The 554,285-nt window shown below is 48.8% G+C and overlaps 32 protein-coding genes and 3 long non-coding RNA genes across 116 annotated transcripts in view; 18 read left to right on the top strand and 17 right to left on the bottom strand.

Annotated features, from left to right (window-relative positions):
• Positions 1 to 6,338, bottom strand: part of LOC120955729 (high mobility group protein DSP1) — a 42,363-nt gene extending 36,025 nt beyond the window's left edge. The window contains exons 1-2 of one of the 5 annotated variants that reach the window (XM_049607626.1): positions 6,187 to 6,338; positions 2,203 to 2,427 (exon numbers count right to left, since the gene is read on the bottom strand). The gene's annotated coding sequence lies outside the window, so the exon portion shown is untranslated. Of the gene's footprint in view, positions 1 to 2,202; positions 2,428 to 2,836; positions 2,930 to 3,243; positions 3,348 to 6,060 lie in introns of those variants that run through there. The other 4 variants (XM_049607623.1, XM_049607616.1, XM_049607618.1 and 1 more) reach the window with 4 other exon arrangements.
• A 4,567-nt stretch (positions 6,339 to 10,905) lies between these two features.
• LOC120950631 (contactin) lies at positions 10,906 to 16,407 on the bottom strand. 2 transcript variants are annotated; one of them, XM_040368825.2, is made up of 4 exons: positions 12,749 to 16,407; positions 12,270 to 12,672; positions 12,098 to 12,181; positions 10,906 to 11,792 (listed from the first exon to the last, which is right to left on the bottom strand). In XM_040368825.2, exons 1-4 carry the CDS (start codon positions 16,166 to 16,168, stop codon positions 11,698 to 11,700), a joined length of 4,002 nt encoding a protein of 1,333 aa, XP_040224759.2. In that variant the 5' UTR covers positions 16,169 to 16,407; the 3' UTR covers positions 10,906 to 11,697. The 2 variants fall into 2 exon arrangements, with proteins under 2 accessions (XP_040224759.2, XP_040224767.2); XM_040368833.2 differs by lacking the exon at positions 10,906 to 11,792 and having other exon boundaries at positions 12,090 to 12,181.
• A 980-nt stretch (positions 16,408 to 17,387) lies between these two features.
• On the top strand, positions 17,388 to 21,844 carry LOC120947468 (dnaJ homolog subfamily A member 4-like). Its single transcript, XM_040362829.2, has 4 exons — positions 17,388 to 17,907; positions 18,388 to 18,783; positions 18,993 to 19,782; positions 21,129 to 21,844. The coding sequence occupies exons 2-4, from the start codon at positions 18,482 to 18,484 to the stop codon at positions 21,258 to 21,260; spliced, it is 1,224 nt and encodes a 407-aa protein (XP_040218763.1). The 5' UTR covers positions 17,388 to 17,907; positions 18,388 to 18,481; the 3' UTR covers positions 21,261 to 21,844.
• Positions 21,845 to 22,625: 781 nt separating this feature from the next.
• Positions 22,626 to 43,032, bottom strand: LOC120947447 (syntaxin-binding protein 5). 4 transcript variants are annotated; one of them, XM_040362794.2, is made up of 24 exons: positions 42,885 to 43,032; positions 39,552 to 42,401; positions 36,257 to 36,354; positions 36,010 to 36,198; positions 35,790 to 35,924; positions 35,624 to 35,687; positions 35,258 to 35,465; positions 35,089 to 35,164; positions 34,850 to 35,010; positions 34,315 to 34,780; positions 34,145 to 34,223; positions 33,872 to 33,988; positions 33,661 to 33,797; positions 33,405 to 33,591; positions 29,395 to 29,671; positions 28,302 to 28,418; positions 28,088 to 28,210; positions 27,820 to 27,945; positions 27,547 to 27,738; positions 27,366 to 27,474; positions 26,924 to 27,010; positions 26,250 to 26,345; positions 25,658 to 25,782; positions 22,626 to 25,569 (listed from the first exon to the last, which is right to left on the bottom strand). In XM_040362794.2, the coding sequence occupies exons 2-24, from the start codon at positions 39,696 to 39,698 to the stop codon at positions 25,307 to 25,309; spliced, it is 3,579 nt and encodes a 1,192-aa protein (XP_040218728.1). In that variant the 5' UTR covers positions 39,699 to 42,401; positions 42,885 to 43,032; the 3' UTR covers positions 22,626 to 25,306. The 4 variants fall into 4 exon arrangements, with proteins under 4 accessions (XP_040218728.1, XP_049464133.1, XP_049464135.1 ...); XM_049608176.1 differs by lacking the exon at positions 29,395 to 29,671 and adding an exon at positions 30,506 to 31,013; XM_049608178.1 differs by lacking the exon at positions 29,395 to 29,671 and adding an exon at positions 30,506 to 31,013 and having other exon boundaries at positions 42,738 to 43,032.
• A 3,912-nt stretch (positions 43,033 to 46,944) lies between these two features.
• On the bottom strand, positions 46,945 to 50,448 carry LOC120947476 (ethanolamine kinase). Its single transcript, XM_040362842.2, has 4 exons — positions 49,614 to 50,448; positions 48,157 to 48,587; positions 47,622 to 48,071; positions 46,945 to 47,558 (listed from the first exon to the last, which is right to left on the bottom strand). Exons 1-4 carry the CDS (start codon positions 49,767 to 49,769, stop codon positions 47,483 to 47,485), a joined length of 1,113 nt encoding a protein of 370 aa, XP_040218776.2. The 5' UTR covers positions 49,770 to 50,448; the 3' UTR covers positions 46,945 to 47,482.
• A 2,246-nt stretch (positions 50,449 to 52,694) lies between these two features.
• LOC120947461 (branched-chain-amino-acid aminotransferase, cytosolic) lies at positions 52,695 to 61,053 on the bottom strand. 2 transcript variants are annotated; one of them, XM_040362819.2, is made up of 8 exons: positions 60,781 to 61,053; positions 59,892 to 60,045; positions 56,445 to 56,669; positions 55,733 to 55,942; positions 55,412 to 55,642; positions 55,007 to 55,310; positions 54,662 to 54,816; positions 52,695 to 54,571 (listed from the first exon to the last, which is right to left on the bottom strand). In XM_040362819.2, exons 2-8 carry the CDS (start codon positions 59,907 to 59,909, stop codon positions 54,383 to 54,385), a joined length of 1,332 nt encoding a protein of 443 aa, XP_040218753.1. In that variant the 5' UTR covers positions 59,910 to 60,045; positions 60,781 to 61,053; the 3' UTR covers positions 52,695 to 54,382. The 2 variants fall into 2 exon arrangements, with proteins under 2 accessions (XP_040218753.1, XP_040218743.1); XM_040362809.2 differs by having other exon boundaries at positions 59,892 to 60,049.
• On the bottom strand, positions 52,695 to 329,730 carry LOC120953861 (histone acetyltransferase p300). Of its 7 annotated transcripts, none has more exons than XM_040374206.2 (18): positions 329,600 to 329,730; positions 324,466 to 326,263; positions 324,044 to 324,179; positions 322,460 to 322,767; positions 314,509 to 322,321; positions 314,144 to 314,433; positions 313,905 to 314,062; positions 313,011 to 313,115; positions 311,967 to 312,909; positions 311,641 to 311,871; positions 311,273 to 311,503; positions 310,782 to 311,179; positions 310,267 to 310,660; positions 309,817 to 310,173; positions 309,431 to 309,721; positions 309,019 to 309,321; positions 301,063 to 308,943; positions 52,695 to 53,840 (listed from the first exon to the last, which is right to left on the bottom strand). In XM_040374206.2, the coding sequence occupies exons 3-17, from the start codon at positions 324,102 to 324,104 to the stop codon at positions 308,059 to 308,061; spliced, it is 12,768 nt and encodes a 4,255-aa protein (XP_040230140.2). In that variant the 5' UTR covers positions 324,105 to 324,179; positions 324,466 to 326,263; positions 329,600 to 329,730; the 3' UTR covers positions 52,695 to 53,840; positions 301,063 to 308,058. The 7 variants fall into 7 exon arrangements, with proteins under 7 accessions (XP_040230140.2, XP_040230130.2, XP_040230173.2 ...); XM_040374196.2 differs by lacking the exon at positions 329,600 to 329,730 and adding an exon at positions 329,155 to 329,405 and having other exon boundaries at positions 324,044 to 324,176; XM_040374239.2 differs by lacking the exon at positions 329,600 to 329,730 and adding an exon at positions 329,155 to 329,405 and having other exon boundaries at positions 322,460 to 322,764.
• Positions 71,742 to 74,057, top strand: LOC120956833 (tyrosine--tRNA ligase, mitochondrial). The gene is made up of 2 exons (XM_040378600.2): positions 71,742 to 72,606; positions 72,685 to 74,057. The coding sequence occupies exons 1-2, from the start codon at positions 72,464 to 72,466 to the stop codon at positions 73,931 to 73,933; spliced, it is 1,392 nt and encodes a 463-aa protein (XP_040234534.1). The 5' UTR covers positions 71,742 to 72,463; the 3' UTR covers positions 73,934 to 74,057.
• Positions 75,345 to 95,468, top strand: LOC120947824 (blood vessel epicardial substance). Of its 9 annotated transcripts, XM_040363654.2 has the most exons (8): positions 75,345 to 75,538; positions 77,738 to 79,089; positions 87,169 to 87,326; positions 87,573 to 87,675; positions 87,902 to 88,051; positions 88,319 to 88,466; positions 90,871 to 90,903; positions 92,785 to 95,468. In XM_040363654.2, exons 2-8 carry the CDS (start codon positions 78,433 to 78,435, stop codon positions 92,850 to 92,852), a joined length of 1,317 nt encoding a protein of 438 aa, XP_040219588.2. In that variant the 5' UTR covers positions 75,345 to 75,538; positions 77,738 to 78,432; the 3' UTR covers positions 92,853 to 95,468. The 9 variants fall into 9 exon arrangements, with proteins under 9 accessions (XP_040219588.2, XP_040219617.2, XP_040219626.2 ...); XM_040363683.2 differs by lacking the exon at positions 90,871 to 90,903 and having other exon boundaries at positions 75,346 to 75,538; XM_040363692.2 differs by lacking the exon at positions 90,871 to 90,903 and having other exon boundaries at positions 75,346 to 75,538; positions 92,788 to 95,468.
• On the bottom strand, positions 80,039 to 82,474 carry LOC120947894 (transmembrane protein 205). The gene is made up of 3 exons (XM_040363711.2): positions 81,868 to 82,474; positions 81,543 to 81,781; positions 80,039 to 81,411 (listed from the first exon to the last, which is right to left on the bottom strand). The coding sequence occupies exons 1-3, from the start codon at positions 82,125 to 82,127 to the stop codon at positions 80,924 to 80,926; spliced, it is 987 nt and encodes a 328-aa protein (XP_040219645.2). The 5' UTR covers positions 82,128 to 82,474; the 3' UTR covers positions 80,039 to 80,923.
• LOC120952149 (protein sevenless) lies at positions 97,584 to 129,806 on the top strand. The gene is made up of 14 exons (XM_040371319.2): positions 97,584 to 98,710; positions 113,083 to 113,145; positions 119,183 to 119,242; positions 119,331 to 119,675; positions 119,750 to 119,992; positions 120,419 to 124,550; positions 124,884 to 125,103; positions 125,173 to 125,879; positions 125,962 to 126,155; positions 126,216 to 126,323; positions 126,393 to 127,018; positions 127,099 to 127,244; positions 127,397 to 127,456; positions 127,993 to 129,806. The coding sequence occupies exons 1-14, from the start codon at positions 98,426 to 98,428 to the stop codon at positions 128,469 to 128,471; spliced, it is 7,668 nt and encodes a 2,555-aa protein (XP_040227253.1). The 5' UTR covers positions 97,584 to 98,425; the 3' UTR covers positions 128,472 to 129,806.
• Positions 130,869 to 134,488, top strand: LOC120957951 (protein peste-like). Its single transcript, XM_040380432.2, has 3 exons — positions 130,869 to 131,399; positions 132,493 to 132,658; positions 132,752 to 134,488. The coding sequence occupies exons 1-3, from the start codon at positions 131,289 to 131,291 to the stop codon at positions 133,984 to 133,986; spliced, it is 1,512 nt and encodes a 503-aa protein (XP_040236366.2). The 5' UTR covers positions 130,869 to 131,288; the 3' UTR covers positions 133,987 to 134,488.
• Positions 136,910 to 165,131, top strand: LOC120953968 (neurobeachin). Of its 22 annotated transcripts, none has more exons than XM_040374508.2 (24): positions 136,910 to 137,231; positions 139,917 to 140,090; positions 141,290 to 141,521; positions 141,597 to 141,793; positions 141,870 to 141,991; positions 142,087 to 142,333; positions 142,411 to 142,557; positions 142,645 to 142,950; positions 144,001 to 144,141; positions 144,274 to 144,410; positions 144,474 to 144,543; positions 144,613 to 144,756; positions 145,922 to 146,508; positions 146,603 to 149,663; positions 149,813 to 149,984; positions 151,505 to 152,257; positions 153,056 to 153,165; positions 153,902 to 154,159; positions 155,891 to 158,831; positions 158,913 to 159,253; positions 159,462 to 159,558; positions 159,643 to 159,839; positions 159,923 to 160,074; positions 160,141 to 165,131. In XM_040374508.2, the coding sequence occupies exons 2-24, from the start codon at positions 139,932 to 139,934 to the stop codon at positions 160,229 to 160,231; spliced, it is 10,662 nt and encodes a 3,553-aa protein (XP_040230442.2). In that variant the 5' UTR covers positions 136,910 to 137,231; positions 139,917 to 139,931; the 3' UTR covers positions 160,232 to 165,131. The 22 variants fall into 22 exon arrangements, with proteins under 22 accessions (XP_040230442.2, XP_040230423.2, XP_040230416.2 ...); XM_040374489.2 differs by having other exon boundaries at positions 136,910 to 137,212; XM_040374482.2 differs by having other exon boundaries at positions 136,910 to 137,182.
• LOC120949499 (phosphatidylinositol 4,5-bisphosphate 3-kinase catalytic subunit beta isoform) lies at positions 167,476 to 183,855 on the top strand. 2 transcript variants are annotated; one of them, XM_040366845.2, is made up of 6 exons: positions 167,476 to 168,904; positions 168,975 to 169,030; positions 171,964 to 173,199; positions 175,502 to 178,360; positions 178,446 to 178,565; positions 178,628 to 183,855. In XM_040366845.2, exons 3-6 carry the CDS (start codon positions 172,894 to 172,896, stop codon positions 178,754 to 178,756), a joined length of 3,414 nt encoding a protein of 1,137 aa, XP_040222779.2. In that variant the 5' UTR covers positions 167,476 to 168,904; positions 168,975 to 169,030; positions 171,964 to 172,893; the 3' UTR covers positions 178,757 to 183,855. The 2 variants fall into 2 exon arrangements, with proteins under 2 accessions (XP_040222779.2, XP_040222787.2); XM_040366853.2 differs by lacking the exon at positions 168,975 to 169,030.
• Positions 184,517 to 216,369, top strand: LOC120954615 (chaoptin). The gene is made up of 10 exons (XM_040374699.2): positions 184,517 to 186,745; positions 211,070 to 211,303; positions 211,364 to 212,271; positions 212,342 to 213,143; positions 213,217 to 213,291; positions 213,363 to 214,022; positions 214,162 to 214,520; positions 214,596 to 214,710; positions 214,779 to 215,338; positions 215,410 to 216,369. Exons 1-10 carry the CDS (start codon positions 186,737 to 186,739, stop codon positions 215,705 to 215,707), a joined length of 4,020 nt encoding a protein of 1,339 aa, XP_040230633.2. The 5' UTR covers positions 184,517 to 186,736; the 3' UTR covers positions 215,708 to 216,369.
• On the top strand, positions 217,037 to 236,340 carry LOC120960956 (ectopic P granules protein 5 homolog). Its single transcript, XM_040384457.2, has 14 exons — positions 217,037 to 217,466; positions 217,571 to 218,358; positions 218,440 to 219,796; positions 220,322 to 220,662; positions 220,734 to 221,577; positions 221,661 to 222,205; positions 222,260 to 222,386; positions 223,056 to 224,051; positions 224,121 to 224,282; positions 224,368 to 224,806; positions 224,877 to 225,642; positions 225,731 to 226,060; positions 234,476 to 234,868; positions 234,941 to 236,340. Exons 1-14 carry the CDS (start codon positions 217,440 to 217,442, stop codon positions 235,533 to 235,535), a joined length of 7,710 nt encoding a protein of 2,569 aa, XP_040240391.2. The 5' UTR covers positions 217,037 to 217,439; the 3' UTR covers positions 235,536 to 236,340.
• Positions 238,124 to 242,443, bottom strand: LOC120960957 (uncharacterized). Its single transcript, XM_040384459.2, has 6 exons — positions 241,906 to 242,443; positions 241,143 to 241,366; positions 240,555 to 240,910; positions 239,040 to 240,008; positions 238,597 to 238,752; positions 238,124 to 238,518 (listed from the first exon to the last, which is right to left on the bottom strand). Exons 1-6 carry the CDS (start codon positions 242,051 to 242,053, stop codon positions 238,443 to 238,445), a joined length of 1,929 nt encoding a protein of 642 aa, XP_040240393.1. The 5' UTR covers positions 242,054 to 242,443; the 3' UTR covers positions 238,124 to 238,442.
• LOC120951373 (uncharacterized) lies at positions 243,578 to 244,838 on the top strand. Of its 2 annotated transcripts, XR_005751187.2 has the most exons (4): positions 243,578 to 243,868; positions 243,962 to 244,260; positions 244,332 to 244,520; positions 244,617 to 244,838. XR_005751187.2 is itself a non-coding variant. In XM_040370054.2 (3 exons), the coding sequence occupies exons 1-3, from the start codon at positions 243,808 to 243,810 to the stop codon at positions 244,416 to 244,418; spliced, it is 447 nt and encodes a 148-aa protein (XP_040225988.1). In that variant the 5' UTR covers positions 243,578 to 243,807; the 3' UTR covers positions 244,419 to 244,838. The 2 variants fall into 2 exon arrangements, 1 of the variants encoding a protein (XP_040225988.1); XM_040370054.2 differs by having other exon boundaries at positions 244,332 to 244,838.
• Positions 249,219 to 252,805, bottom strand: LOC120951364 (uncharacterized). Its single transcript, XM_040370041.2, has 7 exons — positions 252,093 to 252,805; positions 251,096 to 251,189; positions 250,900 to 251,003; positions 250,407 to 250,505; positions 250,095 to 250,329; positions 249,879 to 249,999; positions 249,219 to 249,787 (listed from the first exon to the last, which is right to left on the bottom strand). The coding sequence occupies exons 1-7, from the start codon at positions 252,177 to 252,179 to the stop codon at positions 249,376 to 249,378; spliced, it is 1,152 nt and encodes a 383-aa protein (XP_040225975.1). The 5' UTR covers positions 252,180 to 252,805; the 3' UTR covers positions 249,219 to 249,375.
• LOC120951853 (nuclear pore complex protein Nup153) lies at positions 257,508 to 266,177 on the bottom strand. Its single transcript, XM_040370829.2, has 6 exons — positions 265,106 to 266,177; positions 264,814 to 265,002; positions 261,119 to 264,697; positions 260,669 to 260,779; positions 260,174 to 260,229; positions 257,508 to 258,940 (listed from the first exon to the last, which is right to left on the bottom strand). Exons 1-6 carry the CDS (start codon positions 265,316 to 265,318, stop codon positions 258,862 to 258,864), a joined length of 4,227 nt encoding a protein of 1,408 aa, XP_040226763.2. The 5' UTR covers positions 265,319 to 266,177; the 3' UTR covers positions 257,508 to 258,861.
• On the top strand, positions 269,752 to 300,913 carry LOC120960639 (calcium/calmodulin-dependent protein kinase type II alpha chain). 11 transcript variants are annotated; one of them, XM_049608261.1, is made up of 2 exons: positions 269,752 to 270,265; positions 290,696 to 300,913. In XM_049608261.1, exon 2 carries the CDS (start codon positions 291,594 to 291,596, stop codon positions 293,064 to 293,066), a length of 1,473 nt encoding a protein of 490 aa, XP_049464218.1. In that variant the 5' UTR covers positions 269,752 to 270,265; positions 290,696 to 291,593; the 3' UTR covers positions 293,067 to 300,913. The 11 variants fall into 11 exon arrangements, with proteins under 11 accessions (XP_049464218.1, XP_049464230.1, XP_049464225.1 ...); XM_049608273.1 differs by having other exon boundaries at positions 290,699 to 300,913; XM_049608268.1 differs by lacking the exon at positions 269,752 to 270,265 and adding an exon at positions 278,141 to 278,369.
• Positions 272,566 to 274,239, bottom strand: LOC120960623 (tigger transposable element-derived protein 1-like). The gene has a single exon (XM_040384366.2). The coding sequence runs from the start codon at positions 274,237 to 274,239 to the stop codon at positions 272,566 to 272,568; it is 1,674 nt and encodes a 557-aa protein (XP_040240300.2).
• A 1,678-nt stretch (positions 329,731 to 331,408) lies between the features above and the next one.
• On the top strand, positions 331,409 to 333,525 carry LOC120955213 (uncharacterized). Its single transcript, XR_005751772.2, has 2 exons — positions 331,409 to 332,481; positions 332,555 to 333,525. It is a non-coding gene; the product is annotated as an uncharacterized LOC120955213 (long non-coding RNA).
• A 1,153-nt stretch (positions 333,526 to 334,678) lies between these two features.
• LOC120955118 (integrin alpha-PS2) lies at positions 334,679 to 356,487 on the top strand. 5 transcript variants are annotated; one of them, XM_049608167.1, is made up of 11 exons: positions 334,679 to 334,921; positions 338,008 to 338,372; positions 344,664 to 344,785; positions 346,104 to 346,201; positions 346,284 to 346,413; positions 346,546 to 346,607; positions 346,713 to 346,761; positions 348,065 to 348,139; positions 350,341 to 354,119; positions 354,207 to 354,270; positions 354,430 to 356,487. In XM_049608167.1, the coding sequence occupies exons 2-11, from the start codon at positions 338,152 to 338,154 to the stop codon at positions 354,432 to 354,434; spliced, it is 4,605 nt and encodes a 1,534-aa protein (XP_049464124.1). In that variant the 5' UTR covers positions 334,679 to 334,921; positions 338,008 to 338,151; the 3' UTR covers positions 354,435 to 356,487. The 5 variants fall into 5 exon arrangements, with proteins under 5 accessions (XP_049464124.1, XP_049464126.1, XP_040231591.2 ...); XM_040375657.2 differs by having other exon boundaries at positions 334,680 to 334,921; positions 354,207 to 356,487; XM_040375650.2 differs by lacking the exon at positions 334,679 to 334,921 and adding an exon at positions 334,943 to 335,110 and having other exon boundaries at positions 354,207 to 356,487.
• LOC120955221 (uncharacterized) lies at positions 356,105 to 357,262 on the bottom strand. Its single transcript, XR_005751774.2, has 2 exons — positions 356,932 to 357,262; positions 356,105 to 356,865 (listed from the first exon to the last, which is right to left on the bottom strand). It is a non-coding gene; the product is annotated as an uncharacterized LOC120955221 (long non-coding RNA).
• A 1,970-nt stretch (positions 357,263 to 359,232) lies between these two features.
• On the top strand, positions 359,233 to 373,727 carry LOC120955144 (protein retinal degeneration B). 10 transcript variants are annotated; one of them, XM_049608191.1, is made up of 8 exons: positions 359,233 to 359,841; positions 362,535 to 363,282; positions 364,573 to 365,347; positions 365,436 to 365,869; positions 366,377 to 366,452; positions 367,271 to 369,501; positions 369,614 to 371,005; positions 371,206 to 373,727. In XM_049608191.1, the coding sequence occupies exons 2-7, from the start codon at positions 363,205 to 363,207 to the stop codon at positions 369,800 to 369,802; spliced, it is 3,783 nt and encodes a 1,260-aa protein (XP_049464148.1). In that variant the 5' UTR covers positions 359,233 to 359,841; positions 362,535 to 363,204; the 3' UTR covers positions 369,803 to 371,005; positions 371,206 to 373,727. The 10 variants fall into 10 exon arrangements, with proteins under 10 accessions (XP_049464148.1, XP_040231768.2, XP_049464151.1 ...); XM_040375834.2 differs by having other exon boundaries at positions 362,539 to 363,282; XM_049608194.1 differs by having other exon boundaries at positions 363,037 to 363,282.
• A 1,508-nt stretch (positions 373,728 to 375,235) lies between these two features.
• Positions 375,236 to 384,070, bottom strand: LOC120948491 (protein lava lamp). 2 transcript variants are annotated; one of them, XM_040364881.2, is made up of 7 exons: positions 383,940 to 384,070; positions 383,579 to 383,736; positions 382,615 to 383,445; positions 382,413 to 382,536; positions 376,325 to 382,330; positions 375,982 to 376,251; positions 375,236 to 375,913 (listed from the first exon to the last, which is right to left on the bottom strand). In XM_040364881.2, the coding sequence occupies exons 2-7, from the start codon at positions 383,645 to 383,647 to the stop codon at positions 375,840 to 375,842; spliced, it is 7,374 nt and encodes a 2,457-aa protein (XP_040220815.2). In that variant the 5' UTR covers positions 383,648 to 383,736; positions 383,940 to 384,070; the 3' UTR covers positions 375,236 to 375,839. The 2 variants fall into 2 exon arrangements, with proteins under 2 accessions (XP_040220815.2, XP_049464091.1); XM_049608134.1 differs by having other exon boundaries at positions 383,579 to 383,652; positions 383,940 to 384,063.
• Positions 384,071 to 389,046: 4,976 nt separating this feature from the next.
• LOC120950101 (low-density lipoprotein receptor-related protein 4) lies at positions 389,047 to 407,644 on the top strand. Of its 2 annotated transcripts, none has more exons than XM_040367878.2 (11): positions 389,047 to 389,205; positions 390,645 to 391,959; positions 393,418 to 394,426; positions 395,402 to 395,852; positions 396,383 to 396,507; positions 396,598 to 398,737; positions 398,829 to 399,125; positions 399,231 to 399,884; positions 400,937 to 402,014; positions 402,711 to 402,883; positions 402,968 to 407,644. In XM_040367878.2, the coding sequence occupies exons 2-11, from the start codon at positions 391,821 to 391,823 to the stop codon at positions 403,085 to 403,087; spliced, it is 6,186 nt and encodes a 2,061-aa protein (XP_040223812.2). In that variant the 5' UTR covers positions 389,047 to 389,205; positions 390,645 to 391,820; the 3' UTR covers positions 403,088 to 407,644. The 2 variants fall into 2 exon arrangements, with proteins under 2 accessions (XP_040223812.2, XP_040223803.2); XM_040367869.2 differs by having other exon boundaries at positions 389,048 to 389,205; positions 396,595 to 398,737.
• Positions 407,645 to 411,265: 3,621 nt separating this feature from the next.
• On the bottom strand, positions 411,266 to 417,453 carry LOC120957099 (gamma-aminobutyric acid receptor subunit beta-like). Its single transcript, XM_040379105.2, has 11 exons — positions 415,906 to 417,453; positions 414,737 to 414,830; positions 414,555 to 414,635; positions 414,046 to 414,364; positions 413,818 to 413,921; positions 413,635 to 413,702; positions 413,193 to 413,559; positions 412,999 to 413,114; positions 412,534 to 412,921; positions 412,223 to 412,438; positions 411,266 to 412,148 (listed from the first exon to the last, which is right to left on the bottom strand). The coding sequence occupies exons 4-11, from the start codon at positions 414,105 to 414,107 to the stop codon at positions 411,976 to 411,978; spliced, it is 1,494 nt and encodes a 497-aa protein (XP_040235039.1). The 5' UTR covers positions 414,108 to 414,364; positions 414,555 to 414,635; positions 414,737 to 414,830; positions 415,906 to 417,453; the 3' UTR covers positions 411,266 to 411,975.
• Positions 417,454 to 419,342: 1,889 nt separating this feature from the next.
• LOC120958248 (gamma-aminobutyric acid receptor subunit alpha-6) lies at positions 419,343 to 427,121 on the top strand. Its single transcript, XM_040380914.2, has 8 exons — positions 419,343 to 421,387; positions 421,608 to 421,661; positions 423,884 to 424,033; positions 424,110 to 424,804; positions 424,893 to 424,960; positions 425,061 to 425,813; positions 425,887 to 426,223; positions 426,291 to 427,121. Exons 2-8 carry the CDS (start codon positions 421,609 to 421,611, stop codon positions 426,443 to 426,445), a joined length of 2,211 nt encoding a protein of 736 aa, XP_040236848.2. The 5' UTR covers positions 419,343 to 421,387; position 421,608; the 3' UTR covers positions 426,446 to 427,121.
• A 4,078-nt stretch (positions 427,122 to 431,199) lies between these two features.
• LOC120951458 (monocarboxylate transporter 12-B) lies at positions 431,200 to 440,535 on the top strand. Of its 3 annotated transcripts, none has more exons than XM_040370208.2 (7): positions 431,200 to 431,448; positions 434,769 to 435,141; positions 437,668 to 437,787; positions 438,455 to 438,892; positions 438,956 to 439,062; positions 439,161 to 439,989; positions 440,067 to 440,535. In XM_040370208.2, exons 2-7 carry the CDS (start codon positions 434,979 to 434,981, stop codon positions 440,228 to 440,230), a joined length of 1,821 nt encoding a protein of 606 aa, XP_040226142.2. In that variant the 5' UTR covers positions 431,200 to 431,448; positions 434,769 to 434,978; the 3' UTR covers positions 440,231 to 440,535. The 3 variants fall into 3 exon arrangements, with proteins under 3 accessions (XP_040226142.2, XP_049464187.1, XP_040226152.2); XM_049608230.1 differs by lacking the exon at positions 431,200 to 431,448 and adding an exon at positions 433,645 to 433,740; XM_040370218.2 differs by lacking the exon at positions 431,200 to 431,448 and adding an exon at positions 434,291 to 434,602.
• Positions 440,536 to 441,173: 638 nt separating this feature from the next.
• On the bottom strand, positions 441,174 to 449,559 carry LOC120955817 (SET domain-containing protein SmydA-8). Its single transcript, XM_040377002.2, has 3 exons — positions 446,739 to 449,559; positions 442,653 to 443,120; positions 441,174 to 442,544 (listed from the first exon to the last, which is right to left on the bottom strand). The coding sequence occupies exons 1-3, from the start codon at positions 447,720 to 447,722 to the stop codon at positions 442,428 to 442,430; spliced, it is 1,569 nt and encodes a 522-aa protein (XP_040232936.2). The 5' UTR covers positions 447,723 to 449,559; the 3' UTR covers positions 441,174 to 442,427.
• Positions 449,560 to 454,315: 4,756 nt separating this feature from the next.
• On the bottom strand, positions 454,316 to 472,914 carry LOC120956120 (histone-lysine N-methyltransferase Suv4-20). Of its 4 annotated transcripts, none has more exons than XM_049608140.1 (4): positions 472,420 to 472,914; positions 464,003 to 465,175; positions 458,597 to 463,921; positions 454,316 to 458,514 (listed from the first exon to the last, which is right to left on the bottom strand). In XM_049608140.1, the coding sequence occupies exons 2-4, from the start codon at positions 464,381 to 464,383 to the stop codon at positions 458,443 to 458,445; spliced, it is 5,778 nt and encodes a 1,925-aa protein (XP_049464097.1). In that variant the 5' UTR covers positions 464,384 to 465,175; positions 472,420 to 472,914; the 3' UTR covers positions 454,316 to 458,442. The 4 variants fall into 4 exon arrangements, with proteins under 4 accessions (XP_049464097.1, XP_049464103.1, XP_049464102.1 ...); XM_049608146.1 differs by lacking the exon at positions 472,420 to 472,914 and adding an exon at positions 470,912 to 472,220; XM_049608145.1 differs by lacking the exon at positions 472,420 to 472,914 and adding an exon at positions 469,108 to 470,863.
• A 4,171-nt stretch (positions 472,915 to 477,085) lies between these two features.
• On the top strand, positions 477,086 to 545,755 carry LOC120953931 (serine/threonine-protein kinase tousled-like 1). Of its 6 annotated transcripts, XM_049608152.1 has the most exons (12): positions 477,089 to 477,473; positions 480,469 to 480,539; positions 480,910 to 481,088; positions 481,985 to 482,049; positions 482,129 to 482,214; positions 540,401 to 543,270; positions 543,396 to 543,891; positions 543,985 to 544,163; positions 544,240 to 544,432; positions 544,526 to 544,731; positions 545,142 to 545,361; positions 545,447 to 545,755. In XM_049608152.1, exons 4-12 carry the CDS (start codon positions 482,019 to 482,021, stop codon positions 545,750 to 545,752), a joined length of 4,587 nt encoding a protein of 1,528 aa, XP_049464109.1. In that variant the 5' UTR covers positions 477,089 to 477,473; positions 480,469 to 480,539; positions 480,910 to 481,088; positions 481,985 to 482,018; the 3' UTR covers positions 545,753 to 545,755. The 6 variants fall into 6 exon arrangements, with proteins under 6 accessions (XP_040230328.2, XP_049464109.1, XP_040230337.2 ...); XM_040374394.2 differs by having other exon boundaries at positions 477,086 to 477,152; positions 480,469 to 481,088; XM_040374403.2 differs by lacking the exon at positions 480,469 to 480,539.
• LOC125907233 (uncharacterized) lies at positions 530,331 to 533,268 on the bottom strand. Its single transcript, XR_007452520.1, has 2 exons — positions 530,958 to 533,268; positions 530,331 to 530,821 (listed from the first exon to the last, which is right to left on the bottom strand). It is a non-coding gene; the product is annotated as an uncharacterized LOC125907233 (long non-coding RNA).
• Positions 545,756 to 554,285: the final 8,530 nt, after the last annotated feature.

A 554,285-nucleotide genomic window follows, 5' to 3' on the forward strand; every position in this document is an offset into this window, starting at 1 on the left:
TACATTCAAAAGTGACTTGGAAAACCCTGTAAGGAGATAAAATGAGCAGCGCTGGCAATAGCATCGTTTGATTTTGGGGTCGTCTTCAGGGAATTTCATCCAAACTCGACAGCACGGGAATGAGACAAAGAGCACAAAGGGGACGATAAAGCAAGCGGGAAAATTTCCTGCCTGCGCGTACTCCAACATCCTCCGCTGTGCTTTTCCTGTGCTTTTCATGTCGGTAGCAGTCATCGGAAATAAAGGTTTTGCCTTTGACGATGGGATGGGGACAAAAAGGAAAACAGAAGAAGGACTCCGTGGAAGGATGCACGCACCCTTGATTATAAATATGAAAGAGAATATTGAGCGCAAGAGAGATAGAAAAATAAAAAGAAGGAGAACAAGAGAAAGAGAAAATGGGATTGGAAAAAGGCTTCGTTATACTTTACAGTGGCGGAAAAACAAAGCGCACCAACCAAGCGCACACCATTAACCACAACGACATCCTTGTTTTCCACCCTCCATCATATTTGCACCACTCCTGGCCTACGAGATCTAGCAGAGGAAAGTTCTTACTTATCCCATTCTCCTCCCCATCCGTTCCTCACACCCCCCCCCCCCCCCCCCCCCACCCAAAAACCTCCAACAAATTGAGCGGCAAATTGCGAAAGGCAAAGTGAGACGGACGTAAGCAATAGCTCAGGAAACTGCCAAGCCTATGGCCCCTTCCTTGCCGCCAACCTCACACCCGTAGAACGACCAATCGCAACCTACACGACATTTCCCGGCGATCCATCAAAACGTCCTATCCGACCCTTCCGGGTGAAAACTCAAGATGAGCGGCGATGAAGGAAAAATCGGAAAACGCACACGCACTCACATTCACGAGACACTGACTGTGTGCGTATATACGCGTGTGTGCTTGCATGCGTACCTGCGCGCGCGCGCGTTTGTGTGTGTGTGTGTGAGAGAGAGAGTTTTCTCTAGTCCACCTTCATTTTCTTTCATCCTTATCATTTAATCTTTAAGTCAATGACTTTGAGTAAAACAGTGATAGGGAAATGTGGTGAAAACGGTGGCCATGGTAGTGTGGTAGCAAAGTGTACGAGCGGAGTTGACCATTTGGCCGACGAAACAGTCAGGAATGGGCACAGGAAGCATAACTTCCTTCGTACAGGCTTGTCCATAACGAATCTCCATCGGCACGGTCGTAAAGTTATCCTATAATTATCTCCCTCTTGCTCTTTTTCCGTATGTTTCTCTCGTCTCTCTCTCTTTTCTCTCTCTCTCTCTCTTTCTCCCTCTTTCTCTCTTTTTCTCTCTCTTTCTCCCCCTTTTCGCTATCGCTCCCTATTGATATCGTTTACTCCCACCATTTGTGAGGCCAAACACATTTCCCTCAAGTTTTCCACTCTCCGGCATGCATCCGACGGGCCGCTTCTTACTTAGATTTTACTTAGCTGTATGCAGGGAAAATGTCTGTGCGTGTAGGATTATGTACGATAGGCTGTGGGACATCGTATTCGAAAATTTCATGCACTTTAATACTTCCAGATGCGTGGCGAAAAATCAACAACAACACCGTCACCGGTCACTTCCTTTCTGTCCATTTTCTTCGTTGGTTTTACTTTCATTTGTCTTGAGTGGGGAGAAAGAAAACTGTAAGAGGAAAATTTGCATTCAATTTTTTTCACCTTGACTGTGAATGGAAATTGTGTAAGAGGGTCAGTCATTAAAAAAATCGGTGACGGGTTCACCGCAAAGCAACCTTTAACCCGAGTGGCCTATTGGCGCTTTGGTTCGTCCGTCCCGGAGCGATTACACGGCGAATTTTAGATTTTGACAGATTTATAATTTTGACAGTTACATTTGTACCGATTAGCAGGCATTTTTGGTACGGCCAAACAATTGAAAAGTTTTCAGCAAGGAAAGGAAAAGCCACTATCGGGCGACAAATCTGTGCGTCAAAGCGGATTTGAGTTGAGCGATTGGGCAAACACGAAACGATCAGGGAAGCGACACCAATACCTAGTATTATTAATTTCATTACACGAGGAAAAAAACAATAATATCATGAAGAAGGAGAATAATCAACCACATTACAAAGAGTAAACCAGAGGACAACATCAAACCCAAAAACGGAAAAGAAACAAACAAATAAAAAAAAAAAACAAGTAAAACAATACGTCGGACAAACACTGCCCTGTTCTTTGCACTTACCATCATCATTTTGAAGCCGGTTGGTGGGTGGTGGTGGTCTGTGATAGGGGTGACTGGTTGTTTTTAACTGCGTACCGCTTTAAACTCCTTCTTCGCGCTCAGCCGGACCCCTTCGCCTGCGTCTTCCTCGTCTCTCTTTGCACACACACACACACACACTTGACAGACGGCGGCGTAGCGCGCGCCTGCTGCACTGCTTTCTCACTTACTCTCTTTCACTTTTGCCTGTATTGAAGAATGGATAGGCCCGTCTCCTCTCGCGCACCCGCACACACAAGCACGCGGGTGGTAAAAGGAAACGGAAGAAAATGGGAGGGGGATGGTGAGTTGATTACACACGCTCGCACGAACGCACGCACGTACTCGACTGCGTCATGGTACGCGCCGAAACGGGGTACACGCACACGCGTATGTGTATGTGTGTGCGCTGGAGCTGGGTTATGTTGGTTGTGGGCAGTTGAATGGTGAGTTGCTGGGCCGTGTGTGTTGTGGCACTGATTGGTTCACGCGGGCAATGATGTCTTGTCAATTGTCACCTTATCACCGGGTTGGAGTTTCGCCGTGGAAAGTGTGGTGGGGGAAAGAGTTGGGGATTCACTGTATTACACTTTTTCTCACACGCACACACACACACCTTTGTGACTCAATATTTCCAACCAGTAGATCAAAACATGGAATGGGCGGGGTAGGGGGTGATCTCCTTACGATACAAGATTGCTAAATGGTGCTGCCGAGAAGGGTGAGGGGGAAAGCGGTTATTTGCACGCGACAATTGTGGAAATGTACACACACACGCACGATACTAACACAGTCAGAACAAAAAAAAAACACAAGCACACACACGTGCGCACCAAACCGGTAGAAAGGGTGGAGAGGTTTGTGATGGGAAAGGCGGGAAAATCACAGAACCGCTAAGGTCAGTAGTTTCGGCAGTTTCGGCTAACGTTTGACAAAAACACTTTTATCCTCGATTAGAATTCGATAGCAATGAAAATGGTGTGATGGTGAAGTTCACGAATACAAAACAATAAGGCACTTTACCCCCTGGTGCACCACACACATACACGCACACAGAGTCGGATGATGAGAATGTCTTTCGGTTTACACCGTACACGGGGACCCCAGCGGAAGAGCTAAAAAAACAACTACAAAAACTGAATCTCCGGAGCTAGCCCCTTCGGTGGTTTGCTCCCTCAATATCTCTCTCTCTCTCTCTCTGTGTGTATCTTTCTCTGTCTCTATCTATCTTACGCTCTCTCTCTCTCTTTCTTTCTTCCTCTCTCTCTCTCTCTCTTTCAATCATTTATCGCTTCACGGACGCTGTACATTCACTTTTGGGTACCGTGCGGTTGTCGGGGTTTCGGTTTCGGTTCGTTCGGTAAGTTCTTGCGATCGGCCATTTCGCTCACACTTGCTGTTGTCAACGTGCGCTTGCCTCGGCAGCACTGCAAACATGATACGCTCTCGTTTTTGCTTCTTTCGTTCGCTCTCTCTCTCTGTCATGCTTGTGCGACGCTCTATACGCTCTTGTTGATCGCTTCTGGTGCACGCAAATGTTTGTTTAAACATTGCGTGTGTATTGCTGGGCTCACAATGAGGTGTGTATGTGTATAATAATATATTATATATATATATATATATATATATATATATATATATATATATATATATATATATATATATATATATATATATATATATATATATATATATATATATACATATATATATATATATATATATATATATATATATATATATATATATATATATATATATATATATATATATATACGATTTTTATATATATATATATATATATATATATATATATATATATATACATATGTATACTTATGTATACATATACATATGTTACTTATATGTGTTGTATTATATGTGTTACTTTTTTCGCATCCCTTGTTTTGACACAAGCGTTCGCTAGTCACGCTCTTGCAACGCACTAACACCCACACACACATTCGTTGTGCTAACAGGTGTAGGTGCGGTGGAGGTGGTGGTGTTGGGAAAGAGTGGGTGGCAAAGCACAATACAGCATACGCATACATAAGAAAAAAAAATATATACAATAATTTCCCAGCTTTTTCGCTTTGCTCTTATCTCGTGCGAACAAGATGAGTCTCAACTACACAAACACACACACACACACACACACACACACACACACACACACACACACACACACACACACACACACACACACACACACACACACACACACACACACACACACTCTTGTTTGTTTGTTTGTTTTTCTTCATCCTCTTTCTTACAAGTCGGGAGTACAACAAATTAAAATTGAAGTAAAGGAAGATAGGGTAGGACGCACTAGTTCATCTGACAGTATCCTAGTAAATCCCTGTCGCCTGCATTTGGGGGTGAGCGCAAGTGGGAAAGGGAGGGAAGATGGAGGGAAAACTCACTTTCTCGCTATATTTCCCAGCCACGGAAGCAATGGGGAAAAGGAGAAAATGCGCGCAATGCAACATTAAAACATTTATGAGTAAAAGGGGTGAGGTAAGTGCGGATGAGTGTCGAGGAAAAGTAGAGCTGCAAACGCCGTGCGTGCGTGTTTCCAAGCAAGGAAGGACGTAACCCGGATGAGGGGAGGGGGCGTATTAGTCAAGATAGGATGAGAAAAATCGGTGAGCTGTTGTCATTTGATTTCCTGTCCTCTCTTTTCCCCCCTCATCCTCTCCCTTCTCTCTCTCTCTCTTCTCTCTCTCTCTCACACTATCTCACTCGCTCTCTTTTTCTCTTTCTCTCTCTGCCTCTAGCATGCGCGTGCTCCTTGTGTAATTGTACAGATCCTTTGTTAGACGACGCATATTAACTTGCACTTATCAAGGGAAGCTCATTTCCCTTCACTAACACCAAAGTAAGGAGAAGTAGGATAAAAAAGAAACTAAGGGCCGAGACTGGGAAATAAAATGCGGAAATGTTTCGATTCCGATTGGAAAGAAATTTGAACTAAAGCAGACCAACGACCAACTCGATCCCCATTGCCGCCATTTACAAGCACTGCTAGCGAGACCGCCAGCGTCTGAGATTTCTTCACGCAAGGTATCGCGAAAATGTTTCACTAGGTTTGATTGTTGGCAAAGTTTTGTTGCTTATGTTGTGTTGCTAGCAGACCCCCCCCCCCCCCTCGGACCCTCGATGGCGAAGGCAAGGGTAGCGATTGTTTACAAGTGGCGGTCGCAGGTTTGTGCGGTATTGCACAATTTCCCGTTTTTTCCCAAAGTAGTTGTATCACTGTTTGGTTCTTTATTTTTGTTTGTTTGTTTTTATTTTGCTTTTCTTCCCTTCTTCCGATTTCCACTGCCTACGATTTTACGTTTCAGCTTCTTCCCACCCCACCAAACTCTCTCTCACACACACACACACACACACACACACACACACACACACACACACACACACACACACACACACACACACACACACACACACACACACACACACACACACACACACACACACACACACCACTATCTAAAGCCCTGGCGAGTGAACTTGGGTCACTCCTCTCTCCCCTGCACACACACACACTTGGCGACTTGTGTTTGTTTGGCTTTTTTATTGTTGTTTTTGTTGTTGTTGTTGTTGTTGTTGTTTTATTGTTGTAACTATTTCCACCACTTTTCTATTACTATGTTCTCGTGTCTTTGTTTGCCCTGTGATTGTATGATGCACTTTTTTAACAGTCAGTTCCGCGCGGTTTTTTTTTGCCAAATAGTTGATAGTTTGGCAGGGTTCGTCTGCCGGCGTTCGCTCGCTCGTGTGACGTTTGCGGGTTGATATGTTTGTTTGTTTTATTTCGTTATGTGCTTGTACTTGTAGTTACTCAGCAAGCAATGTGCACGACACTACTCTGCGTCTGCTGCTGCTTGGATGCTGTTTGCTCGTACTGCTACTGGTATTGCCACTGCTGCTGCTGCTGCTGTTGCTGCTGCTTCTCACCTCAGACTCACGGGCTCGGAGATACACACACCGGACCGGACCCGGGGAGAAAAACCGACAGGACACACTAACTGTGACGGTATATATCGAGCCGTCTGCTCCGGTACTCTTCCTCTCCGGTCCATTGTCGTCGGCGTGCGACGGCTTCGTTCCGTTCCGTGCGGGGCCGACATTGGCGCGTCGTGTCGCGCACATACGGCGAGCGCGCGCGTGTCGAATCATCACATACGGGGGTGGTGGGAGATGGTGGTGCTCACCAAAACCACCAACCCTCCTTTTCCACAGCCTCAATCACCCTTGTCTTTTCTCCTTGCTCTTCCCTCCTCGCATTTCCTTTCCTTCTTTCAGACGCATTTCATGTGGCTGCGTTTGGGCTTGCGCTTGACAGCCGGGTGACGTGCGACGTGACACGGACCACCTCCTCTGCTCACCCCCTCGGCTAAACACCCGCTTACTCTACGTACTCTCTACGTACTATCTCTCTCTCTCTCTCTCTTTCTCTCTCTCTCTCTCTCTCTCTCTCCTATTAGGAAGCATTAGGGAGAAGATGAACAACAGCAACAGTGCGGTGATATAACCGGGCACTGTACGGAGTGCATAGCGATAGTGAGAGCGAGAACGAGAGCTCTCTCGCTCTCATTCGCTCTGTCGCATCGCTCTCGATTTCTTCTTCCCTCTACCTCTCTCTATCTCTCTTTTTCTCTTTCTCTCTCTCTCGTTCATGCTTGCGCTCTTTTGCGTTCGCTCATTTTAATATTTGTTGAAAGAGGAAGGAATAAAGGGCGAGGAAAATACACAAGCATTTCGGTTGGGTACGCGGTCACCGCGCTGAAAGGCTCGTTGCGTGATACACACTCACACACAAGCAATGTACGTTCCGGCGAAGGGTGGAAGTGTCGTGCGCGCTGTGTAGCGCATACCGTACCAGAGCAAAGGGAAGAAGGGAAAGCAATTTTACAATCACCCTGTCTCCCCCAGCACTCTTATACGAGCGGCAACGTTTCTACGCGCTAGAATCGGTATGGGTGTTGTTCCTTACGCGCGCGTGTGTGTAATGCGTTTTCTTCCGTTTTCTTCTCTTCCCTTTTGAGTTCGCTTTTCTCATCGATGATTCCGGCTCGAATCTTTATATTTTCGGTTGGTGTTGTTGGCTGTAGGCTGTTCTTCGCTTTCGGATTGATCCCGCGTACCGTCGAAAATCGCTTTGGTTTTGTGAATGATGATACTCATTCACGCTTTCTCGCTCTCTTTTTCTCGCACTCTGCCTTTACTTGAGGTGATCGTTTTGGTGTGTCTTTCGGTCTTATGGCTTATACGTTTTTTTGTCTCTCTCTCTCTCTCTCTCTCTCTCTCTCTCTCTCTCTCTCTCTCTCTCTCACACACACACTATCTCACTCTCTCTCACACACACACACACGCTTACACACACGCACACTCTCTTTGTCTACTCTTCTCTCGTACATCAGCATACGGGCTTGAATATATTTTGTCCGGCTGGTGAGTGTTGTAAATGGTAGACACCCTACATGTCACCCTGGTGAGCGGAGGATTCGCGCGGCAGCAGGAAGGCTAGGACGCATATACGGAAGGTCAGCAGGTGGGAGCGAAACAGCCTACAGATGCGTGCCCGCACGTCATGGTTCGTTCGTACATTGGCAGGGGTTGTCTCGCGGGTGTCCCCGCAGCAACACTGTTCGAGTATCACATATGATCATCACAGTAGAGCTTGAGGCGCTGACATTATTTTGTTTCAGCCGGAATTAGTCTTGTCTATGTCAGTGACATTTGGCAGAACGGATCACAGCAAAAAAAAGTCATGACATAGCCTTGGTCGCAAAAATGCCACGAAGCATCCATTGGTAATCAACTGTTCGAGCATCACCTTTGATTATCACAATTAAGTACGTGACGCTGATATGGATTTCGTTTTTATGACTTTGAGAATTTGTATGACTTTGACAGTGACATTTTGCAGCACTGGATTGACCACGTAGATTTGAAGGAAAATATAATTCCTATACGAGTAGATGATTACCGTAGGCTTCACTGGACTCCCGTTGCCATTCTGAGAAGATCAGTAAATCCTGTGGTTGTGCTCTGCAACCTATTGGGAATGCGATTTGATCGGACGTTTATGCTATTTCGAAAATTATTACGATCATTTGGATGAGGGTAAAGGTTTTAGGACAGGTTTTAGTAAAAAAAGGCCGGAGGCTATTTGTTGGTGAGATAGCCAACCCAGTGGAATTTTCCTCGCTTTGATAGCTTGCACGTTCTCTCTGTAATGTTGTATGGCTTGGCATTGAAATTATGCATTGCTAGAACTAGAACGGCGATACAATTGTTTAAATATAACGATGAGTAAAATGCCGCCATCTATTGAGCAAATGCAGTGAACCTTCGATGTTTTCGATTTTTTTGTATGTACATTAAATTTTCCAGTCGTTTAAGCTTAATATGTGGCGCTTGGGAAACGCTAGAGACCAATGATCGCCAAACTACTGCGGAAAAGGTTGGGGCAGCGGCTTCGAAGGTTTGGTAGAAACACGTTTATAGCGACACTAACCCCTGCATCTAACCGCTGTATCGTGTGTCGTCTATACTTTGTAGAACGCTCTCGGTGTGCGTTTGGCTTTTACTTTGCCGTTCTGATTGGAATGTATTTAAGAGCAGTGCGGCTCTGCTGGGCTGACGTTGGCACGAGAAATAAAGTAATCTACAAAATGGAAGCAAACGGTACACAAAAATATTACTCTGCTTTTGAAATAGATTTAAACACAACAAAATAGCACGAAGAAAATCGAGAGTTATGCGTGGATGGCTTTTTGGCAGAGCTCCCCTGCAGGCTGGGTAAGCGGTTGCTAAGGTGAGTTGTTCGGACGGCAGAGGGAGAGAGGGAAAGAGAGCCAGGTTTGAAGCCCCATAATCGTTTAATGGTGACTCTACACGCACACACAAACGCACACAAAGTCCTACATTGTATATACACCGGCGCAGTGCCGTCCACGGGCACATGTCGATTTTGGGGCAACATTTGGTTGTTCTGTGCTCACGCTTACGAGCTTCCTTTTCTTGCACGTGCCGGGCGTTTTGAGCTGCTCTGTTGACCGATGGTCGAGCTTGGGTCGAACGATGTGTGTGTGTGTGCGAAAGAGAGAAGAGAGAGAAAAAGCGAAGGAGAGAAATATAGAGAGAAAGACACAAGGGGTTAACACGAGCGGACAAATTCTCAAATTGAAAAGCAATAGCAAATACCCAACTGCAAAATCAACATGCTTTCTTGTTCTACCCAACAGACCAGTAAGTCTGAGAGAGCGAAGAAGCATATTGGTTGTGGTGCTTGGGTATTTTTGATGATAATCAAGCGTGAAGCTAACGATTATGCGCTATGAAACGCTCTACCCCTGTAGGGAAACCGCGTAGGGTTGGCGCGGAGGACTGATGGATCGGGTAGCATTTCGCTTTGCTGACCAAACACGCACACTAGCATCGTTGCCGTCCCCCAGGCACAGGTGAAATGGTCGTCTTTTTAATGGAGCTTTGTTGGCGGTACACAGCAGGGTGGAAAGAAAGGAAGAGACAGGGAGTATTGCCTATGCTCTTTTACGTATGTTTCACGCACGGAGAATTGGAGATGCATTTTACTGTGTTAACACATCAAAGAACAAACAGCCACGCACAATCTACCTTGCAAAATTACGTCGTCCGGGTGCATGAGTGTGTTTGTGTGTAAAAAGAGTTTTACTTCTCTTTTTTACAATTGACGCTATCCCGCCATGTATGAGATTCTATCGTCACGATTCGGGAAGGGCGCTTTATTGCAGCGGTTGAACGTGAAAAAACACGACAAACCGAAAGCGCTCTAACGATTTCCTAACCCACTCCGAGCCGCGTGGTGCTGCTGCCCGTATAAAAATACGAGGGTAAAATATAGCTCTCTGGGCTTTGTCGTAAACAGTAATCATCGCTTGTACGGAGACATTGCATTTCGACCCCCTCAGAAACAAGCCGGGATGAAAGGTGTTCTTCCTTTAACACATATTTACATACATGCACGCTCAATAACTGACCATCCCCTTTTTACATTGAGCGACAGAATTTAGTTTGGGTATATTGGGGACGCCAAGGGTTCAATGACCCGTACAAATTCACCGGATGCGCGTACACAAGGATTTGAAATTACGGCGACTCAATTACGCGTTATCAAGCAGTTCAAGTGAAACGGCAGATTCAAAATTCCATATGTCCGATTGCCTACATTTAGGCGCGTTTTGGGTTTTTAACTGTGTGGTGTATGCGGTACGCCACTGTGGATAGTTGTTTCGTGACGCAATGTTTTTTGTGTCGCTTTTCGCATTGTAAATTGTGATTTTAGTTACACCGTGACAGATTTTACAGGTTACATTATAATCACAGATGATTCGTTCAAACTATTCAGCTGTTGACTCCGTCAGGTTTGGCGTTGGAAGTAAAAATGTGGGCTTGTTTGGTCTTACATGGATTTATACTTTATTTTTGTAATCGATTTGTTTCGTTTTGTAAATTAGATGTAAACGTTGTCTCACTAGTACAGGTATTCCCCGATATAAGAGATTTCTCTATAAGCAACTTTCTAAATTTGACAGTCATTTGAGCTTATTGTTGTGTATTGCTGATGATAGACTCATCAATTGCCAAATGCCAAATAAATTCCGAGTTATTATATATATAAAAAACTATTTTAAAAGGAAAGATCAAAATTAAAATATTCAGTTGTAATCAGATCAATGAATTGATTAAATGGCTAAAATGTTTTAACCGCTTCATGCAAAATTTCACGAAAATTAACTATAATTGTCTGAAAACCTCGAAATTTGACTAACGCAAATATTCGAGATACGCTATGGCCTGCGGTCCGCATTTATAGCGTACATCGGGGAATACCTGTACATCTTTCGCCTCAGACTCGCATAGGACGGATCGTCTTGTAAATTCTTAGCTTACTGCTGGACGGATGTTGATATTCATATTTTTCTGTAAATATACCTATCATTCAAAATACCATTCTGTTTCCTTTACCTATAATTACCCCCCCCCCCCCCCCTTCCCATCTCTCCTTGCTCTGTCTCTCTGTCTCTCTGTCTCTCTGTCTCTCTCTCTCTCTCTCTCTCTCTCTCTCTCTCTCTCTCTTTCTCTTTCTCTCTTTCTCTTTTTCTCTCTCTTTCTCTTTCTCTTTCTCTTTCTCTTTCTCTCTCTCTCTCTCTCTATCTCTCTCTCGTTATCTATCTACCTTCCACTGTAATGAAATTTCCATTTGACAATCGAAACTAACCTACACGCTTATGTCTATAAGGCGCCCGATCAAAACGACACTCAGCGCGGGAAAATAAGAAAAGGCAAACAACAGAATCACGCTTCCGCATAAGGTCACTGAAGCGCATTATGCCGTATTTTGTGTGTATCTGTGTGGAATGGCATTTTCGAAGGCGACGAAGGTTGCGTGACTGTTTAACCGTTCGGCAAGCGTCACACTTACTCGAGGCACAGCAATGCGCATAGCAGCGTGACCAATGTAAAGAACGGAACCGACAGGCTGGTTGCGTCGTTCAGGGGCGATTGCGTGATGCCTGCGAAAAAGAGAGAAAACCGATAACAAATAAAACGTCACAGATAGCGATTGGAGGATGGAGGAGCATATAAATGAATGTGTGTTGTGTGAGTATATGGTTAGATACATTTTTAAACGTATATATTATATGTATTTCAGCATATTGTTGTTAAAGTGATGTCCTGAATATCGCACTACTAAGCTTTGTGCTCTTAGCCTTTTCTTTTGCTTTGTTCCGCTTGATGAATGAGTGATAAGAAGTGAGAAAAAATTAGGGGATGAGCCACCCGGGGCTGTTGATATTCCCGGGCCCCAATTATTTACCCATCTGGAACTGGATCGGTGGGCTGGACATGCGGCCGTCCCCTCCATTACTGAACGCGAGCACACGCAGATTGTACGATTTGCCTGGCGGAAGAGTGGAAAAGTCAATACGATAGTCAATTAGTTGTGTGATATTAACTGGACACGGGGAAACGGGAATGTTTTCACGTACCGGGCGTTAGATTGTCGATGTACTTTTCCAGCTTGCGGCCAACCAGCACCACCGTATCGTTCGCGCTCGACATGTCCTGGTCCTTCTCCCAGATGCGGATCTTGTAGCCCTGCACCGGTTCCTCGTCCTGGGACGGTGCGATGTAGCGCCATGTCACCTTGATCGTGGACGGGTTGATGCCGTAGATCTGCACCGAGGACGGCGGCTTCTGAGGCGCCTTGCGGTACGTCCGCTCGAGATAGCGCTCGCTTTCCGGGCCCTCGCCCGCGGCATTGTACGCCATCACCTTGACGAAGTAATACGTGTCCGGCTCGAGACCGACGATCAACGCCCAGGGCCGGGTGGTGCGCGACAGATAGTACACCGAGTCTTCCTCGTTGTGCTCCTTCTTCCAGTACTTGAGCTGCGGGAAAGAATTGAATAAGTTAGCAACCATTTTCAACACGCGCGTTGAGCGCGGGACGAAGCGGTTAGCTTACGCGATGGCCAATCAGCTTGCCGCGGATCGTTTCGCGCGTCTGCGATACGGGCACCCACGTCACGTTCAGTGCGGTCGAGTTGAAGCTGCGGGCAATCGTTTGCTGTGGCGCCACCTGGGGCATATCCTCGGCGGAGAAAATCTCCACAGGCTCGCTGATCGGCCCTACGCCGAGATCGTTCACCGCCTGCACCTTCACCTCGTACCGCGTGTAATACTTGTCTGTTGGCACGTGGATGACCGCCTTGCCGACGTTGCCCTGGCGCTGCAGCTCTTCGCTGGCCCACTCGCGCTGCCCGTGCAGCCGGTAGAACACGCGATAGTGCACGTCGATGCTGTTCTGCTCGTGCGGCGCCAGCGGGTCCCAGGTGATGGTCAGGTCGCCAATCTTGCCGCCGCCGCCGCCGACGTTGCGCGGAGCTATGTACGGCCGGTCCTTTAGCGTGCTGTACATCGGCGATGGGAGGCTGGGCGTACCGAGGCCGAGATCGTTCACGGCCACCACCGCAAATTCGTACCCGCACCACGGCGTCAGGTTGGTGACGGTCGCCTGCCGGCGTCCGTTGTATCGGTCTGCTTCCTGCGCGACCACGTGCGTCGACACGTTCACCCACGTCCGGTTCCAGTTGGTACGGCCGAGGATATTGTAGTACAAGATCGGGCGCCCATTGTCGTTACCGTTGGTCCACTCGAGCAGTGCCTCCGTCTTCTTGATGTCGATTACCTTCACCGCACCGGGTGCACCGGGCGGCCCCTGGATGAGGACAGTCGCGCGCGACACGATCCGGTTGACAGACGACTTCGCCACACACTCGTACTCGCCCCCGTCGACCAGCGTCAGGTTGTGCACCTCGAGCGTGTTGTAGTGGATGCGTATGCGGGCCCCGTCCGGGGCTGGTCCGATCGGCTGCTGTCGCAGTCGCTGCTCGTCTGCATCGTCGTGCCCAGTCAGCAGCTGGCCGTTATGCGTCCACACGAAAGCCACGTCCAGCAGTTGATCGTACGTGACGTCGCAGCGCAGAAACAGCATCTCGCCGATCTGCTTGATCTGCTTCGGCGGCAGCTGCTCGGTGAAGCGCAGCTCCTGCAGCACGATCAAGCGCGCCTTCGACTCCGCCATGCCCTGCGTGTTCGAGGCGATGCACGTGTACGTGCCCTCGTCGTCCCGTGAGGTCGGCGAGATGTGGAGCGTCCCGGTCGGGTAGATTTTCCGATGACCCCCGCTCCCGATGACATTGCCATCTTTCTTCCACACAATCTTTGGTGTCGGGGCTGCCTCCGGCTCGCACCGGATTGTGGTGTTGCCGTTCGCGATGCTGTAGATTTCCGACTCCAGTGGGCGCTTTTTGAACGAAGGCTTCATGCTGAGGACGCGCAGCTGCGCTGCCGAGTACACGCCCTTCAGCTGATTCGTCGCCTTGCACTGGTACATGCCGTTGTCCTCCTCCGGATCGAGATAGTTGATCTTGAGCAGGTTGTCCTGTATTGTGTACTTGTCGCGATTGAGCCGCCCGCCCCCGGTCGCACTGTCCTCCTCCATCAGCTCGCCGTTCTTGTACCAGGTGTAGTTGACGTCCGGCATTGCGTACGCCTCGCACAGGAACGAAACTGAGCTCTGGAAGTCCTTGGTACGGTCGCGCAGCGGTATCGTAAAGTTCGGTTCCATCTGCACGTTCAGGAAGATGCTCTGCGTGATCGATTTCTTCCCGTTGCGCGCGGTACACACGTACTCGCCGTTGTCGTTGACGGTCGCGTTCTGGATCAGCAGCACGCGATTGTAGTTCTCCAGCCGGGACAGCCGGGGCAGGTTACCGTTGCGCCGCGTCCAGTTATATGAAGCGACCGGGTACCCGTACGTCATGCACTCAAGCCGCACGTCCTTGCCGGCGAGCGGCACCTTTGGGAACGCTTTCGGGAATGTGTTGGCAAAAATCAGGTCCTGGTAGTGGGGCGACGGTGACACGGACAGCTCGAAGAACGGCCCATTCCGTCCAGTGTCGCTGACCGTACTCATCACCGTGCAGGAGTAGTTCGCCCGGTCCATCACCTCGAGCGAGCTGAAATATAGCGAACCGTCGTGGCTGACGAACACACGCTGATCCTCGTACACGAAGTTGGGAAAGTAGTTGCGCGACCAGTAGAACTTCACGTCTGGATAGTGCTGCGGCTCCTCGCATACCAGTGCCTTGCCCCAGTTCTCTTCGCCCTTTTCGGGCGCGCGCTGCAGATTAAACTCAAGAATGTAGCCAAAATTGAGCTGCACGCTCTCGGACAGGATCTTGCCGTACGCGTTCTGGGCCGTGCAGTGGTACGTGCCTTGGTCCAGGTTCTGGGACGGTCGGTGGATGATCAGATTGCCACCACTGACTGTGTGCCGCGCGTTCCGGAGCGGATCGATCTGGATCACCGTCAGATTGTCCTTCACATACTCCTCCTTGTACCAGGTGTAGCGGGGCGTCGGGTACCCGCCCGCCAGGCAGCTCAGCGTCACGTCGCGCGTAATACTCGCCTTTCCTGTGTCGTACGTCGTGTCGACTGGTTGCCGGATGAAGTATGGGCCGCGCGGTATCTTTTCCACGTCCGTCTGCTCCAGCCCGTAGTCGAACTGGCGCCGGTCCTCCAGCAGCGTGTTAAGGTTGTCCTGGCTGTACAACGTGCGCGACTCGCACACAAACAGGTACTGCTCCTCCCCGGTCACCGGATAGAACTGCCACTTTTCCTTGTGCATGTTGAAGCCGAGCACGAGGTAGTTACGGTTCCGGTACCGCTCCGACTGGTAGTACCGTCGCGGGTCGTTCTCCCCTTCGGCTTCGCCCTGCTCGACCGCGTTGCGCACGTTGGCGCCCTCGAAGTACGACTGGAACTCGTCAGCCGTGTCCGCGCTCAGCAGCTCGTAGTTGATCGCATCCTCGATCGCGATCAACTGGCTCTTGTCCGCGTTCACCCAGTTGCCGGGTGACACCTGGCGGGCGGACACGTAGTACCGGTTCAGTTTGCTCACGTCCCGGTCGAGCAGCCGCACCACGAACGAGTGTTTCTCGATCGTGTCCACGCTGATCAGCTCACCCTGGTACGCCTGGCAGATCTTCTGCGCCGCGTACCAGCTCTTCCGGGGCGACTTGTGCACCCGCAGGCAGGTGCCACGGAACGCGGCCCAGTGCTCCGGGCAGAAATAGTCTTCCGCGCTGCGTAGATCGCCCGCCCGCAGGAACAGATCGTCGACGTTGGCGGGCGTCCGCTGGCCCCCGCCCGCTCCGACCAGATAGTCGTCGTCGGGACTCATGTCGTAGAAGGGGTTGTTGTTGCTGCTGCGCAGCAGTCCGCCGACGCCACCCTGCTGCCCTGCCGCCTGGTGCACCAGCACGCTCGCTCCGATCAGCACGAGCTGCAGTAGTAGTGGGTTGAGGGACACTCGTAACATGATGGTTTCGGGTGCATCCAGCTAACCATTTGCAGTTGAATGCACTTTTCGGACGCGGTTATTGCTGAAACTCTGAACTGAGAACGCACTCAAAGATACACATACACACACACGCGCGGGGCACTCCCTAATCGTTGGCGGGTTCGAGGCTTTGCTTTGTGATGCTGCAACAGCTCACTGCGATGCTATTTGATGGGGTGTGGTTTCTAGCAGCGTTAATTGTTGTTTCTACCTATCGTTGTACGAGCGCAGGTTGGCTCGTGAGTGCCACTGTCATACGTCATGTTTGACTGTTTGTGCACTTGACGTAGCGTTCTGCTCCGCATGCAATCCAACGTTCTCTAAGCATGGTTTGTTCAAAAATAACCATACAAAAGCTCGTTTACAATTTATAAAAATATAACTAACTATCGTGTCATTGGGCTTAAAATGATAGGTTTTAGCCAAGGCGGAATATAGAAGAGGTGCCTTCTTAGCAATTTAGAAAACCGTGTATCTCGGAGACTATTTGTAGTTATGTATATTTAGAAAAATAAAATAAAAATAAAAAAAAATTTTGATCAAATTTTAGGTGCTAAACTTCTGCCATAAATAATCATGACAATTGTTTACTTAACCGAATACTGCCACGGTTACGTTGACGTGCGATGTATGGTTTAAAAGTCAACGGTGTTTATGAATTAAATATTTCAACACAGCACTCTATAAGCCACAATCTTTGCTTTTCAACGTATTTTCACACCTCTTTTTTATTTTCCGCAAAGAAATATAATTTATAACCATAATCGCATTAGCAAAACAGATTTTAAATTTTATACAATCCATTGTCGCTACAGGAACAAATTAGATCACATCTGATGGGCACTGTGCGCGCTGTAGGTGTGATGGGAATGTAGAATAACCGATACAAAAGCTGACAGCTGTCAGTGAGTCAATTCGAACGTGCCCACTACGGGTGGCGCAAGGATAATGTATTTAGAAGGTTGATTTTTATCGCTTTTGCTGGGCGACATTGTGGGGGACATCTGTCACTCTCTGCATACAAATTTCATTACCCCGCACCAGCCCTCCCCGATTTTTATACCGGAGCCCCCGGAAGACATATGTCAAGTCGAGAAATGTCATTCTGCTCTGAACAACTTCACCTTGTCATTTATAACACCTTGGGGTGGCGAGAATTTTTAAGAAATGTAGACCCTATTTATGTAGACCCCAGGACAGAGCGAGCCACATATCGCCTATCTGTCTCGTTTTCTCATAGCGCGAGCACAGTGTTTTAAAGCCTGCGGGCTTATTACTTTCCAAACGGCCGTATTCATAAATTTCCATCCAGATTGCAGTGTTTTTAAAGTACAAATTTTACCCGTCCACAAATTACTACACCGCTTTTGTTTGTGTAGAAAAAAAACTTATAAATAAAGTGACAGTTTGCATTCAGGTGCACTGTCCGCATAGGCTACCCACGGTGTAGGTATACAGAAAGAGCAAGTAGGCAGCGAAAAGAAGAAGCTTCCAGAACATTCGAATCGTGTTTTTACGGGTGTGCGTGCGTACGCGGCTACAGGCAAGGCAGAAAGGAAAATCGGTCCAGAACAGGCGATCAAGAGGCAGCACCTCGTTATGCCTAACCCGTGCGGTGTCCTCCTGTGAAATCGCACTAGTTTTACATCGGTTTGTACTGGCGCTACGTGGGCTGCAACGAACGGGACATCTTCGGTACGCGGAAACAGTAATACAAGGTAAGCCCCGGAACGCACGCTGGCAGTTGTGTGATCAGGACCAGGTGTTGAAGGATAACCCAAAGCGGCCTCACACACATACACAGGGAGGTATCACTCTTAGATGATAGGAAGTGTGTGGTGTCCACTGCTTCCATTGCTACAAAAAAAGAACATGGTCCCTGACGTTCCGGAACGATGCAAACGGTTTCGAAGGTTAGAATTACGTATGTGTCTGCGCATTTTCATGTCTGGCTGGTGAGAGAGGGGGGGGGGGGGGGGCGGTGTGAGGGGGCTACTGCGAGCGGAAATCCAGCAGCATTGGTAGCAACATGGTGAATAATTGGCCGACAAGAGCAGTGGATTGACGAGATAGAGCGTCAACAGGCGAACGTTCGCGAAATCGCGTGGTTCCGCCGTGCATATCTGCTCAACCGGCTGCCCTATTGTGGCAGCATAATTCATGCCGTTCTAAACCGCGTGTTTCTGCTTTCTTTCCAGCTATCGAACTGGTGGGACGAACTCACAAACATACGCGCGCCGCTAACCTTACTCAAACATTTTCTGCCGATCAACGCACGCACACAGCCACACGATGGTTTTTGAGACGAAGTTCTACGACATACTCGGCGTTGCGCCCAGTTGCACGCCGGACGAGCTGAAGAAGGCGTACCGGAAACTGGCACTGAAGTACCATCCGGACAAGAACCCGAACGAGGGAGAGAAGTTCAAGCAGATCTCGATGGCGTACGAGGTGCTATCCGATCCGGAGAAAAAGGCCATCTACGACGAGGGCGGCGAGGCCGCTATCAAGCAGGGTGCGGGCGGCGGCGGTGGTGGCTTCCACAGCCCGATGGACATATTCCACATGTTCTTTAACGGTGGCTTCTCGGGACGGTATGTCGATGTTACACATGTTGCTGCTAACAATTTAATACCAGCAATCTTTTTGCATGGTTAAATGGCTTGTCTCAAACGTCTCCGATGCGTAAGAGCCAGACCTGTACCTTTTTATCATCTCTCGCTTTTACTGTCCAACAAATACCTATTCATCATCTCTCCCGTTTCGACACCTCCTTTTTGCCTTTCTGTGATGCACTGTGTAGGAAAAACGAACGACAGACGTCCAATGTGATACACACGCTGTCCGTGACGCTGGAGGAGCTGTACACCGGTACGAAGCGTAAGCTGGCACTGCAGAAGAATGTGATCTGCGAGTCGTGCGAGGGCATCGGCGGCAAGCGGGGCGCATCGCAAAAGTGTGCCCCTTGCCGGGGGACGGGCGTCATCACGAAGGTGCAGAAGATCGCGCCCGGGCTGGTCCAGCAGTACGAGGAGCGGTGCCGGAACTGCCGTGGGCTGGGCGAAACGATTGACGACAAGGACCGGTGTAAGGAGTGCAACGGGCGCAAAACGGTACGCATGCGCAAGCTGCTTGAGGTCGAAGTGTACCCGGGCATGGTGGACGAGCAGCGGATCGTGTTGAAGGGCGAGGGTGACCAGGAGCCGGACTGCCGGCCCGGCGACATCGTACTGGTAGTAGAGGAGAAATCGCACCCCGTGTTTAAGCGCAACGGCCAGGACCTACTGGTGTTTCTGCACCTGCAGATCGCGGAGGCGCTGTGCGGCTTCCGCAAAGTGATCAAAACGCTGGACGCGCGTGACATCGTGATTCAGTCCTGTCCGGGCGAGGTGGTGAAACACCTGTCGACCAAGTGCGTGTACGGCGAGGGCATGCCGTTGATGAATGACCCAACAGAAAAGGGCCGGCTGATTATACAGTTTGTTGTGGGTTTCCCGGACTCGCTGCCCCCAGAGGTGGTACCGGAAATTCGAAAGTATCTTCCCACGCCGCAGCCCGATCCGATCCCGGAGGACCACGAGACGGTAGAAATGGTGAGTTTATGCTGATCAGGTGTATTTAGTAGTGTCTCGCAAGCATTTTTTTAGCAAAGCGTATAATCTGCACGATTGTAAAATCGATGTAAGTAGTATTTTTAATGTTTTTTTTTCTAGTTAATTTATTAAACTAGAGTGATAGTCTGCTAGGCATATTCTAACAATCAAGTGAAATCGTCGATTGAATTGATTTATAAAGGGCGGTACAACATCCGCTGTCCCTGTTTCTGACGCTGTCTCTAATCAGTCAATTGCTTCATTTAACTAACATGAGTAATCTTAACATGGTGCGCATTATTAAACCCGAAAAAGGTCTGGCTTGATTGCATGATTCTCTTTGTGCGATAATTAAGTTCAGTAAAACGTAAAAATGCGAAGAATATAATCGGCACGATTCTACAGTCTACTCAAGTCCTTATTTGAGTTGACTTTTTCACCCTTGCCACAAATGGTCATCTATGAAAGGATAAAGATCTGTGATCTGTAAACATAAGGGATCTGCGATTTTCCGTTTATTGCGCTCATCGTTTTCATACCCTTGGCGCATGTTTACATATTAAAAAGAAAAATAGGCTGGCATTGTTGGTTGCCAGTTTGATTGTAAAATGCGTAAAATATAAGCGGCATGATTCTACAGTGGACTCAAGTCCTTATTTGAGTTGACTTTTTCACCCTTGCCACAAATGGTCATCTATGAAAGGATAAAGATCTGTGATCTGTAAACATAAGGGATCTGCGATTTTCCGTTTATTGCGCTCATCGTTTTCATACCCTTGGCGCATGTTTACATATTAAAAAGAAAAATAGGCTGGCATTGTTGGTTGCCAGTTTGATTGTAAAATGCGTAAAATATAAGCGGCATGATTCTACAGTGGACTCAAGTCCTTATTTGAGTTGACTTTTTCACCCTTGCCACAAATGGTCATCTATGAAAGGATAAAGATCTGTGATCTGTAAACATAAGGGATCTGCGATTTTCCGTTTATTGCGCTCATCGTTTTCATACCCTTGGCGCATGTTTACATATTAAAAAGAAAAATAGGCTGGCATTGTTGGTTGCCAGTTTGATTGTAAAATGCGTAAAATATAAGCGGCATGATTCTACAGTGGACTCAAGTCCTTATTTGAGTTGACTTTTTCACCCTTGCTACAAATAATAATTGAACACGCTTAGTACACTGTAAAAGACACAGCAAAAACGGAGCGTTAGCTATCATATTCTATTGGAAAATTACATATAGTAACAAACATTGAATAATGTTCTTTTTCCTTTAACGCACTCACTGATTGTTAGCTCTATAAGTACTAACACTGAAACTTTTGCCGTTTTCCCCTTGTTACAGATGGATTTCTCTCTGGAAGAGTACCAAAAAGCGAGCGAAGAGGACGAAGGCAGTGACGAGAGCGGCTCCTACAGCCGGTTCAATCACGGAGGCGGCCAGCGGGTACACATGCAAACGTGCAATTCGAGTTAAGACGGTTCACACACCACCAAACGTTGCATGCAACAGCATTAGACCGGCGAGGGCGGAACGGCAGCAGATCTTCCTAGAACTAGGCAGGAGAAGGATGGGACGAGGACCATAACAGTACTTTACCGCCGACTGTTTATTTCGCCGTCAGCCCAGTCTAACAGATATGCCCAAATTTAATAGTTGTGTGTGCGTGTGTGTTTGCGCGTGTATTATGTTATGCCGGAGTGTGAAAGCACTGTTCATGTATAGATCGAGCCTGAGCGAAGAGCTAATATTGTCGGTATATGTATTTTCCTATCTTTTTTTGCAAACTCTTAACGATACCATAATAGTGATAACGAACAGACAAAGGGAAATAATAAGAAGACATAGAGAAGCGAGAAAAAGGGAGATGAACAATAATTAAGCGCTAATGGCTACAACAGAACAGAGTAAAACAGTAATGTGGTGGAGTCTCTCTAATGTGAACTTTCAACATTCATCTTAGGGAAACTAAGTCAACGTGTTGCTATTGTGTATCCAAGAACACCAAGTGGTAAAATATGACCTTCTTTGGCTGCAAAATAAAGTATTTCGAACTGCCATTCAATAAATCTTGTTAGGAGCATCTAGGAGAAGTTCGTTTCAGGCATTATTCTCGAAACCCGTCAAAATGTTTTGAAGACATCATCTATATCTTAGAGGGTTCACTGTGTTTGTAGCTGCACGCTGTGAATTTTCGTACGAAAACAAGAGAGGCGATAGCAGCGCAAAGGGAAAGGAGCGGAATGGGAGCTGAGAAGAAAAACGTCAGCACTTGCATCACGCTGCACACACACACGCACGCAGAAATAAACACGTACTCATTCACACGGAGAGAGAATGCACACAAATAAGAATTTTACGCAAATCTTATTTCCCGCCGCGCAACAATCAGAAGAAAAGACACTGCGGAAAAGCCTTTCTCTTTCATGAATGTTATCACATACATTCACATATGAGGGGTTTCTTTCCTGGTCTCCGACAGCTGTAAAATGTGTGTATGTGTGTGTGTGTGCACGGTGTGATGTTCTCGCTCGATTTTACTCTATTCTCTGGAATCCTCTCCAAACAACTAACTAACTCCAAACACGTCGTCTCTCCATCCCAAATATGTATATATATATATATGCACGCATATATATATATATATATATATATATATATATATATATATATATATATATATATATATATATATATATATATATATATATATATATATATTATATCCGCCATCTGTATATATATCTGTTGAATGGCTTTTCCAGAAGATGCTACGGTGTGGCGTGATCGTGTCATGTGCAACACTCATTTGAGCGCTTGAATTTTGCATTAGCTACTACCGGTCAATTTGTGACGCCCACACAGTCGTCGGTGGTGCCTTGTCCGGCTGTGCATTCCTTGGGGAAATGTGGGATAGGAGGAAAGGGTACATCTAAGAGGGGCTTAGAGATGGGAATACGGAAATATAGCTGCGTAAGGGGACGGTAGCGAGCACTGTCGCAAAAAAGTGTCGGAGAGATATACCAATGGAATATGGAACCGGATGAGCGAGGCTCCGTGTATCACGTTGAAACGGCTGTATCAGGAAGAAAGAGAGAGAGAGAGAGAGAGAGAGAGAGAGAGAGAGAGAGGGGGGGATGGTCTGTGCACTATTAGGACGCTTCGATTGTAGGATAGGATGTGTGTTGTGTAGCCGCGTTTATTCGAACGGCATTTCACAACATGCCCGTTGTGGATTCGGACCTCATGTGGATCGTCCCCCTACAGCATGGACTGACAATTCGGTTGCGAGATACTAAATAAGCCCCGAAAGTCTGTATATGCAGGTATCACCGCGTAGGTCGTTATGCAAATAAGAAGTAAAGGAAGAAAACATGGTTTTATGAAAGCACCGCAGCGCAGAAGGAAGGCAACGGGGACGTTTGAAGATATGTATTAAAGAGATGAAAAAATCACCGAGAATCTTATTTAAAAAAAATAAATACACCCACAATACGCATTGCAAGACAATAGAATTCTATCGTTGGTTTTAAGTATGCAGCCAATCCTTCGATTCGGCTTTTTTTGTTTCTTTTCTTTGTTTCGTTTCGTGTTTCTTTTTAATAGCACATATACTTCAATTTCTTGAATGTATGTTACCTTCATATTTTTGATGAGTCGAAAAGCTCTTCTATTTAGTTTTGCGTGCGTTCTTCTATCCCAAAAACGGACAAAAGTGTCTGAAATAAATATTTGTTCATGTAAGATGATTCCTGCGTGCTATAATGCCTCGATACTTGGCACCGAAACACGTGTTATTCATGCTGGCGTTAAGTTATTGGCTTCCGATAGCTCTTCACTTGGGCGGATGGGGTACACCTGGATAAGCAAACGTCATCACCATTTGAGCCATTTCTCAGGGTAGAATCTTCCGTTCTCCCGAGAAATCGAGAAATAATACACAAACTCTCATTTTTGTTTTTTTTTCAATAATAGCTATTTTTCTCAACATATGTACAGTACACGTCATATCAAAATGTTCTATGTACAAATGATACGCAACGCGCAGTAATTTCACCGTCGGTAACTCTTCGACCTCCCCACGTTTCTTTCTTTTTCCTTCCTCTCATTTTGCTTCTTCTCCGCTTCTCCGGGGCCCACGCGCTCGTACACCGCCACCAGAGCCGCCCCTCAAACCCCTGAGAAGGGGTGGGGTGTTGGAGGGGGGGGGGGGGTTGAGTGATCGGTTGCAGGCGCAAGTGCTTTGCAAATTGCCGGCGGAGACAAATGGCGGGGCGCAAGCACGCGTATGCACGCACGCACGCACACACGCGATTTCATTCGAACTTTTATTTATCTTTGTTTAGCACCCCTTATTGTTGCTCTTTTTGTGTCGTTTTTGCTTGCGATTTTTTTTGTTTCTGCTTTAATAATTCTTAGATGCTGGCAAAACCCCTTTTATGTTTAATTATTTGGCGCGCCACCACTTGTGATCCGAAAACTGCCTGGCAAACACTTTCACTTAAATACGTGTGTTTTTTGTTTCTTTGCTTCTTCTTCTGCTCTCTTATTAGCTTCTTTTTCTGCTCCCCTACCTGGTATTGTTCTTCGGTTTGTTGTTTTTTAGCTGCTGTTTTACTGAGTAATGACTTGGTTTCTTCTTGCTTTGCTTCTTCCACTTTTGCGTTGCTTTGCTTGCTTGTTGGCTTGTTTGTAATTAAGTTAAAAAAATAATTTAATATAACATGTTCCTCCTGTTCTTTGCTGTTGTTTGCTGCTGCTCGCTTGTTTGCTTATTAACCTTTCTCCAGCTCTGCTCCTTTTTGTTCTCCCTTTTTATCAATGCATATGCTCTAAAACTTTCAACAAGTAAACACAATGTTTTACGGTATGTAGTCACTTCCCACCCCTCCCTGTCTTTCTCCAACCGTTCACGCGCTCGCTTTCCTTTTTGCGCACTGGGAAGAGAGAATGTGACTTTTCCTCATCGCTGGCATCTCCCTTTCTCTCTCTCTCTATCTCTCTCTCTCTCTATCTCTTTCTCATTCTCTCTCTCTCTCTCTATCTCTCTATATATCTCTTTTTCTTTTTTCCTTTCTCTCCTAACCCACCATCCATTTCAATTGTTGCATTGTGTAACATGTGTGCTTGCTTGGTGAGACAGGGTTGTATTAGTTGAAGGAAAGAGTGATGGAGCAGGGAGAGGAGGGGTTGGGGAGCGTTGATTTTTTCGCTTCCCATTCAAACAAAATCTGCTCCCGACAAACCCCTACAACCCACCCCCACTGGCGTCGAACGCGCCCGGTTTAATTGTTCGACGGGAGGGGGGTTGAGTTTGGGATGCCTTCACCTTCCTTCCATGTCAACGCCGTTCTCCTTCCTCCCCGCCGTAGCCCTGTAAGCTACCAAATCTATCGAGTTTGTGGCGCATGGTTGTGAGCGCAACGCGTAACACCACGCGTTGCGTGTCGCAAGCATGCGTCCTCGCATCGCGGTCAGACTGACGACAGGTGTGCGGGGACGGTTGCGAGAGGATGTTGAGCTTACAGCTGGTACCACTTCTTGTCCTTATACTTGTTCATCAGCAGATGGGCGGAGCTGGAGAACTGCTGCGCCTCGTTCGCCATCCGCTCGGTGCGCTCCTCCAGCTGGCTCAGCTTGTCACCGCGCTCGAGCATAAGCTGGTGCGCCTTGCCGATCTCGGACGTTACGGACGTCGTCCGCGCGTTCAGCGCCTGGATGTCGGCGTTCGGGCCGGGAATGTGTTTCGCCACCGACCGGTTCGCCTTGCCGCTCGATTCGCCAACTGAAAAAGCATAGCGACACGAGGGAAACGGTGAAACGAATGTGAAGAAGAAAAAAACAAAGAAAAACGCAATATGCAGGCAACTTACAGAGCTCCTCTCGGTCGAGGTTGCGCATGCCTCCGCCGAACAGTCCTTTGAAGAAGCTCTCCTTCGGTGCTTCCGGCATTTCATGAGGTACGTAGAGATCGCCAAGCATATTGTTGTATTGGTGGCTGTGCGAAGGACGATAGTAAAGGAAGAGAATTAGTTGGCGTCCATGTTCAAAGCAAAGTGCTATCGGAAAGGTTTCGGGCATTAAGGATGAAGATGGCAACCCACGATTGCCATTAGATCAAAGCTCTTCAATTTTTTGATGATCAGGTCCTTCCAGTGAACCTTAGGTCTTTAAATATCTGAATATCTAGTTACATGAAGAACTGATCTACTTCTTTCCACAAGAAATTACATCTTACTTATATTATCCCTTAATTTTCAACATCTGCTCCTAACTATCCTTGGATGTCTTAACACCTTAAGACCAATAGACATGTTCTTATCCTTCCCTAAAATTCTGTTAAGAAGGGTCTGATGGAATTTCTAATGTACTAGGGATTGTAAGGTCCTGGAAATTTTGGGACCCAGTTCATACGAAATCTTTGTGCGATTTCCTTCCCATCCTCAGACTGTTACACACACTTACCTGAATTCTTGGCAAACAGTAAATTTTTGGATTTCGGTGGGTGTGGCTAGATACAATCCGTGGCCCTTGTTACTAAAGCTAAACGTCCGTGAAATCCTGCATTTTGGAATGTAGCGGTGGTGATGGTAGTGAATGGGGAGTACAGAAGCAGGTTTACGTGTCAAATTGGAGGCAGGAACAGACGGAGGGGAGTGGGAATAAAAAGAGGGAGAAAGAGAGAGAGAAAGACAGGAGGATAGAACAAAAAAACAACACATTTTATATAATTTTTGTAACAGACTGTTTCTTCTGAAAAAAACACACATTTTGGTTAAGTTTGTTAGTGAGTGAGTAAGTTGTGATATGATATAGATATATAAAAAAGAAAATATTGAGAAATAATATAGTTTGGCAATTTGTGTGGCGTGCTTTACGGTTGTTTTTGTTTTGTTTGTTTTGGATCCATTACGTCACACAATCGTCCAGTCCCTCGCCCCGACATGAAAACATCTTCCAACACTCTCGTGGCACTCATTCGAAGAAACGATATCGCATTCTCACTATAGCTCCCAGCCCGATCGTCCCCTCGCCCCCATCGAAAGCCAGCCATTAGTGTTTGTCGGCTTTGTCCGGGGGTCGTTCGGATCGACAAGATCGACCAACAACCCATCGCCGGGCTCTTTTGCAGCACTTACACATTCGAATCTTCATTGACTATAAGTTGTTGCCCCCAAATGGATAGCATTGGATCCACCACGCCCTGTTTACACTTGGTTTGGAAACTGTGTGTGAAGAGAACGAGTTATTTAGCTTTAACGGAGTGCGGCAGGAGTGGGAATGGTAAGGGTAAGATGGAGAGGTGGTAGAGGATAGCAGAGGGTGGCTGTGTGAAGGGTGAAAAGGGTTGTGTGGCTCCCGCTCCCCTTTGATAAGTCTTAGTAGCGTCCTAGACGAAATTGTTTTGCTGTAGCAGCGCTCTCGCTACCGTTGGGAGTACAATCGGAGTTGGGGTGATTGGTGGTGTTAGTGAGGTTACGTGGTAGAGAGGGGAAGAAACTGGTGGATAGCCAAGATATGGATGGTATATGGCCGGGTTGTATAACACCGACGCCTCCATTTTCGATTTTACCAACATACCTTAGATCAGCCAATGGAAGAAAATCAACTTCGAGCAAAGGTTTCAGGCTGGGCAGGGTAAACACCATCAGATGCCCGTTCGAAGCGTAGCATATCAGACAGACACTATCTGGAATGGTAGAAAAAGGCGGATGAGATTTCGCGTCTAGTTCGCATCGCCCGCCGTTTCGTGTGTCCTCACCCTTCATGCTAATGATTTCTGCCTTTACAATAAAATCGAAATCGACCAGCTTCTTCCGGTAGACGCAGTTCTGGCTCGGTAGCGCAAACACGCCCGCCTGCTTCTCGCTCGCAATCGCAATAAACTGCCGATCGCACAAACCGTCTGGATTGGTTGGGCTCATCTTTGTGGATGATGTCTTGGTTGGCGTCCCTAGAATGATCGAGATAGACAGGAAAGAAAGAAAGGGTTAAAACTATTCTCCCCTTTTCTACAGGTGTGCTTTCTACATACTTTCTCTCTTCTCTTTGCTGTCTTTCGAATCTTCGCGCCAGCTTTCGAACGAATACGGTATGAGTGCCCCGTTGCAGTCGAGCAGCGACATCGAAAGGATGGACCCCTTTAGCCGGAACATGGCTCCTGCAGAACGCACACGCACACACACACACACACACACACATACACAAGGGAGCGAAATAGTTTGGTTAAAATACTGTGATGATAGAACGCCTAAAGCTATACAATCGGGCGCACAAGACAGACAAAAAAGAAAGCCACCTACCGGTAGGTGCCGTCTGGACCACGTTCGCTTTCCTCAAATCGTTCTCCGGAATGGATAGAGAGATGGTTAGGATCGATCCTAAACTGGTTCCCAACCATGCAGTAGGCAACGCCATTGAGGGATCTAAGCCAAATAGAGCAACAAAAGAAGAATATAAATAAACATCAGTACACAGTGTCATATGGGCAAGGTTGAGGTTAAAGCACTGACTTACCGCTTTTTTTTACATAACTATCGGCAAAAGCCAAACAAGTCACAGCCTCCATTGCATTATTTTCTAAGCTTGACATAGAAGATGAACGAGATCTCGAGAATGAGTTATCCAATTTATCTGCAAAAGGGGATTGGAAAGAAAGAACCAAACCAAAAAGACGGACCACGCCAGGCACGTAGTTCACCATTAGTATTTTTTTCGTATCGGATGTTTTATTTCTTTATAGAACACACATAAAACAAAAGAAAAGGAAATGGAAATAGCAGGATAAGGCAAAACAAATATCTGTGCTGGAGATAGAGATACAGATATAGATTTAACTTGCAATCAGTGGATGAGGAGTAAGCTGATTTGATACGCGTTGCATACATTAATGCTGGATTCCAAAGCGTAGTAATACGCCGTAAGGTTTGCAATTCGCAACACAAAATGAACGCGTTAGCGTTTTATGGACCTTTTTTCAGCATAAATCTATCGATTTGCATCATGCTTGGAAAGATACTGAGCAACAAACAAATGGAACGGCAAAAAACAAAACAAAGAAAACAACCAATGGAAAGTGTAAAAACCCTAATAAACCCAGGAAAACACACAGGAGAACAAAAACGGATTTACATAAAGTATAGATACAGTGAAATGGAAACAAAACCGTGGTGGATTGTGGAAGAAGGGAAATGGGACAAAGAAACGAAAACTTCATCCTTCTCAGGAGGACAGGAGGAACGCGTGAAATGAAACTTAAATAAGGTGATGTGTGGGTGGTAGTGGTGGTGATTGAAATGTTGGTGACATAGGGTGTCGCGTTTAGTCCGATTTGACAAGTAAACAGGTACACACTGGGGGTGGATAAAACAAAAAAAAAACGGATCAGGGTGGTAATGGTGATGATTTTTAACCTCTAGAAAATGGGAAACAAAATTGCAAATAGTACGGAAAACAAAAACACACACGCAGACACACTGAACAGCATCAACCAAATTAGGGTGCAGTGTGCGAGTGTGCTGGCAGGTGGGTTGGGTGGATTGGGTGTGAAGACTAGAACTTTGTTTGCTTTTGTTGTTTGTTTTGTGGTTGTGCTTGTTGCATGGGGCACCTTGCGATCGTGATTTCCTGACCGAGTCTGTCAGACCCGTTATTGTCGTGGATCCGCTTCCAGCTCCAGTGCGCTTGCTCGGACTTCCGGCACTTGATATGCTCATGCCTCGCTCGTACATCGACAGCGGCATGTTCGAGTTGACCGCGTTCGGTGTCGTCGCGGAGCTGGATGTGGTGCCGCTTCCGATACCGCCACCGGCTCCGCTGCCGCCTCCGCCGCCACTGCCGCTGCCACCGCCTCCGCCGCCACTGCCACCGCCGACGAGCCCATTTATCTGTGTTGGGGTAATTTGGAGGGAATGGGGAAGGGATGGGGAAGGGATGGGGGTGGGGGAGAGGAGGGGCAGGTGGGATTATTTTGGGGGAGATTGTGAGAGTTGAAAGTAAAGTAAGGGGAGGAGGGAGGGTGGGCGGTGAAAGAGCAGAACATGATATTGAGGCCCAGTAACCGACAGGCGACTCTACAGTCCAGCTACTAATACTACCACTACTACTATTACACCCTCTCCATCACAGCTACAGCTGGTGTTTCCCAGCTAACACTTGAGAAGACGCCCAAGACGCAAAGGCCGTCCCCTGTACGAGCTCTCCAACTCTGGTGTGATTACAATACTTGTTGTGTTTTGGTGTGAGTATGGGTGTTAGTGACTGCATGTGTGAGTGTGTGTGTGTGTGTGTGTGTGGGAAAGTGTTGGTGTACGAATATCTCATCTTTGCGGCCCAACTAACAAAAGCAATAAGAAGAGGAAGACCTAGCCGTCCCCTGGGAAAGAGCACACCGACAATGGCGGGACAATGAGAAGAAGAAGACACAGCTTTCGACGGAGCAGGAGATGGGGGCGTAAGCGGGAGGTCGCATGGGGGGAAGAAGTTGTTAGAAGACGGAAGAAACCCACAGTACGGCAACAGGGGTGTGGAATACCGGGGAAAGGGGGCAGGGAATGAAACATAGTAGAAGAGCAGGGCCACATCACGCAAACGTGGGGTTCCCCCTTTCGGTACACCCTCGCGGGAATGCCATTTCCAGTCTTTGGTTGACGTACACACACGCACACACGCATACACACGGGACCCGCTGAACGGGGAGGGAGGGGGCGGAGGGTACTTACTTAGGCTCCGCAACCATTTGGGCAGCGGTAGGGATTCAATGAAAGATTTCTTTGCACGCCGTTGCGCTGGTGTTGCCGCTGCTGCTATTCCTGACGATGCCGCCGCCGCCACCGCCGCCGGCTCTTCCTCTTCCACCGTTGCAGGTGGTAGTGGCGGTAGTGGTAGTGCTGGTGGCGGTTGCCCCAAACCCTCTGGCGGCATTGCCAACACCCCAACGACCAACCCCAACGACGGCGGCGGTTCCTCCTGCGTCGGCTGGTTCCCTCCCGGCGCGATAATTACGTTGTTCGGCTTGCTTTCCTGCTCGAGGCCTTCCTCCTTCCGCTCGGTCGCCACAATACCGGCGGTACCACTAGGGCCGCCGCAGGTCGCGAAGGTAACGACGGGAGCGAGCGGGACCGCAGGGCTGTCGGTCGGGCAGGGTGGGACCGCCAACGATGGACTGGCCGCCTCATCCACCGGCCCGACGACCACCGTCGCCTGCGCCTCCGGCACAACGTGGCTAGGCTGGAGCAAATAGATAACTTGGTTCGGTAATCATCATCGTCATCATCATCATCCTACAATCTCGCCTACAGGGCCAAAAGCGCGCAGCTGATCCCACCATTACTATAATGTCCAGTTATGTTTTGCTTTAGCTAGAGACACATAGGGTTAGGCTACTATGATGATGCTTGTTGTATAGTGTACAGATAGAGAGACAGAGAGGGAGTCTTATCATCATCATCATCATCATCATCATTATCATCATCATCATCCTACAGTCTCGCCTACAGGACCAAAAGCGCGCGCCTGATCCCACGATTAGTCTAATGCCCAGTCATGTTTTGCGTTAGCTAGAGACACATAGAGTTAGAATACTACGATGATGTTTGCTATGTAATGTATAGTGTATGGAGAGATAGAGAGACAGAGAGACTGCTACGAGTACGAGAGTTCACATAGTACAGGCAGCATACATCACACAGCGGTAACCGATTTTTATTTGTTAAAAAAATGCTTTACAGCCATTTATTGGTGATTTTCTTTTGCTACGTTAATCCATCCACAAACACTACTGTGAAACACATGCTACACCCAAAGCAAAAAGTTAAAAAAATTAATATGTTGTAAAAAAAATCTAAAAGTTGTTGAAAAAATAACACCTGCATTAAACAAGATTGCCTGTGACCCTTTTAATCCATGAAGCACATGTACTGCTCTGTCCTGCGAAACAACTGCATTTGAGAAATCTGTTAATCTCCAGATGTTCTTCTTATGAGACATCTTTTCAAAATATATCTTTTCAAGAACAGAGCCAACGCCAGTTACCAGTCCCATTTTGTTCTGATTATTTTCCAATCAATAGAATCCAGCACTATCGCCACTACCTGTATACAAATTTCACATCGATGGAAGCCCTCGACAGCCTTACATTATAGCATTAAGCGCATAGAAGAGCATTCAGTACTGGTTCTCAGTTACTACTGTGTTACTGTACACACTGCAGAACGATGGAATTGTAACTAGGACTCGAAAACAAAGTATACATACGGATGCCTATAAGTTACAAGGTTACAGGTGCGCAAGTGCGCATACACACACACGCTTACATACACAACACTTTTGTTAGGATGGAGGTGAATAAACGAACCAAAAACAAACGAATACACACGTAACGGGGCTAGTACGGTGGGTGTTCGGTGTATACTAAATTGAGCGCTCTAGTAGCTCCACAAAACACGTGCCCCAAGAGAGGGTCCGCTACCACAGAACCACGCACTACACACGAATACAACGCGCAGCACGCGGGCTGTGTACAGTGGTTTGCCGAGTTGCTGCTGCGCTCTTGTACTCCCTTAGTCTGTACATCACACACTGCGCTACGGTTAGTGAAATGCTATCGATCGATCTGCTGACAGGGAGCAGTTAAAGAGTATCAAAGATGGGAAACGTCGCGAAAGATGTCTACCCATTGCTGAGATGAGGATGCGGTTTTTAGTACGTGTTAACACTGGTGGCAGAGATGAAGATGATGATGGGACGTGCGCTACTTACGCGAACAGAAACCCCCGCTCTAATCTAATCGTAGCCAACAGCACTGTACACCTGCTACCTCCTGACATTTCGGTGGAGCCCATAGAAGTTCCGACTCCACTCCGTCAAGGTTAAGCAAAAAAAAAAAAATCCCAAAACGCCCCTGAAATGGATGGGTCCGAAATGGGTTAGCCACACAGCATTACTAGAAGCAAACGCCGCGGAAAATGATTTGCGCGTTGTTACATGTACAATAAAGGCCATCCCGAACCACATCCCTCCACCCCTCGCGTACCCGGGCATATGTGCATGATGTGACATGGTTGTGCGATGGTCCCGCTATACCCCTAGTGGTAGGAGGTGGGTGAGAAAGAGTGAATTAGATAAATGCGCTAGAGAATACCTGCTCCGTCCGCCACGAGAAGGTACCCCCCTTTAGGCGAAACGCTTTCCCGACCGTCGGAATGACGTTCTGGTTGGATTTAGTGGTTTTAGTAAACGCCGCGAGGAATGAAGTGAGCAGAGAGTTCATCGTTCGACACTCTCGGGGAGTGAGGGGGGGGGGGGGGGGAGGGGTCTGCCCCTTACCTTTCGCGTGTGATAAAAAAAAGACACAAGTAATGCGCTGCAAACACACACACACACACACACACACACACACACACACACACACACACACACACCACGATCACGTGGGTACACGCACATGAATGACAATCGAACCTACGGTTCTTAAATGAAGCATAATGTATGGGCTGGGCTATATAGTACACGATACAATGTTAGAATGTGTGTGAGTGTTTGTGGATGTTTCGATTTGTGTGTTTCCGGTTGAGCCAGTGTTTAGTGTTTGACCCCACGACCGACATTCGACCATCGTACCTGATCTATACTAGGGGAACGCAATGAATCGTCCTTCGATTGACTGTTTTCCAAACGCTTCGGACTCCGGGGCGTCCGCGAGTACGGGTCCTGCGCGCCGTACATCTCCTGTGTGCACAGGTTCAGCACGCACGTCTTCTTCACGATGTCCACTATCGTCAAGCCGTACTCGTTACCGTACGCCATGCTAGAAATTTTAGACAACAGATCAATTTTCAACTCCATTCGCTAACGATCACGCTGCATGTTGCCTTACAGTCCGTAGTTGGAGTTGATGGTGAGCGCAGTGATCTGTACACTGCCGCACGCCCACGACGGAACGCATACCAGCTGAGCCTGAAACCCGGGCGGTTTTCGCTGTGGTCCAGTTTTTACCTTCAACAAACTGCAGTTCTACGAACAACACATAACAAAAACAACCGTATGGTGAGATGGTTCCCGATGCACTCCCCCTCCCGCTAGCCTACCTTCTTATCGCTCTCCGTAGAGTCAACGGTTTTTGGCAGTGATTTTGGTATGAACTCACATTCGGGACTGCCTTCAAATTCGGTAAAAGTTTCCATGGTGAACGGGATGTCCAAAACCTGCCGGGAAAAAGAAAGATTGAAAGTGAGAGTGTGTGTGTGTGTGTGTGAGAGAGAGAGAGAGAGAGAGAGAGAGAGAGAGAGAGAGAGAGAGACGGATCGTTTTGCGTTGAGCATGAGACGACTGATGGTGTCGGAAGGTGTGCGACTACCTACCACAATGTCCCCGGTGCTTTCGGCCCTCCGGAATTTGAACAGCACCACATAACCACAGTTGCAGGCAACACAAAGCTTTCTGTGACAACAAAAAATCACAAATGGAATAAAGACGTTTCAGTTTAGAACATCACTTTTAAACAGAAAACCAGATCCGAATCGCCCCTCACCTCGATTCCGCGCACAAGGACATCATCGAGATGGCCAACGGGTCCTCCTCGCCACTGTCCATCGATCTCACTCGGGGTTTCTCGAAGATCTTCGACGTCTTCAGCTTGTACAGCACCTGGAGCGTGCCGGCACTCGAGTCCCAGAACTTGATCGAACCGTCCTGGTGGCCGGTGAGGATGATCTCCGAGTAGCTGCAGCTGGTCGGCTGCCATTCGCCCCCGTTGATCGGCCACTCACGCTCGGAGTAGCCGGAACGCCGGTTGGTCGCCGCGCTCCGCCCGACCGAGTAGAACGCGGGCACCAGGTCGGACGGACAGTCGGCCAGGTAGGTACAGCAGGTGATCTGCGACTCGTGCAGGTCCATCGAATAAGGCGACTCGAACGTGGGATAGCCGGGCGTCAGCAGGTCGATCAGTACGAGATCGTTCTGTAGCAGCACCGCGACCGCGTACGGTTCTTGCAGGTCTGCGAACGATAAGAAGTTGTAATGTATAGTAGTTGTAATGCAAAAACAGTTGGGGATTGATTACGTACCGCTGCCCCACGGACTCTCGCACATAGTCACGAAGTCGACCACGCTGTGCTCCATCTCCAGGACGGTCGTCGATTTGCCCTGCACCATCACGGTAATGCAGTGCGACTTCGGACTGCACTTTTCCGTCGGCAGACCGCCCGAGAAAATGGTAAATTGATCGCTATCGGAAAAAATAAAAAAGAAATACAGTCAGATTCAGAGCCAGCTACGCGTACAGGTGGCATCATCTTCTACCTACCCTATTCTATTCGTTTTCACTTCCACTTTTTGAATAGAGTTACAGCTTTCCGTTTTTCCTTCTTTGTTCGTTTTAGCTGAAGAAAATAAAAAATGCAACAGAATGATAAAGCCGATTGACGAGGGTTTGGTGGAGTGTGCGTCACTCCGTGCCGAGAATCAACACTTACCGTGAGGAAAACTATGAGTTAAGGGTTTTGGTGAAAGTTTCAAAGGCCACGTACATAAAGAACCGTCGGTGTGTGATGTTATGAAGTGTTTCCCTTCGTGATGCCAGGAGCAGGAGCTGAGCGGCTCCTGCGACAGCCAGCGAAATTCCGCACATTTGCCTCTCATATCCCACAGCACTAATTGACCGGACTCGAATCCTATTAGCAGCTGTTGGATCGTGGCAGCGAGAACAAGAAAAAGGGAACATTAAAATAAAAGAAAAAACCGAGACAAGGTGAAGCAGGCCGGTCCGACACGTGCGCCAAATTAGCACCACCTGAGGCAACCATGTTTTGTAGGGCGGAGAGCTTCGTTTTAGCGTTTACCTTGTTTGCATCCAGCGGATTATCGGACAGGTGAACCACGGCGCCAGGGTGCGTCTTGCGAATGCTGAAACGAACGAAGCGAAAGGGAAAGAAGAAAAACGGCATGCATTTCGCAGTTTCTTATCCATTGGTTAAAGTCTTCATGGTCGCCATCGTCGTCACTTACGGATCGATAGCTTTGTTCCAATTGATAACGTAGCCGCTGAGGGTAAACGAATCGACGTGGACGATGTGCGTGTTACCCTTTTCCGTGCCAATGTACAGCCACTTGGTACCGATGGGCAGATGCAGACGAGATATTCTGCAACGGGGTGGAAGGTTTACACCAAAACCAAACAAAAAAAAAACATACATCCTATACTTTCAATTGGCTCAACTGCCCCTACCTTTCCCGCTGAAACTTCAGGCTCTGCACCACCTTCGGGATTTTGGTGTGGAAATTCCATAGATGAAGCGTGTCGTCGGCCGTAGCCGTCACCAGGCAGCCCTCGTTTACCAGGAACTCGATCAGATTGACGGCACAGGCCGACTCGCCCTCGTGCTTCACGTGCGCATCGACGCCGAACTTGCCCAGCCTGGAAGATGAAGCGGTTAGATATCGATCGGGAAACCACGAAACAGGAGAATACTTACAGTCGCATCGAGCCAAACTTGTCGCCGACGGCCAGAATTCGCTGGACTGGATCGAACGCAAGCGCCGTGGGCGAGTAGGGGAATCCATGGCGGAAAGTCTGTTCGTTCCCGCGGTAAAGCAAAGCATAGTAGAGAAATAAAAAATACAAAAAAAAAAACGAAAAGGTGAGATTGATTGGATTTTTGGCACGGGTAACGGTTTCAGTGCGTCAGGCGAGACACGAAGGCGTGCGACGCTTCCATATGGGTTCCATATTTAATTGCTGTGATACAATATTCAGTAGCAAGCCCAAAACCTTTGCCTCGCGCATATAGAATTCATTCAGCATTCCAACTACCGATTTCATTCTCCCCTTCCCCATGGATGGAAGGGCAAGTCCTTCGTTTTCTCTCTATCTCTCTCTACCCTCACGCCTCACCCCCCTCCCCAGGGGCATGAAGCATTTTCCCATAAAATTTTAAACCATTGAACGATGTATAAAACCGTTAAGTTGATTACGACCGGGGTCCAACATTTTCCGTCACGGGGTATTGGTTTTAAAATTTTGGAACGTCAAGATGGCAGCACCAGATGCACACATACACACACAGTGAGGGGGAGAAGCTACGGTACACAAACCCGCCAAACTTGAACCGTTTGTGCGCACACTCGTGACAATAATGGGGAGCATTTTGCGTCCCATACGGTATAGAGAGAGGGGGAGGGCAACCGGATGCAGTGTGTGGGGAGATAGCAATTGAGGGAGAGTTCACATCTGCACATCTGCGCAGTGCGAGGCTGCTGGAAAAAAAAACCGTGCGAAAACCACAGCACTAGCAGCACTACCAGGAGGTGCTGAATGGGGGTGGTGCAAATTCGAGAATGCGCAACTCCTGGAGCACGCAGAGCGGAAAAGGGTATGTGGAACGCAAGCACAAGTTGGACTTGGTAAGTATTGATTTGGAACTTGGTGCCGAGAGGGCAAAAAGCGCGATGGAAAATTGCACTGTCACGCGTTTTGACGCGAACACGCTCTGCCTCAAATTCGGGATGCTGGAAGAAGCTGGAGGTTCAGCAGGACAAGCTCACATGAACGTTGCCATCCTCCCCGCCGCTCGACCAGACCAACCCGCTCCTGCAGGAGATTCATGATGTTATCGATTTTCAAGCAGCGAACCCGAAACGGTTGCTCCAGGTTTCGGGTCGCATTTTGCCAAGGTCGAGGGAAGTTGTGGGGGAAGGGGTGACGTAGGCGGAACCAACGATCTCCGACCAGACCTCCTCACTTTTGGCGGATTTTGAAGAGAGGAAGGGGGCTGGGGATAAATGGGGGTTTTTCGTATTTCCTTTGCACCACAAGCCGACGGTAGCGTTCTTGGTGCCCGGTTTTCCTCGCAAAATTGCGTTTCCTTTCCATGCGTTGCTGAGATGCCTTGTGGTGTGAACGGCGCTTGCTGGTTCGGGTTGCGGAAAATAGCCGCGTGTGTCTTATGATATAGCTTGCAGCAGTAGTTACATACCAAATAAAACAAACGCTGGCTATCTTCCGTCAGCCATTTCTGACCGGCGTCCGTAGGGCGAAGGATTCGCCTACACACTATACACATACATACACACTTACAAACACTCTAACACTCTTGAGGGAGAAGAAGGAGAGGAGGGGGGAGGGGAGAGGATTCGGTGAATCTATGAATAATATAAAATTAAATCCTGTCCTACCCCTGCACTGCACTTCCTGCATTGCTCTTCGCGCAGTTGCCGGAGGTCGTGGTTTGCGCGAGGCGAAGGGCGAATGGGATGGAAGGAAGTGGGCAGCACGGAAAAAAGTTAATACTCGCCACGGAGAATTGGAAGGAAGTGAATGGGAAGAAGAAGAGGGGGCGGGCAGGGGTGGTCAATAGGAAAATTGCTCCACTCCACACCAGAAGAACCAGCGGGCATGCGCACTTCCACTGGCTGCAAAAAAAAAGAAGAAAAAAGGATGCCTGCGTACACCAGCGTTCTCCCCTAATTGCCTATGATGAAGCAGATTCAGTGCAAAAGATTTTTCCCTCCCTCCTCCCTCTTCCCTACCCCACACCGTCAGTGGGAGTGGAGCGTGGAAGGAACTAAGCGTTCGTCGGACTCTCACACGTCGCGGTGTCCTCTAGGTGCAGTGATTTTTGGACAATTTTGGGTCCCTGTGTCCATGCTGTCGATATGACGAGAACCAAATTCCCAAATTCACACCCACTCCTCCTAACCCTCTGCAACCGTGTGCGCGGAGGTTCCCAGAGAAGAAAAGCTATTAGCTCATCGTGCTCAGGTTGGCATCGGTTGGCGGTTTTACAGGGTGCAGAAGCATATAATTTCAAATTATAGTTAGATGGCGTCAGCGCTCTCCGGTCATGGAGGGTCGTCCATCAAAACCTTCAACACAGCAGAAGAGAGACAGAGCGAGATAGAGAGAGAGAGAGAGAGAGAGAGAGAGAGAGAGAGAGAGAAAGAGAGAGGAAAGGGAATAATTTTCAGATCCACACCGGGGAGTGAAAAATATCGATCCGCACGCAGTTGGTAGAGCGTTGCATTGCGTTGGACCAGGGAATAACAGGACGAGACACATCACGTTTTATTTATGACGTTGGTTGGTTGGTTGCTAAAGCGATGGCAGCCTTCTTTCTTGATCACTTCTGTGATTCTTGCACGTCCGTGAATTCGTGGAGTTCTTTTGAAAATTAAAGGAGATTAGGTTTTTTTTCTACTTTTGTAAATCAATAAGCCACCAGGGAATAGCCCCAGAAAACCCAACGGCCCAAGGAGGCGGCTAGAGCCTCCTGGTCGGGGGGTCTGGTATGGTGGTGATGGTAAGTCCCTCCTTCCTCTTCGCTTCGGTTTTGATAGATGTGCTGCACCGATGATGCCCCGCGGCCTTCGCTGGCGGTGGGCGGAGAGTACCGCAGGCTGGTTGGTTGGTGGGGACGGCGGCCACTGTCGACGCTCCTTTCATTTGATTGCGAAAATGTGGTCGGCGGTAGTTCGGATGGTTCAGAAGATGACATCATGCCATCGCCGCAAGGGGAAGGGAAGCGAAAAGGAAGGCGAAGCGCGGCCTGTACGAGTGTGAATGGCGCAGTTTTCAACAGAGCAAAGAGCAGGGGTGGAGGAAGCGAACGAGACATGCATTGGAATGTGTCGTCAACCGCAGTGTGTGATGGTGTGCATCGGAATCGGACCGTCGCTGAACCCCCATTTTTCCCTCAAACCCCCGTATACACACACACACACAAAGAAAAACTGTACAATGGAGTTTGGGGCGGCCCCGCGAGCCTCGGTTACCTTTTTGAGCTGAAAATGTTCCGATCGGAGCGTTTCCTGTATCTCCTGCTCGACGCAGATTTTGGCCGCTCCGCCGCCCGCCGCCGACTGCTGATTGACCGACGACCGAAACCCGTCCAGCACGCCCTTGAAGGTGAACTTCTTCATCTTGACGTGCACTTAACAGCAGCCACAGCCGCTGCCGCCGACGCTGCCACCGCTGTCTCCACTCCGCACGCACGCACGCAGCCACCACACGCCACGCGCGCGCGCACACACACACACAAGCGTGCGTGCGTGTGCGGGTGGGCAGAAGGGTTGTACGTGTGGGCCGATAAGGGGACCGCGGGGGATGGTGGATATGGAGAAGGGTGGTCGGTCAAGCAATGATGCTTTTCGAACAGGGCTGTGTTGTCTTTTTTTGCCTTGATCCCACACCCACACACACACACGCGCGCGCGCGCGCCGCCGTACACACGCACACTCGTTTTTGGGTTTCTCCGCGTACCGCGCGCGTTGGCTTTTGCAAAATCCAATTTCTGCCTCAAAACTTCCAAATCGATGAAGCCCAACTGGACCAGTAGGGGGAGGGGGGTAGGAGGGGGGGGGGAATCCGGGGGGAATGTACGTGTGCGTGTTTGGGAACAGGGGAGCCGGGCAAAGAAAGGGGAATACGGTAGTAGGACGGTTCTTTTTTTCCCTCTATACGTGGGGCGAATGGATGGTGCAACGGTATGGTGTTGGTGCGCTTGGTGTGTATGGGTGTGCTGTGAGTGCTATGTGTGCTTGTGTGTGTAAGGGTGAGGTGAGGTGCTGCTTCTAATCGAACTCGGCTGCCACCACCCACGGACACGATCAGCGCATCGAAAAAGGGCGAAACCAGCTGTTGTTCTTCTTCTTGTTCTTCAGCGTGCCAAAAACAACCGTTGGTCTCGCAGCAAAGCACATCGTTTCGTCTGTATCTATGTATGTGTGGATGTGTGTTTGTGTCTATATGTATTGTATGTGTGTGTGCGCGCGTATGTTGCTTTGTTTTGTTGTACCGTTTAGTAAGTAGACTGGGAGAGTGGGGACAAGATGAACAGATTGGCGATGATGATGATATGATTTGTGTGCGTGTGTGTGTGTGAGTAGGGAAGGGGGAAGGAAGAGAAGGGGATGATTGTGTGGGAGGGCTACTGTCGTGGCTGTGTTTGCTGATTGATATTTCTTCTTCTTCTTTCTCGCTCTTTGTCCGCTGCCACACTTCTCGTCTGACTACACCGATCGCGACCCAATTACTGACGGACCGCGCACCTTTTGGGGCGTTGTTATCGCTCTGTTTTGTTCGCTCGCTCTCTCTCTCTCTCTCTCTCTCTCTCTCCCTCTCTCTCTCTCTCTATCTCTCTAGCGCGCGTTTGTTCTCTCTCTCTCTCTCCTTTCCCTTTGTGATTGGGGCGACACAGGGCACACACCGTTCACGCACGCACGCACGCACGCACGCACACACCGGAAGCACTGATTAGGCACTCTGTACGTGTGGAGGATGTGTGTGTGTGTGTGTTTATTTGTTGGAATGTTTACATGTTCGGGGCACACATACACATTGGTTTGGGGTGGTCTCGTGTTCGTGATTTTGCGACTGGCAGGCGAGTGCTTCTTCTTCCTGCAGATGCCCTCACATCAGCACTGCACCACACACATCATCGGCGCGGAAACAAATAAAAACACGCAGACAGAAACGCGTCTGCACACCGCCGTATATCGAACAGGCCAGATGGGTCTATGGTGCAAATAGGTTTGTTGGTGGCCTGGTAGGGAGCGAGAATGGTGAGCCGTGAGATGGAACAAAAACGTTCAAAACCCGGTGCCGTGTCCGTCTGCCGTTTTCACGGACCCGCGTGTGCACTAATACTGGTCGAGTGTGGTGCTACCGCTTCTGCTTCTGCTTCTGCTGCTGCTGCTTCTACTACTGCTGCTGCTGCTTGCGCCATCTCACCGTTTGCTCAATTTTGTCTCCAAAAAGTGCTCAATGCGCTGGCGCTCTCTCTCTCTCTCTCTCTCTCGCACGCGCTTCTAACGATGCAATCGGGTGTGCGCGCGCAACGCAAATTCGCTCCGCGCTGTCGGTTGCGTGCGAGAGGCGCAGGCTGTCAGGCTTTCGTTTCTACTCGTTTTCACCTGTGCGCGGGCGCACACACACATGCACATACATGTGCGCTATTGTCAAGCGTCTCTTTTCCTCTTTTCCTTTGGTTCGCTTTCCTAGCTGCGCCCTACGGCTGCTTAGTGAGCTCGTGCAGCGAGCAACGTGTTATGCCGTTTCGCTTTCTCCATCATGACGCATGACATGGTCCGTATGTGTATGTGGTGTGGTGTAGGGCAGCTCCCTTGTCCTACCGGGCTGGAAGCTCGTCTTGCTGATAGTGCGTTGATTTTCCGCACATATACACCCACACACGTGCGAGTTGCACACTGCTGCCACTGCCCTCCTCCCCCCTCTATCTTACGTTTTAACTGTTTTTTTTTCAGCGAGAGAGACTGATAATCCTACCAGATGACAGCTTGTGTGTGTGTCGATAGAAAGAGAAAAAGAGAGACTGCTGGTGGGACAAACGGAAAGAGAGGGTGGCTTGTGGAGTGCGCGAGGAAAATAAAATGTGGAAAACTAGTTTTTCACGCACGCACGCACGAACGGTACCACACACACACACACAAACACCCGCGCGGGCACTAAGAGTCACACAGTCTGGACACGCACACACAAACACAAAAATGCACTTGTTTGTCTATCGGGAGAGTTTTTCTGTCTTTTCTTTTCGTTCGCTTGTGTATTCTGCCCACCCCTTTCTGCTTTGGGGTGTTATCAGCGCTTTTGCACCTTTTTGCACACTAACGGTCAGGGCGGGTATAGTTACAAGGCGAAGTGAAAGGAAAGAAAAAAGAAAGAAGAGAAAAAGAAATGTCTTGTGAAAAACAGACAACGGCCCATCGGTATTTCCTATCTTCGGTGAGTATGGGGGTGACACGTGGGAAAGGGAGGGGAGGGGGTACTAGCAAACAACCAGAATCAAAAAAATCAAGGAAATAACCCAAACAAACAGAGGTAGAAAGCAACACGACACTTTCTTTGTACCTTTGTTTGTTGGTTTTGCTTTGACTTTTTGTTTGTTTTGGCTGGTTTGAATTAATGTTATGCTTTATCTTCTCGCGGATCGTCTTTATTACTTTTTCCTCCTTTTCTCTTATTTTTTTCTTTTTTAAAAGTTGAGATGATGAAATAAAGTTCTCTTGCGCTTGTTTTTACTGTTTCGTTTCATCCAACTGTTTTGTTTCTGTTTCAAAGTTTAATTTTAAGTAATATCTCTATAGTACTTTGCTCAGCTTGTCTTTTCTTTTGCTTTTGCTGTCACTTCGATTTTTCTTCTTTTTTTCGGTGCACACACACACACTCTGGCACTAGTTGGACACCGGACACCGCTGTCGAACCGTACCGTCGGGAAGGCGAAATTGGTTTGGGCTTTCAGCCACAGAGCATCAGCCCTCGGAACCCGACGTACGTATCCTTTTTTGTATCATTTGTGCGTGTGTGTATATATGTATGTATGTGTGTGTTTGTGAGTGTGAATTCGCGCATGCGTTGCAACTGTGACTTTATCTACACCACCCCCCCCCCCCCTCCCCCCCTCAAACCTCCTCAAATAGCATCAAATCGATTAAAGCAATTGTAACCGTGCAACCAGACATATAGAGACAATTTCACACCGTGAAGCGTGTAAAATAGCCAAAATCAACATGGATGAAACATTTCACGCCTAAATGTATGTACCTAGCTGTCATCCTGTATGGTGTGATAACATTCGATGAAATGCCAAATTTTTCACGCACCCACGCCAATTTTTCACATGGTGTGAAAATATTTTGTATGATAGAAAAATGAAAACAGATTGGTTTTGTATGGATCTGTCATCGAATTTGGCTTCACGCTTCACGGCACAACACTATTTGGCGGGATGTCGGTTGCACGGTAACGCGAGACGGTCGATAGTGGTTAGCCAAAGTAATGGATGGGCGGGGGGCTATCTTACGCTAGGAAGCGGGAAGATAGCTTTATTAAAGTATGATTCTTTTTTATTTTTGCTTCAAATTGTCACTAATATAAAAAAAAATGCAATGCTTCCGCTATTACAGTCATCGACCGGGACGATTCTGAGTCATTAAAAGAAGAAAATACTGTAGAAAAAAAATGTGGAGGTGCAATTGATTTTGATTAGAGCTCTGGATATCTCTTTTTCTTTATTGTTTTTGTTTTCATTCCTATTTTGACACCGCAAACTTTTTTTCTTCAAATTATTCTATTACATTACAATAATGCAAATGACTGAGTGATTTCAGGATAGCACAATACTTTTGCAGCTTTGATGCACAGCCAAATGTATGAAAAAAGGGTCAAAATACCCCTACAACACGATTTGTTTTGTTTGTTATCTTGCGTCTGTTGATGCAAATGTTGTTAACGGCCTGCTCTAACTTCTCGCAACTGTTATTTTGAACCAGTGATGACTGCGTGCGCATAGACGGTACGGGTGTGATCCCAACCGAATAACGAAGCGTACGTATAAAATGTGACAAATTATTTTTTTGGATGTAATTTACTTTCGTTGCCACACACACACATCACACAACTGAAAGGGAAGAGCTATTCAAGGTAAATATATGTAATAAAGACTATCACTGTTACATAATGCGGAAATCATAAACAATCACCTAGTGACATCTATTAGAGGTTCCAAATCAAGTATGCAGCCTTTGCTGCTATTTCGGAAATGTGTCATCTGACTAAAATGTTCGTAGCACGTGGCTGTTGGGATGTAGAGAGAAATGCTGGAAAATCTTTCAGGTATTTGCTGTTTGCCTCTTACCTGCAGCTCCCAATCTAGCCTATCATTCGTTTGACGTTTGTCTGGAGCTCCTATAAAACCCTGCCAGACTGCCACATTATCGGACACAGTGCATCCTGTAAAAACCGATGGGAACAGTTTTTCCATCTTCACGATTCGCAGGACCTCCACCTCTGCTCTCCAGAGTACTTCTCTGCTTATCAAGGGTACACACCCAGAAGTAGTGGGGGAAGGAAGCGATGTACCATAGTTGATCGACCAAATCGTTTTCGGTCACATATTGGACTGAGAAACGAGTCAACGTTAAAAAGTCACTGAATCGTGCACTATAAAGGTCAAAAGCGGTATACAGCAATTATCCGTAGTACGCGATACTCGATATACGCGAATTTGCAGTACGCGATTGATCTAAATTTGACAGCTCCATGTGTTTTTTTGCCAATATTTTAATACTTTGAAATATTTTATGCTCTTTTTGAATTTCCTTAATGTTCTTTTTGCATTTTGCTTTAAATTTGTGCAAAAGATACCTGTTTTACAACAAACAACTTTAATGCAAAACTCTGTGGCGATATTTTTCAACCGACGAACTGGTCGTGTAAACTATTTTTCCATACAAATCCGCTATACGCGAAAACTCGAGATACGCTATTGCTCTCGGTCCCGTACGATAGCGTATATCGGATAATGACTGTACTATTAAAAAGTTGTGCTGAATAAATATTCGGTCATTGGAAAAAAGCAGTCAAAATGACTCATTAGCACAAACAGTGAAATCTCTGTAATATGTAGTCTCTTCAAGATGACTTGTTCCTTTAAGATGAACATTTTGATAGTCTCGTCATATTCCAAACAATTTATGTCTCTTCATGATGAATCTCTCCCTAAGGCGAATATTCTCTATGTTGCATATGCGATTTGACAATCTACAATCTCTACAATCGATTTGACGATTTGTCAATCCACAATCCACATTTTTTTTAAAGGTGTCCACACAAATATTGGTACAAGAATGCCAGATTTTTACCATGGTTTCTTGGATGATGTTGCTATGATGTCAACACCTTCATTAGTTTCTTCATTAGATTAATCCTTATAGGGACTTCCTAGTCACTTTCGGATGTAAACATTGTAATTCACCGGGTGCAAGATGTTAATCCACATCAATCTGATATTTAATTTCCATCATAATAATTTTTAATTTCTTCAGCATGATTTTCAACACATCTCAAGTTAGATTGAGTTTGGGAGATGTTTGTTATGTATTGAAAACCATGTGTTAAAACTGAAATATCATTTTGATACAAATAAACCATTTGCCAGTTTTTGAAAAACATGTTGGATGCGGTGAATAATTATGAGCACATCCAAAAGTGAGTTGGAAAACCCTGTATTGATATTTCACTGTACTTTTTGGATAGTATTCGTCATTCTCGATCCTATGCACGAGGTGGGACCATGATCATCATCATCTAAAGCAATATAAAAATGATAGCAATCTCCATAGTCAACAACATCAAATTGAGTTCACAGAACTACACCATACAGCCATTTTTAATTAACGTTATTTATTGCTTCTTATGCACTTAGTAAAACAAAACAAAAAACAAAACAGAACAGAACGAAAACGAATGTACCGCTAGAACTAACAAGCACACGTCTGTCCTCACAATGTGCATTGTAGGCTTGGGCAATTCGGTTCATTTCCATGAACGTGAACGTACTAGTTCTTTCATTCAGATGAACTGAACGTGAATCGCGATTCATTCGTTCATTTCAGTTGAATAAAATGTGGTAAATTGTTTTATTGTATTGCAAATTGTAAATTGTTTTGCATCTTGAAAATTATTAGGCAGACCAGGAAGATCCTTATTACGATTGGTAGGACGTTCTTTTCATGAACGTACTGGTATTACGGTTCACATTCATATTTGTATGGCGGGAATGAACGACCTAGTGTACTAGGACGTTCTTTATTTCGACGGATAGGTCGTTCTTTTCGTGAATGTCCTGGTCATACGGTTCACGTTCATATTTGTATGGGGAAAATGAACGACCTGGTGTACTAGGACGTTCTTCATTTCGACGTGTAGGACGTTCATTACATGGTCCTGGTATTACGGTTCACGTTCATATTTGTATGACGGGAATGAACGACCTAGCGTACTAGGACGTTCTTTATTTCGACGGATAGGTCGTTCTTTTCGTGAACGTCCTGGTCATACGGTTCACGTTCATATTTGTATGGGGAAAATGAACGACCTGGCGTACTATAACGTCCGTTATTTTGGCGGCGTTATTTAGGACGTTATTTTGGTGACCAACTCAGTGCATTATGATTTTTAAAGAATCGATGAACGTTGATTAGATGAACGTAGATCGTTCGTTCTTTAGGATGAATTGAATGAATCGTACAGTTCTGGTACTTGAGACACAACTCTAGTGCATTGATCTGTTAGCCGGTGTGTTTTACTAATTTTATTTTAAATCTCTCTCTCTCTCTCTCTCTCTCTCTCACTCTCTCTCTCTCTCTCTCTCTCTCTCTCACTCTCTCTCTCTCTCTCTCTCTCTCTCTCTCTCTCTCTCTCTCTCTAATTTGGTTGATCCGCTTCGATAACATACGACGTGACACATTCGTGGCTGGGTATTGAGTAGGGATCTAATGAGTCTTTCGTTTGCTTTGCTTTTACCCCGATCACAACCGCATCCAGCCAGAACGGACAACGTATGTGCTGCGCAAACGAATTGCGTTTTTTTGATTGTTTGTAAATCTATAAAACTACTCAACGAGAGTCTTGAGGAACGATCGCGTGACGTGCAAAACATGCTGTACTTTGCAGAGGCAATGACAGAGAAGAATTAGTGAGGATTTTAAAAAGAGTTTAAAAAGGGAATGATTGCTTGTGGACGAAGCAGATTAGGGGTGGATTCTTCAAACACGCAAACACACGGAAGGCGATTTACGGACAGCCTGCTGTCTGTGATGTAGGTTACACTGGTTTGTCCAGGGCAGTGAAGTTGGCTCGAAACCGGGAATACAATTCCAATTCCCCCGTTATTGCTTCATGTTCTTTAGTCGTCGTCGCAACGCAGTGCTAGAAAATTGTCCTTCCGCTGGCGATACTCGAGAAAGCGCGTGGCACCGAATCTGCAACGAGTAATCCGATAAGTGAAGGTGTGTGTGTATGGTGGCGCGAATGGCGTAACTTACTGCACAAAGTCAAAGTCGATGGTGGAGTGTTCTGCCTGTATGAGTGCCCATATCGACCAGAGAAAATGGGACGCAAGCGCGTACTGGTTCACCTGCACGTACAGCCTCTGGACGGCCACGTCCGTCACCGGCGTACCCTTGCCGTACTCCTGCAGGTAGACGCGCAGCCAGCGGCGTTGAAATTCGGGCGTTGGGTACCGGCCGTAGTCGATCTCGTCGATACCGGCAAACTCGGTAAAGTGATTGCCGATGTCGAATGCCTGATGGTTTGGACCGGCGTACTCGTAGTCGATGAAGGTGACGCGCGCATTCCGCTCGTCGTAGATCACGTTCCCGAGCAGCAGATCGTTGTGACAGAAGACCACCGGACTGTCGGTAGCCAGCAGTCGGCCATACAGCTCCTCAAACTCTTTCCGCAGCTGTGCCACGCTCGGGAACACCTTCCACACGCTGGGAGAGAGAGAGAGAGGGTAAGAGAGGAAAAACGGGTGAGAATTGCGGGTCCAGGGGTACGCACGTACGTGCTCTTTTATACCGTTCGTCCTTGTGCGGGTCGGTGAAGCGGTCGGGCACGAGCCGCAGAAATTGATCCAGCTTGGCCGGCAGGTCGGGCTTTGGGTTCGTCGGACCGTCCGGCTGCACCCGGTGCATCTGGGCCATCCGGCGGGCAACGAGCGGCCAGACGGCATCATTCTGGCAGGTGTCCGGTGTGAGCGTCACGCCCGGAACGTACTGATAGGCGAGTCCGTTCGCAAAGGTGGCGTACAGGGCGGGCGCGTACCCATGCCGGTGCAGCAGCTGTATATTTTCCGTCTCCTTGCGCCGGTCAATCAGCAGGTCTGTTTTGTTGCCGTACACCCGTATCAGCACGACGTCCTCCGGCTCGGGCGTCTCGGCCGTGTCCGTACCTTCGCTCGGTTGCTTGAAACAGCCGACCAGCTTGTTAGTGATGCCGTCGGTGAAGAGCTAAAACAAATTGAGTGAGATAAATCGAGCAATTAGATTAGGGCGTTACGGTCTATGGGAATGGGTCCATGGTAACACAAATAAAATTGTTTCTTTTTTTTCAGTTTTTTTTCAATTCAAATGCTAGTGCCCCAGCAGGTGCGATGCGGCCAAAGCTTATCAGGATGATTTTCCACTTGAGCATATTAAGATTCATCATCACCATTGTTGTCATTATCAGAATCAAGGGGGGGCAGTGTTAGGTCCTAATACCCCCCCCCCCCCCTTCCCCCTTTCTCTTTCTTCCTCTCTTTAGCAGCATCCTTGCGCAACGCGGGACCTACTTCTTGAGCAATTCAACCGACCGCCAACCGCTCTGGCAGATAAGCTCGGTCACCATGGGGGGGGGGGGGGGGGGGGGTGTCCACCGGCGAACAACAGCCACAGGGTAAATAGGAGGTAAACGTGTCGTGACGGCCGTAACAGATACGTCCGCGGCACAGTAACGACCGATAAGCTAATAACAATTTAATGACTCATTTCCAGTGCGCTCGACGTGCCGGATGAGGTAATACAGTCGGCAATGCGGTTCGCGGGTCTTGGCTTAATGCCGTAATGGCGCACAACGTGTACGTGCATTTCGAACTCGCACGGTTAGGTTGGGGTGCTAATGTTGGGGTGGGAAGCCCGCAACACCTAGCCTAAGGCTGCTCTCAAATCCTCTCAGACAATGTTTTTGTTGTCATGTTTGCAATGGAAATTGACACATCGAATTACAACCGCAGGGAAGGGCAAAGAATTCGCTATTGCTGCTGTTGAACATTTCGCAATCGCTCTGGAACGATCGGAAGTTTGGATGCCGATGCCCCAATCCGTTGCCCAACACGAGGAACACAGCCGCATGGGCCTTTCGTCAATCGAAGTTGATTTGACTTGACGTTCAAAATAACAAACTGTGGAACCTGTCCCAACTCCTTCGTCTCTCTCTCTCTCTCTCTCTCTCTTTCTCTCGCTCTCACTTTATCTCCTGGCGCTCTCAGTACTGACCTTAAATCGCACATTGTCCCGACACCAGTCAGGCCTGATAACCTTCAGTATCTCGGTGGCTCCTTCTACGACCGCCTGCTCGCTGACGACTAGCGACAGTTTTTGGACGGGTGGACCGCCACCGTTGGCGCTGCTTTCGCCGGTGATTCGTGACATTCGCTAAAACCTTTGCCGGAAGTCTCGTACCCGCGCTGGGCTCTCCTATTTCGCTCCTTCCTTTCCTCTCGGCAGGACTGTCTCCAGCACGGAGTTTGTTGTCCACAAATTCGCGCAGCTGCAACTCGCTCTTTGCTCAAAACCGCTCCCCAAGGGTTGGTTTTGGCACGCATCCAGCGTTTACACCCGGGTGAGTTGAGAACGGCAGTTGCTTGCAGAGAAAAATTGGAGCACCTTGCTCGGGCTGGTTGATTGAGTGGGTTGAGCAGCCGCGAACGTCCTTTAATTGCGAAAACATAAACACACACAGGTGCGCTCTTGCCCACACACACACACACGCACGCAAGCACACAATAAAAACACTCGTTTGACAGTCAAAACATCAAAACAAGCCCGGGAAATCAGGGTCTTAGTTTTTGCTCCTCCGCCTCTGATGTGCTGTTTGTGCGAAATTGATGTAATTTGTGCAATCTTTTTGGGGGGAGTTGTGCTGTCCCACAAAGAAACTCAGCCTTGGATTTTTTGTTACGGTTGATGTGTAAAAAGCGTGCAGTTCTTCGCCCCGGGTCGAGGAGTAGCAGCAGCAGCAGCAGCAGCAATCACAGTGTAGGGCGGCAGCACGTCGACTAAGCACGGCCGATCCGACCGCGAACAATATGCCAGTCGCACTCGAAGGCCTAACTCTCCCCCCCCCCCCCCCTCTTTCCCTCGCTTCCTGTCAGCTCCACCCTTCCTCTGCATACATACACACACACACACGCATGGTGTCACGGTGCGTGCGTGTGTGCGGCGTGTTGATTTGACTCCCTACTACTGCTGTTTCTATTGCTGCCGTTATACGTGTTTTTTTTTCAATCGCCTATCAAACACATCGGCTAACAGCACATCGCCCGGCCAGAACGAGATAGCAGATCGCACATGCACGGTACGTAGATGAAAAAGAAATATGTTGTGGGAACCGCTGGACCAACACTCTCACTCGCATTCTCTCTCTCTCTCTCTCTCTCTATCTCTCTCTATCTCTCTCTTTCTCTCTTGCTGTCTGGGCGAGATTCTGTGCATTTTACCTTGTTGGGGGTTTGTACGCTCCAGCCCAAGTACACCAATTGCTGCCACAGTGTTAGAATGGTATAAGAGTGTTTGGTGTGATTTTGTTACACAAATTATTATTCAACTCACATTGAGACATCTAGTGCGTTTCGTGGAACTGTCTTTCTTGGAACCCGTTGGAGCGTTTTTGGCACTTGCACAGTGGATGCGAAGCTATCCAACATGCTTTCTCGCTCTCATAGGTTTACTGGTCTGTTGGATAGAACGAGAAAGCATGTTGATTTTATGAGTTGAGTTGTGCCGCTTGTTCTTTGTGGTATCACTTTCCCTTTCGCACGGTGCGCCAACTCTTGGTTTGTGACCGGTAGCGAAAGAGAGAGAGAAAGAGAGAGAGAGAGAGAGAGAGAGAGAGAGAGAGAGAGAGAGAGAGAGCGTGCGATAGGGTTTACAATTGAGAAGAGATTAAGAAATGCGTACTGCCCTATCGCATTCTTCTGTCTCTCTTTGGCATGCGCTCTTTCTCTCAGCCAGATCATTAAGCTGGTGGTACACGGGCGCAAAGATGGACCCATGCGGTTATGTTGATAATGAAACATTTCCGGCAGTTTGCAGTGATTTACGAGAAAGACGGTGCAAAATGACATTCTCTTTATTCAATGTTCATACTTGATCGAAAATAATGACAAGCTAATAATGACAATAAAAAAAAACGAAATAAAAAATACAATAAAACAAGTTGAACATCTCAATTTATTTCCAGCTACAGTTTGGTTTTCGAAAATATATTGTTGTGCAGGATATAGGTATAGAGGTATAGAGAAATTTACAATTTTTTTAATTGAAATATCAACACCAATTAACGATACAACGATACGAGAACTATCATTTCTCTCTTCTGAAGCTGAATGGCATTGGTTTTATAAAAAAAGTATAAATTTGTGTTGCTACAGCAATCCATGGCTAAAACGGCATTGCTCTCTTTACCTAAAACGGTGCTAGAACTGGCGTCGATCAGAGTTCTAGAATCGCCGAGATGCTTCCTTCAAAAGAGCTCTAGCCTATGTTCCGTCTGTTCAAACAGCGATTACCACTGTATTAGTGAATATAATAAATTTATTGTCTTGTTGCTTAAATTATTGTCTTGTGTCTTCTAAAGCCATATATAGGCCCGATTGTCTTGGCAGGTGAGAAGTTCGCTCGTACGTTATCAGCACAACGAAGTACTCCTCTCCCGGCCCACGATACTAACAATTCAAAACACTGTCCGCGGGTAAGGCTGGGGCAAAGCCGTCCGCTTGGCTTGATAATGGAGGGCAAGAGCCCCAAAAGGAATGGTAATTTGGTTGCTGATGATCACAATCGTTTGATAGACAGGTTGCGAACAAACAGTGCACATTGTTGTGCTGTTGTCAGGGTCGTAATCTTACCTTATCTTGATGTTGCGATGCAAATGGGGATGATTTTTACATCATTTATCAGACGTCAAATACCCTTCAATTAGGGGGAAGGAAAATGATATGTAGCAGGATGCTGCCACGGGTTTTAAGTGTTTCCCGTGTAATTTGCTGTGGACAATGGCATGATGGATCACGACTACGGGAAGGGAGGAGGAGGACAAAGAGGACGTAACGCCATTCAGGATGAAGAAGAGGATGATTCAGGTTGATTTGAAAAAAAATCTCTTTTGCACACGAGTTGTCTGAACCGACCATCGATAGTCAACGTATTTCTCTTTGGCGCCATCTATTGGTACATCCAAGACACAAACCAACCGAACGGAGCTCTACGAGTACTAGGTCGCTGCAATGAGCTCATGTTTGGGATAATTGATCAAGCAGCGCTGTGTTCGGATATGGGACGGAGCATCTACCAGGATAAGGTATAACACATTCAATGATTTATTGTTTTCTGTTTTGCTTTGCTAACACAATTTCAGTAGCTTATGACACTTTCGATACTAAGGACACGCTAAACGCTAGAGTTCCTATGGAATAGGCTTATGCTTGCGATGGAGCCGCCAGTCGTCCATTCGTCCACACAATTGGTTTGAGGGTACGTATGGGTACTGGCCGTAGTAGGGAGAGAGCATTAACTTCTCTTCTCCTATAGGCGAGCCACTTACAGGACCGCGTACGTGGAAAGGTAGAACATAATACTCTCCTCCTTTCCAATCCGCAAGCTAGTGGCTACTTTTCGCTATATGTACAAAAGAGCCAATCTATTCAGGGGGAAATGCACTTTTTTCTTCCTTTGTACGACAAATTTCTTTTCTAAACAAGAAAAATAAAATATGTTTATTACTACGGCCTACACGCGTAGCCAAAACAGCTAAGCGAACAGAAAAAAAAACTTAAAATCTAAAGAAATACCTAAGAAAGGCCCTATCACAAGAGAAAACCAATATCCTGACAGACCCTAAGGAGCCGGGACACTTGGCGGTGGCTGAGTCTACTTAGAAACAGAAGCCGTACAGGGGATACTTCATTGGATGGACAGACAAAACGTTAACTTCCTCTCACTCTCTGTCGTTCTGCCATTCCAGAATGTGTTATTGCGAGTAGAGCAACCACACGACATTGTGGTGACGAATCAAACGCGCCGAGGAGAATCATCCGCGTGCCAGTATACGTTTGCTTTGTCATACATCATCTGATTCGAACGTGTCTAGCTCCTCGAGGCCGTCTAGCCGCTGTTTGCAGGAATGCTTTTTGTTTTTTTTTTTTCGTTTTATCGATGCATGCGCACGCACTACGATTTATAAATACACAAGAAATGGAGGCAAACCCTATCTTACAGTACTAGTAAATGCACGATTCCGGCAGGAAAGGTTAAAGGAGTGCAGGTGTGCTCCCGCGACCTTTTCCGCATCCGTTCGATGGCAACAATGGAAAGTGGGCGATCCGTTCATTCGCATACAAAAGGGCATACAACTGCTAAAAAACTTCGAACCTATAAACGGAATGGCCTGCTGGCACAACACGGCTCTCGGAAGAGAGTCGGTAGTACGCCTTGGGTGTACACCTTTGAGCGCTTACTTAACCGTCTAGCCTAGGCAACTATTGTGTACTCGTACCCTATCCTAGCGAAACAGGAATGAGCTCTCTCGTTCTCTCGCTTTCTCACAAACACGACTCTATCACAAGTAATTTTGGAGTTGGAAAGTCAGGGCATGTAACCGGGCCGGGAGATGCGGATGCGAAAGGATAGGGTGTCGGATGCAGAAGAAGAACACTTGAACCGGATGAAGATCATTAGACATTGGTGGTTACAACAGGGCAAAGGAAGGCGCTAATTTTTGTGTGTCCGCTAAACGTATCTGAGAGCGAGGTACCGAGAGAGACGCAATGACTTACTGTACTAAGAAACAATATATAGTATATACAGAGAGGATAGTAGGAGTGTAGCTGGCCGTAGCTGCAGGACTTCCAAAACCTGTAAGAGGGGAGGGGGGGAGGGGTAGTTTTGGAATTGGGAAGGACAGCGTAGGGTTGCTGCTGAACCTACTGGATGGTCCTGCTTGTCGCGGGGAGGATCATTAAACGTGACACCCACGCTAACTCACTTCAGTCTATGACGTAGGCCCACGGATGATCCAGCTTACCGTACTGAATGTCGGTAAGTGTGTTGTACAACCGCCGATACAGCGGGTTGTCGTGGCTTTCCGTTGGCACGTGGATCTCCTCACCCATGTACGAGATGTGCTCGATCGGGCTGATGACGGCTGCCGTACCTGCGCCGAACAGTTCCAGTAGCTGTTTGGAAAGAGAGAGAGAGAGAGACATGAAAGGATGTCAGAATGGCGATGGTCAGCAGATGCTGACTGGTTCCGAATGCACACTTACCCGTCCCTGCTTGGACAGCTTCTTGATCTCGGGCATGGTGAATTTTTGCTCGCGGACGGAAAATTCACCCCACTGGTGGCACAGGCGGATGATCGAGTCGCGCGTGATGCCGGGCAGGATGAGACCGTTCAGCGGAGGTGTTAGCAGCTCGCGCTCTGTAGGTGTGCAATAGAAAGAGCGAGAGAGAGCGAGAGAGAGAGAGAGAGAGAGAGAGAGAGAGAGAGAGAGAGAGAGAGAGAGAGAGAGAGAGAGAGAGAGAGAGAGAGAGAGAGATAAAGGTGTTATATTGATTAGGGACTCTTGAAAGAAAAGGGATTTTTGGGGTAAACAAGCCCGCCCGCGTACCTCCGTTCTCCTTCATGTACAGCATGAAGATATTCATGACGCCGACCTCTGTCAGCTGATGGTCATCGCCGTACAGCCACAGCACCTGGTGGCAACCGTGCCGCAGAGCCTCCTGCTGCACGTGGATCGTCGGTCCGTAGTTGGAGCCGACCTTCCGGTCACCGACACCACCCGGCCATGCCCGCGTGTACTTCGGTTCGGCGTACAGCTTCAACCCCTTAGCGCCCGGCTTGAAGTACGGTCCGACGGGCGACAGGATCGTGTAGAGCAGGGCAGAATCGGAAGAAGCAACACCTAGCGTTGGCTGTTGGGTGGTGGAAGGGATCACATAGAAGAAAGCCAATTAACAACAATTATCAGCATGAAACCTGCGTGGAAATGCAAACTGCCGCCCCACTGACTTACCTCAATGCCGATCAGGGTCGGGCGGATGTACAGACTGGCCGATTCGGTGTGCGGTACCCATTCGGAATCGATCATGACCAGCCGGGCCATCGCCTTGATCAGCTCCTCGCCCTCGAACGTGGGCAGACCGGACCGGTAGGCGGTAACGTTCATGCGCGCCATGTTCATCTCCGGTCGGAACAAGCGAATCTTGCCATCGTAGCCACGGTATGCTTTCATGCCTTCAAACAGCTGCAGGGGAAGGGGAGAGCGCAAACAAGACAAGAAGGTTAGTTTTTCTGGCAAAAGAGTTTACGATCTCTGTGCCGTCCTGGAGCTTACCTCGATCGCGTAGTGGAACACCTTTGCCGCTGGGTGCAGGTTAAGGTTTTCCATCGGCGTAATTTCCGGCTTCTGCCAGCCGCCGAGCCGGCGGTGGTACGGCACCTTCAGCATGTGGTCGGTAAAGTACTTGCCGAACGCTAGGTCGTCCACGTCCGGCTTCGGGTTGAGCTGGTGCGGTGCCGCCAAGCGAACGCTGAGATCGGAATACTGCCAAAAAGAAAAAAAAAAGAAAAACCCGGAATCAGTTGAAAATAAAAAAAAAAAAGTTGAGGTGACAAATTGAGAGACAACTGAGAATATCTTCGGTCTGCGCAACGGAGCATTTCGCAATCAAAATACAAAGGTAGCGCCAGGTATGCTAATCGTTAAACCTAGGCGCTTCCAGTTTCGCAATGTAGGCCCGCCCGATCGGGATGGATACCCCTTTTAATTCCATCCACCGCGCACAAGAGCTCCCCGAGGGTCAAGTTCACCGGCGTGTGTGTGAAGGGGGTTCGATCGAGCCAGCGCGCACGGCGGCGTGCGATCCGATTTGCATTCGCGCGACGCCACGGCCCGACTGGCACGGAATTTCATTGACCCCTCTACTCTCCGGGGATATTGGTCCGGTTTCTTTTTTTGTCCTGTTGCGTTGTTCTACGCCTCTACGACGCCATCAAACATGTACGGCCGCCAACCGGCCGCCGTCGCCATTCCGCTCTGGCCGTACCTTGAACTGTTCTCCCACGTCGGCCGCATGTTCGATCGTCATCGGGAACGGTGCCGCTAGCGGCGGCACCTCGGCAATCTTGGGGAAGTTATCGTCCTCCTCCACCCGCAGCTGGGCTTGTTGCTGCGTGCCGCCGTGCCCGCTGCATGCACGCACCGGTCCACCCTGCACCAGCAGCTGCTGGATCAGCTTGTGCTGATTCTGGAACACGTAGCGTACGAGGTTCTGTTTGCGGGGAAAGAAATTGAAAAGTAGCTGTTAGGAAAGGGCTGAAGAATAATTAAAACACAGACGAAAGAAAAAACGGGAAATGTGGCAAAAAGTTTGAAAAAGAAAAACAGTACATCACGTTTCCCCTCATTTCCCCCATAACCCGCCCCCCCCACCCCTTTCCCTCTTTTTTCACTCTCGTTCCTCCTCTTTTGCTATCGGCGCGTGTTTGTTGACGCGACTTCGACTGCGGCATCTTCGTCCTACCGTGTGTAAAGGTGACGCTATCACCATCACCTGATTGCATGGTTTTCCCATTTCACCACTCCCCATCCCTCCTGAATACCTTGATAAGGTTGGGCAGCTTTGAGAAAGCGCCTCCAACAGTCGCCCCAATAGCTCGTTTTGATAATAATAACAGCTACACAGTGCCTTCTGCTGTAAATGCTGCTAATCCCTGGATTGTTTCGTTCACGCCAGCCTTATCCAGCCAAAAATGTGTTTCTTTTTTATTCTTTTGTAGGTTTCGCGAGATTTATGACGAGGGCAAGAAGGTTCGGCGGCAAGTAAGCAAGTAAGCTCGTTCGCGTCTCCCCACCACACCTTTTGTGAGGCGTCCGCTCCCGCAGCAGCAGGAGCAGCACTTGCGCAAACAGAAGACGCGCACGCGGATGAAGCGTCGCTCTCCTTTTCTTTGTGCGGCCCCTGGGTGCGCCACATTTTCGGCACACTCGTGGGTTACTGCGTACATTCCTGCTCGCTTGATTAATTTTGCCGTGGGCACGTTAGAAAAGAAAAGAAAGAGCACCGCCGAGCGTTGAAGAACTTTACAAAAAAAAAAAAAAACAAAAATTTGTACTGCAAAACCGGAGGCCCTATCAGCAGAAGATAAGGTGAGGCATGGCGGCCTGTGGCATTATGCCTTATCAATCGAGCATTATTATTTTGCCACGATTGCACGAAACCGTGTTTACCTTGCCGCGATGCGCTATAATCATTTGTTGTACATACATTCCGCATGTTCGTAAGGGCGGGTTGGCGGGCGACCCACGGCCCCGACTGTGTTTTTCCTTGCCCTGCGGGGTTTGTTGTTAGCGCACCGCCGCACCAGCCAGAGCCTCAAGCGCAGATACGGATCTCGGGGGCACACGGTTGGTAGTTGGCACCCCGCCCCTCGGGCCAAACGGGCCAGGATCTTCGGCCGTCTTCCGCAGGAGGCGTGTGCGTGCGCGTCAACTGCAGCGATTCGTTCGCGCGCTCTCCGATCCGGTTGCCAAGGGGATCCCGGGGCGTGATAATGGAGCATGATGAAATCGCAAACGGACGTTTGATGGAATAAAGCAACAGAAAACAACAACAAAAATAACACGCATACACACACACACATACACTGGAAATATGTCGACGTCATTTAGGTGGAGCGATAAGGGAACGAGCGCACCATTACCATTTTGAGGAAGGGGGGGGGGGGGGGGGGGGTTGCAGGATCGCTACCCCGGATCGGCAGAGGAGAATGTGGAAGGGGGGCTGCTGTTGATGACTTGGTGACGTCACAGCAACCCGCACCGGAGTGGAAAGGGGCCCTGTGCGGGAAGATGCCAGCCATATCCTGTGCGGGAAGATGTCTTGCATCGCAGGGCTGAGCCATCGCGTCCATTCGCCCAAGGTCGGCGGCAGGTCGGCGAAAGATAAGAAAGGCGAAATCTGGCGAGCCCTCAACAAAGAGTCGGCCTTTCGAACGGCATTTGCATCGGCAGGCTGGCCTCAATAGGATGCCGCACGTTCTGGCCTGGTTTGTGCGCGAGGTTGATTGATGCGTAGCCCATGTGTGCGCACGCGCTTGCAGAGACAGGCCTCCAGGGGAGTTGCCGTTGATCTGCCGTTGGTTGATTGTTGACACGGTGGCGTCTTCGTGCCTACCATCCATCTCCAGTGCGAGCGTAATTTCACACACTTGTAGCCAAAAGCTCGGTGGAGCAAGCAGTAATAGCCCGTGGACATGGTACCTTGATCACGAAAGCACCCTATCCTTCCAATAGCGGTCACAACGCAGCGAATGGTCGTGAATTAAATTGCCGTCTACCACACCCAGCAGAGACCGTGGCGAAGCGAGGCCCTTCGTGTCGCACCAATGCTCGTGGGAGAGGAAGTTGACCATGCTACATGACTGGGCGCTCTGCATTCTGGGAGCAGCACGAGAGCCCAAGAACTCTCGCCAAATAGTAGTAGTAGTAGATAGTACGCCAGATAGTAGCCAATACAAGCTCGAGCATGTGCTCCGAAGCGGTTCCAACGCCCAGGCAATAGATCGTCATCGCCATCACTGTCGCCCTTGGCACAGGCCTGTCAATTATGCAAAAACCTACGTTGATCACGCGCCGTTCTAAGCAGCAGCACCCGCGGCAGCCCCCATTTCCCGTCCCCTGTGCGGCCTTCTCAACGTGCGATGAACTCTTCCTGGTATGTTTGCCGTAGCGGCGGCTGACGCAAGATCGCTCCTTTCCTGGTTCTCGGAGATGGGGCCGTGTCCTTCGGCAGGGAGGCATAACGTGTTCGAAGGACTACAGGGTGGTCGCAGCAGAAAGGGAGAAGCTGTTTTCCGCCTGCGAATGGGTGTGGAGAATAATCCGGTTTCCAGGGCAGCGGGATTCTATGAACCTACCCTTCCCCTTCCCGTACAAGACGTCGATCAAGAGCAACACCTCTTGCCGGGTGTTCTGCGCTTACCACCCCCCCCCATCCTTCGACACGGAAGCGACCTACACGCAAATAGTGAAAACCTGTCCGAACGGGAGGTCGAGCCCCCGCCAAACGGACAGCCACGGGAGCGGGGGATGTTGCAAGCAGAGCAGAGACCGCGACTCTACATCATGTGTGTGAGTGTGTGTGTGTGTGTGTGTGTGTGTGTGTGTGTGTGTGAGTGTGTGACGTTGTACACCCAAAAGCAAGGCGAAAGCAGCATTTTCGCCGCTACAACTTTTGGGACCCGCAGCATTGTCGTCTAGAAATTTCGACACTCGCTGTTACTTTATGGCTCTCTCGTTGCGCGCCACGCACACGATCGTTCTAGAATATCCACGCGGCAAACAACGCGTTGCGATTGTATAAACAGATGAGTTGGGTGAGCCACACGGTACCCCGCTTACCGCAATTACACTCTCGCCTGCACACACTTGTGGACACTTTACATGACACGGAGAAGCGGAACTAAAGTTATATTGCTACTAAACTGCTCACCTTGCTTCGCAGGACCATCTTGATGCGCTCTGTGTTTTGGGGTGTGAGGGTGGAGTTGTCTACCGTTTAGGATGGCACGCACCGCCTTCGATGTTTCCTTTCAGCGGGATATGAGGGTGCGATTGATGCTTCACTGTAGGCGTCGGGCTGTCACCTAGCTGGAACGGGTTGAGATGATGATGAGATGGTTCAAAATAGGACTCACTTAATAAACAAACACACACACACAACAGATACACATTTAAAAACACACATACACACTATCGCACATGCACAATATAAACGGAGGAGTAGCACAGAGAAAAAAGCAAGCACTTTGTTTCACCGAAGTCGAAAGTACCGATCGAGCACGTACTACTATTACTATTTACTGACAAATTTCGCTCTACTAAGGAGCGTCCTACTGGCTTTTAGCTGCGACAGTGACAGGAGGAGATAACTATTCACTGGACTGGAATGGTCTAGAAATACACTTTCCCTTTCCACTGTGCAATGATGGGTTATCCAGCATTACTGACAAACAGCCGGTTGATAGAAAGGGAGCGATCGCAATACTTGTGAAGATGTCGCATTTGACAGCTGTACTGTACACTAGCAAAACAAATGCAGGCCGGAATGCGTGTGAAAAAGGAAAGTGAGTGAAAAAAAAAAAACAATACAAAAAACACACACCACACTAAGCGAGCAGCTCAGCTGTAATATCACAGCTCCATGCTGAGTTTCGGTGTATCTGTACTAGTTCCTTACACTAAAGCTACTTAACGTATCGCTACTATGGATGTGCTACTGAGTAAACTAAAGCTTGACAAGGATGTGTATGTCAGTACTTTCAGAACGGGGTAAAAGGTACAAATCGGATAATGATGACGCCCAGCGTAATCCTGCGTACCTTTGCCTTTTTTGCTAGTAATATCGTTCTCTCTCTCTTGTTTTTTTTTTGTTTTGTTTTACACAACGATGAGTGATTGCTTGCAAAAACCAAAAAAAGTGAAATCTTTCTTTTCGCGTGTTAGGACACTCGTGCTCGCTGCAGTTCTGGCGCGTTCTGTTGTTTGTTGTTTGCTTCGTTTTGCTGATCTCGAGCGAGGAGAAGGCCAAGGCGGGCTTGAGCTTGTGTTCACTCCTGAAGAAGCTATTCGACACTGGCGGGCCTTCGTGCTTGCCGCGGGAATAAAAAGTGTCCGGCTTCGCGGGTTTGCCCACCCTCCCGTCCGCCGCTCGCCGTCCCGTCGGGTGATCTCCTCTCGCGTCTGGCCTGCGAGCCCTTCCCCACCGCCGGCCCTGTTCCATGTATGTGTGTGCGCGTACGTTAGTGGCGGCAACAGGCGAGCGGTAATCGCGTGGCGAGCTTCACGACGACCACGACCATCACCACCACCACTAGCATGCATAAGTGCGCTGTATAAAACTAATTTGGAGGCAGGGAGTGGGGTGGGGATGCGAGTGAGAGTGAGCTGAAGGGCCTACCCTTATAGATGCCGGCAGCAAGTGTGTTCTGCACCATGATCGAACGATCGATTGTCGCGGCTGATAGTGGTGGCGGCTGTCTCGGCTACTGCAGGTAAGGACCGAAGGGAGCAGGGGGTTGTAATTAATATTTCGTACGTCGATAAAGCGAAGTTCAACAACAAAAAGTGCACACTGTCAGCCAAGCACGGCAGCCAGATAAGGGCGGGTGGCGAATTTTGCTGGAGCTTGCAACTTTTTGGCAGCGCGCTGTGCGCCTCAGTGTGCGTGTTTCGTATGGCCACATTTTGTGGGTGCGTAAGCAGGATGGGTTGTTCTTGTGAGGGACGTATATTCGGAGTTAATTTTGCGACGCACCCGAACGCCGCCGAACGAGCGCGCGCGCCGAAGCCGAAACCGCGCGTCCCGCCCGCGGTGCGTCCACGTTGCGTAGAGGCGGTGAGAGCGCGCGCGCGCGTGTGCGTGAGCACGGTGAGGCGCGATTGGTGTTTTCGGCAAATCTTTTAGCAACAGCAGAGGCAGCAGCAGCAGCAAGAAGAAACGGCAAGCGATACCCTCCAAAAACCTACGATCTGCTGCCGCGCAAGCAAATACAACACACACAAACATGCGGTGGGGCAAATTTGGGGGTTTGGGATCGCCTGATAACACACCCCGCGCGTCCCTGGAAACGACCGCCCTAGCACATGGTAGGATTTGATGTGTATGTGTGTTTGCTTTTTTTCTTCTTCTAATTGGTGCTGTAAGATATTGTTCGTGTTGCTGTTGTTGTTGTTGTTGTTTGTTTGTTGCCAGTTTGGCGTTGCGGTGGAATCAAATTTTAAGGTGACGTACGTACATGCGTTCATGCCTGTGTGTGGCATTTCATTCTTTCAACATTGCTGACGCGCGTATAGGAACGGTCGGAAGATGATTGTGCAAAAAAAAAATTAATAAATAAAACACTCATAACTGTGGCAGATCTTAAGGCAACCTCCCGTTTGGCGCATTATAGATGATTACCGAACCCTAACCATTTTGTGAACAAAGACAATGTGAGGCGCACCGGAAACCGGATCTGGAGCGCAACCCATGGGACAGGAATATCTTGGCGCAAACCTCTAATCATCATCAGGGACCGCATGACGTGACGTTTGCCACGACGACACAAGACCACAGCGTTACATTTGGTAAAGGACGTCCGAGCATCGCGCCACACCACAACAACAACAACAACAACAACAACTACGAACCTGACCCCGTAAACAACCGGGTACACTACATTGTTGCGGCGACAAGTGGGATAAATTGAGTTGTTGATCGCGCTGGTTCAGATTCGCGTGGTCAAATGCCCCACACCCCACACCCGCCCATGCAAAGGGTGGTGGGAGGCGATCGCCAGCAAACGAGCAGGCCCTTTCTCTAATTAGACCCGTCACACTGCAGCAACGTACGTGGTGCCAACGTGGCTCACCGTTACTAAGCACCGTGTGTCTTTGCCGAGGGGGTTGGATTGAGCGGAGGTGTTTGTTTAGCGTTGCACGTTGCCTTCGCTGCAAATTTCCTGCAAATTCTGTTCAAGTTGTGCCCTAAATTAAGCCCATTTTTGTTTTGTTTTCGCGCTTTTAATGCGGTTTGTTTGGGGCTATTTTTATTGTACGCTACCGTTTCACGATTGATCGCTAACTGGACCGTTTGTCTGCGAATGTTTATTTTAACGCCTGAATGCCAGCGAGTTGGCAAATTTGTTTCGCCAACACGGGTGTTTCGCCGGCCCGCCAGCGAAAAACCTTTATGCTGATGTGACATTAAGTGACAGTTCCTAATTCGCTTCACAATCGGGTGCAAATTGGTACGAAAATTCGAGGGTGTGTCTATGCGGTCGTAACAGCGTGGGCAAACAGCTTGCATTTAGCATACCAACATCATGGTTTGTGAGGTAGGAAGAGGTCTCTTGTGGTGATTGGTAATACTTTGCAAATAACAATCAAAAACAATTCAGATTACACATTTGTGGTTTGTTTGGGAGGGGGTGGGGTTTTTGATATTGCCAAGAGTTTAGACATACCTTAGATACCTTAGCAAGATCTTAATGATCTTAACAAGCACCTCTAGCGACACACTATCCAGTGTCTCGGAACAGTCCGGGCGTGGGGCACAGCAATTGTACCCAATCGATTGCAAAAACACTGTTGACAGGTACACGCGCGAGCTCGCGCACCCCAGCGTAAACAATGGTTTGGGCTGCATCAAAACAGGCAGGCGAAAAATACCGCGCAGTAACGCTCCACAGGCGTTACGCAGCACATACCGCGTGGTAAACCCGTGATGACGCTGCACTGCAGACAACGCCACCGACCACGAGCGTCGCTGCATCGCCTCTTCAATAACTGACGCAATTAATCAAGCAATGTTAGCAGAGTTGTTTTTTTTTTGTTGCTTGGACTGCTTGCTACTTCCAACCTTTCAACTACTATAATGGGATGATCATCATGTTTGTGCCGGAACACTACACACACGTTCCTACTGCTAATCTCAATTCCTTGTTATGCCTCACTGAGGACTTTCGTGCGAGAATTGAGGTCCAGCTGCCGATTGATAGTGCGTGATAGACGCGTTGGTGCTCTGATGCAGCTCGATACTTTCAGCAATTCAGGGACAATTGCGTCCATTGGAGCGGTGCGCATTATTGCGTTACCTTGCATGCAATTTTGCAAACGTTTACCCTTTTTCTTCGGCAGAAGATGGGCAATTCTTGCCCAATTTCCTGGCTCACGCAAACGCATCTGGCATGCGCATTGGGTAGGTTGCACAATAAACCGCCTTAATGCAAATGGCATTGAACGCTAGTTCCCGCGTGGTCGTACTTTTCGCAACAACTAGCGAAACCAGCGCATAAACAAGGTGACGTTGACGGCATCCCTTCCGCGCCGAGATGACGCACGATGGGGTGCCCGCATGAGAGACGAAGAAGCTAAACAACCGGGCTGGAAAAGGCAGTAACAAACATAGACGCACACATACACAGTGGATTGATTTACAAACAAACAAATTCTACGCCAAGCGACATCAGCTGCTGCCGATTTCTGACAAATCCTGGATTTGCTTGCCCAGGACGAACCGAATCACGAAAGGTCGCATCGGAGAGCGTGACCTCCGTACACGCCTACAGACATGTAAGCCATCCTGGTTTCCTGGTTTCCTGAGTTTCTGTTTCTTACCACCTGCTCTAAGTTACTTTAGTTCGTTGTTGCCTTGAATACCGGTATAGCTGCAAAATGCACAAACAAACAAACCTGCTAGGGAGAATCGAATCGGTTCGGATCAGATTGCACCACACGTTTCGGTTCCGCGTGCATTCACTGATGCCTGCCACTTCTCTTTGCCGTCTGACGTCCGCAGGGAGACGGCTAGTCGTTACCGAGCAGATCGCGGAGCCGCGTTGCGGTTGACGGGAAAGGCCAACACCTCCGATCGCACATTAATATCAGCGGGCATCTCTCGTCCGTATCACTTCCTTCCTTATTGCCAAGTGGGGACGTCGACCACGGCAAGATGTGTGTTGCTAAAACAGAGCACCAGCAAGATGGTGCTGGACTGCAACATCTTGGACCGCACCACAAATTGGGTGTTTTGTCAAGGTCCCAGTGGTGCAAGTTGAGCCGAGGTATTGATGCAACGCTATTAGGTTGCTAATACCTTGCTTAAAGCAAATCTCGATTGGTAAAAATCCTGATGTTGGATGGGGGCGTTTTTGGACACATCTTTATTATCTCCAGATGGATGTCCAGTTTGACGACTACATTTTTTCAGATTTTCAGCCTGAAGGGCTGACATTTTTCAGGGGCTCAGAATTTCAGCCTGAAAAATGTGTAAATAAACGTCGATTGATGAGAGGCTTGTTCAGGTGAGCTAATGGAAGGATTGATTTGATAAGCTGAAGCATAAATATTGTGTCAAGAAAGGTAAAACATTGTTCGGATCGATATTTTAAAATTAATTATAAGTACTAAACCCCATTCTATACATCATCTTTGCTTGTACACAAATTGCTAAATCCAATATGGCGGAACGTAGTAGTCAAATGGATACAGCCGGGGTGATAAATATTGATCCAGTGATAGGTTGAAATTTCAGCTTGTTGGCTAGAAATAGAAGTAGTTAGTATTGCACCATTCCTACAATACTTTTCCTCCTGGTAGAATTCAATGTTTGTCCAACTTTGACCTTCATGAAAAGGTACCAGACAATATCATATTAGAGACGACGAGGATTTTAAATTGAGTTCTTGAAATGAAAGCAAGAAGAGCATTAGCCAAAGCCAACCGCCAAAACTATCAGGAAATAGAGCTTTATCACGATCAAACTATTCCTCTGTACCTTTCCGATAACATTACAATGTTTTAAAGTCCCAGCCATGCTTCAAGATTACCTCGTGTCCGAGAAGTTATTGTTTTAGAAATATCTTTAGATCATCCAGACAGTTGTCTAGCGCTATAATTGACCCTCCAGGCTATTCAAAAAAAGCTATGGTCATCGACACTGGAAACCTGGTCATCGTCCAGCGATTAATTGTAGTAAAACTCAACAATCCGCACATTAGCTAGTCCTCTCGATAGCGAACCCTGGCTGCTGCTGGGGATTGCTTTAGTGTTCCTTCCCGCACATACCCACTGCCCAAGAGCAGGATCCTGAAGAGCATGAGCTGCATTTCGATAAGGGTGGTGGGCTGGTCGCTGTTAAAAAACACCAAACATGGTAATCGCAGAAAAAACAAGAAGAGAAAACAAGTCAAAATTTAGCCCCGCCAAAATGTTCGTGAAGGGGCCCGTCTCTGTTTCCACACTGTCTCTGCGAGTGTGTATGTGTGTGTTGACGAACTTAATCGAGCAACCAGCACTGTTGCTGCTACTGCTACTATCTACTTGCGATCCGCCAAAAACCGGCTAACGGCAAACGAATTTGTATGTGTGTGTGACGGCGAGTGAAGGAGACGTCTGCAAAATTCGCCACTCACCAAAAACCCCGAATTTTATTCCTCCCTCTTCCTCAGGACTTCCTGCACCTTACCACTTCCATCTTGTCTAGCGCTCTTTTCCTGTCGTTCGCCTTCAAAGCTCCCCTCGAAATCTTCTCTCTGTCTCTCCGCTCCTCCGCAAGCTTATATAATTTCGGGTGTGCGTCGAAATTGCGTCTTACTTTTTATTGGACGGTTGCACGCACGGGACGAGATGTGAGGCAAGAGGGAACTGATGGATAAAGAGGAGGAGGACTACACGATTTCCAAAAAAAAGTATCTCCAAAAGACACCTCATCATCATGATAATAGGGAAGGGAAGGGGGATGCTTTGGAGCCGTTCTTCCTCGTTCTTCGAAGTTTGCGCTGACTTCTTCTTTTGCGTACGCGCGGTTGAGCTCGTTCGTTTGTTTCTTGCACGACCACGCGTAACTGGTTTCGGTTGAGACCGACAGAGGGCGTATATTTTGTGATGAATTGATTAATTCTTATGCTGTATTCTGTTGATAACTTCTACTTTTCTTCTACGTGCTTTACTTATATCAGAGAACTAACAAACTGCTCTCATAGTCAAAGCTCCCCATTTCGTTGGGTACTATTTCACCAACGCGCAAATTCGAGCCTCATGGCCTCATTGATGTTTGCGCTTCCATTAGCTTGCGTTCTTTGGCCATTTCATTGTTTGCCTTTAGCTCTCCTAAACAATATAGTTTGTCAATGTTCGGATCATTTCAAGGTAAGCGATTGAACATGCCCCAGCGTGTGCTATTTTTTCGACTTTTCCTCATACCTCATTCCTCCTTCACCTCTTCATTTAATTCCAACAGAACACAACGTGGCACAAAACGACAGTTAACGGTGATCACGTGGCTCACCGCGGCCCAATGGCACTGCCGATGGAGGCGCACGGTAGCCATGTGGCTGGATGCGTTTTTTTAAGTTTTTACATAAAAAATCAATCATCAATATAGCAGTACGATAAAATGTTTTATCGAGTCTCGAGCTGACGAGGCAGGCAGATGACATGGATAAATGATAACAGATATGGCGCAGACAGTTGTTCGTGTATGCGTGTGTGTGTGTGTGTTTGTGTCGGGTGGCGCGAACGGTTTTTTCCAAAGGGGGAGAGTTTGGCGAACGAGAGTTTGCGACTGGTGTGTGACGTAAAGTAAACGCAGCGCAAACGAGCCAACACGCAGACACGCGGCGACACCGATAGAGGAACCGGTTTCGGTCGAGCCCAAAACACGTCCACCAATCATGGTGCGCTGTTGTACACCCGCGGTTCTCCACGTCCTCACCAACCTCTTGCATGTAACCCCTTTTGGACCCGACCGGTTTGCCATTTCTTGCTGGAGATGCTGGAGAAGTCCTTCGAAATAACTCTTCCCTTCGCTGCCCCTGCTTCCATGCCTTCTTTGCTATAGTTCTTGGAAAGGGAGTTCTTCGTCAGAAAAAACGAACTCTCCAAAACGAACAAGTCAACACGCAATCACACATACACACAAACTGCGAGTAAACAAGCTGCTCTTTCTAGAGTAGTATCATTAGCTGGCTGTTCCTCTCACGCACAGCGCGTCACTCGCATGCACACATGCAAAGGGATGTCAATTGGCAGAGGGCTCGACTCAGGGCTCGGCCAATCAAGCGCGCCAAGAACCAATGCAACGTGTTGGCGCAGGTAGTGGCAGGGAGCAGTCACCTAACCTCGTTTCTGTTTTCGCGATCGCGCGAATCGATTCTATTATCGAGCAAAAAAGGGCATCCGCTCACCTCCATTTGCACCCCGACACCAGCTCAGTCAAGTGCAGCTGCTTCCCTCGGCCCGGCTGCGGGAGATCACTTTGATTGAGAGTAATTGTGGTCGATCGCCGTTGAGCGAGCGAAAAACAGCCCCGTCGCGCATTCTGACGGCCAATTCACTTAATTCCAGAATGTTCAGGGTTCGCTTTTCTCAAAAAAAAAAAAAAAAAAAAAAAAAATGAAACGGAATACATACCGCCGCGTATGTAGAATACATACCATTGTAGGAGTGGCCCGCGTACGCACGATTATAATTTGCGCCTTTAGGCCAGACCAAAAGATGGGCCACGCATTGGGACCAAGGTACGCATTAGAAATAATCCCATAAGTTTAGGTGAATTTGAATGGTATTTTCTTCAAGATAAATGTTGATAGTAAATACAGCAGATTTTGTAGTTATGACGTAGGACGCATTATGGCCGTAAGGGTCTTATTCAATTGACATACATAAATTGAGAAACTGAAATTCGTACATCATGTAATTTTTCCCTGGAAAATGATGATAAGGATCTGTGCACTTGTGTCGCACAAATTTATTGCCCCGGAGCCGTAAATGATTGACAGCATAATTCATAATTCGTAATACAGTTGGACGGTGTTTCCATTTTAGTGACATACTCGGTACCTGCTGTTGCGCATGCGCAGCGTAGAGAAATAAAAACAAAAAATGCGCCTTCGCGCAGAATGGCGCCGTAGCAGTTTTGCAGCCAGCGCTCGCTTAGTCATTCGGGCTGACGAATGTACAAAACAAGAGCATGAAAATTCTCTAAATAATAGTAACAACAATAATTATTTCCCCTGCGGTATAACATACGCAGCATAAAGCGATTGTTGCTGATTGGCGTCACGGCCGGTGGCCCTGAAAGGATAAAGCTTTTGTGAGCGCTACCGATAAACAACCACCGCGCGGCAACAAACAACGGTGACGACGAACCCGCGTGGAGTGTATCACGCGACACACTTTTTAAGAAGGGGAACCGCCCCTCCACCGCTATGTGGGTGCTATGCTCATCCGGCATCACAGCAATCAGCACTATCACAGCAAATCTTATCTCTTATTTTATTTAATTAATGAACTGCTTTGTATTACAACGTGTTTACTTGCACTGAGTCGCCCGTTTTCTTGTTTTCGTGGAGTGACAAAGAAGGACGACAGCAGCGACGTAGTGGTAAAATATGTTAACCTTTATTGTTGCTGTTTTCGTTTGCGTCCTGTACACAATCAGCCGGATTTTTCTCTCTCGATCGTGCTAAAATGATGCAATTTTGAACTGTATTTCATCCACGATCATCCGTTGATCCGTTCGACTGCTTCTGCGGGATTTCGTGTTGCGTTACAAAAGCTCGCGATAACGCTTGTAACACTGGTGGGGTCGGTCACTCTAGTGTTGGGTGTATCTGATTCAGATTCATGAAACGGAATGAATTTTTGAAATAGTTGAATGAATTGGAATATCGGATGAAAAGACTAATGTATCTCATAAGATTCATATATTCTGTGCATCTTCTTCTCCTTGGAGTAACGACCTATACGGTAATGTCGAACTAAACAGGCTTTCGAGACTTATTAGTAAATACCACACAGACGGATAAGACAGACCTTACTACGGGTGGACGGTGTATGCGAGGCTTGAACCTACGACAGGCCTGTTTTCAAGCCTCGCCTTCAAGTTGTTGGAGTTGACGACTGCATCATGGGACCGCCCCAAATTAAATGTCTTGAAATTCATGAATGTCGAAATATTCATGAATTTTCAGACATGATTAATAGCGATACACGACTCTTCAGGAATACATGAATCTTTAGAAATACATGAATGGATTCATACATCTTTGCAGGTTCATCAATCTTTGGAAATTCACAAATCTTTCGAGATTAATGGATCTTTCGAGATTCACGTATATTTGGTGATTCGATTCGAGAATTGATTCACTCATCACGCTGAACGCTAAAGATTCATATGAAAAAAGCTATTTGGCGCAGTTTTGACCCATGGCTATGATAATAACGCTGAAATGCATGTTTCTAATTGATATATGTACGTATTTAGTACTTCTTAAACAAAATATCGATAATATTCGGATGTTTGAGCTTTTTGTCGTTCTTGTGTATATTTTTGGTGCGGCCACGCGAAAAGCTCTTTTTTGCAGTTGGTAAGCAATTTCGACAAAGTTGGAATAATTTCAGTTCAGTTCATTTTCTCGCGTTTTGGCCACGCGCTATATCATTTCACTCACACTACGATAGCAACAGCCATTGGAAGTCAAACGCATACATCATCAAATGATCGAATCCACTCCTGTCGTTTTGTATTCACTTTTTTACCACATGGCTAAGAACTGTGTAGGAACGAGGTCAAAAAATGTAGGACGATTTGACAAGTAGCCAAAACTTCGTTACAGCAGTTTGACATCTGAAAGCCCCTTTCGATTGAAATTTTAATTATGATTTTAATGATGAATCGGGCTGGTTATCGCGAGAAAACTGTTAATTAGTTTATAAATTTTACAGGAATAGTATGTATGCTTCTAGTAGTATTAGATTTGATGATTTTTCAAGGGCACTGTGCTGTCAAATGGCATCCAAGATGGCCAAACCGATTTTTGCTAATATTTGACCTCGTTCAAGGACCGTAAAGATATCAGGTCAAGTTATAAGCCCGTTTTGACAGCTAAGTGGAAGAAGAATCGACGAAGAAAACTGACAGTTAGTTTTCCGCGTTTGGCGAACGCTTCAAGTTCTAGAAGGAAAATTTCCATTTGAAATCACGGGCTGTGTTCTAATAAACTAAAATATTCACCCAAATTGATCTCCACCAAATGTTGACCATGCAAAACGTAAAAAATCCATCAATACATATATAAGCGGAAAACCATCTGTCAAAATCGGAGCCCAGAGGGGGGATCGCCAAAAGCGCTATAACTACACCTCATTATACATTCCACCTTGACCTCGTTCCTACACAGTCCTTGCACATGGCTGTCAAATCGTTTAGGATAATACCACGTAATAATCACGCTAACGGCTCCGGACCCGTTGGGCTGGAGCCGGCTCCGGAGCCGTTGGTGCGGAGCCGGCTCCGGGCAAAAGTCGAAGCCCGCTACGGAACCGTTGGTGTGCTCCGAAACGCCCATCACTAGTTCACATGCTAACTTTTCTTTGTAATACGGATGTCACACGAGGCGTAAACTCAAAAAAATATAAATCTTGTCCGATAAAATCGCATCCCATCAGCGTTGCACTGCCCTTATACGGACGTCACACGAAGCGTAAACTTTGGCGTAAACTGAATTTCAGCCATATACGGACGTCACACGAAGCGTAAACTTTGGCGTAAACTGGATTTCAGCCATACAACCCTGAAATCTTTTGACAGGAAGTTTACGCTCTCCCATACAAATCATGCGTAAACTTTTTGAGTTTACGCCTCGTGTGACGTCCGTAATACAACCCTATAATCTTTTGACAGGAAGTTTACGCTCTCCCATACAAATCAAGCGTAAACTTTTTGAGTTAACGCCTCGTGTGACGTCCGTATGATACGTAGTTTTTCACCCATACTACGACACATCAACCAAAACAGCCATTGGAATTCACACGCCTACATCAACAAATGATCAAATCCCCTCCTGTCATTTCGTTTTTTTTTTCTACAGCACGGCTGTCAAATTGTTCGGAATAAGCCCACCTGTATAATAAACCCACTTTGGTTACACCCAGTCCGTGTGAACTCAATCCAACGCAAGTCAAATACAGGCGGTCCCCGAGATACACGGTTAATTGGGACCAAAAACGGACGCAAAATACTGCGTATCTCGAATTTCCGCGTATGTCAAATCTTGTAATTTCCAACCAAAATATCACAAACGTTCGTGTAATTTTGTACGTAGAGGGTGGTTTTTGCCACCAAATTAATTATGATTCTAATTAATATGATTCTGACTGAATTTAACAGTTTCAAACCTTTTGAAATGGCTTTTTAACATTCGATCAATACGGAAATTAGATGGCATTTGACAATTGATGTGTAAAATCAGTACAATTTATTCAGAGAACTGTAAAATCTAGAAGACCGCGTATCTCCGAATCCGCGTTTAAGAGGTACCGAGTATGTCGGGGATCGCCTGTATAGTTTAAAGCAATCGAAGGCCCAACAGCTATAAAGCTTTCGCCATAAAAGCTTCTTCGTGCACGCACTCACGCAGCTGTCAGTCGGAGGTAAATAAACAACCGCCAGCCGGTTACATCAAAGCGGCATTTTCTCTCCACTAATTTTCCTGTGAGTTCGATAAAAAAAACCCTTTGATGTTGGCTAGCACACGAACATTTCAGCTCAAGGCAAGACTCAAAACATTGCTGCGACAGCCTGCACGATGGTACACAGAGCGAAACATTTTAAAGCTGAGAGACCGCGGTTTCATACAGGACGTTTTCCCAGCGGAAACGATGTGCGTAAGAAGCCAGCTGCAATCCCTTTATCGATTGTGTTTTGATCTACTTATATTTTGTTTGGTTACACATTTTAGTGATAAAGCCAGCTCGATGTTAGGCTCCACCTGCCAGACAGTGTATGCCGGGTTCGATCCAACCGCCAACAGTCTGCACGTGGGCAATCTTCTGGTGCTGATCGGGCTGTTGCACACGCAGCGTGCTGGCCACCAACCGATCGCACTGGTTGGCGGTGCTACCGGGCTGATCGGAGACCCTTCCGGCCGCAAAACCGAGCGACAACAGCTCGAAACGGAAGCGGTAGAGCACAACGTGACCTGCATCAGGCGGCAAATAGAGACGATTTTCGCGAACCACGAGCGCTTCTTCTGGGACCGACCTAGTTCGCTGAAACCGGTGCTGGTGGTGAACAATGCGGACTGGTACCGGCAGTACAGCTTCGTCGATTTCATGGCGAACGTCGGCCGCCACTTTCGGATGGGAGCGATGCTTTCGCGCTCCTCCGTCCAGACCCGTCTGACGAGCGAGTCCGGCATGAGCTTTACCGAGTTTTCCTACCAGCTGTTCCAGGCGTACGATTGGTTGCATCTGTTGCGCCAGCACAATTGCCGGTTTCAGCTCGGCGGCTCGGACCAGATGGGCAACATCATGTCCGGCCAGGAGCTGATCAGCCGCACAGACGGGAAGGAAGTGTTCGGGCTGACACTGCCCCTCGTCACCAACGAGGAGGGCGACAAGTTCGGCAAGTCGGCGGGCAATGCGGTGTGGCTGTCGGACGACCGCACCTCGCCGTATGCGATGTACCAGTTCTTCGTCCGTACGCCCGACTCGGAGGTGGAGAAGCTGTTGCGACTGCTCACCTTTCTGCCGGTGCAGACGATCGAGCAGGCGATGGCGAGGCACCGGCGGACGCCGGAGCTGTGGGAAGCTCAGAAGCTGCTGGCCGGCGAGCTGACGAAGCTGGTGCACGGGGAAGCGGGCCTGTACAAGGCGATGGCCATCAGTCGGGCACTGTACAACGGCGACCTTTCCACGCTCGAGCAGCTGGAGGTGCGGGACGTGGCGCAAAGCTTTGGCGGGGCACCACTGTGCGAGATACTGCCCGAGCCGGGCATGACGGTGCTGGATGTGGCGTTGCGGGCCCGCTGCTTTCCCAGCCGTGCAGATGCGGAACGGATTATCGGTGCCGGTGGGTTCAGCATCAATCTGAAGAAGGCCAAAAATCCGGCCGAGGTGCTGTCACCCTCAGTGCACATCCTGTCCAATCGGATATCGCTGCTGCGGGTTGGGAAGCGAAACTATTACATCGTCAAGTGGTTGCTGTAGATCAACGGAAGCTATAAATGAAGAAATTATAGCGCCATATGGAACCGGTCGCATGTCGGATGTTCTGTAGATCTTAATTTAAAAGCTTATTTCTATGAATAAAAAACACATGAGCCGGAGGAAATATTGTTTAAAGCACATTTAATCAATTTATTTTTTTAATTTCAACGAGCATAATTTCAGTAGGATTTTTCTTATTCTATTTGGCGTAACGTCCTACGCGGACATGCCGGCCTATACACGCAGGCTTTCGAGACTTAATTCATTACCGCGCAGCCGGATAGTTAATCCATGCTACGGGGGACGGTCCAATCTAGGTTTGAACCCATGGCGGGCATGTCATTGAGTCGTTCGAGTTGACGACTGTACCATGGGGCCGCCATCGGAATTACGGAACGCATCACCTGCAAATTGTAACACAGCCAAATCCACATTCGAAATAGACAATAAAATCAACGGATAGCTTTAAGTAAACCGAGACTACCCGGAATAAGGTACAGTGGAGTGCCGTTTATCCGGGCTACTCGGGACTTGACCTCGCCCGGATATGCGAATAACATGGATAATGAGTCAAATGATATATTTTATCACCAATTCCTGATTAAGTTTTGGAAAAATTTCTTATTTTTTGATAATAATAACCCAGTTTTTATTAACTTCATGTTTTTCCAATGAAAATATTTTAAATTTGCTATGAATTATTTTGGTGCCAAAGAGAATATTTGTGTTTTTTGTTATGACAATGTGCTCTTATAACCGCTTTTTCAAATATCCTCCTCATAACGCAATGTCATCTTTGTATTGAACTGTCATTTCTCAACAGCACTGAAAAACGGACAGCCGGATAATGGCACACAAATGGCTTGCAAAGAAGAATTTTAGAATTTAAGCTTAGAATTAATCAACTGATTGAAAGAGGTGAATGAGGCCAATTGGCTCAAAGTCTCTATACAAATAAATAGACAAAAAGGTGGATGAAACGTTGGAAGTGCAGTGGGAGAGGTGGGAGTTCGTTTCAAAGAGCTCACTTAGGCCCGTGTCTGTGCTCCATCGGATGCGATTTTATCGGAAGGCCTGTCAAAATTTTATATGGAATTTGACAGATAACGTCGGACGTGCGATTTCGTCGTACGACAGAATCAAAAAATTTTGATTTCGTCGGACGCCGCATCCGATTTTATCTGTCAAACTAAATGTGTGGTGTTTTGTAGGAACAATCTCAACTTAATTTTTCATAATCGTTATATTATTAAAATCATCCAAATAATCGCAATATTATACGAAAAAGCGTTTGACAGCACGTGCGATAAAATCGCATGCGATGGAGCACAGACACGGGCCTTAGTAGAGGAAGGGTAGAGAAAATGAGCGAGATGCAGCGATGTTGGAACGTCAAAACCCCTCGTCATTCGGGTACGGGAACTGTCAAACAGGCGAGATTGTTTACCAAAAAATGTTGTACCAGGGGCAGGAGCGACCGAACGTTCAGTGAGGAAAATAATATGCGAATGGGCGATCGGCGAGGTAGGCTGTAGTGTACATAACATCTCGATGCGAGGGAGCACAGAATCTAAGCACGACTGATCTCTCGATTCCGACGCAAAGGTACGAGGATTTAGAAGAGTACGTTCAGCGCAAGTTGAGTTGAACCGGTTGCCGTCCCAAGACACGGGCAGAGAAAGAAATGGAATTGTAGCGTTTTTCCCGTGGCTGGTGTGATGGCAGAGAGTTCCGTTCCGTGTGAAGAGTAGTGAGATTATAAGTGCCGTAGTGTAGAAACACTGTGTTACCACTTGAAGAAAAAACTATGAGCCAGGAATAAAATGGTGTCCAAACGCTCCAGCAGCCGCAAATAGATGCCGAAGTTTGTGTTTCAGATAGCTCACCATTCCAACACGCCAATTATCACTGCCTTTCGGCGTACGTAGTGTGCTTGCCGTGATAGCATATGCATGTGTATGTGTATATATATATATGTGTGTGTGTAGATGCGCGTGTTAAAATTATAATGGAAGGAGTAGCGGTTGCATTGCAACACCCAACAAATCACGAAGAACTGCAATAGAGGTTTTAAAAACATCGACAATCTACGGAGTAGCGTGTGTGTGTGTGTGTGTGTGTGTGGGGGGGGGGGGGGGGAGGTTTGGTATATATGGAAGAGCGCGCGTGTTGTGTGTTTTTTTGCTTGTTATTGACACTATTTTTGTCTACGGATTAGTCGGTCAAACCCTGTTCCACACGCTTGTTCGCAAAGTAAACGTTGTTAGCCCGGAGTTTGCAGTTTGCCCGATGCATCATCATCAATCAAGCACCCCATCAACCGGCGCACACACACAAAACACACTCGACAAACGCCATTAGGCAAGAATTGTATCGGCACGGCAAGTAGGAGGCTCTTCTATGCGCCGTGCACTATCAGCTCTTGTGCCTATTGGAACAGTAATGGTCTGCTCCGAAAGATGGAGAGTGAGAGACCGAGCACAGAAAGAAAGGCGTGTTGGCAGTGACAGTGGATCGGATTTCCTTCTTCCTTTCCAGGCAAACGCTGGTACACCAGCAGCTGACGGAATGTTTTATCTTACTTCCTGTTAGAGGAGCGATTTGCTGCGCTACTAGTCCGGGAGGTCTGTGGTGGAAAGGCAAAACATCGCTTACAATTGCACTATCTTCGCCTCTCGGCACGAACCGCACGATAGCCTCCCGACACAAATATCGATATCTGTGTGCTGTCGATGTTTTGCTTCTTCTTCTCCTTATTCTCTCTGTGGCTCGGGAAAAGCACTCCGCAAAGACCTTGAAGGAACAGACCAATACGTTTTTTGCTGTCGGGAAGGATGCAAATTAGTAGTAAACAACAACGGTGGCTATTTTCCACGCCATGGTCAGCCTGTTTGTTTCTGTAGCAGTAATACGATTACGATACGATACTATTCGTAGCAGTGTACCGGGAAACTAATTTTACTAACAAAAGGAACAAAAGCATTTTTTTCTGCTTTGCGCAAAGCCGGCTACCTGTGATAAACTTATCGACCTAGCTTTCGAACGGTGGAAATGAAGTTCGATAGCGCTAACCTCTTCCTTAATTTACAATCTTGTTTTATCCATTTTAGATAACATTTATATCAAGATGCCCTGCTTGACGGCGAACACCTTATGTTCCCCATTTACGGTGCGTAAAATGGTCTGGCCTGATCTGCTAAGACACTTGCGCAGCAAACAGTCGATATGCGGGCACGTGGGCGCGCCGAACCTCATTTCCAACCTCTAACCTTCTACAGTGCGCTAGGTTGTTCATAGACAGGGAGCATAAAAAATAATAGAAAGAGAGAAAGAGAAAGAGAGAGTGAGAGAGATAGAGAGATAGAGAGATAGAGAGATAGTGAGACAAAGAGAGAGAGAAAGAGAGACAGAGAGAGAGAGAGAGAAAGAGAGAGAGAGAGAGAAAGAGAGAGAGAGAGAGAGAGAGAATCAGAGGGATGTGGGTGTGCTTTAAATTGGCCCTGGTTTATATTCGACTTGGTCGTCGGGCGTCCGGAGCAATGGTTAAGTAGGTGTGCCATAAGAAGAGATTTACATAAAAACAAGCGGTAATTTACTTGCTGGTAGTGGATTAGAAGACAACAGAACAGACGGCAGTATGGTTTAGGAAGCGTTCCGTTTTCGTTCCACGCTCGAAAAAAGGCCTCACCACAATTTATGCCGTAAAGCTTAGTATAAAAATTGCAATACGCTTATTACAAAAACAAAAATCCTCCCTCCCGAACGCATTCACAAGTTGGTAACAGTTTCTTCATTCTCTTTTAGGCTTCAAATGTGGCGCCCTTCGTTTGGATCTGCACCCGGCGAGACTGTATGGAATGAGCAACGAATACACACACTGAATGCAAACAGCACCATGTTAAAGCCGCTCCCCAGATCGGCCGTTTGAGCGATATAATCATCGATACAAAAAGAGCAGCCCCCCCCCCCCCCCCCCTCTCCTCACAGCAAAGTAGGCAGCAAAACATCCGGTTTAAATGCCGCACTTCGAACGCACCCACTAACTGCCGGTGCATCGAACCAGAAGGTTCAAGCGTGTAGTAACGGGAAGAAAACGCTTCCTTTCGCAATCGTTCGTACGCGGCGTGACCGCAGCGGGGCCTGGAGACACGCTGTGCCCCGCCGTGTCTGTTGGGGCCGCAATTCCCCTCCGTACTGGTGCCAATGTGTTTCCGGTCTGCACATAAGGTGTGATACGGCTTGCCCTGGTTTTGTCGACCTTTGGAAGGATTTTTTCACGTGCCAGTTTGCGCAACAAACCGACATCAGTAATCATCAGCGGCACCGGCCACTGCGGTCCGGTGTGCTTTGACGCCAAGCTGGATCTTTTGCGCTGGCTAGCGTGCTTGGTGGGCGCACTCGCGCTCGTGCTGGTCGAGGCGGTCGCACTGCAGCACCAGCTCGACGCGTCCGACTCTGGGCCCGGCGGACCGGCGCTAGAGGATGGGCCGGGCGGCCGGATGGGAACGAGTGGCAGCGGCCATGCCGGCGGGCACCATCACCACCGGCAGCCGGCTGAACCCGTCGGCGTTGAAGAAAACGACCAGGAGGAAACGATCGTGGTGCCGCAGGTTTCGCGCAGCATCAGCGCCAGCCACGGGCGGCCGTACGAGCGAGCCAACGGTGGAAGCGGTGGGCTTGGTGCCCAGGGCCGCAATGGGCACAATGGCAGCAGCAGCAATGGTAGCATCGGAAGCAACGGCAGCAACGGCAACAGTGGTAGTAGCAATGGCGAATCCACCTCCTACCGTGCGACGAAGAAAGCGCCCCAGGAAGGGAACGGTGTCCATCACGACAACGAGCACACGATCCGGATGCTGATCGACTGGAACTGGCCAAAGTGCTTCAGCTTCGAGCCGAAGGAGCATCTATACTATCACATCGGGCATGCGCTGTTTCTGGTGGCCTTCCTCGCACCGAACATACCGTGCGGGTTCCTGTGGTTGCGCTGTGCGGCCATCGCCGGCTGCATACTGATGGTGCTGTGGGGCTGGTTCGTAGCCTGCAGCCTGGACGCGGTCGTCTGGTTCAGCCTGTTTCTGCTGGTGAACGCTTTCTACGTGGTGGTGCTGCTCTGTAAGCTGCGCCCGGTCAAGTTCGAGAAGGAGATTGAATCGGTAAGTGGAACGTAAGCCTGGTCGCCTGTTTAGTGCTAGTGCAAGGCGGGCGCTATTACAGAGTTTTCCAGGAGGTATTAACACCAACGACCATTACTCAAATTTCACTTGCTTCAGTGTTACTCTTTCTTAAGTTAAATGGGCTTAATGTAACGGGAATTGGACTCTATAGCACCCTTGTTTGACACATCCAATAGGAAGGCCATAGACTCCAATTTCCGACATATGAAGTTCACTTCCCATAAGAAAGAGTCAAGCGTCCCACAACTATGAGAACCCCTGGAAAACCCTGTTGATTCATTTAGTTGAAAAAGAGATTGTCTGTTTTAGCATTTTTTGTATATTTCCCGAAAAGATCGTTTTTATAACATTCATTTTTGGATTGTGCCTAGGAGCAGTTTGGTTTACCGCTGTTAGACATTTACTGATAGACTTTTTTTTACAAACGATCATTGTTTTCATCACATTAGTTTGATGGAAATGTTGTTTTGTGGTAAATATTCTTCAGCACAAAAAAAGGGGTTAAAACATTTTGATTAATTAATTAGCATCAAATCTACAAGACACTAGCACACCACATATGTAGTTACATGAAATTCCAAGTAGCAGCAATTCGTTGGGGAAACTTGCCTTCATGACATGGCAACAGAGACACAAATGACATTCCTCGTTATTCGAGATTTTACTCGAATAGATAGAGACATTTCTGGAGGATTTTGATTTGCAGGGTTTTCCATAAACTCATAACAAAGGGTACTCGTTATGCGAGGCTCCACTGTAAATGTCACGTGAATGGGTCAAATTATCATGTAGGAGAATGGTTGTAGAAATGTATATCCATATATATAGCCATTTTCACTGCGGTCGGAACAAAATGACAACCTTTCTACCTACCCTTTCGTTCGAAAATGCGGAAGTAACGGAACGTAAAAGTTAGCGTAAACATAAATTAAAAATGTTGGAGCTGTCTGGAGCTGCCGTCGTCTTATTTTTACGGTTTATTATGACAATTATCGTTTTATCACGTCCACGAGCGGGGGACTATTAAAATTTCCCCTACTTAATTATCGGTTGGTTTATAGTGCCTCTCTTAAAATATAAAATAACTACAATAAACACCTAGCAGATGGTGAGCTTACAAAACATAAAAGGAACTTGGTGCTTTACGTAGCAACAGTCTCGCTAATTCCGGGGCCACCGGTTACTGAGCACACGGACACTATGACCGCGTCCCTAGCGCCCGAGTGTGCGTTTTTTGTATTAAAATTTCCTCTCTGCACTTACGATTTTTTACTGACGCTCTATTTGACTGTATCGCACGGTCACGCCCCTCCCCCCCCCTCCCGCCCAATTTCAAACCCCGCTGAGAATCGTCGTTGTTTCGACCGTATATTTTCCGTATGGCACTGCATGGGTTTTGCCGCTGTTGCTGAGCGAGCTGATCACAGTTTCGGCACCGTCTTCGTGCGCTTCACGAAACAATACTGTTTGTTACTTTCTGTGTGTGTGCGTTAGCCTTTTGCATAATGGCGGAAGTGTGCTCGCGAAGGGCTGGCTGGGTTTGAAGCAGGCAGACAGCGCACAGCCGCCTGTCACTGATGCGATTGCTAAACCTACAGGTTGCCCTCTCCGTGCGCAACCGCGTCCTAGTCTGAGATTAAATTTTCGCAGAGTGGAGATCAGTGGTAGCGAGGGTGGCAGATGATGGAGAGGGTCTCATTGGTGCTTGTGCATCCATGAGGGAGAAATAAATATGCTTACAACACTAGCAGAAGGGGCATAATCATATGGTTGATTGTTGGATCACACACACACATGCACACGTTGGCGTGCTTCAAACGGTCACACGTGTTGCGAGGTAGAGCAAATGCACGCACGTGCACGTCAGCGACACCATGTTGAGGATGGCGGTGGTCATGTGTATCTGGCGAAACTTCTTGTGCGTCGCTTTGTAGTGGCGGGAGCGCTCCAGGAAGCCGTTGCCCGCCCCGTCGAACTGGCCCACCTCCTGCCCGATGCTGGCGCCCGCCTCGATGCGATGCTTCTCGTGCATCAGGCGCAGCATCGGCGGGGCTAGGTACAGCCGTACGAACAGCTCGAGCGAGGCGGTCACTGCCAGCGCCACAATCTGCAGCAGATCGACCGGATCCCAGTGCGCCAAGTGGCGGTCGGCCAGCTCCGGCTGGGTGCTGCGTCGCAGCTCGACGAAGCTGACCAGGCTAATCGTGCTCAGACCGGTACCGAGCGTGAAGTACTTCGGAAACAATACCTCTTGGATCAGGCCGAACGTGTGGCGCGGTAGGGAAAAGTACAGAGCTAGCCCTGTGGTTGTGAGAAAGAGAGAAAGAGAGAGAGGAAGAGAGAAAGAGAGAGAACACAACTAGGTTATTTAAGAACAGGTGAAAATAAGTATGATGTAACTGATGATGGTAGCTGATGTTGCTGAAACCTACCTGACACGAATGTCATCCATATTTGCGCACCAAAGTGGATGGTAAAGGACCCGAGGTAAGCAATTTGGGTCAAGGGGTGGCTGCGGCCACTGTCTCCAGCACCCGATCGGCTGTGCTCACACTTTTCGCCGCCGGTCGCACCCTGGCCGCTGATCAGGTTGGGCCAGAGGGCTACTAGCACCATCGACACCATGATCGCCGATATTGCGTGACTCGGTTGCGTCGTGCCTGTTAGTATCCTAACCATCAAACGGAAACGAAAATACTTGCTATAGCGGGCTAGCTTGAAACCTTTCTGGATGGCTTTCAGGAAGGATGTGCTTACTTGTACAGTGGGCTGCGCTGCAGGCGGTGCGTTTGATCGCGAAGACGCTGCAGCAGGGAGCGCGTTGCTCGCGTGGCCGCCCCGAGCACGTCCTGATGCAGCTGCTCGCTTGATGATTGCGGGTCCGGATGGCTGCCTGCAGCCGGGACACGCACCTGCTCTAGCTTTTCGTCGGCCAGCAGCGCGACACCCGTGCGAATGTCCGACGTTGCCTGCTGGAGCAGCGGACTCGTGTCTACCAGACGCTGAAGGCAACACATTTTACCAGCACACTGTTTGAGGTTTTGGCTTATGATGGAACGAATTTGACTAGCTTCGCGCCCCCCCCCCAAAAACGCTCAGGATATTCGACTGCAGTTTCACCCGAGCGTAGGGATACCAATGGCACACACACACACAAACGCGCACAACTTTCACACACCGCGTCGCTGTCGCTAGGGCGCTGTTGACTTTTCGAGCAGCTGCACTGCTACTGCTACTGCTGCTGCTAGCTGACTGTAATGCAAACAGTGTAATGGCATGGCTGTGTTCGCACGCCGATCGTATATATAAGACTTTATTTTCGTGTGCACCTCCGCGCGGCACACCCTCCACGAGATGCGCCCTACATCCCCAGTGTGTGTGGCCCGTTCGGCCCATTGCCGAGCTGTTTCCACGCGTTTCGTTGACACACACACACGCGCGACCGATACGGGAAGAACATGCGATTGTGCACCGCTAGAGCGAGTTGGCGCGCGCGCAACCATGCGTTTGCGAATACACGCGCAAACCTTGCGCGAACGCGCTGTAATCGGGAGAGATATGCCCTTCCCTGCGCTCGCGCGTGTGTGCATGTGTGTGTGTGTGTGGAGTTGGGTCAATCGAGTTGGATTTGCCTGTGGTGCTGGTCATATGAAGGGTTGCGTGGGGGTTGTATTGGTGGCCGGGGGATTAAACTCCCCTTATCCTGTGTGTGTATGTACAGCATACACACACACTCCTAGGAGAAATGATCGTCGTCATCGAATTGGTTCCCGCTGCAGTTTTATTAGGTAGAGAGAGAGAGAGAGAGGTTTGGGTGAGGAGGGGTAGGGGAAAGGGAGGAAGAACATTTCGTAGCCGACGGTCATGCAGCGTCGTAAATAATCCGGCGTGAGCTGTCACAAATGCGGGCGACAACCCAAGAAGGGCTGGGCCGGAAGGAGGGAGTAGCTCAAGTCACGAGATAATCGCGTTGCGTTTCGTCATGCCCGCGATGGCCAGGGCGGAAGATTTAGGTGGGGGGGGGGGGGGGAGAGAAGCAGGTTGAAGGTTCAAGACCGCGCGCGTTCGCTCGGTCGCTGGTTTTTTTTTTCAAATACAAAAAATACGTCCATAAATGGTAACGGGTTTTCGGGACTGCCGGGGGTATATTATTTTTGTTGTTGTTAGATGACGTCGTTGTTTTTCGGCCAAATCAGCCAATCATTGATCGGCGGGTGTTGGCGCACAGTCAAGCTCGTCGGTATCGGGTATGGGAGGTAGGCGCGCACCACGTCACGGCCGCTCGGCGCTTAAATCCCGCACTTTGTAGCCATTGCCGCGGGATATTGGACACATTCTCTCCACCTCCACCCACACGAGTGGATGTACTGATTCTCGAAAAGCTTTATTTTTAGCCGGATGGCGCAAAGGAGCAGCTAGGATCGATCGCTCGGCGGCCTCCATTATCTAAAGCTTTTCCTCTGCCTTGCGAGCCATCAAAAGTGGTTATACAGCTCGCGTGTGCTGCGCCTGAAGATGTTGGATTTTCCAATGTCACCTTTAGCTGGGAAAACCAACAGACCCCAACCTCTTCGCCAGTGCTGGCATGTTTTATGCTATCCCAAAATCCCCGCACTGTCATGCTGTGGTAGCATGTTATACAACTTGTTTGTTCTTCCTTTTTTTTTGTTGCTGGAAAGTACATGCGCGCTCTTAAAAAACCCCTTCCGTTGGATTCCCATGCGTAAGGGATGCGTGGAACCAACTCCTATCCCGCTCCTTCCCCCCCCCCCCCCCCCCCCCCTCCCATCATCCCTAAGATATGATAAGTTTGTGCGCGCGAGCGAAAACGGCTCAATTTTGCGTATGATTGGACCCGTCATGCTAAATATATAGCACGAAAGCCAGCAAGCCCCCCCGCGCAGCAAAAGGTGTCTACGTGACTAACCGCAAGTATGCACTTTGCGCATTGCGAACTGTTTGTATGTGTGTGTGTGTGTGTGTGCGTATGCGAGGCCTACCTCGTATGGGGCGATTCGCGAAACATGCACGTGGGGGAAGCGGTTCGGTGTGTGCGTGCACAGGAAGAAAGCGCACATTTGCGTGCGTGTGCCCTCTCCACTGAAACTGTGTTGCATTGGCGTGCATTGATATGCATTTGCATGCGTAATTTATGCTATCGCTGGCCTTCCCTTTCTTCGCTCGGCTAATGTTCGAGATCTCCCATACATAGGGATGGTTTGGTTTTTGTGGCTTAATCCTTTTCAACCACCTCTACCCTCCCCCCCCCCACCGCGTCCTAAAACGGACCCGTTATTCTGGGAATCTCACATCCCCCCCAAAATGTGTCTGTCTGTCTGTTGGAGACGGGAGGCTTCTTCTTCCCGTTTTCGGTTTCCCACTTAAGGGGGATCTCTGATAAGATCTGCTGGCGCAGCTGACCCGTTATCACCAGACGCCTTTCGGCTGGACACACCTGTCAGTAGCGTGTGGGATTGATGTACTACGTGCCGCCGATTGTGCCATTTTCGCCATAGAGGGGATGGGGGTTCATAGAATTCTAAGCCAGCATTTCGCATGCAGCAACACAAAAAAAACGGGCAGCTAGCAACAGAAAGGCCAAGAACAGTTTCATACACAGCGAGATGGACGCGTTACATCCAGCACATTTCCCTTCAACCGCACACCGCGGACACATTGGAATCGAGGCCGTCACACTGGCGACCTCCCCACCCCCTTCCTCCTCTCCTACGTATATGTAGGACGTTAGTACTTTGGTGTACATATATGTGTGTGTGTGTGTGTGTGTGGACAGTGTTAGCACAAACAAATACGCATTAGGTGCGATTGGTGCCGTAGGTCGGGTTTCGTTCGCACACCATGCCAACGGTCGGGTGGCAAATTATATTGCTAGGTCATTGGTTTTACAACCCGCAAGAGTGTTATGATACGTTTGCCTCGTCTTCTTATACACAATCCCTCTGAATCCCTCACCACCCGCTTCTATTGCACGTGATGGTCCATGACGTCCGTTGTTGCCACCGTGCTCTCTCTCTCTCTCTCTCTCTCTCTCTCTCTCTCTCTCTCTCTTTCGCTCTGTGTCTCTAGTGTACCGTGTTGGCGGGTAATGGTCATCATACATCGAGAGACGCTGGGATCAGCATATGTTAGGATGGGGCTGTTTTGTTTTTTGATTCTTTCGGGCACGGAAACAATTTTGCTACTACTCTACTACGGATGGCTTTGTTTAATCACTACTGGCCCTTTTTTTGCGCGCTTGGTTCTTTGTGTGAGTGTTTGATCATCGGATCGGATTGAAGAAATATGTGTATCCTGTGGGATTATGATGGAAACTTTGCGAGTTTACAAACCATCTACAAGCATAGGGGTCATGCAGATCATGGTGTCACGGATGCCAATCGAAGTCCGTAGGAGCAGCAATAGCCGAGATCAACAAGCCGAGAACATTGAGGAAGAACAAAGTGTCCTGGCTGATACGAACCCACAAGAGCAGCACAAGACAGTGGATGCTTTCGTTTAAAGGACGAAGTGATGAATACTAGCCTGGCATTTCATAAAATATTCACTTCAACAAACGTTGTTTACATGAATGCTATTTCCATTGAAAACAAATCCAAACTCCAATTTTTCCGATTTTTATAATATGAGGAAACAACAAAAAAGCAACTAAAATCAGTATTAAAATTCAATATTGCAATACTGTGTTCGTGTTGCAAGCGGAATGGCCTGACTATCTGCATCGAGAAATGCTTCTGTGTGTCGTTTTGTCGATGCAGGAGCCCAATTACTGGTATCTACTTCATAGATGGCACTGCAGTTAATTGACAAAATTATGCCAAAGTCCTAGGCGTTCTTCTAGACTCAAGTTTGAATTGTAAACAGCAAATCGATAACGTTATAGAGGAAACCAACTACTCTAGTTTACATTAAGGCTGTCTGCAATAGTATCGTTCGTTCGGTTCTGGAGCCCAACTACTGCTTCTTCAATTACTCGAAATGAGGCGATTTAACGAAAGCTCACGCTGTATGCCCTACGCCTACTTCCCTGGCAGGATCGCAATAATCTTCCTCCGTATGCTGCGCGGTGCCGTCTTCTAGGCCTTGAGCCTCTTTCGGTTACAAGACGCAATGCACAGTGCTCTTTTATCGATGGCCTGCTAAATGGCTCTATCGACTCATCGCCTTTGTTGCATCGCATCTATATCTACGCACGATTTGGGATGCCCTGTCCAATGTTCCACAGTTAACATCTTGCATGAAACCTCCACAGGTTGCTTGAAATATTCCGCTAACCAGTTAAAACATCCCATTTAGTGATTGCTCGATTATATAGTTCAAAACTCTTTATGTTGGTTTTAACGCAATGTAAAAATAAACAGATAGTAAATTTAATCAGTTGTACTGTTGTAGATGTTGTACAACTGATGCTTTGAGATCAATTGCCAATTGGCGAATCTCCTCCACATCATGCTCTCACCGAACGTAATTCAAGGTTCAGGAATAATCGCAGGCTGTAAATATCAGCCATTGTCGGTTTATGGTCCCTGTGTATACTTCATAGCCGATGCGAATTGGATTTGATTTTATTCATTCAGCAATAACACGATAAATGCACCGTATGGTATCAAGTGTAATTATTGCTCTTGCAACTTGAGTGTCCTCTGCGATAGCCGAGACCATGGTAACAGCCGTTGTTCAAAGTCGGTAGTAAGTTTAAGTTAGGCAGCACAATTTTACTATTTAAAAATATGTTGCTTTTAGGTATGAGCGCACATTTTGAGCAGTAACTTATTTGCGATTTGTTGACTTATTGTTTTGAAGTTTAATTACATAATTTTGAGTTTCGAGAATATGCAACATAAACTCCCAACATATGTTAAAGTGGTTTTAGATTGCATTTGAAACGTCTAAGCGCTCGACAGTAATATGGAGCTCCGTTTAGCCTAAGTTGTTGAGATCTTTTTTGTTCGAAAATTCGCTGCGATTCACTGTATCAATTGTCATTCTTCAGGCCCACGCTAATGCAACGCTTCCGCTCTAATTTTCCCTTTCTTCCAGGTGTACGTTGCCTTGTTTAAGCCGCTGCGCGTGTCGCGCCACCAGTTCAAGAAGGTGCTGAACTGCATGAAGATTGTACGGCCGCTGAAGTACCAGGAAATTTACGTGCAGGAAAAAATAACCAAAGTCGACAGTTTGTCTCTAGTGCTGTCGGGAAAGTAAGTACGCGCCTTGTGTTCTTTGTCTGTCATGCGTGTATGCGCGCGCGACGCCTGTGCCTGGGCCTGAGCGAGCGAGCGGGGAGGGGTGGGGGGGGATGTGCTGACACACCGACGTCAGAACGCCACCCGGACTTGCGCAAAGGTCCAGGCCCTCCATCACCGCCTCGAGGAACACGCTACCGCCGTTCGTTTATGCACTGTTTTTTTAATTATATCTCAATTTCATTCTCATCCCTCGTACAGATTAGTAGTTTCACAGAATCAAAAAGCGCTTCATATAGTATTTCCACATCAGTTTCTCGATTCACCCGAATGGTTCGGTGTTTCTACCGATGACTATTTTCAGGTATAAGCAAATTAAAAACCAACCAAAAACAAACAAAAACAGCAATAATGCCACCTTTCTCCAATCTTCTATTACCTCTATTATTCGCACCTATCCCTCCCCCCCCCCCCCCCCCTCTCTCTCTCTCTCTCTCTCTCTCTCTCTCTCTCTCTATGTTTCTCTTTCCTCCCAATGCTGTTTACACCACGGACAAACTCTCATACACTTCCAAATGTGCTCATTTTAGGTGTCAATCATGGCGATGGAGGAGTCGCGTGTACTCATCTGGCACCGGGATAAGCTGAAGCTTTCCATCATGGCGGAACCGTTCCTGCAGGCCGTGTTCGATCACATACTCGGACGGGATGTGGTGAAAAAATTAATGCAGGTCACACAGGTAGGTATCTAAAGCCCGGGTTACAGCTCAAGTGAAATTGAACGTGATGTTTTGGGGTTTTCTGCTATAGTTGGGGAAATAGTTGAGGAATTGAATTTCATTTCTTTTGGTGTACGTTAAGCCATATTATAATTGATATTCAATGAAACGTAGCAAAAACCCTAAATTTCACGTTCGTTTGCACTCGGGCTTACGGGTAACGGGCACGGTGGTGGCAATTCACGCGACATCCCTCGCTAATCGGTCGCGTTTTGTTAACAACCATAGGTCAGCGAAACGATGGCGCAAAGCAACGGCTGCATTGCGTCAGGCTATGGCGACGACTCGGAAGATAAACCGATGCTGGTGATGAAGAGCAAAGGTACCGACAATGGGGGGCACGGGCTGACGGCCTTGATAAATCGCCAGCTGCAAGGTGAGTCGTTTACGGCGTTTGACCCCTGCGTACGATAGCCTCGAGTTTTCTTCCGGTTTTTTTTTACAAAGCTCCTCGCACCCCCGTCCCATTCTACATTACTCTGTGTGCCGGCGTGGAGCTATCCCACTACCAACCCATATCGCCCCAAATTCCCCCCTCCGCGCCACCCCCCCCCCCCGCCCCCCACCCCCGCCCATCCATTCCCGTTTGCTTGCGTATGATTGTAGATTGTAGGAACAGGCGCAGCACTATGTTTTGCGTTTGCACTAACACACACACTATGCGTGTGCAGCACTCGTGCTTGAACATCCCGCAGATGGGATAGGGTTGCTGATCCTCCTTTGCACCCATGTTTGTAATTTATGTTTGAAATGTATGTTTGTGTGTGTGTGTGTGTGTGTGTATCTCTGTAGTTATCTTTTTTGCATTCTGTTTTCTTCGGCTATGACTAATAGAAGGCGCCATGCACGATTATATGTACTCCAACGGGTGTCTGTGTATACCTCTGAGTGTGTGTGACTGACTTGCCTGCAAGATATTGATGCACCCGTCGCTAAAAATTACGCCACATTTGACTTACCTTAAACTTGCTTATATTTTTGGTTGTTTCTTGTTCTCCTGTGTTGAACCACATCCTTCAATTAAATTAGCTTCTTTTTCTTTTCATCTTCCTTCCTCCCTCTCATGTATGTACGTGCGTGCGTCGATAAATGATAAAGCCTGAGACAAAAGCTCAGTTTTACCCTTTAGTCCTCAACCCGAACAGTTTTACCCTTTAGTCCGCATGCCGATGGTGGGCAGCGCGCTAAAGAATCGGCAATACTGCGTGTTGTACTTCGCTACTATACTCTCTGGTTCGTCTGAGCTGGGATATCATTGTACTCTGGTACACTTGTGCACTGTGCAAGTGCCGTAGATTGTGCCTTCCAACCTTTCTTCCTTTTCTCCCTTCTTTTCCTTAAACTAGAAACCGTGCGTAAAGTTGCTTTTTGGGGGTCGAAACGACCAGTGGTGGTGTTGAACCCGGTGGGAGGGTTTCCCGAGGGTTTGCGGTTTTGCGTTGGTACTAGTAGCTTTTGTTTTTGTTTTCTTTTTTTATTCCTCACCTCACCCCTCTCTTGATTATAGATGAGACCTTACCGCTTCTGCCGACCGTCGCCCTAAACTCTGGCAAAGCGCTGATTGAAAAGGTGTACCACGTGGTGGAGGTGGATTAGCGACCGCGCCTTCGCTTCGCCTTCGCTTCCGTCTAGCTGTTCGCCCTTTGGTTAGCTAGGGAACGGCGGGGGAACGGAGTCGTAGGAAGCGTCCGGAAGGAAAAGGCGCAGAGCGTGTGTTTCTTCCGGTAAGGAGGAGCGCCGATTGCAAAGCCTGTTTGATAGTCATTTCCCGCGCTGCTTGTGGAAGCGTTACGGTAGCGCCAAACTGGAGAAAGCGTCCAAATATTACGATTAGGTTCACGGAACAGCAGTGAAGCACTGACTCCCAAGCGGAAGAGACAGAGAGAAAAAAAAACGTCGTCCTTATAAACCCACACACGGTCTTGTACTACTACACACCAACCACACACCACTACCCCGCAACATCCCATTTCGTTTCCGTGGAAAGCGTGGGACATAATTGCATGCCATTTTACGCCTAGTACACGGTTCCGTGTGTTCGTACTAAGTTATGTTAATTTCTAATTTTATCTCTAATCACTACCAGTTAATGAGCGCGTTTTTGTGTTTTAGGGTGATTGTGATATACACTCCGAACGACTGTTAACATATGATTTACACAAATAGACTTAGAGGCAGTAACTAGCTGAGCGGCAAAAAGAAATTAAATGAATACAAGGAGAATAATACGCCTGAAAGTGGATATTATTACAGCTAGCACTTACTACCTTCCTACACATGTTCATTCAGAACTATTTCTGTTTTTTTTTTTAAGTTTAATCTGTTCTATATCTTTTTCTGCGCTACACACTGTTTTGACTTAGTTCTTATTTTATCTCCAATGTGGTTTGTTCGCTTCCCGCTTGTTACTCGAGCATCATATGTTACTACTTGTATTATTATTCTTTCTACAAACATATTTTCTAACGGTTCTGGATTCTTATCAACTCATTTGTATCGCATTCTTTATTTTTATTGAACTATCAAAGTGTTTTATTTTTTCAATTTATCTACACTTTGCCCCATTTGCCTCTCGGTGTTTTCTTTCTCTCTTTATCCTGCTATTCTGCTACTATTCATTCTTTTTGTACTACTACCATTATTCACTGTATCCTTTCTTGCGTCTACCTATTTCTACCCGTCTACTGCAACTACAATTTATCTTATCACTCGTACTATTATTTTTTCAATTACCTCGTCTACCGTATTGTTACTACGAATGACCATGCCACACAAAAAAGCTCTCCCACGGATCTCGAAGTATTATTACTGTGGTAAGTTGTCACACAATGTCACCTCAAAGTTTTCGTTTGGTTCGATTTTGCATTGTGTGTGTGTTTTTTCATCATTTACTTTTCCCTCTTTACAATGATTTTCGTTACCGTTCATTTCCTTTGGCTGGCTGGATTGAACCCACTGATGGGATGAGGGGGCGGGGGGAGGGGTTGTATATGTATATAAGAAGAGATTCGATGTACGTTTTCTAATGAAATGCGATAAACATGTATGAATGGCGCTCTTAAATTAACAAAAGTTACCTATTTTTATTTTATTTTTCCTCTGTTGGCAAAGGGCGGGCTATCTGTGTGCTTGTGTCCGTTTGTATGTTTCTCTCCGTGCATTTGTTTTGCTTTTTAAAATGTTCTAGCAGTTGTGCGTTGTGTCGGCTAGTACGTTTTACCTATCTGAGCTGTATAAAGCACGTGTATAAAGAATTATTCTTGTCAATGCACGCACACGCACACAAAAGCTGTTGGAGCATGTTTTGTGTTCCTGTACGAATATTTAATCCGCCTTTGTCGGAGTGTCGGAACCACTGATCAGATGCGTTACAAGTTTTGGAATTAGACATCCAAAGACGGCTTAAAAGAGCATCATTTTTGTTGGTTTGTTTGTTATAATTTATGGTCTATTTTGTTTTGGTTTGTTTACACATGTTTTTTTTGGTAAGGTTAAGATGTACGCAGCAAATTTCGACATGATGTAATCCTCAAAATAACTGATAACTTAGGGATGGAGGGATTAAGTAGCGTAAAAAAGATAAAATTGATTATCGTTAAGTGATAGGAGATCGATATTAATAACATGGTATTATTGCGCGGCGATCAAACCACCGTGTGAGAGGCCGGATCTATCGGTGCACTCACGGAACGACGAACGAATGCGCAATACATTCAGGATTGCGTGCGGTACCATTTTCATGAATGTGAAAGAGTGGTTGTTTTTGTGCGGTAATCTGTGACGGTATGAAATGCTTCTTGGAACTAGTTTTAACTAATATGTGTTATTTAATTCCGTCATTATTAATATCTATATGGAGTTTGTATGTATGTGAGTGTATTATTGTTTTATTTAAAGAAAAAAGACGAGAACATTGTACAACATCGAAGTGTGTGTGCTGTTGCGATACGGCTCAGGATGAGAACAAACGAAGAAACAACTAAACGAAACATGGAATGTCGTTAACACGAGAAATTAAATAAAGTAAACTCTGTAACAAATTAGTTATGTGTTTGGTTTTGCTGTGTTTTTGTTGTGTTTTTTTCTTATTTTAATTTATTTTTACATCGTTTTATTACTCTATTCAGTTTCATATTTTAATACATGTGTGTCATGTTGTTGCATTCATCGAACACATAACTTTCAACAATGATTTAAAGTATATATTAATATGTACTAAGTAAAAAGGTGGGATAAAAAAACGTTTGAAAGATAGTTGCCGCTCTGTCGTTCTATTTTATATTTTAAATTATCTTGTCTAACAAAATGTTGTTGCTTGCATTTATATTTTGTTTTACGCTTTCATTTTCTTTGAATGGTGCCATGAAAATGTTCATTATATTCCCTGTTATCTTTGTGTATCTCTATCACTCTTTGTTTGAAAATATTTCATTTCGAGCACAGGTTCCTTTCTGGTGTTTTACCAACAATTTACGTGTACTCTACGGTTTTTTCATGTCGATCGTTCCCGAATCCACTTTTTACCATCTGGAGGAAAACTTTGCGGTCCTCATCCTTTTAATTTTAAATTCCCATTAAAATTTCAAAATTTGAATGATTGTCCTCTTAGTCCATCAATTTTGAGTTCGATTCCTGTTTTGCTCGAAAATCGGTATAGATGACGTTACTGTCTTCCTTCTTGTGGCCTCTTTTAGTAGCAACCGATCATAATGCGTGGCGGCTGGGACGAATCGATGAAACCGACCACGAGACGGCCGTATAGAAGTTATCGGACCATCATCTTAGCGGGCTGACCTGAGTGCGGGCCGGCAACAGCAGGACAACACTTTCAAATACAACCAATTTTGTGATACTATAAATGTTATTATCTGTAAGACGCCATGTTAGAGTATCTTTGAGAAAGGGGAAAGTTAAAAAGAAAGGGAGAGAGAAAGAGAGAGCAAGAGACAAAGAGAGCAAGAGAGAGAGAGAGAGAGAGAGAGAGAGAGAGAGAGAGAAAGAGAGATAGGCGATAAAAATGAATGATTTTATAAAAATAATAAAATCCCTGTAAGGAATTGTTCAAATACTAAATGTCTTAGGATTTGTCGCTGGAAGGCCATAGTGCTGTTGGATGCTTTCATTACATTACCAACCGACAGTACAGACGCGATACTTGAGATGGACAACAGCGAACGAAAGATAATGAAATAGGGAGGGAGAAAGAGAGTAAGACCGAATGCTGCAGATTATAATGAAATAGTAAATGGGACATTGGCTGTTGATCGTTACTTCGCGATCCATGTCAAAAGGCAGTGTTTTCTTCTCATACATTTAATTTATTTGCCCAACATCGCTTATCTTTCCTTTCATCTATATGTTTATATTTTGCACAGGAAAGTAAAGACAAAAATCAAGAACTCTTTGTTCATAAATTCATAGCTCGTTCAAAGCCATCTTACCAAAAGAAGATGTACAAAAACCTCCCAAACTGTCACTTTAATCTCTATTACGTAAACTTAATACAATTTTAAATGACAATACTATAAACGACGCGTTCGTCTTGTGATTGTTTTCCAACATTACTTTAATTAAAAGTATGTTTGAAAAATAAAAACGGATATCAGAAACGTTTATACACGTTGCACTGACGCGCGGTTAGGAAACATTAAAGCGAGTGAAACATATAGCGAGTGATATATGTCATTGCAGTCGGTGAAAGGAAATCAAGATCAGGATAGTGCTGATAGGAAAAGCGTGCTCTAGCAGAAACTATTTTTCAATTTATGCAATCGCTTGCCTTACTAAATACTATTGAATAATACAGAAAACCAAAAATACTCCCAATAGTCTTCTGCTACTTTTAGGGGCGATAATTTTGTTACTGTCGGGTTCAGGTTCCAGTACATCCTGGATAACACATCGTTGTGCCGAGGAAAGTACAGTTAATTACTTATGCAAGATATACTGTCAAAGGAACTATGGCATTGCATCGTTCCGATATACGGTTTGCGTACTTCAAAGCGTCGTAGGCAATACCAGGCCAAAAATCATGCAATAATACACATTGCAAAGTTGGTTGTTTAAACCCATTGTAATAAACCCGCTGGTTCTGTTTCTCAAAAATGGTTGTTGTCCGGGATGCGCCTACCCCTTGAACCCGCAAAGCTGCCGCCTTCGCATTTATTATCAATCTGTCGGCGGTTTAAGTGTCAGTTAAACAGGCGAAACATAGGCGAGATAGGAAGAAAAAAAGGCGGTAACACTATTTCGCTCGCGACTGGACGGGCAGTCGTAGACTTAGACACCCCCGCACACTTACACCCACATTTGCCTGCACGGTGCACGCATTTGGTTTGTCGGTGGTTTGCTGGCGGCAAGTACCAGTAGTAGTTCGGTGGGTCGAGCCGTGTTTAGTGTAGCACACAGCGGGCACATTTATACACGGCTGAACCGTAATGGCGTTAGTGTGTGACTTTCAATGTGCATGTTTTAATTGAATCGTTGTTGTGAAGCAAAAGCAGGTTAACGTACGGTGCGCACTGTTCTGCGGAATAGTTGTTTTAAAACAAAACAAAAGAACCCCATATGGATAGATATACACTATTAATAATAGATATATATACATATAATATATTGTATTTTTCCTTAGCCAACCTGAAACAGTTGGTGTCGTGAAGCATTCTGAGTTGGTTTAACTACCTGAAAGGAAACTCTGAAATGCACGGACACGAGGTGTAAAGATAGTACCCATAGGTTAAAAACGTGGACGTGTGTTGAGGCGATGGTGCTGCAAAAAACTCATCCTAGCTTCATTAAATTTGTTAGACTCTTGTTCATTTTTACCCTCCTCTCAATCCCTTTTCCTTACTAGTGCTAATTTCTTCCTTCTATCCCTGTTGAGATATATGAAAAGAACCGATTCTATAGTTATACAAATTTAGGTGAAATACATAGCAAAAGTGAAAGTAACAGAGCGGTAAATCGAGAGAAAAAGAGGAAGAAAGCAAAAACCAAACACAATACTTCAAGAACAATGTGATGTCTCCGGAATCATAGAGAACCTTCTTTCGGCATGAGCAGGACGTTATGCGGAATATTTCTCTCATTTTTGTTTAGATAGGACAAAATAATCATCTAGCAGGGAGGTAAGGGTTTGACAATTACTGACCCGTAAATAAGCAAATAGGTGGCAAAGAAATGGCAACCTGTACTGAAGCCGTACATATGGCGGGAGACGAATCACAGCAAACCCCTTGCAGAGGACCTCTTTGGCAGGCGTTAGAGTTTAACGTTAGTTCTGTGTAAAGCCCGCGGTGAGATTTGGCGCCGCGGCAAATGTATGAACGGTTACTTAAATAATGAAAATAAAAAAAAATCCTACATTTACACTAACAAACTAACACGTAAGCACACAGCAGCTAGTGGAAACCCTGTTGTATGATACAACTAAACGATTTCAATGTCATTTGGACTGGTCTCGGTAGGACAGTGAACCGGCGTGGATGGAATGAGCTGTTTTGGAAAGGTAAACTAAAACGTAACATATGCAGAAACTAAGAAAAAATACCGAAAAAAAATAGATTCGGTAATTATTGGAATCGTTTGTGGTATCTTGTATGTTTTGTAAAGATTTTTGTTAACATGAAATGGTGATGTTTGGCGTTCCGATATGATGACATGCTGGAGTGTTTTAGCAGATGAGTCGCAATACACAGTTTCAGATCAATAATATCACGTCTGTCGTCTACATTTACTTCTTCTTCTTCGGTAGCTAGAACGAGTACGCCGCATTGTTATGGCCAGGCTGTTGGCCGTTCTTCAGGTTGCCTGATCCAGGGCTGCCTTCTCCAATCCTTGTGGGCTCCTAAAAACCGATAGGCCTAGGAGACGCTTAAAAACATTAAATTTTGCTCTATTTCGATTTCATATCAAAATCAGATTTTACGCATTCCAGTATATGGTAAATATACATTTATTAACGGTTATATTTAGATCCATAACTGCCTTTCATCATGGCAAGTGTGACATCAAATATCTGGTGAATTTCAGTTGTGGAACTGCTCTCTGCCTATCGTTTAACCCGTTTGTTCAATAGGCAGTGGATGATGTGATTCCGAAGAGTTGAACCTGAGAAAATGTAGCAGTAGAGTAAGCACTGAACCGTTTCAAGCGGTTGAACGAAATCGATACCCAATCGGATGACTCGCTTTCGCTGCAACAAATAAGTGAAGAGAACGAAAAATAATCTGGAATAGAAAGAACGGAAAAGAATAGAATTGGGATATGCCTTGTATATGAAGATTGTTAAGATTGTTAAGCAGCCACCCAGGTTCAAAGTCTCTGTAAAAATGTAAATTGGTATATAAAAGTAGCTCATTGATAGCTTTAAAAATTTAGAACGTACAGTGCTGCCATCTACATCACGCTAGTGCAACCTGCGTGTTGCCTTCTCCAAATCGAGCAGTTGGCTTGGATGGCGCGATATGATGTAGTTCATTTTGGATTCAAAAATGGTGTATCGCTACGTGCAGAAGAAGTTCGGATCATCTGGTGCAGTGTTCGGCAACTTTTTCTTACAATTATATATTATTTTAAAATAATATCGCTTGCTGCTTAGTAAACAATTTCTTTCAATACAGTAGAAGAAGAAGAAGTAAGGTGACAACTGGCCTAGTAAAATGAAAGAGATAGTGTTAGACATAGACATACTCACAAGACGGAGAGAAAAATAGAGAACTTGAGAAAATGACGGTTGAGAAAATGAAAGTAGCACAACGAGCAGTAAGAATGCGCAGCCAAAGGGGAAAATTTTTGACGAAAAGTGAAAAAAATTGACGTTTGCGAAAAAACGTTAACAATTACAGCGTAATCTGACGCTGTATTTTATATGCAGCCACGAGAAAACTCGCTTTTCAAATTCATAACCTATTTTGTCAAAATTGACAAATATTTCAACTTTTTGTCACTCCCGTGGCCTCGCGTCTACTAGATTTACACAAAAAGTTTAAAAAATGTTCAAAAACAAATTGGTGACGTCACAGATAGAAATAAAAATTAAAAGAGTCTACAATAGACCGAACTATAGCTGCTATATAGACTGCAATACAGCTGAAAATTCGAAATGGTTTCAGATTTTTATTTTTTAAAGTGTCTTTACAGATTTTTTTTGCGTAGGTAATTACAGATTTAATAGATCTTCATTTGATAGAGTATCAGTTCCATTAAAAGATTTTGTTCGTGTCTCTAAAGCTAAAAAACAGCTTAAAACTTAAATCAGTACAAAAATCCCTGCAACGGCCAAATATATTCCTGCATGAACTCTTGCACCGATTTGTTGCGGCGATCGTTTCATTCATAAATGAATGCGCCTGTGTGCGCAAGAGAGGACTTGTGCACGAGAGCGAAAGTAACAAAACAAACCGATTTGCCGATCGTGCTGAACATATTCGAAACTTTACTCCATTTCCAAATTCCAGCGGGGAAGCAATAACCTGGCAACTGGCGTGAGCAAGTGCGAACGCTGGGAGAAAGATAGAAGGATAGCGAGAGAGAGGGAGAGGGAGAGAGAAAGAGAGAGAGGGAGGGAGAGAGAGAGAGAAAGAGAGGATCGGTTGGTGCAGAACGCAAATGAACAATGCGTCCACTTTGGGAGCGAATATTCTGTCGGGAGCATTTCATTCGAGCAGTCGTAAGTGATCGAGCCAATTGCGCGCACGCTGCCGCTGTTCCGTATCCCGTGACGTGTGATCGTGTCGTTTTCTGATATTTTGCGGCAGCACGCGTTGTTCGGTGTAACGATTTTATGTGTTTGAAAGATGATCTTGTAGTTTTATCGAGTCCAAACTATGCTTGGTTTATGTAGTTGAAAGAAAGAGCGTTCGAAGTGTTTTACCGTCAAGAATCTGGCATTCAAATTTAGAAGTGATTATTAACCAAGACAGTGGAGATAGCTTTGTGGAAATGAATTTGTAACATATTTAGCAAGAAAGTCCCAAGTGATTGTTTTTTTTTGCTCGGTGATCGTTAACAGTTATGTGTATTGCAGTTGCAGTTGCAGTGCTTGATAAAAAAATGCAATTGCGATCAAAGTTGCTTTATTCCTTTATAAATAAGGCTGATTAAACAATCGAGCGATCGGAGTTAATCTAGTCAAAATAGGACTGACTGTAAGCGCTAGTCAAACTCGGTGCAGCATAGGAGTGTCCTCTAGCTTAAAAGTGTAACTTCAACATCTGAAACGTGTGAAAAATTGTTCTATACAAAGCTGGTGAGACTGTCGGGAGTGGTGAGTCGGAGAAATCGGGAAACTTGTCTTATCCCAATAATTACACCAGCAGTAGGCTAGGGAACGGAATGTCAAACACGTGGCCCCCGGGGCCAACCGGAACCGGAAGGGCCCGGAACCGTGGCGGTGTAGCTCTGCGCATCAATCAATGGGTTGCGGGGCACACGTCTACTGTCAACCGGTCGCTATCAACGGTGAAGCTGCTAGCATTAGTGGCAACGGTAGCTACCGTCCTCCTATCAACCGGCGTGGACGGATCAACCGTTCCGACGTCCGCCGAGCTTGGGGAGGATGACTACTCCGGCGCCATTCAGGACCTTGAGACGGGTTGCATCAACCGTTGTCCCGATCAGGTAGGTAAACATCTGGTCTGTTTCTCCGGGAGGTGCTGTAGATAGTTCACAACCTGGACCAACTATGGTGGTAGAGTGAATTCAGCATTAAACATCAAATCAAAGCAGTTAGTAGCTAATTAATGCTTTATTTGTGCAAGGCTGCTTGTTTAGTTTTTTGTCAAATCTTATCCTTTGAAAGGTAATCAAAAATAAGTATTTTAATTTTAAAGGATGAGGCATAGATTTCTATGTAACAATTGTTGGTAAATTCTTGGAGCTACTATATTTTTTCTCAAATCACTAGCCAAGGCAACATAAAGATGGCTCTATATAATTAATGCAACCAAAGTTTAGAAGATGCTCAACAAGCTAAAAACGTCAAAGTTTAAAGCCCAACATGCTACAAACATGATAATTAATAGAACCATACACAAATGCGATGCTGCTTTGTTGTTGATTCTTTGCGCATTTAGCAACCCAACATATTAGCCATGTGCCAAATGTTACGGCTGTGTTCTTTTTACCAGAGCGGGAGCGATTCTTTAGCCCTCTGTCAAAATAATTCATATCAGCAACAATCCCCCGCCCTCCTCCAGAGCTTTCTCTAGCCCATTTTTGCATCGTCTTTTCCTTGCGAAAACGATTGCTTTTAATTACGTTCAATTCTATCTATCTTGATTATGCTTTGCTCTGGATGCAAAATCTCAAGGCTATCGTTCGGTTCTGCGACGAGAGGCACGGTAGCTTCGTTTTTAATAGTTTGCATGACGGGTTCAAATCAAGTCACCCGCATAATGTCATTTAAGTGTTAATGCGAATACAGTTCAAGATTTAACTGTTAATTTATATAACTAACTAAGCTCACCGATGAAGCTACACTAAGCTAAAAGTGGGTCTAGTAAATAAAATAACTTCCAGCTCCAAATATTCTAGCTGTACAGTGGGGCAGATGATGTGCCACACCAACGGTAGCAGGTAGTAGGAGTTCTGGCGTCAAATTGAACACCACTGGTACGGTTGGAAGAAGGGTCGACCGCCGCCGGTACCCATCACCAGCACACCAGGTCTCTGTGGATGCTGCTGTTGCTGATGGTGCTGCTGCCTAGCTTAGCCGCAGCTAATACACTCATAATGGAGGCAAAATTATAATACCAAACCCGCCTCCACGGTCATCCCCACGGTCCCACTTCCCGATCCCGTGTTGACCTTATCTGTGACAATTTGAGGTGCTGCCGTTTCACTACCGTGCTCGGTTGCGCCGCCGCAATCGGCCAGCGAACAATGATGGAGTCACCTTCCCCCTGGGCTCTCGGGTCCCCTTCATGCTTCACGCACTCACTCACGCATGCACACCAGCCCGGAAAAGGGAGGGTGGAGGATGGAAGAGAGAGAGCGAGAGAGAGGAGGGGGGGAGGGAGGAATTTTACGCTCGCCTACCGGAACCTGGGGCTGACCTGGAAAAATGATTGGTCACCATGCTCCAGTGCATGCGACGGTTCGCGCGCCGTATGCTTTTCGTTTTATTTTGTACCGCGCGCAACAATCCCTGGCATCTTCTGGCAAGGGTTATAGGGGAGAGTTCTTTCGCCAAAAGACGCACAAACGCGCTGCCAGTATAAGCGGGCAGCGCGCACTTGTTGCTTTATATCGGATCGCAAATGGCAACTAGAAATCAGCGTGACATATGTTGCGCAAACTTTAGCACAACGTTTTTGATTGTTAACGCACGCAGCGTTTCCCGTTTTCACACCGGTTAGCATTAATTGATCGTTTCAATAAAAAAAAATAATACAAGAGTATGCAGTCCGAGAAATACAAAAACTATTCAAACAATGCTATCCCAAATCATCGTTTCTTCTTATGTGACGTAATGACAGTAGATGATCTAAATCTGCCATAACTACTCATTGGCCAGAATATAAGTGAATTGATTGGTTTACCCATATAACCGGGTAAACAGTCTTGAGTATCAAGGACACGATCGATTCAAAATTTGAGCTTGTGACAGACATTCTGTTGATGAAATTCGGTGAACCACTGTTCTGACAGAAAATATGTCAAAAGTTTAGCCTAGAGCTTTTTGTATAACCCCATGTTATGGCGTCTTCTAGCAACAAAAATGCAATATTGTCTATTTTGTTGCTAGTAAATAGTATCCAATTGTTTAATTATGCTTGCAATTTCCTTGTTGTTTAATTTTTAATCTTTTAATCATAATAAAATATGTTTTGCGTTAGCACCATCCTCACACATTTCTCGAGATGAAATCCTAAAACAAGCGTTAACAACATACAACATTTGAATCAACATTCTACATTTGAATTTTATCACATTGAAGCAGCCAATGTTGACATCGAATGAAAATGGGTTGACAATATGGACGCATGTATTAGTAAGTCGTGGAAAATAGTGACATCGAAATGAAAGGTGTTGAGATCAATCAAAACGTTATTTATTCAATTGAAAACCCCTGTAGCCCATAACATGTTTTTCGCTATAGATAGAATGTTGGTTGCCAAATCAACTGGAAACAGGATTTGATGGTGAACCCAGAGTTATGTGAAAAAATCCTTTAACTCATGTAAGAATCTATTGATTAGGCTTTTTGAATTTGGTTGAGCAGTAGGCAAGAAATGTTGTTTACATTTAATAAGAGACAAGAGCAAATGGGTCAAAACCATGACACAACATTGGGTAACTCGAAAGCCGCTAGAGGTAGGTTGACAATTAGTTGTTGTTGACAGATAGCCCAACATTTCTCTCTCAGTTCAACCCTAAAGTCAATCAGATGTATGAGTAAAACGACACTCAATCATTTAGCTGAACAATATTGTTTATTAAATATTAAATATTAAATATTGTTTATTAAATATTTATACCGTAAAGGATCAACTACAATGAAAAAAAAAGTTAATATTCCAATGAGTTTGATCCAAGTACATCTTCATTAAATGGTCTGGCGGGCGGCTCAGGTTGAAGGCCCTCAAAGCCTGGTTTTAGATATATTATGTGGATTTTGGTGCAGTTAAATCTTTCCAAACTTGTTGCCTAATTTAGTGGTTGAGTTGTAATTGACAGAACGATCAGCGATGAAAATCTTTCGCAAATGTGCGGATGCAAATGCGTTCCATGCTATTTTCGATGGTTCCCAGCACATAGTTTCGGTTTCTAATTGCGTACCCGTGCCCACGGTGTGTCATGCAACGGACGTTACTTACACAGCCAATTGAACGAAAAACGATTTTCCTTTTTTTGGTTCTTTCTTCTTATCTAGAACATGGCGGGTAACGGCTATAGGCCCGTTCGGGGCAAATAATCGGGAAGAGATAGACCGAGCTAGAGTGAGAGCTAGATTCATCTTTTTTTGCTTTGTTTTATTGAAGCGCTTGCCTCCAAAATCGAAATTATTCCCGCGCCAAGTGTCTCTTGGCCTGGCCCGCGTGAGGCCGTAAGTCTAATCGTCTTCCCTTTAGTGATTAGATAGTGTTTGTTTTAATACGGCCTCCCTGTTGGCACTCGTGGTGCTTTCCACCGTTGCTAATCAGTAAACTACGTTGCAGAGGAAGGCCGGCGAGACCCATGACGATGTGGAGAAGAAGCTACGGGAGGGAAGAGGGATGGTGTTTTAAAAAGGTAAATATAAAAAAAACCATCCCATGTAAAAGGTAGCACAAACACTCTACAAGGTATTCCAGGGATTGGTGGGCTCGGAAGGGTTTGTCGCCGGATGAGGTAGAGCATGGCAATGGCGAGAAAATGTTGTGCGCCGTGTACGAACCACTGGTAATACTGACAACGACGCTACTATAAAAAAAACGAAAGTATGCTGCTGTTCCGCAAATATTTCCTCCGCCGTCGATGCCGTTCAATAGAAACAGGAATAGGAGGTAGGAAACAACCAAACCCAGACTGTTTTTGTCTGACTGCCGGAGTGGTCGGTTCACTGTTAGTATTTTTGCTTCAAAGTAGATACTGTTTCATTAAGAAAGGCAAAACATTAAACTTCTGAACCTCATGAATCCCAATGCATACATTTTCAAACATGAAAAATGTTTCAAATTCAAAATGTTTAATGTCTCTTTTTGACACGGTTTAAATCATAGGTGTTAAAAAACGAAGCGGAAAAATAATTCAATGCCGAACACGTTAAAGCCTTTTGGTTGTACTTTAGCTGTTGCCAAAAAATGTGTCTTTTTATTCCGCCAGTTCGTTTGTAAATAACGCTCTGGCTAATCTTGCGAGCCTTTTTATCCTATTTCCTTAAAAATATTCTCTCTTTTTCCCATCTCTTTTCCTCTCTCACCAATTCCTAACGCATATGTCGACAGGTCGTTGGAACCATCCTATTTTGCTGTTGTAAGGTTTCAACAATAGGACTTAGTATATTCGCGATTTCCATAGTCCTACACATTGTTATTATTATTATTATTATATTACTATATTACTTCTTGTAATAGTATTATTCTGGAAGGAATGGCAAACAACATAGATAATCTGAATAGCAAACATTTAAATTATGAGTTTTTATAATTGCAACTATTTTCTTTATTCTTATTGTTATTCTTTGATTATTAATTTATTTTTTAAAGCAGACAAAGATGCATTTGAGTACATTTTCAAGATAAAGATTGTAAGAATATACATTATAGCTGGGATCAAAATATTATTTGAAAGCTTTTCCATAAATGCAAATACTAAAAGAACAAGATATATGTAGGTAATATGGAAGATTAATTTCAAATGTAAGTTAAGCACGCACTGCAATATACTGTGAAATACTAGCGTTGCCGCTTTAATTTTAATTACTTGGTTCTTTTCTGGACTTGGTGGACTAAGGCCGGATTTTCTATTCAAATTTTCTTGCTCATAATGTTGTTCGAAACATGTAAAAACCAATATCAATTCACTCTCTCATGATATTTTTGTTACATGCATGATACTTTACTGTAATAATAGGAAAGCGAATTCACTGTACCAGCACAAGGAATCTGTTACAAAAGCGTTAAACTATGGGTTGAAAAATGGAATTAATGTTAAATTTTAATTGACACCATATTTTTATCCCGGTGTTTGTATGAGGTGCTTCCACTGTACATTAGGATTGTTGCTCGCGGGTGCCTTTTCCCTGTTGTCTTGCCTCTTTTGCTGCTGCTGCTGCTGCTGCTATCTCGAGCGTCCTTTTCGTTACGTTCCTTTCGTCAAGTGCGCTCAAGAGTGCTGCTTCGGTGCATTTGCCTTTGTAACCGCTCGAGGCACCGGGACGGTTCGCCTGCAATCGACAGTGCGCAGCTCACTTTATGGCGCGATTTGACACCCTCACGCGCCGATTAGTGTCGCTGCTTTGGTCTTTGGTAGGCTGGCAGGCTGGTTTCCAAAGAATGGTTGAGAAGTTTTGGTTACAGTAGAAGGAGTGTCAGCTAGGCTTGAGCACAACGGAAGATACTGTTGGGATGGGCCATCCGCTCCAGAACCGCAAGAACACATCTCCGAGGGCGCAACGTTACCGTTACCGCAACACTGTTTATTGTCATCCCTTTACGGGACCGTATCGAACGCAACCTAATTGATCTGCAGGCACTTTAACACCCTTTAGACCAACTGAGGCCCCGTCAGACAGACAGTTCAATTTAGATTTTTATGACAGTTTCCCTATACTTCATGATGCAGCACGGTCAGGACTTTTGCTCCTGGAATTTTAGAAAAAAAAAAATCAACACCACACTGCTACCGATAATGGGTGAACCGTGCCGTCATAAACCGCCAAGGTTTATCAGCCTTCTGCGCCCGGACGCCCAAGACGCAGTACATCATTTTTTGGGCGATTGAAATTGTGACCCCACGGGGTAGCACGGTTCACCATTTTTGTCGTAAAATGCTGGCAAGCCATAAAACACGAGCTTATGCTCATTAAATTTAGCGAGAAATGTAGCAATTAACCGAAAACTTTCCCACTGCATAGAGCATAGACTTAATTAAATTCCATATTGTGCAATCTAGCGAAACGGATGGACACGGGTGCGACAACACTTGCCCGGAAACACTTGTGCCCCCCGGTAGTGTGGTCTACGATAACCTATCGTTCCAAAATCAAAATTTCGTATGCCAATGCGTTCGTCGCTTACCTCATCCCCGGCTCCCGGTAGATCACAGCATAGCTGCAGCGAAAGAGTAATTCGCTGGTAATACTGACGCAGTCATTGTTCCATTAGTTTTTGTTGTTTTTTATTTGTTTTTATTATTTAGGGGTCGAACGGATGGAACCAGCATCCTCCACTACCAGTACAATTGAAAAAATGATCTTTCATTTCGATTGCGATAGGCGTGAGGGGGGCTGGAAGTATCTCTCTGATTGGCTCGCCGAGTAATTTGCGTACAGTGCCGAATACAACAGTTGTCGCAACGTTTCGCGTGTCGCGATACTCGTCAATGGCCAATTACTGGACCATTTGCAATGGAGGGATTATATGCGGTTGAAAAAAAAAAGAGAGCCAGATAGTGAGAGATAGAGACAGTAAGCGGGCACATGAAAAATGTAAAAATAATAAAACAACTTCAAACGCTGGGATGGAAAATTGTAAGCGCGTTCTAAGCGGCGATGCAAGTGGAATGACACTGCCCACTGACCATCCTCGCGATGGATAGTTGACCAGCGTGGACCAAAACTTTTGAGGGGAACGGGAGGGACAATCTTTTGGATCTTTTTATATACATTCAGTCTTTTTCACTCTTGCTCTCTCTCTCTCTTCCTCTCTCTCTCTCTCTCTCTCTCTCGCTCTCTTTCTCTCTCTCTCTCTCGTCTCTCTTTCCGTATAGACCCTGAAAAAAACAGGAAGCCTACATCCGGCAGTTATTTAATCATTATTGTTGCAGTTTTTTCGACATACACTTTTTGCTGCGGTCGCTACCGTTGCCCGCCATTACGGTGGCGGCGGTTCGAAGGGTTCCCGGGCTAAATTATGTGCGTGTTGAAGGTTTTGGGGCTTAGTGATACAGAGTATGGATTTGGGTTTAGCTGAGACTTCTCTAACACATTTCTATATATTCTATGCTGATGTCGTTTTTTTTCGTTTAGAATGGTTTGGTTTGACCTCGCAATGGCCTCATGATATAGTTGATATAGGTGCGAGCAACACACAACATGCGCTATGGTCTTTGCCATTTTTATGTGTGATAGAACAGCATGTAGCGTTACGCAGGAGAATATTTTCCTTACACGCTGACGAGCCAAAGAAGACGGCATGAGCAAGGCTCCCAACCGTGTCATGCGCTTGATTTCCGCATCAGCAGCAACTCACAACACTGGAACTTTTAGAGCTCTTATCCCGCCTTCCCGCTCGCAGGAAATGCATCCTGAGCAAGAAAAAAAGCCGATTGCGCTCTCTCACCGCTCGCATAGCGGATAGGAGTTAACGTGGAATGCTAGCTAGTAATTTACTTACATCCACAAACAACGCATGCTGCTGGCTCAGGGCCAGTAAACTCTGAGCCCAAGCAATAACAAAAAACACTCGCGTCGCACGCAAACGCTCGCCGGATTTCGATTTCGACCATCATCGCCCTATCGCTCAGGCCGGACCGCGCCACAACTCATTATGCTCGTTCGCGTCCGACCCACCACGATAGAGCCACTGATCGTAATTGGTTGCTTAGTTCGATGTGTCTGACGCCTTATCGTACTCGTCGGGTTTCAAAATACCTCCTTCCTTCCCTACGCTGCTGGGCGTAAGGGCATCGGAAACAGACGCACCATGAAGCTCTCGGGTTCTCGGGGTACTCGAACAACCCCCCGCTATCGCGCTGACTCGCGATGACCTGTGCAACCCCTTCAAGTTGTCAAGTCAGGCAGCGCGCGCCGTGATTCCGGCAATCCTTCCCGGCTCGGAGGTATGAATCCTGTCGATCCTCCGCTAAGATTTATGCTTTCTTTTGCACGCCCTAGGGCATTTGTGGAGAAAAAAAACAAACATACAAACACAGACACGATTCTGGTCAAACGTCTCGCGTCCCCGTAAAACCGGCTAGAGTTACTTTTGTTTTGGACCGGTGTCTCTGCGAGCCGTAACCGCGCCAGATTTGTTTCACGATAAGTCCTGATGCAGCTGGAACGTGGAGCTACGCCTTAGGTAGGAGGCTGTGCCAAGGTAAGCCTGAACTCGTGAACGAAGCGCCGGTACTATTATCAACGGGCAAGTACAACCAACCGGCCCCGGTATCAGCACGGTTCAGCTAAGCTTGTCAGCTCGGCTGTCAGGTTGGCCGTTGCAGTACTTCACAAAATTCCGAAGCGTGGAAGCCTCGTCTCGTATCAATGCGGGGGTTTCAGGGTTGTGTGTAGTGCGTTAGCGCATCAACGCTTTCATGCACGGGATGGAACAGGTTTACTGGTGTGTGTCATGTTTATGGCAGCTTCTTGTTGAACGTCGCGACGCAACACAAACCACCGTAACATTGCGCAAAGGTGATGCGTCGACGCATTGTTGGTGTGGTTCATGTGGGGAGGTATGTTTAGTCGCCATCCAGTCAAAGTGGAGCGTGACACCGGAACAATACACTAAACAAACTTCCACCCACTACCATGTACTCCACCTGTATCTCCTGGGGTTTGCTTCGTTCGATGTATGCAGAACGCTTCTGCTCTGGAGGGGAAGGGGGCAGCCATTTGTTATTGTAATGTGGATCTGCAATCGGGTAAGATCAAATAGGAGATCATAGTCGTTCCGGTACGCTGCCTCTCAGCCACAGGCTGCGGATGGTTCTGCATTCTGTATAGGGTCGTCTCCATGAATCGCCACTCTGAGTATCGCATTCTTCCTGTTTGCTTGTGTGTTGCGGAGATGAGCGACGAGCAATCCAGAGCTTATGTCAGCGAGAGAGAGAGATAGAGAGAGAGAGAGATAGAGAGAGAGATAAAAAAGGAGAGAAAGAACGTAATAGATGAGCGAGCAGAGAGCACTGACAGAGAGATAAACAAGAATTAAACCGACTAGTACACGCTGCTGGAAGTTCCTGCTAGAGAGATGAGGCAATGAAGCACAATTCGTTTGGGTGATTTTTTTGAATGAACGCAAGCGATTAGTCGCAGCCTCGTGAGCCAGTAAGAGGCGGTGACCACACGAATACAGTGGTGACAAAGGCCGCCGGCTCGTTCACATTGGCCGTAAAAAGGACACACTACGGCACGGCACAGCACACAGTGTCCCCTCGGAGGGTTTAGTGCCCGCGGAATGCACGCAGAAGAAGTTGCAAATTGAGTTCACGGAAATCTCAATCAAACACTGATGTCAGAAAAGACACATCGAACCGGCTGGCTGTTGCCTTATGTTGCGTTTTCAGCTTATGTTGCGTTAGAGCTTATGTTGCGTTTTCAGGACATAGTTGGTGTTTGTGTATTGTAAGTCTGTGTATTCTTCTGGATCTCGATCCTAACGAAATTTCGATCATGAGCGAACTGCGTCGTCATCGATACCACCACTTGGTGGTTGAACGCTTTCTAACCGCAAAACCGGATTTAGGCATCGGACAGTGTGTGTGTGCTACCTGTTCCGATGATTTCCCAGGAGTATTAAAGCACGTCCTCCCAGGGTCCAAGATATACATTACAAATTTATTGGGTTCATCCTTGAAAGTTATCTCATCATCTCTCACTCACTCTCTCTCTCTCTCTCTCTCTCTCTCTCTCTCTCTCTCGCCTTCATCCATACAAGTCATGCTAAAGGTTCGGAATGCGCTTGCAATCAAGTAAAGGTCGCTAAAAATAAGCACCCCAGTACCCCAGCGCAACCACTCGGTGTGTGTGAAAGTTTTATTTCCTAGCAGGTCCTATTTCATTTTTCATCTCCAACCCAACCCCTGAAACCACAATACCTCAGCGCTTCTGATCGACAATACAATTAGGAGTGCCATCGAGACAGCACGGGGGTGATTAGAAGCCAATGACTTGGGTCGCCAACATATACTAACCCAGCTTCAGAGACTCCTCATTCTTCAGAAGATCAACGGCGGCGTTGTCGAGAGCGACAAAATCGACACGAGGCAAAAATGTTTGCAAATATTTCCTACCGCGTGGCGTGGCTGGCCGTTGCTTATTAAATACACTGGCAGGGAAGGTGAAGGAACCATCGCATCACGGGTTTTTTTTTCTTCTTTTTATTTTGTGCCCACACTGCCCCCTGCCCAGCCGACATGTTATCTTTTTTCAGAAGGGGGAGGAGTGGTTACTGCACACCATCTTACGGTTTTTACGTGCGTTTCTTTTTTAACGCGTTTTGTCTAATTTAATCTATAAATAATGGGCCATATCTTGCGGGTTCGGGGGAGAGGGGGAGTGATTGGGCAGGTTGGGCTGGGAATGGTTGCACATTTCTGGCAGATCTTTCTTCCTTCCATCTTCCCTAGAGGAACTTCCCTGGTACCGGCGAAGAACAAGTACAATAGAACGGAGAGAAACAATCAGCATCGTGACAAATTCCCCCTTCGTTAGAAAGGCGCGTTAAATGGGCAAACGGGAGGTGGTGGGAAGGGCAAAAAATGCGCAAAAGGGGGGTAAAAATGCATAAACTGTGTCGAAAAGGTTGTGTTGGCCACATTTATTTTTCACACTCCTTACTCCCACTGTTCTTGTTTCCGTTTGACCCGCTGCTCCTAGTTCACTGCAAGTGACGCAAGAGTCACAGTTTGGGACGCAAAAATGTCACCGACATGCCGCAAAGAATGGATCGGGGAAGAAAACCCGCGAGGCGAAGCGAACCCGAACAATAATAATTTGCGAAAAATTCGCACTATGCAATGGGCGGGATGCTATCGCGAGCTGTCTATCCGCAGCCAATGACAACAGATTGCCTGAGGAATTGTGGGCGCATTCTTCGCTATTTCTAAATACCAGGTCAAAGCAACCAACCAGACCAGACCCATCGGCATGCCCGAGAGTTGTAAGTGGTGATGCTTATGACGTGCTGCTTTTTTTGTTACTTACTCTCTTGACTGGGGCCACCGACTGACAAACTTGACAGCTTGTCGGGATGATCTGGCAAGAATTGGTTGAATTCCAGCTGAATTTGGTAACTTTTCGCATGTGTAAAAAAACAAGACTACCTTGGCTACGTTGTTGCAGTTTGGATTTGTTTTGTTGGTACGATACACAAACGAAAGAGAGAGCAACATCTGAAGTTGACAGTGGTGGACCCCAGAATATAGTACCCTTCTCCCCCCACCCCCACTGAGACCGGAAGGTTTAGTTTAGGGGCTCAATTAGAATTTATAACGCATGGGCGCGCTCCAGCAAACGCCAACTCGCCGCGTCAATCCGCGCTTATGCACGGTTGAGGAGGGCGCAAGAGCGGGACAAGATAAAGAACGAGAAAGTGCAACAGAGACAGATCGCTACAAATGCATACCGCACACTCCTCGACCGCCTGAAAGCTTTTCCCATTCCGACTGTTATTCCTGTACGGTTCTCCCCCTTTTTTGCTAGTGTTTTGTGCTATGTTTGGTCTTCCCATCTCAGTGTCCACTATAATTACGTTGTGTTTTCATTATTTGGATGTGTTTTGTTAGCTTCCTCTTTGTTCTTGTTTTATTAAATTTAATTTTACACTTAACTGTGTGAGTTTTTTGTTATAACCCTTTCGGGTTCAAGGTGCTGGGCAGTTGTTATTTTTTTTTTATTTATATTACTTTTCACCTTGATCAGGAATTTGAAATCTTTACACTGATAGAACAATATACGATGTCTACCTTTTTCACACTTGGTATATAAATGTGTTTGTTTGTTTGTTTTATCAAATTAAAACAAACTTTTTCCATTTTATAGCTGTCACTTTCAAGGTTTCTTTCTCTCTCTCTCTCTCACTCTCTCTCTCCCTCTCTCTCTCTCTCTCTCTCTCTCTCTCTCTCTCTCTCTCTCTGTTTGTTTCCGGCTTCCGGGGAGCTCCCTGGCTGACCGGCACCGCGGAACGTAAATCAGGAACGAAGCCCTAATGCCGACCGCGTTGCCGGAATTGGGACGAATTGGCCGGTCGGCCAATCATAATAAATTAAGCCCAGGACGCGAGATACAGTCACAGGGCAGCAAAAGGGACGCTGAGAGGGGGAAGAAGGGGGGCGTGGTTGGAGGTATCCTCGAAAGACTATACGAATATAATCTCGTCCCTTATACGTAGTCTGTGTGAAGCCTTTCTCGGTTGATAGTTGATTTTTTGTGTTTCCATTGTTTTTTTACGATTCTTCTGCCAGTACCTCCTCACCCCCTGATCTGATCATAACATGATTTTTAGGTGCATTAGGTTCTATTTATTTTCTGATTTTTGTCTGATCCCTTTTGGAATGTTGTATGGTTTTGCTTTTGTGTTGTTATTTCCCTCGTAGCAAACTAAAGCAAACTAAAGGCTTGACAAGGATTTAAATGGCTGTTGGGTACGGTCAAGCGGTTGGGTTTGAATATGGCTTGTTTTTGTTGTTGGTTTTGTAACACTGATCAGATCATGTTTCACCGTTCGTTCATGAGTTTTAAGGATCAAAATGCAAGGGAACAACACAGAAGAGTGATCTTTTGAAGCCTCCCACTGTTCTCGATTGTCTCACTCTCTCCCTCTCTCTTTCTCTATCTCTCTCTCTCTCTTTCTCTATCTCTCTCACTCTCTCTCTCTCTCTCTCTCGCTGCGTTACTCGATGTGGCTAGGGGCGATTTTTCTCAATTTGTATTAATGATGTGTGGCCTGGGCCCTAAGATGACCAGGGGCAGCATTACAGTAAAAGGGAGCAGGGTAGGAAAGTTACAAACAAAAAACACTGAATGAAGAGGTAATAATGAAACGATGGCAAGTGCAGCCCGAGAGAGGACATGGAGGTACTGCACCTCCGGAAGCCGGCACATTTCCGGTGCTGTAATGAATGTGGACGCAACTTGCAAGTGCAGTAAACGCCACCAGCATCGTTACCAAGCGAAAGTTGACCTTTTTTTTCCTCAATTTGTTAACGCATTTGCTTGGACGCTTGTGGCATATGATCACGGGAGAGAGAGAGAGAGAGAGAGAGAGAGAGAGAGAGAGAGAGAGAGAGAGAGAGAGAGAGAAAAATAGAGCGTACTTTTAGCAGCAATTGTGGCTGAGACAATCCCTAACGCTAGTATGACAATGCTGTACTTTAGGTTTGGAATTATTTTTACTAATCAGTCTTCCACAGAGTCGCAATGGTGCTTGCATGTTCCACGTATCTCCGAATATCGTTATAACTGTAAGTGGGAATAAAACAAGTTCTCTGAAAACATTTTTTTTTTTCCAAAATGTATCAACTACTTCAAAGATTAATTAATTATTTTTGTCTTTGAAGATATAATGTCGTGCGCGTAATGCATCGTAATCCAACATCATCTATTCTATTATTTATAATATTTCAAACACTATAGGGCAAGTTCTAAAACATTGTGCACATAATTGGAAACCCAGTTACAGTCAAAAAGACAGATAATCTACCTGACCGTTACGGGCAATTACAAATTTCTAACCGAGGCGCCATGGTCCTATCCCAACACAGCGGGAGAGTTCCAAACGCTTGAACCCATTTCTAAAGTCCACCACATAGACATATAGCCACTGAAACACTTGAGGCACTTGTCCGGTTGCGTAAACAAGATGCGCGCCCAAATAAGGGACCATAGGGCGACACACTTCAGTGGCGCAAGGCGACGAACACAAACCAGAATTTTATTACCGATGCCCCGATGGTTAGCCGGACGTTCTCCAGGCATATGCATACGCAAGTGCATGACGGAAGATCGGTTGTTTGTAAACAATCCTTTGAGTGCTATTTCTTACGCTAAACAATCTGGCTAGAGGGATTCCGACCAATAGATTCTGTTACCCGCAACTTGAGATGCGCGATTATCGTCAGCATGTTTGTTGAACGGTTCGACCCTTTTATTTTTTACGACCGTTGCACGAGGCAGCGTCTTTGTCCTTGCAAGACGTCATGTTTTTGTCCCTTGAGTGTCTAAAAATCATACAAGCATCTCTATACAACTATTCAGAATCGCGCATATCACAAATCAGAAAATTAGCCTCGCTCTAATTCAGAGCTGTCAAATTGGCCGCCACAAGCCAAATCTATCTATCGGTGTGGCGCTTCGACAGTAAATGTTCGTCAATTCCGAACACCTGAAATCTGAAGAGATGTACAACTTTGCAGATTTTTCTACTATTTGTCAGACCATTCATTGTTATAAAACCTTGTAATATTTACTATTTATAATATAACTAGATTGCGGCCCGTGCTACTATTTTAAGTAGCATTTTGGCCCGCTTAGTCAAATGAGTTTGACATCGCTGCTCTAATACTTTGCTAATTCTTTCATTTCATGTTCTCGGCATTGCGAATCGCTTGACGATCACGACCAGAATCAAACGAGCTTCACCGAGCATATCGATGCCAGCTGTGGTAATGATTGCTACATCAAACAGGTAAGTAGACAACAGGTTTCCCTGGAACTCTATCGGGCACCCTTCGTTCACGCTCAATGTTCGCTCGTGTTGTACGTTGTCATTCCTCATAACTCATCTCACTCAACCGGTGTGCGCGGAGGAGCGCGCAATTGGAGGGGAAATTGTGGCAGGATTGCCTAATGTAAAGGTAAAACTGAACGGATGCATCCTGACCTGCAGTCAACTGGACCCATGTTAAGCCCCATCGAAAAAACAACCCTCAGAAAAGAGGACAAAAACTCATTATGAAATCTGTTCGTCACACCGGTTGCGCACTAACCCTTTCTAGCGCAAGCCCCGAGAATTCAAGCATGGTTCCGCATTTCTGGCGAAAGCAGAGGAGTGGAATTCATGTGTTCTGCAATTCTGAGTGCGGGAACATGTTGTGAGCACAAGTTGGGCCCGCTCAACTGCGTGTGGATGCATGCATGGAACATAATGGTTTACTGTAGCGAAATGAGCAGCTTGCTTTCGATATTGTGTATCGTTGTTGTGTGTTACTTGTATGTGAATCAGCTGCTTATCTAAATAATTTATTGCAAACACTTTATCATCAACTGATTTAAACAGGAAATAATCTTAAATCTTATTCTCCGATTATAATTGAAAATAGATGAAATTTTGATCGCAGGACAAGAAGAACTTACTTCGAATTTCTAACACATCCCACAGTGATCTGTAGCAATTAGTTCAAACAAAGAACTTCCAGCTACAATTGTCTCATTTTCTGTGTCATCGGATCCTCGAGACCAGCAACCATACGCTGGATGGAAAATTGTCTTTTCTTAGCATTTCGAATTGTGTTTATTGCGTCTCGAGAACAAATAATAATCACGTTCCAACATGATCGTTGCGGCAAATGTTTGGGTTTATTTGTGGGCAATTAGCAAATGGTACATATTTCCTGCAATATCTTGCCTTTGTACAAACAAACGACGGATGCTCGTAAAACTAAATCCGTGCTGGCCCTGCTGCAACCAACTGTGCGGTCGAATGATGGGACCACCAAGTGCATTAGATTATCTCCGCGGTAGATATCAGCGCATTGGATGCTGCATTCGTCCGAATAAAGTGGCCTGGCTTCAAAAAAAAAAAATGAAAACTGCAGTCACATGAGCGATGCACACGCTTGGCGGTTTGTTTATCGTCGCGCTGAGCGCTCGTAATCTTTGATGGCTTTTTAATTACGCTCAATTATCGTCGCCTGCAAGGCGTGAACCGAAGCTGCTGCTGCCTGTTTATTTTATATGCATATTTTTCGAGTGTAAATAATACCACCAACGATCCTGGTAAAGTGTGGTCCGAATGCTCTCGGAAGCATTCACTGCTTTGTTTTGATACACAAATATAGATATTGGACACCTCTTCATCAGGATGACATCAACGGGAGGGAATGATGTCTTGGAATGTTTTTCCACCCTGCCAGTAAACAAGCCTTTCTTTCTGCCCGAGCTGCCTAAGCTGCACCGAGGCAATGACTATTTTATGATTCTGACACGTGTAAAGTGTAGCAAATCTACACTTGAAAGCCGAATAGAAATAGATGTCTCATATCCGGTAGAATACGGCATACAAATGTGTTCCTTTGTAAACGAAAATGTTGAACCGCACCAAAACCATTGCGGTGAGGCACCGAGGGTACCCAAAAACACCCATCTGGTACGATTATTTGTTAGCATGTCTAATTTGCTGTGTTACATTTGAGCGAGATCGAACTTATTCTTCTCTACGAAGATACGCTGCCCCTTCAACAAAGACGTCGTAGTGATGTAATGTGTCACCGCGGACCATCGCCATCAGCTGAGCATAACGGAAAGGGCAGGACGGGGAATCAGCTTCCAACACACTTCTGCTTTTTTATGTTGGCCTTCCTCAAACCACGTGCCGGACAGATGATGCGCCAGCACTAGGCTGGTTTGCAGTTCGAGAATAGGGCTTATTGGTTTCGATGGCTCCAGCCAGGCCCCAGCTGTGGACAGTTCTCGCAGTGGGGTTGTTAGAATTCAAGTCATCTAAAACCACCAATATACGCATCTTCACATTCCATGGCTGTTTGAAATAAGCGAGGGTTTTTTGGTAGCAATATTTCACGTTCGCAACTGTGGTGCTGATTCGGCGGGAAGTATTAAGGGTGGTTTAGCAACCATAACAACTTCTTCGAAGTCGTGCGATTGATGGGTTTCCTCAACCAAAGTGGTTAAAATAGCCGCGAATTCAGACACCCTGTGATATCTTTACACATCCAGAAGTTGGTACTATTTGATAAGGTTCATGACGCGTCAATAGCTTCATCCATTTCAAAGACACCGTTCACGTCAACGTTCCCCGTAGCTGACGTGCCGTGCGATCGGCCGCTACTACCGTATCTTGATCTACAGTAGTTTATCTATATTGTGGTTTAAGCGGGTTGGTTCCCACAGCACCATCACTACGACACATCTGTTTGGAGAGGGGGCTGGAAGCCGCCACCGTCGAAAGCTTGACAAATGCTCCGCCATTGGGTTTGACCTTTTGACAGTGTCCGGGGCCTCGTCGGCGCGGTGTTAGTTATGTTTGTCAATATGTGTTTGTAAGGCACAAATAAAAATCCAATATTGGGGATTTCTAGTCTGTTTTTTGTATGGAGTTTGACAGTTGGAGGCTGAAATAATGTAAACACTCCATACAAAACCACACAAAAAACTAGCCTGCGATTTTCAGTCTAGAAAATTTTAGCCTAAAAGCTAGAATTAGATTCGAGTACCTGCTCGAAAACACGGTGTTGTTTACATTTATCCCAAGGTGCATTAAAGAGATCAGGTGGTGGAATCTAGAATCAAAGTGTAGGTGGTCTCATTGTATGTTTTTTAAAACCAAATTTGAATATCACTTTTTGACGGGATGAGTGAAAACTTTTGTTCAAACAAGCTTTCTTGAAGCTTGACAAATACTCAAAACACTCTTAAAATCTTCGTTCAGAAACAGAAGCGATAAAAATCAGCCTTCAAAATTCATACACCTAGGGATAAGCCCACCTGTATATTATATTCACTTAGATAGCTGCTCGAAAACTGCTATACAATGCAAACAGCTGATAGGCTGAAATTTCAGCCTACCAACTTACAACGGAAAGGGCCCCATTGTAGCGTTGGTCAACAACAACCCATCAGACACAAGATGACACATAAAAATCAATTTTAGTTCATGTCGGAACCAGATCAATCACTGCCACGACTATCGACCTGTGTTGAATTTGTAGAATCATTTTCAAACATTTGAAGTAACCTTTTTGCGGTAATAATAACACACCACCCATGCAAGCCCTGCATAGTACATAAAGAACATGTGGTCGATTAGAGGAATATCGATATCACACGACGCAACACACTCGGAGTTGCGAAGTAGTTGCTTCCCACGTGGTGCACGGCTGGAGGAACGTTTTCACGATCTCGGTTTATCTCATCCGTTGCTTGAGACTTTGACTAAGCCTTGCTAAGCCGTTGTTTATCACTATCCTTTTTTCGACGACTTGAAGGGAACGCATAAACCCTCCAATAGTGCTTTTTTCAAGATTGGGCTCTCGGTACCTATGCATGTACTTACGGTGCTCTCACTCAGCCACCTCGATCGGACAATGCTACACACACACGCACACAAATCAATTGAAAACTTTGCCTGGATTCCCGGCCACTTTACGCCCGCCATCTAGCGGGTGCGCACTCTTATGTTCCTCCCCCTTTGTGCTAACGATGCACTTCCTGCGATTGTTTCGTACATATATTTTCGCACTTATTATGCGTTTGCGCCGTGGTGGTGACGGCTATGGTGTGTATGTGTACGCGGTGTATTCGTAAGGGTGTTTGTGTTTTTTTCCTACAGTTTCGATTTTATTGGCGGTACTAATCTCGCTTCTTTCAAGTCTCAATCCCGACTTTTCAAATGGTTAATAGCAAACGGAAGGAAGATAAGTAGAAGGGAAATGAGAGAATAAAATGTGTGTGCGTGCGTGCGTGTTTTTTGTAACGTTTTACAATAATTGCCTTTATTAAAGGCGTGCATTATGAGTGAACATTAAACAGCCAGCATTGCGCACGCATGTATCATAACAGCAGATAGTAGATTGTGCCAGAGTCGATCTCTCTCTCTCTCTTCTCTTTCTCTCTCTTTTGTCTCTCTCTCTCTTTCTCTTTGTGTCGATCTGAACTCTATCTCACTCTTTCCTTCTATCACTCTTCAAAATGGTCAAAACCTTCACGGACAACCGGACGCTGCCTTGGCGGCACGAGAACAGCAAATGGGCCAATGGGTTGAAAATCTCGCCGCCGACGAGGCAAGTTCAGTTCCTAGCGAGGTGGGTCAAAGATCGCCTGCTTCGAGAAGACGTGTCCGGTCCCGGTACAGTAGGATCCTAAGCGAACGAATCTTGTCGAAAAACCGAGGGGCACTGCTGGGAAGTATCATTTTCGTTGATGACCGCTCCCGAGCGGCCCTATCAGCTGGAAGAAATCTTTAATTAGAGGAAGCAGATCCGTTCTTTTAATCATTTTTGTTTATCCCCTGCGTGCCCTCTTCCTCTATGTAAAGCAAGTTCTCTCGATCGGATGATTGTTTTGAACAGAAAAAACAAGTCTTCAATCTTTTTTATGAGGCAGACGTGCGAAATGTGCTCTTTGATGATTACAAGTAAATTTAAATTGATTTACGTAAATAATATATCCAGGAATATATGTGCAAAACTTAAAAGGTAATCCTGACAAAAGAAACGCACAATACATAAAAGTAGTAAAAATCTTTATTTGTGTACAGTGATATACATTTACCTAAGACGTAGTCTCTTAAACATGAACTGTTATGCAACATGAATTTTGTCTTTTCACTATAAATGGTGAACACAAGGTCTTCACAAGGTCTGAAGACTGAGCAAAAAATCGATTTGAGAAACTTTCGAGAATCGCTAGGAATGTTGATGATGTAGCGATCGGTTATCCGAAATAAAAGTAATTATGCTTTTTGATTACCGGTAATTGCACTGGAAACTGTTTTCAATGTTTTTGATTTGGGAAGTTATAGAGAAATGTAACATCAAATATGTTTTCTTATGTTTCACTAAATCAAGCATGATCAAGTGATATGATATTTCAAAAAATAACAATGGCCACGGAACTTTTTCAACTCCTGGTCTTTTTCCGCGCGGCCCCGAGGTTTAACATGGATTTTTTTATCGATTACGATCAAAAGAGGCCAAAGTTGCTACCTGGATATCCCATACCAATGCGTTGATTTATTTTCGCTTAGATAAATATGTCTCTAAGCTCTTTTGAAGAGTCATCTTAAAACGAATTCAGTGTATCTCGGTAAGGAAGTATAAAAAGCCAGCACAAATACACGATATGAACGTCACATTTAGGAAGAAGTCCTACGAGAAAAAGGACTTCAAAAGGACAGGTTCTTCGACATTGCGAATATGGAAGATATGGTTTTAAGAACATTTCGTGACCCAACAACATCAATTTCGAAACGAAATACTCTTCACACTGCTCCCTCCACCCCAATCTTACTTAACTTCATCCCGAAGTCGCCCCCCGGGTTTCTACGGGAATAAAAATCCCAACCGGATTTTTGTACAGCGGGCAAAAGATGCGGCCTTGCGCATCACACGCGCTACCGCCTGCTAGAAAGCAGAGAGAGGATCAGCTTCTCTCTTTTGCCCCTCTCACAGTATCAAATCAAAAAGGTGGACAAATTCAACAACGCAAGACCCTGACGGCGCGATCGTGCTGGTCCGCCCGCGCTTTCCGGGTCGAATTAAGCGGCCGCACCAGAGGACGGATGGTAGTAGATGTGCCAGGGTTCAAGCAAGCAAGTGCCTGTTGGGCCATTAAATCTATTAACGGTTGCGGGATGATTGTAACCTCAGCCAAACCCGCCCCCCCCTCCCCCCAACTTCACCCCTACTGGCACGTTCCAACACCATCCCCTCTTCGCTCCTCCACCTCACGTTACCGTTTCTCCGATGTTCCGTTTCTTCGTCTTCCAGTGTACGACGGGCTGCCGGCAGTGGGAGCTTGCCTTAGAGTCGAGCTGCCAGCATGCGTGTGTAAGTATTCGAACGGATTTTTGTTTCGGTAGCTCCTCACTCACTCACTCACTCACATCGAATGATCTCTGTTTGCGGTCCCCATCAGAACGTCAGCGACCAGGAGCTGCTGGAGGCCCGCGAATGGTCTTGCATTGCGGGCTGCAATGATGGGCTGAGTCGGTACTTTCGGTGGCTGAAGGCCGAGATCGGGACGCCTCATGCACCGGCCCTCGTGGCGGATAGCTTGACCGCGACAGCACTCGCGCTGGAGTGGGAGGTGCCGGAGCGGTTGGTGCGGTTGGCCCGGCACCGCAACCGGGGGCCCCGCAGCTATCTCGTCCAGTGGCGGTACGAGGAGGTGGCCGGCGACTGGAAGTACTACCGCAACCAGAGCATGGGTGACAGCTCGACCGTGCGCGTCGACAACCTGCAGCCCTACACCAAGTACCGGGTAAGGTGTTGACGTTACCTCATCCTTTGTAACGTCTTCCGTAACAGACTCTTGCTATTTTCGGTTTTCCACAGTTCCGTGTAGCACTGCTACTATCGCCCCACCACGACCAGGTACTGACGTCCGAGCAGAGTGTCATCATCAGCACGTTACCGTCCGGGGTTCCTACTTCGGAGCCCACCATCGTGAGGGCCGTTGCCGTCGACCATTCGCGCATATCCATCTCGTGGGAGCCGGGACCTTTTCCCAACGGCCCCGTATTGTCATACGTGCTGCAAATCAAAGACCTTCATCCGATAGGCTACAGTGCGCTCAAGGTGCTGCCCGGTTTCATGCACTATTATTGTTTACATACTGAGCATTTCGAGTTTCTAGTTCGGGGGAATTTCCAGGGATTGGGGACTTCTTTATAATGCCTCCGAAGGCTTTTTATGCTACTGCTACTATCACTACTCTTACGTTCTTGAAGTTGGTTTGGCTTTGGAGTTTGGCTTTGGAGTTTGGAGATACGCACGACCCACTCTGCCTTCTTTCCCGTACTATGTGCTTTTCTTGATCTATCACATACGCATCTGACACACCTAACCTTCTTCACAATGTCTATACTAACGCATCTAAGTGTTTGTGCCGCTTGCATGAGTTTCTCGTTTGTTTGTTTGTTTCTTTTTTTATGTGTTCGTTTATCTCTTCCTCCGCCTTCCCAAGCGACAATCACTAATGCTGTCTGCTCTGCACTTCGGCAGGAAATTCCCGAATCGAACACGTCCCGCCATTACATGTTCGAGAAGCTGGAACCCGAGCGCAACTATTCGGTGTCGGTCGCGATGAGCAATCCGGCCGGCGAGGGACCGGCCTCGGTGGCGCTCGTTGCCACCCCCCCGAAACCGACTGGCCACGAGGAGGCGCTGCAACCGACCTTCATTCTCGGCGCGGAACGCTCCATCCTGGCGCAGAGTTCGCTCACGCTGTTTTCTGACCCGCCGACGAGCGTGTACGCGAGCGCCGAGCACAAGATACGTGGCACGGCCACGCACATCCGGCGCGGGCTGCTATTCGTATCGGACGATGCCGGGTACATCTACCGGGCCCCTTACTGGCCGGGGGCGGAGAAGTTTCGCGTCGTCATTCTAGCGCCCGGTGCGGCCAACAACTTTCGTCCGACGCTGCTCTCGATCGACTGGCTGAACGAGCATCTGTACGTGTTGGGACAGGCCCGACCAACCAAGCTGTGGCAGATTGCGTACTGTGACTTCAACGGGGGCCATCTGACGGTGGCGATTGCGGGGCTGCAGAGGCGTCCGGACCACTTTGCCGTGGATCCGTACAATGGGTACCTGTTCTGGGTGGTGGGTGGGACCGGGCCCGACGGTGGGCTGTTCCGGCTCGATCTGGGCGACATCTCGAACGGTGTGCGGCACGAGATTCGACCGCTGCAGATGGTGCGTGGACGCAGCTTGGGCGCGTTTACACTCGACCACGCGAACTTCCGGGTGCTGCTGGCGGACCAGGGCCTCAACACGGTGCTGGCAGTGTCGCTGGACGGGAAAAAGCTGGAAGACATCCGGAACAACACGCAGCAGCCACGGTTCGAGCGGGTCAAATCGCTGGCCCGCGCAAACGGCCTGTTCTACTGGACGAATGGGACGGAGGTGTTCGCGGAGGATTACCACCGGCTGCACGACAGCTACTACCACAACGCGTTCCCGATCGCGGCCAACAACACGTATTTCAGCATCAGCGTGAACCTGACGGCGGAGCAGCCCATCCCGGTGCCGGTGAACCCGCCGCGCAACCTGCAGGCGCTCGCGTCCCCCGACAAGCTGAAGGTGTCCTGGGATGTACCGTACCTGCTCGGGGTGAAGGGGCGCGGCGCCTGGCAGGCCTGGAGCTACCGGGTGGAGGTAAGCGACGAACAGCTCGGCAGCGTCCTGCACGTGGCCACCGTGAACGGTACGAGCTACGCGTGCGACACGGCCGGCCGGCTCCTCCCGAACCGCGTCTACAGCGTGCGGGCGGCCGCCTTCACCGCGGCAGGCCGTGGCCCCTGGAGCCGGGAGTTCCGGGTGCGAACGCTGCGCCCCGCCAGCCGGCACCATCTCGTATGGGCCAGCACGGACGGTATCGTGCGCAGCGACGTTATCGGCGAGCACGTGGCCACGCTCATACCGCGCTCGCCCGAGCTGGACGGTGCGGCCGTCACCAGCCTGGCCTGGCACGCCCGCACCCTGTACGTGGTGAGCAACTCCACCCTCCGGCTGTACCGCGAGCCAGCCGTACCCGGTGGCGAATGGGCAAAGGTGCGCGAGCTCGAGTCGGTCGAGTGCGTGGCAATCGATTGGATCGGCGAGCGGCTGTACTACTCCAACCCGGCCCAGCAGCTGATCGTACGGGCCGGGCTGCAGGGCGAGCAGCCCGAACCGATCCACAGCGTGATGAACGTCCGCGAGATCCGGTTCGATGCGTACCGCGGCTTCATCTACTGCTCGTCCGGCCTGATACTGGAGGCGTTCCGGCTGAACGGCAAGAGCCGGGTGCTGTACTTCAGCGAGAAGCGGTTCACCGACAAGCAGATTATCGGCCTGACGCTCGACCACGACGGCGAGCGGCTATACTGGATCGTACGGGGATACTCGCATTCCCATCTTTACTGGGCACCGCTGGCCGGTACGGCCGCCGCTCGATCTGCCTCCGGATCGGGATCGCTTCCCTCCCTTCCACTCGCCGATCAAAAACCGCTCGGTTCGCTGGTGCACTTTAGCGATCGGTTGCTCTGGCTCAAGGAAAGCCAAGTGGTGGTGGGGGACGCGAGGGGAGAAAATCTGGCCTACATTCGCAACCACCATCTGAACGGGACGCGCGCCCTGGCCCTGATCGATCCAATGCCGGCAACGCCCTCGATCAACGTGCTGCCGGCCAGCGTCAACGCTAGCTCGATACGGGTGACGGGCGACTGGCGACGGTTCAACGTGAGCTGGACGCCGGTCGAGAACGTCAACTACAGTGGGGTGTTTTACAAGCTGACGCTCAAGCTGCCGGACGCGCGGGACATCGTGCAGGAGCTCACCGTGCCGTACTTTGTCTACGGTGGTGGAGCAGGCGACGAAACCGAGAATGAAGGCGTCTCAGCAGCGAGTGCCGAACAGTGGCCGATACCGCCGTACACTCCGATCGACATAACGGTGCACGCTTTTACGTACTGGCGGTCGTCCGGGTTTTCGACCGTTCGACGGCACACGCCAGCAGGCAAACCGTCGGTACCGGTGGCGCCCCGTGCCTACATCCAGCATCACTACCTGCCTGGGACGCACGAGCTCAGCACCGGTATTGTGTTCCGGTGGTCACCGCCCGTCGAACCGAACGGGCCGATCGTGGCGTATCGTGTCGACTGCTGGTCGACTGGACAGGATGATGTGCGCCGGACTGTGCTGGATGGGGAGGAGGTGCAAACGGGACATACGGAGCTGCTCATTCCAGGCGCAGTACAGCCGAACATGACCTACTACCTGCAGGTGCGCGTCTGCAACGTCGACCACAGTGGCGATCCGAGCGAGATGCGCTCGATTCGGTTGGCAGATGGTCGACCTCTGCCACTGCTGTACGTAGCGACCCAAGATCACATCCTACTGCTGGATCTCGATAGGCGCGAGAGCACACCGATCGTGGCGACGGCCGTGCCAGCCCTGCTGCTGGCCGAGCTGCGCCACGAGCGCAAGCTGCTGTGGGTGAACCTTAACGGCGAGCTGTTCATGTACGACGAGGCAGACGGGAAGCGCAAAATCGCACAAGTCCCGTCACGTGCGACGGCACTCACTGTTGATTGGGTGGCGAGGGCAGTGTATGTGCGTTCACAGACACCGTCCGGCAACGGGAGCACTCTGCATGCGTATGATCTGAACCGCTTCGAGAGTGGTGGGTCGGATCCAGTGCATCGGATGGTCAGTCTACCGGCGGAACCGGCTGTGATCGATCTGTTGCAGGTGCGGCCTGGTGTGGCGGAGTTGGTGGCTGTGTCGCGGTACGCCCGTGCCGGTTATATCGTGTCACTGGACGAACCGGACCGTGAGCCGACTCCGTTCAACTGCAGTGGGGAGGACGTCGAGAACGAGTGGAATCAACGGCTGTGTGGCGAGTACGATGGCGTCTTTGACGTGGATGGTCAGCATGGAATCGTGCAGGATGAGGGCTATCTGTACTGGATCGGTCCAGATGATGGGACGGTGTCGGTGCGTGCACGGGACGGCGCACCAACGAGCGACGCTACCACCCAACAGTTCCCACTGACCGGTGCCGTTGTCCTACTGCCAGTGCAGCACCGACAAGCCTACCCACCAGAGCGTTGTCTCGTACCGGTAGTACAACAGATCCAATACCTGCCCGAGCTGTACAACAACACGGAGAGCTCGATCACGCTGCGACTTCCCGAACCGGAACGACACACCGACTGTGAGCGCCGACCACCAGCCGTACGCTACCGCATCCTGTACCAGCAGGAGGACGAAGCGTCTGCCGACCTGCACATCGACTACTCGTACGAGAGCAGCCGCACGATCGGGAACCTGCGCCCGTTCACGAACTACCGATTCGGGGTGGTGCTCACAAGCTACTACCTAGCGGCGGCGACGACCGCTCAGCGACTGCTGGTTGGGGGCGAACCTTCGATCACCGAGCTGCCTAAGCGCTCCATGCCAGTCGTGTTCCGGACGGCCGTCGGTCCACCGTCCCGACCGGAGGACATTACTGCGTGGCCCGTCAGCCCGACCGAGGCAATTGTAAGCTGGATACCATCGCGCCAGAAGAACAGCCATCACGTTTGGTACGAGATTTGGCGAGCAGAGCCCGACGAACATAAGAACCGGCAGCAGCAGGTTGTTACAGGTATGTGTTGGTGGTGTACCGTTTAGATGATGGGCAACCGGTACTATCGGATTCGAATTCGGATCATCAGAATCCGAAAGTAACAGCGATTTTTGTATGGAATTAAGATTGTTCATTGCTGTTCAAACTACATGCGATAACCAGCATATTTCTACTCGAACAGTGCCTAACGAGGACAGTTCAAGACAATTTTTGCCATAGTAATAAAACACTGCATTCAAAATGCACTGACGATAATACACACACAATATTTAGAAAAAACCAACGGTTCGATTGCACGCATAGTGTATAACTAAAACCTTTCTAATTAACCTCTAATCGATTCGTTGACAGATTTCAAAATGGACGATACATCCATGACGGTGGAGATTACGCGCCTGCAGCCGAACCAAACGTACATCGTGTGGGTTCGTGCGTACTCCAACTTTCACGCCTACAGCGACAGCGACAAATTTCAGATACAGACCTTTCCCGAACCAAGCGACATACAGCTGCTGTCGCTCAATTCAACCGGCATACGGCTGCGCTGGATACCGCCGGTTAATTGTCAGAAGTGCGTAACCTGTGAGATGCCGGCTTTTGCTTCTGTTACTGATTGATTGACCTTTCGCTCCCAATACAGGTACAAGATTCAGTACGCGATCGTTGGCCAGAGCACCTGGACGACGATGTACGACTCGCAGGGACCGAGCACACACTGGTACAACTACCACTACGAGTTGAACGGGCTGATGCCCAAGACGCGGTATCAGTTTGTAGTGCTTTTGCACTATCCGTATCGAGACGAGCCTTATGTGTGGCCACGCGAGCGGGACATCATCTTTGAAACGGCAGCCGACAAACCGGCCGCCCCGGGTCGCCCGATCGTAACCAAGCTGCGCCAGGACGTGTACAAGGTAAGCTGGGAAGCGGCAAAGGATAATGGTGCCATCATCGAAGAGTACGCGCTCGAGGTGCTGGTCAGCCAGTTGAACCGGGCGGCTAGATTTGTGCTGTCGCCCGATGACGACACCGCAGCCGGTGAACTGGCGCCCGGCGTGGAAGGTAGCAATGGGACAGCCACGGTTGGCGAGCTGGAAACGTACGATGAGCGCTGGAGCCAGGTGTACAATGGCACGGACGTCTACTGGATCATCCCGGAACGGCATGCGATCCAGAGGAATTTGTTCCGGGTACGGGCCCGGAACTCGTACGGCTGGGGCCCGTACAGTGACGAAAGCCGACCAACCGGCCCCGAGCTGTACGTGCAGCGCACCATCATCTACATTGCCACCTTCGTTAGTACGCTCGGCACGATTGTCGTGGTTGTCGCTCTGACTGTTATATTTTGTAAGTACTGTATTTTGATGTACTACCAGACGTGTACGCAAATATCTGCTATAATGTTGTCTGTTCGTCTACACGCGTGCAGTAATTCGCCAAACCGACAAGATGAAGAACTTTCAAATGGATCCGGCTAATGCGCGACTGTCAGACGTGGAGCTGGCTAACTTGCGAGAACTGCCACGGCGTGGTAACTTCGTTCAGACTACCAACATTCTGTACAGCTCCGGCTCGATGACAGACTCGGAAATAGCTCTGTTGCCCCGCATTCGTCTCGATCAGGTATGGAGAGGGAAATCCAAGATCATCTACACATCACACTCATCCGTTGTATTTCTTTAGATCTTCATGGCTAGTTCGTCGCTGCTGGGCAGTGGAGCATTCGGCGAAGTGTACGAGGGAGTCGTTAAGGGTGTTGATGGCGAGGCGGAAACTCGAGTAGCCATCAAGGTAAGTGATAGGTGATGGGGCGCAGCTGCTCGATACGTATGCACTATTTAAAATTTATTATTTTTGCAGACACTTAAAAAGGGTGCCAAACTGCACGAGAAGCAGGAGTTCCTCCAGGAGGCGCAGCTGATGAGTAACTTTAAGCATAAGCACATTACGCGCCTACTGGGTGTCTGCCTGGAAGCGGACGCACTGCTCATCATTATGGAGCTGATGCAGGGTGGCGATCTGCTGAGTTATCTGCGGCGCAGCCGCTCCCTGCCCGGTCAGGCCGCCCGCCTTACGATGCTCGACCTCATCTCGATGTGCCAGGACGTGGCGTCCGGCTGCCGGTATCTGGAGGAGATGCACTTTGTGCATAGGGATCTCGCCTGCCGCAACTGTCTCGTGTCGTCGACAGATCCGCGCGACCGGGTGGTAAAGATCGGTGACTTTGGGTTGGCGCGCGACATCTACAAAAACGACTACTATCGGAAGGAGGGCGAAGGTTTGCTGCCGGTGCGCTGGATGTCGCCGGAAAGCCTGGTGGACGGTGTGTTCACTTCGCAGTCCGACATCTGGGCGTTCGGGGTGCTGCTGTGGGAGATCATGACGCTCGGCGAACAGCCGTACCAGGCGAAAAACAACGTCGAAGTGCTAAACCACGTGCGCGAGGGTGGCCATCTCGACCGGCCCAAGGTGTGCCCGAACGAAATGTAAGCTAGCTCTTCGGAGAAGAGATGGGAGGGGGGAGGCAAAGACCTAAATTATACACGACCACCTTTTCCACCGACAGGTATGAGCTGATGAAGTACTGCTGGAAATTTTCCCCGGAGGAGCGACCGACGTTCCGTTACTGTTTGGAGGTGCTGAGAGCGCTGCGCGAAAATACCAGCGAAGATACGCAGATCATCGCACCATTTCCGGCGAAGCTGCAGCAAGGTAGGACTGCACGTAAAAAAATGCTTTCGCACACACACGCACACACACGCGCGCGTCCTATCTTTGAGCACTTTACACTTTCGTGCGCGCGCACTTTACACTTTCTTTGAGCACTGCTCCACAATCAAGCAAACTCATTCATCTCGTTGCAGAGGCCGTTACCAATCCGGCTTACCTGGTGTCCGAAAGTGGCCAGGTGTCACCACTGTCAGGTAGATAGCCTTTGCACCTCGGCACGATGTCGCCCGAATTACATCCAAAACCATCAACTAGCACCTACCAGTACTATTGAACTGTCATTAACATGCCTGCTCGTTGTCATTGTCATCGTTTCATCGAAATTTCAATCATGGCTTCTGATCGTTACTTGAAACTAGAACCTTGATTCTAGAACCTCTAAGAAAATGAAATGAAATGAAATGAATTTTTGTGAGGTATTCTTTTTTTCTGAAACACAACTTAGTACACCTTCTGAACTTGTCGCTGTCTGAACTTGAAGCTGTCTAGTTTTGCTATGGCATCTTCATCGTATCCCAATGAGTTACAGAAAGGGTTCCAACTGTTTCAGGTAAACTGATACTGAACCTCTTCACTATGGAATAGATCAGGAGTTTACTTACTGCAATATTTTACCGCTCATCCCTAACCTCACACGCTTGCTTTCAACTGCTTGTGCAAGGTGCTGCGTATTTTGTGCTACTTTTCTAAAGATCTGCTCCCTCACAAATATCTGCTCATCTGTTTGCAGGGTCGCTACGATACAGTGGTAGCGATGCTGGCCTGATCGCTACTCCACCAACCTCCAGCAGTGGCAGCAGCGGCGCCACTGCATGTCCCGGTCCTAATACGCCCAAATACCTGGAGCTGGTGTACGAGGACAGCGGTGATTTGGATCAGCCGGACGGGTTTGTCGCATCTGTCGATCGGGTCAGCCCGATACCGCCAATGCCCACCGACAATGGGTACGAGATACCGATCACCGATAGCCGCGGCCAGATTCAGTTTGCCGAGATACCGACTACCAGCCATCCCCCCCAAACGACATCGCAGCGTCAGGCAAGTGTGCCCGTGCTCCTACCAAACCTATCGGTGCTGCTGCCAGACAGTGCGAGTACGGGTGCTAACCGGGACTCCCAACAGGTGGAACCACCTTCACTATGTGCCGCCACCGCTAGCACCACCAGCAGTAGTATTATCGAACGGGAGGAACGGCAAACGAGAAGCTGAGCGGAGACGGACCGAACAGTAGCAACAGTTGATGTTGCCGTTCGGATCGTCAGCGCAGGTGATATGGCGACTGGTTTTTACATAGAGTTGTAAACAGTCCCGAAAGTAAGGCTGCAAATGGTGCGATAGGTGCGAGGGATTGTGCAAACAAATGTGTGGGAATCAGTGCGATGTAATGTCTTTTTACGGGCTTTTTTATAGTACAATGCCCAATGTTAATTCAGTAAATGCCCAGAAACAGCGCTTCGCGAACATGGTGTCTGTACCAGCTCAATAAAAGAATTAGAGATAGCTTAGAGTACCCGAGCGATGGTAACCAACAGCAACTGGTTGTCTGTATTAAGTGTAACATCTTACTCGGTATAGCAAAACGCTCAATAATTGCGCAAAAAAATGTTTTACTAACAAGCGTTAACAAAACACGCTAGACAGATCTGTCGTATAGCTCGGATAGGTGTACTTTTGATAGCAAGGATTTAACATAGGGGTGCTTTGTAAATACTGATCATAGAGTTTATATATCAACTGTACACATGCAAGAAAGAACCTAACGGAGTACGAAATTAAAGTTCTTCCTTGAGCAACCGACCGGTTCTTGTCGAACATTCTAAAAGTAACATTCTTATGAAACACTGCAACATGACAACACAAGTATTATACCAACACAACAAACGATACCACTCGCGATACGTGTTTCAATGGCTTTACGAAGTCAATCTTAGGAACCGAATATTTATAAACCGAGCAAGAGTCGAACCCAATGTCGAATGAAACTGTCCCCGAAACCTTACTAGCGAGATGCGTTCTGCGATTCAAGATGGTCGAAATCATATTTACACTACCTGTATTACCATAACCTATTTCTTAAAAGTCTTAAAAGTCGACCTTCGGTGACGCTTCGCTTCTCAGTGCGTTTGATGAGAAAAATACTGCAAATACTTAGGCGTTAAGCAATTTGTTGTAAGGGAATGAAAGATTAACCGTAAATGAGCAACTAATATTTCACGTTGGGATACTATTTAACAAAAAAAGGGAAAAAACAAAAATTAGGAAATCATTCACACCCAACGTGAATCATCCTATACCAAAACCGTTAGCTTTGATTGTTAGTTTTAAGGTAGCAGCTGCTGAGCATATATGAAGGTTGTTTAAGATTGAACGGTAAAAAGCAAGCAAATCGTTTCATTCATATCAAACTCGGAAAGTCTTCCGACAAGCTATTAAGCGGCTCAAATCAGGCATACGCCCGGATGCGCCAAACCAATGTAAAAAAATCAGAAGTACTGACTGTTTTTCTGTTCCTGTGTCAAATAAATGCTAACATTAACTGTTTCATTGCGTGCGTCTCTGTTGTTTTTGTTTGTCCCAGTGCTGATAAAGTCAGATCAGTTATTTCTGTACCGGTTTTGATAACGTGTCGTAACTTGTGAAATCGATCGAGTCCGCGTACGGATGATTTGTTGAGCGAAATATCGGTTTTGTGTTGTTTTTTTTCCGTTCGATTACTTTCATCTCTCTCGGTTGTATTTGTAAACTGTCACAATTAGAGGTTTGTGCCAGATTATGGAGCAAACGTTCCGAGATTAGATGCGACAATGAAAGAAAACGCAGATAATTCGTTACATTAAAACAATCAAATCGTTACTCACCTCCACCCCCCCCCTCCTCACAAAAAATGACTGAAACCTGATAAGACACCAAATTCCCGCTGGACATCAGCGCACCACGCACTAAGAGCTCATGAATGGACGCGAATTGGTAGAGCGTATGAATAATTACACTCTACAGACTTACGCTACCGACACACACAGCCTGCGAGGCGGGTAGCCTCTGGTGCCAGTGCGCGGTCCAGTGAAAGGGCGCTATGCTGACGAGAACTGTGACAAGGTCTGCAGGATCTTGTACTGCTGATACAATGGCTGTAGACGCAATTAAAGCAGAGAGAGAGAGTAAAAGAGAAAGAGAGAAAGAGAGAGAGAGAGAGAGAGAGAGAGAGTGAGAGAGAGAGAATTCGTGTGAGAGCACGAGAGGTCGATAATCATTGACACCGTTGTAACGCCAGCGCACTAGATCAAGGTTTGTACATCATTTACGACTTTAAGCACCTTCCGTTCGGTAGCGCTTCCGGACATTGAATTGTGAGCTGCAGTTCTTCCTCTCCGTGCCTAATAGTTCGAAACATGGAGACATTTCGCATTGCTTCTAATAAACGATGTACGTGTTTCATTGTTTTATCATTTCGTCTAAGTTCCTTTTTTTATTAGATTTTGAAATGATACCTAGAGCTCTAAATTTTTAATATTTGCCAAGTGTAAACTCTTCATTTGCCAAACCAAGTCTTCCACACATATTTCATATACCGCTAATGGCATTCACATGGTTTACCGTCAACGAAGTCACGGCACAGGTATTTTGCGACAACTTCACATGACGCACATGACAAGCAGCCACAAGTTTCAACTGCAGTGGAAGGGGCTGAGAAAAATAACGCTACTCAGCCTTGCAGCAAAGTGCATCGGAGCTAGTCGCGTTACCTAAGCCGCCCCACCATCAGATCGAAAGTAGTTGCGGCTGCTGGCTAGCTTGCTGGCACTCTTCACTAGCGAAGCATTTGTAGTTAAGGTATCGTTCGCGAATGTCATGCAGCGATTCATTGGTTGGAAGTGGCACAAGCTCGGATAAAATCGACAGTCAACCGCAGGTTATCTCGATCCTTCCGATTGGTCCACTGGCTCATCTATCACCAATCAACCACGAACGTGCCGAACGATCCTTCCATCGACAAGTGGAAAGTGTACATTCCGGCAATTCCAGGCGATGGGCTGCTGTCGGTGGTATCTGGTGGTGGGATTAGGTTTGGGAAAAGTAGGAACAGGATTGATATTTCTGTTCGCTTGGAGGGACATTTTCGACATACTGGTGACAGAGGTAAGTGCAAGTGGTTATATTTATGTGTGTGGTTATCGTAAATTCGTTAAAACTCACATTTATTGTATATACAGCAGTAACGATAACAAAGTTTACCAACGTTACGTAGTGTTTCTATTAGAATTATTGCTCTGCCAGTGTTAGAAAAGGCCGTACAATTAGAACCGTTTGAGTAGATGAGTTCAAAGACGTGTATCTTGACCAACGTTGCGTAGTACCAACGTTATAAAAAAAACCCACTAGTGCCTGAGTACATCATTTACTTAGATATTTTTGACTTGGCGAGTTCTAAGACGTGAATTTTGACCAGCATTGAGAACTTATTAAGAAATATTAATTCAGTATTAGAATATACCATTAACTAAGAACCGTTTCACTAAAAGAGTTCTAAGAGAGTTCAAAGCGAATCTTATTATTCATAAGTACATAATAATCGCCAAATGTGACCAATGATTAGCACCATTCGTAGATAAGAAATTAAATCTACTATCATCTATCAGTTGCAATTCATACCGAATTCACAAAAGATGCATTACAAATATTGAAAAAGTTTCACACAGTGCTTTTCACTAACGGAATAGGCCTCCGACGGCTGGTTCTTTTAATCTACGGAATCGTCGTCACTTCCTAGCGTATCTTCTATTATTAATATATTCCACATTTCCTTGCCACCTAACCCTGGCAGCGAGCTAGAAGGACGCCGTGTGCGGTTGTTTACCGCGCAATTCTATCGCAAACCTGATTGAGATGACGACAATAACTTGACATGATCGTGTATGCACAACTAATAGGCGCCCGGTTGTCACAGTCCTCTTACAAAACCGTTCTCAGCTGTGGGGCACTCAGTGGGGTCAACCGTTGTAAGGTGATTTCGTTTTTGTTCCGGTATCGGTATCAACGACGTGCTCTAATAGACTCCGCACGTGCACGGCGAAAAAACAAACCGGCAAAACAAAAACGGTTCGGCGTATATGGGGATGCGCATTGGTGGCGTGATCATCAAGCCCTTATTCTTATTCTTGTAAGCTTTTTACCGTTAATGAGGTTAATTGTTTTGTTGTTGTTGTTTTCGTATTTTTGGTCAACTTCTAAGGAAAAATCACTTCTACCTGGATCCACGTTGTACAAAGAATGGCGTCGTCCTACGGAGCGTCCAAGCTGGCAGTTCTACGTGTACAACTGGAGCAATGCGCAGGCGATTCTAGAGCATCAAGCTTCATCGGCTAGCTTTCAGGAGATCGGACCTTTTCAGTATGAAGGTGTGTATTTGTAGTGCCTTAGTAAACTAAGCACCCAATGATACTAATTAGAATTCAATTACCATTCGCCGTACGCCGCACGCCCACGTACAGAGGTCGCCGAGGTGGTAGACGTCAAGTACCATCAAGCAAACGGTACGCTGTCATATCGCAAACGAACCTTCTTCCGGCCCAGTGGCCCCCACAGCACAACTACCAACGGTACCGAATCGGAACGAATCATCAGCGTTAATTTCGTCGCCCTGCTAGCGTCCCATTTTGGCCACAGCATGGACTACTCTGTGCAACGCGAGCTATCCTTCATGCTGCACAACTTCCGCCAGACCGTTACCGTGACTAGAACGATCGGACAGCTGCTGTTTACCGGATATCGGGAACCCATGATGGAACCGTTGCGCAAGTTAGTCTGCCCCACCAAACGTCGCAGAGTGGCATGTCAGGATGAACGGCTTGCCTACTTTCGCACGTTCAACGTTACCCGACGTGCTAGCGAAGTTTACAGTCTGGACGTCGGGCTGAAGGATCGCTCGAAGTACGGAACGGTACGATCGTGGGGCGCTGCTTCAGTACCTGCGGCGCACGGAGAGTTTCATCCGTGCGACGGATTTGCCGGCCTTACTGGAGAGTTTTTTCCATCTCGCATCGAACGCGACCAAGCTATTGTAATTGTTCTGCCCGAGCTCTGTCGCAGGTTAACGCTGGAGTTTGATCGCGAACAGCTCGTGGCTGGTATTATGGGTTTCCGATACGCGGTGCGGTTAGTACGTCCGTTCCGCTCTGCACAGATGTCGGAGAGCAACATGCAGAGCTGTCCGGACACGTCCATCCGGTTGGGAAGATATGGTATACTGAACACGAACGAGTGTAACGGATTCCCACTGTACGAATCGGACCAAGCGCATGTTTCCAGCAATGAAAGTACTTCGTTCTCTTCAGACAGTGACCTGTTGTACTATTTGCTGGAACCTACCACGGGAACGGTAATCGAGTCAAACATTGATCTAACGTACCACACGTTCCTGCGCCCAAACGAGCATATTGCGCTGTTTCAGAGCGTTCCCGAGCTGCGTATACCACTGTTTCGTTTTGCTCGGTACTATCGATTGAGCGAGCTGAAGGCAGCAAAGCTTCGGCAGTTGCTGCATCTACTCGACGTTGGGCATCAGATAGCGCTGGCTGGTTGCGTCGCGGGCCTTACGATCATTTTGTTAGCGGTAGTGTATGCCTGCTGGAAGGCGCAACGGCCGAGCAAAACTAATAACGATCAATACCGCATCATCGGTATGCAGTTGAGCGATGGTGGGCGTGAACATAATTTATTAAAGTAATACATTTAAAGCAATATACTATGCAAATATTTCAGTCGCGTTGTTTTGTTTCGAACGTGTTGAAATTTAGATAAAAAACATTAAATTTATTATACAAAGCCAAAAGAAATACAACAGAAGTAGTACATATAAAAAGGTCAATACATGCAAGTATATCACAACAAGGATATTTCCATATTAAATTTTGAAGTACAGTTGACCCTATCATAACTAGTAACCTTCGTAACGAATTTTATAACGAACCAACTAATCTAAATGCTCAACAAATATCCCTTTTAACGAGCAAAATCTCGCAAAACGTGTAGCAATTGTTGCATTATTAATACATTTTTGTATCATGAACGGTAATGTTGTAACATTGAAAAGAGAAGGAGAATAGAGCACCATGGACAAAAGCTGTTTGTAATATTTACTACACATTTATAAAGACTTGTGCTGTTAATGTTTAAAATCAATTAATCTGTAACGGCGGCCAGAAGAGGCGGTTGGTATCATGTTGTGAAAATAAACAGAAAATATCATTTTCAAATAAATATGTGTTGAAATATTTAATAGGATTTCTTACATTTTCAGATAGATGATGTTAACTTTGTTATAGAATTGTGTTGTCCTTAGAACCAATTATACAAAATATATGAAAAAGAGTTATGCAGCTGTATGTTCCACATCTAAAGAAAGTCCTTGAAAAGGGCTAAAGCTCTTACTGTTACCATCTTACCATCTTTCAACAAAAACTTTGAAGTTTCTGGCAACAAGAGCTTTTGCAATTCCAGCAGATGAACTCGAGCAGTTACGATTGTATATGAAGAGGTAGGTACAGAATGTGCGCCACTGTACAGCCAGCTCCCGAATCAAGCGATTCTTAAATTACATGGAATCGGAAATACGTTGATTTCTAAATTCAACGGTTAATGTGTCTAAAGTGTAGAATTTGCTCCAAGGAGTTTCAAAAGCAAAAAAAAGTTTTTAGCTTGTATTCTAAAATAATAAAAAAGCTATAAATGTGTGAAATTTATGCATGAATCTTATTCTTATTGATTATTATTCTTATTAATACGTTGATTTCTAAATTCAACGGTTAATGTGTCTAAATTGTAGAATTTGCTCCAAGGAGTTTCAAAAGCAAAAAAAAGTTTTTAGCTTGCATTCTAAAATAATAAAAAAGCTATAAATGTGTGAAATTTATGCATGAATCTTATTCAATTGATGATAAGTGTAAAAAGTGATACTAGAGCCGGATATCTCGTTGGTTGTATTGCGATTACCTGCCTTCTATTTAATGTGTGCTATTTAGTTGACACGTTATATTATGCAACAATCTGATTTTTTAGGCTTTGACATTTTTGTGTTTTTTTCAAAAACAGGGCTATCCATAAAAAAACCCATATCGTTTAATTGCATTGAACTTTTATTGAAAAGCTCCTTGGCGTAACTTCCTACACGGACATTCCGGCCTATCAGCTTTCTAGATATATCCAGTCCCTGCTACGGGGGACGGTCTATTGTAGCCTTTAACCTACGACAGGGTTCAATTGAAATTAAATTGGGGTCAATTAAGAAGCATGACAACTAAAAAGGGTTTACTATTCAATCCTGACTGTATATTGATTGCAAATACCAATTTATCAAGTGTATTTTGGGCTGTCGATATTTGAGTTACACCGAATGCATTAACCGCATATTTCGGGAACAGACTGTACGTCGATTGTATTTGGTATGACGTAAGCATTCATTTGCAAATATGAGGATACATTTATTAGCAAATAGATAATGTTAAAATTGTTAAAATTATTGTGTTGTTAGTGCAAAATCTGGCAAAATAAAATTTGGAAATTCTTCCACTGCACCCATATTGCTTTGTTGTTTGACATTTACTATCCGGGTTTTGTTGGACGTACGCGTGAGATTTGTAAATGATGTAAATGACAGGGTTATTAAAATAACAAACTAGACCATCAACTGCAACACACGAATATTTCAGAAATAAATTGTGTTTGTCTTAAACGTGACTGATTTGATTTAACTGATTTGATATTCGATCTGTCAAATTTAGAAAACCGCGTATCTCCGGATCGGCATAAGCCGAGAACCGCGTAAGTCGGGAACAGACTGTATCGCATGCGATTTGCACAAACGCGAAATAGTTTTAAATTTAAAAACGCTATGACAAACCCTGCAAATTATCCATTCACCAATACACCTACACAGCTGTAGCGCATACACACAAAGTCAGCGGGATGTCAGTGCAAGCCACTTACCTACTAGTGATGGGCGGGTCGACCCGAACCTATCGGGTCGGAGCCATCCGTAAGCGACCCGGAGTCGTTCGGGTCGACCCGAAAGGTACAAGTAGGTTCAGTGGGTGCAACGACTCCGGTAGGTGCGAGAAAGCATAAGCGACTCCGACCCGTTGGTGCTGCGAGTTCGGGTCGGGTCGGGCCCAAGGTGTTATAAATGACAAGGTGAAGTTGTTCAGAGCAAAATGACATTTCTCGACTTGACATTTCTCTTCCGGGGGCTCCGGTATAAAAATCGGGGAGGGCTGGTGCGGGGTAATGAAATTTATATGCACAGAGTGACAGATGTCCCCCACAATGTCGCCCAGCAAAAGCGATAAAAATCAACCTTCTAAATACATTATCCTTGGTCGGGCCACAGTAGGTTCAGTTTGAACCGAGGGTGCAGCGAGTTCGGGTCGACCCGATAGATCAGGAATCGATTCCGACTGGCTTGCACCTGACTCCGGGTCGGGTCGTGAAATGAATCGTATGACCCAACACTATTACCAACGCATTACAAAATATGCTTCTCTTCCTCTCTTTCTCTCTTGTTCTTTCTCTCTCTGTCTCTCTGCACTATCTAACACTCTCGCTGCGAACCTGTGAACTGCGCGTTGCCGAGAAGAGGAAGAAGCAGATATCTTGCTCCCGTGTCGCGTTCGCTTCGCCAGAGCACAATCGGAACCAGTTTGACAGGTGCTGTCAACGGGGACGCGATAACCTTTTTTTTGTCCCATTACAAATCTCGACCATTTAATTAAGGGAAAAGGTATAATAGGCGTTCAAGTGCGTTCTTTCGGGGGCAGCAAAAGTGTACATGGTGGCTTACCCAGTGGCCACAGCTGTGTTCTCCAGTTGGGTCGTACAGAAGGGAACCAGGCTACGGCGGGTCGCACTCCACATCGGCTAAAGTGTAGGTACGGCGACGACGCGGACACCGCTGCACAGTGAGTGGCCCTTTTTTCGGTGAGGACCGCCACCCTCACATCCACATGCATATCCCATCCACTGTCACTATCACCACCCCACCACCATCATCACTGCCCCATGTAGAGCAAAATCAGATAGTACGATACAAACCACAGCGACGAGCCAGCAAACACTGAAGTAATCGGGGTGGGGGAAGAGAAGGCAGAAGAGAGCGAGACAGGGTAGGAAAGTTAAAGGACGGAAGAAGAAGCATGTGAAAAAGTGAAAATCGATCATCTTCCAGCCAGTCAGCCAGCCAGCCAGCCAGCCAGTCAACGCTAGTGTCCATCTTTTTGCCATCCAGAACATAGCAAACGTCTGGAGAGTGAACGGGCGAACGAAGGGTAAAAGGGAAAACGGAGGAAAAACGCTGGAACCGAGCTGGGAAAGGTAAACCGGAAACCAGGTGGTGCAACCGTTTCGCTCCCGTTTTCCAGAAAGGAGCATTGGTAGGAGCACCCGAGAAGGGGATGGTGCAGCGGCGGTGGAGCAATTAAGTACGGAAGGATATGTTCACTAAGAAAAGTGTTCGCTTTTTGTCCTCCTCCCCCCATCCCCCACATGAAAATCCCGTCCGAAGGAAGCACTCCCGAAAGCTCCGTCCATCTGGGGGTTTTCACACCCTTCTCTTGATCAACCCATCTGCTCCACCATTGTCAAGCGCGTGTGTATTTGTGTTAGTCAAGGGAGTGGGGGAGACGGAGCGGGGCGTTTCTTTCTTTTTTTTGCTTTATTATCAAAGCACCTTTATCTAAATGGGTTTTGGACGAATTTCGGAATCGTCGTCATCGACTTTTGGTACCTTTTGGTGTATGTGCGAGTGTACGTGTATGTGTGTGTGTGTAAAATCTCGGATACACCGGTCGCTTAGAATTGTGCGATCCATTTCGATCCTAAAGCTCCCCATCTCATCACCCTTTCCTTTTTTTATCTTCAACAGCCACCCACACACACGCACACATCCCGCCCTTGTGGGTGCCCTCCCCCATTTTTTTCATATCGTTCAAGTCTTCCACCTACATTCTACCACGAACTGTCATCTAAAGTGAATGTGTGTATGTATGTGTGACTATGAATAAGTAAAAGCAGAACGGAAAAAATCGAAAAACAGAGAGAGAGAGAATGAAAAAAACTCACACTGTTGAGAGTCGAACAGGGCTAATATAGGGAAAAATAATTTGTATATGTATGATGTGCGTTTGTGTGTCTGTAGCTGTGTGTGAATGAGTGTGTATAGTGTGTGCGCGCGCGCATCCGTTCCCCTGTTTCTACGTGTTTGTGTGTGCTTTTTTGCGTGCGTATCTCCTAAAGTGTACGATTATGTGCGCGTGTGTCTGTGTGTGTGTAAGCGCACGTGTGCAAGATAAAATTTTGAACCCCATCATCCGCTTGTAACCCCTTATTTCTTCATTTCAACCCCTTTTTACGACTTCTGGCCCAAGGCGAGAAAAACAAGCACAGAATGAACCTGTTTTTCTCAAAGGTGAACAGCTACATATGTGTGTGTGTGTCTATCCTTTTGGGGAGCGAAATGCTGTGTGCCTCGGGTGGTGACAATTAGAGCACAGGGGTGGAAATTTGTGGCTTTCGATGGGGTCGCAAAGAAGACAAGATACAAACGCTAAAAGAAAATCTTCATCAACCACTCAGCCGACATATCGTGTCTCGGGGATGGGTATCCGGTGTGCGCCTGACCGTTCCAGTGGTCAGGACCGATGTGCACGGTAACGCACACACATACAACCAAAGACACATGCGCATCCCTCTCGCTTGGGTGTCACAATCAGCCACCCAGCGCCCGTTGGAGTGTCCCGAAGGCAGGGGACAGGACTAGTGCGTACCGAAACCACCGGTCGCCCACACGCGCCCTCAACGCTTCAATCAACATCATCGATCAACAACCAACCGTTTTTCAAAAGCTTCAAAAACACACACACACACACACACACACACACAAAACAGACACGCACAAAATCCTTTCGGCTGACGTGGTGACGTAAGGGGTTGTTCAACATACATCCGCGCACACACACACAAAACACAGTGCGGTTGCATGTTTCCGTCGCTGTGCTGTGTTTGTGTGTTCGATTGCTACACTCTTCCCCTTAACAGTGAGTGGTGGTGGTGACTTTATGGGGTTGAATTCTATCATGCGGCCATTGTATGTGTGTGTGTGTGTGCATTTGTGTTTATGATGTTTGCTTTATCATTTGTCGTGTTGTACTGATATATGTTGCACAGACGTATATCTACGCTGTCGCGAACCGCGACATCACACTTGCGGAAAAAAATCCCGTACAAAAGCTGCAGGTGCAGCGGCCTACGTGGAAGCAGTTGAGCACGGTAGAGAGGGGAGCGCGAGCAAGACAAGTACTGTTCTACGCAAACAACTCGCGCTATCTTAATTCGCACTAGACACACCAAAACACACACACACACGGATACAACAGGCGCACATGAATAAAAAAAAACACCCATCACCCATCGATCATCGGCGCCCGAGCATACATGTGTCAGCCGGAATTTACGTGTAGTTAGACCATTAATGTGAGGGAGTGCAACCTCCCTTGTTCTAGTCATTTTGCTCCTTTTCCTCGGCATACTCAACAACAGCATTATCAGAATTACGTTTGCATGTTCGTTTGTTTTTCCTAATCCATCTATTGTTTCTCCTCATTTTAGAGTACGCCACACACCATGGCAGATCTTACGCGACCGCCGCTGTGTGACATCAAGCGACCCGAGGAAGTGGTGAAAATGTCGATGACGGACAACCTCAAGTTCGCCGTCCTGATCGGGCTGATCGAGGTGGGCCAGGTGTCGAACCGGGAGGTGGTCAACACGGTGCTGCATCTGGTAAGAGGGCGCGACGTAAACATTCCGGCTGGATTGTCGGATAATCGCCAAGTTTTGTTCGAATCTAAGCTCTAACGTCACAGGCTGTCCGTGGAAGATGGTCATTTACAGACACAACATTTTAGACTAGCTGAATTAACACGACCGATGGATGGTGCTAACGAGCAGTGTCGTCACGGCCGTACTCATAGGGTGTCGAGCAGGTTTGCCGTCCGAACACATCGGATTGATGTCACAAACCGGCCAGGAAAGGTGTACCGTGGAGCTAGATTAAATCAAAGAAACAATTAGGACAGGCATGATAACGAATTAGAGTTTTTTTTTCACTTGCTCACGGAACATTTGAACCTAAAAAAACATAAACAAACAGACAAATTTTCATGGGCGCAGAGATCTGTCCTGGGGATGAAATGGAAGTAGTAACAGCATTTGTTAGCATTGATGGTCTGCTCGATGGTCTGCTGCTACTATCAGAAACAGCTTTATCATACAAAGTAATAGCTTTCGAGCGCTCTGATTTCCAACGCCTAGCAGCAGATTGATGATTCGCCGCACCGCGGATGGAAACCTTCAAGTGTCGATTCTGGTCCCCCCTCCAATGGTGCACCTTCTAGAGGGAGAGAGAGAGAGAGGGTAGCAGCCTTATCGTGCCACTTTTATCGGTAGTTGGCACTCTTATCTCGAATCCCAAGACGCACGACGTCTTCGAGCAGTGGTAGTAAGCCCAACAGAGCACCAATGTTCATCTACTGGGTGTTTGCGCGCCGACAATTCCCCTTATGCTTAATTTTCGCCTTTCCTTAGAAAACAGAGTACAGTAGAAAACAGTAATGCTCCAAAATGTTAGGTAAATTATTAGCGGACGTAAATAACCGTTTGCTACAACCCAAATACCAAATTTGCAATGAAATGCCTTAATGAATTGTAACGCCGATTGAGCAACGTGATAAGTTATACCATTATTGGCAGCAAACACATTCGCTCGTTTTCTCTATCTCTGTCTGTCGATAAACTTTGATCGAGTGCAACGTAAACGCACCGGCAAACTCCGATAACGTTCACCTTCAGCTCCTGCCACTGTCGCGCGGGCTGTGCTGTGCGTTCTGGTGTGAAAGTTGGAGCGAAGTTGCTCCCTCGAAAACGAATTGTTAGCTACAAGAATCACTAATCTCCCGCTTTACCATTTCCCCCGTGCGCAGCTGGTCGGCGGCGAATTCGACATGGAGCTTAACTTCGTCGTGCAGGACGCGCAGAACGTGAAACACATGCTCGAGCTGCTGGATCACTGTCCGGCCAACCTGCAGGCTGAGGTGTGGAGCGTGTTCATCGCGATCCTGAAGAAGAGCGTCCGCAACCTTCAGGCGTGCACCGAGATCGGCCTGATCGAGCATGTGCTGGCACGGTTGCAGCAGGCCGAACCCATCGTGGCCGGTATGTCGGAATCGCCGAGTCCCCTGAGCCGCCACTTAAACCACATAACTACCCTTTCTCCCATTGCGTCGCTAGATTTGCTCATCGAGATGCTTGGTGTGCTCGCCAGTTACAGTATTACGGTGAAGGAGCTGAAGCTGCTGTTCGGCGCAATGAAGGCGGTGAACGGGAAATGGCCCCGCCATTCGGCCAAGCTGCTGAACGTGCTGAAGCAGATGCCACACCGGAACGGGCCTGACGTGTTTTTCAGCTTCCCAGGCCGTAAGGGTTCGGTACGTAACACGTGGTTTTCGAACGGATACAGCTCGTATCACGCACTCATCTCTGTCTTTTGCGTCTCTTGCGTAGGCAATCGTGCTGCCACCGTTGGCGAAATGGCCGTACGAGAACGGATTCACTTTTAGCACCTGGTTTCGGCTGGATCCGATTAACTCGGTTAACATAGAGCGTGAAAAGCCCTACCTATACTGGTACGTTCTAGTCGCGTCCTAGCGTTGGTTTTCACATTGTAACCCTTTCTTTGCCAAGCTCACGATATCTTCTCTTTCTTGCGCTAACGAAACAGTTTTAAAACGTCCAAGGGTGTCGGTTACACGGCACACTTTGTGGGCAACTGCCTGGTGCTAACGTCCATGAAGGTGAAGGGTAAGGGTTTCCAGCACTGCGTCAAGTACGAGTTTCAGCCGCGCAAGTGGTACATGATTGCCATTGTATATATCTACAACCGGTGGACGAAGAGTGAGATCAAGTGCCTGGTGAATGGGCAGCTAGCGTCAAGCACGGAAATGGCCTGGCTAGTGTCGACGAACGATGTGAGTACTGAGGTTCGCGACAGCAGTCGCATCGAACTAGTTTCGCTAACCGAATTAACCATTCACTGTCAACATAGCCGTTCGACAAGTGTTACGTTGGCGCCACGCCGGAGCTGGACGAGGAGCGCGTGTTCTGCGGACAGATGGCCGCCATCTATCTCTTCTCGGAGGCACTAACCACGCAGCAGATCTGTGCAATGCATCGGCTCGGCCCTGGCTACAAGGTAAGGAATTCCATTTTCCCGACAGCTCCACCCTCGACGTTCACAGCTAACAATGGCTTACCCATCGTCACTTTCACCATTCCGCAGTCCCAGTTCCGCTTTGACAACGAGTGCTATCTGAATCTGCCGGACAACCACAAGCGGGTGAGTGAGGCGAAAGCCATCCTATCGTCGCTTTCCCCAACGCCACTGGCTCCGACCGAGTCCACTATCCATAGAACGCTCGTGAGTGGTAGCACTGCTGCTGCCGCCGCTGCTGCTACTAGTGCCGCCGCTGCCGACCACCACCCATCCTCGTTTTCCTCACCCACGACCGTGGCCTTGGCCAGTCCCGGTGTTGCGCTTGCTTCCGCCGCCCCGGGCTCCGGTGGCGAACCGTTTGATTTAGTATCCGTAAGCATGCTTTTATTGTTTTTTATGTTCCGTATATTGTCAATTCTGTTTTCCAACCCAACCCCTCCGACCCCTCGATATCCCACCTACCTTAGTAAATATTCCTGTAGATTTTGTTAATCAATCGAACAGTAAGCCAAGTCAATTATTTACACCTTTTCCCTGTACCATACAGATTAACTGGAGGTTCGCTAACTGTAGTGATTTTCAGTTTAAAAAACACTTAAACGTCAAAACATGAAACATCCCGAGTCTCATGAAGGGAAATTTATCGCAAATGTGCACTGAGCATGAAGTACTGTAGTTTTTGTCAACATAAATGAAAAAAAGAAGTGTTATATGTTCGTTCAATTAATCGTCAAAGAAATCAAACAATCTATAGCTAACAGGAGTTTGTTTACGTCTCAGCCAGTGGTCACCTACTGTATATTGCGTAGTCAATTCCTTTGAAAGGTCATTTCAGATCGCTAGTTTTCACCTGACTGATCTAGACTGAACAGTTCAGCTTTTTTACATAAAGGTATTTTCAGTCCCTTCTTAACCCTTTGCTGCCTGTCTAATCGAATGAAAACCGCGTGTCATTTTGTATGCCTCACCTATTGTCTCACGCGCGGGTGTGTGTGTATCAAGCCAAACAAAAAAGGGAAAAATCAAGTTAGAAATATGTAGCTTTTGAATGCATGAATTTCTTGCTTTTCGTTTTAATTTTGTATTTACCTTTCCCAGTGCTGTATCGCGTCTTTCTACGAACAGCAAAATATTCCTTTCTGTTCAGTTTTACGACCAATCCACCTACTAGTTAGTACTTTCGGTTTTGCCCGTCGCTTTTCGCTTCAAAACTCCATCCTCCAAACTGTGAGCGGTGCCGAGAGCGAACTCTAGCGTCCATCGTACAGAAGTGCGCTTTTCCCTTCGGATTATTTTGTATCCTGCCGCCATATTCAACATTTGTATGCTCTGCTTTTTCTCCCCCCCCCCCCCCCCCTCCAAACCTCGTGGTTTATAACGGTCGATCGCCGGTTGTATTTTAAAATAAAACCCACACCCTAGGTACTGTACGATGGCAAACTGTCCAGCGCTATCGTCTTCATGTACAATCCGGTCGCTACCGACGGTCAGCTGTGCTTACAGTCGGCTCCCAAGGGCAATCTGTCGTACTTTGTGCACACACCGCACTCGCTTATGCTGCAGGTAAGCATTGCGTAACTGGGGTTACATCACAGCCCATTGCTACCAGACCCTTTTATGGATTGTGTCATGCATCACTGAATCGTTTTGATATATTTTTCGTGTCGATTTTTTTTTTGGTTTTGTATTCTCTAGGACGTAAAGGCTGTCGTGACTCATTCCATCCACTGTACGCTGAACTCCATCGGCGGTATACAGGTGCTGTTTCCGCTCTTTTCCCAGCTTGATATGCCTTACGAAGGCACAGATGTGCGAAAGGATCCAACGCTATGGTAGGAATGGGAATTCTGTGTTGTTTTTTAAACTATATACTAATTTTAACTATCTTTACTTAGTGCCAAATTGCTTGGATTCATTTGCGAACTCGTCGAAAGTTCACAAACGGTACAGCAGCACATGATACAGGTAAGCGCACGGGAGCTTATACGTCCAGCACCGAAATCACCTTTATTGTTTGTTCTTTTACCTCTACAGAATCGTGGTTTCCTGGTGATATCCTTCATGCTTCAGCGTTCCTCCCGCGATCACCTCTCGCTAGACGTGCTGGGATCGTTTCTGAGTCTTACCAAGTATCTGGTGACCTGCCTGTCCGCCAACTCGGATCTCTTGCTCAAACAGGTACGTCTGGCCCAGCTTCCGTTGCCGGCAACTGGTACGAGCTTACACGGCCGCAAACGCGGCGCAAGGAGCGGAAGCGATGCCGCCCTGGCTAACGGAAACACTACGCACACACAACGAAGGACCAAACAAAACAAACAAACAAAAAAACCCCGGAAGGAAGCATAACTGTCTCTGCGGCGACAATAACATTTATGTTTTAGATTTTCTCAAAGCTCGCGGTTGACGCTTTTTAAGCAAGCCAAAACGTGAATAGTGCGTTGGCGATGAGAAGAAGCGAGGCTGGACATAGCGTTTAGCCAGCCGCGTGTCGAACATTTGCAGTTCATATCCGTGCAATGAATCGTTTTCAACTCTGCATGATGCATACTGATCGTTATTTACTATCCATGTTTAATTGTTAGCATTTTTTGTATTTGCTTTAGGTTTTTGGTTTTGAACTTCCATCGTGTTTATGGATGTATTTTTTGTTGTTGTATGGCATACTAAAACTATCTGGTTCTTAATTGTCACAGCAACGTTGGAATCAGTACTCGAACTAAAACAATCAATCACACAAACTATCAGGCGTATTCTATTCTTATGATCGATTCGACTCGATGTCGAGCGTTCAGAATAGAATAAAGCCTGTATATATAAAATTAAAAAAAAACTTTTTTGATGTTGAAAAAGATAAAAACATTTGGTTTTGCATTCTATACAAAACAAGCTCCTGATTCCGTTTAGCATGCATGTCCTTCTTATGTTGATCAAATTTTTGCATCCTTATCATTGTTTTGTTGTTTATTTTGTTTGTGAAAGTGTACATTTCTTATACACTGTCAAATGTTCAAACAAACATGTTCCATTTTGGAGTGGTCTTATTTATGTATCTTTTTTTGTGTGATTGTTGAGGGTTGAATACAACCTTTAGTCTTGAAATTATTATTATCATATGTTTTGGTAGTTAAAATGTAATTGTTTCGTTTTTTAATCTCTCGCCGTGCTTTGGTTGCGATGCGTTGAACTAGTTAGAGGGAATGTTCTGTATATTGTTCTTGATTTTCAATTGCATTATATTTTGTACCGTTTCGTACGTTGATGTTGCGTAACTTAACTCTCTTGCTGCATGCCTAAATTGAATCGGCTTGTGGCAGGGCAGACGAAATTCAAAGTTAAAGTGAAGCTCTTCTGTTTCTCTTTCCTAACCTGGCAGCTGCTAGATCACGTGCTGTTCAATCCGTCACTGTGGATCTACACGCCCGCGACGGTACAGGCCCGCCTGTACGCGTACCTGGCGACGGAGTTCCTCAGCGACACGCAGATCTACAGCAACGTGCGGCGCGTCAGCACCGTCTTGCAGACGGTGCACACGCTCAAGTTCTACTACTGGGTGGTGAACCCGCGCGCCAAGAGCGGCATCACGCCGAAGGGTCTCGATGGACCCCGGCCGGCCCAAAAGGACATCCTTGCGATTCGTGCGTATATCCTGCTGTTCCTGAAGCAGCTAATCATGATCGGCAACGGTGCGAAGGACGACGAGCTGCAGAGCATCCTTAACTATCTGATGACGATGCACGAGGACGAGAACCTGCACGACGTGCTGCAGATGCTGATCTCGCTGATGTCCGAGCATCCGAGCTCGATGGTGCCGGCGTTCGACGTGAAGCATGGCGTGCGCACCATCTTCAAGCTGCTCGCCGCCGAAAGTCAGCTGATACGGTTGCAGGCACTCAAGCTGCTGGGCTTTTTCCTGTCGCGTAGCACGCACAAGTAAGTTTCGTAACATTGCTGACAGTCAGAGTTGCGTCTTAATGCGTATATTGTTGTTTTTGTTACTTATTTTTCCCTCCCCCCGAATCGACAGGCGCAAGTACGATGTGATGTCGCCGCACAATCTGTATACGCTGCTGGCCGAACGGCTGCTGCTGTACGAGGAGTCCGTCTCGCTGCCTACGTACAACGTGCTGTACGAGATTATGACCGAGCACATCTCGCAGCAGATACTGTATGCCAAGCATCCCGAACCGGAAAGCCACTACCGGCTGGAAAACCCGATGATCTTGAAGGTGGTGGCCACGCTAATCCGCCAGTCGAAGCAGTCGGAGCAGCTGATCGAGGTGAAGAAGCTGTTCCTCTCCGACATGACGCTGCTGTGCAACAACAATCGCGAAAACCGGCGCACCGTACTGCAGATGAGCGTCTGGCAGGAGTGGCTGATCGCGATGGCGTACATCCATCCGAAGAACTCGGAGGAGCAGAAGCTGTCCGACATGGTGTACTCGCTGTTCCGCATGCTGCTCCATCACGCGATCAAGTACGAGTACGGCGGATGGCGCGTCTGGGTGGACACACTCGCGATCGTCCACTCGAAGGTGTCGTACGAGGAGTTTAAGTTGCAGTTCGCTCAAATGTACGAGCACTACGAGAAGCACAGGACGGACAATATTACCGATCCGGCGCTGCGCCAGCAGCGGCCGATCAGCACTATCAGCGGCTGGGAGCACGGTGCGAACGGGAGCACCGGTGCCGGCACCGGCAAGGAGGGTGAGCTGGACATGCACGGCAAGTGCGTGAAGCAGATGGCGGTACCGCCGGGAACGGCGGTGGCGCCCGGGTGCGTTTGCGAGCCGGAAACGGGCGAAACGATGATCGACACGAGCGTGATGGTGAAGCAGCAGCAGGCGATCGCGTTTCAGGACGCGCCGGCGGGCAGTAATGGTTACGTGCGGGGAGGCGAACCGGACCTGCTCGAGGAGGACGAAACGTGCCTGCCCGATGGCCCGCAGGATGGGATGGACGGTGAAGAGGAGGAAGAGAACGACGACGCCGATGGGGTGGATGAGGAAGAGGAAGAAGTGGAGGAAGAGGAAGAGGATGAAGAGCAGGATGAGGAGGAAGGGGATGAGCAACGAGCGTTCGGTAGTGGGCAGCAGCAGGTGCCTGGCAGCGAACCGACCGCCTGCAGCCAAACGTCAGCCACCAATACCAACACCACCACCACCGAGCATGTGGTGAAAACGATCGTCGATGAAATCATCGACAAGTCAGCCAATATGCTGGTGGAGCAGCAGCAGCCGCAGCACGGTGAGACCAAGGAGGCACCGGCCGAACCGACCTCCTCGCCAGTGATCAAAGACGAGGAGATCGAGCTGGCGGTGAACGAGGTCGTAAAGATGAACCAGAACTCACTCAAAGCGGTCGAAGGGGAAGGAGGCGATATGGATGCTGGCGCCGACAGCAACCAGCAGTGTGGCGACGAATCGACCCGCGGCAGTGTTGAGCCGGTCGGCACGTCGGAACCGTCCACCGTCAGCAGCTCGCCGTCAGTAGTGTGCGTCAGTGATAGGTCAAATGATAGAGCAACCGTGCCAGCGTCGCCGGTGCTGCAGGGCGAACCGGACGCACGGAAGGTGGCTGCCGCAGTGGACAGCATCGTGGAGGAGCTCCTTGATCGGTGCTTCCCTGCATCGGAGCATGAGGAGGGTGACGGTGCGACGGCACTTGCCGCCGAGATGCAGGAGGTGGTGGAATCGATCATAACGGATGCGGTCGAGAAGGCGGAGAAAGGCGCAAGCACTGCAGTGGTCGGCGAGCAACAGCAGGATGGCAGTGGTACTGATGTGCAGCGCCACCACCATCACCATCGTCACCATCCTCATCATCACCATCACCATCATCATCACCACGCTCACGAGGGTGAGGAGCATCAGCGCATTTCCGTGGTGTCGGATGCGATGGAGGGTATGGCAATCAGTGAGAAGCAGCGCGCCGGTGGCAACAGTTTGATCGAGGAGGACGAAGAAGAAGTGGAAGAAGAGGAGGAGGAAGAAGAGGAAGAGGAAGAGGAGGAAGAGGAGGATGATGGGGAGGTATTGGTGGCCGAGACGGAGGAACCGCTCGATGCTTCCGATGAGCGTGCTGGTGGTGCTGTTAGCGTAGACACTGCCAGTGACGGAGCCGCTACCGGTACGGCGGACAGTGGCAAACCGAACAGCAATAGTACGATCAGTACCGGATCCAAGCGTGCCGTTAGCGTGTCCACCAATACACAACAGTATCTCGATGCACAATCGCACCCGAAACAAGCCGCCCAGCCGCTGCAGCAGCAACCGACAACGGCCTCACAAACGCCACCGGTGCAACCGATGAGCTACGAAAGTGGCAGTAGTACCGCTGGCGGTGGTGGTGTCAAGCGTTCCAAGTCATCATCGACACGACCCATGTTTTCGCCCGGCCCGACCCGGCCCCCGTTCCGCATACCGGAGTTTAAATGGTCCTACATCCATCAGCGTCTGCTCTCCGACGTGCTCTTCTCGCTCGAAACCGACATCCAGGTGTGGCGCAGCCACTCGACCAAGAGCGTCCTCGACTTTGTCAACTCGGCGGAGAATGCCATCTTCGTGGTCAACACGGTGCATCTGATCTCGCAGCTAGCGGACAATTTGATCATTGCGTGCGGTGGGCTGCTGCCACTGCTGGCCAGCGCCACCTCGCCCAATTCCGAACTGGACGTGCTCGAGCCGACGCAGGGCATGCCGCTCGACGTGGCCGTCTCGTTCCTGCAGCGGCTGGTCAACATGGCGGACGTGCTGATATTTGCCAGCTCGCTCAACTTCAGCGAGCTCGAGGCGGAGAAGAACATGTCGTCCGGCGGCATACTGCGCCAGTGCTTGCGGCTGGTATGCACCTGCGCGGTTCGCAACTGTCTCGAGTGCAAGGAGCGTACGCGCGGCCTGTACAACGGCATGTCGCTCAAGGACATTCCGGGCGGGGTGCATCTGCAGGCGCTGATACGCGGTGCCCAGTCAACGTCCAAGACGATCATCGAGTCGCTGTCCGGGCCGATGAGCCCGGTCAAGGATCCGGAAAAGCTGCTCCAGGACATGGACATCAATCGGCTGCGGGCGGTCATATACCGCGATGTGGTAAGTGTGACAACCAGGTGTGCGTTCGCTTTCTGTGCAAATCCCACCCCAGATCCCTTCCATCAACACACTTCCCTCAACCCCCGTTATGGCCCATGCTTCGGGCTGGCCTGCCGATGCGTCAAGGTGCAACTAATTATAATCTCAAGAAACGACTCTTTCAGGAGGAAACGAAGCAGGCACAGTTCCTGTCCCTCGCCATCGTGTACTTCATCTCGGTGCTGATGGTGTCGAAGTATCGGGACATCCTGGAACCGCCGGTCGAGCTGCAGATACACCGCAACTCTTCGCCGGTCATCCATCGCTCGACGCCAACACAGGGTAGGTACACACAGTGCGTCGTACAAACCTTCCCCCACCCTCTTCAGGAACTTTCGTTTTCGGTCCTTTTGGTCTTTGGTTCGTTTTCTTTTCTTTTGCGTTCTTATCAAGAATCTCTTTTTCGTTGTTACTGTTGTTTTGGGTGGTTTTCGTTCAGCAGCAACGAGAGCTGTATTTGTTTTACGATATGACAATCGTTGGTAGTAAAGCGGTTTTAAAGCACTTCCAGATCAGTATGTGCTTCTTAGCTGTTTAGTTTCGCCTTCTTAGATCTCTGATAAGATTTGTTTATACAAAAAGCTTTGTTACATGATGAATCAACTAATGCTTGTTACCAAGATTGTAACCTATTACCATTGCTTGTAACCTATTAAGTCAATTAAGCCGCGGTCTCATGGTACAGTCGTCAACTCGTACGACTTAACAACATGCCCGTCATGGGTTCAAGCCCCAAATAGACCGTGCCGCCATACGTAAGACTGACTATCCTGCTATGGGGGGAAATCAATAAGTCACTGAAAGCCAAGCCCACAAGTGGTACAGGCAGGCCTTGCCCGACAACGGTTGTTGAGCCAAAGAAGAAGAAGATTAAGTCAATTAACTAGAAACTATTTATAAGTAACTAGACCCCCAGGAAAGTGTGATTGATTATAAACAAACTACAAGTGATGAAAATCACTAATTTTAACACCTTGAGAACAGAATTGAGCAAGTTTTTGTTAGCTTTTTCAAATTTTATAGTATTTACAACGTCTAAGTATCTTCCTTAGGGCTGTGTACAGTTTGTTGGTGCAATTGCGTGTACTGATTTCACAGATAAATTATCACATATAAAATACTTTGGCTTTTTTACAAAAGAAAATATGTATTTTCTGTTCAAATATCATCGTATATTTCATTAAGTAGTAACATTCACTAACCTCGCTCAAAATATGTCCAAAAAGAAAATACTGCCCCCGCCAGTTTTGCTTCAACATAGCTTTAGCGTTAACGTTTATGGGTTTTATAGTATATTATTTTTGTTATTTTTATTCTGCCGTTAGCCAATAATCAATATCGATTCTATAGCTGCTACTCGAGCAACTCGATTTTTCAGCTTTTTTACATGCCAACCTAAATCAAGAAAATGTTCTCTCTCCCCATTGTGTTTTCTTTCTGTCTCTTCTCTTTTTATCTCTCTGACGCTGCTTTGAAATTAAAAACAAACCCCCGGTTTGGTCTGCATTACGCACCAATGATCAAACGAAACGTCATCCAACCAATTCATTTGCTCGATTCAACTATGTGTGTTGCGAATACTGCGTACTATCTTTGTACTTATCCTGCCCTATGTAACGCTCACGCCATCTTAAATGTGCAACTTTTTTGCTCGATTCAAAACCTGCTACGCTTCAACTACTAAATGCTGCTACTATACTAACACTTACTCTACCTACATCCTCCCACCCCTGCGATTCTAACTCAACTGAAATTGAACTCTGTCGACTAAAACCAACCAAAAACAAAAATCAATACAACAGAGTCAAGCAATAGGCCACTGTTTCCGCAATGGTCGCACCACGTGTACCCACAGTTCCTACCCGGATCCCATCCGAACCACCAGCCGACGATCGTGCACGGCAGCAGCAACACCATCACCTCCTCCTCGTCGCAAACCATCTCATCGTCGTCCGGCTCCTCGTCCGCCGGCGGATGTGGCAACCTGCTTAACAGCAACAACAACAACAACAACAACAACAATAACAACAACAACAACAACAACAATAGCAACCTTATCAACAACAACACTTCAGGGGGTAGCATTAATCACAAGGACGTTGCCGGGGCCAGCGTGAACGGGAGCACCTTGCCACTATACTACGGCCATGCAGGAACTGCCACGAACACGGCAACTAACAACACACTGAACAACAACAACAACAACGGACAAGGGTTCGGTACCGGGCCAGGCAATTGTATCTTCACCAGCGAAATGCTCAACTGCTACTCACCAGCTGCTGCTGCCGCCGCCGCCTCTGCTGCCGCCATCGCCGGTGGCCATCTGCAGCAGCACCATCAGCAACAGCAGCAGCCCCAGCACTACACCCAGCAGCAGCACGGACTCAACAACAACTCCCTTACGGCGCTAATTAATACGGGCGGGGTCGGCTCGTACGGTGCAGGTAGCGCACCGGTCGTTGGGCTGCGCGCTGTCGGACGGACTGTTGGAACCACTGTCACTGCCGGTCTGCACAATGGTGTCGGCGTTGGTCACGGTGGCAAGCTATCGAAAGGCACGACAACACTCCTTCTTTTCGCTCACACACTGTCACCTTCCTCACCGTCTTTTTTTGTCCCAACACACACACATACATGCACACGCAAATCTTCCCCCCGTCGTATGTTTCTTCGAAAATACAGTAATTTTTTACCGGAAAATTACTGTGTAATCGTTCGAACTTCCGATACGATCGATGCAACGGGCAACACTAACACAAATTGAGGCACGCACACATTGTACACGCGCGCATCACTCTGTACCTAAACACGCACCCGATTAGCATTCATTTGCCTTTTTGGTTGGTCTATGTTGTTTTCTTTCCTTTTCGTTGCTTTCGTTTCCATTATTTTGCCAATTGTTTGCCGCTGATTTATTTATTTTTTCTACCTTTGGGTTGCAAGTTTTGTCTTTTTGTTTTGTTTACTAGCTCTAGGTTTGCCGTTTCTATTTGCATTTTCCATTTCGTTTTGTACATTCTTGTTGACTTGATTTGTTTTATTATTGAATTGTTTTTTCGACCATCGTTTCTATTTTCCTTCTTTACGATGCGGTCATTTTTGTTCTGTTCGATTTTTTTATTTATTGGATTGTATGTTGTCGGCCGTGTTTACATGTCTTCAATGATTTTGTTATGTTTTGTGTAAATTTATTCCTGTTCCAGTTTATCCGTCGTAAGAGCGGTAAACACAAACACAAAAACATTGACTAAGAGAGAAAGAAGGAAATACTTCCTACTCTTGCGTATGACGGGTTCGTCGCCGAAGCCAAAACTAAACTTTTTTTTCTTCTATTTCCTCCCCCCTCCCTATAGGAACTCAATCCATGCAGGAAGGTGATTACGAGGTGATAGTGGTCGACGAGAACAACTCCTCCGTTATAGCGGACAACGATTCACACTCCAGTGGTCCACTGTCGATAAAGGTGAGTTTTTGGCAAAGAGTGTTGAAAGGCAATCGAACGCTTCGAATGTCCCGACCGTAAAAGACAAGCGAGAAACCCGCAAACTATCGAGGTTGAACACCGGTTTAGTTTTTTTTCGCACAATTGATCTGATTGATTTAACGACTTTTGAAAAACTTGTCGTATTTTGACGCGCGTTTAACCGTTGTTGATACTGACTTTGCAAAACTACGACTAAAGTTGCACAATGAAAACGATCCAGCAGTGTAACGTATGGTCATAATCGCTTAATGGCTAAACTCTTGTTGAGGTTACTTGTTAATTGCATATATTTCTGAAACGTTCGCTATGATTTGGAAACTTTTGAGTTTCAGGTGTACCTTTATTTTTTTGCTAATGTTGAACTGTGCATGAGTTCTAAATACGCTAAATGTTACAATATTTCCTGCGTTGCATGCTTATAGTAATATTAACTGGATTGTTGTTCTAATGTTCAAACCATGGTCCTCACATCCTAACAAGCCCCCCTCCCCCTACTTCCTCTTAATACGTCCCTAATGATTTACTTATAATTAACTTTTTACTCCTCGCTCATTTGCCTTCTATCTCTTCCTAATTGGATGCCAAATTGAACGCCCAAAAAACTTTAAAATCCTCATACTCCCTATTACTCTATTTCCTCTCTAATAACCATCGCTCTCTACCCGTTAACCTATTTAAACTATGCGTATATGTGTGCCGATTCCCATTCGGTAAGGCCGTAACTTCCGCTAGCAACTCGAGGCGTACGTCGACGGTGAAGCAATATCATCCGACCGATCATCCAGGACTACCCGCGGCGGTTAACACAGGCGAACCGCACCTTCATTCCTGCTACCAGCAGCCAATGCTCTCGTCGGTCGGTCTGACCGGCACCATGGCCACAGTGACAGCACCGTCCGCGACAGCAACCATCGCCGTAAGCGACGAACGTTCGGAGCTAGCGCAGCGTGCAGTACCCCAGGGACAGGTGAAGGTAAATGAGGCAAACCAGCGCAGCACAGCGAGCGAGATGATTTGTGGCACAGCACAAACCCGTATCCGGTTCCGTATTTCTTCCTCATTCCTCTACCCCCTTCGCTTCGAAGACTAAATGTAGTGCTTGTTTTTGGGGTTTGCGACATCCAACTTCTTCCCTTCCCTGTAGTGGTGGTAGTTACGCTTTCCATGTTACTTGTAGTTATTGCTTGTCCTGTAGTTAGTGTGTTGTTTTGGTTTGTTAATTGTACCTTTTCGGAGATGCCCGAAAATTATTTGACACTTTTTACTGGCGCGTTGTGACAAAATTCAATTAACGCGTTGGCTAAAGTGTGTCAAAGCTATCATACCAACCCATTTACCGATGTAAAATATAAATTTTTGTGTGCCAATTTGCATGTACTAACATCTATAGTATGCAACGATTCGCGTTTGCTTTTCCATTTGCAGATATATTGATTTTATGTTCAAAAAAAACGTTGAAAAGGAATGATGTTTTTTTGGTTTGTTACACTGTATTGCATGTGCTTACAAAATGCATTCTTTGCTAAACCGTACATTATGTGTGCTAATTTCAAAACTCAGAACGATATCATGTCAAGCGTTGTACTAGCGAGACGAGTCCATCAAGCGATTTGAATGTGTATAGCAAACATGTCAAAACAAACGAAAACTTCCATCTTTCCCCCTGTTTCTGAAACCATCTCCCGGGATTTAGTGGAACGTTTGTAGCTGAAACAGAATTAGGGTGTGCATCGCCGCTTTTCTGGTCCCCAAAGAGCTGGTGCAGTTTTTCATGAAGCTTGTTTCACCTGCCAACTAGCAATCATTATGCATAAAATAAATAAAACAAGAGTGATTCGTTTACAGGGTTTCCCATTTTTTTAAAACAAGTTTCCTTGATTTTTCAAAAGTAATTTTTAAATAACGGTTTCCAACCAGAATTGAATTTGTATAGCATTATCCACTTAATAATTGTAATATTTTCAAACGTGTGAACAATACAGTCACCTTTAACTATTTCAACTTTGTTCGTAGGAATCATTTTTTTCACATGTTGTTTAGTAAATTTGTAATAAATTGCTGTACCTCAGTTGTGGTCAATCCATTTTTATAGCCTTTGAAATCTCTAAATAGAGCGAAATCATTATAAAATGTAGTCTCTTTCAAATGAATTGTTTCTTTCAGAAGAACATTTTGATAGTCTACGATACGTGTCCTATTCCTTTTTTTGTTTCTTATCCATGAATTTCTGCCTAAGACGGAAATTCTCTTAGTAGCTTACGCGATTTGGCAGCGTAGATTAATTCTCTAAGGATTATTTCAAAAACAGTTCATTTTTTTTTTATTTTGCTGTCAAAGCCCATAATTACATAGTTACTGCTTCGATATTCCATAACAACACAGTGATTAATTTTCCCTAAGACGAATATCTATCTAAGATCTGTTCAAGATTCGCTATAGAGAGCCTTCACTGTATTCACTGGTATGTTTATGCTAATAGGACGTTTGTGATTGTGAAAGAGTTTGATAAAATTGAAACAACACTTTTAAAAACTGTCATTTTATAACGAAGACATCAATATTAGCAGCACAAAAAACTTGGGAAATCCTGTAATTTAGCTCAAACGATACTCAATGGTTTACTCACACTAAGCAATTGCTCAAATCACGCATCTAAAAGCGTACTAATTGCACCATTTCTTCCCCCGTATGTGTGTGTGTGCAGAGCGTCGACTCCGATGGCGGTTCGCTGAATCTGAACTCGACCGAGAACGATCCACAGGAAGTGGAAACATCGAGCGAAATTATGCCGGACGATAACAAACCGACGAACTCGAACGATGAAAGCTGGACGGACGTGAACCTGAACGACGATGGGGCGAGCGAGTTGAAGCCGCCGCGCACGGACGGTGGTGCGTTGGGCATTGGCGGTGTGCCCGGCAGCAACGGTAGCGGTGTCGGTACGGGCGCGGGAAGCCTTGGCCCGATGGCCAGCGCGCTTAGTGGCCGGATGGATGGCGTCACGGGAGCGAGCGTGAACTTGGGCGGCGGGGCCGGCGGTACCGGCGGCGTGAAGCACGAGTCGGACATTGCCGTGGTGCGCGTACCGGACGGATACGGTGGCCAGGTGGTGGGTCCGACCGGCGGTTCGGTACGTGGCCGGCCGGAGGACCTCAACCTGAAGGCGCCGTTTGTGAGCCAGCTGCCGCTGGCAATACCGTCGCGCGAGGCCAGCCTCACCCAGAAGCTGGAAATAGCGCTCGGTCCAGTCTGTCCCCTGTTGCGCGAAATCATGGTCGACTTTGCACCGTTCCTGTCAAAAACGCTCGTCGGCTCGCACGGCCAGGAGCTGCTGATGGAGGGCAAGGGGCTGACGACGTTCAAGAACAGCCATTCGGTGGTGGAGCTGGTGATGCTGCTCTGCTCGCAGGAGTGGCAGAATAGCCTGCAGAAGCACGCGGGCCTCGCGTTCATCGAGCTGATCAACGAGGGCCGGCTGCTGTCGCACGCGATGAAGGACCACATCGTGCGGGTCGCAAACGAGGCCGAGTTCATACTGAATCGCATGCGGGCGGACGACGTGCTGAAGCACGCTGACTTTGAATCCCAGTGCGCCCAAACGCTGCTCGAACGGAGGGAGGAGGAGCGCATGTGCGACCATCTGATCACGGCGGCCCGCCGCCGGGACAACGTGATCGCGAGCCGGCTGCTGGAGAAGGTACGCAACATCATGGGCAACCGGCACGGGGCGTGGGGCGACATGAACGCGAACTACCAGAAGCAGATCTTCTGGAAGCTGGACGCGTGGGAGGACGACGCGCGGCGCCGGAAGCGCATGGTGCAGAACCCGCGCGGCTCCAGCCATCCGCAGGCGACGCTGAAGGCGTCGCTCGAGAATGGTACGACCGGGGGAACGGTGGCAGCGGCCACCTCCAGCACCGCCAGCACCGCAGCAACCAGCGCAGACGAAGCGGTCGGTAGTGGGGACACGACAACCCCGACCAGTGCCCGACTGGCTGGTGGTGGCGGTGGTGTGGCGCGGGAGGAAATCTACTCGCAGATTGCTGTTCCCCGGTCGCAGCAGCCCGACCTGCTGGACGATTCGGAGCTGCTGATCGAGGACCGGGAGCTGGACCTCGACCTGACCGGCCCGGTCAACATCAGCACGAAGGCGAAGCTGATCGCGCCCGGCCTGGTGGCGCCCGGCACCATGTCAATTACCTCCACCGAGATGTACTTCGAGGTGGACGAGGAGAACGGCGAGTTCCAGCAGATCGACCAGGAGGTGCTGAAGTACTGCGATCATCTGCACGGCAAGTGGTACTTCTCCGAGATACGGGCCATCTTTTCCCGTCGCTATCTGCTGCAGAACGTCGCACTCGAGATCTTCCTTGCTAGTCGCACCTCGATCCTGTTTGCCTTCCCCGACCAGCACACGGTGAAGAAGGTGATCAAGGCGCTGCCGCGGGTGGGCGTCGGCATCAAGTACGGCATCCCGCAAACGCGCCGCGCGTCGATGATGTCGCCCCGGCAGCTGATGCGCAACTCGAACATGACGCAGAAGTGGCAGCGGCGCGAGATCTCCAACTTTGAGTATCTGATGTTCCTGAACACGATCGCGGGCCGCACGTACAACGATCTCAACCAGTACCCGGTGTTCCCGTGGGTCATCACCAACTACGAGTCGCGCGAGCTCGACCTCAGCCAGCCGTCGAACTATCGCGACCTTTCCAAACCGATCGGTGCGCTCAATCCGAGCCGGCGCGAGTACTTCGAGGAGCGGTACGAAACGTGGGACACGCCCGGCATACCGCCGTTCCACTACGGCACGCACTACTCGACCGCCGCCTTCGTGCTGAACTGGCTGATCCGCATCGAGCCGTTCACGACGATGTTCCTGGCGCTGCAGGGCGGCAAGTTTGACCATCCCGATCGGCTGTTCTCGTCCGTCGCGCTGTCGTGGAAGAACTGCCAGCGCGACACGTCCGACGTGAAGGAGCTCATTCCGGAGTGGTACTTCCTGCCGGAAATGTTCTACAACGCGTCCGACTACCGGCTCGGGCAGCGCGACGACGGCAGCACGGTCGGGGACGTCGAGCTGCCGCCGTGGGCGAAAACGCCCGAGGAGTTTGTGCGCATCAACCGGATGGCGCTCGAGTCGGAGTTCGTCTCCTGCCAGCTGCACCAGTGGATCGACCTCATCTTCGGCTACAAGCAGCGCGGCCCGGAAGCGATGCGGGCGACGAACGTGTTCTACTACCTCACGTACGAGGGCAGCGTTGATCTGGACACGATCGGAGATCCGGTGACGCGGGACGCGATCGAGAATCAGATCCGCAACTTCGGTCAAACGCCCAGCCTGCTGCTGATGGAGCCGCATCCGCCCCGGTCGTCCGCCATGCACCTGTCGCCGATGATGTTCAACACGATGCCGGACGACGTGTGCATGTCGCTCAAGTTCCATCTCAACTCGCCGATCATACACATCTCGGCGAACACGTACCCGCAGCTGCCGCTGCCGTCGGTCGTCACCGTGACTGCGGGGCACCAGTTTGCGGTCAATCGCTGGAACTGCCAGTACACCGCCAGCATCCAGAGCCCGAGCTACGCCGAGTCGACGCAAAACCTGAACGCGAACCTGCCGCTCACTATGGATCCGCTGCTGTGTATGTATTCTTGAAAACAAGCAACACAATCTGGTGGCCTCATCAACCTATCGTTTCGGGCGTTTCTCTTTTTTTTTGCAGCACAAATCAATGGACACAACAACAGCAACCAGCAGAATCGGCGCCACCTGGGCGACAACTTTAGCCAGAAGCTGCAGATCAAGTCGAACTGCTACGTCACCACCGTGGACAGCCGGTTCCTGATCGCGTGCGGCTTCTGGGACAACAGCTTCCGCGTGTTCTCCACCGAGACGGCCAAGATCGTGCAGATCATCTTCGGTCACTTTGGCGTGGTGACCTGCCTGTCGCGGTCGGAGTGTAACATCACGTCCGATTGCTACATTGCGTCCGGGTCGGCCGACTGCACCATACTGCTGTGGCACTGGAATGCCCGCACGCAGTCGATTGTTGGCGAGGGCGAGGTAAGGCTCCGGCATGTCAGCTGAGCGATTTTGCCTCCAATTCCAAGTCGTTTTTGTCTGTAAAGCATCACCTGGTCTAAGGCCACGTTGTCGTCAATGTTTGTCTCGATACATACTTGAACATACTTGACTTACCTGACCAACTGACAGTTCATCTCCGTATTGCACAGTTTCGATCGCCTGTTTTTAATATCAACAATTTTTCCAGATACCAACACCTCGCGCTACGCTGACAGGACACGAGACGGCCGTCACGTCGGTGGTGATCAGTGCCGAGCTCGGTCTGGTTGTTTCCGGTTCGATAAGTATGTTTGCCACCCTTTTAATTCTCATTCCCTTTGCCTAGTAAACTTTTCTCATTGGCATCTTTTTTATTTTAATCGTTCCAGACGGCCCGGTACTAGTCCACACGACGTTCGGTGATTTGTTGCGGTCGCTGGAGGCGCCGAAGGATTTCATCTCGCCAGAAAACATAACGCTCTCGCGCGAAGGTTTCATCGTCGTCAACTATGACGAGGGCAGCGTGGCCGCGTACACGATCAACGGAAAGCTGCTGCGCTACGAGTCGCACAACGATAATCTGCAGGTAGATTGTCTGCCTTCGCAGCAGCATTTTGGGTGCAAACTGTAGCCTACTCTTTCTCTCTCTCTCGTTATCGTGCTTTCCAGTGCATGCTGCTGTCTCGGGATGGCGAGTATTTAATGACCGCCGGTAACAAGGGCATCGTGGAGGTGTGGCGAACGTTCAACCTCGCACCGCTGTACGCTTTCCCGGCCTGCAACAGTGGTATACGTTCGCTGGCCCTCACGCACGACCAGAAGTAAGCAGTTTTCCTACATGTTATCGTTACTCAAATAGTAACCATTGCGCTCTACTTCCCGCACAGGTATTTGCTGGCCGGTTTGGCGACTGGATCCATCATCGTGTTCCATATCGACTTCAACCGCTGGCATCACGAGTACCAGCAGCGCTACTGAAGCCTCCGTTGCTGCTCCGATCTGAAGGCGCTAGTCAAACCGAAATGTAACGTGACGGCACCAGCACCGAGTAGGACGCCGTGCGCAGGACGAACGTGTGCGTGAAGTGCAATCAACTTTCCGTCAGAACAGCGGAATACAGGCGCGGGAAAGGTTGTGGTTACCGTTTCGAGCCGTGTTACCTTCACCCTTTGTAGTGGTGCAAGTAACACCACAGCTAACACACACAAAAAACGCGCATATATGCAAGCCACAAACCGTGAAGTGCACCGACACTTAGAAATTGCCAAACTCAATTAACTGCATCCTTAATCGCAACATAGATTTTAGTGACAAATTGCACGACGACTCGGTTTTCTGAGCAGAACCGACGAAATAGTGTGACGCAGCGAACGACGCATGTACTTAAACCATACTTTTATTCGCAAAAAAAAACAACTTACGTACGTGACATCCCTAACCACACGTACACGTACCTACCCACACACAAAAGACTAAGCAAACAGAACTGGAACTCAAGCATTCCAATGATGATGATAGGGTTGAAGTGGTGAAGCGAACGATTCCTCCATTTTGCGGGTGGGGCATACATCCAAGATGTTTTGTCGCTGTGGGGCTGGCATAGGCGCAGCAGAAAGCAGAAAGGCAAACGATACCCCACATAAAATCCCCTTTCAACCGCACTCCGATAGCTCCACCCCCCTACTCCCCTTACCCCACCTTTCCGTGGTTTTACTGCATTGCATTAGCATGAAGCAACTAGGGAAGCATTTTAATACGAAGAGAAGGATGGAAGGAAAGAATCACACAGCCACAAAAACGGATAGGAGGTTTAAAATTAGCTAGCCTTTATATGGAAACCGTGCGTAGAGAGAGAAAAAAAAACCTTGGATTTTTGATCATATGAGGGAGAGCTAGTGAAACCTGCATGGGGCTCTAAGGTGAATCGTTTTGTCACGGTGCTGACAGGACACACGCGGCGGCATGACTCAGGTGCTGCCTGTCGTGTTGACACAGTTGATTATACGGTATGAAGCTTTATTTGAGATTTGCAGCTCTATTTGTTCTTTTTAACTGAATCCTGTACACGTTGTGCTTGAGGTGGAGTAATGTTTTGTTTTTATATTTATTCTTGGAGCTATTCCAGTTCAGCACTAGCTTTATCCTACGTGTCCGTGTGCATATGTGTGTAATACTGTACTGTACTACTGTACTGTTAGCGTTCCTTTTTTTGTGAACCCCGTCCAAGTGTGGATGTTTTAAGAAACTTTTTTTTCTATATTTGGCAGCATATAAAGATAAGCAAGCAAATGCGTTCTGTGCCCCGATAGCTTACTATAGTCCTTTTGCAAGGACTATTTACTCTTGGGTCCCGAGCAAGTATCGTTAATAGGACTGTTGGCGCGGAACAGGAAAGGATAAGCAAGCAAATGAAACGCAATAACTTAGTTGTAAACAATATCGATAAACTACCTAGACTACCGTAAAGCAACAAAACACATACACACAAAACCAACACATGCTGACACACATACAGAACACAGATTTACATTAACGCAAGTTCATTAGTACATGAATGCCAAATTGTAAAGATTTTAATAACAGCCTTTTAAAGAAATCGATTATAAAGCAAAACAAAAACAAAAAAGTATATATATTATACATATATTGAGCTAACAGCAAGTTGCTGCAATATAGGTGGGGGTGGATGTTAATTGGATGGGGGGGGAGGAGACGGTTACTGTGGAACTAAACAGAGGAGAAGTAACACACTGCATTTACATTATACGGGCGTAAGAGTGAGAGAAGTGCAAAGGTAGAAAAGTAAAACAAACAAACAAAAAAAGAACAAGCAAACAAACATACACAAACGAAATCAAATGCCGCATGTTCTGGCCTCTGATTAGCGCGTGGCCACATTAAAAAAAAAGACGGGAAATGACGGTAATGTAGAGAAATTGGCGAATTTGTGTGTATGTACTATGCGCAAGATACATTCCCCAAATGGTAGTGCAATGGTGGTGGTGGAGGTGAAAATCTACAAGGCGTATAGACGAGCGTAATTATAGCATAAAGCGCCAGTAGTAATATTAATGGGTTAAGGACAAGACGTAAAACGGAAGGGTGAGAGATAGCGATAAAAAACACAAGGCGAAGCAAAGAGTTAGAGAGATATGCAACATTCTGAGGTTATCCGTCCGCGAATTTTTACATTAGCCATTACATACAAACGATTAAAAAACATATGAGTAAAGAAACCAAAGCTGAACGTAAAAAAAACATTAACTATGAAAACGCTCCCCCGAATATATCATTCCTCTTCTCCCTTCCACCCCCTTACTTCATCGAAACGCGCGTTTGCAAATGCAATTAATAATCTTCCGTACAGCTCGGCGCAGATGAATCCGTTCGTTTACCCCATTGTCCCCATAGTATGGCTTTCGGTTGATTTTTTGTTATTTTTTTAATCGCGCGCACACACACACACACATACTCGCATTTGGTTTTGATTTGATCGGTAGTGTAATAACGTTTAATGAAGGCAACCAGCAACTACAAAAAAGGGCGAAGCGCGCGTAAACGCGTTCGTTTTACATAAAACATTCCCACACACACACACACTACACTCACAGATTCGCCGCTAAAAACGTAACACGAGTCATAGAAGTGAAAATGCGAGATATTAAAAAAATAAAAAAAAGCGGAAGAGCGAGAGAAAAATGCAACTAACGCAAAACCTTATTTCACGTGCCAAAATAATATTAAATAGAACAATATTAAAACAATACAAGTGAAAGTTGGAAGCAAGCGAGCGCGCACGCACGCACACAGTACGATACATTCAAATCGATATCAGCAGTAATGAGAACTTGTGGGAAACTGAGGATGCGAGACACTCACACACAGCCAGCAAAAGCTGAGAGCAGTAGTAACACAGAAAAGGAAAAGCAAACATACAAAAAATCAATTGCAAAAAAAGGAAAATACAAAAAATAAAAAACAGAGACAGAAAGCAGAACAACATTCTAAGTAAGCAAATGTTTAAAAGAAAAAGACACACAAAAAACAAAAATCCTGCCTAAATGTGCTCGTGTAGTATTTAAAAAACAAAAAGGTACTTAATGGGAAAAAATCAACAAAAAAAGTAAGTTTGATAAACGCTTAAAATAGCAAACATTAATTAAACTTCTTAAGCTAGGTCTGGAAGTAAAAAAGAAAACATGAAGAAAACAGGTACCGACTAGTAGGATGGAAAAAGGTGTGTGGGCAAATGTCGGCAAATGGGAACGGAAGAGAGTGGGTACGCCGTAAACGTTAGCAGTACGAGAAGTGGCTTGTGTGTGTGTACCAAAGCAAGAAAAATACAGGCTAGCATTTGATACCGAGGAACTTATGTGCAACCCACGTTTGTGCACTTATTGGACATTTGTAGATTAATTATTAAATATGAAACAAAACAAAAAACACACACACTGCAAGCGCAATAGGGAAATAGCCGAAAGCAAAAACAAAAAAGTAACAATTAAGGGAGGAAGAAAAAACACTCAAAAATCAATCCTGTCCACAGGGATTTTTTTTTGTTGATGTTCTATAAAGGAATCTTCTGTGCAAACGCGTAATTTGAGTTTCGTTACGTTTCGGTAATGTTATCCCGCAGTAACCCACACGCTGTAAGACAGTTTACAATATCGTCTTCATCTCGTATGCAAACAAAAACCGATGGAGTGAAAGACTTCTGCCATTCCTCTCAGTGGCGCCCAGCCTGCAATTGCCGGTGTGCTACTTAATACTTCATGTTGTTTGTCGATTGCAACCTGGCCCTCAGGTGCTCGTATGTATGTACTTAAACAAACGTTAACTGTAATGGTATTACATGGAACACGTTTACTTAAATCACAGTTCCTTTGCGACAAAGCAAAGAACGCCTTTGGCAGGTTTTTTCAATGGCAGAAGAGCGGTAGCATGATTAAAATAACCATGCAATCTTTGAAATGGTTAAACATTGAAATGACGCAACGTATTATTTAGTTGTATTAGTTATGTAAGTAGTCATATTATTGATGTGCATAATTTGTTCGATTGTTTATTTTTTATGTACCCCGCGTCCCGCTGAGACCCGTTCAACCTTTCGTGACATCCAAATTCGTTTGTCCTAAAAACACTATGTAAGTTCTCTTATCGGTTCCAACAATAGTTTTGAACCTCCCCCTTCTCCTTATTCTTCCTCCTTCCGGGGTATGTTATGTGTAGAATACACTATTGGAAAGGCGAACAGTGGAAGTGTAAAAAAACAGATTTTTATGGTAGTATTGGTCAATACCCAAGCTATGCAAGGAAGAATACAAGCTCCAAACGATAGGAAAATAAATGCCCCCAATGGTTCATACCTATAGCAAAGTTTCATTTCCAGCCCCAAAATTAAGCTCTTTTCTTGTGCTTCTCAATCCTTCACATTCCCGAGGGGTCGCAATAATCGGGCAATTAGGAGAAGGTGCATCATACGTACTTAATTTAACGGAAAATTAAATCCTAACTATTGTATTGGGAGGGGAGGGGGCGGCGGTTGGTTTGCATTATTGTAACAATTCAAACTTGCAGTAAGTGTATTAGCAAGCAGGTATTACCAAAAAATCCGAAGGAAAAAAAAAACACTTTCACACGCTACACTACGTGTCGAAGAACTAGGTGGGTGGAAGTGGTTGTTGTGCAGAAACAGAAAAAAACAGACATACACACATAAAATGAATGCCAGGTACTTAATTAGTTTATATTTCTCATGGCCGCAAGTGTATGGGTTAGATGTTTATAATGAAAAAAAAAACGTAAAAGGGCGCATTCCGCAAACAAGCTAACACACAAATTATAAGAAAATAAAACTTTCTTTCTTCATTCATCAAAACTGACTACAAAGAGCAACGTCAACTTAACTTTGTAAAGAATATCACGAAAGTACGAAGTAAACGCTTCTTTTTCGCCGCAGAAAATGCTATGCTTTTGTCTCATTATTAATACAATCCGATATCATTATCATCATCATCAATCCTTGTGTTTCATTGCATTTTTTCTGCTTTGTTTTTGAATAAAATAGCAAAGTTTAACAATCCAATTTATGCCATATGCCATGCCAATTTTATATATTTATATTTATTTATTTATTGTTTTTATATTTATATTTATATTTTTTCCACTGGGAAAACAATCATTGGCCATAACTGTACTTTACCAGCATGAATAGCAGCGGTGCGCAGGTACAAGAAACGTTTTCCAAGAAATATTCCGTTGGTCAAACAACTTTTTGCACCCACAACATAATTTATGTAATAATCAACGTTGAAAATGTTGCAAAAAGAAAGAAAAAGTTAATTGTGATGAGATAATGTTAAGTTGAAATTCAACTGTTTGCGCTGGTGATGCCGGCGGAATGGAAATTGGATGAAAATCGGCGTCGCGCTGAACGTGTTAACGCCCCCCAATACCCGATACCTGCCACCGTTTTTTGTTTTTTTTTTTTTGTATAAAAAGATTATAATACTTACATCTTTCGATACACAGAATCACTTGTTTGTCACACAAAAACTGAAAAAAAATCGTAATAAAAATCTGAAATTGTTGAAACACTAGCACAATTTTTTTTCACTCTCTAAATCACTGGCCAACTACGCTGTCGATTTGGTTTTAATGTGTGTATCGAAGAAGCGCGCCAATTTCATGTACGTGTATTGATTTTCCATATCGCACACACAGCCCCCATCCTGTGTCTGTGGATCGCTACGATTTCAATACAAGCTTTACTAGGAGGTCCCGACAAGCAAAAGCACAATGCGCAGCACCAACGTCGTACAGCACGGAATGCACACTGTCTAGTGTGATAAGGGCGACAAATATGGTTTTCATGAACATAGGTGCTTGAATGGTTTAAAAACCAACACATTAGTTTGAGCATTTCAGTAATGCGATTTTAGAATTGCATAATAATAACTACATACCTGCACCAATTTCATGCTGTTTTATACGCTTTAGACTAGTTTGAATTATGATGTTTTCGTAGCCCAGTTTATTATCGGCCTGATTATGTTGTTCGAACGGCTGTGGCACAACCGTCAGCTCGGTTGCAAAACTTAGTGCACCCGGCATAGGTTCATCTCTTGGTGGAGTATCACTTCCGCAAAGTACATCCTGATGATTGTTTTCATCCTTTATTGGATGCTTTGAAAGTGACACATTGACTTTCGATATTTGCGTAATCTCATATAGACATATTAATAATTTTTCTTTTTCTCTAACATTTGGTTGCAGCTTTAGCCCCTGTTTCGAACATAATTTGTTTATATATTTTATGTATACATTGCAACATACATTGCATAATACATTCAAAATGATTGCTTTAACATTATCCTCAAGCAAGAACATGCCGCATATCTTTGTGCTTCAACTAGATTTAGATTAACGCTACCTGTAGCTATTCTATTCTGCAGCTAATACACTGTATAATTATGCTAATGCTATAAAATTGCTTTCCTGACACTCTAATTTGCGGATGAAACCGTTGCTAGATTGATTATTCACGCATCTATTCGTCGTTGTCGTCGTCATCGTCATCGTTATAATCTTACCTTGTTTCCGATGGAATGATGCAGCTTTTTCTCTTTTCGATGGTGAAGCATCTATTCGTCCTGGGCATTTAACAGCTCGGAAGGCTTCTGTACAGCATCTGTTGTCGACAATGTTTGCAGCATCCGCTTGATATTTGCTTTCGAGCTCCATCGCAACTGCACTCACATCGTACACTCCATACATCCGATTAAGCAATCGAACCTTTCCATCAATGGTCCAGAGGAAAGCCTATAGTTATATCCGATCACGTATTAGTATATCAAATATATTTTAAAATCACATATAAAACACTTACTAAAAACATATTTGGTTGTCTGGTCGCCTTTGCCTTTGCTCCGTACCACTCCGCCGTAATGCGTCAACATCTATAACGAACACAAAGTTGTCTTTTCGAACATGAGTGTCTACTTACCATCGTTAATGAAAATATCAAACGGAAGCTCAATTTAAATTACACACAATTTGCTTTTTTATTTCACGCACTGGAACGAAATCTCAACACAAAATGTAAATATATCATCAGCTGATTGCTTTGTTTTTGACATTCGAAATAATGTAACTTGGGTCACTCGGTGGTGGCTGCGACCGTAGCGCCATCTAGTGTACGTTAGCGATAGCAAAAGTTAACGGCTGAGCCTTACTTTTACCCCTTTTACCCTTTTACCACCCTGTGTTTTTGTTTGCCGACCTCTTCGAGCCGATGCTGTAAACGCGCGTGCACATACGCACCATATGCACATACACACACACACACACTCGCGCGCACACACATACTCACTTAAACCTTCCACCCGGTGACCGCGCGCGCGCTCGTACACACGCACGCCAGACACAACAAAAACAACCATCCGTGTATCGATCCATTGGTTATTGGTCTGGCACGCCAAGGTTTGCAGGTAAAAGAGTGGCCGTTGTCCGTATCGTGTCCGGCTTTCCAACCATCCAACGCGGTACGCAGGTGCGTCTTCACCGAAAAAGTTGTAGCCGTCGGCAATCATAGAGGCCACCAGCAGCAACGGGACACGGTCCCCACGTCCAGCCCAAGCCCAGCACACAGAAGGGGGCTCCACAGGAGGGGGCCCAGTGACCCCACACGGCGCAACGTGCCGGAAAACCAAAGGATGATGCCGCACGCAGACACGCACACCCAAGTGGCCAAGGGACGGCAAACGGCACGGAACAACGGCACAGAAAAGTTCTTGTGAGTGAGTCAGAGAGCGTGTGTGTGTGTGTGTGTGCAGATTGTTTGAGGTGTTCCCTGGTGTACACACCCGTATGACCATCGCCGCCGTCCCCGGCCTGTGTGCCATTGTTTGTTTACCTGCCTGCCGGACCGAACCGACGGTGTACAGCAGGAAGAAGCAAGCGGCAGCAACAGCAGCAGCCACTACCACAGCCAGTAGTGCATCCGTGCGCTTGACGAACCCAGCGATGGATCGGCGGACAGTGTGTGAATATATGTGTGTGTAAAGTGTGCTGTGTATGTGAGTGCAGGGCGACTGTCTCCGATATTCTGCAATCAACTGACCAGCAGATCCTGCAACAACTAGTAGGCTCCCGATCTCCCTGGACTGTCATCGTTCGCCAGGGCAGCTGATGCTGCCAAGGAAGGTGGTGGTGATTGTGGAGGAAAGAAAGCATCGTTTTTGTGACACGAATTTTTTACTTCAATCAAGCGTGACCCTGTGCTTGTGCGCCTGTGTGTGCCCGTGTCAACAATCAATAGCATCCTACCAACCAACGCCAGCCTCCTCCCCTCCCCTCCGTAACCCAACGCTCTGCTAAACCTTTCACGGACAACGCGATCAACGCTACCTGCACCTTTCCCTGTTTTACGTGTCCGTCTTGTCCTTGTGTATGTGTGTGTCAAGATGTGTGCAACGAAACTAGATACCACCATGATGCACTTGCAGCCGGAAAGCGTCCGCACCGCCAGCCTCCACCAGCTCCAACTCCGGCAGCTCCAGCACCCGTACGAATGGTTCCCGATGAAGAGATGTCGGTCACTGGACAGCAACGGCATGCACTGAGTGGAGGATGGTACCATCCATCAGGCGGGTAAGGCATGTCCCTCTCCCTTGAACCATTACTGCTAATGCTACGATCGATTTGCTTTTACACCTTTTAGGCTCTCTGATCGGCTATGGTGGAAATGGATTGGACACCCTGCGCGACCGAATGCGGGTTCGTGTGTTGTTAGCGAGAAAATCACCCCGCCGCTCACTGTCACTGAATGCTGCGGGCGATTTAGTGTTATAAGTTTGCACCCTTTTTATTGCACCCTTTTGAAAAGGCAAGCAAGGCAATGATTGATACAAATCCGGACAGTCCGGGATAATAGTATCTATCTGCATATTCTGTGTTGCACGGACGCGGGACGAAGCACGGCAGATACGTTGGGCCATGAGAGGAAATTTGCATACGCTATCGGTCCAACACGAATTTTGTCTATTTGGGTACCCCACTTGCTGACCGCCATATTGTATATTTTAATCTCGAAAATTAACTTCTTTTTTAAATCGCTGCTGCCTAGCTTCGGAATTGGTGTATTGCGATAATCATTCATCAATTGCGATCAACATCAATGGGCACAGAATGTCAACAAACGAGTTAAATCACCAACGAAAACATAAACAATGCATCTTTCGTACCTCCCGACTGGAAATGTCTTGAGCATTGGGGGAGGGGGGGGGGGGGGGGAGTTGTCGTGAGCACTCGATGAAAAGGCGGCTAGGGCCGTTTCTTTGTATAACGTTACCCCGTTAGCGCACTTTTTGGGAGAGCAACGCACTTTTTGTTTACACTTCTGGCCCACAGAGGAGTCAACTGTAAACATACTAAAAAAGGGATTAAAACAACTCTACCTACTTTTAAATCCGCTAGGCGCGTAGCTCCGGACCGATCCGAACTGGTATTGCGAAAGTGAAGACCTTTGTTCAATGTTAGATGCATGTTTGCAGCCATCACTTTTCATTATCTTTTAACCCCTTTGGCAGATTCGCGAGTTTGAAGAAGTGGAACCAAAATTTGTGACGCACTTTTAGTTCGGTTTTCGAATCAACGTTAACACGTTCAGCCCGTCGCTGATTTTCATCAACTTTCCGTTCCGCCGGCATCTAGAACGCAAGCTGTGGATTTTGATCCTAACATGCAAGTAGAAAGAATAAATTTTGCCGTTATAATTTTAACTTACTCCGTTCATCAATACTGTTGTATGTGGGATGAGGTTTTTGATCAACTGGAATCATTCTTAGAACACTATTATTTTACTTACCCACTGCTGCGAGAAGAGTTCAGTTATTGTTAAATTGTTTATTGTATTTAAGTGATTGGCCAAACAAGCGGCCTTATCACTGAATTAAAACTAGAACTTAAATAACTATCACAAAGAGCAGATTGAACGCAGTATACAAAGTCAAGACGGATCAACAGAATTTTGTAGGTTGGTGCCAATCAAATAAAGTGTAACGCTGATTAAAATTACGGGCCATCGCAGTCATAGGGTCATTCTCGCTGTATGCACGTCTTATAAGGTCAGTTCTTGTTAGTCTGTAGTTACAGTACACTTTAGGAGGGACATTTATATTGACTCTAGCCAATAGTTCTGGCGAATCTATCTCACCGACAATAAGTGTCGACATAAACGTACATTGGGCATTATCACGTCTCCTAGCAAGTGTGTCCAGACCAAATACAATATGTTTTTGTTTCCCTAGCAAAAGACCAACCACTGCCACCGGCATATGGGATTCATTGTTCATTGGAAAAGGCCCTGAGGTCTGCCACCGGGCTGAACGTGTTAAACAAGAATCAGATAAAAACAATCTTATTGGACTGTTTGCTAATAATTTGACTAACGATTTTAAGTTCAGAAACAACCAAAAAACGAAAGATTATGTATCGTTCCCGTGTGTCGACCGACCAAATTCAACAGTCTGACTTTCAACTCTTTAGCTGGCAGCACGCACCAGACATGACTACACACAATGAAAAAAGAAGTCGAACAAAAGGTCAGACTTCAATTTAGAATCGATTCGTCTGCTCGCCCGATAATGTTCCATCGCTGTTGGCTCGATAGCAACCCGTATCGGTGAATGTAACGGTACAGTTAAAATTATCACGAAAATTGTGTCTCGCTCTCACCAAAAAGACTTCAACGCAACGGAAGCGCACGAATACAAAAGCGCACGGTTGCTCGTTGGTGGCCCATCTCCAGGTGCACTATTGTTCAATGGAAGGATCGTGATGATGTGTGTCGCTTGCCTCCCATTTTCGGCACGATTTCCTCGTACCCTGGCGGGTAATTCGTAGCCGCCAAAGAAAGTAGCAAAACACGACTGCTTGCTCTGCTTTTGTGTGCCTGGGAAATTGTTTTACTGCTGTGTTGTTCAGCTAGGATCTTTGTTTCGCTTTCCATTTTTCTGTTGAACCGTTAACGGTGCATTGGGTTGCAGTTGAGGTAATAAAAATTCTGCCGGCAACGGGCAGTCGTCGAGGCTGCTTGGAAGGATCACTTCCCGCAGTGTGTCGTGTCGATTCGTGCAGGCATAGTGGAAAGACGTTAGTTTGGGCGAGCGTTGCTGAGCGTACACAGACATGAACCTTTTCAATTGAGGTGTTTGGCAAAAGTATAGTGTTAGTGTCAGCAGTGAGAGTTTAAAGATTGCCCAAATTGGATTAGTATTATCGATAAAAGTGCATTCATGAGTTGATGCTGCTAAGAGCAAATGGCTTAGAAACAAATAACAAAGTCGGAGCGCGCATGCAGCTTTGCCCACCCGCACTGCATATTCGACGCAGGAAAACGCACACAAGAGAAATGTGATGGAAATCCTAACGCGGGGTTTGCTCATTTGATTTACACTCAACCGCGCATGGAGGCAAGCTCGCGACGCCTCATTTTTACGACCATTTCGTCTTCCGTTGCGTCCTCAATGCTTTTGCCGCCTCGGTTATCCAGCTACTTTTGTATAAATATTGTAAACGTTTTGCCTACAGTCTTAGGGCGCATGTATCGAGTTGGCCGTATGCGCACATCCCGCGTCGCGCCATCTCGACCACTGTGTGAGGTCATCAGCATGTTTAATTGAATGTATTGTGTTTCTTTTCCTTTTTAGGGCTAACATGCTGTGAGCTGACGCTAGATTGGCCCCCAGCAACTGGCTAAGAAGCAGTCTTAGCTACACGCATTGCTGGAGGAAGGAGTGCGCCAAAGCTAGTCCCCTCGTTCCATTTAGTGCGCAAGATCCCTCTGAGCAGTAAGCGAAGCATCATTTGAAATTGGATTCCCAACGAACGACCCTTGGACAATTTGGAAATGTATTTACATTCGCCATTCACCGTTCCGCGATCGAAGCCGCGATGGTAGACCGATTTCAGGCGAGAAATTATTGTACAGGAGGATGTAAGAAATGTGAGCTATGGGAATGAATCCTGGTTGAAGTGCAATATTGTGTGTGTATATGTGTGTGTGTTGTGGGCGCTAAAGTCTAAAAAAGGGGCTAGGTGTGTGATTTACCATACGTGCAAAATATGAGTTGTACCGTCTCAAGTATTTAGTGATGATTTGTGTATAATAGACGATAAACGCAACCCGCGAACTTCATCTCGGCAAATGTACAGTAAAACGATACAGTTAGATATTTTGGACCGTGTGCATGTGTAAAGTAATGTTAACGGTGTTATATGCGTAAAACAAACAATTGTTGCCTCATGCGCGACCAGCTTCTTAGACTAGACGACTTGCTATCAAAAGAAACACCGAGCGAACCTCTTGCGTCTCTTACTCCATCAACACGCGCTTCACCCCCTCATAAACGGGATCATTCCAAGGCGCCACAGTAAGACCGGTGACAGGAAACCAACACTCCAGAACACACAGGCACACGAGAGGTGGGGTGCGTCTGTAGTGTGTTGTTCCCTCTTAACTGTGGTGTGCTCGAATTACGCTTGCCTTGAAGATTTTATCCCCCACTTTGTGCGTAGCTCAAACACATGCGCATCGGCGAGCCCTTTCGGCGAGAGACCGGAAGAAGGGTGAGCGGCTAATGCAACGGATGCGAAACGCGACGACTACCATGAAGCGCAACACTACCACGATGCCGGGGGGAACCGATTCTAGCTGGTCCGTTCCACACCGGATTTATCTGCAGCAGCAGCAGCAGCAGCAGCAACAACAGCAGCAGCAGGCCCACCAGCAGCAGCAACAGCAGCAGCAACAGCAGCGACCACGGTTTGATTACGGATTCTGGAAGAATCCGGACGAGTCAACCGAACTGATCTTCCTGATGCCGAACGGCGTGATGATCACGATGTACATACCGATCCATATTACACTGGATGAACTGAAGTCGGTAAGTGCTCGAACTAACACCTCAAATCTTATTATAGTGTCAAAGATGTTGTTAGCATTATTTATTAACGATTTGTTACATGGGGTAGAGGGGGGGGGGGGGGAGGTTTACATCTGTTACTAAACGCAAAATAAAATGTTTGTTTTTTTTTTATTCGAATAACAAATAGATAGTATGTAATCGTTGATTCACCTTCTTTACTTAACAACCTTCGCGGTTATGCAGCCCTAAAACGGATATCGCTATTAATTATTTACCACGCAACCAAATAGTACGTCATTGCTAAGGGGCCAGTTCAAACAAGGATACTCTCTCTTTTTGTGCGCTTATCACATGCTCTTATCATACGAGAGGAATGATGACGAGGAAAGTGAATATCCTTTCTCTCTCTCCTTCCGCTACCTTTGCGAGATGCTGCGACCAATGGAAACGCTTCTAGCGGTATGTGGTGCCTTGGTTGAAGGGGGTCGGAGGGAGGGAGTCGTCACAATCGACAGTTAATATCATGGGGTTCGTTACGTTACGTTTCTTCCTACGTTACAGTTTGCTACACCACAAACATTTTGCTATTTTTTGTGTGTGTTCCCACGATTTTTTTTTTGATACGAATCCCATAGATTTTTGGTTCATTTCCATAATCTATTGGTATTTTCCGATTGGATATCAATACAAATGGACCAAAAAAATCTGGGAAACTGCCAAAAAATCGTGGGAACGCACCAAAAAAATATGGAAACCTACCAAAAATTGAAGGGAACCAACCAATTGTAATATGTTTGATGACTGTTACGGTCGCCATGTGGTATGTTTTGAGATAGTCACAGTATGTTCGATTTTGGGTCGATCGCAATGTAGTAACTTTGAACTCGCGTTGGCCAGGGTGGCCTTCAAACATCGTTTGAGGAAGGTCATCGTTTGCCGAAAAAAGCAGAACTGAGGTGGATACTGTTTCGAAGCGGACGTTTCGACACTTGATCGACCAGGCGATCATAGAAACCTTTAGGAGGTTTCCCTTACTGGAAACGTTGGAGTTTAGAGGCCTTACCTTGGGTAGGAGGACTTAACTAACTCTTTAAATGAGTTTCTCACATTTGGTTCCGGGTTGGATGTTGGAAAGTTATTGTTTTCACTCAGCTAGTTACGTTTGTCTTTTGTTGACAAGAACGATGGTTCTTGTCACTAAGTTCCTGTTTTGGGTTTAATGCTTATACTGTTTCTGCTTTGGGTTATAATGCATAAACTGTTCCTGCTTATGTTGTACGTTTTCGGTTGGTTCTGTTAAGTGTGTCACAATTGTTTTTATATGAACGGTGTGGCCTGAATTCTTCCGGGTGTGTATGGTATGATCTGATTTACTGAATGTGTTATAATGAATGTGTTACAATGGTGTGGCTTGGCTTTCGTGTTACGTGTGTTACAATGTGTCTATGGCTGTTAGTGTGTATTACAATATGTTCTGTATAGCAGATATGCTACACAATAAATCGTGGGAATCCCTGTATCATACGCGATTTTTTTCTAAGCTTTGAATCGCAACTGTCCGGAATTTACTGACAGATAAGTTTTGATCAAAACTTATTGATCTTATTTGTTAGTTTTGGAGTTTTCATAGTATGACAACATGCAGAATATGTAAACATACAATAAGCAAGTGACACTCATAACAAAGCATTCTTTAGACATGTTGAAATAAACAAGGCATAGGGAATGCTTTATGGGTGGAGTTTATGACGTCGGGACTGAAGTATGCATCCACATGTTGGAAGCAGCTCAGCGCGATGTATATAGGTTTCATTGCTATTTATGGGTGACGAGTGACTCATCACAATTTATTCGCTCTTTTGTGCGGCTTCGAAATTTTTGGTTTTCCTTCTTCTAACTTTACGTCAGAATTGAAGCGAACGACACCGTATTTCAATGATTTCAAACAACAACAAAATTACACGGAAATAACAGGGGACCTCGTGTAACAAATTTAATCCCTTGCAGGGACTCACTCGTTATGCGAAATATCTATATAGACAGGCCGACGAAATCGCAATAGACGTCAAATCGTTAGACCCAATCGACGGGTTTCAAATACGTTCACAAGATTGGAACGGAAGCCAAAGCAATAATGTTTAATGTTGGTTGTTTTGTGTATTTTTTCAAGATTGTAGAGCATTTTCAAGAAATGGATAAAAAAAGATGCAGAACTTTAAACTTTGATGATTGCAAATATTTACTTCAAAGCGTTGCTGCTAGACGATCCAATTCTTAAAACAAACTTTTTATTCTAATTCTCCCCCCGTAATATTTGCAGGACGTTTGGGAGGAGGCAGAACGGTACCCACTGTACTGCCATCTAGGCGATAAGAACAAGTACTGCTTCGGCACCCTGGCGGCGGGCCGGACGAACAGCAACACGACGTACGAAAATGAGGCCGAAACCCGGCTGATGGACGTGCAGCCCACTCTCGGCATCCTGCGCTTCGTCGAGAAGAGCAACGTGTCGGAGAACACGAAGCTGATGGAGAACATTAGCAGCCTGCTGGACAGCAAGCTGCCGGTGAAGACGCTGGTCAACCCGGAGGTGAACGATTTCCGCGCCAAGATGAGCATGCTGAGCGAGGATATCGGCAGCCGGCGGGCCGTAATGACGCGGATGGAGCGGATAGCCTACCAGTACCCGGCCAAGCTGGTCAGCGGTGCTCACGTGCCCGAGCCGATCAGCCGGCGGCTGACGAACGGCGACTTTTGCGTGGTGGCGATCAGCACCGACATGCAGCTGACGGTGAAGGTACCGTGCCGGGCGACTCCGGACGAGGTCCTGAAACGCATCCTCAAGAAGCAGAACCCGTCGAAGGCGCGCAATGAGAACAGTAGTACGGAGTACATATTGAAGGTGTGCGGGCGGGAAGAGTACATCTATGGGGCGCACCCGATGATCAGCTTCCAGTACGTGCAGGACTGTCTGTCGCGGGACGAGACGCCCACGTTTGTGCCGCGGCTCGTCCGCACGGTGGAGGTATTTAAGAACGACATCTACGACGCGCGCGAAGACTTTACGCAGTGGTCGGCGTCGGCCAAGCCGAGCTCGCTGTACGGCGGCAGCATCAGCAGCAGCAGCGGGTACGGCGGTAGCGCAGGCAGTACCTACAACACCCAGTCGCAGCAGTCGCACACGCTGCGAAAGGTGAAGTACATCACCAGCTGGGAGATCGACGCGAAGCTGCAGTGCACGGTGCACGAGATTCGCGGGCTGAATGTGGAGTCGGACAAGGAGCTGGGCGTGCAGCTCGGTCTGTTTCACGGCGGCAAGTCGCTGTGCAAAACGGAGCGCACGCGCACGGTCACGGTGAACAGTGGCGCCGCGACCTGGAACGAGACGATCCTGTTCGACATCAACGTAAGCAACGTGCCGCGCATGGCGCGGCTGTGCCTGGTGGTGTACGAGAACATGCGCACGGCCAAGGGGACGGGCATACGGACGCGCCGCACCAAGGACGGGCTGATCAATCCGATCGCGTGGGTCAACACGATGGTGTACGACTACAAGAACCAGCTGAAGGTGGACTCGGTGACGCTGTACACGTGGGACTACGCGGAGGATGCGCAGTCGGAGGACATTCTGCATCCGCTCGGCACGGTCGAGCCGAACCCGAACCGGGACAACATGGTCGTGTCGGTGCTGCTGAGCTTCGGGACGTACGGTCCGGAGGGGCGCATCATCGTCTACCCGGGCGAAGAGGAGCTGCTGTCGCACGCGGCCAAGATGAGCCACCGCAACGAGCATCTGAATCGCGAGAGCGCCGAGGACACGCGCTCGATCCGGGCGATCATGTCGGCGTACATGTACAACGACCGGCTGAACGACATCCACGAGCAGGACCGTAATGCGATCTGGGCGAAGCGGCGCGAGTGCATGAAGCAGATGCCGCAGGGGCTGCCCTGTCTGCTCTACTGCGTCGAGTGGAACAACCGGGACGAGGTGTCCGAGATCGTGTCGCTGCTGCAGGAGTGGCCCAAGCTGCTGGTCGAGCGGGCCCTCGAGCTGCTCGATTACGCGTACGCGGACAAGTACGTGCGCCGGTACGCCGTGGACTGTCTGCGCACGATCGAGGACGACGAGCTGCTGCTGTACTTGCTCCAGCTGGTGCAGGCGCTCAAGCACGAGTCGTACCTGAACTGCGATCTGGTGTACTTTCTGCTTCAGCGCGCCCTGCACAACCAGCACATCGGCCACTATCTGTTCTGGCATCTGCGTTCCGAGATTTCGGTGCCGTCGGTGCAGGTCCGGTTCGGGCTGATACTGGAGGCGTACCTGCTCGGCAGCCCGGAGCATGTGGCTGTGCTGCTGAAGCAGATGCAGTGCCTGCGCTACCTGCAAACCTGCTCGGACAACGTGAAGAAGGGCAGCAAGGAGAAGGGCCGCACGCTGCTGATCGAGCAGCTCGCCAAGGAGGGCCACGTGACCAGCGACCTGATCAGCCCGCTCAACCCGAGCTACCGGTGCAAGGCGGTCCGGACCGACCGGTGCAAGGTGATGGACTCGAAGATGCGCCCGCTCTGGATCGTGTACGAGAACAGCGACGCGAACGGCGACGACATACACATGATCTTCAAGAACGGGGACGACCTGCGGCAGGATATGCTGACGCTGCAGATGCTGCGCATCATGGACCGGATCTGGAAGAGCCACGGGTACGACTTCCGGATGAACCCGTACAGCTGCATCAGCACCGACCACAAGCTCGGCCTGATCGAGGTGGTGCTGAACGCGGAAACGATCGCGAACATCCAGAAGGAGCGAGGCATGTTTTCGGCCACTTCGCCGTTCAAGAAGGGTTCGCTGCTGGCGTGGCTGCGCGAGCACAACGGCACCGAGGACCTGCTGGCGAAGGCGATCCAGGAGTTTACGCTCAGCTGCGCCGGCTACTGCGTGGCGACGTACGTGCTGGGGGTGGCGGACCGCCACTCCGACAACATTATGGTGAAGAAGACGGGCCAGCTGTTTCACATCGACTTCGGGCACATACTGGGCCACTTCAAGGAGAAGTTTGGCTTCCGGCGGGAGCGCGTGCCGTTCGTGCTGACGCACGATTTCGTGTACGTGATCAACAACGGCCGGACGGATCGGGAGGCGCAGGAGTTCTGTCGCTTCCAGACGCTCTGCGAAGAGGTGCGTGCGTACGGGAAGGTAATTTGTTTTAAGCGTTTCCCTTTATTGATTGTTTTTGTGTTTGTTGCTTCTTTGCTTTCGCCAGGCGTTCCTTATTCTACGCCAGCACGGCTGCCTGATACTGTCGCTGTTCTCGATGATGATCTCAACTGGCCTCCCGGAGCTGTCGTCCGAAAAGGATTTAAACTATCTGCGGGAAACGCTGGTACGTATTGTGCGCCCACGCAGGTGTCCCTTCTTCTTATTGCCCACTCTGTGTTGTTGTAGGTGCTGGACAAAACGGAAGAAGAGGCGCGTACCCACTTCAAGCTCAAGTTCAGTGAAGCGCTTGCCAACTCGTGGAAAACGTCGCTCAACTGGGCATCGCACAACTTCTCCAAAAACAATCGACAGTGACACCAGTATCATCTCGGGCGGAACCATCAGACGATGTAGCTCTGGCAGTGAGCAGCTAGGTGCGAAAGTGGGCAGAACTGCCGCGGAAAGTGATGCAGCAGACAAGGGAGGAGTAGGGAGTGCTGATGGTATTTGTGTTTTGTCGGAGAGGTTCCAAGACCTTGCGCTTCCGACGTGGTGTGATGCGTGTTCATTGATTTTTTTTTTTATACTTTTTTTGGCACGTTCCGTACCCGCATGGCATTGGCGCGATGTGCGAAATTGCCTGGGCACATGCCCTGGCAGCAACAATGACATCTTAAAGGGCGTGTGACACGCAAGGAAGGACGGCAAACTTGAGCGAGTTAATTCACAGAAAAGGCAGAGAAGGCTTTCGTGTATGTGACACACATGGCTATACATGCTATAGCTCTATACATTAGGTAACATTTGAAAAAAAATTGAAGCACGGTAATGTGTGTTGTTAGGAAGAATATGCTGAGGAAGGGAGCGTGTGCAAGCTGGAATCGGTCAACAACCGATTGATTTACTATTACTATACTTAGTTACGTATCTTTTTCATTTATTGTTTTTGTAACCACTTCTCAGTACAACTATAACTGAACATGTTGACGCACGCTGCTTATACGCAAACGTACGGGGGATGGGGACAGTATTAAGAAACCACAAGATGCGAACGAATGTACTTCCACACTTGAAATATTACTTCCAGGAACTTCCACACTTGAAATATTACTCGAAATGCAATTGAGAGAAACAGCTGAATAGGATTCCATTTCTAATGCAATGCAAAACATGATGCACCTGTAATTTTGCTATTTTCCAAACCGCTTGCGTTTCTTGTGACAACTTCATCTACCGGAGAGGGGCACGTGCAAAGGCTGTATATAGAGATAGGGCGTACAAGTGGGAAGCAATTTTGCATCATTTTCGTTGACATTACAGCTGCGGCTGAACAGGTGCTGACAGTAGGTAGCATCAAACGACATACGCAATGAAATTTTCCGACCGAAGGCTATTCATTGACCTTCTCGAGACGCTTTATTTGTCTGTACATATTCCAAAGTCATTAGAGCGATTCTATTGCTCATCGTTTGATGCCCATAGCTTCTCTGTGTGTTCTAGCTGATTTATATAAAATTCCTTCGTTCAAGTTCACTCTATCTCTTTATTGAAAAAAAAACCCCTTGAAGTGTGTCCCTTATGCGACAGTAATCGAGGATCGAAGGTAGCAGAAAACAAGTGCACCCAGTCGTGGCACACGTCTTCACAGTAGTTGTGTCGATCACAAAACCTTATGTCCCGTTTGTGTGAGTGTATGCGTGTTTTTTTGTTTTTTAGTTTACGTGTTTTAAAAGATTAATGTGAAATCATTCAAACTGTTCGTGCAATAGTGCAGCTGTCTGAGCTTTACACTAAAGCAGTAAGCATGTTTTTGTGTGTTTGTTTTTTTTTTCTTTAAGATTTAGCACAAGTGCCCCCACCCTTCTAAACAGCATTATGTATATCATAAAACACACTCACAACACTCCGTTTTATGCAGCAGACTAGACCCCCACCCCCTTTCTCCCCCGACGTTAAGCAAACACAAAACATGATTTTTTTTTTCAAAAATGCGAACGCTCTTACATGGGCGTGTGTAATTAGTGCAGGAAAAATGTACTGGAGCGCTTACACTCCACCTATTTATATAGCATCACAATCCATTCTACGAGCACAACCATACGTAATGTATATCAGTAGTACAGAAAAGAAAGGGGCAGAGAGAGAGAGAGAGGAAGAGAAGCTCCTATTTTATACAATCATTTCCATCCGCACCCAAATGTAGGGAGTGCACAGTAACACGGGGTGCATTTTGGTGTGCTTTCGGGCGCCACTCATTGCAGCCCACCCACTACCCCAGCAACCTCCATAACATAAAAAGAAACATACCTGGTATTCCGATCTACAAAAAGCTCTTTTGCTTTCATTATGTGCACCATATATGGCGGTGTACGCCAAGGTAGCGTAGATAGCTTTGATGTAAGCCGTTCGGTTACACGATTTTAAATGAGTTAGTGTTTAGATGATATTTTAGATTGTTTTTTTGCTTCACAGTGTCACATTCGCTATTCTGTAATAGATTCTCCAGCTTCATGAGTGAATTGGAATGCGGTATACATGTTCACGTTTTATTTTTTTTACAGAAAAGCCTGAAATTTTTCAAATAGGTTAAATTTAATTTATCTGCTGGCTAATATTTCATTAAATTTAACTGATCGCAGTCATCATCTCATGAAAAGGGCGAATCCAAAAAGGTGTGCGGACTATCGAATGTGCACTGTATACGATATACTCGCTCATGCAGACATACGTAATGATAGGAAAATGAGGAAATGGAGCAATGCATCGCTACCAATAGAGAAAGAGAAAGAGAGAGAGAGAGAGAGAGAGAGAGAGAGAGAGAGAGAGAGAGAGAGAGAGAGAGAGAGCGAGAGAGCGAGAGAGAGAGAGAGAGAGAGAGAGAGAGAGAGAGAGAGAGAGAGAGAGAGAGAGAGAGAGAGAGAGAGAGCGAGAGAGAGAGAGAGAGAGAGAGAGAGAATGTTCCGGATTTTGTTAAACCAAACTAAAGGGCGCTTTAGTGAATTGTATAGTTTGTTTACACCGACAACAAGACAGTCTGTGGCAAGTTATTGGGAGGATGAGACACATTGATAATTGTACATAGCAAACAGTTCTGTGAAGAGGTGATAGCATCTGCAAGCGAAGAAAATGAGGCGGCAAATGAATGAGCTTTATGAGCATTATTCTCTATACATATTGTTTTAATTAAAAATATGCGATTAGGTAAACCAACAGTACCTTCAAAGTTCACTTATGGCGCCACTCTGATCCTTTGGAAGCTTTGCCCTTTTAGGACAATCTGTAGATTGAAACTTACCTTAAAATTTTCCAATGTGGAATTTGAGCTTAAATTTCTGTCGTAATTGTTGATAACACTTTGAGGACTCTTTGAATTACTTTATCAGCCCGTTGTACAGGATTTGATATTTTAATTTCTCATGTGTTCTGTGATATGTACTGGGTGTAATTATTTTGAAGCTTTTTTAACTGTAACTTATTGATCATTCATGTGGCCCTTTGTAATGTTTCGGTCTTTCGTTCGATGTTCTTACTTAAGCTCAATCATTTTCAGCCCCATGTTTCTTGCCTTGCCACAGATGACTGATGAAGCCCACTAAAAACCGCCAGCGTTAAGCGATTTAGATCAGCTAGATTCACGAAAGCGTGGTTTTCGTGCTTGTAAAAAAATCAAAAATCTATGTTTTCTGTATTATGTTTTGCTTGTTGGAATTTAACGCAAGCGCGAAAGAGGCGCTGTCGTTTTGTGCGGTTACGTGCACATTTTTGAACACTCTGGATGCCACTCGCTTAATACAAATTCTCATAGTTTCAGAAAACTGTTGCTTAACTTACAGATGCGGTGGTCTATCCGATCGATGCATCTGTTCTTATAAGCCCGGATAGACTCGATGCCAAACCGAATCGTCTCCACTTAGTAAGAACTTCACTATCAGACTGCGTGACACAAATACAGGGTATGGATTCATATAATGGAATCGTTCAAACGCGTAGGGGAATGTTGCAAACCGATAGTGAAAAAGTTTGCAAGCACACTGTGGAGTCCTCATTAGACTGGGGTAGCCTGTATGGTTGCATAATTCCACTATTGATTTGCAACAATCCCCTAAGCGATTGAACTTTTCGGTTACTTGATTCAAAACACCTTGTAATTGTCATCATGATCTACAAGTCACTGCAAAATTAAAAGAAGAAACGTAACATAACTTGACCAAACCGCGGATGCGCATCTGAAATCGCAACAAAATCTAGGATAAAATACGTGCACGATGAATGTATAAAAACTATGCAAAATTAATGTTGGCAAGAGAAAAATCATTAAATGGCAAAGCAGACTAACACCATTCAATATGTTGCACATCACACAGCCGCAAAAGTGATGTGTGAACATTTATATCAATAGATCGAACAATAGGTAGCGATAGATTCTGGATGTAACGTGTGCATAGAGACGCTGAGAAAGAGCAGGGAAGGGCGGGCTATATTGTACCACATAATTTTATTAAATATGTAATATTTGTAGGCACCCAATTGAATACTACTAGCGTGTAAGATGTATCCTATAATGATTAATCATTTAAACAAATTCTCCATGGTACAGCTTTTCGATCTGCTGTGCGAGTTTTAGTACGACGTTGAGATAAAACGGTTAAACTGGAAGGCGAGGAGCAGCGATTTGATTCACATCATATAGCAAACTTAATCAACTTTCACCTTCTACCTAGTACAGTAGAAAGTGGAAGCAAAAAATAACATTGGAAGAAGGTTAAACGAATGAATCAAATGGGGACGCTACAGGGATTAAAAGAAGAAATCACATAAAAGAGATCAACAAACACTGTTGCTAAGATAGACTAGACTGCTGGAGCTGAGCTGAGGATGTGATAGGCAAGGGTCAATGAAGAAGATTATAGCAGGGAGGGAGAAGAGCCGGTTGAAAACGGCCCCCTCCCCCAACGACGTGAAACGTAGTATCGATACTGCTTAAATCGCGCGAGTGTGTGTATGTGTGTGTTTGTGAAAGTGAGTGTGTTTTATGTCTATTAACAAAATTGCTCCAAAATATCAAACACACCCACGCGCGAGGCTAGTAGAAGATACAGATGTGCACGTATCTAGCATATGTCATACCACAATCAATCAGAAAAGAACAGACATTTCACATTCAAACCACACAAACATAAAGTACAGGCGTATAAGATCAGGTAGGAAACTGTTATGCGAATCAGCTTGAGGCGAAGTATTACACGCACCAGGCATTAGTAATAGACAGAGGAGAGTGATAAAACACATTGAGATTGCGAATGGTCCTAGCAAGTTGGAGCGTTGGTTTACAATGGAAGGTGTGCAAAGGATTGTTTTGTGTATATGTGTGTGTGTGTTTATGCGATGTGTACGTGTGCCTGCGATGGGCACGCGGACAAGGATTGAAACAGTTTACGAAGAAGGGAAATAAAATCACTGTACTTTTCACAAAATATCTTTATTGTTGTGCTAAAATTTAAAACATAAACGAGAAGCTCTAACGAGATCCTGTTCGTCTCCTATTGATTTAACTCCCCAGCATCTGTAGATAGCTACTCGATACATTACGTATTGCATCTACGATGATATCAGACGTATGGTAAATACCCGGACGTATTGTAAATAGATCTACTTTGTTGGCGGAATTCGATCAAACACATTTAGGAAAAGAGTTCACATTTTACGTTTATTGTCCTGTTCGATGAAAATTTTTACAGTCCCGTCATATATCTCCATACATTTTATATCTTAATGGAGGGAAATAGATTTATTATACTTTTCCATAAGTTTAGAAGGTATCGATTTAAAAGATTTAACGCAACGAACATGACACCAGGAGACGGTAGATCACAGCAAAATTATCAGTACAAGTCCACTTCCAAGTAAAAATGGCAGATTAATAAAATTTAGTTGCAATTAATATTTGGGTACGGGGAATGAAATTGAATGTGACACAATATTGTGGAGATAATTCAGAGCCGATACTCTATTCCCTTGCTATGAAGTGATCTCCGATTCTGGTGCACCTCTCCTTTACTTGTTGCGTGACTTGTTGATACACACAGAAACGTTAACAGTAACACCCCCCCCCCCCCCCCCCCTTCGATCAGCAAATGGACCGCATCGAAACGAATTAAACCTTGCGTCGATCAAGTTTCACTGACGTGTGCAACCTCACCCAACGGGAGTCGCCAATTCTCTCCGTACGCTCTCTGTAGTGAGGATTGAAGTGGTTAGGTAGATGTTTTATTACAGGAGCCTTCGCATGTAAATGATCTCTTACAACGGTGTCGGTGTTGGTGGTAGTACTTTCAGCCTTCAAAGTAACACGTTTGCTTTATTTTTCTGTTTCGAGGGCGGCCCATCGAACAAGTCGAAGAGACCGTTTGGCTCGGTCTCGCGTATAGGAGGTGTCAGATGTCAGTAAATCCGTTTATAGAATCCTTGCAAATGCCTGATTGGATTTTGGGGCAGGAACGTTGCGTTGGTGCAGGTTCGGATGTCTGCTGACTGATGATACACAAGCTTACAGGTACTGTACTGTGCTGAGTGTATTGCAAAAGAGTGCTATGCGTGTCGGCTTACCCAAGGTACACCTCTGGATATTGTATGTTATCATCTGTAATGCAAGTCTCTAAAAGATACTTTGCAAAATTTGTCTGAAACATTCGTTTTTTATTAAATGTAACATACGAATGAATTTAAAAACGCTTTAAGACTGATCTGTTTGACCAAGATTACGTAATCCATCTCTTGTTAAGTCAGTCATTACTAGGCTAGGATGATAATTTAGCAGTGCAACAATATATGTCCGAACTCTGCTTCAGAGCATTTTACAATAAAAATGTTTATAGACAACAAGAGCGTTACTCTTACATCTGTAGTTTGCACTGAAACACTCATCTATGGATGATTCTGATCTCTTAGAGCTGCATTTGGTTCGAAGTTCGACATGGAAAGTGGCACTGGTGCACAAGGAAATAAAAAAAAAGTTCTCCATAGAACCTAAATTGTGTCTAATTACAATTAAACTCTAAAGATTGCCCCGCGGGGTTAAAAATCTAACCGGACCAAAGTATGCCTTAGGTCCGCCCTAGTACATGGAGAGCATCTTCTTTAATTGACTAACAACCCCCATGGTGGCAGTAGGGGTGCCTACTGCTGCTAAGCGGTGAATCTCCGTAGCTGAAACGGACACACACGCTTCTCTTCCCATTCATTAGTGGCCCTTTCGCGGGCGGATTCGGTCCGAGGATTATGAGACTCTGCGCTCGCTCTTACCAGCATGCCGGAGTGTGGAAGATGGCGAATAGGTTAAGCAAATGAAAAATTAGTAAATTACAATGGGGGTATGAGCGCACGCGCGCACTTTGCACTTTGCAGCAGCGTATACGTGTGCATGCCGACTTACTTGGCTTCGATTTAGGATTTTCGGCCATCTAGGGTACGAAATACTTTTTTGTTTTGCGTATTTGAGCCTTAGTTAGCCTGCCCGGGGGGTTCCTCCAATTTTTTGCATCACCCTTCGAAGTTCATACACCGAGCTCGGCCTTCAGCAATTTGGACGGCGTGTGTCGTTCCACTCCAGTCCTGGGGAAACGCCTGCTACACCCCGGGACATTCAGCACCGGGGGAAGCGTAAAACAAAGTCGGCCCAGCGACATGGAGGCGGCAGTGCATAGATAATTAGATTAAGACCGCACACCACGAGCGAGAGACAGAGGCACCACACAGACACACACCTCCCGGGACACATTTTGGTTTGAGGGTTTCGGGGGTTCTGGCAGAACGTATACGTAGCTGATGACCGCAACGGAGCGCGCGTAGTTCGCCCAGTGCGCCCATTGCAGCTTATTAGTTCATCGAACGCGGACCTGTCCGGTTGTGATCTCGGCAGTTGGTGTTTTCAAAAAAGGGCTTGCAACTGGTCGTCACATACTGGTAGCTATCGGATTTGTCCGACGGTTAAGAGTGTTGGTTCAGTGTGGTCAAGTCGCCTGACGTTACCTCAAGATATAACAAAACGCAGGGTCGTTCACAGGTGTGAGAGCGCGAGTGTCGAAAACCTAACCTCCTGGTCTAGGTGTTACTGGATCCGCGTGTGCGGATCAGTTGTGAACCGTCTTTCTTTTGTTGCTCCGTATTGCCATCAACAATCAAGCTACAGCAGCAGAGTTCGCATACGGACAGTTTGGGTTTCTTCTGTTGGCTATATACAACACAAAGTGCACCGGGATTAGTGACACGGTGTGCTCTAGTGTGCCTAGTGCTGCTACGATCAATCAACCACCACGTTGCAGAACAGCTGGATCGTCGACGCAGCGAAACGGCTCAATGGCTCGGGTTGGTGTTTATTTTATATTTCCTTTGACCATACGCTAAGTATCATGTTAAGAATTTATTTCGCAGCTCATGTGCTATGTATTCGAATAAGTATGTTGTAGCCAAATAATTAATAATTTCGGATTCTAATCGTCGCGTTTACATGTCTCAAAATACTCTTTCATGCCCCTACGCCACGAAGCAATACATCGGAGTTTGCTATTCTAATTGAATTACGCCTTTAACTAATCTAATTTGGCACAGTCGTAGAGTCGCTATTGCCTTCCCTACAGCCTTGTTTTCAATGGCGGGCGAGACTTTGTGACACTCGCGGATTCCAAGCGAAACTGTCGAATCCTGTAATGTGCGTGAGATAGCGGTGCCGTTACTTGAAGATCGATAGTTGATGGCGTCATGTTCATGGCGTGTGTTAATCGGTTTTCTTTTGCCTTTTTGAGCGAGCCTGAACTACATTTCCGCGTCCTGTCTCTCCAATGAAGCATCAACACAGAGGCACGTGACATTACAATCTGGCTTTCCCGAAAAATGTGACAGTCATTGCTGGACTCGTTCCTAGTGCTTGCGATGCTTTATGTGCAGATAGTGAGAGCGGAAATTACTTTTCTAACATCCTTTTGCCTGTCTTCGCTCTGCATGCGTTGCGTGCAGTACAACATCTTTGCCTGAACGGGTGTTTCAAGAGCCTAACACACAGTATGTGATATTGCCCTAGTATTCCCCACACCTCCATTTGGTGTTTGTCGTTCTCCAATCTATCTACTGAATGTGTACTCCGTCCACTGCGCGGGGGTTAAAGCTTTCTCGGGAAGGTTATATCCGAACGATGATGGTTCGTGGTGAACAGTCACCACACCGAATTACTGTGTAACAGTTGACGGTGGCAGAAGGTGGCAGGAAGTAGGAAATTGGAATGCTATTTGCGGTACCGGTGCTGCCGACTTGAGCACTCCGCTCGATGGCCCAATGGCATTCTTGCAGCAAGAAGCGCGCAGTACCTGGGCAACAGCTTCGCTTTGGATAGTAAATGAGAAATAATCGTGCTTCCCCCACCAAACACGAGTTCTCTGATGACATCTTCAATTGGTGCGCCACACCTAATGCACTGTTAGTCTGCAAAAAATGGCAAAAATGCAGTTAATAATATTTTTATATCGTTTAGCACTGCGGGTAATTAACTTACATAGTCATCAGCGTGCAGGAAGCCATTCGGAGCCGAAGGTGTGGAGCCACGAAACCTAGTGCCCGTGTGTCTGTATGCCTGCATAACCAAACTAACCCCCAGAAGGAGGAGCGACGAATGTGACCGCTCGTCGACACACCTGAATATTTGCTCACCTTGGTTTCGAACACGTATCAGGTTTAGCAAATTTCAGGCTGGGCCGAGAGAAATCGTTATGCATTGGAAAGGGTTGGTTTTAGTTAGTTTTACGTACACGAATTTAATTAGTTTCCGTCGTTTGCAGAAGGTACACATAGATAAGAATCTAATTTCTCCGAGAAGAAAAAACATAGATCGTTGCTCACGAAGATACTAATTCGAGAGAATTAACTTGTGTTTAGATTTAATTCTAATGAGATGAAAGATAAACAAATGTTAGTTTACATTGTAGCTTACTTGGTTGGAGTTGGAGTTCGTTTTGAGTTCTTCTAACACATGATGCAATTTTCGCTTGTGTGCAGTATGGCAGTTAATTTGATTGGACATCAGTTCACTGATGTTGTTTTTATCCGAAGATCGATTGTTGTTAGGCTGAAGTTGTATGTCGCTCCAATCAGTTTTCTGAAAAAAAAAACAAAGGAACAAACCCGGCCTGCCATGTAAATTATTCAAACCCTGTCCCACTCACCCCAACGGAAGTAATTCGGGTAAAAAGTGGCAGTACTGTACAACGATGACTAAAGTTGGAGGTAACAATTTGTCCAAGTTGGTTAGTTGTAACATTTTGTAGGTTTAGCAAAGAATGCAAAGAAAAATGTTCTCAAAACAATTCCTCAAATAATGGTTGGGACCTAGCGTTATCTGATGATTGGATTTCATGTGGCATTATTAGCGTTGAAAAACCGCAACACACTTTGTCAACCGACAATATGGTGGGACGGGGGAAACACAAAAAAACGACAACGTGAAATACGCCATTCAGGTTCGGCTGCTCGTGTAACGCCACGTCACTGTGCTTTTGTTTGCCGTACGTTTGTGTGTGTTGTTGTTGTATAACTCTTGCCAGAACGGGAGACGCCATGTTTCTAAACTACGTGCCCACCACCTCTCGCCCTTTTCCCGCCCGAATCGCCAAATCGGAGAATCGGAACGATGACGCGATCCTCTCAAAATGCACATCCCAAAAAAGCTGAAGTACAATAGAGGTACATTAATCTGCATGCTTGTTGGAAAAAGTGACGGAAGAAGGAGAGAAGGGGGGAGGGGGTTGAGATAATATGCAACCACCATCACCCAAGCTGACAGCACAAAGGGTTTCCGTTTCCGGCTCAACCCTCCGAGGGAGAGGGATGGAAAGAGGGCTGCTGACCGCGATCGGCCCACAGTTGGCACTCGTGGACACGGTTGGGTTGAGTTTAGTGTATTGTAGGGTATTGTACAGCAAAAAATAGAAAAAGAGCGAGAGAGAGACAGCGATAGATTTTGCAACAGAGTTGGAGAGGGAGCGGAGGGGAGAGAGAGAGTGGTATGGAGAGAGAAGAACAAAAAAACGATCGAGCTCAGAACTGAGTGACGTAGAAATGATGTGGATGACTAAACTACCTTTTCTTAGTTACTAATAGCAGGTGTGATAGTCATTCAGAAAGCTATTCTAAATACTTCGCCAGATTCCAGTCATTACGCCAGTCATTACTATTCATCTCAACATTGAAACATTAGTTTGGATTAGCTGTACTTCAAGTTTTGCCCTCCACATGAAGGTGAATACAACATTTTAGACGAAGTACAGTCATTTCTGAAGGATGGAGTGTTCCGTTATTGCAATCCAAAAGTAGAAGTCCCGTTCTAGGATTCTCAATCTACTTTCCATACATACAAACAAATACAAACAGTAGATACAACAGATTTAGTAGATTGATGATTAAATGCTACAAGTTGGTGTAGATCATTGCTTCAGCATGAATTTACTTGCAGTATGTCAGGCTACTTCAGGGTCTCCCTGGTTTGTCAGGGGACCGAATTTATTTATGTGTCGTATATTGATATATAAGAATCATGCTCTCACTCCATCTTAGTGTAAGCAAAAATGCTAACCGCAAAAAGTTCCACAGCAAACATCGCACTTTTGATCGCCGTCTTCCCGTTGCCTCATTATACTGCAACACTCACTAATTTTTCAATTCGCCCTTCATACTCTAATTACCAGCAAATCTCATAAAAATCTTTGCTATTTTAGGTACATCCTCCACAAAGGCTCTACCATATGGTAGTAGCGTATTAATGCAGATGTTTTAGCAATTAAAACGTAAGGATGAGACACCCATCACCCAGGGTGGCCTCGTTTTGCACTGTCCCCTTGCTTAATGCAGGCGAAACAACAAAATCCTCAAGTGCTTCAAATAATTTCTTTTACTAGCTTCCGTGTTGGTGGTTTAAAAGATCCCTTAAGGCCCGAGTGCAGCGGTACGCCGTGCCGTGCTGAGCAGTAATTTAATTAGGACATTAATATGCACTACCCCTCTAGGTTTAGCCGCAGGATCCTCGATTGTGTCGGTAGGGGACCTGGTTTGCACTCAACGACCATCGTTCCTTTTTTCATACCATAAGATGGTGCTCCCTTCCCTTGTGGGTATGCATGGTGCTACTCTTCGCAAGTGGAAGTATTTCCATTTTCCAAGCCTATACACTCAATGCCGTTAAATGTAGTGCGCGCGCGCACACCCGTTTCATAGACAGCAATATAACATGATGCCCGTGGTAACTCAACCCACTGGTTTCGCCAGCGTATCAAGGTGGGCGGTTTTCCGCTATAGTGCAAAGTCTAGACGCTCTAGTAGCATCACGGTATACTTAAGGCTCGCGATAATACGGCCACTGCTTCCGGCTCCGGATACCAAAAAGCGTTACTGGTAATACCATATTACGGAGGCATTAATGTACCACCCGACATATGATGAGGAGACTATCTACCCGAAGGCACACCTTATTTGCACACTGGGAAAGCTGCTGGTTCGTGTCCAAGGAAATGTGACCTTTTCTTTGTGCACGAAGACCGTGAGCAAGATATTGCCTTATAGCACACACCGAGAAAGAGAAAGGAAATGACGGAAAAGAAGATACACCACACTTAATTGAATTAGTTCGCTCAAGAGGTCACATCAAGCCTTGCGCTCGAACTCCAGCGTTCAGAGGTTTGCATTTATGCGCTTCTTTGGTTCGTTCTTATGGGTATAGATTTATAGATTCAGATAGCTAAAGTAAGATGTTACGAATGGCCGCGTAGTAGTCCAGATGTTTGCATCGCCTTGCCTAATGTAACGACTTTAGCGTACCCTGGGCTTTGCACTGTAAATCTGGTGAACGCATTAGCTGTCTGAAATTCCAACACAGTAACAACCGCCAAATTGCGCACTAATCCTTGTTCAGCTAGCAGGCATTTTGTCAACGCTTTCTGCAATGCTTCCTGCTAATTAAATTGATATTGGATGAACCTTCAGCCTGGCAGAATCAACTCGCTATTCATTTCAATTAAGCAGCACACTACAAGGGTACCAAGCTGTACAGTGTGAGCATTTAGCTACACAGAAATTGAATGATTCGGCTGGGATGTGCGTTCCCTGCACGGAATTTAACTCCCACGAGACTCTGTTCACTGGAGACACAGTTTTAGTTCACATTTAGATACGTACCACATTGCTGCTTTGAGCATGCTTGTGCATCAAACATCACGCTATGGTGTCCGTAAAGGAGGAAGAAGAAAAAAAAACAAACTAACGGCAGCAGGACTTTCATTAATCCAATGCAAAGTTATTGATATGCTTTGTTAGGGGAAAGGGAAGTATTAAATAAAACGGGAGATCCATTAAATGGAATGTCATTAATGGCGGTGTGCTCACGATTCCTTTATACCGCTTTTGACGGCTCTCAAGTATTTTCATCACGATTAATATTGAATTGGGAGTACATCCCATGCCCATTGACTGGATCCCGATTTTGTTCATACTCTTGTTTTCTTTTAATTTCTCCAATTTATGTGTCAATAGAATTAGTCATCCTGATGCAATTTACCTAAACTGTTCGAAAATGTACTAGCTTAGTCTCAAACATATTTTTTCTGCTTGATAACCCATTCATATACTCTGCTCTGTAAATTTCGGCGGTTGTCATTCTCCATTTCTAAGCTTTGCTTCAACTTGTGGTCATCGGTGCGTAACTAAGGTACGCATCGTTACACCTACGCCCTTATATAGCAGCCAAATGCACACTCGCACTCGTCAGACTTGTAATGGGGACGTCATAAAAGACCTTGAAGAGGAGTTCCCGTAGTTTGTGTTGTATTTCTATTGCCCGTTGGAGGTTTGGCTAAACCCAAAATCGAAACGCTAACGGCGCGTCTGTATGTTACTGTCGGCAAGCTCTGTTTGGTGTTTTGGAACTTCTCTTCCCGCGATTATTAATCGTAGCAAGGTCTCCGGCCCACACGCGATCCTCGAATACGCAACGAGAAATAAGATAAGTGTTTGGTACATGTTACTTTGCTATTTTAAGACTATTTTCCCCGATTTTTTCCACTACGGTGGAGGTATCGGAGAGGAATGATTTGGAATTGACATTAGAATACGCTATGCCCATTACTGACTTCGTTCAAAATCGTAGCCAGTTCGGTGGAGCGAACCTGTCAGGCTTGACGTATATTTGGGGCTATATAAGCTAAAGAATAAATATTTACAACTGATTTTGGAATGCAGCCGTATGCTGCAGCCGCATACAACTCGTGTTTTCATATGTGTGTATGTTTGTATAGGGGGTTACTTACGATATCAGCAAGAAGCTGGAGAGTGGCAAAGGCATTCCCGTAGCGAACATCTGGCTGCAAAACGTGGAGAGCGTTGAACATGACATCATCATCATCAACGCGGGTGTGTGCTCGCGATTTCCATCTATTGTTCCCTGGGGAGATGGAGGGAGGGAGGAGAGAATGGTAGAGTAGTAGCTCCAGCAAGCAAGCAAACTCACGAGTCCGATTTGCCGCAACAAAACCCCAATGTACACAGACATACACCGAAAGGCACGCTATCGAAAAACAGAAACCGAGCAGCAGATGAGCATCGGAAGGAAGGGGCGATAGGGTTCGGTTTTGCTTTGACCCCGTGCAACAGGCATCCCTTGCTGGGCGGTGCATGTTAATATGAGTAGTTATTTCTGCCTGTACCTTCTGGCCGCTCGTGGGTGTCTTAGTAGCGCCAGCCAGCTAGCCAGTCAGAGCTTCCCAGATGCACGGTGAGCTGGTTGCGGGTGAGTTTTGGAAAGGGTACGACAACCCGACAATCTTTAGCGTGCGCGTGGTCCAGCGAAAGAGCGAAACGGAGCGAAACAGAGCGAGTGAACCAGAAGATCAAGTGACCTGGTTTCTTCTGGGTCCTCTCCAGCTACCTCCCACTATAATTCCAACAGATTCAGATTTCTTTCCCCTGTCCCGGGGGTAATACGGCAATGTGTGCGGCAAAACCCTTCGTCAAACCACCCCGATGCGTTGCGGGCAAAGTTCTAAAAGGCATCGAGCAGCGGAAAACTGGTTCCAGTCCGTGCCAGCTGCAGTCAAATGGGGAGACCACAGACAACGCAGTAAAGGTTTTTCGTACGGTCGACCCTCGCCCGTTGCTTTGCCGAGCCCGCCGCAATAACGCTGTATTTGGTATGAAATGCTGCAACGGTTTTGCAGTGTGGAGGCGGTTCGCCCCCATCGTTTGCGCAATGGCTGGAGATCAAGCGCGTATGACGATCTCGAGCTCGGGGTAACGCTTCGTTCGAGCAGTACTGCACGAAGTCGTACGAACTCTCCAACATTAGCAGAGCATGATGGGCAAAACTATTCTTTCAGCCCTGAAAAACGCTTTTGTGCTAGGAACTAGCAGCAATCACTTCGGCCTGCGAGACATGATATCTTGACAGGAACAGGGGGGGGGGGGGGAAGGATTGTTTGCTCTTCATCAAGTCTGCTTCGACATGTTTCCCGTCTTCGGACCATGATGTCGTCTTAATTTTCGACCGCTGCCGCCGCAACCGCTGCCCGATTTTCTTGAAGACAGAGCAGTCCATTATTTGAAGCAACCTTCATTAGGGCCGACCAGGCCTCGCCCACCCATTCCCTAGTGCCATTAAAGTGCCGCTTCTTTCGCTCGCCTTTCAATTTGCCACACTAAATGATTGTTGATAGAGCGCGTACCGAGTGCACACTCTGGGCCAACCCTGCCCCGATTGATGTCTTCCAGTACTGGGCTGGCCGTTTGACTGGTCGTGCTCCCCCAGTGGGTTTTTGTTGTCGTTGTTTCTTTTGCACCGAGCCAACAAGGGAGGTACAATGACAATTAAAAAAAGAGAACTTCAACACACAGCGAGCGCGGGTGCAGAATGGTTGTAACAGTAACCACCACGGCACGGCATCTTGCTCGATCCACCTCGCCCTTCCTACTTCTACTCGGGAGCTACTCCAAATATGGTTGCCGCACTCTCCAGCACGTACCACTCCCACGCGGTATCTCGCCGATCGGGGGTCGTTTCCGAGTTCGGATCGTTGCGTGTTCGTTGTGCGCGAAACGAACACCCCCCCCCCCCCCTCTCCGCTCCTCCATTCGCCCCATTTGCTCACAAGGGCACAAGGGGTGAGAATAAAATGCTTCCAAAATGTGCCCCTTCCCTCCTAGGCTCCCCAATTTCCCCCCACCATTTCCAACAGTATTAGATGAAGAAGAGTTCGAGAGAGGAATTACCCATCTTCGCGACGGTTTGCTTATTCGTGTACGGCCACCATTAGCTTAACCACCTACCTATCCCATCCCCTTGGGCTCCTTGGGGTGTTGGGAAAGAAGATTACGGGACGTTCTGGCGGGAACGTTCAAGGACACAACACTTCCAGCTGTGCCACTCTGTTGCCTTAAAACGTCGCTCCGTATTTCCCTCTCAAGAGAAGCATAAACCGAACGAATACTAAACGTGGTTTGATTTTTGTGTATTTTTCTGATTATTTTAAATTTATTTTGCCATGCGCCCGCCCCACACATGCAAATTATGTGCAACCGTGACTGCGTGTACCGTGTTCGGCGCTACTGAAACTGAAACCAAACCAACAATGTGTATGTGCATTTATGTTCGTTGGAGCGGAGCGGAGAGATACATGCCCATCTAAAACCACCTTCCTCTGGCAGAGCTGTGGCCATGAGTGGCTTACAGTTCTGATGCAATCGCTCCAAGTATGTGTGTGTGTGTGTGTGTGTGTGTGTGTGAGTTAAAGTATTAATTCCACCGCTTCGCCGCTGCATATTCGCGAGCACGAACTCTATCCTCCAAACAAGCGGCCAAGTTATATAAGACTAGTGTCGGCAATGGCCGGAAGTGTGCGCAGGGGGATCCAGGGAAGTAAACACCTCGGCACGGGAGCGACGTTTGGGTTGGCTCGGACGACTCTAATTGTTCCGGGCGAAATGGGTTTTCTATTTTTGGACACTATTAAACACGCCGCTGTGGTGGGACGAGCGAGTTTGGCCCAATGAAATGCACATGTGTATCACATGTTTAGGTCGTTTTTTGACGAGCAGAAGGCAGCGGCACGTTTATAGTGCATCCAATTGTTGCTGAGCATGGGAACAAGTTGAACAAGAAATCCAAGAGTGCGAGAGATACCGAGCGATTCTGTGTAAGCGCTACAGAGTAAAGAACTAATAAGACAAACCGCCACCAAACTCTCAGACGGATTCGAAGTGTCCGTAGGGCCCCGGTGGCGTTGGTGCCAGATGGGAAGATATATCGAACTGGCATAGAAGCGGGTCCGGTGAAGACGGGTGAGCGAAGACGCCTCACACATAAAATTAGGTCCCACCAACTAAACAAAAAAGAAAAACTCCAACCGCAGACAATCAAACTGCTCTCCCCATCTCTAGCAGAAAACCTCCCAAGCGTACATAGCGCGAAGGGTGGTCACGGAGGTGCGAGATTTCAAACAAAGGAACATAAAAATTGGTACAGTTTGTGGCACCGCATACATTCGTATGTGTGTTATGGGGAAGAAGGTTTTTGCTTCTTCTTCTTCTTCTTCTTCTTCTTCTTTTTCTTCTCCTCTATTCCCGTTCCAATTCACCCACGCCCCCTCACCCAAGGCCCAAGCTGCTGCGACTGGGGCTGCAGTTGTTCGGGAATTGGATGAATGTTTTGTTGCAACAAAAGTGTGTTCTTCTCGATGGGCACTCTTTTCTTACCATCGCCATGCTCGAAATCTGATAGCCTTCGATACATTGGTAATTGACTGTTACTGCTAGTTTGTCACGTTTCGCGTTACTGGCAGGGGGTTCCGATAACGCCATGCGTGCAAGTGCGACGACCACACAGCAGCAATCGTGCTCATCTCACTTCGGGGCTCTCTCTCCAGTGTCCAGAATGGTGCCGGGGATGACCTTCACAGCACAGCAACCAAGCGAATTAGAACAGCGCGTGAAATGGTTGATGCTGGGAGCGAGAAGGTTCGAGGGATAATAGGGGAAAGGGTGGCTTCTTACTTGCGCTGTGCTGTCGCGAGTTCTTTGTTTCCGCTGGTTTTGAGTGGGTTGATTGAAAGTCTTCTGGAGGTTTTTTGGTGGATGGTGACGACTTCGATGTCCGACAGCAACAATTTGCTGCTGCTGGTGCGATCTGGAACACATTTGAGAGGCAGTGTCGGTGGTGTCTTCTTGAATTTCTTATTTTTACTGGAAAAACAAACGAAAATGTGTATAGCTGGTCGCTGGTGGGTCACAATACTATGCGACTCTGCATCACATGGTCTATACTGCAATACCAGCGTCACATGAGAATGCGCTTGACCATCATCCGAACGAAAGACAGTGCACGAGTACGAATGTTTGCTGTTTTTATTCGCAACGTCTCGCGTTACTAGGGACCAATAGCATCTATTTATCTAATGTTGCTTTCTGGATTTTTCGAGACTAGGCAACTTTGCGAACCTTTGGAGATGACACACTTTGGAGAATTTGAAATTGAAGAATCAAAGAAGAGAAACTTATACCTCCAAGAGAATTAGTCACCTTGCTTAGTTCCAATCCCATTGCTCCAAGACAACACCAATGTATCCAGCATCTCAAAAGTAATAAAGCAGTGTTGTCTTGCCCACCCCTTATATCCCACTTTCTAGTGAGCAAACGTCTGGGATATAACATGGCACCCCCGTCCGCGTCCGGCGAGGAAGCTGTTGCATTAGATCTGCTCGTGTCAGCGCCAATCTGGCGACAGCACGTCCCAGCCAGACGACGCCAGCTTTATTTCGCCCGATATATAGGTCTGCTCGACTGGCGGGCCGATTGGGAATAGTCGGTTTTTGCCTGCCCAGTCACCCCAGCCTCGCAATCGTGCTGCGCGAAATGGATGCAAATGTTTGATGTCATCAGTGTACTCCGGTTCGCATGTGTTTGTGTGTGTGTGTGTGTGTGTGTGTGTGTGTGTGTGTGTGTGTGTGTGTGTGTGTGTGTTTGTGACAAATGTATCTGAAGGCTGCTGCAATATTGCATCATAATCGAGCGGAAAGGGGTTTAAAATATATATATACGATGAATGTATGTACATTCCAGCAATGATGCTGAGGATCGAAAAGCATATGCGCTGAGCAGCTGAGTGTACCTTCGTCGCGTGCTCGGCAACATGAAGCTTGGAAAGCATAAGAAGGCAACAACAATGATCGTGGCCTACCTTTCGTGGCCAATCTTTCCAACATCTCCGAGGCCGACAGAGGCAACCAGAGTGCACCAGAAACCGCAGTTTTCCGCGCTCGACAATTGTGCAGTGTTGGCGTTGAAGCACGGAAAGGGTTTTGAATTATTGAAACGGGGGGAAAATGTGCCTTGATATTGATTGTAAGAGTGTTGGAGGTTTAAGGTTCGAGGCGTTGGAATGCCTTCCAAGGAACAGATGTGTCACAGAGTTTGGAGTTGGTGTGGAAAACACACACACACACACACATACCCACACCGAAGAGTTCACGACGTGCTCTAGGGCGCTCTCGGGATGGAAATTAACCTAGCCCTACCTCTATTGCCGAAAGTTCTGACCTACGCTCAGACACACAAATAACACCGTTGTTGTGTTGGTCTCTCCGGGTAGGCCGACAAACACTCACTGTACCTAATTGCATTCTCGGACAGGGCGCACTGCCCAAGAACAACAACACATTAGAACAGAACATTAAAAAACACACACATCAAACACAACAACACGGCGGCACACATGCACAAACACTGGGGCACAAGAAAGAGCTATAAATGTCTTAAACGGCAACAGCAGCCAGGAGCGTGCCGCGCTTGGAAGTCTTCGCCAAAAACTCCTCCGGTGTTCCGGTTCTTGAGTTGCGTCCGGCGCCGAAAGCGAACAACAGCCGACTGTGACTTGCCGAGCGTCCAGCAGCGCTCACAACACTTTTTCACGGGGCCGCTTTTCTGGAAAACCGGGGGGTACCCGCCGGTGCCCGCGCACGCACACACACACACGCCCTCCCTGCTGATGAGCACTCAGGCACCCTGAGCACACTCCCTGGCCCGTGCACAGGATGATGCCCTTCTCCTTCCCTCCTATCTTCTCCAGCAAACAGTCCCCAACCAGCGCGGGTTTGACCCGCGCGCGTGAGTTGGATCGAAACGGGCACAGCAATGGGGCTGCGGGATGCCGGATGGGTTCACTCTCAGCGAGAGAGAGAGGGAGAGAGAGAAAGAGAAAGAGGAAGACAGAGAGAGAGAGAAAGTGAGAGAGAAAAAGACAGGGAGAGAGAGAAGTACCACCCGCATGCGGCCTGTTTGAGGGGAGCGTGTCGCGATGACACAAAAGAGCGCCGTGCGATTGAGCGGGAGCGGCCGAGACCGTCACTGGTTTTTGGAGGGTACGTATGGCACGGAATGGCAATGGGCCATGGTCGGGCGGTTCTTCTTGGTGGTTTGCGGGTTCGCAGGGTGGGAGGGTTGTGTAACGACAAATGAATCAGCAAAAGAAAGAGACACCGAGTAAGGGATGATATTGTAAAGAAGAGAGTTAGAGACAGACAAAAAGTGTATGAGAGAGCGAGAGAGAGAGAAAAGGAGCGAAAGAGAGGATGAGAACAAAGAGCACTAGAGGGTTGAAAAGCGGGGTACACTTCCCTGTGCAGTGTTCCCTTTTTTCGCGCCTACCAATCACCCCCTGCATTCGCATCGGTCTCGCTCTGACTGCCGCTCCTCTACGCTCGACTCGCGTGCACGATGGGCCCGGTGCATTAGAAGATCGGTCCATTCGGGGGTTCCGTGTCGCGATCGATTTGCTGCACCGGGTCGCAGCGAGGCACTGGTCGCCCAACAACAACAGTCTTGACAGCGTCTTAACAATAGGTAGGCGTCCCGCGCCCCACTGTCCGTGCCCAATCGATGGAGTTGAGGTTTTTTTTTCTTCTACCCCAGCGTCCTCCCATTTTTCCTTTTCTTGCGTTTTGTTTGCTTTTGAATTTGCATTTCGCTCATGGGTGAAGTAATAGGCTCGGTCATTTCTGCACAAACACGCACACATACACACAATGGGCTCTGGCGAGGGCAGCAGGTCCAGCAGTAGTGGGAGCTAACTTACCGTGGAAAGTAAAATCGCGCTTTGTTACAAACTGGTCGGATTGTAGCATTTACAATGCAGTTAAAATGAAGCTGCATTAAAATAGAATATGTCTGTTTCGATTTTCTGCCTCAGTGTACCAAAACGCAAAGCAGTAATTATGTCACTGCTTTTTGTTTTATTTTTTCAATTTCTTTAAAAATATGTTAAACAAAATTATATAATGTGTGTACGTAGTGCCATCGCTTCCCAAAATAAAGATTGCATTGACTGTTTCAATAACATCGTGGTCCGTCCACTCCCGTCCACAGTGCGCCCATAGTGCGCCCGACCGCACGAGGATGAGGCTCGTCTTCTGGACTCTCGCTTTCGGGTCGATACGGTTGAGTCATCCATCTGCCCGTCCGGCTCACTTACTCATCATACGTACCCTCCCACGCATCTACACGCTGTTCGCTTTGTGTAGCTTGTGTCCCTTCGCCGCACACAAAACACACAAAGATACACGCACGCACTCACCCCTATTGCTAGTGCTGAGGAAGGGGAGTGCAAAGCCCGTGGGAGAAAGGTATTACACGCTATGCTGCATCGTCGCCAACGGGGTGGCGGCGAGGAGCCGAACAAGAAAAACAATCGAAGGTGTTGTTTTGTAGCGTTTAGAAGTTTTGTTTTTCTTCCTCCTGTTGGGTTGGGTTAACCATCTTGTAAGTAATTGTAGTAATCAGCGAGTTCAAGGCACATAGAGGACGCTGTGTGCCGAGGGACGGCAACAACAGTACAGCGCGCTGACGGGTAAATAGGAAACAGCTGATTCGTTGTGTGCCGCTCAGCAGGTATACCTGTGGAGTTGCGCGACATGTGTGGCACTAATTATCGATGGAATGCACTGCACTAGCAATGGGTTGTATTGTACGGTCCATCGAGACAACCCGCTAGTTTACGGAGCACAACACATGATTCCAACAAACCAGCGTCGCGTTCGAAAATTTAAGAATGTGTGCATCCAGCAATACAGGGTCTAGCCGTTATTCCGTCGAGGAGAAACGGGCTCTAGTAGAGATATTTCATTGCAAGTGCCTTTTTGTTTATGGCTTGCAGATGATCTTAGGACGACCGAAATAGAATGGGAAACTAGTTCATCGCACTTTATTACCCTTGTGCTACATTGTGCATGCCTCAACTCAACATTTTGATCCTCACTGGAAATTTTTAATACAGTAATTTGAATTAGTTCGATTAGCTCATATTTAAAATTCTGAATTGCTTTCGTATACAATTTGCTATTTCGTATACCTAAAGGTTTGGAGTCAAGGAATTTTAAAGTTGAGCCAGCATTTTGAAGAGAATACTTTTTAATTGCCCTACGATAACCTCACAGACAAACATAAGAGATGGTCTGCGTTGCTCAAAGCTTTAAACACTTGCTTGCATGTCAAACTAGACTTTGTCTATGTCAAACGCTTGCTATTGCAGGACTTCATCAGACACCAGATATCTCGATGAAAAGCGTTGAAGATTCTCTGTTACAAGCACCTGCTATAGTTTAATCCAGAATGCTGAAGATTGTAGTATTTATTATTATGAAAAATATCCATTGAAACCATTTTTTACCTTTTTTGACCAAATGCTTGACACAAAGAATTAAGTCATCCATGCGCTGATTGAGCATGCGACGAATAGATGTTTGCTTACATTTTTCAGGCTGAAATAATAATCTAGTATGAAAATTTGAGTAGTGTGTGTTTTCGTATGAAGTGTGAACCTGATTTCAGCCGTCTAACTGTCACTGTCAAACTCAATATAAAAGAGCTGGCTAGTATCGTAAAAACTCTCACAATCAGAAGTTAGAAGGCAATTTAAGGACTTAAAAATCCTCCTCAAGACATCAGATATTAAATTAAAAGTAAAGAAAAATAGGCTCCAAATCATACAGAACATTGGGGTAAGTTAATGTCTTTAAACCACTGCACCCGAAATGTCGCCGTTTATACGATTCAATCAACATTTAATCAACGGAATAGAAAGATTCACGCTTAAAATGTCACCTAAAAAGAAGATGAGTAATGGAAAGTAAATGTCATCTACCTTTTTTTCTGCAGCTGCTTCCAAAGGGGTATTGGTAGAACGGGAATCAGAAGTCTGTTCTCCCTTTTCGCCTATCTACGGGTTGACATTTGACGAAACCAAACACCGCATTAAGGGGAAGAGGCATCCAGATGGTCACCTTTGCCAAAAAAATAAATAAAAGAAACCCCCTGTACCTTGACATGTTTTGTTTTTCACTCCCAGTGACCAGATACACCATCGCCAGACCCATCAAATCCCGTTCCCCGACCTATCGTCGCCTGTCGTGGCGGCTAACAGCTTCCGCATCCTGTACTCGTACTCTTCCTGTTTGCGATTATTATGAACTACTCTCGCTGGAAGGAGGGAAAGCAAACCGAGTTGTTGTCATTCGGACAATTTCCGCCGTTTGCCACTGTCCCGTGAGGCTACAAAGGGGGAGAGGGTGGGGGGGGAGAGGGAGGATAGAGGTGCTTTACCAAACAGCGCAAACACGCGGACGCGGAAAAACGGGTGGAACAGTTGGTTGCCGCGTCCGGTTTAAATGATGGAAATTGTGTCCTTCCTTCGGTCGGCCTTTCCCTCGGCTGGGTAAATCTACCCGGCTTACCCATCGTCGGAGTGGAGGACTTCGATTGCCCGTAACAAAATATGGGGCTTGGCGAGGCGTAAAACGAACCCGATATGGTGAAAAGCGCGGGACGCCGGGAAACGGAAGCATCTAATGGTCTTTCATATTGCCTGCTTCCTCCTTCGGCTTTCGCCTCCTCTCTCACCATCTCTTTCTCTCACTGGAACATTGCCGTTGCTTTATTGGGAGCTGCCGCACACGGTCCCCCTGGCTTCCCTGTTCCATTTGCTGGTGCGGTGTCCCGCGTCGTTGGTCAGAGTGGCGACATATCCTCAAACACGTGTCAAACCGAAGAAGCACCGCACAGAAAATAAGAGCAAAAGTAAAAATAATGTAAAAAAAGAGACGGGAGAAGAAGGAAAAAGAGCACGGTCCACACTTTTGACAGATTGCGTTTTTTAAGTTTTTTTTTTGTTGAGAAATAAAAAAAAAAGAGCGGAAAGGGTGCTAAAGGCGGAGAAACGATCAAGCAATGATGTCAAAAAATTGAGCTAGCCGTTGGTTTTGGGGTTTGGTGTAGTTGTATTGTTTGGTGGGTGTTGGTTCGCCACACACCTCCCTGCGTCCGTGCATTGACTGCTTGCCCCCTTTTTTTTATTCCGGAGGATATATGTCATTCATCATGTGTCCTAGATTGGTCGAACGCGTGGCCCGTTTACACTTGACAATTTATGTGTCGTATCAATGGCGCCGCTCATTATACGCCATGAAGCTGATGGTGCGCATGGTGGGGCGGCTACGTCAAAAGGGTAGGAATGGGCGAAATTAAAGGGCGAAGGGGAATGCGATGTGAATGAATGGCAGAAGGTCCTCTCCAATTATCTCGAATGTAGTTTTCGCTCGACGGGGTGCTACATCGTTGGTGTGTTGCGTGTGTGTGTGTGTTATTCTACCTTTTCACCCTAACACTATTGGTATCTCTGCTTCTCTAACAATACCATCTCTCGCTCTATCCTTTTATCTTACTGCCTTATTATCCGTCAGCCTTTTGCGATAACAAACAATGTTGTAACATTTACACGCTGTACCAGAAAGCTGGTTGTTGTTGCGGGAAAAGCGGAAGGGCTCGGGAGCGTCTTCAGAAGAGGGTAGCAAGAGTTCGTTAAGAAACATACCAGAGTTGTTGATTTCAGAATGGTGTTTTTTTTTTAGTTGAACAAACATAGCAGCTCCTTTTATAGTGTGTACCGGGTGTTATTCAAGCTTTACGCTTTGTATTCTACATTTGATTGAATTAATATTTATTGACAACTAAAAATAAAACGTTTCAAACTCAACAGTTACCTACAAAACAACTCATTAGTTGTGTCAAAATTGTGTCAAAATATATTGTTGAAATTTAAAATATCATGGAGGCGCCTGGTGGATGTCAAATGCTACGCTTCTTTTGACTTAACACTAAGAACACCACTGTGAATTATCTTCTGCTACAGCACAGTTGAAACTCAGGGGAAAAAAAACATGTAAATATGAAACGTATTTCCTTGCCCCTGAAAGACAAATAAAAAAAATAAAAAAAAGACAAAACTAAATAAACCAAGGAATGGAAAATCAATCCATGAAGTCACATGATCGGCTCATTAATCATGCTAAACAAGTGTCCCCAAGGATTGTGGCTTCATTCGGCCTGTAAACAGAGCCGCAATAAAGCGTGGTCAATCTTCATCTTCTTGGACATTTTTTTTGTTACATCATAATCATCAGGATGATGAAATTTCGTCGTGTGCTTTGGAAAAGAAATTGAAGCATCAGCCTGATGGGACCTATTCATGTGTCGTCTGCCAAACATCAAACAGACTGTCTTTTGTGAACATAAATATCCAATGCAAATAATATTGCTGTCAAACATTATTTTTTTATATTGTACCATTGTTTTAAAATATAAACAACATTGTTAAAAAACTTGATCTAATCATTTCTTTAGCGCAGGATTGGATGTTTTGATGTCTTCATTGTGGATTATTTTAACTTTCTCGATACGCATTTTTTTAGCTCCACAGTACCAAAATATAAGCTATATGCGTCGTAAAATGTGCCCCTTGTTTACGAATATTGTAGCTCGGTTGTCCTGTGTTGTTGATTAAATATTGTACGACGATTATCACGCTCTTTTCTTTTCTCTTCCCCTATCACTGGTACAGTATGTTGCCACCTCCCTTCCTTTCAATTATTCCGTTTTTAATCTATTATCTATCATAATCATGTTTTTTATGGTTCCAGCTCCTTGAGCGGTGTGTTCCATTCCGTAGATGAACTAGATAGTGTCGAAAGGTTCCGCGCACAGAAGCGTGATACGGTCTAAGCTGGTAGGTGGTAAAACTGTTTGATCCTCGGCTCAAACTGTTCCGTTTCTTTCGCAATATAATGTTTTTTTTATCGCTATCCTGTTTGCTGCCGTTGTCCTCCAGAACTCACTTAACGATCCTATTCGATGGACATTAACGACTTCAAACACAGTCATGAGCATTTTGTATGTGTGTGTGTGTGTGTGTCTATGTGCATTTTCTTTTCCTAACTTGTGGGGAGGGGGGGGGGGAGGTTTCCCACCCCTAATATACCCTCTGCCGGACAGAAAGAAAAGATGGCGCACTTCAACATCGACCACCTTGGGCTGACCTTCGCGAGTCCAACGCGAGTGGCAAAGCTGTCGATTCAGCCAGTCGTGCGGGGTGACGTTCATCACGATAAAAAAAAACCCATAGTGTGCCTGCGATAATCCTGAACTGAAGGTAGAGGGCGGGAGTCCCCGACCCCGACCGAGACTTCAGGCTGCTCCCCGAATCATGCTGTTGTTGTTGTTGTTATATTTTCCGTTTCCCCCCGGCTCACTATCTCTAGCTATCTGGCACGCAATCGTGTGCGGATAGTTTGGGCCTTCACACTCGCCACGCCATAATGATCATTACGCTTTCGCACAAAGGGAGGCACATACTTGCACAATGCTGCCTGGTTCGTACTGCGCTGTAGCTTCTTGTCTTGTTGCTGGTCGGCAAGTCTGGGCAACCGGCAATGAAGAGTTTCTCGCTTTCCCCTTCCCGGCCCGGATGGTGCGGGGGTTAGCTGCGGCAGCACACACTGCACACTCCCCTGAATAGTACTATCCGCGTCCGCAGTAAGGAGCTGGCGAGAGTTCCACCAGCAGAATGTAGTTTCACGGGTTTGGTTGCGCGAGGAAAAACGGCCCGTCCCAGTCAGTTGGGAAGATAAGCAATGGCCCCGGTATGGCACACCCTTATTTCCGGGGGGCCCTAACGGTAGACGGCGCCATTGGCCGCACCCTGTTGACGCGTGCACCGTGGTAAACGGCTCGTATCAGGCTGGGGTCAGGTTTCAGCGTGTTGTTTTAACCGCTTAGCTGTCTTGGCGAAAAATGTCAAGAACAACAAAAAAAACCTCTCGTAATGGGTGGAAATTATTCGTGCGCGGAGCGTTTCGTTTTTATTTATTGAAACGTTTTTCACTTTCTTACCTTGCATAAATGTCATCCTAGGTACGCTAGTGGTGTAATGTGCGTTATTTTTGTAACAATTTACACACTGAAATAATGTAACGAATGCATGGTTTCGTTGAGATGTTAGAAAGTGTGACACTAGTCCATAACACTTCCTCTATTTCTCTACGGGATTTTTTAGTTAAACTTTATTTTATTTTATTTTCCTATTGTTAGCACCCGAATTTCAGTTACATGTGTTACATAACTGGCATACGTCATATAAAGGTACATGTATCTTTTGCTGAAATATTATCATTTCGAATTCTGGATAGGCAAGAAGCGATAAATCTCGAATCCTGTTTTGCTAATCCTCTCTGCTCTGAACACCATCTTGCTTGTTATTCTTAAGTTTTTGGCCATGTTATGCGCATGGATTTGAACAACCCAGGCCCCTTAAAATCATTTTAAATCATTAAGGCCGGTATACCATCCGGTTGGACAGAGGAAATCGCGAGACCACAAAGACGTCTGCTGCGCCGGATAAGTAAGTAAAGTAAGTCAACATTGTTAAATAAACGGTGTAAATTAACACAAATTATGCATGGGTGGCACAGTGTGCGTGTGTGTGCATTCCATTTATTTGCCGTATCCTATCACCCGCTAATCGAACCGACGGCTCCTTGGAAGGTGTGTCGATGTAGTGACTCGGCTCGCAGCGAGCATTTTCTGCCCGTACGGTCTTGTACGGTACGACAATATGTACCTTTTTCTAACCATCTAACTGGCAAATAGACGCACACACAGAAACAAACATACTTACATACACACATCCCTAGTGTCTGTATTTGATCCTGTCCCTGTAGGTACACCGGCCTTGCACAACGACATCACCGGGATCGGTCTTTTTTTACGACGATCGTGATGGCGCGGGCGAGGCGAGGCACCTTCTGCGATTTTAGGAGTTGCTGGTTATTTTTCCTATCTTGCGCCTGCCGGAGAAAGGTCCCCTGTCCCCTTTTGCAGCCCTAGCGTGGCCTTTAATAATAGCTTGTTTGGCATTTAAATGCTATCCGTCACCACCTTCCGCCAGGGCAGCACTATCGCATCGGAAATGACGAACAAATGACGTAGCGGCTGATGGTGCAAACGAGGCACCCGTAACAGTGGCTATGATAGACATTTGCAAAAGAGTTGCTTTGAACAAACCTCGTTAAGAGGAGGTGAATAATCAGCTTTTGTTGATAACAGGTAATGTTTAAGTATTTTAAGGGATACCTATTCCCAATATCACATGAGACGCAAATCGTATGACGGCTTGTTTCGAGAAATTTCTGGAAGAGATTTTAGGAGAAGTCCTTAACATGTCCATGTTGCCCTGTTGTACCACGACAGGGATACGCAGCTACGTAGATTCGTTCGATCAGAATGTTGTACATGTGCACAAACGGTGTTGACACTCCCTTTTTAATTTCTTGTCCGATGCGGGGTAATATCAGCTTTTATGCTGTTTGTATTTCGCCTGGCGTGGCGAGCCTGTTGGTCGCCGTGTTTACCTATCTTCTGCCTATCGTTAGCCTAAGTAGATCATTATCTGCTCACAGTAGGTTGTGCTTGAATCATTTTGATGTATAGGGCTTTAACGCTACAAACATTGTATTTTCTTACAGCCTGATATTAGTGGCTTACTGAAAAAATGCATTCTCACTGTCAAACATTGTCGACTTAGAAGCATAATGTTTACCTGACATCCTGGAATGTTCTTACGAGGAAAAACGTGAAGAAATGAATAATTCTTTACTATTTTAAATCAAATAGCATCACATTTTCGACTCATCACTCCAAAATGGCGTTTGCCTGTACGTTAGATGTAAAGAAGAATAATTCTTTTTTCAGCAATTCGCAATTTCGATTCAGCAATTCGCGTGTCTCAAAGCGTGCAACGGCTGTGAAGTTCCTCTCTGATTTTGTTTTGCCTTTTCACTTGTAACTCAATCTAAAACGTGTTCTGAATGTATTAAGCCATACATCGTTTGTTGACTTTTATTTATACGATCCTGTCACACAAGCTAACCATGTGCAAACATTTGCATCGTAGAGACAACTCATAAAGCGTGGTTGTAATTTTATCGCAATCTAAAATTGTGCAACGTCCCTTGTGCCGGTGATCATGGCGCAACCATCATTACCTTATGGTATGGCCATCGTGCCGGTTAGAATGGCAATAATCGTAAAACTGCTAACAAACTGTTTCTAACCTTTCGCAGGATAGGTAGAATTTAATGAACGGCGGGTGGCACCGTTACAGCCATTTAACGGCGTAAGGTGAGGCGACCTCCTTTTCCCTATTAGTCTACGCTTAAGCTCACTCCTGCGTTTCTGCACCGAGGGGTTTGCGCGTGGTAGATAGTTCCGCTCTCGTCATTCTCGGATGGCGTGTACGCTTATTTCCATAACCCTTTAAAAATATGATATGTAGTTTTCTTTAAGAGGCGCACTCTGACCGTGCTATCAGTGGAAGTAATTGAGTGAAATAATTTAATTGGATGAATAGGAGAGACAATGTTTCGTTTTATTGCTCGTGCGAATTGTTAAAAAGTAGTTTGATCGAGATTGTTAACTATTCTGCTTTTTGAGATAAATGTTTTTTACAGTTAAGCTGACAATATTCTTCTTGTTTGAGGAAGTAGGTTGGTGCAGTAAGTCAATGATCTAGCACTTTAGATTAAGAGGATAGCTGAGAAATGCTTCAGTTGTATCAGGAGTTTGTAGTCCCCAAAGTAACCCTGGACTGTAGGTCTCTAGGATATATCAAATACAGTTCAGGCAGTGGCCGTTCAAAAAATGTCATCGTTCAATTGAGCGGTCTCCGGAGCTACAAACGTTTGAGCATTGCGTAGTTAGTAATAGAGGAAATTTCTTACACCTTGTTGTAATATCCAACGACGACTTTAATCGCCAAAGCTGAACCAGGCTGCAGATCCTTCGATAGATACAGCGCAGGAAGCAGAACTGATACAATAACGAGAATGACTATCTGAAGCTATACAATTATCTTTATACAAAATGCCATACTATTTGTTGTCTAGCCGTTGCTTCGTATAACACCTTCCAGGGCACAGGAGATTCCACCACTTTGCCTCAGACCTCGCGATGCGAACTATTTCGACAGCATGTTTGTTATTCTCACCTTGTACTGCTTCTCGTTTATGGTAATCTCTAACAGCCGGAACTTCCCAGGAAAGAGGTTCCGCTCTATGGTTCATTTCAATTTATGGAGTCGTCGACCGAACTGTTACCATTTTTATAAACTGTATACCACTATATATTTGAGTGCTTCTAAGGTGAGGATTGTGCATATCACCTCACAGAATGCTCAGGTTGAATAATCTGCCTCGAATCGTTTGCATTTTGAACTCTTGTTCGCATGTCACTCCACAACTTTTATAGAATGTGAAATTGTTGCGATATTTCGAAGATATGATGCGATGTGACGAATCTGCTGGATACGAACACCTTTTTTCTTTCGGTGGGGTTAATCCGATAGGTCCGATTTACAAGAGGATTCCTTACAAGACAGAGCGGTTAAAATAAAATAAAGTTTTGCTAACTGGTAAATTAATTGATAGCAATACTAGCCTAGTCATCACATTACGTTATATCCCTTCTTTTTTGTTTATAAAATAAACGACTCATCACAATTCGACCCAACTCTATGCAGGATAACGTCTTACGTCATGGCAACGTTTATTGGTTACGTAATAGCCTTCAAGCGATAAAACCGAATACAGCTAACGCTCATCCTAGGACGATACGGACGACCACACCTAGATCAAAATGTAAAATGCGACGAGACTATCCTGAGGGGGAAACGAGGTATGGGTGAAGGAGAGCGGTAATAAATGGTTTTGTAAGTGTGTCCCTTTAGCGATATACGAATCATCCTGCGGGGCCACCGATAGCTACGAAGGGTAAGCGCACCAATAAACAACGCAGTGAGCGCGTGTGACGACTATCGGGAGCAAACAACTCTACATCAGGCGTACAGGCTACCGGCCACACCTATGTGAAGGCGAATATTCTGACGCCACCCCGTAGCTCGTGAATGCAACAGCTCCATATCACTACAGCAGTAATACCACTACCATGCTTAAGCGTTGTTAGTGTTAGGTTCAGCGCTACTACTGCATTGCCATTATTTCCAACCGTCCCAAGTATTTTAGTGTGTATTTTCTCTCTTTTGGAATATTTTTTTAAAAATAGTTTGCCTGCTCACCAGGTTTAAGGCCACAAAACAACAAACAAAAAGGGGAAAATTTATGGCGCTACCTGCCCACGAGTGGTCAGCCAGCGTGCTGCCCGTATCATCACTATCACACGTTATTGATAGTCTTGGGCTTGGTTCCAGTAAAGTGATTGTTTTTGACGCGCAACGGCAGCACGGCAGAAAAGAAGGAGTGGACACCACTTGGGCAGCTTGGGTGGTGCAAGCGCAAAAGGCTGACGTGCGAAGGGCTAGTTTGCTCCAGCGTACGAAGCACCGAGTAGAATTCGTTAGGTTTTATGTTACTTTTTTGAGTTGTAATTTAATCACACTAATAATCATTTACAAACGCTCATTCGATGCTTCTTGCTGTCTTTCGTAAGCGTTGTTCTTCTTCTTTTTGACGTAACGATTTACGCGGTTATGCCTGCCTCATACAGACTTTCGAGACTTATAATGAATCACGCAGCCGGATAGTCAATCGTTCCTACGGGGGGGAGGATGGGTGCATTCTAGGCTTAAACCAACGACAACCATGTTTTTAATAAAGCGCAATTTTCAAAAATTTAATCTCCGGAGCCGGATACAGGCCATCATCGATGCTGATGGTGCTTAATTTGAATGATTCGTGTATATAATATGTTAAAATATCCCTCACGGTTGACACGACAGGGTGGGCAAATCCTGTGTCTGTCGCATAGCAGGGCGTTAGAATTTAAATATGTATTATAATTAAAGCATGTCTCAACATAAATTAGAACCGAAAAATACACCAAAGAGGATTTATTTCCCTCGAACATGGTCTTAAATTTGATTACCTCTGGAGATGACACTTTCCTGATGTCGTGAAATGTGAGCTTTTTGCCTAGCAGAACACCAAGATCTCGTATGCAGGATGTGCGCGTTAGCGTGATGTGCTAGTGATATTCACCGTGATTATTACAAAGGCATATCGGTATTCAGGTTTTTTTTAAATACCTTCTCCCTGGAATTACTACATGCATGTGAATATATATTGGGCAGCCCTGTAACCGAGCTTAATTAACTGTTTTAAGTTTAAATGTGACATAGCTTGATTGGAGCTGTTAACCGTTTGTGAACCTGGTCAAGATTGTTGCTTCTTCTATTCAAAGGCTATTGCTAACCCGCAAGCTTCCGGCTTCTCTTTGCAGGGTGACGCTGGACTCGAGTACATGTTCAAGTTCGGGTACACGCTCGTGCTCGTCACGGTAGCGATAATGATTTGGGCCTCGCTAGCCCGAGCCCGCGAGATAGATACGCAGAATCATCCACCGTGCGCGTTTAATCCACTGTGCACCTGCTCCAAGAGTGCGCCAGATCTGGGCATCGTCAACTGCCGTGAGGTGCTGTTCCCGGCGGTGCCGAAAGTCATCAACAGCTCCAAGGTAGTGTGATGCGTCATTTTTACCGACTCATATGCTAACATGATGCTACCTTTGTTGCAGCTTTTCATGCTCACCATGGACGGGACGGGTTTGCGCGAGCTGGAACCATACTTCCTACAGTCCACCGGGCTGTACCGGCTCGAGATCACCAACAATCCGCTCACGGAGCTGCCGGACGAGGCACTGTACGGGCTAGAGCGTTCGCTCTGGGAGCTTGTGCTGGAGCACAACCAGCTAGTAGACATACCGTCGCGCACGATACGCGATCTGCGCAAGCTGCGGCTGCTTAGCTTGCGCGGGAACGACATCACCACGGTTGCGCCGGACGCATTCCGCGGCATCGAGAGCACGCTGCAGTCACTGGTCCTGGCCGACAACTCTATCACGCAGCTCGCCCCGAGCACACTGGCCGGCCTGCCTAACCTGGAGACGCTCGATCTGTCCGGCAACGGGCTGATGCAGCTCGATGCGAACGTATTTCGCGATGGGTTGGGCAAGCTGTCGAAGCTACTGTTGGCGGATAATCTGCTGCAGCACGTGCCGTACGATGCGGTGAGCGTGCTGAGCCGACTGCGCACGCTCGATTTGTCGCGTAACAGGCTGCAGGATCTGACGCCTGACGAGGACGAACAGCAGGGCATGCCGGGGATGCCCGGTGGCAACTACCGGCTAACGCTCGATTCGCTCAACCTCAGCTACAACGAGCTGGAAACGCTGCCGGCCGCCTCGTTCACGCTGATCGACACGGCCAACATGACGCTGCTGGATGGCAATCCGCTCACCCTGATCGAGGACAACGCGTTCCGTTCGGCCAAGATACGCGAGCTGTACGTGCGACACTGCGACCTGGACCACCTGGAGCCTGAAGCGTTCTCCGGGCTGGAGAACTATCTGCAGGTGCTAGATCTGTCCGGCAACAATCTGACCGAGGTGGCGGACAACCAGTTCCGTGGGTTTGAAAATTTGCGGTACGGTATATTGGTGGCAGAGCCATTCTTGAAACACGCGCGTGATATCATCCTCTTGTTTCGTTTACAGCTACCTAAACGTGAAGGACAATCTGCTGCGCCATTCGGATCAACGCAATGCATCTCCCTTTGCCCGGTTGAACCTGAACCGGCTGGAGGCAGTAGGTCAACGCAATCAGCCGATCGCGCTAGCCGAGCTGGGAAACATGCGCAACCTGCGATCGCTAACCACCTCCTACCTCCCGTCCGCCAGCCTCGGTCCGGACGATTTCGCTAACTTCAGCCCGGAGCTGGAGGAGCTGCGGCTGAACAGGGCCTCGCTGAAAGTGATCAAGGCGCACGCCTTCACGCACGTGCGCGGTCTCAAGCGGCTGGATCTGAGCGAAAATCGCATCGACTCTATCGAGCCGGACGCGTTCAGTGACGTGGGTCACTCGCTCGTGTCGCTCCGCGCGTCCCACGGGCTCGGCTCGCAGCTGGTCGTGTTTCCGATCGAAGCTTTCCGCAAGCTGACCGCATTGGAGGCGCTAGATCTGAGCAACAACCGGTTGAAGGCGATCGGCGACACCAGCTTCCATCTGCTGCGCAATCTGGTCAGCCTGGAGCTGCACGACAACCAGATCGATGCGCTCGCCAAGGGCACGTTCCAGTCCGACATCCACACGAAGCTGATGATGATCTCGCTGGGCTACAACAACATCAAGCAGCTGATCACGCACACGTTCGTCGATCTGGAGGAGCTGGAGGCGCTGCTGCTGGGGGACAATCGGATCGAAACGATCGAAAAGCGCACCTTCATGAACCTGAGTAACCTCAAGCTGATCAACCTACGCGGCAATCGGCTCAGCAAAATCGCAGACGAAGCGTTCCAGGTTGGGAGATATGCTTTTCGCAAGGGTTTGTACGGTTTGGTCTAATCTGTTCTTTTGTGTTACGTTTTTACAGAATCTGCCGGAGTTGGAGAAGTTGGATCTGGCATACAACTCCCTGACTGCATTCGATTTCATGTGTCTTGATCAGGCAAGCTTCAGGAAGATGCTTTGTTGAAGGCATTGAAGATTGCAATATAATGTTGTGTTTTTCTGTTGTAGGTTGGTTCACTGACTTTGCTCGAGGTGGATGTTAGCAACAACAAGATCAAAACGCTTGGCACGGTAGAAAACGCCACCGACAATGGCGGGCACCGGGAGCAGCAGCAGCTGCAGCCGCAGCAACCACAGCAACCCACCATACACTCCAACATACGGGCACTGGACTTTTCCAACAACAACATTTCCCGCATCATCCCCGGCTACTTCCGCCCGACGGAGCTGTCGCTGATGAAGCTCGTGTTACGCCAGAACCAGCTGACCACCGTTGCGCGCGAGCTGTTCGGCAATATGCCACATCTGAGCTGGCTCGATCTGTCGGACAATGAGATTGTGGAGCTGGAGTACGACGCACTACGCAGCACCCGCAAGCTACAGGTGCTGAAGCTCTCCCACAACCTGCTCACTGAGGTGCCAGCCGAGCTGTTCCGCAACGTGCACAACCTGCGTGTGCTAGAGCTGGCCCACAACAGCCTAAAGTATTTGCCCGACAGTCTGCTGCTGAGCGAGGGTCTGGAGCGGCTGGACGTGTCGCACAACCAGCTTACCAAGATACCCGTTACCGCGCTGTCGAACATGGCGGCACTGTCGCTGTGCGAGCTCGACCTAAGCCACAACCACATCGGAGCGATCCACAGTATCGATTTGAGCAACAAATTCCGCGTGAGTATCGTTCGAATGCCTGATATCTGTTCTCTCGACATAGACGTTAGGTTCGTGGCTTAGCAGCATGGTCTTGCAGAAATTAAAATTTCATTTAGCCTAAGAACCCAATGAACTTACACTTTTTTGCTCTCCGCAGTCGCTGTCTTGGCTGGATCTTTCTCACAATCGGCTCGTAAGGCTGGAAGATGCGGCCTTCGCCACCCTGCCTCGACTCTCCGTACTGAATCTTTCCCACAACGACGAGTTGGAAGTGATGGGCAAAGCATTCGTTGGGCTGGAAAACAGTCTGATTGAGCTGCAGCTGGCGAACGTTTCGCTCAGCTCGGTGCCGGAGCTGTCCAATCCCTCGCTGCGCACGCTCAAGATCTCCCACAATGATCTGCCGACGATACCGCCGGAGCTGGCCGCTAACATGACGTCCCTCCGGGAGCTGGACCTGTCGGAAAACGATCTTACTAGTGTGCCATTGATCACGCACTCACTGCCGAATCTTAAGTATGCCGCCACAAACATTCGTTTTGGTATCAAAATCGTTTCAATACGTTAACTTATGCTAATCTCTCTTTCCAGGCGCCTGTCCCTTTCGGGAAATCCTATCACGACACTGTCCAACACGAGCCTGCTTGGAGCGGCGGACACACTGGAACAGCTGGACATTGCCAATCTTAACCTGCATTCTATAGAGGTAACATCCAGGGATGTGTAGATGGGCGTTCTTCTGGATTCTAACAAAACATTTCGCACGCTTCACAGACAGGAGTCCTGAACAAGCTGCACTATCTACGCTCGCTCACAATATCAACCTTTCCGGCCCTTCCCAATTTTAACATTCCCCGCATACTGGAGAATGCCAACAATTTGCGCGACCTCTGGATAGAGGCCCCCAAACCACCCTCGGCCACTAGCGCTATGGGTGGCCCGGTCGGCTCCACGTCGAAAGCCTCAAAACCCATCGCCGTGGCTGCAACAGATTTACGCCGTGAGATGGACGGTGTACTACCGCGCAAGCTGCAGAGCATTACCTTTGGTGGCGTTGGCTTCAGCAGGCTCTCCGACACAGTGCTCAAGGGTGTCCGTTCTGCTACGTTACACTTCCGGCTGCACAATACCTCCCTGGTAGCGCTGCCGGGCAATCTGTTCCGCCACATGGGCAAACCGGTGCGCAACATAACGGTCACGATCGATGAGGACAACGATCTGCTGCAGAGCGTGCCCAACCCGAACACGGCCCACTATCTGGCCCTGCCGGAGCACGTCTTTCTGACCGAGCTGCAGATCAGTGGCAGCGTGCTAAATTGCGACTGCGAAATAGGGTAAGCGGTAACTTACACAGCACATACAGCTCCCACTAATTTCACATTTGCTCTTTTATCCTCCTTGACAGGTGGATCGAGTTCTGGCAGCGAAAGCGACGTCAGTACCTATGCCCCGCTAACCCGTGGACGGAAACGAGCCTAACGAACTACTTTAAGCACGCGACCCCGCTCGCCTACGCCAAGGGCTCCGACTGTGGTGATTCGGCGAACGAGCTGAGGGAAGCTCGGTGCAGCAACAAGAACAACGATCTGTTGCTGGAAGTGCTAAAGAAGGATCTCGAGTGTGGCTGGGGCAGCACGGGCAACCGGCTCGGTATCGTGCCCGCGATCGCCTTCGTGCTGGTGTTCATCGTCCTGCTCATCTGACTCATGCGCTACCTATTCCGAATGTACAGTGAATTCTACGACTACCTCGAGCAGCTCTATAGCGAGCAGACGATCGGTGGCAATGGATCTACCGTAGTCGGCAGCTACCTGGACGATGGCTGCGACTACAGCAGCGAACTAGACATCGAGCTCGAGGAGCTGTGAATGCTCTATCCTTCTCATCCTTTTTATCCTTCCCCAGCTTGTCGTTTATGGCGTTTGTTTTTTTTTTTTAATATAAGAAACACTCTACAACTAGCGCAATGTTCAACCCCCATTTTTTATGTGCACGTGTTTGCCCGTTTGCTGACGTTAAGAATATTGCTAACGTTCACAAATGTAACAATACTGGGGACGAAAAAGACCGGCTGATATGCGGTTCAACAAATGGCTCGTCCGGGAATAAATGCAACCTTCCACTACTCAGGAATCTTTACCAACTGACTGCCGGGGACATTTACCAGTAAGAAAGCATCTCACTGTCATCGTTCGCGTTATCTCACCTCACAACTTATTTATTCGTCGTTCCAAATCGGTAGATGTGTCGTTTCTTGTTCATTTCATGCATTTGCTGGGTTTTTAAAAATTGTAGAACGCATATAGCACTTAAGACTATTGTTGTTGAACAAACCATTAATAAAGCTTCGTCAAATGAGTTGAAATTGATCGCGTGTATTACTTGTAATACACGAACTCGCAGCACCAATGGGTCGGAGTCGCTTATGCTTTCTTGTGCCTACTCATCATTCGGGATTGGTTTCGACTGGTTCGCACCCGACTCCGAGTCGGGTCGTGAAATGAATCCTATGACCTACTACTAATAAAGGTACTATATAGTCCCAGCTTGGTCCATCGCGACAGGTTCTTTAGGGTGAATTTACCGTTCTTTACCAGTTCAGCGATTCCGTTGGATCCGGGTGCTTTGTTGTTTTTCAGTCAACTGATAGCTTTTCGGGATGCTAGGTGACACTAACATAATGCTATCAGCTAGTGGAGCATCTAGCTGTTCGTTAAACTCATCATTAACTAGTTCATCAAAGTACTGTGGCCATCACGAGAGAACCTCTGGCTGGTTAAGAATCGTGTGTATTGCTTAATATAAATTTAAATACAAGATATATTTTTGATTTTTGGAGAATACATGGGAAACATAAATGAAAATATGAGCGATTAAACATTATTAATACCGTACGCAGCCAGAATTTCATCCAGCAGCGTCTAACTGCCAATTCAAACAAAGCTTGTGGCGGAAACTCGTTTGCGTGTGGAAACTGCACTTAAGCGTCACGCCGATCGATGTCCATTGACAGCTTATGCAGGGAACAGCTGTCAAGCGTGTGGTGTTTTCAAAACATGCTCAATCCGTATCTATTTTTCCCTGTGCCCTTTCTTTGTTTTGTTGTATCGTAGGGCTTCGTTGTGATTTTTTCAATAATGACGAAGGACAAACGGGTAGGTGCGCAATTAATGTGTTGATTTCACAACCTACGATTAGTGAATAGTTTAGCTAGACTGTTTTATAATTGTGAGTGAAGGTATGATGATGTGATGTTCTATTCCTACCAAATACCGTGCGTGATAAATGCAGAAATGTGCGCTTGGTCATCGTTTAATCCATCTTGTGCACGGTAGATCGACTATAGAGCTTTGTGTGTGAGTCGTACTAAGTCAAGAGTAGTTTGGCAATTCAAATAATCTCTGGCACACGTTTGAGCCACTGCTCGGTCCAACAATGGAAGCCGTGAAGCCCAGGACGAAGGTAAGAGCGAACTGAATCTGCGTTGCAATCTTCTGCAACAATTGACCTTCCGGTTGTTTACTTTTTTCTTCGGCAACAATGTGCGCTGTCGATGGTGCGAGTAGAAAAAAACTAGCAGCAAAAAGAGTGTAATAAAATCAACTGCTGCCAAGGCCGAGGAAGTGCAAGAAACTGTTACCGAACCAACAGTTATACCAACAGCACTAGCACCAACATCGCCATCAGAGGAGCAAACGGCATACGAAGAAGTGGAAGAAGCGACCTTTAGCAACGATCCAGAACAATCGATTGAACCCTCAGCGGTGGAAGAAACTCAATCATATCAATCACAAGAAGCAAATGAAGATAGCCGAACGAAGGAAGAAATGGGTGGCGATTTTGCTCCCACTGCTCCGCCCTGCAGTGCTCCAGCCGTTCCAAACCTGTCCACCACCATGCTCTATCCCGATTTGAGCCAACTAAAGCTGGAAGCGAGCGACGGCGTCCAAACGTTAGCACGTCCTTCAACCACCAGCGCGCAACCAATCGAACGGCCCTGCATTAGTGCACCGCGAACCCGCACACTCTACCTGCAATGCATCCAGCAGATGGAGGATACCGCCCTACAGACCGACCGGGCGCATCTGGACGCGATGGAGCAGCAGTTCGTCCGGTCCGAAAGCCCGCACGGCGTGGCGAAGGATCCGGGTGGGTACGATGACGACCTGCACATAAGCATACAGACGTATCGGGCCGGCTACCACGGCTACGGCGAGGTCGTGCGGGAGCGCAAGGTGGCCCACCAGCAAATAGCCAGCCTGCAGGGTAGATGCTGGGACTTCCAACAGGTAAAGTTCAGTGCGACGGGCCGGTGCGACGACGAGCGGACGGTGAGTGTGTCGCTGAAAAGCAGGTGAGTGGAGCAGAGCACTGCACAAGCTCGAATCCAATCGAAACATGTTCCTTCTTCCTTTTTCTCTCTCCGAATGATCAGAGTCGCCTCGCTGAACGTAGAACGGTTTAAGGAGGCGAAGGGTACCATGTCCTCGCTGCTGGATCGCTGTCTGACGAAGGAGAAGGAAGCACTGATACACCTGCTCCACACTCGCTCGATGGTGGAGAAGAAGGTCTCGGACCCGCCGAAGGCCGGCCAAAATCCAACCGTGGCGCTACGCCACAAGCTACGCATCATTGGCAATGCGCTGCGCATGGAAGCGTCCGGTAGCGGGTGCGACGAGGGCGAACGATGCGAGTACGTGCAGGATTTGCGCAAGTGGTTTGTGCACGTCGGCACCAACCTGTTGGGCGCGGGCAACGTGCACGACCGGGTCTGGCTGATGTTTCATTTGCTGCGCTTTCCCAGCGGTATCGGCACGTGGGCACACGTGCTGGTACATCCGCTACCGGTCGGAGGTAAAGAATCGAGCCCCGATCTGCTGGACGGTGAGCTGCAGGCCATTCTTACCCTGACGCACGTGCTGCTGCGTCCCATCCTCGAGCGCCAAACATTCCTAACGCCGCTGGAGGAAGCGGAGGGCCGTACCGCTCAAGAGAAGATGCCGGTTAGAGAGGCGGGTGGCAGTGGGTCGAAAGCGGCCGACAACTTCGAATGGGTCGATAGCGACGGGGAGGAAAGCTCGCCGGACAAGCGGGTGCGGCCGATTAAGGAAAGCGATCTGCTCGCACTGCTTGACCAGATACCGTTCCAGCGGCTGTTTGGTACGATTACGTCACGCGCGATTCGCCGCGTGGTGAGCGGAGACGTGCGGCAGCTGCCCACCACCGAAATGCTGTGGCTAGTCACGCTCGCCAACCGGCTGGTAGCCGTACTCGGCGAGGGATTGTCGACGTACGGTCGGATCGCCAGATACAGCCACTTTGCGCAACGTTTGGCGCTGCTCATCAACGATACGGTCAAGTTCGCGGGTGACGTGCTGCGCTACTATCGCGACACACACGGGCCGCATACGTCCGAGGAGGTGGAGCTGGTGCAGGTACACTTCGATACGCTCGTGTACGGTGCGGCCCGTTGCATCTACGCAGCAGGCGTGGCCCTGGCCCGGCACCTTTCGACGCTGCCCTTCGCGTTGCTCAGCTCGCGCGCTTGCTGGTGGATGCTGCGTTGCCTTGTGCAGCGCGACTTTACGCTTGGGCCAGACTTCGAGCATGAAAGTAAGCCACCCGTCCCGCACAATGCCACCGCTACGGACCAGTTCAGCAAAGCGTTGCTCGGCCAGGAGGCAGCGCACAATCTGTACAACGTGCTGAAACCATTCGTCGATCTTGCACTCGCACGGGATCCATCCAGCGATAAGGAGTTCATCTGCACAATCACGAAAACACTGTTTGAGGTATGTATAGCTAGCCCGGTATATTTGTAGCTTCTGAAATGTGTGCTATACTCGTGCAGTGAAGTTTAAATTAAAGTTGTATACGTTATCGTTTTGATTCATATTATGGAAAGTTTTTTTTAATTAAGTGTAAACAAATCAGAACACGTTTGGAGTTTATAGCTACATGTTTAGAATTAAATTGTTGGACAACCTAATTCATTTATCAAATTTCGAAGGTTTACTCGAGTAAAATGGGCTATGCAAAGGCATGAACAATTAAATACATATTAGCATCTGCCTTTTGCAATTTATATAATGAGAAGCACAAAAGATAAGGCTACCGGGAAGGCTGTGCAACAATGTTAAATTAAATAAAGCTAATTTTAACGCTAACACTAAGCAAACAAAAAGACAAAACAGAGATCTAGTACGAAAATAAGATAGAGGTAGGGAATAATCGAACCAGGACAGTTGGAATCGAAGTGAAAATATTCTAACTGGATATTTTCGTCCATTTTCGTTGCTTCGTCCCTTCATTCCCAGGTGCTGGTTGCTGTCGATGCGGCCGAACTCGTCTGTGCCGAGCTCATAATCGAGCAGATTCATACGATCGTGGAGAAAAATGTGTTTGTGCTTTCGGTAATGCTACAAACGCTAGCGGCGGACGGCACGGCTAACCCTCAGCCCACCGCCGATGCTTGGCAGGCAAAGGGGAGCAGACTGCTGGACGTATTCAGTAGCAAAAGGAAGTTGGTTATGCTGTGGGATCCAACTGAATCAGATGTAAACGTGATGCTGGAGCTGCTGCTAAGTTATTCCAGAGCGCACGTGTACCACAAGCTAGCGCTGGGGCTGTTAATGTACATCAATTATGGGGAAATAAGGTAACGTCAGTAAATGTGAGTGCTCACATTACATTGTTCCTACAACCAATTTCCTCTCTTTCGTCCTATAGTGGGTTGAATGTGCCAAAGGCGCTACAAAACCGCGTAGCGTACAGCGTCGTGGCGGCGTTTCGCAAAAATCAATCTCCGGTCAAAGCAAACTCCGACGCTACGGAGCAAAGCGAATATGAAAACTACCAGGAGCGTTGCCTGTTTGTGCTGCTGCAGCTGCGATTGCACGCACTCGACCAGCCGCTGCCCATCGTGCAGCAGATCTTGCAAGATCCCTCCAGTGTGGAGGTGCGCAATGTGCCCGCTCTCGAGCAGCTAGCGGACGTGAAGGCAGCGGTTGACGAACGGTGCCCGGTTGCGTGTCTGGCCGCGATGCTTACCACCACCATCGGACACTGGGTGCCCGTCTTCTGCCAGGACGGCGTGAACTTGTTGCAGCTGCTGCTAGATCACCACCTCGACACGGTTGTGGTGCGCTGCCTGGAGCTGATCAGTCTGCTGTTTACCGAGTGTTCCCATGCGCTGCTGGGTAGCGAGCGATTCGCCGACCTGCTGACACAGCTGGTGCAGGATGACGTTGAGCTAGTTTGGACGCCGCCGAAGCCTTCCACCAGCACGATCGATCCGCAACAGAGCGAACAGATGCTCGCACTGAAACTGCTTGATCAGGCGAAGGTGGGCAAACTGGGCACGATGCTGGTGTCGCAAGCGGTTTCGCACTGGCGCTGTGGCTACGCAACGCCGGCGGCGTTAGTCGGCATGTGGTGCGACTGGTTGACGCAAATATCCAGCTGGACGAACAGTGCCAAGGTGCTGCGTTTGCTGAACGTGCTCGCCTCGGTTTCGTTCGGCCACGCGGAAGCCTGGAAGGCGTTGCGCGATAAGCTGGCTCCATTTTTCAAGGTAAAACATTGGTTGTGCTACATTCAGCCGCACTAATCTTACGTGCAACATGTGCATTAAACACCCGTCTCTCCCTTTGCCAGTCCTTCGCGCAGGTGAAACAAAAGCAACCGGGCATACACTCGCTCTGGTCTAAGATAATCGGTACCGAGCCGCCGCTGCTGTACGGCACCCTGCCAAACGATTGCGTGGCCCTGGCGCTGCTTGTGTTCGAGCTCGAGCACCGACAGCTCGAACTGGACACCGAACTCTGGCCCAGACTGCTGCGTGCACTCAAGCGGAAGGAATCGCTCAAGCTGGACGCGGCACTGCGCGACGTGAGCGGAGGCCTGCGCACGCGCGAGGAAGACTTTTGTCCTGCGGCCGATTCGCTGGTCTACTGCAAGCTGGCCCGCTTTCTGGTGAGCGTCAGCGTGGAGCATCCACTGTGTCTGGCCGTCTGGCAGCAGTTTTTCGCCGCCCTGCTGACGCGCGTCACGGACGTGGGCGACCCGGTGCACGGTGTGTCGGATCGACTGTACGGCGCGGACACCGGTCTGATGGAAAAGGTGAAACAGACGCTGTGCCGTCTCGAGCTGCACTACCATAGCGCGCAAGAGACGAACAAACCCGCGGTGGAAATGTTGCGGTAAGCGTTGCGTTTTTGGCGATGTTTCGTATAAAAGCTTATGCGCCTTTTTAGTCTCGTCAAAGCGTTCCAGCTGTGGTTGCTGGACCCGGACCTGAATCGCATCGCGATGGACGATCCGATCAATCTACCAGTGCAGTACGCCGTTCCCCATCTGCAGGCGACTCTGCAGGGCGTGCAGGTAAACATATAGAGTCGGTGGTCGGAAAGCGTTTGAATTAAAAAGTGTCAAAACGAACAACCGTAACCATTTGTGGTTGGATTATTTTGAACAATATTTGTTTGTTTATTCATGACTGGTTGTTGTTTTAAAGTTCAGTAGTGTTTGAAGTTTATGTTTATGAATCGCATGGCCTACATGGTCTACGTTTCGAGATCTTTATTTGATGGTGATATGTTTGACTGGAGAGCGTAACATACATCCATTTTTTTTAATAAAATCCAACAGGATTTTTCTATACGAAAATTAACGAAGTGCAAGGAAATCACGTTCAAATTGAATAAAAATGCGCCTGTTTTTCGTTGTTCATTCCATTTTAGATATGAAAATTTTGTCTGCGATATTTTACTATTAAAATAAACGCCAAAAATATTACGTTAAAATTTAAGTTACAAATCGTCCAAGCTATCGATGCCAAAGGCTAATTATTTGCGGGAATTCATTGCCTTTATCCCTCCCAGCAACGATACAATTGCATGTCTTCAATCAAAAACTAATGCTTTGTACATTTGTGTGTGAGGTTCAAAATGTGAGCACGTGTATCGAATAAATACAGACGCTATCCGTTAACCGTAACCGCATGCGATTTCAACCATTTTTCACGCAATCAACTGTTTGTGCTCTATCAAGGAATGTTGGCCCGAGTGCGTCAACCAGCCGGCCCTCGTCACGCTGCACCGTCTGATGGTGGAGCGCTGGTACGCGCTTTACCGCGTCCATCCGGCCCAACCGCTAAAGGCCCAACTGTCGGAAGGGACTGCTGCCGGCAAACCGGCGCTTACGCCAGTCGAGGCCATCCAGCGCCGGCTAGCAAACGCGTACACCGATCCACTCCCAGTGCCGGTGGTCGAGGTGCGCGGCGAGCAGCAGGATTTGCGCGACGCACTGGCGAAACCGGCGGCGGTACGAGTCAGGCGCATCACCGAGAGCCTGCGGATCGTGCGGCAGCACATCGACAAAACGTACTGGACGACGAAAGCCGAGCTGGAGCAGCGCCGGGACGAGCTGTTCGAGCTGTACCGGCAGCTGTACGTCAACGAGGACAGGCAGCTGGTGAAGCAGGCCAAGTGTAGCGTGCTGTACTGTGCCGGTGCCGCCACGGTCAAGGTGCACACGAAGTGTGCCACGCTGGACAAGACCGTGCAGGAGCGCATCGACGCACGGTTGCGCGGGCTGGAAGCGTTCCTGCAGATGGCGATCAACATTCCACCGTACATCGTCCACCACACCATCTTGCTGCGCGAGCTGTGGAACAGTCTGTTCGTCGACTACTGCGCCGAGACGGACCAGACCGCGGTGCAGTCGCTGAATGCCATCATCCGGACGATGCTGCGCACGCTGCTGCACGAGGTGTCCGATGCGAACTTCGTGCCGCCGCTTACATTCGCCGTTCGGCTAAGCCTCGAGACGTACCGGAGCGAACTGTCGAAGCTTATGTTCGAGGAGGTCGGGCAGCTGTTTGCGGACGCGCTCGAGACAGGACACAAACCGTCCAGCGTGATCGTTGCCCTGCTAGAGGACGGGCGCATTCCGTGCCGGCCGCTGCTGCAGGTGTACGGCCAGCTGGTGAAGCAGAAAACCGGCAGCCTGGAGCGGACCCTGTTTGTGGACATGTTCGGCAGCAAGGTACGCGCTGTCGGGACCGACGCAACGTGTGGGCTCACACTAACACGAATTTACTATTCTCTTGCACAGCTCGACCTGTCGCGGTGGCTAAAGGAGCATGACGTCGCGCCGGACGAGCTCGACCAGTTTGCCAAGCTGATAGTGATCGGACTGTACAAAGCGCGGCCCGCGGATACCGTCAGCCCGGTGCGATCGGACGAGCAAGCCGAGCAGGATGAAAAGTTTGCAGACGTATGTCATCAACAAGCACGTCCTAAGCACGGCAGCGATATTTGGAATATTGGATATACGCTTTTTTATTTCATTTGAATTTTAGATCCTAATTTCGCACCTGGTAACGTTGGCGAGCAGCAAATTTCCCGACAACTTTGGCAAACTGCTGCAGCACACGATCAACGCGTACTCGCAATGGCCCACGCTGCCGCCGGTGATGCTGCTACGGTTGCTGAACGTGCTGCGTTCGCGGGCCCACCATCTGCCCGATCTGTGCCTGGGCATGGCGGAGGACGCACTGCACCAGGCCCATCGCCAGTTTGCCGAAGCGAACTGCACCGAGCCGGTGCTGGGGCCGGAACTGTTGCACCATCTGCTGGTGGCCGTGACCGAGCACTTTGTGCGCCAGCGCGATGGCGCTTACCCATGGAACGGCATGTACAGGCGGCACGGCGCGTACATCGAGGTGCTGGGAATGCTGCTGGGCATGTTTGCCCACAGCCTGCTTGCCGCCGGCATGCGTGACAATCGCATCGGATGCGGTAAGCGCGCGGACGGAACGTTTTGTTTGACCGATTTTCTAATGTGCGATGCTGCTGTTTTTTTCCTCAGTGCACGACAACCTGCTGCCCACCGTGTATCGCATGTTTGAGCCGTGGATCGTACCGTACGGTGCGGACGTCCATGCACACGCCCGGCCCGGTGGATACTCGCCGTCCACACCGTACGGCAGGACGACCATGGCGCCCGTGATCGACACAGCGCGACACTGCAACAACGATAAGGCCAAGTGGATGTTCGGCGTGCTGCTGCACTGCGTCGAGTACGCAATCGAGCAGGTGCGCGAAGCGTACGCCGACACCGACCATTGCAGCCAGATACTGCTGTACTTCCTTCACTGGTACCTGGAATGGTTCGTCGATCCGCGCATCATGATTTCGGCCCTGTACGTGTACAACACGCTCGTGCTCGATCTGCCCTGGGAGCGGCTGCTGCCGTCGGAGCTGCTGCTCGAGCGTATGCACGCCATGCTGGAGCACCACAGCCCCGAGTGCCACGAGCTGCTGGCGTGCGTGTTCGTGCGTTGCCGCTGGTTCGGCGAACCGTTCGATCCCCTGCCCGGCTGGATACGGCGCACGCACGCCCCTACGCTCGCGATCTGCGTACGGCTAGCGTACGAGCCGGTGGTACGGTCGGAGGAGCAAACGCGCACGGCCATGGTGCGGCTGCTGCACCACTTTGCCCGCCTCGTGTGGATGCCGATGCACGTTGCCGAGCTGACGCCAGCACTGGACTGGTTCGTAATGACCGCGGAAGCAGGCTTTCTGCTGCGCGAGCCGAAGGTGCCGCACCGCGACCTGGACGATGCGCTCATGCTGTAAGTAAAGCATACGTAAAGTAAAGTACGCGTTGATCATTCATCAGTTTAACGGAAACGTCCGGTGCTCTACGTTCTCCCTTTGCAGCTTGCTTGAAATCGTGACGGGAATGCGGTGCAACGAAGCGAACCAGCTCGTGCCGGGCGGCATGTATCTGTTGAAGCGCAAGCTGTACATCGGCGTCGTCGTGCGGATGCTCATGAATGCCGGCCGGGCGGCAAGCAAGGTGGCGAACGGGAAGCCCCAGCTGACCGCGGCCGTACAGCGGCTGGTTGCGTCGATAGCGGATGTACTGGCACAATTGCCGGACGCGTGCGGCACCGGCTGCTCGCACTGTCCCCGGCTGCTCGAGGCGCGCGCCTTGATGACTGAGCTGCTGACCAGTGTCAAAAAGTGGCAAACCGAAAATACGCTAAGGTACAGTTCTTTACCCATCCTAACCTCATTTACCCGTTAGAAGCTAGATGAATCAGCATGAAAAAATAGGAAATGTGCGCCTGTAGCGAAATGGCGGATTTGTTCGAGCAAATTCCACACTACCACAACAGAACGTCAACAATACGGGTACAAAGTTCGCGCCTCATTCTCGGATGATCCTGTGAGTGACAGTTCATTTCATTGTTCTCATTGCTAGACAATTTGTTGGTTAGAAAAATGTTCGAACTGGAATATGAAAATCCAGCTATTCTACCCTTTTTCCCCAGATCCCGGCAGCCTTGGGTCTTTTTAACCAAACCTTTTTCTACTGTACAATGAGATTTTCATTAGTTCAATAATTTAGTTAGAATTTGTTTACCATCCACCGGAAGATTCTCGGCAGTCCTGATAGTTGATGTTCCATGAAGTACGATTAGACACACAGACAAACACGGTTCCAGCTGCTTTTATTTAGGTCGTAACATCAAACGCATTTGTTACGCCATGAACAGACGGCACTGGCACAGGTTGGCAGCAGGTTTTTGGTGCATCTCAGCCTTTGTAAGATGCTGCCGTTCCGCTGACATTCCCCGCGCGGGCGTCCTTTTCACTAAACATGATATCGCTTCTCCTGCCGATAGCAGCAACAGCACACGGTGTACTCCCGTAAGGCTTTTTTTACCCTCTTCAGGACATATTTGGCACGCGCCAGTTGGCCGTCTAGTGGAAGATGATGCTCCAAATCGCGCTGCACATCGCATCGAATGTCCGCCACGGTCTGCAGGTAGTCGTTGCGCCGCTTCCCCTTCGGGAAACTTTGCAGCACACTTTCGATTTCCATCAGCTTGTTTATGATCCTGGAGTGAATTTCGTTGATCATCCTCGGTATCCGGTTGGTGGGCGAGAGGTAGCGTTGTACAATACAAATGGTAATGGCACACTTGCTGTAGTCACCAAATTGTACACCTGCGTCCGAAGATTTCTTGCTCGTTGCAAATCTTGCTCGTCAAACTGGGTTGGCAACACTGCTGCTGCTGTAATGGCTGTACGGGTGTTGACTGACAGAGATGAAATGACAAATTTCTTCTGATCCGGTGGCGTTCAATGCTAAGCTGCTGGTGTGTGGTCTACTAGCCGGTGAGTTTAAAACTGCGTGAATGGGAGGCGCACTGTTCTGCCGCACACGCACTCTAACGCCCTCTCGCTCACATTAAGCTAAGCAGAAGAAAGAGACGGAAGACGTTCAACGGCTCCAACGTCTTTATCCAGCAGGATTAGAGTGAAATTTCCAGCATGTGAATGTGACAGTAGAGCACCTCAGCACCACGGTATGTAAAATTGTTTACGATGATTTTGTTTGCGACAAAGTGATCGTAGAAAATTTGTCGCGGAAATTTGTGGCTCATCCAGAAACTGTGTTTAAGAGAAATGTTTGAGCATCGCGGATTTACTATTATCGAGCTACGATTCGCGAAAACTGATCAAACATCACATTACTTAATTCAATGCGCTCGATATGATGCGTATTTTTTTCTGTAGTGAGGTGTGTTTCGGATCGCACCTAGCAGGTTCGTTCCGTTTCCGTTCAACGGCTCCAACGTCTTTATCCAGCAGGATTAGAGTGAAATTTCCAGCATGTGAATGTGACAGTAGAGCACCTCAGCACCACGGTATGTAAAATTGTTTACGATGATTTTGTTTGCGACAAAGTGATCGTAGAAAATTTGTCGCGGAAATTTGTGGCTCATCCAGAAACTGTGTTTAAGAGAAATGTTTGAGCATCGCGGATTTACGCGGAATTTACGGGATTTACGGGAATTTACGCGGAAAGTGATCGTAGAAAATTTGTCGCGGAAATTTGTGGCTTATCCAGAAACTGTGTTTAAGAGAAATGTTTGAGCATCGCGGATTTACTATTATCGAGCTACGATTCGCGAAAACTGATCAAACATCACATTACTTAATTCAATGCGCTCGATGTGATGCGTATTTTTTTCTGTAGTGAGGTGTGTTTCGGATCGCACCTAGCAGGTTCGTTCCGTTTCCGTTCAACGGCTCCAACGTCTTTATCCAGCAGGATTAGAGTGAAATTTCCAGCATGTGAATGTGACAGTAGAGCACCTCAGCACCACGGTATGTAAAATTGTTTACGATGATTTTGTTTGCGACAAAGTGATCGTAGAAAATTTGTCGCGGAAATTTGTGGCTCATCCAGAAACTGTGTTTAAGAGAAATGTTTGAGCATCGCGGATTTACTATTATCGAGCTACGATTCGCGAAAACTGATCAAACATCACATTACTTAATTCAATGCGCTCGATGTGATGCGTATTTTTTCTGTAGTGAGGTGTGTTTCGGATCGCACCTAGCAGGTTCGTTCCGTTTCCGTTCAACGGCTCCAACGTCTTTATCCAGCAGGATTAGAGTGAAATTTCCAGCATGTGAATGTGACAGTAGAGCACCTCAGCACCACGGTATGTAAAATTGTTTACGATGATTTTGTTTGCGACAAAGTGATCGTAGAAAATTTGTCGCGGAAATTTGTGGCTCATCCAGAAACTGTGTTTAAGAGAAATGTTTGAGCATCGCGGATTTATTATTATCGAGCTACGATTCGCGAAAACTGATCAAACATCACATTACTTAATTCATCGCGCTCGATGTGATGCGTATTTTTTTCTGTAGTGAGGTGTGTTTCGGATCGCACCTAGCAGGTTCGTTCCGTTTCCGTTCAACGGCTCCAACGTCTTTATCCAGCAGGATTAGAGTGAAATTTCCAGCATGTGAATGTGACAGTAGAGCACCTCAGCACCACGGTATGTAAAATTGTTTACGATGATTTTGTTTGCGACAAAGTGATCGTAGAAAATTTGTCGCGGAAATTTGTGGCTCATCCAGAAACTGTGTTTAAGAGAAATGTTTGAGCATCGCGGATTTACTATTATCGAGCTACGATTCGCGAAAACTGATCAAACATCACATTACTTAATTCAATGCGCTCGATGTGATGCGTATTTTTTTCTGTAGTGAGGTGTGTTTCGGATCGCACCTAGCAGGTTCGTTCCGTTTCCGTTCAACGGCTCCAACGTCTTTATCCAGCAGGATTAGAGTGAAATTTCCAGCATGTGAATGTGACAGTAGAGCACCTCAGCACCACGGTATGTAAAATTGTTTACGATGATTTTGTTTGCGACAAAGTGATCGTAGAAAATTTGTCGCGGAAATTTGTGGCTCATCCAGAAACTGTGTTTAAGAGAAATGTTTGAGCATCGCGGATTTACTATTATCGAGCTACGATTCGCGAAAACTGATCAAACATCACATTACTTAATTCAATGCGCTCGATGTGATGCGTATTTTTTCTGTAGTGAGGTGTGTTTCGGATCGCACCTAGCAGGTTCGTTCCGTTTCCGTTCAACGGCTCCAACGTCTTTATCCAGCAGGATTAGAGTGAAATTTCCAGCATGTGAATGTGACAGTAGAGCACCTCAGCACCACGGTATGTAAAATTGTTTACGATGATTTTGTTTGCGACAAAGTGATCGTAGAAAATTTGTCGCGGAAATTTGTGGCTCATCCAGAAACTGTGTTTAAGAGAAATGTTTGAGCATCGCGGATTTATTATTATCGAGCTACGATTCGCGAAAACTGATCAAACATCACATTACTTAATTCATCGCGCTCGATGTGATGCGTATTTTTTTCTGTAGTGAGGTGTGTTTCGGATCGCACCTAGCAGGTTCGTTCCGTTTCCGTTCAACGGCTCCAACGTCTTTATCCAGCAGGATTAGAGTGAAATTTCCAGCATGTGAATGTGACAGTAGAGCACCTCAGCACCACGGTATGTAAAATTGTTTACGATGATTTTGTTTGCGACAAAGTGATCGTAGAAAATTTGTCGCGGAAATTTGTGGCTCATCCAGAAACTGTGTTTAAGAGAAATGTTTGAGCATCGCGGATTTACTATTATCGAGCTACGATTCGCGAAAACTGATCAAACATCACATTACTTAATTCAATGCGCTCGATGTGATGCGTATTTTTTTCTGTAGTGAGGTGTGTTTCGGATCGCACCTAGCAGGTTCGTTCCGTTTCCGTTCAACGGCTCCAACGTCTTTATCCAGCAGGATTAGAGTGAAATTTCCAGCATGTGAATGTGACAGTAGAGCACCTCAGCACCACGGTATGTAAAATTGTTTACGATGATTTTGTTTGCGACAAAGTGATCGTAGAAAATTTGTCGCGGAAATTTGTGGCTCATCCAGAAACTGTGTTTAAGAGAAATGTTTGAGCATCGCGGATTTACTATTATCGAGCTACGATTCGCGAAAACTGATCAAACATCACATTACTTAATTCAATGCGCTCGATGTGATGCGTATTTTTTTCTGTAGTGAGGTGTGTTTCGGATCGCACCTAGCAGGTTCGTTCCGTTTCCGTTCAACGGCTCCAACGTCTTTATCCAGCAGGATTAGAGTGAAATTTCCAGCATGTGAATGTGACAGTAGAGCACCTCAGCACCACGGTATGTAAAATTGTTTACGATGATTTTGTTTGCGACAAAGTGATCGTAGAAAATTTGTCGCGGAAATTTGTGGCTCATCCAGAAACTGTGTTTAAGAGAAATGTTTGAGCATCGCGGATTTACTATTATCGAGCTACGATTCGCGAAAACTGATCAAACATCACATTACTTAATTCAATGCGCTCGATGTGAGAGCGTTTCTACATACACCGAGACTGCATTTGAGAGATGGCTGTGAGAGAATTGACAACCGGTTTCTCACGCTGGTGTGTGTAGAAGCTCTGAAAAGCGCCGAGATGAGACTTTTAAAATGATGTTGAAAAAATCCATTTTAATCACTAAAATGAAGTCAAAAAAGTTTCTTTTACTTTTTAATAATATTTCTACGATTATTAGACGGCAAAAATGCAAACTATAATTGATCGATCGCTATAACCTGCCAATTCAATTTTTTCTCAGCTCCATCGTTCTTTGCATGCCGAGGAGAATTCTCTCACCGAAAATGCTGTCAGTCGCTGTCAAAGCATGCTGTCAGTTATTTTCTCAGCTGCATTCTCGGTGTATGTAGAAACGCTCTGATGCGTATTTTTTTCTGTAGTGAGGTGTGTTTCGGATCGCACCTAGCAGGTTCGTTCCGTTTCCGTTCAACGGCTCCAACGTCTTTATCCAGCAGGATTAGAGTGAAATTTCCAGCATGTGAATGTGACAGTAGAGCACCTCAGCACCACGGTATGTAAAATTGTTTACGATGATTTTGTTTGCGACAAAGTGATCGTAGAAAATTTGTCGCGGAAATTTGTGGCTCATCCAGAAACTGTGTTTAAGAGAAATGTTTGAGCATCGCGGATTTACTATTATCGAGCTACGATTCGCGAAAACTGATCAAACATCACATTACTTAATTCAATGCGCTCGATGTGATGCGTATTTTTTCTGTAGTGAGGTGTGTTTCGGAGTGCACCTAGCAGGTTCGTTCCGTTCCTCAATCGGAACGATCGGAACTAGGTTCAAAATTTTGATCCTATCAGGTTTGATCGATCGGAACCGTTTGATGTGATGGAACGATTTAACTACCAGAATGGACGGAACGGTTACCAATCGGAACTGGTGAAATTTTTGAATGTATCGGAACGATCGGAACCGTCGGAATCATTGGGTGTATCGGAACGGATGGAACATTCGGAACGGTTGGATGTATCAGAACAATTAGAACCATCGGAACCATTAGATATATTTGAACGGATGGAACAGTCGGAACGGTTGGAACGATCGGATGTATCGAGACGATGGAACTGTCGAAACGGTTGGATTTATCGGGACGGATTGAACGATCGCATCGGTCGGAACGGTTGGATTTATCGAGCCAGATTGTTTGGAACAGTCAACAATTGGAACAGTTGGAATCGTTGAATGTATCGGAACGATAGGAACTATCAGAATGGTCGTAACGGTTGTATGTATCGGAACCGTCGCAACCATTGGATGTATCGGAACGGATGGAACAGTCGGAACGGTTGGTAAGATCGGATGTATCGGGACGACGGAACTGTCGGAACGGTTGAATGTATCGGAACGATCGGAACCATCGGAACCATTGGATGTATCGAAATGGATGGAACAGTCGGAACGGTTGGATATATCGTAACGATTGGAACGGTAGGAACGATTAACCCTACCCGCAAATTTCCGTTAAATGCCTTCTAATCGCCTTGTAATCGCCGGCGAATTGAAGGCGATCAGCAGTGCATTTAGCAGTAATTAAATGCCTTTGAAATATGTCATTGAAAAATTTCGCTTTTAATTTGAAATTTGAAATTGCAGCTGTCAAAAGAAAACCTTACAAGCGTCTTCAGCACTGCGCTGTTGTAGTGTTCCCAGATATGTGCATGAGATTCGATAGCACGATTTACGTGTTATGTTCTCTTGCGTTAAGCTCTGAGCTATTTCACTTTATTAAATATGGTCTGCCTTATTCAGTTGTTAAAGACCAACCCGTTGAAAGGTGTTAATATATCAAACTCATTTCGATAACTCTAATAAAAGGAGAAATGAGATACATATTTCCCCTATCCTGATAATGAAGGGTGAACATAGTGTAATTATTATGGTTTTTAAAAAGGTGTAATTTTAATTTTGCTTCACATAAATTTTGTTTGTATTAATTATAGCAAGAAAATATTAATTTAAAAAGAAATAAACACAAAAAAGATCATAAAAATCAGGATTTGAACACACGCTTTCTCGGTTCGGAACCAAAAGCGTTGTCACTGCTCTATTTGGCAGTGACATTAGTAAGGGTGCATAACCAGTATATAAACAAGCTAAGATGGCGGCAAGCTATCTGTTCTCGTTGAATCAAAAAGTTGAAAGATTTCGAAGAGAACCCGTTACAGCCGTAAAAGTTTCGGTTGAAATCTTTATTCGCCTTCTAAGGCGACTAAGGCTATAAATGCCGTCTAGTGATGAGTCAAGTAGCACTGTGCCACCGCGCACACACAGCACAGTAAAATGTGCGAGCACAATTGCACATTTTATAAAATTGTGGTGCCACACTTAGCACAATTTATGTGCTCCGCACAGTTTGTGTGCTCCGCACAGTTTGTGTGCTCCGCACAGTTACTGTGCTCCGCACAGCTACTGTGCTCCGCACAGTTATTGTGTGCTTCGCACAGTTTGTGTGCTCCGCAAAGTTATTGTGTGCTTCGCACAGTTTGTGTGCTCCGCACAGTTATTGTGTACAATCCGCACAGTTTCTGTGCTCCGCACAGTTATTGTATGCAACTGTGCGGATTGTACACAAACTGTGCGGAGCACATTAACTGTGCGGAGCACAGAAACTGTGCGGAGCACACAAACTGTGCTGAGCACACAAACTGTGCGGATTGTACACAATAACTGTGCGGAGCACACAAACTGCTGTGCGGAGCACAAAAAGTGTGCAAAGCACACTAACTGTGCGATAACACAGTAACTGTGCAAAAACTGTGCGGGAACACAGCTACTGTGTGACCACACATTAAGTGTGGTACCACGCACACACAGCACAGTAGACTGTGCGTGGTACCACAGCACCACACAGTGAAAAGTGGTACTTGACTCATCACTAATGCCGTCTGAATGCATTCAAAGCCGTTTAATGCTGGTAGGGAACAATCGGAACAGTCGATATCGTTAAAAGTATCGAAATGATTGGAACTATCAGAACGGTCGGAACGGTTGGAACGATTGGAATGGATGGAACGATGGGATGTATCAGAATGACGGAACCGTCGGTATCGTTGGAAGTATCGGAACGATTGGAACTATTATAAAGGAAGTATCGGAACGTTCCGAACGCGGAAATTTTGTGGGTCGTCTTACAGTGTTTTTACATGTCAGAATCAAATGTCAGCAAAACAATTTCAGTAGCTTAAGCTCCAAAATCAAGACAAAAATCTATTGGAGGTAGTGCAATCAACCAGCTTGGTGTACGGTTAGAAACAGAAAGAAATGTATTTCATACAAAAACTTATAGCTACACAAATTCATAGGTTACTATAATTAAATTACTCATAACCCAAATACGGCTTACTATAATTCCAATAAAATCAAGTTTTTTGACATGTTTTTTGAACGAAATTTAAACGACATTGATTCGACAAAGCCTTAAAGTTAAAACCCCAGTCATTGTTAACCATTTCCTCTAAAATATTCTGCTAGACAAATACTTTTTGTACTCACTGTAATAATTCATAGATCATATCAAATTCATAGATAACCTCAAATGAGAATTAAATCATGTGTTGGCATATTTTAAGATGAAAAGGTTTGAATAATTAACATTCAAAAATGAACAACACAAACTATGGTTAAGTTACACAAAGACTACAATTAATTTGTTTCTTCTCCAGTTTATTTGTAGATGAGCTTATACGCCTACTGGACAGCGATGTCAACTCGCAGCTGCTGACTCAGTGCGTGCTCGAGTCGGCCAACTTGCTGGACAGCCAGACCGTGCCTTGGATGCGGCTGATGGAGTCCGCCCTGAGCCACTATCTCTGCGACCGGTCGGCCGAAAATGGAAGTCTCGCACTTCCGTCAAAACCGGCATGGCTGCAAGCGCTTAACATTGTCGGTTACACGGCAATCTCTCAGTGGCAATACGAGCTGCTGGCACAGCACTGTCTACCACTGTGCCTAGAGCTTCATTTCCTCCATCACTGGCACGTTTCGCGAGGCGATCCGGCAGCCCAGCTCGGTTTGGTCGAACAACTGCTCGCCACTCTACCGGTGCTCAAGATCAGGTACTGTACCGTGAAGAAACTGACGAGTGATGGCTAGAGTAATCTAACCGAACATATACTTCTCCATTCCAGCGAACCGATCGAATATCGGCTGTACCCGCTCTGGTATACCCTAGCGTACGCCCTGCTTACCGTGCGACCAGAACCACACGCGGCCATCCGCAGCACTATCGCCCAGTTCGGCACGGTTAGCGAGAGCAGCTCATTCTGGGTGGTGGGGATGTTGAAGAAAATCCTCGGCAAGGAGAGAACGGCCACCGAGCGGGTGAGCGCGTCCCGGTGTTTGGTCGCGTACGCGTTCGCTGTGCTGCTGGCGCACGCTTACGCTGCTCGCCGAACCGGGCAGGACGCAGCACAGTTGCCAGAATCGGACGACTACAGCGAGGCGACCGAACCATTCACACTCGCGAAGCTGCTGAGCGCACCGGAGAAGCGAGTGTCCAGGGACAGAATTGCGTCGGCGGCGATGGAAAATTTGAAGTCCGTTTGTGGTGCATCGGCGCCGAAAGAGTATCAGGTCCGAATCCAAACGATCGTAGACACGACCGGGGTGGACGTAGAACCGCGCCAAATCTTGCAGCAGGCCAAAGACATTATCGTATCACTAGACGGTAGGGCAGAACCGTTTCTGAGCACGCTAGAGGAGGCTATCGTTGCTCAGCGTTAGTAACTAAGGTGTGGATTTTTTGTTGAGTAAAGGAAAACGGGAAGTTTGCTTACCTCATTCCAGTTTAGTTAATTTGTTATGTTACCATAGCATTACCTTTGGCATGTTCGAGGAAATGTGCAATCATTGATCGTTACAAGCTTAAGTTTTTGCGCTAGGAATGTTTAGGATTTCTTTCTTCATATTATATCAAGGACAACTATATACTCAGCAGTGTGTTAGCAAAAACGTCGACTCACTTGGTAGTCGAGTGGTTTTGAAAGTTAAATTTAAATTTTATTTTTAGTAAGTTCCAGGTAGGCGTTCTAGCGCCTTGAATATAACCAGAGTACAGAATGTGTTCAGATCATAAGAACACATTCCTCAGAATTACAGCTTCAGTTTCCTTTTTCACTTTTTGTTGCTGTCAAAACTATCTTGTTTGTTATAGAACATGTTCCTCAAATCGCTTCCAGCCTTTTTGCATCACACTAAAGTAACACACGAACAAATTGGCTCAACTGCCTTATTCGACGATAAGCGAGAAGAACAAAGGTCATCTATTCATTGGCGGTTTTGAGATCACATTTACCATCATTCACGCTCAGGATAAACATTCAACACCTTTCTTTTTTCTTCAAATCAATATTGCTGTGCTAATGGTTAGAACGAAATAAGACGTGACTCGTAGAGTTTTGATAAACAAGTGACTTTATTATTAACAGGGCGTTGAGGGTATTTCCTTGCTTATGGCTAGAATGTGGGAGGCTTTCTTTTCCTTATTATGCATGGTCAAAATAAGAACATATGGCAATCTGTAGGCGAATGTTAAGGTTTTTGTTCATTCCCTAAGTTAAGTGTTAGGATCCGAAATGAAATTGTATGTGTGTGTACGTATATGCTATTCTGTATTAGGTTCTCGTACTCTACGACTTACTAGTTTTTCTCACTTTACTTTCTATCTTACTTATCTTTTCTTCCTATCTAACGCTGGAAATATTACGCATCAGCTCCCGTTGGTTCGAGGAGGATTGTTGCTCATTTATATTATTTACCTGGTGAGCTAATCCAGCAGGTCGCACCAAAACGTTGCGCGCAAAGTCCCTAACTGTCCCAACTCAGTTTTTATCCAAATGTTAGGGCCAATCAAAACCAAGCACCTCTTATGTACGCAAAATGCATCAGACGAGCTCACCGGGCATTGGATTGTGAAAACTGTGCGATGGCGTGCGGTTAAAATTCGCTCACCTGACTGCAACGTCGGACTCTGAGAGCTCATGGCAGAACAAAGCGTTGGTGAATGGCTTAATCATTCCCAGGTGCTAGTAAAAGCGATGGAAAATGAGTGGGCTGGGCACTGTAAGAACTATGGCGCTCAGCTTGAGCAATTGAGGCATGGAGCATGACTGGACGAGCTCGTAGGCACGAGCAATGATCGTTGGCCGTATTGTTCGTATATTTGGCGTAAAAACAGCACCAGACGATTCCTAACTTCACCTGTCGTCGATTCTGTTAATCCGGAATTCGCACGAACAACAATTCTCGGAAGCGGTTCCGAGATGTGGGTGCGATTCCGAGAACTCAACACCAGGAATCAACATCCCGGAAATTAATTTTACGTCGAAAATACTGATTGGTTGAGGAACAACTATGAACCAACCCATTTTGTTCAACAGCTTTCACAAAGAACCATTATTTTTCGGCACGTTTGTAAGTGGCCCTGCCTGGAGCGAATCATCCTTGCCACGATCGTCTGAATGGGAATCTGCAACGGGATGTGAATAACAATAGGATGGGTGTTCGCTGCTAATATCGACATCCAGGGATCGACACTGCGCTCACGCAAACTGCTACACTGCACTTAGCGATGCGCGCTAAGTGTGTGGAGAACACACCTGACCTAGTGTGCTACAGGCTACCGGTCGAGCAGAGCTCCCGGTAGGGCTTACGGTGCGGTTCGTGCGCGCGGCCCCTTACTTAATTTGTTGTGTTTTTTTTTATTATTTATTATTCAGCCGTACCGACGAACTCGTTCGACGAGAAACATTCGTCGCTCATGAGTGGACAGGGTTGTACAACTAGGTTGGCCAGTACAAAATCTATACGGGTTTCTAATTTTTCATCTAGAGGGCTATGAATTTTTCATCGAGTTCGATTCCCATTCAGAACGTCCCTCTGGATAGCCGGATAGCCACGGTTGCACAATAATTCAAAATGAACCTTAATGAACCGTAGCATACTCTGTTACGTCAACGAAGGAAAGGATTGGCGATGAAACAGTGCAGTAGATTAACAAAAGAAGAAGAAAAATGTTGGATAAAGTCATTGATGTTTCCAGACTGCAACGGAGGAGGCTCAAATTACCATTTGCCGACTGCAACGGAAGAGATTTCGACATGCTGGTCAGATTGCAACGGGCGTGACCAAATTACAGCAAAAAAAAAATGCACCGAAGAAGAGAGTGACAAGCGAACGAGAGTAGCAAGGCGAACATTTGGCACTGTCCCTAATCGCTCTGATGGTAAGTGTAAGTTCGTTTCTTTCTGTATGCAAAAAAACCTACGGCAATTACACATGCCTTAATAATAATTGATAACATTTTGTACCAGTTCTGTATGCTGTTATAGCCTAATGGCTATTTTACTTTATTGAGAAGCTGAGCGTACACCTTCTGCAAAACTGCCACGTACATGAGATATACACCCATTCCGGCTAAGGGCGGAAAAAAGTGAGCAAATTTAAACGCGGCAGCGCGATTGCAGATGCGCTCGAAAGCGATAGATAATAGAATAGCAAAATGCACACACGCATATATCTCCCAAGCAAGGATAGGTATTAGATTATACGTCCAAGAGACTTTATTCGCCTGCCAACCGTGCCCGCCAACACACTCACTCACTCCACGTTTGGTGTTGAGTGGTTGCGGGTTTACTTGGTCGGTACGTAGGTGGCAATTAGGGCAGATTTCGGCGACAACGGTACGGCATCGACCGGTACCTTGGTTCTACGGAAGAAAAAGAAGACGAAAACATGGGGTATTAAGACAAGCAACGAGCCGAGAGAAGGGTGAGTGGTGACTTACTTTACGCCAACATTCGGAACGGCATAGTTCTGGCTCGTCAGCACCACCGTCAGCTCGCTGCCAATGCCATCGATACCGCTGAAGTCGAACGTCGTCTTCTGGTCGGTCGAAGCGAGATTCAGCACGACAAAGTATCCTGGGTTGCCCGACTTTAGCCTAAAGGAGGTGAGAGATTAAGTAAATAGCAGTTAGCAGTTGAATTGAGTGAATTGAGTCAACGAAATCGAACTACATTTAAACTCAAACAAAATACAGAACAAATGGGTGTTAGTAACGAAAACGGGTCACTTACAAACAGCTGTGTTGAACGTGTAATTGTGAATTATTGTTAGCGCATCGTAGAGCGATAGGAAAGCATTTTACAAAGAAGATCAGAGAGATGTGTGAAGGGGTTAGTTAGCGAGATTCGGCAGCGTTAAAGCCAGTGGTTTAAAACCGCTTACCGTGTGTATGCGATGGCCGACGCGTTCGCATCGGTGTACGCGTTGAACAGCCCGTGCTGGAACGAGGGTGTGGCGCGGAACTTTTCCAACGTTTCCACACTCTCGCTAGACACATTACCGCGGGTCAGCACGTCCAGTGGGAAGACGGGCACGCCGGGCAGCAGGAAGTGGAACACGGTGTACTCGGACGCTGGCACGTGCTCGAGCGAGGCCCGATCGTAGCGCAGCTGCAGCCAGGGTTTGCCCGAACCGGCCCCGCTAGCCACCACCGCGTACTCGCTGATCGTTCGGTAAGCGTTCTCGATGTCGTGGCGCAGCTTGCGCGCCACATCCGGCCCGCTGCCCTCGCGCAAATCGAACTCAATGTTGCCGTACAGCGGGGCATCCATCTGCAGCGTCCCGTTCACGGCGAAAACCTCCGGCCGCAGAATGTCCTCCGTCACGGACAGGAACCCTTCGCCGTCCGTCTGCTCGTGCACCAGCTCCACCAGCTCGCGGAACAGCTCGCCGAGCCCCTCGCGGTACGTCGTCTCCTTGTGCGTCCAGAAGCCGTAGTCGGTGTGCGTGAGCGACTTGTCCGCCTCCTCCAGGTTCATGGGCGCCTCGTCGCCACCGTCGCGGTTGATCAGCAGATGCTTCGCGTTGGCCAACCGTACGCCCCGCACGCCCTGGCCCAGCAGTGCTTTGAGGGTGGCCTTCAGCTTGTCCCGGGCCGCCGGTTCGCCGAGCTGCAGATCGTACCGATCCGCTCCGAACTGGGACAGCACGTACTGGTTGTTGGAGGCGTTCTTCCACGCACTACCCTCCTCGGCAATCGACAGCCAGTTCGGGGGTTTCATGCCTGCCTCGCGCCACACGAACGCCGAGTGAGCGGCACTGTCCGGCTTCTGGAGCGCCTCCTGGAACAGCGCATCCTCCTTGGTGACGTAGTTGGGAGTGATGTCCACCACGACCTTCACGTCCTTGGTGCTGCAAATGGTAAAATGTGAATAGGAATGGTATTAACAAAATGGTAGCGGAAGTGTTGAAACAGACACACTTCGGAAATGCACAAAATTTCACAACAAACCCATCATTAAGTGAGTATGAACGTCAATATTGGGTTAAAGTCTCTCCAGGCTGCAGCAGTGTAAGATCAATTGTTTCTCTGTTTCTCAACAGTTTGAATCGTTCCGTCATTTTAGATACATTGGTTGTCTCTTAAAGAGGAACATTGCCCTTAGACGACCGATTAGATTATCTGACCTGCAGTTGCTATTTCGCTGTCTAGATTCTCCAAGTAGCCTCAATGGATGATAAATCTGTAGCACTATTCAAACTACAACGGCTCAGACGGCACACACTAACGAGCAACCGTACCAATAAGGGTGATGAAAGGAATTCCACTTCCGGAGACGGTTAATTGAGCAGCTTAAAGAGAGATTTGTGTGCCGAAAATGTGTGCACCGTCGGTTACCCGCCCCCTCCTCCCGAATGGCCTGCTCAAGGTCAAACTGATTAGCGGCTCTCACTTACCCGAACGTGCTGACCAGCTGCTTTAGCTTGCCCTGTACGGCCGCCGTCTCCACCAGGTACGTTTCATCCGCAGGCAGCCGATAGATCACACCCTTCGCACCGTACCGCTCCACCTCGGGAAGCTGGTCGGCGAACTGGCGCTCACCGTCCAGCTCCACCAGTGGTCCCTCCTGCCACCAGGACAGCGGGACCGGCGCGGCACATTTGGGCGCATCATAGATGATGTAGAACGAGCCGAGCAGCATCGCACCCCACAGGGCCCAGAACAGCACGAACAGCAGCCAGCGCAGTCTCACCCAGAACGGATCGTTGGCGTACTTCATCAGCTCCTCCTTGGTCATGCCGGTGAGTGCTTGCTGTACGGGGGAGGGAAACCGGTGGAAAGACGACCAAAAACGCAAGGGATGAAAGTAATGTTTTCCGCTGCAGCAGCAACTTCCACTCAGGACGAAAGCTTACACCCGTCTGCGGACACTTGCTACGTGTAATGGTCCGTGGGCTGAGACTTTCGTCGCGCGGTACACACCCGTGTGTGCTCATGTAATTGCCGCGGGTGATGCTAATTGCTTCACCCAATTGTCAATTTACCTGACTCTCCAGCTCCATGTCAATACGGGCGTCCCCGTTCTGCGACGGGATGAACTTCACCTCCACCTCCTTCTGGGCGAGCTTGTCCTTCTCGGTTGGTTCGGCTCCGGACGGCTCCACCCCGGCACCATTTAGCATCCGCTCCTCCTCGCCATCCTTGGCGCCCGTTCCGTTCTCGCGTGGCATCGCGTGGTGGCCGTTTTCCGCCCGGATGGTCGTCGTAGCTGTGGTGGTGCGTGTCATGATGGATAAAGTGGTAGAGAGGAAACGAATCAGTGGATGCGGTAAGAGGAAGGTTTTTAAATATAAAACAACCCCGGTCCGTGGCAGTGTCAGAGACGGATTGACGACAGCGCGGTGTACTGTGCTGCCGATGATGCCTACGCAATCACACGACCCATGTGACGTCAGTCCAAACACGGGTTACGCTACAACGATACTGTTATCCCACTGTCCATTATCTTTACCCAAGGTGCACCGATGCAGCATCAGCTCAAGCGCAGTGTTGTGATATGGCGTTGAGATTTGTTCAAATGAGATTATGACAGATTGCTGGGACGGATCGATGGAGATAAAGATCTGCGACCCACAGGCAGGTTTCATTGCTGTCGGGGTCATGTGGTACACACCTCGTTTGGTGCGTTTGCTTCTGTTTCATTCAATTTTGTGCTCAGTGTTCTCGTGGAACAACCCATTCTACTACCAGCTACTAGGGAAGGGGACATTCATGCATTCCATGCAAATATTCTAGCTAAATACCAACCGTCAAACCCGTTCCTATTAACGTCTGGTTCGCCGAGCTTCCTGTAGCTTTCCTTCGGTTCACTTTCAGCGCGCAGTGCCTCGGTCGCGGACTGCTGTCTAACTCCCTCGATATCGAGCTTCGTACTATTCCGTACGCTCTCATCCATCGTTGCTGGTGCTGGTGCGGCCCGGATTCGTCGTGCGCAAGGGGGACAGCCGCTCGGGCGATTTGGAATCGAACCTAATCGCGTACCGCCTGCCAGACAGGGACGGGATGACACGTAGAAATAGAAATAGATACGCTGCGCCTGCTGCTCGCTAACGCTGGTGTGTGTGTGCGTGTACGGAGTGCTTGGCGCTTGGTTCGGTGTTGGTATATCCGTAGGCACGCGGGTCGGCCTACGCGCGCACTGTGTGTGTATGTCTCTTATGTGTAGGTGGCCGTGGTTGGAAAGGTAGTTTCCGAGACGACAAACGCGTGCCTACGCAGGCACGATCTTGCACGGCGGGAAAGGTGGAGATGGGTTAGAGGAGAGCGAATAGCAACTTTCAATACAAGCGCACCGCGTTGTTGCGGGGCCGACGCTAAGGAATGTGGTGATATGCGCGCCTTGTTGCCAGGTCTGGAAAGCATCTCGCTCGCTCTTGCCTGGTGCGCTTGCGAGCAACCGTTCAACGATCTCTTTCACGCTTTCCTTTTGGCCTTGCTTACGCACCATGTAGCCGCCGTTTTTTTTTCATCTTCACGAGAGCCACAAGATGGCGTCGGGCGGCCGTTCACATATAGCGACGAGCGGGTATTGTTTGTTCGCAATATCTTTTACCATCGCAAACAGTAATAGCAGCCGTTTTTCGTGTAAAATGTGCTGCAATTGCTTCTCGTATCGTACCATAAACGAGCCAATGATATGAAATGACAGGATATTAAATTTTCTTTTTAATTATAGAAGCATGCTTTCTACTTGCTTTACTTGTTTCTTGTTACTTTGCTTTGTTTTTAGCTGTTTTGTGCATTGTTTTTTGTGACTTCATTGTTAAAACCCTATTTTTTATGAAATGATTTTTTTTCTGATGAACGATACAGGCGGTCCTCGAGATACACGGTTAATGGGGACCGAAAACGGCCACAAAATACCGCGTATCTCGAATCTCCGTGTCAGTCGAATCTTGTGATTTCCAGCCAAAATATCACTAATCTTCGTGTAATTTTGCAAGTAGGGTGTGGTTTTAGCAACCAAATTAATTATTTGATATGATTATGACTGAATTGAACAGTTTTAAACCTTTTGAATTGGTTTCCAAACCAACATCTATTTTCAACGATTGTTTTAAATAATCGGTTAGCATTTGTGACGCAAGCAAATGCTTGTAGCACACCAACCGTCAAATTGAACCGTTCCGGCCATGTAAGCCGACCGCATCTACAGGCCGTTCGTTCCAAGGATAATGTATTTAGAAGGTGATTTTTATCGCTTTTGCTGGGCGACATTGTGGGGCGACATCTGTCATTCTCTGCATACAAATTTCATTACCCCGCACCAGTCCTCCCCGATTTTTATACCGGAGCCCACGGAAGAGAAATGTCAAGTCGAGAAATGTCATTTTGCTCTGAACAACTTCACCTTGTCATTTATAACACCTTGGTTCGTTCCTAGGGCAGTTTTGCTGCATGGGCAGCTACGCGCCCCTTTCGACATTCTTCGTTTGGGTGTGACTGACAAACGTCAAACGCTGTTTACGGTTCGTTTTTTCCCCCTCGTAGCCCATTTACGTTGTTTTTGTGCCTTTTGCGGGTTTCGGGTGTACGCGCTTTTCCACCCTGCACACAGAATCTCATCCCAGTTTTCCAATCCTCCCGATATTTCCCCACACTGCCACCTGATTGTATAATTTCCCTTGCTGTGCAAACGCCACACAAGCCATGGACTACTCGAAGCTCTTGCCATTGGTCGCGGTGCTGCTGATCGGGCTCGTTGGCGAATGTAAGTAATCGCGTCTTCCAAACCATGGTGCATCGCCCTCCCCAAATTACTTGACGCCGCCGTCTTTGTTTTGCTCCCGACACTTCCCTCCAGGTGCCGCTCACGAGTGTTACGTCTGCTCGAACCAGACCGGCAACACGGAGAAGTGTCTCAACACGGTCAAGATCTGCCAGCAGGGCGAGGACGCCTGCCTGACGGAGATCCGGTGGGGCAGCACGCCATACTTTTCGCTCGGCGCCCAGAAGCAGTTTTACGTGTCGAAGCGCTGCGCCAAGAAGGAGATCTGCCAGCGCATCCGCACCAAGCACATGCCGTACTGTACGCACATCTGGTACGAGGACTGGACCTGTTCCGCCTGCTGCCTCGGCGACCGCTGCAACTACTACGTGATCGTGAGTAGAGAGGAGGGACGGGGGCGTTGGGGTGTGCCATTGACTCATAGGTGTGTTCGTTTCCATTACAGAGTGCCGCGCCCACGGCTATGCTGTCGACCGTGCTCGCCACACTGGTGGCCCTCGGTGTGTTACTGCGAAGCGTTATGGCTAGCTGAAAATTGGACGTAGAGCAGTGGGAAGCACCGGTGGGAAAACAAATCCAGCGAACATCGGCTGCTAGCACCTTCAATCCATCTCTTCGTACATTCCATCCGCAAGTAAGCAATCGTCAGTATTCAGTTGCACTTTTCTATCGAAACTATTGCGCGTAAGAGTAAGTAAGAAGCTCGTCCTTTTCCCTCCCCAAACGATAGACAGACGCAAACAATCGTGCCTCTAGCGATAGGTAAAAGTAGTTATAGTGATTGCAGCCGTACGTGAACCCCTACGCACGGGGCAACTAAAGTTAATCGCCTTAAATGGTGTATGAAACGTATCCGTCCAATTATTTTTCTATGTATACAAATTCTTCTTGACCGCTCTCAGAACCAGATAAGGTCATCGCTGTTGAAATATACCAACACGTGTGACAGTAACACTAACGGTTTTTTTTATATTAGCACGAGAAAAGGTTGTGTTTGGCTTACGTGCAATGATGATATCACAATTTAAACCGCAAAAACAATTTTCTCTATAAATGCTAACATGCATGATGAGAAGTTAATAAATTTGATTAAATCCACAAAATAATCATAGAATTAACTGTTTTTAGAACGAACAGGAATGGTAAAAGTAAACTTGCTTTTATTTATACGAGCTTCATATGAGCTTAGAAACAATGCTGGCAGATGTGCAGTTTATTCCTAGTTTGCTCTGTTGTATCTATAGAGCGAAATTGTATGAGAAAATTAACTACATTTCTGATATAAGATATAGGGGATCATTCTTTTATTAAAGTAGGATCGAGGCGAGACAAGACATTTGGCTCGATTGCTCCTTTGATAGTTGTATTTTGTGTTTAAAAACTAATAAAACAAATCTATCGACACGAGCAGTCAAAATAGGCGTCAAGCTTTCAGATCAAATTTCGAAGATGATTTTAAAATACATCAAAAGATTGGATCGTACATTTAAACCAATGATATAGATTCCCTAGTAGGAGATGAAACATCGTTGAAACTATTAAAATTAATTTACAACGAATCATAAGTTATAGTTCAAAATGAAAACAGTCGCCTTAAAAATGCCCATCTCCCGCTAGGGTTTGTCGTCGAGTCCTTGAACCGGCTTTCGAGTCGATAGAACATGTCGGCGATGTCATGCGTAAAGCTCTACTATTTGATGTACTGCGCTGGAAACTGCTCTTCAAAGCAAAGCACTTTAGTTGCAAAGATACCCCTTGTTTATTTTAGCAATTTTAATCTCGACGTCGATGCAGCTCATTTGCAAGAATAGAATAAGGCTGATAGTTACAAAACATAAAAGTGACAAGGATGGAACACAGTAACAACATACACTTTCATCTGATCTGATCAACAGGGAGTTGAATTCATTTTCATCTGAATTTTTCGACAGTTTTGGGAAATCACATGCTCAGACATGAAGTTCCTAAATAAATTTATGTTAATTGTAATTGTTTTAGATATAGGTTTACAATTACTAAACTATACTGTTGCTGACTACCTGTGTAGCACTGGAGTATGATTTTTTGTACTGAATTATGTATACGCAAAACGTTCGAGTCATTGCTATATTTTCGTATTTATTTTTTGCAATGAAAAAAAACCGAACACACTCCGACTAATGAAAACAAGCCTTTACACGCAGATTGCAGTGTAATCAATTAGACGAAACATCTCGCGCCCACCCTAACGAACTGTACCAGTCTTAGCTGTTAAACACCACCTGTTTGCTCAGCTTGAAGTTCGTGTTTTTTTTTTTTCTTGCATTTCGGTAGTTCTCACGGCAACAAACCCCCTTGTTCCATCCACCGTTCTCGTGCAGCGGTAGCCGAAACGACATTCCTTAAACGGAGCGGCTAATATGAGTGCCAAATGTGTCACCTCGTGCTACCGTGCGGAGCCATGTCATCGAGAGATAGAGAGAGAAAGAGAACTGTAAAACAAACAAACATCCAGTGCGGGTTACGGCCGTTCGCAACGGGCCAAAGCGTTCTACATCGGCGTTACGGTGCCCCGAAACCGACCTGTCTGGTCGTTTACGGCCTTGCGCTCGAACGAGCTAATAACTCCATTACAATCATTCATCTCCGGTGCATTACATCGCCTCGGAGGCAGTGAAGGAAATAACGAATGTATGAAATCGGATCGGAGCATAAAAATAGTTTAATAAAAAAAACACGCACAGGTAGCATGCTGTTCGTGCTGCTCATGGTTAGTAAGTTATAACAGCACCACCACCTCCACCCACTGGACCACTGGACCGAGAAGCGCATTCTGACCCTTCCCCCTCCTAATCCGGACCGGTGCACCCTTGCACTTGCAAATAGTTTTACTGCTGTCCAGCGTCTAGACGCGTCTAGCGCTAATTATCATTTAAACAAACATACCGCACATACATCAGTGTCTGGGACCGTGTCTGGTGTCTTACCTCGACAATGATCATGAACATGAGCGCGCTAATGGTCAGAAGCGTTTGGTGTCGCACCTTCAGGCAGCCCCGCGCCACCGTCCACGTTCCTCCTCCCTGCACGCTCGGGTCGGGTGAAACGGAAACCGCTCGACATAAACTGCCGATCAAGCAATGAGCAAGGAGATCATACCCTCTGGCTGGCCGGGGGCCCGGTGGCGCAAAGAGATTAAATTATAACACTATTATTTTCGTATTAGCCATTCATTCATTCCAAGGGGTGCGGGATCATAGCATTAGCAAGAAAACATTGTAACTTACTGCCACTGGCAAAGGAAGCAGAATAGCGACAGAAGAGATAACATTGTTGTCCCACAAACCGAAAGGCAGGGAGAGATAACCAATCGAGGTCAGACGATTGTGGAGGCTTCAAAAAAAAAAGTTTATATATATTTGCATACGAAAGGTGCGGTCGCATTTCGCGCGCTATCTTATTTCGGAAACACGCGAAGCAAACGGTGAAATAAATTATAGCAACCACCGCATCTAGATAAGCTGACCCGAATCAGTTTGTGTTTTAGGTTTAGCAAATGGTTGTTGTTTAGTTCGAACCTCGAATAATGTCGGCCTCCCCCCACCTTTACGCATATCATCCAAGCGTGGAGCACCGACCAATCAATCAGCGCCTGGAAAACATGGCCAAAATCTGTTTGGCGGATAGACAACTGCCACCAAGTACCATTGCACAAACACATTTCCCAAACACAGACCTTCCCCACTCCCCCCATTTGCACAGCAACGGTGTTCCGGTGTTTTCGTGGCGCAAACACAGACACACACACACACACATACACCATCAAACTTTGCGCGCTCTTCGTGACCTAGGTTAGTTAATGAATAATCTATAACCCGACTAAGTCGATTACCTTGTCGTACACTCTCTTTGCCTGCATCCGCAACTCCCGCAAGTCCCACATTACCTCCCCATTCCTTTTCTCGGTCGAAGACACACAAATCACACGGCATGTAAATGAGCCGGCCGCGCGTGATCGTGAGGATCGTGAGGAGCAGGAGAGTGCGCTAAGCTAGGGAGTGCTAAATTGGTGAAGCCTTCAAGAACTGTTCGAAAAGTGCCTGGCAGCTAAGCGGTGGCTTACTAGTTAGGTAGGCTTGCCGTAAGGTTCGACGCAGTGGTGGGCACACTTGTCGCCCGGCATAAAAACAGTCAAATGTTGATACCAACGTATGGTTTTATGTCGCCAACAAAAAAATATGTTTTAATATTTACAACTTTCATGAAATTTTGAAGGACTGACAAAAATTTGTTTATTTATTCCTGGATGTTACCACTGACGATACTTTTAAATCATTGTTGGTTACTTTCTTTTCGCTGTGTGTTCTTATTTGTAGGAAGAAAAGATAGTCCAGCATTTCAGATAGTTTCCTTTAGAAAAATTGCACAGGATCATGGAACATGCTGACTGCATATCATACCTTAAGAAAAAGCTTTAGTACCTATATTATTACTCCTGGTCTGATAAGTGGGATGTGACTATCGTATGTCTATCGGGGGCAGTCCCGTGGTACATTCGTCAACTCGAACGACCCAATAACACGCCCGTAATGGGTTCAAGCCCGGAATGGACCGTCCCCCCATAGTAAGGATTGACTATGACTATCCGGCTACGTGGTATTGAATAAAGTCTTGAAAGCCTGTATAGGCCGGTATGTCCGCGTAGGACGTTTACGCCAAATAGAAGAAGAAGACTATCGTATGTGACCCGAGGCAAGGATCTTATGGTTGCTAGTGATGACTACTTTATTAATAATATTATGGGGATACTGAGAAGCAACCAAAAAACAATGGGAATCCTCTATATTTAGAAGAATATGCAAGAATCTAGTATCTAACAAGCAATAAAGGATAGAGGACCTCATGAAATGCATGCGTGTGTGTGGACGTATTGTTTAACCAGCTGCACAAACATCGTTACACTCTTTGGCTCATTATCATTTCTATGTTTATTCATATATGTGTAATCGTTAAAGAAAACATGCAGTAAACGTTGAAATCAAACTTGATCGGCTGTATTCATACACGTACTAAATAAAACATTACAACATAGTTTCATGTGGAACCCGTTGCTTTGCCGTCCACTGGGTTAGATCATCCCCTAAGCAATACGACACGCGGGCGGGCTATTTGTCTGTTTGTTTTTATTTTGCAACAGTAATTAGAACGGCACCATAAACGTGCGCTATCTAGAGCATCCGACTCGGGATTTAGATAAAACCGATAAAATGGAGGGCGGCCGCAAATAGTCATCATTAATTAAAATGCTATAAAACTCTCGTGTACACAGGGTATCAAGCACGTAACAGGAAAATTAAGCTCTCAAAAGACTTTTATTGGTTTAGTCTTACCCTGACACGTTGGGGAGGGGCCATAAATAATGCCATCAAATCAATTAAAGGCGCGCGCGTATGTGTGTGTGTAAGTGTTTGAAGCTTCTGGAGTGACAATGCTCCTGGGTACGAATCCATCTAATCCTTCAGCACCAGCGGCAGCACGACCAGCGGCGGCACGTACGCGGGATTCTCCGCGTATAGCGTCCACGTGCGCTTGATGCAATCAATAATGCCGACGCAGATCGTTTTCACCTTCTGGTTCTTGCCGTGGTCCCGGAACACCTTGTGCTCGGACGCGGTCACGTCGCTCAGCATCCGCACCACGTCCGCGACCGTCTTCGGCGGCGCGTACTTGGCGAACGTTTTCATCCGCTCGATGCTCGACTCGATGATCAGGCCGGACACCTCCGGTACCGGCAACCGCTGGTAGCTGTTCACGTGGATGATATGCTCGCCCGGGCTGGCGGTCAAGATGTTCAGCTGCGACTCGTCCCCGTTGGTGGCGGGCCCCATCTCCGCGTTGTGGAACAACCGGTCGCCCTCCTGTCTGTGGGGCGCGGATGGGAGTAAATAAGTGAGGGAGGGTAATGTACCGAAATGTAGGCTTCAATGGTATCGATTTGCAATAAACTACTTACCTAAGGAACGTCATGTTGATGGAGCACCCATCAGCCGCACCGACGCCGTGGTCTCGCAGTATCTCTTGCGCCTGCACGAAGTTTTCCGCCGCCAGCAGGGCTCGCGTAATGAAGTGGCGCGCTTTTAAACCAAAAAAAATAATCAGGAAAAGGCGTTAACGGAATTGCGTAGGACGAATGTGCCACCGGACGCCGACGCCGGACACCGGAACTTACGTGTTTTGCCGCCGACCAGCGTTTTAGCGCTGAGCGTGTTGATCGAGAAGACCAGCCCGTGATGGTTGGCGTTCATCGTGTAGCCAGGCAGGTGGCCGGCATAGCAGAGCGAGGTGAACCGTTCCTCCACCACCTTGTGTTTGCCTTCCGGCGACTCCGAGATGATGTGGGCCGACACGAAATAGAAGTGGTTCAGCACCTCGGACAGTGCGTCCTCCGTGTGGCCCAGCACAACCTGCAGAGGAAGACAGTAGGGAAAAATGAAACTCGCTGTAGATTGAAGAGGTTGCAGTTACGGGAGAAGGTACGTACGCAGTCGGGCTCGTTGACACAGATGGTCGAGCAACCGATCGGTTGGTTGTTACCATCCTGGCCACCGGTTATGACATCGTCTATATGCAGCAAAAACAGCTGTAACGTGCAACGGGCAACGGGAAGCGGATTATTACTCGTATGGTTTAACGGAAGGAGAGAGGGACAGGGAGAGATAAGCTAATAAGAACATGCGGCAAGGTTAGACGCTGTACGACTCGCAGTCTCGTATGTAACTCCTGGAACTCCTGCAAATAGGCTTACGCCCAGGCTAACAGGATTAGTTGCACCATTTATGGCGACTAAGCGACTAATGTGATTAGCCGTTACCGTACGGGGTTTGTTTCTGATCTTTTGGCGGTCTTGCAGTCGTCGTTGATTTACATAACCCAAGCGAATTGCGTTTCTAGTAACAATTACTGGGCCCAGAATAGCACAATGTTCTCATATTCTTGCCCTCTGGTGCGGTCGCAACTTCCTGTCCAATGATTACCTTATGGAACTCCACCTTGGCCCCGTCCGCAATACCCTGCAGCTCGCGGATGTACTGCGGGAATGATTTATTGACGCTTTCGTACGTGTCAACGTAGATTTTACCTGATAAGAGAGATAGGTTTTAGTTTTCAGCATAATGTGTGAGCCACCTGAATTGTCTTATCTTCCAACTGCTCAGCACTCAGATTACTTACGACCATTTTCGGTGTTAAACAGCGGCAGATAGGTTTCGTTCAGCGTTACCGACTTCTCCAGAAAGCTGTGAATGATGGATGCAAAGGTGCGGCCCTGTTTTGGAGAAAGATTAACCATCAGATCCTTACTGCCTGCGGAACAGTCTCTTCAGAAGTTTAGCAATTCGGCTCAAAGTGTATAGAAACTCAATAATAAGTACATAATCACTTGTTACAGACAACAAGCGCGGGCTTTAAATGTAATTCACCCAGAAAGATCGATCATATAGATAGAGCTTCTTTGCATCAGGATTTGCAACAGATAATCAGGTGGACTCTATTTTTGCAATCTACTGCTCTCCACATTGAGTTGAGTCCTTTTTTTCGATTCGAATCGTATTGAGATCAGAAAAAAGCCAAGAATAACTGAAGTCTCTTGAAGTTCTCAAGCTGTTGGGAGCGTTATATTTTGCCATTCACCAAAACTGAAGGACCTATTATAGATGTAGAGCTTCTTAATAAATGTATATGTTTATGATAACTGAGTTTATTACACTTGATTATTTGCAATATCTCATCAAGTTTTTATGCCTTGAAGGGGTGGCTTCTATTTGGTAATTCAAACAGAAAACTATCTTTTTATTTAAAAAAAATCAACTTAGGTTGGCAAAGGAACAGATCACTTGCAATATCTTTCGATATCTTGACGACTTAAGGCTTGGAATGTATCCTACATTGCAATTCAACCACACAGATGGATCTGCCTTGTTAAAAAATAACTGATGCTAACTGAAGTTTGCACGTATCACTTGCAACATTCTGTACTGTCTAGATTCCTGGCTTGTGTGCGTCCTATTTTGCATACTAAAAGCTCTCTGTGCTGCCAACTCCTCCGAGGCATTCCTTACTAACCACTAGTTGCAACATCACTAGGCCGCAAGAAGCATATCGCAAGTGTCTCCAAATGGTGACCATGGGTACCAGATACTAGTTCCAGCTAAACCCAACATCAACTTACCACATCAAACCCGACCGAGTAGTGGGTGCCACGCGTGTATAGCACCGGGATGGCATCCCGGCGCTCTAGATCGGCTGGCGCTACCATCGCAAGTGCAGGCTGATTGCTTGATGCACCACTTCGGTGTGTATTGATTGGGGCTGCGAAAAATAACCGTCCGTCCGTTGGCGTTGCTTGTTGGGCTCACACTGTTCAGTATGGGTTTTTGGAAATTAAAAACGCACTTCACCACGGTACGCGATAAGACGCACAACACACACACACACGCTCACTGTCCCGAGACAGCCCAACCGACAAGACGAACTGGCGCCGCGTGGCCGTGCGTTCAAGCAACGATCTGGGGGGAATGACTGGAGCAAGGCAACTGATTATGCTTCCAGCGCGATGTCGTTAGAGAAGGCAACGTTAGAATTTTTCGGATTTCGGTGAACCCGCTTGCGACTCTCACCGAACGGTAACTGGTGGTCTAGTTATGCTTCCGTCCTGTTTATAAATAATTCTACACCAACCGACTGCGCGGGGTGCCGTACCCGTTGCGATTGCCCACCTGCGCGTGTCGCGGGCCGCTGGTGCTTTGGCTAGTGCCACCCGCAAAACCCTCCAACGAAACACCGCTCCCTCTCGCTCCCGCTCGTCTTCGGGCTCCGTGTGCTCCACCATCGACAGCCCTATCGCTAAACACACACAAACCGGCACACACCGACACACAATCACACACCGTTTTAGTACGTCTCGACCGTCGTCCCATCCCCATCATCCATCATTTTAACACGAACCACGACCAACCGCGTGGTGATGGTGGTGGTCTAACAGGGCACGACGACGACCACGACGACGACGACGGTACACGATTAGCTCTGCGAAAGAAGCGCCCGTCGTTTCCGTTGCCTTCCTTCCCTTCTTCTTTATTTTTGGTTTTGTTCTTAAAGCCACAGTTCCTTGAGCAAAAGTAGAAAAAGAAACACAAGAACTCTGCGTTCTTCTCGACGGGCTCCATCTCCCAATGACTGGAGCGCAACGGTGTAGTATACGAGGTGGTTGCGGGGAGAGGGCAAGGGGTGTTTTGTGGCAAAATTAGTCACCTGTCGCAAAACACTTTAGGTCGTGGGGGAGGGAGGGTTGCGATTGAGGGTGATGTGGGAGGAGTGGGGGGGGGAGGGGGGCTGACGTGTTCTCTTCTTGCTATAAGTAATGTTCTCTCGGTTTGAGAGAGAGCGAGAGCGAGAGAGAGAGGAGAGAGAGAAAGAGAGAGAGAGAGAGAGAGAGAGAGAGAGAGAGAAACTAAGGGCAATATCGGAAGCGAGGCAGCCCCATTTGATGCTGGTCTTCCTCTCACCCCACCACGTCCCTCCGAGGGTTGAAAATTACCAGAGGGGTAGGATGGGGTTAGGGGTGGGGGGACGGTTCGATCGAAACCGAACGTGTCGGTGGCGAGCCTCACAGAATAGCAGGTCACTTGCAGGCATTGCGTGCGGCACAATCCGTTCGCTTCCCTGACCTTACATAATGAGGCACAATCGGGTGCGGGTCTCCGCCGTTCGAAAGCAGATTAAGAATGCTGCTTGAAATGTATGCTCCATGTGACGTCATGGCTTTACCATTGACACATACACTGCTCTGCACTGAACGGACATTTAAACATAGCTTTTGTTGCATTGAGCGACTCCATTCCGCCCGAAAATCCGGCTCGAAGGACCAGAAGCTTATCGATCTGGATCGTCCACTCGAAACAAATGGATGCAGAGCGAGCGGAGCGTCATTCGCAGGCTTGAACCTTGGCCCACCGACACTAAGCCGACACCTTTACCGTCGCCGCCACCATCCGAGACCAACGCCACAAACTGGGTCACACCGGGCACTGATTGCGCATATCTTGAGGCGTAGATGCGGTGGGCTAGTCGAGCCAGCATTCTAATTCAAATCAGCGCGTCGCACGACACGCGGAAATTATCGGAAAAACCACAACATTTGTACCGTACAGGCAACCTCCCACCCCTTCCTGGTGTCTGTTTGTTTTGGTCACCAAAATTCTCATCGGGTCTAATGTTTGTTTTTTTTTTGTGCGCCCCATGGGTCCCAAAAAACAGAAACAAAACCGTTGATAAAGCAGTACTAGCTGCGGTTAGCCACCGAAACTTCCGGCGTTTGGAGAGGTTTGTCCTCTATTAGAACAAATTATGCAGTCCAACCAGTTCCTTGCATGCCATTTTTTGATCGATACACGGTGCACTTCCGTTTTGCGTGCTTTAGCGTTCCAGGAAAGTGTGTATAGCATTAGCACACTTCTTTCTCCATTCGAGATGGAGGTGTTTCCTGAGCTCATTCCAAAAAGGGTGCACATTTTAATGGGTTCGTGTTGGGCGGCATTAGCCACCACCCCACTCCACACTGTACAGCAGGGAGAGACCTCCAGCTCACGCGAGAGACTTGGTGGCGGCGTCCCAGGCAATCCCTGGTGCGCTCGTTGGCCGCTAGGCCGTTAAAGTACGCAGGACGCTCGTGCAATATTTTCGCAATCGCGGTCACGCTGGACACGTTTTTATTTTGGCGGGATAAGCCTTTACCTACGCCACCAGGCACCGGACGGGCGCAGGTCATGGTTTTCCAGTTCCGGGGCGTCCATTCTTTCTTTACGTTTATTGCCGTGCCTTTGGTCACGGCATTGCCTTCACGTCCGTGTCTCACGACAACGTCAGCACCGCCACCACCCGTCAATGTCAAGACGAATCGGATCTCTTTCGGTTCGGGCCCCCGCACGCACCGGATTTGGCGTTTTAAAACGTTGAACGTTTCCTTCTTTTTTGCTTTTGCTTTTGCTTTCGGCATAAATCCCCCGAATCGCTTTCCTGTTCAACACGATCTACCCCCGCCGATTGGCTTTTAGGTTACGGCTGTGTCGGTGTATAAAATTTGACGAAATTTGATTATTCCGTGATCGCTCAGAGACGGGGGAAACTGCGAAGAACAAAAAAAAAACAAATGGCACGACCCATAAAATGCAGAGTATGATGATCTCATTAATTTAACTCGTAGTTTTTGGTTTTTGTCTGTTTTGAGCCCAGAGAAGTTATTGCCATATGGGGCACAGCGGGCGGGCGATTGGGAGGTGGTGGACATGTTGGGATTTGGAGTCATAAGCTACGGATACGGGAAGTAAACTTGTTTGGTCGTTTTAAAACACGCTAATGCGCGCGTTAGAAGGGCGGGGGGGGGGGAGGGTGGAGGTCGCGTGATGTAGCTTTGTGTCAGTGTGGCGTGACACACAAACGGGCAATCGTTTAAGATGCCTCCAAAGACTTGTGGCGTAAGTCTGTGTCAAGCTACCACCACGGCCTGCTAGGATCGCAGCAGATGGCGGTAGTGTCTAATCGCGGGAGGGTGATGAAGCAGAAGTGTTAATGAAACTGCCATCAAGGTCGCACGATAGCTTCACAGCTTACAACTTTTGGGGAGGGAATGGGTCATATTAGCCCTCCCCAGTTTGAATTTTGACCACAAATTTATCATTCTTTTCTTGTCCTCCTTTTTTATGACGGTCCCACCAGGGCGCGGGGGGAGGCATGTGGGGGTGATGATGTTGATGATGATACTGCTGAAAGGCATCACACAACAGATGGTAACAGCATATAACAAAGCAAAAAACATATAATACATCACAAGCAAACATTCAAACAACAAGCAAACAACAGGAACAGCATGATAAGGGGTTGTGTGTGAGATGCAAACGGCTCACCTTGTTGTGGCGTTGTAGACGACGATCACGACGGCGTGCTTTTAGGGGACGCACTAGGGTCAGGGGGGGGGGGGGGTGAGAAATGGGAACAACGGTATTTTTGAAATTAGTGTTTCTGCATTTATTTTCATATCTTCCCGTGTGAATGGAGGTCGAGGGAGAGTTGGAAGGATTGATTTTTTTTGTTGACATAATGTATAGATAGACACAGTAGAATGGGGCGTCCTTAAACATATATTTGTGATTTTTTTTTTTCAATTTTGAAAGATTGAAATTGTTACAAATCCATTTCGATTGCATTTGTGTGTTTGAAATAGCATTGAAAAGAACGGTAATAATGGAATGCTTGATCCTCGCAGTGGCATGTTTAAAATCGTTTGGAGGAAAATTGCAACGTTGCGAGTTGTGGGGGAGCTCAACTTGTACGACTTTTGTCCCAACGCCTATTGCTAGTTTGCCACGTTTTATGAGTACTGAATTGATTACCGGATTACATTACTTGATATCAGAATAACACCATCTGATTGTCTACATTCGCATTCATCAAAAAATTGTCGATTTCAATAAATCGGTATGAAGATGAAGGACGAAGGACCAAATTTGACAATGCTTTCTATTGTCAGTTTGCCAGTTAGAACGGCCCATATCTCAACCTAATTAGGTAAAGATAAGATATTTGGGATGGTAGGCGTCACATAGAATACTTGGAAACCCCTTCAAAATAGAACGTTTAGAGCTCCCGATATCCGATTATTGAGCGCTATCATGAATAATTCTATAAAGGTGGGAGCAGGTTGGACAAAAGTTTGGGAAGACAAACGAGTACCCCGCTTAACGAGTGTTTCGCATGAGTAGCACAACCATATTAAAATGTTCAAAACAATAGCTAATAACACACCATATGACAGATGGCCTTCACCTATGATAGTTTGCACGTACCAAGTTCGTAGATTTCCTATAATGTGACCTTGACGAACTAGTTAGGGGACAACAGCTTGCAATTTGAATATCGATGACACACAAAAAATGCAACTCTCTACACAACTCTGACGAAAACCATGGTACTGTGACGAGATAATTGAGCATCTTTTGCTACCCTTGCTACCTCGCCTTAGTTTGAACGTTGAAGGTATATATATATTTATATATATTTTTTTTGACAAATTTTCTACACGCAAAAGAGACGAAATATCTATTGCGACAACCTTAAAATCATTGCTTCGATCACACGAAGGTGATTGTGATTTACGGTCCTTAATGCTGCCCACCGGAACCCGAATGCCACAGGTTGTGTTTAACAGACCTCCAATTTGCTTGCAGCTGTTTGGAACTGTTTCTGTGTAAGAATCGGTGGAAATTCCTGGGCAAAAAGTTTGCCCGAGGCTGAAGTTAGTTCTTCGTCGTGGGTCCTAGCATTTGATGCCTAGGTGCAGTCGTTGATACGCTGCAATGATGCACATCCAGCAGCATGGACGTTCTTGGTTGGATTGGTAAAGTGCGTTAGAGAATGTATTGTAAAACCACAGATATGCTACTCCTGAAACAACGTGGAGCAACTCGCTATTGCGAAAAGGATTTCTTATCCATTTCAACTCAGTTTAACATTCCTGCTACAGTTTGAAATAGTTACATAGAAAATATTTATGAATAATAGAAAATAATTGTTACAATAACAACAATCCTTGCATGCAATGTGTCGGTTCCTTTTTTCTTTTTTTATTAACATGCGCAAATATAACAATACCGAAGCCTAGGGATAATAATTTGTAATTTCATTCCATTTCATTCATGGTTCAAATTATATTTCTCTTTTTGTTGAACGAATCTCTTTTTTCAAACAGTTTTGAAAATTACAAAAAAAAACCCAAACAATGTAGTAAAAGGAAAAATCTTTGATGAACGTTTCATACCTCAAACTCCGTTGCATGAAATGCAATATATACTATAAAATATAAGTGAAAATGTTTCGGTAAGCTGTCCTGTTTCTACTTGTTGTGGCTCACTCCCGCCATTCCGTCCCTATCTACCTTCTCCTTATCTTTTTCTTCGCATCTTTCGCGCACTCTTCTCCTCTGTCTGTCTTTCTATACTTTAACCGGTTCCTTACATTTCTTACTAGTCTACATATTTTGATACAGCAACTTTACTAGCCCGTACTCGTTTTGTTAACAAACTCTCTTTCGCATCCAGTGTCCTGCACCACAGAACATTCACCATAGCACAGCTTCGCTTCCCTTCACTTGGCTCCTTTAAGTTTCCTTTAGTTTCGCTGCTTACCTATTGTTTCCCTTTTCGCTTGTTGGTTTCAGCCCTGATAATATAAAAGCGTCTTCCCATTCACCGGCTAACGTAAGCGCCAAATAATGACGTCTTGTTGATATTTGTATATATCGCTGGCTCACTTCAAAACTGCGCCAAACAAAAAGAGTTTGATATCTTTCGACAGATGCACCTGCTGTGGCCATAACACCGGACGCCAGAGCGTAACAACTGATCTTTCCAGCACCCACGGTACTGTGATGACGACCAGTCGGCTGTTTTAATCTATGCATCGTCTATACATTGGAACTTTTTTTCCATACCATGTATATTACCATCGTCCTACCCCATGTTCTACGTATTTCGTAGCATTTCTGCGGAATGCGTTCACCTCACGGCGGTAACTCAATCGCGCGAGAGAGGACCGACACACCTAGCCGCCGATATATGGGTGACTGGTACTACTACTCAGTTACTGGCGGCCCTTCTTAAAAGATCTTAAATCAGCCGATTCGCGCGATTGAGGCTCTGGTGTCAGTGTCCTAGCAAATCGAACTAGCACCAAAACCTCTTCCGTCTGTTGCTCTACGCTTCCTTGTCTGTCTGGTTTGCTTCTGGTTTCTCTACGTACTTCCAAATTTCCTTATAATTATGTCCTAATCACTCAGATTCCTACCTATCATCTAGTTCCATATCGCACGCCCACGCACTCTCATCGTCGGTTGTCTCTTTCACTCATAGATTCAGCCATCGAGTGCCGGTATGTCGCTTGCTGGCTTACCGTGGCTGCAAACGCCGCGAGGCCCGAATCATCTTCCGCCTGGCAATTTGATGTGATTGGCCCGCCGATATTTGCCTGAAAAGGTACAAATTGTATGTTCAATTACCTCAAATTGTTGTTGTTACTTAAATTAAATGTTCAAAGCTTAAATGACATTCGAAAAAAAAAAATTTTCATGGAAAAATGAAGGGGGGGGGGGGGGGGTGAGAAATCCAGTAAATGAAAGTTAATAGGAAATGAAAGTGAATCAAATAGTGCCACAAAAATACAGCAAATACAACAGCAAACAACAGTTTGGCACTATTGAATACAAATAGACAAACAAGAAGTTAATGTGTGCAGAACATAAAACCACAATCGGCAGTACAATGGAACAAGCTACAAACTAAGGTAGGGTTAATTTTATTAAAACCAATGAATTTTTTCGCTATGTTGTGGAGTAGAACGTACAAGACGAAATCTAGAACTACAGCCGGTATTATGATGCCCAATCGTATACTACTTTTGATTTTGATTTTGTACACATGATAATTTGGTAACACCTGTTGAACTATGTTTATGACAACATAATTACACGAATATTACGTGTTTGATTCGAGTTATTTCTCCTCCATCTATCTGCTGCTTTACGGTGGCTTTCAAATTGCAGAAACTGCGATCTTAAATCCTTCCCCAGGTGTGCAAATGATTATATAAATGTGTAAAATTAACTTAAAAGTAAAACGAAGTAGTAAGAATGTAGTGTCCATAGATGAGAAAATGTGACGCACAGCTATTGTCTTTCATACTTGATGCAGCCGTTAACCTTTGCAGACGTGTTAAGCAGACAACATAGTGTAATATGTTCGTGTTTCGAATTTACTTTTGCTCCATTTTTTGGTTAAGTTAAATACAATCTTAACGATTCTTTCTCCCTTTCAAGTTACATTGAACAAAATGAGATCATTACGTAGGTCACAAACGAATTATACAACATACAGCAAATGTGGAAATGTAGTAGCTACATACGTCAATCAGTAGCCATTTGAACAAAATTCAACCTTCGCATAGTAGTTTCTTCGTACCACAATAACTACGAACGTATAACATGTAAAGCGATATTAGTTAAAAAATTAAAAAAGCCAGACACGCGGATATTAGTGATAATTGTGATGACAAATCTAACCTCAACACTACTGGATACTGGATGCAGGGGACGAAGGATATAATCATAAAATATATACACTGTGGCACAGAGCTTGTGAACGGTCAGGATGTGTAATTGCGTAGAGAACATCTCTAACTACTTATCAAGAGCCAGCTACTTACGCGCTTGGGTTGGGTTGTGATTTTCCGCCGAATTGGAATACTGGATTAGACTCAGCCTGCATATTTTAGAAGAAAAAAAAAAAGAAAAAAGTTTTAAAACCATCATTAACGTTGTTACACGTTGAGCCTTTTGGTTATGTGCGGCTCTTGATGTGGGATGAATTTTATCCCATTTTATCCATATATAGCCATCAACATTTTATTTAAAACTTAACCAGACAGTGTTTTTAATTATTTTTAAACAATATGGACTACCCATGGACTACTGGCATAGACTATACGGGTTGCTGAATCGTTAACAACCATACCGAAAACTGAATTTTAAAATTCATTGCGAACTCATCACCTCTCCCATCGTCAGTGAAGTAGAAAAAATAAATCGACAATGACAAATGGATCGGATTGTGTAATAATGTCAAAATCTTGAATGGTAATATCCAGAACTATTCGGCTCTGTAAGATGGACTTCTATTGCTCAGGAGCGGCATGCCATACCCAATTACTGGTTGTGGTGAAATTAAAGTTGACCGGCGTCGATGACGGCAATCCGAACAGGCTGGTAGGAGCGGCATTACTGTCTCCGGTAACGCTGGTCGCGGTCGCGAACTGTAATTAGAAAATAAACATTGACATAAGAGAAGATAACACTATATAGTTAATTTTAAAGTAAAGTTAACATTCCAGTCAACTGTAGATCGACCAAGGATTGTATTAATCCTGGTTTTTGCCATCCAAACTACGGTCTAAGGCATACTGCTTGCGATGACCTTACATAATAAATCATTTATCTCGAATATTTTAATCAACATGTATTTTTTCCCTTTTTAAGCCAAAAATCAAGCTTCTAAAGTAAAAAGTATATGATACATTAGTATGTTTTGTTATCACGATTAAATTAGCTAAAAGTATCGTCAAATAGCCCTCAGCAATAAAAACTAAAATTACCTGTTGCTGTTGCGCCATTGAGCTGCCACTGTTCGCCAACGGTTGGAAGCTGACGGTGGAAGGAACTTTAGGGCTAGCACCGAAAACGAACGGCTGGGCGGCACTGGTCACGGTGGTGCTAGTGTTCGTGAAGGAAAAGCTCGGCTTGCTGCTGCTCGCTTCCGGCACTACCGCCGCGGCCGGTGGACACGGGTGGGAGCTGTTCGCCGGTGCACCGAACGAAAACAGGCCCGCTGGGACTGGTGCTGTAGCTGGTGCTGGCGCTGGCGCTGGCGCCACACTGTTGGAAGTGCCACGATCTACCCCGTTGAAGGCACCGAACAGGAAGCCGCCCGTCCGCGAAGGGGTGGAGGTGATCCCCGCTGCTTTCACCTCCTTCGATTGGGTGTCGATTGTCGTGGAGTTGGCGGCAGTGTTTGGTGTAAACGATGGCATGCCGAAAGTGAATTTAGGAACGGGCACGGCGGCTTCGCTTGCCTTGCCAGGGGCGCTGCCAGCCCCACCACCACCCGGTCGGTCCTGTTCGCAGCAGAGACATCGGCCGTGCTCTATCGGGTTCTGCGCAGTGCACGTGTCACACACCCACGTGCTTGCCTTCATCTTTTCGACGATCGACTGGAAGCCATCCTTCAGCTCCGGCACCTTGCTGAACGGTGAATCCGCCGCCAACATTTTTTTCCATTCGATCGACGTGTGTGGCTCACTGTCTTGCGAAGAATTTTTCGCGGGAGGTTGCTGCTGTTGTTCTTCAGGTTTCTTCGCTGGCTTTGCGCTTTCGCACGCCATGCACTTCTGCTGCTCGGGCTCGTTCCGGATCATGCACATGTCACACACCCATTTGCCAGCTGATTCGGCCATCAGTTCCTGGAACGAGGGAACAGGCTGCGTGGTGCTTGTTAAAGGTTGCTGCTGCTGCTGCTGCTGTACTGGCTTCTTCGCTGGCTTCGCACTTTCGCACGCCATGCACTTCTGCTGCTCGGGCTCGTTCCGGATCATGCACATGTCACACACCCATTTGCCAGCTGATTCGGCCATCAGTTCCTGGAACGAGCGAACAGGCTGCGCGCTTGATGAAGGTTGCTGCTGCTGCTGTACTGGCTTCTTCATCGCAAGCCACAACTTCAAATCGCTCGGTGTTTGCGGTTCGCTGTCGTGAGTAGCATTTTTCGCGGGAAGTTGCAGCTGCTGTTCTGGCTTCTTCCCTGGCTTCGCACTTTCGCACGCCATGCACTTTTGCTGCTCGGGCTCGTTCCGGATCATGCACATGTCACACACCCATTTACCGGCTGATTCGGCCATCAGTTCCTGGAACGAGCGAACAGGCTGCGCGCTTGATGAAGGTTGCTGCTGCTGCTGTACTGGCTTCTTCATCGCAAGCCACAACTTCAAATCGCTCGGTGTTTGCGGTTCGCTGTCGTGAGTAGCATTTTTCGCGGGAGGTTGCAGCTGCTGTTCTGGCTTCTTCCCTGGCTTCGCACTTTCGCACGCACAAGGTTGCTGCTGCTGCTGTACTGGCTTCTTCATCGCAAGCCACAACTTCAAATCGCTCGGTGTTTGCGGTTCGCTGTCGTGAGTAGCATTTTTCGCGGGAAGTTGCAGCTGCTGTTCTGGCTTCTTCCCTGGTTTCGCACTTTCGCACGCCATGCACTTTTGCTGCTCGGGCTCGTTCGGGATCATGCACATGTCACACACCCATTTGCCAGCGGATTCGGCCATCAGTTCCTGGAACGTGCGAGCCTTCGGTTCGAAATCTTGGTCTAAACAGCGTGCCGGCGATGCAAACGTGAACGTAATCGTAGGCGACGGGTTAAACTCCAGCTCCATTGGTTCACCCAGCGCAACAGGCGAAGCAAAGGTAAACTGCTGCACACCTTCAATCGGCGTGCTGGACCGGCACAGCTCCTTCACTTCGTATTCCTGCTCCATCAAATCCGTATCGTCCCAAGCCTCCTCTTCGCTCTCCCCGTGCTCTTCTCCTGCTTCTTCATGCTGCTCTTGCTGCTCTGTCTCACGCTTGTCCTCTGCACCCACCAGCTGCTCCTGCTCATCATGCGTTGGCGTGGTTTCATTTCCATTTACCGCCTTCCGCTTCACCTCCGCTGTGACCGGCTGCGATGACAGCGGATTCCATCTAAACCGCGGCAGACCGCGAAGATGCTCGGGGTTAGGTAACGGGTGGGCTAGTTGCTGCTTCAGCTCTTCCGGCGCCTTGGACGCTTCCAAGCTCGGGCGGGTCTCGGAGGCCAGGTTTCGCCGCTCACTCGGACTTGCTGGCCGGTCAGCGGGCAGCAGCGGTACGTCGTACTCCATCAGGGGTACGGCCGGCGGCCGTGGCACATACTCCACCGGTTCGTTCAGGATGGACGCCGACTTCTGCTCGCGCATGATCTGCAACATTTCCAGTATGCGCGGGCTGTGCACGTCCGGGTACGGGTAGGCAATACGGTTCGTCTGCTTCGAGCGGTCGATCAGCTCGTCCAGTTCCCGCCCCAGGCTCGAATTGCTCAGGAATTGCTCCGGCACTGGCTGGCCATTTTTCTTGTTCGTCGAAAACGTGTCCAAGATGTGCCTCATGCGCTGCGAGGTCGACGAGATTTCGGGCGCTTTCGGTGGTTCCGCACCCGCTTCTCGCCGTCTGCCCGTGCCGGTGGCCGCGTCTTGCCTTACGACCAGCGTCGAATTGGACGGCTGCGCCGACCGCTGCACCATCACATTGGTGGCGAGGGTACGCGCGGCCGATGCGCCACCGTACCGCGTCAGGCCGTCGTAGAACGGTGATCCACCGTACTCGGGCGGTATGCGGCCGCTGCTGAGCGAGGAGACGGACCCGAACAGGGTCCGGTTGAAGGAGGGCCGTCGGGAGGAGACGCTCGATTCGGACCCGCTCGAGTAGAGGCTCTTGGCCGGCTCGTCGTGGGACGAGAAGAACGCCTTCGCGACCGCTCCGCGCTGCAGGCTCTCCATCCGCTGCCGGTAGTGCGCGTTGCCCAGAAAGCTCGTCATGCGGCCTGACGCATCGGCCAGCCCCTGGCCAAACTTGGACGCTGCGAACGGTCTGGCTGACTCGCCCGCCGCGCCGTCCTCCGGTTCCGCGCCCGACGTGACCGTTGCCGTCGGCAGGGTGGAATGGATTGAGTACGGGCGGAACACGCTGTCCGACGATGCCACCGACGCAGGCCGCCCGAACAGGGAAGTGCGCCCAGTGGGCCGACCATCGTTGCGCGCGTTTCGGTACTGCCCGACCGTGGACGTGGCACGCTCCATCCTGCCCGTTTGCGCTACAAATCGATCGAACCGATCGGTCTGGGTGTGTTTCGAGGAACGGATCGGTGCCCGGCTGGCCCGCATCCCGATCGTGCTGCGGGGCAATGGAGCGGCGGCCACCGACAGTTCGACCTCGTGCAGCCGGCGCCGTTTCGTAACCATCTCGTAAGTACGGGCGTTCCGATGAGCCTTGGGTACCTGTTCCTCGTCATTCTCATCCGCATACTCCTCCTGCTCCTGCTCCATCACTGCCCGCTCTGTCCTGTCCTGGTCCTCCTCATCCTCCCCCTCCTCCTCTTCCTCCTCCTCCTTGTCCTGAGAGCAAAGAAACGGGGCAAATACAAACACGCACACACACATGCAAGGTTTATTAAACATTCACCAAGCGTCAAAAGCGAAGCGCCAGACGGGCGTATGGGGAAATACGTTACCACGATGGAAGAGCGCGGCCGCTTCCGCGGTTCCGCTGCCAGCTGTTCGCGAACCTGCCGGCCGGATAGGTCCACCTCGAGGCTTCTCTTGTTTCTGCCCTGCTTTGGCGACACTATCTTCTCCTTGGCATTGCGCACCAGCTTCGACAGGTTGGACAGGAAGTTCGAGGCAATTTTGCCGACGAGTGACTGGAACAAGGGTACAAAAGTAAGAAGGTTGTTTTTCGCCAGAACATCCGCCGTCTAAAATACTGCTCCACCCATCCCACCCATTTTCTGCTCCTCCACTTACCTGATCCTGTTCGCTCGTTGTGCTGCTGTTGATGGTATTGGTGTGATTTCGAGAATTACTACGATCACTGTCTGCTTCCTCCATGGTGGCGGCGAGCACCGGACGACCGCTCCGTCCCGTTGGCGTCACCTCGTCCTCCTCCTCGCAGTCGTCGTCCTCCTGCGAGCGCTGTTCCGTACGGCGGGGCGACGAAACTTTGCCCATGTACGACATTTTCTAACCCACCACAGCCGCACCACACGCACCAGACTCTTCCTTCTCACTCACTCAATCTCGCTCTCGATCTCGCTCTATTCCGATCTCTTTCTCGCCTTCCGGCACGAAGGGAAATGGATTCAGGCAGTTGCTAGTTGTGGCGGCCGTTTTTCAACGAAACCGTGACGCTTGTTGATTGCTGGATGTGGGGGGTTGTTGAATTGTGTGATATGACTGTCTCCTGTTTCGCTTCTCGCTCCGTCTTTTGTCTATCGTAGGCGAGCTATCGCGTTACATCGAACACGGGACAGGACCGAACATGTCAAGAGACATGTCAAATGGAACGCAACCAACTCACGATCCCGCACATGCACATGTACACTCAGGCACACACACACACACACAAACGTACTCACGCACAAACCCTACTGACAGTGGTGCTTGCTTCCGTTTATTTCCGAGGAAGATGCACGCACTCGCTCAAATCAACGCTCTCAATGCCGGCAACCACCGTGCACGAGGAACCCAAATTAGAAGGAAAGATGGACAAAAAACGCGGGGCTTTGCTAGAGACACGCACGCACGCATACACACACACGCACACTGACAAACACACACAGGCGCGCGCGCTCCCCTGCACGCACGCGTCACCGGCACACACAACTAGCACTGGGAAGTATCGGGAAAAGCGCACACGCTTGCGAAACTTCGACAATTGTTGCTGCACTGAAACAATTTTAACCAGTGCGCCCGCTTTTCGGCTGTCTTAGCTGGCTTGAAGCTAAAAATGGCGACAAAATCACTTGGGCGCTACCAGCGAACACGAGCGTTTACGAGGAAATGATGGTATCGGTCCGCTATGACAGAACTGGTCCAGGGAGCGGATCGAGAATGTCACTGACAGCTGTCAGCGGCGTTGAGCGGTGGGTGCTGGGACATTCTAATTATTTCGCTACAAAACTGTGGATCGAGAGAGTACTACGCAATGGAGGGTAAGTTGTGGCTAATTTTGATTTTTAATGTTTATACATTTTTCTACATGATACATTCTGGAGTATCATTTTTTAGTCGGGGTATTCTTGGAATCTGCCGTGGATCTAGTACTATAAACGGATACAACCTTGCTGGCAACACTGGAAGTGCTCGAGCAGCACAAATTTGCACTCGATTTGCAAGGTTTCTACACGATAGTCCGACTTGGGTGTTTAAAAAATCGCACGTTACGATGGAGCTAAGAAAAAATTGAATTGGCAGTTTATGGAGAACGATCAATTATAGTTTGCATTTTTGCCGTCTAATAATCGTAGAAATAGTATTAAAAAGTAAGAGAATCTTCTTTGACTTCATTTTAGCGATTAAAATGGATTTTTTCAATATCATTTTAAAAGTTTGCTCTCGGCGCTTTTCAGAGCTTCTACACACACCAGCGTGAGAAACCGCCCAGGTGACAACTGTTCTACATTTTTAGCTTAAACTCCTTGCGAACAGCTCGATTGAACCCATTGCCTCATATGAACGCTTGAAAACATGGGTGTGTGAGTGAACAACGATGTGTTGAAGCGTTGAAGTTTATGTCAGAACTTCGGTAGAAGCCGGACAAACAAGAAGCTTGCAGTTTCGTCCTCGGTGTTCAACAGCCAAAACACTGAGTAAAAAGAAATAAACGATCTATCCAGGAGCATCAGAATAGCTGAGAAACGCAGGGAAAATAACAAAACAACGTGAAAGAGTGTTTTATAATAAACTTGTTGTTTAATATGGATTGAACAATACGCATGTTTTGTTTTGGGCCGGTAGCTTGTGCACAACGTGATGACATTTCTCAAAATGGCACCAGAAAAAACGCTTCACACTGACGTTTCAACTGTTATAATAAGCTTAAACTCTGCAATATCGCTTGCTCCTTAAGCCAATTTTAAGCCTGCTCTTTAAGCTTCCAGCAACTCGAAAAACGTTAACAATCTGCTCGAAAATGTCACTTGGGCGCCCAGGTGACAACTGTTCTACATTTTTAGCTTAAACTCCTCGTGAACAGCTCGATTTAACCCATTGCCTCATATGAACGCTTGAAAACATGGGTGTGTGAGTGAACAACGATGTGTTGAAGCGTTGAAGTTTATGTCAGAACTTCGGTAGAAGCCGGACAAACAAGAAGCTTGCAGTTTCGTCCTCGGTGTTGAAACAGCCAAAACACTGAGTAAAAAGAAATAAACGATCTATCCAGGAGCATCAGAATAGCGGAGAAACGCAGGGAAAATAACAAAACAACGTGAAAGAGTGTTTTATAATAAACTTGTTGTTTAATATGGATTGAAAAGTACGCATGTTTTGTTTTGGGCCGGTAGCTTGTGCACAACGTGATGACAATTCTCAAAATGGCACCAGAAAAAACGCTTCACACTGACGTTTCAACTGTTATAATAAGCTTAAACTCTGCAATATCGCTTGCTCTTTAAGCCAATTTTAAGCCTGCTGTTTAAGCTTCCAGCAACTCGAAAAACGCTAACAATCTGCTCGAAAATGTCACTTGGGCGGTTGTCAATTCTCTCACAGCCATCTCTCTGCTGCAGTCTCGGAGTATGTAGAAACGCTCTGAAACTGCTTGAGCTAAAGTAAATCAATTCACTGCTCGGTTCTGAACAAGGATAATGTATTTAGAAGGTTGATTTTTATCGCTTTTGCTAGGCGACATTGTGGGGGACATCTGTCACTCTCTGCATACAAATTTCATTACCCCGTACCAGCCCTCACCGATTTTTATACAGGAGCCCCCGGAAGAGATATGTCAAGTCGAGAAATGTCATTTTGCTCTGAACAACTTCACCTTGTCATTTATAACACCTTGGTTCTGAAGCTGAAACTGAACAGGCTGATCGTTATAACCCAAGTGCCGCAAATCTACTAAACTACAATTGAAGGGGTCTAAACGGCTCAAGCTTTCAACCTAAAATAAATCAAACCGAGCAACTAGACAAACAGAGACAAATTCACGCCGTGAAGCGGGAAAAATAGCCTAAATCAACATGACCGAAACATTTCACGCCTGAATGTATGTATCCCGCTGTCATCTTGTATGGTACGATGGCATTTAATGAAATGCCAAGTTTTCCACGCGCACTCACATGGTGTGAAAATATTCTCCGTGAATCAGATAGGTTTTGTATCGACCTGCCATTGAATAACCCAAGTGCCACAAATCCACTAAACGACCACTAAACGGGTTGTAAACGACTCAAGCTCTCTGCCTTAACGGAATATAGAAAGCAGTGTAAAAGTATCCTTCGACCTGTCAAAACTGTTTATCAATAAGCGATAAGAATAAGGAAGAGCGATAAGCCTATCTGTATATTATACCCACTTTGATTTTGTCGTTGCTAAACAGTATGTTTGAAAACAGTCAGTGTTGCCAGGGACAAGCAAGCACATGAATTAACTCTTACCGTTCAAATAAACATATAGCCACAACGTCGTGCACGACAAAAAATATCTCAAAATTTCACTCCGCGTAGATCAAAGTAGCTCATTTGACTCAGTCAACCAACTTGTTTTATGTTTGAAAATACAAAAAAATGAGTTAAAATGTGTTGAAGTCTATTTTTTTGTTTGCGTTTGGCATTAATCTGGCTCGTAAACAAACTTGATCATTCGATTATTTCGGATGAAGCAGAAATGTCGCGCGAGACGAGTAGCTCTCTTTGCAAAATTGAGGTACTTTTTGTCGCGCGCGACGTTGTCGCTCTATGTCTATTTGAACGGTTAATTGGGACCGACAGCGCCGCAATGGCGACCTCTGGAAATGTTCAAAGTTTGCGTGAAAGTCCTTATTAAAAAAAAACTTTTGTTGCCTATTTTTTCTATATGAAGTTTCCCGCACACGAGCTGTCAAACAACGGCGCTGACATCCCCCATCTGACATAAACTATGCATTTTTTTGCATACAAATTACCATACCGTTGCGAAACATTCAAAATCGTTCACCAGATGAATTATCAGCGACCAATCACGGCCAGTTTGTGAGTGGTCACACAAACGAGAAGCGAGATTATTTTCCCAAGCTCTTATCTCAATCGTGTAAAGGCCACTTTACACATACATCGTGGCCCACCTTTTTATGCTAACTTTGGCTGGCAGCTCATAGCCAAGGTGTATGGATATTAGGAGCAAGGTGTGTTTATTAAGGTGGTGAATTGTTAGCGCGTTTTCCGGGCGCCATCATTGAGTATTGTTATGTCAAATCGCATACAATTTTCTATACCCCCCTCTAGCCTTCCCCAATTTTAATACCGGAGCCCCCAGTATTGTTATGTCAAGTCGTGAAATGTCAATTTGCTCTGAAGCACTTCAACTCCTAATATCCATACACCTTGGCCTCAGCAGCCAAACTGTCAGCGCGGTATGAAAGCAAAAGTGTGTGTGTGTGTGAGAGAGAAAGAGAGGGAGCATAAAACATATTTTGAATATATGTTGCGTATGTATGTTGTATATGTGCAATAACTTTGGAAAAGGTTAAGGAACGATTGTAACACTGGGCATGCCAATGGCGGGCCTGTTGCTTACTGTTCCAGAAAAATCGGCACCATTTCTCCATACTCGCTAGAGCGTTCGATAGCCAGCCTCCGCCGCATGCAGTCTGCGAAATTCGTTCCGTAAAAAAACTATTCCTGCTTCAGGTAGTTGCTGCAGCTGCTGCAGGAACAGCAAAACGCGACCGTCCAGCGATGTAGGTTGTTCACGATCTGCTGACGGGAAGCATCGCGGAATTGATATCTCTAGTCAAGACCATCCCTCCCCCAGTTAGTGATAAGTGATAAGAGTTGTTAAGTTTTCTAATGTTATCTTAAAGGCGCGTAATCGTATGTGTGTGTTTCGTTGTGTGCGTGCGTGCGTGTGTTGAGAGCTGCTCGAAACGGATGTAAGCATACAATCAACACGGGGCTTTCGGATTCGATGGAACGACGATCGATTGTGAGTAATGTTCAATGCTTAACGTTTATTAACTGATGGACTACAGAGCACTCTCTAGTCAAATTGTGTTTAAAATGTACAATAATTAATCAGCAGAGCATTTATTCATCGATATTCATTGCACACGCATTTCGAACATTTAAACGCGGAGTCAGCTCTGCTGTCGTCATTCCAGACTGGTAGGCCAACTGAATTTAGTAAACGGCACGTGCGAAGAAGGGGATTGCGAGAGTCAAAAGTGGTTCGGGTTTCAGCGACCGCCAGCATTGGCCGACGACGGAGTGTTCTGGCAGGAACGTAGCGGTGTATCCACGAGCAATAGTGGCCAGTCGATGCTTCCATTTAGCATTCTTATGCTGGCATGCTTTACACGTTCGGCGAGGTGCGGTAATCCAAGCAGCAAACACTTGGATCCAATCACTAGTCGAGACGCTGATTCCAATCACGGAGGGCGAAGCGCGTTGCCTTCCCTTGAATGCCTTCCACCCAGATCCGCAACACAGTACACTCTTTCGAGGCTCTGACCGTCAAGCGTATTATTGGACAGCGCTGGAGTACTTGATCAGCTCCATCGAATGTAAATGTGAATCCATGAGAATGTGACGCATTCAGCGATGCAGATGCTCACAGCGTTACGCTTGCATCAGGAAACAAACCCAATCAAGGTGGCTTGTCGAAGATGGTCTACAAGCTCACGCCTTTGACGATAGATTTGGACATCATTTCTGTAAAGTAGGCAATTTCCTTTCGGAAGTACCGTGCATAGGTCATGCATGTAGACAGCGTCCTGATATATAGTGTTTGAGATAAAACTATCCTCGTAACTCGCGGCGAACCGCTCACAAATGTCCAGTGGATAGTATGTACCATTATCCTTATAACGCTTCTACGATTTTGCTACTTCCGTTCCATGTATTGCCAGTTATAAATGGACGAATTCTTTAAATGTCAAATGTTAGAAAAACGAATTCATCAGTGGGAAAGGATACCTGGTAAAATTCCACTATTTTAATGCATTTACGATATTCTACAGTCGTTTAACGCTGCTCGAAGTATTCTCATTCTTAACATCTTCTGGATTATTATCATTGTCCAAAAAACTTTCTCTTGATCATGACGCAGAATTCAAGAAATGAATTCACTTGTTAAATTCCTCGTTGAGCTATTTGACTTGGAGATTGGATTTTTCGTCGTGCGAAAATACTTTTTCTTCATCTTGATTGTAATAGAACTACCATAGTTCTCTAAAGATGGTATGGATAGGTTCATCGATAAGAATTTCTAACAATTGAAAGCTAAATAAGTTCCCTGCTGAGGCTATATTGGTTTATTGTTGGACCTAGGCATGGGCAAAACGATTCTTTTCACCGAACGCGAACGCGGCTGAAACCAATCATTTAAAAACCTAAAACACTCGGCTGTCTGGTCAACACAATCCATCGCAAAACCGACCAAAAACTAGCATGTAAAAAACTAATACGAGCAAAAATGTCTCCTGCATATATTGTACCCCATGCCTTATACACACTTAAGGATTCTATTAAAAAAAACTACTTAAATATCTACTCGATCTATTGAATTGTATAGGTATAATTTCCATACCAACAGAACACAGATCGAACACAAATGAGCCAGTTCGAACGCGTTCGATGAATTCAGTTGTGTAGGTAAGATTTATACACCAACAGAACACAGATCGAACACCAGTTCGAACGCGTTCGATGAATTCAGTTGTGTAGGTACGATTTATACACCAACAGAACACAGATCGAACACTAACGGATCAGATCGAACGCGTTCGATGAATTCAGTTGTGTAGGTACGATTTACACACCACCAGCACACGTATCGAACACTGCTGGACAAATTCGACGGCGTTCGAGGAATTGAGTTGTATGGGTACGATTTCAACACCAACACGGTACATTTTGATCTCTGACGACCCGTTCGCACGGTGCGAGAAAGAGCGAGAAAGCAATATGATTTTGCACGTTTTATTACCACATTTATGTGTGCCGTCGAACACTGAACGGAACGTTCGAACGCGTTCGGTGTAGTCAGTTTCTTCCAAAAGTCCTGGTCGTTCTTTTTGTTAAGAACCTCGTTCGTTCGTGCACTTTACCGAACTGTTCGAACGGTGCGATTCTCGTTCATTTTACACATGCCTAGTTGGACCTATTGGTCCAAACCAGATTCTGCCAAAGATCGTCTAGAATTGTGTCCGCCATTAAATAAATAAAATGCCGGAAGGTGTTCACGTTCAAACTTATTCTTATTTATTAGTTCTTCATGTATGTGCATTATTTTCTTTTCTTTGCAGTACCAGTACTTTTCGATTGCTTTTGTCGTTGTTTTACTATTGCCCGAAAGTGCGCAATAATATCCGACTCGTACGCATCGTTCGCTCGCGCAGCCAACGCCACGTCCGGATGATGTTTGCGTACGTACGGGGCAAGATTATCCCATGCGTTTAGCACCGCCCGAATGTCTTCAATTGACTGGGGGGGAGTGATCTGTGCCGCTGCTGCATCAGCCATTTTTACACTCGCTTCAGCTTTCTGCATTTTCAGCAGCTGCTCGGTTGATGGATCCGCGTCACCGTGTTCCGCAAGCAGCCCATCGATATCGATGTTTCCAATTTCCAGCCCCAGACAGCTGGCAAGCGTACACAGCTGATCCATCGTTGGTTCCCTGGTGGAGCCGGTATGGGGGATGATCGTCGAACATTGCGTACCGGGTAGGAGCCGCTTCCATCCAGTACTTAACGTTCCCGCCGTAACGGCTGCCCAAGCCTTCCCGATCAGTTTAGCGCACGTCCCGATATGGAAGTGCAGGGCCCAGAATTCGTCCATCGATAGATGCGTGCCATGCGTAACGTCAAGGCAATGCACCAGTAGCTGCTTTAGGTAGTGCTTTTTAAACAGACGGATCACGCGCTGGTCCATTGGGTGTAGCACTGGTGCCGTGTTGGGAGGAAGCACCTGTACCTTAAGGAGCGGAACGGCTCGAGGAAGGATGTCGGATGCCAGCGTTTCGACGCACCGACCGTATGCACTGTCCACGACGAGTAGCGCCCGGAGGGGAAGTTTGCTTTCCTGCAAATAGCTGGTCACGCTGGGCATGAAGGCACCGCTAATCCATTCGGCAAACATATCGCCCGAAACCAACGCTTGCTTGTCCGCTCTCCACAATACGTCCAGTTGATTCGGCTGGCCGGAATTGGATTGGAATGCACGCGGCGGTCCATTGCTGCTGGTGTGGGAAACGAGCAAAGGTTTGATCTTCAAATCACCACTTGCATTGGCACACAGTAACAGCGTCAGCCGGCCTTGCACCGGCGCGGAAGGTGAGCACTTTTGTTCAGTCGCTTGCTGCACCGTACCGCTGGCACCTTGGTGGCAAAACAGCCCCGTTTCGACGCAATGGAAAATCTGCTGCGGCAGGAACCCTTCCGTGCGCACCAGCTTGTTAAACGCAGCGACGAAATCGTTCGCCGCCCGAGAAGCTTTACCCTGCCGGAAAATGCTGTGCATTCCGGTACGCTCCTTGAAACGCTCGAACCACCCGTTGCTCGCCTTGAACGTTTCGTTTGCTGTGTCGGTCGCTGTGGAAGCCTGTGCTGCTCCGCCCTCCACGATATCGCCGTAGATACGCTTCGCCTTCTCACAGATGGTGTTCTGCGTTAACTCCCCGCCTTGTCGCTGCTGTCCATCGATCCAAATCAGCAGCAATCGTTCGACGTCGTCGATCAGTTTCGAGCGCGAGTGTCGCGATACTCCCTTCGACACGGTGCTGGCCTTCAGGTGCTCTCTGTTCTTAAGAATGCAGCAAATCGTTGACGTGTTGCGATTGTACTCGCGCGCTAGCTCGACCACGCTTACGCCTCTCTCTCGCTTTTCGATAATCTCCTTTTTAACTTCGATGGGTATTTTAATCCGCTTGAACTTGGTGGCTTGGGCAGTTTTCTTCGCCATGTTTTTGCTGTTGTTGTTGTCACAATAACACTCGACGAAAACACAGACGGTGTTAACAGCACGAAGGAAAGTACTCGAATGCTGGAACGCGTAGCAGCACGTATGTAACCCCCTGATTGCTTGTTACGAGTTTTTGGCATCGGGAAAGGCTACAACACAAAAAGAGAGAAAATATATCCCTATTCTCAAATGCTCGCTATGCGAGCCTTTGCTCGTTGAAAGAGGAGAGAGGTTGGTTTGAAGTGAAGTTTATGCCGCGCTCTAGCAGCAATCGAACACGACATCCGACACGAACAAACCCATATACAGGCGTCCCCCGAGTTACGACCACCTCGAGTTACGACGATTCGCAGATACGACGATTTTGATGTTGACACTTAAAAGTTGTCATTGACCAGAAATTGATGTATTTTTTTGAATTTCTGGGCTGATAACCGTTATACACATATTTCCAAAGATTCCACAACTACCCTATCGTGAATATCTATATTGTGTACGGCTTTTAAAATAAAATTATTACATTACCGAACATTATTTTAAATAAAATACACGATATCATAGATTCCAACTCTTCGACTTCGGTTATAAACTTCATATTCATAGATATTCGACATACGACTTTTTCGACTGACGCCTTGCTTTGGGACATTTTTTCGGTCCCAAATACAGTCGTATCTCTGGGGACACCTGTAATCATATGGAGGTGTACTGTCAGACACAAACAAACAAACAAGACAAACATCGAAACAAACATCAAACATTCCTATAAGCTATATCGCCAGCGTTAGAATACTAAACATGAAGTGAATACATGAATACTAAGTGAATCATTGGCAATTTCTGTGCATGAATTTTAGCTCTTGAACTTCGCTGTTTGTTCACATCAATACCAATTAGTGAATTAGCCATCCACACAAGACTCAAGAGGAAGTGAAAGGGTAGAGGGCAGGCTCACTGTAACAATCTCATAATAGGATTTAAGTGCCAAAGACCTTTAATGCTCGATTGTAAAGGGCGTTACTTCGTCTGAAATCTTCCTTCGTCGGATTGGAGTTAAAATGAACCTAGAAAACCACACGGCTAGCCCCTTTTATGTTTGAAAGGAAAAATAAGCAAGGCAATTGAACAATTCAGAAGACATAGAAAGGCTACTTTGTCGTCGAAGAAAAGGCGTCGAAAAATTCTTCCACAGCCACAGCAGCGGTCAATGGCAGTGCTTATTACCCGGTCTCCTTAACCCATGGCGATCTTTGTGGCCGTAGATGGAGTTTTTCTGCTTACAGTATTTTTAGTTACAATATCTTAACTAATTAACTTTGTCCGAGAATTACTGTTATATTCATCCATATTCTCAACCGATCTGTGTCTTAATTTTGCTATTACTTAGCCTACTTTCCCCGTCAACGATGTACCTGTAGCCCTGTAATGCAGCACAGCGCCATCTACTGTAACACGCGCCAACACTACGAAGGAAGCGTTTCGTGCAGACACTTGGCTTCTTAAGACACTTGCGTGTGTACTAAGCGCAAACCCGTCGCCGATCCGATTAGGCAAACGGTGTCACAACCCATTCCGAAGGTAGTTGGATTTAGCTTTGCTGCTGCCGGTGTGCTCATCGGCGGCGATGGAAGTGGCATTTAAATGTCGCCGTTGCACGAATCTTCGATTGCATCCCGATGCCTCCGAGGACCTTTGATTGGTATTAAGCGTAACACCAGGAGCAATCGTTCTGAGAAAGTTTCATGCACTCAACATTTTCTCGTATGGCCGGGAATTCTTTTACTTTCCATGAATGCAACGAGTGGTCTTCTTTCCGCGTTATGCTTGTAACGCACGCGCACGCTCGAAATTCCGTCGGAAATGCACTCGAATTTCGAACCCTGCCCGCCAGTGGGACGTGAAAAGGGTTGTTTTTTTTCTCGTGGGCAAATGGCAGAGCAGAGCATTACCGGGCCCAGCACCGCATGTCCCGCCCCGAAGTGTGCCGTTTGAAAATCTCAAATGTTGGTCAATTTCTTTATATTTCAGTAGCGCTCGAGAAGGGAAGGTGCCCCACGAATGTTATCATTTTAGCTGAGTTTTTTTGTTCTGGTTGTGTAGGAAATATTCAACTAAGAGAGGGAAAATCGAATGGAAGAGAGCGTTAGGAGAGAGAGACACATAAGGAGCGAGAGAAATATAGAGGGATAGTCCGCAAAAAAAAACCTCCATCCAAATAGTATATTTTTGTCCCAGTTGGGAGACTACGGATCTCTGAACTGTTTGCCCGTCCACGCGCCATCTTTTTCTGGCGCGCGGTGACATTATTAGCAGCAGAAAAAAGGTCAGCATTACATGCAAACGCAAATTGCTCAACAAAGCGAAGTTTGAAAAGAGGGTGCAATATAGAGACAGGGATGGTGGGGCTATTTGGACTTGCGCCTTGTATGCGCCTGGTGTAAGATTGGAGAGGGATTTGAGCAAAGACGAAGACAAAAAAAAACCTTTCTAATCGAAGCGCCATCGACGGACGGTCACAACAAAGGCGAAAAACAAACAATCGCCCCCAACAGGGGGTGGGATTATATGAGGAGGGTGTTTAGGAGGGCCAAACGTCGGCTGTTGCCAGCCGCGCACAAAGGTCTGCCCAGAGGTGGCGAAATGTTTCATCGGAAAAATAATGATTGAAATCAATGCCCGCCGTGTGTACGCATCCTCCCTTTAATCTATCATTCTATACCCCGCAACCCCTGCACACACACATAAACACACACACACACAGACACATCATCAAATTGTATTCTCCCTCTTCCCTCGTCGTTCATTTGTTCACTAATTCACGTTATTAGAGCCACTTGAGTTTTCCCATTCGTCGGAGGGTGAGCGAGCGAGCGAGAGAACGCGAGAATAGATTATGCGGTGCGGAAAATGCACTGCAAAGATATTATCGCGAGAGGTTTTTCCCACTACGTTCTGTTCACATCTAGAGAGAGAGATAGAGAGAGATAAAGAGCTGTAGTAAAGGAAAATGAAGCGCTGGACGAAGGGAATCCTCAAAAGAATCAGAGATAGAGAGAAAGAGGAACAGAGAGTGAGAATGAGCTTAAAGGACCATTTGGAGGGGGGTGTTGGTAAGGCGAGGGTTGGCTATGGGGCCCATTATCGGGTCCAACACAGGGTGTACCAGTTTTTCCACACAGATGTCGCTCTTCTGGTCTCTCTCTCTCTTTCTCTCTCTCTCTCTCTCTCTCTCTTTTACACTCTCGCCCGAGAGCGGAAGTTCACCTGGGGTGTGTTTCGCGCTCAACATTGAATCTCTCGTGCCACGCTTACTCTCTCTCTCTCTCTGTCGTGGAGAAGTGGGGAAAACTGACGAGAGTCGTGAGTTCTGGGTCGCGGAAAAACTCGATCTCCGCTTTTCGCCTCTCTCTCTCTCTCTCTCTCTCTCTCTCTCTCTCTCTTTCTCTCTCTTTCTCTCTCTGTGGGAAACGGAATGGCCGTTCCCCGTGACAATAGAAAGGAGAACCGGTGGCCGGTGTTGGCCAAACGTGCGAGCGGGACAGCTGCCTCCGTGCCTGGGAAAGCGTGGCGATGGAGCGTGGTAGCGCGGCGCACGTCCGTTCGAGCTCGGCTCGGGCTGCCTCATATCAGATATACTCTCGGTCGTTTGGTCGGGTGATAGTTTCCTACGTGTGTGTGTTTGTGCGCGCTTGTCCGTGAACGCAGGAGGAATCAATCGCACGGCGGCAACCCGTACCCGTACACGCGAAAAACCCAACTGGCGTTGTTTAGTGTTATCGGTAGCTGGGACGGCAAAAACCACCAAGCGGACACCAGTCAGCAAACAGCAAACCGAGCAACAAACGCACCCAGCAGTAGCAACAGCAGTCAACAGTCAACTTGTGTGTTTGCGCGTGTATGTGATTACCTCTTTTTTTCCTGCCTCTTCTTCCTGCGGTCGGGCCCCAGCACACGAAAGTAACGCGGAAAGCACCAGGACGCACCCGCCACGGGCTGTGTCAACCCGTCCACCCACACCTTCCCCTTCCGTGCCCCACAGGTGTTCTCCAGTATCCCGCCGCCCCCGAACAGGCTTGCCTGCAGCGAAAGGGTCCTGCGAAAGAAGTGTTTCGGTTTTCCACCGAGGAAAGGTGCGTTTCGTGTGCGTGTGTGATTTTATTGTTCTTCGGAGTGGGTTTGGAGGGAGTGTGGAATGCGAGGGGTGGAAGATTGAAAGAGGTCAATAGAGGAAAGTTGTTTTATTATGTGTGTGCCTCATATCTTTATTCTTACTGTGTGTGTGTACGTGTGTGTGTCGGGAGGGGGGGGGGGGCGTTATATGGTGCCAACTCCCAGGACTGTTTTGTGGATGTCATCTTCTCAAGGCTTTAGCGAAAAACGTACCCTTCTCCCTCTCTCTCTGTCTCTCTCTCTCTCTCTCTCTTTCTCTCTTTATCTCACTCTGTCTCTGTCTCTCTCTCGAACACACACACACACGTGCACACGTACGCATGCACGCATGCAAGTAAAAAACGCAGTATTGGCTGGGCACGAAGGAAGCGGCGCGTGTGCATGTATCCTTCGTTTTACAGGGTTTTCCAGGAGTTCTCATAGCTGTGAGACACTTTATTGATTCTTTCTCAAGTGGGATGAACTGTAGTGTGAAATGTAATGTGAATTGGACTCTACTCCACGCTTGTTGGACAAATCCAATAGGAATTTCCAAGTAGCCTGTGTAACTAGGATGCCATAGAGTCCAATTTCCACCATATGAAGTTCACTTCCCATAGGAAAGAGTCAAGGAAGGGTCCCACAACTATGAAAACCCCTGGAAACCCCTATATTGCATGTGCAATGAGGGCTGAGTGAGAGAGACGGATGGAAGGGGGGGGGGGGGGGGGAAGAGGAGAGAGAGTGTCTCTGTCACGAGCTATGGCTGGCAGACATACAGAGACACACACACCAGCGAGCTTTGTCCTTGTCTCCTTTTGGCCGTGTTCCAGTTACACACACACACAAACATACAGACAGATGAAATGTAAAATTTCTACTCCAAAAAGGAAGAGATCCTCACGATTGTTCTTCCACACAGTTCTGAAATCTATAAAGTATGACCCTCGATAATAACGCTATTCACACACACTTTAGCACACACACACATACACAACCGAGGGTAACAATGATCGATAGTGGTGGAGCTACCCTGTCCTTTGCCCTTTCCCCTGTCCTCTGCTTGTGATGTGTGCGTGTGTGTGTGTGTGTGTGTGTGTGTGTGTGTGTGTGTGTGTGTGTGTGTGTGTGTGGGGGGGGGGGGGGGACAGCTCCATCCCTTTGTCCAGCTTTTCACTCGCCAGTGTCGATTGTAACCCCCTTTATCAAGGGGTTTTTTGGCGTTATCTCCGATAGTGGCCGATGTGTCGGCGAAAAGGAGGTTAGTTTGGGAGGCAACCCCACAGCGGAGGAGTGGGGGTAAACCCTACGGCAAAGAGGCGGAGAAGGTTCTCTGTGCGGTTGTTACAGTTTGAAGAATTGCGGGAAAGCATAAGTTCACGCAGCAATCAAGCGAAAGCATATGATGAAGGGGAGAGGGAGGGGGGGGGGGTTTGTAAGGAGATTCTCCCACCGTTCAAGGGACACACACACACACACGCACATCCTTGAAGTGGAAAAACACATGCAAAGAAAACCTTACCGTCGATGTTAGTGTCCCGAACTGCTGAAGTTATGGGGGATGGGAAGAGGGGGAGGTTAGATTTTTTTGGAGTTCCCGGAGATTTTCCCTGAGGGCGCGTATTAGCGGCGAGCGCGTGTCTACACACATTTTGCTCTCTTTATGTCCTCTCTCTCTCTCTCTCTCTCTCTCTCTCTCTCTCTCTCGCTCCCTCTCTCTTTCTCTTTCTTTCTTTTTATACACTCTCTTTTTCTCTCTTTCCCTCTCTTTTGCGAGAGGGCCAACGAGAGTTTTCCACGAGAGAGAGAGAGAGAGAGGGAGAGAGAGAGAGAGAGAGAGAGAGAGAGAGAGTTAAGAGCTATCGCTGGGTGCGTAAGTGAGTGAGTGTGGCTCTGTGCGGGGAGACCACTCGAGAGAACGACGCGTCGGACGGGGGTACTCCGGTGCTCTCAGAACCGTCTTGAAGTCATTGCAGTTTCGCTTGCACAGAACGCAGCACACCGCGCTTAGTGGTTTTTCGAAAACGGTTGACACAACCAACCAACCCGCCCAAAGTCGCGAGGGTCGCTCAGTAAAAATAGCCCACCCAACGCACCCAACCTGTTCCCCGCCCCGCCCCCCGAATCAACAGCAACAGCGGTCACAAAATCCCGGGCTAATAACTGCAAAACTCACCACACGAATTCGCGTTTTCGGCATTTTCACAGCAGTGTGTGTGTGTGTGTGTCTGAGCGTTCGTGTGAGTGTGCGAGTGTGTGTGCGCGCGCGCGCGCCTGTCTGTGTGTGTGTGCCGGATCCTTTTGGCGTGCGTAGTGTGGGTCGATCCACCAGCGGCGCCCCCTGTAGGGTTCGCCGCCTGCTCTCGGATTGCTGCTATACGTGCGCGCGCTCGCGTGGGGCTACCCAACCAGTGGTGTCCAGGGGCAGTGCCTAAAGCAGCAGCCGCCAAGACAGCCGACACACCTTCCCCCACCCCCTACACCCGCTCATCCATCAACCTGATGCTGCCGCCGTACCGTGCGTGCGTGCGTGCGCCTGTCATCCGCCTGTCAATGGCCGCAAACAATTCGCGGTCGACGACCACCTGGTGAGCTGCGCGCGTGCAGAAAAAGGGAGTGGTGCAGCTGCGGCGCCGTTCGTTGTCGGGAAGCGGCACGGAAAATCACGAATGTGCTAACAAAACAAAGCGAAACAGGAAGAAAACCCGTAAGTAGCCCTTGACTGTCCCGACCCGCCAGGACTGACTACTGTTCCTTACCATCGCGGTCTCGACTCCTTGTTCCAAAACTTTTTCCTTTTCTTCTCACACACACACACACAAACGCGTGCGCGTGCCTTCCTGGGGAGTCCCGCTTTGCTGCGTTTATGTGTGTGTGTGAGAGTGTGTGTGCATAAAATTTGGTCCTTGCAACAGCGGGCAGCGACACCGGACCGTGCTCTGCTGCACCAGTTTTGACTGTGCGCGTTATAAATATCCAACAATATTCTTCGCCATACACCTACCTTCCCACCCCTCTACCACGCTATCGTTGAGGAGCTGCCCCTCCCCGCCCCCACCGATCGGTTCCCTGCTAACGTTCGAAATATGGCTATTTATACAGTGAAACTGCGTGCATAAATGCGCGACCGAACAGCCCCCCACCCCCCACCCCCTCCCAGGTGCACAGGGACGTTCCGAGATGTATGCGTGTGTGTGCGTGTGTGCCGAATAGAGGTAGTAGCACTGCAGCATGCAAAGCAGCAACACGAAAGCGTGAACAACATCTGTGTTGTCTGAGGAGACACACCAGCAAACGTACAGGGTGATGCAGTGGGACGGGAGGGATCGCCAGGGGTCGTTCAGAGAGTTCCGGAATGTCCAGCCAGCCCCCATTGGCCCAATGCGCGCTATCTCTCTTTCTCTCTCTCTCTCTCTCTCTCTCTCTCTCTCTCTTTCTCTCTCTCTCTCTCTCTCTCTCTCTCACACACACACACCCCCCCAATGGGCAATTTGTACTATCAAATGCGGGGTAGGGGGCTTTTTGCAGCGATTTCAGACTGTGGAAGCGATTTTTACTGCTCTGGTTGTTGTTGTTGTTGTTGTTGCCTGGGACAATGGTAATCCCTCAGATAGCACAAAAAGAGAGAGACAGAGAGAGAGAGAGAGAGAGAGAAAAAAAGAGAGATAAAGACAGAGAAAGATGAGTGGCAAGGGAAAGGGGAAGATGGAGGCGCAGACCCTAATTACGAACCTAATTTCTGGCCCACAAAAAGAAAAGAAACGACGCCCCGTGTGCTTTATTTTTGTACGTATGGCACAGAACGAACAGAACAACCCTCCCAAGCTACCCCCCAAACACCCCTCTCGATTCGTCGAGTCGCAGCTCGCCTTCCTACATCCCCTCGCGGACGTGTGTGTGTGTGTGTGTGTGTGCGGTGTCCCGCGTATTACGGGGCAGTGCGCATCTTCCACGGGCATGCGCAACCGGAACCTTTGCAGCAGGCACGTCCCCGTCGCCTAGGTGAAAATCCGCCACCACCCCACATTCTCTCCGCGTGTCCGTTCTCCACTGCACTCTCGCTGTGTGTGTGTGTGTGTGTGTGTGTGTGTGTGTTTTTTTCGCTTTCAACATTACGCCCGTCCCCGTGCGTGTACGCGTTTTCCGTTGAACTAGTCTTTTTTTTTCTTCTTTTATTACCAAACCGATAAACTCCGGTCGGAGGAGATCCCAATGTCGTCGCTCTCGAATGTCTCGTCGCTGGCACTGCGTTTCTCTGTGTCGAAAGGGGGTGTGGGAGGTAGCGCCGAGATGTCCTAAAAACCCGCCTTGTCATCTTCAACTGGCTGCGCTTTTCTTTTGCTTTTAACAATTGGCCCAAACACCTCCTCCCGCAGTCAAACTGCGGAGTGTGCACGCTCCCTTCATCGTCTCTCCCGGACAAGAGGGCCGCCGCGCCTATAAACACACATTCGTATTACTTTCGCACACCAATACTAGTGTGGTTTTCGAACTTCAAGTACGCAGCTCTTTTGCACAGAGCGCGCCCCCTGCCCCACCGACATGGTGCATCGCAGGATTTGGGATTGCCACCGCGAGTCCTCCTCCGTCTTCTTGTTGAGCATACACACACACACACACACATGCGCGCAAACACACATACAGATAGGGTCCAGGTAGTGCGCTACGAAACCCACCAAAAGCTATTGCAGTGCCCGTGGTCGATCGCCTGAGAACAGAGATGTCAAACTTGGGATCCTTCGGGGTGTCTTTCAGTGCGGGCTTCAATCCTCTGCGCAACCAATTAGTTTATTTTATATCGCCAAGTGTTTGAAAAGTTCGCAATTCGATGCTCAGTTAGGTTGTATCACGAGCGAAAAAATCACCATTATCAAGCATCATCGCATCTCGCAAGTAAATAACTATATACTGCATGTTCAAATTAGTTTGACAGCGTTGTCCCAGGAAGGAAGATCCTGCCTGCATTCAACGCTCCCCACCGTTCAGTTTAGCGCAGAGGAGGGTTGTTGTTGCTGGATACTTTCAACTTTTAGCCTTGTCCTTTTAACAAACACTCCATCCTCTATTTAGTTTCCAGTGTTACATTTATTCCTAGCTAGAACTGTAGTCTCACACTCGCACTGACGCTTTCCACCCGTTGGTCATGGCAGGTGCATGAGTTGAAGCTCCACAACACAAAAGGTGTAGCAAAATGTCCGATGTATACCGACTCGCATGACTGTTTGCATGTGTCTACTGTGCTGGGCTAGCTTGACTTGTTGGTGTAATTGGGGTATGTCTTCTGTCGTATTTGGGGAAACGGTTTACACCCGCAAACTGTCGTATTCCAGCATTCCAGGCCCGGATATCTTGCCGGATGTACCCAGTAGTCGTGCTAACACAACCATCAAAAGCACCAGATCACATGCCAATGCAGTGCAACGAAATTAAAAACAAAAAAATCAAAAACCAAGCGAGAGCATCATTTCAAGCATCAATCATCGGTGTGCAGTAGGAACGTTGCAGACCCAGTGGTAGAGCCGGTCGTCGGTTGGAAAATGTGCTCAGGAAGACATTACAGCGTTAGTCGCGGTTGAAGGATTCATCTGAAGCAGCTTCGTGCCATTGTTACTATCCGCTCGCTAAGTGTTTCCTCGACCACATTCACATACCGCTGTATTAGCCTCCCCCCCCCCTCCCTCCTCACTTCTGTAAGTGTCACTGTCACAAAACGAGAGTGGTAATGGTGCTTCTTTTTTTGCTTTTTTTTGCGCAAAAAAGAGCATAAAAGTAGTACATCGTCCGACGGAACCACTTGCGCGGGTGTGTACGTCCTCTAACCCCTTTTGGTGCTGAGATGAGGAGGGGGAAGGGGAATCCATCGTATCGCGGGCACAACCACTAATCGCACCCGTTGTGCAATGGAAGCCCTACCGTCATAAGAGGGCAGGGGAGGGCGAGTAATGTGCCGTAACTACTTATATATTACTAGCTGGCCCGACAAACTGAATCATTCAAAAAAAAAAAAGTAAAATATTCCATTATTGCTTTGTTACTTGGGATTGTTGTATCGTGCCCGTATCCCCTCTGGATCCGATCATCGAGTGTAAACCGCCAGGCACCTCACACCAAGTGTCAAAGTGCCGTATACAACACAACAACAATCCTGCTCTTTGTATGGGAGTTAGAAAATCATTACAGCAATTATCCGCAGTACGCGATACTCGATATACGCGAATTCGCAGTACGCGATTCCTCTAAATTTGACAGCTCCATGTGTTTTTTGCAAATATTTTATTTTTTTTAAATATTTTATGCTCTTTTTGAGTTTCCTTAGTGTTCTTAATGCATTTTGCATTAAATTTGTGCAAAAGATACCTATTTTATAACAAAAAACTTCAATGCAAAACTCTGTGACGCTATATTTCAACCCTTGAACAGGTAGTGTAAACTATTTTTCTATAGGAATCCGCTATACGCGAAAACTCGAGATACGCTATTGCGCTCGGTCCCGTACGATAGCGTATATCGGATAATGACTGTATATAGATACCCCAGACGCGCGAGCATTCGAATTGCGGGCGCCCGGTGTCCTGGTGTGGCACTACATTGGCCCCGGGTACTTAACGGCAAAGTGTATGTGTGTGTATGTGTGTGTGTGAGTGGAGAGGCCCTCGCTCAGGCTTTCAGGTCGTCGTGTCGTCATGTACCTTCTTCTGCTCCTCGGGCTGGTGGTGTGTATCGCATCTAGTGCCTTATTTTACGCGCAGTTTCGACGGAAGCAACCATCGTTGGTCTGGTGGTTTGTGCGAGGCAAAAGACCTTCGGGACAAAAAGCCAGTCGACCCGAAGCGTGCTGAGTGTGTGCTTCAATCGATATATGGTGGGGTGAGGGAGGAGGTTGGAGAAAAGCGAGTCCCCCATGTCAAGTCAACGACGAGTACCAGTGGATCCTTTCGAGGGGTTTTCGGTTTTGATGGCCCATAATGCACTTTAGTATATGTTCGTGTTGTTGTACGTGTGTGTGTGTGTATGTGTGCGCTCGAGAAAAGGCTGTAAAAGCTGCTACGGATAACCTTCGAAGAGCAAACGCCGTACACACAGAGACAGCAGGGGTACCGCATAGAGCGATATAGCGAAGGTACAAGGCGCTACCCCGGGAAGCTCCAGAGTGGTTTAATCTAAAATGATGATTGTATAATTAATGATGCATGCGGTTAGAAGAAGGTAAGCCAATCAGAAGAGGGGCGAACCGTGTGCGCATATAGAGCTAGTTTCGTTACTACTTGGCTCTGTTTTTCTGCACTTGGTTGGTCCGAAATGTCATGCCAATTTCGTTACTTATGCATGGCGGTCTAGTAGGAGATCGATGAAAAGGGCGAAAAAGGACGAAGCAACTTCGCTTTGAAAGTTTATTTTCTGTGTATATATATGTGTGTGTGTGTGTGTGTGTCGACTTTCGGGACACACCTCCAAGAGAGATTGGCGCTTGCTTGGGGAGAAGTCGGCGAGTCGATCAGTCGAATGTTGGTTCAAAACCACCCACCCTCCACATTATAAATACTCATCCACTCATCTGTGAGTTTCGCTGAAGGTATTTGATACACAACAGATAGATGAAGCAGCACAATAGCTGGAAATGAAGCCAATGCTAAACGTACCAATTGGATCCATTTTCCATGAAGAGTGTGTCGGACAGGTCGGACATATCTGACGAGCGGCGTGTTCCGTGCCTCCCCCTACATTCCTGACAAGAAATTGGGTGTAATGCTATATTCGCTCTCTTGTGCTTCATGTAAATCTCTCTCGCTCGCTCGCTCTTCTTCTCTCGTTCTCTCTCTCTCTCTCTCTCTCTCTCTCTCTTGCTCTCTCTCTCTCTTATACACACACACACACTTTTTCTCTGCTCTTCCGATGAACAAAGATGCAGGAGAAGATTTACAGAAAAAGACACCTGTGTGATTTGCGTCGCGCGTTTTCCGGGCAAATAGAGCAGCGCCATTCTCGAGCACACGGTCACGGCGGTACGATTAGCGGGGCCCTAGCAGCAGTTGTGCAATCGACGCTCTGCCGGGTGACTGGGGATTGGCTGCAGGCCGACTCGCTGAGCTAGGCCTATCGTTCCAGCGCCTATTGTTGTAAGTAATCGAAAATCGCCCGGTCACGGAACACGGGGGCCATTTTTCAATTTCCGCCCAAGTGTCCGGTCCGGGGACTCCGTTGTAGCTTTCGCTGACAAAAGGACTCAGGGATTGGGGGGGGGGGGGGGATATGCAGTGAAGTGGAGATATTTTGTATCCCATGTACCAAAAGTGCCAGAAATACATCTGCCCGGAAAGAGGATGGTGACGGGCGCCTGGAGCACTTATAGCCTCGGTATGGATGGACGCCACCAAAGCATGGAGAAGCGTATCGTTATTTCCTTAGTTATAACTTCAGCAGGTTTTCAAGTCGTGTGTTCGATGCTTCTGATTTTGAAAGTTCGGGAGCAGTACTAGTGCGTGGAAGGGATGGGCAGTGTGGCTTTAGGAGACCGAAACAAAGAAGGGATGCTCCCAAAAGTTTGTCGGTCGAGCAAATTTGCATGATACACTATATAGATGTGTGTGTGTGCGTGCGTGTGTGTATGTGTGTGTATGTGTTTGTATATATATATATATATATATGTGTGTGTGTGTGTGTGTGTGTGTGTGTGTGTGTGTGTGTGTGTGTGTGTGTGTGTGTGTGTGTGTGTGTGTGTGTGGATCTGCAAAGTTGAAACAAAACCATTCGAGAGCGAGAGACAGGTGCAGGCACAGAAAATCGATCCGAATCCGGAAAAAAGGTACTACGACCACACATATCCGTCGGGCCACAGAGACGTCGTCGGGGTGCGTGCCGGATATCCATACGAGCCCGAAGTAACATTCGAGCACCGCGACAACACGCTCTAATGGTGGTGGCGCCATCGCACAGCAGTACCTCACCGTTTCCACCTTTTTTGCGATTCTAATCTTCGGAATCGATCATGGACAAATTTCGATCCAATTGTAAATGGTGCCGCGCTTCTCGCTTATGTGACATGCTTTACTTCGCGTGGAAGATCTCTTAATAAAAAAAAAAAACGAAACAATGTAACTACCTTGGGAATTTCGGGGATCTCCGTCACCGGGTATCAGGTGACTGCTGCTGTTGCTGGTGAATGTACCCGGGGAACACATAGAGAGTAGGTATCTACGCTCGAAAATATATAGCCCCAATGTTGATGATGATGATGATGATAATGATGAATGATGATTTGATTATCAGTAACTGGTTATCCCTTTGAATCTATTGTTACATCTCAGCAGTTCGATCGTCTCCATCTCTCGCTCTCTCTCTCTCCCTCTCCCTCTCTTTCCCTCTCTCTCTCTCTCTCTCTCTCTCTCTCTCTCTCTCTCTCTCTCTCTCTGTCTATGTCTCTCTATTTTTCTCTCTCTTTATTTCTCGCGTGCATATTAACGGACATGGCTGAAGAATATGGATATCTGCGATCGAAGAAGGTGTAATCCCCGTGTGTTGCAGTACCAACTTCCCATGCAGGGGAGGAGATCTGTGTAGTAGGGACACAGCACGAAGCGTACAATACGCATGAGCAATACAGTTGTACAAGTACGAGGGTTAGTTGCTTGGGTACGCGTAGATAGCTATATACGTGTGTGCAAGTGGTGCCCTTTTTTGGTGTGTGTGTGTGTGTGAGAGAGAGTTTTGTGTGTATGGTTCCACTCAAAATACCAACCGAAAAAAAAAAAAACGTTCCTAGGAGCTTGAGTTTTTCAAACGCTCGCGCTCTCGCTCTCTATCCTCCCAGCAGCTCAATACGCGGTTCTCCTTTCGGGCGAACTGGTCGGTTGCTGTGTGTGTTGCCTGTCTCGGTGTGTTCTGTCGGGCAGTTTGATGCTAGAAAGGTTTGTGTGTCGGCCTGAGCAAAAGTATAAAAATACATCCAGAGTGCGCTTCTCCGCTAAATTTACGGTGTCAAAATCGGGTTGCAAAGAAGAACCGTGCTTGTTGCTTTCCGTGCGCTGCTTCTTCTTTCGCTTCCCCTTTTTCTCCCAGGCCAACCACCGATTGCTGTTGTGTGGTGTATTCTGTGGTCGTCCTCGCCGTTGGGAAAATGAGGGGTTTTCCTCGCACGCGCTCCCACACGATACTTCCCGTTGTTGTAACCACCGTTCGCATATTTATGGCTTGTGCTCACGACTCAACAACACTCTCTCACCCTTCCACGCAGCCGCATCACTGCGCACAGAAAGATTACCCATCAACAAAACCCTCAGATTGCGCTGCTCAGGCCTCGATGGGCCTCGACTCTCGGCTGGTGTGAATGTGTTACTGTGTGTGTGTGTGTAGACTGGCCGTGTTTGTGACACAACTGTCAATGTGCTCCGCGCGTCACCTTCGCTGACACATCCTTTACTCTAGCGCCTGCTATCCATCTCTTGGTGTATGGCTGGGTTTTCCCTGTAGTGTACGAAAATCATTTCATTCTTCTCTCTCGCTCGCTCCGCTCCGCTCTTTCGCTTTGTTGCGCCGTGCTTGCGTGTCTGCATCGGATTGGTATTGATTGATTGCCGAACATCGCTGATTGCCCATCGACGACCGTCGGCATTTGTTTTTGTACCGAGCAGCTCCCGCTCTGTTGCCGCCACCACCACCTGTCGCTCGTGCACGCGAATGTCAGGTAATCGAATTTCGTATCCCGCAAAGCACAGGATCCGGAGGCACACGCGCGCTCCCCCAGGTGTAGGTGTGTATTGCTGCTGCTGTGCGAGTGGGTGTATTGGTATTGGGTGAATAATTTAATAAAGCGAAACCACCGACTACCCTACCGCAGGTGGTTCGCCATTGATCGTCCACTGCTGCGATGGAAGAAACGGACATATAGATTTACTGCTATGTTAGTGTCTGTGTTAGTGTATGAGTGTGCCCTGAGCTTTTCCAGGCGCTTAGAAGCTTACCATATGGTCGCTGTTGGAGCCTCTCGTCCTCACATCCCCGCAGAATATCCTCAACGCACGTACATGTCCCGTTGTTGTGATGCACTTCTGCGGTTGACGTTGACGACTGCCCCAACCATTCCCAACCCAGCAGGTCCTTCCCGAGAAGCATAAAACATGGCACCTCTTCGCTGCTTGGGGAGTTGAGAGGTAGAGCGAGAGATGAGGATGAAGTGGGGAAGCAATCATTTATTCGTATAAAAAAAAATGTTGAGCGGAAAGTTCAGACTGCCGCCCCTGCTGTGTGTTCAGACAGACGAATCGAATTCTTTGCGATTAGGATGAGATTTGGTTTACCACTCTGTATTGCTTTTTCCTTGGGCCAGGGGGTGGGTGGGCGGGAGGTGGGGGGGGGGGAGTGAGGGGGTACAGCAACCTGGCGGGGTAAAATTGCGGGGATCAATTTATATGGCCTGTCATTTATACTTTGCTCAAAGTGTGCTGTTACCTTTTGATATCGAATCGATTGGCTCTGGAGCAGTAGAGGATTTGGTGGACTTGACTGCTGGGCGAATGGGCTATCCACAAATCAATAAAACTAGCTATCTCTTCTTGTTCACTGGCGGACAACGATAACCTCTTTGTGTGTGGGTGTGTAGGACAAAAGCATTGAAGAAGTACGCACCATGGACCATTATTTCGCGTCCGACTGTATGGTGTCTTACAGCCACCAGTCCCCCCTTAGATTTGATGGCGATTCACGTCTTCTCGTGTAAAAAAGTGGTTCCAGCACGATCGGCTATTAGCTTTATAAGGAATTTATATTATATACTTCACGTAACCAAGCGAATCACAATTCCCTCTATAGTAAAGATCTTACCTGTGGGAGATAACGCTTGAGGTAAATGAAAAGTTGCTATAGTTCAGCAACCACTTTGTCATTAGAATCCTTTTGATTTGAACGATTAGCTAATAAAACCGCTGGTGAATGGTTAACAACAGAGATAAAGTACCGTAAGTCTGACGTCCTCGAGACCATTCGATGTGGCCCGCAATTCCTTGAGAAATAAATCAAGCACAATTTGATTTCTTATATGTTTTTTTTATATATTTGCAAGCGTGCGTAGCGCTCAACTCGATGGTAAATGTGATTGTATCGACAAATATATCATCCCCATTAAATGTAGATCATTCTAACGTCCATAACTGTTTACTAGTCACTATTTTATGCAGCGTTTTGGCCCTCCGTAGTCAACTGAGTTTGGCATCGCTGGTCTACCAATATATGTCCGCCAATGCGCACCCTGTACACTTCTCGTTGCATAATTTCTAATACAACTCGCCGTTTTTCGTTTGCTTGTCCATTTCAGCAGCGTTCAGTGTGATTCAGATTCGGAAGTGGAAATAAAACCGACCCACCAGCAACTAGCAGCCCCCATTCTCGAGGCCAATTGTGGTGCGCGAACGTGGCAATAGGTGTGCTAGCAGAGCGACGCCAGTTTGACAGCTATACAGTATCATGTTTGGCAAGGTGCTACAGCAGCAGGAACGCTCAGCATCCAAGACCGGACAACTCACGATTCAGCAATCGTACTCATCACGCCGCAGCGCGCGACTCATGTGTCAGTGAGGAGTCACCGTCAGAACAGCGCCACACGAACCAATCAATCAACAGATCAGAATCAAACTAGCGCGAATTCAAGCGACCCACCCCACAAGCGCCGCGTGACGAAGGAAGAGAGGAAAGCAATAGAGCAAACAAAGGGGTAGGAGTTAAGGGTACGAGTGAGGCTAGATTTGTTAAGGTTGCCCGAAGGCAACAATAACAGGTGCTACGGTGTGCGGGTGAAGTCCTACACGTTCACGCAGGTCAACATTCTGTGCTCTGGACGGTGTTAGAGATACCGAGATATCCCAGTAAGCGGGTGTTACGTACGGAAGCGGAACTCTGCTTGCTGCGTAGTGTGTCGTCCATTTGCCGAGGAATTACCCAACTGGGCTATTTCGCTTCCCATCCGCTACAGTGCGGTGGTACAGTGCGTGTTTGTTTGTATGTGTACGAGATAAAAAGGGAAAGGGAGAGAAAGAAAGAGATAGAAAGAGAGAAAAAGGAAAGAGAGAGAGAGAGAAAGAGAGAGAGAGAAAGCGAGAAGATAACGAGTAACGAGAGTAAAACAGTGAGTGAGAACAATCGATCGTACGGTTGATTTCGTCCAATCCGCACCACCACCCGTCCCCCCCACCATCACCTACAACCCAGTGACCAACATGGCGGCCCAGCCAGCGTGCACACGCTTCTCCGACAACTACGAGCTGAAGGAGGAGCTCGGCAAGGGCGCCTTCTCGATCGTGAAGCGGTGCGTGCAGAAGTCGACCGGGTTCGAGTTTGCGGCGAAGATCATCAACACGAAGAAGCTGACGTCGCGCGACTTCCAGAAGCTCGAGCGGGAGGCCCGGATATGCAGAAAGCTACAGCATCCGAACATCGTACGCTTGCACGACAGCATCCAGGAGGAGAACTTCCACTACCTAGTGTTCGATCTCGTGACCGGGGGCGAGCTGTTCGAGGACATCGTCGCGCGCGAGTTCTACTCGGAGGCGGACGCGTCCCACTGCATACAGCAGATCCTAGAGTCAGTGAACCACTGCCATCAGAACGGTGTCGTCCATCGGGACCTGAAGCCGGAGAACCTGTTGCTGGCGAGCAAGGCGAAGGGTGCGGCAGTGAAGCTGGCCGACTTCGGGCTGGCGATCGAGGTGCAGGGCGACCAGCAGGCGTGGTTCGGGTTCGCCGGCACGCCCGGCTACCTCTCGCCGGAGGTGCTGAAAAAGGAGCCGTACGGGAAGGCGGTCGACATCTGGGCGTGTGGCGTCATCCTGTACATCCTGCTCGTCGGCTACCCGCCGTTCTGGGACGAGGATCAGCACCGGCTATACGTGCAGATTAAGGCGGGCACGTACGACTACCCGTCGCCGGAATGGGACACGGTGACGCCCGAGGCGAAAAGCCTGATCAACCAGATGTTAACAGTGAACCCGTACAAGCGCATCTCGGCCGCCGATGCCCTGAAGCACCCGTGGATCTGCCAGCGCGAGCGCGTCGCCTCGGTCGTCCACCGACAGGAGACGGTCGACTGCTTGAAGAAGTTCAACGCACGCCGCAAGCTGAAGGGTGCGATCCTCACCACCATGCTGGCGACCCGCAACTTCTCCAGCAAGAGCATGATCGCAAAGAAGGGCGACGGCTCGCAGGTGAAGGAGTCGACCGACTCCTCCAGCACCACGGTCGAGGACGATGACTGTAAGGCGCGCCGGCAGGAGATCATCAAGATTACCGAACAGCTGATCGAAGCAATAAACAACGGCGACTACGAGACGTACACGAAGATCTGCGACCCGCACCTGACCTCGTTCGAGCCGGAAGCGCTCGGCAACCTGATCGAGGGCATGGACTTCCACAAGTTCAACTTCGAGAACGTGCTCGGCAAGAGCAACAAGGCGATCAACACCACCATCCTGAATCCGCACGTGCACATCTTCGGCGAGGACACCGCCTGCATCGCGTACGTCCGGCTGACGCAGTACATCGACAAGCAGGGCCACCCGCACACGGTCCAGACGGAGGAGACGAGGGTGTGGCATAAAAAGGACAACAAGTGGCAGAACGTCCACTTTCACGGTAGCCGCAACGGCAGCTTTAGCAACACCGCGACGCAATACGACTTTGTCAACCACAAGTAGATCGGCCATCCTCGGTGGTAGTTCGAGACGGTGGTACTCTGCGGCAAAGGGGGGGGTGTGGTACGGCAGCGGCAGCGTACAGCAGCTACTGCAACCATTACTATTACTACTACTACTACTACTACTGATACTACTGCTACTACTACTGCTAGTACTATTACTTACAACTACTGCAAACCAAACACTTTTTCGCTTGTAAGATTGAAGCAATCCACGACGACGACGCCGACGAAGCAAGGGGAAAGCGAGGGGAAGGGCGAGGGAGAGGGGGGGGAATGGAGAGGAATCACAACAAATGTCATGGAGCGGGGAAGCAGGGAAAGGGAACGAAAACGGAAGGCGAAGGCGAACCAAATCACGCGAGTTGGTAGTATATCACCACGGTGAACAATGAAGTAATCAGATGAAATCGCAAAATCGTATATTTATTGAGGAACTTCAAATTTTCTGCCTCATACCTTTTCTCTTTTTGATGCACCAAAAAACAACAAACACACGTGAAAACAAAAAATGATGGCAAGGCAAACACAAAAAAAAAAACAAATAAACAAGTTAAAAATGCTCCAAAAAAACAAAAAAAAAACAACAAAGAAACAAACACATAAACACCATCACACACGCATACGCAATCCTTTTTCCATTTGCACTTTGCTCTTCTTAAATACATTTTCCCTCCAACGACCAATGCAACTCCTTTCGCTCCTACGCCCCATCTCTACCCCCCCCCCCCCCCACCCCCACCCCCATCTCTACTACACTCATCTCGCTTGCTTCCATCGTCCTGTTGCACCCTTTGAACATTTAAAAAGCATACAAACACACACACACACACACATACACACGTACGCACATTTACATTCTTCTTAAGGTTAAGGATGGGCAACCTAATGGAGCCGCGCGCCAAATTTGCAATTGAACTGTATTTCGCGATCACACGATTATCGCTAAAGAGCTTGGGGGGAGTGGCCGAAGGAGAATGCTGGGCTAGTTGGTTTGCTAACCTGGAGGATGTTCCGATGCAACACGGTTTTTGGAAAGTATGGCCATTGATTGTTGTTTCTTTGACTGAATGTTTAAACGATGCTTGCCAAACATAAACACGAAACTATCTTGCCATTCAACTAAAGAAGAGTTTGGTTTCTTTGTTAATGTTTAATTTTAACGTTATTTAATATGTTTAATGGAATGAAATGTGCAGTTTATCCGACTCTGGTGCGCTGGTGCGAGATGGTTCACGCATCCAGTGTAGGGCATTGTTTTTTTTTTACAAAACCGCCGGTTTTACAGCCCACCTTGTGTTTAGCTAGCAACAAAGAACCCGTCAGCTTCGTCATTTCAAATTTGTTTCGCGGGCCAGAGGTTGTTTGCGCTCTTGGAAAATTCGAACTAGAAACATACACGCAAGCAATTGAAGAGGCACGGCGGCAAGATAAATCATTATCTGGAAATTCTGGAACAGGCAGGCATACGCAGATTGCGGCGCCACTTCATTACGCAACGATAATAACAAGCTTACAGCGTGAAGAACAACTTTTACTGTAGTACACACGAACGTAACGTCTCTTCAAACGGCTGTGTCAAACGTGAGCCAGGCAAACGTTACTTACTCGTTTACTCACGCTTCGACAACGGTCAGCAGTGGACGATGCACACGGGCGAATGTACGCAACCGTATTCGTATTGCGATGTTGTTGTTGTTTTTTGTTTCGTCCAGTTTATTATTATCGTTGTTATTCAACGGTGTGCGATTCATGCGTTGAGATAGGCACAGGGACAAGCGGGCGGGGGCAGTGGAAGATTGGAAGGATGTAGACGAGAAACGCGTCCACTCACTTGCGTCGGCATGGATGCTCCGTAGCTCTGTCCGTATATCCGTAGCTGCTCAATTTTAGCGCACTCCAGTCTAGCAATCAACACACATAACACACATGTCTGCGAGTGAAACAAAGAACGAAAACCCCAACACAATCGTGCGGAAGAACAGAACCATAGTGCAAAAAACAGAAATAGTAGTAGTACGAACCGAAAGTAACAACATACACGAACACACACACACACACACACACACACACACACACAGAAACATGGACGCACGTATCCATACGAGGAGCAGGCGTAACGAGAACAAGAAACACAAACCTGGTAACGGTTAGGACCATTCTTGCCGACCATTTAGCATTTTAATCGTGTGTCCCACCTTTACGGCTTTCGCATTTTCCGGGACGAAAGTGAGGAGGGAAATGTTTGCGTTGTGCATTTACGTGTTTGTGAGTGCCATGTGTTGCGCGAGTTTTTTTTTGCGAAAGGGAAGAGTGTTTGGATTTTTCCTGCAAGATTGCGTTCCATCTCTGACAGGAAGGAAGCAAATATAAGCTCATCCAATATGCGACGGTTAAGTAATATGCAACAAAGCACGCTGATAGTGAAACAAAAAACAAAACAAAACAAAATCTCCTAACACCCACGCACACAGACATGCACTCACATGGACATTTTTAATTGATGTCTCTTTTGGTAACGTTTCAATGAGCAGAAACACGGGAAGACCTAGACGAATTGAGAAAAAGAAAATCCAGATTGACAATGTTTAGCGCTCTCACCGGCCCTTTAAAGTAGGGCACACGAATGGTGAAAGGTGAAATTGCAATTTGGGACTATTCATACCGATGCTGTGTGTCTGTGTGTTTGTGTGTGTGTGTGTGTGTGTTGGCGAATGGTTTGTATAGGTGCGAGCATTTAAAACCAATCCGCTCCTTTGCTATTTGTATCCTTAGAAGAAAAAGGAAAAATTAGGCAAGATTCCTTGCCCCCATCGAAAGATGGTGAAAGGAAGTGCTCACTTGCAAAAATAAAAAATAGAAGAAGGAAAAAAAAACATCACCAACAAACACAATAGCTAATTCGCTTCACAACACAGCACACTCAGTACGATGGAAAGGAACTCACCCCGCTAGAGTAACGTACGATTACAATTTCAAGTTCACGACCGCGACGCTGTAAACGAGCTAGTGAGCAGCCACGAAGCGTATGCAAGTATTTGTACAAATACGCAAACACACAGCACATACATACACACAGTAACGGATACACGAAGAAGAAGAACGAAGCGGACATTACTGTACTGCTGCACACATCTACAGTATCGCGGATAGGAAAAGTAGCCGCCGCTCCATCACGACGCATCCATCACACGCTTGCTAAGATGTAACCAGTACGAGAAAGTTGCACAGAGCGAACGGGCAAAGCAAAGGGCAGCGCAGGTAGGGCAGCACGGAGGAGAAATATAAACACAAAACAACCAACATATTATAAATCTTGTGGGAGACAACTTGGGGAACACAGAACGATCGTAGCTATTTTACATAAATATTTAACAGAGAGGCAAAAATAGTACCAGCAGCGTGCGGGAAGAAAGGTGGCAACGGCGAGCCGAATGGAGAAGGAGACGCATAAAGATGAGAGAGAGAGAGAGAAAGGGAGAGAGAGAGAGAGAGAGAGAGAGAGAGAGAGAGAAAAAATAAAAATAAAATAATAGTGAACCGATGAATCTATGACCAGGGGGGAGGGGTGCAGTGAAAACCACACGAAACGAAATAAAAACAAGAGCAGAACACACACACACACACACACACACACACACACACACACACACACACACACACACACACACACACACACACACACACACACACACACACACACACACACACACACACACACACACACACACACACACACACACACACACACACAGAAGAAGTGATGTTTTAGATGATTTTGCAGTCCTTTGCACACTGGTGGTGTTGCATCGCCTAGCAAAGACAGGCGAGAAAGACAGAAGGGCAAACGAAAAAAAAACAAAACAAAACAAATAGAACTAAAAAAAACAAAACTATCGAAATAACCAAACAAACACATAATTTCAACAGAACCACACATGCAGTGCACGAAATCTTATTACCAAACAGGTGGCACACACACTCCGTACCCCACAACAACAAACAGTGTGGCGTGTGGAGGGGGGGGGGGGGGGAGGGGGCGAGAGGTGGAACGGGAAGGCGAAGCCGGGAAAACTTTTTCCCCGCTTGTGACGCGCACGGTCCATTTAGCGTGCACCCCCCCCCCCCCACCCCCTCATTTCGGCAAGATGGTTTTCTATAGTTTCCAGTTTCGAATGACAATCAGCCCGACGAAGCTAGGTTCAGTTTCATGATATGCTTTGCTATTTGTTTTACGTGTAAGTGTGTATGTGTGCGTGTATATATATATAATCTATCTTTTGAATTGCACATTTTTCGTCTGTTATGATTTCTTCCGTCACGTTTGATTCGAAATCTTTCCGCTGGCGTATTTTACCGGTTGCTGCATTCTTACATGATTATTTTGTTTGCTATGCTTTTTGATCAGTGCGTTTCCCCCCCCCCCCCCCTGTTTTATTTGGCTACATGCAGTATTTTGTTCGCTCATTGTTTCCGGTGGAGGGGTCGTACGTGTTTGTGTTGTTATGTTAATTTTTATAAGGAGGTTCTGTTTTCTGTTTTCCCTTTCCTTGTTTACTGTGATTTCTGTGGCGGCTTGTATTGCACGGATAAGCTGTTAAAATGGATTTGATCCATCTTCGAAACCCAAGTGTTCGATCGTCTGCGTGGGTGAGTGTGTATGAGTATGGATGTGAAAAAAAAAAAAAATGGACGAAACTGTTTTCATTTACTCTAACTTTGTGTATCAAATTATTTAATGCTATCGTTACGTCAGGTTCTTTGTGCTGTGGTATTACTAAACGTTAAAACTATACCCGAAAACAATAGATTAAACGCGGGAGAGCAAGCAGTGAGAATACAATACCAACTATAACTGGAAGCCGAAATTATAATGTGAAAGACAACTAAATGCATACGCTCAGCAATACGGATTAAGTGTAACAACTAATTAACACCATCTTCTTGTCGTTGTTGTATTCTAATGCAGTGAACACGTGTGTGAGAGAAAGAGAGATTGAGTTACGCAAAAAAGAAAGGATTAAATAAGCAAAGGAACAAACGAAAAACTAAACAACAAACACAATAAAAGGTAACAACAGACATCAATACAACAAGAGTAAACGCTCTCTGTCATATAAACACACGCGCCCGCACCACAGTGCACCAAGCTATAGGGAGCTAAAAAATCTGTTAGGTTGCTTGGAACAGGAAAACACAAAAATACACACTTATGGATATGTATAGGCTGTACACAGGTACACACAAAATCGAGAAAAACAAAACCTATCTACTATTCAAACCAACCCACAAACAAATCCTTGAAAGAGAATCTCGAAGCAGTACCGGCTAAAACAGAACACTAACGAAAGGTAGGAAGAGATTAGTAGAGAAAAAAAAAAGATTTAACAAAAAAAAAAAGAAAGAAACAGATCAAATGACATGTAAATCTTGCAAATTTGTAGTTTAAAACAATGGCACGCCAAACAAGCAAGCCAAAATGCGGGAAACGAATACTTATTCCCGTTGTTTTCCCCCCTGTTTACAATTCTCATCCCTTCTCCTTATACTTTAGTTCCTTTGCTCTCTTTCTTTTTCAACAATAACATATTATACTCTCCCCGTTTCTATTGCTATTCCTTATTCCTGTCAAACGGACAAACACATATAGCAACTTATTGAACGTGTGTTTATAAGCGAGTGAACGAACGTTAAAGCGAAAAGAGAAGGGCATGGGGAGCTGCATTGGAATAAGGAACGGTGGTTTTGTGCATAAAATTGGTGCATTTTGCAACCCACAAGGTACGTTTTAATGTTTCCCGAATGGAGGAATGTTCGTGCGTGTGGGGCAGTATTTGTTAGCAACAAAGGACGTATGAACAACTAACTTAAACTGAATTTAAATAACATATATCTGATCCAACGAGGAAGGATAGCAAACAACAACAACAACAACAAAAAAGAAAAAAAGAAAGAGAGAACATACGCGAAAGAAAGTAGCAAACACAAACAAGGAGAATAAAACACGAGCAAATTTAAGAATTGGTAAGGGCACGGAACACAAGAACACGAATGTAGGTACAAACATATGTATGTACGGCCTTGCATGCATGTATATATGTATGTATGTATGTATAATATCGCGTCACTGTGCTGTGTTTAAATGAATGTAACCTATTTCGTTGGTTTGTTTCCAAACTTTTTCATTTTCTTTTGAGAGCTGCTGCAAAGCGAGCAAAAGAAAGCAGAAGAAGCTAAGGCAAGGAAACACATTAGAAGCAAACAAACCGAGCAAAAAGATGGGAGACGGAGGAGAGGAAGTAAAATGCTAAACAAAGCAAGCATATTTAGAAACATTAGATAGAAACATAGAATTATTTGTATCTCATCCCCTCTCCCTTTCCCCATTGTGAAATTGTGCAACATTTCTCTCTCACTCTCTCTCTCTCTCCTTCTTGATGGCACACTAGCAGGGCGCCTCCTTCGGTGCAGGAATTCGATTATAGTGTGTGTGTGTGTGTGCTCTCACTCCCACATTCAGTGAGTGATGTAACGAGACGAAATAAAACAGAAACAGAATAAACTGCAGAGCAAACGTACACGCAAGGCAAGCGAACATGTATTCACGAAAAACTTCGTTTTTCATTCGTCTCTTTTTTCTTGTGACGTTGCAAATCCAGATTAAAGAAACACGAAAAAAAAAATAGTAATGGAAAATAAGTAACAAATAGATGGAGCAAAATAACAATAGACAAATCTTGAGCGATTGCTCAGCAGCAATAGCAACAGTTACACAGATACACAACAGTAACAGCAAACATAAACCCGGACACAGACGGTTCTGACACACTCAGCTGCATCTTGTGACTCGTAATTACGAACAGAAATAGTCGAAAATAAGGCGTTTAACAAGGGATGCGATAAAGAGGTACACAAACATACAAATAAATGAGATGTAACGTGCAAGAAGATAAGATTACCAAAAAATAATTTTAAGTATTTAAGGGATAAAGGAGATAACAAACAAAGGAAGAAAAAACACATACATGAGTAAAAAAAAAAGAAACTAACAAACGAAACAGATAGTTCGCAAGCCATAATTACCGCATAATAAATGCATAATAGCGCAAAAGAAACACAAACACAGAAACAGCGAGAGCGAAAGCGAAAATGCAAAATGATTAAAACAGATGAAGAAAGAGTGAAAGCGAAGGCCGGAGATGGCAAGGGAGAATGAGCAACATTATGACACACACGTAAACTAACCAACATTTACGCAGAACAACAAAAGGATGCGTGTATGCTTAACACGAAGAGTGAACCATTGGAACAGAAAACGAAATAAATAATGATGGGGAAGAGAGATAGAGAGCGCGAGAGAAAGAGAGAGAGAGAGAGAGAGAGAGAGAGAGAGAGAGAGAGAGAGAGAGCGAGAGAGAAAGAGAAAGAGAGAGAAAAAGAGAGAGATAGAGAGAGAGAGAGAGAGAGACAGTGGTAGAAAGACAGTGAGAAAGAGAGAGGACGAGGTAGAGAGACAAAAGAAGAAGTGTAGCGAAGAGCACGAAAGAGAAGCATACATTAAATGACTTCGAATAATTGCAATGATAGTTACGAGAGACAAAAGAAAGAAGAAAGCAAACAACAAAAAAGGAAAGATAAAAAAAAAACAAAAGTACGCCTATCGTAGATTTGTGCTAACTACAAGTATATAAATCACTAAAACATTAGGCAGCGAAACTAATATTTCCAAGAGGTAAATCTAAAAAATTAATTTAACTAAGGCAACACGTCATAACAGATTATGCCACTAATCGTTTGTTATTATGTTTGTTACTGGGGTAAAATATAATCAATCACATCCTTCGACTAGCCCCGGGCTGTGTGCTTTGCTGCCTTTTTTTTCTGTCTTATCCTGCCGAAACACAATAATCATCAACTTCCCGTGTTCATCATGCCGCCGCATACGGCTCATTCATCGGTCAAAATGAACCACAAACACCAATCATCATCCATTATACTAGGCATGGGCAAAACGATTCTTTTCACCGAACGCGAACGAACTAGTTCGCTCACCAAAAAGAACCGAACGCGAACGACGATTCTTTCGTTCTTTGTTTCATGAGATTTTTATTCACAAAGAACGCTCGTTATCTTTTTCATTTACCCACCATAGACGCATACTGTAGCCAAAGAAGTACTCATTCTGCGGTTGAAACCAATCATTTAAAAACATTAAACACTCGGCTGTCTGGACAACACAAACCATCGCAAAACCGACCAAAAACTAGCATGTAAAAAACTAATACGAGCAAAAATGTCTCCTGCATATATTGTACCCCATGCCTTATACACACTTAAGGATTCTATTTAAAAAAACTACTTAAATATGGATCAACATGATGAGCGCAATCAATTAAGTTCAGTTCATTCGCGAACAATGACTAATCCGTTTGAACGGGCTCGATCTATTGAATTGTATAGGTATAATTTCCATACCAACAGAACACAGATCGAACACCAGTTCGAACGCGTTCGATGAATTCAGTTGTGTAGGTACGATGTACACATCAACAGAACACAGATCGAACACCAGTTTGAACGCGTTCGATGAATTCAGTTGTGTAGGTAAGATTTCCATACCAACAGAACACAGATCGAACACCAGTTCGAACGCGTTCGATGAATTCAGTTGTGTAGGTACGATGTACACATCAACAGAACACAGATCGAACACCAGTTTGAACGCGTTCGATGAATTCAGTTGTGTAGGTAAGATTTCCATACCAACAGAACACAGATCGAACACCAGTTCGAACGCGTTCGATGAATTCAGTTGTGTAGGTACGATTTCCACACCAACAGCACACGTATCGAACACTGCTAGACAAATTCGACGGCGTTCGAGGAATTGAGTTGTATGGGTACGATTTCAACACCAACACGGTACATTTTGATCTCTGACGACCCGTTCGCACGGTGCGAGAAAGAGCGAGAAAGCAATATGATTTTGCACGTTTCATTACCATTCATTATGTGTGCCGTCGAACACTGAACGGAACGTTCGAACGCGTTCGGTGTAGTCAGTTTCTTCCAAAAGTCCTGGTCGTTCTTTTTGTTAAGAACCTCGTTCGTTCGTGCACTTTACCGAACTGTTCGAACGGTGCGATTCTCGTTCATTTTACACATGCCTAAACCTTACACATTGTCTGTATCCGGTGTTTCGGTATGCGGAAACATTCCAACGGCAGGATGTAGCTTCGTGTTCCCGAGAGGTTGTTTTGTAGGTTGTAATTTACTGCCGAGGAGCAAGTAGGGATAGATATTATTGTTTTCACCATTTATTACTTTACGCATGTGGTTTTGTACATCATTACTTAGAAGTAGGCTTATCTCCCTCAGAATACTTGTTGCACCATTGCGTTTACCCTTGCGTCCTAACTCTATAATATGTTTACTGCAATCGTCTGCGATCCTTCCAGCCACTATGTCTCGTCTTTTACAGATTACTGTCCGGTTTGTAATATTGCCAAATTAAAATTCGGATCCGGGTTATACCAACGTATCATCGCCATTTTTCCTTCCACTTCAACTAATCGTGCCTAGAAGGGTACCAAAGGGACCTACTACGCAGCGTTGAAACGGGGAATTGATTGGAACAAGAAGAGGACTCAAAAATCAAACATCATCGTTTCTGAAGGCTTTGTGGTATTTAAAAATTGCTTATCGCTTTCTTACTCCCTTTTAACTACTGTGTGTCCCCCTAAACGGTAGTAGAAGTTCTTATGTACACCCCCCCCCCCCCCCCTTGTTTACTTACTCATTGCGATCGATCTCCGCTCAAGCACTTCTCAAGACCAGACGGGTTACCGGTTAAATGCAAAAAGTAGTTTATAAAATAACCTGCTCCTTTTTATACACACGACCCACTCACTGTCTTTTCGGCATCGCTTATCGCATTCCGTCGTGCCCTGTACTCATCAAAATGGTCCTTTGTCAGTCGAATGTTTTGATGTTCAAAGGCTTCCAGCGCGTTGTGGGGTAGCTTGGGCGCCGCCAGTTTCTGTTTGCTTCCCTATCATTCTAGTGCCGTTAGGCAAACATGCAACATGCGGGAGAGGAGATAGATTCTTCAATCGCATGCAGTTTACAGAAACAGTAGGTATTGGCAGCGGTGGTGGGAGTGCGGTTACTGTTGACTCGTGCAGGACACACGTTTCACTTAGTTTTGTAACAAAAGCAACAACAAAAAACGCACCTTTTCGTCCATGCCGGCGATCTTCTTGTTCCGGATGTACATTTCTCACTCCCAAACCCCAATCCCATAATAGTTTCCCAATCCCTCTTCTTTCATAGGAACGCCCACGCCCATTGCATCTAAGCTAAAAAAAAAAAAACAGCATGACATAATACATTCTTGATTTTGTATACATTTTATGTTCGTTTGTTTCTTTGTTTCTGATTTTTCTCTTTACCCTTCCTCGCTCTACCTTGCTTATTGTATACTTCTCCCTCTCCGTCCCTTACATCGTTTTCACGATCCTCTCTCCGCTTTACATTTAGCAGTAATAGTACATCGTTTCAACATAATTGTTTCTTTCGTTTTTTTTCTATTTAATTATTATAGAGCTTGTAAGTATGAAGGATGTTTTGCTTTTGCTTCAATTACTGGTAGGACTATTAAATTAAACCACGCGCAACTGCAGTTAGGAGAGAAAACGAAGTGGGTGAGCTTTTTTGTTGTGTATGATTTCGTTGCAACAGCGGACACATGCAAACACGCACACACACACACACACACACACACACACACACACACACACTCATTCACACACACAAACACACACGGACACACACACACACACACGCGCTTCGTTTTCTCTGTCATCCCGTTTTTTTTGCTTTTTGCTTCTGTTTGCTGCTGCTGGCTGCTGCTAAACCCCTTTTGCTCAGTACATTTTGCTTTTATACCCCCGCATGCGTTTTCTATTCAATTTACAGTATCATCGACCTGCTGCCTCCTTTTTTTATGGTCTAGTGTTAATTTTCCGTTCTTACGCTTCTGCGATTTTTTCTTACCCTTTCTCTCTCCATTTCTCGCATTTTATCGCCTACATCTCAAAATTTGTTTGAACAGCGATCTTCGAGTGGTGTGGGACACGAACTATCCTTCCTATATGCTACATTTATGTATAGAATATATTTATATTAAATGTGGCATTTTGTGTTATAAATTATTTCCAATCGTAATCCTAGCTTTATGTATAAAGGATACAGATTACATTTTGCTTTACCGCCTAAACGTGGAACTGCGGACTGGGATGATATTGTTCGCGTTTGAGCATTTGGGATATGGAAGAATGAGAGGTAGGGGGTGGTCAAGGAAGGTAGAAAGGGAGATACGGAGGGGGAGGAGGCAGGGGGGGGGGGGAGAGAGGTAATGGGCAATGATATTGTACGTACGTACGTGGGTGTGTTGTTTTACCAATTGGAATTCCCATCGGTTGGTCGTGTTTCTTCGAATCTCTTTAAGCGCTCGACAGCAACAGCAACAGGAGGGGAAATGATGGAAGGGGTGGGTGGGTGTTAGGTGTGTAGGGTATGTGTATATTATACTTAAATATTATTCTTTAGAACATTTGTTTTGTTACGTATATATATATATATATATATATACACCTGTGCACACAATTACAAGAATCGAAAGCGATCGCGGATAGATAAATTATTAAACAAGCGTGAAAAAGTGTGTGTGAACGTTTAATGTATGCATATATACATATATAAATACATATATGTATACACATTATAATAACTAAACACGTCTGTATGCTTCCTTACGTACTAACCGTTACGCTATAATTAAAGAGGAAGTGAAAATCAAGTCAGATCGTGTGATGTATGTGTGTTCGTTTGCTGTCTTACTCTCTTGTTTTCCTTGCTTTTCTTTTTTTGTAGTACGGCTTTCGCATGCACGCCAGTAAGGATTGCGTGTTATAACTACGATAACTAAAACGAATAAGGTAAGGGAAACTAATCACAAATGGTCTGTCCTCTCGCCCCGCCAACGTTGGGCGTATGTGCAGCAAGACAGTAGAAAAACGGGACGCGAACCGCGCATAAACCATTTTCCATCAGGCGGTTAACCGCACTCTGATGATGCGTATAATAACGACGACACAGCCACATAACAATTTCTCTTCAATTGCCCTACCTTTCGTTTTGTCTTTGTCGAGAAAGATCATCCTACATCTTCCCTCTCTTTGTATCTTTCTTTTTCTCTCTATTCTCTCTCTCTCTCTCTTTCTATCCCATTCGTTATTTTTTTACAAAAAAAAAGATCAGATGAAATAGAAAATTAATGAAGGAAAAAAAAACACAATGCACACTCACGCTGGAAAGGGCGTACTCACCCAATATTGTGAACGTGAATGTGGTATATTGTGTGCACTCATCCTGAGTTATGGGTGGTGGTGGTTTTTTTTTTAAATGAAAGATGGGAGAAAGTGCTACTACTACCCTGTCCTCTATTCTCTCTGCCTCTCGATCTCTCAAATTCTCCCGCCCTCCTTCGCGTCTCTTTGCTCTGCCAGTTTTAGGATTATTGCTAGAATACACTTTTTAATACAAAGCCAGCAAAGAGTTTGTTAACAGGCCCTGACCACGTTTATAGCCGGATAAAATCAAATCTATATGTACAGAACGTAGTAAAAGCGCACGTTTCCACTTATCGAAGAAGTAAGTCTTGTTTCGTAGTTCAAACTCACCACCCTCCCACATCCCCGGCTTCTGTCACACAAGGGCGACAGAGCACAACAGGGCGCCGGGAAGGGCGGGAATCGGTTACACAGGACGCCATTGCTTTTAAATGTAATTTGTGTCACTTTTTACTGCCTAAATTAAATCTTGCTTGCTCTTCGGTTTTAAAGCTTACGGGGTGGTCTCGTTACACACACACACACACACACACACACACGCACGCACCAGAGTCTCCACTTCCAATGTTTCGTACTACTTTTTCCAGCTTATTTTATGTGACTTTGTCCCAACTAGCCATTAGCCCACATTTTCACAAGCACACGCGCACACTCGCCAGAGCCCAAAAGGTGCAGTCAGTTCGGGACAAAAACAAACGGGCAAATCCTCTTTCTTGGTGCAACAACCGTAGCAGGGCGCATAAAACAGAATGGATAGTCAGCTCTGCGTGTGAAAAGAATCAAGCCATTCAAGTTCGAGTAACAACACCCTTGGGTTGTTAAGTCGTACGAATTGACTACTGCAACCCACACGACCGAATAACCGATGTTAGATAAGAAAAGAATAGGAAGCAAATAAATACAAACAAGGGAAAATACGCAACCCTAATGCCGGTAAAGGAGATTATGGCTAACGGGTACCTGAATTTTCTTTGAAGGATTTTAAAAAATAGTTTAGTGATTGCAGCTAGTGTCGGAAAAAAACGGAAAACATTCTACTTTGCAGATTGCGCGTATACGTGCATTGAGGACCACCTTACTGTAGAACTTTTGTGATTAGATCGTTCAGTGTAAGTTGTACAAAAAAAAAGCCAGAAAAAAAACCACACACACAAAAAAAGAATTCCAAACCCCCGTACGAAAGCTTGGGTGGTTAGAAGCTGTAGTGTGGTGTGTGCGAGCGAGTGGATGTGTGACTGCGAATGCATTATAATAATGCACTCGCGCTAACTCCCTTTTCGAAGAATACACTAAATTCAAAAGTCTAATGTTTGTTTGTTTTGTATGTTTTTTTACCTATACAAATTGCATTTCTTTTACACGTTTTACTTCACCACTTCGCTAGCAAGGCCTTTTGTGTCGTTCTTCTGGTTTGTTCTGCTCTCTTGGTTGTGTTGTTTGTTTTCTGATTTTTCTTACCAATTTTCCTATACACCGCATGTTTCTAGCTCGCACCCTGCACCCCGCCCTCATCCGTAATCTACATGTCCCTGGTTCCTCTCTCCGATCTTCATCTTTCAAAAAGGGATTTAAATATGTACAGCTTTATAAAATAGATTAACACGCACTAGAGCTTTCGTGTTAACTGAAAACGCACTGGAACACAGTATTATTTGAAGGTAAATCACGCAGAGTTAAATTTGCGCTAGTCGTTTCTCGTTTGGCCTACTACATGCTTTACGGGCCCGCGCTTATTGAACCTGTCACAATCATTATGCACATGTTAAAGGACGAAGACGTTTCGGAGACTTGCATATTTACACCATGCACATGGAGAAAATATATGTATATGTATATGTGTATGTATATATCTATACATGATAATAAACTAATATAGTTATGACGTATGCAGGTGAGTTCTTTTCTTTTCTATAGCGCGAGCGCGTGTGCAAGTGTTTCGAAGGTAATTAATGAAACCTGAGAAAAATGGCTTCAAATCGAGCAATTCATTACTTAAACCGTATGATTTTTCGCGTGATCTACGTGTGAGTGCTACACAATCGCTCTCCACCTATGCTTGTGATACATTATAACGAAATAGAAAAAAAAAAAACTCTTCGTCCTAAGCCTAGAATACGAGCCCTTAAAAAACAAACAAAAATTGTGTTCAGGGTATTGGTTGGAATAGAACTAATGAACATTTAACTATTGACAGCGAATAGGACCGACTTTCGCCATGTTGAACGAAAATCGAACAATATCTATGCACAATTATATAGCCTATGTCCAATATATGCCTTTCGCTCTGTTCAATGAAACTATATCCTTAAATTGCTGTTTTCCTTGCTTATATGCGCAGCCACGTACTTTTCACTTTACCTTCCGACACAATTGGTAAACAAATATACTATCCTTTCTTGCTCGTAATGCTTGCGTAATGCTTTCTTTGTCCCTATCAGAACGGAATCACACTTCACTTAAGCTACACACGATTTGTAAACATCTGTACCAAAAAAAAAAAAAACTAATTATTCTAAAACAAACTAATAATATCAAAATAGTACGTTTCTACCCGCTACGTTGACTTTTTCCAGAATACTACTACAACTGTTCGACAAACTTGGTCAGCTGGTCTGGCAGGGAGGTTTCGCCAGCGTTCCCGTTACCGCCCGGGCCGATTATGCCGACGCCCTGCGACAGATCCTGCTGCACACCGCCCGCGCCTCCCACGCCCACCACGTTGCCGCCACCGAGCCCGCCGACTACGCCCACCACGCCGCCCATGCCGCCGCCCACCGACATGGCGTTCACTGGGCCGCCCACACCGACGACGCCCACTCCGACCACGTTACCGGTGCCCGCCCCTGGCATGCCGACGTTGCCCAGGCCACCTCCCATGCCAACCACGTTGCCCGGCTGGTGGCCCGAGTGCATGTGGTTGTGCAGCACTACGTCGCCCGGCTGCACTGGCACGGGCGAATGGGACGGAATGTGGTGCGGCGACGGCTGCGCACGCGGCGACACGGACGGTTGAGCCCGCGGCGACGGTACCGCCCGCGGGGACGGCTGGGGCTGCGGGCTGCGAATCGGTGGCGGCGACCGGACCGACTGCATCAGCTGCTGCTGCATGGCGAGCTGCTGCGGGTTCGGCGGCCCCATGATGCCCTGGTTCGGGCCCTGGCCCTGCTGCTGCTGCTGCTGCTGCAGCTGCTGGGACAAGACGTTCACGCCGACGCCGCCCTGTGCCTGCGGGTTCGGCTTCATCGTCTGCTGAATGTACTGCTGCTGATCGGGGAACATGCCGCCACCCTGCCCGTACCCGCCGCCCATCTGCTGCTGCGGCCGGGGACGCTGGTTGTACGGTGGGACGGGTGGAATGTTACCGCCGGACATGGCCAGCTGGCGGTGCAGCATCAGCTGCTGTTGCTGCTGCTGCTGCTGCTGCTGTTGCGCCTGCTGCTGCTTGTACCAGAGCTGTTGCTGCAGCTGCAACCGTGTGTGAGGAGGAGAGGATATGGTTTAGACTCGAATTGCGGTGTGGGGTGAATTACGCACACTTACGGGCATTTGCATGGATGGATTGTTGCCCGGTTTGCCGCCGCCCGGCATACCCTGTACGCCTTGCATGCGGTTCGCTGCCATCTGCCCGCCGGTTGTCGGATTGTACACCATTACCGGCTGGCCAGACTGCACCTGCTGCACCTGCGAGCCACCGGGATGCATGACGTTGAGCTGCTGCTGCTGGACTTGCTGTTGCTGTTGTTGCTGTTGTTGCTGCGCTTGCTGCTGCTGTTGCTGCTGCACCTGCTGCTGTTGCTGTTGCTGCGGCATTCCCACTTGATTTTGATTCTGCTGATGAGCCGCCTGTTCAGAGAGAGAGAGAGAGGAGATAGAGTGCAACAAACAATAACAATAAGGAACGTTTGCGCTAGAAAGGGAGAGAAAGCGAGAGAAAGAGGAATTTAGCTCGTACCTGTTGTTGTCGTTGCTTAATGAAGGCAGCCATCAGTTGCGGGTTGGCCTTCAGTATCGACAGGAGCTGCTGCTGCTGCTCCGGACCGGCGGCCGGATTCTTGAGGGTCGCCATGAGCTGTGCGATCGCCTGCTTCGGCTGCGTGGCCATCTGCGTTTGACCGGGCTGGTTCTGTTGCCCGCCGGCCTGCTGCTGCTGGGCATTGCCCATCATGCCACCCTGCATGGCGACCGGGCCCTGCCGTATGCCGGCCATCATCTGCGCACCTCCGACACCGCCACCCATGATGCCCTGTGTAGAACCATAAAAAAAAAAAGAAAAGGAATGTTACGAACCTTATCCATGGGGCGATCGTGCTCTTGTGAGTGAACTGAAGCTTCGCTTACCGTCTGGAGCGTGTTCTGTGGCTGTTGCTGCTGCGGCTGCTGCATCATGCCGGGGAGCGTTGGTCGCATGCCCGGACCGCCACCGTTCGGGTAGCGCGTGTTCCACTGGTCCATTTGCATCACGTTCTGGCCGAGGCCGCCCGGACCACCGCCCGGACCACCCATCGCCACGCCCACCGCATTCGGTTGCTGCTGCGCATTGGGCATTACGCCCACGCCCGACACGTTCACACCGACGCCACCCGCGTTCATATGGCCGGCCGGCATGGCACGCGCCATTACTGGCGGTATCATTACGGGATTGACCTTGCCATAGCCCACATGGGGCGCTTGCTGGCGAGCGGCTTCCTCCTGTACCTGGATTAGCCGACGAGCAGGAAAGGATGAGCAAATGGAGAGCAAATTTGTGTTAAAACATTCCCGATTCATCACACACACACATACACATACCTGTTTGACAGCTTGCAGCACATTCGCCGGCGGTGTTTGTGCTCCCGGCTTCATGCCGATGCCACCGTGGTGCGGGCTGCCCATGCCACCCATCTGGACCGTGTTTGGCACGGCCGACGGACTCATGGCACCCGCGCCGGCATTGTTTAAACCACCACATGCCATGCTGGTGACGACACCACCGCCGCTCGCCGGCACACCGATCGCCATCGTGTTGCTAACCGGCCCGGACGGGGCCACCGAGCAGCCGGCGATGACGTTGGTCGAGCAGACGGCGCTGCTCAGGCTGCTGCCGCCGCCGTTGCTGTTCTGCGGTATCTGCGGTGTCGGTGCACCGAGCCGGGTCGTGTTCATCACCGCCATACGGCGCCGAAGAAGCTGCTGCTGTTGCAATCTGAAAGAGAGAAAGCGACAGAAAAAAAGGGGAAAAGTTTAGTGCCTGAATCCCGCACAAAAAAAAAAAAAAAACAAACAACAAAAACAACCCATCCAAATTGCCAATGACAAACGCTTACCTCTGCTGTAGCTGCTGCTGCTTCAGCTTGTGCTTGATGTTCGGGCAGAACGGGACCAAGCATTTCGCCTCCTGGCAGTGCTTCGCGTGGTAGCAGCAGAGCGCTATCAGCTGCTTGCAGATCGGGCAACCGCCGTGCGTCTTTCGCTTGCAGTGCTTCGTGTGCTGCACCACCCGCTTCATCTTCTGGCAGGACGGCAGGCGACAGTTGGCGTCGCGGCACTGGCAGGCGTGCACCAGCGACTGGATGCAGCGCTGGATCGATTGCTTGCGCGCTTCCTGCGGGTTCGTCTGCTTCACGTCCGACGGGGACGACCCGTCGTCCAGATCGAAACCCAGCTTGTCCATCTTGTGCTGGTGGCCCACCTTCTCCTTACAGGTAATACAGAGATCAAAATCCTGCACGGGGACGATAAGACCGTTTGTTAGATAATGCAACGAAATAGTGCTGAAGGAAGAACAACCACACCACACGCGGCAGAGAATACTTACGTCACAGACGGTGCAGTGGTATCGCGTCTCGACGTGGTTCTTGCAGTTGTTGCAGGTGTAGACAAACTTGTCCTGGCCCTGGTTGTGCAGCTCGTACAGCATGCAGAGCGTACTGAACTGAGCCCGGCGTAGCGAAGAAAACTCGAAATGCTTGTCCCTCGCGAGCGTCAGGAACGCATCGCGCCCGTCCATCAGATCGCAGTTGATTAGTGGATCCGGATCTTGGATGGGCTGTAGCGAAAAAAAAAAAAAAAGAGTCAGTTTTGAATCATAAGGGGCAGGTGGTAAATAATTAAAAATATCCCTCCCGTACCGAGGTTCCCAGAGAATGAGAAATTTTAAAAGCATAAACCTAAAAAAAAGCTTACCGCTAAGCTGGCAGCCGACTGCGCCGAATGAAGCCGGATGACGAAGAACACCTCCTTGTGCTTTTCCATGGTGGCGAATATCTTTGCGCTGAGATCGTTGCCAATCTGTTCGTTGGTTTTCTTGTTGCTTTTACGCTGAGCTGCCTTCGACTTGTTGGACTTTTTCGCCTTCTTCTGGCCTTTCTTCTTACCGTCGGCTACGGTGTCGCTGTCATCGTTCGACATGATCATCTGTACAAAATAAATTCAGTCGAAAATAGAATCCACGCACATACACACCCATACAGAGAGACCTAGTAGCAACTCAGCTCCCCACTTGCACTTACCGCGTTCGCCGCCTCCTCGCGCTCGGCCTGCTTGCGCTTTTCCTCCTCCTCCTGATCCAGCTCCTTGATGCTTTCCTCCAGCACGTTCGGCCAGAAGTCACCCTCGAAGTACGGCAGCTCGGACGCCGACTGCAGCTTGTCCTCCATCGCCTGCTTCAGGATGTCCTTGTAGTCCTGGATGGTACGCTCGACCATGCCCTTGTCCAGCATCTTCTTGTACCACTCCTGCAGCCGCTTCGGCTTCGGTATCCGCTGCTCGGGCGGATGGCAGTGGAAGATGTAGTCGTCGCCCTCGGACGGCGGGCAGGCCCAGATGTGGGCCATCGTGTAGCCGAGCTGCTTCGCGTAGTCCATGTACCCGAGCAGTATCTCGTGGTAGACGGACGTGCGGTACTGGCGCGGTCGGAAGAAGTGCACCGAGTCGAGGTAGGCGATGTAGACGCGCCGCGTGTTCGGTGCCGCACACTCCGACCCGTACTCCTGCACGTGCATGCCGAAGAAGCACACGTCCACGCCGTCCACCTCCTCGAACGCGAACAGTGCCTTCGCGCGGTACGGGAACTCGGGCAGCATCTCACCGTTCTCGACAAACCGGCTGCGCATGCCCGGCTTCACCTCCACCATCTTGTCCGAGCTGGAGACGACGCGTATGTGCACCTCGCCGGCGCCGGCCTCCTTCTTCTTCAGGAAGTTGTTCACCCGCGTCTCGATGTACGTGCCGAGCTTGGAGGTGGGCAGACGCTTCGCGTTAAACTTGTTGTCCTTCCGCTTCTGGCCCTTCTTCTTCAGGCAGGCGTCACACACGAACCCGCCCGGCCAAATGGACTCGAGGTAGAGCACGCAGATCTGGTGCTGCTTGCGCCCGCAGTCGAGACAGTCGACGAACGGTTCCAGCTCGAGGTGATCGTTTTTCATCTCCTTGAACTGGTCCTTCTTGATTTGGCTACACAGCGACGGGCCGGAGAAACACACAGACACACATTGTAAGCATAGGTCTTACGAGGCTCTAGAAATGGTATATTCCCATGATGTTTTCATACTCACGTTTGCGACTGCATCGGATCGTCACCAAGCGTAACCGTATCGCCCGGTATCTCGTTGAAGCACTTCTGACAGTACGTGTATCTGGTAGATAATGCCCCAAAAGAGCTTTTAGTTTTGGTTTTGTGTTGAGCGAGCGAGAACGTTCGGCGCAGCAGGTTAGGGTGTGTGTTGGTGTGGCATGGGATGAAGATGGCGTGAAGATCATGGTTTTCCGAATGTTGATGGCGATAACAAGATGGGGAATTTGGGAGATGGGGAGGAAGCATGTGTGTGTGTGTGTTTTTTTTTGTAGATTTTTTGCGCGGTGATACGTTGGTGGTGGTGGTGGTGGTGGTGGTAGTAGAGTGTTGATGAGCGCGTAATATGAAAATATAAAACAAATGAACAAATTTTAATTTCACTGTACGAAAAAACAATCTAATCAAAGCGGGTTTATTGGATCAAGGCGTTTCTCTCCTGCTATGTTTCCTAAGCGAAGATGTGTGAGTTTGTGATGCGAAATTATCAAGCGAATGAAAAAATGGTAAGGGGAGCAAGGATATGCGCATGCGGTACAATTACTCTTTTTCTTCAGTTCGAAAGTCACCGTACACACCAACGGGTGCCGGTTGCATGCATTTGTGTGTCTACTAGTGTGAGCAAGCGAAGCAAATGCGCACACTGCCATCATCATCATCGCAGTTGTGGGTACAGATTTTAGTCGTGATGATGAGGCTTTGGTTTGAAGTAACGATTTGAGAGAGGTAAATAATGCTGCTTTCACAAACAAACAAATAAACGAACAAAAAATTCCCTTTCCGTTTTGCTTTCCCTAGCTGAGGAGGGGGGGAGGGGGTGAAAATGCAACTGCAATGTGCCGCAACGAGCAACGATCCACTACTAGCGAGTACATACCGGTTTTGGTAGCTGTAATACTTTGCGTCTCGTGGAATGGTACATAGCTGCTTGCCGTAGCAGCACAACACTTGCGGGTTGAAGGTATACTTGCGGCCACAGCAGTACCCCAGCGACTGCATCACCGGGTCGATCTCCATCTCGAACACCTCCGACAGCTGGGGGAGAGGAAGAAGAAACGCCGATGCATTTGTAAGGCGGGCGCGTACGACGACAAAGCAATAAAAGCGCATGCTTACCTTGGTGCAGTAGCGATAGACGCGTGACGTCTTCCGGTTGTACAGCCAGGCGTTGTCGAACATGAGCCACACGTCGTCGACGTACTCGCGCGGATCCTGGTACTGGCCGCTCTCCAGCTTCTTCCGGATCGTGCTCAGATCCATCGGCTGGCGGACGATGTCGAAGTAGTCGGGTATGCCGAGCGAGTTCGGGTCGACCGGCATGCGGAACGGGATCGATTCCGGTTCCTGCGTGACCAGCTTCTCGAGCGTGGGCAGCAGCGCCTCCCGCAGTTCCTCCGGCTTGAACGCTAATCGAAGAAGAAGAAAGCAAAGGCAAACGTAAGAAAAGCTGTGCGTGAATAACAACAGCACACATTACTTACAGCACTTCTTTTTGTTGTCGCTCGCGTTCGTCTGGATGGTCGGCTCCGGGTAGATGCCCGCCTTCAGCTCCGTCTTCATCACCTTCGCCTTCGGGCTGCCGGGGCGGCCCTGCTCCACCTCCACCTTGAACGAGGTCACGTCCAGCTTGTTCTTGCCGCTGCTGCCGCCGCTGCTGCTGCCGTCCGAACCGTCCATCAGCTCCGACTTGATTTCGTGCGCCATCATGCTCATGCACTCGTTGTTCACGTTCTTGCCGCCGCTCTCGCCGCCGCCCGACGTGTCCATGTGGTTGCTGTCCGGCTCGCTCTTGATGTCCTCCTCGCGCTTCATCTCGAACTTGCCCTTGTTGTTCTTGCTGCCACAGCCGCCGCCGCCGCCACCACCGCCACCAGCGCTGGCGTCCTTCGCGCCACTGCTGCTCGGCTGTTCGGGCGAGTCTTCCTTGTCCCGTGCCATCGCCGCCTCGAGGGCGGCCATCTGCGAGCTGTAGGACGAGGACGAGGTCATGCGGCTGACCGACATGCCCACCGACGTGGTGAGCGTGCTGGCCCCGTTGGCAGTGGTGTTCGTCGTGCCGGACCCTCCGCTAAGGTTGCCGGTCGAGGCGGGCAGCACGGTGGACGTGGATGGGAGGGCGGCACCACTGCCCGGGGTGGCCGGCGTCGTTGCGGGCGTCGTCGTGGTAGAGCTGCCGTTCAGCGAGAGGGTGGCGGTGGCGGCCGCCCCGGTCACCATCGTTCCGCCCAGCGAGCTGCCTGGCGGAAGAAGTCCGCCGCCAACGGGCAAGGCCGAGGACGCACCGGTTGTGGCGGTCGGTCCGCCGAGCCCGTCACCGACGCCCGCCGACGATGATTCCGTCGACGGTGGTCCTCCGGGCGTGAGCAGTAGCGGTACAATACTGTTGCTGGACGTGCTGCTGTTCCCTGCCGGGGAGGGCAGCATGGGCCCGTTCGACGTGGCCACGGTGGTTGCATTGGGGCCGATCGTTCCACCCGCCCCACCGACGACACCGTACGGACTGCTGGCTAGGAGATCTGCTGTACCGGTCAGCCCGGTACCGCCTGTGCCGGCTCCTCCCGCACTGCCGATTGTGCCAGCACCGCCGGTGCCGCCGCCGCCACCGCCTCCACCACCTCCCATACCCGAGAGCAGAGCCATGTTGCGCTGCTGGGCCTGAGCTTTGCCGCCGCTCATCAGCTTGAAGCCGCCGGCGCCACCACCACCACCACCGCCGCCGCCGCCGGGGTTGATTGTGTTGACAAACATGCCGCCGGACGCACCAGGATTGTTGCCCGGATTGGCTCCCTGCTGCTGCTGTTGCTGCGCCGCGCTGGCATTGACGCCACCGAACGCCGTGCGCATGCCTTGCGCCATCGTCTGACCGGTAAGCGCACTGGAGAGCTGCCCGAGCTGCTGCTGCGTACCGTCGACACCGCCACCACTGAGGTTGGCGCACTTGGCCCGCACGATGTCGTTGAACTGCTGCAGCTGCGAGGAGCTGTCCATCATTGCCGGTCCGTTGAGGAATGACTGCTGGTTTACCACCTGCGGGGACGGTTGCTGCTGCGGCACACCGACCATGCCCTGCGCATGGTTGTTCGGTTGCTGCTGCTGGGCGAAGGGAGAAAGCCCGCCGGGCAGCACAGTGCCGCCCGCGCCGTGCACCAGATTGCCGTTCGGGCTTGGGCCCGGCTGCGCTACAAACAGCTGCTGCGTTTGGCCACCCGGTCCACCGCCCTGCTGCTGCGCGTTTACCACGCCGAGCCGGCTGTTTGGTCCCAGCTGGCCGCCGAGGCTGTTCTGCGCCTGGTTCATCAGCCCACCGGCGCCGCCGCCGTGCCGCATCTGCTGCATGGCGGCCGGATTGTTAGCGCCCGCCGTCGCGTTCATCCCGCCCAGCAGGTTCACCTGCTGCTGGTGGTTGTGGTTGAGCGGGCGCAGCAGCTGACCGGCGGCATTCGCACCAGCACCGCCGGCACCGGCACCGCCCACTACCTGCCCGGCCGCGTTCAGCTGCTGCTGTTGCTGCTGTTGCTGCTGCAGCTGCATCTGCTGCTCCTTGCGCTTCTGCCGCTTCTCCTCCAGCTCCTTCTGTATCTTGTAGATCTTCTCCGCCAGCAGGTGGTAGTACTCCGAGCGCGAGTTGGCCATCTCGTACATGTCGCCCTCGACCTTCTTCGCGTACGCGACCAGATTGTACATCCGCTTGTCGAACATGGCGGACGGGTCGGGCGAGGGAAAGATCGCCTGCACCAGCTTGTGCACCAGATGGTTGCGCAGGTCGGGCGTGACCGAATGGTGCCAGTCCTTCGTACCCTGCACCGGCACCGCCACCATCGACGGGTTGGTACCGCCGGTACCGCCTGCTCCGCCCCCACCGGCACCACTGCCCGCCGCGAAGCTGCTCGTGTTTGGTCCCCCGCCGCCGCCGCTCATCGTGCTCGTGTTGGTCGCGTTCATCAGCGGCATCGACTGGGACGTCATCGTCTGCATACCGCCGCCGCCAGTGGTCGACGTGCTGCACACTACCGCCCCACTGTTCGTCAGCGTGCTACCGTCGCCGGGACTGAACAGCATCTGGTTGCCGCCGCCGCCGCTACCCGCCCCCATTGGAATGATGGAGGGATTCGCTTGCGTCTGCTGCACACCGCCGCCTCCCTGCTGGTTGGCCGCATTCTGGCCCAGCATACCGTCGGTAGCGTTTTGCTGCAGCATGCCGCCACTCGTCACTAGCTGGTTCGGTGGCATCATCAGACGTACCGCGTTGCCTCCCGGCTGCTGCTGCTGCTGGCTCACCATTCCCATGGCACGCATGCTGTTCATTTGATTTGGCTGTTGTTGCTGCTGCTGCTGCCCGGCAGCACCGATCAGATTGCCCTGCAACGGTGAGGACGAGGGACCGCACTGCTGCTGCATACTGTTCACGAGCTGCTGGTTGAACGGTGCCCTTGCACCTACCACACCATCCACGCCGGCCGTTACGCTTCCAGTGGCGTTCTGCTGCTGCTGCTGCTGCTGTAGCAGCACCTGCGCCGCTGACCCGTCCTGGCCGGCCTGTCCGCCCGCCTGCTCCTGGCCCACCGAGACGACCGTTTGGGGCAGCAGTCCTTTCAGCTGCTGCTGGTTCGTCAGTGGCGATGCCTGCGGAGTGGTCTGGGACGAGGAGAGCAACTGCTGATCGTGCTGCTGCTGTTCCGTGCTGTCCGCTGACTTCATCTGCATCTGACTGTCGGACTGCTGCTGCTGCAGCTGCTGAAGTAGCAGCATCTGCTGGGGCTGCTTTTGCTGCAGCATTTGCATCTGCTGCTGCTGGGGTTGCAGCTGTTGCTGTAGCTGCTGCTGCAGCTTCTGCTGCTGTTGCTGCAGGTTCAGCTTCGTTTGCTGTTGAGCCTGCTGCTGCTGCTGTTGCTGCTGGGGCGAGGATAGGGCGGTTTGAGGTGTCAGCGGTGTGTGCGGTTTAGCCAGTTCCTGCTGCTTCGATTGGTCGAGCTGCAGCTGCCGTTGCTGAGGGGACGGCGACTGCTTGTCCTTCTCCTGCTCCTGGAGCTGTGCCACGAGCGAGACGTCCTTCATTTCGTGATCCGCGTCCTGCAGCGCTTTCGCCAGCACCGCGTCCTGCTGATCGTCGCCCGTTCGCTGCTGGCCTGCTTTGCTCTGATCGGTAGACCCGACGGACTGGGCCGTGGCCAAGTCCGAATCTACTTCCATCGCTTCCGCCAGCAACTCGCCAGCCGTTTTCTCCTTGTCTCCCTGCTCCTGCACGTCCATCTTATTCGCTCCCTCCTCCGTTAGCTCGCTAGCGGCCTTGGACGCATCGTTCTGACTCGATTCGTCACCGGCCGCTTGGTCCACCGTTGGCAGCTTTGGTTTGTCGTCCGACTTCAGCAGCTTGCTGGCGTCTTCCAGCCCGCTGTCCGCCAACGGCAGCGAGGAGGAAGCTTTCGACAGCCCGTCTGCCAGTTCGTCCGCTTTGCTGGCACTGTTGCTGCTAGCATCCTTTTGCGCGTCTTCCTTACCGCCGTCCAGCTTGTCCGGCAGCGGCTCACCGGTCGCAGACGTTTGGTCCGGTGATTGCGATTCTGGCTTCTTCTCCGACTGATCGGTCGCAGCATCGGACGCCGCACCGGTCTCGCCCGGTTGCTGCTTCTTGTCCAGCGCAGCTTTGCCCTCCGCCGTGCCGTCGGCCATCTTGTGATCGAGCGACTCTCCGCTTGGCTTATCTTGCTGATCCTTTGCCTCGCCCGCACCCGCGTCCTGCGATTTGCTTTCCGTTTCCGACTGTTCCTTCTTATCCTGCTGCTGCTGCTGGTCGGCCAACCCGTCCGCTTTGCCTTCCTTTTGCTCCGCTTGTGACGCATCGTCGCCCTTTGCCGGTTCCAGCGTGTCCTGCTGCTTGTCATGATGCTGCTCTTTGCCGTCCTGTGTCGCGTCCTTCGCGTCCTTCTGGTCGTTCTTGTCCTGGTCGGAGCTTTCGCCCTGGCTCGTCGCGGCGTCCGCTAGTGTCCCGGAATCGACTATCGCTGGGGACGATGAGCCTCCCTTCGTCAGACCATCCTTGTGGTCGCTCTTGTCCACCTTTTCCTGCTGCTTATCCGACAACTCTTTCGACCCGTCGTGATTCGTCGCACCATCCTTGGCCTCTGGCTGCGTCTTTTTCTCCGACGCGTCGTCCGTTTGCTTCGTCTTGTCCTGCTCAGAATGGTCCAAGTGGTCCTTCTGCTCGGTCGCATCGCGCTGACCGTCCTTGCCGTCCTGCTCAATGCCGGGCAGCCTTAGGTCTTTCTGCAGCGGATCCGTTTTCTGCTTGTTCATGTCCAACTGTGACTGCAGCTGATCCTGCAGCAGCTGTTCGGCGCTCGGCTCCTGCGCTTTCGCGTGCTCGTCCTGCTTCACCGTCAATACTGTTGTCGGGTCAGCACTGCCGTCTGGCTTGCTGAGTGCACTACTTGCTTCCGACGAGTCCACCGAATGCATCACTGGCGTCAGCGTTTGTTGCTTCTCGGTCAGCTCATTATGCTGCTGCTGGTCCTGTGGCACCTCTAGCTGTGGTTCTGTTTTCGGCTGCTCTAAATGCTGCTGTAGCTGGTCCTTTTTCTGTTCCACTTGCAGTTTCTGTTGTTGCGGCTGTTGCTGCTGCTGCTGTTGTTGCTGTTGTTGCTGCTGTTGCTGCTGTTGCTGCTGTTGCTGCTGTTGCTGCTGTTGTTGCTGTTGCTGCTGTTGCTGCTGTTGCTGCTGTTGCTGCTGTTGCTGCTGTTGTTGCTGTTGCAGTTGCTGTTGTGATGGTTGTTGTTGCATTACAGACGAAACAGGGGTCGTCACAGCAGCACGTGCTACTGCCACCTCGGCCACTTGCTGAACAATCTTTTTATGGTCTTGCTGAGAAGAGGCTAACTGGTTCTGTTGTTGCTGTTGTGGAGAAGGTGCGTGAGAAAGTGATTGAAGCTGCGGAGCGACCTGGGCTTGTAGCTGTGGTTGCGATAGTTGTGATAACTGCGACTGCTGCAGTTGAGCTTGCTGTTGCTGCGCTACCTGTCGTTGCGCAAACATGGGGGACTTGTTATCCTGTTGTTGCTGCTGTTGCTGTTGTTGCTGCTGTTGCTGCTGCTGCTGCTGTTGCTGCTGCTGCTGCTGCTGCTGCTGCTGCTGCTGTTGTTGCTGCTGTTGCTGTTGTTGCTGCTGTTGCTGTTGTTGCTGTTGTTGTTGTTGCTGTTGCTGCTGTTGTTGTTGTTGTTGCTGCTGTTGCTGTTGTTGTTGCTGTTGTTGCTGTTGCTGTTGCTGTTGCTGCTGTTGTTGGTGTTGCTGCTGCAATAAGAGCTGCTGCTGTTGCTGTTGGGACAGCACTTGCTGTTGCTGTTGCAATTGTGCCTGATGCACCTGGAGCTGCGGTGACTGCTGCTGCATCAGCTGAGGTGATTGTTGCTGGTGCTGTTGCTGCAATTGTTGCTGCTGCAGTTGGTTTTGCTGTTGCTGGGAGTATGATTTCTGCAGCATCTGTTCCTGCTTTTGCTGCATCATCAGCTGCTGTACCTTTTTGTGCTGTTGCAGCATGTTGTGCTGTATCTGCTGCGTCGCCTGCAGTTGTGCATGTTTCTGCAGCAGCTGCTGCTGCTGCTGATCCTTGTCCGACAGCATCATTTGGGCTTGGGCTGACTTCACCAACTGCTGCTTGTGTTCCATCGACTTCTGCTGTTGGTCCTGTTGCTGCTGCATCAGCAGCTGCTGCTGCTGTTTCTGCGGCAGCTGCATCACATCCTGCTGCTGCTGCTGCGCTAATTGCTGCTGTAATTGCTGCAGCTGCTGATGCTGGTCTTGCTGCATTTGCAGTTGCTGCTGCTGAGGTTGCTGCATTTGCTGCTGCGCATGAAGCTGCTGTTGGTGAGATTGTTGTAGTTGAGATTGTTGAGGTTGCTGCTGTTGTTGTTGCTGCTGCTGTTGCTGCTGTTGCTGTTGCTGCTGCTGTTGTTGCTGTTGTTGTTGTTGCTGCTGCTGCTGGGAAGCTTGTTGCTGTTTCAATTTATTGGTATCACGGAGCGGTAAGCAGACGGGACAGTCCTGCCGCTGACAATTTTTCCAATGGTTGATGATCTGCCGCGACGACGAGCAGTGCGTCTTGGGACAGTTCTTACCCAGCAGGCAGGACTGCATGTGCGTCAGCACCTCCTTCATCGTGCGGCAGTGCGCCAGACTGCAGATGTTGCCGCTCGGGTTTTCCGCCTCGCGCCGCTGGCACTTGTGCGCGTGCAGCAGCAACACTAGCTGCTGCTGGATGAGCTTTCGCTTCTCCGGATCGGCCAACAGTGGGTTGCCACCGGGGCTGCTGTTCATCGTGCCGGACGTACCGCCGCCCGTCGCCCCTCCCACCGTACCGGATGAGCCGGGCCCGCTACCGCCTGCCGCTCCGCTCGCCACGTTCATCGAGTTCATGGCTTGGTTTTGCTGTGCCGCTGCTGCCGCCGCCGCTGACGCGACCAGTGGCCGTATCTGGGGCGCATTCGGGCCCGGTCCAACGTGCTGCTGCTGTTGCTGCAGGCTGACCACACCGCCCGGACCACCCGGTCCGGCCTGTGTCTGCGGTCCAACGCTGCCGTCGCCTCCGAGCATACCTATCGTGGCGCCACCCGCACCACCGCCACCAGTTACCATCGGGTTCGGTAGCCGCGCACCACCCGGGCCAGGTGCGTTCGGCGGCTGGCGATTGACGAGGACAGGCGATACGGTACGGACGCCCTGCGCCATCACTCCCTGCTGCTGGTAGCCGACCACGAACTGACCGCCGGCTGCATTCCCCGCACCACCACCGCCCATCTGGCCCACCATCGGGGCACCGACCGCGTGGCCCTGCTGTACTAGCTGCCGCAGGCCGGGGTTCATGTGCCCGGTGGTGCGCGGCATCAGCCCAGGGTTGCCCAGCCGGGGCTGGCCGCCTCCCATCGGGCCGTTCTGCGGCGGCACCAGCTGGTGCATCATCGGACCACCGTTACCGCCCGCGCCGCCACCAACCTGCTGGGCGTTTGATTGCCGCACACCACCACTGTTTAGCTGCACCAGCCCACCGCCGGACATGACGCCCCCGCTCAAGCCCATGCTGTTCGTCATCACCGGGCCGCCGGCACCGCCAGCCCCACCGCCGACACCCCCGTTCGGACCAATGCCGCTGCCCATGCCGAGCATGCCGGCACCGCCGCCGGCTCCCATCGCGTTCACTACCACATTGTTGCCCATTGCTTGGTTCATCGAGGACAGCATGCCGGGCGTCTTGGCACCGAGCGGTCCCATCCCGAGCATCGCTTGGCCCGGCATCGCTTTGTTCGTCTGGTGTGCGTATGTGCAGCATGTTTGTATGTATGTGGTGTTAGAAAAAAAAGAGAAAGAAAGAAAAAAAGCGAAGCCTACATTTAGTCCCCTACACTTCGGAGCAACGACTCACGCGGCGAAAGAACGGTTGCTAACCTGCTGTTGCTGTTGCAGCATTAGGTGGTGCACCTGCTGCTGTTGCATTTGCTGTTGCTGCTGCTGCTGCTGTTGCTGCTGTTGTTGTTGCTGCTGCTGTAGCTGCTGGCGTTGGAGGGCGAGCGATACCTGCGACAGGTTGGAAGTTCCCCCGCCCGGATCGTCTCCATTCATCTGTGATCCCGGACCGGGACCGGGTGGTTTATTCCCTCCGCTCAACGAATCGACCCACGTGTTGTCTCCCATCAGCTCGTCCGGAAGATGGTTCTCCAGGTCGAACATTTGATCGAGCGTGGTTGCGATTACTTCTGGACGCGAAAGCCCCCCCGGAGAGCGACGAGCGACGAGACCCGTACATGGAACGTGTAAAAGAGCATGAAGAGAGGATTAATAATGATATTTTATTAAACTGTAAATAACGGGGAGGGCATGATTATCGGCACATTGGGGAAATTAGTTGGCCAAGCGGTCTACAAAAGCAACACTTAGGCATGTCATTTCTACAACAAAAAAAAACTATCAAAGGGCGAGGAGTAGCAGAACTAGTTCCTCTCTCCTGTCTTAAAAAATGGACATTTTCCGTACTCATTCTCTTTTGGTAACATTCTCTCTTTCTTTCGACATTCTCTCTCTAGTTCTGGCTACCTCCTGCGATGGATAAGACAAAGATTTCTTCACTTTCTTACTATCGTGCAGACCCGTATTCCGCCACAAGAATAAACTTTCCCTTACCTGCAACCTATCGATTGCATTTAAATTGTAATTGTATCAAGAAGATGGAAAAACTCTCTGACAATAAATGTGTTGACCACCGTACAAACCCTTCCCGACTCTGGTAAGGATGTGTGAGTGCTAGTTGAGCGTACGGTTAATGTTGTGTCCTGTCTGGTTTTTGCGAGAGAGTGTGTGTGTGTGTGTGTGCGTGTGTTTGTGCTGGCAGAAGCGGAGCCAGCCGCTCAACCGGAATAATGCACTCACTGCACCACTCACTTCGTAGACACACACACACACACACAAGAGCGCGCGCACACGCACACATACATGCGGACAGACGCAGGCAATGCAATTTGCGGAGACCCTAAAAATGAAACTCAGCGCGCGCCTGTTGGGTGAAAAAGTATCCCAAGCAGAGTGCGTGTGCGTGTGTGTGTGTGCGTTTTTTTTTTCATTGTAAATTGTTAATCCTTTTCATTCGGTCAAAATACAACACACCCGAATTGACACCACTCTGGCCGGTGATTTGAAAAGTTCGTTATACATTTGCCTTCGGTGCAGAAGTGGATTGGTGTGAGCGAGCTCTTCACCCTTCAGAATATAACCAATGGGGTGGTAAACAACGCTGTGTTTGCTATCTGTTCTATTGTTTTCTGAGCTTGTCCTTGTTTGCCTAGCATCCTACTCAAAACAACATCGCGTCGATTTGACATCCATCCTAGTTCTTTGAGCAATCGAACAGCTGCGTATCGCTATGATGCACACACACACAAACCTAAAATAAAGGTTTTAGAAGTTTTGTTGTGGGAAGGGGAGGGGGGGGGGAGAGGGGGATCTATATTTTAGTGGCTTCATCTCGTGCGTTCTTACCTGAGTTTACTTCTCGGACTTTCGCCCGCTTCATTGGCGGCTCCTCCATGTGATCGGCCATTGTTTTTTCTCTTTTTTATCACTTTGCTAATGTTGATAGAAGCGATTCGTACGTCTCGGCCAAAGCACTGTGCTGCTGTACGCGAAACATACAGATATGTGGAAAAAGGAGAAGAAAGGGAAAACAATCGTGTTAAAGAAGTTGCGTTCTGGCTTCGTTTGGTTGCTGCTGATGATGATGTGGGTGGGTGGTGGTGATTATGTTGGTGGTGGAAAGAAAACGAACAAGTTGCAGCAGCATCGAACAACGCACTCACGCACGGCGGGACTTGCTGCTGGTGTTGCGCTTATTCCTTTTCTTTATCTTTTCGTTCTGGGAGGAGGGGGGAAGGGGCTATTGCTACACCCCGGTTTTAGCTTACCTTTAGCTTTGAATATTTCCTTCTTTAATTTAAATTATTTTTATTATTATTTCACTTTACACACACAATTTTGTTTGCTTAAACTTAAACTAACTTTGCTCACGAGTTGCACGATCAGTAACTTCATATTTGAAACACTTTCTATTGCTGTTGTTGCTGTACATCATGATCTTCTCTCTTCCTCTCTCTCCCTTTCTCTCTTTTGCTGCTCCCACCAGATTTTCTCTTTGCCGTAGGTTGGCTGTGTGTGTGTGCGGGTGTGTGACGATGCGCTGCTACTAGTGGATTGTTGCGGTGAAGCTATTTCGTGTCCTCTCTCTCTCTTTCTCTCGCGCACTCGCGCACTTTGCACACAACCTTCTACTACCTTCAACACACACACATACACACCTCGACCCGTTTCGCGTTCGCGTGTGCGTGCTCCTATTGTTTTCGGATGGATTGTTGGACCCACCGCCCATACACACTCTCACGCACACACACTTTGGAGGTGGGGGTGGGCGAAGGCGCTCTCGGGCTGGCGGTCTTTTTTGTTTATTGCAGAGACGGCTACGGTTTGGTTGAACGTTGACGACGACGATGGTGAGGATGCAAATGATCTCGAGGATGCAAATGATTGATTTCTCGAACTTTACACGATGTACACTCACACACGCGCACTTCCTTGGATGCACAATTCCACGCCTCTCACACACAGCCCTAAACTCCCCCGCTGCTCTCACATACAAAAACCAGATACACACACACAACACACTGCCGCACGCTTTCACTACACAAGCGGCACCCGACACACGATGATTTCACGCGGCACACACACTACAGCCCGAACGCACGCACGCACACACACGGCACACTGAGAAATTCACCACCTCTTCAGGATGTGTGTGCTTTTGTGTATGTGTGTGTGAGTGGGGATGTGTCTGTAGGCTGATTATCGGGCGACGAAGAGAGAGCGTGGCGCGCGCGCGCGCACACTCACACACACACACACACGACACTGCACACGAAACTATACACGCGCGCACACGGGATTGCGATTGATGGAGATGTAGATTTTGGAACTTTACACACTTTACTAACACCGCTGCGCTTACGAACGCGCGCGCGCGCGCCTTCGACGCACACACACCGCGCGGCGTTCGAATGGGCCTGGCTGCTGCTGCTGCTGCTTCTTTCTTTTCCTTTGCGGCGTTGTTGTTGTTGTTGCGTTGCCGTCGTCGCTCAGTGCATCGGCACCAAAATATAAAACGACGCGACGGTGCTGCTGCTGCTGCTGCCTGCTGCTACTGTGTGCTTGTGTGTGCGTGGGCATGCCGTCCTCGTTTGCTTCAGTGTCTATCGGGAGGACGACACCACACACCGCGTTCCCTAATACTGTTGTGTTCAGCACACTCGCACGTATTGCAACTCTTGGCGCTACATCCTTCGGTTGTTGCGATCGCTACCACTGCTGCTGCTGATGCGCTTTCGCCCTTGCTGCTGCTGCGGTGGAGGCCGACGTTGTTGTTCACACATTAAAACAAAAAAATAAAACAAACAGGAACTAGGCAAAACTCCCGACTCGACTGGTTTCGGTGTGTATGTGGGTGTGCAAACAAGCGCGCGCGTTATTTTCTCCCAAGTAGCGTTTTTTTTCCCCCTTTTCTGTTGTTTTTGTTTTGAAATTATTGCTGCAACTGCTGCCGCTTTTCCGCTATCCTGGGGGTTTTAAAATATTGCAAAAGAAATTCCTTCTCGCTTCATTTCACTATGTGTATAAGCCCCCCTCCTTTTGGGTTCGTGGTATGGGGGAATATTCCTGTAAGAGAGAGAGAAAAAAGAAAAAAAAGTGCATTAGGTAAAAAAAAGGAAAAAAAAAACAATTGTGCATTAGACAAAAAAAGAATGAAATGCTACCACACAGCAGCCAACGAAAACACAGCGGCATTCTTGCAACACAAAATGACCGAAACAAATACACTATTCTTTCCATACAGACTGTTATAACTTTGCTGCTCTGTTCGAACGAACTAAATTCAGCCGGTAACCAACAAACCCAGACCGAAACCCCCAAAATAATGGAGGGTAAAAACAGCTAAATATCCCTCCACCACTATCTGCATCCCAACCCAGAATCGCATCTGCTTCTGATTCGCCAGTCCTACAATTTCCTAAAATGTTCCGGCAACCTGATGGAACGTGGCTTGACGCGTACGATGTGCCTGAGGGACCGTGCACGCTCAACTCTGGTGGACTCGACCAAAACCATAGAAAGAGACGTCGAGGCAGTGTGTTTAAATTGATTTGATTGCCCTTTCTGGCTGTGGTTGATTGTAGTTTCATTCGGTGCCGGGAAAGAAAGTAACCTACACTCATCTTTTTAATTTAATTTTAGAATTCCTCCGAGTCATTTTTCCACCATGTGTGCACTAACCAAACAAAACCCACATCACAAACCGCTGCCATTGAATAACGCTTCTGCCTACTACTCCTCTGCACAATACACACAACAACCGCTTCAAAACATTTATGCCCACACATCGACGCAGAGACCGACCGACCGACAGCAGCTTGCTTGCCTTTTTGTGATTGCACTTGTGCACAAAACACACACACACACACACACACACACACGCACACACTTACACGCCGCACACAACTGTCACTGTCTCACATACGCACACGCACGCACGCCAACATACAATAAAGAAAGGACCCCACGCGCCCGCGTGTCTGTGTATTGGAGTGCCGATTGGAAAACCAATAGAAAAGCACCAACTGCACACGCAACTGTGTTATTGGTTTGCCACTGTGTGCGCACTTGTGTGTTTGAATGGAGAGAAAGAAATAGAGAGGGAGAATAGGAAGAGAGTGTGTGTGTGCTCAGACACACTTGCTCAGCAGAAGAATGAATAGCAGCAGGGTGGTGAATCAAAAATTGAGATTCGCCTGCAAAAACCACAACCATCATGAACCGCACAACAATAATGCAAAATTTGGATGAAGAAAAAAATATTAAAAAATAAATAAACGAGTTTTGGCCCGACACCTACAATAAAACAATTGTCCACGCACATGCAAAGTGTGTTGTGTCGTGGTGATAAAAATAGGAGGGTTTTTTTTGTGTGTGTATGTTAACAAACTGCAGAACCTTATCAGACATCATCAAACCAGTAACAAAACACCTATAAACAGAGGACAGAGAAAAATGTTTCATCCTACAAATGTTCCTTCCTATTGCTTAAACTCACACAACACACATCCACGCACATCTCGAACCGAATGATGCACACACACATACACGCGCGCACGCAAACTGAGAGCGCATAAAACACATCATTTTTGATTCCGCGTCAAATGCGCGAACCTAACCCTCCCCCCCCCCCCCCCCCCCCCCATGTCCCACCCCATACACCAACAGTTCCTTCCTATTGCTTAAACTCACACAACACACATCCACGCACATCTCGAACCGAATGATGCACACACACATACACGCGCGCACGCAAACTGAGAGCGCATAAAACACATCATTTTTGATTCCGCGTCAAATGCGCGAACCTAACCCTCCCCCCCCCCCCCCCCCCCCCATGTCCCACCCCATACACCAACAGTCTGGAAAGTATAAAACCATTTTTCCATTTGAAACCAAAAAGGACCAAAATTATTGAACACACATACATACACACACACACACACAATACCCATGCACAAACGCGTCGAAAATTTGTGTACGTACAAAGTGCTCGACGCGCATGTACACACACACACATACACAAGCGCACGCACACCTTCGCACACGCGTACAAGAGAGCCACGATCGGTAGACACACACACGCGCACGCACACACACACATACACACAGACGGAAAGCTTACTTTCTATTGCTTCACTGTCTCACACACTCGGCACAACAATTTGCAAGAGCGTGAATTTTTTTTTTGGGTACCGTAAAACAATTAAAAACAATTCATGTAGGAAAAGAAAATTACCACTCGAAAGCAACCAACAAAAAAATAAAACGCGAGATATTTTTTCCAAGAACCAGCGTTCACCGTTTTGTTCTGCTCGCTCGCTCGCTCGCTTCTCGCCTCTAGAAGCGCTACTGACGACTGAACGAAACGGTGCCCCGCACAGCCCGAGATGTGAACGAGAGCGGCCGAGTCGCGCGACGACGTCAAAATGGCGGCCCTGATGTTGCCCTGGTCTGTTGCAAGCCAGACCCGCTGCCGAGCCTGTCAGGAAAAATGTCTGACTGAGACGGCAAACCGCAAAAGCGCTCGGCGAGCTGGTGCGCGCACACTGTTCGGCCCGTTTTCGATCGCCCGCTCTCTCTCGCAAGCGGTCGGAGCTGGTTCACGTGACCTCGACCGTAGTTCCACGCACGGACGTATGGTGGCGCTGCGTTAGCTCAGTGTGCCCACCCTGTCAGACGGCCGGACGGCTGTACACGGCTGCCGTGTATGTGCACACACAACGGCAGCAGCACAGCTCGGGCCTCGCTCCCGTGTACGAGTGTGTGCGTGTGTGCGAGTGTGTGTGTGGCTGGAGTGCGTGCTGGCATCTTAGAGGATGGTTAATAATTTTTTTCGATTTTTTTTCCTCACTGCCTTTGCTTATCACCACAGTTGGGCAATTTTTCGTGCGTGAAAAAAATTCTTGCTGCGATTTTTTTTATCCAAGCACACCGTGAAGCGCCACTGTTCTTACCTTGCGCGCCTGTACGAGTCACTTTCCTTAACTTAGATGTTGCCACTCTTCGGCTCGGGCAGAATGACAGTCACGAAAACCCTAACTCGTCCAGCAGCTGCCTGGGGATACTGCACTGTGATTTGTGTGTACGTCGCTGCCAGACGTCTGACGCCTTTTCGTCGGACGGCTCGTGCCCTCTCTGTCACGCTCGACGTTTCATTCGCATGCTCTCGCGTCCAGCGGCTTGCGTACAGCCACACGCACACACACACACACACACTGGCATACACACACAGCCACACGCACCGTGGTGGATCGATGGCGATACGACGGTAAAATGTTACCTTTTTAAAATTGGAAAAATGTACGCACCAGTAGGCGTTTAAACCCCGGCAAACGGGTAAAAATCATCCTGGAGGTTAAGATTTTTTTCTAATTTTTTCTCCGTCCCCTGTGTACTTACTTGGCGTGTTTAAGCGTGTCGTTTGTTTTCGCCCTAAGCTTTTCCCGTGAATGTTTATAGCTTTGTTGCAGTGTTTTCGGTCGTACAAATACCTTGCGTCACATCTACAATGGTCAAACGTCAGGAATGCTCTAGAGCAGTTTGCAGACGAATCGCCGCTCGTTCCCAAGCAACAGCCAGTAAGCGCTATACGGGGTGGGATGAATTGTCATTGGCTATTAGCAGAAGTCGATTGCACCGTTTCAACACGAACGTACGGTTATTTTGTTTTCACAAATCGCGCGTGAAACTACATTAAAAAAAACCAAATTGTTAGCTACTCGGAACCACTCGTGTATTTTCTGTAAAAATTGCGCCCGATCACTGGCGTAACCGTAACCTTTCTGGCTTAAACATAGAAATAGCAGTTAAAACCCAAACGCAACAGATTAAGTTTAAACGACTGGAAAATCAAATATCAATAAAAAATGAAAGCTCCATAGCTTCACTGGATTGCACAATAGATGGCGTATTACAACTCATCATTATATTGCTGTCCTTTTCTTGCAATGTGTTTCGCCTAACTTCATCTAATCACATCATCTAAATATACCCTTCAAACATTTCGAGCAAAAATCTATTTGAATGGTCGAATGGTCAGATACGTGGGTATCAACACCACCGACCTTTACTCAAATCTCACTTACAATTTCGGTGCTGGTGTTTACATTGGAGTTTAGTATTTAAACAATCGTATCGCCGTTCTAGTTCTAGCGATGCATAACTTCAACGCGAATCCATACAACATTACAGAGGAAAGGAGAAAGCTCTCGAAGCGAGGAAAGCTCCACTGGCTGGGTATCCCAGCTTTTTACTATTCTTAGAATCCATTAGTCGTTTGCCGTCTGCTAAACGAAGTATTTTTAGGCTGAGAGCTTGAGCCGCTTAGAACCCGTTTAGTGGTCATTTAGTGGATTTGTGGCACTTGGGAAAAGCCTGTTTACGCTGACAAAATAAGGCCGAAAATACACGGACTGGAATTTCGCGGCCACGGAATTCCCGCTTGCTGTCAAACTCATGTACAAACTGTCAACGCCAACTTTTCCGAACTGTCCTATCCATAAATTTGTCAGCAGGCGGAATTCCACGGCCGCGAAATTCCGGTCCGTGTATTTTCGGCCTAAAGTGGAACGCCTTTTATCCAGGCTTATCGCGACGCGACCTCACCCGGATAATCGAATAAACCACATAATGGGTCCAAATCTTTTTTTTTTATCACAAACTCGCGAAGTTTTTTTTTTTTAATTTGAATTATGTTATAGTGGTATAGTCTAGTTCTTAAACTTGTTTGTTCAATGAGAATATTTGAATTTTGACATGAATTGTGGTTTTTTTGTTAGGACAATGTGTTCTGATTATGTAGGGAACAAGTTATATCTGCAATATTTATCTAATATCGCAGTTTTTCAATTTCATGACAAAGGCACACCACTTTGTCTTTCACAATTTATGTGTACAGTTAGTATTATTTGTTTAACGAAATGTCGTATTTGGAAAATCGTGTATCTCCGATCCCACATAAATTCATTGTGAGGCCAATTGGCTCAAAGTCTCTATAATGATCTTGCAATTCTTTTTGAGTATATTATACGTTTTAAGCGTTGCAGACAAACCTTAATTTTCATCAACAACAAATATTTTTCAAAAATATTATTTAAACCCTACTTATTTAAAACCTACTAATAGCACCACCGCAATTTGTACAAAAATTTTGCTATTTCAGTGTGAAATTTGAATTTCATACGTCTTTCATTTCCTACGTGCCTCCAATTCAACAAGACGTCTTAATGTCAACGAGCTGGTGCGGTTTTGGGAACACGGATGTGAAGCATATTTATATCTTTAGTGAAGTGACTCCAGAGAGAAAAAAGCGTCATAAAAACGCTCAGGATATAGTTTCTTTCTAAAAAATTGCACGTTTTCCACTGCTATTAGATTTTTTTTTATCGATTAATCACAAGAAAAAGCAAAATTTTATTATTAATCAGTACTTCAACAATATGTATTAGCTCAAATCGATTGATAATTGATGACACAAAATAATAATGTAAAGCGAATGTAAAAGCTATAGTCTAAATTCATTTGTACATCTTTTAGAAGCAATTCGGTTTAGTATTATAATCAAAATGATGAAAATAATATTTGGTGGTTTATTTTGGAATCCCCTTTTCGCCTTTCAATATAATGAGCCTTAATATTCAATTTAATTTTATGAGAAAACATAATGGTTTTGAAATTAGCACGAAGGAGAACGCATTTATTTTGAAAAAATAAATCTTCAATAAAATTGTAGCTTTTTGAGACAAATATGCTAAGTATTTTGCTAATTACAGCATAACTTGAAGTAAAAATAAGGCTTATGCTATGCACAGGTGTGTACACGAAATTAACGCACAAAAATGGGCATAGTTTTCAAAATATTATTAGTATTGATTAAAATAAAGTATCATATAAAGTATACCACGTATTTGCTATTCGATTTAGAAAAAAAAAATCATTCATTCAAGTTATTCGCAAACCGGGTGAAAATAGTTAAGTTTTTCTATAATGTAGCAAATATTCGACGTGAATCACGCACGGCAATTATTGTGTATAGCATGGATATAGCCATAGATGTTTACAAGAATCGCTTGACAGTTGAATCATATTTGACGTAATCGCCACCAAGCAGAGGCACAACAAAATTGCAGGTTTACTTCCAGCATTTCGCTTACATCGAAAACTTTTTATCGTTTTCATAATTAATTTTAGTTATAGTTGAAAGATTTAGAAAGCCTTACAAGAAACAAATAATACATCATGAAGCATGATTTCATCAAAAGTCAACAGTTACAGTGCGAGATGTACAAAGTTTATTGTTATTAATTTATGTTCATTAATTAATAATTTCTTTTAAATCCTTTTTTTACTTTTTAGCAAAGCGTACGCAACGCCGAACCTTGATGGAAACTCTGAAAACAAGTATTGTGAGCGATGTAAAAGTCAGATTCCTATAAATTAGAAAAAAAATAACTTGATGCATCATATTGGAATAGATGGAATGTTTTCGAAAGTTAAAGTTTAAAGTTAAACCCGCGAAAGGTAATCTTTACTTTAACCAAGATGTACATTATCTATTCGATAACTGTTTACAATATTCCACCGTAGATTTGAAACATTGCTAGAAGTGTTCCATTCTAGCATTCCATTGCATTCCAAATGTTCAATGGAAACGAAAATTTAAAGGGGAAATCATTAAATATAGCATACTATTCAAATAGTGGAACTCCTCATGACTCCTCGTTTTTTTACATAACAAGCATATCTAAATACTCAACAAATGCCTTTCTCAACGAGTAAAATCTCACATAACCAGCAATATCGTCCTGATACACTTGTTTGGTGCCGATGTCAAGTCAAGATCATTAAAGTTTGAGCTTTCCGTTATTTTTGCTTATCGCTCAGGTAGATACGAGTTTTGATACTACGAATCGTTTCAAGAATAATTTAAAGCGATTTCCAGGAAGAGAAGTGTTGTATAATTGCGTGTGGTATAAGTGCGTGGTATATTGATGAGTGTTTCTAGCAGGCATTTTCAATGAATCATGCAATGCAGGCAATGAAATCATTTTCACAAAGGAAAAAGTCTAACCGTACATATCTAACACCTGAACAATAAACTCTGTATACACTCCGATGAAAATCCGTTTAACCATGCTATTTTTCAGCAGTGATTGCAAACTGTTTCCTCATATTCGGATGAGGCTGAGGCTCTAGAAGATGACTTGGAAGAAGCAATGGAATTTGTCATATTCTGGAAATATTAAAAAATGAGTCTAAAACAATACACCGTAAGTGTTCTAAGAAAATTTATGAATAATAATGATAAGGAAATAGAAAACCACAAATATCTTCCTAGTTATTAGTATAATGATGACATGTTTCATTGCCGCATGTATATATATGCTTGTTGTATCAGAGTATCCTGGAACCAATTATTAAGTACATAAATTATATAGAAAAGAGGCTCCGATGTCCGATAACGAGTTTTTCGTACAACGAGTATTTCGCTGGAACGGATTAAACTCGTTATGCGAGCGTAAAAAATCGATAATCGAATCATTTAATCTGGTCATGCGAGTTATCTGTTATAAAGATTTCATTATAACTTCATTTGCGTCACAAAAAAAAACAATACAATACGTGCTATGTTTAATTTAAACAAATTTAAATTCCTATGTTATTAGGAAAAAAATGCAATGGAAACAAAACTGCTCATCCACATCGCGGGCACGTTAACAACAAAACGGCACATCCAAACTCTCGTTAGCGCCCTCTATCGGTGTGTAGCAAATGCTTGTATGAGACAAGTTGTGCTACGTATAACAGAAATATGAAAGCTAACTTTCGCCACGATTTACGACCAACCAAAAATAAAAAGTTAACGTTTTGCTTCGATTGCATCGATGTAGGACACTAAATGAATATTCAACAAATGTTTTTTAAGTTGCAACTACAAGGTGTCAAACGTTTGATGCAGATGAGCAACAATGTAATGCCACAAATTGTAAACCGAAAATTGTAAATCAACCGGTAGCATGCATTTGTCACACTGCTGCTAGTCCGCGGTCTATTAAAGGCTCCTATAAATGAGCTACGAGACCAGACGGGATTAAATCCCTTTTTGGCCTTTACCACAGTACATCTATCCAACCCGGGTTGGAAGAAGTCTCGAAATGTTTCAGGATTTACGAAACAATGTGCTTAAAAGTTGTACGTTTACAAATGTTCTGAAATTCAATTAGGAAACAAATTTGCTCAAGCCATTCCATCCGTGAAATGTGTGTGGTACGGTAAATATTCAAAATATTTTTTTTAAAAATAATGCCCACCGAATGTATCTACCCTCGACCATCGTGTGGTTGGAACTCACATAGATCAAAGCGAGACAGTCGTACGATCGTGCAATGTTTCGTCCCGTTCGTGACCAATTTTCCTTTGGCAGTTTACCCTGCAGGGAAAACTCAAGTTTCCGGCACACCCAAACCAAAACACAACCCTGCGCTGTCCAAGACATCGTCCATCGTTCGCAACACTGGGAGGAAAAACGGTACTCCACGCCCGTGTCGGCATACCGCGCCGCCAGTGTGCGTGTGCCCGTGTGCTCGTGGCGTGCTTCGCCTTTTTCGCAACCGCCAAACGGTGCGGCACGGTGCGCGGTAGGGCGAGAGCGCTGCTAGTGTCATCGCGCGCGCTACTATTTCTGCTACTCGACGCATCGACTTCATTCTATTCTCGGACACGGTAAGGGACGACTCGGAGCGTGTGCATTCGCTCGGCCGCAGTTTTGTGTTGGTGCTGGTGCGCGCCCGTTTCAGGAGCGTGTTTACTGCGTTTGGGTTTCAGTTGGTTTTTGCGCGCGTGGTTCCCTGGGTGTTGTTTTGGTGTTTCACTTTAAACATAGGCAGTGTGTGTGTGTGTGTGTGTGCTTCCGTAAGCATCTTGTGTACCTTAACTCGAATGCGAGCAGGCGGGGTGTGCTATGGTTCGCGTTCCAAAGTGTCCACACTTTCAAACCAAAAGACAAAATAATCAACACAGGAGCCCTGGTGGAGGACGGGACAAGCATGGAACCTTTGGTAAAGGTGGAAAGCTGGCTACTTCTATCAAAACTGCCAAATGGTTCCTTTTTTTTGTTTAGTGCAGCCGTTGGTTTTGGTCAGCATAATTCCAACGCCCAACCACCCAACCCAAGTCATCATCAAGTCAACCGTTTCGGTGTGCCAGACAGTGCAAAGCAGTGGGCGGCCGCCGGAGAGGGGGTGGAAAAAAAAATCATCCACTCAGCTCGCGTCAACCTTTCGCGGAAAAATGGCGCTACCTTCCTGCTAGCCCCCTCCCACCCACACACGAGCGCGCGCTCCGCCCAATGGGAACAGATGTTTCTTTGGAGGGTTGCTTTTCCGACCTAGCGCGGTCCGGCAAGGGTGTGCCACGGCTCGAACGATGCGTCAGGATCGAAAATGTGCCGCCCCACCAGCCAGCACCCCCAGCCCCATCGTCAGAGTCCCTTTTCCCCTGCGGGAGGAAACTCTGACCGTCCGGAAACCGACCAGCGGGTGCGGATTCCCCAAGTGTGCGTGTTTCCGTGCGTGTGTTAAACAGTGTGTGGTTTATTTTCCCAAAATCCACCATACACACACACACACACACGCACACACGGGCCCCTGTCGCGGTGCGAATGTGTGCGATGGTTTGGCGGGCTATTTATAGAAAAGAATATTGAACACAAAGTACATCGCGGTACCGAAGCGCCCGTGGGCCGTGCGTGAAATATGATTCATACCCTCCTGTTTCACCTCCTCCGTCACGTACCCTTTTGGTGTATTCGGTGGGGCAGAGGACGAGGAAGTTGTGACACGCTCGGAACTCGCAATGCACTCGCTGCAGGATCTCTCCGAGGAGGAGGAGGGGGATGGAGATGCCCGCAAAACCGCAACTGCGGCTAGAGATCGTTGTGCCATTTTTGTAACGGCTGCGGCGAGGTGCGCGGTCTGAGTCATCGCCGGAAGGGGTGGAGGGGTGGTGAGGGCCCCGCTGGTGTGAGAGCGCGCGCGCGCGCACGCTAACGTTCCCTTTGGTACACATCACGTGTGTGTGTGAGAGTGTTGTAAGCGTGTGTGGGAGCACGGTCGGGTTTTATTACCCTCCACACGGTCGCACGCACGGCAAAAGGGACGGCGGGGCAGTGTGGTCATGCTAAGAACTTGGTTTTACTTCTAGTGACGTGATACCTGCAGACACTCACAGAAGGACTGGTATCATTTACATGCTGTTTTCTCTACTGCTTCTCTTCAGCAAGGTCAGTGTCTGGCCGTATCAATGCATTGTTTATCAATAAAAGTTTGTTTCTTGCCGGAGCTGAACAGTTAAATCAAATGCGCACAACGAGTACAGTGGAGACCTTCGAGCCTGCGTCAAGGATCCACAAATACTTTTTTGTACATGTGCAGTTTTTACTGTGCAGACAAGAGTTTTGATGTTTCGAGTCGATGAATCTGTTGCCGAGCCGAGCCGGTTGAAAGTCAGTTCACTTGTAACGTTTTTGACTCAAACGAAAAAAGCCTGAAAAAAGCAGCAGGCTGTGCTGAATTGGTCTCCTTGTGCATTGGTTACCGGGTGGCATCTTGTTTTGTTCAAACTTCCCAGTGTACATTTGATCAAAAGGATATTGAAGTTGGAAGGAGCAGAGCGTGACCAAAAAAGCTTTCCGCACAAGGCCCAAACTTGGGAACATCTTGCATTTAGAACATTTGTTGTCAAACTGTACGGACGTATAGCCAATTTCCTTAGTAGAAAAGACAGAACGTGTTGCCATTGAACAAATGTAGCCCGCAACGGTTCTAATGCGTCTTGCATATAACTAATGAGTTACTGGAACGGATTAAACTCGTAATACGAGGGTCCTCTGTACGTAGGAACTAACTTTGCGATCCACATTCAAAGTGTTCTGAGCACTGAAATGTTGTCTTGTGTCACACCTTTGTAAAATACACGTACAAATCTCAAATTCTTAATCCTGCTAAAAGTACAAATAAGTTCAAAAAACGAATTCAAATACATTCAAAATACGGCTAGGAAAATCTAAAGTGGTTAAAATGATATTGGGGCTGAAGAGTGTAACAGTGCTTGGAAACACAGGAATGGCACTATAAAGAGGTGTCCAACGGTCCCGCCTCTCCCCTACCAAGCAGATACAACGACGTGTCGATCTGGAGGTGACGAAATGGGCGCCGAAATAGCGCGCCCAAGTGTTTGTTGTTTTCCCTTTTACTTCACCTCTCCTGGTCCTGTGTCTCCCCGTGGCGTGGGTCCGTGGGAGGGGTAGTGCGTATGCGTTCTGCTGCTACCAGCAAGGACAGGGAAAGGAGCGCAGCAAAGGCAGGGCCCTTTTTCCACGGGTATTACCGACGCGGGCGTGCGTGTTATGTAATTTTAGTTTAAAAATAAAAAAAAAAAGGATACGGGACCAGTTGACATTGAGCAGAGGCTCTCCCGCAAACACAAACAGTTGGGACTAGTAATACTAGCCTGTGTAAACACAGGCCAACGTCACCCCCTAGCCGTTGCATCTTAATAGTGAGTGCTGCGAGTGCCCTTCGCCAACCGCTCCCAGCCGAAGTAATCGCATCTTCTGACGACCCCTTCTGCTATGCATATGCGGACGGGACCGACAGTTCGCCTACGGCAACTACCATACAAACGCTCTCGCCGCAGCGCAGCAACACAGAAAACGGCTTCTCGCTCACACCAACATGCTCACTCACTCTCCTTCTCTTTCTCTCTGTCTCTCTCTCTTTTCAATCCCCACTCTCTTCTGTTTTACACAGTCACGGCGGAGATCACGGTGATCGAAGACCGCGCGATAGAGAGCGTCCGAGGCGACAGCAGTGGCGAACCCGTGCTGGCCGAGTCAGTGTCAGTCCATCCTCCGCACACACATAATCATCCGAAACACGTAGAAGGCTGGCAGCATGCGAAATCCGTTTACAGTGCGTGACGGTGGACGTACGCACGTGCCGCGTACCGCCGCGACGCTAATGCAGCTGACCGCTACCGCACTGCTGCTCGTCTGGCTGGGCCAGACCGCGACCGCATTCAACCTGGACACGATCAACTTCATCCTGAAGGAGGGCGATCCTTCGTCGATGTTTGGCTTCAGTGTAGCGCTGCATCGGGAGCAGAACAACAGCTGGTAAGTGGATATAAGTGAAGTGTACAAGGCCCCTGAGGCCGGAGAACAGATACTCTAGCTCGTGAAAGTGAGACATGGTCTAATGTGATGGACGGGCTGTGATGAAGAAGTGCTAATAGCTAAGATGCTAATGAGGTGTGATTGTGCAGGAGACGATGTCCAGGAGGTCCAGGGTCTAAGTGACCCTAAACATTTCTTTCAATATGTTGATGCTTTTCTTCTGTTTGCTGATGCAATGCATTTGAAGCCTGAAGCTGATTGGCAATTGATCAGAGAATTGATGTGTTCTATTGCATTTGAAGCCTGCTTGCCATCTGATCATCTGAATTGGCGAATTCTGCAGTATTTGCATACGGATTGGAAGCGTTCAGAGTATCCGGAACAGAGGAGCGCAACTCCAAATATATACCGTATTGCACAGCATCTTTGGGATGTAAGTAGAAGCAGTTATAATTTCAAAACCTTAGCACACCCTGGTACACTGCAGGTCGCAAACAAGTGGCTATCTCGGCACAAGGGCAGGCTTTAGATTTCTTCAACTCTCGCTCCCTAATCCCTGCACCAGCCCAAGAACACAGTTGCGTGCATGTTCGCTCTTGTTCTTGCGTCGCTCTAGGAATTGTTATCCACGCCAGAGCGCCCTTGCACACATCAAACTCCTGATAAGCCATCGCAGGCCTTGCTGCTTTCGCCACGGCTTATGTGACGTGCCACATCCTACGCCGCTGATTAGCTACCCGTTGCACGATATGCATCGCGGGCCCCTGCTGCTGCTGCTGCTGCTGCTGCTGGCCTGCCCGGGGTGATTAAGATGGCGAAGCTTTGAGTGGCACTTTATTGATTAAGGCCGTAAGAGGGGCTGCCACTCTGCGCAACGCAGAGCGAAAATGAAACGAAGGAAAGAGGTTCCACAATTCCCGTCGACCTTTTTGCGGCTGTGCGCATGCATTTGCCTGCAGTAGCGGCCGGCGTGGCCCTGCCAGATATGAGCAGCGTTTTGCAAACCCCTCCACACCTTCCTTTCGACTAGGGTTTTTTTCTTCATATTGTGCTGCCTCCTTTACTTTTTACCATTTTGCATCGCCGTTCAGCCGTTCGTCACTGTACGAACCGGGCGCGTTGACACAGAAAAGTCACACAGCAAAAACCAGACCAGACACACATACACACACACACACACACATACCACCGTGCCAGAAGGCCAACCGGGCGGCAGGCGGACACGAAAAATTGAACGAACTTATTATATTTGTTTTGCGTTTTGCGTGATTTCATCTCTCGACGCTCGGCACGGAAAGGAACGTCACCGAGAGCGTGCGGGAAGAGAGCGTCGACTTTGTAGAGGTTTGCTTTGGCCCAGTGTTTTGTTGACTGGACCTTCGGGCGGTTGGTGTGGGTGGCCAGATCGAAGCCGTGGGCGTCGCTGTGTGTGTGTGTGTGTGTGAGCGCGTGGCAAAGTGAATGATGATCATGATGTTGATGCCGGGTGCAATTATTTAATTGACTATCAGGCCCTGACGACACCCGGGAGGGGGGCCAGGCAGACTCACGCTGTGTGTGAGTGTGTTCTTGGGACAGAGCGGACCGTTCCGAATCAATGCGGGATGGGTTTATCAATGAGCTGATGAACTTTGGTACTTGTCCAACTCGGTTTATTTTTTTTTTTACTGTCACACACAGACCGATCCTCTGCGTGCGATAAAGCGCGCTTGCGATGGGTTTGAGTTTCCGCATTCCGCGTTCCGTCGCTTACGCATCGCGTCTGGCAATTGTATAATTGTACAGCTGCAAGACGCATCCGTGGCCGAGCAGATCAAAGAGCAGCAAAAAGGGTCAGCCAATGGGCGCGGGTGTTAAGCATAATAACGTAGCTTTCGTCCGCTGGTTCGTATCTGTTTGATCCTCCCGCAGCAAAGGTGTGGGAGATGTGTGGGGGCTTGGGAGCGCTTTCCGCCTTCGAACAGTAACGGCGAAAAAAAAAAGAAAAAAAAAAAACAAAACAAAAATCTTGACAACACGTGTGAGCCCCGCTTGATGAGCAGACTCACCAAACGTTGCCCCGAAACGGATGCTTCCTTCCTCCAAAAAATGTTGGAAATTGTCATCCGGTGCCTGCTGCCGGCTGCATATTAATGACTTCGGCCGTGCGGTCGTGCCGATTGCTTCAATGCTGCTGGGGCTTTCCCTACTGCTCGAAAGTCGGGCGCCTCGGCGTAGGAAGCAGCCCAGGAAGAGGACCCGGGCAGCCGGGAAAACATATGGAAAAATCGGCAGAGCGGCGGCAGCACAACCCAACCAAAAACCCGAAAGACACACACGTGTGTGAAACTGCATCCCAATTTAAACGTGACGTTACCCCCGTGAGTGATTCACGTTGTGAGTGTGTCCGCGCACACACATGTGTGTGTGTGTGTGTGTGTGCCGATGTGAATGAAGCTGCAAAAACCGAGCAAAGAAAGCGGGAGAGGCAAAGAAAAAAGGGGGCAAATGTAATAGTGCAATAAACCATCGAGCCGAGTATTATCTCGCTGCGCTGCGTACCCTTGGAATCTCTGGGGGAATTTTGCTCGGACTGTTTTGCTGCTGCGCAACATTGGTGTCGCCGTGCGTGCCGTGTGTGTGTGTGTGTGTGTGTGTTTGGTGTACGGGTACGCAGGGAGGGCGGTGGCCGGTTGCCCACTGCTTCGGGTTCCCGCTTTTGGCCCGAAAAATCAACCATGTGCGTACCATATGTGCTAGGCGGGCGGGCGGGCGTGAGTGCGATCGTGCGCGAGCGTGTCGCGCCTGCGCTCAAGGCCTTGCCCTGGCTGAACCAAGCTCTTGCTTGCGGCTGCGTTGGTTGTTTGGGGAGGTTTTGTGTGTATGTTTTTTTTTTTCTTTTTCTTTTTTTTTTTTTGGTTCGCTTCCTTCGATACAACATTTGCTGCTGCTGATGCTAGGTTTGCCTCTAGCGTAGGTCGATGTTGATGTTCCGCCATCTCGGTTGCGCAGCGCTGGGCGCGCGCGCGCGCGCGCTCGCGCACACACAGCACTGGAAATGTAAGAAACATCTGTTACTTGTTTCCGCTGCAGTTACTGCAGCTAGGGCAGTATCCGCCCGCACACAGCACTAGACTGTCGCTGCGGCACAGATGTTTGTGAAATTAGTGCTACGCCGAAGCAAGCGCTGCCTGGAACTCGCCAAAAGTGGCTTATTTTGGCAAAAGAGAAAAAAAACGAACCTCCTAAGTCCAAGAGGATGCATTCTAGCTCACCCGCACCGTCCCTCTCTCTCTCTTTCTCTCTCTCTCTCTTTCTCGGTATCGATCGGAAGCAACCCATCTGGCTCTGCCTGACCGTGGTAGAGTGTGGAGTGTAAGAGGGGACGTTTCATGCAAAGATGGGCGCTGCAGCATCGCAAAAAAAAAAAAAAAAAAACGGGGAAAAAACCAAACGGAATGCTATTCCGAAATTCAAATGCACCGAGCGGCCATATATGGGTTGCCCGGGCTGGAATTTGTCGCTCGCGCAGCAACATCTCAGGCCAGCACATCGATCGGCAGCCCAAACCGATCCCGGTCACGACGCGACGGGTCAGCGCCAAGATGGGCAAATGTTAATTGCAGCCGGGGCTACCTACCGCGCATTACCCCGCACACGGTGGCTGGCGGGCTTGCACAGCTTCGGCACAGCTTGTTCGCCCACCGGCGGTGGGGGAGGGGAACCCTTTTTGCTGTTTGCGGCATATTTGCGCGATCGTACTTTTATGGATTTGTTTTATGTCTTCCTCTCGGCGTCGATGCGGGCTCGTACAAGCAACTGCATGCTCGAAAGTGCACCGAAAGGGGGGGGGGGGGGGGGCTTTAGGTGGAGGGCGAAGGGGTGGTTGGAGTTGGGCTCAGTACGGGGTTTTTATTGCAGTTATTGTGTCTTCTCAATGCCGCCAACAGCAGAAGCGGAGATTGAATGTACGCAGCGCAAGCGCGAGCGGGCGAAGCGAACCCCTCCACACGGGGAGCGGCACAGGGCGACAACGGGGGGGAAAAAAAGGGTCGCGCATACAAATATGGCAACCGACGGAGGACCCAGAATGTCCAAACATGGGGCTAAGGACAGTAGCGCCGCCCGCCCCGCCCCGGTTCCGCTCCCTGTTGTCTGTTAGTGCGCTTTTCGCGCATTTCCCCACGCTCCCGGTGAGACCCCACAAAACCCGCTTTCGATGGGAAGGGGGTCGCGGGGGAGGGGGGGGGTGTTTGGTTTCCCCCCTGTTCCCCTTCGCTTTCCCTATCGCTGCGTCTTTTTGAGCCAAGGCGCATAGAAGACACTGAAGCAAAGGGAAGAGAATGCCCAGTGGCACGCATGCGCACTACCAAACCGCAACGCTCCGTACGCAACGGTTCCTTTTCAAACGAGCAACAAACATAACATAATAATAATGAAGAGCGAGAGAGAGAGAGAGAGAAAGAAAGAGAGAGAGAGAGAGAGAGAGAGAGAGAGAGCAAAAAAAAAAGAAGAAGAGCTGTCCCATCCCTGATTGGCATTCCGGTTTCGCTGTGGCGTTTCCATTTATGACGTTTCCGTGTGTTTTGCCGCATGATTAATGGCGGACGATGACGATGACCCGAACAAAGCACACTCCTCCCTCCCCCTCAAACTCCCATTCAGCTACTTCCACCCCGAAAGGATTGGTGACGATCTGCCCGGATCGAATCAGACCGCTGTCATTCGTATTCCATTGTCGTATTAGAATATGAACTAGTCGCGACGGGGGGACCTGGGTGCGGGACCATTCCCTTCTTACCTGTGCCGCACATCGCACGGTGTGTGTGTGTGCCGTTCGCGTTTCCTGTCCTACGTTTCAGTCCCAACACCTCCAACGAAGCGTAAGGAAGGAGAAGAAATCGAACCTCGCCCCGAAGAATGGAAGCGTCTCTGCGCGCGGTGCCACTGCTTACGTAATATCGATTGCGGTGTCCTTCAAACATGTCCGCGCGCTGGTATCGGGTTTTCGTGTGCGCCTTGCCACACTTGCCAATTCTCCTCCGGCACGCCACCTCGCCAGCAAATGGTTCTAATCCGGTTTTTTTTTCGTTGCGGCGATAAGACAACCCCGCACACGGGAAGACGTCGCAACCCGGCGGGGTGTTGTTAGATTAGAATTGTCATGTGTCATCGTGCTCGTTGGTGATCTCACTGCTCGCCCGTCGGCTGCCACTGATCAAGCATCAATGTGCGGTGCAGCTAGATGGGTTACTGGAGAGTTATTGAAAGCTCTTGCTGAGCCGGTGGCCGTTTGGTGTGAGGAATTGGGTACCTTCCCTTTCCGCCAAGGCCACCGTGAGTAGGGTATTAAATGCGCGTAGAATTGAGGGTTCTTGATTGATACGCGGGTTAAGATACCTGATCCGATCAAGCGGTCCACACAGCTGATGCTTTTTTTCGTTACTGCAGGCTTGCCGAGCTCGTGGCTAGGCTTACGGCTTTCTGCTCGCGTTCGTGCTAGGTTTACTCTTGTACAGTGCCGGCCATTCCTGTAAGTGCATACGATTTGTTTGGCATACTTTTATCTTTCAATCTTTTAGTGCCAAATTCATTTTCTACCATATCTTCTAAGCGATATGCACGAAGACATCTTATTTTTTGTTATTTTATTGTTTGTCTTATGATTTGTTTTATGATTATTAATAGTTTAAGTTATTGCACAGCTCAAACTAGATAGGTATCAAAAACTAGTGTGGATCATGATAGTAATGTCTGGAACTGGCCTCTTCGATGGTTTAAGTTGAAATGCTCAAACTTCAGTCTGTTCAAGTATATTCATCATCTGAGTTATTATTTCCGTACCCAATGGACAGATACGTTTCAGGTCCGTTTGGTTTTCACCAGCTGTTCTATGATCGAACATCGAACAACAAATCTGCGTCTATCTGAGTTCATGGCTGTAATCTCGATGCTTGTTAAAGGCTAATCAAGACTAAAAATCTGATGCGCGTAGTTTGGAGCGTAGCTTTGTGCTGAAGTGTTGCTAAATGTCAGACAACAAATTTCAAAAACCATAAAAAACTTAATAGAAACTGTAAGACATTCCTACACATCCCTGTCCAATATTTGCTTGAAACAATGACCCTGCGCTTACAGCCATTTCTGACACTGTAAGCTGAATTCCTACGCCCGGGCCAGTCTCCCCGCCACACACCGAGCGGCATCTCAGCAGAAAAGTGACCGCGCGCATTAAAACAGTGACTATATCGTTTATTTATTCTTCTCCCACACACACACACACACACACACTCACTCCACCACCACCAACAGGGTCATTGTGGGCGCACCGACCGCCAACACATCGCAGCCGGGCGTGATTAAGGGCGGTGCCGTGTATCGCTGCGACATTTACGACGACTACCGGTGCTATCTGTTGCCGTTCGACACGAAAGGTAAGTCATCTGCTCGCGCGAACCCCTCGAACTCGCCCCGTTTGGAGAGGCTTACTACGTTACTGGGGACGCTGGTAATTCGAAAAAAGAATCATAACACAGCAGAAAAACGCCCGTTTATGCCAACGCATGTCGAACATGTGTTTCTTTTTTGTTTGTTTGATGTTTTTGTTTTCAATGTTTCGGACGACTCCATCATATCGGGGGAGGGGCCGCCCTAGGGTGTCCCCGCCCCTGTTACTAGAGGAACAAACCCCTCCACTCTCTACCGTTGACATCGTTGTTGTCTTTTTCCAGAAAGTGCAGCAATAACTGAACTGCAAGCACAGCATAACGCTACCTCTAACATTACCCACGTCCAGTTTGATTTGTATGGCAAGTAATTGCAGCTCGCAATGTAAACGCACCCGACCTGCCCATAGTGCTAGAATTAGACACCCTCTGTCTTCCTTTGTGATAGACGGCTTCCTTTTTCCCGTTTTTTTTAAATTTTCTTCCGTTGCTGAATGCGTTCCGATCAAAGACGTTAGCTTTAGATAGTGGCAGCGAAACATCTTTATATCTGCTTCAGTTTACTGCACCGTGTAGTTCTAGAGCCGGAGCTGGCAACCTACGCTAGCCTTTTATTTGTTGTTCTACGCTTTCCACCGCCGCCGGAGCGATTCCGTTAGCTGAGATCGCTTCGCAGGTCGCTACGCAGCACAGCAACAAAACTATGGCTTCGATTGAAAGTAGTGCTCGTTCACGTGTTAGAGTAGTCGCCCCCGTTCGCTAGTAATGTCTGCATCGGTGCAAGCTGCCCTGCAAGCAAGCGCACAGGTGTACGCAGACCGCCTACCTTCTGGCCGGCTAGTTGTGAGACGAAGGTTTGACGTACTTGTCTTCCCTTTTTTCCTTCCCTCTCTCTCTCTTTCTCTCTCTCTCTCTCTTTTCTCCCTTTCTTACTCGCCCATGCCATACATGCAGGCTTGGAGAAGTGTTTTTTTACATTCAAAGGTGGGTGACACCAGTCGTTTACGATCCAGTTTGAATCGTACACTAAGCAAGCAACAAAATAAAAAGAGCCACTCACACACACACGTAGAGCAGGTCACCTTGCATACTAGTGGTGCCTGCCTTTGACACTCCTTCCTCAAGCGTTCCTAGGTAGATGTAGTGCTTTCGTTCATCTCGCGTTCATTTCCTGGGCATAGTATTCTTCCATATATCATCACAAGGAATTGCAAACGATGCAACTTGCAATCGATTGTCTACTGCATAGCGTAACTGATATCGGTTTTCGTTTACTTGTACACCATCCCACTCTGCCATCTTTCAGGAAACACCTACAACGATCAAAACGAGCAGATAGACACGAAATCGAACCAGTGGTTCGGTGCGACAGTTGCCAGTGCCGGTATCGATGGCCCGCTGGTGGTAAGTACCCTTCAGTGATTAGTGGTGATTGGCCCAGTAACTAAAGCTGAGCCATTTTGCATTGCGTACCGTATCTGTGCAGGCATGTGCGCCCCGGTATGTGTTCCACCAGCTGCAACCGCGGAAGGCGGAGCGTGTCGAACCCGTCGGCACCTGCTATCTGGCGAAAAATAATATGCAGAACTTCGAGGACATATCGCCCTGTCGAACAGGTACGTTCTTCATTCAATATCTCGCTCTCCCTGTCTCTCTCTCTCCCTCTCTTATACACTCTGTTTATCGCTGTGCGATCGAACACATTCTGATGTAACGCTTGTGCACTACCTTCATTGATCAAATTTCAGCCTACTGGGGCTACCATCGGCAGGGATCCTGTCAGGCGGGCTTCAGTGCCGCCATTACGAACGTAAGTGTTGGGCACAGTACGCGGTGCAATTGTAGCGTAACGTGCCTCCCACACGTCTAACCGAACTGAATCCTACTGTGGTTTTCTTGTTCGCTCTCTTTGCAGGACGGTTCGCGTCTGTTTATCGGTGCACCAGGCAGCTACTACTGGCAGGGTATGTATCACACTTGTCCATGCCGCGGTCTTCGTACGCGTGTCTCTTTCTAGTTCCAGCAGGACGCAACTGTGTATCACAGAGAGAGAGAGAGAGAGAAAAGGAGAATACGATTTTTCAAACGGGAGCATTGATTAGTGTCATTTTGGTTTTACGTAGCACTTTTCTCGTGTGGCTCATCTCGTGACAGTAGGTCACCTAAGCGACCAAGATCGTTTGAATTATGGATGTACAGACTCTCCCGCTCCGCCAGCACTTCATTGCATTGGTCGCGTGTGTTTTTCAGTTAGAGTTAGAGGCATTTCCTTTTCGCCTAGAAAAGATGATACGAATTCATTGTTTCATACGTTTTTATGCGCTCCAACTCACGCGATGCTGCTACTGGCCGTGCATTTGTTTTTTTTTTGTGTGTGTTCGCAAACAGCCTCCCATAGAATAGAGCGTTTTTCTTGTCCCTGTTTGAGTTGCGAGTGATTTTCTTCAGTTTGAACGTTCCAGTTTGTCCCGTATTGATTTTCTTCCGATTTCGTCCGGTAGTAGTGCATTTGCTGCTTTTAGAAAAACTGTCATAACTGTAGATGTTCCTGTAATGTGTGCATGATTTTCCAAGTGGGTTTGGCGTGCGTTGCTGCACCTGTTTTTTTTTTCCTTTTGTGAGTGTGTGTTTTCTTTCAGTGAGTGGAAGTTTAGAATAGAGCTACGAAAAAATTGGCAAAGAAAGCAAACATCCGGCCAGCGATTGGGGATGTATGGGGAGGGTTTTCCTACGGCAGAGGTAGTGGTAGATAGCTAGCGGATTACCTTGCTGTGTGTCCTTGAGGACGCGTTGTTCAGTCGATGCTCTGTGTGGATGACGTTGAATGACCGCTTGTCACTGTATCCATTCGCTCCGTTTCCGTTGTCTTGGGATAATGTTTTGCATCATTCTACAAACAGTGTTGTCTTCAAACGTTTGATGCAGGCATGCGAAAATACCTACAACAACAAAAGATGTTGAACAGGAAGCGAAGCGCAAACTAAAACCAACAGTTAAAGTGAGAAGATGAAGATGTACGTCCTAGCCATACTAAATGTCTGTTTTTGTTTATTTCCCTTTTTTCTCATGCCCCCCCCCCCCTCGCTCTTTCCCACATACACATACGCAAACATACACCAATGCTACTCCTGTGCGAACCCGGCCCGGTCACCAACAACCAAACCAACAACCAAAACCACCACCACCACCCGTCCCAACCCAATTGTTTTGTTCTTACTTCTAATCGTTCCTTGTGATGAGTGCACGCCAATTTTTGAATGATTTCAGGACAAATGTATTCCATTAACACCGACGTTGTGTTTCCCTATAAACCCCCGCGGTATGGTCATTTTGGCGAAGGAGGTAACCTTGAACACATACCTTAAAGAATCAATCAGTTTAAACAAGAAAAAAAAATCTAAAAAAACTACCCAATTACTATCTTATCAAAACCTACTAAAACACTGACGCTCCTACTGTCATGCGCCTAAAATGTCGCCAGATGGCGGCACACTCCCTTTCCGCTCTCGACGGCTCTGTCGAACCGTTCACTAACACTAATGCGCTCCATGTGAAACCTTTACCCTTTTTTCCATTTTGCTAATCACCCTGCCGTGCCCAATGCGGCCATTCGCCTCTATCCTAAGCTTGTCGTCCATTCCATGTACTCACTTGGTCTGCCCACACCACAATCACCACACCAAGAACATATGTGTGTGTGTGTGGAGCGTGTAGAATTAAGACATCGATATCAAAAATCATCAGTAAATCTTCAATGTCTGGTGGTGGAAACTTAGAGGTCATTTAGATGTGTAACGAATGCCTATTGCCATTACTACTCTTTCATCGCCGGCCAGGACGGCTTTGTGGATGTTGTGTCCTTCTAGGAGCTAGACACTTCAAAATAAACGCTTGATTTAGCTAATTTCCCATGCATTATCGTTTCTTCATGCACTGACGAAGATCGATAATCATTTAAATGTTATTATTTAAAAGAAAAAGCGTTCTATGCTTTGCAGGTAGTTCCAAACGCTATTGCATTCCTGATAGGCCCCGTCACAATCAGTCACCAAACCACCGTTTGGCAGATATTGTTATCGTTCTGGAATAGAAAACAAAAAAGCCAGCAAACGTTACTATGAATGACTGCCGTTCAATTTGCTAATTTGTGTAAATCTTTTTCCTTGATGAGTGTCCAGTGTGCCACCCCCCCCCCCCCCCTTTACTTCTAAATAATCAGTGTTGTAGATAGTCAAATGTTCCCTAGATTAACAGTGCGTACTACAACAACAAAAAAGAAGAGAAAACAAGTCATACTTGGTTGTAAATTAAACTCTGTTAGAAAATCGACTCCACCGCTTGACGGCTGCATTGCCGTTTAGAGCAATGCTGACGATGTGGTCTTATCGGTTAGATTATTTTTATTGCTCTTAAAGACAAAAAATAAAAAATGGTGACAAATCACTTCGTAAAATGCCTTCCACTATCGGTCAGACATGTTTTCTCTTATTTTTTACTTCTTCCAAAAGGAAAACCTGTAAACATCCGGCTTATGGCAGTAGTGTCCAGTAGTGGTAGTGGTTCCTAGAAGCGAATGTATGAATGTACATAATGTAGACCCTTTGCTTGGTGTGTATAAGCATCTTTCCGTATGTTTTCTGTAGCTCCCATCCCAATTCCGTAGTCCAGCGATCATGTGTACATACTCATTCCGAGCAAACAGATGGTCACGGTGTGTCCCAATTACACACACACACACATACACACACAATAATGATCATACCATGTAGAACAGCCGTTAATTCGCTGCCTTCTCACAGTACATTCCGTTCATCATCTGCCGCTCATTCAGCTCTCCATTCAGCCTCTCAGACATATCTGAGCCCATTTCCGAGATCGCTCCCCATCGCCCACGCCTTCTCCATAATCACCCCATCTGCATTGTACAAGACATCATGTGTGTGCATCCTCGCAGGCGGACTGATCTATTCATCGTCCAAAAATAGACAAAACTATCATGAATACATCACACACGCAAAAAGCCGCCAACTGCGCATCAAAACCTCTACGCGGTGTGTACAGAGCGCGGCAAAAACAAAAAAAAAAAAAAACAAAACAAAACCGCTGGCTTCCGGGTGTGGCTTCCTTCATCGGGTAGTGGTCGGAGCGGTGTTTTCGCGACACCGGTCAACCCTCCGGCTGTGAATATACATACATATATTTATAGTTTATAGTCCGGTTTAGCGTTTCCATCTCATGTACGTCGAGGCTTTTTCTTCCGATGCTTTTCTCGCCTATAACCGAATCACGTTTGCCGGGTCTGTTGGGCACGCTCTCCCGAACACGAGCCGTGCGACTGCAGCGACGTGGCGACTTCACTTCAAACTAACCCCGTTTCTCACTTCTTCTAGCCAACTAGGCAGAACATATAAAGGCTTGCCATCGATAACTTTGGGAGCGCGTGCTCCATCATTGCAGCATTGTTGGGCTAGCGAAAACTAATGCATTTTTCTCTCCAATCTCCACCCCCACCCCACTCCGTGTCACGTGTGTCCATTTCGCAGGCCAGATCTATTCGTTCAGCCTGAACAACCCGAAGGACAAGGTGTACAAGACGCTCGAGGACACGAAGAAGGAGGACGACAGCTACCTCGGCTACTCGTCGACGACCGGCGACTTCAACGGGGACGGCACGCAGGGCGTGGCGGTGGGCAAGCCGCGCGGCGCCCGCCTCCTCGGCAAGGTGCTGATCTACTCCTGGAACATGACGAACCAGCAGAACATTACCGGCGAGCAGATCGGCGCGTACTTCGGCTACTCGCTTGCCGCGGTCGACGTGGACGGCGACAAGCTGGACGATCTGATCATCGGCGCCCCGATGTACACTGAGCCGAACAACGAGGGCAAGTACGAGACGGGCCGCGTGTACATCATGTACCAGGGTGCGGCGCCTGACGGCCGGTTCCGCGAGCTGGACACGCGCGACGGCGTCAATAGTAAGGCCCGGTTCGGCCTGGCCGTCTGCTCGCTGGCCGATCTCAACCTGGACGGGTACGGGGACTTTGCCGTCGGCGCACCGTACGATGGGCCGAACGGGCGCGGCGCAGTGTACATCTTCTACGGCTCCCGGACGGGTCCGCTCGCCAAGGCGTCGCAGGTCATCCAGGCGGAGGACATGGCGGGCGTGACGCGCCTCTCCACGTTCGGCTTCTCGCTGTCCGGCGGCATCGATCTCGACGGCAACCAGTACCCGGACATGGTGGTCGGCGCGTACGAGTCGGACAAGGCACTCGTGTTCAAGGCCCGGCCGGTCGCCGCCATGGTCGCGAGCACCCTGTTCGAGCCGAAGAGCAAGCTGATCGCGCTGGACGTGAAGAACTGTGCGCTGAAGCGCACGAACAAGAGCGTCCCGTGCACCGTGGTCAACTCCTGCCTGAAGTACAACGGCATCAACGTGCCGCCGATGCTCGACATCGAGATATCGTGGACGCTGGACGCGCGGAAAGCGCGCAACCCGCGCATGTTCTTCCTCGACCACGAGGGCAACCACACGCGGACGCAGCTGATGCGGCTGGCCCGCGGCAAGCTGGAGTGCATCGAGGACAAGGTGTACGTGGCGGACAACATCCGCGACAAGATTACGCCACTGGAGGTGGAGATGGCGTACGGGCTGCGGCAGAACGTGCTGGGGCGGCAGCGACGGCCCCGGGCCCACACCGAGCCCGTGCTCGACCAGAACCGCGGCACGGTCCAGCGGGACGCGATCAACATCCAGAAGAACTGCGGCCCGGACAACGTGTGCGTGCCGGATCTGCGCATGGAGGTCAAGTCGGTGGACGACTATCTGCTCGGCTCGAACAATCTGCTCTCGGTGGAGGTGCTGATCACGAATCGGGGCGAGGATGCGTTCGAGGCCGGCTTCTACATGGCGGTGCCGAATGGGCTCGACTTCCGCCGGGTCGATCGGCTGGGCGAGGTGAAGGACGTGCCGGTGCTGTGTACCGCACCGTCGGCTGCCACGAACAAAACGCTCAAGTGCGACATCGGCAACCCACTGTCCAGCGGGAAGGTGGTCCACTTCAAGGTGATACTGGCGCCGTCCTTCTCCGCCGGCATGGGCTCCAGCTACGACTTCTATCTCGAGACGAACTCGACGAACGCGGAGCTGGACGGCAACCGGCAGGACAATGTGATGCGCAAAACCATCGGCATCCTGGTGCAGACCGATCTGGCGATGTCGGGCGTGTCGCTGCCGGACCAGTTCCACTACAACCACAGCGAGTACAAGTCGCTCGCGGAGGCGAAGACGGAGCGCGACATCGGGCCGCAGGTCGTGCACATCTACGAGATCCGGAACGAGGGCCCGTCCACGATCGACGAGGCGGAGTTCTTCGTGCTGTGGCCGTACGAAACAGTGGACGGAGTGCCGCTGATGTATCTGCTGAATCAGCCCGAGACGCACGGCAACATCGAGTGTCTGCCGACGGAGTACGCGAACCCGCTCAACCTGGCGATCGATAGTGCGCTGGCACGGAAGAGCTTCCTCGACAAGGTCGGCGTGTCGAGCGCGAGCTACTCGTCGTCGATGGGCCGCACGGCCAAGTTTAACAGTGCAGCCGGCTCGGGGACGGTCGGTGCGGAGGGTGCATCGTCCATTTCCTTCCTCTCTACCACGGGTTCTTCGAGTGCGGGTCGTGGTGTTGGCGGCAGTAGTAGCAGTAGTGCTGCCGGCAGTAGCAGCTCTGGCAGCAGGACCAGCAGCAGTAGCAGCAGTAGCAGCAGTAGCAGCAGTAGCAGCAGTAGCAGCAGCAGTTTCAGCAGTAGCTCTGGCAGTGGGAGCTCAGGAAGCAGTGGAGCAGGAGTGAGCGAGTCGAGGTACTCCTCTAACGTGCGTGGATCGACTGCAGCGGGTGCGGAAGGTGCCAACTACAATCGCGTAGCTGGAGGAGGCTCTGAGCGGCGCTATCAAACCGAGAGCAGTGATACGAGCGCTTCCGGCCGGATGCGAGGCGAATATGGTCAGATGCAGGGTGAGGCGTACTCCAGACAGGGCTACGCCCAGCAGGGATCTCATGGAGAGGGCTACAGACAGCAGCAGCAGCACTACGACGGAGGAGTGCGCGTTGACGCCGGTGGTTACGGTGCTGCCGGAGGTGCCGGAGGCTCTGGCTTTGGAGGAGGTTCTTCGAGCAGCAGTAGCAGCAGGAATAGTACCTCCTCTGTCGTGTACTATACGTCCAAGAACCGCACGACCTACCGGGATGAGGACGGCCGGGTGCATGTGTCCGAGAGCAGCGAGTATCACCGTCACGACTCGGATCTGGGCGGTGGTCAGGCGCTTGGCGGCGGCACCAGCTCAAGCGCTGCCACAGGTTCGTCCACCCGCCGGCGCATGATGAGCCAGCAGGATGGTGAGGCACCACCACGCACCGGTCTCATCACCGAGTTTATGCATCTGGGTGACTACACCGGGTCCGGTGGAGCCGCGGGATCTGCCGCCAGTCTAAACGATCTAAACCGTCTCGAGAACAAGTTCCGCACCGAGTACTCCCAGCAACAGCAGCAGCAGCAGCAGGTTGGTGGCGGCTCCTCCACCGCGTACCACGGCGCTTCATCCTCGGGATCGTCCTCGTCCGGTCGGCAGAGCAGCACGCACTACACGAGCAGCCGGGAGCAGCACCACGTGGAGTCGGCCACGTTCGCGAGCAACGCGTACCACGGCGTGGCCAACGATCTGGAGCAGGACGAGCACGAGGAGGACGACTACGATTCGTACGATCGCAGCGAGGAGCTGGACAGCTACGCCGATCCGGACCTGGCGGCGGGCCACCGGCGCACCTACCCGCCGGGCTACGGACTGCCCCACCTCAAGCACCAGCACCTCAACCAGGGGCACGAGAATGTGGAGCAAAAGTTCCGCTACTACCAGCGGTTCGATCGGCAGCGCCGCCAGGCGCCGGGCCACCGGGATGAGTCGGACCGCGCGCTGGAGGAGGCGCTCCGCTGCCACGCCACCCGCTGCGCCATCATCCACTGCAAGGCGGGACCGATCGGCAACAGTGACGTGGCGTTCGTCGCCCTGCGCACCCGGGCCGTCGCGCACACGCTGCACCAGCTGTCCTCGTCCGCGCCGCTCCACTTCTCCACCATGAACGTGGCGCGCGTCCTGAAGCTGCCGTACATCGGCGAACCGAAGGACAAACCGATCAAGACGCACGAGATCAAGGTGCTGGCCGAGCCGGAACCGACGATCAAGCCGGAGGTGGTGCCGCTCTGGATCGTGGTGCTGGCGGCCTGTGCCGGTGCGCTCATCCTGCTGCTGATCATCTACGGGCTGGCCAAGGTGAGCGATCACCGTTTGAACGGACGGGCGTGGGGTTCACGTTAGCACATGGTTTAATCCGGGTTCGTCGCCTTCCTTTCTTTGCAGAGTGGCTTCTTCGAGCGCAAGCGCCCAACGGACGCGTCCGAGCGGCAGCCACTGAACCGAAACGGTAACTATCATGGCGACGAGCATCTATGAGCACAAACACCCACACACACACACACAAAACGTTTGTGTCCCGGCCGCCCGCAACAGGGAATTTCAAACCTGCAATACTCTGAAACGTCTTTTTTTTTCGCCATTCTCTCTGTCCGTTCTTATGTTGCAGCGTAAGGTGCAAGGGATCAGTGGCAGACCCCACCTCACACGTGCATCTACCCTGCCTACCCCTCCCCCTCCCCCTCCTTCAATCAGGTGTGGGTTGATGGGGGCGACTGTTGCAAGGCAAGATGTGTGCATGCGCGAAAGCGAACAATTTGAAACAAAACTTCGAACAAAGCAAAGCAAGGGCAGCGCGAAAGCGCATGTGACGCATGTTTTCTGTTTATTGACAACACTTAATCAACTAGTCAACCGTTTTTGCTCGTAGTGCGCGTGCACCAAAAAGTCGCATGCGAAAAACAACACAAAAACGCATCAAAATCTCATTAACATCATCAGCTGATTTGTATTATTTCTGTACTAGCTTGTTTTACCTGTTTGTTTTAATTAGTGGTTTTGTGTTTATTTTCCCCATTTTACCTTTCTAACGTTTTTGCGACCCCTGCAACAGTGGGGAGATGTGTTGCAGGTCGATACACTAAACTGGCTAATTAGCGCAATAGCATCTCTTCCCTCCCCTCCGGGCTGGGCTGAGTGCGCTAGTGAGCATTACTAGCAGTAATAGCAATAGTAGTCGTAGTAGTAGTATTAGTAGTAGCAATAATTGTAGTTGTAAAAGCGAATGGTGAGCTACTAAGCGCGCAAAAATGCAAAAAAAAAACAGATGTGGACGGGTTTCGGCGCAAATACTACCTTTTCGCGCATCACGCGTTCTACTCATCCGTACTAACACCGATTAACATCTCATTATTCGCGTTCATTGTGCGTACGTTTGTTTGTATGTGTGTGTGTGTGTGTGTGTGTACGTGAGTGTGTGTATGTGTGTGTGTGTGTGTGTGTGTGTGTGTGTGTGTGTGTGTGTGTGTGTGTGTGTGTGTGCAGTAGCGAAGACTGACAGAGTATCCGATCCGATCGGGCAGAGCTGTGAACTCGCCGACGGATACGTGCGCTAAGCAGCCAAGTAAAGCGGCGATTGGAGGTACCGTGAGGGTTGAAAAAGAAGTATTGGTTTTATGGTAGTACACAGTCAAACACAAGCTTAAACCCTTTTACTCCTTGTGCACCAGACAACCGGCAAATTGTGTTTGCATAACATTTACTTTCGATCCTGTTTTTGCGAATGGCAATAAAAAGTCATTCGAATAGTTCAATTTGAAGGCAAACCCATATACACCCATTGGCAAATTCAAATTGCCGATCATGTTTGGGGCACAAAACGGTTTCGATTCAGCCTGTGTTTGGGAGAATGGTGCCAAACCCAAAACCGAAAGCTTCATTTTCACCTTCGCGGGCATCGCTTTTCCCCCGCGACCTTTAAGAAGGAGAGCAACTGAGTGTAACAGTATAAACCACGTGCCTTATGTGAACTACGGGCAGCTCGTATGCAACGACCCCCCTACTTCCCCTCCCCCACCCTCTGCCCCAAACTATCTCATTAGCCGATCACAATCGGGTCGGAATTATTACGGACGGGATCGGTGGACAGCAGATAATAACGATAAAGAGAACGATAGGGAAACAGAGTAAGAGAGAGAGAGAGAAAGAGAGAGAAAGAGAGTAAGAGAGAAAGAGAGAGAGCACAAATTTTAAATAATCGTTTTCGTAGCCTAATCAATTGTTGAGACACGAGACCTCATCGTATCGTTATTAAACTGATATTAATTTTAACTCACTTAAACGATGCTGCCATTGTGGCCATAAAGTAATAACACCGTTCTGAAATAACCTTAGTAAGTTATTAATCGCAGCTAGTAAAAAAAAAAGAATAGAAAAACAAATAAACAACAAATTAAAAAAAAAACGAGAACATGCAGAGGTAAACTATTTTAGAAGTGAGACGAAGAAGACGAAGAGAAGAAAAGTCCGGAACAGGGGCTAACCGTTTCCCGTGCCTTTGTTGTGCCTTCAAGATGAAAACAAAGCCTTTAACAAACGGACGAAAGGTGTAATGTTTTACCCTGTCGCGTGTAATCTCAACCGCAAGCGTTCTCAGATTAATTGTACAATGTTTTGTTATATATAATAATAAAATGAGGAAAAAATAAATAATATTAATGCGACTTAAGCCAAACGGTGCTTCGTGTCGATTAATCGACCGTCACATGTTCGGAACACTGTATATGCGGCAGCTTCATTTCGGCAAGGTAAGTTTAAAGCTTGTGTGGCCCCACCGATAGATGGCACCAGCAGTAATAGCGTGCTTCTGCTGGTTGATGATGATAAGGTTATCTTTATATGTCTCTTCACATCTATCTATATGTTTAAAATTAATTTACACAAACGTTAAATGTCTTCTATTATTTTACATGCTGGCTTTATTTCTTGTTTCATAAAATAACATTTCTTCAACTGTGCCCTTTGAAGGTCAGAGTTAGTTGGACTGTAGCCAACAAACGCGCATGTCTCGCATCTTTCACCTTGCAAACCGTTTGCTGGTTGTTTGCTGCAAAAAAAGCACAGTAAATGGAAGCCATAAAGGAAATTAAATGTAAATGGAACTAAATGTAACCTATTCCATCACTTTAAACGTATTCCTAGGAGCGATACTTCCTACTAGAGCAAAAATATGAAAACTTTCTTTGCATCTTTCACCACTTGGAAAGAGATTTCGATCACTCTCAGTAACATTGTAACCAAAGTTTAATCCTGCCGTTTTATAGAACGACCTTCAGCTTTGAGTGTGTGTGTGTGTGTCATTTGACGTCTGGTGGCGCAAGTATCAACAGGGTCTTTCTCTTTATTCCTTCGTAAAATATTATCGTAAAATGAAAATATACATCCAATGAGCAGAAGAAATTGTATGTGTTACAAACATCATCAAACATAGTTGAACAGGCATAACTTAGGATGAAACTATTGTACAAATTATATAAAATGTTAAAATTTTGTAATTTACTCAGAATGTCCGAAATTGGGTTTAAATAAATGATAACGGACTAAAAGCTTCGGTTGGTAGGTCATTAGTTGTTCTGTGTAATGACTTTCCGTTGAAGGTACATGAGGTACATCAATAACAACGTTGGTAGTTGGTGGTTGTATGTTAAAGTTGCTGATCGTTCCTAAGCAAAGCCTAAGGTTTGATAACGTAAAATATACGATTTACGCAAGTGTGAGTATGTATCTTTCTCTAGCTTATAATACGACAGTCATCGCAGCGAATTGAAATCTACCGTTGCCCAGTTATATGCAACAAATAGCTCTTTATTTTCTATGAGATTGCGATCTCAGCTGACGACTGCAGATTTGGAGAGTTCGAGCACTGTCAAGCCTCTCAGCAGCTACAGTATCGGACAGAAAGATAGGGCATTGGGTTTTTAACGCACCGTGCACCCGTTGGGCCAAGTTTATGTGTGGTTTGTATGTGTTTGTGTGTGTGTGTGTGTGTGTGTGTGTGTGTGTGTGTATATGTGTGTGTGTGTATGTGTGTGTGCATGTGTGTGTGTGTGTGTGTGGATGTATGTTTGAATGTGTAGTGATGTGTGTGTTTGTTTCACAAGTAGGTCGTTTCGGATAGATTTGTAAGTAGCTTTTTTGTGTTTTGGGTTAGGTTTTTGGTGTGATAAGCAGGACCACCGCCCTCGTGATCAGTGTGTTTTCGATATATTAACAATGTTACGGTCTTCTTTCGCCGTGGTCTTCTAAGGACATCCGGTTGACTTGCGCGTTTCGGTTGTCCAAGCGCGTTTCAGTTGTCTAAGCACGTTTCGGTTGTCCGAAGCGCGTTTGCCACAAAAGTGCGCGATCGTTCCATTACGAACTCGATCCTTTTGCGCTTAATGCCAGCAGCAGCCATTCGCTTTTACATATGGCGCTGATAATCGGTACAACGTTTACCTCGACCCATTGTTACTAACATTGCTTGCTTGGACCGTCAAGAACGCGCTGGTTAAAAACTTGGACACGGCTGATCCCGTGCTCTGCCTGCGTTCTACTTCTATACGCGATGAATTACATCGTTGTCGAGCAGCGAAAACTTCGCATGGATAAAAACTATCAACGAGTACGCGAGTAAGCGTCTTCCCTTCAAAATCGAGAACAGAATACTGCCGCGCTCATGAAACAAAACGCCCATTGAAAAGAACAACTGCGCGCCAGCTCAATGCACGCACAAAGTTTACCATTCGCACACAACGTGCAACGCAGAGATGCACGAAGGCCTTTCAATGGCGTGCACTGGAGAAACACCTGTGAGAGAATGTCGAGTTCATTGCTATTGTGCGTGTGTCCATTTCGCACCGGTGTCGCATTCACATTCATGAAACAGCACACCTGCGTTTTCGTCCGAGGAACAAGAGCTGCTGTCGATGCAAACTTTAGTTTTTATCCAAGTGTAAACGCACAATGTTTCACATGATAACACACATAATAAGAATAATTTCAACGCAATATGACATCATGGCAAGCTATGGCACTTGCAAATACACATTAAAAAGCACATTCACTTTCTACTACTACACACACACACACACACACACACACACACAAACACACAAACAGACACACACACACACACACACACTCACACACACACATACACACACACAAACACGAGTAACGTGGCAAAACAAGTGCACGGTGCATTGAAAAAAAAGGGTCCTATCTTAATGTCCGTTACTGTACCTGCTCGAAAGATCTAATGGAAAATGTTTGTTGGGTGTGCAGAGAGGATGGAAACAACAAGAGAAAGCGTATTTGAAAACATCAAAAACAAGAGAAGGGAAGGCTCCGAGAAATCACATTGTGGCATTGCCCTTGAAAATAAAAAAAAAAAAAACAATTTAAATTGTTTTTAATATTAATAAAGGAATCAAATCAATGTAAAAGATAATTCTTCCGAGTACAAAGCTGGCCCCAGGAATATCTACCTAAGATATGGCCACTGGTTTCGCGAGCTCAACCAGTACGCTCCCGTTGTGCTTCCCAAACAGCAATCTAATGAGGGAAGAGATCGCACAACGTGCTCGCATCACGGCACACACGCGCACGGGAATGCTCAAACACACAGCGAGAGCTGCTGCACGACAACAATTGTTTCCCACTGTGGAGGCTATCTCGCAGAGTGCGGCCGCACGTGTAACATTGGCCGTCTACGACGCAGTCGTTCTCGGGACTTGTTCGTGTCGGGCAGCAAGAGAACCGTACTCGCGCACCGGGGCACGGGCGGCTAACGCAAAACACAGAGCAGAGTACAGAGAAAGAGAGCAACAACGACAACAACAACAACAACAACAAATACACGCAAAAAAGCATACATTAAGTATACATATACATGTGCCGATACATGTATATATATACTGTACAGTTCACCAGCTAAACCATTCGCCCCACCAACCCCTCCGACTGTGGCTGTGTTTTCGTTTATCCATGTTTATCTATTGCGCTCTTCCCACTTTCATCCCCTAAGTGTGTTTGGAAAGCTGTATGTATTGTTCCCGCCCCAGCATCATCTCGCTGCACTGTTCAATTCTACACATATACACATAGCGCGTTGTATTCCGTATACACCTGTATTTTTGTGTTTTTAATTTAACAAAAAAGTCCTCCATTCCTGTCTGAAATTATCAAACATTTGTTTTTGCGCAAATGTGTTGCATGGGTTGTGTGTGCGAGCGATAGTGTTTGTGTCTCTATGTTTGGTGTAAAAGAGTTAAGAAAAACAGAGCAAGAGACGAGCAGATCTTCTCGACTGTATACACTAACCAGATGAACTATACGTGTGTGTATGTGTGCTCGTGCCTTTGTGTGTGTGTACAACTTTTTTGTAAACAAATCATCCGCAAATTCCGAGTGCTGCCCGTACATTTAATTAGCAAACAGAGAGGCCTCTTGCGGGTGCACTTCCTATAGCTCTAGTGACGTGTTTTTGGTGCGTTCATCAAGACCGAATCGAAAGTTAGAACAGTGGAGAAAAGGAAACAGAGGAGATTACAAGGAAGGGAAAGAGAGAGAGAGAGAGAGAGAGAAAGAGGGAGAGAGAGCGAGTGAAAAAGAAAGAGAGAGATACAGAGAGTGAAAGCGTTAGAGAGCGACACAGCAGGAAAAAGAGAGTGCGTTAGGTCGGTGCCCCCTTTTGCCATATTTATTGATTTACCTAGGCCGTCGAAGCAGTCGTGTAACAGCAGCAGGTAGCTGTAAGGATAGGTGAAGTTTGTATGGGCCTAGTGGAGCTTTTTGTTTTTCTATCTATTTTTTGTTTGGTAGTGGAAATGGTAGTTCTTCCGACGACGAATGAGCCTGTTAACAAGTTTGTTGCGCAATCTATGCGAACTGCAATGAACGGCAGCAATGGTGCAGCACCGATAACAGATCAACCATAAACAGTCCTTTGCTAGCTTCAGCTGCTGCTAGCAAGAAGTGTATTTTGGATAAATATATATGTATTTGTGTGTGTGTGTGTGTGTAAGTGTGCTTGCGTGTGAGGATGTAACCAAAGCTGCTCTATTTGCTTATCTAGCCTCAAAAAATACCACGAGTGGCTCCAGGTAGGCAGTACATCTGCTCGAATGAACCAACAGAGGCCGCTCAAAACCTCCAGAAACGCTTTGTTGCGCCCTTTCCGTGGCGCTGTTGTTGGCGAATCTTCCCCCTCAAGGTCAAACAGAGAACCGAGCATCAATTAGCATCTGACGGTATTTACACTAGAAGCAAAAAACACAAAAAAAGTACAACAGCAACGCTGCTGGTTTAAGGTAGTGCAGGGTAATCTCTGTGGGGGTAAGGGTCAGGCAAAAGTCGCGGGACCTGCTCTCTGGGAACGGCTGCTCTCTACGCTGTTGTACCACACACAGCAGAGGATTTCGAAATGTATTTCCTGGTTCTGGTCCAGCACGGAAAATTGCGCTCATTTTCGGCAGCGCGCCGTTTACGCTACACGATTGAGTACCTCCAGGCACCAGGTAAGCAGATATAGCAGGACGGTAGCTTGGTAGCTACCTTTTATACCCACGCACGACACAACCAGGAAGGCAGTACATTTGCTACTCGGCCGGGGTTGTATCGTTTCTTTGTGTCGAATGAAGGATAGAAATTGAACAGCAAACAGAGTAGGCCGTTCAATTGTAGCCCAAGTTCAGGTACTGCAGCGTAGTGGGAGGAGGAGGTAAAATGGAATTCCCTTATCATGAGCAAAAAGGAAGCAGGCTTATTATTAGATTATTGCGATTGTTGCGATTGCACTTGTTACTAGGCAGTTTAATGGTCTTGGGGCAGTTAGGGAAATCCGGTTCGAAGGACCAAATCATTTTGGTTCCCGTTTCAAACATAGCTGAGTGGAGATACATTTTACCAAAGCAGCCCTTTGACCTTTCGACAAGCTTTGAGCGATAAAGACAAAAAAGCTCTAAATAATAGTACAGAATCTCACGTGGATAAGCAAAAAAAAAAAAAAAACTATCACAAAAGCTATGTTCTGTCCCGGTTTCGAGTACCCGCTCTGGGCTAGATGAGTGTATCGTGTTCACCTGTGAGGCGAGTTGCCTACCATTCGGGCGCAAAAAATAGATTGGCCTTATTCGCTCCAGAACAAGCACCCACACACATACACACGCTTACATGCGCTCATACACGGTTACACGTGTTTGGTGTTCGAGAGATGCAGGAGACTATGCTTGGCCTAGGGGACCGTGCTATCTGGATTCAGTTCAATTTAATTAGGGACCGTTTGTTGCATGATTCAAAAATAGGATTAATACAGGTCAGGAGCGACAGTGTGTGTGTTAGAGGAAGAGACATGTATAGATATATAACGAGAGGGAGAGAAAGATAGCCAGATATATACACAAAAGAGAGAGAAAGAGCAAGAAAACAGAAGAAAAAAACGTTTGCGCGCAGCAAGTAGTAACGGAACATAGCTGAAACGGCGGAGACTTTAAACTGAGTTGGATGCATTGTGGAGCAAGCTAATCTGCCCACAAACAGGCGCGGAACATACGTATACGCCCGTTTGTGAGATTGTTTGTTTGATTGATTAGTAGATCGACTGATTAGTAGAATGTTCTATTTTATTTAAAGCTTTCCCTCTCTTTATGTCTCGGGCTTCCAATCGCCCTTTTTTCTTTTGCCCTTTTTTTCGTTTCTATTTCCCTTCTGACATGTATTGCTTTCTACTTCGAGGCAGGTCGTCTTACTGATACTTCCGTTACATGCTAGAGTAACATTGTTATGTAACTAAGTGTGTGTGTGTGAGTGTATTTATGTGTAGTTCCGTCCCTTAGTAGTACGACATTAACCTGCATTATGTAAGGAACGGGCCAGCACCACCGCCAGAAAGCAATCAGATATGCATGCGTGTTTAGAGTGGACTTTTTAATTTCGGAACCCCGCCGCAAGACGACCTGCATGTGGGTGCTGTGTGTGTATATCTTCGCATGTGTGCGTGTGCGTGCGTGTGTATGTGTAGTAGACACAACGTGCCATCAGTCGGCCTGCATGCCATAGGCTACCAGTCAGTCAGTCAGCTTCGAGCGTTCGGAACGCTCCTGAAGAGAACTGCGTTCACCGCGAATAACACACGCTGCCTCGCTGTAAATCTTCGCTCGTTTTCTTGCTTCCGACTCCGTTTATTCTGTTATTATAATTTCGTTTATCAATGCCGAATCTACCTGCATTTCGGTAGTTGTGAACTGAAGCATACAAAATAAAAAAAAAAACAGGCGAACCAAAACCACAACCAAACATATCCCGATCAACCGTCGCTTGATGGAAAGCGGACGACGAACGTGCAGTGAAACTGACCTGTGTGTACCATCATTCCCTGTTGCAGGAAAGCATTAACGGCTAAACGATGTTAATAAAAGAATATCGTATTCCACTGCCACTGACGGTAGAGGAATATAGAATAGCTCAGCTGTACATGATAGCGGTAAGTACTACTGTTTCTGATCATCTCCAGCAGACGCGGGCAACTCTTCCCGACTGCGCGCGCAACAAGTGTGAAACACCACGCATTAGTTTGTCGATCCTGCGCACTCTGCCACTCCTCCTCTGTGCTAGCGCAGGCTGGCGCATGTTTCTGTCGTAGTGACGCATCTTCTTCCCAAAACACCTTTTCCCCAAAAGGGCACCATAGATTTCTAGTACCTGCGAGAGATTGGACACTAATGACTTTATCCACCCCCGCTTGGCTCTTCGCGGACTTGGAGTTGTAGTTTAGATCAGAACACAAACTCTAGTCTGGAGTTTGTATGTATATTGCCTGAGTAGATGTAAGTGTTCCAATTCCAATCCTATAGCGTGTAGTTTATGAAGAGAACAGACACCAGACAGATCCGGAGAATATAGAGAGTCGAGTATAAACATTAAGATTTAATGATCCGACCTGTTACACGTAGTCAGTAAATGTACGTTTGGTTCTGAGACCACAAACTCTCAGCTGTGTTGTTGTAAGATCTGTAGAGACTTCTGCCCTAGGGGGTCTCTTTCTCCTCTTAGCAGACAAGCAGCCGCTTGCTACTTGATAATTACTCATACGTTCAATTTTGCATCTGGCTTACCCACCACAAAGTTGATCGTTCAAAGCTACAGAGCAGTAGATTGCTTGGATATCTCTTACGGGGTCAATTTCCCGTACATAGCACGTAGTATAGCTCTTTCAACATTCCAAACCTGTTACAACCAACAAAGCACAGATGGTTGTTGGAGTCAGTAGTATCGACCAGTCGACTATCAAGCTATGTTGGCGCGATGTCTAGAATATCCACACACACACACACACACACACACACACACACACACACACACACACACACACACACACACACACACACACACACACACACACCCGTAAAAACGAAGGTGATGTAACGCACGTGTACATGTTGCCATTCTACCCTATCTTGTAACACTACCGTTTTCCCCTTGCTCCATTTCTTATGCCTCGTGGGGTGGCCTCGTGGTGTCACTGGTGTTGGTTTTCCAGCAAGCTTTTTGCGTCCCTATCACCCCCTTAGCCTTAGGCACCGGTGTCGGAAATCAAGCCCCGTATGGTACATTTGCTACATCGCTGTAGGGTGTTCCTGGACAAGGTCGGGTCGTAGTGAACCTTTTGCATTTGCGTGTGTGTATGTGTGTGTACACTCGTCCCCATTATCGCCGAGATATCGTGTACTGCGCCATTTACATTTTCATGCACGCGCTTTTCCCAACATTGCAGAAAAAAAGTCGTGAGGAAAGTAGCGGCGCTGGCAGCGGGGTCGAGATCATCGTGAACGAACCATATCAGGACGGACCGGGCGGCAATGGGCAGTACACGCGCAAGATCTACCACGTCGGCAGCCACCTGCCGGGCTGGATCAAGGGCCTACTGCCGAAGAGTGCGCTCACGGTCGAGGAGGAGGCGTGGAACGCGTACCCGTACACGAAGACCCGCTACACCTGCCCGTTCGTGGAGAAGTTTTCGCTAGAGATCGAGACGTACTACTTCCCAGACAAAGGGCACCAGGACAACGTGTTCAAGCTGAGCGGAGCTGACCTGCGCAACCGGATCGTCGACCTGATCGACATCGTCAAGGACCAGCTGTACGGGGCGGACTATACGCGCGAAGAAGATCCGACCGTGTACTGCTCGGAGCGTACCGGGCGCGGCCCGCTCTCCGACTGCTGGCTGGACGAGCACTGGGAGGAGGTACAGGGCAAGCAGCAGCCGACCGCCCGCAACATGTCGCTCATGTGCGCTTACAAGCTGTGCCGGGTCGAGTTCCGCTACTGGGGCATGCAGACGAAGCTGGAGAAGTTCATCCACGATACCGCGCTGCGGAAGACGATGCTGCGGGCGCACCGGCAGGCGTGGGCCTGGCAGGACGAATGGTACGGCCTGTCGATGGACGACATCCGGGAGATAGAGCGGCAGACGCAGCTCGCCCTGCAGCGCAAGATGGGCAACGAAGAGGGTGGCAACGAGCAGGACGGGGAGGGCGAGGAGGGCGAGGGTAAGTGTGATGCTGCTGGGCCTGCCGCTGTTTTGGCAGGTTTCGGTGTCGTAATTGTCGGTGTTGTTTTTTTTTTTTGCTTCGGCAGGTACCAAAGCGGCCACCGAGCAGGACAATCGAAGCGCCAATCAAATTTACTCGATCGAAAAGACGAACGAAAATTCGACGCCTCACATGGAGAAGAAGGAAGCGATCCCGATCATCACGACCACGGCGGAGGCGGACCACGGTGGGTCCGGTGCGGGCCGACCATACCGGAAGGAAAAACCGAAACCGTCCGCCCCCAGCTCCGAGGAGGACGACACGCCAGATGGGAAACAGCAACAGCGGCGTCGGGAGGAGGACGATGAGGAGGAAGACGAGGACGAGGATGATGAGGACGAAGAGGAGGATGAGCGACACGGTGGAAGCCGCGGGCAATCTCAGCAGGGCGCCGCCTGCTATCTGCGCAAGCAGAACAACACTGGCTCCAAGAACAAACTACATTCACCGCTCGGCTCCGCACACAGCTTCGATTTGCAGGTAATGACGATTGGGCACTAGTGATGGGTTAATAGCACATTTTTGAGGAGTAAGATCATCCAAATTCCTGGAGAAAGTCGGAGCTGGAATCGGAGCCACGATTTCAGACGAGTCTGAGGCTGAGTTCAACCGCTCCCGGCGACTCTGGATGACTCCGGATGACTTTGGCTGAGTCCAGACGACTTTAGGCCAATCCCGACAACTCCAGATAGTTCTAAGCTGGGTTTGTGATTTTCAATTGGGTTTGAATTGAAAATATAAAAAATACGAGTTTTCAAACCCGTTGGAAATCTCAACCAGACTCGCTCGGACCTATCCGAACCTGCCCGGAGTAGTCCAGCGTCATCCAGAGTCATTGATATTCGTTCGGAATTCGTCAATCATCTTTCTTCCCGAAACATCCAGATTCGTGAAGAATTGTCGAATCGAATCCGGTGTAAACATGCAACACTGACAATGAACCCCCCCCCCTCCCCTACCCTTCTCTAATGGTTCCGCTCTTTACAGGTTGCCAACTGGCGCATGGAAAAGCTGGAGGTGGATTCAAAATCGGGCTCGGAGGAGGAATTTTTCGACTGTCTAGGTAGGTAGTCGTATGCACTTGACAGCTACTGCTGTTTCGAAATCACCCACACTACACGAGAGAAGTGACATTTACGTAGTGTGTGCGTCATTCGCGTGCTGTTGCGGGGAAACGTATTTAATGTTGTGTCATTCTCCATTCATTTTTTAAATTATCTTTGCTCGTGTTTTTTGTTGCAAAACGGACGGTTTGCTCGTAACAATTCATAGTACATGCGCATCTAATTCATTATACTTCACTGAACCTGAATGCAACTGAAATAAAGCAAATGTCTTTAAGCGTTTTCAGTTCATTCTATTTAAATACAGTTCGAGTATCAGTTACTTGTACGTAGCTACAGTAAGTTAGAGCAAAGGAACGAGTTCCTCTCCATTACTTTTGATAGCAAAACTTTCAATCTCATAGAACATAGATCGTAAAATAGCGTGTGCAAATGCATTCTGTGTGTTGTGTACCATAAAGTGTTACAGCAACTGTATCTTCCCAGTTCGTGTAAACGGTCGTGACTTGAATTTGAATTAGTGCAATAAAATCGTCGTTAGAAAAATGGTTAATAATTACAGCACCCTCAATGTACTGCAAGACACATAATGAATACCGTCAAGTAGCGCAATGACCGTTGTTGATCGATTGTTTATGTTTCTTTTCCTTTTTCTTTGTGTTTGTGCATGCGGTTATGTTTGAACGTTAACTCAGCACGCGGTAGGTGTTCGGTAGCGCGATATCGCGTCGACAAGTGTTGTACGTGATGTTTAAAATCTCTCTCTCTCTCTCTCTCTCTCTCTCTCTCTTTCTCTCTCTCTCCCTCCCCTTTGTAGGTGATATGGGCGAAAAGGCATCGCTGGTGAAGTGGAGCTCGCTGGAGCTGCTGGCGGAGGAAGATGACAGCCCGCAGCTGGCGCCGAACCACCGCAACCAGGAGGACAGCATCTTCAGCCAGTCGTACCTGCAGCGGGTGACGTCCGAGCGGGGCACCCGGCGCTCCTTCCTGGGGCACCATTCGTCCAGCATCGACCGGGGCACCGGGCACGGCGACCCCTCGCCGCCCGGTTCGCCCGGCCTGCCGTCCTGCCCGACCACGGTGCTGGTGCTGATCATGCACGCCGGCAGCGTGCTGGACGCGAGCTCGGACATGACCACCAAGAAGTCGGACATCACGACGTTCCGCGGCGCGCTCGAGTCGGTGATGCGCCAGCACTACCCGTCGCTGGTCGGGCACGTCGCGCTGCGGCTGGTCGCCTGCCCGGCCGTCTGCTCGGACGCGCTCGGCATCCTCTCCAGCCTGAGCCCGTACTCGTTCAACACCTCGCCGTCGAGCGCGGACGTGTCGAGCCTGGCGGACGTGCCGATCGGTGCGATCCCGCTGCTGGCCACCTGCTCGCCCGACTTCCAGGAGTCGGTTAGCCGGGCCGTGTCCTGCGCCAACCAGACGTTCGCCGACTTCCTCAAGTCGGACGAGGGCCGCGGCTTCAACGGGCAGGTCGTGCTGATCGGCGACTCGATGGGCAGCGTGCTGGCGCACGACGCGCTGTGCCGGTCGGCCGCCCACCAGGGCAGCGAAGCGTCCGGCCTCAACCACATCGCCGACTTTGCCGAGGGGAACGATCTCGACGCGACCAAGCTGTTGACGGCTCCGTCGCCCCGCCGCCGCTCCTCCTCCACGAGCGAGTCGCGCGTGCCCAAGTTCGAGTTCGAGGTGGGCGACTTCTTCATGTTCGGCAGCCCGCTGGCGGTGATCCTGTCCGCCCGCCGCCTCTCGGACGCGCGGTACGGGGCCAGCAAGCCGGCCTGCACCCAGCTGTACAACCTGTTCCACCCGACCGACCCGACCGCCGCCCGGCTCGAGCCGCTGCTGTCCGCCCGCTTCTCGATGCTGCCGCCGCTGAACGTGCCGCGGTACGCCAAGTACCCGCTCGGCAACGGGCAGCCGTGCCACCTGCTCGAGCTGATCCAGTCCAGCCCGCAGCTGTTCGCGGACGGCGGCCCGGCCGTCCCGTCCGCCCGCCGCCTCTCCGACACCTCGATCCAGAGTGCCGCGTCCGGCATGATCGACAACGTGCCGCTCACCACGATCAACCAGCTGCAGCAGCGCTGGTGGGGCTCGAAGCGCCTCGACTACGCACTGTACTGCCCGGAGGGGCTGAGCAACTTCCCGTCGCACGCGCTGCCCCACCTGTTCCACGCGAGCTACTGGGAGTCGAGCGACGTGGTCGCGTTCATCCTGCAGCAGATCGGGCGGTTCGACGAGCCGGGAGCCGCCGGCTACGGCTACGAGAAGGACGTGTCGAGCTTCCGGCCGTCGCAGCCGCGCGAAAAGTGGAACAAAAAGCGCACCTCGGTCAAGCTGAAGAACGTGGCCGCCAACCACCGGGCGAACGATGTGATTGTGCGCGAGGGCGAACCGCAGCGGCTGGTCGCCCGCTTCATGTACGGGCCGCTCGACGTGATCACGCTCGCGGGCGAACGGGTGGACATACACGTGATGCGCGATCCGCCCGCCGGCGAGTGGCAGCTGCTCTCGACCGAGACGACCGACAAGAACGGGCGCGTCAGCTACATCGTGCCGGCGGAGCAGGCCTGCGGGTACGGCATCTTCCCGGTGAAGATGGTGGTGCGGGGCGACCACACGTCGGTCGACTTTTACATCGCGGTGGTGCCGCCGCGCACCGAGTGCATCGTGTTCAGCATCGACGGGTCGTTCACCGCGTCCGTGTCGGTCACCGGGAAGGATCCGAAGGTGCGGGCCGGCGCGGTGGACGTGTGCCGCCACTGGCAGGAGCTCGGCTACCTGCTGGTGTACATTACCGGCCGGCCGGACATGCAGCAGCAGCGCGTCCTGTCCTGGCTCAGCCAGCACAACTTCCCGCACGGGCTGGTGTCGTTCGCCGACGGCCTGTCGACCGATCCGCTCGGCCACAAGGCCACCTACCTGAACAATCTCATCCTGAACCAGGGGCTGATCGTGCACGCCGCGTACGGCAGCAGCAAGGACATCAGCGTCTACACCAGCATCGGCCTGAAGCCGAAGCAGATCTTCATCACCGGCAAGGTGCGGTCCCGCGTGCTGGCAGCGTTTCCCTGCCCGCTTTGCGTAACGGTGGTTATTTTTGTATTAATATTTTATTGTTTTTTTTTTTCTACTTGCATTTCCCAACCACCAGGTGAGCAAAAAGCACCAGTCCATGGCGACACCACTGACCGACGGGTATGCCGCGCATCTCAGCTCGCTGATGACGGTGGGCGGCTCCCGGCCGGCGCAGGGCAACGCCCGCATGGTTATACCGCGCAGCTGCTTCAACCTGCCCGGCCAAAATCAATCCATTCGCAGGCGAAGGTTCGTGCCGGGCTAGGCTAGTGGGCGCGGGCGGAGCCCAGCGCGAACGGACACCGGAACCGGCACATGGAACCAATCGAATCAACACTAACCCCAAGGCAGCCAACAATATCCTAAACAGGGCCCCAGCAGCAACCCTTGCAATCCATGCCAAAAAGAAGAAACTGGAGGAAGAGGAGGAGGAATAAGAAGAAAAAAGGGGGGGGGGGGAGATAATACCTAAAGCCAGTAACCAAACGGAGAGCGACAGCGTATAGGAAGAGAACGTAAAAGAAGAGGAGAGAAGAACAAGAGGGAATAGTAGTAAACATATATAAAAGCACTATTTAAGAGTTGCATCCTGTATAGTAGTTGTTCGGCAGGAAGGGCAATAAGTGGAGTGGAGTGGAAGGCACGAGAAGCATGAGCAAAAGATGAAGCAGCGAACCCCGTAAACCAAACGATATTCCTTAGCGTGTAAGCAGCGTTATATAAACACACGTGCACCAGTTTTTTGTTCGTTTCTCTCTCGCTCTCTCGGTCTCCCTCTCTGTCTCTTCCTCGATCTCTCATAGCTTTCGGACGTATCAGTTAAGAATCGGTACAGAGATGTGGGAGTCCCCCCCCCTCTCCTCAGCAATCTATGATATATATATATAATATATATTAGCCAATGGCAAAGGTGTGGAAGACCACAGTGCGCAAAAAGGCATTTGCGACCAATACGAAAGATCTGTCAACAGGAACTGTTATGTGTTATGTAGCGAAACTTAACTATAGTGAGAATGATATCATCAGTCGAACATGGTTCGAATAGAAAAGGAAACACACACACACACACACACACCAACACGATACTCAAGCGATCACCAACTATCACTGGCTAGTGACAGGCGACTCTAAGGAAGCTTGGCAATAAGAAGCGAACCCTACAGCAATAATCCTGCGCCCCTGCATTATCTCTCGAAGCAAAATCCCTCGCGCTCTCTCTCTCTCTCTCTCTTTTCATTCCATACATATTCCTATACACTCCCAACCACCCCACCCCTCTCCTATATCCTGTCTTTGTCTTACTCATACAAAAACCACCAGCACCAGTGAGGCGATTATCGGGCAAGCACGAGAAAACACATACACACACACACACATATAGGTGCCAGGCTCTAGGCGAAAACAGGGGATTGCAGCCATTTGTAAAAATAAATCAGGATTTCTATGCAATATTCTATTTTGTCACATGGTGAGTATGCTGTGTCACCTTGCAACAATATCCCAACCACCATCCCCTGTTACCCCATCCCTTCCCCTAATGCATGTTTTAGTACAAATCGACCACTCACCCCTCTCTTCGATGCTCCTTGGTTTTGCTGCACACGGCACCCCCGAACACGAACTATTTCCGACTGAGGCTAACCGCTAAACTCGTTCACTTCGTTTCAGGTACCTGGCTTAGAAGACTGTCTCTTAAACCGGCTGTAAAGAGGAAGAAACCCAAATTAAAACAAAACAGAGAAAAACGCAAAAAAACGCATACAGATATGAAAAGAAAGCAAAGGGAATAATAATATAAATAAATTAAAAAAAAACAACTACAGATGAATCTATGTAACAACAACTCTAATAACAAAGCGAACAAAACTCACGCGGAGAAGGCGCGAAAAGAAACCACAGAACCTGTTTAAAACGTGAAGCAAAACAAAAAAAAAAGAGAAAGATACCGTTTATAATTATTATAACCTTGTTATTCGAGTATTGTTGAGCCTTATCTCGGTTTTTGTGTTTTCACAATAATGAAAAGGAGTGGTGGTAGGATGAGGTGGTAGACATCAATTCAATGTTCTGATATATACAAGTCGAATCTGTTTGGATATGTAATTAATTTGTAAGAACGTTTTACCCGACGCGGATTGGGCACACACACACACACACACACATACATACACACATCCACACATTTGTGGTGCGAAAGTGTGCGAACATACCTACAAAAACCAAAACAAAAAAAAAACAAAAAACAAAAACAGTGGAAAAGGGAAAAAGAAAATTGCAATGTTGCTGGTAAGCGGCAGCAGTAAAGGAACAAACAAAAATCCCACGCCGATGCGCACCTAATTACTGAACATATACATATAATGGATACAACTTACATATAACACCGCGGGAATAGGTGTCCAGAACTGGATGGTAGTACAGTGCAAACGTTGTAAGAATCTATACATATATACATATATACATATAATATACATCTGTAGACGTATTATACAGGAGTCATCCAAATGTTCGTAGTTTGAGGCAAACGTCCGTTAGACGCCCGGCAATGTGTTAGAGAGAGAGAGAGTGGGGGGGGGGAGGATACAATGAACAGGGGACAGGAAACCCTGCCCAGGGCGGGTTCCTGTATAAAGCAATGAGGTGCCCACTCCGCTCACCTAGATGGGGAAGCACTGGGGAATAGAGGAGAATATATTCTAAAACTTTGATGTTTCTTTACTGTTAACGTATGGAAGACGTATGGATGTGTGTGTGGGTGTGTAGCAACTTGTAGTGATTTAGAGGTTTAAAACCTGCCCCGCTCCCTCTCCATTCAAGAAAGCAAGATTGAAAGTAAAACAAGCAAAGAAATGAAATGGGAAAAGGGGAAAGATGACAAACTAACAGCTGAAAATGATGGGGCACTTAAAAGAATTAGGAAAAAGAATGCGATAGCAGTACATGTATGTGTTGAGTGGTCAAAATAAACTGAAAATCAAACTCTGAAACCAATGACGACGTAATATTGCAAGAAGATGTGAAACGGAACTTGTAACTTGTAACTTTATCTAGCAGCGCCGCAACTGCACACTATACATTACGGATTTACACACGCACACACACACACACACATACACCTCAACATGACACGAACACACTCACAGTTATGCAAGGCGAGTGATTTGGAAGTCTTCTCATAAAAAAAGCAAAAGCGAAACAAAAAAGCAAGAAAAAGGCTGTCAATCTCTGAACCCACTACGCAAGAGCTGCGCTGCTCTGCTGTAGTAATTACTCGTACCATACGTTGTGTCTCTCGCCATGATTATTTATCCTCCGTCACGGAGCGACTATTGCAAGTATGGATGGAACGCAGAAACCGTACCCATGGGATTAAACCCATCAGAGAAGTCCATATTCATGTATGTGTGTGTGTGTACCAAATGTACTAACAGTTGGGTTGACAGCTGGTGTCACTCTACCACATCCGTTACTAGGTATAGCCGCTACTTAAACTAGGTCGATGTCCCCATTCATGTTTATCATCGCAGGAATACCACGAACGGTTAAAAGCTCCGTACACCCATATTCACAACATCCGCACATCCACTCTGTATAACACTTGTACACAAAAAGAGCAGCTCTCGACGAATTTACACGCAGCAGAAGGAACCCGAGCGAGGAACAAAAGTAACATACACTCAAAACAAACAAACAAACAAACAAACAAAAAAGAAAACAAACGAAGTATTCTATTCACTGGACAATCTTTGACTACGATCAAAACTAGTACTATTACTTCTACTATTGCAGCTGCTGCTACTACTTCCACTACTAAATGCAAACTGAAAGCAAACGGAAGCAAATAAACAAATGAAATCGAACCCCAGTTCCCCCGCTTCCCACTCCCCCTGTAAATCAACAAAGGAAAAGGTTGTAAAAGCGAAACGGCTGAATGTTGTATAAGTGTAAAGAATTATTAGCAACTCCAACCGTCAGTGAATCGTTAGCTGTATCCACGTTTTGGATGCGATCTATACTGCATACACAGTACACACATGCACACAAATATACACAGACACACTGACACGCCCTACAAACGAAGATTTCAGCTGACACTTGGCTATACTAAGCGGATACTATGAATCAGTTGCTTACTCGTAAAGTGATGTAATTGCTTGTACATTAATAAATGATAATAATAAAACAAACCATTGTTGGCTGGGGCCTGTCGCAGTGTACATATGATGACCATTTGTAGCAACTAGTTCATTTGGCACGGGCTAGGACGCAATTTCAAGGGTCCGCTTTACTGTCAGGTATACGCTAAAATAAATGGCTCCCAAACCCGATCCAAATTGGAAAATAAGGATGAACCATTAATTAACATACGGATCAAGAAACCGTACCAGTTCTGGATAGCAGAACTTGAACTGATACTGAATCCATACCGTCCTGGGATAAGTCACGAACTCAGACCGGTCCTGGAACTAACTTATCCGGCGCTACAACCGCTCTGTGGTCTTGGCCTGCCTCAGGAGTTATCCCGGCCTTAATGGCAGACGCCTCCACTCCATCTTGCCACTTCAATTTGGGCCTACCACGCCTCCTCTGTCCTTGTGGACGGCGTTAAAAAACTTTACAGGCTGGATCCTCCATTTCCATGCGTACAACATGGCCAGCCCACCGGAGCCTGGCGAACTTATACGCTGCACGACGGTGATGTCGCGATCTCTAAGGTGAATCTTCAAGGTACCTACGACTTAGAGATATATTCATCTTGGGGAAAATAAATTAACACGTTCCTATGGAGTATCCAAGCAGCAACTAAGGAAGTATGGGACCTCTCATGATCGCCAAATAAAACAATTTTGTGAACTACTATTTAAAAATTCACCTTACAGAATCTAGGCATCCGATTCGTATATTTAGCTTAGGGAGACTTTCAACTTGAAGAGACAGCACATGTATGGCTGGAACAGTGTTCAAATGATCATCTTCGAGAAACAATCAATTGTAATGTTACATTGTTCACACATACCATGCAGGTTTTCTTTAACGGAAGCTATCAAGACGATCACTTCATTTGACAATAGTTGCACACTTCAGCATTCCGCAGCGCTCTTCCCATGGCTCTGTAGAGCGAAACATCGCAGAGCACGCTTTACTTGCGTTGAATCGGCATAAAATGTGTTCAACTCTATGGAGCAGCGTTCACCGTAGGTCGTCGAACTAAAGCCAGTCAATGTGCTTAGGTCCACGCGAATACACGTAGATTCCACTGGGGTCCACTGTAGGGACACATTATTTACTTTGTAAAGCAATGGGTCGGTCTCGTGGTACAGTCGTCAACTTAACGTACGACTTAACAACATGCCCGTCATGGGTTCAAGCCCCAAATAGACCGTGCCTCCCTACGTAGGACTGAGCTAAGCACACTAGTGGTTGTTGTTGTTTGTATAGTTTAATGAGGAGTTCTCCAACGGAGTTCTTTCGCCTTTCACACTAGTGGTACAGGCAGGTTGTTGTGCCAAAGAAGAAGAAGATGTGTTAATTATTAATATTCGGCGTCAATATTGGTAGAGTTTATGCTTGAAAATTTTATACTCAAGAAAAGTGAAATGTTTATGTCGATGGTGTTTCGGAAGTAACTAGCAAACTGCTATCAAACCTAGTTGATGCAAAAACTCTTTAGACTCTGAGCTCTTAATTCCGAGCCGTATTTATAGGATCATCAAAATGGTTTTCTTTTTTTTATTATACATCTTTGTTTCACTAGAGCGTTAATTTGAGAGATATACCTGTATCATACAAACATTTACTTCACCGTTCTCTAACCCAAATGCGTAATAACTACCGGAACAGAAACGCAACCAAGCGTCGTTGCACGGTTTCCCGCAGGGCTTTTAAGCTGTTTCCCAAACATTTTGAATCAGTCCCACGGTTTAACGGTTACTTCTCACCGTAAGAATGATTCAAAAATTTGCGAAATAACAGCCCCAAATCCAGGGAAAACCCCCTACGCATTATAACAATAACCGACCGTTGTTTTTTCTTTGTGGAAATCATGTTCAGAAACTATTGTAGATACATAATGATTCGTTACGTGCGGAGCATGTCATGCTCCTCGTAGTGCAGAGCGGAGAATCATTCGCTACTTCTTCTTCCGCGGGCAGTGGTTACTGCGAATCTGCTGGAACACATCCACAATTACAGTAGGGGGCGGAAGGGAATAAAAAGGAACAAAACAAAACAAAACAAAACAAAATCAACAAAACAATGATACCTTATCGAACTAGACTATGGGCGCGCGCAAGTGTGTGCTTCTATTTCTTCCCCAATATCCAGTTAAGCAACACCGTTGACGCGCTCTGCTGTGGTGCTGTTGCATCTGCATCGGCTGCAATAAAGAATTAAGCATGAGTGTGTGTGTGTGTGTGGAAGGTGTACAAATAAACCCGTTCTTACCCGTCACGTCTGTGCCCGCGATTTTGGCTGCCGCCTCGACCGGCATGTTGGCCAGATCGCGCTGTATCAGAGTCAGCTGGCGGTCGCGCTCTTCGCGCTCCTCCTGCCAGCGCTTCTCCTTCGAGTAACTGATCGACTGCAGTTCGGACAGCTTGGAGGTGAGGTCCTGAGGGCCGGACAGGCTTGAGATGGGTCGCTCGTCGACCGGCAGGCTGCCGAGCGAACGGTCCGGCGAGGCATCGATCGAACACTCCCCTGACGTGCCGTATTCTAGAACGAAAATAAAGGGGGAAATTTAAGTCAAGTGAAAGACCAAACGCCTGCCAAAAGGTTGCTGCTGCACCTTGCTCTCCGGGAATGGGGCCCGCTAACCGCATCTTGTACTCCTCGTGCATGCGCAGCGCGTTCGACAGTCGCAGCTGCAGCGTGTCGCGCTCCTGTAGCAGATTGCGCAGCTCCAGCTCCAGCTCGTCGCACCGCATATCGCGCTGGTAGATCATGTAGAGTGCCAGCTCGAGCTCAGCCTGTGGCACCCGGTCGCCGGACGCTTGCTGTTGTTCCGGCTTCGGGACGGCCGACTCGCTACCGCTCAGCCCGGACGCGAACAGCTTCGTGGGATCGACGCGTGCCGCCAGCCGGGCATATTCGGCGCTGCGCAGGGCCAGCTGCTCCTTGAGCGTCACGATTTCTAGCTCCTGGCGCTCCAGCACCTCCCGCACGGTTGCGTCATCGACCTGGGGAGTGGTGGCCAGCTCCGTGCCGGCAGTGCCCGCAGCGCCACTCGACGCTCGCTGCAACAATTCCGCACGCTCCCGTTCCAACTCCTCCACCCGTGTCTGCAGGGCGGTAAGCTGTTGATCGGGGGACGCAGCGACTGGCTCCGCCGAACCCGCGTCCTCCCGCTGCAGCTGGTCTAGCGTCGAGCGGAGCATCTGTATCTCGACGCCCTTCGCGTCCAGTTCGAGCAGTGCCTTGTTGAGCCGATCCTCGAACTGCAGATCGTGCAGTATCTGCTGGTTCAGCACCTCCAGCTCGCGGCCCATCTCCGTCTTTTCCTCCTCCAGCAACCGGTTGGTGTGCTCCAGCTCGGCCAACTGCAGCTCCAGCGAGTGGCTGGTCGACTCGGGCACGGTGGTCACTGATGCCAGCGCGTCACTGCCCGCCGACTGTAGCTGCGCGTTCCAGCGCTGCAGTTCGCTCAGCTGTGTGCGCAGCTCCTCCACGCCCTCCACCTCTCGGGCGAGGTGCTCCAGCCGCGCGTTCAGATGCGCCACCTCCGATTCGCGCATCTGCAGCGTGGCCGTCACCTGTTGCACTCGCGCCCGCAGCTCGTCCACCTCGCCCGATGGCACAGGGCTCGAGGCAGTGCCCGCTTCGCGCAACATCTCAATCTGCCTGTCCTGGTGCTCCTTCACCTCGGTAAGCTTCTCGCAGGCCGACTCGAGCAGCTCGAGCTTCACCGCCAGCGCTTCCTTTTCGCGCTCCAGCTCGACCACCTTCTGCTCAAGCAGCGGGTCCTGGCGTAGTGGCTGCTGCTGCTGCTGCTGCTGCTGCTGCTGCTCCTGCTGCGGTTGCTGTGCGTCCAGCTTCACCTTGCACTCCTTCACCTTGCGCAGCAGCTTGCCCGACTTCACCTTCAGGTCGGTAATTTCCTGCTGCATGAGCTCCTTCTCCGCCTCGAGCTGCTGTATCAGCTCGCTCTTCTCGCGGATCGTCTCCTCCAGCCGGGCCGTATCGCCCATGCCCCAGCCGGCGTCGTCCCACATGCCGAGCTCGGGCTCGGGCTTCGGCGCTTCGGGCTGGCCGGCGGGCGACGCCTGGCTCTCCTCCAGCGTGCGCTGCAGTTCGGCACACTCGCGCTCCTTCGTGTCGAGCGCACTGGACAGCTGCTCCTTGCGGGCAATTTCCTGCGCCAGCGTCTGCTCTGCCGCCTCCAGCGCACGGCACTTCTGCTCAAACTCCCCGCTAAGCTGCTCGTACCGCTGATCGGCCGCTTCCGTTTGTCGCTGTAGGTCCGCTTCCACCGTCTGCAGGGCGCGCTGCTTCTGCTCGCACTGGTCGAGCAGCGTCTGGTAGCGCTGCTCCGCCTCGCCCGTCTGCTGCTGCAGCAAATCCAAATCTTCGTTCAGCGCCCCGTTCAGCGAGGTTAGGATGGAAATGTTCGTGCGGTCTTCGTGCGTCTGCCGCTCGAGCGAAGCGACGGTGTCGCGCAGCTGGGCCAGTTCGCGCGTTTGCTCCTCACACTGCGCCCGCTGCTCGTCCAGACTGGTCTGCAGGCTGGCACGCGCCTGGTCCAGTTCGTGCAGCTGCTGCTTCAAGTCGTCAAGCTCCTGCGACTGCTGCTCGGATTGACGCGCCCGCAGCTCGTCCGACTCGCGCCGCAACAGGTCGAGCTCCTGGTCGCGCTGCTTCAGCGCTTCGTTCAGCTGTTCCTTCTGACGCTTTTCATCCGCCAGCGCTGCCTGGGTCGTTTCGTGGTCCTTTCGCAGCTGTTCGCACTGCGCCTCGATCCACCCGGTGCCTTGCGTTGCCACACTCAACGAGTCCTGCAGCTGCGTCAGCTGACCGCGCAGAGCCTCGTTCGCGGCGGTGAGCCGCTGAATCGTGTCCCGCTCTTCGCCCAGCTGCTGCTCGAGGGCAGCCAAGTTCGTGCGTAGGGTAGCGCACTCCTCGCCCAGCTCGGCATTGCTTTCGTTCGCTTCGCTCAGCTGCTGCTCCGCTGCGAGACGCTCCTGCTGTGCCGTTTCGAGCAGTTTGCGCAGCTCGATCAGCTCGCAACGGTGCGATTCCTCCAGCTCCTTTCGAGCTTCCAGCGCCTGCTGCAGTTGCTCCTGCGTGGCGACTAGGCGCTCATTCAGCTGCTCAATGTTGTGCTCTCGCTCGACTGCCGACTGCCGGTGCTGCTCAAACGCCTCGTGACCGGCGTCAAGATCCGCCCGCAGCCGCTCGATTTCATCGCGCGCCTCGAGCAGTTCCGTTTGCTGCGATTCCAGCGCGCCTCGATCAGCCACCACCCGCTCCAGATCCGTCCGGACAGTGGCCAGCTGCTGGGCGAGCCGTTCCATTTCCTGTTCTCGCTCCAGCCGGCACTGGGAGCGCTCGCTGCGTGCCGTCTCGAGTTCCGCCTGCAGCCGTTCGATCTCGCCGGTCAGCTGGCCCGTACGTTCATCCGTTTTCTGTACCCGCGCCTCCAGCGCACGCACTGCGTTCACTTTTTCGGCCAGCGTTTGCGTCACGAGCTGATCCGTCTCGACCAGCAACGCCAGCCAACCGAACACATCCTTCGGCGGCTCCTCCAGTGGGCTGTCCACCGTGGGGTCATTCGCCCGACGACTCCACTTCTCTCGGTACTGCTCGATCCACCGCTCGGTGTGGCGCAGCTGCTCGGCCATCCGGCTGTCCCGGTCGTTCGCCACCGTCAGCTCCTCCTGCAGCTCGGCCAGCCGGTCCTCCAGCCGCTTGCACTGCTCGTGCTCCGCCCGGACGGTCGCGTTCAGCTCCTCCTTCTCGCTCTTCAGCCGGCCCAGCAGTAGCGTCTGGTTGTGGAAGTCCTCCAGATTGCTCTGCGTCATGCGCAGCTCGTCCTCCAGGTAGGCGGCCCGCCGCTCCCACTCCAGCAGCCGCTGCGCTTCCTTTATCTTCTCCTTGATGATCACCTTACACTTCTCTATCTTGCCGCTCTTGTTCGCCAGCTCGTCCTGCAGCGTCTGCATCTCACCGCGGCACCGGTCCAGCTCCGCCTGCAGCGATTCGGCCGCGCCCGCTTTGAGGCACAGCTCGTCCCGTGCGGCCGCCAGCTGCTCGGTGAGCTTCGCCACCTCGTCCCGCTGGCCCGCGCACTCCGCCTCCATGTGGTACTTTTGCTCTAGCAGCCGGTGCAGCTCGTTGTTGAGATGGTGCAGCTTTTGGCCGAGCTGTTCGTTTGCCTCCTGCAGCTCGCTCGTCGCCTCACCCGTATCGACGGGCGATCCCGCACCGTCGATCTGCTCCTGCAGCGCACGGTTCGACTCGCCCAGCCGCTCCAGCTCCCTCTCCAGCTCGGCGCACTGGACGTTTTTCTTCTTCAGGTTGGCGGCAAACTTCTTCAGCTTCTCCAGCAGCTCCTCGTTCTTCTGCTCCACCAGGCGCCTCTCGGCCTGCGCCCCGTCCAGCCGCTCCTGGTGCTCCTCGACCGTGCGGTACAGCTCGATGATCTGCCCGTTGAGCGTGTCGATCGTTTCCTGCTTGTGCTGCAGCTCCGCCTCCAGCTCCTCGGTCGCCGTTTCCGCCACGCTATGGCGCAGCTCCGCCTGCAGGCGCTCTATCTGCTGCGTGCGCGCTTCCACCTCCCGCTCGAGCTGCTGCTGCCGCTCGGCACCGTACACCTTCAGCTGGTGGGTTTCCTGCTGCGCCTCGAGCAGCCTCTGCTGGATCTGCTGCAGTTCGGCCGATTTCGCATCGACCAGCGCATCGATGTCCTTCTTCAGCAGGAGAATCTCGTCGTTCTTGCTGTTCAGCTCCACCTTCAGCAGCTCCGGCTCGTCGTCGCCGCACGCCACCTCCAGCTCGTGCTTCAGCAGTGCAATCTCCTCCTGCAGCAGCATCACCTCGGACGCTTTGCTCTCGAGACACTTGACCGTTTCTGCCAGCTTCGCCTCGAGCGTGCTGATCGTGCCGTCCTTGCCTTCGTCCGTCTCGAGCGTGCTTGAAACGTGTTCCTGCTGCTGCTGTTGCTGGGATAGAAGCGCAATCCGTTCGCTGAGCTGCTCCCGCTCCCCGACACACCGGCCGTACTCCTCCAGCAGCTGCCTGCTCATTGTCACCATGCTTTTCGCACTCACCGTAAGCTTCTTGGCCAGCTGCATCTTCTTCTGCTTGTCCTTGTTCTTGTTGTAGTTTGCGATTTCCGTCTCGACCGCCACCAGCGACTGCTGGTACACGGTCTGATCGAACCCGGCGGCCGCTTCCGTCGGGGCGCCGCCCGCCGCTGCCGCTGCCGGCACCGGCACGACTGAGCTGTCCCGGACGGTGGCCAGCTCCTGGCGGATGCTTTCCTTCTCGTCGTTCATGATGCGCAGCCGATCCTCTAGGTCCGACTTGGCCGACGCCAGCTCGCCGCTGTACGTGCGCAGCTGCTCGTTCGCCTCCTTCAGCTTGTCCAGCTCGCAGATGTACGCCTGGTTCTCGATCGAGATTGCGTCGAGCTTTTCCAGCACCTCGCGTCGCTCGTCCGTGAACAGCTCCACCTTGTCCATCAGCTCCTTGCTTTCCTCCATCAGCTTCAGCAGGCTCTCGTTCAGGTCCTCCTTGCTGCTCGGTTTGCCGTCCGTACCGTCCCCATCGGGCGCACCATCACCGTCAGCAACAGCAGCAGCAGCGTCACCACCCTCCGCCGTGGTTCCACGCTTTTCCGAGTTTTCCATCTCCTGCTTTTCGCGTTGCGTCAGGTTTTCCAGTATCTCGATCGACTCGGCCGAGCTCACCTTCTCCAGGCTGAGCTTGTCGATCCGGCCGAGCAGTTCCGCGTTCTCGTCCGCGTACCCCTTCAGCCGCTGCAGCAGCTCTGACTTTTCCGCCTCCCAGCTGTGCAGCACGCGCGTCAGCTCGGTCTTGTCCGCGAGACACTTTTCCAGCTTTTCCTCCAGCTCGATCGAGAGCATCTGGCTGGCGATGCGCCCATTGTCGCCCAGGTCGGCTCCGTCGCCAGCGTCAGCCGTCGGCTGCCCGGCGAGCGATTGCAGTTCGGTGCGCGTGCGGTTCAAATCTTCGCTCAGGTCGTTCTTCTGCTCCTCGAGCAGCTGCATGGCGGTGGCCTGGTTCTGGCACGTCAGCTCCAGCATTTCGATGCGCTTCTGCAGCTCCGGGCCGACCGATTTGCCGGCGCCGTCATACGCGCTGCCGGCACTGTCCGGGGCACGCTCTTCCGCCTCGGCGAGCCGCTGCACCAGCAGGGCATTTTCCTCCGTCAGCTTTGCGACCGTTTCGTGCACGCTCGAGGTTTTCTTGAACGTATCGACCTGCTTCTGGAGCTGCTTGATTTTGAGCTTGCACTTGATCATGTTCTTGTTCGACTCGTCCAGCTGCTGCCGGAGCTTGGCCGCTTCCGTCTCGAGCTCCTCGTCGGCCGACCGGGGGAACAGCGGTTTCGGCCCGCTCGTCTTTAGCTTCTCCTGCAGCACCGACACGTTCGCCGTCATCACGTTCAGCTCGATCGTTTTCTCCTCCAGCGACTGGCGCAGCTCGTCCATCTGCTGGTTCATGCGCTCCGCTTCGAGCTCGTGCGCGGCCAGCGCCTGCTCGAGCGTGTCAATTTTCGCCAGCGCATCGTGCAGCTGCTGCGCGTTCGTGCCCTCCGAGAAGGGGGCGGGTGCTGAAAGTTCACAATACAATCTGTAGTAGCTGATGGGGAACTCGAAAGTTTGAACGAGATTCACCGCGAGGAAAAGGCTTACCTGGCGCTTTACTTTTCTTTTTACACTCGCTAGCCCTTTGCAGTGGATCGTATCCGTAGGACTCGAGCAGCCGTGATGCTGCTTCGTCGTTCGAAATGTGGTAGCTTTGTTGCAGCAACTTCATCTACAAGGATGGTACAGTTTTAAATAAAAAATAAAAAACCCCACAACGATCTGCTCCGCCCGCCCGTCACCATCTTACCTGCAGGTTGTGCAGCTCGCCCACCAGTTCGGGCTCGGGTGCGTTGTCCTCATCCAGCAAACCGTTCACCAGCCGGGACAGTGCACCGAGCTGCTCATCAATAATGCGCTCCTTCTCGTGCAGCTCGTCCTCCAGTGACGTCACCTTGCGTTCGAGCATTTCGTCGCTTTTCCGCTTGACCTGGGCCTGCCGCACGCTGTCCTCGAACTTGGTCAGCTCGTCGTCGAATTGCTCCTCGCTGTCGTGCTGCAGCTGCCGCACCGGCGTGGAGCTCGACACCCTCGCTCCCACCCCCGTCATCTCAGCGTCCAGAAACGAGTGGCTGCTGACCGAGCGCCACAACCTGTCCGGCGGATCGCCCAACGATCGATCCGCCGTGATATCCGCCAGGCCCGTGCTCGACCGGCCCACCAGCGTTTGCTGGGTCGCCTCAAGCTTGTGCTTGATTTCGATCACCTTCTCCTCGATCTCCCGCTGGCTCGACTCGCGCTCCGCCATCTTCAGCCGGTTCTGCTCGATCTGCTGCCGCAGCAGCGAGCACTTCTCCATGCCGTACGATTCCGAGCGGCCGCGCGGAAAGGCGGCACTGCGCGGATCGGGCCGCACGTCCACCGAGCCCGCCCGCAGCGGCACACCCTGGTCGATGGTGGCGAGCGACTGCGAGCTGGCGCTGGCGCTGCTCGCCCGGTTCAAGCGCGAGGTCGTCACCTTCGTCTTGAAGTGTGTCAGCCGCTGGGCGATGTTTTTCACCTTCTCCTGGGCGGTCGCATGCTTCATGTCGTTCACCACCTCCGTCTGGCGAATGATTTCACGCAGTGCGCTTATTTTGGCCTGCCGAAGAGCAGCGGGGAGGGAGTTTAGCATTGATTGCATTCACAGATGTTGTGATGTGAATGAGAGGGAGAGAGAGAGTGTGTGTGAGCATGAAAGAGGGCAGAAAGGGAAAGTTAATAGATACACGAACCTGCTGCTCTTCGAAGTTTGATTGGAGATTGGCTAAGTCCGGATCGTCAAGGTTGCTGCTGCTCGCCATGGTGACTGGGAAGGGTTCGGGGTGGGGGAGTTGGCAAAAGAAAAATAAAAATAAAAACACAGAATCGAATGTTTCCCGGAAGAAAGTGTCTGTTCAGAGAGAGGAGAAAATGATGGTTTTTGATCAATGTTTTTACTGCATTCCTCTGGGAATGGACGGGATGGTAAGTTTGTGCGTTTGCCTTCTTCCATTCCATTCCCGTCACACACACACACACTGTGGTTGCTGATTAACCTGAGTTGCCGAGGCCCGACACACAGCACGCCACTGCATTTGAAACCGCTCGGCTTACCTTGTAAAGCTAGCTAATTTATAACTTGAAGACAGAAAATAATACTATTTAAACTCAGGAAAACATTTTCGTGGGCTCGCTGTACACATCATCAACTGTTTCATGTTTTGACAGTGACGATTTTCGCCCGGCACGTCCGTATAAAAAGTCACCATTTCGCCCGTACACAAGTTGAGCTGTCATTGTGTTTTTCGCCGTTTATACGATTACAGCGCGTTCGAAATGAAAGTGTATTGTGTGCGTTGCCTTCGGTTAATTTGTCTTGCCACATCACGCAGTGACCATTCAGATTAATAATATCATAATTTATCGTGTATAAAACAGTCTCCCTAATGAAAAATTCAATATGATTAAATTTTGCAACATTAAAAAAAAAAAAAACAACGCATCCAATATGGATCAGATCCCTTCCTCCAGATTTATTGAAATTTACCATTTTGACATGCCTTCCGATAATATCGCATTCGATGAAGAACTGCCACGAGCTCAAATCGGTGATGTGCTGTACAGGTATTCCCCGATATATGCTATTAATGCAGACCGGATGCAATCGCGTATATGGAACTACGAGGTTTTTCAGTGAAATTGTAGTGAAATTTTGTCTAATTTTACTTTCAGTTATAGATTTCAGCTACTAAATTTCTGATTCCTACTGTAGATTTTCTTTTTGTTCTTTTCAAAATGGTTTTGTGGAATTCAACAAGAATGGAATTATTTTGCATTTGGCAATTGATTTGTCAAATCAGTACAAGCTATTCAAAGCACGATTAAATTTAGAATATCGCGTAAAACGTAACCGTGTATATCAAGTATGGCGTATATCGGGGAATACCTGTACTTGAAGCGCGTTCGTCGGGACCGCGGAAAACGCGTATAACGGTAGAACAGTTTCGCAGAGATGCCCGCTACCAGCATTTCTGCGTTTCCACGATAGCGCGATCGAATGATATTGCATTGTAACTGGATTGACACCCGAGTTAGCAGGTGCTCTGGCACCATTCGAACAAGACATCAAACTAGAAACATGTGTGGAATTTAACGTGGGAAAAGACAGAAACGGTAAAGAAAATCATAGGAAAGATGTTGAAAAATGGTTATAACTAGGCTAGTAAATGCAACTTGAGCACCAATTCACTTTTATTTAGTTTGTTTGAAGTTGACCAGCATCGGTGGTAGAAAACAGTTAACCGACGATTGATTGGAGCGTGTAATAGAGGATTTTCATCCGATTTTTTTCTTTATTTCTATAGAGACTTTGAGCCAATTGGCCTCATTCGCCTCTTTTTTCATCCGATGATGTTGTATGATCGTTATTGTAACCCCCCCCCCCCCCCTCTCCCCCTCCCTTCTAAACACCAGCAAAGCAAGGAAATAGGAGAAGAAAAGCTTGGAGAACAAGGGGAAGCAAAACCTGGAGAATATGGAGCATGAAATCATGAAATAAATCAAGAAATATCCAACCAAGAGTATATCATTATCATTATTTTGAAATAAACCAGAACAACTCATAGTTTTGTAATTGTGTATCGAATTGATTGCTTCCTCACAAGAATCAAATTGGTATCCACTCAGCGGGTATACAGATTTATTTCACACTCTTTTGCGAGAATTAGTTATAATCCTTGATCATAAACATCGTTGGTCTAAAGTAGAATGTAATACTACGTGGTATTTACCATTCCGCATAGAAAGGTTCTGCATATGAAGCCAACAAGTACCACTACAAATAATGCGGTTATTGGTTTTATTAGCGTTGGTGAAACTGATGTACCCGTTTTCGTGTTCGTTGGGCCGATACTGGCAATGTATTACGAGCTGGTCCGTTCTCTAAGTATAGTTGGCGGATTAAGCGGTCGATCCTTAACGTTAACAGACAACAGCTGCCCGGAATCTAAGCCTTGCAAATGTGCGAATGAGGGGAAGAGAGAGTGGAAGGTTGAGAGCATGATAAGTTCATTCATAAGAAAGTCAGAAGATAGACCTGATTCCGGGAAACTATACTGGGGAAGCTTGGGAACGCACTTGGACCAATTAGCATCTGCTCATGGGGGGCTCTTATTTCATTGCGCAAATATAAGCGCAACATATGGCTGGTCAACACAGTTGTTTACATCAGCAGTGCTATTTTTGAAATTCCAATTCATTTCAAAATAAATTTTAAATTAATATAGCAATCGCAGATAAAGACAACCCCCCCCCCCCACCATCACACCTATATCAATCACCAGAGAGCACAATTGCAAGTAGGTGTGAAGAATGGAATAGGCACCAGATGTGGGTTTCCGAAAAGATACATTTTAAGATGGTTATCCTTATAAGGAGCCGTTATAACGACGAGCTATACGAGATGTACGGCGACCTCACTGTCGTGCAGCGTATCAAGCTCGCCAGGCTCCGGTGGCCGTGTTGTACGCATGGAAACGGCCGAGCCAGCCCGTAACGTCGTTTTAGGCCGTTCACAAGGCCAGAGGAGGCGTGGTAGGCCCAAACTAAGGTGGCAAGCTGGCGTGGAGGCGTCCGCCATTAAGGCTGGGGGACTGGTAGACGAAGACGCAAGACCGTGAGCGGTTTCGGACACGTCTGAGGCAGGTCAAGACCGCAAAGCAGTTGTAGTAAGTAAGTAGGGAAGTATTCTTATAAGAATCTGAATACTTATTCTAATCATCGATTTCATAAATTTATCCGTTAATAGAATTAATACAGTTAATAGAGGTATTTCTGTATATTTACGTAATACAACGTAAGTTAGTAAAGTCAGTTAGAGCTCTTTATAAATGCTAGTGATTCTTTTTGAGAAAACTTCTGTCAACTATGCTTTGCAGTTGAAGCTGGTTTCGTTTCAGTGAAGAAAGTTCCGCAAATGGTAACATGGAATTGAATAATTATGTTTTGTCTATAGTAGCGCAGCACTTGTTGCAATAGTTTCATCCCGGCATTCGAAACGGCATGCTTTTTAAACTGCACGCCGTGTGGCTGGAGGGAGTAGAACGTAATTGGGTTCTCGAACCATCCGGTCCCTGCGTTGGATCATTACCATCGATGATCTGTTTAGTGCGGGTGGCCATAGTGATATCTGCTCCACACCTCTCGTCTTTTGCAGCTTACCTTTTATTTGCAGTGGCATTTGCTTACTCAATCCTGCGCTTTGAACGGGCGTGCGTGCGGATGTTTGTCGCCGGTGCGATGAGCTTGAAGAATATATGATTTCCGCAGCAGCACCGCGAAAGTACGCGGAAAGTGCAAACCGTTCTGGATAGTGCCGGCGGGCAGCTCTAGAACGAAAATAATTGCCTCGTCGGTCTTGAGGGTGCCTACCGGCTGCCTACGGTTGCGCTGTTGTTATGCAAGTCTTAATCAGTTCGTAAACAATCATCGGACCCATTCAGTGAGATTGTTTATCTTTACTGCGAGTACATAAGACAGCGCGGAAGAAGTTATGGTGGTAGTCGGCTGTAAGAGTTCCGTGAAGAACGTTCGGAAGGACTGTACTGTTCTGGAGAGTAGAGTTCATATAGTCTGAAGTGTTTAAGATGAAGTGACGTAGAATTAGTGATTTTGGTGTACAATTTGAATTGCATCTTCTACACCGTTTTAGAGCCAGGTGCCTTTTTTCCTCTATTCGGACCATTTCATAACCCACATTGGTCGGGTCAATCGACACGCTAGAAAAAATATCTTACAGAATCGCGGTAGTTCAATTCTGATGCTTAATTAAACATCTGATAGTGCTTGCTAGCACGCGATTATAAAAATAATCGAAATCAATGTTGTTATAATGTCATCCGCCATCAAATATTAGGTCATACTCTGGTGTATTAATGCGTACTGTGTTCTTTTGTCGTCGTAATGTTTTAAATCCCTGGCCTAGAACGGAAAATCTATTCAACCATTTTAGTGTTTTTTTTTTTACATTGCTATCAATCCGTTTTATAGAATTAGAATTAGAATTTACTTAGAACAATGTGGCAAATAATACGTATCCGTTATTATCTTGCTTTTGAGAGAACACGAACTTTTAAAGCTCCGTAAAAGCTTGTACAGCGGTCTAGTTTTGAGCTTTGTGGGTATTTTTGTACCTTTTTGCGTACCATTTTAGCAATGTTAGTTCCCCATGTCCGTAGATGTTCGTGTCATGGGTTTGGTGTCTCATGTGGACCGAGCATTCGATGCGTACAGAGATAGTCCACTCCATTAGTGACTTAAGGCCCTATCACATTGAGCATTTGGAGGAATGAAATTCATTCGATATAACGAATGATCGATATAAAAGATAAAGTTTGAATGCTAATTTGCAAAATCAAACTAAACGTGCACTTACAGTAGTTTCTATCACTGTCTAGCACAGGATTGAATTGTTTTGGAGTAAGTGACCGACTGCTTGATTGCTGTTTGACACCCGCTAAGCTAAGCTACCCCCACGCAGTCTGCGGCCGGATTGTACGATCGCGTAGCCGAAACTCTCAACTCAAAGACCTTCCCCCCCCCCCCCCCCCCCTTTGTGCTTTGTGGCAGCGACATCTGCCGATTGCTTTCCGGTACCACCGGGGAGCTTTTTTGCCCGTCGGGAGGGGATTTTCCGCCGGATCGGCGGGAACAACGACCAGTCCTGCGAAGGTGCAGCTAATTTGGAAAGCAAACAAACGCAAATTCTGGAATGCTGGCAGCTGTGACCCATCTCTCCATCTCCTCTCTCTCTCTCTCTCTTTGCCCGTGAGCAATGAGTACATGGTAGAGCCTAGATGTCCCAGCGTGGGCAATTAATTGTTGGTTCCCGCTTCCGGTTGGTTACTTTGTTTGGTCTACGCGACACACGGCCAACTTCCGTTGCTTTTACAAAAGATTAAGACGAAGTAAAACAAAACGCACACACACACACACACACGACAGTATCCTCCCGTCTCGAAAGAGCGAAGGCTCCCGGTTAGTTGCGCTGCACGGATATCGCGGTTCGCACAGTGCCAGTGCCGGTCAGGGCGACTGCGCACTGCTCGTTCGCTCGCTCCCCGGGATGCAACTCTCCTGCCAGGCTGGCTGGCTGGCTGGCTGGCTCGCTCGTTATGTAAGTGGCGCCCAAAAATTCCACGACGCTCTCGGATGCTGGGCTGTGAGATGCTGGCTGGCTGAGAGCCGGGAGAGAACCGGCCAGATGCCGAACGGCGGATGCGCCGCGATTATGTGTGAGGACGAGATGAAAATCTGCTCCTGGCTCGTGGATGCCACCAGTTACAGATGTACCGTTCGCGTGATTGGCTGCACCGCAGGCCAGGTCTGGTAGTGTTCGTTGGTGAACGGCCAACGGGGTGGAGTGGAGGGAGGAGCGCGCGCGACGACAGTCGAACGCAACAAAAAAAAAAAAAAAAACCCCATCACCACCACCTTTTCGTAGAGATCACTCCTCATTCCACGCACACCCACCCACACCTTCCCATTCTTCCCCAATCCTTGTGTGCTCGCCAGGAACGCCGACGGGTAGGGTTTCCGGTGCAGGGTTGGGGCCATACGCGTGGCCACGGCAGCTTTTCTGCGGCTGGCGTTCCGCCGCTGGACCTCTCACCAACCAACACTGCACGCCCATCAAGCGCATCGATCAACACGCGGCGGAAATGCCTAAACGCGTTCGGACGAAAGCACTTGCCAACGACGCAATTTGCCCCCCCTACAGCACCAGCAATAGTGAGCAGGGCTGGCCGAGGCTCTGCTTTTGTGTGTGTATGTGTGTGTGTGTGTGTAATTGCGTTTGCGTGCGTGTGAATGCCGTTGGTGCGCAAAAAGTAACAGAAACAGGAAAGAAAGCAAATCACACACGCACGCACGTCGTGATTCTTGAGCCACCGTGTGCAACCCACTGGTGGACGATTTGGTGGAGAGAAACAAAAACAAACAAGAAGAAGACACAAAACGAAAAAAAGGGTGTAGGCAGCCACGGAAAACCACGGTGCACACCTACATGTACAGCGGGCGGATGATATACGCAGTACCGAAAAGCTGTGAAAATTAAGCTTTTGGTTCAGTGTGTGTGTGTGTGTGCCGCCGCATGTTGAAGTGAGTGTAAATGTACACGTTTGTACAGTGAAGGGGGGGTTTTTTTTGGGTGCATTCCCGATTTTCTTTGCCAAAAAGGGAGGATGCCTTAACCCTACTTCTATGTAGGTGTCGCCATGTATGTGTCCGACATATGCGTCGACCCTTTTCGACCCACTGTACCGTGTGTGTGTGTGTGTGTGTCCATGTGCCCCATTCGGGCAAAGCGAGTGACTTTATAGGGCGTGGGCGACTACATGCTGGATTATGAAGGGGTAGAAGAGGGTGAAGAGTGGAGAAGGATCACAGTGGAGGGGGATGGTCGTCCGAAAGTCGTCCGGACGTATATATTTGAATCTTCACAAAACGCACATATACATCGACCTCAGCTACATATACATATGTATAGTCGATGGGCATAACGCCTCCAGATCTTTCTACTCTCCTCGCCTCTCTCTCTCTGTCTCTCCCTCTCTTTTCTTTCTCTCTCTCTCTCTCTCTCTTTCTCTTTCTCTCTTTGTCTAAGCTCCCACTCCCATCCCCTCCCTCCCTTCCTACCCCATCACCCTCAACCCCTTTTACCCGTCAAACGGTCTATATCAAAGTGTCACCATTTTCGCAATCGCACAAACTCCATTCATTTCTTCATCTTTTTTTTTTCTCTTTGCGGTTTTTTGATGGCAGATTTTGTTTGGAGACTCAAAGTGTAACCGACAGTGTGTGCTCGCATCATGAGTAAGGGATATAAGAGAAGATGCTAAACCAGTGACCGCCCAGGCTTGCCGCGTGACCTGTGACCGCGGACATTGTGCTGTGTGTACGTGCGTGAAAAGAAGCTTGTGTGCGTGTGTGTGCGCGCGTGTGTGTGTGTCTTGTGTGCTGGTGTTTTGTGTTTCCCTCGAATCTGTCGCGCAAAATCTTATCCCCCCCCCCCCCTTCCCGAACCAACAAACAAACAAACGAGAAAACGCACACACACACAACAAAAAAAAAACCGAACCTGTATGATAACTTAACACCAGCTAACCTCAACCATGTATCAAGAGCAATGCTTGCGGGTGCGGACGGACGAAGAAGCAGAAGCAACGGCAGGAGCAGCAGCAGCAGCGCCCCCATCATCGATTAGCTTGGCCGCGTGTGCACCGGTGCGGGTGCGTTGCCCACCCTAGGAGGGCGGCCGTCAGGGTTGGCGGGCGGTCCACCAGGACCACCAACGGACACGGAAACTTCCGGCGGAAACTTAAAGCGTAGCAGGGCTTCACAACGCGGTGCGCTTAACTTTTTAAATCTCTGCCCGCCCCCCCCCCCCCACCTCCCACCCGCTGTGCGCTCCCTTCGCCGTCTCCTTGTTCCCCCGAGTTTTCGGGCACCGCCCCACCGTAGCGCGCCGGGGGAAAAGGATCGAGTTTTGTCGGAGAGAAAAAAAAAATAGCGGACAGAAAAAGGAACAAACAGCTTCCGAAGAACAGTTTTGTGCCACAAACTTGCCCAAGTACTTGCCCAAGAGACTTGCGAAACAAAGTGAAGCTGGCCCAGTATGCCCCAGGCGTTGGCTTATTACTGGATGTAAAAAAACAAAAACAAAAAAAAAAAAAAACGTGTGTGCGTGATTGTGAGGCAGCAAAGTGTCGTTCGCTGGTGCAAGCTTCTTAGCAAAACTTGCTTAATCGAATCGTTAGCGGACTGTGAGTTTTTTTTTGTTGTTGGGGGGGGGTTTTGCGCCTGCGGAAACTCCAACACAAACACACACCGAGCGGGTCCGCTCTGGGGCGGAGGGGCGTGAGCTGCACGGCAGCGTTGGACGGTTCCGGCAGGCGAGCCGGGGCCGGAGGAACATCATACGCCACCGGGCGGTACAGGATGGTGGTGGCGGCGGCGGAACCGCGCCGGAACCGGGGCAGTGGCCGGTCGCACCGCTGTCTGGTCGCGCTGGCCGGGCTCGGCGTGCGGCTGGGCCTGATCGTACCCCTGCTGACGGTACCGCTCTTCCTGGGCATCGGTAAGTTGTGGGTGAGGGAGACGGGTCCGTTGGTCACATATGGAGGGCTGGCCGGGGTCAGCAAACAGCTGCTCAATGGCGTTATTCCACTAGGGACTTGGGAGCGAGTGGAGTCCCCAAGCGACAGCTTAGCATATGGTAGTCAGAGGGAAGGAAAATGTGCATCATTGGGGCAAGAAACGTTAGGGCATAAGGCAAGAGACTCCACACGGGAGCTAATCTCCGGACTAGATTTGGAGAAAAAAAACAAACTGTGCCGTAGAGAACTTCGCTTTTACCCGTTCACACGTGAAGCACACCCAGGGGCACACCTTGAAAGCAAATAGCCCACCCAAGGAGACGTGGCAATGCTGTGGGGAGAGACGCGCAGGAACGCCAGCAATTTCGCAGAAGCCAGTGGAAAATATGGCCTGAAAACGGTGCAAAGGGTGGAGGCGTCGGGGGAAGAAGAGGAGGTATTGCAAAACCGTGGGTCGAGAAAACAATAATGGTTTGAATATTGGACTTCGATTTCAATCAAATAAACTCCCTCTGCCTTCTGCTCCCTCCCTCCAACCCATCCCGCGCCCAGCCAGCTCCATCCCATGAATGAGCGAGCGGAAAGCTGTTTGCAAAAATTGATACAAATAAGGGAAGAGGGAGTGGCGGGAAGAGGGAAAAGGATACGAACGCGATTAGATGTGAGCTGAGAGCCGAGAGAGGTCGGAGAACAAACGGGGTGAGCTTAAACGCGACACTCAGACACCGGAGACTGAGTAGATAAGGGCAGCACTCGCAGCAGCCGAGAGCTGCGAGCGCTCGCACAAAAGCTCTCGCGCGCCCTCTTAAATCAATAAACAGCTTTTTCCGTGCGAAGCTCTGCTCGAGCTCTGCGTGTGCGTCGAGCGGACACTCGCTCTCTCTCTCTCTTTCTCTCTCGTACACAATCACACGCCTCGTTCGCTCGAAAATGGGCGAAATTTTTGGGAACTTTATGAGCAAAAGATTTCGAAACCAAATCGGCACGCAGTGACGACGCACCATGCGCAGGCGCAGGCTTCCACCTCCCCCCACCCCTTACTCCCTCAGCCCTAAAAACGTTCCATTCATCAAAACAGCGATGGGTGTAATCTGTCCTTGAAAACGAACGGGAGGGTATCAAAGGGGCAGGAGGAGGAGGAGGAGTACGGGAGGAAGAAGGTTTAGGTAGTGGAGTTTTTCGAAAGACGCCCCAGCGGCTAGGCGAACGCCCCCCGATGGCCACGGTGGCGTTTGCTGTATTGGCCAATTCGAGGTTAGGTTTTATTTCCTGAATGCTGCTGAATGTCTGAATGACTTTACCTGGGAAGAAGAAGCTGGGACTTCCGATATCGGGACACGGGCGTACCAGATTTTCGATGAACATGCTGTACCACAATTTTCATTCTATTTTTCTTCCACTTACCCACACACACACACACACATAAAATCCTTCCCTAGCGCACGGTGAGGAGCAGACAACGGAGATCACGTCGGAGGGCGTCGGGCACTACAACGGCAAGTCGGAGCAATCGGGGCCGCCGGGGCCGAATCAGCTCGGCGCAGCCTGGCAGATATTCGGCTCGAACTCGATGCGGCAGCCGGGGGGCGAGGGCCGGGTCGTCAAGACGAAGCCGCGCAAACCGAAACCCTACCAGAAGGACATCCGGCCGCAGCTGCCGCCGGGTAAGATCATGATGGCGCCGCCCCGACGGCGCACCTTCCACCAGGCGACCCAGTACCCGAAGAACGCCTCGATCGCGATCGACCGTAGCGCGGGGCTGTCGCACCACCCGATCGGGAGCCACGCGGCCGGTGGCAACGTGTACGGCTCGATGTCGCACTACGACACGGTGTACGGTATACGGGGGGTCGAGCGGCGAGACAACGATGGCTTCCGGCCGTTCGAGCGGTACGGGCCGAGCGCACACCTGGGCCACTACCACATCCATCCGGACGATGACATATTCCGGCCGGACGAGGAGCTGCTGATGGAGTCGGGCGGCGGCGGCGGCGGCGGAGCGGGTGCCGCCGGCAAGGCGGACGGGCTGGCCGGGATCGAGAGCTGCGACATCAAGTGCGAGCCGCGCGAGTTCACCTGCGACAAGAGCTGCGCCTGCATCCACATGGATCTGCACTGCGACGGGCAGGCCGACTGCGTGCTGACCGAGGACGAGCAGAACTGCGAGATAGTGCACCAGCGGCTGGCCCAGCAGATCAAGGACAACTGCGAGACGAGCGGCACGCACGTGATCTGCGCCACCACGCACACCTGCATCTCGCGCGACTGGCTGTGCGACGGGGACGACGACTGCGGCGACTACACGGACGAGACGCACTGCGGCAACCGGCACGACTGCACCGAGGAGAAGTTCGAGTGCCAGAACGGGATGTGCATACCGCGCGACTGGGTGTGCGACGGCGACAACGACTGCAACGACCTGTCGGACGAGAAGAACTGCACCAAACAGTAAGTAGTGGCCATTGCGGAGGCGGTTGCGACTGCGGGGAAGAGGGGGGGGGGGGGAGAGCGGTTTGAATGGCAAGTGGAGCGGGGCACTGTGAGCTGCTTCAAGGACGGCTCATCCAAGCCAACCAACTCTGTTTGATTCAATTAATTAGAGACATCTGCTGGTGGCATTCCATGTTACGGCTAGATGAAATCGCCCGTAGGACCTGAGCTGTTGTGAGTGTTTCCCCGGAAAAGGCTCAATTGCAGGTGCCTAAGGTGCTCCGGACGCCTGAAGTAACCGCACGGTAAAGCCCGGTAGTTACAGGTTGGCTATCCCTATCAAACAAAACCTGACATGGAAAAAAAAACCTTGGAAGGTCAAATCGACGACCCAGTCGACCCAAGACTTGTCGAAGTTGCACTGGGCGGGACTGAAATTCCAAGCAGGAAGACTCCTATTTCTGACATTGCACTTCAAACAAACGTCAGCACTGCCGCTGGACGTGCACCTACACCAGCTTGATTTAATTAATTAACACAATTGCCAACAATTGCCAATGTGCCAACTGTGCTTGTGATGTCCTGTAAAGCATACATATTACGGATCCCAGGGAGTTTAGCAGTTTGGAGCGAACATTCATTACCCCGACCGTGAACTTGAACTAGTTGCCTTCATTAGTGCTCGGCACTCGGCAATCGAAACCTGGGCTGGAAGTTGTTTGCTACCTTTTCGCCCTGCCTCCCCCGAGGGTGGGCCTAGCCCGCTTAACCCATAAACACATGTTGCTAGCTTCACCCAGGGAAAGCCTAGCGCGTGGCTGGGTTTCACGTTAATTGGGAAGGCTTAATGGTGCGTTTCAATTTAACGATGTTTACCCCGGCTGCGCTGCTTAATGAGCTGCTTTTGAAGTGTGCATCCGTGTGCTCTCTGCCATTCTCTAATCCCCTTCGTCATCTTTGCCATCATACCTTAACCTGTCTTCTCCGCCGCAGATGTACGCGGGACGAGTTCCGGTGCAAGGATGGGTCCTGCATCTCGGCCTCGTTCCAGTGCGACGGCGAGACGGACTGTATCGACGAGTCGGACGAGGCGAACTGCGACCGGCCGATGCAGAGCTGCCCGGAGGGCGAATTCAAGTGCAAGGGCGCCCTGGGCGGTATGGGCGGCCCGGGCGGCCGCTGCGTCCTGATGCGGTTCCGGTGCGACGGCGACAACGACTGCGGCGACTGGAGCGACGAGGAGAACTGTGCGAAGAAGCAGGTCGACTGCATGATCAACGAGTTCAAGTGCGACGATGGCGACTGCATTCCGCTGCAGTGGCGCTGCGACGACAAGCAGGACTGCAACAACGGCGAGGACGAGAAGAACTGCCCGGTGGATCGGATCGCCGGGCGGACCTGCTCGCCGGACGAGTATACGTGCAAGGATGGCCGCTGCATACTGGTAAGCTTTGTTTAAGGGCGTTTTTGTGTGTGTGTGTGTGTGTGTGTGTGTGTGTGTGTGTGTGTGTGTGTGTGTGTGTGTGTGTGTGTGTGTGTGTGTGTGTGTGTGTGTGTGTGTGTGTGTGTGTGTGTGATATCTGGATGAATCCGAATGCGTCCAGACGACTCCGAATCATTACAGACGACTTCAAATAGTTCTTGTAAAGTGATTCCAAGCGATAAGAATAGGTTGGATACGTCGGGACGAGCTCGGTGTTGACATCACTCCAGACGACTCTAGGTGACTCGTAATGGTTTCAGACGACTCCGAATAGTTTTGGTTGCGTGAGTTTGACTGCATTGAATTTCGAAGCGTCGGAACAGCACTAGATGAGTCTGGATTGTACAGGTTGAATCCATAAGACTCCAAATGACTGACGCCTCGGAATGATTCTAGCTGGATGACGCTGTTCAACAAGCTGTGCTGCTTGTCCCTCGTTTCGTTTGTGTTCTGGAGTTGTTTGATGAGTTCATTTGCCTATTTTTCCGTAGCGATCCTGGGTGTGCGATGGTTCGGCCGACTGTCGGCGCGGCGAAGACGAGCAGGACTGCGACATCAAGTGTGAGCTGAACCAGTTCCTGTGTCCCTCGGGCAGCCGAAATAGTACGCGCGATTCGTAAGTACCACACAGCCACAAGTCTTTCCGAAGACCTTCCGAAAACTGGCATCTAACGCGGACGGTCGATGTTTCCCCATTTTGCAGCAGCGTGTGCATCAACCAGAAGCACGTGTGTGACGGCCACACCGACTGTGCGAACGGCGAGGACGAGATGCGCTGCCCGATCGTGCACCCGTGCGGGGCCCACTCGCGCTGCGAGCAGCTCTGCATCACGGCGTACAGCGGTCGGGAGGAGTGCATGTGCCGGCCGGGGTACCTGCTCCACGGCAACGGCTACAACTGCACCGACATCGACGAGTGCAGCATCACGAGCAATCCGGTCTGCTCGCAGGAGTGTCTGAACGTGGCGGGCAGCTTCCGGTGCTCCTGCCAGCCCGGCTACGTGCTGCGGCCGGACCAGCGCACCTGCAAGGCGGTCGGCGGCTCGGTGAAGCTGCTGATGGCGAACCGGGCCGACATACGGCAGGTGTCGCTCAGCAACAACCAGTACACCTCGATCGCGAAGGGCCTGCCGAACGCGATCGCGCTCGACTACCACTACCGGCAGGATCTGCTGTTCTGGACGGACGTGTCGATCGACGTGATCAAGCGGTCGCACCTGAACGGGAGCGGCGTCCGGGACGTCATCAAGTGGGGGCTGGAGTCGCCGGGCGGGCTGGCAGTGGACTGGATACACGATCTGCTGTTCTGGACGGATTCGGGCACGCGCCGCGTCGAGGTGTCGACGCTCGACGGCCAGATGCGGGCGGTGATTGCGGCGAGCGATCTGGACAAGCCGCGCGCGATCGCGGTCCATCCGGGCCGGGCGCTGGTGTTCTGGACCGACTGGGGCACGGCGCCGAAGATCGAGCGCGCGTTCATGGACGGGTCCGACCGGCAGACGATCATCGCGGAGGCCATCTTCTGGCCGAACGGGCTCACGATCGACTACACCAGCAGCCGGATCTACTGGGCGGACGCGAAGCACGTGATCGAGAGCGCCAACTTTGACGGGCGGGCCAGGCGCAAAATCCTGAGCAACAACCTGCCGCACCCGTTCGCGCTCGCCCTGTTCGAGGACTCGATGTACTGGACGGACTGGCATACGAAAACCATCTCGACCGCGAGCAAGGTGAACGGGCGCGGCTTCCGCGTCGTGCACGAGGGGCTCCACTTCCCGATGGGCATCCAGAGCTACCATCCGTCCCGCCAGCCCGACTTCACCAACCGGTGCGCGGCGGACAAGAACGGCCGCAAAGGGGGCTGCTCGCATCTGTGCCTGCCGGCCCGCACGCACCGCCGCTGCGCCTGCCCGATCGGGCTGACGCTGCGCCCGGACCAGAAGACCTGCTCGACCGTGCCGGACAAGCTGCTGCTGATCGCGCGCAAGAAGGACGTCCGGGTGCGGCAGCTCGATGCGGCCAACCCGGTCGACATGGTGCTGCCGCTCGACGGCATCAAGTCGACCGTCGCCGTCGACTGGTGCAGCCGCACGAACGTCATCTACTGGACGGACGTCGGCAAGAGCATGATCAGCCGGGCGTTCATCAACGGCAGCCAGCAGGAGGCGATCGTGAAGGCGAACCTGATCTCGCCCGCCGGTCTCGCCCTCGACTGGGTGACGGACAAGATCTACTGGACGGATCCGGGCACGAACCGCATCGAGGCGGCGACGACCGACGGGCGCCAGCGGGCGCTGCTGATCTGGGAGCGGCTGGACAAACCGCGCGACATCGTGGTGCACCCGGGGGAGGGCTACATGTTCTGGTCGGACTGGGGCTCGAACCCGCTGATCGAGCGGGCCGGGATGGACGGTACCGGCCGGTTCACGCTCGTGTCGGAGAATCTGCAGTGGCCGAACGGGCTGGCGCTGGACGTGGACAAGCAGCGGCTGTACTTCCTGGACGGTGGTACGAAATCGCTCGAGTACGTCAACTACGACGGCACCGGGCGCAACCGGCTCATCACCGAGGGGCTGAAGCACCCGTTCGGGCTGGACGTGTACGAGAAGCGCGTCTACTGGACGGACTGGGACACGCACAGCATCCAGGTGGCGAACATGTACAACGGGCACGATCGGCGCACGATACTCGCGAACAACACCGACCTGATGGACATACGCGTGTTTCACCGGAACAGGCGCGACTCGCGCAACCCGTGCGCCCACAAGAACGGTGGCTGCTCCTACATCTGTCTGCTGAACCCGACCAGCTACAGCTGTGCCTGCCCGATCGGTATCCAGCTGAAGGTAAGGGGTTGCCACTCGGGAGATTTTGCCCGAGCAGTTGCTCTAATCATTCATTTGTCTTTCGTTCCTTCTCCTCGTTGGCGGGCACCAGGATAATGGTAAAACGTGCAAGAGCGGCCCCTCCAACTATCTGGTGTTTGCGCACCGTACCGAGGTGCGGCAGGTGTCGCTCGACAGTGACTATCAGATCGACGTGGTGCTGCCGCTGCCCCCGATCTCGAACGTGGTCACGCTGGACGTCGATCGGCGCACGGGCGAGATCTACTGGGCGGACACGATCGAGGACGTGATCATGCGCTCCACGCCGGACGGCATGCGCATCAAGCAGATCTACAGCGAGAGCATGACCAGCGTGGACGGGCTCGTGATCGACTCGATCGGGCGCAAGGTAAGCGAGGCAGCTGGATCTTCCCGGGGCCTAGGGCATTAAGGAGACTAAACTCTCCCGTCTCTCCCCCCCCCTTCCCCCCCCCCCCCCCCCCCCAATTTCCAGCTGTACTGGACCGACGCCGGGCGGAAGGTGCTGGAGGTGAGCGACCTGGAGGAGGGCATACGCAGTGCGCTGGTGTGGAAGGATCTGGAGCAGCCGCGGGGCATCGCGCTCGACTACGAGTCGGGCTACCTGTTCTGGTCGGACTGGGGCGCCAACCCGCGCATCGAGCGGGCCGACATGGACGGGGAGAACCGGGTCGATCTGATCACGGAGGGGCTCGGCTGGCCGAACGGGCTGGCCGTCGATCGGGCGGCAAAGCGGATCTACTGGGCCGACGCACAGATGAAGACGATCGAGTCGTGCACGCTGAGCGGTGGGGCGCGCACCAAGGTGGTGGAAAATTTGCCCCACCCGTACGCGCTCGCCGTCACCGGGCGCACCATCTACTGGACGGATTGGATCACCAAGGCGCTCCACTCGGTGCCGAAGGGCAACCCGGCCCACATCCGGAACGTTACGCACGGGCTGGAGGGCCTGATGGATGTGAAGGTGGTGCAGGAGGACGAGGAGCGCCATCTGGAGAATGTGTGCGGGGCGGGCAACGGGGGCTGCTCGCACCTGTGCCTGCGCAATCCGACCGGCTACTCGTGCAAATGTCCGACCGGGCTGACGATGCGGGAAGGCAGCACGACCGACTGTAAAACCCTGCCGGACGTAAGTGGACACATTATTCTTCACAGTTTGCTATGTTGTTTTTATCACTATCTGTGTTATCCTTTGCTTCTTTGTTCTGGTATATTAACTACCTCATGTTACTCAAAGAGGTACTATTTGTGTATTGATGTGGCTAGGGCGATATGTGACCCAAAAGGTTCGGTAATTCATTATCTCTACATCCAGATAGATTTATACTTTTAACATTTTTCTAGTACTACTACTCTATTACAAGTTACTAGGACCACTTAACGGAGGCTTGATAAAATGTCTATCTTTAGTTTAAGTCTCTTTCTGGTTTGCAATTATTGAGGCCTAATTTTGAACTGAGCTCAGCTGCTGCGCCCACTAATACTGGAGAACATATTATTTTCTGTTTATTTCGTTAGTCAACATCCTGCTACTAACATGTTAGTTGTGGATGTTGTGTGTAGACATTTAATTCTGACTTGTACCCAACTGTATCGAGCAGAAACATGGTAATGACATGACACCTGCAAGTAAGCAACGTACGCAGGTAATCTGCCTTAACTGAACTGTAAAGAAATTCCCCTTTAAATCCCTTTGCTTTGTAAGAACAGACAGATTTTTCTGGCGTCTAGGCTCTAAAGCCCACGCTAAAGGACACAATCCCCAGGAAGAAATAACGTAACTAACAGTCTCGAGTAGTTGATCTTGGAGATAATCACCTGTGATCAGAAGAATGTCCTCCACAGAGCAGGCACTGCTCTCCCCGACAAGAACTCACTGGCCCAAATGGTCCCGTGAGTTCAACGAAACGAGAGTAAGGAACATGTCAGCTATTGTGACTAATAGACCATTCGAAGAAATCGGAAAAGAACGAACAGATCAGCAGAAGGAGTCATTTACTGATATGGAAGCTGTCCAGGCAGGCAGTCCAGGCCGGGCAGTGTCCAGGCTTTCAATCTCGGGTTGGGATGGATTTTTTTCCATTTCTGACGTGTATACAATACATGAGTACTTTCAGTTAGGGAATTAAAATGAAATGAAATAATGCAACCAACATCTCTCCCCCGCCTCTTCACAACCAGGAGTACCTGCTGATTGCATTGCGCTCGGGCATTGGGCGCATCTCGCTCGACACGCCGGACCTGTTCGATGTGGTGCTACCAATCGAGGGCGTGCACGGTGCGGTCGTGCTGGACTACCACTTCGACAGCATGTACGTGTTCTACGCCGACGTGAACGTGGACGCGATCCGGCGCGTCAACATGCACAACTACTCCGACACGCAGGTGATCGTATCGAGCGGGCTGAACACACCGAACGGCATCGCGGTCGACTGGCTCGCAGACAACCTGTACTGGACGGACACGGCCCTGAAGAAGATCGAGGTCGCCCGGCTGGACGGCTCGTGCCGGAAGGCCATTCTAACCGACGGACTGGACGATCCGCGCTCGATCATCCTCTATCCGAAGCGGGGCTTCGTCTTCTGGGCCGACTGGGGCCAAACGCCCAAGATCGAGCGGGCGTACATGGACGGGTCCGAGCGGCGCAGCATAGTCGACTTCGAGCTCGGCTTCCCGACCGGCCTGGCCATCGACTTCGACGCGAAGAAGCTGTACTGGGCGGACGCACTGCAGGATCGGATCGAGCTGTGCGACTTCGACGGGCGCCGGCGCCAGCAGGTGGTGTCGCACGCGACCCATCCGTTCGGGTTCACGCTCACCGCGACGCACCTGTACTGGACCGACTGGTACAACAAGTCGGTACTGCGCGCACCGAAGCACAGCGTGTCGAGCGTCGAGGTGGCACGGTTCAGCTTGCGCGGTGCGCTCGAGATACGGGCCGTGTCGGGGCAGCGGCAACCGCACGACTGGAACCCGTGCCGCAGCGACAACGGCGGCTGCTCGCACCTGTGCCTGTACGCCGAGACGCGGTACGTGTGCGGCTGCCCGGACATACCGGACGCACATCACTGCGACCCCGAGCCGGCCATCCTCGTGGCGATGAAGCCGAACGACGAGATGCTGTCGGCGAGCGAGGAGAAACCGCCCCACTCGAACGGCTCGATCGTGCTGAGCAGCAGCCGAATGCACGCGCAGCTAGTCATCATAGCGACCGCCATCTTGGCCGGGCTGCTTATCATCGTCATCATCGCCATCTTAGGTAATTCGGACGCGTAATTTCAACCAGCGGCAGGAGTTCAGGCTAGACTAGCAGACAGCGCACATTGCTTCGCACAGACACTCTAGTGATGGGTAGATTCGGCTTTTGTGATGCAGGGAGATATGCGATATGCATGCAAATCGCGATGATTTTCGGACGATTCTAGTCGAATTCTGAAGGATTCTAGACGAATTAGGCACAATTTTGAATTCTGGATGGTTTTGGACGAATCCAGACGATTGTGGATAATTTATAGCGAGACCAACAACGAGTTCAGACAAGTTAGGACCTTTTTTCGATGAATGCAAATTAATCCATACAAGTCAATTCGGCATGAGTCCGGATGTCTCGAGACTAGTCCATACGACGCATCCGGCAACATCTTTATTCGTCCGTGATAGTCCAGTCATCCAGAGTCATTTGGATTCATCCGGAACCATCCAGGCGCGTTTGTCAGATTCGTCGAGGTTCGTCAAGAATTGCCGAATCAAATCGGGGTTTCCTGAATTGTAACCAAATTCAAGATTTCAAAAGCTGAGGTCGGAAAAGATCCTCGACTCCATTGCGGATCACCCATCACCCTAACACCCACGCACGCACGCACTCACATACACTCCTCCGCTACGCCTGTCGCTTGGGCTTGGATGATTGGTAAAACTTGGAATATTGTGATGTGATGTGCTTTCACCTTTCCAGTGCTGATTGTCAACTCGAAACGCAAGCAGAGTAAGAAAAGCTCGCGCAGTGCCAGCGACGTGCTGACCTTTACCAACCCGAACTACAACGGCATCGAGGGTCTCTGCCAGACCGGCGATTCCGGCTCGTCGCGCAACACCATCTGGAAGCGGCTGAAGTACGATCGGGCACAGGTCGGTTTTTTTTTCTTCGGGCACAGTCACAGCCTGAAGTCGCCTCAGAACCTGAACTAATCCCTTGCCTTCACTTCCCAACAGGAGCGTGTTTTTGAGGAGAAGTATCTGGGCGTCCAGCATCACGGTACCAGCAACGGTAGCTACCTAGCGTCGACGCCCACGTCCCAGATAACACCGGTGTCGGCTGTTCTGCCCGTCTAAAGCGTTCTAAGCTTTTCGGGGGCATGCCAGTCCTTGTGGGTGTATAGTTCCTGCTGTTCGCACGAGGCGATTCATTGACGATACCCGAATTCCGAACACATCTAAGGGCAGGCTGAGGACGAGCGGCATGGGAAAGGGGTTGTTTTTACTCTCCTTCCTGCCGGTATCTCCTCTTGCAGTTCTGCTACTGGCGAGGAAGACAAAAAAACCTAAAACCACATACATATACATATATATATATATTAGAGAACAGAGCCCTGAGAGGAAAACGGAACACGAACCTTAAACTGCTCAAGCAAGAATGTTATATACATTACAGACTGGGACACAAATTGGGAATGTTATGACTATTACAGGCAGCTAAATCACAACATCGTTAAATCGAAAAGAAAGAAACAAACAAAAAAAACACACACACACACATTACAGAACTTTACAGAATATTAAGATAACATTTCAATTCAATGAAATATTCTATAGCGTTTGCAACGCAGCAGCAACTCGTTGCTAGATGGTGTCCCCGGGCAGTGGCCTTGGGGAGCCTGCGGGGAGGAAATGTACTGGAAAAGCTGTGAGCTAAAATACATACCGGTGGTCCGGCACCAACCAGTTGGTCCCCACAGGTTTAGGGTCATTCGTTTCCGTTTGATACTTCCGTTTGAAGCGTTGCATACTCCCATACATATGCGTAAACATGCTGTGAACTATCCCGGTGGTGGCGAAAGAGATAAAAATATAGACGAAAAGGGAAAGAGAGAGAGAGAAAGGGAAAGAGAGAGAGAGAGAAAGAGTAGTCGCACCACCGACAAAACAAACCGTAAAGCAAACGATTCCATTACACGTTTGTCAAACAACACATCTTTGCCCACATCGGGCCATCTTTTCCACCTACGCTCGGTTCACTGTATCCATTCAAAAAAGAAAAAGAAGAAGAAGAAGAAGAAGATGTTGATGATGTTTAGGAGATATGCACAAAACAATACTGGCAGAGATTGCTGAGACCTCCTAAAAGATGATCTTTTGCTCCAGCAAGAAGCTGTCGTCTTAATATCTTCGTGCGTGTGTGCGTGCATGGCTGTGTAAATACACCCACCCATACACATTCACACACACACACACACACACTCAACGCAAACACGCAAAGACATTCGAGCAGCAATTACCGCCAGGTTGGATGCGGGGAAGGGTGACCTACGCGAACCCGTTTTAGAAGCTAAATTTGTATATTTGTAGGTGATCTGTACACGTGTACTATGTGTTTTCAATTCATTCTGCATGAATTTGTATCTAAGGAAGAGTAAAAGGAAGGAGACGACGAAGAAGGATGAAGAATACAAAATACCATACCACGAAATGAAGAGAAAGAGGAAGAAAACAGCAACAAACATACACAAATAAAGCAAACAAACAAGGGCAACGAGATCGTGGTGGTAGAGGGCGAGGGCGAACTTGATACGACTATATAGGAGGCTGTGTTGTGTACCAATCTGACGTGTGGGTGCGCGCGTATGTGTGTATGTGTGTGTGTGTGTGTGTAAGTGACGGTTCTAGTGGCGAACGTTACTTAGCAAGCGCTTGCACTTTGCTTGCTAGACGTCAGCGTACGTCAGACGGTTGGATCTGTACAGTGGGGAGGGCCGCATCGCCTCTTGTCCCCGTGCGTCGGTGGCTCCGGACTGCGGGACCAGCGTAAGAGGTGGTGCGTTAACATCCAACGTCTCAAAATTCGGTTGTTAATTAGTGGATGTGTCTATAATCGTACACACACACACACTCACACACAGACACACCCCGCGGCAGCTCAAAACTCATAACTCGAGTGGCAACGCATGTTGTGCTCCGAGGTTTACTACGTTATTAGTAGCGATACATTAGAGCGACGGCTCAGGCTCGAGCTTGAGCAAACAAACAGACAAACGAACAAAAATGGAGGGGCCGACACCAGGCAGCCGCAGCCGAAGTTTGGCCCCGGATGCGGACGCTCTGGTCGCTCGCAGGACGCGTTACGGCGTTCTTCGTTCAGTTTTACCCAAAGCACACTTGTTTCAAAGCTACCAAGCGCTGCTCTGTTTAGCATGTTGAGACTATTGACTGATTATCGATGTATGTATCTAGTTTAACCGGACGACGATGTTGGAGGGGCGGGTGGTATGGGGGCTGTGCAAGGGATGGTTTGATGCAAACCAACGCCACCCGTGGACGTGGTCGGAACGATGAGTAAAGGGGACGAACGCAGCTTTACGATTCTTGGTGGTCTTTGTGGTGATCGGGTCCTCGGTGCACCGACCTTGGACGATTGGCTGGAGCTGGGCACATCGAGTTTAAACTTTTTGTTGTTTTGCGGGATTTAAGGATACCGAAGGATACAAACCCCAAAACACTGCTCATACCTCCCCTCCCCTCTGTTGGCGACCGAACGTTTTGCCGCGTGGTTTGGTGTGCCCCGTCTGGGGGCCCTACCCGACAGGGGAAGGAGAGATTGAAACAAAACAAAAAAAAGAAATTAAGAAAAGCCAAGCAAATACGGAACAAACTTATTTGTAAATACTGTGTGCTACAAGGGCAAAACACAAACACACATGCACATATTACACTTTACACAAACAAACAGAGCAACATGGCGAGATTGTCATCGGAGTAGTGTGTTGACGTGCAGCAATCAACACAGTTGATTGACAGTGCAACAACGTGCCAAACATCGAATCGGATCGATTAGACGAGTTTTAGGTTTGTTCGTTAGCTTGCAGCGCGCACTTGGGGACAGCAGGCGAAACCTGCGGGGCCCAGTCTAGCTCCAATTTTCTGTGGATACACTCAGCGGTAGCTTTCTCGCCTGCATGCAGCCGGCTGGGTGGAGGTGGACACTGTCGGTGGTCCGTTTGCACTGCTTACGGCGCCAGAGGCTCAAGAAGGTTGTGCACACAACCTGGAACGCTTTAAGCAGATGCATCACGGGCACCAACAGGCGTGTACCCGTGCCTACCAGTGCGCTGCGTTTGCTGCGTGCTACAGCCGAGTGTCTCCTTACGCCCGCGGGTTTCCGAGCCGTCTCCGAAGGCGTGTGGAATGCGTCGAAGAATTCGAAGGAGAAGAAAAAACAACACTTAAACAGTTGAAGACAGTGTGAGGACAACAATTGAACATTACCTTTCCAAAAATATTCTAAAAAGCTGCATAATGTTTGCACGACTGTTTTACCGCTCACGTTCAACACATCGTAAGAGATACTCACCAGGACAACTCGACCAGTCTGCTTGCTAACTGTCTGCACAACACAAACGGAAACGGCACAGAAAACAGGCAAAAGTACACAATCTCAATCTTGGTAAAAGGAGCAGACAAACAATGCATCAAACTGTTGCATTGCGAGTAACTAATAACTTTACGGTACTTGAAACACAGGGCAATACATTCTAACCGGACGGTGTCTATCGTTTCCATAGCTGTGCGTGTGTGGCAAGATTGGGCAGCAGAGGCCGAACTCCTAGCAAGCTCTACGCTCCCGCAAAGCAAACCGTTGCTGCGGCAAACTTGGCACCAGCTTGGTGCCCTCAATCAAGGGGCTCTACATTGAGGCTCACACTAGGGGGCCAGGTTTGACCCCACCCCGAACGGTTTACGGGTGCGCTTTAGGGGCGTTTGTTGATTGTTGCAAAAACGAAGAAGAAAAAAAAACTCATTTGCCTCATCGTTCATACAATCTGTTCGAACGTGTTACTATTCTCTTGGCTCAAGACCTGAACTGGAACAACAGCAGTTACTACTTGGTACTTAGCGTGGCTAAACGTCAAGTTTAAGATTAAAAAAAATAAATAAAGTAAACACAAAAAACAACAAAACCAAAAGAAGCGACGGGCTGTTTGCGATGTTAAATTGCGAGTGGTGGGGAGGAAAGGGCAACATAAACAAAGCAAACAAAAACACAGAAGCGAAAACGCATGCATTCATGCTAGGTTTTTTGAATCCGCGAAACGCATCATCAGAATGCGCGTTTTAGTGCAGCCGTACCGTGGGAAGGTGCGGATTTTGGTTTGTTTGTGCTGAGTAGCGTGTCGGGGAAGCAACACAACAACACAAATGCATGTTTTTTCGGGAAATTTACGATAGGGTTGGTAAGCGACGGTGACGCTCCACAGGGCAATGGTAGAAGTGCGCTCGGGGCAATCACGCTCAATGGCTCTAGAGGGATTCGCTGCTGGCACTTCCATTGTTGCCCGCTGCACGCTGCATGGGCGAGGTGCGGCTAGTGCGCCGCGGGGCGAAGGTGTTGGAGTATTTTATTAATTTATTTGTTTGTGTTACTTTTTTACGGACACAGTATATGATATCATCGGGAAGGTTACAAATCGGCCGTCCCAGTTTATATATGTAAAAATAAAATGAAAAACACAAACACACACACACACACGCAAAGAAAAGCCACAGGCTTAAATAAAGGCAACGGGAAAGAAATCCATTGGATGGGTCGCGTTGGGTATGCGAACGAATCTCGCGGAGTGAAATTTGCGCAAGGCTCTACAAATTTTATTGTCGCCGAGATATTCGCAGGGGGGGGGGTATATGACAACAACAAAAACAAACACTCACATACACACTGAGATTTAGTATAAGCAAGAGGCTCGGTATGGGGCATAGAGAGAGAGAGAGAGAGAGAGAGAGAGAAAGAGAGAGAGAGAGAGAGAGAGAGAGAAACCATAGCGTAGAGCGTTCCAAATGCTACAACAGTAAATGAATTATGATGTAAAACGGATGTGAATAATTTATTACCTACCTTATATAGTGTTATAAGGATAATACAAGTTTTGGCAGGGTTATAGACAAACAAACAAAAAAAAAAACTGGCTTGTGAACAAACAAAATGGGGGAGACCGAAGAAAGCCGCAACGCTTCGTTCGGATCTCTTGTTTGATGCTCATTTTAAACATTATTTGTAGGGTATATCTTAGGAGGTCCAGTTAAAGTGGACAGTAAGGATCATCTACGCAATGCATTTAACGAAAGGAAAAAAAAAAGACAACAGTACGTATGATTTTTGCTAACACACAGTGTGAACACAATACTACAACACTGCAACAGTCGGTGCAAAGCAAACAGAGCAAACCTACACTAACAAACACATGAGAGATTTTGCGATGGGAAACGAAGGAAAAGGCGTTCCAACCGTAACTCTGGTACACGAACCAGGTGCATGCTAATGCCGTTCGGATAAGGTTTAGAAAGGCAAAACTAAACACACACACACACACATACGCACTCACAGACAAACACATAAACCAAACACAGATCACATTTACAAGCGAGTGAAACAGAGAGAATCGAAGAATGATATAATGGTTGAATGGAGGCGGTACCGCGCATCTAACGTAAGATTGATTGTAATGGGGAAGTATAAAAATTTGATAACCTCGAAGAGGGCATAGCAAGAGCGTAGCAAACAAAACGAGCAACAACAAAAAAAAACGAAGACGAGTCAAACGATACACAAACACACACACACATGAAGGTCAGTGAGTCTAACTCACAAATGATTCAGATGATATTTATATTTTTAAAAAGAAAAACCAAACAAAAAAGTGAATAGTCCTGCATTTATTAGGAACAAAAGAGGAAAAAAGTCGTTTAAACTACAAACAAAAAAAAGAACAGCATGCGGAATGGGCAAATGCCGTTGGCGTGGACAGAGTGGAACAGATTGAACGGTGGTAGAGCGAGAAAGCGGAGGGAAACAGCGAAAACAATTGAGCGGACACGAGCAAATAAAAGGGGAAAAAAAGATAAGTGGTGGAAGAAACCAGTTCTCAAATCAATGTATATTAGGAATTTAACAAGACAAACCAATACCAGAAAACACAAAATCGCAAAGAAAACAACACCATACACAATACAGACACACACACACACAGACAAATGCAAAAAAATCGAAGCAACAACAAAAAAAAAAACAAGATGAGAAAATATGTTAAGGTATTCTGACACACCAATCAGCTCAACTAAAAGCAACTGGATGACAGGGGAGAAACAAAGGGAAACGAACCTGCCATCACACACAGAAGCAAAGCTACAACAAAAATAAGGTACGTGAATGGAAGAGCCAGCAAACGAGTGACGAAACACAAGCAAGCAAACAAGCAAACAAACAATAAACTAGATGATGTGAAATGCGAAATTGGACAAACAGAAACACAAGCGATGAAAAACAAAAGAATGCGAGGGATATTGAAGCGATGTACGCTGCAGCAGCACAGGCCGGCATGGCGATGGCCGAGCATTTGACAGTGACACAACAACAAAACCCCCAATGAACACAGCACAGCTGGTAGCTAGCGGCCGTAACGTAACCCTATCTACAACCGTTACTTTTGAAAGGGCTGTTAAGTTCCATATATCCTTGTTGTGGTGTAACGCGGTGTTTGCAAATAAGTTAATTGAGCAACAAAAGTGGTATTCATTACCACGTGGTGGTCTGGTTCGGTTGTGAGGCGCAAGGCAGATGTTGTTCATCCACGACGGATGCAGCGAAATGCATGGATTTGGACTAATTTTGATAACTTATTCACTACGAAAATCAACCGAGTGAGGCGTGCACGTGTTAGTAGAATTGATGCAACGGAATGCTTGCTTGATAAGACAGTTTAGTGTTTTACAGGGAGGTTTTTTTTTTTCTTTTCACAAGCACAACGGTCAGGCCTTAGTACTCGGCGAGTACATTTAGTATGGTTCTGTTGTATTTTTGTTACGAAAACAGAATAATGTTCTTCAAAGCTCATGTTATCCATTATGTTAACTGATTTCTTGACAGTAACAACCGCACACATTCATATCCGTAAACACACAAACACACACACACACACACACAAACGCGAACATCGAAAACAAAGAATGAAAACACGGATCTAAATAGTTACGTAAGCATTCCGACACATACTAACTAATGCTGAATATTTCGATCACAACAATTACCTAGCGAATTGTGCAGTGTGCTGCAGGGAAGCCGCCATTTTCTACCACTGGAGAAATCCTAGGCCAGCTGACACACTCACGAATACACTCAACCACACACACACACACACACATACTCACAGACGCACATCCAGACACGTTGAAGCCATTGGCAGGTGGACTCGGCTCGGCTTGTCGAGGGGCGCATGTCACGGACGTGGCTCACGCACGGCACCGGATGACAAACCGGTCGCCGTGCGCGATGCCGCCCCACGGAGCGAGAGCAGTGATACGGTAGGCAGGGAGGAAACGGGAGGGAAAGTTGCGGTGGCGGATGAACAAACCACTAAAGAAAACTGAATAACATTGTAATGATAAAGAGAAAGAAAAATTAAATATTAATAAATGTATTTTAAATGTTAAAAAAAAAACTTTCTGATGCTCGCGCTGTGCTGCTTTGGATTGTTTCTATTTACTTTCTATACTTTACGTTCTTTTATGTTTGTGCGTCAGGTCAGTCTCCACCGCTCAAATGACACTCTTCGATGGAGACGCCTAGTGCCTAGTGAACAGTGCAACAGCATTTGTCTGCTAATTTGAGGAGCACCAATGGTTAACACTGGTTGGATTGCATAAAAAAAAGTAAAGCCATACATCTGTGGTACCCCTCTAAAGCTGGCTAAACTCGGAATATTTAAAATATTTTTATCATCACAGTCATCCCCATCACACAGGCTGATAGGAACAATTTGAGAATTATCGCTCAGTCATTTTGTTTAGTATTCATTTTGCACGTAATTAGTGATCGTTTTAGTGCGAAAAGGGAGTGATTTGGAAATGTGGGGGGGACAACCATTTTCGACTGCATTCTCGTGCGGTCTGTGTGCTCTCCTTATTTGTGATGGAGACGCCTAGTCCTAGTCATAATTACACCAAAGTTGTGCCAAAGAAGAAGAAGAAGAAGAAGAAGAAGAAGCTAAATAAACCATCCTTATCGTAATAGAAATCTGATGTTGGTGGATCTCGACTCGATATGTAGAAGTGCTCAAGTGAAGGTCTTAGTATCCTGCAAGGTGTTTGTGAGGACAGCAACGACAACGTGAACTGCCTCAGACATTGAGTCAATCGCGGCTGTGAAGTTGCTATCTGATGGGTACCAAAATGTTATGTGCAAAAAGCAAACAAATCAAATTGCATGTGACAGCATTGAAAGCCAGAAAAGAGAGAAAACACGCGACAAGCCTTTTTAATTTTTTTTTTCTTTGTAGTGTAATTATCTTTACTTCTGTGTGTTGGTGTGTTTCGGAAAAATAATATGACTGCATCTTTGATTATCTGTGGTTATTTTTACAAATTCGTCAAGCCCTAATTTTGCCTATACCGTTTTGCTGTTGTTTTTGTTGGGTTTGTTGGTTTTTATTTCCACTTTTGCTTGTTTATCAACCACGTGTGGTTGCTCATCGCCCGCTGCCAATCAAGCGCGAAACTCATCTGCTACGCTTTCTCGATCCATGTCGTCATCAATGATATAAGTCGTTTGGTTTAGTTTTGCTGTCGCATACGCTGATCCCTGCACATCGAATAGATAAGAGTTTGAGCCGAAACGGGCAAGAGCCAGATGCAGAGTAGGATGAGCTGGAGCAGGAGGGGCAAGGGAGGGCTTTAAAACACAAAAAAGGGAGGACCTGATCCGTCTGCTCTATCCATCCTCTCCTGCACGAGTGCGATACATTTGTTGTCGTTTGCCACTCGGCGCAGTCGCTCGCTTCGCCGGTTCCGGTCGTTTGATCGCCTGCACGGGGCGTGCATAAATCGGCCCGATTCTCATGGGAGGAAGGTGAATTATTGGGAGGGGGAAAGGGGGAATTTCGTACGCGGAATGGTCTACAGAGCGTATGGTTCACTACTGCTGCTAGTAAGTGCCGGCTGCGCTCTTAGTTGACTGTGGGTCACTCGAGCACGTAGAATATCCAGTAGCCGGCGTTAAAGGCAGCGAAGCTCACGGGAAAGATGACCCGCGAGTACTTGTCGATCACGTTCACGTCCTTGATCTTCGGTATGGACGCCTTGATGACCGAGGCGCCCCGCTTGATCGCGTGCAGCATCTTCGGGCGGCCCTGGCCTGCGGTGGAGAAGCAAACGGAGGGTTAGCGTTCGAGCTGAGCGTGCGCAGTTTTGTCTCAACAGTCACATTACCTCTCGAGCTGCGGTACCGGAGGCCGCTGCGGTTGCTCGACCCATACGAACGGGCGATGCGGAAGCTCGGTGGGAACTTGGCCGAGTCGACACTGTCGGTCGTGGTGATCGTGTTCGAGTAGTGGCGGTTGCGCAGCGACGCGATCGGACTCATGCGGATGTCCTGCAGTTCGATGATGTCGTCTGCCGAGCAGGTCGAGGTCTTTTCCGTCTTACCTGCGTATTTCAACAACAACAACAACAACAAAAACAACAAAATTTAAATAATAGAACGAAACAAGGGGCCCAAGATTCAGGAGCAAAAAACTTACCGAACACCTTTCGCTCGGCTTCCTTGTTCTTTTTGCTCTTCTTCTTGGCGCGCGCCCCCCAGTAGGTATAGTTGACGGCGGCGTATTCCAGCAGTGCGGCAAACACGAACACGAAGCACATTACCAGATAGATGTCGATCGCCTTGACGTAGGAGATGCGGGGCAGCGAGCTGCGCACGCCCGTGCTGATGGTTGTCATCGTCAGCACGGTCGTGATGCCGAGCGCCACGCGGGCCGACGTCGCCTCGTGGTTGATCCAGAACGACACCCAGGACAGCATCACGATCAGTATGCTGGGCAGATAGGTTTGGAACACGAAGTAGCCGATGTTGCGCTGCAGCTTGAAGGACAGGGACAGTCGCTGGTAAATGCCGGTGGCTAGCTTTTCCTGCGGGATGCCGGGATAGAGGGTAGAGCGTGCTCTTAGGCCAATGCCGTGCCGGGATGCTTTGGCAAGCTGCTTACCTTCCGATCGTTCGTCTCGTAGCCGATGATGGTGAACTGTGGCAGCTCTGCTTCCTCCACCCCACGGATCGGGGTCGATCGCCAGTACATCACCACGTCCGACACGGTATAGCCATCTGACAAGTAGGAAAGAAAGACAGATAAGACCATCCTCGCAAGGCCTGGCGCTCGCTCGCTACGTCGCTGACGCTTACAGCTTTCGATCTCCACCGTGCAGTTCTGCGAGTCGAGCGGATAGTAGTGCAGGTCCATCATGCAGGCGAGCGTCGTGGTGAAGCGCATGCCGTACGTGACCGCACCGTCACCCGCCAGCCGGACCAGCTTGTTCCGCTCGGTCACGTCGTGCAGGAAGCTGTTCTTGTCGTTGGCGAAGAACGTGTCCGGTACCCAGATCTTTTCCGCAAAGTCGCCCGACAGCGTAATCACATCGTTCGCCCCGTCGTCCTCTATCATGATCTCGCCGGTTTGATCCTTCTGATTGTCTCCCCACAGGGCGAACGCGTTAAATGCCAGCCGCTCGTCCTTCCAGTACTGGTTTAGGTACATAGTGATAGTGTAATCCTGCCGGTGATTGCAACCATTTAAAAAAAACGTGTCAGGTGGATCGGTTCTTGTGTATGGGGAGTTGCCACTTACCATATTCACTTCCGAGATTGCATCAAAGCTCGCTATCGTGAGGTCCATCCCCACGTGTAATGGTTCCCCTGTTTTAAGAGAGAGAGAGAGAGAGAGAGAGAGAGAGAGAGAGAGAGAACGAGAGAAACGATCAAACAGTCAGTGCGAGTTGCCTTCCCGCCGAGTCGCCTCCACCACACTTACCACCAAAGTTTGGTCTTAGTCGAATGTCATAACCCTCCAGTATACGCGATATTGTCTGTGTTACATTCTCCAGACGGCCAGCCGCCATCGATCTCTGGTGCACGCTGCAAAGAGGAGTGGGCCCCACCAGGTTAGAAAGCACCACCCGATACCAACGCCCCAAACAAGCACCTTTTTGCAATGCGGATAGCATCGCTGCAGGCGCATTCCTGCCTCAAAGTCACCTACCTTCGCAACGCATTGTTGAGTTGTACTGAGTTGAGGAAGCAAAGTATCAGAATTTGCCACATGTTTGAATGGTTGATTGACGCGTGGTGCTACCGTTCTGCCCTGCTAGCTTTGGCTACTAGTGTCCGTATGATAGGTTTTTGATTTTTTGTTTTTCGTTTTTGTTTCGGTTGCTGAAATTCCAAAGCTCTGAGGCGTCCAACCCCGTCCGATCGTTGCCTATCCACTAAACAAATACAGCCACACAAACACCCTCACCCACCCACACATACAGACACGCTCGGCGCGAACACACACACACACACACACACAAACACACCTGAAGAAAAGAAGAGTGATGAGTTGTAGAACGTTTAGGAGTTAAGCAACAAGACTCCCATGTCCATGTAAGGTGCTAACCAAGTGTAATTAAGCTCCTAGACAGGTGTCTAAGGATGGTAGCACAAAAAACAACCTTGCCCACACCTTGCCAGCTACCTGCCGAGCCTAGCGGACCCGAGAAAGCTTACCTGCCTGGTCGTCACGTGTTTGGTGTCATAAGCGTGATCGTGCTAGAGCTTCACCTGTAGTGGCATCTTCAACACATCCCACTGGAAACGTTGTTATAGGAGAGATTGTGGAGAGGGCGGCACAACAACCGATTAATATTGCCGCAGATCTTGGGTTTCGTTCGACAGGGAGTGGGACTTACGCGTTAGTGCATCGCTGGCTGGCAGTAGATCTCTAGAATCGTGGAGCAGTCATCCGGTTTGGTTATTCGCAAGGAAATTCACTTGTCAGCGTAGCTGGACCGATGTATAAGGAGAGACAATGGTTGAATTTCTTATTAGTATATATGGAAGCAAATAAACCACTTTCAATGTATTCGCCACATCCCATTACTAACAGGGTCGATGATCCTATTTTTGCAACCCACCGCCTTAAATTGGAGGTAAATTGTTCCGGGGGTGGACCAACATGGAATCTACACATTTGAAACAGATTAATAGCTATCAGTGAGGACGCTCGGCCCGCGTTACTAGCAGGAAACCATGACCTCTGAAAGAACCTTCAACCGCATCGGGCGCTTCTTGCTAGTCCCGATTTACTATGAAAGCTTTGAACCTCGTCAACCCTGCGAAGCCATTGATTTTGTGACATTGATTCAGGCGCGCGGCGTGACATAAAGCACCATCAGCGGACGTGACTTTCACACAAAGAAACGAAACGCACACACACACAAATGGATGCACACAAGCTCGTTTTCCTCTCAGAGGTTTCGGAGGATGGGAAGGTAGGGCAGGCGGGAGGTATGCTGCTCCCCATGGGAAGGAGGGTGCTTTATTTATTCACGGAAGGAGCAAAAAAACACCATCGGTTGGCCCATCAACTTTGGCTAATCAACTTCGGTGCCAAAACCTTGCCATTTGGACAAAACAATCACTGCCACACTTTCAACTTGGCTGTGTGTGTGTGTGTGTGTGTGTGTGTGCGTGATAAGGAGGGAATGTGGAGATGTTGTAATGAATTGGTTGTTAGGGTTGATTGATGCATTACATAATTGAATCACTGTAAAGGATTATGTAAACATGCTGCGGCACGTTGACATCCGAGCGCAGTTCATCAAATGGAGCTACCACGGCGCTTCTTTGTGCTGACTTGCTGACCTACGTCCATTATATTGTGCAGATGTGTGACCGAACTTTGACCACCTTAACACACACACACACACACACTCACCTACACTCACAGACACAGATCGTGCGCGCGCGTCAACATAAACACCCTTGTCCCGTGGGCAGGACAAAGAGTTTCGTCCTAGCGCTACCGCAGCGCGAACAGAACCGCATGAACTACGGCCTAACAGCGAACAACACTTACAGCGGGCGGGCAGGGACGCTTCGGCAGAGGCACATCCGGTGCTGTGCTGGGATGCGGATGTTGGGCTGGGCTTGGCTGGCTGACCACTCGAACGGCAGGCGGGCAATGGGCTAGCGTTGTTCTTTTTGTAGTTGTCGTTGTTGTTGTGGTTGTGGCCACCTATTTGGCAGGAACGGCGGTCTGGCGGGCTCGCTGGAACGGCTGCAAGCTAGTGGGACGGCACGGCCACTTACGCTGCACGCACTAATGAACACTGGGCCACAGAGCACAGAGCAGCATTTTTGCTGTTGTTGTTGTTTGGTTCGTTCCCCTCGGTGCGTGATCAGCATCCGCCGTGCGACTGCACATCACTCGTGCGATAACGCGAAACAGTATCTGAGCTTGAGTTCTTGGTACCTCGCGCTTCACCGCTGAATGGGAGGAAGCTGAGCCTGCAAGCGAAACGGACCAAGCAGTAGCAGCAGCAGCAGCAGCAGCAGCAGCAGCAGCAACCACAACAAAAATCTTCCCACAGCGCACAATACACAACGATACAGCAGGGCACAGGAATGACAAGGATCGCTCGGGAGCTTTGGATGCTGCTGGATGCGAGCTTCGCGAGCGGGCCTGAGCGGGAGCAGACTATGCATGTAGCAAAAAGGGCGAAAAGAAAGGCAGAGAACTTTTCAGCGACTCCGTACCCGGGGAGCATTGGTGCGAACAGGGCAGGGCGGGCAGCTGAGATCCTGTTCTGTTCTCCCCCATTTTGCTGGCGGCTTTCGGCTGGCACCGTTCCGTTCGCATGGCCCGCTAGAGCGAGATGCACTGGCGTCGGCGAGAGCCAACCATCCCGGAGAGCGAACCATCCGTTATCCGAAACAGATGGCTTCATCGCCATCGACGGGACGGGCCAGTCGCACAAGCCCAACCATCCTCAGCATCCGCACAGCGAAGAACACACGCCCGTGCGCTCGTTCTCGCATGCGCCACACAGCTTACGCGAGAGCCACCACGCTGTTTTCACCCCGTCCCGGTCGCGGTCGCAAACTGGCAGGAGGGAAACGGCTGCCTGAAGCAGTTTCTCGTGTCCTTTTTGTTCAAAACTGTGGGGCAGCTGTGTGTTTTTTTTTTTTTGTTGCTTGGCTTCCCTTTGCTCACTGCCTCGAGGATAGTAATTTGCTTAAGGTGTGTGCGAGCTTCCCGCTACTACATCCGGACCCGTACGAATTCCGGTCGGAAGTGTCAGCTTTGTAGAGGGTAGAGCTGGGTTTTGCTTCTTTTTTCTTCATTGAATCCAGTAAACCACAATGTTACTATTTTGTGCCATAACACACACACACACACACACAAAATCCAGCTAAAACCGAGGGATTGCGAAAGTATGCTTAACAAGCACGATAATAACCGCGTATTGCATACTATTAGGCGCACACGAATCCAAAGCTACAAAAACCCCATTCTCTCTAGGTGCAAGCTTCCTTTGCTTAAGCTGTTCAAACACACCAACCGGGCGTGTTGTGTTCTGCTATCAACTAGCTTTTCCCCTCTCTCTCTCTCTCCCCATTCCCCCCTCTCCCAGAAGTGCAGGAATCGCACGGTTTTTTGCTGAGCCTCCGCACGACTGTTCGGCACGTTTTATTGCTTTACTTTATTTTCCAATATCCCAAAGTCTTGCTGGTGTACTTTCCGTCTTTCCTCTTTTCGATCCCTACAGACAGCGATGGAGATAGAGAGAAGGAGCAAAAGAGAGAGAGAGAGAGAGATAGAGAGAAAGCACCAGAGAGAGAGAGATAGAAAGATAGAAGCGAAACTGCGGGGTGAGATACAGAAAGGCAGTGGCCCACTGCTTAGTCATGGCTTTTTGTTTTAGGGATCGGGTTCTCGTTATTTTAAAATTAATTATTCATCCATTTTCCGCAATGCTCTACCGTCTTCTCTGCTGGTACGCGCTGTTCACTCCGTCATGGGCGTGAAATATTGTTTCCTTATTGGTCCAACGTTTGTCATCGCTGGTGTGTGTGTGTGTGTTGTCCTACCGGCGCGCGTTATCTCTGCCTGGAATGTCCTTTAGCGACACTTTGAACGCGGGCACCAGAGAGTTGTCTTGAAGCTGGATGCCTCAAGCAACACGATAATTCCTCAATCAGCTGTCTTTAGTTAATGGATCAAAGGTTTGCCGAGCATTTTTACCAGTGCTTCAGATATTTCAAGAAACAATACCTCTATCATGAAGGCATTCTAGACTAAAGCTCGTGGTAACAGATCAGTAGGGCGGATGTACTACAGTCTTGCAAAACAATCATTGAGTAGACAGAGCTACGACTCAACGACACCAATTTCAAATTGCTCGGTGTCCGCTCGTTTGCTGCTCCAACCCATAATGCAATTCTGTAGCACACTCCGTGGCACAGTCGCTTTGATCTGCGCTGCTTGTGGTCGGATAGAAACACACACACACACACACACACCCACGCATACCGCAGCTGAAAAGTAGAAGTAACAAAACCGGGTTTTTCGTTACAACAAAGGTGTCCCTTGTTGCTGCACATTCCCGACCACGCCAAGAAGCTGCCACACCCGCTTGCGCTTTGCAGGACGGCGTTCCAGGAGCGCATTGCTGCCGGGCAAAAGAATCTCAAGCCCGGCGAAGAATGCAGCCAGCGTGCTGAGGCTGGGCTGAGATGTTGCAATTATCCATCACCGACAGGCATTGAGCGCGCGGGCATCGAGCGGCACAATCTTAGCATACTAACCGGCAGGTATACAGGCAGGCGTTAGGTTTTTGTCGAACTAGGGCACACTTCTGCACAGGACCATCACAGCCGTTTACGGTACGGCTGCCGCCACCACAAAGGGGCGCTTGGCGTGAATGCGAAACCAGGGGGGGGGGGATTGCGGACCGACCGGCTACAATGCGACCACCACCGCCGAGCATAATGGTCAGCACGGGCAACACGATCGGCATTGTGTTGGGCGCGCAAAGGGGACGATTTAGGATTTAGGTTTCAGTTTAAGTGCGCCTTTAATCGTCTAATGGATTGCAATCTCGCTAAATTGGTCGCCACAGGTACGGAAGGCGGGGATTACATTACACCTCTTGTTCTAGAAGAATAGCAGGAAATTTGAAAACATTTTGTTTTTAGTGTTTTTTTTTCCTGAATGTATCAATGCATATGGATCTACTAAACCCAATTTCACCAAAACCTCGGCTATTTAAACGACGAAAGAGAATAATTTAAGGGAGCATGTTCAGCTAAATGTGAAAGAACGGCTGGTTTGATAAAAACGGCAAAGAACACTGACAGGAATGTATGAAATGTTTTGAAAGATGAAATCATTGAACGTAGCACTGTGTCAGAATTGTTTGTTGTCACTCCAGAGCTAGAAGACTGTACTTGATTTGCAATCGACTTTTCATGAGCTTTGGCGGTATTTTATTTTTGTTTGGTCAGTTGTTAATTTATGTCGAAATTTGTGAAAACCATATGAGTGGTAAAAATGAATCACTAGAACCGCATTGTAGCAAAATGGCACCATGTCACTGTGAAATTCTTTGCAAAAGTCAAGAAAACATGTTGAACCAATATAAATAATTTAATTTGAGCCTGAAATATCTTACACCGGTTGTCCCTAAGGCACATGTGGACATGTGGACTGTATGTGGACTTTAATTTGGCATGAAATGGTACGCTTAAGTGACTTAATTTTTTTGTTTATTCTGACAAAATAGTACAATGTTGCAGGCAAAATTGAATATTTCAAAATTTCATCAGCTGGAAAGGCAATATCGTAGCCCTTAGACCCTTTTAAATCCCACGAAGCATAGTTGAGCTACCGGATGCACCGGTACACGCTACTAAGAATACACCCAGTGAAGCATGGGCATCGTCCGATTCAATTCTTTCCCCCACTATCCTGTATCATGCGCTAGTACGAACTCCATAATGAACATTCCCCCGTGGTGGACCTCCGCTACCAACACCCGCCGGGACACCCGGCGGGGGGGGGGGGAGGATTCTCCGGAATACTCGTTTGCTTCCCACCTCCCCACAGCCTTCGCCAGCACGCATTTGTGACGAATTTGCATCCATTTGATTGCACCGATGCATAATGCGCTTGGCCCAATTTTTCCTGCGCCCCCCCCCCCCCGCAATGCTGCGCTTTGCAACGTTTTGCTGACTGCATTTTCGGATTCCAATCATCTCGTATGCCTTTTGACATTACTTCATTTTACCTTTCAGAAACACGCGCGCCACCCGAGTGACGAAACGATTTCCTCGTTTTTTTTTTTTTGCTGTTGCTGCTGTTGTTCGGTGTTTGTTCGGTGGATGCATTTAAGCGCTTTTTGGGTCGAAAAATGATTTCCCTATGCCCTATTGTACGCCGCACAGTGTGTGGATGTGTGTGTGTGTGTGTGTGTGTGCGGACGCAATGGAGGAAAACGGAGGCAAATGCTCGTTCAAACGGTTCGCCAACGTTATTATGTTTCGTTTTGCCATTATGCATTGCCAAGCGGAATGACATGCTTGTGTGGCGGTGTATCAGGTAGTGGGGAGACGGCGGGGGTTCTACCGCGCACAACACCCATCCCTTCCTTCCATTTTTGCCTTTGCGTGCCGAGCGAGCGTGTAAAAGATGAAGGGATGGTTTGAAGAAAAAAGCGCACAAAATAAAACCAAACAGCAAAAAAACGCCAAAGAAGAAGCAAGCCAGGGAATTCTGGCAGAGGGTGAGGCGGATGGTGTAACCCTGTGTAAAGGGTTGGCAGGGAGCACGCAAGGAACCTGCACGGCTGTGTGTAACTGCTGCGAAATTGCAAGCGTACTGAACACACACAACAAAAAAACCGCCACTGGAAAAATGAAAGCGACAGCAATCGTTCTTATCCTGTGTGCGAAGGAGAGGGGGCGAAGAAGATGAAGGGGTAAGAAAGGGTTTCTCGTGGGAAAGAGTCGGTTGCTTTCGGTGGGTGGTTCCCATTGTAGGCAACACTGCTGACAAGGGAAATAGATCACAAACCAGCCAGCATCGCTCCCACCCGTAACCAATGTGGACGAAACCGCACATACACACACACACACACACACACACACACACACATGTAAGAGAAGAATTTGTGTGAGTGTATGCGAGCAAGGAGCGAGCGAGCAGACGGCCAAAGCAAGCCGAGCCTGCCTGAGCGGGATGGAGTTAGCAGCGCAAACGAAGGTATCGCTAACGCCCGGCACAGGCGGGCGTTGGGCACAGTTTGAAATTGGTCGGCGCGAGAACGCACGTGCTCGCCCAGCTGCGGTCGCCCGGTCCCGGTCGTAAAGCGTGATTTGCATGAATCTGCATACAGCTGCGAGGGGCGTAGGACGCACTGGGCTGTGATCGTGTGTCCTGGCTGGCCGCTACGGGTGCGTCCAGTGTCCAGTTGGCGCGTGTAGTCGACGCGTCTCACGAGCTTCCCAAGCCGTGATCGCGAGCATCCCGAGCGAAACAGTGTCCTTCGCCGCTCAAGGTTAGTGAGAATTGTGACAACAGCTAGCGCCAACGATCGGCCATTCCCATCAATCAACTGCGAACACTCGCAAACATTTCTAGTGCATGAAAAGCCAAACCGAATTCCAACTCCAAATTCATTTGTTCAAGTGTGCATTACAGGCCTGTTCAACTTTCCTTCCCTTGCCATCCCCAGAAAGGCATGAATAAATGGTTTCCCCTTTTTCACATCGTTCCAGCATGGCACAAGCCGCGGTTCGCTTGCTCGCCCTCGCCTTCGTGCTGCTGCCGGCGTAAGTATTAGTAAGCGAACTCGAATAATTGATGCACTTAATCGGTCACACCAATCGGGTAAACAATCAAATTGAAGCTGTGTCAGCTGGGCACCAATCCCCATCGCCTAATTGTCCAACCGCCTGGGTACTTCACGGTGATAATTGCTCAGTGTGCAAGGTGTTTACAGCGCTGGCGGCTATACATCGTGTAGCATTTATATTTTAATTGCTCCATCCATTTCCATCGAGTGCCTTCGTGGTGCCCTGCCAGAGCCTTGTTACAATATTTGGTTCAATTGCAATGTGCATCCACACCACGGCCGAAACCATCCCGCCATAATTGACGTATTCACATGCCATGTCAGTGCACTGCGGCCCGCGCGCACACCTTGACAGGACGCGTGCCGCTGGCGGACCGTACCGTCCGGCTAAGCTGCCATAAGGACACTTGGCCCAATAGCGTAGGCTTTCTTTATCGATTTTTAAACTGTGTTTCTTCTTTGCACTCATCTTCCTGCTCTCGCTCACTTGCTTGCACGCAAAACGGTAGTTCTTTCTCTATGAAATTCCCTCCAGCATCCTTGTCCTTTGCTTTCTTTCTTCCTTTTGTGCTAAATCCACTTGCAGTTTGCCTTGTGCCCTTTCTGCCCATTATTAAGCGTTGCATCGGTCCATTTACTGTACAGCCCTGACCACCTCACCACCCCCTCTCATCCGTTAACAGCAGGGGGAGGTTTTTGTCCACTTTAATGCCGATTTATACCGCCCTTCTCGGCAAACGCGTGATGAAGTGTGAGTGAGACGCTCAAGCATTCTCGGCTCCGTAACGGGTTTAACTGGTCTAATTACATTTAAGTGGGTTCCTGCCTCGAGTGGTGCAGTTGAGACGGCAATTAGTAGTTTGCGCCCAAAAGCGAAACGAGCGCCCGAATGCCCTCTCCGCCATCCCTTCTGTCCTGGGTTCAATCCCTCAGGCTTAACACTTAACTGTGCCCACTAAACTGTGTCCCGTAGTGACCCCGGAACAGGGAACCAGAGAAACAGTGTCCGTGCGGACGGTACAGACCGTGCACAACGGAAAGACAAAACCGAACACCAAGAGGAGGGGGGGCAAAAGAGGGGAAAGAGGTTACCGTTTCAGGATACATAAAAAGGGGAACAAGTTCTTGGTGTAAGTGTGGTTGCGTAAGAAGGTTAAACCTACCTACAGGCGAACGATGCATGAGCATCGGACATCAGACGCAAAACAGGATGTTGGTGACTTCTATGTCTGCCATCTTCACAGCTCGTACATATTTCGTGCTTGGAAATGAGGTCGTGAAAAGGCAACGCAATGAACTCGGCGGGACAACCTAGCTTTATACTTTTCTGCAGACTTATGCATCGATATCGATAGGGATGTTTAAACCGGAGCATGGTTTCGAAATCAGGCAATGAAAAATGGAATCTAGCTCCGAATGTTCGGTTTTGATTCGGCTCCGACAGTTCCTGATGAATCTCGACGAATCCAGGTCGAACATTGCTGGAAAAAGTTGTATGAACTCGAATGATGCTGGATGCCTCCAGACTGTTCAGGACGGCTAGGAATGTTTCCAAAAAAGTGTCGATAAGCACGCACCAAGAACTCTGTTGAGCTCTGGTTGATGGGTCCATCGAAACGGGTTTGAACACTCAAATTTTAAAAGCATCAGACCCGTTTCGATAGACCAGGACTCACACAGTCAAAGCCGTGGAGAGTTGTGTGGAATATTTGAGAGTCATCCGAAGATGTCCTGAGTCGTCACTTGATGAGTCACTTGTAGTCATCTAGGCTCATCCAGAGTTGTCGAAATTCATCAGGATTCAAATCATGTAGGATCATCCAGGAAAAACTACCCAGAGTCGTTTGGAATCGTTTAGAGTTGTTTGGAGTCATCAGGACTTATTTGGAGTCATCCGGACTCATCCGGAATCGTCTAGACGCAGTTGGAATCGTTTGAATTCGTTTCGAATGACTCACACAGAATCGTCTGGGCTCGTTTGAAGTCATCCAGAGGGAGTCGTCCTGGCTCATCTCAATTCATCAGAAATCGTCTGGACTCTTATGCATTCGTTTCTGGACTCTGGACTGGGATTTGCCCAAAATAGTCTGGAATCGTCCTAGATTATCCTTATCCAATTACTACAATATAGCTGCCGGATGATTTACCTCATTTCATATTTTTGCTGTAATTCATATTTGCTATTATTTGCTGCGTTAGTTTCTTCGCCCTGACTAAGCAAACTGCAGCTAGCACGCTTAACCAACTCAGCTCTATCGACCAGAGACGAATCGTTTCCTCAAACACATCTATCAATGGTGAGGGAAGTCTCGTTGGGAAAAAGTACAAATTCTTCTACCTCGTTCCAAGGTAATTAGCATCCCTCTTCCCAGCCCGAACAAGTTCCAATCTTCTCATCCTCTGCTCAATCCGTAATGTTCCTCAGTATCGAGCTATTGAAGTACACGCCTGCCGCTGGATATAATGCAACCCATCTGCAACCCATCGTTACCGGCCCGGGCAGTCATCGGAACGCCTCCCAGGCCAAAGTGCTGCTGCTCACACCGTCCTTTGTAGCACTTGGGGACGGCGGTTCCCAGGCCCCCAACCGGCATACCGATACGGACCAGCACCGCCTGTCGGTGGAGCTGCACAAGCTGCGCCATTTTGCCACCATCGCCGGTGTACAGCCGAGCAGCACTGGCAGTAAGCAGCGCTCCAATCCACGTACCTTACTGGATAGCGACGAGTCGGCCCGGGAACACACCGCATCTAGGTACCGTGCGTTATCGCCGGACGCCGGACTTCACACAGGCCACGGTTCTAACCGGTACTACATCTATACCGATCCTATACGTCCTCGAGGACTCGAGGCAGAACCGGAGGCGGATGACGGTGCCCAACGGCAAAGAGCAGACGGAGCAACACGGAACGAAAGGGAGCATCCGGTGGCATCGCATGTATATCACCGACAGGCACGATCGTTCAACAGTACTGAGGAGGAGCCCGGGGAGCGGGAGAAGAGCGATCGCTTCAAACGCCGCAGTGCCGTGGACGATATGTTAAGCAAGAACATTACGATCATACTGGAGAATCTGCTGAAGCGATACGAAAACTCACAAATGCCAACGCATGGACAAGGTAAAACGCGTGTCGGGAAATTGAGAATGTACTTTACATGACTCTTGGAAGTGGTTACTAAAGATGTGCTTACTCTTTTTGCCTGCAGGTGTACCTACCTTAGTGCAAACCAACATACTTATACGAAGCATGGGCCCAGTGTCCGAACTCGATATGGTGAGATGATGTTGTGCCACAACAGTTTCTAACTAAATCTTGTAGACAGTATCGGGCCTTAATTCAACTACGTCTCTCTTGTTGGCTTCCATGCATGCAGGATTACTCGATGGATTGCTACTTCCGACAGTACTGGCGCGATAAGCGGCTCAGCTTTCGCGGCCCGATCAAGAGCCTGTCGCTCAGTATCAAGATGCTGGAGCGCATCTGGCGCCCGGACACGTACTTCTACAACGGCAAGCATTCGCACGTGCACACGATCACCGTGCCGAACAAGCTGCTGCGCCTGAGCCAGGATGGTGAGATACTGTACTCGATGCGGCTCACGATCAAGGCATCCTGCCTGATGGAGCTGCGCAGTTTTCCGATGGACCGGCAGTCCTGCCCGCTGGTGCTGGGTAGCTATGCCTACTCCCGCCAGCAGCTGGTGTACCAGTGGAAGGATGAGGACTCGGTCAACTTCGTGCCGGGCATGACGCTCAGCCAGTTCGATCTGATGAGCTTCGGGCAGAAGAACTACACGTTCATTAGGCGCGAGGGCGAATTCTCCGTCCTGCACGTGTCGTTCAATCTGCAGCGCCACACCGGCTACTTCCTGATACAGGTGTACGTGCCGTGCATTCTGATAGTGGTGCTGTCGTGGGTGTCGTTCTGGATTCACCGAGAGGCGACGAGCGATCGGGTCGGGCTGGGCATCACGACCGTGCTGACGCTGTCCACCATCAGTTTGGACTCGCGCACCGATCTGCCGAAGGTGCGGTACGCCACCGCCCTCGACTGGTTTCTGCTGATGAGCTTCTTCTACTGCATCGCAACACTGCTCGAGTTTGCCGGCGTGCACTATTTCACGAAGGTAACCGGTCGTTCTCGAGGTACTCTTGTATGCTCTTTATAGTGTTAACATCTCAGCCCGGTCTCCGGTACAGGTCGGCAGTGGTGAGATACCGCTGGACGAGGAGGAATGGGAAGACATGGAGGGTGTGGAGGAGATACGGGACCTGCCGACGCTGCAGCAGCATCTCAGCACGGCCGCCGCGATCGAGTCACCGCGGCTGCTCGCTGCCCGGCGCCGCAGCTCCCTGATCTGTCCCATTTACAACGACCCGACGCACATGTTCAAGCCGACCTCGTCCCACCTGTCCACGATGGAGCGCACCACGCAGACGGAACCGCCGAAGGAGCCAACCTGGAAGCAGGTCTGGCTGTGCTTCCTCGGGGATGACCAGTTCCGGCGCCGTCGCCAGCGGGAAGCTTCAGCCCGAGGTAGCAGTGCTTGAGCGGTCTCGACAAAATCAATAACGCAACGGTGTGGTGTCGCTCTCTCTTGCAGGTGGCGGCAATCGGCACATTAACAGCGTATCGCTCATCGATCAGGCGGCTCGCGTTCTGTTCCCGGCGTCGTTCACGTTTTTCAACATTCTCTACTGGCTCGTCTACTACACGTACCAGGCCGACTTCACCTGGACACCGTTGAAGGAGGTTTAAAGCTCGCCTCGCCCGCCATTCGCCAACATTTCGCGTAAGTAGTAACATTCTTCACATGCCTTATACCGGCGGTAGGGGAAAATATTCCAGCCGCACGAGAAGCTTCTCCCTTAAAGAGGGGAAATTCCTCCCTTAAACAACCGGCATGCCAGCATAGGGTGTAATGCGTACAATGAACCGTCTTAACAGTGGAAGCTGCTTGCAAAGGGACAGGATGAAACAACGGAAAAATGAAATGTATACTTCCCTGTACGATTTATGAAAGCTAATTTGCCAGCGTTCTCTTAGCAGTAGATTTCAATTGAAAGGATCCAGTAATTGCCAGCCAGCACTAGGAAGCTAAAGTCCACTCATCGAAATTGAACGCACTCCGTCTAAAAGAAAGCCGTATCCGAATTCAACCAGAAACAGGTTTCCATCCAAACGAATCTAAAGCCCAATGGTTTCAACTCGAAGCAGGTAGTCAAGGTAGGAAAAATATACCAAACATTTTGAGCATCTGTTAAGTATGATTAAGAAAAGTGAACGTGGAAGAGCAAAAGCGCATCTTTGTATACAACACCCAGTAGCCCGAAATGCGAGCCTCCTCCTTATTCCCACAGGTCGATTAAAGCAAAGAACGTTGGTTAATGTATGTAGAACGATTAGCAAATAAACTGGCACGTGTTGAAGCAATGATGACGTTCGTTTCATGCTCCTTTGGCTTGTGTGACGGGGTTGGTGTGTACAGGAGTGTGTACGATATGCGGAAAGCATTTGGTAATTTCATTTGCATGTAAAATAATTGATTCTAGGGTCACAAAAATGCCAGAACAATTAATCTGGAATCATGGGAATTTTGTAAAACATATAACAAGTCTTGTTTCGTTCTTTGATGAGATTATACTGTAGTATTTTTGTTTATTGTTTTGTTTTGTTTTAATGCAGAGGTAGTACCGAATAAGTAAATATGTAAGCTCTTCTTATCTTAGTAGCTTCAAAGCCAAATGTGTTTCAAAGTCAACTGAGTCAGAGTGCATACTGGTTTTGGAACTATTTGCTATCCCATATTTGACCCGCAACTAACTACTGAACTACTGCCCTCGAAATATCACCAAGCAATAACGATGATCGACCTGATCCTGAACCCATTCCGATCCTGGAAATTGTACAGAATCGGAATTGTATCTCTTACTAAAATTAGAAGGCTGTAACGTTCGTAATCGTAGCATGTTTGGCGACGCTCTCTTGAATACGATAATGTTCTCGTCTAATTGTAAAAATAGACAAAGGAAGGCCACAGGTCAATGGCATGTAGTAATATTCTGTATTTTGGAGGTGTTTAGGAGTAGGTGTCAGATTGTTTGCTCATCTAACTGATCTTCTGAGCACCATCACAGTCAATTTAAGATTCTTTCGTTTGTTTCGAACACTTCATTCACAAACTGTCTGCATCCAGCTGTTGGAATTCAAATCCAATTGGGGGTCGATTGACCACATGGTATTGCAATGTCCATACCGGTAGGTATCTGTCAACCATGGAGCGCTACTACTATTATTAGACAAAACAAGCATGCAGCAGTTATTCCAACCAACTAAACTCTATTTTTGAAAACATGTAGCAGTGCACTGTTCCCCCAGTGCGCTAATTACAAACCATCCAGCAGGGATTGGAGCTGTTCTTAGTATTCATTCCAGTTAGCGCACAGTAGAACTTCTCCACATGCCTCGAATGGTGAAAGCAAGCGGTCTCGGTTTTTTGTTTTTCCCCCACATTTCTATTTCACTTTTCACGCCTACTTAACTCACAGCTAATTGTGCAGCCGGTGTGCATGCTGGCCTTGCACACGGGGAGCAGCAGTAAGCTGTGGCGCTGCACTGTGGGCACGGACCTGCAAAACAAAAGCGTCAACCCCGCAGCAGCAGCAACAAGTAGTTGCTGGTCGATAATGCTCCTGCCTGGCTCCCTTTGGGCCGTACGTTTCGTACACCCGAGTGGTGGGTTTCGGTTTTCCAGCGATTTGTTTTTTTTTACCTCCAATGAATGGGTGGCCGTCCCGTGCAGCGTGGAGGGACAAGTGTTTGACTAGCTTTTTGTTTTTGGACACGTTGAACGAGTAGTTTTTTGCGTCTTTGTTGTTTTGCTTTCTATTTTCCTTCCGAACCGGTTGGCTTGGTTGGTTCTCGCTCTCGCCGCAAGCGGGGGGGGCGCATACCGAAAGCTCTCATTCTAACCGACATCGTCGCTCCTTAGCATCTTCCAGCAAATCGGGTTGCAACTGTCGGCCAAACTGGAGCCCCCAGCAGTGTACCGGCACGGGGTGACAGTGTTTGGCGCGCGAAAGCTCACGCGCACGTGATGGTGCCTACCCAGGTGGCAGTCGGGTGCCCCAGTCCGGACGAGTCTCTACCCGGTGGTGGTTGGTGGAGTCGGCCATGGCTCTCATGGTTAGTTTTTGAAGAAGTGTTTAGTGCGTGTGAGTATGTGTGTGTGTGTGTTTGTTTAGAGTTTGATGTCCTGACATGGGCGAACAGGTTCGTCCCCGGCGGCACCGGAACTGTGCCGATGGATTTCGCTGGCCAACGCATCTCGCTCGGTAAGCAGCGATATTGCCCATCGTGGCCCTTCAGTGCCCAAGAGAGTTGTAGCCAGCTCGGTTCGAAATCCGTTTCGTCACCTTCGGTCGGGGGAAACCGCACGACACCGTTCTGCCGCAGCAGGGGCCGCAGTCGTGCCAATCGATTGCCGCAAACAACCTTGACTCAGTTCGCGCGGATCACGGCGGCCAGTTCGTGTGCCGCAAACTTTGGTCGATGAAGTTTAAAACACACACACACACACAGTGAGAGCGAAAATCTCACCAGCACGGGAAACAGGAATGCGATGAAAGCACGTCGTCGTTTGGGATTGGGAGGACGCCACTGCAAAAAGGACGAACAAAAACACGCGGTTGGGCTCATTGGGCACCGGCCGCCTGAACCGGATTCGGTTCCCTTCCAGATACAGAGAACACTTCCGATGGAGCGATGAGCGAGCCAGATAAGCAGCCCATTGCTCGGTGTTGCTTCCTTCCAGGCCGTGTCCTTTATCGTATTGGCACAATATTGACACTGGCCTGCAGGCGTGTGCAGGCAGTGTGTCTGTGCCGCGTCTGCCGTATCGTTTCTATCTTTCATAATTGATGCGTTCTTTAATGACCTCGATCTTCCCGCCTTCTAGCGACAGTGTGACGGATTTTTCTTTCTCTCTCTCTCTCTCTCTCTCTCTCTCTCTCTCTCTCTCTCTCTCTCTCTCTCTCTCTCTCGTACATTTCGCTGTGTAATCCCCGGTGGTTGGTGCGAAATCACTCCAGGCAGCTGGAAAGTGTGATCCAGCGATGGAGGAGTAGGGGGAGGAGGGCAAGCGTAACAGTAACCTTAATCTCCGCAAACAAACATGGCGCATAGATATGGAGTGTTTTGTTGCACCTTTTTTTATTGTTTTACTTTTTGAGTTTCAACCAATGTAACCTTCATTTTATTCTATAAAACGAAAGGTTTACACTCGTTACATTGCTCTGAAAAGGGGTAAGAATGACTTGTGACAGCTGAACGGCAGTGACAGCTGCTGTCTGACAGATTGTATACTAAACACGCCATCCGGAATGGTAACTTTGTTTACATCATTGGATTATTGTTATTTATAGCTCTGTTTCTTTCTGCAATCAAGTCTGTACGTTCCAAACACTCAAGGTTTATCAAATCAATTCTTGACGAGAATACGCTTCTAGAAATTCGCTTCAAATATTAAACTATGCAAATAGAGGAAAACTCCCTTCTTTGCAATTTTTAATACTCATCCGCCTAACGATCTCAACTCTTTGTTTATGGGTTCGTTCGGTTAGAAGCGTAAAATCAGACTTCACGTTACGCTCGCGTCTTCAGAACGCATTAACCTCGCCGCTCGGGAAAAAAACCCCATTATTCCATGCCAGTGTTTATGTCTCACATTTACAGATCGTAAAACAAATCAATTCCGAGCTAAGCCGAGCCGATCGATTCCCCCGTATCACGCCAGCCCGAAACGAACGTGCGCCTTGTCATTGTCGCGGTAGTAATAATTCTTCGCGGTTGGTTGTTTTAGTCCGCGTCTGCATCTGTTTATTTATTCGTGTTTTTTTTTGTTTTTTTTTTTTGCAACCTCAAACCCCTCCCACTGAAGTCCTAAACATCAACAGCCCCAAACTACATCTAAATACCGTATCCAGCTGAAAGTCACGCAAGGCAACGCCAAGGCCCCCTCGACAAGCGGCAAGAACTTATCTTTGAGGTTTGCTGGAATTATGATTTGGGTTGTTTATGTGTCTGTGTGTGTGTGTTTTTTTTTCTTCTGCCGCAAATACATTTCGGTACGGCGCGAAATTGGCCCCGGGGCAACGGGTTTAAGTTATCGCTAGCCTTCGCCGGGAGCGGGTGCTGAATGCGGCTGTGGTTGACAAAAATTAGGGAGCGCGTGATTGTGGAGCGATTGGAGAAAATAGAAAATTGAAATAAATATCGTTGGCGCACATTTCCGGCACACCCTGGTATTCGATTCCAGCTCCAATACGGCAAAACGGAGTCTACTTCATAACATTTGCTTGGTGTGGGTGTGTGTGTGTGTGTGTTTTTTTTCTTCGGTGGATCCCGCGTAGTGAGAGCGTATGCGCAAACGCCTGCGCAACACGTGCGCAAGCAGGGGGCCAAAAATAAACGTCCGCTCGAAGACCGGCTGCCAGCCACACAGGGTACGCAACAGTTGCTCTTAAGCCGTTCATCTCATTATAAAATTGGGAGTGTATGTGCCTGTGTGTGTGTGTGTGCGTTGTATTAGTGGGAGGAAAAAAACATAGTGCGTTGCAAACACCGTGCCCTCGGGAAGTCTGCAAGGTCCCGTGGTCTAGCCTGCGCAAGCAATAATCCCGAACGCAGTGCCTCAAATGTGGCACCATCAATGAGCCATCAACATCGGTCACCTGTGACACAGGCCGGAAATGTGTCGAATCGTAAGTATATGCATCGACCCCTCTCGCACGCCATACTGCACCGGCGAGCTGTTGCGCCTAATCGGTGTCGTAACGGCGAGCGGCAAGATAAGATAAGCGCGAGTGAAAGGGTGAGATTGTGCGAGCGCGTGTACGCTTGGATATACTTGGAGCTTCGGCGCATGTTGCATCATCCACCAACGGTGACCCCGTGCACGTCCGGTCCGTGTGCGAATCAAACATCAATCAAAAGAGTTGTACCACCAGCGATCAATGTTCCTGCACGATTGCCAACCACCAAACCCAGCCTTCAGGGCACAGCGTCCACGCGTCCTTTCGTGTTGCAGTGCACGGCGCGTCCTCCAACGGCGGATGAGGATGTAAACAACCAGCCGCTGGCGGTTGGTGGAGCGTACTAGCTAAGCCGGAAGCTAGCAGTGACAGATGTAAAGAAGGCACGTGTGACATGCTTTACAATGCAGACAGTGGCATTAGCGGCTGTTTATCCAGTGCCACACAGTGAGATGCACACACCACAGACCGCAGGTCATAGCAACAGTGTCATCTGGACGGTGACTGACAATGTCGCTGAGTGTCTACCAGCAACAGGTTGGTGTTTGTTCCCAACCGACCGGCAGTTTGCGATTCATAATGCCACTGGCAATGGCGTTTTATGGCTAGATTGTAGCTGGTAGATGCTTTATCTGCGCCGTGATAACCCATCCAGATGGCGCTTTAATCGGTGCAGCAGTTGGAAGGAAGGAAACAGAAACAACGTCGTCTTGAGCGATCTTTTAAAACAGTGCAACGTGGGGCACAAACCAGGACCAACTAAAAAGGGTCTAACAAGGTCAATCAATTCCCCCCCGCACCTCCACAACCTCCCCGCACACCTTCTCCACGATGTACGCCGCAGCAAAGAATGTCGTGGCAGAAAGCATCTAATTAAACACCTTCAACCGAAGGCTGGTAGGCCAAGAAACGAGGCCGGCTATAGCAGACACCTACCTATTGACATATTTTTTTTTTTTTTTTTTTTTTTGAGACAACGGCAGCGAGCGACCAAAGGGCCAGAATGCAGTCGCGGGCGCTATTTTCAGCAACAAAGCAACCGTGCTGCAGTGGAGGCGAAAAAAGAAACGAAAACCGGCAACAGTTAAGCTCGAACTCGCGCATCGAACCGCTATTTTTACGCATTCTCGATACTGTGCAGGGCCAGAACTAAGACATTGTCCCCACGCGGCTGCCTCGTTGCACTCGGAAACGGGGGGAGAGTAGACAGAAAAGAGAACAAGAGTGAAGGAGAGCGAGAGAGCTGATGCAAAAAAAAACAAAAAACAAAAACCAACGCGCGCTACGTTACTAGTGTCGTTGTTTGCATTACGGTACCGGTAGGCGCGAACAGAACCTGCCACAAAGAGACGCCTCTGACCTGACGCGTAGAACGGAGCCGGGGCTATGTGGGAAGCAGGGGTGGAATGCAGCCGCAGTGAAAGTGTGCAGTGCGTGTTTATACTTGAACGTGTGTGTTTGTTTTTTTTTGTTTTGTTTTTACTCTCACCCGGTTTTGCTACGTTCTGTCTATGGAGCTTCCGCATCCCGTGCCGTTTTAGAAGGCTGCGGACTGCGGAAGCGAACCCGTCCGAGGGACAGAAAAATGCAACAAGAAAACAACACCTGCCACCGAGCGCGTGCGTGCGTGTGTGTGTGGGAAAGTGCAAACCTCGGCACGATAAGGCGGTTCAGCGGAATGCGCTACTCAAGCAACGACGCAAACAACGGCTCAGGTGTCGCACTTGGGCCCTCCACCATTGACTGCGCTTATTATGGGCGATCCCTTCAGGGTCCGTTCCGGTGCAGAGTGGCCACTCGAACGGTCAACAATGTAGCCTCGCCAACAATCGAGATAAATGCGCTGCGGTGCCAGAACGCGCCATAAATCCTGCAGCACGTTCCCGATTGGCCCGGTGCGGTCTCGCCGTCCCGCTCTGATCAGCGATCGATTAGACGGAGCCCGAACGGATGACGAACGCGGGGCACGATCGGTTCTCGGCGTTCGTGTGCCCGGACCGATCGGCTATCGGTGGCGGCGTGTTCGGCAGCATCCTAACGCTGAATGGGGGCCGCCGCCGCAGCCGCCGCCGCCGCCATCACACTGATAACATGATGCGGCAATGGCGGATAGATAATGGCGGGTTCGATTGCGGACGCGAATACGCGCGCGTCCCGTTCGCAGTCGTCGGTCGGTTCTTCACCCGTGCGGTTCTCGGTGCAGCAGTGGCACTTCAGATCATCTTAGGCAAGTGATGACAGGTCTGTCTCTCTCTGCTACTAGGTGGCGCCGTTTCATTGTGCGTGTGGCTGATACTAAACAAAAACCGCGAGGGCGATCTGCAATAAACCGCCTTTCTTCTCCCACCATTCCTCCAGTTCAACAATCAATCTTTCAAAAACCCCCTTACCGCTAAAGGAAACGGTTCTTCCTCGGGCTGAGTAACCACCGATGCACTGTGTGCACATGCACACTAAGCTATTTTTTGTTGTTATTTTGTGTATGTGTGCGTGTGTGGTCTGCCGTTCCAGTGGAGTTGTTCTGCCGACTTCTTGCTGCAGGCGCTTGCAAGTGTGCCGGCCAAAAAGGGTCCGATCGGATGCGTTCCATGGGATGCAGGCGGGACGGGAGAGGGCATACTGTTTGTAGATGATTCACTGACCGAGCGGTTATTTGATAGGCCCGCGCCGGTTAGGCGTAAACAAAGGCTGAACGGGCGGACAAAGCAGCTGAGAACACAGCGGCTTATCGGGTACGCGGTACCAAGTGAACCGGCGCGACAGTGAGGACTGGCACAAGACGGTAATAAGGCTGTTTGCGCGCCGCCCAAGATTCGGGTCGTTCGATGTGGTTGTGTGCGTGTGTGTGTATGATCCTTCACGCGTAGTTCAGATTGCTGGTAGTTGCCTGGGAACCTTCAGCCCGGTCCGGTGTCCGGTGAAACTATTGACGAGTGTCACGAGCGTGTGCCCCACTGATACACCACTATCGCACCACGTGGGCGCGTAATACAGTTCGAGCAAAGCCGAGATAAGGCAAGAAGGGTCGGCAGCCGCTGTGAACTGACTGTCTGTGTGTGACTCAACGCGGAAGCGATCGCGCTATTGTTTATTTCGGCCCTGTGTACGTCGATAGTGTGTGGTAGTTGGTAGAGCTGGAGCGTGCTCTCGACCAGAGACAGTGTGATAGTTTGTCTGTTTGCCTGCGCGTTGCTCCATCGCTGAGCGTTTGTAGAGAGCTTCCCGAGCCCATGTCTTATCGTACGCCCATCGTCTCCCTTTCCGAACAGATGCGTGACATCGACCAGCTAGCCCACAACGCTACACAACGTAACCTGACGCCACGTGCCTAACGCCAGCAGTGCGGGGGGAAACCTGACGTGACGCAGCAGCTAGAACCCAGGGCCCGAGGACCAGATTTGGCAGAGAACTCCAACCCCGCAACCCCCTCTCTCTCTCCCCCTCCCCCTCCAATACATATCAACACACCAGCCGGTGAGATGACGCACGGACCACCGGCAAGCCGCAAGCGGCAGCAGCAGCAGATCGACAGTGATATCGAGCAGAGCGTCACCGAGGTGGACCCGAATGGGTTGCCCACACCGCCGGACGGTGGCTGGGGCTGGATGGTGGTGTTGGCCTCGTTCAGCATTCATATCATCAGTAAGTATCGTTGCCCGAGCAACCTTTGCTACTAATCGTCATCCACGGTCGACGCGGCCCACGTGGGTTACCAACGGCCACTGCGGCCCAATAACAGATCAATCATGCGCGCATGTGGCTCGAGTACCCTCCGAACGGGGTGCACGGGGAGGGGGGGCCCAGATAACACACACACACACACACCTTCGGCAGGTCCACAATGTAATGCATCGGTTGAACGATGATCGATTAACGATAAGCAGCGCAATTGAACTTTCCTCATCGTTCAATCGGAATCTATTGTTTCGATGGCCCCGGGTGGCAGCTATTGGCTATTAGTGGACGAGGGGGACACCCTAAGTTTTGAAGCTGATGTAGCTTTTGTCAGATAACGGATAGGGCTCTTGTTACATAATTACTTTTTTTTTTTGAAGGACAATTTCGGAAATAAACGCCTCTGCTCAATTGCTGTCAACTACAGCAAATGGTAAGCAGGACGGCTGCCAGTAGTTCTGTGGCAACATGTTCCTAAATATGTGGAGCTTCAACGATGTGTTTGCTTTAGATAGACTGTACTTCAGAAGATTAACGAGCTATCATGACTGTTCGTGTCCTTCGATTCGATACTTAAGATGCTCGTAAAGTCGTTATCGGTTGAAGATGAAGTTGCCAACCAATGTTATGTAGCGTAAGGGGACAGTAGAAATCATTGTTGTTCCAGTGCGTAGTTGAGATTATTTTGGCCAATGCATTCGTTATCCTATAAGTATTTTCATGACTGTCAGTATACCTGAGCTTGCATATCAACTTAATATTCATACTTTTAACTGTTATCAGTTGCTCGACTTGTAGACAAACGCTGAGACACGTTGTCTAATGCTGAAGCCTCAGATATAACCATTAGAACCTTTAAAGATTTTTTTTTTCGATAAACGATTGTAATGTTCATTACAACATCTCAGTTAGCTATGTCTTTGACTTGGATCTTACTTGGATAATGCATGAGACAGTTGCTTTATGCATTCGTTGAGCCCTTAGTTGATCTTTCACGAATATAAAATGCTTTATTGACTCGTTTTATAGATTGTGCAGCAAAAAAGCATTCTTACAAAGCCGGAATGCACAGCTAAACACCATCGCCGACAGTGCATTAATTCTAGCGTCGATCTTTGTGCGGCCAGCCTCCCTCGTCGACAACAAAGCCCGCGATCGTTTACAGGCGCTTTATTAAACCAGTTACCGACATGGCAAAACCCATGATTAACCGTTTTGATCCGCTTTTCCTTTATGCAAGCGGTACTGCATCATCGACAACTTGGAACGCGGCCGATGACGGTGGTGTTGTTGCGTGCCCTCCAAGGACGAACATTTCTGCGAGCGCGCTGAAATGTTCGTACAGCTCGACGTGGCCGTACATGAAGCATGTTCGACTAGCCTGTGCGCGATCGGTATGCGGCGGCTAATGTGGCTAATGTCTGTCCATTGCTTTGGAGCGTAATGATAGAGACGAAAACAACACGATGCCAAGTACAGCATGTTTGCTTTGCGGCTGTAAAGTAAACGTACACAAATTATTAGGTGCCATAGCCTTGACCGAGCTGATGGCGTTGATTTGTTGTTTTGTTGTTCCTATTCTTAAATTAAAAACATGCCCGTCGGGCTGGGATCCATCTGGTGGCTAGGCACTAGCCGAAACGGCTGATTAAACCAACGATCCTGAACCAATGATTTGCTCTGAATGAGGTTGCTGGACGGAAAGAACACGTGATCGCGAAACACGCGATCCTCGTACCGGAGAGCTTTTCCCGGGAATTCCTTCCCTCTTCGCGATTGAGCTTAGCCGCCTATCAATGATTCAGCTGATGAGCGGCACCTCCTGTTTCTGTGTGCAGCGGGAAAGAACCTGCCCCGGAAACCAATCAAACAATGCAAGCGTCCGATTGCCCAATAGAACGGTGCAAAGCGCAGACGGCAGAAACATTTGTAAACATACATTCATACACGAAAGGCGCAGCTTGACAACGTAAACCAGACGCCGATTGCAGCGATATGTTTTACTGCTTCACCTTGCGCGAGCGCGCCGGGCCATGACACTTCTCGCACTGGCCGTGCTGCTGATAGTGCGCACCCCGGGGCGGATGACCCGGGTTAAAGGGGAGGGCGCGAAAGATTAGCCGCAAGGTGAGGGAAAAACAACAACCCCGGTCCCCGGGTGCAGTCAACCACGGTCAGCGCAAACGCACGCGGGCCCGAGATTATCAACCGATGGCCGATGGTTTCGAACGGTTGCGTTTGCGCTGCTATCAAGATCAGGGTGCGAGCGGCACCCGAGCAAAACGAACAGTGTCTTCCGGGGACGGGCATTTGCCAAACTGCTATCTTGCCTGGCTGAAATTGTCCGCTCTAATATATGCAATCACGTATCAGCAAATCATTAGCGGGATCAGTGAATGTAGTGGTAGAGCGGACGCGCAGCAATATTCCCAACTATCCATGTTCTGAGGCTCTGCTCGAAACTAACCAAGCGTTTGTCTCATCCCCACACAGCCGACGGTTTGACGTACTCGTTCGGTATTTTCTACTCCGAGTTCCTGACGTACTTCAACGAAGGTAAAGGCTACACGGCCTGGATCGCATCGATCCTTGTAGGTGTTACACTATGCTCCGGTAAGTTCCTCGCCAACCGTTCGTTGTACTTCTATATTTAACTTCCTTTCTTTTTATTTTTCTTCCTGTTCTTTCTTTTCTTTTTCTTTTTTTAACTTTCTTTCTTTTTCTTTCTTTCTTTTCTGTTCTTTTGTTTTGTTTTGTTTTCTATTTCTTATTTTTTTGCTTATTTTACCCTTTCTTCTCTTTTCCTTTCCTTTGTTCTGCTTCTTGTTCTTTTTGTTGTCTTCCTTATATTCTTCTTCCTTTCCTTTTTCTTATTCCTATCTTTTTACTAATCCCATTTTTGCTGCTAATTTTGCCCCTTTTCTTCCTTTTCTTATTTCTTTCTTTTTCTTCTTCGTCTTCGTTTACTTTCGTTTTCCTCATCTGTTTTCTATTATTCTTCTTGCTATTGTTTTTTTCCTCTTCCTGTTACTTTATTTTGTACTTTTGCTTCATCATTTTCTTCTTCGTCTTCCTATTACTCTCCATCACTTCATTTTCCTCCTATTACTTCCTCCTTGTTTCTACTTCTTCTTTTTTCCTGTTTCTGTTCTTTTTATTTTCCTCTTCCTCTTCGTCTTCTTCTTCTTCCTCTTCCTCTTCTACTTCTTTTTTCTTTCCCCTCTTCCTCCACATCGTCGTATTTTTCTTCTTCATGCTGTATCTCGCATCGACCGGACAGGACCCATCTCGTCATCGCTGGTCAACCGGTACGGTTGCCGGGCGGTCACGATTGCCGGTGCGCTGCTCGCTAGTGCCTCGCTCGCGGTCAGCATGTACGCGACCAGCGTGTTCATGCTGTTCATCACGATCGGCGTCGGCACCGGGCTCGGGCTGGGACTGATCTATCTGCCCGCGATCGTGAGCGTCACGATGTACTTCGAAAGACTGAGATCCCTGGCGACCGGCATCGCGGTGTGCGGTTCCGGCCTGGGGACGTCGATCTTCGCCCCGCTGACCGAGGCGCTGATCAAGAAATTCCAATGGCAGGGCGCACTGCTGGCGATCGCCGGCATCGTGCTGATCTGCGTCCTGTTCGGGCTGATGTTCCGGCCGCTGGTGCACGAACCGGCCAGCCCCGGAAAGGAGCTCCAGGAGCTGCCGCAACATTCCAGCGCCGGTAAGTGCGCGCCGCAGGTGCTAGTAGCTGAACTCTAAACCCAACGCAATGTTTGCCCGACAGATCCAAGCACCACCATGAAGCCGACCTCGGGCAACGCTAACGAAAGCAACCTGAAACGCTCCAACAGCCACGGTCATGTCGATGCACCGAAAATAGATCTCAATGCGGTACGTAAACTCCCGTCTCACTGGGTTAGTGCTGCATCACGCCCGCTGCTCTGTCTTAATCTGCTCCCATGCACCACCATTCCGAACTCCAATTGCAGAACGGACACTCGGCAAGTGGCCACAACCTGGACAAGCACACGCGCACCACCCCGGGCGAGGATGCGAAACGGCTCGGCCTCAGCCAGCCCCTCCTCACGGCACCGGAAAGTGTGCAGCCAGTGCCGCTGAAGCGCACCGAGAGCGGCACCATGTACCGCAAGGACGCACTCTACACCGGCTCCGTGCACAACATCGCGTCGCGCCACGCCTCCCAAGCGAACCTGTCCATCTACGAGAAGGGCAGCTACGGCTCGGTCCAGGGCAACGGGCTGCACCGGCCGCCGGCCGAACCGGACGCCCCGGAGCGCTGCCTCGGGTGCATACCGTGCTCGCGCGAAACCTGCGACACCTTCCGCGAGATGATGAACTTCTCCATCCTGAAGGATCCGATCTTCATCATCTTTACCGTGTCGAACTTTCTGACCAGCGTCGGGTTTAACGTGCCGTACGTGTACCTGGCCGCCCAGGCCCAGGTGCTCGGCATCGGGTCGAAGGACGCGAGCTATCTGCTCGGCATCATCGGCATCGCCAACACGGTCGGGCGCATCGTGCTCGGCTACCTGTCCGACAAGCCGTGGGTGAACCGGCTGGCCGTGTACAACTGCTCGCTGGCCGTGTGTGGCATCGCGACCGCCCTGTCGGTGCTGTGCGTGGACTTTTACTGGCTCGGCGTGTACTCGGCGGTGTACGGCTTCACGATCGGTGCGTACGTCGGGCTGACGTCCGTCATTCTGGTCGATCTGCTCGGGCTGGAGAAGCTGACGAACGCGTTCGGGCTGCTGCTGCTCTTCCAGGGCATTGCCTCGTTCGTGGGGCCACCGATCGCAGGTAAGCAATGGGGCGGAAGATTCTTCCTATGAAAAAAAAAAAGAACGATGTGCTCATCAAACCGTGCTCATTCGCAGGCTGGCTGTACGACTACACACTCTCCTACGGTCCCGGATTCATCATGGCCGGCACGACGATCGCCATCAGTGGTGCGATGCTGTTCGCCATCCCGTCCCTGCAGCGATATCTGGCCCGGCGACGATCCGCCGCCGGTGCCACGGTGGCCATTCCGTTAGAGTAGACACACCGCGAGCCCTGTTACGGTGTCCTGCCCGATTTTGTTCATAGCCTCCGACAGGGTCCGGCGGATGGAATTAGTTTGTTTTGCTTACCTCATTTACTTGCCGCGTACCGAATAGAGCTTAAGGTCGCGCGTCGTAGCAGCTTAAGGTAGCGCCGCTCAAGAGCGAAGTGCGTGCGGGAGGCAACACAGCCGTCATCGCGCAGTTTTGATTACTATTTGTAAGAACAGTTTTTGTTTCCGTTTTTTTTTTTCGTCTTTTGTCTTGGCTTTTGTTCGAAATAAATTTACTTTCTACTATTAAATATGTGTGTTGGTATTTGAAACTGTGCCGTTAGTTTAAAAGCATAATCAAGAGATATATACTCTACGTAACGTATCTAGATCACAGCGCCTAAAACGTATGCAATGTTTCGTCATCGACCGAAAGCGCGAAGGGAAAACAAAGCACAAAATCACTTAGCTTTCGGATGCCCTCTGGTGACAGATTTGTTGTAACAATGAATTATAAGCTTACCGCGTCGTTTCTTTCGTTTAAATGCAAACCGATGCAGTCCCATCATGTGTCTTTATATGTTAAGACGCTCGGCCAGTTTAAACGCGGACAAGGAGCGAAACCCCGATAAGGGCGGTAGGCAAAAGGTAGTGTTGAACTTGCTTCGATTTTATTAGGATCGCTCGATACAAGGTGGCACCGAATGCGGAATGCAAAACGGTGCAAATGTAACACGTAGTTGTAGACGGATTGGAGATGCTGTGGGAGACGTGAAAGAGTACAAATTTTAAGGGAGAGGAGCGGAGGGAGCCAAAAATCGAACCACTCTGAGCGGAAGAACTCGAGTCGGCTCGTAGCTCACACCCTGCCCTAGGATTATTATTTTCATATTTCTTTGTTTTCTTTGCTGATGGTTGGAGCAAGTACGATTTAAAAAAAAAAAACGGCTGAAGAAAGGGGTTTATCAATCTTTATAGAGCAAACACGGTTCGACACGCACCCACGTGCAACAGCGGAGAGTAGCGTGGCGACTGTACGCCGCTCCAGCCTCCCGCCAGTTCACGGGGAGGGCAATGTTCTGTGCAACGGTGTGTGTATCAATTGAGCAGTGGTGCAAATGGTCCGTAAACACGAGAGAAGTAGAACGGTGTATATAAATATATATATATATATGTGTATATTCGAGACAGGACGTGGTTCTAAAGTGAGCGCTTTGCTAGAAGATCACAAACCAGACCAATCAGGAAGGTGCAGGTGAGCCAGATTGCATACCCCGAGGGCGAAGTTGTGCACAGAGCTGACCGATAATGACCTAAATCGCCCGTAAGGTATGCAATCCACTGGCCACAGGCAACCTTTTTGATGGGGTATCATGCCTACGGCTGACTTGTTTGCTTCCAACAGGGCAGTTTTGTTTTGAGTTTTGTATTCCTGTGAGCAATAGCGCGATGCAAGCGATACAAATCGAAATGGATAAAAATAGGTCCGTTTGATTAGCCGCAACATTCACTCGGAACGTTGGTTAGGTTTCTGTTAATCATTTCTACCCTCTCTTTGTTCGCTCCTTAATTCTCACTCTTCACACTGCCGGTGCGCTTTAAGTGTATATGCTGAAACCCACACGTTTAAATCACAAACAACGGTGCAACATCACCACCCACGGGATTCCTCCCAAACAGTGTACCCGTTTGTGGGGAGTTAACTGCTTTCGGTTTTTTTCTTATCTTTTCTACTTCTCTTTAGTATCTTTTTCTTCTCTCTTTCTCTCTCTCTCTCCCTTCTTTCTTTTTCTCCCTCTTCCTCTTCTTCTTTTTCTCTCTATTTGAATATTTTCTGTCCCTATCTTTTCTATCTCTATCTCTATCTTCCTCTTAGATGGATCTCTACTCCCTAAATTCTCACGGTCTCACTCACGGTTAAGCTTGATTTGTTCTTCTACTTCCGCGTGCGCCTAGCACGAACCTCCAAAATGGAAGTAGCCGCGCACCGCACCGCTTCCTCTAGTGCCGTGAAAAACAAGTGATAAATAACACACACACACAAACACACACACACACACAAGTGTTGTCGCGAGGTGTCGATATGTTTTTGTACAAGAGCGTTAGAGCCTGTTTTTGCTTTTGCTATCGGTTTGCGCGTGTTCGTCGTCTACAGCATGGCGCTCACTGGCGTCCGCGGGTCTCCAATAGTCATTCGCAGTGCTCACTCGATCCCGTATGTCACAACCAGTTGCTGCAGGTCCCGCGGTCGGTTGCCGCTCGGTTTCAGTATCTGCCAGGCGGTACGCAGCTGGTCCAGATTGGACGTCTCCGTTGCAATCTGTGGAAGCAAATGAGCGAGAGAAGAAAATAACAAAAAATACAGTGAGCCCGTCACTCAGCACGGATACGACGCATGAGAGAGCGTACTGGTACTCCCTCAACTTACTTCAGATTCGTTCAGCAGCTGCGCGATTGTGACGCGCGTCACGAACAGCTCGTAGCACAGCACACCCTTGACGAAGCACTCGCCGTAGTTGAGCCGCTGCAGGATGTCCAGTATCTCCAGGCAGTACTTTTCCTTCTCGCGCAGCTCGACCAGCGGCCGGTCGGACTGTATCTTCTTGATCGCCTGCAGCTTCAGCTCGACCGTGAACTGGTTCGTGGGCAGCAGGAACTTCACGATGTGATCGTTCAGGTAGTCGATGATGTGGCTCGCCTCCCGCTTGATCGCGTTGTTCATGATCATGCGGCTCGCAATCTCCTGGATCTTGCTCGCCTTAATGTTGTCCATCTTGAGGCTGCAGCGGTCGCACCGCCACACGGACGATATCTTGAGCGGGTTGACCGGGAGCAGGCGTCCCTCGGGGCAGCTCTCCCGGACGCACTTGAGCGCACCCAGGTACGTGCCGAATTCCTGGAAAGAGTACAGAATAATAGTGGAGGGTTTCATTCAAGGTTGTTTTGTCTCCTTGAGATGGTTGAAAGAAGCTGTTGAAAGTGTCTGAATGTACCATAAAGACAAACCAGCGGACCATCAGAACGTCAGCGAACTTTGAAGTTAGGGAATGTCCTCTAGGCTCCAAATATATTCATAGGATAAAATGTATACAACGGGACTTAATGAATTGAATTAGAAGAAGCTTCGGCCTGATGTGGAATGTCCAGAAAGAGCAGTACTTAGGCTATTTTTTTGTTCCATTTACTTGGACCATTATTTCAAGAAGTTGTTTATTTGATTATTAGGAACACAACAAATTCTGTTCAAGAACAATTATAAAACACACTTACCACAAATAAAAGCATGCCATATGATACCAATGTCCTTGGGATCCTCAAAATTGTCCAAGAAAAAAGATGAAAAAAACGAATGTGCAATTGGGTCCCAGAAAGATTTAGATTCTAATCGGAATAGAACAAGTTCAGCTCTTCCTTAATTTGCCAAGGACTCGGAGGTGAGCAAAGAAACCCAAAATTATTAATCACCCAGAGCTCAAGCCCACTCTAACTCCACTAATAACATCAGCTGAGAGAAAGTCCTTCAACCAATGGCACCCAACTCCCCGTGCCGGTAGGTAAGCATTTAAAGCATCGCGTGCACTAGACGCCTACTTTCCAACCTGGAGTCAACCCTGGCAGAATATCGTGTCCGGGCACCATTTCAGACCGTAGCTAGCGTGTGAAGTGGCGCGACCGGCAGGAAACCATTGCCCCGCGTGCCCACGTGTGCCGGCGGTTAATGGTGACAGGAACTCCACAGAGACCGACCGAGTTCCGCCGGCCGAGCGTCGCACTACAGCCAGACACCCATAAACACGGCAACTCGCGGAGTGGTTCCAGCTTATGACGCCGATCGGGCAGCTGCTCAACGCGCCCCAGTTATGCCCCCGATGGGTGGACAATAACCATCACTTACTGACAATAAAAGTCGGGGGCACGTTTTTGCTACCGGCAGCTTTCCATTTCCCGTTTCCGAGCTAACTATTTCTGTTTCGTTGTGCAAGGTCTTGGAGTGCTTCCATTCAGCGTTTTAAAAAATTGGAAGGTTAGTCGCTGCTTTCCAGTTTTGCTAGCTCAAAAGCGTCACCCTCTGCAGCAGTTGGTGTGCTGTGTACAACCAGCCGAGCCATAAAATTTGCATAGAAAATTCATTTCGGGCTTAAAAACTCTCAACATAACATGCTTTTCCTTGGAAAACCGACTCCAACGCTACCGACTGGATAATTGAAGCTCTGCAGCCACGTCCGTTGCGGCCTTTAGCGCTCGCCTTAGGACGCAGCAATTCGCTCTCATATCTAAGCTGAAAACTTTTCCAACACTAAGCAGCGACTGCAATCGAACCGTGCCAGAGCTAAGGGCCGCCATGCCAATGAATATTCATGATTTAAAATACCGCATTACCGACGACGAGACCGGGACGTGTTTAAATGCGAAAAGTGACCGCGTTTGTTGGCGTGTTTCTCCCCGGCACCGATCAATCCTGCATTAGCAGGCGATGGCGATCCACCCAGTCGCTGAAAACAGAAACCAAAACCTCCGCCAATTATGCAACAGGCCGCCCACCCTCCGCTGGGATGGAGGTGCAATTATTAAACTGACACCACAAATCAATCAATCAAATGCGCATCGTTTCGCACCGCCGTAGAAACGCGCAAAACGGAAAAGCAAGCGAAGGGAAAAACAAAACCCCCTCGCCGCCCAGGGGAGCGACAACCAATTCCGTGCCAAGCGTGGTGCACCAAAAGCGTCTCACTCACAACCGGAAAATAAAAATAAAAAAAAAGGCAAACAAAATATTCGCCCCCAAAAAGGTCACCGGACCGCGCGGCCCACCAGAAAGGTGATTGATTCGGACTTGAAGGGTAAGAAATGTTGTCTGCGAAAACGACAAACCGGGCTGCCAAAATAGTCATCGCAAGCTGGTAGCGACGCGCACCAACAGCTGTCATCCGTTCCGGACGCGCCATTGCGTCAGTGCGGGCTGCCGAGCCGAGATCCTGTCGCGAGGCAACAACGGCACGGCGGAGTAATTTGAAACTCCAACACCAAAGTTTAAATATATTGTCAATGTACTCCATCGCTCAAACATTACAGTATAATCGCTACCTGAGGATCGTGCAGTGATCGGTACAGCACCCGCCCCAAAAAAGCCGCCTCCATTGCACGTCCGTCGATACACTTAGCTGTCACAGCCGTAACAGCCAATAACGGACGCAGCCAAACGGGCGCAGCCAGCCAGGTGCGGCAGTATGGAATTAAAACACTCTCAGCCGACCACTGACATGCAATTAAAATCACCATTTGTCGCACATTAGTGCGGTTGACAACGTCTTTTTTTTTTGTTAAAAGATCGTGCCCCTTCCCCTTCTCCATCCACCCTGTGCGGTATTGACAAACGATTGAGATGGCATTTTATTTTAAATGTTCATACCTCCCACTTCGCAATGTCTAGAATCCGCTTCTTGCCAGAAATCAATCCTGCTTAGTCCGTCCCGTATGGGAAATGGTCCGAAAATATGGACGTGTGAACTTCGACAACGGCCGGTTCTCTCTCTCTCTCTCTCTCACACACACACACAAACAAACAGCACTTTATTGGTTTTTTGTTTGTTTTTGGTTTGGCGTTTTTTTAACTCTTCTCCTTCCCGCAAAAAAAAAACGAACATCGGTGGTCCAAAAATAACGACCCCGATATGAAGGCAATGTAATGTGCCAACCAGGGACAACGATACACACACACACATAAACTCCCACGAAAAACATGCGCCTCAAAATAGTCGCTTATGCTGCAAAAGACAGCAAACAAGCTACTCATACTACTCCTCCACGTGGCACTCCTCCACGGCAAGGTGTGTGTGTGTGTTTGGCGTCCTATTTGCTCTCTCTCTCTCTCTCTCTCTCTCTCTCTCTCTCCCCCCCCCCCCCCCCCCCAAATTAATCTCTCGTATGCACAAATACTGCATTAGTGCTGCACATTAGCTGCCGAGTAGAAGGTGATGGTGCACATGTGACATAATTTATTAGCGGACATGCGGGACTGCAGCGTCTCTTTTGGCTGCATCATGTCTGAAGGGGCACCACCGATGAGGCGGGGGACACCCCCGGCAGTCCATAGACGCGGGCGTTGGCATCGAATTACGAGGAATGAGCTGCCCGAAGTATAAATAACGAATCATCTGGTGCGGTGTGAGTGACTGTGTGTGTGTGTTTGTGTGTGTGTGTGTGTGTGTGTGTGTGTGTGTGTGTGTGTGTGTGTGTGTATGTGTGTGTTGGACACGAGATTTTGCCGTCTGTCGCGGAACCCGCTGGCCCCCTGTTTGACACCGAGGGCGAAGATGATGCTGGGGTTTATATATAGCCGGGGAAAAGCGCGCAGCACCAGTGCACCGGGCACGGAGCGGACGGGTCGCGCACCCGTCCCGGGCTCGAGGTTGATCGAGGCGCGCACATGGCGTTGATCGTTGGCACCGATTTGTATGCTGGAAGAGGCGCGAATGCGAAAGTGCGCTGCAGCAGCGAAGAGTGGAACACTCACCGTCGGGTCCTTGCACCGGTCGCAGCAGCAGAGAAAGTTCTTCGAGAAGCACAGATGGATGATGCGGTGCTGGCTGCCCCACAGGATCTTCGAGTAGTTGTTCATGATCTGCTCGCCCTTCTTGATCGGGCGGGACGCGTGCACCCGCATGCGCAGCTCGCCGTCGAACACGTACCGCACGTTCGGCCGGCAGCAGTGGTTCATCAGCGCCCCCAGTATGTACAGCCCGCGCAGGATGATCTCGTGCTGGTTGTTCTCCTCGTCCGCCACGATGCGGCTCGTCTCGAACGCGTTCGTGTTGAGGATGTTGACGACCTGGCGCAGGTAGCGGACGGCCGGCCCCTCGCCGTCCAGGTTCCAGAAGTACCCGTCCTTCAGCAGCCGCTCGATCTCGGTCGTCATCTCCTTGCGCGGCGGGTGGCCCTCCATCTGCAGCACGATCGAGCGGTCGCGCTCGCTCAGCAGAAACCCGCGGATCGAGGTGAGCGCGTACAGGATGTTCTTCGAGTAGCGGCCCGCATCCTTCGGCTGCCAGCTCTGTATCAGTGCGCATTCGGCGGCGTGCGGCGAGCTCGCCCCGACCGAGTAGTCGCACCGGGAGCAGATGGGCAGCCGGCAGCCGCCGGTGCAGAGCTGCAGCCGGCGCAGAATGCTGCAGCAGCTGGCGCAGAAGATCACCTCGTAGTTGTTGACGCGCGGCCCCACCAGGACCGGACGGTCGACAAACACCAGCTCGTTGACCGCGATGTCACGGGTGGCCACCAGACCGCGGCCGTACCCCTCGAAGGTGGCAATGTCCCACGGGGGCTCACCCGGCGGCACCAGCTCGCCCAGGTAGGCGAGCAGCTCCTGCTTGAAGGAGGCGATGCGCTCCGGAAGCGACAGATCGACCGTCGGCACCTCCGGTAGCTCCGGCACGGGCGGAACATTGGCCGTCCCGGCCGCACCGGTCCCACCATTACCGTTCTCTCCTGCCGCAGCCATCCTTACCACTTTTTTTTTTAAACTTTTAAACCTCTAGCAAAGTGTTTCTGACTCTACCTATTCTGCACTACAACTACACTTTCCCGCCCGGACACTAGCCTTTACTTCTTGCAGCACACGTGTTTACCCTTGCTCGCTTTGTTTGGTACTTTCCTGCATATCACAAAAAACGTGTACGTTTGAATCTAAATTCTGGCCCCCTTCTTTCCTTTCCTGTCCTCACTGCCTGATCCCCTGTCTTTGCGTTCCGGCGTTCACTCTTCTGCCTTCTCGAGCTCGAGCAGCAACCAACGCCAGCACTAGTCGGCACGACGGCCGAGCACGAACTGCTGGCTGTTCGCGCGCAACCTGAACAGTGCCGTCGGTACCGGCTGCGCCATCACAAGGTATCCATCCGCAGCGTAGCGCGCGCGCTTCGGCGCTTGTGAACGTGCGATCGGGGATCGGGGATCGGCTCAGCTCAGCTCATCTCACGCGGATCCGGTACGGATTGTTCACTTGCGAGACGCTGTCGCCTGATAACGCCTCTTGAGTCTCTTCCGCTTCGTTCACTTCGTTCACCTGAACGCCCCACTGGACTGGTCACACTCTCACTGCCGCTCCCTCCTCTATCTCTAACTCTCTCTCCTCTCTCTTTCCTCGTACGCTGACGGTTGAGTTGTGTTTTTTGTGCCTCACTTTCTGATACAGCTTGACATTGAGTTGTTATTTTACGTGAACGGTATTTGTTTGGTTCTATTTGCCTTTTGCCTTACCGTGTACGATGGAAGGCGGACCGGGGGGACGGACGGGGAGATAGATTGTCATGTTACGCGTACGCGTTGCATTTGCTGCCCACAATGGCACGCTGTTAACGAGCGTCCTCCCATTCCAAAGTCGACGATACGTCTCAATACACCACACTGTTGCGCCAACCGTAGCACTGTCTCGCTCTCTCTCTCTCTCTCTTTCTCTTTCTCTCTCGTCCTGCTCGTTCGCTCTCGTTCTAGTGTTTTTGGCGTGGAGACGCCGTTCCAGGAAGGTTAGGTGCGCTACTACTTCGGGCAGGCGACGACACGCATACGCACCAACCTGTCCTGCGACAGTGTTCGCGGGCTTGCCTACCTTTCAGGCGCACGCTGCCGCAGTGGTCACTAGCACCAGAGATACTGCAGCAGCAGCTGCTGCCAACTGGAAAACAGGTGGTTGTGTGACCTTCTGTGCAAACGCACGCACCACTACCACACGGCCGTCACGGGAGGGTCTTCAAACCCGCGAGTGGACCGCAGCTTCGAACACATCACACTCACACGCACACATACTGTACACTAAATGGGTTTTTTTTTTTTGGGTGGATGGGGTGGGAGTAGTGGAACCATGGGAAGTGGGTGCTGGAAGGCGGAACTGTGCGGAGAAACCCCCCCCTCGAACGTGCTAAAAGGGCGCCGCTTGCGATACGGGCGGCTCACCTGGACCGTCCGTCCATCGTCGGCCGTGTGCGATTTTGGAATGGCATCGACACGCACACTCGAGATAAACCGTACCTTCCCATTGGCCCCGTTGGCTTTCCTGGACGGACGGAAGAGCCGAGAAGGGGGCGCCAGGAGCTTGGAAAGGGATCTGCATCTGGGAGTCCGGGGCCAGGAGTGGAAGGACAGCATTCGTGTACATTATTTTTCGTCGTCCTATCGTCGGATGCCTCTCTCGTCGCATTCCGCTCTTTTTTTTTCTTTTTCATTGTTGTTGTTGTTGCCTCGCTTGTTTCCCTGTGCTCGCTCGCGCCTCTCTCCTGCGCTCTGTTGTGGCTCCTCTGCATAGTCCTAATTTGCGCGTGTGTGTGCGTGTGTACGTATCACCAGTAAGGGTAAAAAGGATATACTGCGAAGGAAGCACACTTGAATAGTTTGTATAATTCCGCACCTCTCACCGAACTTCTTGGCGTGAGTTGGAGAGGTGAGCAGAATGTACTGCCAGTGGAAAGATTCAAATTGAAGAGATATTATCTAGCTTGATGGAGTCCCTTTCCTGTGGCTGTGAACATCTTCCAAGCGTCCATTATCCCGTTCCGATATCCTGGCAGAGCGGAGAGCACACATCTTGTGCGAAGTATGCGGCACTATACCAAAACAAACGAGCGCGCGGGAGAGCAGCGAATGATAAGCAGCGGTTTCGGGAGATTGCGAGAGCCACCGGAGGCACAACCTCTGTACGGAGTGCTTGTGCGAGTCCTGCCCAGCGGGCGAAGAGCGTTCGGCTCTTTGTGTGTGGCGATGGCAGACCGAAACTCACAACCGTGTGCTGGAACTAATGCGAATGCGCGTAGAGCAGCCCAACAACACAGGTACAGGACTGCAGGAGCAGAAGAAGAAGAAAAAGCTGGCTACCAGGCTATAGCAACGGCAAGAGCAACAGGGATAGGGTGGAGTAGCAGTAGTAGAGTAGTAGCAGGAGCTGATAAAAAACTTTTGCTCTCAGCTCTACGATGAAGTCGGTGAGCAAGCGTGGTGAACGTGCGATAGGAAGCGGAAGAGCGGGCAGGCAAACTGTTCGATGTGTTGGTGCGATCCAGCAACAAGTATTCTAGCCCCGTCAGCTACCGCATCGCCTACCACTTCACACGCGCTCGACAGTAATACGAAATGTTGGAAATGTGACGTACAAATTGCATTCACTCTCAGGCGTCTGTTTTGCAAGATGTTTAATAAAAAAAGCCAGGAGCAACCATTTTGCTCTTGTTCCAAAAAGAGGCACAGAATGATTTTGTACAGTTTTTGTACAACTTGGATTATGGCTTTTAGAAATAATGTCTGCTTGAGAGACGAATAGCAAAACGGTTTGTAAGCCACAGTGCGTATGACGACTTTATTGAACAATCGCTGAAACTATTCCACATAGGATGTGCAAAATTCTTTACATCATCTGTAGTTGTTTACTACATATTTATAACCTATTTCGCGGTTTGCCGTAAATCTATCCGCGTTTACAAAATAAGCTTAATCAATTGCCCGTAGAGTCCGATTTTGTTTATTGATGCAAGAGTCATGTAAAACTGTGGTTCGAACAAAATTATCGACGTCTCTAAGCAAAAACATTCAAAAAGGTAGAATATAAACGGAGTCTCTGGAGCGGTCCCGCAGTATGCCCGTCGTGGAATCACGCCTCCGTCTAATCCCTCCGTAACAAAGACTGAATATCCAGCTGCGTGGTACTCCATACGTCTCAAAAGCTTGTATAGGCAAGCATGATTGCGTAGGTCATCACGCCGAGAAGCAGATCCCTGTAAATGTGTTGTGAATGTAAGTCTAACCTTAAGTTTTAGGTTAAAATACATAGATCATCCTAAAAAATCGTTCCAAAGGCGATTTTACAAGATTGTAATGAGGCTCCATAAGCGAAAAGATGATATGCTTGATTAAATGCCCGAATCATGGAGTTGAGAGGGTCATCTTTATCATACAATCTTTCGTCACTATTATAATAAAATCTTTCGAAATGTGGTAGAATGGAAGTACTAATAGCAGTAGTAGTGGTAGTAGATGTGATTGTGAATGATTATCTTGCTGCTCGGACCAGAGCCTGATCATCCAAACAGCGGATGCAGGAGCCACATGAGATCCAGAGCTCAACGGACCCCTGTTTTAAGAATTTACAATTTTATGAAACACAATTCCATAAGTTTTTGGAATATCATAAAAAAACCAAAAAGCCGAACATCCAATTGTTCGATCCTACGAAACCTTTTTGATGTAATCAACCTTTGAACACATATGGTTACACCTTCATGAGCAGTTGGTCACTGTTTTCTGAACTCCAAGGCTAGGGACTTTCGTTTAAACCGTTGAAGGAGACGGTTAAATGTTTTTTAGCTAGCAAAAAAAAACTTTGCCAGCTAACTTTGACTATCCCATCATGTCCAGAGCGACACAATTATGCCCAGATATTCATACATGATTTAAGTCACCCTCTTAGAAGCATTCCTACCGCCGTCATCTGCTTCAAGAGCTGCCACATGCTGGCCTTGGAGCGTGCAAAATGCTAAACATCAAAGCCCACATCACCGACCATGTGTCGTAGTTTCACCACAAAATCGCACAGGATTCGATGTTTACCAACCAACGCCATAAATATCACGGCAAAATCTGTTTCCGTGCAGTTCATCAAAGGGCAGCCTTCACAGCGCACACGTGTCCAAATTTCGTTTCCCGTTTCCTCGGTGATCGCACCAAGGGACGGGGAAGGGACGGAACGGGTCCGAAACTCCCGACCCGATCATCTGATCTTTTCGCAAGCATATGTGTTACGTGTTTTGCCGCGCATTCTAGTAACATTTTTGATTAAATGTGACACCGATTTCATCGCTAGACCCGTTGGAAGCCTAGCTGCTGCTAGAAACAAGGGACAGATTTTTTGGCTAACGATTTTGTTTCACAAAATCGATCGCCTGATCTGTCTCACATTTCAGCTAGACGGTACTGTGGAAGGGGGAGGAAAGAGGGGTATCTGACACCACGATTTGCATTTTTCTCTCGCTGGCAGCGCTCTACAGCCAGCCCGGCCAAAACCGACTGTCCTGGCTATATTTTTCCTCCCAGATCATGCCGAGTTCTTGGGCGGTACGATTTGGTTTTTTCGTATCGATTTGGCTCGCAAACACACAGGTTGCCGCGCCCGACCCACTGCCGCCCAACTCCACCGACGTGGACGTCGTTACGGCGGAAAGTTCTTTTTGCTTCGTTCTGTCAAAATGATTGAAATTTATGTGTCCGCCACCAGGCATCAGTTGCTCAGCAAAAACCCCGTTGTCCCCGTGGGGTGGGGTTGCTTCTGGCACGCGGTTTCGCAACGCGCAGTACACGAAAACGGGTCTCGCAAAACCTTCCTGTGTTTGATAACAGCGAAACTGACGATGTTGAAAAACGAAAGAAAAACAAAAAACAACAACCTGAAGCGTACCTGAAATTCAGGTCGAAGTTGGGAGGAGGCTCACGGTAGGCAAACAGTTATTTCCAAACTCACGCAACATCAAACTTTTGCCCGGGCCTAGCCCGCGCACTACGGGCCCTGATTATTGGTCGTATAAAAATAATTCAATTTGCTTGCCATTTATTATTAATGGCAGCAGCGAACCCCATCACCACCGCTTCAAGTCGACCGAAACGCTCCGACCTGTGTGTGTTTGTTGTGTATGTGTATGTGACCGTGGATTTTCCTACGCACGGAAACTATTCGAGGTCCTGGTGCCCTGCAGAACGAAGCAAACCATGCTCTGGGGATAAAACTACTCCAATTGCCAAAAAAACGTTTTATTGCCGGTAGCGTACGATTTGGCCTTAAAAACGTTGATAGCGTTTCGGGGAGGGCTTTGTTTGCTCGGTTTTCCTGCGTACTCCAAGCGTGTATTATACCGCCCGTAAATCCGATGACGATGGACTATCGAGGCTCATGCATTTTAACGAGCTCGTTTCCTTCGTTGATTACGTTTAAAATCGTTTGCTAACCAAGTGGAACCCTTCAGAATGCTTCAGAAATCTGCTGGTTGTAAACTAAATGTTATAGAATGCATTGCAAGACGTCTTCCTCTTCCCATTTGGTGCAACAAGCTCACTTGGTCTAGAAGTCCGTCCTGAGAACCACACTCAAATTGGGTCCCCCTTTTGAGTATAGCATTCTTGGATAATTATGATAATTATTAAGATTTCGATAAAGATTCTGAGTATAACATATCCAGCATGTTTGAAGAATGCGTGGAAGTTTTACACATAGGGTATCATTTTAAAAAGATACGAAATTTCTTCGAAATTTTTCTAAATATAGTAAGAACATGGAAATAATACTAGATTAATTTCAAGATTTCCCTTAACTCCTAGATAAAACTAAACGACTCAAAACCCCGAATAAAGTTCAGGAAATAAAATCATTATTACTAATTCAGAAACAATAATCAATTGACTTATAGTATACCTGAAACTGGAACCTCAATATAGAACTGATAGATATAGATCCTGAACTCAATATAGATCCTAGAACTGATGCTGAACTCATAAGCGACTACTGGATACTTGAAACTGATATTGAGCCCCTACCGATTCTGGAATTGATCCTGAATTCTTACTGGTCCTGGATCTGATACTAAACCTATACCGGTCTAGGAACCTTACCTGAACTCATACGGGGTCCTGGATCTCGAACTCATACCGGTCCTGAAACTGATACTAGATCTAAAACGAACCGGAGTGTTCCAGTTCCGATTCCGGAACGAATCGTGAGCCTGGTCCGGTACTGGGAACAGGTGAATTTGTTCCAATACAGTAGCTAATCCGATCCAATTACAGATTACGCCGGTCGATGAACCATTCTCCGTAGTATATGTTCACCGTAGCAATTAAGCATAATATCCAGAGTAGGCATTAGCGTAGGAATTTGGATTTGGTGGAGATTTGGAATTTGGAATTTGAGATTAGAGAGAGTAAGAACCTGCCATTATGCACAATTACCAAAACTTGTCCCAATAGATGGGAAAGACCAACAATAGACGAAGGTAGGAGTGATATTAATATTAACAAGGAACTAGCCACAGCCACTTATCTACTTACATCAGTACCGCAATTGCAGGGTTGCTTTCTATTTATGTGGTTTTTATTAGCATTATCTTTTTTTTTGTTTTTATTTTTACGATTACTATGATTACTATACCTGGCTGCACACTATGTTCCACTTTACTTCTCGCTCAAACGCTAATATCTTTTCCCCCTGCTCCTGTTGCTTCAACACTTTTCTTGGCTGTATTTCAAGTTAGATACTAAACTAGGGTTTATAATCGTTACATTCAATTTTAGTCGCAGTATTCACAACACTTCATGCTTCTCTGTGTAAGCTACATGCACACCGATTTGACTATCACAATCATCTTTCGCTCGCTGCTAGTTTGCGCTGCTGCTGCTGTTTCATACATCCGGGTTTGCAACGCACTCTCCCCGCATGCCGGCTACGCCATACGGGGCACCATTCGGTCGGCCCTATCCATCACGCGCAATCTAATGATCTGCTCATGTCCTCCAAGCAAGCTCTACCTGTTCGTCAGGTGTCAGTCGAAGAATATACACGGAGTGTTAATGCCGCCACGAGCAGGGAAACGGAACGCTCCCGATAGGCTGTCTATCAGCAAGGACGCGTACAAACGCGGAGCAATGGTGTGCCGCGTCTAGCCTGCTGCTGGAATAATAGCTAGCCGAGCTTACAGGGAAATACTTCAGGGAAATATTTTTGGAATACGTTTCTAGCCATCTTTTGCGCCTTTTCCTCCTCCTCCTCCTCCTCCTCCGCAAGCTTTTCGGGACAGGAAGAAGGGCGCGCACAGTAATACTAAAAGAAGACCCCGAAAGGATTCCGCAAACAATCGCGGATCGTCGTCTCAATCGCGCAGAAAGGAAATTGCTCCAACCGTAGCTATATTATTGGTGATTTTCGACACCCCTGCACCATTCAAGCGTATCAGTTCAATGCCTCATTAATACACCTCGCTCTGCCGTTCGCTGCCTAGCTAGTTAATACATCCGTCCCTAGAAGTACTGCTCCCGTTAAACCGGCGCCGGCGCAATCGCTCTAACTTCCTTTGACGGCTCAACACCGCAGTTGAACTAGTTCCTACTACCCTGTCAACGTGCCAAACCGTACGATTCAGCACCCTACTCCCGCTCCCCCACCTCTGCCTCCCACGCAAAACCCTTACTACTCCCCTAAAACTTAACATCGATCTGCCATGGCATGGGTTGTTTTGTTCGAAATTGTTCGAAGTTATCTTGCTACCTTCCGCACGGATGCGGACATTACACACTAGAGCGCATCTTAAGATATATATATATCTCCCTGACTTGGAGTAGAGTGAACGAATCTCAAGGAGGAGAAGAGGAAGAAACTATGAAAGGAAAGGCAATCATATGTAGATATAAAAGAAAGAGAGAGAGGGAAAGAGAGAGAGAGATAAAGAGAGCGCGAGAAACAGCAGTATGAAATGGCAGTACGTGATGAGACCGTTTTATTCATCCGACTCCAGTCAGTCTACGAGCTTATTACATCTAAATTACACTGCAGTATCGTACAATTATTATGCCGTATTACATCGCCCAACTCTTGCCCCAGTTTGGCAGGGGTTAGCAATCTGTCCCTCTTAGTAGTGTAAATCATCTCATCTGTATTTTTTTTTTCTTTCGGGGGATTTAATCTTTCCGGCTGTTGCTTCAGTTTTTTTCCTCGTTCGCTGCGCTAAACAACCGCTAGACAATTTCCCCACCAAAAAAAAAAAAACACCCCGGATGCAGGATGCGGATGAAGGGCCGGCGCGATACGTTGGAGCGCACCAGAGAGTGTATGTGACATACAGTTACGTGAAACGAACGAACGCATACATTAGAAAATTTTCCGTTTGCTTGAGTTTACATCACACTTACTTTACTTCACAAAACAGGCGAACCTCGCCGCATGCTACTACACATTTCTCTATACCGAGAGGCGGGTTCATCGTCTAGCGCTTGTGGCTCCTCGCGCGGCCATCGTTAGCTAAAGACTCTGTTATATTAAAAACAAAACAAAAAAAAAAACATTTCGAAACAAACGATCTCTCTCTCTCTCTCTCTGTCTCTTTCTTTCCTTCTATATCTCTTTCTTTCCCTCTCTCTCCATCTCTCTCTCTCTCTATTTCTATCTCTCTTCGGCTTTCTCGTGACAACATTTTCTAGGGCGTATATGGAAATATGGAGTTTAAGCTTACGTTAAAAAATAAATCATAAGAACAATCGGCGCTCTGGCTAATGTAGCGGAGCTGAACGAGAGGCTATACGCGTTGACCGTTTGGTATAGCGTGTACACATGTTTGTTTGTTTGTTTGTTTTCAGTTTTCTTTTTCTTCTTGTTTTCATATTCACTTCAGAATGATTAGTAGCGCAGCTGACCAACCGCGGTTCAGCTCATTACGTGTGTTCAACATCTAAATGCACAGTAGTGTAAGTATCGTGCTGCTTACTGACACTATTGAACCTGTGTGTACGGTGTGTGCCACCCGCACACACACATACACCCACACACACACACACACGCACATACAGTCAATGCAACGCTTCTGGATCGCTTGCTGCGTTTTTCGAATCTCCGGAAAGGGAAGTTACAATGTTCCGATTTAGCCCTGCGTGTTGCAAACGATCGGTTTTAACTATACAAAAAAACATTCTAAATGTTGCACAACATAACATATGAAAGAAAAAAAAAAACATTGGCAGGCTGAATAATTCATCTAAACGGTTGGCTAACGCTTCTTGAGCTGCGACACGCCACTGGAATTCTTGCATCCTCAAACGTGGCCGAACCATCGAAGGAAAGGATTGTTTGAGGTAGTTTTACTCAAAAATAAACAAATTGAATCCTTGCTGTTGCTTTTCTGCTTTTCTGTTCTTCGAATACAATTCTAATTCATTTTCTAATCATTCAACTCTAACCGCACGCGTGTTGCTTGTGTTGATACAGCCAGATAAGCCAAGATTTTTTTTTTCCAAGAAAATTTCCAAAATTTTCCAAGATTTTTTTTTCCAAGAAACGCATTTTACATGCGTTTAACTTTCTTTAGTTAAACTGGTTAAAGAAAAGATCATGCAGATTCCGTACAGTACCAAATCATCAGCTAAACGAACAAATTAAATAACCAAAAAAATCTGCTCTAGAAAAAAAATCCTGGCGAGAAACATCACAACATAGGATGTACCCAGGACAACAAAAAGGCGATTGTACGCCCTACCATAGAAACTAATACATCTTTCCTGCCCCACAGTTTGGTGCGATCCAGTTGCGCGACGCATCGATGCAGCTCGAGCTCTCTAGCTTGGACTAACGGGGGTTGTTGTCGTTGTTTTCTTCTTGTTTTGTTTATCTTTTCTGTTTTTTTTTTCTCTTGTTGGTTTGAGACACCGAAAATGAAGTGTAAATGTACTCCTATCTATCCCTCAGGCTCTGTAATACGCAAACAAACACACCTAACCGCGTGTGTGCGTGCGTGCGTGTGTGTGTTTGTTTCTTACGTTTCGTTTTCTTTTTCTTTCTTTTTTTCTTCTTCTTTTGAGATCGTCGACTAGACCAATAGTAACCTAGATATAGTCTGCAGTAATGCTTCTTCCTCGCGTGCGCTGGAACAGTCGCTCACTGTGCACTTTCGCCCTTTTACCTGCCTCTTCCTCCCTTGCTATGAAGTGAGGAGGGTGGTTTTTAATTTCTTTGCCTACCGCCTATTCCCTACTCTGCCGACCGACCGACATCGCGCCATCGGTGAGACGCGTGTAACTCGCTGCTAAAACAATTTAAAATAAAACATACTGATGAAATAGATTGCGCGCGTAGCTGAACGATGTGACGAGCTGTTTCGTTCTAACTTCCAACTAAATCCCGTCTAACTTGACGACACACATGAACCTAGCTGGAGCTGGCATTCGAAGGAAAGAGGCAGAAGGGGTGCGAACGTAAACGGTCTCCCTCTTCTTCCCGCCCGGAAGGCGATTCTCGATTTGGTCGTGGCCGAGGTCGTGGACCAGCGTCTACAGTGGAGCTTCGGAGCTGTTGGATCGCGGTACCTCTGCACTTGTGCTGCGTCGCGCAGTTCCCGCCGGACGCGCGTTAATGATTGTGTAATGCTAACGATACTAATCACGCGATGGTAAACAGCATCATCCTTCATCTGCATGTTTCTCCCACCCCCAACCACCTACCAGCTGGTGCCATTGCCCGAGCACGGTTGCACATCGAGCGTCGGCGGGAACGAGAGAAGAAGGAATCTCTGCAAAAAAAGAGAAACAAAAACAAATAAAATCGACGAACGTATTACTGTACTGGCCTGTCTTTCCAAGGGTAACACTTACGGTAGTTTGCAGCCCGCCGGCACTGCTGCCGAGCTGAAGGTCTCCGCCCGAGACGGGCGGGTAGACGGCCCCACCGCCGCACGGTACCTCGGTGGGCATGGTCGATGACGGTGGTGGCTGAAGGTGGTATTGCGCGTGCAGCAACAACCCATTGCTACCACCGCCACCGCCACCGCCCCCTCCGCCCGCACCAGCCGAGGGTGGATGGTGCGCGGGCTGCTGGGGACGCTGCAGCAGCCCAAGGTGTCCGCCAGCGCCACCGACATCGCAACCGGTCGTGCTGTTGATGACGCCATCGCTCCCATTACTTCGTAGCACCGTCGGGGATGTCTGGTGCGGCGGCGGTCGCGTTGGGCTCACGATCACGCCCGGCGTGTTGCTCACGATCACGTTGGACGACACGGGGCACGGGTGGAGCTTGCCGTGGGTGGTCGATGTGTGCTCGCCACCGTTCCGCAGCACGCTCCGCCCGGGGGAGCGAACCGGCGAGGCAGCGAGCGTCGACGAGGAGCTGGCGGCGGCAAGCGCCTCGGACAGCACCACCACCGTCCCCTCGTCGGTAGCAGTCGGGCTGGGGGTGGCGATGGTGGCGGTACTGGGGCCGGTGTTGCCGCTCGGCGCCGCCTCGACCGCAGGAATGTCGCGCGTGTGCGTCTCGTTGCCGAAGATTAGCCGGAGCCGCTTCATCGGCAGCCCGATACCGCTGTTCCCGATGCCCTCGCTGGGCGGGGCCGTGGCGGCGGCACTGCTCACCGTGTCGCCGTACATTGCACCGCCACCGGTCGCTGAGGGATTCATCAGGTGCGGCCACCGGATGTTCGGGCGACCCATCTCGTACCAGTCGTCCCGGCCGCCGCCGCCGCCGCCACCGGTCGCTTCCGTGCGCATCCCGCTCAGTGCGGTCGGCTGCAGTATCACAGACTGATGAGTTTGATGATGATGGGGATGGTGGTGCTGGTGGTGATGGTGGTGATGCGGATGCGAGTAGCTGTTTTGATGCGCTGGGAGCACAGGAGGTGGTGGTGGTGGTGGAGGCGGAGGAGGATGTGCGCGCTGGTGTGAGGCAGCCGGTGGCAGCTCGTGCGTCACCGTGGAAGAGCTGGCAGGGGGTGGTGGTGGTGGTGGTGGTGCTGCTGCTACTGCTGCTCCTGCAGCAACTACCACACTGCTCTCCCCCTGTCCACCGACCTTTTCGTCATGCAGCGCTGCCGGTGCTGCTGGTGCCGCGTAGGTGGCGTAATACTTTGATTTCAGCTGTTCGTTCGCGCCATGCCGCTGCTCCGCCGCGCACACCGTTTCGTACAGCAGCTGCTGCTGGCGGCGCTGCCGCTTCGCCTCCTTGCGCAGCCGGCGCGCTTCCTTGGACGCTTTGTGGCGCTTTTTCCGCTTCTGCGACACCAAGCTGCTGCAGCTGCTGCTGTACGACGTCAGGTCTTCGTCGTCCTCCTCGCCCACCTCCTCATCCTCTTCCTCCCCCTGCCCGCCATTGTCGTCCTTCGGGAGGGCAAGGAACGGGGGCGGCGGTTCGGTGCCGGCCGGCGAGCCGTCCCGCCGCCGGCCCTTCGCTTTGCCGCCGTGCGTGGTGCTGCTGCTTGCCGACGAGTCGTACGTGAGGGAGCGGCGGGCCGGCAAACCGCCGCCGCGACACCTCCCGTACGGACGGTCCGGCGCTCCCTCCGCCTCCTCCTCCTCGTCGTCGTGCTCGCGCAAACCCTCCATGCGCAGTATCTCGTACTCGCGCCGAAACGCACCCGGGCTGCCCCCGTTGTCCGCATCGCTCATGCTGTTGCCCGACTCGATGATTTCGTCTATCACCGGGCTGCGCTTCATGCGCAGCGTCAGCTTCAGCCGGCGCTCCGGCGTCCTCATCAGCGGTTCGCCCGCCGGCAGCGTGGAGGAGGACGCGGTGGACGACGGCGACCGCTTGGCACTGCTGCTGCTGCTGCTGCTGCTCGTCGCCTCACCGTCCTTGGCCGACGAGGTGGAGGAACTGATCGCCATGCTGCTGATGCTGCTGGACGCGTGCTGCTGTGTCGCCGCCTGCTCCCGGTGCCGAAACGTGCCGCTTCGCTGTTGCTGCTGCTGCTGCTGCTGCTGCTGCTGCTGCTGCTGTTGCTGCTGCTGTTGCTGCTGCTGCTGTTGCTTGCCACACTGCAGTATCTTCGCCAGTATGATGTCGTCCTCGTCGTCCTCGTCCGAAACGGTCGTCACGGGCGTTCTGCCGTGCTCCGCTTCGTCCCCCCGACCGTGCGTCGTGCTGCCGACCGAGGTGGACTGCCCGTCGTCCCGCCGGCTGCCCTTGCGCGCCCCAGCTGCGTCCGGGCGACTGTGGGACGTAAATTTGGACTGCGCCAAGGACACGCCGCCCGTGCGCCACTGCTGCCGCAACCGGTCCCGGTGCTCCTCCTCGTCCTCCGCCTCCTCGTCCTCCTCCTCTCCGCCGGTGGTGGTCGAGACGGGTTTCATGCGCAGCTTCAGCTTCAGCCGATGCTGATTCGTCGCGGCGGCGTGCGTCGCCTTGTGGCGAGCGGACGACACCGACGACACGGACGACACGGACGACGCGGACGAGCTGGAGGAGGATGACGCGGACGAGCTGGACAGGACGATTACGCCGGGGCTGCCGCCGTCGGGGCCGGCTCCGTCCCGCGGCAGAAAGGTGCTGGCCGAGCTGCTGCTGGTGGGCAGGTTGCTGTTGCTGCTGCCGCTTCTGTTGCCATTTTTTGCCGGATGTTGCCATATTACGTCGTCCTCCTCGTCCTCCTCGTCGTCGTCCTCCTCCTCGTCGTCCTCCTCGTCCTCTTGCCCTTCATCACCGTGCTGGTCTTGCTCGCCGAAATCGTACCTTCTCCTTTCGCTGGCCTGCCCGCCCACCTGCCTTCCGTTGAGCGTGACCTCCCGGGCACCGCGCGTCCGCTTTGTCGGCGAGAGCTGCTTGCGGGTACGATTGCTGGCAGTGGCGGTGGTGGTGATGGAACGGGCGACCGGCGGCCCCACTTCCTCCTGCTGCAGCCGTTTCAGCAGCGCACCCTTCTCCTCTACACGGTGCTCTTCCTCATCCTCCTCCCCCTCCTCGTCGTCGTCCTCGTCGTCGTGCTCTTCCTCGTCGTCGGCCGCACCCTCCCGGGGGGGCTCCTTTTTCCGCCCGTAGCGCGCCACCTGCAGCTTCTGCTTGCGCCGGCTGCCTCTGTTCCACTCTTGCGCCCGCTCGGCGTGCGGTTCGTCGCCCGGCTGCGCCGTGGTCGTAGTGACGGTCGATAGCCTTCTACCAGGCCTCCCGGCACACGTGCCGCCGTTCAGCGTCCCGGGCGGCGGTTCGGCGGAGGTGCCCCGGGACGGGGGCTTCGGGGCCTCGTGGTCCTCCAGCAGGCGCAGCATACCGCGCGTGACCCGTGGACTTATTTCCTCCATCTCGCTGCTGCCGGCGGCAGCGGCCATCGCCGACGATTCGGCATTTCCCATCGCCGTTGGGGGGCCATGGCCCGAGCGCAACGACATGCAGCGGGTCATGATGCGGGGTGGCGCGCTGTCCGCTGCGCTACTGCCCCCACCGGGCCGCTTGGCCGAAGCGACACCCGGATGCTGCTCGTCCGGTGTCTGTTCGCGGGGCCGTTTGCGGCTCGTCGCCGCCGCCGCCGCTGCCTGGGCGGGGTTGTTGCGCAGCGCGTAGTACCCGTTGTGCGCGGGCGGCGCACCGTCCAGCGCGTCGTCGTGGAACGTGTAGATGCTGCGGCTGCTGCTCGTGTACATGCTGGCGCGCCGCTTGCGCCCGAAGGGCAGGGGCGCGTCCGTGCCCGACTGCACGCTGCTGCTGCCGTTGCTGCACTCGTCGTCGATGACGATGATCTCGTCGGCCGGATCCTTCGAGCGGGCCCGGCCCTTCCCCGGCGCTACGGAGGCAGCCCGCTGCCGCTGCCCGTGCTCCGCCGGTTCCTTTTTCCGCTTGCGTTTGGTTTCGTGCTGCTGCTGCTGTCGACGGTCCGTGGATTGCGGCTTGCGCTCGGTCGACACGCTCGACAGCTCCGTGCTGGCGCTGCTGTAGCTGCTGTACCGTCGGCGGGGATTGCTCTTGCCCGGCGGTGCCACCTTCCCATTCGCCCCCTCGTGCGCGCTGCTGTCTCGCTTCTTTTCCTGCGCTTTCGCACCTTCCTCGGGCTTGCTGGCGGCGGCGGCGGAGCCGCCTGGCACTATCAGTGGCTTTGTGCTGCCGCAGGTCGACGACCGGGTCGCTCGCTTCATCTGTGCTTCGCTCTTCTCCGTCACCTTCTTGCTGCCAGGCGCCTCGTCCTCGCCCGCCGTGTCGGCACTGTGCTGAGCGGGTGCAGCGGTCCCCGCTGGCACACGACCACCCGCACCACCACCACCACCACCACCACCAGCGACCGGTGGCAGCGCCGGTGCCAGCGTGGTCGCATTCGTGCAGTACGGTTTTTGCTGCGCGAGCAGCATCTCCGCATCGTACTTGGTCATGCCCTTGTCGCGCAGCTCGCGCACCGTCAGCAGGCTGAGGGCGGAGGGCGGCTCCTTCCCAATCGCGGTCACCGCCTTCGGGCCCCCCTCGCCCCCGCCCGCCCCATTGTTGCGCTTGTTTTTCATCCGGTTCAGCCGATTGTCCGTCTCGCGCAGCCGGTACCGCACGCCACCGTTGGCGGTGCCGACGACGCCCACCACCACACCGCCGCTCGGCCCGTTCACACCGCCCCCCACCAGACAAGGATCGTAGCGGGGACGGGCGCCCGTCCCGTTCACATCGCTTCCTGCGCCGGTCCCAACCACGCCGCACCCAGCGTCGCCCGCGCTGCCGCCCACTCCCGCCCCGTTGTACAGGGCGGAGCTGCCGCCCTCCTCCAGCAGGCGGGCGCGCGCCGCGAACGCGCCCGTCCCGCGCCGCTCGCACGTTTCGCACTCGCAGTAGCAGTTGTTGTCGCCGAAAAAGTCCTCGCCGTAGAAGCAGGTGATCTCCTCGCCCACCTCGATGTCGCGCAGCACCTTCACGCAGGCGGTGTCGCGCCCGGTCGCCACGAACTTGCAGTTCGCCCGGCAGTCGTGGTTGATGTAGGCGGCCGGGCCCAGCCACAGCTGGGCGCAGTTCTTCCGGCAGCTGTACATCACGGAAAAGTCGTTCCGGCCCGGGTAGAGCAGGTCGGCCTCCTCGCGCTCCGTCAGCTCGGCGATGCACCCGACCAGGCACTCGATCTTTTCGTTCTTCATCCAGCGGCGGGTGGAGCAGATTTTGGCACCTTTCTGGCCCTCGAGCGAGTAGCGGTAGCACGCCTCGATCACGAAGCCGGAATGCTGATCAAACACCCTTAGGTAGCGATAGATCTGAAAAAAAAAAACAAAAAGCAAAAATAAATAAATTGAAAATGCACACTTGCTCCCCGCAATGCGCCCCACAGCACTTACGTGTGCTTCCAGCCGCTTCAGGGCCAGCTTGTTCTTGTTCAGCACGGAACGCGGCATCCAGTTGCCGTTCATCAGCTGCTGGTAGCACTTGCCGTAGTTTTGCGTCCGTATAAACTCCTCGATGATGTTCTTGATCTCGTCCTTGTTCGCCTTGAGCGGCCGGTACTTGAGGCTCATCTTGTGCGTCTGGAAGCCGAGTATGGTGTCGAGCACCAGCCCGGTGGCGAGATCGTCGTTGTCGGACAGCTCCTTCGGCGTCATGCCCGTGCCCGGGCTGGCGACCTGGGCCAGCTTGTGCAGGTGCTGGCTGCTGCTTCGGGCCTGGGCCTGCTGTCCGCCGGCGGCACTGCCCGATGCGTGCCCGGACGACGCTACCACCATTTTCGCGCTGCTGCTGCTGCTGCTGCTGGTGATACCTGTACCGTCGTCACAGGACGACGCTTCGGTCGCACCCCCTCCGCCCCCTCCTCCTCCTCCCCCTCCTCCACCTCCAGCGGGTCGTGTGGGTGGCGGTGGTGGTGGTAGTGGTGGCGGGTTGATGACGGCGCAACAGGATGATGCCGCTGTTACGCAGCCACCCGCAGCCGACTGTGCTGCTGCTGTTGTTGCTGGTGCGGGGCTTGCTGCTGCTGCTGCTGCTCGGGATGGCGAGGACGATGACGACGACGACGACGGTTTCGCCTTCGTATCTGCTCCAGCGTGGTGCCGCTGCTGCTTCCTGCTGCTGGACGGACCGGCAATCCTAGCGGCACGACGCTGCCCGCCAACGCCCGTCACTGCCGTGCGCCGCCGGTGCAGTTGCGCTGCCGTCCGCCGCCTGCTCGCCGCTGCCGTCCGCCGCCTGCCCGACGCGCTGCGTGCACCACCGTCGTCGTCGGTTTGCTCTGCCGCAGCCGCCACCACTGACCGTTTTGCTGTCGGCACCGGCGCTGCAGCGAGTGCCCTGTGTGTTCGTGTGCGAGCGCGTCCGAACCGGCAGTGAGCGGAAGGGTGGGGTTGTTGGTTATTTCCGCTGGCAGATTTGGCTGCTGGCAACCGGCACCGCGGAGGCTCGTTCGAGCGTGTCGGGGGGCAATCGGTACACGGGAGGCACACACGCGTCCGGAGGCTCGGTTTGGCTGCCTACGACGATGTTCTGAGCAACATTTGCGTAACTACTGTCGTTTCCTTTGCCTAAAACGAGAAGAAAGAAAGGATTGGTGAAATGTCGTTGATTCTTTTGGTTGCAATGCAATTGCAAAACAAAAACAAACGAAAAACAATTTTGGCCAAACGGGACAAGTTTTGCAAACAGAAATTCGATTAAAATGGCGATCACTATTTACGAGCTTGCGAGCATAACCATTGCCTCCTCTTAAACAGCCATTCTTACATTTTATATCCCCTTGCTACTAACGGTGCCAAAGAGTTTCCAATTGGTTTTTATGCTCCACAATGCTCTAGCTGCTCAAGACGCAATTTCCATATCTCGTCCGATTTTCCGTCATCACATTGCCTCGCGCCGTGCTAGAACGCACCCATTTGGAGCCATAAAACCAAACCCGAGGGTTATAGTTTGGTGTTTTTTTTTATGGCATTTTCCGCTAGATTAAGTTCACATGGCTCGCAGTGCCTTCTGTGCGTGGATGGGGGGATGGCATGGCACATGCGAACAGCGCGAAGCTTAACACATAAAACTGCAATCAACTAAACGGCTGCGTGCATCAACACCGAAACCAATGCCGAAGATGCAGCGACATTCTGCCTTTGTGCTGGAGAGGAAAATTCCACCCGGAAGCAATTGCTTTAGCAGGCAGCGTGTCTGCAAGTTCCTCGCGAGAGGGGGGGGGGGGGAATGCCAGAGCGAGAAAGAAGCCCCAGCCCGCTCTACAATACAGGGCAATACTCAAAAAGAAAAACCGCTGCTGAGCACACCACACCAGATGAAATGGTCCCGCTTACATATTAAAAACTACTCTATTTGATCAGATGGCAGCGGGCACAGAGGGGGGGGGGGGGGGGTGTTGGTTGAGCCTTGAGACAGTGGCGTGGACAGTCAGTTGGCGTTTGCATTAATCAATATAAAATAGATATAATAAAATGCGCGCTTCAATCCCCCCCGCAGCTCTGCACAATGTTTTCCAATTCGATCCAGCCTGTGCGGCGGCGCAGAGAGGGAGAGGTTGAGGGTGTCAAGGGTGTTGTTACCAAAACAACGCATCGATGCATGCGATCGCTTTTGTTATACTCCGCTCGCTCATTTTAGAAAATGGAAAATGCAACGAAACTGTTCGAGTACTCGAGCACAGGTGGTAAACGCACTCTCGTCTGCTCGCAACACAGGTGAAGGAATGTCAGCGTTTTAATTACGGTTCATCGAGCACATAGTCAACGGTGCGTCGCACCGACACACACACACACAGACACACTACATCCCCCAAACAGTGTATAACAGTTTGCGTGTAAAAGCAGGGGTTGCTTGACGGTTTTTTTTTAAAAGACAAAGACATGACATTATTACAATTTGACCAGATTTGAAATAAATGTGATTTTTTTTGGATTTAAAGTATTGATTTCGTTCACCACATTAAAGGGAGAGCTAAACGGCCGAAGCCGTTTCTAGTGAATAAGTAAAAATAAATATTGTTTTAACTTGTTGACAAGACATGGCGAATGACGGTACCATACAGGGGTTTCCAAGTCACTTTCGAAAGTGCACATCATGAATTCACCACCTCCAAGATGTATTTCAACAGCTGTCAAATGGTGTACTTGCATCATCTATAAAATATCAGTTCTTACGCATGATTTTCAACACACCACAAAGAGCTGTCAAACACAATCTAGCTTGAGACGTGTTGAAAATCATGCGGAAGAACCGAAACGTTATTGTGATGCAAATACAACATTTTACAGCTGTTGAAAAACATCTCGCAATCAATGAAAAATGTTGTAGACATTGCAACTTGACTTCGGAGAACCCTGTAAATGTCCCTATGGCAATCAAACAAAGCTTCATGTAACTAAGCAAGAAGCAGGCAAGAAAGTTGCCCGAAAAATGTCAAGATGACAGATCCAGCGACTCCTGCCCAAACGACTTGTATTCGATGTCGTGTTTGGTTTGTTTCGCAAAGAGTCTTGTCTTGCGGCCTGTGTGCATCGTTATATTTTCTTCTCCGTTCATCACCCCCAACCAAATGCATCGCATACCAGCGTGTATGTGTGTGTGTGTGCTCCATAGATCAAGATTTGTACCAGAGCTTCACACCCCGCTTACGGCTTTGTGTGTTCGTAAAATCCACTCCCTCTCCCCTCTCTCACTCTCGCTTCTGTGTACTTCGATCGCTCGTCTCTCTCTCTCGGTAGGCCCCCTTCTAATATCTTTCTTTGTTTCAATCTGCCTGATGCTGATGCTGCATCCAAAACAAGAAGTTTAGAGGAGGAAGTGGTTAAGCGTTGTAGAGTGAAAGAGGGCGGCGATCTAGACCGATCTAGGGCCTCTTCTCTCGCTCTTTCTCCCACCCACCCGGGCCCTTGTTTCTAGATGATTTTAACACCTTCCTGAACCAGACGCATTACATTACAAAAGCACATACACACACACATACAGACAGACGGTGGGCTGCTGCATTATGCGCAACCAGTGCCGTGTGGTATGTGTGTGTGTGTGTGTGTGTGTGTGTGTGTTACATCGGTGTGGAAAGTTCGCATCTACGTCGCAGGTGCGGGAGGAGTGGGTGGTGGTAGTGGTAGAGCGCACGGAAAAGCCACTCTGCCAGATGGTGCAGGCTGGATAGCTGACTGAGGGGGGAGAGGGGGAGATGTAGCAGCACCACCACCACCCCTTCCCCTTTGCCTGAATGAGCCAATGTATACATGTAGGCGCAGCGGGTGCATTCACATGGTGCGTTTGATGGTCGGTGTGGGTGGGTGGCTGGGTGGCCCCCCTTGAGGGACGGGGGTTGATGGCCCCATGCTTCATTGACTATTGATGCGAATTGCAATGCTGCAGCGAACAGTTGGGGAGGAGGGGTGGTAGGCGACCTGATGGTTGAAAGCTTTCAAAATCAACCCACTCCCCCACCACACTAACACTAACACCGCAATTGCATAGTGTGGTATTGGGGAGGTTAGGACATTGTGCACACACACACACAAACTCGTGTTGCCACAAGTGTAAGAAAGTGTGTGTGTGTGTGTGTGTGTGTGTGTGTGTGTGTGTGTGTGTGCGTTCAAAGAAGAGTCGTTCGAGACGGAAAAGTACACCCTCCTTCTTCTTCCTACTCCTCCTGCCCCTTTACCCTATCTTTTGTTATGGGGGGGGGGGGTCTTTAAGGTGAAAAATTCGCCAAAACCACATTCACGCAACTTCTTCACACTCATTCCATTATCAAGCAATCGCGCACGTGTGTGTGTGTGTGTGTGTGTGTGTGATACGAGTGCACCACTACACGAAGATGGTTATTGTGGTAAGCTGCATCCACAGCGTACACCGCTTCTTCTACTTGTTCCACTTTTCCATGAAGGTGCGGGTTTATCTTTCCAGTTTTTGCTGCAGACGGTTGATTGATTTACTGATTGTTAGATCGTTTTAATTGGTTGATTGTCTGCACACACACATACCCGGACAAGGGTAGCACGACGGACGCACGTACACGCACACACAACCAAAAAAGAAAACTATTGCGATACGCATACAGGCGCGCGCGCGCACACACACGCACGAAAGCCTTTGGGTGGAGACAAGAGAAAGGAAGCAGGGTAGGAGGGACGGAGGGCGGGGGGGGAATGGGAAGGGCGTGCAGAAAATGATGAGAATTGCATCAAACATCGAAGGACCGTCGCAAAATGCACTCGTCACGTGTAAATGTATGTGTGCGCTAGTGTGTTTGGCTTTGTATGTGTGTGTGTGTGTGTGTGTTGATTCACCTTCCTGCAACAGCACCTCTTTTCACGTCTTGATTTTCCACTACCGATACACGCACGTACGCACACGCACACCACTACGCCGTTATTCGTCCAAAAAACTCGACTCTCCCCCCCCAACGGATCGCTGCAGCTAAAATTTACTACACTTTCGCACACACACGCACACTACTGTCTTTGCTTTGGTTTCACCATATTACCTTTCGGTCGAGCTGATATTTTTTACGGCCCCCGTGTAAAGCACACAAACAAATTGTTTCAGTCGAGCAAAAACGGCTTCTTCGATTGTACATAAATGGATATACGACACACACACACACACACACACGTACACCATAAAAGCCACCCTTCCCACACACCGATACACCACGTACACACGCGCGAACAAAACCACGGGACCACCAAATACAGCTTCCTATTGGCAAAATTTAGAACACATCACTGGTGCGGGCTTTGATGGTACATGGCAAGAGCGAGAGATAGCGATCGATAAGCGGCTGTCTGCCATCTCGGGCAAAAAAGTCTCTCGGACCCCGACCGATCTGTGTGCGGAGAATTGTCAAAAAGAAACGAACGTACGAACGGACACAGACACGGGCGGCTCACTAACGGCCAGCAGCTTCAGCTGTGAGTGAGAACAGGGAGCGAATGAGAGCGAGAAGAGAAAGAGAGAGAGAGAGAGAACGATAACGAGCGAAAGAGAGCGCGAACGCAGGGAAGCTAGAACGGAATTCGACACATATGGACGATGCATGGATTTCGACGGCAGCGCACGAACGGATTGATTTTTATCGCTGGAAAAGTGGGAACAATTTCCACGCTGCTGTTGATCGTGTAATATGGCGATTGTATATTACGCTACGTAGAAACAGGGAGAAACTGAGCACTGACAACTCGCACACGATGCGGCAAACATTCGGGAAAAGCGTTTGTACAACATTTTATTCCAGCCCGGTTACCAAGCAAAACAAAACAAAAAAATAACACATTACCACGAAACGTTGTTAATTGCACAGAAAACATGCAAGCCGCACACACACAGTCACATAAACAAGAAATAGCGAAGGCTTCTAAGTGCAAGGCGGCTCCCCCATTAATTCATCCATATTCCGAGCAAACGCAGGAGAGGCAAAACCACCAAGAAGGGAAGAAAGGGACGAGAAGCGACCGATTGGTGCTTTCTCTCCCTTGTCCATTTAAATGCCGTCCTAGACGTCTTGTGGAAATGTCAGAGCAGGAGTGAAAGAGAGAGAGAGATAAAGAAGGAGAGCGAAAGAGTGAGAACACCGTCTGTCTGTCGCGTTGATAGCCGCCGGTTTTAGCAAATATGTGTATGTGTGTGTGTATGTGTGTGTGTTTCGTGAATCGATTGCGAGAAATTCATTTGTGCCATTTTTCCCACTGCTGCCTCCTTCCTCTCTTGCTTCACACTCCTTCAATCGTACACACACACATACGCACATATACAAAGCTACACCACAAAAACCATTTATGCGACATTGGTCGGCATGAAATTGCACCGCACACTCAAGAAGAGACGAAAAAAAAAACAGTCAGAGACAGGGCGGCTGCCTCTATATTCATAAGCGGCTCACTTTTGTGCTCACTTTTCTCCGAACGGAGACGAAACTGGGAATACGCCGGCGCTGCTCAATTGTCACTGCCGTCTGCCTTCCCGTCTGCTGATAGTACGCGTGTATGTGTGCGTGCTGGGGCTAGGGCGGCTACGTGCTCCACTCGCTCTCTTCCACACAGTGTAGCTATCCCGCTCACTCCCTCTTTCTTTCTCACAGCCGCTCTATTTCGGGTGTGCTGATGCGTGCAGTTTTAGTTAAGTTTTCTTTGCACACCTTTAAAATATCAAAGCAAAAACGCTGACAAAGCGCGAGAAAGAGAGACAGGCATCGGAGGAAAACTGTACAGAAAACGAAACCCAATCGTTCTATCCCATATGTATTATGTGTGTGTGTGCACACAATTTTTGCACGCACGCATTTATTTTACCTTTCTTTGCGAAGAAATTCCTCACGCACAATACAACAAAACAGGGGGGGAGAAACACCAACAACACAAACGACAGAACAACACAGTAGTGCGTTTATAACGACGCATCGAATCAGTCTTTTCGTTTCGCCAGCGGTCTCGTCATTCTACGTTTTGATTTGTTTTTTTTTCTTTCTTTTTGCCTGATTTTCTCGTCTCGAACTGTTTCCCTTTTAGCGTTTTTTTTTTCTCGATTTAGCTGCTCTACTAGCCACCTTAATAACTAGCCGCGTACTGTGAGCCCTCTAAACGCAGCTTCTGCTTGCCGGGCGTACGCACACACACTGTGGCGTGCCGTAGCGAACGATAAGTGCCCCGTTCCTTGTGCCACACACTGGTGTGCCGTAGCCGTTTTTGCCTCCACAGTACCGATAGTGAGGAAGCAAGAGAGCGAGAGGCCATACACACACACACACACACACACACACACACACACACACACACACAAAACGTGAGAGATCCTCACCGACAGCGTTTTCTCGCTCTTTCTCGCCCGTCGTTCTGATTCGGTTTCGCCGTTCTAGCTTTTTATTGTTCAAAGAGAGTGGAAAAGAAAGAGAGCAAAGCAAGCAAAGAGTGTGAAAACAACAAGCTAGAGCAGGTAAGAGCGATCGTAATACGTTTCGCTTTCTCCTTTGTTACGATTGCTGTGCGTTGTCTTCTTCTAGACGTTCTTCTTTTCCTTCTTTTTGATGCTCTCTCGCACTCTCTCTGCCTAAAGGCCAACAACTGGTATTTTTCTCGCTGCTCATTTAAGATTCCTTCTATAAAATTATTCTTGACTGCTTAAAAGGCAGTTTAGCTCATATAAAGCCATCTTCGACTTTAGTTACCAATATTGAAAGTGTGTTGATGTTTCAATGTGTGCTACAATCAATATACGACACATACATACACAATGTATCGTGCATGTATCGTAAAAATCGACTGTTTGCTTAGCGAGCCCAAAATTATTCCACTGTGTGAGATTTGCTTACCACACCAGCGCACACACTCACACACATGTATACACATACACACAAACACACTTAAGGCACAGGCGTTTTACCAACTTAGCTTTCCAACATGGCTGCTTCGAGAAAAGCAACACAAAACCATCCCATACGCATCTAACGCACACACACACACACCAACACGCACATACATATACATGCACACGGTGGTCACCCAGCCCCATCCAGACGTAGGCTCGCGCTCTACGCATTTCTTACACACCAGCAAAAACCGCACCAAACAAACGAACACTACGCCATCTTGGCTTCCCCCCCCCCCCTCTCCCCCTTTTCCTTGATCACACTCCGTTATTTCCCCCCACACAGCCCTTCAACCAAGACTATATTACTCCCTCTTCTTCGTGGTTTTCCTCTCCTTGCCATCACAATTCGTCTCGTTTGGGCTAGGGCCACCCTCTTCCTCTCTTTCTCTAACTCTTTCTCGCTCGGTACGTAGGAAAGCTTGCGAATACTTACGAATATTGGAGCGGCAGCGAAAAGGAAGCCATTATTGGATTTTTGTTGTTGATGCTGTTGCTGCTGCTGCAAAAAAAAAACCACACTCGACGGCAATTGCGATCAGTTGAGACAGTTTGGTGGGTTTTTGGATTGAAGAGCTTCTGCCAGGGGGTTTTTTTTTATCTCGGGGTCGCTCTCTTCCGCCTTACCCCTTTGCCGTTTCACGCTGTGTCAGTTTGGTATCTTGTTCTTTTATTTTTTTTCTTGATACGCTTCTCCTAGCCCGTTCTACCGTTTTCTTTCGCTTTTCCGATAGGCCTTCACCACCACCACAGGTTGTACGGTACTGGTACTGGTGCTGGGGCACCCTTACGCATTCGATTGTAGCACTGCGAGACTGCGCTTGCCGTGCGAAGCGAACGAAAATACAGGTACAGAACTTCTGTGTCCTCTCTCTTTACTACCACCACACAAACAACACCGTCGACTGACTGCGCACACTGGGAGCTAGGGGGCTCGCAGCGCGATTCTGTCATCGGATACGGCTCTGATACAGTGGCGTTTACACGTGCGGCAACGGACCAACCGTGTGTATGCGAGCCAAGGTGGATTTAAAAATATCAGATGGTGGACTCTAGTGCATTTTGACAATTCGTCACTTGACGTAAGGTCCCCAGGATTCAAACTTTGTTTACATTTATTAAATTTGTTCATATAATTTATTTACCCCATTTTTTCGATTAAATATTCTTTAAAAATATATTTTGGACTTCGCGAGTTCTTATGTAACATTAAAACATGGATTAAAGTGTGTTATTTTGTGTTATTCCGTGAATTTATTCTATAATTCATTGTGTTTTCGACATTTTTGATGATAAAAATTAAGAAACCATTATTTTTTCAATTTTCACATTAATTCCTCATTATCTACGAGCCGCATGGACAATTTACGTGAGATTAGAACTCTTACTCACATGATTTTAAATTTCGTGCATAAACAAATCATCAAATCTTTTGTTAATATGTCTCATATTTTCTATAAAACCAATAGACACACAAAAATGCACATAATAACGAAGAAATCTGTTCTATTTGCTAAGCTCTGTGTGCGGAAACCAATAGTTAACGGTTCTAAAATGACGTAAAGTCCCTCAACTATGGCGACCCCCCAAAGGCCCTTATCCACCACCTTATATTTTTAATCCACCTTGATGCGAGCATCGCACGCACAACACCGAACAAGGTGTATGTATTTAGAAGATTGAGTTTTAACGCTTCTGCTGGCCGGCATTGTGGGAGATATCTGCCAATCCCAGTATATAAATATCAACACCCCATCAAATATCATCAAACATCCACGGCCAAACGCGTTTTAACACGGTTGCCTGTCCAGTTCTAGCAAAGAAATGTCATTTGATTGCTCTACCGCGGAAACGAAAAAATGCTGATGGTGGATATCCCTGAGAAACTGTTCTACTGTTCTACGCAAAAATTTCGTCCATGTAAATTTCGTCTGATAAAATCGCATCAGCGTTGCCACCACCCTAAGGGCTCATATACACGAATCCCGTTTCCCCGGGCGCAGAAACGCGTATAACAGTTCCTCAGAAATACCCAGCATGACCATTTCTAAGAGCATTCACGGCAGCACGTTTGAATGACATTTATTTTCTAGGGTTGTATTGTTAGACGCGTTTCAGCAGGCGCGGAAACGCGCTTTATGTATTTGAGGTCTAATAATCCTATGAATAAAATATATAATTTATCTACTGTCGTATAGATGTGGTGTTGTTGGTTGGAGCATCGTGCCATCTCCACATCAGGAGCAATTGTTCCAGCAAGGAATAATTAGGTGCGTGGCCATCATTATGAGGAGTGACAAAATAATTAAAATTGCGTTAACTTAGTCAAAATTGCATTTCGACTGCAAAAAAATGCACGCGTTGGTGTACGCTTTTTAACAAACGTAAGGTTTATCTTTTTTACCAACTTTATCAACTTTATTTCCTGGCTGTTCCGGGTGATAAAACATACAAAAAAGGTGAAAAAGGTCCCGTTTTGAAACACTTGTTAGTATTTGTTCACTCTCGTGGACACGCACCTATTGCAAGAAAATATTCTGTATGTTTATTATTGTCAATTAAATCAAATGCAGATTTGGCTTATGTCATATGTCAGAGTGACCAGAAATGCCTACATGTCTGTAGCAATTTCGATTTGCAATAAGACTATGCAGCGATTTTTTGAATTTATCCTGCGTCTGTCAACAATTTGCGAAACGTTATGCATCAGATGGGGTTTACGAGAAGAATTGATAATGGCTGATTTATTCATTTGAGTGTTGCTAAGTAAACATCCACGTGTGCCGAATGTCACTTTTTTCATCCAAAATTCAATTGAAATTGGTTTTATTTGTAATTGTATTGACAAATTAGGAAGCAAATTTCTCGGGATTTTTGATTGAATTTAGTACTTTTACACTTTTTATCATTCATTTAATACGATTCGTACAGAAAATTCTGATTCGTCTGGATTTTAAGAGTTTTTTTGAAAGAGGAAAAATGTAATGTTTACTCCATTGGACAAATCTTGAAGTTAATTGTATTGATTTAACATTTGGTCGGTCAAATTTAGAAAATCGCGTATCCACAAATCTGATAATGAGGCCCATCACGGTTATAGTTAGTTTTTTGTATGGAGTTTGAGGCTGAAATCATGTAAACACTCCATACAAAACCACACACAAAACTAGCCTGCAATTTTCAGTCTAGATTATTCTAGCCTCAAAGCTAGAATTAGATTCGAGTACCTGCTCGAAAAAATGGCAAAACAAGGTGGTGTTTACATTTATCCCAAGGTGCATGAAAGAGATCTGGTGATGGAATCCAGAATCAAAGTGTCTGTAGTCCATGTGGTCTCATAGCATGTTTTTTATAACTAAATTTGAATATCACTTTTTGACAGCATGTGTGAAACTTTTTGTTCAAACTAGCTTTCTGGAGGCTTGACGAATACACAAGTCACCGAATACACAGTCAGTCTATTCCCAAGTTACCCGGTTCGTGTATTTCGAGAGTAGACTATATAATACCGATAAAATGTATGTTTTCATACCTCCCGAAACAAACTGGTCACTCTGGAGCCATGTCCAATTGCGTGCTATTGTTGACGTTATTCACATAGCTGTTGCTATGTGACATATTTTCAAATCGCATCGTTTGACTGTCTATAGACATGTGCACGTGCGTAGTAGTTACAAGCAATGGAGCAAAGACTCCAATGAAGAGCAGTTTTTAGAGGATCCATGCGACCCAAACGCACATGGTAAATAGATCATGAGATGAACCCAAAGAATAAGGGGAACCAACCAACAAATCGTGTAAAAACCCTGTAAACTGAATCTTGAAAGAATCCGTTTAGCAGACGGTAAACAACTGATACATTTTTCAAACAGCAAAAAGCTAATGGATCCATCAGTTAGGGGGTGCATAGCCGACCAGTGGAGCTTTCTTCCCTTTGATAGCTTTCATTTTCCAACCATATACATATGGTTTTGCACTGAATATGCATTGCTAGAACGTCGTCTTTCGGTCTCATGAAGTTAACTTCCAGTAAAAAATAGTTAAGAAGCTGACCCTAAGTATTGAGAACCGCTGCAATCGCAGTATAGCTAGTGTTTGATAATTGCAACATAAATCATTAACAATACTTGACTGCTTCTGATACATATCAGAAAATCAATAAATTGAGAGAATAATATTAAAAATACTCTTGGTTTAGTAGACATCTTCTTCTTATTTGGCACAACAACCGAAGTCGGCCTGACTTACTGATTACACATAGCAGAATAGTCAGTCCTATGGGGGGCACTAAATAAAGGTAATAGTGTTTTTATTCGTCTTACATGCCTGTAACAGTGGCAAAAAGCCTACATTTCAACTGTGTTCTCGAAATACTGAATGTTTACATGGCACCAAGGTGTGCCCTGTACTGCAATACAATAGAACGTCGATTATCCGGGGACGGATTAACCGGCGGGCGGCTTAACCGTGCGCATAAATCTGACAGCTGTTCATACGTACGGCGAAAGTTTGCAGCGATAGTCAAGTGGGTAACCAGTTTCTTGTGCAGCTCTGTAGTGTCTAGTGGTATTTTCGAAATCCATTTTAATTCATGAACAGTTGTTAAACCTGTTCCTAAAACCTAAACCTAAACCTTAACTATTATCCGTGCAAATCGATTAACCGGCAACCGTCCGGTCCCGAGCTGGCCGGATAAACGGCGCTCCACTGTGTTAAGCTCACTGTCTTATCAACATTTGAATCTTCTTATATCAATAAAAATAATAAAAATATCTATGAATTCCTCAATACCAGGAATTACTAATACAAGGAATGAAAGGATCGAAAAAACCTCTTTGATTCAACTCCAAATTATTTTAGGTACTTTTATAACAATAAAAAAAATCAAATATTTAAAATTAACTCTGATAAGTTAGCGAACCTTAACCACCCAAAACGGTCAAACGAAAATATGTGCGCCGTGTGGACAGCAGCCAGCAGTCGTCCACAATTGGGCTTCTCCTTCTTTTCTTCCTCCTCTCATCTCCGCCAACCTTTGCCAACGCGTTGCTCACAAGACACACACACACACATAGTACGTGTGTGAGTGCGACCGTGCGAGTGCCCGTTCGACCACCAACATACTTGCCAAGTAATCGTCGAAGCGAGTGGACGTACACACGCGGGACGGTGAGTGAGTCGTCTAGAGCCCGTGTGCCGTCGCAGTTTTTTTTTCCTCTGCCATTCAAACCGATCCGTGTTTTGGGCTTCGCTCTAACACACATCCGCAGCCAGTAGCAAGGACAGCGAAGGGGGGAGGAAAGAGTGAGCGAAAACAAAAAAAAAGAGCAACAAACAAGCGTTACAATTTCGACTCGTGCTCTACTAGCCACAGAGCTCGTTTGGGTCCAGTTAGTGGTGCGGCTTTTTCCAGTTCCCAAACTTCACAGTGTTAAGGTGGTGCGGGAAACGTGTTCACGTTTCCATCGGTGTACAAGCGCGACCTCGGCAGTAAGTAATTGTTAATTCACACCACGGCTTCTTCGTTTGTAAATCTGTGTCTGTACTGTGTGTGTGTGTGTGTGTGTTCAGTGAGGACGGTGAAACGAATACACACATCCACGCGGGCACATTAACGCACGCACGGCACGCACAGGAAGCCAATTAAATCTTCAATCAAAAACAATTTCAAACCTTTCAACCACTCGAATGGTGAAGCCCGCGCATCTTGTGTGTATGTGTACGTGTGTGTCTGAATGTGTTTGGTAAAAAGAGGAAAAATTCCCTTTTTATATAAAAGAAAAAGGGAAATGGTTGGGCTCGCCCGGGAGTGTGTCGGTTTTGATGAAAATCGGTTGCTGCTGCCCCGCAATCGCATCTTACCATTTATTGTGCGGGCACCATTACGGAGGGGAAGCGCAAACATTGTCGGTTACGAAGCACAAAGGGGGAGGGAAGGGGGGGGGGGGAGGATGAAAAAAACGATTGCGAAAAATCGTTCAAACCAGCGCCATATTGCAGTGTTAACCGGTGGTAGCGACAGCCAAAAAAATGGCACCGGTTTTTGCGCGTGCACGAGCCATTTGCGCGCGCGCTCGCGCGTGCATGCCTGGTTGTGTGTGTGTGTGTGTGAGAGTTTGGTGTGCAGAAGGAGAAAAAAAATCTCTCCAAGGAAGAAATCTGCACGAAATGCGTGCGAAACGAGAATTAAATCACACACACACACTCACGCACGCACAATCGAAAATCAAACGCGTATGACGTATACGTGCCATGTTCTGCGTTCTATTGTGTGCGTGCGCGTTTTGTTTTATCTTTTACACATTTGTTTAAAGATTAACACACACACACACACACACACACACGTTTATTGATGCATCAGACGAGCGGATTTTTATCTTCTGTTCGCTGTGTGGGTGTGTGCGCCACCCCAGCTGGTTGATAATTAGATGTCACTTGTCTGCACAGCGAGTGAGGCTGTGTGTGTGTGCGCCTTGTGATGAACGATTTAAATACCGCACACTCAGCAGCGTGATTTAATATAGTTTCATCAAAGCGAAGTTGTTCCTGTGTGCCCGTATCCTTTTCAGATGTGTGTGTGTGTTTGTGAGTGTGTTTTTTTTCATTCTTCAATCAATTCGAACAGAAAAGAGACACGCACATGGTCACGGAAAGTGAAACCGAGAACCACTCCAATCAACCCGAAATCTTCACTTGAACACACACAGACACAGACACAGAGAGAGAGAGAGAGAGACAAACACGCATCGAAATAGATGCGTCGAAATAAAAACGAAACCGACACAGAGGAACAGCGCAAAAAGGGAAGATGTGTTAGGCCGTTTTTACACTCAACTACATCAAACATCACGCACACATCAAAGCGTGTGCACCGCAAACAACGACCGGCTTCCACTTGGGGGTTTTTTTTTTTGGTTGTGTTGTGTGTTTGTGTGTCTGAGTTGCGTCGCTTTCGGTGCCTCTTGGAGTGTTGGAGATTCATGAATAATTGCTTTCATAAATCTTTGGAGATTCATGAATCATTGCAACCGAAATTCAGATTCATCGAATCATTTCAAAGATTCATTCAGTTTCATCATTCTGAATCAGATTTACCCAACACTAGTCTCTTGTACGTTGTTCAGCGCGACTCTTCGGCGATCCACTATAAATTGATTGATTCATTGGGATGGTTTTATGAGCACCTTACCAAGGGCTAAGTGATTAAGCGGACAATTTTAGTACGCGCTTTCGCATGAATTACCCTTCTACCACCCACCGGTCGGACGGAGATTTTCCTTTTCTTCTTGGCTCGAAACACTTTTTGCTCATGACGCTTTCTTTTTCGTCTTTGGGCACAACAACCGATGCCGGACAAGGCTTGGCTTGGACTGTGACTTAAAAATGATTTAAATATCGTGACGCTTTGCTACATTTTATTGCAAGACTACAAGGGTGGTATTGTAGAAGTGATACGTCATGTTGAACCCATGACGGCCATGTTATTAAGTCGTACGTAGTTGACGATTGTATCACGTGGGACCGCCCGGATGACTCGACCGCTGTATTAGTGATGAGTAAAGCTGGCAAAAATCCGGAGTCGACTCCGTTCCATTTCCGACAATTTCGGAACCGACTCCGAAAGGTAGGACCGCCCAGCATTAACCGGAGTCCGCCCAGAGTCGTCCGGAGAAGCCTCGAGTCTTCCCGGAGTCGTCCGGAGTCTTCCGAAGTCAGCTGCAGTCGACCTTCGAAACAATGGCATGCATACAAAGTGCACGCGCAAAGCGGAAGACAAAAAAACACAACGAAATGAAAGGCCTGATCACAATCAGGCTCCAAATGACTCCGACTCCAGACGACTTCGACAGACTGCTGACGACTCCGAACGACTCAGACCCTGCTGTCTACGACTCCAGACGAAACCGACTCCGGGCGGAACTGGTGGCTCCCATTTTGACGGAGTCGTAGGTGCGCTCCAGAGAGCACATCACTACTCTGTATTCGATGTAATGTCTGGAATAGCATAGATTGTGTTTTATTGTTCGAATTACTAGTAGAGATATTTTAATTGATCTCGTAATTTTTCAACTAAAACGGAAGAGACAAACATCGGTACAATTTATAAACCCATTCAAATGCATTAACATATATAATATGGTTTGTATGTAATAAGGTTTGTTTGTCTGTTTGTTTTTATACGAGCGATAAAGAACCACCCTGTACTGCGCGTTTTTTCGGCCAATCCCCTCTCTCGCACGGTTTTCGATCGATACCGGTTTCTTCCGGGGTAAAATGGTTGTCCTAATGGCCGGTAGCAGAACGTTAACGGTGTGGGTAGGGAGAAGAAGATCATTAAAAGTGTTTTATGGGCATAGTCGATAGGCTAGTAAAATAGAGAGAGAGAAATAGTTAATATTAAAAAGTGATAAACATACAATGTAACCTTTTTCACTATTTTACTTTTCTTCCGTGCGCGTACGTGCCGTGCATGCATTATCTTTAGGTAAGCAGATAGACACCGAAAAGGATACTCCCCACCGCGGTGCCCGTGTGCGCGTGTGCTCCGCCATCTGTGTGAGTGTGTGTGTGTGTGTGTGGGTGTGCACCGCCAGCTGTCGTCGGCGTTGTTCGCGCGCGCGCCCACTTCCGCCTGTGTGTGCGTTTGTGTTGCTTTCTCTGTGTGTGTGTGGGTGTGTGTGGGGGCAGTTATTCCTTCTGGTCGCGTGTGCGTTTGTTCGATTGTGCCCGTCTCTCTGTGCTATGGTGAAGGGCGTGTGTGTGCGCGCCTACGGGCGTGACGTGTGACGGGCGGGAAGGTGGGAAGGTGAAAGTGTGTGCGTGTGTATGAGTGCATGAGTGTGTGCGGGCGCGAGATTAGTGCAAATGCACCAGTGTTTCTAGGACGGCAAACGTTCCGGCTACAATAAAAATCCTTTTCTTCAAGCAACCGATATACAATTTGCTCAACACGTGCGCACAACAAGCGCGAAAGCAGGCGAAACACCACCACCACCACCACCCACGCCGAGAGAACGAGAGGTGCAGTGAGTGAAAGAAAGCGCGCAACGATATCGAGAACGAGAAGGATAAAGTGCCCTCCAATAGTGCTGCCCTATCAGACGAGTAAGTATGCCTCGATGTGTGTAATACAGGGGAAAGGGGGTGGAGAGGGGGGGGGGGGGCGGTAAAGGTTTGACATATCAGACATGACCAAACCATAATCAACACACAATCCGTGCTGTGTTTGTAAGGCTCTAATTGAACGATGTTTACCGAAGCTTTTAAACACACAACTCAATTCGGTGGCACTTTTTCTCGAACCGTTGTGCAGGAATGTTGAACACGGGTTTAAATTGTTTTTTTTTGTGTGGTGACATTTCCACCCGTTATTCGTGATAAGAGCACAATTCTTCTACCGTATCTAAAAATAGCGGCACACTTTATCGAATCTTTGTGTCGAAGTGTCAAAACCTGCAGTCAATTGTTTGCGCTTCACGACTCACCTATTCTAGCAAGAGTGCTACTGTATAGGGATCAACGCCCTAGTTTTAAACCTAATCTCAAAATAGTATCACGTCACTACTGCGGCGACATTTCACGACTCAACGATTCGAGAAAGGATGCCAACATCTCGAAAATGGATGAAAAAATACCGTCATTGAAGTTTTCAAGCATCAATAAGGTGATTTGTAGGTGATATAGGTTCTGGCTAGATTGTTCAAATCTCCAAGAAAACTGTGTGTCGACAAAGCTTGCCTTGCAATGGTTTCCAAGCCAGTTTCTAATTTGTGTGCAAAGTACAATTTCGTACGATACGATTTTCGTAAATACAAATAACACGATGAAGATCTGATCGAATTATTGTAATAGAACAAGAACATGTGACAACTGTCAAACATTTTTCGACAGTCTCGAAAAGTGCATTGGAAAACTGTGGAAAACGGACTTGGAAAACCCGGTGTAACAGCAATTGCTGCAATTTTGTTTAACCCTACTTTACTTTTTCTCTCCCCCCCCAGATGACGTTCTAACAATAGCCCCGTCATCAATGGTATGACCGATCCGATTCGCTTCTCTCTGGGTGGTAAGTAGATATGAAGTGAGCCTTCGCTTAATGTGTTGCCAGCTACTTACCTCATGTTTTCCGTCCCGTATTGTTGCAGGTGCAGCGGCCATAATGGACCATTTCCATACCGCGCTTGATCCGCGCAAGCAAGAGCTACTGGAGGCACGATTCCTCGGCGCACGGGTAAGCAAGTTGCCTATTAGAAGACGTTTCGCACAGCATGATCGGTGTTCTGGACGGCGTGATTGGGTGGCATGGTTGCTCTGAGCGAAATAATGCTAGCGATAGTCCACCACAAGGGGAGGAGGAGCTCATATACGCAAAACATGCTGAGAAGGCATGCTTTCACCGGTTCGTTGCTTGCTGGTCCCAAGTCACCGAAAGCAAATCGATGCTACTGAAGCGATTTCTTGCCACTAAAAGCTAAACTTTTTATTGCATATTTACCCCCCGGAAAGGGTAAGCTGTAGTACGAGCACGGGGCAGCGAACGGATGTACGAAATGGCCGTTCTGTTGCGTTGGGTGTTGGATTAAGCTGCCGCCAACTGTCTAAAGTACCGCTAATGAACATTTCCAAATTCTTCCCTCAAGATCATGGGTGTGTTTGTGTGTGAGAGAGAGAGAGACAGAAAGAGAGAATGTGGTAGAGAGGAGAATAGGTCAATCTTATCAATCTGTGTACACGCGACACACATTCGCGCAACGCGCTTATCATCCCGCGGGTTTGCCTTCCGCGCGCGCGCGCTCGTTGCTAGCCTCCGCCGAGCGAAATCGAGAATCCGAGCCGCCGTTCGCTGCCAAATTGTGTCGAATCGGACAGTGTCCGTACAGATTAGTGTGGGGTGTCAGGCCGCTTTTCGTTGCTGTTGTTGCTGCTGCTGCTGCTTTTGACGCTGTAGCTCGCGCGATAGGCCCGTGGCCGGTTTATTTTTGTGTGTGTGTGTGCGCGCCGCTTTCGCGGCATCGCCCACGGCAGGAGACTTGGGTGGGTGGGGCGTGAGGCTAAAAATAGTTGCCCAACAACAGCGGATTGTTTCCGCTCCTCCTGTCGGTTGGGTATTTAATGCGTGACGTGATGGATGCAGCGAGAGTTTTGCATCCCTCACCGTTTTTCGATGCGGCCCTGCGCTCACATAGCACACCCACTCGGGCAAATAAAAAAAAAAAAACCGAACGATGATCGGGGTTTATGGTTGTAACATCGCTCTTGCCGATTTAGAAAAAGGTATTGAAAAGTTGATATGAAAAATATTTAAAAAAAATGGTCAAATAGTAGAGAGTTCCAGTTCTCGCTGGTTGCACTGGACAATGTTCATGATGATGATGATGATGATAAGGGGTCAGCTGCCAGTGAAAAAAGTGACGGTTCTTTAGTTTAGCTCTGCAGCAAGTACAGTGCTTTCCAATCTATTTTGTGTATTTAAATGAAATTAATTTAATACAACAACAATCATCGACAACAGCTTTGTACAAACGTATTTCAATTGTACATTATCGGGAGGGCAGGGTGTAACTGCTGCCCTGCCGGTACACCGTTTTCGATCAGTAGTAAACAGTTCTTTTTTAAAGCCTTCAGAAACACTCTTCAACCGTATGCAAACAATTGACGTCCAACGGAAACGTTCGATTCCCGAATCTGAATTGTGCAAACGGTTAGCTATGCAGACTAAACATTAGCTATCTTCATTTTAATTTCATCTTCACCAGCGAATTGCATTTGAACGTCTATCGAGATATGCTTTTGCTCAGTAATTATTTTCCTTAGCAATATTCAACACGATTTTGTTCATGCAATCATTATTGCTGTCGACTTTGAGAACCACTGAGCGCTGCGGGCTGTAACATTGCCAGGAAACGAGTAGCACAGCTCATGTGCAGAATTATGTCGCAAAGCGAAAACAAGAAAACAGCAAGAGGATCAATTGGAGTGGAAAATTCTTCCGCAGCTTTGCGTTTCCGCTTGCCCCGACGTTGTGGGACGCTCGTAAAAAAAGAGTGGGAAAGTGCCAAGCGGTTACCGTACAGTTGGCGGAGCGATTCGCTTCAATGTTCTCCTGTCAATCGTTCTATTAAACATAATTTCTTACAAATGGCACCCACAAAGATCGGACGCAAGTGTGTCCTGCTCATTGTAATTCTACTGCTCGCGGGACCTTCTCTTCTTATCCGTTGGCCGGATCGATACAGCAGCCCCGGTTCGGCCGTTCGTGCAGCAAAGAGCTGTCCCCTTCCCGGCTGCAGGATGTCGCCGGTGCAGCAACGCAGAGAAAAGGGAGCGAAAGCATCCTTTCGGGGCCGCTTCGGGAGTGCTTTTCCTTCGACCTGTATTGGTGGGTTTGGTTACTAGAAGCCCAGGGAGAGTGTGAGAGAGAGAGAGAACGCAACTGCAAGAATCGCGCGCGCGATGTATCGTGAACCTGGGTGGCCCAAACGCTGTGCTGCTGCGTACATCCCGGCATACGCTTAGGTACACGCCCGAGCGCCAGCAGCAATCCCCCCTGGCTGCTGCAGTGGACGCCGAGTTCCTTTCGGAGCGGAGCGCGTTGTGCCTTTTTGGAGATTGTTTTGTTGTGAGTGTGTGGAATCATCGCCTCGTGGGGGCCTCGTGGTGTTGCGCACCGAATGTCATCTTCCTCCTCGTCCTCGTCGACGGCCTGCTGGCTGATGCCGGGCAGTAGCGGTACGACCGGCAGCTCGTCCACCGGCGCCGGGCCGCGCGTCATCCTGCAGACTCCGGTCGTCCCAAGGCCCAGGTGCAACCCTGCCGGAACCGGAAGCCGGGGCCGGCGCGGCGGTGCCACCAGACGACCGCAATGACGGCAGGTAAGCGGCGGTAGAGCTCTCTCTCTCTCTCTCTTTCTATCTCTTCCTCGTTCTCTCTGGTCCACCTGGTGTCGTGTCCTCCACAGGTTTTTCGGGGGTCGAGTGTTTCGCGAGTGGGCTACTGTGCGTGTGTGTGTGTGTGTGTGTGTGTGTCAGAACGTTCGGCGCATGTCTCTTGCAAGTGAGTGCCTTTCTTTAACCACCACCGCCTCACCCACCGTCCTGCCCTGTCTGGGTTTGTGTGGTTGCTTCCGGGTCCGCCTCACCCCCTCCCCATTTTGCTCACCCAAACCTACACACACACACACACACACAGACTGCGAGTTCGAATTTGGCAGCTTCGTTCGGTGCTAACCAGCCGCAACAATCTCCGGTGAGCGAGCCAGCCGAGGCAATGCCGTGACTGAACGGATTTTGGCATTGCCCTCTGCCAAAAATAGTTGCAGCACCGCTCCCCGTGTCACCAGCAGCTCCAAGCAGCGTGTGCGGCCAAGCGCATTGACCTGGCCAGGATGTTTGAGTAAACCGCGCCCGTGCTGTGCGGCGGCGGGTGTGGGGTAGTCCACCTATCATGGGCGCGTTCGCGCCAGGACGGGCGCAAATATATAGATTTATTTATAATGTACTCGTTGGGAGAGACTGCGTCCGAACCGAAAATCCTCCCGAGCGCCATAAGTGAAAGATGAATGAGAGGGGGAGGGGAGTTGTTGTTGGGGATAGTTGGTGGTGGGTGGAGGGAACAGGTTCTCCCGAATAGTGTGCTGCTTATGGGGAATAATGGAACACGATACTCCTATCTTGTGCCGCATTCTCTTATGCATATAAAATAACACACATACACACACACTCACACAGAGACGTACGAAGCAAATATTTGCCTGATGTCGTTTAACGCATGACGTAATAGGAGGTGTCCCATGCGAAAAGACGCTTCAGAAATAATGGCGAATCGATCTTTGTCGTCTTCTCTCACTCTCTCTCTCTCTCTCTCTTGCTCTCTCTGAACAGAGGGGAAGGAGTAAAGGAGCGGGGGAAAATGGCGTTTGTGTAGGCCATGTTATCATTACCGTTTCGTGGTGTGACACAAGGCCCAGAGGAGCGCATACACAAACACACACACACATATCACTACATTGCCGTTTTCCCGCTGACTTGCTTGACTGTTCATGCCAAGGGGAAAGGGGAAGATGAGGGGCACATTTCGAGAGTGCATTCGAGAGGAGAAGATATTAGAAACCAGAGAAAAGGAAAAAAGAAGAAGAAGAAAACAACCGGCAGCAGCAAAAAAGAAAACACGCACCGGTCGGTGTCCCCGAGCGACTTTGGCTCTCACCCACAGAAGCAGTGGCAGAAACCCGCTCGCCCCTCGAAAGGAGCGGGCAAAGTGGTCATGTTTTTTGTGTTCAAATAACTTGTAACGGTTCAATACAGAGACGGGTATGCGATGCAGTGTTTTGTGTGTCGTTCGAGAACGATTTGTAATCGAAAATATTCTGTTTTTCTACTCAAAAAACCCCATTCGTTAAACCACAATGTTTTACCAATTTTTGAGCATGGCAAAGAGAAGGCCCCAATGTAGTCTACATCTTAGACTGCATTGCCTGATGTTGCGGGTCATTTCATGTTCTTTTTTGGGTTCGATGTGTCATCGGTTTGATATCGGGCACTTTTTGCAGCATATTTTGCTGACCATTTAATACTCCAGTCGGCCGGAGTCGTCGGAAATCGGATTCATCCGATGTCGTCCGAAGTCGTTTGGAATCGTTCGGAGTCGTTTGGAGTCGTCTGGAGTCGTCTGGAGTTGGCCTGAGTCGCCCAGAGTCGTCCAGAGTCGTCCAGAGTCGTCCGGAGTCGGCCATAGTCGTCCGGAGTCGTCGGCAATCGGATTCATCTGATGTCGTTCGAAGTCGTTCGGAATCGTTCGGTGTCGTCCGGAATTGCTTGGAGTCGGAGTCGTCTGGAGTCGGAGTCGTCCGGAGTCGGCCTGAGTCGTCCGGAGTCGTCCAGAGTCGTCTGGAGTCGTCGGAAATCGGATTCATCCGATGTCGTCCGAAGTCGTTTGGAATCGTTCGTAGTCGTTTGGAGTCGTCTGGAGTCGTCTGGAGTTGGCCTGAGTCGCCCAGAGTCGTCCAGAGTCGTCCAGAGTCGTCCGGAGTCGGCCATAGTCGTCCGGAGTCGTTGGAAATCGGATTCATCCGAAGTCGTCTGAAGTCGTCCAGAATCGGTTGGAGTCAGTGTCGCTCGAAATTGCTTGGAATAGGAGTCGTCTGGAGTCGGCCGGAGTCGTCGGCAATCGGATTCATCTGATGTCGTTCGAAGTCGTTCGGAATCGTTCGGTGTCGTCCGGAATTGCTTGGAGTCGGAGTCGTCTGGAGTCGGAGTCGTCTGGAGTCGGAGTCGTCTGGAGTCGACCTGAGTCGTCCGGAGTCGTCCAGAGTCGTCTGGAGTCGTCGGAAATCGGATTCATCCGATGTCGTCCGAAGTCGTTTGGAATCGTTCGGAGTCGTCTGGAGTCGTCTGGAGTCGTCTGGAGTTGGCCTGAGTCGCCCAGAGTCGTCTGGAGTCGTCCAGAGTCGTCTGCAGTCGTCCAGAGTCGTCCGGAGTCGTTGGAAATCGGATTCATCCGAAGTCGTCTGAAGTCGTCCGGAATCGGTTGGAGTCAGTGTCGCTCGGAATTGCTTGGAATAGGAGTCGTCTGGAGTCGGCCTGAGTCGTCCAGAGGCGTCCATAGTCGTCCGTAGTCGTTGGAAATCTAATTCATCCGAAGTCGTCTGAAGTCGTTCGGAATCGTTCGGAGTCCTCCGAAATCGGTTGGAGCCGGAGTCGGTTTGGAGTAGGCCGAAGTCGGTTTTCAGAACAAAGGCCAGAACCAACGAAATGAAAGGCCTGATCACAAGCATATTGCATCTGTTGGCTCCGCTCCTTTTGGCTCCATACCAACTCCAATTCCGGTCGTCTACGATCGACTCTGGACGACTCAGAATGATGGCGTCACCGGATGACTCCAGACGACTCCAGACGATTCCGAACACAGATTTTTGTCGTGTTTTCACTGCTAAGTGTAGTTCTCATCTTGCGTTTGTTCATTTTTTTCTGAAATCTATTAAAGGGAAAACAACTGAAACCGGTTTTTCAATTTTTATTAATATTAGACTCATTCCAATTATTTTTTTCTTAGATTTTTTAGTTGCACTGTTATTGCTCAATCTGGTATCGAAAGAAGTTCGCTGTCAAATGTTAAGTGTCACAGTGAGCTACAAACCAACCACATTGACAGGGCCATTTTGTTGCCCCCTGTTAGCCTGTGCAGAGCTGGTTGATTGCGAGTTCTTCGAGCGAGAGCGGTGTACGGCTGCACGGGCTTTTGAATTTTACGTACACACAAACGTACACTTCTATCAACAGAAGTGCACATCGATTTTTCGCCCCGTTTATTTCCTGCCGCTGCTGCTGTTGTTGTTGTTGTTGTTGCTGTTGGTTTGTTTAAAACGGCGCGCAACATTCCCTTTTTTTCCTGCTTCCTTTTACCACGAGCACACCCAGCGCACCACGTTGGAGAAGGGGTGGATGGAAGAGAAGGCTGGACTTGGAAGCAGCTCAAAATGAAGAACAGCGCACACAGATTGGAAGCGAGAGGAGACCGCACGATGAGCATATTTATTCCCAAATGCGTGTGTGTGTGTGTGTGTGTGTTTTTCGCCCTTTTCCTTTTCCTTGGTCCCGTTGCGCTTCCACCTTGCGACTCGCTGCGGACGGTGGTTTTGCTCTTGTGCATGGGCCACGGATCCGCCTGTGATATGGAACATAATATCGAAATGATTTCTCTCTCGCTCCCCCGGTCCCCTGTGTTGTGTATGTGAGTGTGTGTGTGTGTGTGTGTGCGTGTGGTGCCGCGCACGGAGGGGCTTTGGCTTTCCTTTTCTATACCATTTTCTCTCGTTCTTCGTTTTGCATCTGTACCCTCTTGGTGCGTGTCTGCGTGTGTCTGTGTGTGTGTGTGTGCGCGTTCAAGAACATACCGATAGGCATACAGACGGTGGCAGACAGCCGGCGCACACGAAGAACGAAGAACGGCAGCGCACGCGAGGCACACAAACAGCAGCAGGAACAGCACAGGGGGGGGGGGGGGGAATGGAAGCGGAAAAAACCCCTCCCCGCGCTTGCCCGCGCGCGACAACCTAACAACACTCACTTGCCCCGGTCGCAATGGGGTGCAAAAGTGTGGCAACACTGTAAAATCGATGACGTCTCGCTTTATCTCGACCATCTCGGAGTAGTGGGCTTTCGGTCGGAAATGTTCCCGTCGCACTGAACTGCACTGAATTAATACGGCTGGGTTTTGGCGGTTGCTGCTTACACGCTTCCGCGGGAGTGATTGGGACACACGGAAGCTTAACCCTACCGTCGAGCGGACCGAGCGAAGTATTATCCTGTGCTGTTCGCTTTGTTCCGCCGGGGTTTTGCACGCTCTCCCCCCGGGAATTTCGGCGACGTAGCCATGTGGTGTGGCGGCAGTGAATTTGCTGGAGCTGGGCTATTGTCGAGCCCGCCGAATAGCCCTGCTCATCAACCATGCTCTCGCGAGCCGAATTTAACAACGGAGTGAGCGTGCGTTAGAAAGAGAGAGAGAGAGGCGTGCAAGAAGTAACGAAACGCACTACTGCACAACTGGTTCGTCTTTTAATACGGGGTTTTTATTATGCCGCTTGGGCTGGTCCAATAGAGTAGCTGGCAGGCGCTATGTGTGTGGCGTACGCTGCGCTCTCCTCGACCTTGGTTCAACTCTTGATTCAGCAACACCACAACTGAGCAGAAACGATGCCCGCACGTGTGTCGTAAATTGGCTTTGATGCTTGTGTGTGCGCATCGCTGTGTATATGGAACCTGATTATCATCTATATTACCACTCGATTATGGTCATATCAATATGTCATCAGAGAGAGGAGGAAGGCGAAGGCGCTTTATAGAATCAGAATTCTGCTGCTGCTACTGTCGGGCATAGCCTTGACCTGACCACGACAATGTCTTGTCTGTCAATAGAGAGAGAGAGAGATAGATGGGTGGAAAAGAAGAAGCGCAAAAAACATCTTTTTTTAATCGTCCGCTAAAAATGGTGTGTCCCCATAATACTTTGTCACCATTTGCAGACGTTGCGCTACCGCCTAAGCTGGGCATTTTGATTCCAGCTTCTCTGGCGCAAATCGGAACGCGGCCAATCGGCCCGAGAGCTAATGCCGGGTAAAATACCGCTCGCTTCCCTTATCCCAGCAATGTATTGGACGATTTCTGGTGACACCGGACGCACCAGAGTGCGCGAGACGGCGCGAGAGAAAAAGAAGGTGCCATTAAAACTGGTTATTGAAATCATCCCGCGATCATGTAACCCCGTTCCGCCAGAAGGAGGAAGTTAAATCGATAACTGGTATGCTGGCTGCGGTCGAGACAAGGTGTGTGTGTGTGTGTGTTGTGTGCGCAGCACATCCCGGCTCTTCGACTACGAAGGTCACGTGTGGGGTTGTGACGGCGCAGAAGAGTGGTGCTGCTGGAAAGAGAGTAAGAGAGAGAGAGAGAGAGAGAGAGAGAGAGAGAGAGAGAGAGAGAGAGAGAGAGAGAGAGAGAGAGAGAAAAGTATGCATGTTGGTGTTGTCCAGTTGCTGAACTGTCCGTGTTTGGGAAATTGTCCAAGTCTGTGGCCGACCGTCTATGTGGGTGACGTTGGAGGTGCCTTGCGTCACCTTCGGCGTGTGTGGTGGTGGTGGTTGCGTACAAAGTTGCCCGGTCTGAGCTGGCTGTGAGTGTCTCGACTCGGTTGGAATGCGCTCTCCGGCTGGAACTCTTCGTCTGGGTTGATTAGTGTACTGTCGGTCAGCGCATCGGTACAGTGCCGATGCCTCGTACCTGTATAACCCTTTTAAGGAAGGTGCTCTCGGTCTGATGTTCTTTTTGAGATTCCAGCACAAACCGACGTGGCGTTATCCATCAAGCCAGAACTTTGAATTGCGATCTAATTCTTCGCCACGCACTGGTGTAAGATCTACACAATATTTATCGTTCGATTCGTTGCACTTTCGCTGAACCGATCAGTACAAACAAGGCCGCAGTTGCAAGTCACTGCACGAGCCCCTGTGTATGGGAACTTGGGGCAAGACGGGCATGCTCGGGATTGTTGTGATTTGTTCTATGTTTCTGCAGACACCCCAGTTAAAGCCCAGAATGGACCGTCCCCCCGTAACAAGGATTGACTATCCGGCTACGTGGTAATGAATCAAGTCTCGAAAGCCTAAGACATTACGCCAAATAGAAGAAGAAGAAGAAGAAGAGGTTGTAGCGTGTGGACGGAGCTACTACTCGCTTGAGTGTCATTCCAACAAGAGAGTTCTATTTTCGTTTCATTCTACACCTATAAACTATTCTAATCCTCAATTTATAGTCTTGCCCTAGCTACAAACTTAAGACCTTAACATGGTCTGTGATGATATAAAAACTACTGATTTATAGATAAAAATAGTAGCAATACAAGTCAATATTAGTACACATAGTATAATTGGTACCTTAGAGCCATCGTGACTGACTGTAATGAGTCATGTAGAAGAGTGATATCTTACAAACTGAATTCTTTAGAACCTTTCAAACATTCTGCTTAGTATGAAGACGAACAAATGAATAACTGCTTATTAGAAGGAGGGTGCGCATGGTGCCCCTTGTTCCCGTACTTCTCTCTCTCTCTCTCTCTCTCTCTCTCTCTCTCTCTCTCTCTCTCTGTGTCTATCTCTGGCCACCCTTTCGGTGTGTGTGAGATCGGCGTTCCAAGCGCGTCGGACGTGAGTGGCGCCTGGCGTGATCCAAAACTTATTGGTGTGTTTTCATTCAATCTTCTCCCCCCGCGCGCGCTCTGACTATGTGTGTGTGTGTGTGCCCGTACAGGGTGGCACTCACCGTCTCGGACTCGATTATGAAACGGTTGCGTCTGCCATTCGGGCGTGCTGTGCAGAGCTTGGAGAGTTGGTGGGCGAGGAAGAGTGGGCCTGGCAAACGGTCAACAAGACGCCGGAATGCCTACGCGTCCTCCCCGACTCCTCCTCTTCCTTTCTCCTGCCCCTTCCGCCTATCGCGTAGTGTCATTCTCAGCACGCGCATCCCCCTTCGCCCGGCATGTGCGTCTCCTGTTCCCACTGCCCCCCCTCGCTTGAGGTGTCCATGCGCGAGTTTTTTTTGGTTGTTGTTGCTGCTGCTGCTGCTGCTGTGTTTTGTGGGCTCACTTACCACCACTAGCGCTGTATTTGCCCCCTCCTTCCCCTACAGCAAACGGGGAGATCGGTGGTGGTGTAGTGCCGCATCCCAAACCCAGTGGGGCACATCATCTCCTCCCCTTGACCTGCCCTTTACTGGCTGGTTTTGTTTTAAACAATCGCCTCGTGTTGGTGTGTGTGTGTGTGCGTGTGCGCGTACGAGTTTACTGTTTTCGGTCTCTTCGCCAGCGCTTCGCCGCCGCCCTGTGTCAGGGTGTGTATTTTTGCATCGGCCGGGTGGTGCTTTCAAGCGAGCCCAGGGGAAGCAGCGAGACGGCGTGACACGGAGCTGCGCAGCGCGCCCCCAATTAACCCTTGCAGGGACACCGGGTAAGGTTGGTTGGTTGGCCGGCATCGCACCAACACTGCTGCAATCGGTTGCTGTTGCTGGTTAGGAGTGACCAAGTTGGCGTTTGGATTTATGTGACACGCGCCGATCCACAGCGTCGGGGGTTGAATCGGGCTTTTTGTGTAGATTAGACTGACGTAAGAATCGGTGAATCCGGTTCGAAGGACCAGAATTTTTTTTTTATTAAAATCTGCCGTTGTACTAAGCATATTGCTTTGCTCTAGCTGGCGGAACACAATCTTGAATCGTTAAACGGGGATAAACATTTCAGGGTAGTATTCAAGGGTTAATTCTCGTTCGATTTAGTTATTTGATACGCTGGCGACTCTGGCGGAGGTCCGGTTGTCCAGTCCGATTTGTGATCTTTCGCTCTCTCTCTCACCCCTCCTCTCACTTCCTCTCTCTCTCTCCGTCTTTCTCTCTTTCAATGTCTCTCTGTTTAGCGTTTAGTTACACTGCCCAACACGGTACCTGTTTTCCGGCCTTAATCTCACCACCCTCTCTCCAACCCATCACGGGGTGGTGTGGCATTGAAGAAACGCACACTAACTTCTACTAGTCGTTGTGTCTACGTGTGTGTGTGTGTGTGTGTGTGTTTTTTTTTTTTTATTGCTCCTTCCTTCCTTTGCATTACTCACTCGCGCTTGGCTAATGATCGATTTGTACCCATCTTTGCCGACCACCCGTCACTCCCTCCCATCCACCCAACCACCCCACTTCGGTCTGGGTAGGTCACCCAAAACGCAACGCCACCTCTCACGCACCGCTTCCCGTGTTTTGCTCTTTGCCTCTTTATCGCTCTCTCGCTGTGTCCCTGCCTTCCCTCGCCTCTATCGCCATTCAATTAGTGCTGGAATCGGTTGTGCGCCTACTTGCGTGCTATGTTGCTGCCCGCGCACTGTTGGCGGGGAGCGGTGTGTATGTGTGTGTGTAGATCGTGTACAACAACAACACGCACACACACAGAGGCAGCACAAAAAATAGAAATAAATTAGTGAAGCGCGACTCCATCAACAACGAACAGTCCGTGGGAGGTGGGGGAGGGGGAAGGGTCGCCGAGAGCTTCAATCAACCCGGGTAGAAGGCCAACGGCGATTGGACATTTTCGCCAAGTGCAGTAAAACCGTTTTGTTTGTATGTTTTTGCAAAATTTCACCGTAACAGCACTCTGCATTCGGAACAGCTAACGCTGCTGATTCACGCCGATTCACGGGGTGGCATGGGGGGTATGGAGGATCTAGATGGGTGCTTCTTCGGCTTTGCAACGATGTTTGCAAAACACAGCGGGCGTGTGTGTGTGTGTGTGTTTTTTTTTATTTGCGCGCAACAACTTCATGGAGAATATATAGTAAATGGGGCAGGCGGTTGTTGCTGGTTGCCCGAGCACCATCACCGTGCCATCCCTTTTGCCCTCGAGGAGGTGAGAGGGGGAGGGTAGAATGGGGGGGGAGAGAAAAAGATGAAGAAGCGGCCAGACGTCTTTTCAAATCAGTGGCGCTATTTTTAGCCATCCGCGCTCTCAAACTCATTAAAGCGGACGGATTCAGCTGTGTGCGCGATGCCTGCCACTTGAATCATGCAAAGAAACGGGGGAAAAAGTGGTGAAGGGACCGTAGTGTGAGGGTACGGATCGGTCGGGAGAGCTACTGCAAGAAGTCGATCGGCAGGAAACCGCAACGAATTGCCCCACACACACAAAACCACATTCTCTTCAAGGGCGATCAACGGCGGGACCGAAGCATGTGCCCAACCCCAACCCCGGCCAAGCCTATCGTCTGTCCGCAGCCAGTGCGTGTGTGAGCATGTGGTGTATTTTTAACAACCCACAGTGGCAACGACCACACGACGAGACAACGACGCATTATGATCATGGTGGCAATGTGCGGCGATGACGAGATCATCATGCGTTTTGGGTTAATCTCCGTCTTACGGCCTGCCGTTGCGCTCACTCGATACTAAGACACTGCCCAGCTTCTGGAAGGGAGCCCGGGGTTAAGATGACGTGATGCACGCTTCACAAAGCAACACACACATCTCGTTCCTGGAGAGGAGACAAGGTCCTCCCGCTCGTGGAGAAGGTAGAACAAGGGGCAACACAGGAAAAAAAACCCCCAAGAATGACTTCACCCCCAGGGGCACACGCGCGCGACCAATAATTGCAATCGTTCTTTTTTTTTCGCAGTTGTTGTAGTGGCACCGTCCGCAATTAGCATGCAGCAAGGTTATGTTGACGGGCGACAATAGACGACTTGCACTGGGCGCTCCAAAGCGCACAGCCTGAATTCGTTCCGCGGCAGTTCAGTTTTATTGTTTTATTGCATAGGTTCTGGGGCTGATCGGTGCCTTTTCGAGACCTTGACAAGCTGTGGGATGACCGAATGCCTTCGGAATTCGGGCGACTGGGAGCGTGCGGTTCTCCATGGTGTTGCAGCTTTACGACTTCCGCGTTATCAGCCAAGTCGGAACTGCGAAAAGATGCTCCAACAGAAGTTGGTTCTCCTGGAATGTCGATTGGTGGCAGCCCTGGATAAGAACTTCGGCTTCTCGATCGATTTCATTGATCCTGTTGCTGTTTTAGGACTGGGAGCTCTGCTAGAAGCTACTCTGGTTTGTTCTCTATTAGCGTAGGCTTGGAATTGGAGAGAGTGCTGAAACTCTAAACCAGTGCTCCTTTACGTCCCATGTTGTCAGCTTTTGGGAATTGAGTCGTCACAGAATGTGTGGAATATCTCCCAGGTTTTCTTCATTGCTGGGATGCATCCTTAGTGCTTCTTTCATCTGGTAGATCACCACATTCCTGCAAGATCTTCACCCGTACTCCTCATCCTACATTCATTGCTCAATTGTCTTTAGATACTCTCTGCCCTTTTTGTCGTATTTCGTCACCAAACTGCCTCTTCTGCTGAATCATTTCTTCACAACTGCACTCAACCCATGTTCTTGATCAAGGCGCTCCAATTATCAAATTTTTATTGACAGACGCATTTCAACCACAACTCTCCTTGAAAAAAAAAAAAAAAATGGCACATTCTCGGGAACGTTTCAAGTGCTCAACTGTAGGAGCTCTAGAGCAAATTAATTTTAATGACGAATCAACGTTCTTGGCGTTTGATTGCAGTCTTCGCCTCTAATGGATTTTTGTTTTCTTCTCGTAGGCAACAATCTTAACCCTACAATTCACTTTCACTGTCGGTTATCTCGGCACCTTCGGTAGCTCTGTTGGAGCATTCAGTTAGTGAACTTGAAGAAGACAAAAAGAGTTCCTGCAATTCTTTCCACTGTATAATGAAGATTGCATGCCACTGGCATTATCATGCCGAGATTATTGTATTTCCCATTGCTCATCCTCAAGTCAAAGGTCGTGCGTGTGTGTGTGTGTGTGTCGAGTTGCCATTTGCCATGGCTATTGCCCGCCAGTAAAGAATCAATTCCACAGCAAAGATAAGGTTAATTTTGAGTTGCTGTGTCCGGCGCGTGGATGATGCATGATGGACTCTCGGAACTTGACTTTATTAACATGTTTGAGGGTCAGGAAAATGTGTGGACATAGCATTGCTCAACCCAATCACAAATCTGAGACCACCAAACATAGATCTATTGGTAGCTGTTGTGTAGGTGTGGGAAAAAAAGAACACCCGAACACCAGAACACTCTATCCCACCAAAACACGGTCTGCTTGTTGACTGCACAGCTGCAGCATTTGGAAATAGGTTTCAAAAATATGCTCGTGCTGCTTTTCCAAAGCGAGAGAGGGTACTGTGGTCTGATTTACTTCTTGAAGTGTGGCGTAGAAAATGGAAGAAACAGAAGAACAAGATGGAACATAAAATCAATACCCGTTAGAACTGGATAAAGCATCAAGAAGAGGGGTGGGTGGGGGCTAGTGAAGGAAGTTGTCCAATGCAAACACACCGGAGAGAGAGAGAGAGAGAGAAGGAGAGAGAGTAAGAGAGATGGAAAGGCGTACGGTTCTAGGTGCGCGTTGGGCAATGACGGGTTTTCCGGGTTTTGCTTTTCCTTCAAGTTGCTTGTTAATTTTTCTCTTTTCTTTTTTTTCACCCGCCCACTGTCGGTGTGTGTGTGTGTGTGCTACAGGGCAACAGAACAAGGGGGGAGGGGTTGAAATGTAAGAACTCGGAATGAGATGGTAATGACCCGGGGCGGAGAGACCGTGTACCGCGCTGCTTTCTACGTACTTTTCATTCCATCTTTCCATCCTTCCCTAGACTTTTCGTTTGCAAAAAAAAAAAAAAAAATGGCAGCGCGACACGGTGTACATGGTGCATCGATTTTTGTCATCGTTGCTGCTAGCAAGCAGTTGTGGGAGACACAAGAAAGTGTAATCTGCTTCGGTGTCACTACACAGCTTTTCGCGCGGCTTTGCACCGTTTCTAGTGTGGCTGGCGGTGCTGTTCGTTAGATGAGATCGCCTCATCTTAGACACTCGATGGACGCCCGGCCCCACCCATCCACCACGTTGGTGTTTGGAAGGGGGGGGGGGGGGAGAGAGGGGGGAAATATCCTCCCTCGGGCGCAAGAAACAATCGATATTCTCTACACTCTTTTGCCTTTTGCCGCTTGCCGGCCCAGGGTGGGGTTTAAGCAAAGCAGTGCGTCCATTTTTCCTTACCTGCCCGCAATGTCTTGCTGGCTTTGTGTGGTGGGGGTCTGTGTGTTTTTGGGGTTGTATTGGTGTGCTTTTATTACGTTTTGTTTTCCGTTGCTGATGTGCGTGGAAAGCGATTAGCTATTTTTGGCTAGTGCCTTTTCGCGTTTGCTTCCTGTGGATTATATTTTATATTTTATGTGTAATTTAAAGATGGTGGAAACGTTTTTTTTTATCCTCGTTTATGACATAATCGAGCACAGGAAGCTTTCCATTTAATATCTTATAAAGTACAACCAGCTGGGAAACGGGAAAGTTACCCTGCGATAAGCCAAGCGAGAACCCTGCAATGACCGGGTAAGACCGGTAATGGTGTGTCCCATTTGGGATATCGAAAGCCATTCCCAGCGTGATTGTGCTGTTTTCGCAACTACAATTTGCGATCATAAGATTGGAAATCATCATATCCGCTTGCGGTTCTCGCATACCGTGGAGCCGCTCTTGAAGAGTGGTGGCCCTTTGTTTTTTGTTCTTTTGCCCCATCTGTTGCCTCCGGTGAGAGAGATGGTCCGCCCAGTCCTTCCTCCTCGCCTTCTCCGCTTCACCATCGCCGCGATGCTCTGACGGAGTTCCGGGTGGGTGGGAACCACCCAACCACCAAGGGAAGGAGAAGGAAAAGAATACAACACGCAAAGAAAACGTATTGGCGGGGTTTCGATTTTCTCACATCACAACCAGCGTGTGTCTGGAGCAGAGCGAGAAAGCAGAGAACCACCCACGTTGGGCTGGAAAAGTCACTCGTGAGCGCCGACAACCCCCTTAGCTACCTCCCTGGTTGCTCTTGTGGTGCTTGTCTGGGTGTGAATGGAGGCGCCTGGTTTTTCGTGTTCATTTTTTCCAATTTCCTCCCCGCACGGGGGTGCAGCTGATGGTCAGCGGTGGGGCGGGTAGAAATGATACGTAACTGTGACACAAACACATACACACACATAGACACACATTTCTCTCCCCTTCCCAGAGTCACTCAGACGGTAGAAAAGGGATGGCGAGTGCGGATCTCTCTTGGAGCTGGAGTTTTCTCACCCCCCTTCCCCCGGGGTGCGGTGAATAGCCTTGGCCTTCGCTCCAAATTTGCCCCCTTCCCTTTGCTTCACTTTTCGTTGCGTGTGTGTGTGTGTGTGGGTGTCGCTTTCCTTTCTCGGACGCTCTCTTTCGGCCTGACGGCTCTCACGGAAAAGTGGCCCATTTTCTTGCACCAGTAACGAGTTGGGTGGGGAGCGAGTGGGGATGGAGTTGCAGGGGGGGGGGGGGGGAGGAAGGGTTGGCAGGGAATTATGTTAACCTCTACAGACAGCCTTGGGAAAAATGGTGTTTCCTTTTTTTTGTAGTGAGAGGAACGCGCGGAAAACGGAATAAAAGTTGCGGTCTGTGCCACGACTTTGTCGCTCTCTCTTTCTCTCTCTCTCGCTCTCTCTCTTTCTCTCGCACTCTCTATCTCTCTTTTTCTTTATCTGGTTTGCTTCCTTTTCTTTCTATGTGTTTCTTTCTCACTGTATCTATTATTTTCATGCTGGTTTTTCTGTTTTCTGGTGCTCCTGTTAGGGTTTTTTTTTTAAATTTTATTCATACTTCACACTTCCAGTGTTTTTCTTCATTCTCTTAAACTGTATTGGTTAAATTTGTGCAGGGCCCCGCGTACTAGTACAGGTGGCCATAGTTACTAGGCTTGGTCGAACCATTTTCATTGGTAGTGATAAAAAAAACGATTAAAGCAACGTTCCGAGCTTGCCGAACTCACAAGGAAAGGGAATTGTGATTACAATGTTGACCATATTAGACCTTCTCTCGGCTTATTTGTGTTTCTTTGCTCTCAGTTTTTGCCCCCGCAATCTTCCCTTAAAACATGTTCCTTTATCCCCTCCCCTCTGTCTTCTTTGTGACAATGCATTAAACTAACGTTTTGGTTGTTTCAGTGGCTTTCTTCTACATCTCACTCTGATTTCTGCGTGTGTGTGTGTGTGTGTCTCCTCACAGAGATTTTTGGAGCATCCATCCTCCTGGCGGTGGGAAAGTGAAGCATCGTCAAGCGAAACACACACACACACACACACACACACACACACACACACACACACACACACACACACACACACACACACAACATTTTCTAATAAATAACACGCGCAGAGGCCCAGGCTTACCTTTTACCGGATATTATGTACACTCGCGCTAGACGACGAACCCCTCATCTCACCAATCTCACCGCGTCTCTGGGCCCCGATAGCCGCGATGCGAAGTAGATAAGGACCGTGTGGTGCCGTGTGAATTTTGAACGGTGACGGTGTGCAGCTACTGCTGCTGCTGCTGCTGATGGAAAAGAAAGTGATAGCAAAGGTGGCCCGTCGTTTTGCCATTTGCATCTTTCCGCCCGTGCCGGCGTCACCCTTTGTTCCGTATTTTTTTTTTTTTGGGTGATGGTGCTCCTGGGGGCTGCGCTCATGCGCTCGTTAACTATTTTGCTGGAATGTTGTCGCTGTTGCCGCTCGGCTTTGTCAAAGGACATCCGGCAGTATGTAAATAGTAAATAAAATTTGGTCACAATATTTACTGGGTGCGGGTGATGATGATGGGATAGGTGGGGCGGTACTTGCAGTCGAGTAGTCTTGCTGCCCCGAAAAACCTTAAAGAGGGAATCCAGGCGTGTCTTCGTCAGTCAGCGAGTGTCAGGCTGGGCAAAGCCATTGGCCCCGTGTGTTTGGTAAATTTTGGTTTTTGGGTTTTAGTGTTGGCGACTTTAAACAGACTTGCTACTTCAATCAGAATGCCTCGTATCGATATCTGAGAGTGTGTGGAACCGATTGGCAGAATATTTGTTGGACCATTTACCCATCCAGAACAAAGAGGGAAACTCAGCGAGAGTACGCTTTACGGTTTTTTCGTGGTAGAGTTCAAAACACACACACACACTTCGATTATGTTCATAAGCAAACACTTCCTCTCTGCTTCCCTGCTCCGCCGCCACTTCCTGTTTCTTCATATGCTGCTAACGGACCCTGTTTGCGCCCAGATGCTTTTCCAGTCCCGTTATCGGTCACAAAATCGATCGAAAATTAGAACCGAAACGCTTCCTCCCCTTCAGCCTTCCGCGCTGGTGCACACCCTGACCGCGTCGCCCCTCCCCCTCACCCTCCCTCTGCCCCCGTTGCGTTGTGAGGTTATTGCTGATTCTTGCCCTGCCGTGGCACTTGCTTTCCTGCAAATTCCGCTGCTCGGTCCGGGCACGCATGGAATTTCACTTCCGGCGTCACTATAAACCTTTAACATCAGTCCCAAATATAGAGAAATAGAGAGAGATAAAGAGAGAAAGAGAGAGAAAGAGAGAGAAAGAGAGAGAAAGAGAGAGAAAGAGAGAGAAAGAGAGAGAAAGAGAGAGAAAGAGAGAGAAAGAGAGAGAAAGAGAGAGAAAGAGAGAGAAAGAGAGAGAAAGAGAGAGAAAGAGAGAGAAAGAGAGAGAAAGAGAGATAAAGAGAGATAAAGAGAGAAAGAGAAAGAAAGAGAGAAAGAGAGAAGGAGAGAAAGAGTGAAAGAGAAAGAGAGAAAGAGAAGAATACATACAATATAGAGAAAAGAGAGAAAGAGAGAGGGAGAGAAAGAATAACGAAAGAAAAGAGAAAAGAGTCTGGATTTTTTTTCCAGGTTGAAAAACAGAGAAGTATGCGGTTTTGAGTTCTGTGCGAAAATACAATTAATGTTGCTTTTCTTTGTTCACGTTGAACAAAGTACCGAGGTTGTTGGTTGTTTTTTGTTTTGCATTTCACAGCAGTATATCTAATGTGTGTGTGTAAAATGAGCACTAAAATCTGTGGCATGATACTCGCCTGTGGTCGATGTTGGTGATGTTTTGTCTTCTCAAGCAGCCACAGCAGCGGCCGCTGCCATGTGACGGCATAGAAGCAGCCAATACAAGAGATGGGAAGGGCGAACGAGGCAGCGGAGAGGAGAGGAGCGATGAAAGCGCGACCAGTGAGGGCAGTGTCTTCACCCACGCGCGCACCCACCTTTGGTACGCTTATGCAACGATGCTAGTTATTTCTTCGCTCTCTCTCTATCTCTATCTCTCTCTCTCTTCCTTCTATCCAACGCGCCGGGGAAGTTGGTGGCTGAGGGTTTCACACAAATTGGTAGGCGGTGAAGAACAACGGGGAAAGAAACTAACTCCTGTGTCCGCTCATTGCCACCGACACTGCGTGGTGCGCTACGGTTTCTCCCCATGGTTAACATTAAAGCGTTTTGAAGTGTGTTTTTTTCTCTCGTTTTTATGCGCAACATTGTATTTCCATTTCCCCGTGCGTTTGCTGAAATACGGTACCGAAGCGGGGGTAGTGGTGAGAACGAGATGGAGCGCTTTTTTTTCCTATTCCTGCTCTCGAGATGCTGTGGGATATCTGCCATGCTCCAGCCATCCAGAACCGCTGGCCGCGGAAAGCACAATATTCGTTTTATTCAAGTCGAGAAAATTGTATGAATAATTAAAACTATGATTTCTTCTTTCCATTCCAGGTATGTATCGATTTGCGAAACGAGAAAGGCCCACACCGAGCATTTATCCCAAATTCATCGGCTTACCTTAGGTAAATGAACTTATTTTCGGCGCTTGGGAGTGCGAAATTATACCGAAGCGAACACTTTTATTGCTAATTTGTGCGCTGTATCACGGAGCGCTCTGATGGTCGCGTTGATAAGCGCACTGTAGGTGTTAGCAATATCCCTGTGCCAGGTCTGGGTTCGATTCTCGGGTTTCACGGACGGAAGAGGAAGGGAAGGATGCGGTGGTTCCTTTATTTAATCTCCATTACTGGCTCTATGACGCTCTATGGCTCTATGAAATAACGACTACGGGTTTGTTGCTCTAAAATAGAATGAAGAATTGCGTTTATCATCTTTGTTTGACTTCTGAATCGAATAGCAAATATATGTGGTGTGGTGTGCGTGAAGTGAAAACACATTTTGAATATCTGTTATCGTCATGGCTCTAATTTGCATTGAGTTTGAAGAGGGAAGCGCCTGATACAAAGGGTCACTATTCAGTTTCCCATGTTAGCCTAAAATACTTGTAGTCAAGGTGGATGGTCACGTGATTGGTTCGCGCCCCGAGTGCGACCATTTTTGCCATCTGTTGTGGACAAGAACTCCAGTGGGTAACGTTGCACAACAACAAAAAAGATGAGATTTGCAACAAAAAAAAAGCAAGGAAAAAGGAAAGGGAAGGAACCCATTTGTGGGGTATTTCGTTGGTGGTGATGGTGGTTTGTGTTATGTGTACATTCTTTGTGCTACTGATCGGGCTGGAACTATTGAAGCAAAGTTTTCGGCATGCCAATGGGGAAGGATAGACCAAAAGGAGAAGGTTTCGGTGCGCCGTAGCGCATCGCGCGGCAGCGCGAACAGCACGGCACAGGAGGGTGAGCAATTGTAGCCGGGGGAGTAACATAACGGAATAAATATGCTTTATGTACGTATGGCTGCCGAGGAGGAGGCAGCCTTATGTGCAGAAAAGTGCTACTCCTTTTCCCAGCCGCGGCGTTCTCGGCCGCCCGCTAGAGTTGCCAATTTGAAGAGGAACGAGCCGGAGCGATAGAGAGTGGGAAGAAGATGAAAGATAATGCGGGTGAGGCGGTGTCGTAGGGCAGAGTGTGGCGCGGTGGAAATGCGGCTGAAAGAATAAAAAGCAGAGCGAGAAAGGGAGGCAAAATGAGGGAAAGAAGAAAAAAGAAAGGACAGAAAAAAAAACACATTTCCCTCAGCTGCACACTGGTTTGTACATTTTTTTTTCCCCAAACGTTTGCCAGCCTTTTGTGTGCTGCAACAAAACCCTGCAACACGCATTCGCGGGCGTCTTCCAATGGAAAACCATTCTGGTTCACTGTTTTCCCTGCTGGCGCTGCTGCCGCCTGCTACTGCTGCTGCTTTCGTTTCTCCCTTTACCCTCGCTGCTCTTGTTGGTGGGCGCTTTCTTCTCTCACTGGTGCCGTGCCCGCCGGCAGCATCGTTATGTGGTAGGGTTTCTTCAATGGATTTATTTTTAAAATTGTCGCTCCGGTTAGTTCGCCATGTTTGGTTAGATGTTTTTGTTTTTGTTAAAATAGTTTGCGCCTTTCCGTTACATAAAGCTTTTCACTGCGCGAGTATGTATTTGCGGGAGGAGCCGGTTCTGTGCTGCCCTGCTGCAAGCCCTAGGAAGGAGGCGCAGTTCTGGCTGCCCGAAATGAAGCTAATGCAGGTGAAGATGTAAAGAAACGGTAAACAATGTAAAGAGAGAGCATACATTCGGATCCGGCAAGGTGGGGTGGGATGCAAAGGAAGCGTGTGTCTATTTTCTTTCACTTCTCTAGCAGTGGAAGAACGTAGCCTATGTTCAGATGGAAGCATCGTTAGGAGTTTGCCCTTTTTTTTGCTTCTGTTGCGAGAACAAATTTGTTCTCGAATAATTTGAGCTGGATGCTGCACATAAAAATGGGTGTTTTGCACACAAAAAATACATATTGCAATTTTTTTTGTGAATTTTCCGGAACACAGTGTGGTGCAATTTAATGGTAAAAATCCTGGTCACGGCACCAACACCATGGGTAGTTCGTACCAGGTCGAAAGCATTTCATGTATTCGTGTGCTTTTTGTTGTTGTCATTACTTAATTGAACACTGAGCGAAAGTAAATAGTGTGCAGCGCACTTATCATCACCATTTTCACCACCATCCCCTCTCCCCCACCACCGTTTGTTCTTTCTGTTGCGTTTGCGTCTGCCAAGGTTCGCTTGTTGCACCATCGCGCTGCGTGCTGCACTACTGTGTACGATCGTGTACCCCGCCGGGCCATGTGTACTGCATTTATATATCTAGGTCTCGGTGCAGACAAGACTCTGCCCCCTTACCGAGACACACACACACAGAGACACACGCAGACATGTGGACGTCTAGCAGCCGCCTGCCCCTTCTCCGGCCAGTGCCATAATCTGCGTGTCGTCGCGGTGTGGTCGCGTGCGCTGCATTGTCAATCTTGTCTGCCGAACTTCCCACCGAAACGCATCGTCCCCTCCTGGTGCAGCTGGGCTGCTGCATGTATCATCGGGTGACTCGGGGCAGCGAGATTGAAATAGACAGAGATAGAGATAGAGAGAAAAAGCAGGAGTAACGCAATATGTGTGTGGGGAATGCCGTTGCAGCCATTCGATGCCTAATTCAATTCGCCCTTTGCACGATGGAATCTGATATAAATAACCCTTAGGAAGGGGAGGAGTGGTGTACGGTCGAAGCAGACACTGCGTGTGTCTGTGCGTCACGGCGTGCGTCTATGTACAGCCGAATGTGGCTGCCCGCTTTCGTCCTTTGCCGGGGTTTGGCGTTTGCGGGTGCGAACGCACACTTTCCTCCGATGCACTCGCAATGCGGCTGCGGAGAGTGCATCAGAAGCATACAGAAGCAGTTGAGGGAAAAAATCCACCCCCTCCCCCTTCCCTCCACACTCACACACACACAGAGGCCATGAGCAAAAGTGGTTCTTTCTCACACTCTCGCACTAATGTCGCGATGCCTTGCCAGGGGACGACGAACCGCCGCGAAACCAACCGCGCTTGGTCAACCGGTTGGGCAAATCGGGTTGCTCGTGGTTCGTCGCGAGCCTGCCGAACGCCGCCAGCGAACAGATCGCTGTGCCTCCGTACTCCTCCGCTTCCTCCCTCTTATCCGGTTGCGGGGTTTTTGTGCAACCCGATGCATTTCCCTGGGAAATTGTTTCATAATGGGGGATGGGATGGGGACGGCGAGATGTTGAGAGAGGTTGCGTAGCATGGTGTGGATCTCCTTCTGCCCGAGCTCTGCGCATACAACGGTGCTTTGCCCACGCCAGACCGCGCTCGCGTTGGTCGATTTCGCTGCCAATTGCAAACAAATGCACCAGGCACTATCTGTGTATGTGTGTGTGTGTGCATAATCAAACGGTAGTATTAGTTTGCCGGATGTTATCTTTACTGGGGCGCAACTAACCTGCTGCTCGCCGGGAGGGGTAGTTTGCACTAGCCAGGGTAACTAGGCGTTCGGGAAAAAGCCAACTAATTGGAACGCTGCGAAACCACGTCTCCTACCGCCCATGGTTCGGGCGTTCATCACACAGTGATCCACAGTGATCACACAGTGATCGATCTGAGCGTCCGGGGGGCTTTGGGAGGTTATGGGCCTCTGTGTCCTGCAATTCCCGTGCAGGATTCTGCCCGGGCGGCCCATACTGCTCTGGGCCTAACGGATCTTGCGTGAGGCGGCAAATGCCCGTGGAGAAGGGGCGTCAAAAACTGGTCCAGTACTTGATGGATTGGAGGGGCGAGGGAAGATCTGGAGGCCCCCAAACACGCCTGGGCAGTTGTCCGGGATTGCGTCCTTGCTCTCCGTGCCGCGGGGCGCTATATTGAACAGAAAGGGGTTCGACACAGCGATGCATAATATATAGGAATATATAGGAAGCAAAACATGGTTAGATGTTTGTAATGGAAAGCACACCGTCGTCTCGTTCCTGAAGAACGGTGGCTAGAAGTAGATAGAGAGAAGCAGAGAGAGAGAGAGTGAGAGAAAGATAAGGAGAGTAAATTTTTGTAACCGAGACCAACGCTAACGCCAAAGCATCGTGGTTTGGAGGCTGCTGCAGAAGAGTTTGTGTGTGTGTGTGTGTTTTGGAGTTGGGAGGGACCTGTAATCGAGATAGGTTAGCTTGCCCCATTGTCTCGTCATCAGCCAATAACAATTCCCTTGCCAAACGTACCAGAGCCGCACCACTGGTTGAGGTTCTTTGTTCTGATGATCCATAGAAACTACAGCCCAACGACTTCTGAGGCGTCTGACTTTTTCCCATTGCAATTTGCGAAATGTTATCGCTACCAAAACGCCCAAAACCAAACGCTGACTTGACTGTTTGGCTGTAAGATTTTGGCTTTGACTCTCTGCTTGCATTGAAACCCAACAATAAGCGAACGTTTTGCGACGGGTCGCCGTGGCTAAGTCGGCTAGCGCATCGCTACCTGTCGTGCAGGTCGTGGTCAATGTTCGACCATTGATCCCCCCCTCGGATGATGGGATGCTCTCACGCTCCTCGATTCCTGCTGGAATTGGATTGGAGGTCGGAGACTACTACCACTACCACACAGCACCTCCTGCTGCTGTTCGTTGTGCATGTGCGTTCTTGTACGAGCGCTCGCGAGAGAGAGGGAGGGAGAGAGAGAGAGTGAATGATACTGCTGCTGCCTCCCAACACTTCGCTCAAACATTTCTTTCTCCTCCACACCTTTCGATTTCAGCGCGTCAGCTGTGGTGCGTATATCGATGCGCGCTCTCTCTCTCTTTCACTTGGTACTTGATACGATGCGGGGGGCTCCTAGTATTAGTGAGTCTTTCTGGTGTGTGAAGGAACGCGCGCGCCAGACTTGTGTGTCCGGGCAATGCCTCTGCCGCTTTTCCGTCACCGTACATAGTTCGGTTTACCTTTAGGTGCATAAAACAAGAAAGAGTTGTGTGAAGTGTTGCGATTCGATTTTAGAGAGCGGCGAGAAATTAGTGGATGACAGCTTGACGCTTCCCCTCGAGTGGTGAATGTGAGTTGGCTACGCCAAGAGTGTGGGAGGGGAGGGGGGGGGGGGGTGCGACAAATTGTGTGCGTGCGTTATGTCATGTTTGCAGGGAAGCGATTTGCTTGGTTGTTTCTACTGTTGCCGAGAATGCAGAATATGTCAGCACTAGCGCTGAACCCGTTTCCATTGCGATGCGGCTTGGTATTAGCTAATAGAAAAGGTGTTTTTTTTCCATGGAATAAACAGCAGGAACGGGTAATCAGAGTGGCGACAGAGCCATCTAGCCAAGGTCAGAGCCACCAAATGGCAGCCAAAACACACATACAGGCGTGGGCAAAAATGTAATTGGCCCTTACATTGATTAGCCTCGTCGTGTGTGGTGCTGTTTTATTGCCTACGTTGCTTCAGATCTCCCGTCCCTCGTAGTCTCACAACGCCGTTTGGTGTAATCACTGTTGCGAAACAAACATACCAACCAGGCAAGAGTAGTGTCGGAGGGTAAAAGCCAATCCAACACAGTGCGCTTATCATGGCAGAAAAGAAAGATCCCGTAGGCACACAGGCAAACCGCACAACATGTGCATGGCTTCAGTGTTTTCAGTCTATTACAACAGCCAGGAATAGTTTATAGCAGCAAAATTAGAAAAAAATGGCTAGTTTTCATGTTATGAACTTCGGAAGTAGATGTCAAAAGCGGTGAACTCTCTGGTGAGTACTCACCGCAGTACGCTGTTTGTTGGGCTGTTGAAGAGTATGCGCGCAGTGTTCGCGATGGTTGCTAGAAAGAAGGGAGAGAAGTGGCTGAGGATGCTTTCTACACTTTAAAAAACCAAGGAAAAAACATGCACAAAGCTTACGGCGGCTTGAAATGTAGCAAAGGAAAGGTGTAGGTGCACATTTCCAGGGCTAGAGCAAATCTGCCCTTAGATTTCTGGGGATATTCCTAGGGTGTTTTCATGCAATTTTGACTGTAACATTAGTTTTAGAGCTTCCAAGCACAGTTTGAAGACTTGACCAATATGTGGAATATGTATGTTTTTATTTTAACGTAACGAATCATGAATTTTAAAGTTTCATCAATCATTGGAGAATCAAGATTCTTCAAAAAGTCACGAGTCTCTAAACAGTCATGAATATCTACGCATTCATGAATCATTAACGAGTCAACTCTTCCTGACGTCATGATTCATGGCTCTATAGAGGCTAAACAAACTTTTGAGCTATAAAAACCTGAATCTTTCCGATTTTTGAAGAATCTTTGAAGAATCATTCATCTCTCAACATTACGGGCTCATTGGATTCACTTAGAAGATTCCTTCACGCGCGAATGCAAGTGTGACCTATGTTTAATGAATGTTCCAACCCTCATAAAAGCTTCCATTGCAAAGAAATTGCCTCGCCTCGGTTCGTTCGTAGCACAATGCACTTTAAATGCACACAATATCTGCCCCAATGCTGCTACTAGCGGCGAGAACCGAGCGCAAATCGTGTTTGGTTCGCTTACCAACCATCACCACCCGGTGTGTATGTGTGTGGGTGTGTGTGTGTGTGTATCCTAGATTGGGGTGCTCTCTTACCGTGCCACGAGGTCAACTGCTTTACGCAAAAAGGGGGGCGAGTTTGGACGAAAGAAACAGACAGCGCGCGCGAGAGTGAGAGAGAGAGAATGGAAAAGCGATTCTTCTGTAGGAACTAAGGGTAGACAAACGAAAGCGGAAAAGGGGTGAAAAAATAGCGAGAGAGAGAGAGAGAGAACGTGCTCGAGACAGCGATAGCAGCAGAGTGTGGTGGCGCTAATGCGAACGAACAGTTGGTTTAAGCGAACTCAGAAGCAGCAACTATTTGAAAATCCGTGTTTCGCGCTGTGTTGATTGGAAACGCGCGTGTGCACACGAGCAGTCGCACAGAAGCGCGGCGTTGCATGAAACGGAAAAAAGAGAAAGAGAGAGAGAGAGAGAGAACCCCTCGATAAGAATTGAGTGTGTGTGTGTGTGTGTGCTGGGCGGTTCGGAAAAGGGAAGAAGGGTGTGTAACAACCTCTATCTCCTTTTGCCTAGCAGCTGTTTTTGCCGAACTCTGCCAGTTAATGCGTGCGACTCCATCACCACCACCTAGGGCAAGGGTGGCACTCACGACTGTTGAGGGCTGTTGTAGGGGGTGCAGGGTTCTTAATTATGTGAGAGACACACAACTCTACCCCCCCGACACACACGGTGTTGGCAGATCGGTTGCCTTCTAATGAGTCATTTGACATTTAGTGCCGCTCGTACACACCGTATCTGTTGTAAAGAGTGTGTTTATGGTTTCTTAACAGCGATCAGATGCCACTAAAACGGGGAGGTAAAACCCGACAGGCAGGGGCACTCGCACTAAGGATTAATCGAACGTGTTGCGTTGGCAAAGCGGTTGCTTGCCGCCGATAGGCCTGTCTTTGTCTTGTACTTTCGCCACCGAGGAGTCCTGCGGACGGTCGTTTCTGATAAGATTGCGCTGTGTGTGTGTGAGAGAGTGTCCACCGGTGGCACTCACCCCGTGAAAAAGGGATGCGTTCACCGCCAACCGCTGACTACACTTTCCTTTTACTAACCAGGCGCCTCCCTCTGTCCTCCACACGGTTTCGGGTAGCGGGTTTTGAGCCCGAATGGGTTCATCTCTGTGCTCCACATGATTGCATAGCGACGCTGCCTGTCGTCTCTGTGTGTGTTGTTGCGATGAGGTTAAAGCGACAAGCGCAAATCGAAGGGTGAAAGCAGCTCGTTCGTGTCGCCCATCGATCTGAAGACGATCGATAGCAACGTAGCCGCGCGTTGGTATTTTTTTGTTTATGGGGGAGGCGTGGGACACAAATCGAGCATCCGGTGTGTGCCACTCTCGCTGGTTTGGTGCAGCGTACTTACACCTAACCTCTCCCTCGGTGCCGCAAATATGTCGCCTCGCTGTGTGACGCCGTGAGTGCATTCAACTGGTCTAAGCTCAAGCGTCCGTTCCTCGCTTATCATCTCGTGATATGGTCGTTGGTGAGCGGCTGGTTGTTCCTGTCTTGTGGTGCACATTGTGTGGGAAGACATTGTTAACAACAAAAAAAAAATCCACTTTGGATGCACATAGGCGGCGAACTTCCCCCCGAATCTTTGCGCTAGAATGCGCCGTATGCAAAGTGCTGCGATGCACACTTTTCCGAAACATTATTATGTGCAATGACCTTCCACACAAAACCCTACAGGAGTGTACCTGGCACTCAAAATGGCGCGTTATCCAATTGGCCTGACGGGGGGCGGCCCGCGTGTGTGTTACGGTTTCTGCCTTGCTCGCTTCTTTCTCCAATTTCGCTTGCAATGGGACGGATATGCAGGTTCCCATGCGCCCCGTTCTACAGCGACAGCTCTCTCGCCCCGTTGCTTTGCTTATTTTCAGCGTTCGGTTTTTTTGCTTTCCTCTTTGCTCTGCAAGGTGTGGTGGCTATCCATACATCCAAACCCTCCTCGCCGGTCGCCATTTTATAGCCATTTTAATTAGAGTGTTTTGTGGTTCGCTCTTACCCCCCCCCCCCCCCCCCCCCCCCGTGGTGTGTATTTATGCTCTGTCGCTTTGTTCCGCTGAGTGGGCATTGATGTGTTAGCCGTTTCATTCCGCCGTTGTAGCGCACGGAAGTGCGAAATTCGCGAATTTCAACTGGACCCTGGAGGAAGGACCCCTTGTAAAAAAACGTTCGTCGCTTCTTGTCCCATCGTACTTTTTGCGGGAGTTTAGGGAATAATGCTTTAAAATGGGATTGGGGGGGGGGGGGGGGGGGGAGTGGGGGGGTGGTTCAGGGCGCGCTCGGATTAAATCATCATCGTTCTATCGCGATGAACGGGTGACGCGTGGAGGATTTGGTGTGTGTGTGTGTTAAACCAATCCCTCATAAAAACCTGTGTGAGAGTGCATTAGTACTGGGAACTGTTATGTTTGTGTATGTGTGTGTGTGTGTGTGTGTGTGTGTATGTGCAGTGAGTGGCAACAGAAGGGGAAGACTTTTCTACTCAATTTTTCTCTTTGGTCTCGCGCGGGGTTCGTCGCTTGCACATCCAACATCATCCTCCTCCCCCCCCCCCCCCCCCGTTTCCCGGAGAAGGGAAGAGCAACCTGTGTGAGAGGCGATAGAGGGATCTCACACAGAGACACCCCCTGGGACGTGGTTGGTGGTGATAGCGTTGCGCCAAGACCGGCAAACACTCTCAACCCCCCTTCCTAAGTGTGTGTGTGTGAGAGAGAGAGAGAGAGAGAAAGAGAGTGGTGCGTGTTGGGTGAGAATAGATTGGTGAGCGAGTGTGTCTGAAACATCTGAGAAGACATGAATGAAAAGCCGCAAACCCTCTCCTCCCCCCCTCCCCTATACGGGTTAGTGTCTTTGGCGGTGAGTTGAGCAAACTGTTTCCCTGGAATCTCTCTTTCTCTCTCTAAGTTTTGTTTTTTATGCTCTATATATCGCTCTCTCTCTGTCTCTCTTCTTTCTCTCCCTTTGCCCCTCTCTCTCTCTCTCTCTCTCTCTCTCTGTTTCACTCGCACTAGGCAGTAAAGAATCGGATTGAAGTGTTGGAAAGGGGTGGGTGGTCTGGGAGTAGCCCGTCTGTGTAGACACTGGCACGTTGTTGGTCCGCCGCTCGAACGACGGTGCATCACTTGGTGTTCGGGCGTTCGCGGCATGCGATCGCGAGGTGCTTCCGCGTCTGTGTGTGTGTGCGTGTGTCCGTGGCTCGGTGTTTTCTACAAACCCTATACGGCCGCAATCCGTGATCGTCTCGTATCCGGCAGGCACGGGATGGCGTAGGACAGCACAGCAGCCCGTGTTGTAGCCTGCGCAACTTTGACAAGGGCCCAAAGGTCCCGGTTCCGACCGACGTGAAGACGGAGCGCGTACCACAACCGCGCGCCTACACACAACCCCTGTGCGACTGCCCCACATCGGCATACAGCGCGTTTAGATTCGCTGCGATTAGCTGCGAGCGTTTCTTGTGTGCACGAACCTCCCAGCCAGTAGCAGAGGGGGCGGGTGTACTCTGGTGGCGGTGGCGGTGGAGAAGCAATCGAGAAAAAAGTACGGCAGAGGTGTGCGGCCTACAAAAAACCAGGGTCGAGCCACAGTGCAGCTTAAAGGGGGAGGGCAGCAGTCCCGAAGAGGAAATTGTCTTAGGGTTTCTCGCCTGTGTGCTGCGGGCGAGATCAGCTTTCTGGAGCGCTGGAAGAAAAACGGGGAAGCCTGTGTAGGGGGCGGGCGTCCGCGCGAGTGCGTCCTCAACCGTCTTCTGTTATCGGGCCAGTGTTCAACTATCAAACGGGAGCAGCCGCAGCCAGTAGCGGTCCTAGCGTCGGTCAAGAAACAAGAGTGCGCCTGGTGCGTGTCTGTGGCGGTGTGTTTGTGCGTGCGTGCGTGTGAGTGACAGATAGGAGTAGAGCTAGCCCCTTCCCCCCCCCCCCCCCCCCCCCCGCCCCGCGATGCGTGTTAAAGCCCCATAGATAGATAGGCAAATAGGTGGTGTTGGTGTGTGCGTGCGTGCGTGCGTGTGTGTGTTTTTCGGTTTGCAAACGCGTTGGCAGACGTTTTGAATGTGGGGAGGGGGGCCAGATGCGAACAGAGAGGGTCAGCGGTCGTCGGCACAGCGATCAAATCCACCACCCAGCTAGTCTGCTTCAATGAAGAACAAGCAACAGCAACCATCGCCACCAAAGAAGCAGAAGAAGCAGCAGCAGCAGCAGCAAACGCAGCGCCAAGAACAACTGGAGCAGCAGCAGCAGCAGCAGCAGGCCCAACAGCGCTCATCACCATCACGCTACTATCAGCAACAGTATCAAGAACCGCTGCCAAAGAGAAGCTTGGACGATATCATGCTGAGCTCGTACTACATCTATGTGAGTAGTCAACGGAAGGGAACGGGGGGTGGGGGGGGGGGCAAAGAAGCGTGAATAGTGTGTGAGTGAAAGAGCGATGACGGTGGTCTATTTTCACCATTTTGTGCCCGTTTTTGCTGTGCGTCCTACAAGAAATTTTCCTGCAAACAGTGGTCGCACTCTCCAGCGCGCTAAACAAAAGAGCAAGAGTGAAAGAGAGAGACAGAGAGGAAGGTATAGAGGCGAGAAAGAGACAAAGACAGCCGTAGTATGGGTAGTGTAGAATGGTCGCGGTTTCGTGCCTGTGTGCTTTTGAAAATCGGTAACAAGATCGATTACCCAGCGGGCTGGTGGTTGGTGTGGGCATGGGCGCAGGAGGGGATTCAAACACGCAGCAGGTAGGAAGAGAGCCAGTTGGGTAAAACGAAAGGTGGGGGGGGGGAGGGAGTGGTGGAGTGGACGATAAGAATAGATTTTTGCGGCTGAAACAACAGACTCTCGCGGTGGGCTGCTGTTAGCAAAACACGCAGAGACTCAAACGCGTCACAAGCGACGGGGGGTGAGAGAGAGCGAGAGCGATGGGTTGGGAGGCAAGCACTGTGTCGATCGAGGTATTTTAGCGAGGAATGTGAAATCACTGCGTGTGTGCGTGTGGGTGCGGTAGGGGCAGAAGCGTGTGTTGTCCCGTCGACTTGGTTGGGGACTTGGTCGTCAAACCATTCATGCAATCTCCATTTTTTTTCCTCTCTCTCCTGGGGTCGCGCAGGGGCCATCATCGACCGGGTGTGTGTGTGTGCGTTGGAGACCGGCTGTGGCCGGAGTGGAGAAATAAATCAAACAGGGGTGGCTGAACGGGGGATCATCGCATGCGAAGAGGGGCGATTGTTTCTCTCTTACATGCACTGTATATATTTACATCTCCCTCTCTTTCTCTCTCTCTCTTTCTCTCTTTCCTGCTCGCTTGTACGGGGGTCATTATTGTTTTGCTGTTTTGTTTTGGTGTGTTTTCGTGCCTTGTTGTTGGTGCGGTCTGCATTTGATGTGCCCTCCCCCCTCCACCCTTTAGGTGGTGGGTGTTGGTGGTGGTTGTGGGAGCGGTGGCGGCGGTGGTACACTGGAATATTCCACTCGAACCGTTAGTAACCAGTGTGACATAGAGGCAGTGGTTAGCGAGGGGAAAAAGCTATTTAGGCCCGGATACTGACGATCCGTCATGCTTTTAATGCACGTCTGTGCTAGAGAGAGAGAGAGAGCTGGAAGAAGGGCAGAAGGACAACATGTTGTAGCACCACCACGGTTAGGTCCATCTTCGTGTAGGTTCCACTCCTGTCTCATTGCAATGGCCCCGTTTCTGGAACGTTTGAATTTGCTGAGAGACGCGCCAATCTCCGCGAATCTTGGATGCTCCAACAACTTCCGAGCGATAGGCGCTAGCGGATGATGCTTGTTAGTGCTTGTTTCGGAAGTTGCAATAGAAAGAGAGCAAAGAGAGTGTTCCGAATCACACACACACACACACACACACACACACACACACACACACACACACACACACACATAAGCCGAACAGTGAAGTTTCGCTTCGTTGCCAGGTGTAAAACAATGTAGTCTTCCTACACTGTCCAAAAATAAGACCAAAAGGCAAATGAGGTGGGCAGTGACACGCCATCCATACCACCACCACCACCACCATTGCCAGCGGTTCCACTCATCTCATCTGCCCTTCTTCGCTCGCGGTCCTTGGGTCGCTGGGTGTTGTGTATGATTCGGCTTCAGACACCTTCCCGTATCGTCTTCCATCGGTACAAACGGCGCTCCTTGTCGCTCGCTGACGTCAGCGATGGTAGTGTCGCGTGGGCTGAGTGTGTGCGTGCGTGTGTGTGTGTGTATGTGGTATCGCTAAGGGCGGACGGCGATATTCAATTAGAAATGGTGGGGATGGTCCCTTGTGGAGCACTAGAAGCAACCAAGCGTGGACGTCAGCGAAGTTCGCAGTACAACAGTGTGTTTGGAGGGAAGTCTTATGCGCTTAGACGGGAAAAAGTTATTAGCACCCGCTCCTCTCCGCAGGCGTAGAAAATCGTGGTGAGGAAAGCAGATGGAAGACACCACATTACCAGCCGGGGGAACTGGGGGTAGTTTCGACACCTTAAGGTTTTCCCCTGATTGCAATACGTTAACCAATGTAAACTTACTAGTAGACATTGAAAAAGCTTTTTTGATGCATTATGTGCGAGAAACTACGGTTCCCTGGATTGAGTTTGATAACATTTTGATAAAAATAAAGTGAAACATTTCATTACAAATAGCATTGGACCATATAGTGGAGAAGCTGCGGCGATAGCATCTGATTTAAAGCTCCCTCTCCAGCGCATCCGTTATCGAGCAACGGGAGCATCCAGGCTTTCCCTACTTCCGTTGTAATCGGCTCGGACTGGCAAACTCTAGAGTCTAGACACTTAGCAGTGAAGATTGCTATAGTCCCGCTGCTTTTGGGGTGCAGCGCACACATATTAGGTGCCCATATGTTGTCGAAAGTGTGAAATGATTCGAAAATGAAATGTCTGGTGAAACTTTTCACAATTTTTCGAGTCTTTCCAGTGCCCTAATTCTACACGTCTATGGCGTTCTGGGCGATGATGACTCGTATCCTTTGAGCGAAGACCCTAACCACATCCTGCCAGAGTTCGGCCCGGCGCGTGCTGTCAACTCGTTTTCTGAAAAGAGAGTTCGGTGGGGCTTTTTGTGTTTGTGAGGCGCATACTTCTTTTTTTTACTCTAAGAGAGGTTCACCGCCGCGTAGGTGCTGCGGAAAAGACTACAGAGTACGTGTGCGCAAGGCTCTGTTTGTGTGCTCTTGGGCTTTTGAATCGCGAAAAGCCATCACCACGCACCCCCGCCCGTCCGTCCCAGCCATCCTTCCTACACAGACCGAAGCGGAACGGACCAATACCTTGCCAGACGATGGTCATCGGGCCTTTGTGGCAAGGCTTTGCGTGTCTGTATGTGTGTGTGTGTGTGTGTGTGTTGCGGGAGGGGGCTTTTAATAACTGCACTTGCAGCAGCACACGAGCCCGTACCCCGTGTGCCCGAGTGCGCATGGCTGTGTGGTGCCAAACGGTGTTGGTGGTGCCTACAGCAGCCTTTCTCTTCCTTTCCCGCTCCGGCACCTTTCCACCTACCACTGGGCTGGATCTTTCCGAGGCCTAGTTTGATTGTAGACAAAACGAGCTTTTCCATCGAATTGTGGGTGGAGTGGGTGGTGGAGTGGGGCATGGCTCTGGGAGTGAAGTATTGCTGCGGCCATTAGCGAATGTCGGTGGGGATGGATGGGTGGATACAAGGGCTCGCATACAGCCGATCACACAGACACGCACACATTCACACACACATATATATATATATATATAAACACATCCCCATTGTTGGGTGGTGAATCGCGGCTAGATCGAAAGCGCTTTGTGAGGAGAGGGGGGAGGGGGGAGGGGGAGGGGGGGGGTGTTGGGTGGACTTCACCGAAAGCCTAATCACATATGCGCTCGAAACAGACGTAGGGCGGTGGGAGAGAGTGGGGTGGTGAGGGGATGAATCTACGTCCGTCATCCGCCCCACACCCCTTCAACCCACCCCCAACACCTCTTTCCCCTCTCCGTGATTTTCCCGTTTTTCACCTTCCTTGGGTCCGGCTATATGCTTCACACTTCCACCTCAACCTCCTCTACCTAACCCCCCCCCCCCCCCTACCACACCCCTTCCTCTTCCCTGTTCGGGCTTTTGGTACATATTTCATAGACGTGCGGCATCTTCTATCGCTTGTCGCGCCCGGTTTTGTGTGAAATGTGTTCTTGCTCTACCAACCACACTCCCATCCCTCCCCCCATCCCCACCCACTCCGTTCCCCGCTCGTAGTGCGTTCGGCTCTCGGGGTGTTTTTTAGAGTAGCGGTTTTTGTGTGCCCGGCGAACGCAAAATCAGGGCTGCTTCAGTGTGTGAAAAGCCTGAGAGAGAGAAAGAGAGAGAGAGAGAGAGAGAGCGAGCAAGCAAGCGAGAGCGCCGGTGAACAACGGGGAAACAAGGGAAACAAGATTTTGTGGATCATCCCAGTCTCCTCCGTGTCGGCTGTGCGCCTTCGTTTCTCACGGGTTTCGTTGCACTCCACCAGCCGCACCAACAACCCCTACCCCCTCTCGCACCCCATTTCCCAGGTCCCTCTTCTACTGCTGCTGCTCCCGTTGCCCTGGTAAAAATGGTGCCCGAGCCCCCGGGATCACGACGGTCGTGCCTGGGCGGCTTTGCGTGAGATTGGGTTGGAGCAAAGCGGTGCACCGCGGACCTCTTCTAGCCGCTGCCCAATTCTTCTGCTATTATCTCTCTCCTTCTCACGCACGTCTGCAATGGTCTTTCGCTCTCTCTCTCTTTCTCTCTCCAGCGAGTGAATTATAAAGTGTGGTTATCGGTTCTTGTACCTGCCCTTTCGTGGTGTGACCGTCCGAAACCGCCAAACCCTCCCTACCCATTTTGGAAAGTGCAGGCGAGGCCGGAACGGAAGGTGGAGGCATATGATTTTGCATCGGCGGCAAGCGGCCGTTCGAACGAGAAAACTAAGCACACGTAAGGAAACTGTCTAAAGGGGGGGGGGGGGGGGGGGAGCGGATGTGTTGGAGGAAGTAGATGAAGAAGAAGAAAAAAAAAACATTCGGCCAAACCGAAAAGAGAAAGAGCGTAAATACCTTTCATTTCCGAACGCTCAGTCAGCGAGCTTTTAAGACATCGCTCGGCTAGGGATGGGTATCTGGCAATCAGACTCATGAATTGAAATGAATCTTCAAAGAGGATCAATGCTGTTGAATCTGCAATGCTGCTGTTGTTGTTTTACAGTGTTGTGACTCTGAAAGTATGTCAAACGAGTCATGCATCTCAAAAGAGTCCTGCATCTCAAGCGAGTCATGAATCTCAAAAGAGTCCTTGATGTCAAAAGAGTCATGAATCTCAAAAGATTCATTAATTTCAAAAGAGACCTGAATATCAAAAGTGTGATGCTCAAAAGATTCATGAATTTCAAAGGAATCACATCGGATCCCTTCGACAATAGATTGGTTACTGCAAACGTTAGCTCTTTAACGAGATTTGAGGATGATTTCAAAATCATGTATCTTTGGATGTTTGATTCGTGATTCAAAACACTAATCACAGAAGATTCGTATGAATAAATCCTGAAGAATTGGATTTGTGAATCTTTAAGACGAAAAAACCCCATTAGAATGAATCCTTACGAAACATTTTTGTGAATGAATCACTAGGAATGATTCATATGAAAGAATCTTTACATGGAATAAGAAAGTTTCATGTGATTTGAATTCGAAAGAAAGATGCGAGTGAAGCTTAACGAAAGATCTTTGGACTTTATCGCTACTTTCCATACCGTTGCTATTTTCAGCTTCTTGGAGCCTGTTAGTGGCGGTACCTGCTCGAAGAAAGACGGACCTAAAGGAAGAGAGAGTGAGAGAGAGAGAGTCTGGGCGATTTGAGGCTAGGTGATAGAGTGAAGGCCTGCGGATACAGCAAACACCCAGCGAGAAGGTTCGTTTGTGGAAGAGAGTGTCGCGATCGGCAGTCGAAGGAACTTATTGCCCGCCCTCTCTCCTCTTTCCCTTGGGCTTGCCGAAGGAAACTGGAGCTCACATCAACGATGTTTATAGCGAGAGAGCGAAAGAAAGGTCCACTTTATCCGTGGTAGCATGGTGTGCTTCTTCAAATCTGTAAACCGAGTGCGTGCGCGAGTGTGTGTGTGTGTGTGTGTCCGGGGTGCTGCTTTTAGGTACTACAGACTCCCCTTTTCGCTAGGACCTGCTAGTGTACTCTGCCTTCCATAAGGCATGCTTTAGTGCTCTCTGTCCTCTGTGGTGTGGTTTGTGGCGTTGTTGCAGCATAGACTTGCACACTCGCACACGTTCCATACGCGGCAAAAGTCCCATCTCGATGTGACTATTGTTTTGGGTGAGAGACACGGGTGTAGACTAAAATGCGTTTTTGGAGGGCCACGAAGCGAAGGAGGGTCGCACCATCCTACCTTCACGTTCTGACACACCACAAAACAGTCCCACCGAACGGTCCGTACCAATCTCTAGCTCCGGTAAGCGGACGCACACACACACACACGTTGCACAGTTCTCAGTTTGTGCGTGTAAGTGTATAAAGGTTTGAATTAATTATTGCCGAGTCTCGATTCACTGGCAACTTCCATCGGCAAACACTGTTTTTCGTGGTTGAGTGTCGAAGGGAGTCGAAGAAGGTGACGAAGGCGGATGGTGTTGCGGGAGCGCAGTGGTGAATGTAATGGGACTATCCATGGGCTTTAGCTCCGATGTTCCACCGTCCCTTCCCTATCGCGTGTTGATAGGGAAGAATGTGAGAAAAGGGGATATGGAGATGGGGAGAAGGAGGGGGGGGGGGGGTGGGTCCGAGTACCGACAGTACGGTGTTGGAAAACGGCAAAGACCCTTATTACCGAGGGCCGCCTTTTACGCCTACCGGAGAGTTGGAAATTTGACATTCGCTTTAGGCGCGTTGTGCTTCGCCCGCTGTGCACTGAACCGGGAAGATGAACCCCCCCCCCCCCCGAGCATTTGTGTGAAAGTGAAAGAGATACTCATGGTGAGCGATGGAGAGAAATAGAAAGAGCGCAGGGGGAAGACAAGAGGAGAAAACTGATAGAAAAAAAAAGAGTACAACACGCATTCCAGTCGAGTTCGCTGTCAGGGAAGGGAACGTGGCAGAAACTGGAAGAAAGAGGCAATGCGACGGTACCAACGCAATCCCCACGTCATTGCGAAAGTTGATTAGTGGGTTTTGGGTTGTTCATACAATTGTAAACAAACCCCTGAACGTCAATGCACTATATAGCGCAATCTGCCAAACATGACAGCTGTCAAAATTGTGCAATTATCTATGTGTGTGTGTGTGTGTTTGTGTGTGCAAAAGTGTCGTTGGACAACATGACCTTTTACCAGTCGTGTCGCTTTTGTGTGGCAATGTTTGTCCACACATCGTACAGGGGTGTTACTACTACTAGTACACACGTGTGACGTAACTGCCGTACTTGTCACAGCCCTGGACGATTGTTGTGACAGCAGCAAAAAACGATTCCAGCGACCACCTTCGGGAGATATACACCGGCGTGTCTTTGCTGCCCGATCCAAGATGGCGGCTCACGGCGCTTGCTTAGGAGAAAGGTAGCGAGAAGAAGTAGCGATGCATTGGTGTTTTTTTTTTTTTTTTGGTATTAAATTGTAGCCTCTCGGTGCGTTGTCTTCTATTGCGCGCCCCCCCCCAAACGGATCAATAAACGAAAGGCCACAAAGGAAGGAGATGATTTCGAACTGTTTTCTCTCCTTCTCTGTTTCTTGTTTTCTCATGCATACTCTCTCTCTCTCTCTCACACCCTTGGCTTGCCTTATCACAAGCCGCATTGTTGCACACCTGTATCATAACCTCACCTCAATAATGTCTCGGTCTGTCCTTGAACGATCAGAGCCAAGCAGCAGCAGCAGCCGCCAACTTGCCCTCTGCCATCCTGCCATTTGCGCCTCTCGACATTGCGTTGCTGAAATATCCAGTTTTGTTTTTTGTTTTTTTTTTTTTTTTTTTTGCGTGCCTGCCTACCTTCCCCCCATCTCCCCCTTCCCTTTCCCCCTAAACGCAAGGGCTGTCCCGCGAGCGAGCACAGCGTCAAGGCAAAGCAGCAAGGCACGAGGCGCAAAGCATAAAAACACGGCCCATCTCAAATACGAAGGTGAAAATTCGCATAAATCAGACCCAGCGGCGGGCCAGGTAGGCAGTGTCAGGCAGTGTAGTAGTAGGCTGGGCCGGCCTGACGAAAGCCGTCCCCCGGTGTGTGGTGACTGGTTTTGCTTCTTGGCAGTGTCAGTGTGCGCGTCCGTGTTTGTGGGGTCCTCTAGATTCGGTTTTTGTGTGCACCGTAGGGAATTACAGCCGCGCGCTCTCACACACATACACACCAACTGCTCTGGTTGCCTCCTGTCTCCGAGCTCGGAGGGGTTATTAATTTCTCTTCTGAACCACCCCCCCTCCGTCAAACCATCTCTTTCTTCGCGTGATTTTGCGCGCACACATGACCTAACGAAACATTGAAAACCCTAGGCCCCGGGGATAGGGGGGGTTGGGTGCCCTTTTTCCGTTCAAGTTTGAAATCCGCCGTCTTTGGAGCAGCTTGTACTTCCTTCTTTCCTCTCCTCCCTTCTTCCCCTCTCTTGGGACCTTTCCCAGGGGCAGTAGGAGGCGCCCGAAGAACCCTTTTTTTTGCTTCTTCTTCGGTGTATGTGTTTTTTGGGGGTTTATATTGCCTTGCCTGCCGCTCATCGATTTTTGTTTTCGGCTTCCTCTCATGGGCTGGTGGGCCAATTTGTGTGTATGTGTGTGTGTGTGTGTGTGTGTGTGCTGTGTTGTTTTCTGGTGTGGATTTTTTCGCTTTCAGCTCTTCGGTTCTCGATCCATCTCTCCTCGTTCCTTCCCCAATTTTGTTTTGTTTTTTTGTTTTGTCAGTTTGGTGAGTTGTTGTTGCTGTTGTCTGCATTTCTCACCCTTCCTCGACCCCTCGCCCCTTCACCACCACTTCTTCCGCCTTTCCTTCGGAGTTGTGTGTGCGCTTATCGGTGCCGGTGCCGACGACCATTTGATCACGTGGATGTGTATGATGACTGCAGCATGAGGGGGAGGGAGCGGGAAGGTGAGGGGTTGAGGCATACAGAGAGCCAGTGAGAGAAAGAGAAAGAGAGAGAGAGGTAAGCACAGTAGAAAAGCGCCAGTGGTCGATGACGGCCATTTTGTGAGTGTGCTGTCGGTCGTGCCATTAGTTTGCCATTTTGCTACTGCTCCACTGCACGCCTCCACCCCACCCCTTCGTCGCCACCTCCCCCGGGGAGCTCTCGCTGCTCCAACGGGGGTGTTGTTGGGTCTCGTGGAAGCCGTGTCATACCCGTGTCGAAACAGGCAGCAGGAAGGAGAGCGAGGGGGGTGTGGGGGGATCACAGAGGGGTGAGGCGGTGCGATGTGCGGTAGAAATGGAACAGAAAATGACGCGCGCGCGTGTACACAAACTTCAAGCGAATAGCGTTTAATATTTATAGGTACGTGCCCGAGCACATACTATCTAGCTTCGCCTTCTCCTTGCCCTATGCACCTCCCTTCCCTCCTCTTGCCCGGTTCGGACCGCGCGGTAAGCATGCCCGCGCTCTGTGTATCTCGTGAGCCCGCGTGAGCCCCCCTCCCCTCCCCCCCGCGCTTGCTGGCCGCGCGTTTATCAACCCTCCTCCTCTAAAGAAAGCAGGGTCGCGTTAGCAGGGCGCGTTTTAACCTCTCCCGTGCTTCTTTCTTCCCTCCCTGGTCCGTGTGACGAGATAACTTGTGTCTATGTGTGTGTGTGTGTGTGTGGGATGCAGCGGTGGCTCCCGGGGCTGGCAGTGGCGAAGGGTGGAAAGGGGGATTCACCCAAATGTCCTCGCCTGACGGTCTCTCGGGCCGCTTTGGAACGCAAATAAATAAATTCTTGATAAACCCTAATATGGAAGTGGAGAGAGGGGGAGGAAGGGCTGGCAAAGGGGAATAGAATTATGGAAAGCGACACACACATACACACTCACACAAACTCGTACTCTTTCTTCGATGCTAACCGACAGACGTAAGCTCCCCCTATGAGAGCTCAATTGGGTTCGTGTTGTGCATATTGACGCTAGAAATCGATGTCCGCGACTGTGTGTGTGTGTGTGTATGTGTGTCGGACATCGATCCATATGCTTCGTTTTTGCCTCTTTCTATAAGAAAACGAGGGAACTCAAATGGTCAGTTCTTGATTGTGATCGGGTTTAATAACGGTCGGTTAAGGGTCTAATAGGCGATTTTTTGTTGTTGCGACCTTTCAACTCTGGCGCTGCTCCGGTTGACGATGGGATTGGTTGTCGATACCACCCCCCGGGGGACGTTGTTGAAGCTGCCGCAACAGGAGATTCGGCTGGTTGCAAAAGACACGAAAAAGATAGACAAAATCCCCGACAAAATCAAAGTGCTTTAAAGAGCGCCCTCTAGTGAGCGTAGGCAGCAAGCAGGCAGTATTCTGTCACCACCATACTTCTCCCACCCCACAAGAGTGTGTGTGTGTGTGTGTGTGTGTGCATCGATAAAATTGGATTTGAACCAGCGTAAAGAAAAGAAAGAAAGAAATAAAGACACCTTACTGAGAACGCGGATAGAGCAGCAGGTTATATGTCTCTGTACGTGTTTTAAATAGCAAACAAATAGCAAGCAACCGTACTGTGAAAACAGAGGGCAAAAAAAAAATAATGGAAAGATTTAAGCAGACACGCAACTAAGAAACGGGAAAGTAAAAAAAAAAAAACAAAAAAAAAAGAGGAAAATGTGTGCGGCTACACACAACAGGGCGGGGGACATTCGGGGTGCGAGGGTCACTAGCTGGAGAGAAGCACCGCTCACACGAAAACACTCTGCTGGTTTTATTTTATTTTATTTCATTTTTTGCTCTACCTGCTCGGTGTGGGCAGAAGATGGGCTGCAGATGGGAATGGCAGCAGGAAAAAAAGCAAAAAAGGCAACAACAACATAAAAAAAAACGCCAAGATTTAAAAGCCCAAAAGCAATCGACCAACAGAGCTCCAGTTATAGACAGCAAAATATATATATATATATATTACCATGGCCGCGCGCGCCGCACTCTGGAAAACATAAATACACACACATACACACACATACACAAATACAAGCAGACAGAAAAACAGCAAGGGCAGAAAAAAGGTGCTGTTGCCGCTTGGTGAACTGCTGAAAACGGACACGCCAAAACCAAAGAATGAGAAACCTCGCCCCCTCCCAAATGCTCCTTGGGCAGACCTCTTTTCTCTCTCTCTCTCACTCACTCGCGGCAATCGTGAAGTGGTTGTTAGGTTTCACAAAAGAAAAGCCCGAACAGAGTGTCTGAAGGTGGACGGATATTCGTCCGGAGCGAAACAGGGTGGAAAGGAATTGCCCCTTCTCCCCCGAACCGCTCAATCTAGGTGGGTGATCGGGATCAACGTCAAAGCGGGAAGAGCAGTAGCGGAATTGCATATTTTGTGCTTGCTGCTTTGCTGTGTATGTGTGTGTGTGTGTGTATTTTATATTTCATTCTCATTTTCTTTGCTGCCGCTGGTTGGCTACACGCTTCATTGCCTGCATTTAGGGTAAGATTGGTGTGTGGGTTGGTGGCCAATGTACGCAATGAGAGAGACATACAGAGAAAGAGATAGAGAGAGAGAGAGAGAGAGAGCGCGCGCGTGGAATGTTCGCCGTGCGGTCCCCGGAGCATTGCTTCCATTCTATGGCTGTGTTCACTTTGCTGCATCCATATTTTGCTTTCTTTGCAAAATGGTTATACCGTTTCGGTGTGTCTGTATGTGCGTGTATATATGTGTATGCTCATTTCCACCTCCCTTCCCAGTGGGCATGCAGTGAAGTGTGTGCTCCGCTGTGTGTGCTTGCCAAAATGGTCAAAATTTGAGTGGCTTCCGCATTTCTTTTTTTTTGCGAAACACGCGGCGTGTTGTGTGTTATACATGCATACATTAAATCGATACGGACGATGGGCTCTGTGTCTGGCGAAGTGGCTCGAGAAAGTAGCGGAACCGGCGGTAGGGCAAGTGCCCTGCTCTTCCCTCGCGCCCCCCCCCCCCCCTCCCTAAAAAACCCTTAGGAGCGGCCCGTTTTGCTGGGTTTATATCCCTGTTTTGAAAGCGCACCTTACCGTGAGCGCTCCGGCATCCGTTGCTTTAAGGATATCACGCTGTGTATCCTTGGCATATTTGCTCTCTCTCTCTCTCTCTCTCTCTCTCTCTCTCTATTTGTCTCTCTCTCTCTGCTCTTTTTTCTTTAACGAAGGTGTATCCTTTCTATTTTTTGTTATTAAAATAACTTCCAGCGCTAGGAGCTAGGAGAGGTGCGCAATCGCTTGTTTTATTTTTGTGTGTGCAACTTGTGTGCTCCGTGCTGTAACGTGTGTAACTTTTTTTTTCCTTTATTTTCATATTACTGGGTGTTTGTGTCACATTGAGTTTTGGGAAACTCATGTTCGCAAGTGACAAAATGCGATATAGCCTTTTTTAGTTTTATTTTTTTAACTGAAAAAAGGTAAGAAAATGATAAAAAGATGCAAATGTGTATCACACACACACACACACACACACACACACACACACACACACACACACACACACACACACATACACACACACACACACACACACACACACACACACACACACAAAATCCCTGTACACAGCACCCCTAACCAGTGTTGTTAACTGTTGACATTTTTCATGACAGTCACCGTAAACAGCCGGTCAAAATAATTTTTGGCTGATGACATTCAATGCTTCCACGACACGACTGTCATTAAACGAAATTCATTCGTGTCGCTACCGTCAGGGCTGATGCAATGACATGAAATGTAAACAATGTAGTCTGAATGTCATTTGACATTTTTTGAACAACACAAATCGATACGATCGGAGGATTATGAAGTGTATCGTCGCTGAATTCTAGTGAAATAGCAAAAACTAGTGAAATGAAAGCCTTTGCACCGCACGCTCTGTTGTAGTTTGACATGAATACGGCCGTTTGCAATACGACACAGTTCACGATTCATACAGGTTGGCGAATGTCAAATGAATGTATCTTGAAAATGTCTTCATGTCAAATGACATTTTTTGACGGGAATGTCAAATGACAGAGAGAGATGGGAATGGGAAGCTTCAAATCGAATGAATGTTAACAATTTTATGTCGATGAACGTCACCGTTCGCAACACTGCCCCTAACAGCTTACAAGCAATCCTTGTGTGTCGCCTTAAAGCAGAAAAACTGCAAAAAGGAAGAGGAAGAAAAAATGTCTCCCTGTGTGTTTTCTCCTTTGTTTGGTACATCCCAGCGTAAATGGACATTTCTCTTTGCGGTGCGATGAGACGGCGAACCCCTCTCGGGAAAAAGTGATGATGGTGTTCCTTTTTCCTGTCCCAGACGTTTATTCGCTCTCTAAGAACGATTCTCTCTCTCTCTGCTCTCTCATTTTTCTATTAATTCTCTCTCTCTCTCTCTCTCTCTCTCTCTCTCTCTCTCTCTCTCTATAATTCGCTCTCTCTCTCTTTTTCTCTATTTCTCACTCTTTCTCTCATCTAAAGAAGGCACGAAAGTCATATCCCTTCCGGAAACGCATGTAAAGCGCAAGCGACAGCGTGTCCTTCTTGTGTGTCCGTTGTGGCAGCGTTGTTGTTGGTACGTACGCGCGTGTTCATTTCTCTTCCTGCGTAAAGGATCACACAAAGGTTCAATGCGACAGATGTGTGTGCGTACATAATGCCGCTGAAGGAAGAGCGTAGCACCACGAACAGAGAACGAGTGTTCATCGCTCACTCTATCGCTTGCGCTCTCTTTCTCACTCTTGCTATCCTGAAAGGCTTTCGGTAGCCACTGATGCTTTGCGACCAACAGTACAAACAAGCTGGTTCTTTGAATAAAAATTAGAGCAACCTATTCCCGGGCGGACGTGGTGTGCGTTGCGTGGGCTCTGTTTGTGTGTGTGTGTGTGGTGGTAGTCGCACACTGCGGTGAAGAACCGAAGCGATCGGGCGGTGGGCACGCGGGAGGAAGGGCGACAAGAAGGAAAATGACAAAAAAAAGGTCGGGAAAATGGTTATGGTTCGCGCGAGCCGCCACAGCAAGCGTCAGCAGTCTCATCATCATCATCATCATCAGCATCATCATCATGATCATCCTTCTCGGAAGGCCCGCAAAATGCGCGCGCCCCTACGAAAACAGGATATACCGGTCCCGTTTCCTTCCTTGTGCGATTTTTTTTTCTACCTCACGGCCGGTTTCTCTCTTTTTCTCTCTTCGCTCCCTCCGGTCAGTGTAACCCCCCCTCCCCCCCCCCCCCTGTTTCTTCTCTACGGCGGAAAAATCATGTGGCCACTTTCGTGTGTGTGTTTACGCTGTGCCTGATTTTTTTCTTTTCCTGCTCGCTGCCTTCCTTCTGCCCGGGGGTTGCTTCTTTGGCCTCGCCCGTCATCCCTTTGTGTCCTCGCTGTCCTTGATGTCATTTCTTCCACTCTTTTTCTTTTTCTCTCTCTCTCTCTCTCTCTCTCTCTCTCTGTTGCATATGAAACATGCCACCATTTTATGTGCGGACTCTGGAAGAAGGATGTTGTTGCGCTCTGTTTTCCTCTGTTTATGCTTTTGTCTTCTTTTTGAAAGTTCAGATCCTTGTTCCAACCAAGCCATATCCTCTAAGGCTACCGAAGCGGCAACTAATGCGTTTTGATTTCGCCATCGAAACAGGGTCTACATTTCGCTCTCTTGTCTCTTCATCTTATTCTCTCTCTCTCTCTCTCTCTCTCTCTCTCTCTCTCTCTCTTTCGGTCCTCTCGGTAAGCTGCTTGGAACACGGCCTCTTGTGCGTAATCAAGTACTTTTGGGGGTTTTTTTTTGGCATAAAACCTTATCTGCGCTCTCACTGTCGTCTCGCCGGCGATGACAGCAACCAGCAAAGCTAGTCGGTGGGTGAACCTCCAGGGGATTTTTGGGGTGTTTGGAGGAGGTAGGCAAAGTTTTGCTCTTGCGCTCACTGCCCACGGCGTATATACAGCAGCAGCAGCAGCAGCTCCCGTGTGTCTAGCGTGAAGCGATGCGTTTTTGGTTGGGCCCACACATTCCCCGACCCCTCCTCCTCCCCTCGCATTTTGATAGACCAGAAATTGGTCACCATGCTTCTCCTCCTCCCCTTTCCGGAATGCGTCATTGCACTGCCCCCCGTGGGTTCTGGGCGAAGCGTGCGTACATACGCAGAAGCGGCAGGAGGCCATCTGGATTAGAACAATGCCTTTGCACACATTAGCTTCCCGACGTTCGGGCGGCGGGGAAAATTGGCCAAACATTTAATGCGTAAAGGGAGGGGTTCATCCCTCCTGCCCGCTTGCTGCCGGACGACTTTTGCGCCCACTGTGCCGAGCTGTTTCATAGCGCAAATAAACGCCGAGTAAGCAGGGCGTGCTAGGGATTGTGTGCTTACCTACCTTTGGGTGATGGCTGTCGTTACGTAAGGAGTGAAAAATAGGCTCGGATGAACAGGCGAACGGATTATGCATATTGCCATTTGGTCACTGGCGGGCTCGACATGGAGAAATCGTGCTCATACTTCAGGCAACGCGTCGTTTTAATTCTTTCTATGGGAAAACACGCTCATGCAGTTTGCGGCCTTTGCTATAAAATATGATGAGAGCTTTATAATGTCACCTAAATAAACACTCGGATAAGTGGTCGTGTCATGATCGATGACAGCTGTCAGTGAGAGAATAATTTGCCGTCAAAATACAGTATGCTTGTTATTCAAGATGAAAAATATCGTATCACCCTTATTACTTATTACTGTTGCGTCGTATTGCTGCTAACAACACAATAGAGCAATCTGATGAGTGACGTCTGTAAACAGCCCACCGACAATGCCTCTAGAAGCTGCTACTAAGCCCCCTATAATCGTACACTACTGCGTGTACTTGCGTGTGTTGTCTGCAGCAAGGGAGGGCCATGCAATGTGGGCGTTTCGTTTTGAATTGGGTTTGCAGAAATGAGGGATATGGGAAATGGCGGACGCCCAGTGCGGGGGGTGGTTTGATATGGTCAACACATACGTCTTCCCGAGCCTGGACAACTATGAGAATCCGGTGTGTCTGTGTCGAGGATATGTGAGTGTCCTCGCGTAGTGCGGTTTTTTTTTTCATCTTGCTTTTCTTCAAACACTCTTGTGAAGAAAGTTCCGTCCGTCCAAGTAAAATGTGCGGAGACGAATAAGAGCTCGTGCTGGTCTAAGTAGGATGATGACATAATCTAAGTAGGACAACGGCATGCCATAATCGCTGCAACTATTCAATTCGGCTAGACTCTCCACGGTTGATGGCAGAAGCGTCAACCGCACGATTGTTAATCGGCAGGTGATGGCGGTGTAGGTGGGTGGTTTTCTGGCTCAAATGTGGAATCCACACTAATGGAAAGAAGAAGAAGAAAAAGAAGAAGAAAAAAAGAAGAAGAAGAAAAAAAAGAAGAAAAAGAAGAAGAAAAAGAAAAAGAAGAAAAAGAAAAAGAAAAAGAAGAAAAAGAAAAAGAAAAAGAATAAGAATAAGAAGAAGAATAAGAAGAAAACCAAAACTACCATACCGCAATAATCACTCAAATGGAGAAAAAGCAAGTGAAGAAACGTCAAAATCTGGAACTCACCAGCACAACCCAACACACACACACCGCACACATTTGCGCAGTTAATAAATGAACGGGGCAACACAAACAGAAGAAAACACACACAATTTCGCCACCCCCCCCCCCCCCCCCCTTCCTCGTTCCTCACAACCCCCCCAACCATGCCTCTCTGCTCCGTACACACAGGCGCACACACGCACATGCGGCGAGATTTGCGTCAGTGGTCGGGTTTTTGGTCGGCAAAGGGTCGCTGTGACGCGAATGGAAGGAAATGGATGGTTCACACACACACACACACGCATGCACAAAGCATGTAACTTAAACAAAGCGGCAGATTTTTGCGCGCCCACTTGCAGATCCGCGTCATCGTGATGATGATGATGATGATGCTGTCGGGTGAGGTGTCCGGCCGAACTTTCCCTTTCATCTTGCTGCGAGGGGTGTGGGGGTTGTCAATAAAACCGAATTTGCCATCATCTTGCACAGGGTTTTATGTATGGAACGTAAAGTCGCCTAACCTGCTGCCTGTCGCAAATTTTAGTCAGCAAAACAGGAGATAGAAAACGTGCAATTATTTGGCAAATTAAAACCACAAGCCCCGGCACAAGATCAATTGAACGATCTACTGAAGGGCCGGTATGGGATAAACGTGGTTTATCAATCTGCCACAAAATGGATGAGCTGTACAGTTGACTCACGCGCTTAGTAGTTTGTAAATGACCTGACCACCTCCCCCGATGCCGGTGATCTCATGAGGTGCTTTCCAGTTACCAGAACTTTGTTTTTACCAAATATGGCCGTTCGCTCCCGTTCGTCGGTTGTGTGTGTGTGTGTCTCTCTCTTCATTGTTTTCTTTGCCGTTTTCTTTCTTTTAGTCTTTTAGAATTCTTCCCCTGTTCTTGTTATCCAAGAGCTGGTCGGTTTCATCGGTTTCCTCCTTTCTTACCTCGATGGTTTCACTCTTTCTCTTCCTCGCTCCACCCCCCCCCCCCCTCCCTACATTTTGCTTGTTGCTTTTCTCCATTTTCTTAACCAGCGCGAGTAGCATCTGCCGCCGCCGGGTTGTGCTTCGCATATGCCCGCTTGCTTCCTCCGTCTCGCAACCCGTTTCGTTTCCCCAGTTTCAGTTTGTCTGTATATATTACGCATTCAATCATTTAACGCGACCGCGGCTCGGCACTAACCACCAGCAGCAAATGAAGTGCGCACTAATGTGTGCGCTCGTCGTCTCCGCAAAGCATGGCGGTGGGAGCAAGCGCGCGCGCACTATCGCTCGCTCGCTCGCTCGCTCGCTCCCGAACGCCATCGAATAAATCACCTTTTTCTTATGCCTCTTCAGCGACCCCTCCCTCCTGTCTCCACGTGTCACCACTAGCACCCATCTTCTCTGCTTTGTGCTTGTGTGTGTGTGTGTGTTTACGGGACTCGTTCGGGGTAGTGAACAGTGGAAGCGCTTGTTGTGTGTGTTTTATTTTTCATTATTACTATTTCTTTTTTACATACCACGCGATAATCGATGGCGGCGATGAAAGGATCACTGCTTTTTGCCACACCACAGATTGTTTGGGGCGAAAGAGGGAGGAGGGTGGTCCATCAGGTGAGAGGGGAATGGCTGTCCCCTTTGAATCGGGCGGGCGCCATGATGATTGCAACACATTAGCCACTAATTAGGCACGATAAGACCGAATAAAAAAGGCGGGTGGGATGATGGCGGCGTGAGCAGCGGAGTACACCTCCTACCGATGCTGTGGTAGATTAAGGGGCCGCGGAAGTGACTTCCAGGTTTGTTGAAGCGCAGTCCAATTGCGTCATCTGCCATCTGATAACGACAGATCTCCGTGGGTGACGAGGTCCTCTCGTTATCGAGGCGAATCAACGCTACACGCTTCGCGTTCCTTGTTCCAGTAGCTTGTAGAGGCGCACAAGAGGACCTCAAAGTGTTCCTGGTGACCGATTTTATTGTTTCATTTTTTTGTAATAAGATCGACAGTCAGCGGTGGTTGTACACAGCTGAGCAAAGCCAAAGTGTGTTTGTGCGAATGTGAGGGTTCGTGGTGTCCAGTGATTGTAGTCACTCACCTTTTTAGACAACCGAAATCCCTCCCCTGCGGGGATGTGTCGGTAGCGATAGCAATCCACGTAACTCCGCCCGTCAAGGACGGCAGAGCCCCCGCTACACAGAACGTCCGGACCAAGATGGCAGTAATAAAATGGCACCTCTTTCCGTGTGCGCAATGTATGGCGGATTCCCAAAACACGAATAATCATACTGGTGTTGCGCTTCTCCGCACGGTGGGTAACTCCTTTGGTGCCCACACACCGGTCAAACCAGCAGCTGCAGCAGCAGTGGGTGTCGCCGGGTGTGCCTTGGGGAAGTCACGAGCAGACAGAGAGCTACCAGTGCCGCCGGTGCGTGTGCTGTGTTGTGTTGGTCTCCAACGTTTATGGTTTGTTTTGATCTCACTGAAGCACGCGCGGCGCTCTCTCTCTCTCTCGCTATCTATCTTTTTCTCTCTCTCTCTCGTTCTGCGGCTCTCTCACTCTTGACAGCAAAATAGTAGCTCGCTTGCACCAACACCAATGTATCGGCTCAGACATGCTGCGTGTAAGGGCCTGGAATGATACGGAGCGGATCGCTGGGTATATGTCCGTTGCTGCTGTGCTGTTGCTACGAACATGACCTTAAAAGAAATGTGTGCGCTTCGCTTGATGTTTTCTGTTTGTGTGTATGTGTATAAATTTGTCTCTCTTTTTTTTTCTTCTGCAACACATTTTGATACAATCTCGCAAAGCAGCGCTAGTAGTGTTGTGGTGGTGGTGACTACTGAATAATGATGGCATTAGCTTACGGCACTCGCGTTTCATGCTTGTTTCTTTTTGTTTTTTTTTTTGTTCATTCCTTTGGATCGATCATGGTGGCGACATGACCCCGCAGGGTATTTATATCACCCGACGGGGGTTGTTTTTACACTAAAACTAGAGCGGAAGGAAAACGGAAGGGTTTTGCAGCAAGCGCGCGCGGATTGGTTTCACACATTCGTTGCGAAAATAATAACACCGCCGCCTGTGCTTGGGTCGTTTAATTGGTTGTAACTCTGGCAGCTTAATGGGCGCAAATCTGCCAAGCGGTGATGGGCCTGCACGTTACCGGAGACGACGTCATCGTGGACGTTTTTTTCTCTCCAATTCACTTGAGAAATGGTATTTTTAGCACGTATATCTTCATGATAATGCTGGAGTTTCGAATTTTGGTGAAACATTTGGATTTGAAATGGTTGGATGTCTCTTAACCATATCTCCTTTAGCTCTTACGTCGCTTATCGCGATGCTAGTTTGCATTCGCACAACTCGCAGTGCCTCAAATCGACTGTTTTGAACTCCTACCCCTTTCCCGTAGGCCCAAAAAAGTACCAACTCAGACACACAGACATACAGCGGTAATTTCTCTCTCTCTCTCTCTTTCTCTTTTTCGCTCTCTTTGAGAGTCCAGAAGCAGCAAAATCGTTGCACCGCGTGTCTCTCGAGACCATCTTCGCTGCGAAAGCCTGCAAAACCACCTCTCGGCGGAAGCGGAAGGAGCTGCGAGGCGCAATGAGAGAGAGAGTGTGTGTGTGTGTGTATGTCTCCGTCTAATAGGCTAGCCAGATAGCAGTGTGCGTGTGTGCAGGTTTTGGGAATGCTTCGGGTTCTCTCGTGCTCAGCGCTGCTTCACAACCGGCGCGTGACGGTGGAGTAAGCGACGTACGCGCGGTATATCTGAGGGGTGAAAAAAAAAAAAAACTAAGACAAAGCTTCCCCACTAACGCTCATTTGCATCGGGTCGCCGTGTGCGCACGGCCCTGCTGCCCTGCTGCTGTGTGTATGCAGCTGCGGCCGAACCTCCGCAACCCGTTCCCCCAATGTTCCCCCTAGTCGCCCTTTTCGTCGGATAGGCGTAGTCGCAGTGCCTGCACCCTACTACAAACTCACAAACACTCACGGCGAGGTGAGACTATTAGTGCCTTCCGCTGTGACCGGCTAGTGCTTGGGAAGAGCAACCCTCGTCCACTTCCCCCACCCCTTGCCGGGTGATGTTCTCTGGGCGCTCTGGACTTGGGTGGGGACGTTTCGTTCCGTGGTCGTTGGTCGTTAGAGGGGTTTTGAGATTTGGCTGAGGAGGAGCGGTAAGGAAAGGAGAGTTTATTTCGTGCCCGAGCACACTGATCAAGCTAATGATAACGATCCATAAATTAATTGCCTAGTTGGCTCTGCCTGCGAGTGTGTGTGTGTGTGTGTGTGTGGATTGGAGGTTTTCACTGGTGGTTTGGTGTGGTGGTGCTGCAATCTCCAATATTTGCTTCCGAGATTGTCCTACTAGTGTGTGCGCGTAAGTGGGTTGGCGGGGGGGGGGGGGGGGGGGGGTGTTGGGCAGACGCTGAAGTTGCAATCAGGCGCGGCAAGTATGTATCGAGAGCACAGCTATCGCCACCCCCTGAGCAGTGCGGTGGGTCTTACAGCTCCCTTCAATCGCATTTACAATTCATACCCTGATGGTCAACCCCCCCCAGCTCCGTAACTGTTTGTTGGGTACACTCAAACTCACAGACACTCGTGTGTGTTGAGTGTGCCTAAAGGGTCGAATCGAATTCCTCGGGCACACAATTTTCGGTTGTTTCGGCGGATGGAATTTGGAAAGTCATGTGCGTACCAACAGCGGATGGTGACTCAAGATACGATAAAGGTTGTCGTGAACCAGATAAGAATGGATGGTTTTACGTCCGACCTGGCTCCGGTAGGACCTCGGTAGGTTAGGAAGTGTAAAAGGTATCATGGTTAGACTAAAGAGTTTGTTGGAAGTAGTTGGTAGGAAGTCTACATGTCATTAACAGGTCTTGAACCTCTTAAACACTGTGATAGCGTGGATAGTTGAAGCAATCACATAATCAAAATGAAGATGGCAAACAACAAAAACGTTTTACGTCAATGTTTTCTCACCGTCATTCAACGACCCCTAACGTTTCTCCGTCTAATGAAGAGCAATAACTGAAACTGCTCGGGGTTAGTTCGCTAGTCTCCACCGTACATACACTATCAGATCGATTGTCTGAGAGCATTGATCGATATGAAGAGAAAAAAAAAACCCTGAAGAAGAGGAACTAGATCGAGGCGGCGGCGTGTGTCTGAGAGGGAGTGTGTATATGGTCCCACCAGGGATTGTTGCACAAGTAATCATTGGTATGCTTCACCGCTACATCTCTCAGCTACAGTTGGGTAGCGCTCAAGCTCCCCTCCCGGGAAACCTTACTGTGTGTGCCAGCACTCGTTGCATGGGAAAATACGCGAAAAACTAAGGCAGAAAAGGCCTCCATCCTCTAGTAGTAGGCCTCTCCGCTCGTGTATGTGTGTGTGTGTGTGCGCGAACCGGGTCTAGAAGGTTTATAACAGATTGGACAACTTTCCAGCCGATACCGATGTTTGGTGTCTCTTTTTCCGCTCTCGCACGCGCACGTACGTGCTGGGTCGGCAAAATGGGACGTCAATTGATCCGTGTGGCTGCCACCACCACCACCTCTCTGCGCAATTGTGTCTGTGTGTTTTGCGTGTGCGTCGTTTGTGCCGGCCTCCCGCACCAACTGATCAAGTGACCAGAGCTCGATTTTCATTGCTCTCCTCGCAACGTGGAGTTTCGCAGCAAACGGGGCACTCACACTGACGGTACACTTGATAAAGCAATAGGTAGCGGTTCCGATCTCTGGGCAGCAGATTTTCTTTTAAGAGGCCTGTAGTGTAGGCTCCATTTGGTTGTACTTTGCTCCGCTTGCGAATAAGCTGATGCTCTCTTTCTCTCTCACACTCTCTGGATGTTTGAATAATGGAAATTCCGATAGCGACAACCTTGGCATGGCAACAGCATTAATGTTCTGTTTACACAGTAATTTGGTTTTAGTCTTCTATTCTTCATCTCTTGATATATTCCAGAGCTCTGGATAAGCTTCGAACAGTGTTAATGAAATAAAACAGTGAAGTCAAACTTCCTGGGATTCTACAGGTTAGAGAGACCTTTGTCATTTGGAAACTAAATCAAAGTAACACAATGGAGAACATCCAAAACACCAAGTGTTCAACTCAAGCTCTGATATTCTTTAACTCTTCTTATATAATTTAGGCAGTCTAGCAGCCAATTCATTGCTAATGATAATGTACCAGACATTAAGACGCAGATGACAAATGTGTCCAATGATGAACGATCAACTCAATGTCTCCATACAATCAAATAGCTAAAACAAATCTGAATTAGGAACTGCAGCCATACAGCTTCCTTGATGTCTAATCACTGGTAAGCCACGAAGGTCATTGATTCCAAATGCCACAACCACAAGCGATGTTTGATTCAGAGCTGCCATATACCTTCTACAAGATGCACATTAGGCACTCGTGCGCTTAGAAACGCAAAACGAAATGATGGAAGACTTGGCTTTTCAAGCAGCATTTTTCCCTGCTGAGAGTTCGTCGACTTTCGAAACCTATTTTCTTCGCCACCGGTTGTTTCGCTCACCAAAAACGCCGGCCATGTACTCACTCACCACCCTAGTAACCGTTTGGCGGCTGCCATTTTTCCACCATTTCCGATTTCCGAAGGAGACGACGAACCTTTGCTACGTCGTCGGATCGTTCGCTGGTGGGGGCTGTTTAGTTTCAGGATGGGCCTTGGAAACAGACGCGGACACTTCCGGCCAGCGGGTGGGAGCTGTAGCCCCTGTGACAGCTGTCAGTGATGCATTGTGGCGGCGCCTTTGCGGACAGCCTCCCAAATCTCCCCAACAAAAGCGATGGGGTGGAGGTGGGGGGGGGGGGAGGGGGGGGTACGAATAGTGCTAAGAAAGTTCGTAATGAAAGTGGCCATTATCGTGTGCCTCTTCCACCCCCTTCCCTATTATAAACTGACTTAAAGACACGAAGTGGCCACAAATCGGCCGAAAAGAAAGCGGCGGACCGGCTGTATCGCATAGCCCTGTCCCGCGACCCACCTTCGTTCGCCATCTTGTCGCGGTTTGTGTTGTGTGCGTCTGTGCCTCCGTCAGCCATATTGCTTCCGATTGCGTTGGCCGACCATCATCATCGCCACGGTAGGGTATGGTGAACGTGTTCCGTTTCGGGGTAGCCTTCTGTTGCTTTTTTTTTTTCATTCTATCCAATCCCCTTTCCCCCATCACCTCCGCTGCTGCCACACCTTTGCCCTGCCGGGGCTTGAAATTGAATTGTTTGTGCTTTTGCGTCCCCGCAACCGTATCGCGCCGCGTTGCATACATTAAAACACAGAAGTATCTCTTTAAACGCGACACAAATATGGAAGCGCACACACCACGGGTTTGATTCCCTCGGTCTGGTGGTGGCCCCCCCTGCAAATGGGCCCAACCACTGCCTTCAGTGTGCGAGTGTGTGTTAGGGCACTCGGTGTGCGGCGGTTTGTTGTGCCTACAATTCGCCAACTGGAGGAGGGCGGCCCGTGTCCGGCGCAGATAGGTTTGATAGTGTTTTTTTATTCATTTATTTATATTTTCTGCTCTGCTTCAAGTTTGCTCCCCGTTTTTTTGCTCACGGGCTCACTGGGGATTTCGCCACGATCGCTCCACACCGCCGCGAGCTCTCCCTCTCTCTCTCTCTATCACATTCTCTCTGGAGCGGAGAGAAGCGAAAGAGCCTAGCACACATATGGAGATTAAAATTGCGCAAAGTGTTAAGGATCAAAGCGATGGCCCGAGCAAAATGGGCAATAAAAAAGGTCGAGGAGATTGTACGATGGAAAGATAGAGAGAGAGAGAGAGAGAGAGCCTCTTTTTGTGTTATACTGCCGACGTGTTTCGTCTGCGGCGGGTGCGTGTACGCTGCTAACGCTCTCTCTCTCAATTGAGCAGCGAACCGTTGCCGCCGTCTGTCCCGAACAGTGATCGAAAGGGGAAATTGTAGTACGCGAAACATCATACACAATCCACACACACACACACACACACAGAGCTAAATCGAAGCCGAACGATGCAGTTCAACTGTGTGTTTGTGTGTTAAAATGTGATAATGTAGGTATTTAATAGAACCATATTAGGCACATACAATGAGTTTTTGTGATCGGTTTATTTTTCAGCCATCATCAAATGCGCTTCCGTCATTTTGTTTTGACAGTTCCCATGTCCCAACGGGCGCGCCTTATCAACAGCTCGTTATCGATCTTATCGAAATGACATAAATATACAAATTTGTATATATTCAATTGCTTGTTCGGTGAGGTGTGATTGCAAATGGAAGCAGCCCTTAGTGTGAGCAAACTAGCGCCACTGACCAGTCGGCCAAATGCCGTACCATGCTGGTGTTGGTGTACGCGTGAAGGCGCACGCCTGCGTCTCTGCGTGCTCGCCGCTCTCTGCGTTTTACTTTCTCATTCACACGCGTGAGCTAGACCGGGATAGGGCACAGACGTATACACACATACACAGGGAAAAAAAAACAGGGGAAATAAAAATATACCGCCTGCTATAATGAAAGAAAGAGAAACAATAAAGGAGAGAGAGAGAGAGAGAGGGAGAGAGAATGACGGTTGTGTGGTTCCGCACACGTTGTCAACCGGGTTCGGTGCTGTTGTGTTTGTGTGTAAAGTCAGTCTCGTCCCGATCTCTCGGTGTGCGAAGAGAAGAGAAGCAGTTAGTCCAGTGTTGAAGTGTAGCCTGCCCGTGACGACGACGACGAAAACGACGGCTGGTCGGGCACGAAAGGGCACCGATTTTATACATCCAAGCCTCACAGCTCAGCTCTTCCTGCCTTCCCCCCCACCCCCACTCCCCCACCGGTCCCCCAGCTGGGTTGGGAAGCTTGCGGCCGCTTCCTCTCGTCCGTGCCCGTGCGGCGGTGTAGTACCTCGTGTCAAAAACAATCAAACAGACAAACAAACAAACAAATAACTTTAATGAAAAAAAGAAAAGAAGAAGCAGAAAGAAATCGACAAGCAGCAGTGCGGCAGAGGAGAGGTGTTTGGACTAGTGTGCAGCTCGAGAAAATTCACCCAGCAACCCTCTCTCGCCCTTTTGCCACCCCGCGCGTGTTATCTCTTGTGTCTGTGTGGGGTTGTGTGAAAATTCTTGTCTGCGCGGGCTTTACACGCTCGACAAGTACAAGTGGGTACACTACTGCATGCTGTGTGCGTGTGTGTGTGTGTGGCTACATGCTACGCCAATTTGTCGCCATTGAACAGGCCGTTTTAGGTTTTGTTTGTTGGTGGGTGCAATAGACGCGTATCATGTAGGTAGCCGCAGTTGTCAAATCAAACGAACGTCTAGTGTGGTGTCGAGCTCGAGACCACGGGAGCAACCAGTACCAAAGGGTGTGAAGGTGGTGGCGGCGGTGGGGGTACCGCAGGAAAACGATTTTGTGCGTGTGTGTGTATTGTGTTGGCTTTGTCGCTATTTGACGTAGTTGTCGCGCCTCGAACCCGCGTCACGTTACCGAAACCGAGAGAGCGCGAGAAGGCAGAGGACTCTGAATCTCGATCATCGTGCTCGCGTCGCTTCCACATCGACCCGGCCAAATCGTTTGTTACCGTTTGGTCGCGTACGAAGCGCACGGAGCAAAAGGAGGGAGCCATGTTGTCCATACGGTAATAGAAAAGTGTTTGAAATTATTTCGCCTGTTCTGTGTGTGTGTGTGTGCGTGCGTGCGCGCGCGTGTGTGTGTGTTTATGTTGGTTTTCGGAGAAAAGGGAAACAGATGGTAGAGAGAGAGAGAATGTGGGGGAGAGAGAGAAAGAGAGAGTGAGAAATAGAAAGAGAGAATGTGTGGGGAGAGAGAGAGTGAGAGAGCGAGTGAGCAAGAGAGCAAGAGGGCCAGACTTGGCAGAAAAAGAATAGAAAATAAAAACAAGAAGACATGGCAAGGGTACGATGCTTTGCGAATCAGAGCGCGCGGAGCTGTGTGACGAGCGAGAGAGTAGCGTGAGTCCTTTTCGGGCGCTCACTGGTTCTGCAAAACTGTCAGTTGGGTTTGTTTCCGTAGGGGGGTGGGGGGAAGATGTGTGTTTGCTAGCACTGAATCGGTGCGATGGAGGTCGTGTGCGGGAGGTGAGGGCCGGTGCGGTGCGATGGAGGGCCCTTCAGGGGTGAGTGCACGGTACTGTGTGTTTATTTGTGTGTTGCGTTTGCGGCCGTACAGCTCCTAGCGCGTGCTCGATGGCACTCACATTTGCGGATAATGTATATAGGGTGTGTGTGTGTGTGTGTGTGTGTGTGTGGATCGATCGAGTGCGATAACTTTTCACTTCGCTTTCCGTGAGGATGTTCTCGTTCGCTTTGTTGTTGTGTTGTGTTGTTGGTCGTAAGCTGTCAAACTAATTGCTGCTTCGGTAGCGTTCGCGCGCGCGCTTGTGTGTATAAAGATGCAGTCACACAAGACGGAATAGCTTTTCTGCCGTCTCATTTCAATGGAGAACTCAAGCACTCTCAGCTTGCCGATCGCTATCCGGCCGCCATGATGTGAACGCCTGTTTCCTTGTTTTTTTTTTGTTGTTTCGACTCACGGTCGATCGAAATAAATCCATAATCGCATAACCGTGTGTCACAACACTCCCCTCTTGCCCCGAGTCCCTCTGCCGAACCAGTGGGGAATCTACGGAACGGTGTGTTGTGCATGTTCTGCTGCTTTAGCCTACTCCCAACGGCTTCCCTGCACATGCACACGTGTGTTGGTCTAATTTCTCTTCATCATTTATTTTTACCACCGTTTGCATACGTATATGTTGGTGTGTATGTGTGTATGCAATGTTTCTTTTTTTTAATTGTTGTTTGTACGTGTTAAGAGAAGATCGATTTCGTAACGACTTCAAGTTCTACTCCTAAGGCTACTATTGTATTTGTTTTACAATCTAGGGGAACACGTGGAAAAATGAACATCCAAGCTCTACAGTTGACATGTTCAATGGAATCATTCGAACAGTGCTAACAAAGCACTGAATTAAAATGAGTTTAATATTACAGTTTTTTTTTCGTCTGAGTTTGAAATGATTTATTACGACAGCGATATCGCCCTTAATGAAAGTTCTACTGCATTTAATACAATTCTTTCTATGTTTGGGTATTTAGTTCATCAATGCTTGTTACTCAATAGAAACAAATAAAGAATGTGTAATTTCTCTATTTCCTTCTTCTGCGATACGAAAAGTGTTGAACGTTGAGTGGAATCGTTTTCATGCCCGTAGCACGATGCTATTGCTCCGGCTTCCTCTTTCGACTACCGTTCGCACGCATCCTGGCATGCACACATATACACAAACACACACACACACACACACACACACACACTAGTGCACGTAACCGTTCGTGCGCCAGGGACACCTCCATTGGGATAAATGGTCGCGCGGGCCACGCAGCGAGGGAGGGAGTTCATCGAAGCAGCCCTCTTTCCTTCCTCTTCATGATTTTGCTCTTCTAACGTTCTCGATCGTGTTTTCTCTTTCTCTCCTATGTTCCTGTCCTGCCCTGCAAATGGCGCTTCCGCCAAAGCAGATGTCGGCCGGTACGCAGCTGCAGATGGCACCACAAACAACAATAGTACAACAAGTTGGCCAAGTCGACCAAACTGCATCACACCATCACCATACGTCGCATCATCTCCAGCAGCAGCAGCAGCAGCAGCAGCAACAGCAGCAACAATCGCATCATCATCATCCGCAGCACTTTAACAGTGGCAATCAGCAGCAGCATCATCAGCAGCACCAGCAAGTGGCAACGGTGCTGAGCTCGCACCAGCAGCAACAGCAGCAGACGTCGGCTGCCGCCGCGGCAGCAATTGCCGTTGTCCTGGGCGGTGGCGGCAGCGGTAACGGCGGCGGCGGCGGTGCGGGCGGTGGTGGTGGAGCAGCAGCAGCAGCAGCAGCAGCAGCAGCGGGCAGCAATAACGGCGGTACGGCGACGGGCAGCAGCAGTGCCAAGAGCAGTAGCGGCTCCCTGGCGGACGCGGCCCAGCCGACGACAACCACGACGACGACGACGGCCGGGGTGGCGGTAGCGACAGCCGGCGGGACGACGACGCCCGCCCTACATCCTCCCATCCCCGTCGGTAGCGGGCTGCAGCAGCAGCATCACGCCCATCACACACACCATCACCACCACCACCAGCAGCAGCAGCAGCAGCAGCAACACCATCAGAACAACAACAAGGATCAGGACTCGAACATGAGCACCGGCTCGTCCCACAGCGATAAGGAGCAGGACGCGATCATGATGAGTGCGGTGGCGGCCGGGCTGGCCATCGGGTCGACGCCCCCCTCGGAGAAGGTGTCGCGGGCGGCGTCCGAGCGCAAGCGCAAGCGGAAGGCGCCGGACGACAATGGCGGCCCGGGCGGAGGCGGCGTCGGGGCGGGAGCGGGAGGCGGAGGTCATTTTCGTGATAGTAGAGATAATATAAAGGGTCTGCGGCTGACGCTGCCGCCCCTCAGTGATAATAAGAAGATAAACGATTATTTTTCTAAACACCCGGGGCTGCCGGCCGCCGCGTCGTCCCCCCGCGTGTCCAGTAGCACTAATAGCCCGTTAGTCGGTGGCATCACCACCACGATCACCGCGGTCGGCAGCGGGGGCAGTGGTAGCAGTGCCGCCTCAGCCGCCGCCGCCGCCGCCGCTGGCAACACTGCCGGCGGCAACAACAGTAGCGCGCTAGGAGCAATATCCAATAATTCGCCGCACGTGGATCCCGGGGGTGGCGGCGGGACGACCGGCAACACCGCTGGCAGTGGTACCGGCCCTGCCCGCAAAAGCCCCAACCCGCAGTATCCCATGTACCCCCCTAGTCCACAGACGACGCCGCTGCTGCCGGTGGGCAGCAATGGCAACAACAACAACAACAACAACAACGGCCACAATGCCGGCGGCGCTGGTGCCGCGTCGGACCTGTTCACCACCGGCGGCAGCAGTCGAACGCAGCGGCAGCAGCAGCAGCAGGCGGCGGCGGCGGCGGCAGCGGCGGCTGCGGCGGCCAATGCGGCCGTCTCGTCCGCGCCCTCCTCGCCGTCGGTGGGCAACAACCCGGCCAGTGGCAACAACGCTTCCGTACTAGTTCCTCCATCCGTCTCGACCGCCATGTCGGCGGCGGCGGCGGCGGCCGCGGCAGTCGAGGCGGCGAAACAGGCGGCCGCCACCTCCACACCGTCGGCGACGACGGTCCTGTCGCCCATCATAACGCCGCTGGTCAGCACGGCGGTGGTCAGCACGACCGGCACGGCCGGCTCGGGCGTCTCGCTGCAGCAGCAGCAGCAGCAGTACCAGTCGGGTATCGTGCTCGTGCCCAGCAACAACAGTACCACCTCGTCGCTCATGCACCAGAAGCCAACGGCAGCGTCGGCCGGTCAGCAGAAGCAGCAAACCGGCGGCGGACAGCAGCAGCCGGCGTCCGCCGGCTCGACGCAGCAGCGAGATTCTCAGGCCCAAACGCAGCAGTCGGCCGGTGGGGCGACGAACAACCACCAGCTGGCGTGCAGCGCCTCCACGCCGGGGACGGGGACGACGGCGCCGAGCAACTGCAATGCGGCGGGGGCCGCCGCCGCCGCCGACCACCACCATCAGCGCGTGACGCTCGTGTCGTGCAACACGAGCAGCAACAGCAGCAGCAATGGCGGGGCCGCCGTCGCCGTCGCCGCGACCGGGTCGACCACCCCCAGCGGCGGCGACCTGACGAGCAGCGGGATCGGCAGCACCAACGTGCCGCTGACCACGACCACCGCGGCCACCTCGACGACGAGCAACAACAGCAGCATCGGGGCCGGCGCCCAGAACAGCAATTCCATACTCCAGCTACCGGGCGGTGCGGTAGTCACCACCACCAAGTCAATTGGGCAGAAGCTGCAGCAGCATCAGGCAACCACCACCTCCTCATCCTCCTCCACCAACACGACCGGCGGGCAGCAGAGCGACAGCAGTAGCAACAATGGCGGCAACTTTGGCAGCAGCAAGTTCGGCCAGCAGCAGCAGCAGCAGCCGGGCGGCGCATCCGCCTCGACCGGCACGGCCCCGACCACGCCGACCACGCTGATGCTGACCAAGTTCGTGCAGACCGACCTGACGCAGGCGGACATTACCGAGCGGGACCACGACTTCGAGAGCAGCCGGACGCGGGTGGACGAGCTGTCCCGGCTGTCGGACGAGCAGAAGTGCCAGCTGAGCGTGCACCAGAAGGCGATCGAGCAGCACAAGAGCCAGATCAGCAAGTGCGTCGAGGTGGTGAAGAAGCTGCTCAAGCAGAAGAGCAACATCGAGAAGAAGGAGGCGCGCCAGAAGTGCATGCAGAACCGGTTGCGGCTCGGGCAGTTTGTGACGCAGCGGGTTGGCGCCACCTTCCAGGAGAACTGGACGGACGGGTACGCGTTTCAGGAGCTGGCCAAGTAAGTATGCGACATGCTGCGGTAAACCCACTCCCGGCAAAAAAAAAACGCAAAAAGGAGAGTAGTGTCATTAAACAGCTTGCTTTGTTTGTTTTGTCTTCCCTTCTCAACCTCCAATCGTGCAGACGCCAGGAGGAGATCACTGCCGAGCGGGAGGAGATCGACCGGCAGAAGAAGCTGCTGATGAAGAAGCGGCCCACGAACAGCGAGGGCGGCCGCAAGCGCAACAACTCGTCGGCGACGGGCGGTGGTGCGGGCGGGACGGGCGGGGCCGGCGATCGGGGCGGCACCGGGCCGGGCAGTGCGGGCGTCGGTACCGGCGCCGTCGTGGCGATGGGCAGCGGCGGCGTGGTGGGCGCCAGCGCGGGCAGCGTCGGCAGCGGGGGCGGCGGGTCGGCGCTGCACAACGGCAACGACAGCACGTTCCTGAAGCCGGACCCGGTCGTCAGCAGCAGCAGCACGTTCACGCTGCAGGAGTACTACGAGTGCGACGAGATACTGAAGCTGCGCCAGAGCGCGCTGAAGAAGGAGGACGCCGACCTGCAGCTCGAGATGGAGAAGCTCGAGCGGGAGCGGAATCTGCACATCCGCGAGCTGAAGCGGATACACAACGAGGATCAGGTGGGTTGGGTGTACGGGGAGACGTTCCGCAGGGTGGTGCAGCGTGTTGGTGTGCTAACGTTGGTGTGCCTCTCCTCGCTTTCTTCACAACAGTCGCGCTTCAACAATCACCCGGTGCTGAACGATCGGTACCTGCTGCTGATGCTGCTCGGCAAGGGCGGCTTCTCCGAGGTGCACAAAGCGTTCGACCTGAAGGAGCAGCGGTACGTCGCGTGCAAGGTGCACCAGCTCAACAAAGACTGGAAGGAGGACAAGAAGGCGAACTACATCAAGTAAGTGGCGGTGTTGTTTGTTGGTTGGTTTGGTGAGCCTCAGCAGCAAAACTACTAAAAACCCCCTCTTGCACAGGCATGCGCTCCGGGAGTACAACATCCACAAGGCGCTCGACCATCCGCGGGTGGTGAAGCTGTACGACGTGTTCGAGATCGATGCCAACTCGTTCTGCACCGTGCTGGAGTACTGCGATGGGCACGATCTGGACTTTTACCTGAAGCAGCACAAAACCATCCCGGAAAAGGAGGCACGGTCAATCATAATGCAGGTGCGTGCGTACGCGAGCAACAACCCGCTGGCCACCCAAAATCGCTTACTTATGCCGTTTTTGGTTTTTGTTTTCCCATCTCGCTCCGTGCAGGTCGTGTCGGCGCTCAAGTATCTGAACGAGATCAAGCCGCCGATCATCCATTACGACCTGAAGCCGGGCAACATCCTGCTCACCGAGGGCAACGTGTGCGGTGAGATCAAAATTACCGACTTCGGTCTGTCGAAGGTGATGGACGAAGAGAACTATAACCCGGACCATGGTATGGACCTTACGTCACAAGGTGCTGGAACTTATTGGTGAGCAACGAAGCGCAGTGAGCCTCCTTCCCCCCCCCAATGGCAAACCCCTCTCCCCTATTGTGTGGTGGTAGTAGTTTTCGGTAGACGACGAGCCTTCTTTTTTGGATAGATTCGAATTAACTCGTTCAACCGATCCGGTAGCATTGTTCTGCAGGTGTTGAACTAGTTTTAGATTCATCTACAAGTTGCAGTAAATGTGTAGCAGTGTTGAGGTAGAGGTGTATGTGTGTAATTGAAACAGCAAAGTAGTGAAAATAGCCCTCCAGTATTTGAGCTGTAGGCAAACTTGTTCGCAACACCCTCTGTGTAGTGTATGGCGGTGCAGCCTATTCCCTCCCCTTCCAAGTGCGCTAATTCTTGCTCCCATTTCTCTTCTCCTCTTTCCTGTATCGTGTGGCGGGCCCCAGGTATCTGCCGCCGGAGTGCTTCGTGGTCGGCAAGAATCCGCCGAAAATCTCGTCCAAGGTGGACGTGTGGAGCGTGGGCGTCATCTTTTACCAGTGTCTGTACGGCAAGAAGCCGTTCGGGCACAACCAGTCACAGGCGACGATCCTGGAGGAGAACACGATCCTCAAGGCGACCGAGGTGCAGTTCGCCAACAAGCCAACCGTGTCGAACGAGGCAAAGGTAGGTTTCGTTTCCGCTTTAATGTACTTCCCGGCGGCTAATGTCTCTCTCTCTCTTCCTCTCTCGCTCCCTGCTTATCTTGTAGAGCTTTATACGGGGGTGTCTCGCGTACCGGAAGGAGGACCGGATGGACGTGTTCGCGCTGGCCAAGCACGAGTATCTGCAGCCGCCCGTGTCGAAGCACAACCGGTCGTCCAATGCGCAGAATGCGCACGCCGGCGGCCAAAACAGCAGCAGCACCGGTACCGGTGCCGGCGGGGGTGGCGGCGGCGGCGGCGGCGGTGGCGGTGGATCGGGCGGATCGGGCGGGGCCGGCGGCAATCAGATCGGCCAGCAGACGTCCTTTTCCACCGGCATGTTCGGCAACATGAACCAGTCCAGCTCGTCTTAGCTATTTTTCCACCACAGTAGCGGTGTGAGCAGCAGCAGGAAGGGCGGTGGGACCGCCGGTCCCGCCCTCCCACCCGGTGTAGCGGTGGCGGCGGCGGCGGCCGCGACACCTTCCACCTCCCTCGTGTCGGGCGCCTCTTCGATCTCACCCTCGTCTCTGTCGGCGGTGGTCGCATCCACCACCCACACCAATAACAACAACAACAACAACAACACCACCACCACCACCACTACCAATACCACCGCTGCCACGGTCCCGTCTGTATGTGCTTCCGCCAGCCCGACCCACCTGTCCCCGGGCTCGACGCAACCGCCACCGAAGGCAAGGGGTGGTGGGGAGGGCAACCATCGATCGGTGCTGCTGGTGCCACCGGTTCCATCGGCACCGCCGGCACCGCAACCACCACCACCACCGCCACTGCCCCCGTCGTCGTCATCGTCGTCGTCCGCCATCGGTCGCGTGATGATGACAAACGGTGGCGGCGGCGGCGGCGGCGGCGGCGACGCTATCCAGCAACCGCCGAACCGGACGAACGATCGCATCGTACTGATGACGGCGGCCGAATCGGCCGCCGCCGCACCACCGGCTGCCAGCTTTTTCAGCGTGCACGCCAAAAAAGGCATCATCATTCCGTCGCCCCTCGGCAGCCGCGCGGCGAACGGTCGGCGTCTGCTGCACGCCGCCGCCGAGGAGCTTGCGTCCAGCGTGGTGTCATCGTTCAACCACCAGGCAGCGGCGGCAGTGCCGACTCGGTGCGGCCGCAAAAGCATCATCATAAAGCAGCAGCAGCAGCAGTCGCAGCCAGGCCATCCTCAGCTCAACCTCACCAATCAATCGCTCCTGCTGCGCCGTCAAACGAACGCGAACAAGCAACAGCAGCAGCAGCAGCAGCCGTTGTTACAGCTGCAACCGCTAGGCGACGAACCCCTGTCCAACCACTATCAGGTGGGCGGCGGCAACAGGAACGGTTGCAGCACTGCCAGCACCACCACCACCAGCGTTCTGCTGCAGTGCAACAGCATCAATCAACTCGCGGGGCTCGCCGTGGCGAAGGGGGTGGTGAAGCGCCAGCAGCATCTACTGCTGCTGCGGGGCGGCGGTGGGGCCAGCACGCCCAACAGCAGCAATATGTTACTGCCGCCAGCGACGCCACCGGTTCCCTCCTCGTCGCCACCACCCTCCACCAGCTCGTCCTCGATTGTGGCGGCAGCGACGGCGGCAGCAGCGGCGGCCGCCGCCGCCCATGCCCTGCTCGCCGGCCGACGGCACTGGCGAACGGAATAACCGCCAGGCGCGCCAACTGGTGTGTGTGTGTGTGTGTTTGTGAGCGAGCTTAGATTTGTAGGAGTGTTAGGAGAGCGACAAAAACACACATTCCCTCCCCCTTTTCACCCACCCGAACACAAACTCCAATTGCAGATGCGACCCAGCGACTGGAGATGGTAGGTGGCTGCCCGTCGCCTAGACTAGACTCTAACCCATTTGTAAATAGTTTCGTTTGCCCGGCGTGTGTGTGATGGTATTGCTTGGGGTCGGTGTTGGTGAGACTCACGCTTACTAGCTATCCTAACCCATTCTCGCTACAGCCGCGGCACGTTTTCGAATGTCGAGTTCGAATGTCGTTTCGAAGGGAGGGGCACGGCGGTGAGCACGGTGAGCGACGATCCTGTGTCTCCCCATCCACCCTCCTCCATCTCATAATCGCCTTTAAGTGCCAAAACCCCCGCCCTGACCCACGTAGAGCTTTTAATTATACATATATACACACACACACACGCACACATTCTTGTACCTTTCTCCGACTGCGCGAGCAATAGAATGTGTTGAGGAGTGTATTTTTTTTTTCTTTTTTCAATTTTTCATCCAAACCGAGGTACCGTTCTTCGTAGAGGACGGCCTGTCTCTTGATTTGCCTTCCTTTTTTATTTTATTTTTATTAAACCGTCGTGTTTGTATCTTACACCCACAAGTGTTCCGGCAGTTGCGCAAAGTGCAGTTGGCCGCATTTAGTTTTTGTTGTACTTTTCCACTCCACACACACACACACACACGTTACTACGGTGTTGGTAATGTTAACGATAGCAGGCATTGAGAAGGCGATAGTTTTGCATCGTGTTTTTTTTAAGTGCGAGTGTGCGGGAGGTCCTCATGTAGAGCCGCAGCCGTTTTGTGCAGCTTTTTAAACATGTATTCCTTCTTTTTGTTGTATGTTTGTGTTGAACTAATATACCTTTTCCCCCCCGGCAAAGCAATAAGTTAGGCGAGATGCACTTTATTTTGTCTCGCTTTTGTTCCCGTTGACGCTGGTTGAAATGGGCGCGCGCGCGCGCATCGGAAGGAAACTCGACTGCACACGCGTGTGTTTTTTTTGTAGCGGTAGGATACGATCGTTGCCGTAGTAAGCTCACACAATATCAGTAACGGTTGGCGATAGGATAAGCGGGGTGGCGCGAACATCGCAGCACATACACACGAACCCGCTCGGGGAATGACGACGGAATGACCGTATGAATCCGCCAATCCGCGGCAAGAAGTGTAGGCAAGCAGCAACGAACCTGTTGCTGGACTAGGGGTGGGGACGTCTCGGACACGTCTTTCGCTGCCGCAAAAGGGTGCGGTAGGATGCGGAACTGTTTTCCAGAAGTTAGGAAGAATTAATTTTAGCGTTTCGCGTACGAACGGAACGCACGCATGTGCGTGCAACACGGTTCATAGCACTGTGTACAGAAGCAGCGGGCGGTGTGCCGCAGGAGAAAGGTGTAGTTTTAAGTAATTAAATGTAACGACAAGTATCTACTCGGAATTAGGGTTTTTTTTCTTCTTCTTCTTCTTTGTATAAATTGAAACGTGATTGAACCCCTCCCGAAGGGGCCGCCAACCTGTATCCTGTCCAATCCCTGCCTCCTTCCGCGATTCCCTTTCTTCATACACACACACACACACACACACACAAATACACAAACACACAAACACACACACACACACACACACACACACACACACACACACACACACACACACACACACACACACACACACACACACACACACACACACACACACACACACACACACCTTCTTTCTCACGCGTCTCACCCCGCTACAAACTCCACTACTAAATTGTACAGATTTAAAATAGCAAAGCACAGTGGAGGTATGTAAGGAAACTCGAGGGAAAAGGGGGTGAATATTAGTTCCCTAGCAAAAGAGAAAGCGAGAAAGAAAAGGAAAGAGAGAGAGAGAGAGAGAGAGAGAGAGAGAGAGAGAGCGAGCGAGAGAGAGAGCGAGAGATAGCGATTTAACCTGCACGAGACATAATTTAAGCGCATGGGATAAAACAGTTTTTCGTTTATGCAACTTCTTTTTTTTTTTTAATATTAAAATATAAATTCGTTTAATAGCAGCCCAGCAGGTTCATCATAATCTCTTGGGGGGGAAGGGAGGTGGGGTAGGGAAGGGGAGTGCGCCTGATGTTTTAGTGTAGCGCGCCATTAGTCCGTACATTGCTTCCCACTGTTTGACGGCGGCGACGGTGCCGTTGTTTCTTTGGCCCCTGCCCAGCCTAATGGTTAGCGTAACGTTAGCCGTGTGAGTGATTTAAACGCGTGACACGTTGCGTGCATTTCCAGCGTCCTTATACAAACGAGGGGGGGGGGGGGGGGGGTCACGAATTGCTAGGGTTGTCTTCATCGTCTCGGTCGAATGTAAAATTTTGTTTGCCGTTTTTTTTTTTAAAGTACGGTTTCTCCGTGATTGAAAAAAAAGATCAAAAAACTCTTATCATCTTGCATGTCCAAGCCCGAGGGCTGTGTGGTGTTAACTACCAGCTGCTACATGCTTCCTACAAAAATACACACACACACGCGCGCATACACAAACGTGACAAAAATTGAAGCAATTTTGATAACCGACAGAACAGAAAAAGCAAGCAGAGAGATAGAGAGAGAGAGAGAGAGAGAGGAAATAAACGCAAGAGCAATGTCATGAAGGGAGGGAAAAAACACACACACACACACAAGAATGTGTCCGCCAGTCCGAAAGTGGAAGTATGTTGTCCCACGAGCTTTAATCCATTTTGAACGACACGTTACGCTAAAACCCGAAAGCAATAGGAGTTAGAATTCCCTCGCTCACAGTGCTGCGCGTTTCATTTCCCCCTTTCTTGCGTTGCGCTGGTCGAATGGTTGGTTGAACGCTTGCTTGAAGGGCTTGCGCGCATATAGGGTAGCGACTAAGCGGCATTTATGATATGCGAACGCGGCTCAATAGAATAAAATAAGTTAGCAGCCGCCCTGGCTGGCCGTTGTTGCGTAGTTGCGTAGTTTGTTTTGCCTTACAGCGCGTACACTCGCTGGCGTGGTATGTAAATTGTTGAACAGGCTGACCGCCACCTAGCGGCGAAGAATACGATATTTTGTTCATTTCGACTGCTCCACTGGTCAACTTTCGCTTTTCGGCCAGCAATAATCGGGCTAGATGTTTCGAAACATTGTTAAACACTGCTACATCCACACACTCGAGAAATCGGTGCAGCGTGTGCGAAACCTCTGTTTGATAGCGAAATTAAAACGTTTTTTTTGTTTCATTTTATTTCCTTTTCTTTTCCCCTCTTTCACGTCTTGGCAACGTGGCCAGCTTGTCGTGTCTCGCTTGGCGCGCTCTAAACGTCGTCACCGATGAGCGGGGAGGGCGGTCTATTGGCAGCTTTAGCAAATACTGCAGTTGAACCCGCCCCCCTCCCCCCCCCCCCCCCCCCCCCGCATACAATGGGCTTAATCTAGGCACGGGAAAATTACCTGTAAATTGAAGGAAACAAAAAAATCTATTCATAGGGAAGGTGAAAAGGATGTTTTTTTTTTAGCCCGAATCATTTTCTTCTTAACGCAAAATCATGTTTCACGATCTCAACTCTCTTCGTTAGGGGACTTTTGTTTTAAATATTTTTTTTTTCTGCAGAAAGCGGTGTCATCTGCATCGCATTTCGGCATTGCTCATTCGTTGTTGGAGGGCTTTCCCGCTAGCCAAACGTGCAAACTGTAGAAACGCAAACACACACACGCGCGCGCACGCACACACACATTGACATTGTTTACTGTACCATAAGCACGTGGCGGTTTAGGGGCGAAAGTGAAAATAAATAAGTAAAAGAAAACAACAACCAAATTACCACGACGCGCGTCAGCAGGCAAAAGCGCGAAATGCAACATAATCACGTGTCACACCCACACCCACACCCACACCCACACACACACATACATTTAAAATCAACAAGTAAAAGGCATTTTCCCTTGCGGGCGACCCGGGAGGGTGTGCTTAATCAAAGACGGAAACTTAAACGTACCAGAGCGGCAGGCTGGTAGAGGTTAGTGCGTTAGTGTCAACAGGAGATTTATAATGGAAAGCAAGTAATGAAAAGAAAATCCACACCCCAGCACACCCAACAACAGCCTATTAACTATTGCGCGTAATCTTTTCTCAAAACAACACAACAACAACAACAACAAAAACAAAAACCTAAGCAAAAGAGGCGAACGCGAATGCGCAACGGGCAGAGCCGAACTGTAGGAAATAGAGGAATCACAACATGCTCACTTACCTTAGCGAATAAAGAAAGTATCAAACTTAGAGGTTACAATCAAATGCAAAAAAAAAATAATAAAAACACACACACACAATAGTACATTCAATGTGGGAAGATTACACAACAACAAAAAGAAGAAAAAAACAAAAAAAAATCTGAAACAAATCCAACCTGGCGAATACGTATGTGTGTGCGCGTGTACCAAGGGTCTGCAGGGCAAGTGGCGTAGTAAAACAGAGAGAGAGAGAGAGAAAAAGAAGCAGGACACACGGAAGGAATATCTAGGAAAAATCGTTACCCAAAACCGGGCAAGATCGAAAAACACACACACAATGCCGCACTCTCACTAAAGGGCCAAAAACAAAAAAAAACTGGTTAAGGCAGAGCAACTAGAGCAAGACTTAAGGAAAAACAAGTACCGCGAAGCGAGAAGAAACCCCCTCACATGGCCCCCACTGTAGGCAAATGGGGGGAAACTCGCGTGGACGACTGGAATGAAGCAAACGATGATGCTATATAGCTAGGGAGATGCGTTTAGAGGGACGTTGCCGATGTTGGGGTAACGGGCCGGCACCGATCAGTAAGCCACTGCGCTTTTGCTCCAAACTGTTTTGCAATGCATCGGGCAAGAGAGCGAGGCACGGCTCTGGTGTAAAGAGATGACACAAAAACACACAGCACACACATGAACCCCCCTCGTAATGGTTTGCGGGCATCGTTGCAAGGGTGGAGAGCGCGTTAAGAAGGAAGGAAAAAGGGAAGACGCAGCGAGTTTTAAATGTGTATATTTAAATTGTCAAGACTAGCTGTGGGGGTACGAGAGCGGGAAGAGGAGCGCCTAAGCGCGGGTGACCGGCCGATTGGAATGCAAAAAAAAAAAAAAAAAAACGAAATAGGAAGTCAAAAAGGGGGGAAAGAAAAACCAACCAGGCTTAAGAAATTATGATAATGATAAATAAACTATTACTGTAGCAAAACCCGTACGGCGGGGAAACCGTGCGCAAAGCAAGGAGGGGGGGGGGGGACCGTGAGTGGGGTAACTCGCCCCGTCTCGCCCCCCTCCCCGCTCACCCTTTTCTGTTCGGCACTAGGCAGTGTTAATGTTAACTCAGCTAAGTAAATACCGCGGTTCTGGATGGAGCGCGCGCGTGTGTGTGTGTGTGTATGCGCCCTATCCCCCCCGTTTCGTGGGGGATGGGAGTGGGGAGAGCAGTGGTTAGGTGACGGGGCGCTACTACACTACTCATCCCCGAAGGAAAGTTGTGCTGTGTTGGAATAATAATAATAATAACGAAAAAAAAGAAACAGAAACAAAGGCAAAAACCAGCACTTGCAGCAAAAAAAGGGACGAAGCCATGCGGATAACCAAGCCGCACAGTGCAGGGGAGGTAGGGCAGGAAAAGCAACAAAAATGCGTAAGAAAACTCAGCAAACAGCGAGGCGCGGTGTGAAAGCCGGCGAAAGGGGAAGAAGAGTGGGGAGACAGAAAGCGACAGAGAGATAAAACAACATTTAATAAATTTAAAGTAATAAATATTAAAAAATGGAAAAAAGAGAAGGAAACTATTGATTAGCTGAAGCAACAAACAAACAAACAAACAAACAAGCAGAGGAAAAAAATCACAGACAGATACGCCCGCTAGCGCGCAAGGAGAACACAGGAGAAGGGAGGCAAACGGAAAACAAGAGACACAGCGTGGGAGAAGCATGGAGAGCGAAAACAAGCGAATACAGATAAATAATTATAATAAATTATTTAAGATATGAAAAAATCTTCTATATGTAATATTAATTATTAAAAAATTGAAATAAAAAAAAATAAATATTTAAAAAATACCAATCCGCGCGAGAAAAAGGATAAAATTCTGTCGCAATAGAATGCATAACAAAAATCTAAACAACAAAAAAAACATGACTTTCAAATTTATTTGCCTGTGTGTCTGTGTTTATGTTGAGTTTGGATGATTTGTTTTTTTTTGTGCAGTAAGTTTGGCTAAAGTAGTTTTGCCTTCGATTGTGTACTTTTTGGAGTTTTGTTTTTTAATCACACGGCTGCAAAACAGCATTTTTTCTTTCTCTAAAACCAGCCAACAGAAAAATAAAAGAGCGGAAGGATGACGGGTGGAGTGTGTATCCTTTTTCTCTCTCTCTCTCTCGCCTTCTGCTGCCTTTGAGGGATGCTGCGACCAATCGAAACGCTTCTAGCGCGGACCAAAATACCAGGCATCGTAACTAGTGATAGGTAAAATTGGCAAAAATCCGGAGTCGACTCCGCTCCCACCTCGATAAATTCGGAATCGACTCCAGAGGGTAGGTCCGCGCTGCAATATCCGGAGTCGTTCGGAATCGTCTGGAGTCGTACGGAGTCGCCCGGAGTCGGAGTCATCCGGAGTCGTTCGGAGTCGTTCGGAGTCGTCCGGAGTCGCCCAGAGTCGCCCGGAGTCGGAGTCGTTTGGAGTCGTCCGGAGTCGTCCGGAGTCGTCCGAAGTCGTCCGGAGTCGTTCGGAGTCGTTCGGAGTCGGCGGAGTCGTTCGGAGTCGTCCGGAGTCGCCCGGAGTCGGAATCGTTCTGAGTCGTCCGGAGTCGTCCGGAGTCGTCCGAAGTCGTCCGGAGTCGTTCGGAGTCGTTCGTAGTCGTTCAGAGTCGTTCGGAGTCGTCCGGAGTCGTTCGGAGTCGTTCGGAGTCGTTCGGAGTCGCCCGGAGTCGGAGTCGTTCGGAGTCGTTCGGAGTCGTTCGGAGTCGTCCGGAGTCATTCGGAGTCGTCCGGAGTCGTCCGGAGTCGCCCAGAGTCGCCCGGAGTCGGAGTCGTTCGGAGTCGGCGGAGTCGTTCGGAGTCGTCCGGAGTCGCCCGGAGTCGGATTCGTCCGGAGTCGTTCGGAGTCGTCCGGAGTCGCCCGGAGTCGGAATCGTCCGGAGTCGTTCGGAGTCGTTCGGAGTCGTTCGGAGTCGTCC

This window comes from Anopheles coluzzii, chromosome X (genome assembly GCF_943734685.1).
Source record: "Anopheles coluzzii chromosome X, AcolN3, whole genome shotgun sequence".
Classification (NCBI taxonomy): Eukaryota; Metazoa; Arthropoda; class Insecta; order Diptera; family Culicidae; genus Anopheles; species Anopheles coluzzii.

What these genes read in the sequence shown, in the direction of transcription:
- LOC120960956 (XM_040384457.2), top strand. Translation starts at nt 217,440, where the DNA reads ATGGAAGCCGTGAAGCCCAGGACGAAG. An exon ending in AGCTGGCTCCATTTTTCAAG is followed by an intron (nt 221,578 to 221,660) that starts GTAAAACATTGG and finishes TCCCTTTGCCAG; the next exon opens with TCCTTCGCGCAGGTGAAACA. An exon ending in CAAACCGAAAATACGCTAAG is followed by an intron (nt 226,061 to 234,475) that starts GTACAGTTCTTT and finishes TTTCTTCTCCAG; the next exon opens with TTTATTTGTAGATGAGCTTA.
- LOC120956120 (XM_049608140.1), bottom strand. Translation starts at nt 464,383, where the DNA reads ATGGTGGTAGCGTCGTCCGGGCACGCATCGGGCAGTGCCGCCGGCGGA. An exon ending in TGAAGCGGCTGGAAGCACAC is followed by an intron (nt 463,922 to 464,002) that starts GTAAGTGCTGTG and finishes TTTTTTTTTCAG; the next exon opens with ATCTATCGCTACCTAAGGGT. An exon ending in CCGGCGGGCTGCAAACTACC is followed by an intron (nt 458,515 to 458,596) that starts GTAAGTGTTACC and finishes CTTTTTTTGCAG; the next exon opens with AGATTCCTTCTTCTCTCGTT.
- LOC120947468 (XM_040362829.2), top strand. Translation starts at nt 18,482, where the DNA reads ATGGTTTTTGAGACGAAGTTCTACGACATACTCGGCGTTGCGCCCAGT. An exon ending in AACGGTGGCTTCTCGGGACG is followed by an intron (nt 18,784 to 18,992) that starts GTATGTCGATGT and finishes TGCACTGTGTAG; the next exon opens with GAAAAACGAACGACAGACGT. An exon ending in ACCACGAGACGGTAGAAATG is followed by an intron (nt 19,783 to 21,128) that starts GTGAGTTTATGC and finishes CCCTTGTTACAG; the next exon opens with ATGGATTTCTCTCTGGAAGA.
- LOC120953968 (XM_040374508.2), top strand. Translation starts at nt 139,932, where the DNA reads ATGGCAGATCTTACGCGACCGCCGCTGTGTGACATCAAGCGACCCGAG. An exon ending in GAAAAGCCCTACCTATACTG is followed by an intron (nt 141,992 to 142,086) that starts GTACGTTCTAGT and finishes CTAACGAAACAG; the next exon opens with TTTTAAAACGTCCAAGGGTG. An exon ending in CACTATGGATCCGCTGCTGT is followed by an intron (nt 158,832 to 158,912) that starts GTATGTATTCTT and finishes TTTTTTTTGCAG; the next exon opens with CACAAATCAATGGACACAAC.
- LOC120955118 (XM_040375657.2), top strand. Translation starts at nt 338,152, where the DNA reads ATGCGAAATCCGTTTACAGTGCGTGACGGTGGACGTACGCACGTGCCG. An exon ending in TCAGTGCCGCCATTACGAAC is followed by an intron (nt 346,608 to 346,712) that starts GTAAGTGTTGGG and finishes CTCTCTTTGCAG; the next exon opens with GACGGTTCGCGTCTGTTTAT. An exon ending in TCATCTACGGGCTGGCCAAG is followed by an intron (nt 354,120 to 354,206) that starts GTGAGCGATCAC and finishes CTTTCTTTGCAG; the next exon opens with AGTGGCTTCTTCGAGCGCAA.
- LOC120956833 (XM_040378600.2), top strand. Translation starts at nt 72,464, where the DNA reads ATGTTGGCTAGCACACGAACATTTCAGCTCAAGGCAAGACTCAAAACA. An exon ending in GTTTTCCCAGCGGAAACGAT is followed by an intron (nt 72,607 to 72,684) that starts GTGCGTAAGAAG and finishes TACACATTTTAG; the next exon opens with TGATAAAGCCAGCTCGATGT.
- LOC120949499 (XM_040366845.2), top strand. Translation starts at nt 172,894, where the DNA reads ATGCAACGGATGCGAAACGCGACGACTACCATGAAGCGCAACACTACC. An exon ending in CACTGGATGAACTGAAGTCG is followed by an intron (nt 173,200 to 175,501) that starts GTAAGTGCTCGA and finishes TAATATTTGCAG; the next exon opens with GACGTTTGGGAGGAGGCAGA. An exon ending in ACTATCTGCGGGAAACGCTG is followed by an intron (nt 178,566 to 178,627) that starts GTACGTATTGTG and finishes GTGTTGTTGTAG; the next exon opens with GTGCTGGACAAAACGGAAGA.
- LOC120957099 (XM_040379105.2), bottom strand. Translation starts at nt 414,107, where the DNA reads ATGTGGCAAATTCTGATACTTTGCTTCCTCAACTCAGTACAACTCAAC. An exon ending in CTCAACAATGCGTTGCGAAG is followed by an intron (nt 413,922 to 414,045) that starts GTAGGTGACTTT and finishes TCCTCTTTGCAG; the next exon opens with CGTGCACCAGAGATCGATGG. An exon ending in CACGGTGGAGATCGAAAGCT is followed by an intron (nt 413,115 to 413,192) that starts GTAAGCGTCAGC and finishes CCTACTTGTCAG; the next exon opens with ATGGCTATACCGTGTCGGAC.
- LOC120951364 (XM_040370041.2), bottom strand. Translation starts at nt 252,179, where the DNA reads ATGGTAGCGCCAGCCGATCTAGAGCGCCGGGATGCCATCCCGGTGCTA. An exon ending in GTTTAACACCGAAAATGGTC is followed by an intron (nt 251,004 to 251,095) that starts GTAAGTAATCTG and finishes CTCTCTTATCAG; the next exon opens with GTAAAATCTACGTTGACACG. An exon ending in GCTGGTCGGCGGCAAAACAC is followed by an intron (nt 250,000 to 250,094) that starts GTAAGTTCCGGT and finishes TTGGTTTAAAAG; the next exon opens with CGCGCCACTTCATTACGCGA.
- LOC120955817 (XM_040377002.2), bottom strand. Translation starts at nt 447,722, where the DNA reads ATGGCTGCGGCAGGAGAGAACGGTAATGGTGGGACCGGTGCGGCCGGG. An exon ending in ACCGGTGCAAGGACCCGACG is followed by an intron (nt 443,121 to 446,738) that starts GTGAGTGTTCCA and finishes TACTCTTTCCAG; the next exon opens with GAATTCGGCACGTACCTGGG. An exon ending in AGCTGCTGAACGAATCTGAA is followed by an intron (nt 442,545 to 442,652) that starts GTAAGTTGAGGG and finishes TTGCTTCCACAG; the next exon opens with ATTGCAACGGAGACGTCCAA.
- LOC120950101 (XM_040367869.2), top strand. Translation starts at nt 391,821, where the DNA reads ATGGTGGTGGCGGCGGCGGAACCGCGCCGGAACCGGGGCAGTGGCCGG. An exon ending in CGAAATAGTACGCGCGATTC is followed by an intron (nt 396,508 to 396,594) that starts GTAAGTACCACA and finishes CCCATTTTGCAG; the next exon opens with CAGCGTGTGCATCAACCAGA. An exon ending in CGTCATCATCGCCATCTTAG is followed by an intron (nt 402,015 to 402,710) that starts GTAATTCGGACG and finishes TCACCTTTCCAG; the next exon opens with TGCTGATTGTCAACTCGAAA.
- LOC120950631 (XM_040368825.2), bottom strand. Translation starts at nt 16,168, where the DNA reads ATGTTACGAGTGTCCCTCAACCCACTACTACTGCAGCTCGTGCTGATC. An exon ending in GCAAGCTGATTGGCCATCGC is followed by an intron (nt 12,673 to 12,748) that starts GTAAGCTAACCG and finishes TCTTTCCCGCAG; the next exon opens with CTCAAGTACTGGAAGAAGGA. An exon ending in ACCGATCCAGTTCCAGATGG is followed by an intron (nt 11,793 to 12,097) that starts GTAAATAATTGG and finishes TCTTTTTCGCAG; the next exon opens with GCATCACGCAATCGCCCCTG.
- LOC120953861 (XM_040374206.2), bottom strand. Translation starts at nt 324,104, where the DNA reads ATGGCCGATCACATGGAGGAGCCGCCAATGAAGCGGGCGAAAGTCCGA. An exon ending in GATCCGATGCAGTCGCAAAC is followed by an intron (nt 312,910 to 313,010) that starts GTGAGTATGAAA and finishes GTCGCTGTGTAG; the next exon opens with CCAAATCAAGAAGGACCAGT. An exon ending in ATCCATCCATGCAAATGCCC is followed by an intron (nt 308,944 to 309,018) that starts GTAAGTGTGCGT and finishes ACACGGTTGCAG; the next exon opens with CTGCAGCAACAGCTCTGGTA.
- LOC120953931 (XM_040374376.2), top strand. Translation starts at nt 512,380, where the DNA reads ATGAAGAACAAGCAACAGCAACCATCGCCACCAAAGAAGCAGAAGAAG. An exon ending in GCGTTTCAGGAGCTGGCCAA is followed by an intron (nt 543,271 to 543,395) that starts GTAAGTATGCGA and finishes CCAATCGTGCAG; the next exon opens with ACGCCAGGAGGAGATCACTG. An exon ending in AAGAAGGCGAACTACATCAA is followed by an intron (nt 544,164 to 544,239) that starts GTAAGTGGCGGT and finishes CCTCTTGCACAG; the next exon opens with GCATGCGCTCCGGGAGTACA.
- LOC120951373 (XM_040370054.2), top strand. Translation starts at nt 243,808, where the DNA reads ATGGACTACTCGAAGCTCTTGCCATTGGTCGCGGTGCTGCTGATCGGG. An exon ending in GATCGGGCTCGTTGGCGAAT is followed by an intron (nt 243,869 to 243,961) that starts GTAAGTAATCGC and finishes ACTTCCCTCCAG; the next exon opens with GTGCCGCTCACGAGTGTTAC. An exon ending in GCTGCAACTACTACGTGATC is followed by an intron (nt 244,261 to 244,331) that starts GTGAGTAGAGAG and finishes TTTCCATTACAG; the next exon opens with AGTGCCGCGCCCACGGCTAT.
- LOC120947461 (XM_040362819.2), bottom strand. An exon ending in ACGTGGGAGAACAGTTCAAG is followed by an intron (nt 55,943 to 56,444) that starts GTACGGCCAGAG and finishes TCTTTTTGGCAG; the next exon opens with TATTCCGATCTCAGCGTTCG. An exon ending in TGTTCCACTACGCGATCGAG is followed by an intron (nt 55,643 to 55,732) that starts GTAAGCTCCAGG and finishes CTTCCCCTGCAG; the next exon opens with CTGTTTGAAGGCATGAAAGC.
- LOC120955144 (XM_049608191.1), top strand. Translation starts at nt 363,205, where the DNA reads ATGTTAATAAAAGAATATCGTATTCCACTGCCACTGACGGTAGAGGAA. An exon ending in CACACAGCTTCGATTTGCAG is followed by an intron (nt 365,870 to 366,376) that starts GTAATGACGATT and finishes CGCTCTTTACAG; the next exon opens with GTTGCCAACTGGCGCATGGA. An exon ending in GGAATTTTTCGACTGTCTAG is followed by an intron (nt 366,453 to 367,270) that starts GTAGGTAGTCGT and finishes TCCCCTTTGTAG; the next exon opens with GTGATATGGGCGAAAAGGCA.
- LOC120954615 (XM_040374699.2), top strand. An exon ending in AAGTCATCAACAGCTCCAAG is followed by an intron (nt 211,304 to 211,363) that starts GTAGTGTGATGC and finishes CCTTTGTTGCAG; the next exon opens with CTTTTCATGCTCACCATGGA. An exon ending in AATTGCGACTGCGAAATAGG is followed by an intron (nt 215,339 to 215,409) that starts GTAAGCGGTAAC and finishes CCTCCTTGACAG; the next exon opens with GTGGATCGAGTTCTGGCAGC.
- LOC120951458 (XM_040370208.2), top strand. Translation starts at nt 434,979, where the DNA reads ATGACGCACGGACCACCGGCAAGCCGCAAGCGGCAGCAGCAGCAGATC. An exon ending in GTTCAGCATTCATATCATCA is followed by an intron (nt 435,142 to 437,667) that starts GTAAGTATCGTT and finishes ATCCCCACACAG; the next exon opens with CCGACGGTTTGACGTACTCG. An exon ending in AGGTGTTACACTATGCTCCG is followed by an intron (nt 437,788 to 438,454) that starts GTAAGTTCCTCG and finishes TCGACCGGACAG; the next exon opens with GACCCATCTCGTCATCGCTG.
- LOC120957951 (XM_040380432.2), top strand. Translation starts at nt 131,289, where the DNA reads ATGGGCTGCTGTCGGTGGTATCTGGTGGTGGGATTAGGTTTGGGAAAA. An exon ending in TCGACATACTGGTGACAGAG is followed by an intron (nt 131,400 to 132,492) that starts GTAAGTGCAAGT and finishes TCAACTTCTAAG; the next exon opens with GAAAAATCACTTCTACCTGG. An exon ending in CGGACCTTTTCAGTATGAAG is followed by an intron (nt 132,659 to 132,751) that starts GTGTGTATTTGT and finishes GCCCACGTACAG; the next exon opens with AGGTCGCCGAGGTGGTAGAC.
- LOC120948491 (XM_040364881.2), bottom strand. Translation starts at nt 383,647, where the DNA reads ATGGCGAGCAGCAGCAACCTTGACGATCCGGACTTAGCCAATCTCCAA. An exon ending in CAAACTTCGAAGAGCAGCAG is followed by an intron (nt 383,446 to 383,578) that starts GTTCGTGTATCT and finishes GCTCTTCGGCAG; the next exon opens with GCCAAAATAAGCGCACTGCG. An exon ending in AAAGAAAAGTAAAGCGCCAG is followed by an intron (nt 382,331 to 382,412) that starts GTAAGCCTTTTC and finishes GTGAACTTTCAG; the next exon opens with CACCCGCCCCCTTCTCGGAG.
- LOC120947476 (XM_040362842.2), bottom strand. Translation starts at nt 49,769, where the DNA reads ATGTCACGAATCACCGGCGAAAGCAGCGCCAACGGTGGCGGTCCACCC. An exon ending in GACCCGCACAAGGACGAACG is followed by an intron (nt 48,072 to 48,156) that starts GTATAAAAGAGC and finishes TCTCTCTCCCAG; the next exon opens with CGTGTGGAAGGTGTTCCCGA. An exon ending in ATCGACTTTGACTTTGTGCA is followed by an intron (nt 47,559 to 47,621) that starts GTAAGTTACGCC and finishes TACTCGTTGCAG; the next exon opens with ATTCGGTGCCACGCGCTTTC.
- LOC120960957 (XM_040384459.2), bottom strand. Translation starts at nt 242,053, where the DNA reads ATGGATGAGAGCGTACGGAATAGTACGAAGCTCGATATCGAGGGAGTT. An exon ending in CAGCTGGTCAGCACGTTCGG is followed by an intron (nt 240,009 to 240,554) that starts GTAAGTGAGAGC and finishes TACCATTTGCAG; the next exon opens with CACCAAGGACGTGAAGGTCG. An exon ending in TCGGCCATCGCATACACACG is followed by an intron (nt 238,753 to 239,039) that starts GTAAGCGGTTTT and finishes CACCTCCTTTAG; the next exon opens with GCTAAAGTCGGGCAACCCAG.
- LOC120958248 (XM_040380914.2), top strand. Translation starts at nt 421,609, where the DNA reads ATGGCACAAGCCGCGGTTCGCTTGCTCGCCCTCGCCTTCGTGCTGCTG. An exon ending in GCCTTCGTGCTGCTGCCGGC is followed by an intron (nt 421,662 to 423,883) that starts GTAAGTATTAGT and finishes TTGCTGCGTTAG; the next exon opens with TTTCTTCGCCCTGACTAAGC. An exon ending in AATGCCAACGCATGGACAAG is followed by an intron (nt 424,805 to 424,892) that starts GTAAAACGCGTG and finishes TTTTGCCTGCAG; the next exon opens with GTGTACCTACCTTAGTGCAA.
- LOC120947824 (XM_040363587.2), top strand. Translation starts at nt 78,433, where the DNA reads ATGGGAACGAGTGGCAGCGGCCATGCCGGCGGGCACCATCACCACCGG. An exon ending in TCTCTAGTGCTGTCGGGAAA is followed by an intron (nt 87,327 to 87,572) that starts GTAAGTACGCGC and finishes TCCCTCGTACAG; the next exon opens with ATTAGTAGTTTCACAGAATC. An exon ending in CTACCGATGACTATTTTCAG is followed by an intron (nt 87,676 to 87,901) that starts GTATAAGCAAAT and finishes TGCTCATTTTAG; the next exon opens with GTGTCAATCATGGCGATGGA.
- LOC120960623 (XM_040384366.2), bottom strand. Translation starts at nt 274,239, where the DNA reads ATGGCGAAGAAAACTGCCCAAGCCACCAAGTTCAAGCGGATTAAAATA.
- LOC120952149 (XM_040371319.2), top strand. Translation starts at nt 98,426, where the DNA reads ATGTCAAACACGTGGCCCCCGGGGCCAACCGGAACCGGAAGGGCCCGG. An exon ending in CGAGCTGCCAGCATGCGTGT is followed by an intron (nt 119,243 to 119,330) that starts GTAAGTATTCGA and finishes GGTCCCCATCAG; the next exon opens with AACGTCAGCGACCAGGAGCT. An exon ending in GCAGCAGCAGGTTGTTACAG is followed by an intron (nt 124,551 to 124,883) that starts GTATGTGTTGGT and finishes ATTCGTTGACAG; the next exon opens with ATTTCAAAATGGACGATACA.
- LOC120960639 (XM_049608261.1), top strand. Translation starts at nt 291,594, where the DNA reads ATGGCGGCCCAGCCAGCGTGCACACGCTTCTCCGACAACTACGAGCTG.
- LOC120947894 (XM_040363711.2), bottom strand. Translation starts at nt 82,127, where the DNA reads ATGTGTTGCCTTCAGCGTCTGGTAGACACGAGTCCGCTGCTCCAGCAG. An exon ending in CAGCGCAGCCCACTGTACAA is followed by an intron (nt 81,782 to 81,867) that starts GTAAGCACATCC and finishes TTTGATGGTTAG; the next exon opens with GATACTAACAGGCACGACGC. An exon ending in ATGGATGACATTCGTGTCAG is followed by an intron (nt 81,412 to 81,542) that starts GTAGGTTTCAGC and finishes TCACAACCACAG; the next exon opens with GGCTAGCTCTGTACTTTTCC.
- LOC120947447 (XM_049608176.1), bottom strand. Translation starts at nt 39,698, where the DNA reads ATGAAGAAGTTCACCTTCAAGGGCGTGCTGGACGGGTTTCGGTCGTCG. An exon ending in AAGTTTGGCTCGATGCGACT is followed by an intron (nt 36,199 to 36,256) that starts GTAAGTATTCTC and finishes TTCATCTTCCAG; the next exon opens with GCTGGGCAAGTTCGGCGTCG. An exon ending in CTTCCATTGGCTGATCTAAG is followed by an intron (nt 27,011 to 27,365) that starts GTATGTTGGTAA and finishes CTTCACACACAG; the next exon opens with TTTCCAAACCAAGTGTAAAC.
- LOC120951853 (XM_040370829.2), bottom strand. Translation starts at nt 265,318, where the DNA reads ATGTCGTACATGGGCAAAGTTTCGTCGCCCCGCCGTACGGAACAGCGC. An exon ending in TCACCACAACCAGTAATTGG is followed by an intron (nt 260,230 to 260,668) that starts GTATGGCATGCC and finishes TAAAATATGCAG; the next exon opens with GCTGAGTCTAATCCAGTATT. An exon ending in TCACAACCCAACCCAAGCGC is followed by an intron (nt 258,941 to 260,173) that starts GTAAGTAGCTGG and finishes GTACCTTTTCAG; the next exon opens with GCAAATATCGGCGGGCCAAT.